Raw genomic sequence first — 485,772 nt, 5'->3', positions numbered from 1 at the left:
TGAATACCCCCCAGGAACTCCTGCCCCTTATCCAACCCCCCTGCTCCCCACCACCTTACAATGCTGCTCAGAGCACCAGGACCGGCAGCCACGCCACCATGCAGTCTAGAGCACCGGGGTAGGCCGGCAGCTCTTGCAGCCGCGCTGCCCAGCAGGAGCTCGCAGCCCTGCTGCCCAGAGTGCTGGCGGCATGGCAAGCTGAGGCTGCAGTTGAGGGAGCTAGCCTTCCCAGCCAGGAGCTCAAGGGCTGGGCCGGGCAGGGCAGACTGAATGTGGCCAGCGGGCCGCAGTTTGCCCACATCTGTTTTAGAGACTTGGGATCCATTCCCAAATCGGCCAGAAATTACCTTGTTTATTTCCTCTAAAGTGTGGGGAATTTTATACTTGTCTGCCTCCAAAGGTTGGAGTATGTGGCCTCCTTTGGGCTACAGGTTGGGAAGTGCATCAAATTAACAGGGTAACTTGTGGCTTCCTGGCTCCCAGCCCAGCATTTCTTTCCTTAGGCTAAAGAGGGAGAGGAAGTGACAGCTTCCAGCTCAGTGCACCTTTCTGGAGGAGGAATTTTGCTTTGTGTCTCATCTGAAACTCTGTAGCTCTGTCTCAGGGTATTTCTACACCGCAAAGAAAAGCCCACCGCTAGTCAGTGCCAGCCAACTTGGGCTCATGGGATTCGGGCTGTGGGGCTGCTTCATTGCTGTGTAGACTTCTGGGCTGGGGTTGGGGCCAGGGCTCTAGGACCCTGTGGGGCTCTACAGAGGAGCCCCACAAGCCTGAGTTGACTGGCAGGGGCTAGCTGAGGGGTTTGTTTTTGCTGTGTAGGCCCTCAAGGGCTTACATCTACAGTACAGGAGAATCAGCAGGGTTTGGGAACACATGCAGTGCAGTCAGAATGTTCAGAGCTAACAGAGTTCTGTAGATGGTGATTTTCAGAGATTCAGAGCTGACCAAATCTGGATGGGTTTTTCCAGGGACACCAGAAATCCTGGGGTCAGAGACTGCCAAACTTCTGGTTTCTGCTCCAAATCATGGAAGTGCTAGAGCTCTACAAGAATTTTTGGCCACTGGTCCGTTCTACCTATTTTTCACAAGTTTCATTCTCTCACTGCTGAACCATTTTTGCTCAAATTTTGAAAAAACAAACTGTTTGGGAAACTTAAGCCTAAGTTATTAATATGACAACTTTAATATCTGTGTGTATGTTAGTAAACAGAATATTTGATTAGTAATTTGGGCTCTTAAGCATTTTTTTCAAAACTCTTTTATTAAAGCCTTGATGCTTCATGTTTTATACCTTAAATTCACAGTTTGAAGGTTTTTATTTTTGGCTGCTTAGATTATATCTGATTCAAATATTAAAGCTTTAAATATGAAAATATTCAGAATTCATTAAAAAAAGAGGCAAAACTACATGATGCCTCTCATTTGTCTCTTCATTTCCATATGTTTGCCCTATATTTTTCAGTTTCTTTGTTTAGAAATGCATCCAATTTCCTTTTGAACTCAGTAAAGCTGCTTACTTCAATGACCAATGTGGGTAACATATTCCAGATGCAGTTTTTCTTGCATTTGAAATGCTCTTTTATTCTCTCTTTCTTTGATAGAGGTATACATGCAGGGAGCCAAGCTTGTTCTATTGCTATTCTAACATCTGGGAAGCTCCCTTAATTCTTTGTAAAAAATTATGTTCAAAACAGGCTTCTCTTTGACTCTCCTGCTGCACATAACACTACTTTAGTTTGCTTAGGTGTTTGCATATTCTGTAGTAATTGTTTTCTCTCTTCCAGTACATTATTTTTACAGCTGGCCGTGCCTTTGATATAAGAAAATGTTAGAGTTCAGAAGGAGAAAGAAAATGATGATGGGAATTAACAGCTATTGGCAGTATTCCCAAACCCTAGCAGAAGATAAGGGGGAGAATTTGTAAGCCCATATCTGTAAATGGAGTTGTTCTTTGCAAATCTCTCTGTGCAGAAGATTGAGTCGGAATTTTTCAGTGAGGGACAATGGCATGAAAAATACAGACCAGCGCTAAAATAAACAGACAGTTGGCATCCCCCAGTGTTCTATTCATGGTGCAAAAAAAATCTCTCCACCACAGTCCATGATCCCTTTTGATTCTGTGGAGCTGCTTATTTCTTAGTAGCTCCTGATCGTATAGGGTCACATGTCAGTGGGCGCCAAATAAGGAGGATAGAAGTCACCCTAATTGTGAAAGAAGTGGAAACTTGCAACAAAACATGAGCAGCAAATTATGATCTTGGGGAGGAAATTAAAACAGCGAAGTGGGATGCTGCCAATACAGGGAACAGAAGTTGTTTTCTTAAAGGTTGAACTGCAGCTCTGGGCATTTTTGCTCCAACATCGATGGCTCCGTGAGTGAGAAACTGAAGTAACAGTGGCGGATCTGTCCATTCCGTCTCCCCAGTGATGTAATGGGGGTTGGTGAATATATTGTTTTGGGTAAGTGTTGCTGCAGCAACTCTGTGGTAATATGTTTCACTGCTCAGGTGAGGCCTATTAAAATAAAGGCACTGCATGGTAAGGCTAAGGCATCGAGACAGGTTGAGGAGTGGAGCCTTGCCTACAGATTTTTCCTGTCTTATCTGAGGAAAAAAATAAATGCACAGCAGTCCACTTAGAAACTCCCCACTTGCCACATCATGAGGTCTGAAATGCCAGTTTCCCCTCCCTCCGAGAAACATCCAGTAGTAACTGCATTTGTACTAGTTTAAAAGTCATTTGCATTTATATTTATAGTGGTGGCTATTGTGTTTTCTTAAGCATCTCACACCTGCAAGCAGGTTTTGAAGCAGTGCTTTGCCTCCTCTGTCTCAGCTACCAGAATGGGGAGAGGGCAGGATGTACCATGCTTAGCAAAATGAGGCCTGAGTCTTTGGTTGGGGCCTGCAGCTGCTGTTGTAATACAAACAGTAAGCAAAATTCTCTGTCCATGTATCTCCATTTCTACCATGCTGTCTATCCCGACCTTCTTACATTCCCTCTGCAGTTATTACTGTTGGTCCGAAGCCATCCAATCCGATGAGGTGAGCTGTAGCTCACGAAAGCTTATGCTCAAATAAATTGGTTAGTCTCTAAGGTGCCACAAGTACTCCTTTTCTTTTTGCGAATACAGACTAACACGGCTGCTACTCTGAAACCTCTCTTCTGTCCTCTTTACTCCTTTGTCTCCCTGTTTTGTCAGTGAGGTCATCTTAAAATTCTCAGTCTCACACTTAACGTTGTTGCCCAAACTGGGCCCTTTTTAATGTTTTTTCTCTTCTGATTATTCCCGTGTTCCTGCTCCTTTTTTTCCATTTGTCTTTATACTACAATGTTGATATAATATACTTCCCCATCCCTTCTTTTTAAAGTCTCTTTTCCTCCAGCCAACTATTTGATGTCTCTTGTGTTGCTTCCGCTGTAAGCTCAGTTTATGTTCTCCCTCAGTACTACCCGATTGGGGGTGACATATTGCTGTATTCTACGCTAGGCTGACCCGGTGCTCTGGGTCCAAGATGTTGTACATTTTACAAAAACGTTATGTAGTTGGGGGTGGACTGAATCCACATCTTTATTCTCTTCCATATGTCCAGCAATTGGCCTGGTGGTGCAGTGAACACAGATTGGAAGAGTGGCACCAAAGCATTGTAGTTCCAGTCTGTACTGGGTAAAAGTGGTGAGAGGAAGATGAGTCAATGTGAGGGGATCAACCAGTGAAGCACGTGGCCTGAAGCAAAGTTTCTCTCTGAAAGTAGCATCAGCATAGGAGGAAATTGGCTAGCAAGCGGAGGGCCAATAGCAGGCAACTGAATAGTTTGAATCCATCTGCATCCACTCAACCCCTCAGTCTCTGACAGTCATTTATTAACACATCCAACCAAGCATGCAACTTAGCCCTGGTCTACACTAGGACTTTAGGTCGAATTTAGCAGCGTTAAATCGATGTAAACCTGCACCCGTCTACACGATGAAGCCCTTTATTTCGACTTAAAGGGCTCTTAAAATCGATTTCCTTACTCCACTCCTGACAAGTGGATTAGCGCTTAAATCGGCCTTGCCGGCTTGAATTTGGGGTACTGTGGACACAATTCGATGGTATTGGCCTCCGGGAGCTATCCCAAAGTGCTCCATTGTGACTGCTCTGGACAGCACTCTCAACTCAGATGCACTGGCCAGGTAGACAGGAAAAGAACCGCAAACTTTTGAATCTCATTTCCTGTTTGGCCAGCGTGGCAAGCTGCAGGTGACCATGCAGAGCTTCTCAGCAGAGGTGACCATGATGGAGTCCTAGAATTGCAAAAGAGCTCCGGCATGGACTGAACGGGAGGTACGGGATTGATCACTGTATGGGGAGAGGAATCCATGCTATCAGAACTCCGTTCCAGTTTTCGAAATGCCAAAACCTTTGTCAAAATCTCCCAGGGCATGAAGGACAGAGGCCATAACAGGGACCCAAAGCAGTGCCGCGTGAAACTGAAGGAGCTGAGGCAAGCCTACCAGAAAACCAGAGAGGCGAACGGCCGCTCCAGGTCAGAGCCCCAAACATGCCGCTTCTATGATGAGCTGCATGCCATTTTAGGGGGCTCAGCCACCACTACCCCAGCCGTGTTGTTTGACTCCTTCAATGGAGATGGAGGCAACACGGAAGCAGGTTTTGGGGACGAAGATGATGATGAGGTTGTAGATAGCTGACAGCAAGCAAGTGGAGAAACTGGTTTTCCCGACAGCCAGGAACTGTTTCTCACCCTGGACCTGAAGCCAGTACCCCCTGAACCCACCCAAGGCTGCTTCCTGGACCCAGCAGGCGGAGAAGGGACCTCCAGTGAGTGTACCTTTTAAAATACTATACGTGGTTTAAAAGCAAGCATGTTCACGGCTCTCCTGGATGTACTCCCAAAGCCTTTGCAAAAGGTTTCTGGGGAGGGCAGCCTGATTGCATCCTTCATGGTAGGACACTTTACCACTCCAGGCCAGTAACACGTACTCGGGAATCATTGTACAACAAAGCATTGCAGTGTATGTTTGCTGGCATTCAAACAACATCCGTTCTTTATCTCTCTGTGTTATCCTCAGGAGAGTGAGATATCATTCATGGTCACCTGGTTGAAATAGAGTGCTTTTCTTCAGGGGACACTCAGAGGAGCCCGTTCCTGCTGGGCTGTTTGCCTGTGGCTACACAGAAATGTTCCTCGCTGTTAGCCACGGGGAGGGGGGAAGGGTTGAGGGGGTAGCCACGCGGTGGGGGGAGGCAAAATGCGACCTTGTAACGAAAGCACATCTGCTATGTATGTAATGTTAACAGCAAGGTTTACCCTGAAAGAGTGTAGCCACTGTTTTATAAAATGTCTTTTTAAATACCGCTGTCCCTTTTTTTTTCTCCACCAGCTGTATGTGTTTCAATGATCACAGGATCTTCTCCTTCCCAGAGGCTAGTGAAGATTAGAAAGGGGAAAAAAAAACGCACTCGAGACGAAATGTTCTCCGAGCTCATGCTGTCCTCCCGCACTGAGAGAGCACAGACTGACATTATTTGCCTCCACGCATTAGAGTGCAGGAAAGCACAAAATGACCGGGAGGAGAGGTGGCGGGCTGAAGAGAGTAAGTGGCGGGCTGAAGACAGGGCTGAAGCTCAAATGTGGCGGCAGCGTGATGAGAGGAGGCAGGATTCAATGCTGAGGCTGCTGGAGGACCAAACCAGTATGCTCCAGTGTATGGTTGAGCTGCAGCAAAGGCAGCTGGAGCACAGACTGCCACTACAGCCCCTGTGTAACGAACTGCCCTCCTCCCCAAGTTCCATAGCCTCCACACCCAGATGCCCAAGAACGCGGTGGGGGGCCACCGGCCAACCAGCCACTCCGCCACAGAGGATTGCCCAAAAAAAAGAAGGCTGGCATTGAATAAATTTTAAAGTTGTAAACTTTTAAAGTGCTGTGTGGCATTTTCCTTCCCTCCTCCACCACCCCTCCTGGGCTACCTTGGTAGTCATCCCCCCCTATTTGTGTGATGAATGAATAAAGAATGCATGAATGTGAAGCAACAATGACTTTATTGCCTCTGCAAGCGGTGATTGAAGGGAGGAGGGGAGGGTGGTTAGCTTACAGGAAAGTAGAGTGAACCAAGGGGCGGGGGGTTTCATCAAGGAGAAACAAACAGAACTTTCACACCGTAGCCTGGCCAGTCATGAAACTGGTTTTCAAAGCTTCTCTGATGCGTACCACGCCCTCCTGTGCTCTTCTAACTGCCCTGGTGTCTGGCTGCGCGTAACCAGCAGCCAGGCGATTTGCCTCATCCTGCCATAAACGTCTCCCCCTTACTCTCACAGATATTGTGGAGCACACAGCAAACAGTAATAACAGTGGGAATATTGGTTTCGCTGAGGTCTAAGCGAGTCAGTAAACTGCGCCAGCGCGCCTTCAAACGTCCAAATGCACATTCTACCACCATTCTGCACTTGCTCAGCCTGTAGTTGAACAGCTCCTGACTACTGTCCAGGCTGCCTGTGTACGGCTTCATGAGCCATGGCATTAAGGGGTCGACTGGGTCCCCAAGGATACATATAGGCATTTCAACATCCCCAACAGTTATTTTCTGGTCTGGGAATAAAGTCCCTTCCTGCAGCTTTTGAAACAGACCAGAGTTCCTGAAGATGCGAGCGTCATGCACCTTTCCCGGCCATCCCACGTTGATGTTGGTGAAATGTCCCTTGTGATCCACCAGAGCTTGCAGCGCTATTGAAAAGTACCCCTTGCGGTTTATGTACTCGTAGGCTTGGTGCTCCGGTGCCAAGATAGGGATATGGGTTCCGTCTATGGCCCCACCACAGTTAGGGAATCCAATTGCAGCAAAGCCATCCACTATGACCTGCACATTTCCCAGGGTCACTACCCTTGATATCAGCACATCTTTGATTGCGTGGGCTACTTGCATGACAGCAGCCCCCACAGTAGATTTGCCCACTCCAAATTGATTCCCAATTGACCGGTAGCTGTCTGGCATTGCAAGCTTCCACAGGGCTATCGCCACTCACTTCTCGACTGTGAGGGCTGCTCTCATCTTGGTATTCATGCACTTCAGGGCAGGGGAAAGCAAGTCACAAAGTTCCATGAAAGTGCCCTTATGCATGCGAAAGTTTCGCAGCCACTGGGAATCGTTCCAGACCCGCAACACTATGTGGTCCCACCAGTCTGTGCTTGTTTCCCGAGCCCAGAATCGGCATTCCACAGCATGAACCTGCCCCATTAGCATCATGATGCATGCATTGGCAGGGCCCATGCTTTCAGAGAAATCTGTGTCCATGTCCTGATCACTCACGTGACTGCGCTGATGTCGCCGCCTCACCCGGTATCGCTTTGCCAGGTTCTGGTGCTGCATATACTGCTGAATAATGTGTGTGGTGTTTAATGTGCTCCTAATTGCCAAAGTGAGCTGAGCGGCCTCCATGCTTGCCTTGGTATGGTGTCCGCACAGAAAAAAGGCGCAGAACGATTGTCTGCCGTTGCTCTGATGGAGGGAGGGGCGACTGACGACACGGCTTACAGGGTTGGCTTCAGGGAGCTAAAATCAACAAAGGGGGTGGCTTTACCTCAAGGAGTATTTCAGGCAGGACTTCACGGAGGGTTCCAATAAAAAATGGTGCATCTAAGTTATTGTTCTTATTGGAACAAGGAGGTTAGCCTGGCCTCTGATTGATACATGGCTAGATTTACCTCGCTGCACCTTCTCTGTGAGTGACTACAGTGTGACCTAAAGGAATGACTCCCCTAGACAGGGGAGGGAGGGAAGCAAATGAGTACAAAACAAATCTGGTCTATTTCTTGTTTTGATCCACTCCATCTATCTTTTACATCTTTGGCTGGCAGCAGACGGTGCAGAAGGACTGCATGCCATCCATATCTCATGGCTGCTCGACAGAAGATGGTACAGTACGACTGCTAGCCATCCGTATCGCCTGCCTGCTCACCATAAGACGGTTCAATAGGACTGACTATAGGACTAAAGAGAATGACCTGGTCAAGTCACTCCAAATTTAGTCCCTGCGCCCATGTCTGCCCAGGCACTCCCAGCCGACGTGGCCAGGAGCACCTCGGACACGACGATGACGGTTACCAGTCGTATTGCACCGTCTGCTGCCAGAAGGCAAGGGGTTGCTGCTACTGTGTAGCAATGCAGTACCGCGTCTGCCAGCACCCAGGAGACATACGGTGACGGTTACCTGAGCGGGCTCCATGCTTGCCATGGTATGGTGTCTGCACAGGTAACTCAGGAAAAAAAGGGCGAAATGATTGTCTGCCCTTGCTTTCACGGAGGGAGGGAGAGAGGGAACGGGGGCCTGACGATATGTATCCACAACCACCCGCGACAATGTTTTAGCCCCATCAGGCATTGGGATCTCAACCCACAATTCCAATGGGCAGTGGAGACTGTGTGGTAGCTGATAGTACCCACAGTGCAACGCTCCGGAAGTCGACTCTAGCCTCGGTACTGTGGAAGCGCTCCGCCGAGTTAATGCACTTAATGCACTTAAAGCATTTTCTGTGGGGACACACACACTCGAATATATAAAACCGATTTCTAAAAAACCGACTTCTATAAATTCGACCTTATTCTGTAGTGTAGACATACCCTCAGTTGGTTCCTGCTGTACAATGTAGTGGTGTATAAGGTTACTGCATTGCTCTCGTTTTTATGGGTGGTATAACTAACTTCACATGTGCCTAATGCTGCTTTTAAAACAGAGAGCAGAATGGATGTGGGGGCCTGAGTGATTGTTTGCCTTGGTATATGTGCACTCAATGACATTTGCATGGTGAAGGCAAACCAGTGACTCAGGTGGTCTGCCTACAATGATGGGTGTTTTGTGTTTCTTGGGTGATATTGAAGGATGAAATTTCCAGCAGAACACAGCTAGGGAGCTGGAGAAGAGCACCCACTGCTAGGGCAGAAGCTTTTGGTGCAGACATACCCCGAACCCTTTTCAGCCCTGCTATCTCTACACTCCTCTCTACAGAGTAAAACTGCTCCCCCCTCAGAAAAGCCCTAGCTAATGAAAGACACTCATTGCCCAGGTCCGAGGTACAGCCCAGCTTCATTGCTACCCTCTTCCTCACAACGTGTCTTGCCTCGGTCAGTGTAATTCTCAGACTTTACCAACCCAAATCTGCCTCCACACCAAGCTTTGCTCCTTAGCACAGGGTCACTAGTGTCCATTACTTTACACCAGGAAGCTGTGAGGTTGCGGAAAATCTTGCCATAGACTCATGAAAAATAGAGGGCTCGGCCAGGCCAGGACTGAGCTCGACAGCGTGTTCTGAGCTGCCCTGTCCAAAGGCATTACAAAAATGGAGCCCACCTCCATGCCTGATTTGCATTGTCCCTTGTGTTGTGGTTAGGCTTGGGTCATCTGTCTCAGTTGGGCCTTGGCAGGAGAGAGATGCCTTTGCTTGGGTGGCAAACACTAAGTTGTGGGGCAGCAGGGCTAACGGGGAATCGCCCTCCCTTTCTCTGGAGCGCTAGCTCATTGCTGGGGTCTCCATGTGCCTGTCAGAGGAGGCGTGTGTCCCTCTACATATTGGTTAATGCAGACGCTTGGAGACGGTATACAGGAAAGCTGCCTGTAGGTATCGAGAGTACTGTAATTAAAATGCACTGGAGGAGCTAGCTCACTAAGCGGCTGGCTTAATGTAGCAATAAAATGTTTCTCTAAATATGGACTTGGGCCCCAAGGGCCAAATGACTGATATTATGTCGAGACCCGTTATTTGAGTTAAATTGCATATTGTTAAAATGGGCTAAATGACTTGCTGGATTGTATAGTTTCCATTGGATCTGGATTGCTGGCAGATTAGCCGTGTAAACAGGATTTATTCATACACGTGTTCGGAGGTTTTCTTCTGTTTGGCTTTAGAGAAATAGAGCAGGGCTGATTTCTCCGAGGCTGAAAATTCTCTTGATTTCTACCCCCAAACTCTGAATTGTGCAGCTTATTGGGAAATGGAGTTTGGCTTGGTGCACCGTTAAAGCTTCCTGACAGCATGTAATGACATGACCATAGCTGCACTGTCCAGTACGTCCGACTGCTCCCTATTTGAGGTGCCTTTGGACTGGGAACAGCACTTGTAAAACAAAAACTCTCCTCCTCCTGGCAGTTTGTCAGTTCATTTTGATAAAGAGAAGCAGAAAGTGGCCATGTATTTCTGGGTGAGTTTTGCACTCAAAACTGAAGTTGCTCAACCTTTTGCCTTGTGCATCATATGTACACCACCTTGCGTACACGCTTGCCTCGTGTACTGTGCCTGTCACCTTATTGCTTGAATATTAAATGATCAGAGACTAACACAAAGGTACAATAATTTCTCAGGAAATGCGATTAGAGAATCAGAGCAGGAGTCTGCCCAGTAGTGACTATGAATGAGGTTATAAGGTTGTATTTCCCGATATTATTTCACAGAAAGAGAAAAAGGTACTTTGTGGCTCAGGAGCCTCTATTTCTCCTTTGCAAAGGGTGACCTTAGAACAGGGGAAGATGCAGCTTGCCCACCTTGTTCACTTCCATTGGCGATAAAGGGAGAAAATCAGCATACCCCGTGCAAGCAATATCCCACGTACTTAAATCTTGGAGCTAAAAGCTCATGCTACTGTGCATCCTGGTACAACTCAGATCAAGCTGAATCTAGTCTCTGTGCTTTATAAACAGGGCTCAGAAATGTCACCGGAGATTTGAAGCTATTAGCCAGGGGCCAGTCTGCAAACCTGAGAAGGTGGGCATCTGCAAGGTATACGGGCAACTCTCTGGCGTGAAGCCGTAGCCAACCCCCATTCCCTCCCTGGCTCTGGGATTCTTACCAATGAGCTGCCCCTGGACCATGCTCAGGGCTCTTTCTCAGGTCTGGGTGGTAGGGGTCTGGTAAATGTGAAGCTGCTGGAAGGGAGAAGGATCTGCCTGTCTGAAGAACCTCCTGCCTATTGCAAGGAGAGGAGGTTTGTGCTGCTTCCCACAGCCATCTTGTTTTGTGCCCTCCATACTGCCGATGACTGGAGCACCCAACTTGAAATTGACATGGTTCTTGAGTTTCCCTGAGGTGCTGAGACTAAATACTTGAAACTAATTTCATGCTGTTGCTGAAAAGAACTCTTTCCTGCAGCAGTAGAGGCAATGGAAAGATCGGTCTGCAGATTCAGGAAGATGCTCCTGTATCCGTTCGTACTCTGCTCCAAGTTGCAAAGTTTATGGTTATCTTCCCCCCACCCACCCAAAAAGCTACTAAGGGTTACAGAGGGGTCAAGGGGTGGTCCCTGGTGAACTTTCTGAGACATGTGGGGGTCTCCAATCAGCCTGTTAAGGCTTGCTGCAGGTTCTCCCTCCTCGGCCCTTCTGGCCTTGGAATCTACTCCAGGCATCTACTGTCTCCCCCTGTTGAAAATGGGCCCAGGACTTCCCCAAAATCATTCCCAGAGCAGGTCTTTTAGCAAAACAGCCAATCTTGATCATCTGTCCTCTCCTCCCAGTCCTCCACAGATCTGCTACAGTAAGAGGAGCAGGGGTCCTGAGTGTGTGGGGGGAAGCACAGGGGCCTAGGGATGGGCAGCAGGGCGGAAGCTGTTCAGCCCAGGAGAGTGATTACTCCAGTGAAGGTTATTCTCTTGTCCTCCCACTGGGGTCTGGCGCTGACATGTTTGAAGCTTAGCCGTGGCGACCACCAATTCTTAATGTCTGAATTTACAAATGGCCTCTCTGCTTCATTTCTGTGTTGCAGGGCTGGTTGTCCTCTCTGTGGTGTTTTGGGAGGAGGGATAGCTCAGTGGTTTGAGCATTGGCCTGCTTAACTCAGGGTTGTGAGTTCAATCCTTGAGGGGGCCATTTAGGGATCTGGGGCAAAAATTGAGGATTGGTCCTGCTTTGAGCAGGGAGTTGGAATAGATGACCTACTGAGGTCCCTTCCAACCCTGATATTCTATGATTCTAGGCCAACAGGAAGCAAGATGGAGGGACGTATTGTACTCTGGGCCAGAAATACTACCCAGGGATCATTTCAGTATGTGGTTCAAATGGTCTCTGTCAAATCTGACTGCATATAAGCACTGGGAAATGCTGGTATTTGTACATGAACAGGTAAAGAAATCTTTTGATTTCTTTGATGTTGAACAGGTTGATCTTTGAGGTTGGGGATAAAGTGTTCTGAAGCATCTGTCATCCTCTGGCTTTGTGTAGGGGGATGAGGGGCTGCTCCTCTATCAGGAGCTTTAATGATTGTTTTTGCTTTTTAAAAATTCAACCAAAAAAAACCTTTCATTTTTTTGAAATTAGACTGTGGCAGTTTGCTGCTTTTCAGCTCCTTTATTTGTCCTTGGTCTAAATCCCATGTGCTCGCTTGAACATCTGATGAGAACAATAGAGCAGCATGAATAGCTCTCATGTGAAAGCAGGTTTCAGAGTAACAGCCGTGTTAGTCTGTATTCGCAAAAAGAAAAGAAGTACTTGTGGCACCTTAGAGACTAACCTATTTATTAGAGCATAAGCTTTCGTGAGCTACAGCTCACTTCCTCAGATGCATATCGTGGAAACTGCAGCAGGCTTTATATATACACAGAGAATATGAAACAATATCTACTCCCACCCCACTGTCCTGCTGGTAATAGCTTATCTAAAGTGATCATCAGGTGGGCCATTTCCAGCACAAATCCAGGTTTTCTCACCCTCCACCCCCCCACACAAATTCACTCTCCTGCTGGTGATAGCCCATCCAAAGTGACAACTCTTTACACAATGTGCATGACAATCAAGTTGGGCTATTTCCTGCACAAATTCAGGTTTTCTCACATCCCCCCCACCCCCATACACACACAAACTCACTCTCCTGCTGGTAACAGCTCATCCAAACTGACCACTCTTCAAGTTTAAATCCAAGTTAAACCAGAACATCTGGGGGGGGGGGGTAGGAAAAAACAAGAGGAAACAGGCTACCTTGCATAATGACTTAGCCACTCCCAGTCTCTATTTAAGCCTAAATTAATAGTATCCAATTTGCAAATGAATTCCAATTCAGCAGTTTCTCGCTGGAGTCTGGATTTGAAGTTTTTTTGTTTTAAGATAGCGACCTTCATGTCTGTGATTGCGTGACCAGAGAGATTGAAGTGTTCTCCGACTGGTTTATGAATGTTATAATTCTTGACATCTGATTTGTGTCCATTTATTCTTTTATGTAGAGACTATCACCAGCAGGAGAGTGAATTTGTGGGGGGGGGGAGGGTGAGAAAACCTGGATTTGTGCTGGAAATGGCCCACCTGATGATCACTTTAGATAAGCTATTACCAGCAGGACAGTGGGGTGGGAGTAGGTATTGTTTCATATTCTCTGTGTATATATAAAGCCTGCTGCAGTTTCCACGATATGCATCTGAGGAAGTGAGCTGTAGCTCACGAAAGCTTATGCTCTAATAAATTGGTTAGTCTCTAAGGTGCCACAAGTACTCCTTTTCTTCATGTGAAAGCAGGAGAAGTAGCCTGAAGAACCTAGTGCATTTCCCTCCTCTCCAATTTTAAATGTGCTGCATTGAAATGGTACCTTTCACTAGCAGAGCTCAAATTACTCTTCATACATCACTTCATCACAACACTCATAGGCGGTAGGTAGGAATTGTTCCCATTTTACAGATGAGAAAACTAAGGAACAGAGATTGAACTTGCCCTGGGCAGCCCAGTGAGTTGATGGACAGAATATCTAATGTTGTCTCCCACAACTAATCTTTATTCACTAACTCACTCCTGTGTCTTTCTGAGTTCCAAGAACCCAAAATGTCCCCCTCCCCAGGTCAAGGCTTTCTGACAACTTCTCCAATCCAGTTACCCATTGTTCTACCCAAAGCCTGCAACATATTGAAAATCTGGGGGCAATGCAAAATAAATTGAACTTGATCTCCAAATAAGGATGGCTGACCTTGACTGGGGAATGGAGCTGTGAGTGGGAAAGGGCTCGGGGGAGGGCAGAGATATATGGGAGCCTGTCCATGTAATTTAAGTCTAATGTGCCAAATAGGACATGGAGTCTTGATCAATATACTGGAACGTATATAGAAACCTTCAATTTCCTTCTGTTGAAAAGATATTGGGTCAGCAACTGACCTAATTTAAGAGTTCCTACATTCCCTCAAGTCTGCCTTTTAAAAATATTTCTATGCTATTACTCAGGTCACATGCTCTTAGAAGTATCTTGCAGCTGATTGACTTTTGTGATCAAGAGAACCAGTTTTTATTTAATTTATTCTCCTTAGTTCATTTCCTAGCCCTGACCTCCCTGCTGCTGTTTTCCATACCTGTGTGTGTTCCTTTGTACAAGTTCTGCTATTTCTACTTTTGGCTAATGTCAGTAAATAGACTTTTTTGCTATGATCAATGACCTACCTTTCTTTAAAATACCCTTGCTTCTTATCTACATAAATGTTTTTAATCTGTCTTCTCATTCTGGCCTGCACTTCTATAATGAGCTCCTATTTTTTTAATCCACTTCTTGCCTTCTCCATCTGAATTGGCTCTGTTATGTATGAGACAGCAGCTGGGAAGATGAATACCAAGCAGCTTTGTCTGTCTTTACTGCACCATAACTCAGATACCGTGACTTCACATCCATATAGACTTATTGGATGGGAGATATTGGTGGAGGAGGATGCGGGAGCTATCATGTAAGAATGAACCTACTCTGCCTGAAATGGAGCAGGACGAAGGTGACCTTTGAGATCCCATCTAGCCCAAACATTTTGATTTAAAACTGTTTTCACTGTCAGGCTTCTCAGTTTCTAATATGTAAGTCACTGAAACTCAGAAGACTGAATTTTAATCTTATAATTCATTCAGTTTTTGTCAAGTACTTTTATCTTGTAATAAACTCTACCCTGAGGAAAACATCCTGAAGGTGAAATGCATTAGTGTGTGAAACCTCCCCATTCACTGGTGGAAGCCTTATCAGTTGAGCCCTTTAAAACTAGGATGCACAAAGCATTGGAAAACCCTGTAGGGGGAGAGCCCTATAGTGGCAGGGCCATGGACAAGGCAGACTGAACAGTTGTGCACATCTCCTATGAGAAAGCCATTATCTTTGTCAGTTTCATTTGCAATCCTGGGAGAGTAATAGTCTGTACCTAGGTTACAACATGGGTAAGTATTGATATCCCCATTGTGCCCATTTCCCCATCTATACAAAGGTCAAGTGCCTCACCCAGGATCATACAACATGGTAGTGGTACAGCTAGGAATAGAACCCAGGGCTAAGCTTCCCAGTCCTCCCTTCTAACCACTAGATGACACTGCATCCAAGTTTAGAGACCAGCTCCAGTAAGGCAGAAAGTCCTTCTAGTCATATAGATCTTTTTTATTACATCAGCAAGATACAGCTGTATCATGGCTCAGAATTCTTCTGGATCAAGGCAAGATGACAGGAGACCCTCTTTTCCATTAATTTTCTGACCTCATTTCACAATTTTATAATGCACAATTAAATAATTTAGGACTCAATTACAAACTCAAATAAATCTTAAATTGCTTGCTATGATATTACAGCTGGTGTATTCCAAAACTTTCCATTCCACCTAAGTCATCTCTTCCCCAATTTAGTTCTGCACGTAGATCTGTAGCCCACTCTGTTTCCAGGGCTGCACAAAAGCTACCAACAAGTCCCTTAATTATTTTATCAATGCAAGCATGTTCCTCAAGTCTCATAATATCAAATGATAAGAGGTTTGTTCTTTGACCTTTTGGGGGTCTCGCTCTATATATTCTTTCTTAGGGTTCTCTAAATTTCATGCACTGCTCCTTGTCATTTGTATATCAAATGTTCTTTGAGGGGACATTCATCTTGCTCATTGAGTTCCTTGTTTTAAAGCTAAGGGTGGAGGCTCAGTGCTTTGTTTTTATTGTTCTCCAGCTGTTTGGTTGACTATTTTAAAGGGCCAGGCTGCATGGCACTGGGCCTCTACCAATTAATAATGGAGGAAAATTCTTGTAGGTTATAAAAGTATTAACTAGGGCTGTCGAGCGATTTTAAAAATGAATTGCAATTAATCGAGTTAATAAAGGAATACCATTTATTTAAATGTTTTTGTATGTTTTCTACATTTTCAAATATACTCTTTTCAATTACAACACAGAATACAAAGTATACAGTGCTCACTTTATATTTATTTTTTATTACAAATATTTGCACTATAAAAAATGAGTATTTTTCACTTCACCTCATATAAGTACTGTAGTGCAATCTATCATGAAAGTTGAACTTTTTGTTCATAATTCTACATTTGTAAGTGCATTCAAATATAAAAATGTCAAACTTTAGAGCCTACAAGTCCACTCAATCTTTCTTCAGCCAATCGCTCAGACTAACAAACTTGGTTACAATTTGCCTGCTTCTGGTTTACAATGTCACCTGAAAGTGAGAACAGATGTTTGCATGGCACTGTTGTAGCTGGCATCACAAGATATTTACGTGCCAGAGGCGCTAAAGATTCATATGTCCCTTCGTCTTCAACCACCTTTTCATAGGACATGTGTCCATGCTGATGATGGGTTCTGCTCAATAACGATCCAAAGCAGAGCGGACTGACGCATGTTCATTTTCATCATCTCAGTCAGATGCCACCAGCAGAAGGTTGATTTTCTTTTTTGGTGGTTCAGGTTCTGTAGTTTCTGCATCTGAGTGTTGCTCTTTTAAGACTTCTAAAAGCATGCTCCGCACCTTGTCCTTCTTAGATTTTGGAAGGCACTTCAGATTCTTAAACCTTGGGTTAAGTGCTGTAGCTATTTTTAGAAATCTCACATTGATATCTTCTTTGCGTTCGTCAAACCTGCTGTGAAAGTATTCTTAAAACGATTGTGTGTTGGGTCATCATCTGAGACTGCTATAATATGAAATATATGGCAGAATGTGGGTAAAACAGACCTGAAGATATACAGTTCTCCCCCAAGGAGTTCAGTCACAAATTTAATTCATGCATTATTTTCTAACGAGCATCATCAGCATGGAAGCATGTCCTCTGGAATGGTGGCCAAAACATGAAGGGGCATATGAATTTTTAGCATATCTGGCACATAAATACCTTGCAACACCGGCTACGAAAGTACCGTGTGAATGCCTGTTCTCACTTTCAGGTGACATTGTAAATAAGAAGGATCTCCTGTAAATGTGAACAAAGTTGTTTGTCTTAGCAATTGAACCATAGAATATGAGGGTTGGAAGGGACCTCAGGAGGTCATCTAGTCCAACCCCCTGCTCAAAGCAGGCCCCATCCCCAATTTTTGCCCCAGATCCCTAAATGGCCCCCTCAAGGACTGAACTCACAACACTGGGTTTAGCAGGCCAATGCTCAAACCACTGAGCTATCCCTCCCCCCATGATTGGCTGAACAAGAAGTAGGACTGAGTGGACTTGTAGGCTCAAAAGTTTTACATTGTTTTGTTTTTGAGAGCAGTTATGTAATAAAATATATCTACATTTGTAAGTTGCATTTTCATAATAGAGATTGCACTACAGTACTTGTACAAGGTGAACTGAAAAATACTATTTCTTTTGTTTATCATTTTTACAGTGCAAATATTTGTAACAATATAAAATAAGCACTGTACACTTTGTATTCTGTGTTTGTAACAGAAATCAATATATTTGAAAATGTAGAAAAACATCTGATTTAATAAATTTCAATTGGTAGTCTATTGTTTAAGAGGGCGAGTAATTATTTAAATTGTGATTAATTTTTTTGAGTTAATCGTGTGAGTTAACTGATTAATTGACAGCCCTAGTATTAACATGTGGAGATGACATAATTCATCCTCTCCTGCTCCAACTGATTATTTATACAAACAAAAGCTGGCTCAAACGTTCACACTGGCAAGGCTGTAATGGACTACCTTTCGTGTAATGCATGAGGTCAATGTTGGGTAAAGGGTGCCCTGGAATGAGGTCATGAACCATGCTGAGCTGAAGTCCACTTCACTCTGATAGTGTTCAGAGGGAATTTGTGGTAGATCTGTATAAATCAGACCACATGGAAGCTGTAAAACATGGAGCAGGGAAAAGGATACTGAGTGGCATCAACACCACTAGTCACTATGGGACAGAAGCAAAGCATGAGGGGAAACAGCCTAAGATGAACTAAGCTGTGTCTACACTATGCACCTTTTAGCTACACAGCTGTGCCACTGCAGCTGTACCTCTAAAAGGTGCTCAGCATAGCCGCTCTTTAGCGGCAGGAGAGAGGTCTTCTGCTGACCCAAAAAATTCCACCCCCAACGAGCGGCGGCAGCTTTGTCGAGGGGAGAGCTCTCCCACCGACAAAGCGCTGTCCACACTGGCGCTTTTCGTTGGTAAAGCTTTTGTTGTTGGGGGGGCTTCACCCCCCTGAATGACAGAAGTTTTACTGACGAAAGTCCAGTGCAGACAAAGCCTTATACTCATTGTATGTATTTAAGGAAAAAAAGAAGAGGTGCAAATATGTGAATTAAGAATGACGGTGTGGCCTTCATTTTGTTTCACAAGCACCAATAAGAGCAAGGAAGGGCTTTGTATTGTAAATTGGTTACGAGGGGTTATGAATACAGCTTTACCCAAAAGCAAAGATGCGGTTAGTCTGTTCTGGAGAAAAACACAACGCAGATGGGGGGGGGGGGTTGTTTGGGTTTTATTTATATATTTATCAATAGGCAGTACAGGTAGCAAACACCTATAGTTAAGACATTGCCCTAAACTTTTTCTGTTTATAAAACCTTGTTTTCAGTTGCTTCGAATCTTGAGCTATTTTCCAGGCTGAGTGGTGGCCTCCAGATGACATTTTTTTTTAAGTTTCAGCTAAAATGATTGTTACTTTTGAGATTGAAAAACGCACTGATTTGCTCATGTTAAAAAAAATTCTTACAACTGTTTCATTAAAAAGCTCTAGCGTTTCTATGCTCTGGAGCAGGGTCTTGAAATCTGGCAGAGGGGTCTCCCTGAGCATGTTACACAAACCTTTATTTTCACAAGTGTGTATTCCTCATTTTCCGAGTGCCAAACTTGAAAACCGTGGGTCTGATTTGCAGAAGTGCTGAGTACTCTCAACTGCAGTCAACATCACTGGGAACTGCCCACTCAACATATGTACTAGAGCTCTGAAAATCAGATCCTAGGTTTCTCAAATGGGCACTTCTGACAATTTTGGCTTTAATTTGTCTGTTTCCTATGTGTAAAAAAGAGAATAATACTTCCTCCCCTCCCAGGGAAAGTCATGAAGATAATTCTTTACAACCGTTAATGAATTTAAGATACTACAACGAAAATGCCATAGAAAAGCCCATGAGAAAACTAAACATTCTGTATTCAGGGCAGCATTTGGAAATCTTGAATAGCTACCCATTCAGTGAGTACTATCCAGCTTGTGCACTCAATGAGGCAGGGATTCTGCGGGAAAATAGTAGGATCATATAGATAAAGACTGTATTATCAATTAAAAATCGCATCTTAAGCAGTGCTAGATTACCACATAGGCAGACTTGGCACATGCCTAGGACCCAAATTTGCAGTGGGGAGTGGTAACTACCAATGTAGATTTGTGCACAAGCTAAAAGAACTTCACTTAGAATCATAGAATATCAGGGTTGGAAGGGACCCCAGAAGGTCATCTAGTCCAACCCCCTGCTCAAAGCAGGACCAATTCCCAGTTAAATCATCACTTGAGTGTGTGTGAGATACACAGAGGTCCTTTGGTACCAAATGGCAAAGAGTTTAATCTTTTTTTTTTTTAAACAGGCAATTCCTGTCTCAGACCTGACAAACTCACTACATCTAATACACTACTTTTCATATACTGTTTTTTAGCATTACAGCATACAGACCCAGACAGCGTGCTGCCCCAGCCCTGCCCCCACTCCCCTGAGCTCTGCAGCAGGGCAGGGCCTGCACTCACAGGCAGCAGGAAGTGCAGCGACCTGACCTCAGCCGTGCCCCTGGTGAGTGCTGGGGGGTGGTTTCCCCCTCTAAGCTCTGTGCGTGTGTGCACGCACACATCCTAAACCCCGTGCACATGGCAAAACTGCGTGTGAACAAAAATGTGCATAGAAAATTTTTTTTGTGCACACAGCCTGTCAAAAATTTGCACAGAAGAAATTTTTTGTGCCTGTCAAAAATTAGAGGGAACACTGCCCCCAAGCCAGCCCTGTGGCACCCCCCCCCCCGGCAGAGGCTTACACCCACCCCTGCGGGGGGGCTGCATAGGGCCCCAGAATTGCTAGGGGCGGCCCTGCCAGACAATATGGATTAGAAGTCCCAGTAGCTGTACTAAGTGTAAAAGTTCCTTCAGTGCTTGGCTTCTGATCTGTCTGTTTGCAGTATGTGGTCTAGGCTGAGGTGGAAGGGGAGAAATCAGCTCTGCTGTTTATCATGCCGCTGCATTGTAACTCAACATTCTGTTACTGTATGCCTGAATTTTCCCCCACTCCGGGGAGGTGAAATTCACGAGTCTGAGAGAGACCTGAGCAGGGCAAACTTCCACTGGAAGCCTTCAGTCAGCTGTTTGTAGGTGCAGTGCTGTTGCTTGGACTCACTCAAGCCAGCCTCACAGCAGAGGAAAACTCTGAGGAAATTATATGACTTGATGGCTCAACAAAGAGCACAAATAGAAGATCTGCAGCAGGAGCTGGTTTGCTTGCTAAACAGAGAAACTAAACTGAGAAGGATGCCATAGCTGACCCTGAAAACATAGTGGCAGCAGGGGATGCAGCTCTGGACACACAACCAATTACTAGTGGAGATCAGTGTGAACAAATGAATCTAAAGCTAGATGCTCTGGTTAATCAAACTAAATAAAATAATATTAAGATGCTGGTAGCCAGTGGGGGCCTGGAATTCAGCAGTCTGAAGGATTTTTTTTTCCCCTCTAAATCGCATACTGAAAGTTTAAGCATGGACAATGACTGACTGCATCCTAGATTTAAATCGCAGCTCTGGGTGCTCCGAATTTCTGAAAAATCAGGCCCTCTGTTTCAGTATCTAAATATAGATGCAGGTACCTAACTTAAATACCCAATTTTGAGAATGTTGACTTCAGTAGATGCAAGCTTGGGATCCATGATCGTTAGATACTTTTTGCACCATCTGGATTAATTCATCCACAGCAGCAAGATATTGCATAGCAAGATAAATTTGGCTATATTTTAGAAACCGTAGATGGGAACAGGAGCCATCTGGTGGTGGTGGTGATTTTATTCTCCCTCTGACACAAAATAAATTGGTGTAATCCCTGATTTATAAATCCGGGATGATAAACCAGAAGTAAAGATGAACTAGAAGTGCCAGTGGATAGAGAATGAGAATCCCCCAAGGAGCCATTTGGGAGTTAACAGAGTTTATATTGTGAACACCCTGGGGCAAGGATCTTGACATCTGTCATGTCAGTAAAACAGCAAGCACAGGTAGTTTACTATAAATAATAATAAAGCAATATGGCCTGTATCATTAGCTTCTGAGACTGAATGGAAACTTACCTTTGCCAAGACAAGCATGAAAGATTTGGTATATGCATATATTAAGAGAGTTTATCCCACCTCTGTACACACCTGGAGTATTATACACACTCTCAGTCTGTAGTTTTGATTATCCAATGGCATATGTTGGTTCTGGTGTTATCTTTAGTGTTAAACATTTAGTGGACCATATTCTATAGTGAATAGCCGGGGATGCTGGCTAAGTGAGGTTAGCAAATGGAGTACACCGTGTACAACAAATACCTGTACAATGCATGTATCTGTATATACTGGGAATGGGTTCTCTCTTTCTCTTCAAGAAAATAACCTGTTCTTTACCTCAAATGTAATACCTCTTTTCATAAATCGGGGACTACAGATGACTTTTTTATATATGGGGATTTCCACCTAGTATGGTATCTGAGACTCACTGTTGCCAGTTCATACTTGTCTACTTCTGATGGCTTCCAGTACAGCTTTTGAAGGAGGTCCTCTTCTCTGGGCTATGGAGAAAACCAAAGCGATGTCATAACCCTTGATAAATGTGCCAGATGTTGATGTCTCTGATAAAGCGAGCCCTTAAGTTTGCTCATGTCTATACCTATATTTCCCAGTTTGTATAGCCAAGATTGGTCATTCTATCTAACCTGCTTTCCCCAACACTCATCTGCTACACCATCACAGTGATGACTGTACTGTAGAGTAAGTCCTCCAGGAAGTGTAGAGATGCCATGTTTCCTTTGCCATCTTTGGGTTTCCTATGACACACTCCCTGCTGGGACCTGAAACAGAGAAGCCCAGGATATGGCAGTTGCAGGTTGCAGCTCCACAGAGTAGTAGGAAGTTTATCTCACGGCCATGCACAGTGGTGGTCATAATAAAGGAATTAGCCTGATGCCAGTCTCTGCACAGCTGTAAGATATGACATGGCACCCGCAGTGGAAGGCGCAGTGGAAGGCACAGCGGCCTGGCAGAGACTCAGTGAGAAGTTACAGTGTACAGGTTGCTACAGAGCCTGTGTCACTGCATATAACTCCTCCACCAGCCCTGGCAATCAGGAGACATGCGGAATAGGCCTGGAAATGGTTCAAACCGCCATTTGAGTTGTAAATGAAAGTCACAGAGGAAAATTAACTGGATGATGAGTAAAGGATTGCTCTGCTCTTAACCGTGGCAGGCACAGAAGTCCTGGATTTAGACAATGTATTCCAATCAGCTGAAGGAAGTGGTGCAGAAATAATGAAAATGTTTGTATGCCTGGAATAAATGTTACTTTTGAAATACATATGTTCAGAATGAGAACACAAAATGAAGGGGAAACAACACAGGAGTTTTTTATAGTCTTAAAACTAAAAGGTCAGTCCCGTGCCAGCTTGGGATATAACAATGAGAATGTATGTGAATGGTTAGTAAGAGAGATGGATCTGACACTAGCAAGGGCAATATGTATCTGTAAAGCAGCAGAGCAACTAGAACCAAAATAATAAGCCTAGGAAAAGGCACAGAGTATAGAACTGTGTGTAGCATAACTAAATGAGCAAGGGAAAAGTTCACAGAAATTAAATTGGCCAGGGATAGAAGAATAGAAAGTAGGAAACAATGCCAAGAATGTGGCATTCAGCATGAGTATAGGACATGCCCAACATTCCGGCCAAAATGTAGAAACTGCAATAAGCCTAACCATTGTGCTAAAATACGCAGAGAAAACAGGAAAGTGCAATATTAAGTGCAAAACTGGATTCTTCAAGTGAAGAGGAAGAGCTGTTCTTAAGCACAATAATGGAGGAGGCTAAAAACTCAAAAGACTGGCTAGTTAAAATATGCAAATATGGCACCTGTGGCACACAAGACAGACACGGAGCGAGGCACAAGAAAATGTAATCACAGAAACTGAAATAGAAAGAGGTAAGGAGCACATAAAAGTAGATGAATCAAAAGTATCTGTGAAAGATAACAATGGAGGAACAATTCCAGTGTTGGGGGAGTGCGCAGGGACACTTAAATACAAAGAAAAAATGATAGAAGAGTTTGTGATGGTATGCCCAGGCAAGCAACCAGTCTCAGACAAATCATAGAATCAGATATGAAAGTATTAATAGCATCATATGAAGATGTAGTCACAGGAAACGGGTAACATACAAATTAAGAGAAGATGCAGAATATGTGGTACATGGTACACAAAAAGTTCCATAAGCCTTAAGAAAGAAGCTAGAGCAAGAGCTGAGAAGCATGACAGCAACTGGTATCATTTGACAGTAGAAGAACCAACAGATTAGGTTCACTCCTTAGTAATTGTAGAGAGAGAAATAAAAAAAGGAAGGGCTATGGTTGTGTATAGATCCTAAGGATCTGAATAAAAACAAACTAAACTCACCTTTCGCTTGCCCCCCAAAAGTGAACTATTGTCTGAGATAGCAGGAGCCAAATTCTTCAGCAGATTAGATGCATCAGCAGGAGTTTGGCAGATCTCCTTGGACATTGAGAGCCCCAAGATCTGTACTTTCAACACACCGTTTGGCAGATGCAGCTTCTTAAGACTGCCTTTCATAATACGTTTATCTCCAGAAGTATTTCTGTGAACAAAATGCTAGAGGATCTAGCTCAGGGGTGGGCAAACTTTTTGGCCCGAGGGCCACATCTGGGTGGGGAAACTGTATGCAAGGCCATGAATGCAGGGCTGGGGCAGAGGGTTGGGGTGTGGGAGGGTGTGTGTGGGGGTGCAGTGTGCAAGAAGGGGCTCAGGGCAGGGGGTTCAGGTGCAGGATGGGTGCGGCAGGGAGTTGGGGGCTCAGGGTAGGGAGTTGGGGTGTGGGAGGGGGTGCGGTGTGCAGGAAGGGGCTCAGGGCAAGGGGTAAGGGTGCAGGAGGTGGCTCAGGGCAGGGGTAGGGGTGCAGCAGGGGGCTCAAGGCAGGAGGTTAGGGGGCTCAGAGAAGGGGGTTGGGGTGCGGGCTCCAGCCTGGTACCATTTACCTCAAGAGGCTCTGGGGTGACAGTGGCATGCAACGGGGCTAAGGCAGGCTCCCTGCCTCCCCTGGACCCATGCTGTGCCATGCCTGGAAGTGGCCAGCATGTCTGGCAGTGACTCCTTGGAGTGGGGTGGGGTGGAGTGGGGCAGAGGGCGCTGTGTGCTGCCCTCTGTGGGTTCCCCATTTCCGGCCAATGGGAGCTGCGGGGGGTGGTGCCTGCAGGCAAGGGCGGCCCACAGAGCCCTCTGCCCCGCCCTCTTCCCCAAAGGACTGCAGGGACGTGGTGCTGGCCGCTTCTGGGCTGGCAATCCCGCAGGCCGGATTGAAAGCCCTGATGAGCCAAAGTTTGCCCTCCCCTGATCTAGCTGGTGTGAAAGTGTACATTGATAACATCATAATTTTGGGACAGCACAGCCACTGAACATCAGGAACGACTGAGGAGAGTACTGGAAATTGCGAGAGCTGATAACCTTAAACTGAATAAGGCCAAATCTTAGCTTCAAATAACTGAAATAACACACCTGGGGGGGAGAGAGACTGATCTCCAAGGGAATCTTCCTCAGTGAATCACCGATTCAGGCAATACTGAAGAGGCTGAGACATGAAGATACAAAGGGAATTCAAAGGCTGCTGGGCATGTGGCATTATGTCACCAAGTTTATATCTAACTATATGGCTCACACAGCTCACCTAAGACCAATGTTCCCTCTAATTTTTGACAGGCCGTGTGCGCAAAATATTCCTGCTGTGCAAATTTTTGACAGGCCGTGTGTGCAAAAAATTTCTTCTGTGCGAATTGTGCTTCTGTGCAAATTTTTGTGTGCGTGGTGTTTGCGCACAGCTTAGCGGGAACAGTGCCTAAGACATTTCCAAAGGTCACCGAATGGACATAGATGTCATAGCATGAAAGAGAGTTCAATGATTTAAAGTACATTCTGACATCAGTTCCAATGCTGCAATCTTTTGACCCATTGTGTGGTCTCAAAAGGAGGTCTGGGAGCAGTACTATTACGTGGAACTGACTGGTTGCCACCAGACATGCCAAAGATACCACAGCAGCAACAATTGTCAGGCACATTAAATCTGTATTTGCACATCATGGAATTCCAATACAGTAATAAATGACAATGGTCCCCTGTGACCCTAAGAGCATCCCAAGCCAGATGGCCAGTGGCTCCTGGTATGTAACTCTAAATCTTAGCTGGTCTGACCCACTGAATACACCTCACACACCGTAGTCATGATATTTATTTATTTAATACATCATCTGAAAACTACCACCACACTGGTCATTAATATCACTGTGAAGTGTATGTGAAGTATATGTGAAATTATGGATTTTCTGATGTTATGTTTTGGAGTCTGTAAACAGACAAAGGAGGCAAAACAGGTTTTTTTCCAAAGAAACAGGCAAACCTCTCTTTCACTCAGCTGTAAATTGAGCCAGATGTGGTCAGGGATCAGGACAATGGGCTACTCATTTACACTGGTTTCAGAGTAACAGCCGTGTTAGTCTGTATTCGCAAAAAGAAAAGGAGTACTTGTGGCACCTTAGAGACTAACCAATTTATTTGAGCATGTCAGAGTAACAGCCGTGTTAGTCTGTAATTGGTTAGTCTCTAAGGTGCCACAAGTACTCCTTTTCATTTACACTGGAGATTGTGGAAAGATCATTTGCATCTTAAATCACAGGAGAGTGCAAAATGAACGTAGCCTAGCCGACACAAGAAGCTCAGCCCCCAGAGGGGCTTCCTGAGTTTGAAGACAGAGATGAACTTTAGGGATATAAGGAACTGTTGGAAGAGTCTGGGATACCTATCTACTGAGAGAACAAAAGCCAGCGCTTTGTATCTATGAAAGGTGGGTCCTCCCGCTAAAAGAGGCAAGAGAATGCTGACAACTTGGTGTGAGCAAGGAACTATGTTAGGCATAGCTATATATCGTGCTATGAAAGTAAGTTTTGGACACTAGAAAACGTGTTGTTTTTGCTTTGTTTGTAACCCTTTCATATCTCTTTCACTCTTGCTTGAAATCACTTAAATCTCTGTTCTTTGTTAATAAACGTATTCTTAGTTTTACTACAAACCATCTCAGAGCTGTGTATAACCCCAGCTGGGCTAACAAGCAAGCTGTGTATACTGGCTCTTTCGAGGCAGCAGTATTACCTTTGTATGAGTGTCCAGGAAGAGGGACTGGATGCTGCAGGAGAGATGGTTTTGGCAAGACCTGGGACCAGAAGGGTGATAGGGAGTAACTGGGCAAGGAGTAACTGGGCTATTGGAAGCCAGGTGGAGACCATGGTGCTGTGAGCATGCTGCTAGTGTCAGGGATCCAGGCATGGAGGCACTCAGGGTTACAGGGTAGGCAGTGACAGAACCCCTTATTGGTCTGAATGAACCCCTATGTCACCGCCACATTTCAAGAAAAAGGAATACCTGGACTTTGCTAAAATGTATGGCTTTCATCATGAGACATTTTGTTTCAAATATCCTCAAGCCAATGGATTAGCTGAATGTGGAGCATATATAGTGAAGAACTTGCTCAAAAAAGCAATGGACGCAAGAGAAGATCCATATTTAGCACTACTCAGCTATAGAGCTACACCACTGCAGTGTGGAAAGTAATGTGCTGAACTCCTCCACAAGAGGTGTATTAATACTCTATTACTAGATATGGGATAAAAACAAAGGATGACTGTGAAGTTGTATGATTAAAATAGGACCATGTAGCTCATTGTTGTTACCACTGTTATACAATTGCAACAAATCTTGTACAAAGTATGTCATGTAAGGTGTCGATGGAAAAGTTATGATTTGCTGAATATAATTATCCTATTTGTATGCATGTATCATTTTTGTATCTGAAATTATGAATATTGGCTGTATACCTGTATCTCAATGTGTTTGCGCCTGGATATCACCCACAAGGTATTTACATCCAGTCTAGCCAGCACACTGTGAAGGAAATGTTTAAGTTGATGGCCCATCAATGAACACGATGGGCCATGAAAGAAGCTTATCCCACCTGATGGACCCTCTGTGGACATTCTAGCTAGAATATGAGTAATGGCCCCTGCTATGACTTATCAAAGCATGCAAGGGCATGTGACTAGACTCCATCTTGTGTGCTGATAATTTTCCACAAACTGAGTCTAAGAGCTTTCCCTCCACAGGGCAAAAGCTATAAAAGGCCCTGGAATCATCTCCATTTTGCCTCTTTCCTGCCCTAATTTCTGGACTATGGACTTATACTAATGGGAGCATTCTATCCAAGGGACAGAGAAGCTTCCAAATCATTTGGAAGCAACCAGAGACTTGACTTAAGCCAGCAGTTTATTCCATGACTGCTGAAAGCCTGATCCACGATCTTTGCAATTATTGTATGTATTTGATTTCTTTAACCAATTTTAATTCACCTTTCTTTTCTTTTCTTTTCTTTTCTTTTCTTTTCTTTTTTCTTTTTATAAATAAACCTTTAGATATTAGATACTAAAGGATTGGCACCAGCGTGATTATTGGGTAAGATCTAAGTTACATATTGACCTGGATATGTGGCTGGTCCTTTGGGATCAGAAGAACTCTTTGGTTAATTAAACTGGTTTTAAATAACCACTCATCATTAAGTCTAGTGGGTGTTGAATCCAGGACTGGAATACCTAAGGAGGCTTGATAGCTAGTGTGGTGAGACAGGAGTTTACTTTTGTTGCTGGTTTGGTGTATCTTATGGAAGAATAACCACCGGTTTTTGGGGTGTATCTGCCCTATTTCTCAGCAGCTTTGGCTGAGAATTTGGCATTCTCAGTTGTGACCTACTAAGGCACTGTGACAATGACTAAGGAGTCTGTGATAGTGAGGAAAAGACTGGGAAAGTACAATCAGACAAAATATTATCATAAAGGAGCAAGACCTCTTCCACTGCTAAAAAATAGTAGATTCACTGAGCATTTGGCAAGATGGACACTGGCCAGAGAGAGCTCCTGTGATCAAAGAGGCATCACCTTGCAAGCAAAGCTGCCCACTAAGAAATGTGTCAGCTTCCAGTTGGAATCCTTTCCCCCTTGCTTCTGACAAGCATCTTTGTAAGTCCCTTTAATACCTTTGAGGAAACAGCTGGCATCCCAGTAGCTTGGCTACATACCTTCGGGTATTTGGCGAGAGCTGCCATCATCTGAAATATCTCTAATGGATTTCTCCTGGGCAAAGAGTAGCCAAGGCTAGAGCTCTACAGTTGTCTGTGAACCCCTGACACTCGAGATTAGTGTTGAAAATAGGGGTTGAAAATAGATTTAGCAGCCTTTCTGCTTTGGATGCACTTGAGATATTGTCTCAATGCATTACTCTCCAAGACAGCAGCAACTGAAATAGTAGATGCCATGGTTTTAAAAAAAACCACCACCACCTTTGAGTGACACACAGATCAAACGCCATGACCGATTCCAGGGAATCTGAAGTTGCTTGTTTATAGAATCATAGAAGATTAGGATTGGAAGAGACCTCAGGAGGTCATCTAGTCCAACCCCCTGCACAAAGCAGGACCAACCCCAACTAAATCATCCCAGCCAGGGCTTTGTCAAGCCAGGTGTGACACATCTCTAGAAAGGGTTAAAAATCCTAAAAAATAACCCTCAAAAAACATGTGAGGAGATAATGTTTGTGTTTCTGTATATTTACATATGTATGAGTAGGGTCAACAATGTAATCAACAGTCCCTGTCTATGCTGTATTCTGATCATTCAGAGGTCAAAAGAACATCCTATCATTTAAACGAATTGTAAACATGGGATATCTCGGTATTCATCTCTCTTTGAAATGTACTGTGAATGGTGGAGGAACAAGTAAATGGCCTTGTTAATTCTATAGCTAAGTACTGGTGATGGATCTCCTTCAAAGTCATGCTATTTACTTTTTGAACTCCCAACTTGTCAAAAGACATGAAATTGTATAAAAGATCCTTGGGTCCTGATTCTGTCATCTCAGATCTGCTTAGGCCCTGTCATAAATATAAAGGGAAGAGTAATCACCTTTCTGTATACAGTGCTATAAAATCCCTCCTGGCCAGAGGCAAAACCCTTTCACTTGTAAAGGGTTAAGAAGCTAAGATAACCTCGCTGGCACCTGACCCAAAATGACCAATGAGGGGACAAGATACTTTCAAATCTGGACGGGGGGAACAAAGGGTTTGTCTGTCTGCGTGATGCTTTTGCTGGGAACAGATCAGGAATGCAGCCTTATAACTCCTGTTAAGTTAGTAAGTAATCTAGCTAGAAATGCGTTAGATTTCCTTTTGTTTAGCGGCTGGTAAAATAAGCTGTGTTGGATGGAATGTATATTCCTGTTTTTGTGTCTTTTTGTAACTTAAGGTTTTGCCTAGAGGGATTCTCTATGTTTTGAATCTGATTACCCTGTAAGGTATTTACCATCCTGATTTTACAGAAGTGATTCTTTTACCTTTTCTATAATTAAAATTCTTCTTTGAAGAACCTGATCGATTTTTTCATTGTTCTTAAGATCCAAGGGTTTGGGTCTGTGTTCACCTGTACCAGTTGGTGAGGATTATTATCAAGCCTTCCCCAGGAAAGGGGGTATAGGGCTTGGGGGGATATTTTGGGAGAAGGCGTCTCCAAGTGGGCTCTTTCCCTGTTCTTTTTTTAAAAAGCTTGGTGGTGGCAGCATACTGTTAAGGACAAGGCAAAGTTTGTACCTTGGGGAAGTTTTAACCTAAGCTAGTAAGAATAAGCTGAGGGGGTCTTTCGTGCAGGTCTCCACATCTCTACCCTAGAGTTCAGAGTGGGGAAGGAACCTTGACAGGCCCTGTCTACACTAGCAAGTTTCTGTGCAGTAAAGCAGCTTTCTGTGCTGTAACTCCTGAGGTGCACACACTGCCAAGCCACTTAGTGTGCAGAAACTGCACGGTTGTAGTGCTTTAAAAAAACCCACCCCGACGAGAGGCGTGCGGCTTTCTGTGCCGGGGCTACAGTGCTGCGGTGCCAGTGTAGATACCGTGGTGATTCCAGTGCTGTGATCGACCTCTGGGAGGTGTCCCACCATGCCTCTTCTCACCTCTCTGGTCACCGGTTTGAACTCTACTGCCCTGCCCTCAGGTGACCAACCGTCATCCCCACCCCGTAAATTCCTCTGGAAATTTGAAAGTCCCCTTCCTGTTTGCTTGGTGATGCGTGCAGGGGTCTCAGCGCATCTTTCCAGGTGGCCATGCCTGCTCCACGCACCAGGCGATCCTCCCGCTTGGAGCAATGCCGAGCTGCTGGACCTCATCAGCATTTGGGGAGAGGAGGTTGTGCAGTCCCAGCTGTGCTCCAGCTGTAGGAATTATGATACCTATGGACAGATGTCACGAAGCATGACAGAAAAGGGCCATGACTGGGACACATTGCAGTGAGGGTCAAAGTGAAGGCGCTGCGGAACGCCTCCCACAAGGCGCTGGAGGCAAACCGCTGCTCCGGTGCTATGCCAATGAGATGCCGGTTCTACCAAGAGCTGGACGCAATACTCGGTGGCAACCCCACCTCCACTGCGAAGACCACTGTGAATACTTCAGTGGCTCGCATGCCAATCGAGAGTGGACTGAGCCAGGAGGAGGAAATCTTAGACGAAGAGCGGGAGGGTTACCCAGAGGCAGAGGATGACTCGGAGGCCAAAGATGCATGCAGTCAGGAGCTCTTTTCTACCCTGGAGGAGGCTAGCCAGTCACAGCTGTTGTATGTTGGCAAAGCGCAAAGAGGAGAGGAGGCCCCTGGTAACTGGATCTGATTTTGGGAATCACTGAAGCGAGTTGTTGAGGGCAGGAGGGTTGCAGAAAGCAGGCTTGTCTCCTGCTACATGCCTAGTCTGAGCAGGCAGAACAGGCTGTTGATACACTACCTCATTTCACGGGAATCTCCCTCAGATCTCTAAGAAACTCTCAGGGAGATACTGGGAAATCTGCTGCCGCAGGTTCTTCAGCAGAGCTGCTTTGTTTCTTGCCCCATTAACGGTAACTTTCCCTCACCACTGTGCCATCACAAAGGGGGAGACCATTGCTGCACACAGGCAAGCTGCATAGGTGCCAGGGCGGAAGCTGCAGTCTTGGAGAAAACCCTCCCTTGATTCCCTGCTCACTGTCCACAGTGAGAGATCTTCCATAATGATCACATCCTGTGGAAAGTGTGGGGACAGGAATGATTATCAGGCCCCCCCCACAGTGATCGTTCTCCCCAAGAGCCGCATGCCCAGTGCACAGCAGGGTCCAGGAAGAGTGATTTACCCTGACCCTGCAGCTACTCACCATTTTGGGGGTCTTGTGGCTCATGTGTGCTTGCCTGGGGTCAGTCAGTTAGTGACAGGTGTGAGTACTGGCTGTGTTTTAAAGCACTGAATCAGTGGTCTCTGTGTTGCGAACAATACTGCTTCTGTAAAATGTTGCATTTAAACTTCACAGAGACGACCTTGGGAGCCCAGCCTCCCTCTTTATCAGAGGCTGAACGGCTGCGCAGAATTAGAAAGCGGCCAAGAACTAAGGAGGACTTTCTGCGTGATGTTATGATGCACTCCACCGCCGAGAAACAGGAATTGAAGGAGTGGTGGGGCAGCGAGAAGAGGGACAGAAAGGAGAATGCGTCATGCCAGAATGAAGCCACAGAGCAGCTCTTAAACATTATGGAGCGCCAAGCAGACATGCTCCAGGAGATACTAGCTCTTCAAACCAAGCACCTTCGTGCCCACCGTCTCCTGCAGTCGCTGTCGCAAAACTCATGCTCCCCCCAGACACTGCCAACGCACTCTGATCAACCTCCTGGCTCCAGTCTATACCCATGGCATTCCACTCCTCCCCCCTCACAGTCCAGCACTGCAGACTCCCACTACCCACTGCACTCAACACCCATCCCTCTGCGGTTTAGCCCTGCTGAAGTACAGTACCCACTGAATTATACTCCAAAGGAGAAGGTTGGATATGATTCCTGGACATACACAAATCTTTAGCCATCCTGGGACCCCACCTCCTCCTGGGACCTTCCCATCCCCCTCACTGCTGATGGGTTTTTTTTGTTTGACTCTCTCCTCTGGTTGTTGTTTTTTAATGAAAGAATTGTGTTGGTTTGAAAGCAATTTTTAATCTATTAATTGAAAGCAAACAGAGCCTTGCAAAGCAACACACAATTATGTTAAACCTTCATATTGCATCGTCTGTACCAATCACGATCACCTCCTAGCATTGCAAGCACTGCACTCATGAGCATAGCAACAAATATTAGTGACTTTCAACTTCAAATTGCTGCCTCAAGGCATCCCTGATCTTTATGGCTCCACGCTGCACCCCTCTAATAGCCCTGGTCTCTGGCTGTTCAAACTCAGCCTCCAGGCACTGAGCCTCTGTGGTCCAGCCCTGAGTGAAGCTTTCACCCTTCCCATCACAAATATTATGGAGCGTAAAGCACGCGGCTATAAGTATAGGAATATTGTCATCAGCCACATCCAGCTTCCCATAGAGGCAGTGCCAACGGGCCTTTAAATGGCCAAAAGCACACTCAACAGTCATTCTGCATGTGCTCAGCCTGTTTTTGAACCACTCCTTTCTGCTGTCAATTTGCCCCGTGTATGGCTTCATAAGCCACGGCATTAAAGGGAGGCAGGATCTCCCAGGATCACAATGGGCATTTCAACTTCCCCTACAGTGATCTGCTGGTCCGGGAAGGAAGTCCCTTCTTGCAGCTTCCTGAACAGGCTAGGGTTCTGAAAGATGTGTGCATCGTGCACCTTTCTGGACTAGCCTGCCTTAATGTCTGTGAAACGCCCATGGTGATCCACAAGCGCCTGGAGAACCATTGAGAAATACCCCTTGTGATTAACGTACTTGGTGGCTAGGTGATCTGGTGCCAGAATTGGAATGTGCATGCCATCTATTGCCCCTCTGCAGTTAGGGAAGCCCATTTGTGCAAAGCCATCCACAATGTCAAGCACGTTGCCCAGAGTCACAGTCTTCCAGAGCAGGTTGCTATTAATGGCCTTGCACACTTCCGTCAACACGAGTCTAACAGTAGACTTTCCCACTCTGAACTGGTTAGTGACTGATTGGTAGCAGTCTGGAGTAGCTTCCACAGTGCAATCGCCAAGCGCTTCCACAGTGCAATCACCACGTACTTCTCCAATGGCAGGGCAGCTCTCATTCTCGTGTCCTTGTGCTGCAGGGCTGGGGCAAGCTCATCACACAGTCCCATGAATGTGACTTTCCTCATCCGAAAGTTCTGCAGCCACTGCTCATCATCCCAGATGTGCATCACAAAGTGATCCCACCACTCAGAGCTTGTTTCCCGAGGCCAAAAGTGGCGTTCCACTGTGGTCAGCACCTCCATAAATGCCACAAGCAATCTCGTGTCATAGCTAGTATGCATGGCGAGACCAATGTCGCATTCCTCTTGCCTTTGTAGTTTAAGGAATAACTCCACTGCCACTCGTGACGTGTTGGTCACAGCGAGCAGCATATTGGTCAACAGTTCGGGATCCGTTCCTGCAGACCGAAGAGGCACAGGCAGTTGTCAGTGTGAACACACAACAGCGGTTTCCCTTCAGCGCTCTCTGAGCAGCAGTGTAACTCCTGGCACAGTAACTCTGCCAGTGCAGACATGCCCTAAAATACTGATTTGATTTCCCCTCTGTACTCCCTCTTGTCTCTCCTTTGTCCCTGCTATAATGGTCCATGCTCCCCCCAAACTGACCCTTCACCTAGGTCACCATGTTATTGACTTACTCATGGGCTTTTGTCATCCCTTCAGACTGTCAGAGAAGATGCTGGACAGTCTGTGCTGCTGTTCCCCCACCTAAGGTATCAGCTCAGCTATTGATAGCTCCAATATCCCTATCCTTCCTCCCCATCTTTCCAGAGTAGAGAATGCAGTACCCTCAATTTGTAGCAAAGCTTGTTTCGTGGTGAAAGTTGAAGGCAGATCAGTATGTGCCAGAGTGGGCTTTTAGGACCCTTGTCAAACTTATACCACCAGAGGGAAGAGAAAATCAGTTTAATTTTCCTGCCTCTAATAATCTTCCCCCTTTCTCAGGCTATTTTTAAATCAGAGACAACTTGTCCCATGAACAATGCTTCTGAAGAGCAAACATTTTGTCTTTGGAATGGCCCATCTGGAAATAAATAGTATTGTCCAAAAACTATTATAAAAGGGGGGAGGATCCCCCACTTTCATCCCCATTCCCATCTGGGAATGGAAAAGTGTTGTGGCTTTTACTATACTCAGTATAGTAAACAAGAACAAAGGACACACTTCCAGAAAATGCAGTTAACGTGTTTACCAAGCGGTGTTGCCTCACTTCCTAATGATCCATTCCCTCACCCCTTCCGTCCACAAGAACTTCTGGTCTTTATCACAAACCGAGGAGGACATTTTTGTGGAAGCCCCTACTTAAAATGTTGGCTGCCCAACACTGAGGCAGGTGGCAAGGGCATTTAGGCTAAAGAGTTCTTGAATGTTCAGCTGCTTCTGTAGCGTGTGAATGTGAGCACATGGACCCAAACACAGCAATCTGATGCATGTGACCATACCTGAATGGAGCCGCATTTGGAGTCACAGAGAATATGAATGCTATTTAAAAAACTGGAAGATTAATTTTGTAAAGCTAGCCTGTAGGAGAGATTGTGAAAATGTAATGGAATAATATCCAACTCTTACATACCAAAAGTCATGGAAAACAGGAGAGATTCCAGAGGATTGGAAAAGGGCAAATATAGTGCCAATCTATAAAAAGGGAAAGAAGGTGGTGGAAGCAACTTGATCGCTGAGCAACTCTTCACTGACTGCAGTATGTGCGCTTGGGGAGTGGAGGAGCATGAAAGGTGCAGAGAATTTGGGACCTAGCATAGCTTATTGTTTTAAACTAGCCCTAGTTGGAGGTAGGCCTATTAGATCGTCCAGTCCATTCCCCACGCAGTGTAGGATTGTTCCTTAGTGTGTTCTCTGGTGCTTTATTTGAAAAGTCATAGGCAATGTGGTTTGGGAAGATGACTCCAGTTTAGCAGATCTCACTATTGAGAAGAATTGGCCCCTTTCAATATATTGTCTGTAAAATTAAAGTACGATAAGAAAAGAGGAAACATGCAGACTTTTTAAATAAGATCTTTTGAACAGTCACATAAAACTGTAATGAGTGGGCCAGAAAATGCTACTGCTGTCACTTAAACATCTGCATAAATCTATATAAAAATTAGACCTGGGAAAGAGCTGCTGGGATTTGATTTGCACATAGTTATAGCTGTCTTTAAAAAGGTGTGTTTATGGAATGCTATGAAAAATCAGTGTTATAGTTTGGGAAATGTGGGAATGTTTCTGTATTGCATTTTGTGTTGTAAACAAGTAGGTCAGGTACCACAAATTGTAATGCCTGCTCTGTAAGCTCTTCAGTAAGTTCAGCCAAATGTTCTATGCTCACCAGTTGTTGCTAAGAAGCAAAACCTTTTTGAGTCAAGGAACACTTTAGCCTTGTCCAAATAAGTAAAAATAGACTAGGTGCCATCAAAAATAACTGACAATTCTGAAAGATAAAACACAACCACAGCCAGTATTTGAAAATTCAGATACATGCCTCCTGAGATGAGTGGCTTGAAACACATATGAGAAGGGGTAGCAATGGTTCCTTGAATAAAGAGCCCATTTTTCTTCTCTACAACATCATCAAAATGGGTTTCTTGTCAGCCAAAAAGAATGAAGCAATGAGAAGCTGGCAGAGAGTGAGGGACTGACCATTTTCAAAGTTCACTGTTGTATCCAGCAAGGTGGAGATAGCTACCCCAGTTTGTGTTTGTAAGTTTGTTCCTAGGGGGGTCCTGTAGCTTGGAGTTCCTACAATTCCCAGGAGGCACCAGAGAAGGAGAAGAATGAGAGTGAGAGAGAGAAGGGAAGGAAGAATGTGAGCGCTGTGAAAGAGTGAAGGGAATAAACCTCACCTTTGCTATTATCAAGTTTTCTGAGTTTTCCTCAAAGGGGTTCAGGTAGAAAACAAATTGGCAATGAGCATAAGACAATCAGAGAAGTAGAACTCTAATTTAGCCAAGCAACTCATGATTTCTGCTGTTGTGATCTGCTGTTCCTGCTCCCAGGATAACTCCACAGGCCTAAAGCCTGCTGTTCTCTGCAACTGTAGCTTGCTGAGAAGAGAAATTTAAAGGGGCAGTGCCTCCTTTGTCATAGTGCTTCTTTTTTGTCATGAAGACGACCAGTTCCAAGATGTGTGAATGACGTCTCATGATAAAAGTCCTTACCTAAAAGAAAACTGCAGAAACTGCTCAATAAGTGGAAAGCGCCATCTACTGTGCTAAGTCACTGTCCACAACACCAGATGTCTTCCAGCCTGCAGAGGTTAATGCAGTCCAATAAAAGTCTGCTACTTGCTAAACTCCTAAGTCTATAACCATGGTGCCTTTATCCTTCTACACATCACATTGCTACCAATGCTACAGATGCAGTGACCTTGGTCACAAGGTAGACTTTCAAGGATGAGTGCCAAGAAATCAGTAAACAAGAAGTGCAACAAAAAAGAACATTTTGCTAAAGTCTGTAAGTCTGCCATCATTGTTGTGTCTGGAGTTCTCACAGATAAGGATGATGGCAAACTGAACGTGACAGGAGATCACCACACCACTGCATGCTGCCAAGAGCAAGACAACTGCCATGAGATGAGCATATCAGTGGGTTCTGGTTCACCTTACGCTATCATTCTCAACCAACTCTATGCTGCACTATATGCCAGCTCCAAAAGTGAGTTGCATCCTCCAGACATATACCCTGGAGGGTATAGTGGATCTCCCATCCCCATCAGTAGCTATTTTACAGGTACCCTTGAGTACAAAGGCCATAATGCCCAAAGGAAAATCTATGTGGCCCAAAAGGGAGTTTCTGTGACTTATTGGGAGGACTTCCTGGTTCTTGCCAGGAGGTACCCTCTGCCCTTCCAGCAGGAAGTTTCAGCACTGACTGAAACTGGGAGCACAAGGCAAGAAGAGAGGAGGCTGCTGGACTGTAATGCTGTTCTGTTTCTCCTTACAGAATAAATCTTTGTTTCTGGTGGTTTGTCTGGTCTGACATGAATACACACTGACACACAATGCAGAGCACATAGAGGCACCTCAGGCTCATTTTCCTAAAGTTGTGTAAAAAGCCACAAGGCAGACTTACCTTATCTTGAACCTTAGGCGCCGACTCCGTGGCCGCTCTGCAGCGGGAGCACCCACAGGGGAAAACTGGTGGGTGCTCGGTGCCCTCCTTTCAGCACCTCCCCCAGTGCCTCCTGCCTACCGGTGGGCCCCTCCAATCAGTGCTTCCCCCTCCCACCCACCACAATCAGCTGTTTTGCAGCATGCAGGAGGCCGGGGAGGGCGGAGTGAAGGAGCGAGGACCCGGCATGCTTGCAGGGAGGGGATGGAGGGGGGGTGGGAAGACATTGGGCAGGGGTGGGGCCTGAGGGAAGGGGTGGAGTAGGGGTGGAGCCTGGGGCAGATCCGGGGGTTGAGCACTCCCCAGCAGAATGGAAAGTCAGCGCCTGTGTCTTGAACAACTTCATACTGGGCCAGCGAACAAGAGGCGGGGTTACACAATGAAACTATTCATGAATGTGTTAAGAACAGACAGGATGTAGATCTTAAGAAAAGTGCTGAACCTGAATAAGTTTCAAATTGTAGATTTTGTTTGTGTGAAGCTGCCATATCGAGTCAAAAAAGGACATTCAAAATATTTGTGTCCTTTGCAAATAACAGAAATCTTAGGAGATGTATTAATAGATGGAAAGAAATGGAACACTTCAAGATTGTCTGCAACTCATCAGCCAGCAGCTGAAGAAGAGAGTGTCGATTTTCACCTTGGACCAGAGAACATCGGTGACACTGATAGTGATGATAGACAATCTATAGCTGTAGGAATTGCTCCACCATCTACTCTTGTTCCTGACTCATCAGGTATTAGGAGAAGTGTGAGACAAAGGAGACTGCCTAAAAAGATTGGAAGATTTTGTTACTGGACTCAAGTGACAGATTGGGAAGCGACTGTTTAAAGTTTTATAATGGTTATTCTCAAGGGGAAGTGTGTGTTTAGCTAGAGAGATGCAGAAAGCTACACTTTATAGTAAGTTTGTTTCTAGATCATTCTTGTAGCTTGAAGTCCAGGAACTATAATTCCCAGGATGCACCAGTGGAGGAGGCAGAGAGACCGGGAAAAAAGGAGAAGGCAAGGAAGAACGTGAGCTCCGTGAGTCAGTGAAGGGAATAAACTGTACCTTTGCTGTTATCAAGCTTCCCACCAAGTCTTCCTCAAAGGGGTTCAGGTACAAAAATCACTTCACATATCTGCATAATGGTGTGGAATCTAAGATACCCTGTCCATATAATCATCTGGGTCAAACAATGTCCAGCGTATATCTTTATGGAGCATAGATACCAAACGCCATTGTTCATGTAACTATGATGCCTATTTTGTGTACTGCGCCTTGAAATGTCTATGAAGCAGCCATTTTGTTGTCAAAATTACTGCAACTTCTACAGAGTAGAGACACACACACACACACATGCTCTCTTGTGGAGTCTTCCCCTTTATTCTTAATTGTTGTTTTCCTTAATCTAAAATAAAAGCTATTTACACCAAAAGTATATGGTCTACTCCTTGTGATTGAGGAAAGCTCATCAGTGCACAAAGTTATCTCAGATAGCCGAAACATTGACTGTTGCAATGCATTAGCAGACACACACCATACCCCATGATGCATCCCACTCTAGAATAACCCCTATGGGTCTCAGGTCATATAGGATCTGCAGGTGAATTCCAGCTTCATGAAAAGGTTGAGCCTCCAGTATTGCTAATTTCAAATGTTCCAAAAAATCATAAGTAAGGCCTTAACGAAACATGAGATAAGCTTAATCATGGGAATATATAACCCTAAATAATTAGGTTCTCCTTCATTTGCCTTTTGGTTTTTGAGCCTTTAGGGTGCACTTTGATCACATTTTTAAGCTTTTCTTGGCAGCCCGAGGGCAAGAAGCATCCTTTCTTTTTAGATGAGTGCTAAGGTTCTCACGTAATCAAGGGACCTCAGGAGCTGAAACTTCAAAAAGAAGCATCAAATATTGTGGGACTCACGATAAAACTGCAGAAATTGGCAATACTGGGCCTCACTTTGGCTGCTTCCCCATGAATGTGTGAGAAGAAGCCTGAATATGAATTTGATTTTCAAAAAGCTTTGAGTTTTTGCTTTCTTAGGTGTTATTAGTAAAAAAAAAAAAAAAAAAGAAGTAAAATTGAAGCTATCTTGTCAATGTTGATACTGCCCCTTTAAATGATATAACTATGCATGGTGTAGATTACACAATAATTTATATTCTATTACTGGTGTGAACTATGTACTGTAATTACACTTTGGGCCCTAACATTTTCAAGAGCTAATGAGAGGAATTTTATTATCATGCCAATGGGGACAACTCTCTAGTTACTATGTAACTGAGACATTTGGACAACTTAGAAGTGACAAGGGTGTTATTTCCTAGTTAGTGCCTTAGAAAACTGAAATTATTTACAACAGTGGCAATCGATATATTTCAGAGTAGCAGCCCTGTTAGTCTGTATTTGCAAAAAGAAAAGGAGTACTTGTGGCACCTTAGAAACTAACAAATTTATTTGAGCATAAGCTTTCGTGAGCTACAGCTCACTTCATCGGATGCATTCAGTGGAAAATACAGCGGGGAGATTTATACACATAAAGAAAATGAAACAATGGGTGTTACCATACACACTGTAATCAGAGTGATCACTTAAGGTGAGCTATTACCAGCAGGAGAGCGGGGTGGGGGGAACCTTTTGTAGTGCTAATCAAGGTTGGTCATTTCTAGCAGTTGACAAGAACGTCTGAGGAACGGGGGGGAGGGGGCAGAATAAACACGGGGAAATAGTTTTACTTTGTGTAATGACCCATCCACTCCCAGTCTCTATTCAAGCCTAAGTTAATTGTATCCAGTTTGCAAATTAATTCCACTTCAGCAGTCTCTTGTTGGAGTCTGTTTTTGAAGTTTTTTTGTTGAAGAATTGCAACTTTTAGGTCTGTAATCAAGCGACCAGAGAGATTGAAGTGTTCTCCAACTGATTTTTGAATGTTATAATTCTTGACATCTGATTTGTGTCCATTTATTCTTTTACGTAGAGACTGTCCAGTTTGACCAATGTACATGGCAGAGGGGCATTACTGGCACATGATGGCATATATCACATTCGTAGATGTGCAGGTGAACAAGCCTCTGATAGTGTGGCTGATGTGATTAGGCCCTATGATGGTGTCCCCTGAATAGATATGTGGACACAGTTGGCAACGGGCTTTGTTGCAAGGATAGGTTCCTGGGTTAGTGGTTCTGTGGTGTGTGGTTGCTGGTGAGTATTTGCTTCAGGCTGGGGGGCTGTCTGTAAGCAAGAACCGGCCTGTCTCCCAAGATCTGTGAGAGTGATGCGTGGTCCTTCAGGATAGGTTGTAGATCCTTGATGATGCATTGGAGAGGTTTTAGTTGGGGGCTGAAGGTGATGGCTAGTGGCGTTCTGTTATTTTCTTTGTTGGGCCTGTCCTGTAGTAGATGTCTTCTGGGTACTCTTCTGGCTTTGTCATTCGATATATTGTATTTGCTAACACTGCATTTCACTGTTATGGCCACGGAAATCAAGAATCTTTAATAACCTAGACTTTACAATTTTAAAATGTTTGATTCTTGATGGAGCCTCCTTTTCTTATTGTGAACAATAATGTGTGCAGGGAATTTACTTTATACCTGTAAAGTGTATTTTATTATATTGAAATGAAATTGATTTAGCCATTGTAGTGGCCTCAAGTGGTCCCCCGACTCACGACTCTTATCCGTCCTGTTCTGCCCCTCAGCTTCCAGAGCAAGGGGCGGGCCCAGCATGGCTCTTCCCACCAGGGGGCGGGGAGTGGTTCCTCCCTGTCAGCATCAGAGGGAGGCCAGTCCATCCTGCTACAGCCATTCAGAGTTCAAGAACGTTGTAAAGTTACTGATATAGTTTCTTCTCAGTTATGTAGTTCCCTGCACTCTGATTTGCATACGATTAAGGAGTCAGAATTTATTTATATTAGGATAAGGTTATTGCTTTGTAAATAGGGTGGATTCTCAAGTTACGGGAGTCAACTTTGTGTTCCTATATAGCACCTTCCACCTGTGGATCTCAAAGCACTTTGCAAATCTTAAAGGTGACTTGAAAAGGAAAAGAACAAAACATTAGGCTACTGACCAGGTCTATCCTTGAAAATTGTATGATGACTGGAGAACCAGTGAATTAATTACAAGAATTATGAGGGTGAAAGCTGATCAAGTGAGAGGGGAAGGGGGTTTTTAGTGGGACTGTTCAAACCTGTTTTCTTTGTGGGTTTTTTTAACACCTATTTAACTTAAATGAGTAGCATGTTGGAGGAAGGCAGCCTTTATTATATGTTCTTCCTGGCCACCTCTTTGGTTTATTATTTATGTTTTTACTTTTCCCTGTACTCATCCTCATCGCATGTGAGAAAGGAGTTAATGGTGAGAGGGGAAAAAGAAGACTTGTGTGTGTGAGAGAGAGAGCGAGCTTTAAAATACACAAATACAATTTAATTAATTAACAAATTAATTATTGGGTGTGAGGATTATGATGATTAATCTTTCCTAAATAGCAACTGGGACTAGGGATGCAGACTGAAAGGACCAAAGATAGATGGGTTGGTGGGGTGTAAGGGAATGAAAAGTTCAGGTAACCAACTTTGTTGTGGTATATTATTCTGTGTAGAAGCTGTAGTGAATCAGAATGTATATTGTAATTAGAAATAAGCATACAGTCATCAAGTGAATCTGCCATTATGGGCCTGATTCAAAGCCCAGTGAACTGAATGGGAGACTTTCTTTGACTTCAATGGGCTTCATGATTGGCTACTGTTGGATGTGAGTATTGTATTATTGTTATTGAGAAATTGCAACTGGTTGTTGGTCAGTAGAGCATCCCATTGTTCTGGATGGCTGAGATGGCCCCATTTCAGTACGATTCTCTTTAATCTGTAGTAAATACAGAATATTATGTAAATGAACAGTATTCAAAGGAAGGAAAGAAATCACAGGAAAACATTAGTGACAAGATCCCCTGCTGTTCTGAAGCAACTCTCTCACTTTTTCTAAAGTAGGCTGCATAAATATTGATTTTCCCTGGGTATGCCCTACATTCATTTGCACAGACATGATAAATGTGCTTCAGAATTAGAGATCAATCTTACTTTCCTGCACAGTGAATATATACACATTTCGGAGTGCATGTAGATAATGCAAATTCTCAATTCTCAAGCCTACCACTTAATCACTGAGTTATGTAAGAAAAATGTTATTCTTAGCTATTCAATATTTTAAAATATATTTGCATTAATCCCAATAAAAACCATTTAAAATGTATTCAAATCACATTTCAATTATAATTATCATGCCAAAGTTTCCTGTATTTTCCCTTTATATTTATTCATCTTATTTTTAATAAAATACTCTATTTTCGTGAAGTTATAACCCGAAACATTAATATAACCACATTGCTTTACTACCCCTTCTCCCTTAACCCTATTGTGGTTTCTATTGGTTTGAGGCCATGGGCAGCCATCCTTGACTCCATCCAGCACACCTCTCTCACCCTCTATTATTTTTCCTCTCATAACTCAAACACAACGGAATCTTCAATGAAATTGAAAGGGAACAAATTCAAAATTGATAAAAGGAAATACTTATTCACAGAATGACATACCAGAACTCGTTGCTACACAATATCACTGAGGCCAAGATCTTAGCAGGATACAGAAAAGGACTGGATAACAAACATATCCAGAATTACAATAATAAATATTATTTAAAAAAAAACAAGAGTTTTTAAAGGGATAGGCACCCTCATGCTTCAGGGCATAAGCCAACCTCCAGCTACAGTTGTTTTGGAAGAAATATTTTGTGGGCAGCTCATCCCACAATTGCAGGGGGGGTTTTCACCTTCCCCTGAAGCAAATGTCACTGTTGGTGACAGGACACTGAACTAGAAGGACCAGTGGTCTGATCCAGCAGGACAATTCTTATTTTTCTGAATAGAAAGGAATAGTATTTTTTCTTTCTGAATACTGACATTCTTCAAATTTATCGAAGTGTGAGCAAACATGTGACTACACCCATGTACTTTGCAATCCCTCATTGTGCTCTAGAGTCTGCACTGACTTCCAATCTATTTGTGAGTGCAACTGAAGTTGCTGATTTGATCTGTAAAGATCTTCATGGTTTTTATTCTGTGTTCTTAGAGATTGCGAGTGAAATACTGGTCACGCTGAAGTCAATAGGAGTTCTGTCATTGACTTCAGTAGAGCCAGGATTTCCCTCTGCTTTTCTCGTGTGTTACTGTGGAAGTTCAGAACTGGGACATGCAAACTAACAGCCCCCAGGTTTGACTGTTAGGGGGCTGAAGCAGAAGATTCCTAGGGGAGGACTCTGATTCGGAATTTTACTCCTCCAGCCTCTCTTGGTTCAATAAAGCTAGAATGTGTTGCCTTATCTATTTATGAGGCTCTGAGAGGGTTGCTCGAGGGGTTTCTGGGAAGCTGTATGTATGGGGGATGTTAATTGCTTTATTGTCATTAACTGGTGTATTGATAGTTAGAATTTTTGTACTTTGATTTTTATTTAATTCACCTAAGTATGAATCAGAAGGAATCAGAATTGACGGAGAACAGGTAACGCATCTTCTCTTTGCTGACAACTAATACTAGCGAAGGACACGGCAGAACTGGAAAACAAATTGCAGCAACTGCAAACACTTTCACGTGACATTGGGTTGGAAGTGAACAAATTGAAGATGAAGTGGATGTGGAATGAGCATAAGGAATTATTCATAAGGAATCACCACTGTAAATGGGAAAGAAATCATGGACAAATATATTTACCTGAGTCAGCAGCTGAGCAGAGACAACTCATTTGAAGGGGAATGCTGTAGGAAGAGAAAGGCGGAGTGGACAAGTTTCAACAAAATAAAGACGTCTCTAACAGATGATGAACTGCCCATGAAGAAAAGGAAAGAACTGTTGAACTCCACTGTTGTGCCAGCAATGATATACAAAGCAGAAAGCTGGTCAACGATGAAAGCGGAGGAAGAAAAATTTGCAGTCACCCAGAGACCAATGGAAAGGCGAATATGTAAGATATCACTCTGTGATCATATACCGAATGAGGAAATCAGAAGGTGTACAGAGGTGACCGATGTAGTGCAGGTGATGTATGACACAAAGCAAAGATGGGTGGGTCATGTAGTCCGCAGGCAAGACAATAGGTGGATAACCCGCGTTAGTGACTGGATCCCCAGAGACTACAAGTGATCGCTGGGCAGACTGAAAACGTGCTGGGCCAATCCCAGGAGAAATTCATTTGGCCAGAAATGGAAAGAATGTGCTCACAACAGAATAGAATGGTGTGGTGTTGACTTGTGTTCGTGGAGGGAGGGACGAGGACAAGTTGGACAAAGGTGAAGTATGAATATTGTTTGATATTTAAGTACCTTTTAATAAGGTGTATATTTTATGTGCTTAAGCAGCTAAATAAAAATAACTTTTGAAAATGAACTAACTGATGCATTTTATCTATGCTTTTAGTTAATTATTGTAGAAGCAGTTGGAGGCGGGTGATAGGCACCTTGTACAAATGGAAAACAATAAATAAACATTTAGAATTTTTTCCTTCAACCGTGCCCACTCTCACATCAAAATTTACTCTATTCAGATTTAAAATATGGGAATTTCTAAATTCTTAGTCTCTTATCACAAATCCTCTTTTAGCACTAGAGACTGTGACATGAATTATTTAAAGAATTTGCTTAATGGAAGCTTGTGATGCTATAGTGAAAAACTGCTAAATACTGTGGGTCATTCCAAACTTGTTAATGGTCGCTGTTCAGGTTTATCGCTGATGCTGAAACCAACTGTGTTTGAGTCATTGTGTTAGGTTATAGCTTTCTGAATCCACACTAATCCTGTTAGATTTATTAATGATGAATTTGTACTTCAGGGAGTTGTACAGTTCTGGAACACAACAGAAGTTTGAACAAGCAAATACCAACCTAAGGGGAAAATACTTGAGGAGGGGGAAAGGGCATTATAAGCTTTTGGAGGAGAACCTTTTAGTTTTTTAACATGCAATGGGTAACAAAACTTTTTTTCCCTTTAAATAAATAAACAAACAAACAAATCTGTATTTAAAGACAGGAGAGTGGACGGCTGGGTAAGAGGATTAGTGAAAACTTTCTACTAATTAATCTTTCAGCTCTGAAGTCTGGTTTTGAGATTAATCCAGCACAAATTATAAACAAAATCTTTAATAAACGTTGCTTTCATTTTAAGACAATATTTACTGTAATAATTTGGAATATTTGATATACCATCGAACATACTCCTGTAGTTTATAAGGCTAGGTGGGTTTTTTTTCCTGAATTTGTTTCTGCGGGTGCTGTTTTTAATAGCATCACAACTCACCATCAGCGGCTGTCTCGAACAACACAATGGAAAAATTTAAAAGAGGCCTGATGTTTTATTTGTAGTTCTTTAAATCTCTCCCGACACATCTGATGTGACGCTGTTCCTAGTGCTGATAAAGGATCAACATCTTTGTGTTGGGAGTGACAGATATAATCAGAATAAGTTGGGGCCTTCTTAAATTTGCTAATGCATCCACACTTCTGAACTACTTCATGGTAAAGCTAACACAGTATTACAAAGAATTATATATTAACAGTCTAGCACAATTTGGAAAAATACAATGCACAATGCTGATTATTTAGGAAATCCTTGTCTCATTGAAAACTATATGATCTAGCTACACCAAGGACCAACTTGAAATACTGGTCTTAGCCTCAAACTGGTCCTGCAGTTCCCGTGACTGGTGGGAACTGCGGGACATTGCAGAAGCAGCATCCTTCATTCTTGGGTTAGAGGGAGCCTTGCATTACTTAACAGAGACCCCAATAATCAGAAATGACATGATGAGCCTCTCTATGGAGCCCTATCCAGCCTGCCAAGTCAGAATGAAGTTAGTGACATGGGCCCAGATCCTTAAATGTATTTAGGTTCCTAACTTCCATTGAAATCAAGGAGTCTAAAAACCTTTGAGGATCTGGGCACTGGTTCCAATTCAAAGAGTAGAGTCAAGAGCCACATATTCACTCTCTCCTATCTAGATTTCACAAATGAGAAACAGAGGGCCTGGAATCTACTCCCAGCTTTGAAACTGACTCACTGTGTGACCATGGGAAAGTCGCTTAACCCATATTTTGCCATTTTCCCCATTTGTAAAATGGAAATAATTATGCTTATCCATCCTTTGGTAAAATGCTGTGAGATCTACAGATGAAAACTTACTATTGTAAGATAATTGGGTTTTTCAGCCTGGAAGAGGCTGTGGATTTGAAAAGGTGGGCAACCATTGCCAGAAATTATTGTAGGGGTTAGAAACAGAAAATAAATACCAAACAAAATTTCAGGATCTCCCCGGCTCCCTAAAGATACAAATGCAAGTGTAGAGTATTATATAATATATGGCCTAATTCTTTTAGTCCCCAATTCAAGAAAGCATCCCTATTGAGGCATGGCTCTTAAGCTGATGCTCAACTTTAAGCAAATATTTAAGATTACATATGTTCTTACATGCTTTCCTGAATAATTATGGACTTATGCACTTCCTTAAGTACTTTTCTGAATTGGGGCATTAGACTATTGATAACACCTTTCATATGAAAACATTGAATTGCATTTACAAAAAAAAAAGACATTAAATTGCTTTATTTTATATATATATAAATATATATATTCTCATCCTTTCCCTACTTCTTGGATTATTTTCACTGTTGAAAATGCTTTGTCTTCCGTTGCAACATGTTAACACTTAAGCAAGCCTCTTGCCTCTTTCTCTTTAGGGAAATTCTCTTTCTCTAGCAAAAATAGGCTATTAAAAAACAGAGCTGAACAAGGCTCCAGATACCTTAGTACAGAGCTGCTGAATATTAAGTCCTCCTTTCTGAACTAGATGTTATTTCTTAGCTCCCATATTTTACCTTTTTCCCCCTTCACACATTAACTGGGATCACTTCAATGTTTTCCCCCAACCCTTCATATCCCTCCCATTCTTAAATATAGATGCTCATTAGCAGCAGTAATAAAACCTACTTACAGCAGGGAAACTATGAATATGATCTGTAAGTGTTCACCTGCTTTTGATCCAGCACTGACTCATCAGTAAAGTTTTATTTATTCAAGGACTGGAGAATGAGCAACACTTGCTCAATGAGGGCACAGTATTATACCATTTTTAAATTTAGTATTTAAAAATGAAGAAATAATTGCATATTCCATATAACAATAAACTTCTTTTTTAAATGTAGTAAGTTATCCGACTAATTATTTAATAAGGACTACATAATATATACTATTCTGTTCCAATGGATAAAAAGACAGGATTGAATTGCAAATCAAGACATTCATTTTAGCTAAAACTAAGAACTGTACAATTGCAAGTGCTGGAGGTTTAATAGAGTCAACACAACAAAGTGGCATTGAAGTGAGTTGACTGTGGGCTACCTTCTCCCATCTATTTCTGCAATCAAAGAGGAGCCAAACCCCTAGAAACCAACTGGTGCCCCTACTATGCCCTCCTACAGGTGTACTTTAGTTTCAGGGCTCCATACAGATTTGTGGGAATCAGGGAGTAGCTGCTGTACTGCAGACTTCATAGATGGCTGAATGGGAGTTAATACTACTCCAAGCATAACTGATACGGCTGGGTCCCCTCCCGAGGTGCTACTGTGCAGCTACAGAATGCAGCTGATGGCAGCAAGCCTTATATAGCCATGCTACCACAGCAGAGGTAGGCCAGTAGGGAAGTGCAGAGAGTATCTCGGGCCTGGTCTACACTTAAAATTTAGGTTGACTTGGCTATGGTGTTCGGGGGTGTGAATAATTCACACCCCTGAGTACTGTAGCTATGCCGATGTAACCCCTGGCATTGACATGCCTTTTGGCTAAGATCAAGTGTAAGTAGTCTCTTGGCCTATCTAAGGCCGTGATCAAGTGTCTTGATGTTTTTGGTCTTTTGGCCTCGAGATGAAAACCTTGTCTGTGTCTCTTAGACCTTGAAGTGAAAAAATTATCTTAGCTATGCTGATGTAACCCCTGGCATTGACAGGGCTAGGTCAGTGGATGAATTCTTTCACTGACCTAGGTACCACAGCTCAAAGAAGAATTTTCTGGATTAACTACAGTGCAGTTGAAAACCTTTCTGTTACTGTAGGAAGCATCTACACTACAGTGGAACAGCTGCAGCACCATAGCTGTGCTGCTGTAGCACCCTAGTGTAGACATGTCCTTTCATGGATCTACTGGTCCCAGCCAGGGCTTCCAAACAATCTTTTTTTTTTCCCTTGTTGCCTCTAATCTTTTCTTCCTCTGAGAGCTACATGTGAAAGAAACTCTAGCACGGGCTGGGCAAATTTTTTGGCCTGAGGGCCACATCTGAGTATGGAAATTTTATGGTGGGCCATGAATGCTCACGAAATTTTGGGTTGGGTGAGGGAAGAGGTGAGGGCTCCGGCCTTGGATGTGGGCTCTGGGGTGGGGCCAGAAATGAGGAGTTCAGGGTGCGGGAGAGGGCTCCAGGCTGGGGCAGGGGATTGGGGTGTGGGTGAGGGGGGTGAGGGCTCCGGCCTGGGGTGCGGGCTCTGGAGTGCAGGAGGGTGGGACCGAGGGGTTTGGAGAGTGTGGGGGGGATCAGGGCTGCTGCTTACCTCAAGCAGCTCTCAGAAGCAATGGCATGTCCCCGCCCCTCTGGCTCCTATGCAGAGATGTGGCCAGGCAGCTCTGTGCTAGGACTAGGACTTTTCCTCTTGGAAAAAAGGAGGCTAAAGGGGGATATGATAGAGGTATATAAAATCATGAGTGGCGTGGAGAAAGTGAATAAGGAAAAGTTATTTACTTGTTCCCATAATATAAGAACTAGGGGCCACCAAATGAAATTAATGGGAAGCAGGATTAAAACAAATAAAAGGTAGTTCTTCACACAACGCACAGTCAACCTGTGGAACTCCTTGCCTGAGGAGGTTGTGAAGGCTAGGACTATAACAGGGTTTAAAAGAGAACTGGATAAATTCATGGAGGTTAAGTCCATTAATGGCTATTAGCCAGGATGGGTAAGGAATGGTGTCCCTAGCCTCTGTTTGTCAGAGGGTGGAGATGGATGGCAGGAGAGAGATCACTTGATCATTACCTGTTAGGGTCACTCCCTCTGGGGCACCTGGCATTGGCCACTGTCGGCAGACAGAATTAGGGTGACCAGATAGCAAGTGTGAAAAATGAGGACGGGGTTGGGGGGTAATAGATGCCTATATAAGAAAAAGCCCCAAAAATCGGGACTGTCCCTATAAAATCGGGACATTTGGTCATCCTAAACAGGGTATTGGGCTGGATGGACCTTTGGTCTGACCCAATATGGCCATTCTTATGTTCTTATGCCCTGCCCACAGGCGCTGCCCCTGCAGCTCCCCAAATTGGCCCCTGGCTGCCCCTACACGTAGGAACCAGAGGTGGAACATGCTGCTGCTTCCGGGAGCCACACAGAGCAAGCTCCCAACCCCACTCCCCAGCAGGAGCTCAAGGGCTGGATTAAAACATCTGAAGAGCCAGATGCAGCTCCTGGGCCAGAGTTTGCCCACCCCTTCTCCAGCAGATTTATCTCACTTTCACAGGCCTACTGTTCTCTTCCCACCAGTTTTTCTGTGGGACGGTATACTATGTCCCCTCATTTTTATGTAGTTTTTAGTCACAATGATTTCATAATGATAGACTTAAACTATATTTTTTTTCAAAGTGTTTCAAGTTCAGAAAATTCTTCATCAAAATTGCCAGATTCTGCTGGGAAGCCTCTAGATTGTGAATCATCCCCTTTCCCACTATTCCTTTTTATTGTTTAATAATAATAATCAATACAAATATAGAAAAGCAAAGAAAATATTTCATCCACCTGTCCTGAGCTACAAAGATTAATCTTGAGAGTATCGCAGTATAGCAGCAGTTAATCCCTATCAACATTTCCAATTCCAATTTAAAAAAAAAAAAAACCTGGTAAGAGGAGAATTAAGGTTGTAAATATCTCTCAACTACTGGGAAATAAATCCTAAAGAGAACAGTGTGGTTTTCACTAAAGATACAAACATGAGTCTGAATGTTCAAAGTTAAATTACATTTAAGAAAATTAGAAAATATGGGAAAAACACAACTGGTGAAATTCACTTCCCCACATCAACCCTAAGTAATCAGGCTTTATACAAGTGAAGTGTAGGGAGGCAGCGTCAGAACAGAGACTTTCTCATCAAAATTCAAAAAATGTGAATGCCCACAACCACCACGACTTCTTTGCCCTTGTGCCCCAACTCAGGGATCACATAGTCGTGGGGCTTTTGCACCTGAATGAATTTTATAATGCAGTGGTAAACCAAACAACCTTAACTTTAATCCAGTCCACCCTGTGGACTTCAGTAGTTTGCTACAGTGAGATAGGCTGGTGCACCTCATTTTAAGGACCACAGTAATGTAGCCAGCCTATCAACAAGAAAGTATTATATAAATCACTACTCAGTTAACAGAGTTGTTTTATGGATTTGAGTAGTTCTCTGGGCAGAGTTATGAGCTGGATTCACAGATAGCATCAGTTAGCATTGCTCCATAGATGCTAATGGAGCTATGCCATTTCACACCAGCTGAGAATCTGAAATGAGGTTGTTTGGATGACTGTAGCCATACATATGCATACTATCTAATACTGGATTTTCTGTATGTTATGGATTTTAGTGTAATCTTAACTTTGAACTTCCAGGTTTTCTAAATATTTGTTCTATTTGAGAAAACTGTTGTTTCCCCCTTTAGATAAATATTTACCAGCTTAACTCCAGCTCAGCAAAGTATTTCCTGGAAAATTCCTTTCCTTTTTAAAAAGGCTTAATATAATACTAAGTGACAACAGTCTCTTTGGAACTTGCTGTCTCCCTCTTGCTTGCCCCAAGCCAGGATCATTCTGCCCTGCCTCCTATGTCCTTCTCTCTCTTCCTCCAGTCTCCCCAGACAAGTTTCTCATATACCGCATTCCACCCCTTGCAGCTCTTCAGATTGGGCCATCTGTACTGGGGCTGTGGTGTCTTGGCAAGGACCACAGGGGGTCTCGAACTGTTCAAGGAAAACACCTTTGATAACTAAATAATTCTGGTAACACCCTTTTTGTTCACCTCCCCTCCCAAAAAAGTTAGAACACATCACCACCTGCAAAGTGTATTTGGACCTAAAATCTTGGAGAAAAGAGATGGTTAAAGAAATATATTCTGATTTGGACTCGTAATCTTTATTTGATGTATTTATACTATTTTAGGTCTTGTGTATAGTAAGACTAAAGCCTGAATCTCCTCTCACTTAAATTGGTTTAAATCAGATCAGGAGTAACTCCAGTTCAGTCAGTAGCATTACAGTTGTGTAAAATCAGCAGAAGTGAAAATAGAGAATGTGGAAGGAAGTGGAGAATCAGAGTCTAAATATCTGGTCTGTGATATACTCAAAGCTGCACTTATGCAGCATATTGCCCCTTTTAAAGTTGTTTTTGGACATAAATCTGAGCCTTTAATGGCTGAGTGCAGCATTCAGCTGCTGTTAATTTATGTTCTGGATGTGATTCTGGCTATCTAGCTTAGAAAGAATTCCAAAGATGCTTTTGCTTTCAATTAGACCTAAGGATATACACAAGATAACTGCAGATTCAGAACACAGCAATTAATTTACAAATCACTCTGTTCTATAGGACAACAGTCTACCAGTGAAAATAAACTTGTAAGCCTCCTTTGGACACATATTTTACAAAGATTAAGATATATTTACATCATAAATTCTTTATAGAAGACCTTGAGTGTTTTCTGTGGAGTGAGCAGCACACTTTTACAGGATAAAGATGATGATAATGTACAAATGGACACAGTCTGCTTTGTTGTTTCTCTTTACATTATAAATATGTTTTTTAAAAATCACAAGTTTTGCAGTAGGTTTCATAGTTAGTGTTTCACTGACCCTAGAGAGATTATTTTAGGGTTCTTAGTGGTGAAGATTTGTTTCTGTCTCCCATAATGTTGTTGATACTTGGTTAATTGCCAAAAGCAATTAGTTTAGTGCAGTCTGTAACATTTTAAACAAATATTTGGCAAAATGTTTCACTACAACTTTACAAAATGTACTAAATGAGGTACAGATCTCAAGCAGTTAGAACCTGATCCTGGGGACATTACTTGGCTAAAACTCCCCCTTGACTTCAGGAGCAGTTTTGCCTAAATAAATATTGTTTGACTGTGCCCCTACAATATTAAAACTCATACGTTCACATAGTTAAGTGTATTTATGAGATATTTACAATTTTAATACATTATTTTATTTTGAGGCATATCTTTTTGAACAATTTTGCAGAATCATTTAGCTACTAAGCAATTTTTTTAAACAAAATACTTTAATTCAATTTTCAGTGCTTGAAATGGGTGCCAGACCAACAACCACTTCTCTGTGCAACAAACATAAGCATCAGCTGTACAAGTTTTTTCACAATTGTATGAGTTTTTCCATCCTGGTTCTAATCTGAAGAGATCATTCTCTATAGATGAAAAGGTAGCTCCGCCTCTTCTTATTAATTTGTTGGCCTCTTTACTGAAACAGCAAATAAGGTTGCCATTTCAGATTTTTAAAAATGATGTGGTTATGGTAAATGGACTTGTGAGATTGTTTTACATAGGCTCTCAAGAAGCTATCAGCTGGTAATTACTTTCAAACACTGTTGCCTTCACTCAGTATTAAACTAGTGAAAGGAGCTGCATGTAGGTTTCATTATCCGTGCCTTGGACCATACAGGTTCCCTGGAACAGCTGGATTTATTTTTGAGAAAGCTCTGGATAAAATATAATCATTGGGTAAAAGGCAAAGTCCTAGTATAGATTTTAATACTAATTAACATTCACTACCACTCTTCATATGGCTTATGTGACTTCCCCTGAGCGTTCTAGCTAATCTATTCTTTATTCAGTTTCTTAAACCTCATTGCGGTATCTGAGAATAAATGAATTTGAGTTCAGTACATTTATGATCTGGAAGAAGTGTGAAGAGAGGTTTCCCAGCGATAGTAAATCGGTTTCAATGATTAAAAGGGAAAGAAGATCGTGCCCACTATCCTAACCAGGCCTCTGAATGCTGCTATCATCAATAACTGTGGAAAACGTCAGGCTGGACTTAAGCACACTGGGGAATTGAGCAACGCACAGGGGGAGGCAACTGTGCCTGGGTGGCTGCCAGCTGCGGGGGGGAACCCGCACAGGCTGGGGGCGTGCAGAGCGCTGGGGGAGCAGAGGCCAACACGAGACTACAGGCAAACCCACCACGGTTTGTGCGGCCGCAGGTGAGGCATTTCTGACAGGGCCCCCGCCCTGGGGCAGTCACACGATCACGTGCGGGCAGGCGGGCGCGCCGTGGGGACAGGAGGGCGGGAACCTCGCTCCTGTTGGAGAGAGAAGAGGGGCAGGGGATGCTGGGACTTGTAGTTCGTATGTGGGGGGGGTGCCCTATGGGGGCCGGCCGCGGACTCCATTTCCCAGGGTGCCTCGCTCGCCCCCTGCCGTCACCTTGAATTGATCATCGGCGCTCCGCCCCACCGCGCTAGGGATGGCGTCAAGCTGGGACGAGTATTCATGAGCCCACCCCCTTCGCTCCTCCCTGGATGCTATTGTAAATAGAAGGTTGGGGTTGCTTAATATTCATGAGGCTGCGAGGAGGGAGGCGGGAAGGCGGCTCCTCTCTCTGTCCCTAATGGCGCTCGCGACAGCTGTGGAGCGCGGCTGAGCCGAACGCGCGGAGGCACCGACCGACGGAATGTTCCCAATTGCTACATAATCCGCCTCTGGAACGCGGCGCCTCTCTCCGTTCTGTTTCCCCGCCCCCCTCCTCCTCCGGGCTGGGAGCGGCGCTGCCCCGGGGAGGAGGCGGCGGCATCCTCAGCCCCCGGGCAATGGAGCCCGCGCAGCAGCTAGCGAGAGAAGCCCCGGCGGCAGCGGGGAGCAGCGGCAGCGCGGAGCAGCAGGGCAGCTCCCCGGGCGAGAGGAGCCGGGCAGCGCCAGGCACAGAGAGCAGCGTGGAGCCGCCCGGCGGCGCCGAGGCCGGGCAACTAGAAGGCAAAGCAGCCGGGGGGCCGCGGAGGAGACGAGGGGCCGCTGGAGGCTTCTCTCCCCACGCTGCACTGATAGCCAACGGGACTCAGGCTGCTTCTAGCCGGGGCAGCAGCGCCAACTCCCTGCTGCTGAGGAGAGGGAGGCTGAAGAGGAATCTGTCTGCCGCCGCCGCCGCCTCCTCCACCTCCTCTTCCCCGGCTGCCCCTGCCTCGCTGGGCACCCGCAGCCTGGACAGGAAAGCACTGCTGCTGAAGCCGCCCCGGCAGCTACAGCCGCTGCAGCCCGCGGAGAGGGACTGGGTGCGGCGGGACCTGCGGCGGGGCTGCGTCCATGTCTACGAGCGCCACATGTCCTACCTTCGCCCGGTGCTCTGTACGCTGGAGACCACGGCGGCCGAGGTGGCGGCCCGGCTGCTGCAGCTTGGCCACCGGGGGGGCGCCGGTGTGGTCCGGGTGCTGGGCAAGGCGAGCGCGCAGCCCCAGCAGGAGGTGGCAGCGTTCCCGGGGGAGACGCTCCCCGGCGCCGCGGCTGCAGCAGACCTGGGCAGCCTGACACCGCTCGATCCCCCGCCTGCCAGGCAGCAGCGGCCGGAGCACGATCAGAGGCCAAGAAGCCGCCGGGGGACCCGGCACGAGCTGGCCCGGCAACCGCCGGGGGACAACGCGGAGGCGGCCCCACCCGGCCGCCTAGCACTGAGCGGCAGCGCCGGGGAGAGTAGCTGGGCAGATCCCCGGCCGAGTCCCTTGTCCTCCGACTTCAGTCCCAGGGCGCCGCCGCCCGCCGAGCTCTACCTGGCTGGGCCGCCGCTATCCTGCCCCTCCCTCCTGGGCGAGCTGGGGCTGGCCGGCTCCGACACCGAGAGCTTCAGCCTCAGCCCCAGCGCTGAGAGCGTCTCCGACCGCCTGGACCCCTACAGCAGCGGCGGCTCGTCGTCCTCCGAGGAGCTGGAGGTGGATTCTGCTGCGCCAGTGGGGGCAGGGGCAGGTGTGGGGCCGGGCAGGAGCCATCACCGGCCGGGCGAGTTGCCCTCGGTGCACCCCCCTCCGTGGACAGGGTGTGCGGGAGAAGAGACCCCCGGGGTAGGGATGGCTGCGGCAGCCCCTGCCGGCTCCAAGGTGTGTCACTTGGGAGGAGAGGCGGGCGCCTCGTCTCCCCTGCCCTCGGCCTTGTACGTGCAGTTCCACGGGGAGACCAGCCGCCGGCTGGAGGCACACGAGAAACCCCTGCAGATCCAGAACGACTACCTCTCCCAGCTGGGCTTCCGGGACCTGTGGAGGGTGCAGGAGGAGGGCATGGACTCCGAGACCGGCTGCCTCATCCGCTTCTATGCAGGTGAGTAAAGGGGTGTGCGTGTAACAGGGTTGGCTGGGCGCGGGGACAGCTCTGCCTAGCAGAAAGACCGACACTAACCTTTGAGTAACTAGACATCCCCAGCTGAGTACCAGGGGAGTTACTTTAAAAACTGCATGCATCAAGCTGTGGACTGTTTGTTACAGTTGCACCAGAGACATGGTGGATAGCCTGTATTTATTACAGTGTATTTGTAATTATGTAGGGCCCCCAAAGTGCCAGGTGCTTTACAAAAACATAGTGTGTCTCTGTTCTGAAAAGCTTACAATCATTTTCTTCCCTCCCATTTATTTGCTGTACCAAATTCCACAGCCCGGGAAGCCCACCCCACCGAAAAACCTGATTAATGTTCTGTTATCATTTATGGCTAGACTCTCATGAAAACATATCAGTCAACTTTAGCAAAAGTCCCTGTTATCCAAAACTCACATCATCTGAGCGAATTCAGTGTGTCTAATACTGTTTGAGTCATGAAGGTTGTACTGTAATGTTGCAGAGTTTTCTTCCTCCTCCTAAGTGAAATTTAGCATCTGCAGTTAAGGTTAAATCAGAAATTCTAATATTGTGTGTTACTTCTGTTTTCCACAACTCTTTGTTAGGCTGAAAAGGCAAAACAAGTATTAAATACTAATTTTTATCATACAAATAGCTTAGCAGTATATTCTACATGGCTTTCAACTGTTTCTTGTTAAAACATGAAGCTGAGGGCAGGGCTGCATAGAGATATGTCCTAAAGATGGATCTTCAAAATTCAACCACTTTAGGCTTGTAATTGTACAGGCAGCATAAGTAGTTCCTGTGAGTTGATAAAAGTGCATATTACTGAAAGCTAAATGCTGTATTTACATTTAAAAAAACTTGTTAAAAGCAACTGCTAATGTTTGAGCAGTTTATACAGAACAGTCCTGTCTGTATTAAAAGAATAAGACAATAACCCTGGAAGTGTATATGCACAAAGTAACCTTTAAGAATATATGTATCAAAACCTTGGTCACATAAATTTTTAATGAAACTTTGCTGTGTGGCTTACCAAGCAGAACTTGGGAAGTCACTTGTTTTAATTTTTGCACTGTAAATATGCACTATTTTGTATTTGTGATATCTGCTTAAAAACATGCAGTGCCAATTGAGTTACTGACTTAATGTAAAATGTCAACCATATAGTTGCATAAATAGTTTGCATTTAATTTCCTTGCCATCACTTTAAAAATGAGGGGAGAGAAAAGAACTATTGAACATTCAAATACCTGCCATGTATTTGAATATGTGGTCATCTGCAATAAGTGAGTTTATATCAATGTGTATGTCTTACAAGTTGGTACTTTTAGCCATTTAATAGAAAATGACAGACACAGCATGTAGTGACAGACACAGCATATAGGCATTGCCGCTGTTGGACCTGACTGGACCATGAAACTTGCTTTCTATTGTGTACTACTTAAAGCTGCAGTACTTAGGCAGCCGTTCTTGTGTACTCCAATAAATGCAAAATGAACACTTTGGAAAAAAGTCTAACAGTAATACACTAGATCAACTCCCCCTCCCTTTTCAGTCTGATGGTCTGATGCTTAAGAACATAAGAATGGCCCTCCTGGGTCAGACCAAAGGTCCATCTAGCCCAGTATCCTGTCTTCTGACAGTGGCCACTGTCGGGTGCCCCAGAGGGAATGAACAGAACAGGTAATCCTCAAGTGATCCATCCCCTGTCGCTCATTTCCAGCTTCTGGCAAACAGAGGCTAGGGACACCATTCCTGTCTATCGTGGCTATCTTCCATGAATTTATCTGGTTCTTTTTAAAACCCTGTTATGGTCTTGGCCTTCACAACATCCTCTGGCAAGGAGTTTCACAGGTTGACTGTGAATTGCATGAAGAAATATTTCCTTTTGTTTGTTTTAAACCTGCTGCCTATTAATTTCATTTGGTGACCCCTAGTTTTTGTGTTATGAGAAGGAGTAAATAACACTGCCTTGTTTACTTTCTCCATACTAGTCATTTTATAGACCTCTATCTTTTTCCAAGCTGAAAAGTCCCAGCCTTATTAATCTCTCCTCATCAGAAAGCTCTTCCACACCTGTAATAGTTTTTGTTGCCCTTTTCTGAACCTTTTCCAATTCCAATATATCTTTTTTTGAGATGGGGCGACCACATCTGCACACAATATTCAAGGTGTGGGCATACCATGAATTTATATACAGGCAACATATTTTCTGTCCTATTATCTATCCCTGTCTTAATTATTCCCAGCATTCTGTTTGCTTTTTTGACTGCTGCTGCACGTTGAGTGGATGTTTCAGAGAACTATCCACAATGGCTCCAAGATCTTTCTTGAGTGAAGGAGTACTTGTGTCACCTTAGAGACTAACAAATTTATTAGTCTCTAAAGTGCCACAAGTACTCCTTTTCTTTTTGCGAATACAGACTAACATGGCTGCTACTCTGAAACCTGTCTTTCTTGAGTGGTAACAGCTAATTTTGACCCCATAATTTTATAAGTATAGTTGAGATTATGCTTTCCAATGTGCATTACTTTGCATTTATCAACATTGAATTTCATCTGCCATTTTGTTTCCCAGTCACCCAGTTTTGAGAGATCCTTTTATAGCTCTTTGTGGTCTGCCTGAGTCTTACAAAATTACTAAAGGTAGTTATCATCTGCAAATTTTGCCACCTCACTGTTTACCCCTTTTTCCAGATCATTTATGAATATGTTGAATAGGACTGGTCCTAGAACAGACCCCTGGGGGTCACCACTATTTACCTCTCTCCATTTTGATGCTTCCCTTGGGTTTCTAGCATGCACCATAGCAGTATCTTCACTGCAACTAGAATATTGCTCAGTGCAGGAATTGGTTGGGGTGCGATGGATACCTTGGGATCAGAAAGAAATTTAAAACAGTTTCAGGTGGTTGTACGCTTAATGTCTTCACTATGCAGTAACTGTGGAATTAAGCAGGTGTTGCTGAAAAGAATGTTTCTTTTTTCTAAACTCATTATTTCCATTCCCACAATTAAGTAGGAATACACAAATCTGGTCCGAAATGGGGTAGCAGCTCTGTTTGCACTTCTGTATGCTTCACAAACTGCACATTATTTAAATAAAATTTAAAAAACATGAGCCTTTTACAGTCTTGCTCACACTCACTTACATATTTTAATGTTAATGCATGACCATTTTAATTTAAAAAGATCCATACAATGCCAAAGTTCTGAACCTGTAAATTAATTATTTAGGCATGGAATAATCTTTGTGATTTTATCCACTTGATAGAAAACTTAACAGCTTGTAAAAATGGAATTTCCTGGCTTTAAAACACAACTTAGCAGGATAAGTTCATACGATGGAGTATGTAGTGGATTAAAGCAAATTTAAATTTGAGTTACACAATCTCAAATATTGCTTAGCATACCATTCTCAAGCACTTTTAAACAAGAACTTTTCACTCAGTTTTAGATTCATATTTCTCAGGATGACCTGTTTTAATAACCAAATTATGAAACCCCTATAATAAGGTGTCTGTAATAGAATGGCCACATTAATTGGTAATCTATGCCATCCAAAACTAGTGATTAAACATAATGGACAACTTTTAATCATACCAACTTCATGTAGCAGTTTTGACTACTTAATTAAATTCTATCTCCCTTTAATATCCTATTTCTCAGGCAAACAGGTGTAACGGTAAGCAATAGTGGTGAACAGACAAATGCACAGAGAAACGAGATGGGTGAGGTAATATCTTTTGTTGGACCAACTTCTGTTGGTGAGAGACACAAGCTTTCAGGCTTACACACAGCTCTTCTGAGCCACTAAGAGAGATTACCTCACCAACCTTACATCTCTAATATCCTGGGACCAACACAGCTACAACAATACATAAAATAAACGCACAGGACAGAATTAACAAAAATTGGCATAGGGAAGTGTTGAATTATTCCCTATGCTAGTCTGGTCCCCTATATTCTAGTGGAGGGTTTCACCTAAGAGGGGTGGAAGGAGCAGATGCCCCTGACGTGGGACATTTCTGGCTGTGATAAGCAGTGTGGTTACAAATGGTGACTCATAAAGACCCTGATGGTGGAGGGTTCTGAGGGCTGCTCTAAAACAGTGTACCCCTTGTTCTCCATGACCATCGTTCTCTTGGGTGGTGCACCAATGGATGGAGGTGTTGGTGCTATGTATCTCCACAATTTCCTGAAGATACAGTAGGAATTGGTGTACTCCTTTCCCTGGTCACTTTTTTCTTTGCTTCCCTGATATACTAAAATTGTGTTACCAGAAGCATGCCTATGCAAGTTGAACATGAGTAATAAAGGGCATGGTTACTAATCTGAAACTTACAAGTGTAATGTCCAGTAAGGTATTGATATTAGCGTCCAGATCTTAGTGATACCACTAACTTTAGAACATGACAGAACCTGTTATCTTTAAAAAAACAAAACAAAACAAAAAAAACTCTCCACCCACCCACCCCCCTTGCAAAATGAAACTGGAAAAAATTGAAGAAAAATTTAATAAGTTTTCTCCCTTTAATAAAAATGTTTAACGCTTTAAGCGGAGGAAGATGTTGCAACGCTCATATGTAGCACTCTACCAGCATCTTATATTTTAAGTACGTTTCTCTGTGTGGAATGGCAGCTTTTAAAAAAAACCCAAGCAAACAAAATGGAGAAACTTGTTGCTTGACATTTTTATTGTAAAGTTCTATATTCTACACGTAATTAGGAGGAAGCATGTTTACTTAGCTCACTTCAAGATGTGGCTTGCACATTTCCAATATTTCTCCATCTCCCTGCTCCTCCCTTATTTTTAAGATCATGGAGGTGTTTAACTCTCGTCTTAAGCTCTGTAACATTTAAAGTTATAGTATAACTCTGTTGAAGTGAAACCCATCTTTTGGGCCTTAAGGGTCTGATCCTATTCTCATTGACTTCACTGTGAACAGAATCAGGCCTTAAGTGACTAGTCATGCACAGTAACGTCGTGCTCGGTGGGAATCTATTTTTAACAGACTTTCCTCAAAATCCAAAATATTAAATCTTAATTTTAAAGGATGTGGTTACATAGCTTTCTGATGAGGTATTATTTTACTGGATTATGGAACTCAGTAATAATCCATAGTGCAATTATACTCATGATATTGTAGCTGTGAGACCGATTAGATCAGAGTTCCTAAATGTATTCCTTAAATCGTACGAGTGGCTTTGATCCAACATGCTTTTTGAACACCAAGTATACTGTCCCTTACTGCTCTGTTTACCAAAACAAAATCTTGTGAAACGTTCTCCGGGTGGACTTGACTTCTTAATTTTTCAATGCAGGCAAAAATGTGTTGCTAGTATGAATAATTTTAAAATGAACAGATCATTGTAGGACTAATCACTTTGAGTTTTTAGGTCAAAAGAAAGCTTAAAAGGGTTTCCTTAACTTATTCATGCTGAATTCTGAATCTGCGCACTGTAAACAATGTGTTCTCTGAAATGATTTCTGAAAACTTGTATTTTGCGACTAGCATTTGGGGCTTCTTTTTGGCACTTGCTGAAATGTGGCATTACTTTTGACCCTGAAACTCGGTATGAGTCATGAGGCTTCCATGCTGCTGGTGTCATCAAATACCGCTTTTCAGTAAGATTGCCTATAGGCAGAATATTGAGAAATGCCAGTTATAATAAAGAACTTTCATTTCAAACACGGTTGTCAGATCTTATTTGAGAAATGCTTCTTGCCCATATGACCTTTCAGAAAGCAGTGTTGAGAAAAATATGTTCAGCTTTATATCAAACTTCTATTTGTTGTAAAATATGTCAGTCTTCCATTCTTATCTCAATCTGGGGACGATTAAGACATTAGTCAACGGGAATGATCTAATTGGATTAAAAATAGTCAGTTATTGAAGCTAGAAATTTTAATGTTACTATGTGGGCAGGAACAGGTTTTAGACACTTAATGTTATGTGACAAATGGGCTTTCTAGAGTGTGGCACATGTGGAATTGGCTAGACTTTATGTATATTTTAGGTGTAGTGTGAAAGTCATGATTCTGAAGTTGTACCACTTTGTGGTAAAGAGAGAATGAATAACTTAATACAACTGTAGCAAAATATTGGCACCTTTTCTCTTCAAGGACTACTAGTGGTCTTAAATTGAGTTCACCAAACATGGCGCATAAGCATAAAATTAGAACTGTACTATTAAGGTTTCTCTCTGTCTTTGCATCATCTTTTTTGTTTTCAACTCCATTATTTTATTTTTCCCAAAGACGTCATTGAGAAGGTGAGCTCTTTGGTGTGTTAACTTAAGCATAACTGTATGACCAAGCACTTTAAAGAAAACCGTTTTTAGCCTGAAACTTCCTACATATTTCCTTTACTTTTATTTTTCCTTCCTGTTTCTAGTTTGATGTAAATTGTATGTACCCTGATCACTTACATAGGAATGTCAGTAGTGCATCAGACCAGTGATCCATTTAGCTCAGCATCCAGATCTCTGACAGTGGCCTGTGCCAGATGCATCTGACAGTTGGAGGTTTAGGGACGTCTAGAACATGGGGTTGTGTCCCTGACTAACTTGGCTAATAGCCATTGATGGACCTTTGCTCCCTGAACTCATCTGATTCTTTTATGAGCCCGGTTATGCTTTTGGTCTTCACAGCATGCCCTTGCAACGAGTTCCACAGGTTGACTGTGCATTGTGTGAAGAAGTACTTCCTTTTGTTGGCCTTAAACCTGCTGCCTATTAATTTCATTGAGTGATCCTCCATTCTTGTTTTCTGTGAAAGGGTAAATAACACTTTCTCCACACCATTCATGATTTATAAACTTCTATCATATCCTTCCCTTAGTCGCCTCTTTTCTAAAATGAGCAGTCCGTCTTTCTCATCTCTCCTCATACTGAAGTTGTTCCATACCTATAATCACTTTTTTATTTCTCTGTACTTTTTTCCAATTTTAATGCATCTCTTTTTATTGAGGTGGGGTGGCCAGAACTGCACACAGTATTCAGGGTATGGGTGTACCATGGATTTATGTAGACATTATGATATTTTCTGTCTTATTATCTATTACTTTCTTGGGTTCCTAACACACAGTTGTTTGTTTTTTGGTGGGGCTGCTACAGCATATTGGGTGATGTTTTCAGAGAACTTTCCATGATGACTCCAAGATATTCCTTGGGAGGTAAAAGCTGATTTAGACCCCGTCATTATTGTATGTATAATTGGGATTATGTTTTTAGATGTGCATTACTTTGCACTTATCAACATTGAATTTCATCTGCCATTTTCTTGCTCAAGTCACCCTGTTTTGTGAGATCCTTTTTAACTCTTCACAGCCAGCTTTCGATTTAACTATCTTGAGTAATTTTGTATCACTTGCAAATTTTGCCACCTCACTGTTTATCCGTTTTCCCAGTCCTTTATGAATATGTGGAACAGAACAAGGTCCAGCAGAGATCTGTGGAGGGCCTAGGATCCTGCTGTTTACCTCTGCCCCCTGTGAATGCTGCACACTTATTTCTACTCTTTTTTTTCCCCTGTCTTTTAACTAGTTACTGATCCAGGAGAAGACCTTTCGTCTTTTCCCATGCTGCTTCCTTTGCCCAAGAGCCTTAGAATCATAGAATATCAGGGTTGGAAGGGACCTCAGGAGGTCATCTAGTCCAGCCTCCTGCTCAAAGCAGGACCAATCCCCAACTAAATCATCCCAGCCAGGGCTTTGTCAAGCCTGACCTTAAAAATATCTAAGGAAGGAGATTCCACCACCTCCCTAGGTAACACATTCCAGTGTTTCACCACCTTCCTAGTGAGAGAGTTTCTCCTAATATCCAACCTAAACCTCCCCCACTGCAATTTGAGACCATTACTCCTTGTTCTGTCATCAGCTACCACTGAGAACAGTCTAGATCCATCCTCTTTGGAACTCCCTTTCAGGTAGTTTGAAAGCAGCTATCAAATCCCCCCTCATTCTTCTTTTCCGCAGACTAAACAATCCCAGTTCTCTCAGCCTCTCCTCATAAGTCATGCATTCCCATCCCCTAATCATTTTTGTTGCCCTCCGCTGGACGCTTTCCAATTTTTCCACATCCTTCTTGTAGTGTGGGGCCCAAAACTGGACACAGTACTCCAGATGAGACCTCACCAATGTCAAATAGAGGGGAACGATCACGTCCCTCGATCTGCTGGCAGTGCCCCTACATATACATCCCAAAATGCCATTGGCCTTCTTGGCAACAAGGGCACACTGTTGACTCATATCCAGCTTCTCGTCCACTGTAACCCCTAGGTCCTTTTCTGCAGAACTGCCGATCCATTCGGTCCCTACTCTGTAGCGGTGCATGGGATTCTTCCGTCCTAAGTGCAGGACTCTGCACTTGTCCTTGTTGAACCTCATCAGATTTGTTTTGGCCCAATCCTCTAATTTGTCTAGGTCCCTCTGTATCCTATCCCTACTCTCCAGCACATCTACCTCTCCTCCCAGTTTAGTGTCATCCGCAAACTTGCGGAGGATGCAATCCACACCATCCTCCAGATCATTAATGAAGATATTGAACAAAACTGGCCCGAGGACCGACCTTTGGGGCACTCCACTTGATACCGGCTGCCAACTAGACATGGAGCCATTGATCACTACCCGCTGAGCCTGACAATCTAGCCAACTTTCTATCCACCTTATAGTCCATTCATCCAGCCCATACTTCATTAACTTGCTGGCAAGAATACTGTGGGAGACCGTGTCAAAAGCTTTGCTAAAGTCAAGGAACAACACGTTCACCGCTTTCCCCTCATCATAGAAGGCAATTAGATTAGTCAGGCATGACTTGCCCTTGGTGAATCCATGCTGACTGTTCCTGATCACTTTCCTCTCCTCTAAGTGCTTCAGAATTGATTCCTTGAGGACCTGCTCCATGATTTTTCCAGGGACTGAGGTGAGGCTGGCTGGCCTGTAGTTCCCAGGATCCTCCTTCTTCCCTTTTGTAAAGATGGGCACTGTATTAGCCTTTTTCCAGTTGTCCGGGGCTTCCCCCGATTGCATGAGTTTTCAAAGATAATGGCCAATGACTCTGCAATCACATCCACCAACTCCTTTAGCACTCTCGGATGCAGCGCATCCGGCCCCATGGACTTGTGCTCGTCCAGCTTTTCTAAATAGTCCCGGACCACTTTTTTCTCCACAGAGGGCTGGTCGCCTCCTCCCCATGCTGTGCTGCCCAGTGCAGTAGTCTGGGAGCTGACCTTGTTCGTGGAGACAGAGGCAAAAAAAGCATTGCGTATATTAGCTTTTTCCACATCCTCTGTCGCTAGGTTGCTTCCCTCATACAGTAAGGGGCCCACACTTTCCTTGACTGACTTCTTGTTGCTAACGTACCTGAAGAAACCCTTCTTGTTACTCTTAACATCTCTTGCTAGCTGCAACTCCAGGTGTGATTTGGCCTTCCTGATTTCACTCTTGCATGCCCGAGCAATATTTTTATACTCTTCCCTGGTCATTTGTCCAATCTTCCACTTCTTGTAAGCTTCTTTTTTGTGTTTAAGATCAGCAAGGATTTCACTGTTAAGCCAAGCTGGTCGCTCGCCATATTTACTATTCTTTCTACATGTCGGGATGGTTTGTCCCTGTAACCACAATAAGGATTCTTTAAAATACAGCAGCTCTTCTGGACTCCTTTCCCCCTCATGTTGTTCTCCCAGGGGATCCTGCCCATCGGTTCACTGCGGGAGTCAGTCTGCTTTTCTGAAGTCCAGGGTCCGTATTCTGCTGCTCTCCTTTCTTCCCTGTGTCAGGATCCTGAACTCGACCGTCTCATGGTTACTGCCTCCCAGGTTCCCATCCACTTTAGCTTCCCCTACTAATTTTTCCCAGTTTGTGAGCAGCAGGTCAAGAAGAGCTCTGCCCCTAGTTGGTTCCTCCAGCACTTGCACCAGGAAATTGTCCCCTACACTTTCCAAAAACTTCCTGGATTGTCTGTGCACTGCTGTATTGCTCTCCCAGCAGATATCAGGGTGATTGAAGTCTCCCATGAGAACCAGGGCCTGCAATCTAGTAACTTCTGTGAGTCGCCAGAAGAAAGCCTTGTCCACCTCATCCCCCTGGTCCGGTGGTCTGTAGCAGACTCCCACCATGACATCACCCTTGTTGCTCTATGTGGGACCTTATCAAGGGTTTTTTGCAAGTCCAAATACACTGTTGACTGATCACCCTTGTCCATATGGTTGTTGATTCCTTCAAAGAATTCTGATAGATGGGCAAGGCATGATGTCCATTTACAAAAGCTGCATTGACTCTTCCCAGTATTGTCTTGATCTGGGTCTGATTTTGTTTATGTAGTTTCAGCTAGTTTGCCTGGTATTGATATTAGGCTTACTGGCCTATAATTGCCAGGATCACCTTTGGAGCTTTTTTTTTTTTTTTTTAAATTGATGCTACATTAGTCACCCTCCAATCACCTTGTACAATTTAAGCGATAAGTTACATACCGCAGTTAGTAGCTCGCAATTTCATATTTGAATTCCTTCAGAATTCTTGGGTCAGTACCATCTGGTCCTGGTGACTTCTTATTGTTTAATTTGAGTTTCTTCCAAAACCCCCTCTATTGACACCTCAATCTGGGACAATTACTCAGATCTGTCACCTAACAAGAATGACTCTGGTGTGGGGATTTCCTCTATGTTCTCTGCAGTGAAGACTGATTCAAAGAATTCGTTTAGCTTCTCTGCGACAGCCGTATCTTCCTTGGGCGCTTCTTTAGCACCTTGATCATCGATTAGCCCCACTGATTGATTGGCTTCCTGCTTCTGATGTACGTACTTTTTTTTTCTCCCCCACCCGTAGTTTTTATGTCCTTAGCTAATTGCTCTCCAGATTTGTTCTTGGTCGGCCTTCTTAAATTGTGGCAAGTCAAATAAAAATATATGCCCCTTTCTGTCTCCATCACTAGGATTTGACTTTCCATTTTTAAAGCGTGCCTTTTTCTGTCTGACTACCTCTTCTACTCTTTTTACCTGTGGTGGCATTTTTTTGGTTCTCTTGCTTCGTTTATGTATTTGGGATATACATTTAGCTTGAGCCTCCATTCTGGTGTTTTAAAATAGTCTCTGTGCAGTTTGCAGGCATTTTACCCTGGTGAGTAAGGGACATATTCCTGTATCATGCAGTAAGGGAAGAAAACATTGGTAAATCTTCACAACTCAGTGACACCAGACCCCATTAATCTTGTTTTTGAATCTGAAACATTTATCCTCGGTATGCTAAGGTGACTAAATGTCCACCTCTGAAGTTGCATTTGTTTCCTTGTGAGCAAGTTAAAATACTTGAATCACTGTTAGTTTGCAGCAGTTCAGTGGATGTGAAGACTCAGTTGGTGTTGTGAAGCTGGGGGCTGCGGAACATGCAGGCCTTTCATACAGTGGAGGAGGAAGGAGCCACACTGATAACATTGGAATGCTGTTGTAGCTTGAGTTGATCTGCAACAGCTGCAAGTTCCATAGTGTTTACAGCTCACAAATTCTGATGCATACTTGTCTAGTTTACATTATTTATAAGTGCATATGAAGAAGTTCAAATATAAATATCCCAATATTAAGTAAATTTTAAATACTGCTATATTCTGTAAATATTTAGTACTGAAATTAGAATGTTTAAGTGCTGAATTTCACTGCTGATGCAGTATAGAACATGGTATTTTTTTCTCCATGTTTCTTCAAGCATTCTTACATTTTAAATATCTGATATTCTGACTCACCCTTCTCCAAATCCCCCAAAACTCTCACTTTTGGAGTTCTGTGCATAAAATCCCTCTTGATGATGGTAACATTGATATGCCTAAAAACCCTCTGTTCCATTTAAAATATTAGAAGGCCCATGCAATCTGTCATAGGAGAACACAGCCTCATAAAGGCAATAGCAATGGGGCAAAAAGAGATGAAAGTCCTTTACACAAAACAGTATTAGCAACCGGCTTTTATTGACTGAAGTATTTACTACTTTATTGGTCTAATAAGACAATGTAAAGGAAGTTTCTTTTTTTAAAGACATAATTATATAATACAGCTGTAGTGAATGCTTCTGTGGAGTTGTCTTAATTACTTTTTTTCTGGAAAATGTAGACAAAGTGCACTTTTTACTGTTTTCCACTTTATCTTAACAAATTCTTGTAAATGTTGGAAATCCAAAAGAAAACTTCCCGTTTGTATTAAATTGTTTAATTTTGAAGTATAGTTTCACCTCTGATTACCTTCAGATCAAGTTCTCATTTTTACACTTCCCTTTGATTTTAAAGGACAGACAATTTGAAGAAATTGATTGACAAGATATATTTTTTTTATTTAAGTGAGAATTTTAAAAATGCAGGTACTAGTGCCTGTGCTTGATGGTTTCTGTCCTTTTTTCTTGTTTTGGACAGTGAAAATCAATGGAAAGAAGTTTTTGTTTTATAGTCCATTATACTTTTGTAGATTGAGGTTTTTATTGGTTGTCTGGCTCATTTATTCTTTGGTGTTTTTAATTTAAAAAAAAACGCAACTTCTGGGCCAAAAATGCACATAGTGCACCTGTATCTAAACAACTCTTGCAGAACTTCTCTGGTGTTGAATTGGGAGCTGGATGCTCTGTGCCGTTGGAGTCCATGGCAAAAACTTCTTTGGTTCAAATTGGAACAGATTTTGGCACTTCGGACCTGTTTCGGTTCCTGTGGGAATTGAATCAGCCCTTTGATGAGCAGACTAGACTGGTGGAACCTTTCTCCATGCGCACATCTTTTAAAGGTTGATTTTTGGATAGCTTATTTGGCAGCCATTTTAAAAAAACAACAACAACCAGGAAGCTGAAACTGTGCTCCTAATTGTATGAGAGAAACGTGACCCACTTCCACGACCCAACTGACTATTAATATATTACATTCATTATGGAGGGTTTTTTTTTAAATGAATTTGAACTCTTTACAAAGTTTTTGGCCTTCAGAAACTTTGGGGGCAATCAGTTTATTCTAATGGTTGCTGCAGTATTAACATCTCACGGGAGGTGGTCTGTCATTTGTTCAGTTTTAAGTATTTTTTAGTGCTTTATGCTCTTGGGCTTCAAATACATTGTGTAACATGGGACTCGCCCTCCAAAAATAAATCCATGTAAAAACCTAATGAGTTCCCGAATCCCTCCCCCCCCGCCCTGCACCAGTGTGGCTAGAACTAAACCCACATGGACAACTATAGTTAACCATTCAAGTTGAAGGTGTTATGCTATCTAAACCACAGTTTCAGTTTTTATTGTGTGGCATAATGTTAGTTAAATATATTTTACCACAAAGCATGTTATACATGCATACAAGGAACAGCATCAATTGCTGCTGGAATGTGACATCTGTCTTAACTGCACAAAGCAACATTTGTGGGCTGGAAATGAATAACAATATTGTGTCCGTCTGATATTCCAGGGGGAATTTAGGTAGGCAGACTACTACCCAAACTGTCATTTTCTGTAGTACCCATGCTAACACACCTATTTTGAAAAATAATAGCTGTGATCCCCTGTTGAGTCTTAGCTGTAAGATAGTACCTGTAATGGCACCCTGTGCCCCTTCCTCAAAAAAGCCATGCATGGTCATTGACTCAAAACCACTGAATTGTCAGTGCCACTTTTGCCACAACCTGGATTTTATTTGAAAATATCCCATTCAAGTGATAACTAGACCTGGCCCTGTTGATCTTAGATGTTGTCTTCACAACTGAAAGTGGCATGGCTGCCGATGATATAAATGCTGGAAGAATGTGAATGAAGCAAACTGTCTTAGTCTCCCTCAGTTTTTCAAAATATTGCTATTTACTATATTATTCAATTTGCATTTAAAAATAAATAAATCTGTCTCTAAAATCAACATCTGTTTTAGTCTTTAAATAAAAATTGCCTGGGGTGTGGAATTGTTGAATTTGACAATGCAGCACGCCTATCCTGTAGGTTTTCTATTGCCAGGAAACTAGAATTTCTCCTAACTGGCTTTTGTGGCCATGGCTTGATTGCTGAAAATATTCATTCCCAAATGAGACCAAGCATTTCTTAGTGTGACAATTGACAATTTTTTACGCAGTCAGTAAAACTTTCAAACAAATATTCAAAAGGAGAATTCTTCTTAAATGCATTTAGGCTTGGTTTTTAGGGTTAAAAACTAGAGTGAAAATAGTATGGTGTATATGTGTACACTTGTCTTTCTAGACGGACAAAATGTGTGAATTTATGCATGAAGTTGATCTCTGGCTTCAGTGTGTGTAACTCCATCGAGGAGTTGTCAAAGGTAAATTTGGTCCTGTAACTTGTATTCCCTTGGTGAGACACTGAATGACTAATAGCCTAAAGTCAGTGGGAGTATTTTGATTGACTTCCATGGCCTTTGGATCAGATCTATGGTCAGGGTTGACAATTTTCTGGGGAAGAACTAGTTTAGAACACGGTGCTGGGAAATACCAGCTTAAACCCAGTTTACACTGGGGAAACTGGGAAAATATAATTGCATTGGTGTCCAGCAAATTCAGCCAGCACATAACGAATCTTTTCAGACTTCAGGTACATCCATTCAAAACTGAGAAACAGGCTCCATCTATCCCAGTGGTCCTCAAACATTTTAACTTTTTACCTCCGCCCCTGAGTTGGGGCTGGCAGTGGGGCTGCACCTCTGGGAGGAGGGACAGGGATAAGGGGGCCAAGGCTGGGGGGGTGAGGCCGGGAGTGGAGCTAGGTGGTGCTCCCTCCACTCCCATGGGAGCATGCCCCACGGTTTGGGGAGCTCTGGTCTATCCACTACCTCAAAGTTGGTCTTCTGGTACAGAATGTTGCATGACCCAGTAGACCTGGGCTGGTAGTCTGCAACTCTGCATACTTTTGATTTCGGAGTGCTTTAAGCCTACAACTCCTGAATTATTGTCGTTTTCATATAATCAGATGTTTTGTTTTTTGTTTCAGTAGTACTGGGAACTGAAATAAGTCATGACATGTATAACTTCCCTGAGGAAAATATCAAACCAAAATGTATCCAGACATCCCAAGGCTCAGTATTACAAATTAGTATTATGCCCACTCCAGTTCTACTTTTTACTAGTGTAACCCTAAATCTATGAATCTACTGCCTTATGTAACTGCATTTTGGATATGTAAAACTAAGTGTAATAGGGCGTGTATTAATAACAGTTTTTAAAATAAAAGATGCTTTAAACTGCTAACTTTTTTCTTGGGGCAGTAAAAACCATGATTTTACTTGGTAAAAAACACCTCTGGTAAATACCATGCCATCCCTGTCCATAGTTCTCAAAACAAAACAAAAACCCAACACTCTCACAAACAATCCCTACCCCCACAGCCACCTTCCCACTACAGTTTTCCAAAATTCTCATTTACTTAGCTGCCCTTCCTAGAGTTGTAGGGTCAAAATGTCTTTTTAAATGTGTTTATTTTGGGAATGTCTTTTACACACCAGACACCAATAACAAATTTCTTTCCTATAACACAAGTATTGTTTTAAAACAAGGTTCCTTGAGCATAAAAAAAAAACCTTTTCCCACTAAGTAAGAGTGGAATGGAATAGAGTTGTTGCAGGATAATAATTTGTATTTCATCAAAGATCTGAGAGATCTGTTCTGTTACAGCACAAAGTTTGAGTCAGATAATGCTTTGCCTATAAACCGAGGCATCCTGTTTTCCCCAGTCCATTCATGCACAACTCATGCTATTAAGGAGTTATATATTTTCTCCTCCCTCTGCATTTGTCTGGTGGACCAGTAGGGTAGGTTCAGTCCTCAAACAAGGATATTAAGAGGTAAAGATGACCTCTTCTCGTAGGTCACCTGTAGCTATATTAGGCCCTCTGTGCATGATGGTAGGGAATGGGGGTGGGGGGGTGTCATGCCTTCCCTCCCCCTCCCTTCTGTTTCCAGGATTACATTGAATTGAATTAATTTAGCTCCTTTAACCCACTCCTCTCTTCTGTAAGCATTCAAATGGTTATCAACTTTATTTTAAAATAATTGGATGGATCCCACGAGGTGCTGAGTAGATATCTCCAGCTCTTTTCAGGAACTGGCCCTAAAGTGGTAGATGCTAATTTGCATAAAATCTCAAACATAATTGATGCTTTTATATTATGTAATCGTAATGCAGACTGGTTTTATCTGTTTATATCACACACAACTCTCATTCCCTTTGGGTCAGACTTATAACTAAAATAAATGGGGGCCCATTCTCTTTCTAATGGGTGTTCTCGTCAAAGGAGAATTGTTGAAAATGCATTAGAAAATAGGCAGCACTAGAACCAAATTAGTAATTCTAATCTCTACAACTTTGGTTAATCAAAACAATACCAATCCTGTTTCCTTATTTTAGTGAGGAAAAACTACACGTTTGTGTTGTACTTAAGTTGTTTAAACAGCTTCTTGATACTCAGTTCAGCACTTCTTTTTTGCTTTAAGATAAATGAAGTAGAAAAATTGAAACCTCTTATGAATTATGACTTGATTTTTATGTGGACCATAGATAGTCTTCAACTTGAAATTTAATGATAACTTCATATAGTTTTAATATTTGAAGGTTAATTAGGTCAGTGAGGCAGTCTCCTAACTAGAAATTTATATAGTGATATTGCTTCTTTGACAAGTAAACACTTCTTTTGGTCTCTCTCCTACCCTGACCCCTACAGAAACTCTCATAGAGCAAATTATAATCAGATAGAAAAGAGGAAGCAATATGTTTACAGTATTAGGGTTGTGATTCAAAACCCTGTAAATGTGAATTAAAAGTGGATTTTTAATGTTTGCACAGGTTCTCCGTTAGCAGCGTGATTGGTCGTTGTAGAGCTGACTACTTATTATTGTAGGATGCATAGTGACTCTGTTGGCTCAAATAAAGAGTGATGTAGCCTCGTCCATGATACTTTCTGCTGTACATTACTCAGTGCATTAAGAGGCACTGCAGCATGCAGTACAATCAAAATCCCTATTCATCAGTCATAGCCTTTTGTGATAAGTAAGGATTTGAATCTTGGGATATTTGTGAAACTGGATTATATCGAGTGCGGCTTCTGTGTTTTTGTTTTCTGTACTGGCTGGGGTTGATATGATAGTGAAGCTGACTTTCTGGATCAGACCCTTCTCTTTACCTGCTTCCAAAGCCTGAGATGGCTCACATTTGTAATATATCAAGGAGGTGTAGCCCCAGTATGTAACGCTCATCATAATCTGAGCAGTTTCAGATTAAAGGTGAAGGTTGCTGCAATCTGTGCTCTTGGCAAGATGCCAGTGTTACTTTTAACTGGTGGAACAACTTGGCTTATAAATATATATATTTCAATTATTTTGAGACAAGTGTGTTTTTTTATCATCTACCATAGTGATAATGATGGATCAATTGCAGGCTTCCTCATCACACAACTTTGCTAAACTTGCTAGTAAGATGTTAGTCCTCCGTGAAGCCTTTGGGAGTTAAATATCAGAGCTTGGAGCATGTACCTTGGGTTTTTCCTCTCTTTTAAGCATGCTTACTGATATGCGAGGGCCTTTTTGTTCTGCAAGGTGATATGCATAACAGTAGCCCTAAATTGTAATCTGACAGGGAGGATTTGTTCTAAAAGAATTAACATCAGATGTTGGAAGTCTTCAGTTGGAGGCCAGAATCCTGAACTGTAGTTGGCACGAAGAAGACAACTGTGAGGTTTGTCTACATAGACACACTCATAGAATCATAGAATATCAGGGTTGGAAGGGACCTCAGGAGGTCATCTAGTCCAACCCCCTGCTCAAAGCAGGACCAATCCCCAATTTTTGCCCCAGATCCCTAAATGGCCCCCAAGGATTAAACTCACAACCCTGGGTTTAGCAGGCCAAAGCTCAAACCTCTGAGCTATGCCTTGTAGCATATCTATGTCTATAAACTGCGGAGAGGGGATAGCTCAGTGGTTTGAGCATTGGCCTGCTAAACCCACGGTTGTGAGCCTCAAACCATGATTTAAAGCACATGGATGAAAAGAACAAAGATTAGAGTACTGACAAAGCATCACACTTGGTGTCTAAGAGAAGTTTATGAAAGCAGTTGCAAAATCAATCTTTCTGTGGTACACATTTGTGTTACTAGTAGTTGCTCATTCAAATCTAAAGCCCTAAAACGCTCCAAAAATACTTGATCTTAGAAACATCTTGTAAAGTAGGTAAGAAAGAAATAGATGTGAGGCTGGTGTTGCCACAGCAGGAGAGTTAATGTCTGGATTGGCAGCAAAAATATTTCCATGTTTTTAATGTGTTTTAAGATTGACCTTAAATTTGAATGTCCTTGGTTCTTAATCCTGTGTTAAACTGCAGTGAAGGTTGAGACTGTAGTATTAGATCAAAGGTTTTGTTTTTTTCTTGCTAACGGGTGTGAAAACCTTGTGTTGATGTCGAGGATTTTCTTTGCTGTGAATAGATATCTATTTGCAGGTTTAGACTATTAGCTGGTGGCTAGACAGCTGTCCTCTGCTGTTTGCTATAGGTAGTGAAGTGTAGAGGACAAGACGGTAAAGCAGAGGTGGGCAAACTATGGCCCACAGGCCCGTCCTGCCTGACCCCTGAGCTCCTGGCCTGGGAGGCTCACTCCCAGCCCCTCCCCCACTGTCCCCATGGGCAGCGCTCATGCTGGGCGGTGGGGTGTGCGTCCGGCTCCATGAATGGCATGGTAAGGGGGCTGGGGGTTGGATATGGGGCAGTCAAGGGACAGGGAGCAGGGGCTGGTTGGATGGGGTGGGGGGGTAGAATGGGCATGGAGTCGCAAGGGGCAGTTGGGGTGTGGTTCTGGGGAGGGAATGATCAGGGGCCAAGGAGCAGCGCGGGGGGGAGGGGGGGTTGGATGGGGGGATTCTGAGGGGGGCGGATAGGGAGTAGGGGCCAGTCTGTTTGGGGGCATAGCCTTCCCGGCCCTCCATACAGTTTTGCACCCTGATGTGGCCCTTAGATCCTGGTAAGTGTAGGCAAGCCCACAGGGTCTGTGTAGAAACTGCGTTACTTACATCCACTGTTAGCTGTCCTGTCAATTTCACAGCCGGAGCTGTGGGCAGCTAGAGCCCAGGTGCCCCCTGCTCACTTGAAGAGCTGGACAGCTTGATCCCATTCCTGGTGGGAAGCGGGGGTGGGCAGCCTGGAGGACTATGGCTCCCCTTTGTCTATCTTGTCAATTTCATGGCTCCATGCTGGAGCTGTGAAATTAACCAGGCTGCCTGGATCCTGGCAGGGGAGGAGGGGGGCTGAGAAGCTGGGGCGGCTGGACCCTGCTCCCCAGGGGCGACGAGCCCTGGGTGGCTTCCTCTCAGCGGGGAACAGGGATGCAAGAAGCCCAGGGTGGCTTCCCCACCACTTCAAACACGGAGGCTAGAAGCCCTGTGACTGGGCTCTCAGCTCCCCACACCGCTTCTCTTAGGTTGGTGGAAGCGCTTCTGGTGAGGATGTGCACCACTGACCCAAGGAGGGTAGTATGGACATTCACCACCTCAGTAATTACTGAGGTGGCTGTAAGTCAACCTAATATAGGTTGACTTACATTTCTAGTGTAGACATACATCCTTTCTAACCTGGAGCTGCCTCTCTGATTCATGAGGGGTAGTACTGCTGAGTTAAATCATGTCAACATGACTTCAGTCTAGTCAGTCACTGCAACTGAAAACTTGTTTTTTTTGTTTTACGTTTTTTTTCTCCCACTGATAACTGTGAATATTCAGAATTGTGTGCTGTTCATGAAAAAAGTGTAGTTCCCTTTGAGAGAATCATGAATACATTAGTACCAAAAATCAGTTAAAAGTTTCTGTAGCTTTGAGAGAAATCTTTTCCTTCAGGTACATGCAATGTAAATTCTGTGGAGGTCTGACACACACCTCCTTTAGATAATCTGAAGTGCTGGTCTTGCAGATTTTGGAAATGTTCCTTCAGGGTTTTCAAACCCCGTACATGGATTTCAAAGTCTGCAACAGAGCACACTCCCCTGTTAAGTAAGGCTCGCAGTTGAACAGGGCTCTAGCTAAGGCATCCTATTGTCCCCAGTTCAGCAGCAGGGCTTTGGCAACTCCAACTAGCAGTTTACATCTAAACCTCACTTTGAACCTTCCTGACATGGTTGTGACATGGCCTTCATTTAGATAAACAAAGTGGGTGTGAGTGAATAGTATACAAAATATCTCAGCAGGAATTGACCGGCAAACTGCTTTGGTGCAAGAAATGCAGCTGTTACAGAGGCAGTTAGAAATTGATAGCTAACTTCCACATCTCTTGTGGCTGGAGGTCATGATTTTTTTAAAATCATCCTCCTTAAAACTGATGTCCACTTGTTCTTTGTAGTTGAAAATTAAAAGCTGTGATTTAAATGTAGGATTGAAATTAATGAATCCAGCAGTTCCAGATGAGCTGAACCTTGGGGGGGCAGGGATAACTCAGTGGTTTGAGCATTGGCCTCCTCAACCCAGAGTTGTGAGCTCATTCCCTGAGGGGGCCATTTAGGGATCTGGGGCAAAAATTGGGGATTGGTCCTGCTTTGAGCAGGGGGTTGGACTAGATGACCTCCTGAGGTCCCTTCCAACCCTGATATTCTATGATTCTGCTATAAGCAAAGCACTAAGTGAAGTTTTGTCTGCTGAAAGTTTTTGCTGGTGTAGGGTACAGGCTACTGAATTTTGAATGGGCAGCTTTGCATTGAATAGGCGGGACAAAATGATTTGATTTTTAATTTGATTTTAATGTGACAGATTATGTATAAATAACTGGATGTTCGGGAAAACCTTGAAATATCTTGGCTTGTCACTTTCTCCTCAGGTTTTTGCTTTCCAGGGGTACTGGAGATATTGGAGGCGCTCAGTGACAACGTGTGCTCAAGCTGGTGGACCAGTGTGTTGGTAGAGGTCGTAATTGCCTCCTTAAAGGAAAGCATATTGCTGTGCTCCTTTAAGTAAACCAGTGTATGACTGCAGCACAGGAAACCATTGCTTGATGCTTGTGATCTGGCCACTTACTGCTGTCTCCGTTTTTTGGTTAAGATGATGGAAAAGGTTGTGGTGAGGCAATTTTCACAGTATCCTGGTTGTTTCAGATTTCATTGATCTTTGTGAATATGGCTACAAATCAGGTATGAAACAGATGTCACTTTGTTTGCATTGGTGGATTGCCTCTTCCTGGTGATAGACAAAGATCAATACCCTTGCTGATATTGGATCTAAAGATACCATTTATCATGAGGTGACTTTGATGTGTGAGCCAGATTTAGTAGGGGTTAGAAAAGCCCATTGTGCTTGAAAAAGGGTAGAGCATTGTGAGGTCACTGAATTGTTGCTAAGGAAGTGGGAGTTTTCATTTTTTAACTCGCATGGCTTTCTGGTTAGGGGCTAGTAGGAAGGAGCAGTTGAAATTGTAATAGATTCTGATTATTCACACTTTAATCTATATTCAGGGTGCCTACAATATCCCCTTTTTATTGTGCATATATCCAAAGACAAATTAATAGTGGATTTCAGGGGAGGGGATTGAAGATACAATAGCAAAGTCAAAATGTATCTTGTCTGGGAATGTGGTGGGAGTTTCCCTGTGTACATAGAGGAGTGGAGTTAAAAAATGAGACACTAAAGAAGCATGTACAACTTGAAAGATCACTTGTAAAGGCTCTATTCTTGCAGGTAAAGAGTGACTAAGATTGCAGTTAGCTCTTCCCTAATGCATTTACAGGAGTGTGATAATGACATCACCTCAAGAAAAAGGGAGAATGTCAGGAGAAGTCACTGGGTCTGCTTGTTCAGCACAGCCACTTGGAAAAGGCTTTCTTTCGTATGCTGCCTAATTATATTATAAAATAAAAGGCTGAATCCATTAAATAGCCAAGCCTTTGTGAAGCTCCTGAATTCCTTTAATTTAGCGGCTACACAGAAGCTGAATTCAGAGCATTCATAGGTCTGTACTATCTCCCTGACTAGTTGCCAGGTCTATTCATGTTGTTCTGAGTGCAGGAAGTTCTCACATTCATTCAGGAATGGGGGGAAACGGAGGGCTTTTTTTTTTTTTTTTAAAGCAAGGGAAATGGTTATAAGGAAAATTCTTTAGTGATTCCATGGGACCAATTTACCAACTGTTAATCTGTGAGTAAATAATGGGAACAGTTTATACTTTTGGCAGCTTTTGAGAATGACCTAGGAATCACAAAAGTTCATTCCACAGCCCCAAGGTAGCTAAACGCTTTGTTTGATTCTCTAGGATTTGTCTTGACTAGGGTAGGAAGGTTTTGTTCTTTTCTTTTCTAAAAAAGAATGTGTTAGCTAATATATCCTAAAATCTTGTGTAGACAAGGAAAGATGTACATCGACATCCTAGCTGGCTAAAGTTCAGCTCAGTCCGCTAATACGTGCCAAAGTACAACTTGCTCTGTCTACACAGGACTTTTAGAAGGAGCTATCGAGCATCTAAACATTTTCTTATACTAGCCAGGACAAATCCCCTGCTAATACTTTTTTTATTTCCCTAAGGAGGGGTTAGCAGAGAATTAGGTCAGTGTCTCCAGGGAGGGATGTATGCTGCAGTAGCCAGTTTTGGCTTTTTGAGGGCAGCTAGGGAATATCTGGGGGGAAGAGGAGCAGAAAAGAGAAACAGAGAAGGAAATGAATAAAAGGAAAAGAATTGACATTTGTTTCATATCTAAACCTAAAACCTTGTTTCACTTCTCTGGAATCATCCCTCACTTCTAGTCTGGTGTATGTAATTGCTACAACTAAAAACCATGATGGTAGGCACAATTTACACCTAGAATATATAAGGGAAGGGAAGGTGGCTGTAGAATGTTTTTGGTAATGGGACTATGGTAAATATGCAGCTCATGGAGCACTTAACTAGTTAAATGTGGCAGATGGTTCCTGAAAGAGGCAGTAGCATGTAACAATACCCCCTTTACCTTCCTGAGCAGTGGAAGCAGGATGGTGTCTTCAGTCCTGCAAATTTGGTGTTCTGTGGATAAACCTTTCATGGTGATAGATTCTCTCCACCATCGGTCTCCACTGCATAATTGATTGTGGGGGAAGGAGTTGCTGTGGGCTTATGAAGAAGGAGCCATATTGTGTTGTAGGTTTCTGCTCTTTTCAGTGGTACTGGTACTGGACAGTATTGAATGTGTACATTGTTATAAGCATGAAGTGTGAGTATGCATTTCAAGTGATGAAAATTGTAGAGTGGATGGGACAAGTTGTGTTTTAACATGTTCTGACCAGTCAAAGTGAACTGTGGGTGGAAACCTAAGACTTCACCTTCCCATTTTGTGTTAAAATATAGCTTGCCCTGTCTCATGGGAGTGTTAAAATGTGGTAGCCAACACATTTTCTGTGTTTAAAAAAACATCTTAGTTGAGACCCCTTACGCTGGTGTGATTACTGCCTTTTAGGGTATCTCATCTTGATTTTGGCATAAACAGGCAGACTTAAAGGAAGCTTAATAGTGATATAAACCTACAAGCTTATCCTCTGTCCCCTTCCGCCGCAACCCCTCTGAGTATTCTGTTATCTTCTACATAGTCTTTCTCAGGCTATGTCTATGCTGTGCACCTTATAACGGCATGGCCATGCCACTGCAGCTGCGCTATTGTAAGGTCAGCAGTGTAGCTCCTGTTTGTCACAGGGAGAGCGTCTCCTGCCGACTAAGTGCTGTCCACACCTGCGCTTTTTGTCAAAACTTTTGTTGTTCGTGGGTGTGTTTTGTCTCTCAGGGTTGTGGGGGGAAAAAATTTTTCAACAACAAAAGTGTGGTATAGACAAAGCCGAAGGGAAGAGGTTCCACTCAGTTTGATACAGTTCTGTTTGTCCACTTTAACTGCTTCCTCTTTTTAGCTCATTTCTGATACTGAGATTTTAATGTCACTCCTCCACTGTCCATCAAATACAGTGGTGGCAATCCTGCTACTACAGTAGTTGGTGGGTAGTAGAGGAGTTAAGTTAAAATTCCAGTATTAGGAATGAGTTAGTTTTAAAGTTCCATTGAGTTTGGAAAACACTTTCTATCTTCTAGAGAGGATTTTGTACAGGTTGTCATGGATGGAATACTCTTTAATGTGCCAGAGGAGTTCCCAGAATTGTGGTCTGCTAAGAACGTTACTTATGTACTGATTATGGGACACATTAACACGCATATAACTATGTAAAAGTAATGCCAAATGTCTGGCTTGCACCCACAAAAAATAAGGAAATAAGTGTGTAAAATTACTGTCATTGGATCTCCTCTTCACACTTGTAAAACTGTTTTTGATTTGGAGCTGTGAGCTCTGCTTTCTCTTTTATATTAAAGAAGATCATAGTTCTGAACTTCTGTGGTGTTAGGGCAGCTTTTTCTTTAAAATAAAAGACCAATTTACTGTTTTGTAGTCTAGTAGTACTAACTTATTTGCTTTTATACATAGGAAAGCAAAAGTTGTATTTGTTTTTTTAAAAGCAGTTTGCAGTTTAAAAAAATAAAAAAGCTAATAGACCTACTTTGAGAAACCATTTGCATAGTAAGGCTAAAAAAGTAGCTAGAGAGACACTCTTATAGAATCATTGAATATCAGGGTTGGAAGGGACCTCAGGAGGTCATCTAGTCCAACCCCCTGCTCAAAGCAGGACCAATCCCCAATTTTTTGCCCCATATCCCTAAATGGCCCCCTCAAGGATTGAACTCACAACCCTGGGTTTAGCAGGCCAAAGCTCAAACCACTGAGCTATGCCTCGCTTGCGCGCCCCCACCCCCCCATGTACCTCTTATCCTTTACCAAGTTGAAGATCTCTTTTTGGCAGGTTTTCAGTAAAAACAAAAGCCAACAGCATCAGCTGTTCCACACAACCCTACTGGACTATTTAGGGAGGAGGGGGAGTTTGTAGATTCAGGGAGAGATGACAAGGTAAATAAAATTCTGTTGCCAGGCAGCCCAAGAAATGAGACTTCACATCACTTGAAAAATAATAGGATGGGGGCTGGTGTTAGTGGGGTGAAGGAAATACAGGAAAGGGAGAACTTGAACAGTATTCTTAACGCACTTGCTCCTGCCTCTAAATACAGAACAGGGGAAAATGAGTTGTAGATTAATATTGATGGAAAAATAGCCAGTCATCCAGGAGGCCTGACCAATGAGTGACGAAAATGTAGCAGTGGATCACACTCGAAAATATAGTTCTATTCCTTTAGTTTTTAAAATGATCTTAATGCCGTAACTCAAATAGCCGTCGGGAGGATAGAATGTGCCCACTTTTGGGTGGTGGTGGAGTGTCAAATCACTTGAAATCTTCTCTCCATCAGACATCTTGGATATAAAGGTGCTTTAGGGACTCTTCCCTCACGATTGCAATGTTAAGCTTTTTTAAAAAAGCTTATTTTAGTATACTGTGCTGCAAAACAAGTGAGTCTAGCCTTTATCACAGGGCCCTGCAATGTACCTATTTCTAGGTGTGATACTTGTAAAAGTGTTGGAATATTGTCTCAGGATGATCCTTTTGTTGCCTTTGTCTTTGTAATACAGGATGAAAGTTTTAATATACCTTCCTAATTAGATACCTGCTGAATGCCTGAAGGAGTTGCTCTGCGGATCAGATTATATATTTCCTAGGTTATAAATGAAAGCCACCCCTCCCGCTATTAGTGCAGAGCTTGCTATAATGTAATGTGCGTAACTCCCATTAGATTAAACTTGATCGTATGCATTTTAATTTGTAAACCGCTTATAACTAATAGCACGCTTTACCGTAGTTGCTCTAAAACATATTGTAATAACATATGGATGCAAGATTGTTTTGTAAACACTTCTGGTAATGTAGACACTTCAGAAGATCATTCCCATAATAAGAAAAGGCTAATGACTGCTCCTGAAACTTTCCATTACCTTGCTGATATTGTTAAGAGAGCCTGGTTAGACCTGAACAGTGAGTCAGAAGATGGAGTTTCTATTTCTAACTGCCGCTGACTGACTTTGTGGCTGTAGGCAAATTTCTTTAACTCAGTTTCCCCATCTGTTAAGATTATTTCAACTTTGAACTTTTTTTCTTGAAAGGTGCTTTGATATCCTCAGTTTAAACTTGAAGATCTTGAAAGTACAGTCTTGTCATTATAGTAAATACATGCAATATTTTTGTTGTATAAAGGGCTTGTCAAAACAGTTTTTGTATTGATTTAACTAGTTCAGTACAAATTTTTTTAGTAAAGTTGGTGTTTTTACAGGATAGCTCAGTGGCTTGAGCATTGGCCTGCTAAACCCAGGGTTGTGAGGGGGGCCATTTAGGGATCTGGGGCAAAAATTGGGGATTGGCCCTGCTTTGAGCAGGGGGTTGGACTAGATGACCTTCTGAGGTCCTTTCCAACTCTGCTATTCTAACTGTATCTACAAAAGGGGGTTTTCATTGACTTGACTAAACTTTCACTGATCTAATTAAATCAGTGCAAAAATTGCATGTAGTCACGTGCTAGTGCTTGAGCTATGTTTATTTTGTGGCTGCTCTCCAGTGTACAAAATCTTTAATCTTTGCTTATTGAACTACTCTTGTGAAGTTTGAAAGTACTGCGAAGGACATTGACAGAGGGTTTTCATGGCAACATTTTAGATATGGCTCCCTTTCCTCATCCCATCCCCCGCTACTGAGGATTGTGAGCAATGCTGTTCCTGTGAACTTCTAGTTTTCTCCCAGGAATAACTTCAGAATAGGATTGTAATGAACAGGAAAAGTGCTTTTCTCCCTAGCTCCCCTCCTCTCCTACATTTTCCTTGTTAATTTAGGAGACCCTAAACAGTGCTAAATCCTTAGTGTTTTTCCCCAGGTGCTCATTGTCTAATTGTAACAGTCCAGAAGACTGTGGTGAAAAGTGAGGTGATAAAAATGTTTCCTTTGTATGTCCAGGTCCATGAAAAAAGGAAATGTAACACTACCAGTGTGAGAGAACAGCTGCAACTGCAAATAGGGTGGGTGTAGGGAGGGACTAGCAGGTTGTTTGATAACAGCATAGCAGACTGTTCGTAGGCTTGGTTTGCATGGTCAGATAGTCTATGAAGACCGCTTACAAGCTCTGGATTTTGATGGTTGCAGTAAGATTACTCTATGTGCCCGAGTGCAGGTTTCTCACTTAATTGGCACGTGTTGGCCTATTCCCAGTTTGGGAGTGTCGGGGTGATGGTAAGGATACCATATGGAAATCAGGCCATTCAAAGTTAAATTTCTGAAGGCTCTTCAAAGGGCAGCCAACACTTAATAGTGTGTTTAAGCTTCATGGTTGTTCACCAACTGCTCAGCGTTTACAACTTGTCTTACTCTGTTGCCCAGTCTCCTTTTTATACTTGGGGGTATGTCTACACTGCCAATGTGACAGCATGGCCGCGGCAGCGCTGTGGCATGGGCAGTGTAGCCACACCTTCTCGCTGGGGGAGAGCTCTGCTGGCGATAAAAAAAAAATCACCCCGAACGAAGGGTGGTAGCTTTATCGCTGGGGGCGCGGCTCTCGGCAATAAAGCACCCTCTGTGCTGGCACTTTTCAGCGCTAAAACTTTTGTTGCCGCGGGGGATGGTTTTTTCACACCCCTGAATGACTAAAGTTTTAATGCTGAAAGTGGAGGTCTAGACACAGCCTTGATCTCCCCCAGCTGTGTAGGTATTCTACCTACATATCATCCTAATGAGATGTGTGACACTGAAATCTGCTGGGACTCCCTCTCCAACAGCAGCTTCCAATTTCCATAGTACTTGTACCATCACCCACCTGTGCTCTGGGCACTCCTCACACCAATTTGTGACACACCACCACCCTGCCACCTGGATAGGAGTTCAAGCAGCCAAGTGATCTTACCTGTGTTTTAACTGAGTATGTAGAACATGATTTTCTGACATAAATATTGTCATAAATCACAACTATCCCAGACCTCTTTGTCTGAATTTCATAGCGTTTCCAGCTCTCGGTGCTCTAACTTCGAAGATTAAATTTAATCTGAAACTTCGGTGGTGACAGTTCCTCTCAAATTAATTTTAATAAAGCCAACAGGGGATGAAGGTTTTCTGCACGGATTCAGCTAGTGGTAGGATACAAGAGGGTACTAATGACCACTGCTTCCGAGTTTCACTTTAGTTGGGAATCACACTATTCCAATGAGAGATGATTATTTTTATCTTTGGTAGAGGCCATATCTAGGCACTTAAGAAACATTTTTTAATGTCAGTTTTCTTAGTGGAAAAAATTCCCCAATCTGAATTTGTGTCCTAATTTTTAGTAGAAGTTGAAAGTCTACTTTAGCATCCTAGACTATAAAATGGAAAACTGGTAAATAAAAAATCTGATTGTAAATTTTAAAGTAAGTAAGTGTTTTTTAAGTCAGTTTATCCCCCCTGAACTTAATCATACAGCTATTGTAAGACAAATAACAATACTTATGTATGTGCTTACAACAGTATATGTACATTTAGAACTTCATGATTTAGGTTTAAGGGAAGGTGTTTTTTCATCTTTCCATAGATTCAAACTCGGTGGCAACCTACTAGTGAGACTGCTGAAAAAGTGCTCTTTAATGCAGGTTGTTGCAGTAGAGTAAAGTTTGACACCTGCTGGGATTTTCTTGACACCCTCACCCCCATCCCCCAACTAATGCCGACTGGAGGCAGACAAGGGGAGAATATAGTATTCTTCTAAACCAAATATAGCATCCTTCTTCCCCCCCGCCCCCCCAAACCAAACCACTTCTTACAATATCAGTATTATTACTTCAGCAACATAGTTACTGTATTACCAGCAGAAAGCACAGAAAGGCCCATTTTAATTAAATACAAAACCAGAAGATTGTCTTATTTTCAAATACAACTTGTATTTTATATGGTAAGAAATGCATCTCACCATTTGAACTTTTTTTTTCTTCTCATCACAATATTCCAAGTCTCTTAACCTCTGCTACTGGTGGGTCTGGAGAGTCTGCCAATATTGTTTGTCTGCTTAGTGTCCAGGAAACCCGGCTCCTAGTACCAAGGGTTTCATAATGTTGGCCCAAGCTGTGTGAGAATGAATGTGGGATTTCTCTTTGGAAAAGAAATGGGCTTAAATTCTAATAGACAATATGTCATTGTTTTCTATGTTTAATGTATGTTCCTGCTGTGAACCCTAAGGTAGGTAAAGGATTTTGTTCTTTCTGGTTTAGTTAATTCATTGAGGTGTAGCTGTCTGCTAAAAACAAAGCAAGGGTACCAGCCTGAGGCTGCTTACTTCACTGTGCCATGCATGATCTCTATCTACCCAAACGTGTGGTCTGACTGAAGAAAATTAGTCTTCTGATATCTTCCATCTATTCAGGTAATAGAAATAATAATTAATGGAGGGTGAGGTAAAGTCTTATGTAACCTGCCTGGCTATATTTTCATGTATGGGAATGTGTTAAAATGTGTCATACAGGTGATTCTTGGGGTGTTGTAACAGGGATTTATGATCTGTTGGTGCTGTTGGCTCTTCTGTAGATAGAAACTATATTTTTCCACCCTCTGATTCTTCATCGTGGACTGGTGTGATGTATCCTTGCAAGAGGCTGGCAGCAGCACCAGTTGCATTTGGGACCAGAACTTTGGGCCAAGGAATCTTCTTTCTTCTCTCCTGATCTTCAGTTGTAGTGTTAGTCTTGTTTCACAGTCTTCAAAGAGAAGCTAGTCATGGACTTGAGGAAATGCCAAAAGGGGCAAGAATTGTTCCTCAAGCCAAGATTGCTGCAGCCACTCTTGGGTATTTACAAGTGCTCATAACTAGTCACTGGGACATGCATAGGACTTCCTTGCAGAGTTCCTTCGCTAGAGGTTAGCGTTTCTCCTTATAATTACCGTATATACTTGTTCATAAGCCGGAATTTTTTAGTAAAAAAGAGAAGCATCAGAGAAGGGGGTCGGCTTATGAAGGGGTATAGAGCGGGAGAGGTGGGACACAGCCCTTCCCCCCCCCCCCCCAAACAGAGGGGGCAAGGAGAGGCAGCAGAGCCAGAAGGAGAGAGGCGGGGCCAGAGTCTCTCCGCTTCTAGCCACGCTGCTCTCCCCCCAGGTTCTGAAGCAGATGCAGCTCCAGGGCTGGCAGGCTGCAGCTGGGCCACTTGGCCCTGCCCACCAGAGCAGGCTGTGGCTGCTCTGCCTGGCTCTGCCCGTTGGAACATTCTGCGGCCACACCACCTGGTCTGGCCCGCGGGAGCAGGCTGCGGCTGTGCTGCCCAGCCTGCCGGAGCAGCTCCAGCCAGGCCTTAGACATCTTCCCCAGATAAAGTGGGAAGGGATGTGATGGGGAGAGTGTGGGAGTCCCGGGCTAGGGGTGGGGTCATGTGGGGGGTGGTCACAGGGGTTACTCCCCTGATCCCCAGCTTCTCCTCCCCCCCTTTCCCCCCCAAAATAAACGTTTCCTGACTAGTTGCTGTCCGGCCTGTCAGGGTAAGCAGCTGGCACGCTGGGACACTTTGTTTACTTAGATTTACCTCCGTGCCTGCGGACGCTCGAGGTAAACAAACCATCTCAGCCCACCAGTGGCTTATCCTGATGGCCCGGTAGCCAAAGTTTGCTAACCCCTGAATTATAGGGTTGGCTTATGAATGGGTCATAAAAATTTTCCATTTTTACTTATCCATTTTGGGGGGGTCAGCTTCATATATGAACTGGCTTATGTTGGAGTATATATGGTATATGGTCACACGTAATATCTGCAGAGCCCCTGCTATCTTTAGGATAGTACATAGTGATTGAAGTGGTATGACATTTATGTTGAAATACCTTCTGAAAACAAGTGAAGGAGGCTGCACACAGTAAAAAAAAATCTGTGCTAAAAGGAACTCTGGCAATTTATAATAATTTCTAATTTAAATCTCTTTAAAAAACCAAGTAAATTTTAAGTAACTCATCCACTTTCATACAGTACACCCCTTCTTCTTTCACTGTGCACCATCCAAACTCTGCACTGAAAGCCAAATTTTGCTCTATTGTGTAAGTATGGTTTCTGTTTTCAAGGTTTATTTTTTAGCAATTTGAGTATTATTGGTCCAAAAATTTATCTTTGGGGGCTTTCTCTTTGTATATACTGTAATGAATAATCTTCGTAATATTCCCTAATGTGCTTTAACATAATACTGTTTCAAACAGCAGTACGTTCAAGTGCACTATGGAACCTTTAGTGCACACCAGCAGGGTCTGCATGGACCAATTAATGCACAACACGTTGGTGCGCTTTAGAAATTGCACCTCTGTAGTCCGCATTTCTGTTCCATCTAGATAAGGCCTTAGATACAAGGAACATTTCCAGTGTTTTACTGGCGTTTATTGGATAAACGCTGCCTTTTTTTATTGTGGGCATTTTGTCGGTATTTGTCACCTAAACCTATAGTCAGAAGCCCTATATATGTGTACATTTCCACTGGGGAGCTACTCTGAATTTAGACTATGTGTGAAGAGAACTTTGCCCACTTCAGGCAAGGATCCTCAATCCTGCTTCATTTACTGTTTACCCTTTTTTGTTTTGGCTGCATGCTGAATGAGATGGGCTCATGTGGAATCATATGATCATGTAATTAAAAACTATTGTATAGGTCACAAGGAGGCATTGTTAGGATTGCTTATGCAATCTTGAACTTCTGCATGAGTTTTTTTTCTAATGGAAATTGTAAATCCCCCCCCCCTTACATGTATGTCTATTATGCATTTAGATATATAATTTCCCTCTATCTGAAACTAGTAAAAGGAAATTTGTGTAAAGGAAGGCTTTGTTTCCCATTCTCCCTCTGCGAGGCTGTTTTTTTTTTTAAAACCATCTCCCTATGGGATTTGGAGGCTGAGAGTAAGACTTCAGTACAAGAAGACATTTGTGTGTGATTCACGTGGTGAAATTACTTAGTAATCTCCAGCAGGGTTTTGTTAATGTACCAGGCCATGTGAGATAAATTAAATTTAAAGAATAAAAGAAAATGACACACAGAAATCTTGTTATAACAGGTAACGTACAGTGGTGAGATCTTTCCATCTAAGCAGTACTGTGGTAGTCAGGCCTCTCTTCTCAACCTCTGAAGAAGACAGAGGTAACGTTCACCTTGATTTAGGCCAAAATTAAGTTGTGTTACCACAAAGAATATAAAAAGTTTCATGTTAAAATGCCAGACATGGTGCCAAGGGAAAAGAAAATCCTGCCACCTGGAGTCGTTCTAACAGTGTATTAAATGTTTCTTTCCCAACTTGATAGACATTAGTGGCTTTTAAGAGAGCCAACAATTGTGTCCTACATTAATGTATTTGTAATCTCTGCACTCTAGAAGAAGACAGCTCAGACATGTCTTTTAAGTGACATGATCAACAAGTGGTGGCAGTTCCTTAGTTGTATCAAAGCATGCATATTTCCATTTTGAAGATAATATAAATGACTACAGTCCTTTTGTTAGGTATTTTGGGCAGCAGTATCAAGTGGGCTAAGGTGACAAGAATATTTCCTGTAAGGTCTCACCTAAGTGTTCCTTCCTAAACCACATACTTTCTTGGCTTGAGCCACTGTCTGTAGAAGCTTACACGCTGTACTCTGGAAAATAAGAGCCTGGCATACCTAGTTGGTGCTTCCTAGCTCTATAAGGTTAGATGTGGTTTAGTAGTGAGGAAGGAAAAAAAGCTTAGAGGACTACATCTGTGAAGAATTCTAAAATGAAAAAAGTTGCATGATGACTAAAAATAGAAACTTTAGGATAAGGTGCCCAAACAATAAAGTTGGATCCAATAAATCACTTACTGAATGATGTCCACAGCTTAAATATTACAAAGGTTGCTTCCAGGATACAAGGAAAGACTAAGTTCATCACCTGTACCACCACCACTATCATATGTAGGGATCCATTAGGTGGAAGTGGTGATAATCATGTAAGACAGATAATCAGGGCTCACTTGGGCACAGACAGTATCCAGGGTTCAGCAGCAGTAACTCAGAAACAGTGGAAAACTTAGGATGTGATGTAGGGTGGGAGGGAAGCTGACAGACTAGGAGCTCCTTGCTTGCATGTGGTATCAGGGTGGATTTGATTTAAATCAAATTGATTTAAATCATTAGTCAGGAAGACTCTATTTAATCATGGTTTTCTACATAAAAGTGCATTCTTTTGGTTATAACCTTAATACATATTCTTCACAACTCAGAGATAGCTATAGGTTTCATTTTTAGAAGGTACACACTATACATTTCAAAATAAATCACTGTTTTAACTTTTCAGATTAATTTTACAGCTATATCAGAAAATGAATGATTGGTTATTTAATTTACCAAAGGTAATTGAAACAGATATTTATGAAGTCGTTGGGAGGTGAACTATCTCCAGTTTAACAGGTTAATCATTAATATTTGGAGGATTTTCTTGCCATGCTGTATTAGGAGAACATCACCAGACAGACATTTAAATTGTTTTATTTAACTAAAACAACGATGATATGTATTCTGGATTTTTTCTTCAACGTCAAACACATAATATTTTAATAAAAGAAGCATATGTCCCTCGCTTCTCACATTTATCTCCAGAGGAGTTCTCCTTGTCCAGATCTGTTCCACCCCCAATAATCTTCTATTCATTGAACTTTTTGAAACTTTGCACTTTTAGAGAGAGGTAGGGGACTGACTCTGTGTACACAAATTTACAGAGGGACAACAGGGTTGAGGTCTGTTATTTCTCACCTTTATATATTTATTTATTTAAAAACATTTTTGCTGTTAACAAGAATGTTAGCTCTGGAGAGACAAATCCACAGTTTGAGAACTGCAAAACTAAGCATCCTTGATAGTATCTTTTAGACTGAGCACTGCGTCCCATCGGGTAGATAGAAAGATTAACCTAAATCTATACAGAAGCCTGTGGAACCCCATAAGATTGGGTCCCTAGTCCATGAACTATTGGAACTCATTTACAAAAATTTTCTTAAACATTACATGAATATATTGTTTCATACTATAGATTAGAATTTATAATCTCTACTCCATGATAAGCGATCTTTGAGCTATAATGTGTCTTAATTAAATCTTTAGATTGCTTTTTTTCTCAAAAAGCATTTTATCAAAAAATCGATTTTTTTTTTAATTTTTAAATAATTTTTAAATTTTATCCACCCTGTGTGGTATGGCAGATGGCTTATCCACTATGCAAGTGGCTGTAACCTTCAGAGTTTCTGAAGAGTGCATTATTTTTTTTCAATCTATATGGCAGCTGCTTTGGGGAGGGGATGATGTTCCTGTCCCTTCTGCTTTTTATCATGGAAATTTCTCCCCCTGGGAATGGCACATGATGGCTGCTCTCAAAAGATCTGTTCAGCCTACCAGTGAGTACATACTTGGCTGGGTATACTTCCCTCTCTGCTCTTCTGATAGAGGTGAAGGCCACTTTGCTGCTGAATACCCTAAGGGCTCTAGAAAGCTCCAATTTGAATAGGGCTACACAACACTTTTCTTCATATTGGTGAAACATGCACATTCCAGTGTCTAGCTTCTAGAATACTTTCTGTTATCTAAAATAAGATGATAGTTATGTCAACTTCACACAGGTCTTTGATCTATGATTGGGTAATAGCATCCTTCTCCAGTTTATCTATTGACACTGTCTAGGTTTCACTCCCTCTAACTACTTTAAAAAGGAGTACTTGTGACACCTTAAACTAACAAATTTATTTGAGCATAAGCTTTCGTGGGCTACAGCTCACTTCACTGGATGCATGCAGTGGAAAATACAGTAGGACAGTTTTATATACACAGAGAACATGAAACAATGGGTGTTACCATGCATGCTATAAACTAGAGCGATCAGTTAAGGTGAGCTATTACCAGCAAGGGGGGGGGGGAACAACCACCCTTTTGTAATGGTGATCAAGATGGGCCATTTCCAGCAGTTGACAAGAACGTATGAGGAACAGTAGGGGACACAAATTATAACATTCAAAAACCAGTCGGAGAACACTTCAGTCTCTCTGGTTACTCAATTACAGACCTAAAAGTGGCAAGTCTTCAACAAAAAAAACTTCAAAAACAGACTCCAGCGAGAGACTGCTGAATTGGAATTAATTTGCAAACTGGGCACCATTACATTAGGCTTGAGTAAAGACTGGGAGTGGATGTGTCATTACACAGAGTAAAACTATTTCTCCATGTTTATTTTTTCCCCCTGTACTGTTCCTCACACGTTCTTGTCAACTGCTGGAAATGGCCCATCTTGATCATCACTACAAAAGGGTGGTTGTTTTTTCCCCCCTCTCCTGCTGGTAATAGCTCACCTTAACTGATTGCTCTCGTTTATAGCGTGCATGGTAACACCCATTGTTTCATGTTCTCTGTGTATATTTTTTCAAACATACTTCAGACTCCTTGTGCCAGTGCTTGCTGTTGGAATTTTCTGTGCCCTTTGTTGGAGTTCTCCTGTCTGTCTCTGCTGTGGAGCACTATTTTGGGGGGATTGGTCAGATGCTGGTAAAGTTGTGGGGGAGGAGGCAGTTCAGTTCCCTCCTTCAGCCCAGTCTTGACTATTGCCTCGGTTCTTACTCTGGTGAGAAAAGAGCCAGAAAGTATCAGTGCAGCTGGCTGTGCTGGACAGGGTATAGCACAGGCAGGGTGGGCTTGCCTTAATCCCTTACCCCCTGCTTTCCCTGGGTGAGAGGAGAACTCATTTCAGGGCAAGCAGCCCCCTTCCCCAGTCCCCATGTGGGAAGTGAAGCCAGAGGGGCAATATGCCATATGGAAGATTGCACTTCAGTCCCTATAGGTCACACCAGCAGCTATGCTTCCAGCTGTCCACTCAGCTGCCACCTTCTCCTTCCCCCTTTTGCTTCTCCATGTGTCGTGGATGGAGGGCACTGAGCACAGTACAGATGGTGCTGATGCCAGAGGATGCTGTAAGAGGACTTCAGGCCTAGCTCCCTCTTCCTGCTGCCACTTCTGTAACAGACAACCCTTTTCTGCCCCCTCCCCAGAATCCCTATTCGTTTCCCAGGATGAGACCTCTTGGGGGGGAAAACGGACCCATCTGACCTGTGAGGTTCCCATGTAACAGAGCAGTAGAGCCTCTGGAGACCACATCCTTGAGCCACAGGCCACCACCTTTGTTGAGAGACTCAGAAAGGGCCCATGTGGGGAGGGGAGATGAATAAGCCCAGCTTCCTTGAGTGGGGACAGGGAAGTTCGGTAGCCATTTGAAATATTTTTGGAACAATCTGAGCCCGTTTTGGTCTCCTGCTGAAGCAGGTTTATAGGGACAAACTCCCAAAGGGGAAGTGAATTAATAATGAAATAATTGATCAGTTCCCCTGTCCACCTCCCCAGAGAACAGCATGGCAAATCAATGCAGAAAAAGGAAAGACAATGTCCATGTGCAGATTCTACTAAGTGTGCATGCACCCCTCCCCCATCGCACACAAAGGTAATTCTTTCCTAGGTTAGGAAGGGGAGCAGTCCAAATCAGAGTTGGAGAATCAACTAGTAAAATATGGCTTGGTGAAATCTTAGTTATAAAACATACCACCAATTTGGTCCTGTCTTTGACAGTCTGCCCTGAGATAGGTATTCAGTCATGAGCTTTTCCAGACAGCGTTTACAATAAGGTCCATGGATCCAGCCCACCTAGAGACAAATGGGTCATCAGTAGAAATAGAAATTGACATCTAGGGACATGGGTTTGTTATTACTTAGAAATTATTGTGCTCTACAGTAGGATAAATTTGTGTTTTCCCACAATAGATCTAACAAAAATTTTAATATGAGAGTAGATTTGAGTTATCCTGGCAGTGGAAGTTCTCTCAACTGGACAGAACTTCAGGAAGCTAGGCATTCCCCTCCTGTCAGTGACTGACAGGCCTGGTTCCGACCCCAACCTGCAAGCAAGTTGAAGTATCCATTGTCCTAGATTTGTGGAACTTGTTACTCAAAACTTTCAGATAAGCACAGGAATCTTTCTATCAACTGCTTGTTTTCAGAATTCATTCTGGGTGTGTTTTGAATGAGAGGGGAGTGAAGTTGATTGTAAGACCTCTAGAAGGAAGAATCTTGGCTTCTGATCTGTTTTGTAAACAGAGGAGCTGTGTGTGTGACCATAGCTAAGGTAGAATTAATTATACTGTAAATTTCCATAAGGGTGCTTCTCTGTTCAGAGCACTCAAGGCAGTGTGAAAGTTAAATGCATTCTCTTATTGCATAATTGTAACTGATTGTTTAAGTGGTGTTGTGCTGGACAAATTGGTCTGGGTGTAAATATTCACGAAGATTCTGGGCACAATAGAGAACTATGATACTGTAGACTCTGCATATAATCCCTGTATCCATGGAGTGGGTTTATTCTAATTTGGGTTTTGGAAGTGGATTTTAATTAAGAGCTCTAGTTAGATAGCAGTTGCTAAATATGAGATACTTGCTGCTTTGATATGCTGAGTTCTAAAATTCATCTTAAACTAGAATAGGAATGTATATTCAAATTCCAGTGTGATGAATCTGAATCTTGGAAGTCAAACCTTGCATCTAAGAAATTATCTTTTGGATGATTTCTGATGCACTTTAGAAACTTTTTTTTTTAAAGGAAAGAAAGTAAGCATCTGTGGTTGTAAAATGTTTCTGCTTAACTTCCAGCTACTGTAGCAGATTAATACATCCTTTTAATACTGGTATAGTCAGTTTCCCCTCTGTTATGCTTTTTGTTGGCTTTAAATGCAGGAAGTAATCAGTGACTAATTCCACATTTTATTTGTTAACCCATGGTGTGGTGTGCTGGTTGTATGTAGTATTCTTAAGATAATCATAGTTCTCTAGAAAAAGCTGGAGGAAGGGTAGAGCAACTTTCAAAATGGTGTCTTAACGAATAAACATTACTGAAGCAAAGCTCTTATCGAGCCTCTTCTACATCAGTCACGTGTTTAACCTTTTTTTTTACTTAAACAGTTGAATGAGTGCTTGTCATGTAGCTAAGGTGTGGCATGACAACAGTAGGAAATGGAGGGCATAGGTAACTCCCTGACATTGGTGAAAAAATGCTGCTTATTTTGAAAAAGTAACACTTCTTCACAATTGTAATTGAGAGATTTGATCTTTTCAAATCTAAGTGCTGTCTTCTCAGCCAGGTGAAATATTCTCATCATAGTGATTATGCACTGAGACAAACTGGGGCTGATCTTCAGGATACACTGCAAGATGCATCTATTTGTGTGGGCTACTGAAGAGGTGGGCTTTTGAGAGGAATCCGTTGTATAGAGGAAGAAAGGAGAACTTAAGGTTCTGCTACAGAGTGCTGATTTAAATTGCTTTGATTTAAATCAATTCAATCAGGAAATCTTGTTTAAATCCTAAATTTTAATCCCACTTTGCATTTGTACTTTTTAGTTCTTCAAGAAAGATTGAGTTGAATTTGTTGGTAACCATTAAAATATTTTGTTTGCAACTAAATATAGCATTAACACTAAATTTGGTGCTCTTTGCTAACCAGGAGGATACACTCAACTTATACACATTTATTAAAACAATTGTATATCTTAATTTATTCATATTCTTATTTTATTATCTTCAGAAAATGGTGAATGATTCATTTCTTATTTACTAGATTTATTTTTTACTTGTGGCTTAATCAAGCTCTATTTAAATGGAAATTCTAATTCAATTAATGCACAAAAACAGCATTTTAAATCTTTTTTTAAAATAAAACTATCTTAAATATGCTGGATACATAAGAAAAAAGATTCAGTAAGTTTATCAAAACTTGTTCTGCATTTAAAATCAGTTTATTAAAGGAAATATTATCTGTAGCTAGTAAATTGAACTGATTTGTTTCTGGTCACCGGATCCTTCAAGATTTTAGAACTACTAGATCTCATCCTATCTGACCCGGTTTTCATGAACTTAACTTTTAAATTAACTAGTCATTGCATTGAAGAAATTTATATGAAGAAAATGTTCTTTCTGCACCTGCACAAGAGGCTACTGCTGTCAAAAGCCGGTTTGGCGCTTCAGCAAACTCTGGTTTCAGTTGCTTAGCCAATGACTTCCACCAGTTTGGTGGTTTGACATTCTTTAAAACTTGGTAACAAACATATACTGCTTAATATTTTCTTTTGATTTAAATGAGTTTAATAGATTATAGTAAATTTAAGCCTAAACATATGGGTCCTAATTTCAAATTTTGAATAGGTTTAATTTTTTAAAAAGCCTGTATTTAATTTAAATTTAAAATAATCCATGTTTATTTATTTAAAAAGAAAAATGGACTTTATCCACCCTGTTCTGCTAGCTGTTGAATTTTGTTTTTGTGATTTATTTCCAGTATGCCTGGAACCTTGAATAGATGTCCCTTCAGTTTCATATAAACACATTTTTCCAGAACTGTTACCATGCCTTTGTGTCCCATCTTCTTCAGACAAACCTGTTTTTTTCTATGCTTGGGGTATCCTTGCTGTATGTCTAGGTTTCTGATAGACTTCCAAAGTAAATTAATTTGATGGCATGGACAAATACCATTGACTTATTTTCCTTCATTAAAACACAGCAGGGCTATTTGACTTGACTAGGTTTAACTGATGCTGCTCTGTTCTAATTTAGCATAGTAATTGAGAAGGGGTGAAAAGATACTAGGCAACACATGTTGAAAAAGATGTATGGCATTAAATTACCTTAAACCCACTTCTAACTTCAAGAATACAGGGTTTATACTTTTAAAGATTCTGCTTAACTTCCCCTTTTTTGTTTTTTTATATTTAGTTAAGTGTTGCAAAAGTACTGAGATTAACTGTCCTCACTCAAAATATCCTTAATTCACCTTCTTTCATACAAGCAGAAGACTGCTTCCTTCCTCTCATGTTTGAGTGGTCCCCCCCCCCCCCTTTTTTTTTTTTTGAGCTGGATGTTCCAGACTCTGATCCAACTTTCTATAAAGTGTCCTTGCAAGCGCCATTCAGAAATGTAGAAAATAGTGTTCAGCAGGAAAGCAGGAGGAAAAAACAAAGTTGTTTATATGGTGACACAATTTGTTCATTGTGAACATGAATGGAGTACTTTTAGTCTACATAGCAAAACTGAGGAAATTCCAAATGGCAGTTTATTTTCAGTGAGATTCATTGGGCATTTAGACTGAGGCTTACGATGATAGTCAAATATATTATATATACATAGCTTTCCATAGGTAAACCAGCATCTTGTTTTCCAGTTCTGTACCTGAAGTCCTCTAAGATTACTGAAGTAATGTGATTTTCCTTTTCCTGCAGCATTATGAAAAGAATAGTGGTTGAGCAGCTTTAGTTAAGGAAACTGGGGAGGCTTTCAAATTTCATCTTAGTCCTCTTTACATAAAGTAAAGGCTTTTCCCGACTAGGGGCCCATAGTCTCACTCCTTCCTAGGACTCTGTGTGAGAGGATTGGGCTTCAGTGTACATGTTGGCATTGGATGACCTTTGAGTCATCTAATTTTTTGTATTCTTCTAGTTTGTAGATGTCAGATTTTTGCAAGCTAACAGCTCCATAATGAGCTGTATAGATCTACTTAGCAACTGGTTATATTCTTTTTCGAGTGCTTGCTCACGTCCATTCCATGCTAGGTGTGCGCACACCGTGTGCACAGCTGCTGGAGATTTTCCCCTTAGTGGTATCTGTAGGACTGGCTCTAGTGCCCTCTGGAGCTGCCCACATATGTCTGGTATAAGGGGTGCCGCTGGCTCCACATCCTCTCAGGTTTTTTTTCTTACTGCCTGTGATGGTTGCCTTGAACAATCCTTATTGCTTTTGCAAGGCTTCTTTCCCAATGGTTTGGACTCTTTTGTAGTATATTGTATAGTTATTGTAGTTAGTGTATAGTTGTATGTGAATAGTTGTCCCTGTTATCAAGGGACTTTTGCTCTGGTCCCAGGCTTCAGGCAATGTGCCTCTTGTTGCAAGCTGCCATTGAGTGATCCACACTCTAGCTGTCTAAAGGGCCTTGGGGAAACTCACGTTAAAGAGAAATGCCAGATCTGTAGGGGCTTCAGACCATGCACTCAAGAAGACAGATGTTTGTCTGAGGGCCTTACTCATGGAGGCAGCCCTTAGACCAGTCTTTGAGCAGAGCACTTCAGCTTCCATGCAAAGCGTTTACCAGCACAGTGCTCTTCTCAGCATCATTCTCTGTCCCTGGTGTCGAGGAAGAAGTATATAAGAAACGGTACACCAAGCGAGGGTGCTCTCTGGTGCCAAAGAGGGACAAGCAGGGAGTGACCAGTGTAGCGAGACCCTGCTGGGCCACTTGTCCTCTCCAGAGCCACTTTGGCTCTGGTGATTCTGCTTACAGTGCTGAGTCTGGTCTGGGACCCACCTCTGACTTCTTGGAGTGGCTGTGGGACCTTGTGCCTACGGACCCCTTTGACCCCAGAGGTTTTCCAGATGGCAAAGGACCTGATGTCCTTCCTGATCCTGCTGACCCCTTAACGACCCCTGCCAGCCAAGGTGACTGAGGATAGAAGGGATCAAGGAGTGCTGAGCTCCATCGTGGCATCGACCACCGTGGTGCCGTCCAGGGTCAAACCCTCCATGGTCCCAGTGGAGCAATCTCCAGCCCATTGTTGGTCACTGGTTCTCCAGCATCACTTGGAGGCAGAAGTGGGTACTGCATTGTCATGGTCTTCGAGGGAAGAATTCTCTTTGGGAGAGCAAAGGACTCCTCTTTGGACTCCAAAGACCTACCGATACCCTGTCTATGTACCATACTTTGGTACCAGCCCCCAAAGAGGCACTGGGCCACTGGCCAATGAAGTGGCAGTATTGGAACCTGTGGGGATTTCCCCTGGTACTGGGTCCCCTTTCCCACTGCTCATACTCGGTGGTATCCGAGAGGTGAGTCACTGTTTCATCCCATCCGGCACTGGACCCTGAATCCAAGAAATGGCCCCAATGGACATGCTGCAGGTGGAGGAAGGAGGAGGCAGCCCCTCCTCCGATGCAGTCCTCATCCCTGGACAAGGTGGTTGTGGGCTCTAGTAACCCGCTCGTAACGGATGACTTTAGGGCCCATCAAGAGCTCCTGAGAAGGGTCGCCACAAACGTGGTGCTGGAAGTTGAGGAGCTAAAGGAGACTGTGCACAGCCTAATTGACATCCTGGCTGCAGCTGTTCCCTCCAGAATGACCCTGCTTGTTAATGAGGCTGTGTTGGGTACTATGGCAGATTCCTTCATCTCTGCCCCCACCTCAAAAAAGGAGAAATACTATGTCCTACCCTGTGGGTTTGAGTACCTTTTACTTGAACCCTTCCCTTCCCCTTGCGTCCCTTGTGATGTTGATGGCGAATGAGTGGGACAGACGGGCAGTCGAGTGCTACCCCCAAGAATAAAGAGGCCAAGAGATTGGAGCTGTTCCTGCACAAGGCTTATTGTGCTGGCAGTTATGCTCTGCTGGGGAGATACGTTTTAAACCTATGGGACTCATTGGCCAAATTTATGGATTCCCTGCCACAGGAGTCGAAGCAGGAATTCACAGCCATCCTGAAGGAAGGCAAGATAGTGGCCAGGATCTCCCTCCAGAGGGCTCTGGATGCGGATGACTCAAGTGGCCAGGACTAGGGCGTCGGTCGTCACCATGAGGTGGAGGAAGGAGGAGGCAGTTCATGGCTCCAGTCATTACAGCAGTCCATCCAGGACTTCCCCTTTGAGGGGACAGAGAGACACCAGGCTTCATGGCCTCAAGAGCCACAATTTGCTCCTTGAGCCTTCACTTGCCTCATGCCTCCAGGAGGCACTTTAGGCTCCAGTAGCCCCTAAGGTTCATGGCACCTCCAAGGCAGGAGCCCTATTTTTTTTTTTTTTAAAAAGGGGGGGGTGGAGGGCATCACTTATAGCCCTTCCCTATCTTCTGCCTCAGCCTTCCAGTTGGGTTCACATAGATGCCACAGCGGGGCCAGGTCAGCCTTTTGAAGGTACGCCCGAGGATGGTTTACCACTATGCTCCAGATCTATTTACCTCTTTTGTTGTTCCACAACAACCAGGACATTTTTCTTCCTGTCTTCTTTCTGAAACCTCACAAGACCACTGAGGAACGTTGGCTTCGGACATTGGATGTTAGGCGGGCGCTCGCCTTCTGTATTGAGAGAGCAAAGCCCTTCCGCAAGTCTGTGTAATTCTTTGTAGAATTCTTTGCAGAAAGGATGCGAGGGCTGAGTTTGTCATCCCAAAGAATCTCATCCTGGATAACTGCTTGTACTCGAGCTTTCTATGAGCAGGCGAAGGTTCTGCCACCAGCCATCATGACTGCTCATTCCACAGGAGCCCAGGCTTTGTCCGCAGCATTCCTTGTGCAAGTGCCGATCCAGGACATCTGCAGAGTTTCAACATGGTTGTCAGTTCATACCTTCTCGTCCCACTATGCCATCGTCCAGCAGGCCTGTGACAATGCCAGTTTTGGGAGAGCAGTGTTGCAGTCAGCATGTCCGTGAACTGCAAGCCCACCTCTGGGGTACTGCTTGAGAGTCACCTAGCATGGAACGGACACGCACAAGCACTCGAAGAAAAAACGGTTACTAACCTTCTGTAACTGTTCTTCGAGATGCTGCTCGTGCCCATTCCACGACTCACCCTCCTTCCCAAACTCTGTCAGTTACTGACGAGATGGAACTGAGGGTGCTGAGCTGGCAGCACCCCTTGTACCAGCGCATGTGTGGGCAACTCCAGATAGTGATAGAGCTGGTTCTGTGGATAGCAAGGAGGGAAAAATAGCTGGCAACTGTGCACGCAGTGCGCACACACACCTAGCATGGAGTGAACATGAGCAACACATCTTGAAAAACAAGTTACAAAAAGTTAGTAACCTTTTTTTTCATGCTTTGTTCTCAGATTGCCATGTGTAATAAATATTCTTATTAAAGCATCAGCTGTGATCATCAAAGGATCCACGTATCACCTGAGGTCTGGATTCCAAATATCTCAAGACTCGTTCAAAATTATTGTGGTCTTTCCTCTTTAACACTTTTTTAAATGTTTCTGAAAAGCACAGATTTTTGAGGGAAGGAGAGTTGTTAAAGAATCAACTGGAAGGCAGTGAGGTCACTCTAACTTCTCTCTCTAAAGAGGCTGATAGTACCTAAAATGTGTTATGCACACGGAAATGGAGGAAAGCAAAGTCCCCGCTCTGGACAGCGTAATCTAAACAGACAGACTGGAGGAATCAAGGAAAGAGATTTTCTTTATATAACTGATTAACAGTACCTTTAACTTAAAAACCCAACAATCAAACTAAGTTCCCCATGTCTTCTCCATTTCCCCCCTCCTCCCAGCATCAGGCCATGTTCTCCAACCCTTCCAACTCAGTGTCTAACCCCCTTCTCTCTATACAGGCACAGTAACTCATAAATGAATTAAGTTCCTGGATGACTGACTTGCTAGTTTCTTGTAGACTGAACAGAGGAGTGTTCAAGAGGGATTTAAATTAAGGAGAAGTGTGGTGGCTTTGTGGACCAGCTGAGGGAGGGTGTTCCCTGGGTAAGGACAAAGTAGAGAAAATTATGAAGATGGCCTTGGGCATAAATGACACATGAAATCGCAGTTATTATAGTTGGCAGACGAAAGTGGGTATGGTAACTTGTTGGGTTCAGGAATAGACAGGTAGTTTTGAGTGCAAGGTTGGCAATTTCCTGGGGAAAAACTAGTTTAGGACACGATGCTGGTAAATACCAGTTTAAACCCTGTTTAAACCAGGAAACTGGGAAAAAAATAATTGCATCAGTGCCCAGCAAGTACTCTTCAAACTTCGGATATATCCATTCAAAACTGAGGAATAGGCTTAGTCTCACCACTAAATAAAAGTTGGTCTTGTGCCGCAGAATACTGCGTGGCCAAGTGGACCTGGATTAATAGTCTGCAACTCTGCATGCTTCTGATTGTTTAATGATTCACCCCTACAACTCTGCATTATTGTTTGAATAAACACAAGTCAAAAACATTTGATTATATATAATATTGAAAACTGAAATATGAGTCATGACATGTATAACTTCTTTGAGAAAACATGAACCAAAATGCATACTGACAGTCTGATGTTCAGTATTAAATACGTATGTCTGCTGCTGTTTTACGTTTTATTTGTAAAACCGTAAATCAGTGTTCCAACCTATTGTCCTCTGTAACCGCAATTTGAATATTTAACTAAAACTAAGTGTAATGTGGTGTGCTTTAACAAAACTGTTTTCAAAATTAAAAATTCCTTGCACCAAAACTAACTAGTTTCTCCCAGGGTGGTAAAAACCTTGATTTTTACCTGATGGAAATGATCTTTTGATATATACCACGCCCTTCCTGCTCATTCATTGTCAGTTTAGAAATGGCAATTTAAATTGTGTGAGCAGATGAAGTTGGCTGTAGATGGTGCTGGACAGAGTCCTGCAGAAAATGGGAGAGGGGACAAAAGAACCACCAAAAGGTAAGGTGTAAGGGGAGAACTATTAGTGCAGGAGTCTCAAACTCCCGGCCTGTGGGCTATCTGTGGCCCAAGAACCTCCCAATGTGGCTTGTGGGGCTCCAGCAATTTTGGGGCAGGGTCTCTCCCTTGGCCCTGCCTGCCGCCCCCCGGTGCTTCCCCTCCGTGTGATTTACAATGGCCTGGGGCCCTGCCCACCACCAGCAGTGCAGCGGAGCTGAGTGGCTTCTACCTGCTCATGCCATGTGTCTTCTGGCCCCTCCCTGTGGCCCCAGGGCGGGGCTGTGCCTCCATGTGCTGACCCTGCCCTGAGCGCCACTGCGGCCAGTTGGAAGCTCCAGGGGCGGTGCCTGGGGGCAGCAGCTCATGGATGCCGCCCCACCCTGCCTTGCCTTGGAGCCCCAGGTAAGCGCTGCACCCCCCCCTCAGAGCCTGCACACCCACCTCTTTCCCAACCCCTCTCTGGCTCCCAAACTCCCTCCCAGAGCCTGCACCCCTCCACCTCCTCACCCCCCACAGCTCCTAAACTCCCTCCGAGAGCCAGCACACTCTCCCTCTTTCCACACACCCCTTCCCGCCCCCAGACTCCCTCCCAGAGCCTGCATCCCTCCCACTCCTCCTCCACCCCCAACCCGAGCCCAGAGCCTGCACCTAGCACCCAAACTCCCTCCCAGAGCCTTAGGCAGGTGGGGGGCGGAGTTTTGGGGGGTGGGTTTTGGGTGGCATGAGTGACATTGGCCCGCTGGGAGGATTTGAGGACTGGCACTGGCCCTAAGGCATATTGTGTTTTGAGACCTCTGCATTAGTGTATGGGGTAACTTAAGCCAAAGGAAGACAAGAGGTCAAGCAGCACAGTTCTGTATATGTGAGATGACATTCTTTAATTAGTACTGATTAAAGCTGCTGCTTTGTGTGGATATTCAAAAGAAAACTGTTAGTTTTGCCACTTTTTAAAGCTAGCTGTAAAGAACTCTTATCTTTACAGCTTATTGTAAATGGTTGCTACGTTCCTGTCTTTCTTGCTTAGAAATGAGTACAGTACTGCTGTGAGAGAGTAATTTCCCCACATAATCTCTTAAAGCTAAAGCTTTTAAGATGCTACAGTATTTCTCCATAAAATATTTCCCCCAAGTTAGTCTATTGAACATGTGCAGTTGAAAGTCTGGCTAGACACTTCTTTAAAGCTGCTTACAACTCTAATATATAATGCTTAATGAATGTTTTCTTCAATTCATTTCTTTCTAAATATAAACAGATATTTGGAAATAGGTCCAGCAAGACCGTCACTATTCCAAGGGGTAACTTTATCTTGGATGCCCTTCATCTCAGTACAAGGGGAACCAATCTTCTTGGGGATGAGCTGGCTAGACTAGTTAGGAAGGATGTTGTTAAACTAAGAACAAATGGGGAAGCTGAAAAAAGAGAACAGATGAGCAGTCAGCACATCTCATGATGTTGAGAACAAAATAATAAAAAAAGGATGTGAAGAGAAGAAATTCCTTAGTTGCCTATATGGTAATGTCAAGAGCCTGGGCAACAAACAGGAGGAATTACTCATTTATGAACATAAATTCAGTCTAGGTGGTGGTACTGAAACTGGTGGGATGACTTGCATGATTGGAACATTCAAATTAGTGGTTATAATCCACTAAAGAATCAAGTGGACAAAAGGGGGAGGAGGTGTGGCTCTTTCAGAAATCACTATCTGTTTGAGTCACCGACCGCTTGGCAACAATAAATTTGAGTGCTTAAAATGGGAGAAGAACTTGCTGTACATCAGTGGTCCTTAATCCTATAAATACCCTTATCAAAAACTGCGGAAAAATTAGTACAAGTCTGTTTCCTTACAAAAGTTATTTTCTATCTGCACTCTCAAACATTGTTTTAAACAGTGTTGTGTAGTGCAACTTAATACGACTTTGATTGTAGCATATTGAATCATTTTTAAAAAAACTCCATTAGGGTTTTTATTTCCTTCTGAGATATGATGAAATGTCAAGGACATGTTAAGTCAGGTGAGGTAACAGTATTCCTAAAGAGAAAGCAACTTTTAGAGCACCGAAGAGAAAATTGTCAGCCTACAACAGTTCAAGGACATGTTAAGTCAGGTGAGGTAGCAGTATTCCTAAAGAGAAAGCAACTTTTAGAGCACCGAAGAGAAAATTGTCAGCCTACAACAGTTCAACTCTATCAGGCTTTTTTATTTTTGTTGTAGATGTACAGTAATTAAAGAAACTTTCACAGAAACAGAATTGAACTAAAACTGAATATTAAGCAAATATCTAAAACTTGCTATTGTTTGTAATATGCATAGCAGAACATTCTAAATCAGTCATATTCAGACCACAGTGGTTCAGGAGCCAAATTAACGATCAACATTACCCAAGAGAGCCACACTAGTGTGAATTCATTGTTTCGTTTACTATTTTTATATATAATATATATTCTCACAGCAAAATGACTCACCCGTGTATTACTATTTTATCAGCTACAATTGGTTAATAACATAGAACAAGCATCCTGATTGGTTGTTAACTTAAATTGGTTAATAATTAAATTGGTGCGTTAATATCACAAAGATAATATTGCAAAGAGCCTGCAGGAGACTCATTAAAAAGTCACTTGCTGCTCACGAGTCTGAGTTTCACTGTTCTAAACCTATGGGATCAAGTAGGAAAATGCTCTTGTATTACTGACATTTTCTTTTGATTTTAAAGAAACATCATCTGTTGATCTGAGACCAAGAACAGAACCCAATCTTACTAAAGAGGTATTAAATATAGCTTCCTGAGTAAAATGTAGTTGTTGATGATTTTAGCTCATGGGGAGACTTTATCAGGTGTAATCAGTCTGGAGTGCTAGTGCAGTGATTTAGTTTGGTTTGTAGCGGGATTGCTAAATAAGAAGACAGCATTTTCTGCAAATGCAAGCTTAAGGTATAAAATACTCTGGACCTCTGTAGGTTTTATGGAAGTGATACTTGCCTCAAAACAAACACCTCTTTACCCCAAACTAGGATTCCAATAATCTTAATAAATGCTCAGATAAAGTAATTTGTATACAAGATGGCTGGGTGTCTGGCTGTATTGCTTATTTTTGTCCTTTAGCCTTTACCAAAAGTGTCTTTTTAGCTGACTCTGTGTAAGTTGCTTAAATTACTCCATCAGAAACCTTTTAAAAATTGATCTCCAACTTCCTAACCCTAAGGAGTTAGCATTGAGTGAGTGTGATTCATTAGTACATCAGTTCAGGAAATCCCAGGATCAGATCAGATAGAAGTGAAGGCCTTTTTCTTTCTTAAAACCCCCCCAGACATTTTAAAGTAATGCACAAATTTCAGTCTCGTGAGAATGCTTACGCTTATCTGTTTAGTGGTGAACATAATTGATTCACCTTTTCACTGCACCGCACAGAACTTAATTATGGTAGGAATAAACTGTCTCTGGAGACAGAAGCTTGAGTGGTTATATGAGATCCTGGTCTTTGTCCAGCAAGTGATGCCACGGCCTCTCTTGCTTCTGATGCTTAAAATTTGGTATTAAAGTACTTTTGTGTGCTTAAAAAAAATCAACTACTGCATTTTTTAGTTGTGTGTAGCAACACAATGCTATCATTTAACATGTAAGATAGCATGCCTTTTGTTATAACTATACTTTTTTCAAATTACTTCATTACCTTGTGTGGGGGTAGAGGGGCTCGTAAACTGTTTACTATATTTCTCACACATAGTCCATCTGCTGGAGTCCTTGCTACTGCCAGTTTCTCGAATATAGAGATAGCTTTGTTAAAAACTCATTTCTTTTATGGCATTTGTACTCCTTCACCAGGAAGACACTGTGCCGTTAGCCCCAATTCTCATGTTTGTTCTCTCTCCCTCCCTCCATTGAATGCTGCAGCTGTCCTTGTCACTCAGCCTCTCGTCTTTTTTTTTTTCTCTCCCCCCCCCCCCCCCCTTCTCCACTGGGAACCAGATTGAGATTCCTGACTTCAGGAATCTCAAAAATCTAAACATATTTCAGAGCAGTGTATAGACCCTTCAAGCAAAGCAACACCTGGTATTGTGCCTGGGGTGGTTCTGAGCTCTCTACTTGAAACCATTAACTTCCTTTGCCTGTGGCTGTTGGTCTGCCTTCCCGAACACTAGAGGGCAATGTGTCCTGACCACACCAGTGTCTCCAACTATTTTTAAAAATGCAGAAGCGTAAGACTATGCCCTCAATGCTTTTTGGCTCCAACAGATATTCCATTATGAAAAAGATGTGGAGTGGGAGCATCTTGGTATAACTTATTCGGTAATGGGGGTTTCTGTCTCCTCCTTCATGTTGGACACTTTCAGAAGATAAGCAGGCCTTATCCAGGATCCCCCTACAGACTGACCTGACAATTTCTCTTCCCCCACCTGTGCTTTTGACTGGGATGGGGATTCTAGGCTCTATAGAAAATAGTTATCTCCCACCCCTTTGTGTATCTACAGAAAAATGCTGAAAGGTGTCACTCTTTTGATCTCTGTCTTGTTTCAAATTGCCCTTCTGACAACTCTCCCTACTCACTGGAGGAACTGTTCTCTTCTGATCTGCTGCTTGGGAACCCTCCTCCCCCATTTTTTGATGATAAAATCAAAGCAGAAAACTGGGAAACCTCATTGGTTTGTATCTATCTCACATTCAATGTCCTTTTCTGAATCTCCTAGAACAGTGGCTCTCAGCCTTTCCAGACTACTGTATCCCTTTCAGGAGTCTGATTTGTTTTGTGTTACCCACAGGTTTCACTTCACTTAAAAGCTACTTGCTTACAAAATCAGACCTACAAATACAAAAGTGTCACAGCACACTGTTACTGAAAAATTGCTTACTTATTTTTACCATATAATTATAAAATGTATTCTTTGGAGTATAAATATTGTACTTACATTTCAGTGTGCAGTATATGGGGCAGCATAAATAAGTCATTGTATGAAATATTAGTTTGTACTGACTTTGCTAGTGCTTTTTATGTAACCTGTTGTAAAACTAGGCAGATATCTAGATGACTTGATGTACCCCTGTTGCCCTGGACTTGAGGGATGTGCATGTCCCAGAAAGTGATCAAGCTAATTGCAACCATATTATGTGCATTCAGCCACCATGAATTAAGAAAATAAGATACCACATAGTTAAGCATTAATTGGAAAGCAAGCTTTTAGATGTAATGTCAAAACTAGCTACAGTTTCTGCTAATCAGAATGGGAGGGGGAGAAAAGTAAATAACTGAGAATGAAAGAAAAGTGGATGAAAACATTGAGTCTACATGCCTCTGATATTAGAAAGTTTATTGAAAGTTAGGAATAGTGATAATCCAGTAGGGGGTCATTATGACCTATGTGTTTTGTAGGAGTTAGTTATAAAAGATTAGCAAATAGAGTGTATTTTGGAGCAGTCCTCTGAAGCCATCTTGAGAGGTTTTTCCTGACTCCTTTTCTCCCTGGTGGGGTAAGTAACTGGCCACTGTGAACCTGCTGTTAATTATTCAATACTGTTCCAGATATTAGGTGACTATCTGGGATGTTCTAAACCTAGTATTTGTCTGTGTGTGCTTAAATCTAATAAACTGCACTATTAAACAAGAGCACGCTTACTTGCATTTAATCCTTGATCAGACAGAATTGCTGTGTTCCTATTGATTTATTCCTGACACTGCCTGGAGTGAAATAGTTAAGTTACCACTGTTGGAGGTTCTAAAAACCCCGGGTAACATCTCTGGATGACCTCTACATACCCCTGCTTGAGAAACCACTGTCACAGAACACCTGATCACACTTTTGGAACAGCTCTAGCAGACAACTAATTCTTGCTTCCCTGGTCAATCCCTAATGTGGGGGGAAGGCTGAAAACAAAATTGATGCTTGAGCGGAGTAAATTTCAGAAAATTGGGGATTTATCAGAAAGCATTCTGTAACATAGCTTATGTGCTTTTCCCACCTTTTACTTGGTCTTCAAACCCCAGTTACCTATGACAAGATTGTTTCCTTTCTTCTGTGCAGAAACTTCAAGATATTGGGACAGTTAAAGGTTTTTTTTAAGAGTTTGTTTTATAGTTTCCAAAGAGACTGGTGGCTTTTCATCTTAGGTTTCTTGGTTCTCATTCTCTTTGTCAGAAAAGTAAGGTTGAAATGTTAATGCTTTAGACTTAGGGCTCCTTCAGGTCCAGTAAAGCACAGTCTCCTTTAGTTGTTTCCTGTCTTCATTTTCCCATAAATTGACAGCTCCTCTCATTGTGCACTAGTGACTTAACAATCCAAATGGCACTGTAAGTCATTAGTAACCAGGATCTGTGAGAAACTGATGGTGATTCTGATTTCCAAATTGAGAGAATCAGGAGAGCAGAGAGGGCTACTCAGTTTGTGCACTTGGGACCAAACTTCAAAAGTTAGGGCAGAGTAGTTCTCCTGGAGGACGAATTTCAGAATAGAACTCTCGTCCACCTTGTTACTCGATTTCACCAGTGTGTGGCCATCTGATGTCTTCAAATCATTAGGATAATAGTCTGCGCAAATTGTGTACTAAGTCATGCTTCTCCTGTGCAAACCCAATCTTGGAGTCAGTAATGTTAAGCATGTATAAGATGCTACTGGTTTTGAGTCTAGAATAAAAACGTGGAGATGGTGAACTTGAGTGAAAGATCTTTTTCCTGGGTGTAGCACCACAAATACCAGCTTTTGTGGCTGGGAGCGCCACTGGAGACACCTATTTTTTAAGGCATCTTTGTCCAAAATAAATCTTTTGTAGCTGCAGGCAATTTGGCTTTGGAGATATTCTCTTCTCTGAAGAATCAAAGTTCAGACAGTTGACCACAGAAAACAGTTCCGGCTCTGTGCAAGTATAAACTGGTGAGGGCTTGGCAGAAGGAGAGCACGTTAGACAAACATGCCAAATCCTATTCCACCTGGAAAATTAAAATATAGAAGAATCTTCTGAAGGTAGTAGAGTACAGCAGTTTACCAGTGTTTTATGAGATGAAGTCTTGATCTTGCAAAAGACTTATCAATGAAGGTATAAAAGGATAAATTTGACAGCGAAGTAATTTGTGTCATTGGATGGTACTATTATAAGAAATTTAAATTACAGGTAAAGAAATAGTTTCTGTATCTGAGCTGAAACTTTGAGATGCTGAAGCAGTATTCAAAAATGTGTTCTCTTTTGATTAGTCAGGCTTTCTTAGTTTGCTTGACCATGTGTATACGTGATGTGTGAAAAATTGGAACTTTCTGTGTGTGCCCCACTGATTTTTGTGGGGGCAAGTTTTCAGAAATGCATGTTCAAAATTACTCCTGCTTCATTTGCAAACCACTGTGGTTGTGCATGCATTTATAATTGCATGCTCAATAATTGTACATGCTCAGTTGAGGGTGTGCTCTTCTGAAAAAGTAGGCTTGCATCTCCATAGAAGCAAGTCAAAATGCATGTTTTGTGCTTAAATAGCAGGTGGGATTCCTATGGCCATGGTCCCTATATTTATTCATAGTTTGGTAGTATAGGACATCAAGCAGACTTTTCCAGTTGTGCACCCCCTCCCCATTAGTTGCATCTGTCTGTGACCACTCCCTCCATTTCTGCACAGCCAGAGTTTCCTCAGCAACTGTTCTTGGGCTGAAGGTGGAGCAGGGGGAGGAACTGGGGCTAGAGATGGAGCTGGTCTGGGGGCAGAGTGTGGGGCTGGGGGCGGACGCCCAAGCCCTGTTGCATACCACTCTGGAGCGGGAGTATACCCCACAGTTTGGGGACCACTGTTGTAAATCAACTGAACAGAATAGCTCTAGAAAATTGCTTCTGGATATTATGCATATTTTTGTAAAAGAAAAGGATGAGCAACTTAAATCATTTACTGATAACTGAGTGTTTTTGATGTTTGCATTTTTAAAAGATCCGTGTGAGAGGTGACTAAAAACATGGAGGGGGTATTGATGCTTAGTCTTCTGAAACCCACTGTAAAATCTCATTAGGCCTAATGCTGAAGCTTGCAAGGATCATCTTGCCACAAAACACTATACTTGCTATGGACAACGCTGAGCAATAGGCGGCTACGTGTCCCCTTGGACAACAAAATCAGTTGACCCCGGTTCCTCAATGGTGGGGTGCCACAAGGCTCAGTACTCATGCCGACTGTGACGTTGCACTCTATGATTTTATGAAAATATGCTAATGAATGTGAATATAATGTAACTGGAATATGCTTCATGCAAAATGTCTCTTGTAAGGTATTAAAGCTTATCTACTGAGTGTGGTCATCCTATTTGTATGTATGTATCATTCTTGTATCTGAAACTAGAAATATGAAATATAATCCTGAGGGCATATTGTAATTATGCAAAGTGTGGACCATTAATGGTAGTTTGGAATCTTGATGGCTCCCATTAACCTGGACAATTGACTGTAGATGGCTCTGTTTACTTGTAAGTCCTCCTGCATACCTGTGTGCTGGCAGTTGGGTATTGAAGTCCTACAGTGACATGTGATCGTGTCTGTTGAACTGGAATCCATCTTTAACATGGTGCTTTTCCATTTAGAAAGAGGGGTGGGAACCCAGACGGGGACAAAGGATTCCCGCCTTGTGCAAAAGATATATAAAGGGGTGGAGCAGAACAAGGGCCTGCGGTCATGAGACATCCCCTAGCTACCACCTGAGCTGGAACAAGGACTGTACTGGGGAAAGGGTTTTGCCTAGACTAGGAAGGCGTCCAGTCTGTGATAGAAGCTTATTGAAACATCTCTGAGGGTGAAATTTTATCTGTATTCAGTTTTCTTACTGTATTAGGCTTAGACTTAAAAAGAAAAGGAGTACTTGTGGCACCTTAGAGACTAACCAATTTATTTGAGCATAAGCTTTCGTGAGCTACAGCTCACTTCATCACTTCACCTGATTAAACTTGCGGGTTTTGTTTTATTTTGCTTGGTAATTCACTTTGTTCTGTCTGTTATTACTTGGAACCACTTAAATCCTATTTTTTGTATTTAATAAAATCACTTTTTACTTATTAATTGACCCAGGGTAAGTATTAATGTCGGGGCGCGGGAGGGGGGGAAGCTGTACATACCTCTCTATCAGTGTTATAGAGGGCGAACAATTTGAGTTTGGCCTATGTAAACTTTATACAGGGTAAAACGGATTTGTTTGGGGTTTGGACCCCATTGGGAGTTGGGTATCAGAATGCTGGAGACAGGAACGCTTCTTAAGCTGCTTTCAGTTAAGCCTGCAGCTTTTGAGGGACATGATTCAGACCTGCGTCTGTTTGTAGCCTGCTAGCGTGTCTGACTCAAACCAGGCAGGGCACTGAAGTCCCAAGCTGCCAGAGGAAACTGGCTCAGAGGTAGTCTTAGCACATCAGGTGGCAGTTCCCAAGGGGGTTTCTGTAACCCAACCTGACAATGCTTTTCAATGTTTACATGAGCAACATGCCTCCAACAAAGTCATGCAAATTTGCCTATGAGGATAACCTTGTCCTGGCAACGCAAGCAGTCACCTTCCACAGCCATCTGAAGAAGTTGCCAAGACAAAGACAAGGGTCAGCCTAGTCCAGAAGCACAAGCTGGGAAGTGTCAGCATCAGTTTTACGGGCATCATCGATGGCCCTTGTGTACTCCGTAGCCAAGTACTGTACACTGGTATGGACCATGTCATAAATATAAAGGGAAGGGTAAACCCCTTTGAAATCCCTCCTGGCCAGGGGAAAGCTCCTCTCACCTGTAAAGGGTTAAGAAGCTAAAGGTAACCTCGCTGGCACCTGACCAAAATGACCAATGAGGAGACAAGATACTTTCAAAAGCTGGGAGGAGGGAGAGAAACAAAGGGTCTGTGTCTGTCTGTATGCTGGTCTTTACCGGGGACAGAACAGGAATGGAGTCTTAGAACTTTTAGTAAGTAATCTAGCTAGGTATGTGTTAGATGATGATTTCTTTACATGGCTGAGAAAAGAATTGTGCTGAATAGAATAACTATTTCTGTCTGTGTATCTTTTTTGTAACTTAAGGTTTTGCCTAGAGGGGTTCTCTGTTTTTGAATCTAATTACCCTGTAAGATATCTACCATCCTGATTTTACAGGGGGGATTTCTTTATTTCTATTTACTTCTATTTTTTATTAAAAGTCTTCTTGTAAAAAACTGAATGCTTTTTCATTGTTCTCAGATCCAAGGGTTTGGGTCTGTGGTCACCTATGCAAATTGGTGAGGCTTTTTATCCAACATTTCCCAGGAAAGGGGGGCTGCAAGTGTTGGGAGGATTGTGCATTGTTCTTAAGATCCAAGGGTCTGGGTCTGTAGTCACCTAGGCAAATTGGTGAGGCTTTTTATCGAACCTTGTCCAGGAAGTGGGGTGCAAGGTTTTGGGAAGTATTTTGGGGGGAAGGACGCGTCCAAACAGCTCTTCCCCAGTAACCAGTATTAGTTTGGTGGTGGTAGCGGCCAGTCCAAGGACAACGGGTGTAATATTTTGTACCTTGGGGAAGTTTTGACCTAAGCTGGTAAAGATAAGCTTAGGAGGTTTTTAATGCAGGTCCCCACATCTGTACCCTAGAGTTCAGAGTGGGGGAGGAACCTTGACAGACCAGATCGAACTAATACAACTCCAGTAAACTCACTCCCACAGGATTAAATTGGGAGCTATGGGTATGACCCCATAGTCCTACTACTTTAAACTTCTTATGGACTGCATTTCACAGAATCCTCAGTTCATCCATTCTGTTTGCAAGTCTCTTAGATAAATACGAGATTGTAACATTGATCATAACAATCTGCTTTCATACTGTGCTTTTTGGAATGAGTGTCGTCTTTGTTCTCTCAGTAGTAGGAGTAAAGAGGGGACATCTGAGCCCTTAGGATAAGCCATTTTCTGCATCTCTTCCTTTCCTCCTGTTGGTTTTTCTTTAATCTCCTCTTTAGAACAACTATCTTCCAGATTGCAAGAACAGTGGGAATTACTTATGAGTCTTGGTACATGTCACTCATCCTTTTGTATAAGAGGAAATGTGGAAACTGGAATAACACTCTCTTTTAGTTTACATAACAGAGACCTTAATATAGTGGTTTCCTGGGAAGTTCCATCTGCCTGCTGGGAACTTCAGATACCCATACAAGAATCTGGTCACTCAGGGCACTTGTCAAAAAGCTGCTCTAAGTATGATGCTTCTGTAAAGAGAATGTGTAGTGTAGTTTCACTTACTTAACCACCTTCTGTAACATAAGAGGAAATTAAAAAGCAAGCAGCTATCAATATTTTGGTCATTTTTTTTGACTTGCAGTTTATTAGCAAGTGTGTTCTGCCCGGTGCTTTGCAGGTTGCTGTTTTTACTGTTGATGAGTATTTTGTAGTAATTCTAGAATATTTTGTAGTGAGAACTAGAGATGGAAAATCTGATTTGGATTTAAAAAAAAGGATAAACCTTCTTTCCAAATTTATTTAACCTTTCCTTTTATAGTTTGCATGTATCCTGGTTTCAGCCAGAATCCCTGAAATTCTGAATGGAAGGCTGCAGTCATGATAGTCTGTCTACCAAAATAATGAACTACAGTTAATATCAGGAGAGCCTGATCTTGCAAGGACTTCCATATCAGGTTAAACGAAGTCTCAAACTGTGGGTCGGGACCCCAGAGTGGGTTGCAACCCTGTTTTAATGAGGTCGCCAGGGCTAGCATTAGACTTGCTGGGCCCCGGGGCTCAAACCCCACCGTTTGTGGCTGAAGCCCGAGGGCTTCAGCTCTGGGTGATGGGGCTCAGGTTATAGGCCCCCAACCTGAGGCTGAAGCTCTTGGGCTTCAGCTTTTGCCCCCCCCTCACTTGAGGCAGCTGGGCTCAGGCTTCGGTCCCCCATCTTGGGGGTCATGTAGTAATTTTTGTTGTCAGAAGGGGGTCGCAGTGCAATGAAGTTTGAGAACCCCTGAGCTAAGGCATTCCACTTACAGGCTGCTTATCTGAAACTGAACATCTGGATATTATCAGTCACTCTTTACCCAATAGCTCCACTAAACGCCATGGCTAATAACTTATGGTAATGTTATTGCACTGTCTTCAAGATGACAAAGCAGTTATTGTAATACGATTCTGAAGTCAGTAGGCAGTGAGGTACGAAACCAATATTTTTAGCACTTCCTACTAGCATTCATCATCTAGCGGGGAGATTGGCCTTCTCATTCTAGGATCTAAGTTCCACTTTTTATTTTTATTCCTACTATGTAATAATTTAAGGCTAGATGGGAATCTTCCACCTCCCCCTTAAAAATAAAATAAAATATAATAAAAAGGGGACACTGTGTTTTGCAGCTTTCCATGGCAACCAACCCAGCTTCCTGAGAAGACTGCGTAGTGAACAACAGACGGTGTTGGGAGATTCCAAGTCTTGCTATTCGCTTGAAATGTTTCTTGCACTTTGATCTAAAAGTACCAGGCTTGAGATTAGCTGTGATGGCCCATGGCTGCAAATACCTTGCCATGGCACCTGTGATCTTTGAGTTTAGGCAGACCACCAAAGCATGCAGTTACTGTGGGAGAGTCTCGGACTGAGGATATCTTTGAGGTAAATTGCGATTAGACCACTTAAGGTTTCTGCCTGAATCTCCCCCGCCCTTCCCCACCGTCCCCCTTTTTGTAGAGTACTTACAACAGATGTCAGAGTAGCAGCCGTGTTAGTCTGTATTTGCAAAAAGAAAAGGAGTACCTGTGGCAACTTAGAGACTAACAAATTTATTTGAGCATAAGCTTTCGTGAACTACAGCTCACTTCATCGGATGCAGTCAGTGGAAAATCCATTGTAGCTCACAAAAGCTTATGCTCAAATATATTTGTTAGTCTCTAAGTTGCCACAGGTACTCCTTTTCTTTTTACAACAGATGTAACTTTCTGTCATGATCTAAGACCTCGTGCATTAGTTGAATCTTCCAAGTACTGCAGTAGCTTATTCTCAGGGTAACCGAGTTACTGATGAATGTTCTGCTCTCATCTGAGAAGATTGGGCACAATCTCTTGGCCAATCAAGGATTAAAAGAATTTCTGGTCACCACTGATAAGTCTAGGGGGATCAGGACTCTTAACTGCTCTCCAGTAGTAAGTCTCCAGTTATTCAAAATGCTTTCCCAGTATCCCACCATTAAATGTTCATTGTGCCCAAGGCCATTTGATTTAATCCAAGTCCCTGTCTCCTTCAAACATTGAGAAAGCAGGAAATGGTTTTTGTCCAGATCTACTGAAGAGGTTTAGGGCTTAGTATTCCTGCCATATTGATAATGCTGACAGTAATACACTATGGCCTATGTTCTCCTAGTGCCTTCATGTAAGTTTAGGGTTGAAAAGGTTGGACTTCGTGGAATGCCATAGCTGACTGCCCTGAGGTGAGGGAAGAGTACTTGTTCAGCATCCTCTTCTGCGATCTTGCAGAAGGGAATGCATGGAGCCCCTTTAAGGCATTCTGTTCATCTGTGCCTTCCAGGTTCTACAGTCAGGTTAGTTTTTCATGATAAGTGTTAAAGGCAGCTGGTAAACCAAGTAGTGTCAGCATGGAGATCTGACCTCTACTCATTGCCCTGAGAGGAGAAACTGCAGAATGACTGGCTTTCTCCTTCAGTCACTTTTTTCTGCCTTAGTTTCTGTCCATCATATAAAATAAAAAAGATGCTCTCTTCACTTCTTAGGAAGACAGGTTTGTGAACTCAGGCTTTGTATCCTCTGCAGCAAGTAGCCCTAAGGGGGCAAAGGACAAACCTCAATCCTGGAGGCTGACCTGACTATCCAGTGAGTAATAAAATACTGGGGAGCTGTTATAGGCAGAACTGGTAGCACTGTCTGTAGGTGATGTTGCCTCATGCTTCCATTATAAGATTTCAGAGTAACAGCCGTGTTAGTCTGTATTGCCACAAGTACTCCTTTTCTTTTTTCATTATAAGATTGTGTTTTTGGTTGCTTATAACTGCCAAACTTTAACCATTTGGGCTGAAATTTCCAAAGCTGGGTGTCTGCCTCAGGCTGAATTGTTCTGGAAAGCTTCATCAACAAAGTCAAGTAATTTCCAAGAAATGATTAGGGAAAATACGTTTTGCCCGTGATTTAAACTCATGCAACAGTTGTGTTGAAAAGCTTTAGTGACTGCATGCTTTTGGAGCAGGGACTTGAAATTTGGCAGCAGGGGTGTTAAAGATGGAGCTTTTGCTGTTTCTGTGAAGAGCCACCCAAATCTGGTAAAGTTGTAAGCCCCTGGAAAATAAATTAGCATATGCTCAGAAACCAGGTTGTTAAATTCATGGAGGAGTCCAATGGTACTGAGCATGCTCCATCCCAGAGCTGTAGGTGTTGAGCAATGGTTCCTGTTGTGTATTAGGGGCTGCTGTGGTGCTGGGCACAGGAAGTGTGAGTGGCAAGACTTGCTCCTGTGCTGTCAGTGCCCCCCATACTGGCTCCCAGGCTGCCTGCAGGAGGAGTCGTGTGACCCCAGTGCAAAGGGACAAATTGCTCTGAGGTGATCTTTGAACTTAGACTGTCTCCCCCCCCCCCCCCCCCCATGATTATACTGAGTGTAAATGTAGTGCTTTGGGTTTTTTGTAGTCTGGTTCTGTGTTGCCAAGCTTCTGAAAGGGAGAATTAAAAAGCCCTTTGATTTTCACATCACTTGCCTTCCAAGCATTGCTATAGCTTCAATTTTGTACATAAAAGGAAAAAGATGATATGCACAGGACACAAGATCCAAAATAAGCCTTGTGTCCTAAGACATATCTGGCTTCAAGACTAAGTTTTGATAAATTTATGCAGGAGATGGTATGATGGGATAGTCTAATTTTGGCAATTAATTGATCTTTGACTATTAGCGATATCTATGCCCAATGGCCTGTGATGGGATATTAGATGGGGTGGGATCTGAGTTACTACAGAGAATTCTTTCCTGGGTGTCTGGCTGGTGAGTCTTGCCCACTTGCTCAGGGTTTAGCTGATTGCCATATTTGGGGTCAGGAAGGAATTTTCCTCCAGGGCAGATTGGCAGAGGCCCTGGGGGTTTTTTGCCTTCCTGTTTAGTGTGGGGCACGGGTCATTGCTGGAGGATTCTCTGCACCTTGAAGTCTTTAAACCACGATTTGAGGACTTCAATAGCTGAGACATAGGTTAAGGGTTTGTTACAGGAGTGGGTGGGTGAGATTCTGTGGCCTGCGTTGTGCAGGAGGTCAGATTAGATGATCATAATGGTCCCTTCTGACCTTAAAGTCTATGATTTGTGTAGCTGGATAGGTGATCCTGAATTTAAAATATGAATAAACAAATAAAAAGGGGCAACAAATAACTGCACCAAAGTTAAGGTTATAATATGGCTTCTGTTTAAAGGTGAATATCGAATCCATATACACAGTTAAATTAGTTTAAAAATATGTGCCCCAGTTCAAGGACCAGGGTAGAATGGACTTGCACATCTGAGCTTGCTCAGGCTAGGAATTCCTGAGATTGTTTAACAAGAACCTTGCTCAAATTCACTAGCAAAGCATTAAGTTCCTTGGGAAGCTAAAACTTTTATCTTACTCATCTCCCCTGCCCCTTGCCTAGCACAGAGACCCACAGAACTTTGTTTCCCAAATGTGTACTTCCTTATTTTCCTCACCATTCATATATTTGTGCTTCAGTTTTCTGCAGTGTTAAGACATAACCAACTTTATTTTTGTTAGGTATTGTCCTTGCTTTGGGGAAGAGAGACTTTTTGTTTGCATGTTGCAGAACCTCATGAGATTAACTTACTGTGCCTTTTTGGGGTGGGATGTGACATCTGCGCCTCCAAATATATTTTATATGTAGATTATCCATCCAACAGCGTCTCAGATAAATTATTGGTCTTACCAGAGCCATTTGATTCCATAAAATTGTCTCTGTCACTCTGTCTGAATATCTGTATGGATCCTATATAAAATGAAGATGAGTTTGACATTAGAGATAATTCGGCAGGGTGGTAGGACGACCCTGATAATTACTAATCACAGTTCTGGAGTTAAGTCTGGTTTGCTTACAACAACCAGCTATACACACTCTTATGTATTCAGATAAATGAACTCTTTAACAAGATTTCTCTTAAACTGGGCTGTTTGGGTAACATCTGGCTTTCTTTTGTTTTTGTTTGGAAATGGATCTTGGTTACTCCCGGAGTTCAATATAGAGGCCATTCATTTTTCTCTATAGAAGAGCCCTTGAAGTCTCTAAAGATCAGACAGTGAGAATGTCTTGAATTTTCTAGCAAAGCTTCATTTACCTCGTCATCCCAAATCTTTCAAATCATGTTAAGCATCTAAGTGCAAAAGTGATGACTCAAATGCAGAAACAAGGTCGTCTACATGAAGAGATGGTGTAACTTTATGAAGAAACAATAAAGTTCTGTGTTGCTCACAATGTAGCTTAGCGGAGCTCCCAGCAGTGATCTGCCATCACTGATGTTCTTGTTGTTTCTTGTGTAAGCTTTAAGCACAGAATGAGTGGATTACATTTGAGAGTATAGCTATTTTGTCATTTTAAAAATGAGCAGAAAGATTATAGGATTCTGTTTTTGTTAAGTAATTGTATGGTTTTTCTTACGTAGCTGTTATAGTATTGAAATAGGAATATAGATGCCATGAGAGAAATTGAGTCAGGGAAAATTCATGGTTAAGTATGTTGTGAAAATCACTGCCTTTACTCTCTCCATGACTCTTTTTAATGTGGAAAAATCCGATTAGATTTTCCGTGGATTTTTTTTGTGTTCACAATGCTTCAAAAGTTAGCAGTTATTAAAGTTTCCCTATACTTGTCAGATTTTTTTAAAGTTTCCTAACTGATATTTGTATCTATTACTAAATAGAGTATGGATGATAGTGAAGGACTCTGATAATATCCCAATGGCATGCAATGTATTCTCTCAAACAATTACAGGGTGAAATTCTGCCAACAATGATGAAATGACTGCTTTACAAAGAGCCTTTAAAATTATATTTGATAGCCAGCATGAGAAACTTGGAAGAGAGCTTCAGCAAATTTTTTGAGGAAATTGATATAGACATTCCTCCTCCTCCTCCTCCTCCACGTTGCCAATTTGCATGTTAGTAATAGGTTTGATTACTTTTGTGATGCTATATCAAGTAATTACAACAATATGCAGTCAAAGAACAAGAGGACCGATTATATGACTGGACAGTTGCTTTGCATACTGGAGATATAGGACCACTGACTTATGCCCTCCCCCCACCCCCCCCAATGAGACCACTGGATTGCATAGAACTCAGGAAAATGAGTAAATACCCATCAATTTAAATTTACATTTTGCTTATATTGAGGTATTTGTGGGGAAAGTTCACCAGTGTGGTGATGGTGCGAGAACTATATCATATCCAATTCGTTTTAAAATATACTAGGAAATATTGAAAAGGGAAAACGTGTAACTTGTACATATACTAATTAACTTTAAAATGGGTGAGAATTTAATATGTTCCAGCTAGCTGCGGATTGATTAGCTATTAAAACAGCAACACTCGGTGTCGTTTTCAATGTCTGAAAAGTTTTTTGCCTTAATCTGCAGCAAAATATATAATTCTTTAGCTCTGTCCATAGATCTCGGCAGATCAGGGTAATGTTGTGAGGCTGTGTTCTCTGCTATTCACCACTGCTCTTTAAATTGGTACATGGAAGCTTCTAAGTTCCACAGCAGCAGAGATTCTTCTCCTTAAGAGTTTACAGCAGTTTTAAGAATTTAAACAAGTCTTTCTCGCCTTTTCTCCTCTAAGTGCCTTTTCGTTATATATTCATTTTCTGAAACTCTCAAATTGTTCCTGCCTTGCAAAAGGACTTTCCCAAGGAAGGAAAGGAAAGGGTTGGACAGTGAAACCTTGCTTGTTTTGAATTATTTAATAATGCGTCTCTTGTTGGGGTTTTAATATATTAATTTTTAATAGCAGCTTCAATATCCTCTGAGCATCCATCTGGGTCACTGCCTTTCCAGCTGTCATCTGTCCATCCATATAGAAACCGTTACAGAGAAGTCTGTATTTGCCTTTTTTTGGGGGGGAATCTGTCCTTTTCAGTCTGAATGCCACTTTCTTACTTTTAAAGTGCTGCAGCATACCTAGTTCCAACAATATATCAAGCTGTATTGTTCCTCTCAGGTCATTAGGACGCTGCAGATAGAGATGAAAAAGCCACCAGTCCTCTAAGGCAGTATTGAGTTTTGGAGTCTCTGTTCCCAACCACCATTCTTGAACCAAAGCCTGGGTCTGCAGAACTTCAAGAAAGCTCAAACCACTTCTGCAGAAAAGAGAAGCCTCCACGTATTTGGTCATCTTATGAGCCAGAAGAATAGCTCATGGTTCTTCTAAGCAAGAAAGATATTCTACAGCAGAAAGACTCTTGGTCCAGCAAGAATAAACAGCACAATTTGCCGGGGTCCAAAACATGCTTGAACCAAATAAGGCCTACATGTCACCCAACTTCTACCTTTCTGTTGTTCTCCCTTCATTTTATCCTCTTCCAGAAAGAAACACTGCAGGTTTGGCACCATCAGTACATCAACTTAAACATTTTGATGGGTTACTGCCTTTTTGTTCCAAACTGACTAGAAGTAGGCCATTTTCTTGGCCTCTGCCACAAGATAATTTTTGTCCTGTCATCTTTCTTCCTTTACCAGAGACAGCTTCAGCACACTGTTTCTGGTTTATTGAACAATGGGGGAGATGCCAGCTAATGGTTTCAAAGTGATGTATGGAGATACAGGAACCTGAAAGGTAAGAACTACCTTTTTTGAGACCCTCCCTTGGGCTAGCAGGGTTGCTGCTCAAGGAAAAGTGCAAGAAATATCACTGACAGCTGGGATGTTTCCTGTCATGTCTGAAAGCTAAATAATGATACAGGAACTTCCTCACTTGTCAGGGTGCTGTATCCTGAGGACCTTCATGAAACTGAAGAGTGCACAAGCAGACCTGAGACCATTTGTCATCGTATGTTGAGATGTCTGGCAGATAAAAACTTTACCACTTGGCCACCAGCTCAATAGGCATACTCCGTGTTGCCAGATACTAACCCTCCATGGCTAGATAGAGAACTGAAAAACAGGTGCTCTCAAGGTCATCAGCAAGCTCCTTGAACAAGGGCATTATTTTAATGTGTGTGCTCTCTTCTGAAAACCATTTGTCTCCTGGGGCGCTTGTCCACCTAGTGGCTGATTAGTTAACTGATGTCTGCTCTAATAGCTCTTCTTTTCTTTGGGTCTGGTGCGTGTCATACGTGGTCTGTGGCGACCTTGATCTGAGTTTCCAGTGGCAGACCCATTTCATGTGGCAGTTGTCTGATGATGATTTTTAAATGCTGGAGGCCAAAAGAGAAGACTATCTGGGAGTGAGTATCACCAAGATGGAAATTTTGAAAACTAACGTAGTAGACAGGAGGTACATCTGAAAGACCCTGTTGTATTTCAGAGGGTGGCTGAACTGTGAGTTGCTGTGTTACCCCTCTGGCTCAGCATTTGAGAGCTTTGCTGTTGCTAAGGTGTGTGAGCTCCCTGACACACCAGCCAATCTGCCTTGTCAGCAAACTCTTCAAGATTCTGCTAGTCTCAATGTTGCTTGGCAGGTAACAATCCGTGAATCCCAGTTTGAGTTCCCCAGAGACGTCTGCCTGCAGTGTCCATTCCCTCTTTCTGGACGCTCAGAAACTGTTAGGTTCGCTGCCTCCAAAGAGACCGAGCACACATCAGCTCATTAGATTAGCTGAAGACTCTCACTTCATTTGAATACACAAAATTAAGATGGCCTTAAAACAAGAATAAGTTTATTAATAAAGAACAGAGATTTAAGTGATTCTAAGCAAGGGTGTGGGGAGAGGGATAAGACGGATATTGTTACAAACCAAACAAAATAAAACATGCTTTCTAGTGACTAAAACATTATCTTACCAAGTTATCTGTCTAAGCAGTTTTCTTATTCACATCAAGTTATCAGCAACTCCAACCCGCCAGGCCAGGGGACTCCAATGTTCACAGAATCAAAGGGTGCTGTTCCCTAAGTGATGGGTAACTGAAATGCCTTTTTGCTCCCCTTATATCACCCAAAGTTCATAGTCTCTGCCTCAAGAGCCAGGAAGGATTCCTGGGGTGCAGACTCAGTTCCCCAGTGTGCTCAATAAGCTGCTGCTTGGTAACTTTGTTTACCATATATATAAATGTACTTTCATTGTCCTCTGCCAGTAATCAAGCTGGTCAGACATGTTTCTTTGGCAGGTTTATTCACTACCTCCCAAACACATTTTAAGAAGACATTTCTGCCACACACACAATTTTGTACACAATGCCCTACTGAATTTCAAAGGCCCGCTGCAAACATTGGAGGTACGAGAGAGCTTCTCGAAAGATGGAAAGTAGCTTTTATAATGGAAAGCGTTAGGCAACCTCCGTATAGGGTTGGTACCAGCTTCCATATTCTATTTCTTCAGTAGCAGTCACAAAATGCCAAGCAGCTTTCATGCCTAAGGAAAAAACTTACTATCTAGGGAAATGGGCACTGTTCAAATGGTGGGGGAGGGGCGGGGGAAGGATAAAACCAAAATATGTACATAATGTCTAATTACACTTGACTGTCCAATGTATCTTCTATTTTTATACTGCACACATCAAAAAAGGGGATGCTAAAGAGAGATTGAAGACAAAAGATGTTAGCATTCTATGAAGACGGGGCAAAATAAATAACACGGACACCAGACACTTGAGAGAAGCAGTTGACCTAGGCTAGCATCATTATTGGAATGGGAGGGGGAGACGGGGCAACATAAGGGCCAAGCAGATAAACAAGGAAAGAGAGTTGGGAAGGATCTTGGAATACATCTTGCCATTTCTTCACTCTCTCAGTCCCAACTGGTTCTGAGCTAATGCATGAATACCTACTTGGAGACCCCTTAATTCTCTGAGGGATTCCAAAAGTAGAAAATACATTGCCTAGTCCTGTTGCCTTGGCATTCACAATCACAGCAATGTTTAGGAGCACTCTTGCACATTAAATTAGTGAGTTAGGCTATGTCTACACTAAAGACCTTACAGTGGCCAGCTGTACTGCTGCAGCTGTGCCGCTGTAAGGTCATCCATGTAGCCACCCTATGCCGACTGTAGAGAGCTCTCCTGCCGGCATAATTAAACCACCCCCAATGAGTCCCGATAGCTATGTCGGCAGGAAAGCGTCTCCCACTGACCGCACTATCCATACTGGTGCTTTTGTCAGTGAAAGATATGTTGGTCAGACATGTGTTGTTTTTCACACCCTTGATCAACCCTTGACCTTTGTAGACATAGCCTTAATGTTTCAAGCCACTACAGTACTGTGGAAACTCCATTTTACCTGTGACTTTATGCCTTTCCTGAGCAAATTGTAAAGATTTGAGCCCAATTTTGAGCAGCAGTTATTCATTTGGATCCATGGAATTGTGTATGCTCGAAGGATAAAACATGTGTGAGACATAATAGAGCCAGGGAAGAAAGGCTGAGTGTTAATTTCTTTTCTCTCTATTACAGCCATGTAGGGAAGTGCATCAATTTCTAGTTCTAACTGGGAATGCTGCACAATGCCGAGAATTGTCTTACTAGAAGGCAACGCTTCTGCTTTAGTTCCACTGCCTCTGACTTTGTTTTCCTTCTCTCATCTGTTCTCCCCATCTGAAAAATTAAATAATCTTGCCTTGATGAAAAGACTTAAATGTTGACTTGACTGTAACTGCTACAACAAGGAATCCAGTCCTTTTCAGTCTGAGGCTATGGTTCCTGGTGCACAGAGGAAAATGACATCTGCAACTTCCATGGGCAGGAGAGAGCACCGTCAGATAGAGGCCTGGTAAGAGGGTCAGTAAAGAGATTTCATGTATTTTGAAGTCAAATACAGAAACAGAGTATCCGTGTGTACACCACAATAATCTTTATGGACAAAACACATTTGTCCAGGGAGATTCTGAGGAAGAAAAACTAGACTTTGAGAACTTTCTGAAAAAAGGGGAAAAGAGCTTGTTTGCTTTTTTAATTAAGTGCAGTATTGGGTTCAAATCTCATTGTGATGGAAGGATTCTGTAGTGCAGAGTAAGAAGCAGGTATGCTAGCGGGCCAACTAAAAGCTATGTTTTTGGGCTTCAGAATGAAATGTAAAATATTTTCCTTTGGGACGTTTTATATTATTGACAGCTTGTTACTGTTTCAGTTTTTAATGCTTTTGACCATTTTGGATATGTTTTTAGACAGTACAGAGCATCTGAATTATCTCATCTTTCAAACTGTTGGAGCTGAGAGGCTGTTTTGATGAAAGCGTTGTAGGGAGTGTTCTCTCAGGCACAAATTGTCATTGCCTACTTCAATTGGTGCTTGAGTCTAATTTAAGTGTCATTGTTGAAGTTTTCTCATCAGAACTGGGTCTTGTCATGTGATGTCATTCAAAGCCCCCTTCAGTTGCATCGTTTGTTATGCTAATGCTTTGATAAGCAAAGATATTTTGTGGGAGGACAGCCCATAGCTTTTAACACAAAACTACCTGCTTGTCAAGGTTATGGGAATAGAGTGCAACATACAAGCAGAGTGATCAAGTGATGGTGGCAAACATGTTAGTTATACCTTTTTTTTTCTTTTTTAACAGAGGTTGGGAGCTGTGATGGATTTAGTTGCAGTGGATTAAATGGAAAGACAGGGAGGGTGCGGTGGGACAGCAGGTGAGAAGAGGGAGAGGAGGAAGTTTTGAAGCAAACAGGCAGTCAGCGTAGGGCAGAAGGCCATAGATCAGTTCAGAAATAAACCATGGAAGCCTGATACAATATATTATGGGGGTCAAAATAACTTAAAAGGCCAGTGAACCTGTTACGCTGCCTAAAATGACTGTGCAGTACACGGTTTCCTTCTTCCCTCTTCTCCATTCTCTGATTAAAGTAAATTTTTTTTCTAACCTGTTCTACTTAATCCTTAATGTGAGTTGTAGTAAAAATATGCACCCTAATTAAAAAACTAATCCCTTTCTGAGCAGCACAAACACTGATTCAGCTGTTATTAGCACATCATTATTACATACTCCCAGGAATGATAGAGATAATTTGCTTATGTGGCTCTTTTTCTAATTCTCTCCCTTCCCCCAATTAGTCTATGATGCCTTAAAATAATTAAAAAAAACCTGCAGATTTTATAAATGGCACTTGAGGCAGAGATTTTTTTTTTAAAAGCACTAATAGCTTGTCTTAATTAACAAAGGAAATTTGATCAATATAGTGTTAGGCCAGTATGTCTAAGAACTGGTTACCAAAGTGTTATCACATGGGGAAATTGAATTTCTCCCCCTTCCACTGGTCCGATTTGTTACCGAAGTGCAACTGCTCTTTGGTAACATAGAGATTTCCCTGGGGTGTTTTCTGCTTTAAACAGGCCTATATTTGAATCATAATTGTCACTCTTGCTTTTGTGGTGGTTGTGACATTATTGCTTTACTAATGACTAAATTCCAATTTATTCCCAGTCTCCTGCGGTTTACTATAATAAGATGAGTCACTTAAAAATGTTATCTAATCATGTTGAAATGTTTTAAAGTAATTTTCCTATTTAAGTTATTTATTCTGAAAGTGATGCTAATTATTTAATTTTCTGTAATTTACAAAATATCCACTCACTTGATAGCTCTTTTGTTATGGATACAGATGTCTTGAACTTCTTAAATTAAAGAGAAAAACAAAAGATGAACCCACCCACTGTTATATTTAGCCTGGGCATTCGTTAATCAAGCAGTTTATCAGATTCAGTATGTTCCCTGAGTAGTTCAGGATAGCTGAACTGTTTTGGGAATGATAAAAGCTGATCCTTAACCTTTTCTATAGGTTTGTAGATGAACATGACACCTTTTGTGTTTTTAGAGTAAGGAAGGTAATACGGTAAGGCACATAGTCCAAGCATGCAAAGCAATCTTGCTGGTAATTGTGGGCTGTGAGGGCTTAATTGTGACTGTCTTTGGTGGGTTGCAGGGGCGGGGTGTGTGTGTGTGTGTGTGGAATGAGGTGATTATGAGCTGAGAATGAAAGTCTCTAAAAGTTCAAGTAAGGATTCAAGCCCTTATTTCACAATCAATATAGTGTTTATCCTAGTAGCAGTCATGCCATCTGGATACATCTGCAAGATGGCAGGGTTTTATCTATAGATCCCTGTGGATCTTCTGTCTTGATTTGTAGGAAAGGTGTGATTTTTTTGATAGGATTGGATGCCTTAGACAGGGTCTGAGTCAGGAAACTGGTTTATGCAGGTTGTCTTGAATCCACCTCTTGTTCTAATGCAAATTGGGTATTCATGAAAATGAGACTAGAAATAGGCGTTATTGTGGGCTCAAGATTTCTCATATAGTTGTACCAATTTTAATTCTGACTCCAGCGGCCTTGCTGTTCAACTCTGGGCCCCTCCCTGAGTAGAAACTAATTGTTGTAGTGGGTTTGTTGTGAGGACATCCCAACAAAGTGGCCTACGCGCTGCGGATAGCATGTTTTTAGTTTGGGCGGATACATAACAAACTAGCCACAGACTGCTGTGAAAGATCTAGGGCACAAGATTCAAAGGCAATACCCAGATGAGGAGCCAAGTAGTCTTCTCTCCCACTTCCTCTTCTGGCTTCTAGGAAAAGGAGGGAGTGCTGCTGTCCCTGTCCAAGTGCCCTGTGCTCCCTAGTAATGTGCTAGTTTGTAGTTCATATATTTTTGTTGCAATATGACAGGGACTTGCTGATGTGGTTCTTCGTTGCTCTGTTAAACAGTGTTTGTACTGTTGCTTCACCCTTCTTTCTCTGCACTGGGCAGTTCTTGCCTGTTCGAGTCTAAAGATTGACATGATTCTCCTTGTCAGTGCACACATAGGCAGGAGAAGATCAGGAATCTAGGGGAAGTCTCTCTGGGTTCACCTCAATGTGTGCCATTGCGTTGTGTGGACACTCCATTGTCTCAGTAACACTGGACGGCCCAATAGAGAGTCAGCTTTTGGTGTATGACAGTATGGGACTTCGTGTCTCAGGCGACACGATTAAATTAGGCTTGAATAAAGACTGGGAGTGGATGTGTCATTACACAAAATAAAACTATTTCCCCATGTTTTTTTCCTCCCTACTGGTCCTCACAGGTTCTTGTCAACTACTGGAAATGGCCCATCTTGAATATCACTACAAAAAGGTTTGTTTTTTTTCCCCTCTCCTGCTGGTAATAGTTCACCTTAACTGACCACTCTGGTTATAGTGTGTATGATAACACCCATTGTTTCATGTTCGTTCTCTATCTATCTAATTTTTTCCTACTGTATTTTCCACTGCATGCATCCGATGAAGTGGGTTTTAGCTTGTGAAAGCTTATGCTCAAATAAGTAGTCTCTAAGGTGCCACAAGGACTCCTGTTCTTTTTGTGGATACGGACTAACACAGCTGCTACTCTGAAACCTGTCATTATGCAAGGCACTGAATTTAGCTGTATGGAGTGGAAATCCATCAACTTCATGAAAAAACTCGTACAGATACAGACAGACATCTTCCTTTCCAAATGCAAACAGATGAACATCATACCAAAAGGACTGAACGTAAAAAAATCCATTACAATCTACATACCACACAGAGGGATAGCTTAGTGGTTTGAGCATTGGCCCGCTAAACCCAGGTTTGTGAGTTCAATCCTTGAGGGGGCCATTTAGGGATCTGGGGCAAAAATTGGGGATTGGCCCTGCTTTGAGCAGGGGTTGGACTAGATGACCTCCTGAGGTCCCTTCCAACCCTGATATTCTATGATTCTATGACTATGCTGACAGATTGTGCCACACACTCTCAAAGAAACTGTGGAACCAACTAATCAACGTCCTATACAGCAAACGGGGAAAGATTAAGAATGAGCTCTCAAAACTAGATACACTCATTTAAAAAAAAACAAAACAACCTTCTGCACAAACTTCCTCGTGGCCGGACTTTACAAAAACTAGACAAGCCATTTACAACACACACTTTGCTTCTCTACAAAGGAAAAAGGACACTACACTATCTAAACGACTGCATGTCACAAGGGGCCACAACAGTGGTTCCCTTAACCCACCAAGCAATATTGTTAATCTATCCAGCTATACTCTCAGCCCAGCAGAAGCAGCTGTCCTATCTCGGGGCCTCTCCTGCTGCCCCTCAACCCCCATGAACACGATACAGTTCTGTGGTGACCTAGAATCCTATTTTCGACGTCTCCGACTCAAAGAATATTTCCAACACAGCTCTGAACAGCATACTAACCCACAGAGACCTTCCTACCAAGACTACAAAAAGAAGGATTCTGGGTGGACTCCTCCTGATGGTCAAAACAACAGACTGGACTTCTACATAGAGTACTTCCGCTGACGTGCATGGGCTGAAATTGTGGAAAAGGAGCATCACTTGCCCCCATAACCTCAGCCGTGCAGAACGCAATGCTGTCCATAGCCTCAGAAACAACTCTGACATCATAATCCAAAAGGCTGACAAAGGAGGTGCTGTTGTCATCATGAATAGGTCAGAATATGAACAAGAGGCTGCTAGGCAGCTCTCCAACACCACTTTCTACAAGCCATTACCCTCTGATCCCACTGAGGGTTACCAAAAGAAACTACATCATCTGCTCAAGAAACTCCCTGAAAAAGCACAAGAGCAAATCCGTGCGCGCGCACACACCCCTAAAACCCCGAGCAGGGGTATTCTTTCTGCTACCCAAGATCCATAAACCCTCTCCTCAGGCCCTAAGCGACCAGCACTCCTAGCTATCTTCGAGACACCACTGACTTCCTGAGGAGACTACAGTCCATCTGTGATCTTCCTGAAAACGCCATCCTGGCCACTATGGTTGTAAAAGCCTTCTACACCAACATTCCACACACAGATGGACTACGAGCCGTCAGGCAAACCTGGTGGCTGAACTTTGTGACTTTGTCCTCACCCATAACTATTTCATGTTTGGGAACTATGTATACCTTCAAACCAGCGGCACTGCTATGGGTACCCGCATGGCCCCGCAGCATGCCAACATTCTTATGGCTGACTTAGAACAACGCTTCCTCAGCTCTCGTCCCCTAATGCCCCTACTCTACTTGCGCTACATTGATGACATCTTCATCATCTGGACCCATGGAAAAGAAACCCTTGAGGAATTCCACCATGATTTCAACAATTTCCATCCCACCATCAACCTCAGCCTGGACCAGTCCACACAAGAGATCCACTTCCTGGACACTACAGTGCTAATAAACGATGGTCACATAAACACTACCCTATACCAGAAACCTACTGACCGCTGTTCCTACCTACATGCCTCCAGCTTTCATCCAGACCACACCACGCGATCCATTGTCTACAGCCAAGCTGTACAATACAACCGCCTTTGCTCCAACCCTTCAGACAGAGACAAACACCTGCAAGATCTCTATCAAGCGTTCTTACAACTACAGTACCCACCTGCTGAAGTGAAGAAAGAGATTGACAGAGCCAGAAGAGTACCCAGAAGTTACCTACTATAGGACAGGCCCAACAAAGAAAGTAACAGAATGCCACTAGCCTTCACCTTCACCCCCCCAACTAAAACCTCTCCAGTGCATCATCAAGGATCTACAACCTATCCTGAAGGACGACCCATTACTCTCACAGATCTTGGGAGACAGGCCAGTCCTTGCTTATAGACAGTCCCCCAACCTGAAGCGAATACTCACCAGCAACCACACAACAAAAACACTAACCCCGGAACCTATTCTTGCAACAAAGCCCGTTGCCAACTGTGTCCACATATCTATTCAGGGGACACCATCATAGGGCCTAATCACATCAGTCACACTATCAGAGACTCGTTCACCTGCACATCTACCAATGTGATATATGCCATCATGTGCCAGCAATGCCCCTCTTCCATGTACATTGGCCAAAGTGAACAGTCTCTACGTAAAAGAATAAATGGACACAAATCGGATGTCAAGAATTAAAACATTCAAAAACCAATTGGAGAACACTTCAGTCTCCCTGGTCACTCGATTACAGACCTAAAAATCGCAATATTACAACAAAAAAACTTCAAAAACAGACCCTAACGAGAGACTGCTGAATTTGAATTAATTTGCAAACTGGACACCATTGAATTAGGCTTGAATAAAGACTGGGAGTGGATGTGTCCTAACACAAAATAAAACTATTTCCCCATGTTGATTCCCCCCCCCCCACCAACTGTTTCTCTCACGTTCTTCTCAACTACTGCAAATGGCCCATCTTGATTATCACTACAAAAGGGTTTTTCCCTCTCCTGTTGGTAATAGCTCACCTTAACTGATCACTCTCATTATAGTGTAATATAACACCCATTGTTTCATGTTCTGTGTGTATCTTCCTACTGTATTTTCCACTGCATGCATCCAGTGAAGTGGGTTTTAGCCCACGAAAGCTTATGCTCAAATAAATTTGTTAATCTCTAAGGTGCCACAAGTACTCCTGTTCTTTTTGCAGATACGGACTAACACGGCTGCTACTCTGAAACCTCTCCCAGGGTGTGTAAATCTCCAACAGAAGAAACAATGTCTCACCTGACTTTCAGCAACACAGTGTCATTTTGTGGCCTAGGCTTAGCAGAGAGCATGTTACTTTTAGATTGGGCTGATACATACTGCAAACATGCCCTGAATGCAGCCTTGGAAATGAGATAACTAGCTGTTCTAAAACTACATAATTTAGAAACGATGTGTGAATGCAGGTCTTGAAAAAACTTTCCAAAGCCCGGTAGCCTCTTCCCATGTATTTTTCTCTCCTTCTCTTCCACCTTGTCTCTCTCTCCCCCCCACCCCGATAAAATTCCTTTAAGGACCTTACTACTACTTTGACTATCCTATTTTTCCTATGCACCCATATATACTGCTTAAAAATTGTGCTGGACAATTAAACCCTCTAGCCACAGGTTGATGTGAAAGATGGGAGGCCCAGTATTCAAAGCCAATACCCAGATGAGGAGCCAAGTCGTCTTCTCTCCCACTCCTGCCTCTAGCTACTAGGAAAAGTAGGGGCTGCTGTCCCTGAGCTCTGTGGGGTTGCTTAATCGGATTCTTAGATGTTACATATATTGATGTTACTTGCCTGGAGGTCTACTTGTCGTGGCAGTGAATTTTTAAACCCTTTCTGAATAGATGTGATGTATAGGTGCTTTTTAAAGACACCAAGAACATGAATTGATGGAAGGCTTGTTATGCTGTGGTTTAAAAAAAAAAAAAAGAGGAGAGTTAGGTATCTGATTAATTCTCTAGATAGAAACCAAAACCAGTAAATCAGAAAATTTGGAGGAATGGTTCTTCTATTTAATTTATAGATTGGTGCACAGAGGATGTACAGTTCTATACTTCCAAGGTCCTTATTGCATTTTCTGCCTAGCTGGTTACACTCATTACAATAGAGTGGTGTGCAGAAGATAAAAGGACTGTACTGGGTTTTGATCAAGCGTGGATGACTTTAATCTTAATTTCTAAATCTCCACCACCTAAACACTTAAAGTGAAGAGTGACCGTCTTAAGTGTCTTCATTTTTGTTATAGCCTTAGTATTTTAGCATAGGTTTTTTTCTACTTTAACTACTCTTTCATAATTACATTTTTCCTGTGTATTCTGTCTGTATCCTCTTAAAACTGATTGGGAATCTTATTACTTCTGTGATTTCACATAAACAGTAAAAATTGAACTCCTTTTGAGATGGTGGCAAAAATAGAATGTACAGCAAACTGCCTGCCACTATGCCCACTGCGGCTCCTGGGGCAAAAGATGACATTAACTTATCAAAGAACAAAATTCAGCTTAGAAGCTCTGCTTCCAGAAGCTTTTATTCAAAAATCTACAATAGTGTTTTCATAGATTCATAGTTTAAGGCCAGAAGGAACATCAGATCATCTGTATGTCACAGACCAGGCCGTTTAATTTCACCCACTTACTCCTGTATTGAGCCCACTAATTATTTTTACATAAAATATTTTAAATGAAAGTCAAACTTACAGCAAATACATCTTAAAGAATCGTAGAAATGGAGAGCTGGAAGGGACCAAGAGAGTTCATCTAGTTAATTTTCCACCACACATGTACACACGGAGACAGGATCTCCCCAGACTATCTTTGGCAGGTGTTCGTTGAAACTGTCCTTAAAAATCTCCAATAGGGATTCTACAAACGCCCTTGGAAACCTATTCCAGTACTAACTATCCTTATGGTTAGAAAGTTTTTCCTACTATCTAACGTAAATCTCCCTTGCTACAGATTAAGCCCATTACTACTTGTCCTACCTTTAATGGACAAATTACGACTATCCTTAACATATTTGAAGATTTATCCAGTCCCCTTCTGTTGTCTTTTCTCAAGACTAAACATGCCCAGATCAGGTGTTCTAAACCTCTTATCAGTTTTGTTGTCTTCTCTGGACTCTCCCCCTAATTTGTCCACATATTTTCAAAAATATGATGCCCAAAACTGGACACAGGACTCCAGTGAAGGCCTCACGGTGCAGAGTAGAGTGGTATGGTTACCTCTTGTGCCTTTGTACATCCCAGAATATCAGCCTTTTTTGCAGCTGCATCACAGTGATTCATGGTCATTTTGTGATCCACTAAACTCCCACATCCTTTTCAGCAGTACTACTGCCTAGCCAGTTATTCCCCATTTTGTATTTGTGCATTTGATTTTTCCTTCCTAAGTGTAGTACTTGTCGTTATTGGATTTCTTTTTGTTGATTACAGACCATTTCTCCAGCTTATCAAGGTCATTTTGAATTCTAATTCTGTCCTCCAAAGTGATTGCAACCTCTCCCAGCTCGGTGCCATCTGCAAATTTTATAAGCATATGCTTAACTCTATCCAATTCATTTAATGAAAATATTGGCTAGTAGTAGATGCAAGACTGACCCATGCAGGATTCCACTAGAGGCCCTCCCAGTTTGATAGCAAACCATTGATAACTACTTCTGTCTGTGGTTTTTCAACCAATTGTGCACTCATCTTATAGTATTCATCTTACATACGGTAATTTTCTTGTTTCTGTTCTACAGACTGGAGATACAAAGTCCAACCTCACAAATATGGCATGATCAAATCTTTCTCTATAAAAGCATAAAAATACCATATATACTCGTTCATAAGCTGAATTTTTTAGTAAAAAAGGGAAGCCTCAGAGAAGCCAGTCGGCTTACGAACGGGTATAGAGCGGGAGAGGTGGGACACAGCCCCTCCTCAACAGCGAGGGCTAGGAGAGGCCGCAGAGCCAGAAGGGAAGAGGCGGGGCCAGAGTATCTCCGCTTCTGGCCATGCTGCTCTCCCTGCAGCCTCCGAAGCAGCTGCAGCTCTGGGGCTGGCAGGCTGTAGCCACGCACCCTTGCCCAGCCCACCGGAACATGCTGCGGCCGTGCTGCCTGGTCTGGCCTGCGGGAGCAGGCTGCGGCCGCGCTGCCCAGCCTGCCGGAGCAACTCCAGCCAGGCCAGAGACCTCCTCCCCAGATAAGGTGGGAAGGGATGGGATGGGGAGAGTGTGGGGGTCCTGGAGTAGAGTCGTGGGGGGTGGTCACAGGGGTTACTCCCCTGACCCCCAGCTTCTTCCCTCACCCCCTTCCAAATTTCCCCAACAGTTGCTGTCCTGGCCTGTCAGGGTAAGCAGCTGGCATGCCAGGACAGTTTGTTTACTTAGGTTTACCTCCATGCCTATGGATGCTCGAGTAAACAAACCATCTCGGCCCGCCAGCAGCTTACCCTGATGGCCCAGGAGCCAAAGTTTGCTGATCCCTGAATTACAGGGTTGGCTTATGAATGAGTCTTAAAAAATTTCCACTTTTACTTATCCATCTTGGGGAGGGGGGGTCATCTTATAAACGAACTGGCTTATGATAGAGTATATACGGTAATCAAGTCTGGATATTTTTGCATACATAGAGGTATATTTTATGACTTTTTCTGCCTCTTACCAAGAAACATCAAGTTAAGAGTTACAAATACCTGTCAAGTCAGGTTCCTCTGAGTGCTAAATCATCAAAGGATATAAATTAGAAATAAGAATTACAGATGTATCTAATACTAGAACCATGTCAGTACAAACTGGAACATTTATTGGAGATAATTAGTTGTTTGCTGAAAAGCAGGGTCATGAAAGTTAAAGCTGATATACTTTTGTTTTCCGCCCCCTAATGCTTCTAAATATTAACAAATTGATGATGATGCAACTTCATCATGCTGTATTTGTCAAAGAAGATTAAACTCAGTCATTAGAGCCATTAGGCAGAACCTCATAAAGTAGCTCAGGATATAGTTCACAGCAGTCATGTTTTGTCATATATATACTCTTATTTCCTCAGAGTAGCCTTTAAGATCAGCACACTCCATAGTTGGGAGAGTGGTATGTTGGCAATAATCTTTAAATTCATGGCTAGTGAAATGTTTCAAAAGGGGAGAAAGGGAAAACTTTAAAATTTTGTTTTGCTTACTGCAACAAATTCTGTAAAGAGATCTAGTTTTATAATACTGGCATTGGGCATGCATTAACTGCACTCTGTTCCCATTCATTGAAGTGATTTGAGATGCTGCCAATAAAGCAAACCAAGATGTCCTGAATAAATAATATATAGTAATGTGGTTAGCTTCTTTCTTTGAAATGTTACATTGTGCTGACTTTCCAGAGAAACAGATTTTATGTACCATTCATGCAATTTAAAATGTGTTTAATGGGACTCCTGAAAAGCAATGGAGAACCTTTCTTCCACTGTTATGGTTTGCAAACCACATGGTGGAGAAGAATGCTAGAACAATACAGGATACCCAACTCTTTGAGGTTTTGTTTTTTCAGTTTATGGGGGGCAGTGACTGGCATCTAAGACTGAACACTGGATATTTCACAAAGTTAATATGGATAGCCGTGGCATGGAGAAAATGGACCTACAGGCTCTTTTTAGAATCACGTTGTCAGTACACTTACTAATTCTTTTGTGTTTTTCACTGTCCACAATATCGTTAAAATAGCTATAGTCGTCTCTACAAATTCATTGGCTTTTAGCATGTTGTGTAAGGTTATGAACCCTGTTCCTTGGATGAACACTTTTTGGTGGGGAAGGGCGGGTAGGGCAAAATGGCTGAGGAGGAGGAAGAGCATTTTGTAGAATTTTGTACCATATTAGGAATAATGGGAAGTTGAAAAACCATCAGTATTACTTTAGTATAGACTAGGTCCAAAATGTCACCTTTAATTTCTGGGTATCTGGTTTTCATAGTGTCTGATGAAAGGTGCTATACGTGCTGCAATTTGAAGCCACGCTAAGGAAGTCTGAAGATGGATTGGCTGAGCCTGGTGGGTTTAATTCCGATTTTTAACTATGCTGTAGGGTTAAAATTACCCAAAACAAATATGCTAGTAGTCACTAGTAGTGCAAGCTTGGAAATAAAAACCAATTTCGGAGGGTCATTTAAACGTGTTAAGGATAAATGGTAACCTGGCAAACACGCAACGAAAATGCTATTAACAGCTTAATATAAGGCTACATTACAGTTTACAAAACATCCCTATGGTTGTGGTAGACACTTACCGGCTTTGAGCAAAACACATGCAACAGAACTTTTTCTATGTACCGACCATCTGTTAATGTTATGGACATAGTGGAATAAATACTTTGTTTTCCCCCTAATACTTGTATGAAGTATTCTATAAGTAGCTTATTTTTTCTGCATTGTCCGTTAAAAGTTCACATTTTCAAATTTTAATGACTTGAGCATACCAAACTAATACTGTTTAGCCCTACTAGCATATGATGATTTGGCTGTTCCTGTATGTTGTATTAGGATGTAACTGCATAAAATTTCAGTTGACAGCACTAGACTACATTCCTGTAAGTCTGTTTTTTTTAAATCTCACAGGGTTTGCCTTGGTATCAAAGTACAAATTTAAAATAAGTAGACTGGCTAGTTTTCCTCTACTGCTATGCACTTGTTGGTCTGTTGAATCCTGGACTCAGTATGAGACTCATTGAGTAGTTTTGAATTGTTCACTTTCTCCTTCTGTGGTGCTATTCATCTTGAAAGGAGATAGCATTGTGGTTCATGCCAGAGGTCACTGTGTGGGTGTGGAGAAAAGATGTGATTCTTAGCATGCAGGATTTATAGCTGTCCCAGTTAGAATTGGAGAAACTCTTGAAGCATTCTTTACATGACTTTGCAAATTGAGTGGGCAAATTCATGCCCTACGCAGATTGCCAATATGTAGTAAAACCTACTTTTTTTCTTAAAATGGCAACTTTTAAAATGTTTAGTAACATTACAAATGTCAAAGGAATAGAGCTGTTTCACATTGGGGGTTTACCTTGATCTATTTTGGTGGAGGGGGACATGGGAATCTAATCTATTCCTCTTTAGTATTAAATGTTTTTTCAGATGTCTGAAGTATTTTCTATATCAGTGGTTCCCCAACTTGTTCCCCCGCTTGTGCAAGGAAAGCCCCTGGCGGGTCGGGCCTGTTTGTTTACCTGCCGTGTCCACAAGTTTGGCTGATCGCGGCTCCCAGTGGCCGCGGTTCACTGCTCCAGGCCAATGGGAGCTGCTGGAAGTGGCGGCCAGTACGTCCATTGGCCTGGAGCAGCAAACCGCAGCCACTGGGAGCCGCAATCGGCCGAAACTGCGGACACGGCAGATAAACAAATCAGCCCAGCCCGCCAGGGGCTTTCCCCGCACAAGCAGCGGAACAAGTTGGGGAACCACTGCTCTGTATAATAGTGGTGTCATACCAATTACAAAATCAGATAAAATACTGAATACGTTCTTTTTTTAAACATAATTAAAATGTCTTTCAGTACAAGAAACATACTATTACCTCAATCCTTTATGGTTCAAGGAGTGAGATTTGAAATAAAAAACATGGCAATATCCCATGTCACAGTGCAGAAAACTACTAAGACTCCTAGAGTTTGTGTAACTTTGTATTCTGTTAGTATGTAGAAGCCCCAATCAGAGATCATTGCCACATGGTGCTGGGAGCTGAACACTGGTGCAATTTTAAATGACTGTCCAAGGTTTTGGCTTTGAAAACACTCTACAAATCATACAGTATGACTAATCCAACATAGTAAGGTCTGCAGAACTTAGTGAGTCGGAAATGCTCAGATATCACTGGTGACAGGCTGATGATTTGTTTAGGTGTGCTCATGTGTAACTCTAGGATCTGTCTATAGTGCACCAGCACTGCATGTTTCACTCTCGACACTGAGAGTCCTTAGCACATATTTAGCCTCAATTCCTGTGATAAATTCCGTTTCTCATAAATCACTGATAATTTTGCTATCTTTCTGCTCAAATCATTGGCACTAGAAGACAAAACAAAACAAATCTCATATGCATGCATCAGTGGTGTTCTAAATAGACTGAATTAAAGCATTCAGCATCTTTCTGTATTCTAGGCCATTTGGTGATCTGAGGCCAAAAGGCTTCGGAGTATTAGATGGATCGTGTGTGTGTGTGCGCGCCTGAGATCTATAAGGTAAAAATTTGTCTTTTTTGGTCTTAGCATGCTTCTTAAGAGCAGTATGATTCTTGTGTACAGTGAGTTTATATACCCTGTGTAGAAATCTGGCTGTCTTCATCTGCCCACCTTTGCAAAACACTGGGTACGTTCTTGTGTGCCCCTCATCACGTTAGTATGTGAGTGCCTATGCTCTTTGGCAGATGCTGGTTTTAGGACTGTATTATACAGTGTAGTGCCTCAGTAATTTGAGAACTCCACGTGGAATGTAATAAAACTTGTGCATTTTTATGGTCCCTCTTTAGCTGTGCTGTTGATAAAATGTCACCGTAGAATGTATGTCTGCTACTATGCTGAGGATGAAGAAAATGTATCTATGCTTATCTTCAGATTTACTTCAAGTAGTAAGGTCTACAGACCATGCCAATGGCTATGCAGGGTCTAGACCACCTTTTTGGAGATGAGGGTTTGGGGGAGGGGGCTAGAGTTAAATAGCTAAATAGTTAAATAGGAGTTAAACGCATATCCCTATCTTGGCACCGGACCACCTTGCCAACCAGTACGTAAACTGCAAGGGGTACTTCTCAATGGTGCTGCAAGCACTGGTGGATCACAAGGGATGTTTCACCAACATCAACGTGGGATGGCCAGGAAAGGTGCATGACACTTGCATCTTTAGGAACTCCGGGCTGTTCGAGCAGTTGCAAGAAGGGACCTACTTCCCAGACCAGAAAATTACCATTGGGGATGTTGAAATGCCAATAGTTAGCCTTGGGGACCCAGCCTACCCCTTGCTCCCGTGGCTTATGAAGCCGTACACAGGCAGCCTGGACAGTAGTAAGGAGCAGTTCAACTATAGGCTGAGCAAGTGCAGAATGGTGGTAGAATGTGCCTTTGGCCGTTTAAAAGCTTGCTGGTGCTGTTTGACTAGGTTAGGCCTCAGCGCAACTAACATTCCTATTGTTATTGCAGCTTGCTGTGCACTCCATAATATCTGTGAGAGTAAGGGGGAGACGTTTATGGCGGGGTGGGAGGTTGAGGCAAATTGCCTGGTGGCTGATTTTGTGTAGCCAGACACCAGGGAGATTGAGCACCGCGCCTAGCTGTGCTCTTCTAGAGAGGCTTTGAAAACCAGTTTTATGACTGGCCAGGCTACAGTGTGACAGTTGTGTGTTTCTCCTTGCTGCAAACCCCGCCCCCTTTGTTGATTTTAGTTCCCTGTAAGACAACCACTCTCCCCTGTTTGATCACAGCTGGCAAAGGAAATAAAGTAACTATTGTTTTGAAACCATGCATTTTCTTTCTTAATTAAAAAAAAAAAAAGGGAGAGAACTGACAAGATAGCCGGGGTGGGGTGGGGTGCAGGAGGAGGGAAGGACAAGGCCACGTTGCTTACTGTAGCCACACTACAAATCAAAGCTGTTTGAATGACAGCCTTCTGTTGCTTGGGCCATCATCTGGAGTTGAGTGGTTGGGTGCCTGGAGCCTCCCCCTCCGTGTGCTTGGGGCTTCTGGGTGAGGAGGATATGGAACTTGGGGAGGAGGGCAGGCGGTTATGTAGCAGGGGTCTGTGCTCTTTTTAGCTTTCCTGCAGCTCCAACAGATGCTTCATCGTGTCCGTTTGTTCCCCCATTAGCCTCAACATCGGCTTCTGCAGCTGCTCTTTGTGCTTACTCAATGCTTTCCTGGCCTCTGCCACTGAATGCCTCCATGCATTAAGCTGTGCCCTATCAGTGCAGAAGGACTGCATGAGCTTGGAAAACATCATCGCAAGTGTGTTTTTTTTTCCCCCACCTTCTAATCTGCGATAACCTCAGCGCCGAGATGATAGGGGGAGCATAGAAACACTTGCACCGCACATGTGCGTTAGGTATAAAAGGCAAAATGCAACCTTGTATTGAGTGCCTGCCAGTATGGTGACACATCACAAATGGCTGGGCAACAGAACTCAGTTTCCAGGCAGCCATGGTAAGCCTTTTTGTACGTGGGTTGGCTTCTCACGCCTTCATAACATGTGGGAATGGTTTCAAACTGCAGCGCCATCCTTTCACATAGCAAGCAATGCCGGTTGGGTTTCACTTTTAAAAGGAGGGGCTGCGGTTTTCGGGTGGATGTGTAGCACACACCGCCCACCACGTGGCTATTCTCCGGGATGATCTCTTTAGCCAAGCGCAAACAACCCAGCATGAATGGAGTCCTTTTGCTGTTCCCTTACAAAAATTCCCCTATTTCAACCAGGTGACCACGAATGATATCACTCTCCTGAGGTAACACAGAAAGATATAGACCGAATGTTGCTTGAATGCGACCAAAATCCAGGACCATTCGCTGCCATGCTTGGTGCTGCAGTGATTCCAGACTACTTGCTACTGGCTTGGCGTGGTAAAGTGTCCTACTGTGGAGGATGAAATAAGGAAGCCCTCCCCAGAAACCTTCTGCAAAGGCTTTTGGAGTACCTCCAAGAGAGCTTCATGGAGATGTCCCTGGGGGATTCCCACTCCATCCCCAGACAAGTTAACAGACTTTTCCAGTAGCTGTACTGGCCACGAATGCATCCCAGTTCTTCAGGGCAAATCAAACATTAAACACTATTGCTTTTAAACCCCGTCCTGTAGTTACAAAGTGCACTCACCAGAGCTGCCTTCTCCGGCTGCAGGTTCGGGGATCCTGCCTTGGGAGGGTATTGGCTCCAGGGTGATGAAAAGGTCCTGGCTTCTGGGGAGAACGGATTCACCGCTTGCCTGCTGCACATTCTCCTTCTCCTCCTCCTTCCTCATCCACAAAATCCTCCTCCCTGTGGCGTGAGACTCCCCCCCCCCCCACCCCTTTGCAGGTGTCTACGGACCATGGTGGGGTAGTGGTAGGGTCTCCTCCCCCTCCCCCACCCCCCCGAATGCCATGCAGCTGATCATAGAAGCGGCATGTATGGGGCTCTGACCTGGAGCGATCGTTTGCCTCCTTTGTCTTTTGGTAGGTTTGCCTGAGCTCCTTAACTTTCATGCAGCACTGCTGTGTGTCCCTGTTGTTGCCTCTCTCCATCATGCCCTGTGTGATTTTGGCATATATATTAGCATTTCTTCTTTTTGGTCAGTGTTTGGCCTGCACAAATTCTTCTCCCCATACAGCAATCAGATCCAGCGTCTCCCTTTTGGTCCATGCTGGAGCTTGTTTGTGATTCTGGGGGGACTGCATGGTCACCTGTGCTGCTGAGCTCGCCACGCTGGCCAAACAGGAAATGAAATTCAAAATTTCCCAGGGCTTTTCCTGTGTACCTGGCTAATGCATTGGAGTTCAAAGCACTGTCCAGAGCGGTCACATTAGAGCGCTTTGGGTTAGCTCCAGGAGGCCAATACTGTCAAATTGCGTCTGCACTACCCCAAATTTGACCCAGCAAGGTCAATTTTCGCGCTACTCCCCTTGCTGGGGAGGAGTACAGAAGTTGATTTTAAGAGCCCTTTAGGTTGACGGAATGGGGTTGGTTTTGTAGATGCATTCATTTTAAAATCGACCTAATGTAGCTAAATTTGACCTAACCCCGTAGTGTAGACCAGGGCTAAGTCTTTCCCTTTACATACTTTGGAAAACAAGACTTTTTCCTGTTTATCCTGGTTTGATTTCTTACTCCTCGCCAGTAGCTTCATTATGCCGAAGTTAGTAGAAATTAAGTGCACTGTCACTATTGTACAGCTTTTAAGTGTAAAGTTCAGATTCTCTAATTGGAAAAAGGCTTGAGAAATTTGAGAGACCCCAAGCTTCATGTCATCACAAAGCAGTTTTTCTTCAATAGACCACAAAGAATGTTGGTGACATGCTAAGTTATTTTTGGTGCTCTCAGAAGAAAGAAGGGTGTTGTTGAAAATATGAAGTAGAGCATGTTATCTTGTCAGACAAGCACTTGCACTGCAGGGCCATTATACTGAACAAGCTAAAAATAATCCCTTCTGTGGAGAGGTTGACTGCAACTTTATTGAGATGCTTTATTTGCAGGTCCGATATGACCCTGATATTTCCAAGTGGCTGAGAGTCTAGAGAAATTCAGAATTCCTGTAAAATTATGTACTAGTGGCACCTTAGAGAATACAGACTAACACGGCTGCTACTCTGAAACCTGTAAAATTATGGTAGATGAAACAGATTTCTCCAATGAAGAATTTTGTTTTATGCTCGTGATGTGGATGATCTGAATATTCATGAAGTTAATTGCATTTGTACAGGCTAGCCTGTACATTGGTGAAGGTAATATAATTAAAGATGTATATTATTGCGTCTGAATGTGAGGATCAGTAATAGTCATGGATGGTTCTATGGCGGTGTCGCTAATATGGCAGGCTTAGTCTTCCGTGTAGCAACCACACTACAGCAGGAGGAACTATGAGGGTGTATATATACTCATTGTTATGGGTATGCTTTGAATTTGACATGCTAATGCCTATTTTAAAAAATACTGTCCTAAGAAATATGCTTGAAACTATATTTATTCTATTGTAATAGAATTTTAAAAAATCACCCAGAGGAGATGCTATATTTCAAGACACAAAATGTGTTAAGTACCATCACCAGGCATCTGTCCAACAAAATGGGCTCCATGGAGAAGCATTGGATTCAATTTGAGAATTACCTTGTCCGGTGCACAGCTTGGGAGGTTGCAAAGGATGAAATGGAAGATCCTGAAATGAGCTCAGATTGGTGGCATAGCAGCTCAGATGGAAAAATTTAAGTTCCTCTTTGGTACTGAGCTAGGTCAAAAAGTCCTAAACCTAGTAGACAGTCTGTCCAAAATTCTACGAGTGTCAGATATTTTAGCAACAAGAGGCTACTCTCTTATGAAAGAGACACTTAATTAACTTTAGTCCATCTGCTTAGATGGAAAGGTATAACTTTTTGTACGAGCAAATGCACTAGAAAAGCTTAAAGTTGGAGGTAGTCAGAATGCCTGAGCTTCTTGGGAAGAGAGATGTTCCGAGGAAGGTATAAATAGGGACGGTGAACCCAGCAAAGGTATTTTAAAGTATACTTACTTTCAATTTAAATCTTAAAAATCAGTGTGCAATATTAAATCAAGATATTAACCGATTTTACACAATTTTTTTAGTCTTGAAGCTCTCAACTCCAAGTGCAAGTTAAAGATGTCCTTCAGGTGTATGATCCTGGTTTCAGTCATGATTAACTGATTACTCAGCTTCTTCTGTCACAAGCCAACAGTCAGTTCACAGAAAGATTGTTGAAGTCAGTTCAAAAAATATCTGTTCACTCAGCCAAAATCCAATGTCAGCTGATTTCTGAAGTGGTGAGGCTGATGATTTTTGTGGTACCAGCAACCAAATGCTGTAAGTGAATGTTGTTCCAGTGCTCTACATTATATTAAAACATGGCTTTGATCTGCAGTGGAACAATCATGGCTCACTTGGTGTATGACTTCACGTGTACAGGGCAAAACTGACTTAGAGCTTACAGATGTTGCAGCAGAACAAATTTCAAGAAACCTACGATGAAGATAATTGTTCAGAACCTTTTTCAGATTAAGGTTTTTTACTCTTCTTTAAAGTAATGCTTCATTGAGTAGTCTTGTACCATCACTAGAGTAGTCCACTTTAAAAGTGAAATAAGTCTGCTTCTGTTCCAAACTCCAGTTTTCTTTATAGTTGAAATTCCTAATTTTTTGGGGGGGGAAGAGGGGCGCCAACACCCTCCAGTTGGCTTTACCTTTGCAATTGTCTGATAAGGAATCGCTGATTTGGAAGCCAGCCTGAAACTATTCTTGTCTTCTGCTATAAGCAAACTCCATGCTAAAGTTCAAGATGGTTTACTACTTTTAAAAAAAGCAAGAAAACATCCTCTCTCCCCCAAATATGAGTGTTGTCTTTGCTGTGGAAGTTTGTCAACTGCAAGGTTATTCAGAAGAAGGAGAGTATAACTTTCATAGTGAGAGATCTGTCCCCAAAGCTGCAAGTGGGCTGAAAAGATGTTGTAGAATCAGTTAGTTGTCCCTAATGCTTGAAGTAGGGAAACTTTTCCAATAAGATTGGATAAGGAGTTCTATTAATGTTGCTTTAGTTTTTCATTTGCACTTCAAACTTCTTGCTTTAGAAACTGAACAAGAAGTAAAGCAAAAATGGTATTAAGAAGAATATAAATCCACATTTTATCCCAGTCCAGTTACGTTGCAATTCCTTATCAATACTGCAAGAACTTGTATATGGTCTCATTGACGGTATGTCCTTTAAAGTTCACTTTCCAACAGGTGTAGTGCTGTCTAGCTGCATTGGCTTTGAAAGAGGTACAGTAAGTAACTGAAGGAGATAATTTCGTTTTCAAATAGGAAACTCTAAAGTGTTCCCATTTTATCACATTCCCTAAACTTTCTAAAATAGTTTAGCATATGCAAGTAGAGATTAAATTACATAGATTGTAGGCAATATATAGTTTTTATCCTTTACTGGTTTCATCTATACATTTTTTTGGTATCAGAAATCACTTAGAAAGATGCACCTATTTTATTTGAGTTCTGCCTTTTCACCAGGGATATGGCATGTTGTGCCCACCTACCCTTGTGCACTGTTTCCCTCCATCTGCCCCTTCCTCCCACTTATTTAAAGCGAGGCAGGCTTCTGATCCATGGACTTCTAGTTGATCAATTATGTATTATCTATTCATCTTTTTTGGTGAGGGGGAATTATTTTTTCCCCATACTGACTTAGCTGAGCAATAAATAAATTTCTAACCTTGACATGTAATCTTGAATCCGATGGCCTCATTCCTGTCACAGTGGCAATGCCGCTGGTCTTCCCAGTACTACACTTCTGGTACCTAGTGGTTTAACTATTAGTATATTAGGAATGTTTGAAATGTGAAGTTTTTTTTAAGAAAAATAATAGCGAGAGGAGAGAGATTTATATCAAAATTTAAATCACCTATCTAAATCATGATTTAAATTATTAAGTAGGACATGTTGATTTTAAATCTATTTTAATCTTGTTTTGCATTTTTACCTTAGTTATCTTCCTAAAGAGAAAGTGTTTATCATTAGCTGACAATCATTGCCATGTTAAATATAGCCTTTACACTAAATTTGGTGTTTATTTAACATAAATGATTTTAAGATTATAGTAAGTTTAGTTCTTAGTATAGGTTATTTCAAATTTAATTTTACACTAAATATTTTCTCATTTTTTCAATATTTATTTCAAAATAAATGTATGCAAATTCTGTGTAAATTGTTTTTTAAACAATCTCTGATTTAAAAAATATATGTGTGTATCCTTCCTGATAGCTGCCAGTATTCGCAATCGACTACCTACAACAGTTTTGCTCCAGTTACTTAATGGGTGACATCTGTAGCTGTACACTCTTAAACCACTTATGAAAGTGGTTTGTCATACTTCAGTACAGAACAATTGGAAAAATCTTTGTTTTGTGCCTTCCAATATTCTGGTATTGAAGCAGGTTAGAAGTGCCTTTGTTATCTTGAACATGTAGCTCCCATACTCCCTGAGCCACTGTCCAGCAAAGTCTTCAGCTACCAGTTCCCTCCAGAATTGCTGGTTTACATTTTGTGTTTAAAAAAACCAAAAAACAAAAACCCAAAAGCCCAAAATAAAACCCCTCTAAATAAGTGTATAGCACCAGGGAGAGAGAAGTGTCATAATCGTTACCTACAATATACATAATTACATTCTGTCTTTATTAAATGGAAGCCTAGAATTGCTAAACCAAGGCACGTAATTGAAGGGAGAACATATAATACATTCCCAGTGCTTTTGAAGACTAATAATTTGTCAACTATCTCTTCAGCTTTGGGCAACTTTGGTCCTAAGATAAACAGAAGAGGGTGGTGGTGGAGCAGCACTTAATGTTCTAAGATCAATCCTACTGGAAAAGTGCTATTTCATTCCAAAATGCAACATCAGGTGTTTCAACTGTTTATTAATCTGGTCTTCTGAACATCTCAGCTGCATATTTAGCAAAGGTTCAGTGGAAGTGGGAATGGAGAGGAAAAGTTCGTGAGAACTGGACCAAGTTATGAGATAGTCAGAATAACTTCACTAAAAAGAATGGTGACTCTTTGAGGAATGCCCCTGAAAATACACCCCGTGTAGACTGTAGAACTCTCTCTTCACTTTGTGTTTGTACAGCACCTAGCACACCAGGACCGTAATTCTGATAGGACCTTCTATTACTTATGTACAAGTAATTCTATTTAATTCACCCACTTTAGCCTTCAAGAGCCTTTTGGGAAGCAGTGCTGAAGGGTGTTGTACAAGCATCTACGTGCTCAAGTTTGGAACAGAGCTTGTAAAATAAATACTGAATGGTTTTCTTAATCCTAAAAAAAGTAAAACTACAAGGGAGAGGGGAAGATGGGCAGGGACTGATAAAGTTGTAAGTGAATAAACTCAGATCACTGCTACTGAAGAATTACATTTTTTCTTCGAGTATGGTCTCTACACAATCCTAGTTACAGGAATTTTTAACAAATTCTAAACCAAGGTAGGTAGACTGAATTGTAACGAAACATCACAGCATGACTTGCCACTGGAATTGGTATTTTCACCAGTGAGGCCAATATATGAATTCACATGGAGGATGAAATATCTTCTCATCTCTAGAATTAATTGGTTCGTACTGTGGGGCAGTGTGGAGAAGCTGGCTGTCCTCACTCTGAATCTGTTCTGTGGATGGAGGGTACCTGGCTGTTAGTCTGGCATTCTTCACAATCACTAAACTGACTGTATTTAAATCAGAATGTTGCATAACCTGAAAATGTGCTTGCCCTATAACTGAGCAAAGTATGAGTGAACTAAAACTTTAAATTCCTTTCATAGCTTTTCTATTGCCAAACATTGTACTGGTTGATTAGAGGGACTCCTCGTAAAGAAAAGGAGTACTTGTGGCACCTTAGAGACTAACCAATTTATTTGAGCATAAGCTTTCGTGAGCTGCTCACGAAAGCTTATGCTCAAATAAATTGGTTAGTCTCTAAGGTGCCACAAGTACTCCTTTTCTTTTTGCGAATACAGACTAACACGGCTGTTACTCTGAAACTCGTAAAGAATATCACCTGGAAGACCTGGGAACAAAGTGGATCAGTCACTCATCTGTATCTACAGTATTTAGCACAGTGGGTCCCTGATTTGGTTGAAGCCTCTTAGTGTTACTGCAATATAAATATTTAATAATTCAATATACTTGAGATTTTACTGGATTAAGTACTGTAACTTGCTAACTATGCATCTGTAACTAAAATATCTTTTGTGACAAATCTAAGGTAGTATGTGACTTACTTTTTGTGGAAAATTTTCCTTTTATAATGAGTATTAAAATTTTAATTACAGAAACCTGATTCTCAGCACAAGAACTCTGAAAATGCCAAGTTGATAGATGCAGTTTCTTTTATGAGAAGCCTTTTTATCCAAGTGAGGTGGAGGCAGCCTGTGTTTTGAGAAGTCTTTTTTTTTTTTTTGTGTGATATCACTTGCCATAGCTTCTTTAAACCCATTCAGTAGTGTATGTTTGAGATAGGGTATGTTGGTATTCTTCTTCTTCTAATCTCCTCTCCCCCTCGTCCTATTCTCTCCCATCCATCCTACCACAGTCTTAGGCTTGGTCTACACTTAAAGTGTATGTTGACATAGCTATGGCCTCAGGTGTGATTAAACCCATACCTTTGATTGCCATAGTTCTGCTGAGCTAACCCTGGTGTAGATGCAGCTAGGTGGAGAGAAGAATGCTACTAGCCACTTGGGGACATGGTATTCCTACAAGTGACTGAAAAATCTTTTTTGTTGCTGTAGGTCGCATTTACACCACAGGGTTATGCTGGCATGGTTACGGTGCAGTAGCTATGCCTCCTCAGTTCCTGTAATGTCGACATGTCCTTTGTAAAATAGTTAGATATCTATGCTGACAGATTCAATCTAAACTTTGCTCCCTGAAGAGTCTCTTGCTGCAATTTGCCAGACATAAATGGCCCACAACAATATCCAGAAAACTGAGCCAGTTGTGGTTACTGTCATCTCGGATACAGAGGTGCAGAGACTGCTGAGGGTCAAGATGGACTGACACAGGCTGAGACTGCTGCCATAGGTTGCACCTGCGGTATTAAAAAATAAGTGGCTACTCACTGCTGTTTAGACTTAGCCCATGGGCTGCACTTTGGCCACCCGTGTGTGTGTGTGTGTATTGTGGATGTTAAAATAAATGGTTTTAACTGCTGATGGCTGCTGACATGCTGAAGTAGCATGTTGTATTTTGTAAATATGATTTGGAACTAATGAAGCACGTCAGGGAGAAGCAACCTTTTACATAATGCCATAGCTTCAGCACTAACGTGACTAATCCATTTGGACAAGTCACGATGAACTTAATGGCTCATTACAGGATGCTTGAGTAACTTGGTTGGTTAGAAACAACAATCTTTGTGTTGGCTTGGCATGACAATCTCCTTTTTATATGAACAAGTGGCTAGGTTCTCTTCAGAAGCATACTATTTTTGTTTCACAACAGTTGGATGAGAAGCCCTGGAGCAATGCTTTTAAAAATAAAAAACAACTCATTACGGCTGCAGGCTAGAAAACGTTGTTTGGAGCATAGTCCATGGACATAGAACATGGAGGAGGCTGTAGGGGATGTGGGGGAAAGGATGAAACAGCAATATATGAAGATGCAGGTTTTTAACCTAGAGTGAGTTAAGAATGTGGCAATTTAATATTAAATTAGGGGTTTTTAATAGTCCATCCAATTTTTCTTCTCTCACTGTGTGGTGTTTTATATGCATATGTGTCTTTGCTCTGCTTCTGTCATCTCTCTTTAATCACCTTCATTTTGTTAGAATGAAATGGAGACTTGAATGCAGCAACAAACATGAGGTTTTTGTTACTACCCAAGTAAATTGTCTCAGTGAACCATGAAGAACTCAGATTGGTCCCAGGTTTAAGAAACAGTGTTTGGCATTTCTTCCTTGTTTTTAGGTTTACAAACTCTTGTATGCATATGCTTTTGTCAGCTACAGCTCTTCGAATGTCTTGCATAGAGTTAGAAGGCTAGATCTCGCTGTGATTAGATAGCAAGCACAATTAATTCAGTTTTCCACAAATACAGACCACTGTTGATTTTGACAACTATAAAAACATTTGTCAGTTCTGATTTATTATCCATTGTTCGCTAACTCTTAATAGTTTAGCTGGGCCAATCAATATTGCTTAACCATCCCCTCTCCCATTTTGAAACTGGTGCCACAAGTACTCCTTTTCTTTTTGCGAATACAGACTAACACGGCTGTTACTCTGAAACCTGTTTTTGACAGGTAACTTCTATTTGGCTAATTTAATAGGGACCAAAATGTCCATTAGCTATGGGCTGACTGTAAAGCAAATAGCAGATATGTAGATTTATTTTAGGGAGAGGAGGATCATAGAAATCATACAGTAATAATCGGCTATATCCCCTACTTGTGTATATTTTGAAGACAAAATATACTTGCAGATGTGCAGTAGCTTTTGATACTGATTTTTAAAGAATATTTATTAGAACTGCCTCCTGTCAATAGAATTATACCTTTCATAAATACAGACTTGGTGTATTTTTTTTTTGGTAGTGGTGTTCGCTTGAAGCTGCGGCAGCTCCTTAAAACATAATGGTGGGAATATTTAATATTTTCCCCATAAATAGTGTGTCTTACTTTAAATCCTGTGGCATTTTTCTTAAGTCTTGTAATTAAAAGGCATTCTTACATCTTAAAAGATGTTAAACCCTTCATATATTAAAGAAGTTGGAGCATAGACCAAGTATGTTGGCACAGATACTGCACTCTTAAATGTATAGTAACAAAATTTCTTGACATGGCTGTACTTGTAGTGACGGCAGGGCCTAAGGTGACTTGACTGCAAACAGGTCTTACGCCTTGCAAGAATTAATTGGGTAATGTGCACTTCTTGCATTATCAGCTTCTCAGACAGTCTCCTTTCTAAATTTGCTCTTTCGTTGTACTCATTCTTCTTTACATCAGAAGTGTCAGGTCAGAAACCTTGTTTAATCTTCCCAGTGATGTATCATATTTAGTCATGAGGAAAATCTCTTGGATTTATTTCCAGGTAATGCAAGACAGAGGGCAACAGTGAACAGTCCATTGTGACTGCACCAGGATAGGAATGGTATTCTCCAAAGAGGGAGAACGTTGGTTCTGAAGAGGTTCTGGCCTTGCTGTCCCACTTAGTGATGCAAGTTCAATTCAACTTTGTGCCTTATAAGAGAACTGGATGAGCACAGCTGCTGTGCTCTGTCTGCATAGATTGTTTTGAAAGCCATTTGATTAGTGTATGTATTTTGTTTCTAAAACTGGTAAATACAGCATGAAATTTAGGAGGCACCCAAAGCTGGAGATAGTGGTTTGCATTTCAATCCAATATCCTGAAGCCAAGTACAGTGCATGCAGCCTACTTCCACTCTGCCTACAAAGTTTGCTAAAAGAATCAGAGAACTTAACTTCCATGCATTGTATTCTGAGTTTAGGAGAATTAAATAGTACGTCTTGATTCAGAATGTCTCTTTTCTTTAACTTAACATCTTGGAAAATTGAATGTTTGTGTTTATAAACATATCACTTCTGCTTAAAGATCCCTGTACCAAATTTTGAAAAATCTTAACTAATATCATAAACTTTATCTTCAGTCATTTAAAATGTCTGCAACTAGATTAGCTGGAATTAGCGATCTGTGGTAAATAGAATGAAAAGTGGTTAGACTCCTATCTTCATGGAGCCAAGAGACCTATCCTGAAGGGAATGAAACAGGTTTGTCTAGCTCTGTCAGGAGACAGAGAACAAGTACATTTCATCCAAGAGATGCAGTCCTCTTTTTCCCCTACAATTAGGATCTGGCTAACAGGTTGTTCTTTCAAAGATGGTTATATCACTTCAGGTTATTTTAAGTCTCCTGTGTCTTCTCCAGAAGACTTTAAAAAAAAAAAAAGAGCCTCTGAGACAGACTTGAAGTTGGCTCTAGAGTCTAGAAAATGGGCTACCTTATTCAGAGTAGCACCTAAGGGTGCAGTTTTGATACTGAGCAATGCACAGATCTGATTTTTAGCTCTTTAGTAGATCTTGTTGAACTATGCATTGCAAACCAGATAATTTGAATGCAGCCCTCTTTTCCTGTGTGCGAATTGACTGATCATATCACAACTTTTAATGAATTTGCTATTCAAAATTGTTCAACTAACAGTTTTTACTAACCTGTTTGAATTCTGGATTGTTTAGTCTTTGTTGTGAGCATTTAGTTAATTATTCAATATTTTGAATTCTTCAAGCTGTGACTGGCGACCCAAGTCACATGGCCCTATTTCTATTTCCCAATTAAATGACTTAACCGCTTATAAACTAGCTCTTCCTGAAACTAAGTTAGTCGAGATTAGTTTATCAAGAATTGTGGGTTCAATTTCTTTTTTGCGAGCAGTCTTACAGAATTTTGGCTCACTTTTTGTGAGCATTCTTCTAAGCAGTAGCCTGAGTAGAAGTCCATTGTGCAAAGATATTTGTGAATACTTCTGTGTTAGTTGCAGCGGTCTGCTTTTTAGGCTGAGGGGGATTGGAAGAGAGTTCTTGGAAAGCTTTTTTTTGAAATTACATAAATCTCACTTCCTATTTTCTTATCAGGCTTTGTGCACATTCATTTAGATTAAGGGCGGGGGGAAGCTAGAAAAATTATAGTAGTTTTTTTATTTTGGGTCAAATACGTAGTCACAAAAATGCATGTTGAAAAGTTCTTCTCTGAAGCCATTTCTTTTACTTCTTTACAACTAAATACAATTGCATCCTCTTGTGGAGTGAGAGAAATAACAAAACCCAAAGCAAATAATAAAAAGAAAAGGAGTACTTGTGGCACCTTAGAGACTAACCAATTTATTTGAGCATGAGCTTTCGTGAGCTACAGCTCACTTCATCGAATGCATACCGTGGAAACTGCAGCAGACTTTATATATACACAGAGAATATGAAACAATACCTCCTCCCACCCCACTGTCCTGCTGGTAATAGCTTATCTAAAGTGATCATCAGGTGGGCCATTTCCAGCACAAATCCAGGTTTTCTCACCCTCCACCCCCCCACACAAATTCACTCACCAGCAGGAGAGTGAGTTTGTGTGTGTATGGGGGTGGGGGGGATGTGAGAAAACCTGGATTTGTGCAGGAAATAGCCAGACTTGATTATCATGCACATTGTGTAAAGAGTTGTCACTTTGGATGGGCTATCACCAGCAGGAGAGTGAATTTGTGGGGGGGGGTGGAGGGTGAGAAAACCTGGATTTGTGCTGGAAATGGCCCACCTGATGATCACTTTAGATAAGCTATTACCAGCAGGACAGTGGGGTGGGAGGAGGTATTGTTTCATATTCTGTGTATATATAAAGTCTGCTGCAGTTTCCACGGTATGCATCCGATGAAGTGAGCTGTAGCTCACGAAAGCTCATGCTCAAATAAATTGGTTAGTCTCTAAGGTGCCACAAGTACTCCTTTTCTTTTTGCGAATAGAGACTAACACGGCTGTTACTCTGAAAGCAAATAATGTGAACCAACATTTTTAAACTGAGTTCTCATGGATTCTCACCTTTTATTAACAACTCTTGTCTAAGAGCAAACAGTTTGGTCTTCGGCAAGACAGTGTGTCCAAGCAGCCTTTTATACAGTGACTTAGTATGCAGCATGCAAATCAGATGCAGTAAACCAGAGGCTTTTTCTCATAATTACATTCCAGGTCATTGGTTCAAATAAGCTCACGTACCAGCAGGAAGCCAGTGCAGAAACCCAGACTTATGAAGTAAGACTTTGAGTAAGATGAGCTGGGACAATTGGAAAGGGGTGAGCAGGGGGGATTCTACTTTCTGTGGTGGAAAGGTTAGCACCCCTCTCCCCCTTCTCCTTAACTCTTTGCAAGCATTCCATTGCTATAGGATACAAAACATTTTCCACCCTTGTTTGATGGTAAAGCCCCAGTCATGCAGTCCGAATCTCCCTAAGAGCTGAAAATGATGCAAAACCCATATGCCTCTCAGCCATGCATAGCAGATCCTCTAGACTTGTGATCTTCTAGACTAAACTATAAAGTGTTCCACAGACACTGTAAGTAGCTGTAACCCTATCTACTTAAATCCCTTCCATCTCTAAGTAATTTCTTGGCATTCCTACAGTTTCACAAGGCAGTCTTGAAGTAATTACCTGAAATTTTGTTCTCCATCTTGATGGGAGTGACCATAAATGATTGCTGATATAATTTTGAGAACACTAATTTTTCCTGCAATCTTTTCCCATAGAAATTAAAACTTGTATGCCATGGCAAGTGAGGTCTGTCTGCCTACATACATGCTTGCATATATTTCTCCTCTTGTCTCATCGTCATTTGGTGCAGAGTTTAAACAAGACAGTTCAAAAGCACATCCCACCCCCCCAATCTTTTTGCGATGTTCACATCCCTAGCCCCTCTAATCCCTTTCATGTTAGGTTTGGCAAAAGCCTCTGATTTTGCAGTGTTTCAACCTTAAATCTTTCCTAATTTGCAGTCAGATTTAATCTGCTTGGTTGCAGCAAGACTATTCCAATTTAAAATTTCTGTACACCCGCAGTTCTGTATTACATCAGTTCATTTGACTGTGCAGTAAGGTGACCTCTTCAAAAATAAACTTTATAACTTGCACACTGTTAGTTAATATGAAGTAAATGTGATTACGACGACTCAGCTGTTCACATGTTTTGCCTTTTGTTCCCATCTCTCCAGAAAAAAGAGCAGAAAACTGTTAATGCAATTTTAACATTTATTTTGGCCCCTAATAATTATATGAAAAAAGTGCCTTGGCTGGCTTTTTATTTTGGTCTTTTTGTTTATAGTACTGTAGAAACATAAATAAATGCTGACAATCCACAGAGGATTCAAAAACCGCTTGCAAGTATAATGTATCCTTGACCTCTCCCTTCCCTTTCTTGCCTGGGTGGAGATGCAGAAATTTGGAACAAGTATAGATTGTGTTAAAGTAAGATCCTTGAAAGTCTCAGTCCTCCTAACCCAGAGGAGGGGAAGAACCAGTAAGATTATGTTTTACTCAAATGGTACGGATTACTTTACGAGTCTGTTTAAACAAAAACCTGTTTCTAATGGTGGTGAATGTTGCTGAATTCGACAGTGTTGTAATCTCCATACAGAGCAAGTCCAGTGCAGGCGGCCGTAGCAGCAAAAACTTCCCCTATGTTGTCCTGCCCGTGTGCTTCATCCAGGGCTTAATTTGTGCCAGGGCTAAGCCCTGTCACTGCTAGGCTTGGCAGTTCATAGCCCCAGCACCCCTGGGTTTACCCCATCAGTTATGAAAGTTTATTATTATTATTATTAATTATTATTAAAGTCTTGAGCCCCAGCATCTCTATCATTACAGATTAAATGTAGTCTTCGTGCCTGTTCTCACGCCTAGAAATGGTTCCTTCAGTAGTTTAAACTGAATGATTCATCTTGAGTAAAATGATTAATCTGAAATAGGACTTTAAAAAGAAAAAAATACTTCAATCTACTGTTCTGGACCTTGTTTATTTACTCTGGTAATCTGGCATTTGGGACACTAGCAGAAGAGAATTCTTACTGCTAGGACATTTACTTTTAACACTCAACCCATTTTCTTTCTACCTCTTCAATGTGGAAGGCCTGTGAAGGCCTTCTGAAAAAATTGTCTTCTCTATTTGCTGCTTTATGGTGTGGAAGGGTCTGGGAGTTGTGCTTTTTTTACCTTTGGAAATACCAGAAATTTTATCTTGAGCAAACATTAGTCCTCCTCTGGCTGGGATTTTTCAGATTCCTGGGATGGTTTTGAATATGTTCAGCTTTCGTGAGAAAGGGGATCTACAAATACCTTTTGATTTAGCTTAGACAACCTCCTGAATTAAACAGGCTTCAAGAGCACTAAATTGGCTGTGTACTTGTAAAACTGGACCATAGCACCAAGATCTTTTCATGAATCTGTTAGTGTTTTTTTATGGTAGATCCATGAAGCAAGATATTTTTGAAGCATCAGGCAACCTTTATAGCCAGCACTGTAATATTCTTTGCGGCATGTTTAGAGTGTTGTGTACAGAAACTGACAGCAGGTGCTGGGAGGACTCTGAGATCAAATGAGTGTGATGGCTGATTTTAATGAATTTAGAGTGGCTGTGCAAAATTTGTATTTTTATAGTATGCATCTCTTTCATATGATTCCCATATCCTGTTGTGTTTTGTCAAGTTCTCCGGGAGAAGTAACTTCAGACCCATATTGACAGAGGTGAGGAAAAGTAGCATCAAACTTAACACCTGTGGGCGAGCGATAGATCTCCCCTAGCTGACGTTTTAAGGAATGGGGAAAGCATCAGACCTGTTCCTCTTCCAGTTTTTTCATGGTGAATCTCCCTCTTCAGTCCTCTCTCAAGAACTTCCCTTCTCTCTTCCATTATGAAGAGCGGCCTCCCTTTATCTCTGTCTTGCCCCACCCCATCTTTTCTCTTTTCCTCCCCAATATGGACACTCCCATATGGATGTTGAAGCTGCTGGTGGTGGTAGGTTAAAGCTGACAGACCAGTGAGTGGGGCAGCTAATGACACCAGCCCATCTCCTGATGTCTCTTCCTTGCTGTCTGCTGAAGAAGCAGGCTCTCACTTTAGAGCCCAGAGAAACAGCATGAGAGAAGGAAGAGGAAACCCGTGCAGCCTTGTGATTGGTGGGGAGGAACTGCAGTGGAAATGCTCCTTAATCCCAATTGCTTGAGCCAAAGGCGCAGCTACTGGGGCAGAAAATTGGGACATCCCCATGAAAACAGGACTGTTTGGAGCTGTGTTGTTACACATGAAGCAGTTGTGGCACACAGGTTAAATGACTTTCCCAGGTCACATTGAATTACTGGCACACCAGTTGATGAGACTGAGCAAGCTTGTTTATAGGGACACTGTCCAGTTACACATACAGTGATAAAGTGAAATAATCCCATTATCTTGGATTACTAAAACTGAAAAAAGTTAAATCTAATGCCCCCAAAATAAGTATGTCTCAATGGCCTTCCCTATGCAATGCAGTCTTTCGCTGTTTATGCTGTTTGGGTTTTTTGTCTTTTCCTCCCGCTTTGTACAATTTAAATTAGGCTGACTTGTCCGTTTCACTTTTGTTTAATAGTCAGCTTCACTTTTAGGTTCTTGCATAACAACAGTGTTGCAATATGTTATAAACATTGGTAGGTTCAAATCCAGTAGAATTGGGATTGTGAAAAACCAACAAATATGGGAACACTTCAGGTTTTGTAAAAGCTTGTTATTTCAAAACCTTAATTTTAGGCCATGTTTGACCAGACACCCTCTTTAAAACCTATTAAATTTGAACTTCTAACCATTACAATATACTGCTGCATTTTTTCCCAGTGTTTTCATAGCAATTAAATGTTTGAGAGGCATTTTAAATTAGAACTAAATTAGATATGCTAGTCACTGTCTTGCAAAACTGCACAAAATTGCTCTGACCGAAACAGCTCATCAGATGAATTCTAATAAATAAAACTGTCTTGATTCTGTTATGTGTTGTAATGCTGGTACAGTACTCTACTGCAGGGTGTATTACTTAATTTAAATCCTTTTAAAGCATTTTACTAAACTGCTTCTAAACATATTTTAGAATACCGAATCTGGTTAGTTTTGTTGAAAGAACATAGAAAATATGAAACCATAGCTGAGATACTGTATATTCACTGTAAATCATACTGTACTCTATGTACTCTAAACTATTTTGTGAATTTTAGTGCATCTCTTGGCTTCTAAAATTTTAGTCTCGAGAACCTTGAATGGCCACATGGTGGTAAATGTATATAAAACAATTGTCTTGTAGTATACAAACATTAATCAGGTTTATTCAGCATCATGTTTTATTAACTTGATATACACTATTGCTAGAATGGAGTATATCAAGTTAACATTTAACACAGTAGTGTCAGCAGAGATGATAGTTTTTAGTGGAGAAGATAGTATTTTCATCAGGTCTGTTAAGTCCTGGGGGAGAAGGGGAGAGAGGATATTCTTGCCCTGAAGTTTTTTTGCTAAAGGAATGTGCTTTTAAATTTGTGACCATGAGAATTTTACTGTTTTTGTCTGACACTAGCCAAATTGTGATGGTTTTTTTTTTTTGCTGGTCAAATAGAATGTAGATAAGCCCTTTGATTTTCAGTTTAAACCAATTTTTACTGAAAAATTTCTGGGTTTTACAAAAACTATTATTCAGTTTTTTCTGATATTTCACCCTACATTTGCATCATTAAAATATATAAGAAATAACATGTTTTGTGGGCAAAATACAATACATTGCATGAGATATGTATTATAATACATTTGTCTGTGTGTATATGCAAAGCTGCCTAAGTAAGGCTATGTATTAATTTAGAAGATATACACAATAAACAAATACGCATGCCCGCAAGCTCTGAAGTGCGTGCGTGTCTGAACGTACCGATGAATCTCATGCCCCCCTCGTACACAGTTCAAGCTGTTAGCAGATAAAAGGTTTAAAGATTTGACACTAAAATGGGAAGAAAAAAAATCTGTATTGTGTTCTGAAATGTATTCCAAGGAAGTACGCAAAAGTTTAAAAAAAACGAAACAGGAGAAAAGGATGAAGTTGAGTGTATGCGCTGCTAATGGTATTACCTAATTATTAAATAGAACTATTAGCCTATAAATATTTACAAGTATACAACAGAACTGTTTGTTCAAAGACATTTTTATTTGGGGATTAGAGATATATTGTTAAACTCAGAGGTCGCATTGTGTTGAGTTCAGTTTTAGTTCCGCAGCAAACCACATTAATGAACTGAATTCAAAGCATTAATCTACTGAATATTTTTTCCCAGTCTTTCCATCCACCAAAATAAACCCTGAAAATTAAGTTTAAGAAAAATTAAGTGTGTTTGCACTGTTTTTCACCTGTTTTTGTTGTTGTGGTAATAAACATTGATAAATTCCTTGGGAAAAATTAAATAAAATAAAAATTGAAAAAGAAGGGTTCTACATATAGATAATTTTTTCCTTAGTGGCAGTGAGATATAAATATATATATTACTGTCAAACCATTGCCAAGGGCTGTAATCCACCACTGTTCCCTCTCTGTGGAGGATAGTTTTGTTTGTTAAAACAGTTGTTTAAATTTCAAACAGTGTAGTTTTTATGCATCTGTAATGTTTTTCAGGTATCATCCAAAACTGCTAACTGTGGGTCATCAATATATTTGTAAAGGAATAGTTTTCTAAAATTCCAGCAAGAATACAGGTGTTTTGTTTTTGTTTTTTTGTTCTTTAAGAACAGTGTTATCTTTAGACGTTTTGCCACTACAGAAATTGCATTAGAGAGAGAACATCATCTGGGATGTCAAGAATTTTAGTCTGTGGCGTTATTAAATGTTGGAAGTCTAGCACGCAGAGTTCAGTTTTGCATGACTTCACAGAAATTAATCTGCATTGTTAGCATTCTGTTTATCTGTTTTTAAGGGGAAAAGACCAGTCTGAGCTGTCACTGGGGCCTATCGTACAAAATTTTCAGTGCGATCTTTTGAAATCCAAGTAATTATTTCCATACCATTAGGGATTATATTTTTGGCTAGTGTTTGATAAATTTCTGTTTTTAACATACATCTGTGCATATGTACAATTTTATCTGGAATACGGTTTACTGAGATAATCTTAAAACATGGATAACATTCAGTTTTTGCCAGTATATTCTCAGCATGAACCATCCTGCTGCATAAGGTTTCACTTTGGAGATGTGACAAGGTGGAAAATGTTTATTCTTGAGGATTAGGTTTTAAATTAAAATTATCCTATTATCAGGAGAAATATTATTCTTCAGAGGGTGGTTGGATTGAAGAATGGTGGTATTGTTCAAGAACACTTCTAAATAAATCTAATCTCTAATTTCTGTGAATTCAAGATGGAAGTTCTATTATGTGTTCAGTTCACATTATTCCTACAGAATGACCTTTAAAAACCTGAGTTAATATTGAAGGTTTTTTGTAGAGCTGTCGATTAATCATAGTTAACTCATGTGATTAACTTAAAAAAATTAATCACGATTAAAAAAATTAATCACAATTAACCATGGTTTTAATCACATTGTTAAACAATAAAATACCATTTTAAATTTATTAAATATTTTGGATTTTTTCTACATTTTCAAATGTACTGATTTCTATTACAACACAGAATACAAAATGTATACTACTCACTTCATATTTTTTATTACAAATATTTGCAGTGTAAAAATGATAAACAAAAGAAATAGTATTTTTCAATTCTCCTCATACAAATACTGTAGTGCAATCTCTAGATCATGAATATGCAACTTACAAATGTTGAGATTTTTGTTCTATAACTGCACTCAAAACCAAAACAATGTAAAACTCTAGAGCCTAGAAGTCCACTCAGTCCTACTTCTTGTTCAGCCAATTGCTCAGACAAACAAGTTTGTTTACATTTACGAGAGATAATGCTGCCCACTTCTTATGTACGGAGTCACCAGAAAGTGAGAAGAGGCGTTCGCAGGGGACTTTTGTAGCTGGCATTGCAAGGTATTTACATGCCAGATATGCTAAATGTTCATATGCCCCTTCATACTTCAGCCACCATTCCAGAGGAAATGCCTCCATGCTGATAACGCTTTAAAAAAAAAAAAAGGCGGGGGGGATGTTAAATTTGTAACACAAGGAGTTCAATGTCTCCTGCTCTGTTTTGCCCACATTCTGCCATATATTTCATGTTATAGTAGTCTCGGCTGATGACTCAGCACATGTTGTTCGTTTTTAAGAACACTTTCACTGCAGATTTGACAAAACGCAAAGAAGGTACCAATGTGAGATTTCTAAAGATAGCTACAGCACTCAACCCAAGGTTTAAGTATCTGAAATGCCTTCCAAAATTTGAGAGGGACGAGGTGTGGAGCATGCTTTCAGAAGTTTTAAAAGAGCTACACTCAGATGTGGAAGCTACAGAACCTTGGCTCCTCCAGAATTTGGGTCTGGGTGTCTAAAGCTTCCAGGACTTAAAACTGCCTACACTCAAATTCAGGGGCTGGTTTTCATGCCGCACTCTCCCTTTCCTCCTGGCCTTTCTCCTGTTCTGGTGGGCTCCAGACTCTGAATCCTGAAAGGCCAGGTAAGGCTCTGTGGAAAGCAATCAAGGTAATTATCTCCTGTAGATTCTGCCTAATTATTAAAGCTACCTAACTGATTCCCAGGTGTCAGCATTCTCTGATTTTTCTTTTCCACTTCTTTTTTTCAAATGAGCTAGAACAGAGAAAATGCTGTAGCATAAACAACAATATACTTCATAATCTATTTGTATCCTATGCACTCAGTCATACCTTATAAAACCTCCCCTAAGATATCCAAGCTCACAAAACACGATGCCACCAGCCCGTAGTAGTTTCTGTAGAACAATGGTGGGTTCTGCCTCTCCAGGTACTGTTTTCGGGTTGAAGAATTTGGAGCTTAAGTGCAGCATTGGTCTCAGTTCTTCATTCTCTCCAGTCCTGCTTCGCTGTGCAAGCATAATGCACTACTGCTAGAGGTGTCAAGATAGCCTAGGATTTCATTTTGTGCACCTGCTTATATGCACTTTGTTTTAAAACTTGTTAATGTACTGGGAATGGGGGGGGAGGAGGAAGGAAGGCAGAAGGGAGGGGGATTGTGGAGGGCTGGTAGTTTATCTTCTGCCCCAGAATGTTAAGGCCAGAAAGAAGGTTACTGAAACGTTTTTATTTTGTCAAATATTAGATTTTTTTTTCAGGGGTGGGGTGGAGAGTGAAGCTTTTCGGTACGTTTCTCCTGCAATGCACATTTGCAGATGTTTGCTAATGCATGGTCCTTTTCACAATGTACAGAGGCAGCTAAAACTGTCATTCATATGAAGGCCAATGGGCCTGAAGGAACCTGCCTGCTTGTACTCTGTTCTGCCTCTAAATGGTAACAGGCAGCAGCTAGAGTTCCCAGACTGCTCTTTCATCATAATCTACAAGAGACTTGCGGTTGACTTGCTTTTTCTGATTGCAAGAAACATCCTACATTGACCATTCTGTCTCCCTCTTTGGTCTGTTGTCCTCCTTTAGGTCTGATCAAGATACAAAATTCCACCAAGTTAATGTTTTAAACTGATTTAGCGAAACCAGCACAAATCTATGTGTGGATGCTCCAGCTCATATCTATTTTTTGCCTGTGTTGTTAATTGTACAGGAAAAAGCTAAATCAAAATCAGTTTTAAGTTGATGCATGCAAAATCCTGTGTGGATACACTTTAACTACCCTTTTAAAAAAAAAAAGTTAAATCAGTGTGACTTCTGTGTGGGGACAAAGCCTTAACTTTGGCATTAAGTCTGAATGGGGGAGAGGGGCAGGAGACAGACCTGTGAAAACTAGAAGTGAGGAGTACTCAAGCTGTGAAATCACGGATTTTTGTTCTTTCAGGTATGTTTCCATGTAAAAATAAAGATGAGGGATATCCACTGAGTTATGGAATCTGTGCTGGGAATCATACTACCAGCATTTTAGAAGCTTGCTCAGTGGGTTTAATGTAGTCAGGATGGTTGGTATAATACCACAGACATTACTTGCCTGGGTATACCGCAGGAAGGACAGGAGACTTGTTATGGGTTTTAATCAGGCTGCAACTTTATTTTACAGATGTCTGGGACTACCCGGCAGATAAAGTGTACAGTGCAGGCAAATCCTTATTCAAATCAATTTTCCACCAGCCCCCCTTTGTTTCCATCCAGGTCCCCTAGCCAACCCGTGGCTTGGACCTTACCATCCACCAGCCTCGTAAGAGTTAAGGAGGGCTATGAGAATGGGGGGCAGGTGGGGGACTTGGCTCCCTGCCATACCAATCATAGGAGTCCCTGAACCCCCTCCCCCATTCTGTTCCTTTATCCAGAACCTCCTTTTAAGTCCTTTACCAGGCCATTTATCTGGTCACTGACTGCCCTCCCAATGGAGTACCTGCACTGAACATCCACCCAACCTTATAAAATAAGTTGTGACATATGGCCTGCCACCTTTTCTGTTCACCAGAAAAGGTCCATCCTCACATCCACTGTGGGGAAGGCGAAAAAACCATACTCCATAGAAGTCAATTCTAGTGGTGCGGGAAAAATTCCTTCCCAGCCCCCCTTTAAAAGGGGCGACTAGCGTAATGCCCACAGCAGGTCCTAACCCAACCTGCCATTAGCCTCTACCAGGGGAAGGAGGGTAGGTACTGGCTTCCTTGCTGCGTGGACATGGAGACTTGCCTCACCCAGGTTTCGTACCTTTAGGCACATTCCTTGGCGGGCGGGGGAGGGTGAGTCATTGCTGCAAAGCTGACCACCAAGCACCTTTTTACAGCAGTTTCTGACCAGCTTCCTCCCCACCCCATCCCCCCAACCACAAAGCAGAGCTGCCCTTCTTTGGGTAAGCCCAGACAGATTCTGCCCCCCTTTACTTGTGGTGCAGTCATTTCCAAAGTGACCTCTCTTGTACAGCAGTAGTGCTTCTCTCCCAGGGGTACTATCATAGTGAAGATAGAATATATCTCACAAAGGCCAAAGAATATCTATTTCCTAGTCTGCCTTCTTTTCGTAAGATGCCTGGTTTTCTAGCTTGTAGCAGTAGTTCCTTGGGAAGAAAAGCACCAGATGCTTTGCAGTCTTAATAGAATTTATTATGCAAAATGTAGTTGTACAACTACAACCAGTCTGTGGACTGGATACGTAGGTGGCTTGGTTTCATTTTCAGGTAGTCTACATACCATCGAGTACTAGATCTTGAACTACTAATTCGTAGGCAAAGCTCAACCTGGATTTTTCCAGGTATAATACTGCATGCCGTAGCAATACAACAAGACTCACTCACTCTGTCTTAAGAATGTGATTGAGTCCTCTGCCTCTCCCCATCTCCTACTACAAACTAAGAAAGGGAATCAATCTTTCAACAACCACATGTTAAATCTCATTACAATTTTTAAAGAAGACTTGGAACAGATTAGGATCCCTGATGTTTCCTTCAGCAAGGAAAATCCACTTGCAACATATGACTTGAATTACTGGTTGGTAGTCCACTTGCTTCATTAACTTGAATTACTAGTATGTTCCTACACATAACTACTTGATTATGCTTCTCTGACTAGTGAAATACATAATCAAAGCTATTTATTCCCATTTCTGTCCATACAAGATGTATTGCAGTATTCCTCTTTCAACCTCCCATGTGTGTCTAATATACTGCTGCTTCTCTTGCACCCCCCTTTATCCACTTGCTGTCCTATTTGCATCTGTCTGTCATTACTCTGCAACTTTGCCTGCAGTTGTTTTCTGCTTTGTTGTCGTCTTTTGACACACCTGAAGGATTAAGGAGCTTTAAATACTCAAAAAGCTTAAGAAAACCATATCACTAGATTTCTTCGAAGCCTTGTATATCTGAGGGAAAAAGAGCAGCAACAGTTAAAACAAAAAATACCACACTTGGGATCATTCAGCAGTTGGGATAGCATTGGTACAGCAGTTGCTGAGAACTGAGGGTATGTCTACACGGAAGAGAAAAACCCTTGCCACTGAGCCCAAGTCTAGGTCCTTTAACTGGGCATCTGGCTTTGGGGCTAAAAATAGCATAGTAGACATTCCCACTCAGGTTGGAGCCCAGGTTCTGAAACAATGAGGGTGGAGGATCTTTGAGCCCAGGCTCCAGCCTGAGTGGGAATGTCTATATTGCTATATCTAGCCCTGCAGCCTGAGTCCAATGAGCCTAAGTCAATTGACTCGGGCTCTGAGACTCAGCACTGTGGGATTTTCTTGTCTGTGTAGACCTAATTAAAGTATAAACAAGGACTTGCAGGAGTTGGAACTATTTCAGCTAATCAGGGTTTACCCATACTTGTAATTGGGCGCAAGCTTGATTAGCCAAATCAGTACAAAACCTTAGTTTACTCTTACATTTAAGGTTCAGTATAGCTTGCAACCGCCGGTGGCTGAGTTGAAATGATTATTCCACATGAGCTAGGTGATGCATTCTAGAGCACTCTGCTCTTCTGTTCAGACTCATGCGCCTGGTACGAAAGCACAAAAAGTGAATCAAGGGAGTGAGAATGTCTGTCTGTCAACGGGGCAATTAAGAAATATGGGGAAAGGAAGAGGATATTCTAAGTATTTTATAATGGATGGTGGCCTAATTTTTTCAGAAATGACTAGTGATTTTGGGATACCTTGATTTTTTGGGTGCCAACTTGAGATACCTTAAAGAATGTGAGTGGTAAGTAATATAGTGCTCTCTGAGCACCCTTTTTATGAAAGTTAGATCCCTTTGAGGTATCTGAAATTGACAATTTTTGTATGCCGAATCTGCAATTATTCTTGAACCTTCAGCATATTCAAGCAGACTGACAGCTAAAGCAAGATATATGTTCTAAGTATGAAAAGCTTATATTCTTATTGGCTAGCAAAAATCTGTGACTTTTTGAGAAGACTGAGAATATGCTAGGGCAGCCTGTGCTAACATGTCAGGCATTGACTGGGATTTGTCCAGTTGTATGACTGTTTTGCAGTTGGGGAGACTATTTGTTTAGCACCGACCTCTGACAAAATAAAACTTATTACAAAGTCAGATGAGTTAGCAAGTCCAATACATCAGTGCTGACTACATTTTTTTTTCTTTTGTTTGGTAGCTTGTACACAGGGTTTTAAAGTTAACTTGACTACAGCTTTAATTTCATAGAAATTCAGACACTCTAAATTTAATTCTTTCTAGTTTCCCTGTCTTTTCTGGAAATGCTTTTGTCCCATAATAAACAGCTATTTTATAACTTATCTCAGCAATGCATTGCAAATCATAAATATCTCAAAAGTCTTGTGACTAGGACCAATAGCTATTTTCCAGATTCCAAAGCCAGCTGTTATGGGTTCTCAGAATGGTCTGAAATCTTTTGCAATCCCCTGGTAGATGTAGAGTATCTTCACAGTACTCATAGCTTCTTCCAGCTCAGTCAGGGACAATGATGGTTTCTCCACTTTATAGTATTCTGCACAAAACAATCAGCCAGGATAGAGTATTTTAAATTAGATGCATTTTTTCTATTAACATCAAAATGTGCACACCCAAAATCGAGCAGATTTTTATAAATTACAACTAAGGGTGTGACTTGTATAATTCAATATCATCATACATTATTTCATCCAGTTAATCTGTTTGCGGGCAACAGCTGCTGGCATGCAAGAGTTCATTAGTGTTGGTTGCATTGTGAATAAAAACAAACATTCACTTTTTGTAGAGTAAATATTACAGCTCCCCCAGGATATTCAAACTTTTCTTGTGTGGTTTTCAATTTCCATTGTTAATAAATCCTGATTGTTAGGTTTTTTTTTTTTAAATTTGGAAATCTGTTGTAATTCCATTACAATTATCTCACTGTTTCTGAAGAAAGTAATGTAGCTAGGAAACCTCCAGAAAACAACTGTTACCTAACTTTGCTTAATGTGGGAGAGCAGTGCTTCTCCTGGATTCGTCCATCTGAAGGCATGTCTGCATTGTCACAACAGACTTTCTGCACAGCCACAGCTGGCCCCAGGTCACCTTACTTAGGCTCATGGGGCTCAGGCTATGGGGCTGTAAAAGTGTAGTGCAGACACTCGGGGCTGGAGCCTAGGCTCTGAGTCCCCAAGGCGGGTGGATCTCAGAGCCTGATGGGAGTGAGTCTAAGACTGGAGCCCAGGGTCTAAGCCTGAAGTCTACACCACTATTTTTAGCCCCGCAGCCTAAGCACCGCAATCCTGAGTTAGCCTATCTGGGCCAGCCACAGCCGTGCTGCTGGCTTTTATATGGCAAGTCTAAAGTTAAAATCAAAACCCTAGGTTTTTTATATCCTTATTCTAAATGCCACGAATTCCCCTCTAGGTCCTGGGACCAATTTAAAACTAAAGGTAGCTTATCATGAATGGCAGGTTATCTGAGTGGTCTGTTTCTCAATCTCAGACATCTCTTTAAAGCGTTGCATAGAATGTTATGTTATGAATGTCTTGTTATGGGTGTGTTAGGGTTGTACTTTTAGAGTCTGGATAGGAATGAAAAAAATATTTCTCGCCAATTTACCCAACCTATTTTGGTTGTGTTTTTTTTTTTTTTTTTCTTCAAATGCTCAATCCATTTTTCTAGTATGTGTTTGGGATTTGCTTTGGACATACTTGTCTTCACTCTTTTACATCCAGGTGATAATTCCTGCGAAAATATTTAAGATATTTATTGTTGAATTTTTTATTGGTGCTGTCCTGAAGCATCCTTAGGTACTTTTTATATATGAAAAAATGTGAAATGCACTGTTCTCTGAAATTCACCAAACTGGAGTGCTGTCAGGCTGCTTGAGGAAGCAGATTCTAGGTGCTGGTCTCCAGTCAGAATGCATTCCTTCCAGCTGTGAATAATTTAACCCATTAATCAACAGCCTCCCAGCAGAGAATATGGTAATACTGGTACACTATAAGTTGTTTGCCTTCAGACCCTTGATCTGTACCCAAAGGAAGGTGTTTAAAGTTTGTTCGGAGTTCACGTTCATGAAAGGGATGGGACAATTGACCAGAAAAGGAGTTTGTGCCCCCTTATAGTAGATCAGAGTAACTTCTGCTTCCAATGCATGGCTTGCTTCCCTCCCCCCCTCCCCCCCATGAAGTGTGGATGAATTCCTTGGTCTTGGCTCACTCTCCTCCACTTTTTCTGCTTCGTTTAGATATTCTGTATTCTTTTGATTACAGTAATTCTGTAAAAAGAAAAGGAGTACTTGTGGCACCTTAGAGACTAACCAATTTATTTGATCATAAGCTTTCGTGAGCTACAGCTCACTTCATCGGAAAGCTCATGCTCAAATAAATTGGTTAGTCTCTAAGGTGCCACAAGTCCTCCTTTTCTTTTTGCAAATACAGACTAACACGGCTGCTCCTCTGAAACCAGTAATTCTGTAGTTGATGCCATATTCTAGCACATGCTGCCTTGATGACAGTGCAGTGAGAAGCAGCAAGTAGGAGTTTCTTCACTCTGTCAAAAAATCTTTGTTCTTTTGTTGTCCAACTCTATAGCTCACCATTGCTGAGGCTTTCTTGCCTGTTGCATTCTTTGGCAACTAATAGTCTTGATCTTTTTAAAGTTACAAGCTGTTCAAGCTAATCTGTCAGCAGACAAGATTGCTTCCTGTTAAACAGTTTCTCCTTTGAGTCATGTGTACCCTCGGTGAGAATTTCGCTATCGGTTCACTCTGAACTAGTGACACATTAACTCAGTGGTGCTCAGACAGATTCCAATAAGCTCAGAATAAGTTAGCACCTCTCAGAATCCCTGTAGAACTGCCTCATGTTTTTCTTTTGCACTGTAAATTGAACTATGATCACACTCCAGATAACATTAAATATTGAGGAATTGCAGTCCTGTAGGAGGAGTGACCCAAATGACAGTGACCAAAATATTAGAGCACTTTGGACTGCAGGAAATAGTGATATGTAGTATTAGTATCAAGTCTTGCACTCAAGAAAATGACAGGTTTCGGAGTAGCAGCCGTGTTAGTCTGTATTCGCAAAAAGAAAAGGGGGACTTGTGGCACCTTAGAGACTAACCAATTTATTTGAGCATGAGCTTTCCGATGAAGTGAGCTGTAGCTCACGAAAGCTTATGCTCAGATAAATTGGTTAGTCTCTAAGGTGCCACAAGTACTCAAGAAAATGATACTCATAGTGGAGATACCAAATGAGGAAGGGAAAGGACATAAGCAAGCAATAGGCACCTATTTTAGTAAAGCTAATTTTATTTTTTCTCTTTATAATGTTGCAATTTTTTTTGTATAACAAAGTACTGTAGTTGCTAGAAAGTTTGTTAGCTTTTTAAGACCAGAAGGGACCATATGACAATGTAGTCTGTATTCCTATATAACACAAACCTAAGGTGCCACAAGTACTCCTTTTCTTTTTGTGAATACAGACTAACATGGCTGCTTCTCTGAAACAGAACTTTGCCCAGTAATTCTTAAATCAAATCTGGTTTTTTGGTTGAGAGCAGGGTTTTAAAAGATAGCTAGTCTTGATTTAAAGACCTTCAAGTGATGGAGAGTTACCGCATCACTTGGTTCCAAAGATTAGTTACCCTAACGGTTACATTCAGGCTAGAGATACCAGGGAAATATTTATCTAGCTTTGTCTGCAAAATCAGAGGTGTCTGACAATTCTAGTCACTTAGTTACTTACAATGGCCAAATTACCTCTTAATTCTTTCTTGAATGAACTAAGTATATGGAGCATCTTTAGTCTCATGCTATAAGGCTGTTTTTCCAGACATCCCGTCATTCTTGTATCTCTTTTTTCTGAACCCTTTCAAGTTTTTCAACATTTTTTTCCAAGTGGGGCTAGAATTGGAAACCATTTTTACACAAGGCAATATCACTTCCCTACTGCTCTTCAGTATTTCACACCAGCCGTCTTAGGGTATGTCTACACTACGAAATTAGGTTGAATTTATAGAAGTCGGTTTTTTAGAAATCGGTTTTATATATTCGAGTGTGTGTGTCCCCACAGAAAATGCTCTAAGTGCATTAAGTGCATTAACTCGGCGGAGCACTTCCACAGTACCGAGGCTAGAGTCGACTTCCGGAGCGTTGCACTGTGGGTAGCTATCCCACAGTTCCCGCAGTCTCCGCTGCCCACTGGAATTCTGGGTTGAGATCCCAATGCCTGATGGGGCTAAAACATTGTCATGGGTGGTTCTGGGTACATATCGTCAGGCCCCCGTTCCCTCCCTCCCTCCCTCCGTGAAAGCAAGGGCAGATAATCGTTTTGCACCTTTTTTCCTGAGTTACCTGTGCAGACGCCATACCATGGCAAGCATGGAGCCCGCTCAGCTCACTGTCACCGTATGTCTCCTGGGTGCTGGCAGACGCGGTACTGCATTGCTACACAGCAGCAGCAACCCATTGTCTTGTGGCAGCAGACAGTGGATTAGGACTGGTAGCCATCATAGTCATGTCCGAGGTGCTCCTGGTCGGCTGTGTGAGGTCAATCAGGAGCGCCTGGGCAGACATGGGTGCAGGGACTAAATTTGGAGTGACTTGATCAGGTCATTCTCTTTAGTCCTGCAGTCAGTCCTATTGAACCATCTTATGGTGAGCAGGCAGGTGTTATGGATTGCTAGCAGTCCTATTGCATCATCTTCTGCCGGGCAGGCAAAAGATGAGGATGACTAGCAGTCCTATTGTACCATCTTCTGCCGAGCAGCCATGAGATGTGGATGCCATGCAGTCCTTCTGCACCGTCTGCTGCCAGCCAAAGATGTAAAAGATAGACGGAGTGTATCAAAACAAGAAATAGACCAGATTTGTTTTGTACTCATTTGCAAACCCCCCCCCTCCCCCGCCCCCCGTCTAGGGGACTCATTCCTCTAGGTCACACTGCAGTCACTCAGAGAAGGTTCAGCGAGGTAAATCTAGCCATGTATCAGAGGCCAGACTAACCTCCTTGTTCCAATAAGAACAATAACTTAGGTGCACCATTTCTTATTGGAACCCTTCGTAAAGTCCTGCCTGAAATACTCCTTGATGTAAAGCCACCCCCTTTGTTGATTTTTAGCTCCCTGTAAGCCAACCCTGTAAGCCGTGTTGTCAGTCGCCCCTCCCTGTGTCAGAGCAACGGCAAACAATCGTGCATCTGAGTTGAGACTGCTGTCCAGAGCAGTCACAATGGAGCACTCTGGGATAGCTCCCGGAGGCCAATACTGTCGAATTGTGTCCACAGTACCCCAAATTCGACCCGGCAAGGCCGATTTAAGCGCTAATCCACTTGTCAGGGGTGGAGTAAGGAAATCAATTTTAAGAGCCCTTTAAGTCGAAATAAAGGGCTTCATCGTGTGGACAGATGCAGGTTTACATTGATTTAACGCTGCTAAATTCGACCTAAAGTCCTAGTGTAGACCAGGGCTTAGACAGAGCATCGCACTAGGAGTTCATGTTCAGTTGGTTATCCACAGTAATCCCTAAATCCTTTTCAGAGTCACTGCTTTCCAAGACACAATTCCCTATCCACTAAGTATGACCTACGTTCTTTGTATCTAGATGTATGACGTTGTATGTTGTTATATTAAAACACGTGATGTTCAAATGAACTCAGCTTACCAAGCAATCGAGATTGTTCTGTACAACTCACCTGGACTTTACATTATTTACCATTCCACTAAGTTTTGTCATCGGCAACTCTGTTAGCAGTGGTTTTGTATGTTCTTCCAAATAACCATTAAAGGCCTGGGCTATAGAGTTAGGTCAACGCAAGGCAGCTTACGTCGGTCGAACTGTAAGTGGCTACACTAAAATGTAGCTCCCACTGATGTAAGTTGCCCAATACATTAACTCCACCTCCACGAGAGGCGTTGTGCTTTGGTTGATGTAGTTAGGGGGGCATCACTTGTTGGCTGTCAGTCCCATGCGGGGCTCACAGCTGGAGTCATCCCCCCCATCCCAGGGCTGACAGCCGGAGTCACGCCCTGGAGCAGACAGCTTGGCTTGTCAGCCCCAGAGTAGGGGGGAAGAGAGGATTCCTGCTGTCAGTGCCGCACACAATTAAGTCGGTAGACATGCTCCTGGTGAGGGCGCGTACTGCTGACAGGAGAAGCGTAGTTTGGACATGAGCCACCACTTTAATTACTGCGGTGGCTGTAGGTTGACTTAATTTTGTAGTGTAGGCATGCCCAAAAATCTTGAATGGCATTGAGCCAAGAACAGATCTCTAAGGAACCCCTTCTTGGATGATGATTCACCTAGATGATACATTTCAGAGTAACAGCCGTGTTAGTCTGTATTCGCAAAAAGAAAAGGAGTACTTGTGGCACCTTAGAGACTAACCAATTTATTTGAGCATAAGCTTGAAGTGAGCTGTGGCTCATGAAAGCTTATGCTCAAATAAATTGGTTAGTCTCTAAGGTGCCACAAATACTCCTTTTCTTTCTAGATGATACAGTTGCATTTTGAGTTTGATCAGTTAGCCTGTTTTAAATCCATATAATGTGCTAAATTAATCTTTTCTAATTTTGTTAATTTGAATGTTATATGGTATTAAGCCAAACACTTTGCAGAAGTCAAATTACCCTTACTTGTAATGTCGAAAATATCTAGTTTGTTGATTGGTACTAATTCTGTTATCCTCCTTTAATTTTTCTTACTGACTTCACTCTCTACTAGCATCTCCATGACTTTGCCTTGGATCAGGTTTTGGCTAATTGGTCTGTAGTTAGCATGATCATTCCACTTATCCTTTCTAATTATTGACATATTCACCACCTTTTAACAGGCCTCTGGAACTTCCCAATATTCCAACATTTGCTAAAAATCTTTGTGTTTCAGAGTTCCTCATCCAGTTCTTCTAAAACTCTTAGGTGCAAGTTATCAGTTCCTGCAGATTTTAAAAATTTGTTTAATGTTTTAAGTTGTGGAATCAGTTGCAAGATTGGAAGTAGGAATTATTCTTGATCTGTTGAAAGATATGATCCATAGTATAAAATGGAGAGAACTATTACTTAAAAACTCTTCCAAAGATAGTTGTCTGAAACATGGTATTGGTGGATGTTAACTGTGTTCATGGATTCTTTCTAAAGTCTTCTTGTATGTAGTTAGCTTTGGAGGATGAGCCTGTGTGTTTACCTCATTAAACAACAACACTGACTTTAGTTAGAGAATTATTGTTAAAGTATAACTGAGGGTACGCTCTGGTCTGGTATAGCTGCCAGTCTGTCTGAAGACCATTGCCCTTCATATCTTGGCTCTGGACATGTCAGACTTTTCTGCCATGTAGCAGCAACATGGCCTCTCTAGACATCTTGTAGAGTTTATTCACAGGAATTTTATCTCCAAACAGCACCAGCAATGGTGGTCTACTTTATGACTTTTGTAAAGGAGTTCTGAGTTTGGTCACAAATTTGTAAAGCTTTCATAGCAAGCATCGTGCCTACTTTTGTATTACACCTAGCATGGCACAACACTGATTCACATTCCTAGCACTACTGTAGCCATATATATATATATATATATATATATATATATATATATATATGAACAATAAGAAGGTGTTTTTCAAACTACTTTTGCCATGTAAGCTCTCAAAATAACTGATTTGCCTTATGAAGATTTCTCCTGAAGGTTTGGTCCTCAGTACTGTACTAGTTTCATTGCATTTGATATCAGGTTCATACAATAAAGAAGTTCCAGCCATAGCATGATCCTCTGATCAGATTGCAACTGATTACAGTGTGCTCCCATCTTTGAAGTGCTGTTGGACATAATAGGAGTACCTTTATCGTCTGATAGATTTGAGTTTGATACTTGGTCGTGCCAGCTCGGAATATCAATTTTTAATAAATGCCAGAAAACTGTAGGCAGTGAAGTATCTTTTAAGTTACAGCAACAATCTTGCAGTTCTAAACAGGCAGACAGTAGCCTAAATGCCAGTGTTAATTAAAGCATAGCAAAACCGGGACTAACTGTGCCAAGTTTGGGTTTAATAAACAGATTTTAAAAGGGAAGTGATAGTTAGAGTTGTCACTGGGGGAAATTACTTTGGGGTAGATGGCTTAAATTGTTTGGTTTCCTATGGCAAATTTAAAAGAGCTGACTCAATGAGAGATGTTAACCCTTAGAAAAGGGTGTTTCTGCACCATGACTTATCTTTTTTCAAATAGTGGACCCTGACTGGAGTGATCCTAATCTGCAGCAGATGTTGTAGTAATCTCCCAGAATTGTGGAATTTCAGGTTTTCTTTAAAGAAATTATAGCTTGTTAAGATTTCTCTTGGATCTCATGGTTTATGGTTTAATTTAGAAAACAGATGAATCTTCATTTTACCAGTCTCTTGTCTAGGCGTCGGGAAACTTTTTGAAATTACTGCTTCTGCTCTTTCACCCGCAGCAAAACCTTTCTTTTAAACATGCTGTCAGAAAAGTTGCACTAAAACCGAGCATAGTATTAACAAGGTTAGCCAGTGTATCACACATCTGTGATTGCACCTCTGTCCTGACTCGCAGCAGCCTTGCTACTTTAGTCCTAGGCTTGTCTTTTGCTGAGTAATGCCAGATTTGGAGGTGGTGGTAATTTAATATGGATAAATGCTTCAGATTATAGTGAGACAATGAAAAGCCTTTCCACCTGAGGCCTAAGAGTTTAAACTTAGAGCTCCATAATCTACTGTACCATGTGGCCACTGAATGTCATTGTCACGGTGGCCTCTACAGAAAGAGCTTTCCTTTAAATGATCACCTTGAAATGATCCACCTGGTCACTGTTTTGAGCTGCTCATTTGTTACCCTGTCTGCAGTTTCTCTGCAATACGTAGTATGTAAAAGTGCTGTGGGCTCTTTGTGGGTGGAGTAAGATTAAAAAAGTAACATCTAGAGATGTTTGAAATGAACTCCAAGCTCTAATGAATAGAGGACATTCCAAGTCTGAACACTTCAATACTATTAAACAAATATTCAAAATGCCTATTACACGGTTTTTGAAATATAATTACTAGGGATGGGCTAGTGCGGTTTTGGCATTGGTTCAGAAGAGAGGCAAGAAAAGGTATTATACGTAGTTGTAAAGCAGAAGATGCAAAACATTATTTTTGAAATCGTCTGGGCAAATATTTAAATGTACCAAAACTACAAGACTAATACTGAAGAAAGGAAAGTGTACTAGTCAGTATCCATGTATTGATACTGCAATGCTCAAGTCCCTGTATTTACTTGTTTGGCTCCAGAGTTGGTTGTCATTTGTCAGGTTGTGCTCAACATTATTAAGAGTGATTGATTGAAAAAGGAAGACATCCGTAGTGATAAAGTGCCTGCTTTTGTTTCTATTTCAGGAAAGCCACACAGCACTGGCAACTCTGAACGGATTCAGCTCTCGGGAACGTACAATGTTCGAAAAGGGAAAATGCATTTGCCAGTCAACAGATGGACAAGACGCCAAGTTATCCTTTGTGGGACGTGCCTAATTGTATCATCGGTGAAAGAAAGCCAAATTGGAAAGATGCATGTTCTCCCTCTAATTGGTGGAAAAGTAAGGGTTTTTTTTTTTTTTTTTTGCTTGAGGCTGTTCACTTAATCCTATTTTTCAGTGTTGTAGGTATACGTGGTGATTTTCAGACACGGGTTGCTGCCCCAAGGAGCTTGCACTCTGGAATCTGATAATGAAAACAGTTATTACTAGACGTAACACTTACTACCTGTATCTGAATCATTTGTATCTCCTTGCAAAGTTCTTACATTGAGAATTTAAAAATGGAAAAAATCAGGGAATGGCCATTAAATTGTGTATGTGGGATCATTATCTCTTCTTCTTTTCACGTAGTATTAATTGTTCTGTGTATGTATGTGTGTATGGCAGGGATGGCCAAACTTACTGACCCTCCGAGCCACATATGAAAAGCTTCAGAAGTTCGAGAGCCAGGGTGCGCCTGCCGGGGCTCAGGGCTTCAGCCCCTCAGGAGGTGCCTACCGAGGCTTGGGGCTTCAGATCAACTTCTGCTGAAGTCCTGAGTGCCAGCAGGTGTGCCCCGTGGGGCTGAAGCCAGAAACAACATACGGGGGGGCACATGGCGTCACATGTTTCCCCAGATTTTTGCTGGAGTTGGCTGGCCCTGCTCAGTCACATGGTTCCACGGGGCCCCCTCCCTGCACTGCAGCTGCTGGCTTCCGCAAGCTGGGAGCTGTGGCCCTGGGGAGAGGCAGCAAGAATCAGCTGGGAGCTGCAGGGAGAGCCGCTACTTTTGCTGCTGCTCCTCCCTGTGGAGCTAAAGCAGTGGCCCCTCCCTGCTCTTCTTAGCTGTTTGCTGCTGCCTCTGGGAGGTTCAGGGAGGGGCTGCTGAGGGTAAGAAGTGGGGTGTGCCTGGGGGGCATGCCTCAAGCTGTTGGCGGGGCCAAACCTTTAAATTGTCATCTCAGCAGGAACTAGTAGTCTCTGGCAGAAGCCCCTAGCCCCACCGCAGGGCAGAAGCCCTGAGCTCTTTCTCCCCCTCCACCCAGTCTGGTAGGCAGAGAATGGGGGAGAGGAATGGGGGAGGGAGGACTCTGCGAGCTGCACTTTAGCTGTAAAAGAGCCGCATGTGGCTCAGGAACCAGTTTTTTGCCACATACCAGGAATGGCTAGACATATTTTTATTGTATTTGCTGAGTAGTACGTTACTTTGCCCATTGGCTGAGTTTAGTTTTCGCTAGGTCGCATGTGTAAATACACGCACTTACGTTTTAGAGCAATTCCACAGCATAACTGTAAAATGGCATTATCTTAGTCAACAAATCTGTTTTGTATATTCAGAGTTGTATCTTTCCAGTGACCTAGTGTTTGTTGCTGTTTGCTCATGCTACCTGTTTGCTAAGAGATGGAGTTGGGTTCTATTCCATTTTGTGCATCAACAGAATTTATTCCCATCAGATTTTCCTGTGAAACGGCACTGACAATGGGGCTACCACAGGAGCAATTGGAGATCCAATATGGCCTGCAGAATCTTCATAACTAGTTGTAACGCACAAGATGAAGAGTCCTTCTTGGTTCTTGGACCCTAGGCTGATTTTGCAGGACTGGCAGCTGAATCTTTTTTTAACCTTGTGTACTAGCACATGGTATTGAAATCGACTGAGACACGATACACATGGGAGTCCGTGATGTCATATTTACACAGTCAGTTTTCAGAGTTCCACCTTAATATTCTGTTTTAGGGCATTTTATATGCCAAGTCTAGTTGTGTGGAGCTTCCCCTGTTCTAGCAATTCTTTTCTCTCCCCTCTCTACCTTCTCCATACAAGAATGTTCCCACCTTTTCCCTGGAGTGTGTCCTTTTTCTCAGCCAGAAGAAATACAAAGGGATATTCCACAACCCTCTCCCCAGAAGCAGATGGCATTACTCATTGCTGCATACTGGGAAGTGCAAGATTCAAGCTTTCCTAGCCTGCTGTTATCCCTGGGAAAGCCACAAAGGAGGAGTAGGGTAAAATCCTAACATCAAAGATAAAAAGCTAACCAAATGGATCCTGAGCCTTTAAAGGGTTTTGTTCATGGAATTGGCAAAACGTATGTCTTTGTTTCTGTCTCCTGTCTGTTGTAGGAATTGCTTATGTGCAAGGGTTCAAGTTGAAGGTAGAATGCAAACATAAAATGAAAACTGAGTCAAACTCAGAAATATTTGCTGAAAGCCTACGCTATCGAGGCTTGGGTGGGGGACAGCTGGAACAGAATAAGTATTGTTGAACTTTTTTTTTTTTAAAATAAAAAATTCTCCCGCACCCACTTAAATCCTCTTGCACTTCCTGGTTTGCAAAAGGCATTCCAGAACGTAGTGTTGTGAAACATCACAGAAACATCTTGGAGACCATACATTGTACCAGTTTCCTTTTTAAAGGTAAATTTTTACTGGTGAAGAACAAAACTAAATTATATATTCTTTGCAGCTCCTTATTGCATGTATAAAAGCAGCATAAAAGTCTTTCACAAGGAAATGCTCTTCTTCTTTTTTCCGTAGAGTTCTTTTCAGGTTATCCATATCCCTTGCTGAAGACCTCTAGCAAAAAAAAAAGATGAAGACTTCTTGCTTTTACGCATTTGGAATATCCAGACGAAACTAAATATTTGATGACTGTTTTTATATATTTATATAAAAGGAGCAGCAAAGGGCACAAAATATTTTGTTTCACATTCCACTGTTAAAGGCTTATCAACAAATACTTGTTTAAACTAGAAAAGAGTTATTGCCAAACTCCTTTCCCTTCTCTGCCCTACCCACAACCCATCAGATTTACTTACCTCCCACTCCATTTCCCAATAGGGAGAAGCATGTGGTTAATACAAATTTTTTTAAATGCCAGAAAATAATTGGCTTTTTGGCCGTTTAATTTTGGAAAAGTCTTAAGATATTCAGGTCTTAAGAATTATCCAGATCTGTATCTTCAACTCTAACAGTACATTTTATATAACTTAATTCAAGAGTCCTGTTAAACAGTTCAGGTTTCTTAATCTGTTGCTTGCATGGGTTTTGTGGCTCCTTGACACTGGATTAATTAAATTTCAGGTTTAACAATACTTAACGAGGCTTTTGAGCTCCTCCTCCGTTTCACAGCTTCACTTTGCTTGCACACTGACACTTTCCAAATGTTATGCAGTAATTATTTTATCTTTTTAAATACAGGTGGAAGAAGTGAAAAAGCACCAGCACTGTTTAGCATTTAGTTCCTCTGGACCTCAGAGCCAGACCTATTACATTTGTTTTGATACCTTCACAGAGTACTTACGGTGGCTTCGACAAGCATCAAAGGTAAGAACACCTCTAGCAAGTAGAGTTCTCCTAATTTTTCTAATTAAGAAAAATGTTTGCTCACTTTCACCATAATGGCATAAACAGTTGTGGGCCTGTGGCTGGAGTGAGGTGTGGTGTGGTTTTTTTTGTTTTTTGTTTTTTTGGTTAAACTCCATTTGCTTGCACTGTGTAAATAAAGATACTAGCTAGAGTTCCTCCCCCCCCCCCCCCCCCCCCCCGCCCAAATCTTGGTGTAGCTCACTAATGTACGGAATAAGACCCTTAGAATAGAGAAAGTCAGTAATGTCTCTTTCCAAGATTTTAATATGAAAAGTTGTGTTTCAGAAGTGATAAAAACTGGTAATGCAAGGCATGTAGAGAACCCAAAGACAGTGCTAGAAACTTCAAGAACCAGTTGGAGGAGTTTTTCTGTTGGGAATGTTGTGTTTCGCTTCTGTCTTAAAATAGGTGAAGTTGAGTGACTGGCAAGATATCAACATATTTCCTATTGCTGATCAATTAGTGTTCTCCAATATACTGTATTTTGGTACCTATTCAATATCCTAGAGCATCAGCGCTGTAATTGACTATGCAGTCAGATTATATATCTACCAGTGCTAGTCTCTCCACATATAGAGCAACCCACCTTCTAGCTGAGCTGATGAATTTCTATTTCAGAGCTCCTTTGCATTTGCCTTGTGCTGGAAAGACAGGGCAGAGGTGAGGACTCTGTTCAGCACGATCTGGTCTCCTCACTTCCCTCAGGGGACAGAGTAGCAACCATGTTAGTCTGTATCCGCAGAAAGAAAAGGAGTACTTGTGGCACCTTAGAGACTAACCAATTTATTTGAGCATAAGCTTTCGTGAGCTACAGCTCACTTCCTCAGACATTCTTGTCAACTGCTGGAAATGGCCCACCTTGATTATCACTACAAAAGGTCGTTCCCCCCCCCCCCCCCCCCGCTCTCCTGCTGGTAATAGCTCACCTTACCTGATCACTCTCCTTACAGTGTGTAGGGTAACACCCATTGTTTCATGTTCTCTATGTATATAAATCTCCCCACTGTATTTTCCACGGTATGCATCCGATGAAGTGAGCTGTAGCTCACGAAAGCTTATGCTCATATAAATTTGTTAGTCTCTAAGGTGCCACAAGTCCTCCTTTTCTTTTTCCCTCAGGGGAGTGGCTCTGAACAGCAGTTGTGGCAGAGTTCAGAGCAGCCCTGCTCTTTCTCCTACCGTTCTGATAGCAAAGCAGCCTAAGGTGTTGCAGTAAGAAAAGCCAGGCAAGGGAACTGGAGGTACTGAGGATACAAGGGAACCTCAGAATAAAAGAAAAGTAAATAATCGAACAGAAATCCCACAATGAAATGGGCCGGGTGAGGCAACAAGGGAGAGTAACTAAGCTGACACTAAAACACTTTCAACATCAGTCCAAAAATGTTTCGACTCCTGTCAATGCCTTACTATGTGTGTACGTGTGATGGGGAGGGCCACTCATGTTTAAAAATGAAAGCTCTGAGCATGTTAAAGTAGAGTTCCGGACTTAAAAATATATCACGTGTGTTTAGAGCAGGCTTTGCCAACAGAATTTAGGGTTTGTTTTTTTTACACCATTTGCATTATTAACCTCTTACTATTTGGCACCATATTACCTTGTCTTGAGAGGTTGTTTCTGCAATTGTCTTTCTCTATTATACTAATTTTTTCCCCTCTGCTTCTTTAGTCAGGTTCTTTGCAGTGTCTGATACTAGCTCATATTCCTGTATCTTGTGCACTGAAGGGTAAAGAATGTTTGTTCTTTTGTCACACTGGTTACATATTTTTCTCTTTGGTTTTCCACTGTATTTTTAGTGTTCGTTCATTCATTCCATATTTAGTAAGAGACTACTGGTTTTTATGTTCTCGATTGTATTAAGTAGTTAGTGTGATGCTTTTTCAAGATATTTGTAGATTTATGGCACTCTGGATCACTTTCAGTCTGGCTTTTCCAAAAGGCAGTATACTTTATTTAGTGAATGTTTTGAAGTATTGGTTTTTAAAGAGGATTGTTAATTTTATGCTCTTATAATTCAACTCGATTTACTATATTATAGCTTTCTTTGGGCAATAAATGTTTGGGATTCTTTCTGGCATAGAACGCCCTTTGTGCATGTTCCAGTAGTTCATCTATTTTAGGGTTTTGTATCGCTCTGACATTGGAACACTAACCCTAAAACTCCCGGACTTCTTATTGTGAAGCCAAGATACGCATGGTTTTGGGTATGATCTGATTTCCAGTATTGAGCTTGTTCTTGGTGTTCAGTCGATCTTTTATATAAGACAAGTGTTCTTTCATCTCCAGTGGCTCTGACATTGGGTGAATGAAGGATAGATCTCATGAGTGAGGATAAACAGTGTAAAACAATGAACTTCAGAAGTAGAAATAAATGACCAGAAAGTCCCATTGAATTACTGACAGCATAGGCTTGTTCTGTACCATGCTGTGCTTCTCTCTTGCTCTCTCTCACCCTTATGACTAACAGTATTGGGAAGGTAGCCAACCTGAGGACATCTCCCCATATAATCATGACATCTTCCCTTTTTTAAATGTAGGGGGAGGAACTCCAAGCCCAGAGCTCCTAGAAGGCTTTGAGTGCCAGAACTGAGGAAAGCCACTAATATTGGCAGTCGAACACTTCAGTATGTTGACAGCAGCACATAGCAAGTGAAAAACTGAGGAAAATCTTGGTTTCATCGTTACACGTTCATCTAACTAGATCACTCTGTTCCAGTAGTATAGCTTTGTAGAGTCACATCTTTCAGACAGGACTTAACATGTGTTAGAATGAAGTTTCTCTAAACTGTTTTGTAAAAGCAATGTGGAAAACAAGTGATACCAGCTCAGCTAAATGTGTTTGTGTGGGAAGTATCGTGCAATAACAGACTAGTATGTTACTGAAATAGAAAAAACTAGCAACAACCACAAATTTAAATCTCGTTTGGCTACTGATACCAGTACCTGTGGAATTCAATTTAGAAGATGAAACACACAGTTCCTGAATTACATGTACAAAGTGGAAGGATGGAAGGAATCTACCAGTGTGGGTTATCTAATGAAGGTCCTTTTGTACCAAAATAAATCCTAATCCTGTATTTCTATTTATCTTAAAAGATGCTACCTATTTGAAAGCTAGTTCAGTTAAAACTGGTTTTAGGCACTCAACGCACTCTTGGAAATAGAAAAAAAATACAAATGTGCTGTTTAAATGTACAAAGTAAACAATTTGGGGGGAGGGAGGGAGGGTGGGAATTTTCTCTAATCCTTCATTGTTAGCTTTTAAGTGTAACTTGTAACAGGTTAAATGTTTTATATAGAAGTGATCTATTTAAAATGCTATCCACTTTTAAATGAATGTTTTTGGCGCAGGGGATGTATGAAATTTGTGTCATAATGTGAATACTCAAATATACTCTCTGAAATTGTTTTTTAAAATACATTCATTACTTAGTGGCATCTATTTGGATTTTTATTAACACTCAACATTATTAAATTCACTAGTGTTCAAAAGCACTTCAACATCTTTAAAGGATAGTCTGAAAGTTAAAATTGTGTTGTCCCTAAATAGTATCTGTTTGTGTTCTGACAAATGAGAGTAAAAACTTCCACTTACTAGTATATTCAAAAAATAAAATGCATCATAAATTTAATACACAGGAGGAAGTCACAGCACAAGATATCTGTTTATGAAAAATGTAATTTTAGTTTTCAGTTACTAAAATCTTAAATTGAAAAACCATTAGGTAGTATTGTTTATACACACTTCAGGAAAAATTCTCAGATGGTCTTGTGTACTTTTATATAACTCACATAGTTTAATCTTAAACTGACTTTGCAAAGGGTTGCTTGCTTTGACAGCATTTTTGTACGTAGGGTGTGGAAGAAGGCTATGTGACTATTTTAATAGAATGTCAAAGAAAAAAAATCCCTAACAAATCATACATGCAACAGAAAAACATGGGTAAGGAAACAGATTTCATTCAAGCTTCCAAACAATTAATGGGTGAATTGTTTGCATTCAATAATTCAATTTATTTCCATTTCTTATTTTATTCCGGAGACTAAAATGAATTCCACACTTTTCTAATTCTGCCTATCACTAATTATCAGTGAAAGACTAAAAGTTAAGATCGTAGGAAACATGTCCATGCTGTTGCTTCTTTAATTTAAAAAGCTTAATGTTAACTAACGCTCAAAAGAAAAACAGTGATTCAGAGTGTGCATTAGCTTCCACCCCCAATGTATTTTCTGTTTATTGTTAATGGCTTTTTGATAAGTTTGCATATGTCCTGTGACTATGCGTGCACACATTTTAAACAGTGGGGTGGGCCTTTAGTGTGAGACTTGTACACAGAAAAGTCCGAATTATGGGGGGAGGTAGAAGTGGAAGAGATTACAGTGAATTCTGCTCAAGACTGAGATTCAATGGGGTCACTGCAGAAATGCTGACCTAGATATGCAACTTGGTGACACACTTACTCCAAATAGGTCAGTTTTAAATATGTTGATTTAGCCTCAAATGGAATGCTTTTAAAAGCTGGAAATGTGCATGTGCTTCATTATTGATAGCCTTTTTCTACACTGTATCATAACTTTAGTTTTAATTTCTAAATATTGTAATTATAGTTTGTAGGTTGTTCAAAAGGGGCATAAAGAGGATTCAGTTTTATTAATCTACTGTACTTACCCTATTGTCAGGCTGAGAACTAATAGGTGATTTTTGCGTATTTGTGTGTCGGGGAGAACTTGTTTCCCTACTCTGATATTAAAGGTATTTTATGTTGTCCACATTAACTTGAAATCAAGATGCTGATACTTGTACAGTTCCTTAGTGCAAGTGATTCAGGTTAAGCAGTTGATTCTGGACTGTCACTGTACGCATTTTCAACAGGAACTACAGGAGTGAGAGGAGAAAGAATGTAGTAGTATTAAACAGCAAAAAGAAGCAAATGTTAAATTACAAAGGTTGATGGGGAGAACGCCAGAATTTTGGCAGTTTGGACACCTTATACCTTACAGCATTAGTTTGTAGGCAGAAAAGACTGAACTGAGTGGGGAGGTAGAAGAAAAAATACCTTGTATTTCATGCCTTTTCACAAGACATTGGAACTTAAACATTCCTTTTCACATTTTGTGTGGGACTTTTCTTAGCTGTTTGATTAAGTTACCAAGGGAAAATATTAATACCCCTTCCACATAGACCAGTTTATTACCCACTATGCATGTGGGTGCCATTCCACTTCATGAAGAGAACACTGACCTGAATCAAAAAGTGTGTGTGAAGTTTGTGAGGCTATGCTTAAGAAAAGCTAACTTGTCCCACACTCTTGTTACACCTGTTTGAGTCTTAGCCCTAACCAGGAGAGACTATCACTGCAACAAGATGTCATTACAGTTCTCACTCTTCCAAAACAGGACACCAGCAGTACATCTCTATCAGATATCCTGTCTCAAAGTACCTAGTGTTTGATGCTTTTCTAAGGAAGATAAAAACATGTAGTGTGCCCCTATTTAAACTCTACAATACTATGCCTTAGAGAGAAATATGCCCCGGAGCATGAGGATTCAAAACTCCTTTTTTTGCTAGCTAAATTGTAGATGTCATTAGTCACGTAGTACTTAGTACTTGTACAGCACTTTCATGTCTTCAAGCTGTTTTACAAACATGACTATTACAAATGCCCAAGCTGCCTTTTTTAAAAAAGAAAAAGAAAATGAATTGCCTTGTGGCAATGACTTCCATGGATTTATTATACATTCCATACAGAAGTATTTCCGTTAAGATATATTCAATGTGTTGGCTGTTTAGTTTAAATGAGCTGTCCTTCTCCTTTCCAGTAATACCAGAATAAAGGCGGAGGGTGGCTCTGGGCAATTCTAGCTGCTTTGCATTGTTCGAGTGGTATAGAGCAGCCAGGATATACAATGAATATGGCCACAAAAGTTAAAAATAAAAGGTGTAATATTCCGTACCTTCCAGTAATTGGAAATGTCACGTGGTAACATTCTCCTTGGGTTTATTTACCTTCCATGTATGAAATTTTTAATTTGAAAAAGGGAAATTCCCAGACTCAAGCTGCATTAAAATGGACTTAAGGTTGAGCATAAATGTCAGTAACATAGGGTAAAATACATTACAGGATATTGTAATTTTACTGTAAATTCTCAATCTTAACTACATCTTAATACAGCATTTGTTTCTGAATTAAATGGAATCTTCAAATTCTGGAGCACCATGTGCCGGCCAAAATCAGGGACCCTATGTATGGGCCTACTGGGCCTAATGCTTAATCTGGCCTTGATTTGCTATAGTGCCATGTGCTTCCGTTTGGTTGTCTTTTCCAAGGTGATGGAGTTTCATTAGGTCATATACCAGCATTTCTAGTTGTGTGCGCAGCAGGAGAAGTTCAGTTCTACCTAGTACAGTAGAACGTCAGAGATACAAACACCAGAGTTACGAACTGACCGATCAACCACATGCCTCATTTTGAACTGGAAGTATGCAGTCAGAACGGTGTAGGGTACTAGCTGTATGCTGCTTTGAGGATTGTGGGGAGAGATCAAGCATTTATATGGAAATGCACTATTATTTACATCCTAAAAAAATCTTTCATCTTGGTTTCAATACTATAAGTATATTCCAAAGTAAGTGACAGAAATGTAATTAGTGTGTATCCCCATGATGTGCCAATTACAGGGTTAGTCCTGAAGAGCTCAAAGAAATCGAATGTGTTGCTGACTAGTAAAGTAGGTTTGATTGCCAGTTGCGCTTTTATTTTTGAGGTAGCTAAAGATAGTCAAGTAGGTGAACGTTTTTCCTTTGGACTATTTGCTCATTAAAATGAAAGTTGCATGTAATCAAACTCAAATTGTGTCGAGAGACTTCATTTTCTAGACTGAGCATATATCACTAACATGATTTTAAAACTCATGGTACTAAGCATGGCCAAATATAAGGAAGTTTAAAATTTGATTCCAGTTTAAACGGATATCAGAAGTTTGGGTTTCACAGAGCTTTCTAAATACAAATTACCAGTCCCAATTCAGAATGTAGAGGAGGCTAGGACGAAATAAGCTTGTGGCTGAGTAAACTGAAACCACTCCAAAGTTTTCAGGTTGGCATCTCTTTCCAATTCTATTTAGCTGGTCCTGCCCATTCTTGGAGGCTTCTCCATTCTCCTATTTGTATCTGCAGAAGCTACAGTGAGCTTTACTGTTCATACCTAATTTAAGGCTTGAGCAAATTTTATAGTTAAGTGTTTTTTTTGAGGTGTCTGTGTGCGTTGCATACAAGCTGCTCTCTAGTAGCTACTATTCAGAGCCAACCCTGAAAATTATTGCTCTAAACTAGAGGTGGGCAAACTGCAGCCCATGGGCCACATCTGGCCCGAGGACCCTCCTGCCTGGTCCTTGAGCTCTGGCCGGAGAGGGCTGCTGCTGTCCCCCCTCTCTCGCAGCCTCAGCTCACTATGCCGCCAGTGCTCTGGGCGGCAGAGTTGCGAGCTTCTGCCAGGCAGCGCAACTGTGAGAGCCGCCAGCTTGCTCCGGTGCTCTAGGCTGCTCAGCGGCGTGTCTGCTGGTCCTGGTGCTCTCATCGGCATGGTAAGGGGGTGGGGAGCAGTGGAGTTGGATAAGGGGCAGGGAGTCCCGGGGGGCAGTCAGGGGGTGGTTGGATGGGGTGGAGGTTCTGGGGGGGTGCTGTCAGGAAACGGGGAACGGGTGTTGGATAGGCATTGGTGTCCCGGTGGGCCTGGCTGGGGCAGAGGTGTGGATAGGGGTCAGGGCAGTCAGAGGACAGAGAGCAGGGGGGTTTGTAGGGGGTAGGGTCCCAGGAGGGGGCAATCAGAGGATGAGGAGGGGGGGATGGATGGGTCGGGGATTCTGAGGGGGGCAAAAGATGGGGGGGGGCAGATTGGGGGCGGGGGCCAGGCTGTTTGGGGAGGCATAGCCTTCCCTATCCGGCCCTCCATACAGTTTCGGAATCCCAATGTGGCCTTCAGGCCAAAAAGTTTGCCCACCTGTGCTTTAAACCCTTGGCCACATATTGGATAAGTCAGAGAAAACAGTAGCACAGCACATGCAAAAGGAAAAATCCTGTATAACTTAGAATATTGTTTGTTACAGTACAATTGTTTAACATTGATGTTATAGCTTTTTATTTATTTTCCAGTGGAAAATAAAAGCCCTGAATGACATTTCCTTGCATTTAATATGGTGATTATGAGATGGTCACTTCTGAGTAATTGGACCCAATTTTCACTGTTCCTCATACTTTGCACCTCCTTGCTTGAGACATTGTTTGCTCTCTGATCACAGAATAGCATAATTTTTTTCATTAAGTAAAAAATACAAGCCTGTTTTACCTCGTGGGATTTTCACTCCATTACGAATTTCATGGAAACAAATCAATACCATATTGAACAGCACCAGGAATAAGATACTTTTTACAACAGCAAAATACAAGCTTTTTCTCTTCGCATTTAGATTGATAGTTTCTTTGATTTTTAAAGCATCTTGTCTAATTTTGACAATTGCTTTTTTTTAAGGTTTTTGAGATTGCTTTAAGGAAACCAGTTTCCTCCATACATAGGCATAGTGTTCAGATAATGCTTCTCTGAAAGTAGAGGTCTAAAAATAAACCCACAGTTTCCTTTTAGTGGTGATTTCAAGTACTGAAACATAAACAAAACCTCCAGTTTCCACACCGGATCTTAACTTCCTTTTTTGTGTACGTATGAAACCTTGAATATTAAGACCTTTAGTCCCTAATAATATCTAGGAGTTCCTGTCTTTGATGGTTTACAGTATGTGTATTCATTGATGACTGTCATAAATATAAAGGGAAGTGTGACCACCTTTCTGTATACAGTGCTATAAAATCTCTCCTGGCCAGAGGCAAAACCCTTTCAACTGTAAAGGGTTAAGAAGCAAAGGTAACCTCGCTGGCACCTGACCCAAAATAACCAATGAGGGGACAAGATACTTTCAAATCTGGAGGGCGGAGGGGCGGGGGGTGGGAAACTAAGGGTTCTGTCTGTCTGTGTGATGCTTTTGCCAGGAGCAGATCAGAAATGCAAGCCTTCCAACTCCTGTTAAGTTAGTAAGCAATCTAGCTAGAAAATGCATTAGATTTCCTTTTGTTTAATGGATGGTAAAATAAGCTGTGCTGGATGGAATGTATATTCCTGTTTTTGTGTCTTTGTAACTTAAGGTTTTGCCTAGAGGGATTCTCTGTTTTGAATCTGATTACCCTGTAAGGTATTTACCATCCTGATTTTACAGAGGTGATTCTTTTACCTTTTCTTTAATTAAAATTCTTCTTTGAAGAACCTGATGGATCTTAAGAACAATAAAAAATCAAAAGGTTTGGGTATGTGTTCACCTGTACCAATTGGTGAGGATTCTTACCAAGGTTTCCCCAGGACAGGGGGTGTTTGGCTTGGGGGGATATTCTGGGGGAAGACGTCTCCAAGTGGGCTCTTTCCCTGTTCTTTGTTTAACACGCTTGGTGGTGGCAGCATAGGGTTCAAGGACAAGGCAAAATTTCTACCTTGGGGAAGTTTTTAACCTAAGCTGGTAAGAATAAGCTTAGGGGTCTTTCATTCAGGTCCCCACATCTATGCTCTAGAGTTCAGTGTTGCTCAAGGAAGTGTTCCTTTAGTGCAAGCCCTAGGTGAAGAGGTTAAAGGCAGAATTTGTGTGAGGGGTGAATTGCTGCTTAGAAAAGCTCCTGGGGAAAGGAATCCTCATGCTAGTCTTTGCAAGCAGTTTACTGCAACTGAAGGGTGTGAAAGTGATCTTCTCAAGAAAGTTTCAATTCCTAACAGCCAGAAATTTTCTGTTGTGAATGGATCCACTGACTTTCCTTTTGAAAGATCCAGTGTGGGTAGCACTGAGAAGGTCTCAGATGGAGTGAAAGCTGTTAAGAACGTTGAACAGTCCTACAACCAAGTGGCTGTGTTTGGCCAGCTTGTTGGGGAGACAAGGTTGTTGAGAGAGGAAATGTCTCCATGCTGATTCTGTAAGTGAACAGTCTGTGTCTGAGATTCAGAGGGGAGACTGGGTAGCTGAGTCTGCAGAGCAGAACAGCTGTGCAGTTAATCTCTTGAGAATGCAGGCGATGTCAGGTAAACGCTCATCTCTAGGCACATTGGATATGACTTGTAGTCTCTCAGTGAACTTAGCATCTAATTCCATGTGGAATCAGAGGTTGGTAAGGGAAGGACAACAGAACTTTGAGTCTAGCTTGTTAGTGAAAATGGATGATTTCTCTTTAAGACAGAGTCCAGCCTTGGAATTGGTAGCAGTGAAGGATCTGAACACTGGTGAACAGGCTCCTGTCTGTCTGAATGCAAATGACCTGACTGACTGGGAGAAGACGACTTGGCCAATCATGTGAAGCGAGCCAAGAGGCTGGGAATGGTCACCCGCAGCCAGGCTAAGCAAGCTGTCACACCTAGCTCTGTTCTGGAGACTTCTACCAGGACCCGGTCAGAGGTGATGGAACCCGTCCCCATACCAATGTCTGCAACAGCAGTAGTGGATACAGTCACAAAGACCCAGACAGAGCCAGTCCTTGACAATGACACTTCCTGGGAAAAATATGCAGTTGAACTCTTTGAGTGCAATGCAGTCAATGAGCCTAGTTTTTGTGTTCTGACATGTCTCCTGAAATAACGCAGGTGAAAAACCCACACTTACCCTTCAAGTTACTACTCCATTTTACCAACAAGATCCATAGGTACTGGAACTGGGGGTGGAGGGGGTGTTCCTGCTGTGCCCCCACCTTAGTGATTTCTGTTGTATTACAGGGTTTACAGTTGGATTCAATGGCTCTCAGATGTCCCCTCCCCCCCGCCCCCCAATTGTTCCAGCACCTCTGACAAGATTTATACTTTCTGTCGAATAAAGTTGAAGTAAGAAAAAAAACTGTGTGGAGCCCATACCATATTTGTGTTCCTGGAAGAACAAAAGAATGATCAAAACAGGTTTGAAAATTGCTGTGTGAAATAAGAATAGACTAGGGTTTAATTGTAATCGTAAAGCACTTAGAAGTGATTCTCTTCCTCTAATAGCTATTGCTGTGTTCTGTGCCTTCAGAGTTGTTAGAGGTTAGTTGCCATTTCAATTATGAACCTCGGTTTTCCAGGGTTTATAACATGACTGTTACCAGGATGGGAGTGAAGCTTTGTATTCAGACCGACTAGACTACAGGTTTCCCCCACCTATTATAATCATTGAGATCTTTACGTATAAGACTCCATAGTACATGACGTGTTTAGTGGTTTGAAGCTTTTAATTTCCTTGTTTCAGTTAAGCTGTGGCTTTTCCAATGGAGGGAAAAATAAAACAAAAAAACTTAGCAACCCTGTGATCCCCTTTCTAGATTGCTGCCTTTAGTTGTTAATATATGTAAAATGTTCCAGCCAAGAGTGAGGACATGAAAAGTGGTCATTGCACATGTGGAATAATTTTCAAGCGCAATCATACATTGCCATCAAATCAGTCCTAATTAGGGCTGCCAACTTTGTAATATTGAAAAACTAGATACTCCAGCAGGAGTGCCAGAACCTCCCCCATCCTGCCTCTTCCCCTGAGGCTCTGCCCCTGTTTGCAAATTCTCCCCCCTCCACAGTAGCTCACTGCTTCCCCGCCCAGTCAGGAGGGACTCACTTGTGGAGCCAGGGCTAGAGTTGCAGCTGCCCGACACAGGTAGGAGGTGGCCCCAGCTGAGTAGGGGCTCATGCGGGTGAGCAGTGCCTCCCCTGCCCACAGTAACTGGACTTTGGGTATCTGGTAAGAAGATCTGACTGGACATTGTCCAGTCTCCTTTTTGACTGGACTTCTGGTCAAAAACTAGACACTGGGCACCTCTATCCCTAATAAATGTGATTCTACAGCATACTTTTGTATATTTAGATATACAAGACTTGCAGATTTTTCTGCTGAGTTAGTAATTGCATGAGGTGCTGTGTACACTGATTTAATATGTGTGGCACCTTTAATATAGAAAGATCCCAAAGTGTATTGCAAAATACACACCTATTTCTAAAGTGCAATCATCTTAGAGAGTTCCAGATAAACCTGTGTGTGTGTGGCTTTTCAGGGGGAGGTCAGTAAGAAGGGAAATGAATGTGGATCCAAATTTTGGATCTGGGCAGGGTATTTGCACAACATGAGGAATTGTTGAGTAGTTTTTAATTTGGGGAATTTGGGTGGTGAATGCATGGGAAGGTAAATATGTCTCACTCGCTCCACTACTTAACTTCTCATCTAAGGGTTGTTTTCCAGGAATGTGAAAAACCATGGAAGTTTGAGGGGAATCTTATTTTATAAGAACAGACCTTTAAAAATCAGGTTAATGGCTCACACGGAAGGTAAAATAGAACCTCACTTATTGAAACTGCAACATTCAGTCTTAAATTTTACTTTATTAATGGTGGGGTAGGATGCCTAGAGCTTCAGATGACACCTTTTTATTCTTTTAAATCTAAAATAAGTAAAAGTGTGAATTAATTTACCTAAAATCTTGCAAGTAACTTTGAAACAACTTGCTAAACACTAACCTTTTCTACGAATAGAAATATCTGGTAATCTATTGTCATCAGAACAGGCAGCAGTTTGATATACTATCCTAGAACAAAACTGAGGTTCTTGGATCAAGAAGCCTAAACAGAACCAAAATCAGAGAGCCCCTTGAAAAATCAAACCCGCAGAAGGGGCGGGGAAGGGAGAGAAGACTGCCACTTGTATCACAAAATGTTCTGTGAATTTACCACTGCAGACATTGCATCAAAGTAAGTTTGGGTTAGTACAGGACTCTGATGATCAAGGCTGAGTGCACAGCTGTGTGGAAGTGTTCCACCATAGGTAGGTTGTTCATCTAGGTAATGGATTTGACGTTTCTCTCAATATCTAATGGAAAGTATGGCTAGAAAAATAATTCTTAAGTAAAAATTCAAACTGAAGTCTTTAATTGTATTTGAGAGAGACCGTTGTGTGACTTCTCTTGGATGGAATATGAGTCAGAAAATAGTGACCTAGCCTTTTCAGCTAGTGCCTTTTCTAAAGATGTCCCTTGTTGGGAGGGTAGGACCCAAGCAAATAAAAATTGTTGGACTCACTAGTAATTTCCTCAACAAGAAGTTGAAAGACTGTCAAGCAATTACTGGAGTGGAAACTACTCCAGCTGAAACAAACTTTTGGTACTGGAGGACTCTGCCAACACAAAATAAATTATAAAAACATGTTCTTATGAAAATGAATTTGACTATTAAGAATATAGCTACTCCTGATGTCAGAATATTACATCTGTCAGAAGGTGTAAACCAGGGGTGGGCAAACTTTTTGGCCTGAGGGCCACATCTAAGTATGGAAATTGTATGGCGGGCCATGAATGCTCACGAAATTGGGGGTTGGGATGCAGGAGGGGGTGAGGGCTCCAGCTGGGGGTGCAGGCTCTCAGGTAGGGGTGGGGATGAGGTGTTGGGGTGCAGGAGGGTGTTCTGGGCTGGGACCGAAGTGTTCAGAGGGCAGGAAGGGGATCAGGGCTGGGCAGGCGGCTGGGACATGGGAGGTCAGGGGCGCAGGTTCTGGGCGGTGCTTACCTCAAGCAGCTTCCAGAAGCAGCAGCATGTCCCCCCTTCAGCTCCTTCTTGGAGGTGCAGTCAGGCAGTTCTGCATGCTGCCCCGTCCGCAGGCGCAGCCCCTGCAGCTCCCATTGGCCATAGTTCCCAGCCAGTGGGAGCTGTGGGAGCGTTGCTGGGGGAGGAATACGGAGCTCCCTGGCTGCCCCTACACATAAGAGCTGGAGCAGGACATGCCGCTGCTTCTGGGAGCTGTGTGGAGCCATGGTATGCGTGGAGCAGGGCAAGCCCTGGACCCCAGCTGGAGCGCCGGAGTGGGGCAAGCCCCAACCCCCTGCCCCCAGCGGGAGCTTGAGGGCTGGATTAAAACTGGTTCTGAAGGGTGAGATGTCGCCCCTGGGCCATAGTTTGCCCACCCCTGGCGGTGGTAGTTCTGAGTCTTGCAAATATGTGATCAAACTATTATGGAGCATAAGGGATTACTATTTTGAGGCAGAACAGGTGCACAAAGTGCTGGCCTCCAGCCTGGACCCAAGCAGTGAACTCTATTTAAAACTGTAACTGCCAATATTTCCCAAACTAAATATTTTTCATGAGGTTAAAAACTTTTGAGACTACCAATAGCATTTTTTCTTTTGTCTGTTTTCTATCTGTCCATACTCCTTGGACTGAGTTACAGAGAAATGGTCTTCATTTCAATCAGAAAATTACTTTTTCATATGGCAGCTTAAAAAACAACATTAAAGATCAACATCTAAGTTTGTGGCTTCCAGTGGCATGGAATGAATCATGGCTGTCACTCTGAAGACAGATCTTAGAGGACAGTGGTTCACTCGATGTTCCATGGCTTGACTGTCTTGACATTTGAATATCAGCTGTCCTTCATTTTCTGTTTGTGTAGTAGGTAATAGCAATGCCTTTTGTGAATCTGATGCAGTTTGCTGTGATCCATATATTGCATGGCATGGTGAAGCCAGGTAGTTGGTCTGTAGGATCTATGGTTAGGTCTTGATTCTTGACCCCACTGTTCTCCCCTAGTCTCCACCATTTGTGTTTTGGTGATAGTCCTGAGGTTTTGAAACCTTTGGTCACTAACCAGATCGGGTTCCTGTACTAAAAGCAGCATCACCAGTTGCTTGAGATTGTCAGTGGGCGAGTCTGGGTTGGTTATTGCCCGGTTATGTTCTTCTATTATTGCTGCTGCTTTGGAGGGATAGTGGTAAGATGTACGCCATGATGGAGAAATGCTGTCTTCATTTTCCACCTGTACAACCACCATGGAAAGAAGTGCCTGAATGTGACCTTCCGCAACATCAAACGCAAGCACAAGGATTTCCCAAAACAACTGATAGAGAACTCTGCCCAGATAAATGCTGGGAACGATGATATCCACAAACTGGCTGGGACCAGTGGTGGGTACTGATGCTCACCCCTTGCGGACAGCCTTAACCGTAATCCTCTCTGTAACTGATTATTGCGTACTGGTATCGGCAGGTAGCATATATGCACAACTTGTCTATGTGCAGTTGAACGCTGCTGTTAGAATTGTCACATGAGTACTGAAGTCAACACCAACTGAAAATTACTTAAAGTGAAGAAATTAGGTATGTTCTGCTGTACTCAGTGCACCTGAAGATTACCTAACAAGATAGCATGTTTGGGGATTGTCTACTCTGGGAAACTTACTGCCATATAGCCAGTGATGAGCTGCCAAAACCTTAAAAACTGGTTCCCTCCTCACCCCACGAGTGGGTCATTGCAGTAAAAGTCATGGACAGGTCACGTGCTGTGAATTTTTATTTACTGTCTGTGACCTGTCCATGACTTTTACTAAAAATACCCATGACCAAAATGTAGCGTTAGCCACCATTACTGCATGAGGTGAGTAACTTCTTGTTTTGAGAGTCAGAATCCTGGGTCACTTTACAGTGCAATCTGTTAATTGAGTTTTCTTCTGTTGAAGGCTCTTTTTTTAAAAATGTGTATCCTTTTACTATTTGAATACAGCTTTCAGGAAAGGGGTGGACAGGAGGAAATTTAAATTCACACCTCATGGTTTAAAAAAAAAAAAAGAAGTTTCCTGCATAGACAAGGCCTATAACTTTGTCCATACAGCTGGTTCAGTTGACACTCATTGTCAGCAACAGGTATTTTTTGTAGCGTTGCCAAAGCTTTAGAATAAACAGGGCCAGTGATAAGTCCTGGCAAGCTTTGTGATAGAGTGGCATTTTACTGGACAAAGGAAGGCTTTCCTTAAATACCATTCTTTAGATGCAAGGATATCTATTGATTCACAGAGGGGTTTGGTGCAATGGTTTCTGCTGCAAACAGCTAATGATTTGTAATGAAACTAGACCATTTTTTTGACTTTCTCAAAATACTTGGTTTCCTTCAGATTGGATGAGACAGTACTGAGCAAGGAAAATTTTGTGTGCAGAGCATTTTGATCATTCAAGGACACCACTGGCTTTTGTGAACTCTTTTTTAGATTTGTAAGCCTTACGACTGTACAGATACACAGATGGTAGTTTAAAAATGCTTGCGTTCCCTGAGGGTCTTCATATTCTGCTAGTCATAGTTCTTTTCTAAGTAAACTGATTCTCGGTGGAGAATGAGAGAACATTTACTGGCTTTCATTGCCTGATGAGAGAGAGTACTCTGCCAATACCATTATGAATAATGATGCTGGAGTAGAAGCTGCATTTTAATTGCTGTAGGACTGGGAGCAAAAAGCAAATTGACAACATTTAGAACTCATTGCTATGGAGGGGCACGTGCTAATTTTATTGGCACATTAAAAAGGTGGAATAGGATCTAGAATAAAGACTTTCACATTGCCATGCTTGACTCAAAGGAGATGAAGGAAGCATTTTAAAATACTGTAGGTCTGAGTTGCATAACCAGGGTTGGACTATGGACTTAAATTTGATTGAAGATCCTTTATGTTGCTTTTTAATGTATAAAATTGTATCTGGACTGCCATATTACTGTTCCTTTAGGTCTCCTTTTGCAATATTAACGGGGAAAACCAGATTTCCATAAAATCTATTCATACAGTCGTCTTTGAACCGAGTATAGTTAAGTGTTTTGTTTGCACCCATGTTTTTAACTGCTATCCTTAGTGATCCTGTACCCACCACTGCAAACCTACCATTTTTCTTACAGGGTTATTGCTACAGTCTATTTTACGTGAACAGTAGGCATCGCACCTAGGTCTAGCTTAGGGCAAGATTCAGCTGGCCCCCATGGGTTTTTTCACATTGGAGATTATGAACAGGTCTGGGATCATGATCGTCCTACTTTTTGTATTGTTAAAAGGGGGTGTTTCTCAATATAGATGAAGTTGAGAAGTGTTGGGCTTCCTAGACAGAACAAGTCTGATGCCCTCTCTGTAAACCTGAGCAAAAGCAAACAAGAAAAAACCCCAAACAAACCAAGTTTTTATCATGGTAGTAATTTTAGTTAATCTTAGTTGTGTTTTTTTTTTTTAATAGTTAATGCTGCTGGAGTGTAGTTCTCATTCTGCAAGAAATATTTTTTGGGGGAGGAGCTTGCTTTTGCTGTAATTTATCTTTTCTCTAGAGGGGCTAGGTTGGGGAGGAAATCTAAGGAAATCTTTTATGTTCTTTTTGCAGATTTGATGCAAGGCTAGCTGCAAGGCTTCTTTTTCTTACCCTTTTGTGTGAAGATTGCTCTTGTTGCCTGATTTTTTTTTCTTCTTTAAGTGTGCTATAAATTCATTGCTGTGATTTTTAGCCATGCCTAGAAATGTCCTGTGTCCCCCACTGCAGTAGGCTTTATAAGAATGCTCTGATTTTAACAATCCAATAGCAAGTAAAAAAGTCATGCACAAAGTCTCTTTCAGTCTGGCTTGAGGGAAACACAAGATTTTAAATCTCCTCCTTTACTGTTTAATTTGGAAGCAAAGACATCACTTTAATGTTTACCCAGATTTTGAAGACGAATATTACATATTTTAAAAAACTCACTCTTGAGAGCTGAGAGAATATATTGCAAAGGATTGCTTGGGTTTTTTCCGTATCTTTCTCAGTGTAAATGTGATCCAGGAAATCTGCCCTTGTGTTGCCTACCAGTTTGTGGTAGCAAAAAGAGAAATATTGGAAGGCAATATGTTTATGGTTCATTGAGAACTATGGAAATGAGCTGTTAGATATATATTAATATTTTCCATTGGGATACTAAAATTCATTGTCCTCAGAATATTGCTTCATTTATAAGCCATATACAGAGTTTGATAAGTCAGTAAAATTGACAGTTGTCTGGACTAAAACTTTTTAATCTGTATTTTTGCTTACATTTTAGTTTTGTATTAGAGGCATCTTCAAAGAAACCCACTTTGGGAAGTAATTAGGCTAATTGGGAACAGAGCACGCTTACTCCAGAACAAGAGCATCCACACAGAGTTAGTTAATCAGGAATAGTTAGTCTACTTTAAATTCACACCCTATCTTAATCCAAATTAACTTCAGTGCAGACAAGCTGTGTGGGGGAACCCTTGTGGTGGTGGTTGGTGGTGGTTCATACCTTACCAGCCACATTCTGACACTAAAATGGAATTATCACTGTGCTCTTATGCTTGGTTAGAATGGCATACAGATGGCATTTTGGTTAGTATAGAAAAAAGCATTCTTGATCCTTTATGGACCTAAGTATGAAATGTATGGGTACACTAAAACAGATACAAGGTGTAATACAAGGTGAGTAGACAAAATGAGCATTTTGAATGAAAAAACTATACAGAAAACTACAAAACTGTTTGTTTGTAACTGACATTTTCCCCTTGAAGCTTACAATGGAGTTGATCTATCCTACAGTCCCCCCCCCCCGCCCCCTTTGCATTTAAAATATAATGAATGAACTCTACTTCTTGTTCCTGACCCCTGCCCTCAGCCTCAGAATGCAATTGGACTGTGCTGGCTAAGCCTGACTTGTGTGTCTGCATTCAGGGCCATGACTTTGCACAAAAATTATTTTATAACTTTTGAGCTACATGTCATCTTACTTATTGAGCTCTTATCAGATCTCCTTGTGTGGTGTTTATGAATTTTTCCTGTTGTGTCCATTAGATGTTGTTTGTATTTTTATTGGGCCTTAAAAGTATGAGGGCAATAAAAATGCCACTGACCAAATAAAATAACATTGCTGTTGGAATGAATAGCTAATACAATATATGTCCATTTAAGCATCATTTGTGCTACTGTGGAGGCTTAATATGGTGAGATGTACCTCTTCTTTTGATTCTTATTTCTTTAACAAGGTCATCACACAAAGCCCCTTCTCTCTATACAACTCGTGGACCTGCCCAGTGGTAGACTTTCCCTTATTTCTTTATTCATTGTCTCTGGCTCATCTTCACTAGAAAATTAATGTTATGGTTCCAGTAGAGTTTACTCATAACTGTATGTCAAACACAGCATTCACTGACTGCAATGTCCTATCCAACATTCTGCCTGTTCGCATAGCTCCTCAAGGTCTTTTCTAATGTTGAGCTGATTTTCTAGGGAAGACCAGCCTGTTTCTCTGTCCCCATCCCCCTTTCTGCATGACCAAGTGAAAAGGATTTTTAAATAGTTTTGGCAGAAGCTGCGTTGGTGGGAGGCAGGAATAGGGTACCTTCTTTTTGAAGTCTTTTTGCCACAAGGGCCTTATTGATGTATAATGAAGCATGAGTAAGTACAGACTTGTTGCTACTCAACATATCATGTCTGAAACCACGTTAGCAACAGGTGTAAATATGGTGGCTGGTGGTATTTCTTTGATCAACATGGATAGGTATCTTTTTCTTCTGAGGAGTATTAAAACCCCCCAGATCTCAGCATCTCCTTTCTCATACCTCTCTTGGTTACTCTTGGCCATTTTTTCCTCTGAATTGTAGTGGCCAGGGTGGATTTGCAACATGAGCAGCAATAGGCGTGTCTATAAATTAGTAACCTACTTTTATGTTGTTTTTTTAATGTGATATGGTAATTTTTCTTTCAATATCCCATCATTAGTACTGCGTTTAAGTGTTTCAGATAGGGCAGGTGGATATGGCACCCTTTTGTGCAGTTGTGCTTTTTTCATCATTCTGGTATACTCCCTGCCTATGGAGCAATAAAGACATCGGCACTGTCTCATTTGCTACGGTTATCCACCCGCAGCCAATCTCTGATCTTTCCCTCAGGTCTTAAAGTATTGCTTTCATTTTTTTAGATGTCTATTTGTGAGGATTTCAAATGCTTCAAGTCTTGTATTAGAAGGCCTGTATTGTACATGTCCGTATGGACTGATCACCAGTGGAGCTGAAGTGGCATTACAACAAAGCAAGGGAGAGTTGAAAAAATAGGGTCAGAATAATTGGTGAGAAAGTTATACACACACGGGCATGTGTACTGACAACATTGACCAATGATTTCTGCTGTGTAAAAAATCTTATCTTGCACTTGTACGTGTAAAGGATGACATTCCCATATTTTAGGAGTGTTAATGTGTTCGATTATCTTATTTTCTAGGTTGCCTCGCAGCGCATAAGCTCAGTGGATCTCTCATGCTGCAGTCTGGAGCATCTGCCTGCCAACCTCTTCTACAGCCACGACCTCACGCATCTCAATTTAAAACAGAACTTCCTGAGGCTAAACCCCAGCCTGTCAACAACTAGAGGGCTTAGTGAACTACAGAGGTAAATAAAAAAAAAGCCACGTGCTTCTAGCCACATCCTCCATTCTGTTCTTACTCACTGTGTGTAAGTTTAGTGATACTTGGTTTGCAGGAACTTCCGTCAAGGTAGATCTGCAAGAGGGCAAAAATGTATATATTTGTGTATGGAAACACACTATGGAGCGATAGATTCTGGTCTTTTTTATAGATAACTAATTTGGAAAATGTGTGTACAGGGATTTGAATGTTGTTCTCTGAATTAAGCAAGCTTTTAAAATCCAAAATAGTTTTCCACATTCACTGCTTTTTCCTTACACACCTGAGCCCAATTTAAATCCATTGATCTTTCACGTGTTTGATCATCAGTGTACTTTTATGAATTGTCTATCAGATGGGTTCTGTTCTTGAGCTGTGGAGTATAAACTGTGTAGGACTTTACGTTACATTCTGAAGCACTTAGACGAGAGGAAAGTGATCAGGAACAGTCAGCATGGATTCACCAAGGGAAAGTCATGCCTGACTAATCTAATTGACTTCTATGATGAGATAACTGGTTCTGTGGATGAAGGGAAAGCAGTGGACGTGTTATTCCTTGACTTTAGCAAAGCTTTTGACCTGGTGTCCCACAGTATTCTTGTCAGCAAGTTAAAGAAGTATGGGCTGGATGGATGCACTACAAGGTGGGTAGAAAGTTGGCTAGATTGTTGGGCTCAACGGGTAGTGATCAATGGCTCCATGTCTAGTTGGCAGCTGGTATATAGCGGAGTGCCCCAAGGATCAGTCCTGGGGCCGGTTTTGTTCAATATCTTCATTAATGATCTGGAGGATGGTGTGGATTGCACCCTCAGCAAGTTTGCGGATGACACTAAACTGGGAGGAGTGGTAGATACGCTGGAGGGCAGGGATAGGATACAGAGGGACCTAGACAAATTGGAGGATTGAGCCAAAAGAAATCTGATGAGGTTCAACAAGGACAAGTGCAGAGTCCTGCACTTAGGACGGAAGAATCCAATGCACCGCTACAGACTAGGGACCGAATGGCTAGGCAGCAGTTCTGCAGAGAAGGAACAAGGGTTACAGTGGACGAGAAGCTGGATATGAGTCGACAGTGTGCCCCTGTTGCCAAGAAGGCCAATGGCATTTTGGGATGTATAAGTAGGGGCATTGCCAGCAGATCGAGGGATGTGATCGTTCCCCTCTATTCGACATTGGTGAGGCCTCATATGGAGTACTGTGTCCAGTTTTGGGCCCCACACTACAAGAAGGATGTGGAAAAATTGGAGAGAGTCCAGCGAAGGGCAACAAAAATGATTAGGGGACTGGAACACATGACTTATGAGGAGAGGCTGAGGGAACTGGGATTATTTAGACTTCAGAAGAGAAGAATGAGGGGGGATTTGATAGCTGCTTTTAACTACCTGAAAGGTGAATCCAAAGAGGATGGATCTAGACTATTCTCAGTGATAGCAGATGACAGGACAAGGAGTAATGGTCTCAAGTTGCAGTGGGGGAGGTTTAGATTGGATATTAGGAAAAACTTTTTCACTAGGAGGGTGGTGAAACACTGGAATGTGTTACCAAGGGAGGTGGTGGAATCCCCTTCCTTAGAAGTTTTTAAGGTGAGGCTTGACAAAGCCCTGGCTGGGATGATTTAGTTGGGATTGGTCCTGCTCTGGGCAGGGGGTTGGACTAGATGGCCTCCAGAGGTCCCTTCCAACTCTATTATTCTATGATTTTATGATTAGTGTCAGGAAAACAAACTAGTAAATTAAATGTGACATCTGCCCCTTTTCCTTTTCCCTACTACCCACTCCTCTAGCAGCTGTGACCTTAATGATTCTGTCTGGATATGACCACTAATATACGTGACTGTTTTCTGATGGGCATAGAGCAAGAAGGAACACATTAATAGTAAGCAGTGTCATTGCGTAGTTGGGGCATGAACATTGTGTCTGTGTACATCCCCTAGAATTACAAAACAGACTAGCTGTTCATATTCAGACAGATGAATGTTTCTATATAGCAAGTAAAGATGTTTTGTAATTTCAGTGGTGCCTGAATTGCAAAGTGCACTGGGATTATTTGTGAATGGTCCTCTATAAATGTATTGTAATATACTATAGCCAGCACTTCTAATCCTTTTCTTTTTGAAAAATATCCAAAAAATACAAAATGGATTATGCAGGCTGCTACATTTTTAAATAATCTTCAATTGACTTTTAGAAAAACAAAAAAATTTGCATTATAGGGGATGAACAAACCCAATAAGTCTGATTCCCGAACAAAACAGACAACATTTCCAGGAACAGATGAGCATAGCCAGCAGTAAACTGTAGTGGAATAGTTGATTTTATGCCCTCTAAAACCATATCAGAAATGTTGTATTACTTGATGTTGCCAGTTGGAGATGAACAAATTGGTGAACATAAGAACCAACTTGCACCTTCAACACAAAACCATTTTGCTCTTATTTTTAATATTAGAAAAGGTACAGAAGTCCTTTTTTGTGCACGGAGTGGCTTGGTTCCAACTGCTGATAAGAACATAAGAATGGCCATAGCTGGATGGATCTTTGGTCTAACCCAATCAGTATCCTGTCAATTGACAGTGGCCAATGCCAGGTGCCCCAGAGCAAGTGAATTTAACAGGTAATGATCAAGTGATCTCTCTCCTGCCATCCGTCTCCATTCTCTGACAAACAGAGGCTAGGGACACCATTCCTTACCCATCCTGGCTAATAGCCATTAATGGACTTAACCTCCATGAATTTATCCAGTTCTCTTTTAAACCCTGTTATAGTCCTAGCCTACACAATCTCCTCAGGCAAGGAGTTCCACAGGTTGACTGTGCGCTGAGTGAAGAAGAACTTCCTTTTATTTGTTTTAAACCTGCTGCCCATTAATTTCATTTGGTGGCCCCTAGTTCTTATATTATGGGAACAAGTAAATAACTTTTCCTTATTCACTTTCTCCACACCACTCATGATTTTATATACCTCTATCATATCCCTCCTTAGTCTCCTTTTTTCCCCCAAAATGAAAAGTCCTGGCCTCTTTAATCTCTCCTCATATGGGACCCGTTCCAAACCCCTAATCATTTTAGTTGCCCTTTTCTGAACCTTTTCTAATGCCAGTATATCTTGAGATGAGGGGACCACATCTGTATGCAGTATTCAAGATGTGGGCATACAATGGATTTATATAAGGGCAATAAGATATTCTCCATCTTATTCTCTATCCCTTTTTTAATGGCTCCTAACACCCCGTTTGCTTTTTTGACTGCTGCTGCACACTGCCTGGACGTCTTCAGAGAACTATCCACGATGACTCCAAGATCTTTCTCCTGATTAGTTGTAGCTAAATTAGCCCCCATCATATTGTGTATATATAGTTGGGGTTATTTTTTCCAATGTGCATTATTTTACATTTGTCCACATTAAATTTTGTTTGCCATTTGGTTGTCCAGTCACTTAGTTTTGTGAGATCTTTTTGAAGTTCTTCACAGTCTGCTTTGATCTTAACTATCTTGAGCAGTTTAGTGTAGTCTGCAAACTTTTCCACCTCACTGTTTACCCCTTTCTCCAGATCATTTATGAATAAGTTGAATAGGATTGGTCCTAGGACTGACCCTTGGGGAACACCACTAGTTACCCCTTGCCATTCTGAAAATTTACCATTTATTCCTACCCTTTGTTCCCTGTCTTTTAACCCGTTCTCAATCCATGAAAGGATCTTCCCTCTTATCCCATGACAACTTAATTTATGTAAGAGCCTTTGGTGAGGGACCTTGTCAAAGGCTTTCTGGAAATCTAAGTACACGATGTCCACTGGATCCCCCTTGTCCACATGTTTAACCCCCTCAAAAAACTCTATTAGATTAGTTTCAGAGTAACAGCCGTGTTAGTCTGTATTCACAAAAAGAAAAGGAGTACTTGTGGCACCTTAGAGACTAACCAATTTATTTGAGCATGAGCTTTCGTGAGCTACAGCTCACTTCATCGGATGCATATCGTGGAAACTGCAGCAGACTTTATATATACACAGAGAATATGAAACAAAACCTCCTCCCACCCCACTGTCCTGCTGGTAAGTCTGCTTATAAAGTCTGCTGCAGTTTCCACGATATGCATCTGATGAAGTGAGCTGTAGCTCACGAAAGCTCATGCTCAAATAAATTGGTTAGTCTCTAAGGTGCCACAAGTACTCCTTTTCTATTAGATTAGTAAGACATGATCTCCCTTTACAGAAACCATGTTAACTTTTGCTCAACAATTTATGTTCTTCTATGTGTCTGACAATTTTATTCTTTACTATTGTTCCAACTAATTTGCCCAGTACTGACATTAGACTTACCGGTCTGTAATTGCCAGTATCACCTCTATAGCCCCTCTTAAATATTGGCGTTACATTAGCTATCTTCCAGTCATTGGGGACAGTAGCTGATTTAAAGGACCGGTTACAAACCATCGTTAATAGTTCTGCAATTTCACATTTGAGTTCTTTCAGAACTCTTGGTTGAATGCCATCTGGTCCTGGTGACTTGTTACTGTTAAGTTTCTCAATTAATTACAAAACCTCCTCTAGTGACACTTCAATCTGTGACAATTCCTCAAATTTGTCACCTACAAAAGACGGCTCAGGTTTGGGAATCTCCCTAACATCCTCAGCCGAGAAGACTGAAGCAAAGAATTCATTTAGTTTCTCTGCGATGACTTTATCGTCTTTACGTGTTCCTTTTGTATCTCAATCGTCCAAGGGCCCCACTGGTTGTTTAGCAGGCTTCTTGCTTCTGATGTACTTAAACATTTTATTACCTTTTGAGTTTTTGGCTAGCTGTTCTTCAAACTCCTTTTTGGCTTTTCTTATTACATTTTTACATTTAATTTGGCAGTGTTTATGCCCCTTACTAGGATTTGACTTCCACTTTTTAAAAGATGCCTTTTTTATTTCTCACTGCTTCGTTTACATAGTTGTTAAGCCACGGTGGCTCTTTTTTAGTTCTTTTACTATGTGTTTTAATTTGGGGTATACATTTAAGTTGAGCCTCTATTATGGTGTCTTTTGAAAAGTGTCCATGCAGCTTGCAGAGATTTCACTCGAGTCACTGTACCTTTTAATTTCTGTTTAACTAATCTTCTCATTTTTGCATAGTTCCCCTTTCTGAAATTAAATGCCACAGTGTTGGGCTGTTACTGTTTCTTCCCACCACAGGAATGTTAAATGTTGTTATGTTATGGTGGCTATTTCCAAGAAGTCCTGTTACAGTTAGCTCTTGGACCAGATCCTGCGCTCCACTCGGGACTAGATCGAGAGTTGCCTCTCCCCTTGTGGGTTCCTGTACCAGCTGCTCCAAGAAGCAGTCATTTAAAGTATCGAGAAATTTTGTCTCTGCATTTCGTCCTGAGGGGACATGTACCCAATTAGTATGGGGATAATTGAAATCCCCCACTATTACTGAGTTTATTTTGATAGCCTCTCTAATCTCCCTTAGCATTTCATCGTCACTTTCACTGTCCTGGTCAGGTGGTAGATAATAGATCCCCACTGTTATATTCTTATTAGAGCATGGAATTGCTATCCATAGAGATTCTATGGAACATGGATTCATTTAAGATTTTTATTTCATCTGATTCTACATTTTCTTTCACATATAGTGCCACCCCCACCCCAACCCCCCGCATGACCTGTTCTGTCCTTTCAATATATTTTGTACCCCGGAATGATTGTGTCCCATTGATTGTCCTCACTCCACCAGATTTCTGTGATGCCTATTATATCAATAGCCTCCTATAACACAAGGCACTCTAGTTCCCCCATCTTATTATTTAGACTTCTAGCATTTGTGTACAAGCACTTTAAAAACTTGTCACTGTCTGCCCTTTTCTGATGTCAGATTCTTTGTGAATGTTTCTCATCTGATCTGGCCCATACTTTATCCTCTTCCATCCTCTCCTCCTGACTAAAACCTAGAGAATCTCTATCAATAGACTCTCCTCTAAGAGAAGTCTCTTTCCAGTCCACGTGCACCTCTGCAGCAATTGGCTTTCCCCCATCTCTTAGTTTAAAAACTACTCTGCTTTTTAATGTTAAGGGGAAAATGTTAAATTAACATTTAATGTTAATGTTGAAAAGGGAAGTGTTCAAACAGCATGGCAGGCTACTCTCATTGTCTGCCATGTTTGTGGTCTGCAGGGTGATGCAGTAGTAGGAACTGCTATAGTGCCTCAGTGAAAGACAGCAACAACAGGAGCCAAAATTTTGGATAATACTGTTTTAACCAGTAGTGGATGTACATTCAACAGCTTCTGAAAGAAATCTGTTTGGAACTGGCTGCTTGAAGATTAAAGTACTGTAAAGTTATTGTAGTTTGTTTTTGTTTCTATTTTCAAGATCATATACCTTGCAGGGCTGAACAATACATAGTCAAAACTCTGGTTCAATATGTCATATAGATAAACAAAGCCTGTCATGGTGATGAATTGTTAGCATTGTAAAGGCTTGCAAACACTAGAAACACTTTTCTTGTTGGCCTGCCTTCCTCAGCATCTTCTTCACATTAAAATAAGATGCCAGGTCTGACTGTTCCAGTGAGGGGATAGGACAGAGTAGATAAATAATAATCCTGAGATTCAGTTCTGCTCTCAAATATAGATGTTTATTGCTGCGTGCTGTAGGAAGACGTTTTATAGTAACTGTGCATTTGATATTTTCCAAGTATTGTAAAAGGAAGAATCAAGATGAGTTAATGTAAGTTTGGCAGCTTCATGCATCTCTTTTGGGAGGGGAAGGAGTGGTAAAGGACATATTTGCTTGGGGCATGAGATAAGTAAACATTACTTTGTGAGACTGTTCATGTATACTTGTTTTATTGCTCATTTAAACTTGTTAAATCCACTTCGTAGTGTGTTTCTCATGGTCCAAAATTGTAATCAGAACTTTGAGTACTGGGTAGTTTTGTACCAACACCTATATTTTTCTATTTGTGTGCATGCCAGAAAATAGGGAACAAATATTTGAATCTAACCTTCAAAAGTAGGTGGTGTGAAAATTCAAGTACAGTAAAAGATAAATGGCCTATTGAGTGAGTTGGGTTTACTTGCTCCAATTCACAGTGGCTTCTTTAAAACTTATAACATGGTGCCTTTCAGAAAAAGTTCCCCCCTACCGCCCCACCCCCGGTTGTTGCAGTAACGGAAGCTAATGAAAAGGAGAACTTGTGGCACCTTACAGACTGAGAAATTTGAGTATAAGCTTTCGTGAGCTACAGCTCACTTCATCGGATGCATTCAGTGGAAATACAGTGGGGAGATTTATATACACAGAGAACATGAAACAATGGGTGTTACCATACACACTGTAAGGAGAATGATCACTTAAGATGAGCTATTACCAGCAGGAGAGCTGGGCGGGGGGGGGGGGGGGCACGATGGGAACCTTTTGTAGTGATATCAAGGTGGGCCATTTCCAGCAGTTGACAAGAACATCTGAGGAACAGTGGGGGGGGGAATAAACATGGGGAAAGTTTTACTTTGTGTAATGACCTATCCACTCCCAGTCTCTATTCAAGCCTAAGTTAATTGTATCCAGTTTGCAAATTAATTCCAATTCAGCAGTCTCTTGTTGGAGTCTGTTTTTGAAGTTTTTTTGTTGAATTGCCACTTTTAGGTCTGTAATCGAGTCACCAGAGAGATTGAAGTGTTCTCCAACTGGTTTTTGAATGTGTTAATTCTTGACTTCTGATGTGTGTCCATTTATTCTTTTATGTAGAGACTGTCCAGTTTGACCAATGTGCATGGCAGAGGGGCATTGCTGGCACATGATGGCATATATCACGTTGGTAGATGTGCAGGTGAACAAGCCTCTGATAGTGTGGCTGATGTGATTAGGCCCTATGATGGTGTCCCCTGAATAGATATGTGGACACAGTTGCCAACAGGCTTTGTTGCAAGGATAGGTTCCAGGGTTAGTGGTTCTGTTGTGTGGCGTGTGGTTGCTGGTGAGTATTTGCTTCAGGTTGGGGGGCTGTCTGTAAGCAAGGATTGGCCTGTCTCCCAAGATCTGAGAGAGTGATGGGTCGTCCTTCAGGATAGGTTGTAGATCCTTGACCATGCGCTGGACAGGTTTTAGTTGGGGACTGAAGGTGACGGCTAGTGGCATTCTGTTACTTTGTTTGTTTGGCCTGTCCTGTAGTAGGTAACTTCTGGGTACTCTTCTGGCTCTGTGAATCTGTTTCTTCACTTCAGCAGGTGGGTATTGTAGTTGTAAGAACGCAATTCTTCAACAAAAAAAACTGTTCCTCAGATGTTCTTGTCAACCTCTGGAAATGGCCCACCTTGATTATCACTACAGAAGGTTTTCTCCTCCTCCCCTGTCGTGTCTTCCCCCCCCGCCGGTAATAGCTCACCTTAAGTGATCACTGTCTTGTTACAGTGTGCATGGTAACACCTATTGTTACATGTTCTCTATGTATATAAATCTCCCCACTGTATGTTCCACTGAATTCATCCGATGAAGTGAGCTGTAGCTCAGGAAAGCTTATGCTCAAATAAATTTGTTAGTCTCTAAGGTGCCACAAGTACTCCTTTTCTTTTTACTAAGAACATTGTTTGTAAATAATGATGGGAAATCATTCAGTCAAATGTTTGTCATTAAACAGTGTTTTAGTGAAAGCATGCAACTGAAATTAGAGTAAATAGTATTGGCAAACACCATTTTCGTCAGCATGTTCTAGCAATTCTTCTTATGATGCTAAGGAACTAGCTTTTTCCCCCACCCCTTACATTGTAATGAAGGTTTAATAATTAACAGTGACACTATAGATTTTCTTTTACAAATACATACATGCAGTCATTACCGGTTTCCTAGGGGCCTTACTCAGAAATCTAATCTCCTCTCAAGCATCCCTTACTTGAAATTACTTTAGACAGGTGACACAGCTTTAAATCTTCCAGCTTTCACAAGGTATGACAAAGCAAAGGATTTATATATTATGGATGCTAGCAGTGAAAGTGTTTGAAAGAAGCACAGGAATTCAAAAATCAAATACCCCAAAGGGCAGGAAAATAGTGTCATGCTTTCCAGAGAGAAAATAACCTGCAAATGGTATATTCTGGGGTTACAAATGTACACAAGAGGAAGGAGGGAGAAGGGGATAAGGCATATAATAGCTCAGTTGCAGGAAAATAATCTCTATATGAGGGCCCAATCCAAAATCCACTGAAGTCTATGGAAAGAGATTGTTTTGACTTCAGTGGGCTTTGGATCAAGGCTTAAATGCTGAAGCATTTTATTTTCATAGCTGCAGATGCTGAGAAGGAACTTAGTTTTACAAACGTAATTCACTGCATTACTGGTGGGTGGGGAAAATCTTTTTAAATAAAATCTTATTTTACAAATAGCCGCAGATCATTAAAACTGAAAGTTTTTTTTAAATTGAACTTTTAAATTACACAAAAACAGCAAAAAGAAAAGGAGTACTTGTGGCACCTTAGAGACTAACCAATTTATTTGAGCATAAGCTTTCATGAGCTACAGCTCACTTCATCGGATGCATAAAAACAGCAATCACTTTCTAGTCCGTTTTGCCTTTGTTTTGTGTTTTGCAAAATACTACAATGTTTGAGTTGCAAACATTGTAAAGGGTTGTTTTAAAAGTTACCATTTGGAAATTAAAAAATAACATAACAGCACTTGTTAATTTTTAGGTATTTAAAACAGAATTTTGTGGCCACATTTGAAATTACTATAGTGCAGGTAAGCAGAGTAGAAGATGGTATTTGAAGGGGATATTCTGTTTCTTATGTAATCTTTATTTCTTTTTACTTGTTCAGTATTTTCCACTCTAATCTCCCCTTCTGTTTTCTCCAGTATTTTCCGAGTCTTTAGCTGCATCTTCATCTTTTCTCTAGTTTACCAGCCTTTAGTAGTGGTCTTTACAATAATAGCCCTTGGCTTTCTCCCTCAGAGTTCTCTGGGACTTACCACCATGTAACTTCAAAGACCCTATCCTGCCACGATGATTCTTGTGAAAGAACTAGGGCTGTCTATGAATCACAGTTAACTCATGTAATTAACTAAAAAAAAATCGTGATTAATCGCACTGTTAAACAATAGTATACCAATTGAAATCTATTAAATATTTTGGATATTTTTCTACATTTTCAAGGATATGAATTTCAATTACAACACAGAATACAAAGTGTACGGTACTCACTTTATTTTATTTTTATTACAAATATTTGCACTGTAAAAATAAACAAAAGAAACAGTATTTCAGTTCATCTCATACAAGTACTGTAGTATGATCTCTTTAAATACATTTAAATTTAAATAAACGGTATTCTATTGTTTAACAATGTGATTAATTGTGATTTATTGCAATTAATTATTTTAATCACTTGACAGCCCTAGAAAAAATCCTAGATGTGCTGCTTCATATAGAACAGGGATGATCATCTATAGCTGCCAAATTTGGAAAAACTGTCCCTGGAAACGCTTTTCAAATAAGGTGGGCAGAGCACGAAATCTCCAGAGACTCTGTGCATTCTGGTTTAAAAAGGCATTATTTATATACAAATGCCTTAGTTAATAAGGCTTGAAAACATGTTTCCAGACCTTTCTTAAAGGCTTGTTTATTTGCCAAGCTGACAATCTACTAAATCCTGTATTCTCTGCCCCACAAGATTACAGTGGTGAGCATGGTAAGAAATGCCAAAATAATAAAACACTGTATTGTAACATTGCATCATTGTGACAGATCGCATAATCATACTGTGCTACAAGAACATGAGCTATAAAACGCATTATTACAAAAATACATAAAACCAGTGATGTGTGAACCCTTTAAAGGTCAGAGTCTTCCTAAGCAGAATAAAATGTAGTTGATACCCTATTTGCCAGCACTCCTTAATTGTGAGGTCCGTAAAGCTCTGATCATGTGAGCAGCTGCAGATGGCTCAGGAATCTGAGCTCAGTTACTTGTTCCACCTGTGGCCATGAGAGACCTCTTCCATCTGCTGAGAGGGCAGCTGCCTGTAGTTCTCGTGTACCCCTCAGTGTCCTGCATGGAAGTATCAGGGAGCCACCTCCACCCCTCAAAATGAGGCAATAGGGGCCTTAGATGGGCCTTCTTCCACTTGCAGTGCACTAACTGTGGACAGGGGTCATATTGTTTGGGTAATGGTGCAGGAAAGCAGGGGGAGGCGGCAACAGCGTAACCTTCTATTGGCAGAGAAGTTGGCCGTATTTGTTGGAAACTGGGGTGAGGCTGATTCCACGGGGTTGAAGGACTTGAGAGAGGGGAATTAACCTGCTGGATTGTTGGGGTAACTGACCAGGTTCTGGTGCAAACTGCTGAAGTTGAAGTAGTACTGGAGGGCAGAGGCTGCTTCGTGCCATGTGAGGTGAGGAAGAGAATTTGGAACAAGTGATGTCTGCTGGGGTTAGGAGCAGCTGGAGAGGGTGGGTGAAAGTCTGTGGAAAGATGCTGGAGAGAGTGCTTGTAGGAGAGGAGAGTGGGGTTGCCAGGGAGTGGTGACTGAGAAAAAGTATGTCATGCCAAGAGTTGTCGGGAGGAGGGGGGACAAAGATGGGAATGCTGTGTCCCAAATTTTTATGTACAAGTTTTGTGTTCATTTCTATTCGAATTTTCATCCTGAAAATGTGCACACATGGGTGTCAGGAGGGTTTTCCACAGACAGTTACAAAATCAGGAGTCAGACCCAAACCATGCAATTCACTCAGTTAAGATCTCATGATTTTTAACAATCACATGTGTTTCTGGATCTTTCGTGACTTTGACGACATACTTGTTTCTTCTTCCAGTGCTTGTACATGTCCATTCCACTGTAGGTATTCTGAGCACAGTCACTGGAAAATTTCCCCTCCGTGGTCCTCTTTGGGGCTGCTCAGATATCCTCTGGTGCCAGGTGCACATAATGCCAGTATAAACGGCCCAGGTGACCCCATGCCCCCTCAGTTCCTTTTTACTGCCTGTGATGGTCGCTGGCCCTGCTCTCCTTGCTACGGCAACCTTTTCTCGGTTGTAAATAGTTTTTTAATATTAGTATGTTAGCATAGTTGGTTTTCTTCATTAGTTAGCGGAGGTTTGTCCATTTCCGGCGCTGAGGCACGCCTCAGAAACCGGGCTTCTAGCCCTGTGTCTCCTGCAACAAGGCTGTGCCTCTGAGCAACCCGCACTCTAGTTGCCTAAAGTGCTTGGGTGAGGCTCACATCAGGAATCAGTATTAGATCTGCATTGAATTAAACCTCATACGAAGGAGGACTGGGAGTCCAGGTTAAAGCTCCTACTAAGGGAGCAGCGCTGAGATCTTCCTCTGAGCTAAGCTGGTTGGACTTGGCACCGAGCACCTCAGCGTCCGAGAGGAGTGCTCATCCCACCATACAGGAGTCCTGGCACCATTCAGCATCCCAGTTGTTGAAGAAGCAGCGCAGAAAGAAGCTGGCTGAAAGGGGACTTTCCCCCACACCGAAGACAGCCAGGCATGGGGAGCAGAGTGGAGTGTGACCTCGGTCAGGCTGCTTCTCTGCCTCGGCATCGCAGTCGGCACTGTTGACTCCAGCCTTGACTCAGGCACTGAATCTGGTACCAGACAAACTGACTGCACTGGAGGGACAACATGACACCAGCGCCATTGCCTATCAATGAGGCCATTATGGACCCAGTGAAAGCCCTGTGGCAACCCCCCTGCTTCCCTTCCCCCCACCTTAAAAAGAGTTGAGAGGAAATACTTTGTCCCTGCCTGTGGCTATGAGTTCCTATACACATACGTCTCCCTGTTCCTCCTCTCTGCCTAACCCCCGCGCCCCCCCCCATACCTGGTGATGTCCATGGCCAACAAGAGGGAAAGGCAGGGTCTGCAGGCAACTCCTAAGGCGAAAATCTCCAAGAAATTGTACTTTTCAGTAGAAAGGTGTACTCTACTGGGCTGCAGCTTGGGATCACTAAGCAGAAGTCACTGCTGAACAGATATGACGTCAACGTGTGGGACTTCATGTTGAAGTTCAAGGACTTGCTTCCCCAAGAGGTCAGGCAGAAGTTCTCGCTGGTGGACAAGGGGAAGTTGATAGCCAGGGCTTCCTTGCAAGTTGCCCTGCATGTGGTGGATTCAGCAGCTACATTCACAGCCTCCATAGTGGCCATGCAAAGGAGTTCATGGTTACAGTCCTCAGATCTCCAGCATGAGGTCCAGCAAAAGCCCTTCAGGACCTTCCCTTCAAGGGAGCTTCACTTTTTTCTGAGCAGACCGATGTGAAGCTCCATGATTGTATAACCTAGGGACTGTGGAAACAGAGCAGAGATTTTAGCTGCAGATTGCATGCTCTTCTGCCTTGGCGTCAGTGTGCCCCTTCCAGACACCCAGGGAGTGCTAAGCAGAACTTTTGATGAGACGCTCAAGGACATTGTACCAGCTTCTATATTCCCGGATCCTGTTTCCCCTTTATTAGAAGACCACCTGTACCACTTCACCAGGGTGTGATCTCGTATCTCCACGGACAGTTGGGTGGAAGTGGAATATACCCTTCAATTTGTTTCTCTCTCTCTCTCTCCTACCCTCCCACTCTTCCTCCTGGATTCTTGTGGAATTTAATGAATCTGCATTACTAAACAGGGCTTTGCTGCTGGAAATGCCTGCTTTGGCATGGGAGGACTTTTAAAGTGTATTGAAATAAATAATAGAGATTATGTATTGGTCTACTTCTGACTATTCCTTTTTTGATGCAGCTTTAAAGCTGCTATGTGAATTTTTTTGGTAAGCTTTTGTCTTTCATCTGTTTTTCTCCCATCCCAACCTCTGAAATGATAAGATGAGATTTTGTACGTTGTGCTAGCTTCTAACTTCAAGGACATTTTTATTGCCATTTTAGTACAGCTTTTGGAGAAGACTAGCTTGTAATGGAAATGGTGACTGACCTTCAACTAAGTGGTGTTTGCATGTGTCACTACAGTAAAACTACTTTATTTATAATTCTGTTGTCAATGACATTTTATAGAGATTGAGATGAAGTGGAAATAGAGGTGGCAAATGTGTTAATTCAGTTTCAAGATAGGAGCTTATTACAGTGAACTACATTTCCCTTTTGAGTTGATTAAGATTAACATACTCTTTTTTAACTGCTCGAAGATGAGAGCGAATGATCAAGTCAGTACATAAGTATAGCATGAGGCTTACTTTAAAAGGTGATTCTCAACTAATTGAGAGAGAGCATGCTAGGCATTCCAGGGATTCTGGAGTATGTATGGAACCCTTCTTTGACCTGCCTTTCTAGCTCTTTGAAATCTAATGCAAGTTAGGTTTCAGAGTAACAGCCGTGTTAGTCTGTATTTGCAAAAAGAAAAGGAGTACTTGTGGCACCTTAGAGACTAACCAATTTATTTGAGCATAAGCTTTCGTGAGCTATGGCTCACTTCATCGGAGCTTATGCTCAAATAAATTGGTTAGTCTCTAAGGTGCCACAAGTACTCCTTTTTTTAATGCAAGTTAGTTTACCATTTCAGATTATCTGTCACTCTCTCCCTTTCTGAATGGTTAATTGAAGAGGAATCTGTCCCCTTTTTTAAAATACAGTTTATAGTTTTTTTGTTAATCTGCTAGTGATCTCACATCACATCCGCTGGTTGTCCTTGTCTGTGTCCTCATGATATGACTATTCAGGAATAGGAGTTGTACAAAAGTGATGCACTGACTATTTGTGATCAATAAAAGATCCTGTGGTACTTTTTGCAAGAGCAGAGATGTCATTCTAGACTTTCTGGCTCATTTCCAGGGTAAGTATTTATATTCTGCCCAACTGAAATTCCCCCTGTACTTTCAAGTGAAAAACATTTTTTCACTTTTTCTGTATTCAAGAGCAAGTTCTAAATTTGTTTGGACTTATTTTTATTTTTGCTTGGCTCTTTGATAAAGTATTTTTCTCTCTCAGTACCTAATAAATACCTAGTAAAATTGATTTGGATGCTCATTCCTATTTTTTCTTCTGCTGTTAAGCTTGTTTTAAATGTAATATCTGGACCAGTACATTTAAATAGCAGAGGCATATTGCCTTCAGTAATTGTCATAGCAGTATATCAAAAAATTACAGCTGAATTTCCTGAGCATAAAATATTATGCTACTTGCTATTAGATAGGAATAAGTTGGAGATTAAAATCTTCACTAGTTTATTTGCATTTAATATTCCCTTTTATCTTGTAATCACATATGGTTAGTATGAAAACACATTGATTGGTGTTCTCAACCACTAACTTAATTGGACAGCCTTTCTAATTTACATATACTTGGCAGGCTAGGATTCGGGTCAAATCTAGTTTAAATCATACGGTAAACTTTTTTTCTTGATCATGTTTTTTTGAAAAGCATACTGCATTCTGGAATAGAGGAGTGGAGTTTTTGCTCTCCATCTTATTGAAATTCTGCATATGATTGTTATATATGCTTAATTGAATACAGTTTTTATTTTGGTTACAGTAGTAGCTGGATTATTTGCTTGTTAATAACAGAAACTGGGTGTCAAGAAAATTTACTATAGCAAGGAAGAGTTGGAGATTGTTGAAAAAGCGTCTTGCGTGGGGAGCTTTGTATGTAATCATAATAATTTGAAAAGCTTTCCTATTTTGGCACTCTTGTTATTTAAGAAGAGATTCCTGAAAGAGAAGGGTCTCTCTCCAAGCAGTCTGCTTGCAGTTTAAAACACACTGGTTTTGTAATTGTCAGGTTGGCAATACCCGTCTGCAAAGGGGCACTCACCTTGAATGCCTCCAATCATCTGGGTAAGGAACTGCAATTCTTTTTGCTCTGGTGCCTCCTGCAGGTTACTGACCGACCGTGATGGGTCTTTAATGGCTTGGTGCTCTGGCTGAGTCTCAAAGTCCAAATCAACCCCTTCCAACATATTAAAGAGTCCAGCAAATAAGCAGTCTGTTTCCTTGGGCTAGGGTTTTCAGCCCCGGCTCTAGGCTCTTTACATTCAGCCCCTTTTTTCATGCTCCCTGATGGGGCATGTCCCCTTGTTGGAGTTTACACCACTTTACCTGTGACGGGTTGGGGAACCTGGACTGCCCACTACTTCAGATTCCAACCCCGGCACCCCTATACACGGCAGCTACGTCCTGCTTGCGTGAATCCGTTGCTGCTATTTCCCTGGGCCTTGTCCTACCTTTTTATTTCCAGCCCATTTCAGGGCCAGGTTTTTTTCTCTCTCCAGGCCAGAAAGGAGCACATTTCATTATTCCTCTGGTCCCAGCCAGGAACTGACCTGCTAAGGCCAGGCAGCTGCTTTTATCTGGGCCAGCAGGGCTATGATTAGCTGTTGCTAGCTCCTCTAGCTCCTTTGTTCTGAAGATAGACTTCCAGTGTGGAGATAAGTATAGATTTTTACTTTCATCCCTTAGGATTTCCTTTTCTTTGCAGGTGAGAATAGTCTTTCCCCAAGTAAGTAGTTTGCAATAGGCTATTGCAGAAATTGAGAATTGTTAAATCCTGCTTCTGTGTAAAGCACCATATAACTTCAGGTTGTTTCCATTAACAAAATATTTATCTTTTTATGGTCTGGCTGATTTTTGTAATAGAATAAAAGCTGCTTTTGACTTGGATGTAGTCCTAGTTTGATTTAACATCTGTGGCTATTTGTATGTTTTGAAAAGTGAGCCACTAAAGTTTGAAGTTGCTCTTTGTGCAATGAGCTACATTTCCTTTGTATAGTCTTCAGTGAAAGATATACTTTTGTCTGCATATAGAGACTTTGAAGTTCATCTTCACGAACCCAGGCGCCCTTTACTGTGTTGGATTGAGAAAAAAATGGCAGGGTCCCTGTAGTGTTAGTAAAAATGCAGTAAAACTACCAAGGACTGGGGCTTAACTTTAGTTTGTTTTGTTTGTTTGCATGGGGATTTGAAAACATTTTTAGGAGGTAGGGTTATATTTGAGTTTTAGTTACTCATCCAATTAACTATGATGGTTAATTGGTTTGGTAGCCAAAACAAACTCAAATACAATCCTTACCCTAAAATTAATCAGTTATCTCTGTCTGTTCCTTGTTTTGGGATTATTTTCCCTGTTTGCTTTTGTGTGTTGTCATCCCCGTTCTCAGATGCATTGGAGCCAGTATAATAACTTTGCCTTCAAAATGGAGGGGAGATCTGAAGCACTCTCCTTCTTCTCTGGCATCTGGAGTGAAATCCTGGGTGTATTAACCCAGTGGGAATGTTTTCATTGACTTCAGCAGGGCCATGATAACCCTCTGCATCTGCATCTGGATTATTGCTGAAAGGTTGAATGGATCCACTTAGCACAGTCTTTGAGACATCTAGCTTCAGGGAAGGGTTTTCCTATCTGGAGAGAGCTAGAGTAGCAGGGGCCTTCATAAAGCTTTGATCCTGACAGTTGCATGGCTACTTTAAAGTGTTAATGACTATACCTTAAAGGGAAAAGAGATGCTGTCTGTCTTGTATTTCTGGCTCTAGGGTAACTAATCCTTTGGGGAGGCATTAACACTATGGTCTAGGAGGGTCTGAGACAACAGCTAAAAGAGACAGTAACTTGGATTATGAGTAGTAAGAAAGAAATTTAACAAGCATGTAAGCTATTTGGCAAATTCTTGTAATGAGATTGCCAGCCAATGTAGCAGACCTTTGGCGTAGAGGTAGGTTCTGTTCCAATACTTAATTGCCACATCCTGCTTGACTGCTAGCTAGTGCTCTCAATGTTCTGCTGGAGTTGAGGAGGAGAACTTTTTTTTTTCTGTCTGAAATGATGTTCTATTGTAACCATAAAATAGATGCATCAAATACCAAAAATCGGTGGGAATATTGTTTTCTTTCATGTTTGGTCCCTTATTACACTAGGTATCCTGGTTGGATATAGTAAAAATCACCTTTTGTATAAACACTCTTTGATAAGAATCAGACAAACTGGGTATGTCAGGCCAACTGCTATGGTTTTGCTTGACTAACAGCACATAGCCAGCTTTACTGTGACACTTATTTCAAACATATTGGAACACGAATTCTATGTAGTATAATCAGTATTCCTTTTTTGTACACTTCAAGTGGATCAGAATCCTAAAATTAGAAACTGTGATAAACGTGCACATATTACTGTGAAAGAGAACTTGGCTTGTTGAGCCCCCCCTCCCCCCGCTTTCGTATATGTCAAACTAGAGTCTCTCCTAAATTGGCAGCTTCAAGAACAAATAATGTGGACATAATTTGGCTCAGTTAGAACAATTAGTGTTCAGTCATCTTGCATGTTCAAAGACCAGAGTTGACATGTCCGTATTTTGCTCTAGTTTAAAGTTAGGACTCTCTTTGGTCAGGGAAATTATAGAAGGCTCAGAATCAAGTTTTCTGATCTTGGTGTGTTCAGGAGAGGAAGGAAGCACAATTCTGCAAGTGGCTTTTTTTTTTTTTTTTTTTTTTTTTTGAAGAATGGCAAAAGTCTAAAGACAGGAGGGAGAAAATGACACATCTTGAATTATGGAATCAGCATGTCATCAAGTAGTTAACAAATGATGTACATTGTGGAGTTTTCTCCCTACCAAGGAATGCTGCAAAGGCACCAGTGTTGCTTGTCACCACTTTTCTAGTTAATACTGTCAGCACAGTGTAATAATTTAGGAGAAACGGAAACAGTGGATATTTAATTCTTTAAGCCCACTTAAATTAAAGCCTGATTCCTTGTGCAAACTAGTCCACAGAGAATTGTAGTCATTTACATATCTTCATGGTATCCTACTTGTATCAGTGACAATGTATGTTAATGGTATAACTCTAAATATAAAAAACATTAGAAGCAAAGTCAGTATTTCAGATCAGTTCATTTTTGGCAATGCTCCATAATAACACAAACACCCTAGACCATTAGGGATTCATGCTGTTGTTAATAAATGTGAAGCAGGTGACTAAGATGTGAGCTTGACTTATATCTTTATTCTCTGAGCAACTGCCCACCAGCCGTCATTACTAATATATCTGCTGAATAATTTACACTGCTGTATGAAGAACGTGGCTTCAGCATCTTGGAACTGAGAGAACACACAGAGACGGAAATAAACAACACCTCTCCCCTCTGCTCATCTTAAATTACCCTTTAATGGGGGGATAATTCAAAGTATACAGTCCTTCCTTCCAACTTTTCTTTAAGTGTAATTTAGCAATCATTATTCTCTTCCGTGTGATGTTCGAAACATACTCAAGAAGCAGTTTAAGTATCTACCTGTTGATAATTTCATGTTATTCAAAGAGCACTAGTTTTGTGTGTGTTTTGAATCTCCTCTTGTACGTCTTCAAGCTGGCAATGCTCTGAGGCCATAGCCAGTGTAATAATCAGCACATAAGGCTAATTTTCTTATGGCTGATTAAAAAAATGTAATGTTTGTTTTAGAGTTTCTCCATGGTTGTAGATGTATTGACTGTCACTTTCTCTCTTCTGCCCTCCATCTCCCCTCTTATTGCAAATTGAAGTTACGTTGAAATATTATTTCTATACAAGTCTGGGTCCGTTATGCATCCCACTCATGTTAGTGTTTGGTGCAATCTAGCCTGAGGGGGAAGTAATGATGAAGTTTTATCACTGGATCACTGAGATGTAATCCCTTAACTGATTATTTTCTTCCTTACATCGTGATAACACTTTCCTGTTGATCAGCTAGAGGTGTGAAATGAATATGACAAGTGGAAAGCTTACCCTGGTGAATGAAGGACCTCAACCATCTATTTCTCACTGGGTGACTAGGCAAAAAAAGGTCAAATGAAATTCAGTGTTGATAAGTACAAAGTAATTCAGGTTAAAAAACATAATCCCAACTGTACATACAAAATGATGAGGTCTAAATTAGCTGTTAACACTCAAAAGAGATCTTGAAGGAGTCATGGATAGTTCTCTGGAAACATCTTAGTGTGCAGCGGCGGTCCAAGCTAACAATGTTAGGAACCATTAGGATAGGGGTAGATAATGAGAGAAAAAATATGACACTATATAAATCCATGGTATGCCCACACCTTAAATACTGCATGCAATGCTGGTCACCCCATTTCAAAAAACTGGAAAAAGTATTAAGAAGAACAAAAACCATTAGCGCTATTGAAAGCTTCCATATGAGGAGAAAGTAAAAGGACTAGGACTGTTAATCATAGAAAAGAGGCAATTGATAGAGGTCTATAAAATCATGAATGGGGTAGAGAAAGTAAATAAGGAGGTGTTATTTATTCTTTCCCATAACACAAGTACCAGGGGTCACCTATGAAAATTAATAGGCAGCAGGTTTAAAATAAATATAAGAAAGTACTTCTTCACACAAACTACAATCAATCTGTGGAACTCATTGTCAGTGGATGTTGTGAAGACCAGAAGTATAATTGGATTCAACAAAGAATTAGCCAAGTTCCTGGAGGATAGGTCCATCAATGGCTATTAGCCAGATGGTCAGGAACACAACCTCATGCTCTGGGTATCCCTTAGTCTGCCTGAAGCTGGGACTGGATGATGGGGATGGATCATTTGATAATTGCCCTGTTCTATTGATTCCCTCTGAATCATCTGGAACTGGCCACTGTCAAGACAGGATATAGTGCCAGACGTACCACTGGTCTGAACCAGTATTACCATTGTCATTGAAGCCTTTGTAAATGTTACACATCTTCACTGTCTCAGCTTCCAGTGACAGCCCCTCCTCTTTGATATATATACAGCAGCGGTGGGCAAACTTTTTGGCCCTAGGGCCACATCGGGTACAGAAATTGTATGGAGGGCCAGGTAGGGAAGGTTGGTGGAGGCTATGCCTCCCCAAACTACAAGGCATGGCTTGGCCCCCGCCCCCCTATCCAGCCCCCCGGAACCCCCACCCCTGACTGTCCCCCAGGACTCCCGCATCCTATCCAAACACCCCTGCTCTCTGCCCCCGGGATGCCCGTTCCCTAGCCAATCTCCCCTGCTCTCCACCCCCTGACCGCTCCCTTGGGATCCCCTGCCTCCATCCAACCTTCCCAGTTCTCCCCTGTGCGGTGGGGGAAAGTGGGGCTCAGTCCTTTCCCTGTGCATTTCCCCTGCTCATTTGGCTGCTCTCCCTGACAGTCGGGCAGGGCTTGCTCCCTGTCTGGGCTTGACTGCTGGGGACAGGGACAAGCATGCTGGGGTGGAGGGGGGGCCCTGGCTTGCTCTGGCCCTGTCCCCGGCAGCAGAGCCCAGGTCCCTTGACTGCCCCCCTTCACATCCCCCTGACCGTGCTGCCCTGGAGTACCAGGTCTGGCAGCACTATAGCCGTGCCGTCCAGCCGGAGCTGCAGCCACATTGCCCAGGCGCTGGGGGAACTGTGACTGCAAGGGAGGCAGGGGAGGGGAAGGGTCAGGGGCTAGCCTCTGCCCCACTCACAGCACTGCTGGGACATTGGGCTGGCTCCTCCGCAAGCCTGTCCTGACCCCACTCCATGTTCGGAGCTTAAGGGCCAGAGGGAAGGGTCTTGCGGGCCGGCGGGCTGTAGTTTGCTCCCCTCTGATCTAAAGTCTGTCTATAGTCTGAAGGCATTGTTTATATCTTGATGGAGGAAAGTTTTTGTCAGTGGCTGCATATTCTGTGTTAGTCAACATGCAAGCTGGCTAATTAGATTGTTCCCTATCTTTTTTAATCTTTTTGTAGTTTTTATTTTGTAACACTTTTTTGATTGCTTTGATTGTCCTAATTTTCTAATTGGAGAACAAATTATTTTAGGATATTAATGTGTCTGGGCAGTCCCCGGGCTGCAGACTTCTAATCGCATGCTTTTAGAGCTCTTTTTTGTCTATACAGTTAGTGTCAGTAGGTGTGGTACCATTTTCACTGACTTTCTATAAGAACACAAAGGAACTGAGATTTACTGATGGGAAAATGAAGTCTGAATAAAATGCATTAGTTAGCCATGCCAGAAAAGAGCTTCCTCTCATCTATTGGCTCTGACACAGATCTTTTCATTCATCCAGTTAGTTGCCTTTAGGCACTCCTCCCAGTGGTTGTTAGGCAACCATAACAATGTTGCTGCACATGCAGGCTGGCTAATTGGATTGTCCTCTCTTTTTTTAACCAGTATTTTTGCATTTTTAACAAGGTGAGTGTAGGCTGCATATGCAAGTTTTCCTTTCAAGAGATATGAGAAACCGAAGTTTTTAGGAATCCCATGACATGTGTCAGGAGGATAAAATTATGAAATCAGTGTAATTGCAGGCACCCTTGTCTGCAGATATGCAGAATTGAGATTTTAAAGAAGTGCTTCTTCCATTACCAAAAGTGTTGCTAAATTTAAGTTTACTGTAATGGATATTCCCTTTCAGTTCAAATTAACATAAAAATCTATTAAGAATTTTCCAGTTGAGATATGAAGTCTGCATAGATGAACAAAACTGAGCCATGCAGCACAGGGTTTTCAGTTGAAAGGGCTTATGTAGAGGGAACCATGCACCTGATAACTGATGCTGCTAACTATATGGGTGGTCCTGTAGCATGAAGCATGTTAGAATACAGTAGTACTTCAGTGCAAGATCAAACTCCACAGAAGACATTGTTAAAAGTAAAATCTACCATACTGTTCTGACAGGATGGGGGTGAATCTATTGCACTCTGATGCACTTGTAGAAAATGTATTTAGTGTTTCACTCTGGTTTCCCTCTTCTGCCTATATCAAATGGTGCTTTGACATCAAGGGAATCAACAAACTTTCAGTGGCGCACTTAAGTATCTTTAACTGAGCCTACAAATCTGTGTATGACACCCAGAAAGTACAGACTTGAAATGCACACCAGCAGCATTCAAATAATCAAATGTACATTATATTTCAGTTACTACAAGACAACTGTAGTAAGTTGGTGCATTTTATATTCCATTTTCTTAAAGTGTGTTTTCCTCTGTTTCTTATTATAGATTCACAAAGTTGAAGAGCCTTAACCTTTCCAGTAATCATTTAGGAGACTTCCCATTGGCAGTTTGCAGTATTCCAACCCTGACTGAACTCAATGTGTCCTGTAATGCTCTCAGAAGAGTTCCAGCAGCTGTAGGCGATATGCACAAGTACGTATTTTTAAACTTAGTGTACGTACTCAGTGGGATCCTATTGATACAGACAATAGAAGATTGTGAACCCCTATGCATGTCTTACTATATGTATGTATACACACTCTAACTTGCTGCACTGTTTGTCACAGAGAGTTTGCTTTTATGGTCATGTTGAGCAATCAGAAACAGCAGGTGGGGGAAGAGTTGTCTTTGTTCCTAGCTTTTCTATTCTCAATGAAATTTTTAAAATAGCTTTATTTATACTGGGAAGACGAATTTAAAATCCATTTGTTGTATAAACAAAGCTAATTGTGTAAGATCTAAAGAAGGCTGCAGTACGTGCAAGAGAAATGGGAATTCTGGAAACCTTTGAAGATGTGACACAGCTGTGGTCCACGGTGCAGAATTAGCAGAGCTTGTAAGATTTTTGTCATATTTTTGCACACCTATGTTATGCTTACCTTTTAAAACTTTTTTCTCACTACCTTAGTTTTCTGTAACCTTAGTTGACACGATTTGTGCTGAATACATGTTCGGTACCAGGAAATGTAGTTTAAAGGGTCATTTTATTTTTCCCCTAGTTTGCAGACGTTTTTGCTGGATGGTAACTTTCTCCAGTCCCTTCCTGCTGAATTGGAGAGTATACATCAGCTCAACTATCTGAGTCTTTCCTTCAATGAATTCACGGACATTCCAGGGGTACTAGAGAAGCTGACTGCCATGGATAAACTTTGTATGTCTGGAAACTGTATGGAGACCCTCAACCTACAGACATTAAGAAGAATGCCTCATGTTAAACATGTGGATCTAAGGTAAACACTTGAGGGGAAAATAAGCAAACTTGAATTATTGGTGTAGAAGTTACTTTTACATGGTGATAGTTGGCCCTGGGTGTGATGCTGTTTATATTAGTTCATCATACCACATTTCAAATCATACTATACAAACTCACACTGCTTGCGATGACTAGAACTCTTTTGGGAAAAGGTGGGGGTTAGGGAAATAAAGGATTTAATGTTTTAAAAAAAAAATCTGTAAATTTAAAAAACGAAAACAAAACAAAAAAACACGTTGCAAAATCACTGACACGCCCAACCAGGTCAGGGTTTCATTGTGCAAGTAGTGTATAAACATACAATAAATGATAGTCCTCTGTCTGAAAGAGCTTACAACTTAAAAGACAAGGAATAACAGATGGACTAGACAAACAAGTGGGCAGTAAAGGGGAGAGAGAACAAAAATATGATACTGCACAGATTAGTTATCTGGACAATACCTAGCCAAATTCATCATATGTAATATTTTATTGATGATCTCAGCAGTGTGTTGACAAGTCCTCTATATAAACAACTGTGGTGGGGCTCCCCTCTCTGCTAGATTGTTTCAAATTCTTACAACCTTTGGGGAAGCATGAATTCACCCAGGAATCACTCCAGTGCACAGCTCTCTCCCAATACATTTATTAACATGAACAGAATCCCAATATCATTAAATAGAGCAGTCATTAGGAGTATGACATAAATCCAAAATGCTTAAAAGGAAGTCTCCCTCCATCAATCACAAACTGTCTCAGGGCCCCTCAGAGCCTCAGCCTCGGTCATGGATTAAGTCATCTTCTTCCCTTTGGATAGTATCCAATTCTTACGGCATGCTTAGATTGCTCCTTAGGACAATTCCTGAGCTCCAAGTTCAGACTTTTGGCCTGCTGTGTTCTTTTAGTGGTAGCATGGTCCCTCTCCACCACTTGGAAGAGAGCTAGCACCGAAGTAAGGATGGAGTTTCCCTGCCAGTTTTCTAGTCAGCCAGGGCTCTGTGTGGGTGGAGAGGCCAGTTTCTCCAGTCCCTGTCCAATCCTAACCAATCAGGCTCTGGGGGAGGGATAGCCTTCATGGCACTGCTGCAATGCTGATGAGCAAAGGAGTGCAAGGTTCCAAACAAAACTGGATTTCAGAGTGCTTTTTGGAAACTAGGTTAATATAACTGAAATGTACTGGATATCGCGTTGTCACATAGCCCGGTTTCTTTGCAATGAAGAAGGGCCAGTACAATGATGGATCCATGAGGAAAGTATTCAGATACTGCAAATGGACCCTTAATCTGTTTTTTTAAAAAAAGTTGCTTTTTAAAATTGTATGTGGGCTTCTCTTTAAAACTCAAGTTCTAATAATGGATGTGAAAAATCAATTTGATAATCAACACACTTTACTAAGTGCAGCTCATTTAGGAGAAGGCAGACTGGTCATTGTGAAAAGGGTGCAAGTCCTAGAAACACTCTCTACTCAGCTCTAAGGAGGCCTCAGCGGGAGTACTGTGTCCAGTTCTAGGCACCATGCTTCAGGAAAGACAAAATTGGAGAAGAAACAAGAGAGCAACAGAAATGATTAAAGGTCTAGAAAACATACCTACAAGGAAAGATTGAAAATACTGGATGTGTTTAGTCTAGAGTAGAGGGGCGACATAAGTCTTCCAAGTATGTAAAAGGCTGTTACAAAGAGCGTGATAAATTGTTCTCCTTATGCACTGAGGACAGGACAAGAAGTAATGGGCTTAAACTGCAGTAAGGGAGATTTCAGTTAGACATTAGGAAAAACTTCCTAACTGTAAGGGTAATTAAGCACTGGAGCAAATTATCTTGGGAGTTTGTGGAATTTCTGTCATTGGAGGTTTTTTAAGAACAGGTTAGACAAACACCTGTCAGGGAAATCTAGAGATACTTAGTCCTTCCTCAGTGCAGGGAACTGGACTAGATAGCCAATCGAGGTCCCTTCCAGTCTTTCATTTTTATGATACTGTGGAACATATGGCATGATTTTCAGAGGTGCTAAACACCTCCAATAATAGGGCTAATTTTTTTTTGTAAGGAGGAAAATTTTTAAGATTGGTTTGTACTCAAATGACCCTTCTAGTTTTTTCATTCGCTTTACATAGCAATGACTGTATATCCTATGGTAACAGTGAATAATATTGGATACACAAGCTGCCATCCAGGAACCAACTCTCATTATAATGACTGATTTTTAAAAATCATTCTTTTTTTTTTTTTTTTTTGAACTCTTTGGTCATTTGGTGATGGGGAGAGGGAGGAGGAAGCTCTTGATCTTTAGGAGAAATGTGAGTGTTCACTGTGCATCCAGTGATCCATTCCTATCCATGTAATGTCATTGAGCTTTTACTGTCCATTAGCCAACCAGGTTTATACTGCTCGAAGTAAGAAAGGAAAATCATGAAATCCATGATGGCTGTACCAAGCTCAGCTTTTGAACATTAATAATATTACTCGGTGGCCTCATAGTACAAATAGGCCTGAACCAAAATAGTGTGTCAAAATATCCTGAACTTTGGAAAAGTCTGCTGCTCAGAGCCCATCTCTGTCATCTGCTTCCTTGTACCCCAAGAGATGAATATCACTTTTTAAATAATGAATGTAGTACTTCACCAGCTTGAGTGTTTTGTGTTGGATTTGTTCATTAACCCTATCTGCTACATGATATGTATAATGCTGCAGTGAAACCAGGGAAAAGCATTTCCTGTCTAGTTAAAAACACCAAGCTGTGTTGACTTTTTTTTTAAGTTAGGTTTCGCTGCTAAGACAATTTTTTGAAGTGCACTGAAATCTTCTTGTTGCTCCTTCTTATAGATCATCTCTATGTTCATAACAATTCCTGGGGAGGTCATTGAGAACTGGCTGGCTTCAGTCTAGTAACTGCTACATTGAAAACAGTAAAGCAGTAAGAACTGTTCTTGTCTACACAGTGGGTTAGTGTGTGGCAGGCTAGTGCACTGTAGATTCATACCCACACTTGCTGCATACTAATTCACTGGGTTAGATAAGCCCTTACTTCTAGATCCTCTCCCCTCGTTACCTTTTGAGTTCAGTACGCTTTCTTCTGACTTGGTATTTGGTTGCCTTGGAAGGTGGTGAAGTGAGATGTGAGTGATGGTGTGTGGAATTTAGAATTCTGGATCTTGCCTTTCAGTAAGTCAGACTCCCAGTATTTTCAGCTTCTCACTTCAGCACGGTACGTACTGGTATCTGCTCGGCCTGTCTAGCAGATGATTACTGTGGTTCTTTGAAGGCAAGCCAAACTGTTAAGGTTTTACTTTTTGAGTAAATCACAGCAAGACCACCTTTATTGTGTTAGACACCATAATAATAGCACTAGCTCTTACGCCGTGCTCGGTAGATCTCAAAGCATTCTTCAAAAGAGGTCAGTGTTGTTATCGCAGTATAACAGTAGATTTGATAAGAGCTGAACCATCCTGTTTAAAGATATCCCAAAGAAGAGAGAAGAATAAAACCAATTACAATGGAAGTAGGTCAGGATCCTGAGGCTTATCATTGTGTCCTGGACATCATGGAATAGCTTAATTGGAGTGCAAAGTTGATCTTTTCCTCTACCCTGCCAGAGGGGAGTGTGTAGTAATTGTGTACTAGCAACTCTTATTTTTCCCTCCCTTTGCAAGATTGAATGTAATTAGGAGGCTGGTGGCAGATGAAGTAGACTTCCTGCATCATGTGACCCAGTTAGACCTACGAGACAATAAACTGTGTGAGCTCGATGCAACAGTTTTCAACAACATCGAAGTGCTGCACTGTGAACGGAACCAGCTGGTGACCCTCAAAATCAGTGGATATTTTCTCAAAGCTCTTTATGCCTTTTCAAATGGTAAGGCTGTTTTTAAGGCTATCATGTTGAGGTCTGTCCTTCCGTTATCTGGTTTTCTTACAGCAGAATGAATGCTTATTAAGTGGAATACACATAATTGGACTTAATCAAGGGGTCTGTTAATATGACCTTTGGATAAATGAGAACCTTATGTCCTATATCACGTCAATTGTAATTTTAAGTTTCAAAAATTATGTTCAAATGACACTAAGTGACTGACTTGAAGGACACAGCATCATAGAAATTTAGAATGAAGGCAGAAATTCCAGTCTTAACCCTCCACATTATACAATGTCAGAAGAGTCTTGAAAGTGTTAATTACCCTATATGCTATGTGTGTTGCCTTGCCAAGGCAAGTGAAGGAAGTTGTTTCTCCTTTCTGGAGGTAAGCAGTGTTTGAACAATTGGCCTTTTGGGAGACCTAGTAAAGTGGTATGTATTTTTATGAGCAGATCTCCCTACCTGTGTTGTGGTTAAAGTTACAAATCCTATGGTCAGTCAACGTTTTGGTTATGATCAACTGCTTATTTCAGTCAAAAGTGATAGGATAGGCAAGGACTGTTCTGAAACAGAAGCAAGGGACTCTTCACAAGTGGTCCTGGGTGAACCGGCCAACATAATTTATTACTGCCCAATCTCTCTCCTCCTTCCCTGTTCTGTTTTCCTAGCTCGTTTTACTATTTGTAAGTTGTAACTCTGAAGGTAACGTATTGTGTACGTACATCTTCATTTTAGAACACTATGTAGGCTTAATTGTAATTTGTATTACTCAGTGAGTTTCAGCCTTCATTCTGAATTGAGAATCTTAATATTTGTTGCGTAGGTCTTAGTTTTAAAAACCTTATTAAACAAAAAAAAGTGCTTACATTGTTACTAGTGGTACATAATTATGAAATGCCTGCTGGGCTGCTTAAAAAAAGAAAATCCCACAGGAATGCAAATGACTCTGACATTGTCAATGAATCCCAAATTGAAGAATGTGCTTCATATCTGTGGGATCTGGTTGAGCATGGCACATCTAAGAGATGACCCATTGTGTCTGAGAGGAGACCATCTGCTCCTGGTACCCAGTAACAATGACTTTATTAATTAGTGAAAAAGTAACACAGATTTATGCCTGTCTCTGCTGTCTTATTAAATAGAGAGAGAATAAAGGAAATAAAGCCAAAGGTTGGAGCTGTGGGTAGGAGGAAGTTGGGAAAATAAAATGTCAGTCACTTGTTTCCTTTTGTAAAATTAAGGAAATACTGTTTTAAATGGTTCATTTTGATTATTTTATTGTCTGCTGCATAGCAAATACACTTCATATGCAATACACTCTGACACAATTAATAAAGCTACTTAATACAGTAAATGACTATTTTGCCTTTCATAAAATTAGTTGTCTTTTTTCTTCTCCCAGAACTTGTTCATCTTGATGTGTATCCAGTTCCAAATCATCTGACATCTATGGATATTTCTAGGTAAGAAGGATGATGTGCCTTCTCTTGCTATTTGTATCATCTACATCAGTCAGTTAAGTTCACGTGAAGTAAGCAAGGCTCGCCTGTGTTTTACTGAGCTTAAATACCGAATTATGGAAGGGTTTTGATGTTGCCCAAGAGGTATCAGGAATTTTGAGTTTTATTCCCAGTTCTTCAACTGCCCCCTATCTCTGGTCCTATGTACTGGACACTCTGCCTGTTTCTCTTTAATTTTGTGATAAACATACTACTGGAGTTATTTACAGTTACTTTTGTATAAACTTCATTGGTTAAAAGATAGGCTGGATTCGTAACAGGGAGGTTTCTTGAGCACTTCCTCTGTATCGGTTTAGTTCTCTATTAAGCTCAGTATTTAAATCGTGTTCAAGTAGTTTCCTAAACACGGATGACTTATGGTTGTGCTGCTTTTTTGAGTGCTGTGTTCCACACATGGGTACACATGTGCCTGAGTCCAGAGATTTTGACAAGTAGTGTCCGTTAAAATCTACAAGCCCTTACGTGCAAATAAGTAAACGGCCAGTTCTGTCCACCAGTGCAGCTCTCAACTCAGTGGTACCGACTCGTCCTCCCAAAGAACACAGCATGACCAGAGATGTGCTGTTACCGTCAGTGCTGACCATCAGAACTCCCATCTTCTCTGGCCTACCCCCCTGAGGGACATAGCTACACTGGAAGACTGCTTTGGTGGCTCAAGAACAGTCTTTCTTACAACCATCAGGCGGGATTGCCCCAGTACTGACAGCTTCACCATTATAAGAGCAATTTTCAGATTCAGACAAATATGATGAGCCAATCCCTCCTTCATCCCCACAGAGAGAGCTAAGCCTGGACACCTGAGCCAGGATTTATGGTCGCTACTGTTATGAACATGACCTCCCTAGGAACCAGTGGTTCTCTATGCCATGGGGTCCCCCTCAAACAATTGGCCACTCTTTTTTGCCCTATTGGGGACCGTGGGATCCCTATACCAGACATCCAGGACACACCCAGGAGTCTTTCCAGTCCCCTCCCCCTTGCTCCAACAACTGGTTCCATCAGTGTATGAGGAGGAGGAGGATGTTGCACTGGGACAGCAGGTACCAACATTTCCGATGGAAGTCTCCTCTTCCCTGGATGAGATGGTCTCTCCTTCTTGCCCCTCCCCACCAGATGACCATAGGCAATACCAGGACTTACTGTGAAGAGCAGTTGGTGATCTCCAGATATCTCCTGAGGAAGTCCAAGACCCACACCACTGGCTGTTGGACATTCTGCAGCCTCCAGGGTCAATAAGGTGGTTTACCCTGTTAACAGGCCATATTGGAACTGGTGGTGAGATTGGTCTGGCACACCCCAGCATCCTGCCCCCCAGCATCCTGCCCCCCACAACCCCTAAGAGGGCTGAGAATTGCTCTTTTGTTCCAGCAAAGGGAGCTAAATTCCTGTTCTCCACCCTGCTCTCAACTCCCTGATGGTACAGGCTGCTACGAAACCTAATAGGTCTCAATGCTTAAAGACCACCCCATCAGACAAGAGCTCTAAGAGACTGGACCTCCTGGGGAAAATGTCTTCTCTGTGGGCTTGCAATTCTTCCAGTTCCAATTACCAGGCTCTCCTAGCCAAGTATGACTTTAATAACGACTCTAGCCTGCCAGCCTATTCAGGACAAACTTTCCTCTGAGGACAGAATCCAATTCCTCTCCTTTCTAGAGGGTGGCAAGCTGGTAGTGAAAATGGCTCTGCGGGATGCAGCATCCAGAAGCTTGGCCACTGGCATTGGTACAAGGAGGGATTTGTGGCTGTAAAGAGATGCAGAATATATCAAAGATCTTCCCTTTGTGCCCAACCTCTTTAACACAAAGGCTGACTCTCTCTCTACTCATTCAGGGACTTAAGGCCTATTCTCTGGTTCCTGATAAGTCACCAGCCCCAAGGAGAAAGCACTAAAGTTAGACCTATAAACTAAGGTCACCGCCTTCTCCTCTTGTGTTTTACTGCCAGCATCCTGCCGAGCCTCCCCACAAGCATCAGAAGACTGAGGCCCTGCTTTCTGGCCCCCTCTACCACCACACCTGTGACCCATTCCTAGCCCACTGCTAGGAGCCACTTTTGACATTTTAGTTGTGCCAACGGACACTGTTAAAGTCTACAGACTCGGGTGCATGGCATGCATGTGTACCCACGTATGGAATACAGATAGGGACCACACATATCGAAGAACCTCCAGTTACAGTAAGTAACCTCCACTTAAGTGCCATTAACTTAATAAACACTGCTTCAGTCACTTGTAAGCTATTGAAAACTTTAAATGGGAGCACAGCAGTAAATGAGCTAGCCTGGGGAAGTGGCCATCAATTTTTAGAAGTGCAAGAACATAAATCAGGGTAATTGGGTATCTAACCTTAGTGTACTTGCATGCGTAAGTATGATTTACTGAAAAGTGCTGTTTGTAATGCTTTGTTCTCCATTTCTTACAAATCATATTAAGGAATATTTGATTTTGCAATGACTTTGAAACTTTTTTATGATTTCATTTTTGTATTCTATAATAAATTGGCATACAGTTAAGCAATGGCGTTTCTTCAGTTTTTTTCTAGAGGAATAGTTTGATTCATTTGGTATTCATGATTATATCTGTAAGGTAATTGATATTTCAGTAAAAGTATGGACTTGATCACTATTAGCTTTTTTTGGTTAAAGATCATTATTTGAATAAATCCAAAGGGGACACAAGTACACGAATGACAAAGGACTGTTGATTTCTTTGGAGTCAGAAATATTGTTCCCCAATCTTAAAAATTCTGCATGCAGCTATATTAAGTTAGATGCCTAGTTGTGTATCTGAGCATTCAGTTAAGTGCTATATCTGTTTTTCCTTGTACTAGGTGCTTTACAGTTGCAAAGAGGAAAGTATTTGCAGTATTTCTATGCCCAGTTTCACCTTTGTGCATGCTTTCAGTGTAGAGTTTGAAAACTTACCCTCTTCTCCATAATGTTTAGTTTATAAAATAATTGGCTGCTTTGTTTCCTCTTTCAACCAAAATCTTACTGTCCTCAGTGTTTTCTCAATAGTGAGAGGATCTACAGTTCCCACTGGGACCTGTGTGTGCAGCAGGCTTTGTGTGTGTGTATGTATACAGATGAGTGTTCGATTGTGTCAGTAGCAGTCTTTAAGGACTACACCTTCGTTTGATCCCTGTGTTCATCCCCATAGAAACCACCTGGAAAGCCTGCCTGAGTGGGTATGTGACAGCAGAAAACTAGAAGTGCTGGATGTTGGCCACAATCAACTATGTGAACTGCCTGCCCGGTGAGTCCTTTGGACCAGGTTACGTCACTTGGGACAGGATAATCAAGTTCAAAAATAATTGCTGATTCAGTGTTTAGTGTGTTCCGTTGACTGACAACCTTGTTTTATCTTTTGATTGATTTTATTTTTACCTCATGGGATTGTCGTCATGCCATAAGCTTCAGCACAGCCTTTCTTCTTTATTTTCATGCAGAGAACAATGTCTTTGAATTCCAGAAAGAAGTTCTAAAGCTGTCTATGCAGCTATTCAGAGAGGAAACCTTATTAAATATTTACAACCATAACTTTGAATGATGCTTTATAGATTCAGAAATTACAACTTAATTCTGTTCCCCTAGAAGCCCCAAATAAGGCTCCATGGTGCAAAGTAGAAACATAGAGCAATCCCTGCCCTTAAGGACATTACCCACCTATTTGACAAGACTCAGCAAATAGTTGAAACAAAGGGCTGGGACTTTTGTAGGTTTGTACAGTAAGTTGTTGGATAGTCAGCAGTATTCTCAGGTAAAAAGATGGGCCCTGCCCCCCAAGAGTTAGCTTAACAGACAAATATAAATTATAGCGAAGAGAAGAAGGATCTTAATATTTTCATATCTTTTGTAAATAGCACCTTGAGACAACGGGAATTAGCTGACACATGAGTGGAGGTCAGTTTGGAAATCAAAGTGAAAAGTGGGTTTTGAGGAGGAATTAGAGTGAAAACGTGTGGCTCATAGGAAGAGGGTTGTCATACCTGGCATAGGGAGCAGCATGGAAAAAGACATGATGAGCGTGGGAGAAGACACAGGCAGCAGTCATGTGGTGAGAAGAGTGGGTGAAGGGATGAGGGGCATATCCATAAAAGTGAGGATAAGTTCAAACTTCTTATGGAAAAAGAGCCATTGTAACAACTCAAAGGGATGAGACATGGGAAAGGAAGATTTTTGGTGCTGTGTTGATTACATGGCAAAGAAGAGTGTTAGGGAAGCCAGAGAGGAGGTTATTTTAGTCCAGGTGAGAACTGTGGTGTGAACCAAGGACTTTGCATTAGAAATAGAAAGTAAAGGCAGAATTTAGAAATATAGGCTGAAAGAAATGTGAGAAAATGACTTGAGCAACCTAGCAGGCTAACGTACATACTGTTAATTCTCTAGAAATGCTTTGTTCACATCAACTGAAACTGCATTACTCATAAGAAAAATATGTCCAGTTGCCTTTCACTTGTATTTTAGAACAGCAAAAACTATCAAGGCATACATAGGGCATCTCTGGAGATGAATGATTGGCTGAAACTAATGGCTCCAAGGTACAATCAGCATGCATCTTCTCCCATCTTCCGATTAAATGCCAGGACATGTCTTAAACCTCGGTAGCTCTTCCTGATAGCATATGCTTAGGTAACTTAGTGATATTATGCTTATTGATGGGCCCACCCCAAAACATTGGCTCTGAACATCTCTGAACTTCAGGCAAGTTTGGGCCTGGATTCAAGCTTTGATATCCATTCCCAAATGTTTATCATCAGTATCAACAAAATCCTCTGGCGCTTAGGTATAAATATGGTCTTCAGAGCATTCCCTTCTGCCCCCTTACTCCATCCCACTCTCAAAGGAAACCTGGTTGATTTGTTTCCATATTGTACAGAAGTGCCAGGACATGCTAAGTGGATGAAGAGCTCACTGTTTGGAGGAAGCTTAATACCATAAAAACAAGTGTCCATACTTTGATGAATAAAGAGCGAGAGTAGTGATTTGCTGGGAGCCTGGGGGTTGCACCCAGTTTGAATAAGCTGCAGCAGATTGTAGTTGCACTTACCTTTTATAACTGAGATATAGTCCTTCAAGCTGCGGAGATTACAGTCAAGATGGAGCAGAGTTTACAAAGAACTGGAGTCTCAATGTTCCCGCATCTCCCTAACATGCTGGGTTGCTACTCTGAAACTTGGGTAATCAGGTAGCTCAAGGAGCAAGCCAAAAAATTCCACTTTGGTTCTCCCAAAATTGATTATATTTCTTTTCAATTTAGCTTCCACAGAAAACTTTAAGCTTTTGATATTCCATCCTGATTTGGGACAGAAACGGTTTCCAATTTTTTTTCACATTTGCTACGTTCTGTTTTGTTGGCCAGCTTTAGTTACTACATTTTAGCTAAAACATTTTATGTTGACAACATTGACCATGCCTATGAGAAACAAAAAATAGAAGGAAAATTCCATAATTCTTTTTCTCTTATAAGAGGCATTTTTGAACAAAATTGAGAGTTGAAGCAAAACAAAACTACTAAAATAAATGGGTTCAACAATATATTTCAGAGATACTTACCCCTATTGCTGAGTTGTCTTGGCTAGAGAAAGTGGTGACATTGATTTGTATTCATAATTACATAATGCAAGCCATCATTCTCCTGAACTGTTGATACTGGTGCTCACTTGTAGTGTCTGACTGCATCTGTCAAGGAAAAAGCCAGCATACTTAATTGATTACTTTGGCACACTTGCCCAATGACCTACAATGGCACTGCATAATAATAGTTGATGCATTGGGGTGGGAGGGAAGGCAGGATTCTTTGCGAGTTTATGGGTCTCCTGTGAAGAGGGGGAGGAAGGTTTACACTAATGCCGAGTAATATGTGACTCTTTGCTTGAAAGCAAGGTCAAAAAGGGGCTCAGTCATCTTTTGATTAAACTGTATAGTCACTGGACTACAAGACAGGTGGCAGATGAAGAATAATCTTTTTTTCTTTTGATTTAGTTTTCCTGTTTAAAATTGAAACTTGATCAGTTTGTGTTATCAGGCTTTTTAGGCCCAATATCTAAATTCCTGTAACCATTTTTGTAGGAACAGTTAGTGGTTTTGACTTACAGTTGACCACAACAAACCTTTTATTCTCACCCCAAGCCCAAAAAGAAGCAGTGAGGGGAACTTTGGGCCATCCGCAGCTTGTAAAAGCTCAAGACAGAAAAGCGGATTAGTTAAATTTCATTCCCTGTAGAACTGGAAAGGAGGCTTTATGTTAGTCTGGTATTAACAAAAAGAAAAATGGAAGCGGGAGGGGCAGCACAGTGGATTATGAGTCAGCACATGATCAGCACAGTGCTGCCACTGCTACTTTTTCAGGGTGGTTGGTGTTTCTCTCACTTTTTTTAATCCTTCATTATCTGGAGAGATCCCACAGGTGCAGCTTTCTGAAGTCACTGTTGGTAATTACCCACTTCACCAGTGACATCCTCTCTCTAGGAATAGCCTGTGGAGTCATCCGATAATCCTTCCTTGTCCCTTCCCCTCCTCCCCCAAATCTATCAACACTCATCCCTTTTTTGAGAGGTTGGTGGGGTGTGGGAAGACATTGTAAGGTCTCATGTATTATTAAAACCACACTTCTGCTAATCAGTTGTTTATAAACCACTTTTTGAAACAAGCTTTGGTCCCCTATAAAGTAGTAGTTCTCAGTGTGTCCTTATCTAATTTAGAATTACTTATTTTTGACATTTTATTTTTTTTAAAGGTTGTTTTGCACTAACAGTTTGCGTAAGCTGCTGGCAGGACATAACCGATTAGGAAGGCTACCAGAGAGGTTTGAACGAACGCAACTAGAAGTCCTGGATGTGCAGCACAACCAGCTCCTGGAGCTCCCATCGAACCTTCTTCTGAAAGCTGACAGGTAAATAAAAAAAAATATCTTTTTTGACAAACCTGATTCATTTTATTTCTTAGTTGAAAGGGTAATCTGAGGGTCCCTTAAATTGAAAGCTGTGAGCCTTCTGTGCTAAGAACAGATGTCCTGTCCAACCCACTAAAACAGAAGTAATTTTTTTAATTCTGGTTTTATGCTCTCATGCTTATTTTTTCTGTCACTAAGCTCCCACGGTACCCCTACACTTTGAAATCTAGCTACAAAGTAACATGCATGCCATTTTTTGCTATATGTTCCCAGACCCATTAGCAGCCATTTTTAAATAAACATTTTAACCTAGAGTGTGGAAGCTTCTTTGTGAATCAAAAGCCAAAATTTATTGTTTCTTTTCAGACAAAATAAAACCTGCCACATAAGATTGTCAAAATAACTGACAGTGGTTTCTTCTGGTCCTGCTTCTAAAATTTTCCTGCCTTTCAGTGTTTCACTAATTTAGTTGGTGGCATCACTTGATTTGATTCTCCCCCCCCACCCTCCCCTTTTATTTCTGTACTGCAGCTTCACATGCCTTGGAGTCTTTGTAATTTTGTTCCTGAATCTAAAGACACACATTTCAAAATGTACTTTAATTTGTATATGGTCTAGTGGCATGAAGAAGTATTTTAAAAACATATTTGTAGCATCTGAGTGAGGCAGGTTCTAGAGGCCTTTGATGGGACTACCTTGCTTAGCTTTTTATATTTCTCGTACCTTCATGCATCAACAATGGTCATAGGCTTACTGGTGACATCAGTGCTGCGTGTGACTTGCCATACAAGACTGTTTAGTTTGTTTTTTAAACTGACAACAGAATGCACAGCTACTGGCTTTCCTTGGGTGGGAAACCGAGCTGTTAATCTCACTGTCATTATTTAGACAAGGCTCATCTCCAAAAGATTGGTAGTATGTCAGTCAGATGGATGCCCTTATTTTGTTATAAATCTTTTATGAAGGCAGTGTTATATCTTCTTTTTTAAGGGCTCATTATGTGAGGGTTATAATGCTACAGGTTTGGTTGGGGAGGCGGTTTGCATATAAATTCCAAACTTAAGTAATTTGCTGTGCGGAAAACTATCCTTTAGACTAAAATTTGTAATGCCAAAAGGTTAATTTTCATTAGGAAAGGTTTCTTCAGTTCAGGTTGCCCAAGCATAGAACTTCATTCTTCATGGTTTTAAGGAATCTTTCAAATGTGCTTGTGCTGGGAGCTGAAATGGGGTTTTGATTTTAAAAGTTTGATTATTGCAGTATGCCCTCCATATTCAGCGCTATGTACATGCCAGGTTTGCTCGGCCAGTTTATTCGAATGAGTTGTTTGATATTATGGTTGGAATTTTGCAGCCACCAAACACGCAATTAACAAGTTAGGAAACATAACAATATGGCTACCACAACAACTGTAACTTCTTGCAGTAAATTTAACAGCCTGTATAGTAAAGAAAAATATTGCCTATATTTTGTGTGCAAAAGGACAGATTTATAGTTGCTGATGCAGGGTGACAACTTTGAACTTCCTGTCTTTTGTACATATAAAATCTCAACCATAACACTGCATGAACATAGAGCCTGCTCCTGCAAACATGTTCATAAGTGCACACAAGAATAGATTCATTTTGTTTAAAAAAAAAAAAAATCTAAATAATGTCCTGCACCCTCCCCAAACAGGAATATACATTTCTACTCAAGATTTTTTTAAAAGAAAGAAAATATACTCAGTCAAGCCTGGAGAGCAAAAAAAGAAATAGAAGTTTCAGAAAGCTACTCACATCTCTGAAATGGGGGGTGGGGAGGTAACCCTTTTCTGAATTAGATTTACCATCTGTTTGTGGCAAGATAGAGAAGCTGCAGGTGGAGATTGTGCCATAACATGCACATCTTAAAATCAACTGCAAAAACATTAAGTACCATAAAAACATTTGACTGAAATAAAGAATCAGAAGAAAATTCAGAACTTAAAGTAAGATGTAAATGACAGATTCCAAATGTTCTCTTCCCTTGCGTGCTAACATCAACTTTAGGTCCACTCAAGGGTCTGTGTTTTCCCTCTGCTACCTAGACATCCCAATGCATTGTAAAGGAGATCTCCTTTAGATACGAGTGATGTCAAGTATTGTTCCAGGAGCTACATGGGCCTTGTCTACTCTAGAATTTTTCTTAACACCTTCACAACTCCACTGTTGGTTGGATTATTTATGTAGACCTATCCTGGGTGTAAATTGTTACCACATCATCCAACACAGTGGTTCTCAAACTAGGGGCCCCGCTTGTTCAGGGAAAGCCCCTGGTGGGCCGGGCCGGTTTGTTTACCTGCCGCGTCTGCAGGTTTGGCCGATCGCGGCTCCCGCTGTCTGCGGTTTGCCACTCCAGACCAATGGGGGCTGCAGGAAGAGTGGCCAGCACATCCCTTGGCCTGTGCAGCTTCCCGCAGCCCCCATTGGCCTCGAGCGGCGAACCGCAGCCAGTGGGAGCCGCGATCGGCCGAACCTGCAGACGCGGCAGGTAAACAAACCGGGCTTTCCCTGAACAAGTGGCACCCCTAGTTTGAGAACCACTGACCTAACCCTAATCAGAAAAGGTATAGATGAGACAATAGTAAAAACGACACTTTGGCTGATCTACTAGTGCAGCAGTGACAGTTGAGAAAAAGGCCAGTGTGGATTAGGCCTCAGACTTGGAGAGTGTGAACGTGGGTCTTGTCTGGAAAATGTCTTTTTATTTCATGTTTTTAAAAACATGAACTAAAAGAATTGTAGTTGAAAAAAATAAGTAACCCTTTATCAAGGGTATCAGCTTAATACGCTGTACAACTGAAGGTGACTTGTTTCAACCAGAGCTGAATGTTTATTACCCCAGAGGAAACTTAGCACTTTGTCAAAGCTACAGAATTCCTGTGTGTCTGCCAGTGACTTAAGTTTTCTTTTTTATCTCTGTAACTGTTGTTAATTCATATTTCCTCGCTATTGTATTCTGGTATGTCTGAGGGTTGTGCAATCAAGTTCTTATGTTGATGATGTACTTTTTCATTTGCTTGTGGTGTGGTTGGTGTGTGTGGGCAGAGTGAAGGAAAAGCAATTAAGTTTGGACTAGGCTTTCATGCTTGACATTCTGGTTCCATCTGATAGTGATATGAGTGGGATATCTGCAGGCACATGGAATGGTTTTTGAATACAGGCACTGGAAAGATGGCAGTGCTTGTATCTAAGTAAATTCCCAGCACTGTGGCCTCAGAGGGCACTGATGGAACATGAAACAAATTTAACGTCGTAGCCGGCAGTGCCAAACCCACCTGGAGGTTTGAGGATGAATTATAATGATTCAGGCTATGTCTACACTGCCACTTACATCAGTAATAGCTTATGTTGCTAAGGGGTGTGAATAAGCCCCCCCACTGAGTGACATAAGTTACACCGACCTAAGCGCCAGTGTGGACAGCGCAATGTTGGTGGGGAGAACTTCTCCTATAGACATAGCTACCACCTCTCATTGGGGGTGGGTTGATTAAGTTGATGGGAAAGCTCTTCCCTGTTGGTTTAGGGTGGCTACTCTAGAGAGCTTACAGTGGCACAGCTGCACGCTCTCTAGTGTAGCCATAGCCTTGGGTAGGCCCAGTAAGTTAAATCAGCATGATGGAAATTTAGCTGCGGATGCTCATCAACTTATTTTATATACAACTAGTTTAGAGTTAATGGTTTGTTATTCCAAACCATCCATTCATTAAGCCCTCTGCTCTGAGAATATTGCCCTTTTATATATGGGTATGTGGTTGAGAATTGCTGGCAGAGTATTCATTTTTATGAATCCTTCAGTGTCCCAAAAACCAGTATCAGTTTGGAATGACAGCTTCTAAAGAGGAATGTTAATGAGCAGTGATGATCTAAGTTATAGATGGGGGGAGGGGGAATGAAAAACGTAGGATCTGATATCCTAACCACAAACATGGAAACTGTAACTATATACACTTGGGTTTAAAAAAAACAAACAAACCAAACCTGTTATATTAAGGAAAGGAAAGGCGGATAGAACAAATGAGCGTAGATTTGAGGATCCCAATCTTGAGCTGTAGGGAAGGACTGTGCCAGAATTCTGCTTGGCATAGAGGAGCCCAGGCTGTGGAATCCCTGGGCAGTGTAAATTTTAAAATGTCAGAATTTTCCATGGAACAGAAATTCCAGTTTTGACCAGCTCTACTGCCTTAGAATTGCTGCGTGCAAATAGCTTAGCCTCTCTGCTTTAGGGTTTCTGTATAGTTACTTTGTTTGGATTCATGCAGCAATAGACACACCTATGCAAAGCTCGAAGTGCCCCTGTTGCAAATCACAAGAAGTAAAGTAAAATAGCAGGTTATCCCTTTAAGCCAGCAGAACTTGGTCCCCAAGAAAGCTCTACTCCTCTCCACAGCACAAGTCCAATCCCCATGAAACCCCAACCTCTCCTGCAGGCCCTGCAAATGTGTGTGCCTGACATTGTGTTTTGAAAGTCACCAGAGCAGTTTTGGACCCTGTTGGAGGGCTGAGACCCCTTCCACAAGAAAGCTGTACTGCCAGACCTCTCTTCCAAAGGGATCAAGCTTGAGTAGCTCTACTGGTTGCAACTGTAGTAGTGCAGCACAGGAAGTAGGTGGTTGCTCAGTGGTAAGGGCCTAAACCATTTTCAAGACCGACCATTCAGTGAGGGTGGTTGCAGGAATGTTTAGTTCTTCGTAAATGTTGTTAAATCACTTAGAGCACCTTTCATTTGAGAATTTATTTGATCAGACCTGATAAAATATAGTGGACAAAAAAGAAGACTAAAAGAATGCTGTTGCCAATGTAAGTTATTACAGTAACTTCTCATATATTTTAGCATTAGGTGTGCATTCTTTTGATTTAGTAAAGTAATTTGTTTGGTTCAGTAAGCTTATGCTTTGTAATCCATTTTGGAAGAGACAATGTATTTTTGTTTGCTAAAGGATGAAGTCGAGAGTGGGGCCGGGGGGAGATTTGTTTAAAAAAAACAAAAAATAAAAAACCTTGCAATTGCAATCTTCTTCCATCAAGTCATACAGCTCCTGTGAATAACAAATGAGACTGTTGATTTAAACTGCGTTTTTCTGCGTTAGTGGACTCCTCTGGAATCTGTGTAAACTAGTTAACCTAGTTTCAGTTCTTCAGAGCTCCTGGAGGTTTCTTGTTTAATGGAAAGAATTTTTAATCCCTCAGCATTCTGTGTGACTTTTTTGTAGTGTGTAAACCCTTATTTTCTGTGGAGAATGTTCAACAGGTTGCAGCTGTGACTTCTCTTGGAAAGCAGTTTCATTCATTAATAAACCTCAATGTTTGGTGTGAATCCCCATGTAGTTGGATGACTAGAGAAAGATTTATCAGTATTTCATACCTTCCTCATGAAATAAATCAGGCAGTATTGCTTCTTCAGTCAGACACAAATACTTTATATTTTAAATGTGTTCTGTTCCCTTGTTTTATGGGTACTGACCTGCTTTCTTGTCTACCAAATTAACCTGGTTGATCTTCTGTTTCTTGAAAATAACTTTGACTGTTGCAGCTGTCATTTTTCATTAGTTGCTGAAAACCGTGCAGTTTGATCTCAAGAGACCGGACACTGTATATTTGCATGCACACTCCCCTCCCCCTCATTCTTCAGCAAAGTGTGTTCCTGAAGGCAGTCTCCTTGCGAAGGAAATAGTGGGATAAAAGTTCTTCCATTTCTTGTAAAATGTATGTGGCATTAAGATATTTTTCCAATAAGAATTATATCTATTTGCAAGATATCCCTGAGACTGCTGTATGTATCAATCTAGCACTAACATGATTTAAACAAATGCGAGTTCCTTGTCTACTGCTCTGTATAGGTATAGCACAGGCAGTGCAACCTTCTCCACACCAGTGTCAATTGTATTTCGTCTCAGGGCTGCAAAAGCTTTTTTGAGGGAGGGAGAAGGACTCAATTTTTCTGCTTATTCAGTGCTTGGCCTCTCATCTAGGACTGCAGAAGGAATTTAAGAAAGCCAACTACTTGGCTATGAGCATTGAGGGGGCCTGGTCTGGGGGCAAGATGTATCCATCCATCAAGAACTAGATGCATAGGCAACCAAACAAATATATAATAGTAACCTCTTCTTGTCACTATTAGTATCTGTCAGATTTTAAACAATGATGTAGAAGTGAAAAGTTTCAACTCCTAAGCCACCCAGCCCTTATTGCCAGGTATATCTTTATTATTTACCTTGCATGTTTGTATAACCAACTTTTCCATCGTAAACAGATGGTTCCATAGTGCATTTCATACTGTACATTAGAAATGCCATCTATGGTCCAGTGAGTACTAGAAAATGCTTTTTTATCCATGCCACCTCCAAGTGAACAAAGTCTCTCACTACTTTAAATTTCCATTTACATTGTTTAGTTTTATACATGTAAAATCATTTAACTGTCTTCTGACTACTTCCAGCAATTTTCTGCTTCTGAATGTAACATTCTGTAAACCTCTGGTGGTGGTGGGATTTATAAATGAAGACGGATGAACAATACAGTAACTCTTAACTACATGTACAATCTTGTTTTGCAGCTTGAGAAACTTGAATGCTTCTGCCAACAAACTGGAAACACTTCCTCCGGCCACCCTTTCTGAAGAGACCAACAGCATCTTACAGGAACTTTATTTGACCAATAACCACCTCACAGATAAATGTGTGCCCTTGTTAACAGGCCATCCACACCTGAAGATCCTGCATATGGCTTACAATCGGTTACAGAGCTTTCCTGCGAGGTAAGTAACTTCTTAGTGCTGCTTGTCTCTTTATTAGAAAGCAGTCTTAAGTGGAAAATGCAGAGTATATTTTCATAGCAAGGTTTTGCTCACAAATTGGAGTGTTGCATTTGTTTTTTAACTGCATGTGCGCATTTCCTGTACAATGGTGGGTTTGTCCATTGCCACTTGAATGTGTATAACTACATGCTGTCATGTTGTACACAGGAACGAAGACACTTTGTGTGGTGTTTTGTGCATTTATCTTTAGAGATTGTGTGCTTTCCTCAACTAAGGAAAATCAGTGCACTCTCCTGTCGCAGCCACATTATGGAAATCAGGAAGCTGTTTCCCACATAGTTAACATAACTTGGTCGCTTTCCATACACATACCAAGGCCTTATCTACATGGCAAAATTGACCACAATAGTTATTCCAGAATAGCACATCATGTGAAGGCTTATTTCGGAATAAGAGTGCCTTTTTCCAGATTAAATTAATGCATTTTCAAAATGTATTAAGCTAAAACAGAAAAAAACACTCTGATCGTGGAATTAGTGTCTGCATGGAGAGCTATTCTGGATTATCTATTGCACTTAAATTCACAACCTACCTTGATCCAGAATGTCTCAAGTGTGGACAAGCCAAGTGTAAGGCTGGGGATGCCACCGATTCCAGAAGGTATATCATATCTGTCCTGATATGACATTTCACACAGCCAGGCTACTGACACTGTTGCCCCATCACACCCTTTCCTTCAAATTCTCTCCCTCCTCCCATCGGTACCAGGGCACTACATGCCACTCCTCCCTAGCACACTGCTTTCAAGGGAGTAACACATGGGAGGGGAAGTGAGAATACGTGTTGCTCTGCAGAGAACAACAGAATGAGGGGAATTTAGCAAGTATTCTGCGAGAGGGAATTGAAGCAGGATGCCAGGGGAAAGGTAAGGAAAGAGCATAGAGTAGGAAAAGAAAAAAACTAATTCTAAAAGAGAAACGAACAAAAAATAGAAATAAACACCAGAAATTTTTAAATTAAGAAATTAACGACAAAATAGAACAAGTGAGACCTTGTGATGTAACCTTGCTGACGTGACATGATAGGAGAGATGGCACACAGTGATCTCTTACAACAATATGGGCCTACAATTAAAAAAAACCCAAAACACTGCTAAGCTTAAAATTAAAAAATAAGAATACATATAAAAAAAAATTCCTTAATCTCCCTTCTTTCTTTTCATAGTAAAATGGCCAAGCTTGAGGAATTGGAAGAAATTGATATCAGTGGGAACAAATTGAAAGCCATTCCAACAACCATTATGAACTGTAGACGTATGCATACTGTGATTGCTCACTCCAACTGCATTGAAGTCTTCCCAGAAGTCATGCAACTTGTTGAAATAAAGGTATGGAATGGATGCATTATTAAAAAAAAAAAAAAAAAAAGTTTAAAAAAAAAAACACACAAGTTTTGAAAGGGTTCTAGATGCTAGAAATAGCGTGAATAAAATGCCTCAAGAATGAGACCCCCCCATCTACACAGTCCGTCATACAGTGTGTTTGTAACAAGGCCGAGTTGTGTCTTTATAAGTTTGTCACAGCACACATGTACTAGTCGTGTATGTGAATCCCAAATCCATCGTGCTGAGTAACTCCTACAGAGTTTTTTACATTCTGTGGAAATATAGACAACTGTTACTGCCTGGTAGGACACCGTGCCAGAGGACATGAGGAATTCACTTTGGAATGGGCTGCTCCACAGGGCAAGAAGAAAGGACCTGCTAACCAAGCACTTTCAGCGGGTCCTATCTTCTTTGCAAAATAAGTATTAACTGTCTTCCTGTAACCAGGCTGTATATGTGATGAGTCTATACTTGTAACCATGACAGCTAACCATGTATGGAAACGAACAATATTTAGAGCCAGCCATATCACTAACTGGTTTAAAAATACCTTTAAAAGCAATAGAGCAGGCAAGACCTAAGGGGTAGTGATAGTATTCCAGAAGAGGAAAGATCTGGCAAATTATTTTGCAATCAACAGTCTCAGTAATATTTCGCAAATTGCAGCTCAAAAGCACATAGCTCTTTAAAAATGTTGTGTTGCTTAAAAATAATACAAACCTGAGTTTTCCTTAAGAGATTCTATCTTTGCAGGCATGCAACAACTGAACATGTTCAGGAAACAATTGCTTGCCTCATGTAAACTAAAATTTTGTCTTTTTTCCAGGCCATAACACAGAACTCTAACAGGGTCATATGCTAGTTGTCCAAGTAGAAAACATCTAAGGTATAACAAGGGCTGTCAATCGCTGTTAACTCAAGCGATTAACTCAACAAATTTAATGGTGGTTATTTTTTAATTGAATTATCACAGTTTTAATTGCACTGTTAGTTAATAATAGAATGCCAGTTGAAATTTATTATAAAAATTTTTGCATATTTTTCTACGTTTTCAAATATATTGATTTCAGTTACAACACAGAATACAAAGTGTACTGTGCTCACTTTATATTGTTTTGATTGCAAATATTTGCACTGTAAAAATAAAGTTTTTCAGTTCACTCATACAAGTACTGTAGTGCAAGGTCTTTATCGTGAAAGTGCAATGTTCAAATGTAGGGTTTTTGTTTGTTACGTAACTCAAAAACAAAACAATGTAAAACTTACAGCCTACAAGTCCACTCGGTCCTACTTCAGCCAATCAGTAAGACATACAATTTGTTTACAATTATGGGAGATAATGCTGCCTGCTGTTTATTTACAATGTCTCCTGAAAGTGAGAACAGGCATTCACATGGCACTTTTGTAGCCAGCATTGCAAGGTAAATAAGTTTTACATCCGGGATCTCAAACTCAATTTATCTTAAGGACAGTGCCAGTCCTCAAATCCTCCCAGTGGGCTAATAATGCCACTCATGCCACCCGGAACCAGCTGCCCAAAACTCCGCCTCCCCTAAGCTCCACCCCCCACCTGCCTAAGGCTCTGGGAGGGAGTTTGGGTGCAGGAGGAGGTCTGGGGTAGGGGAATGGGGTGCAGGCTCTGGGAGGGGGTCAGGGGGTGCAGCGCTTACCTGGGGCTCCAAGGCGGGGTGGGCTGGGGGGCCTCCGTATGCTGCTGCCCCCAGGCATCACCCCCATAGCTTCCCATTGGCCGCAGGGGCGCTCGGAGCGGGGGCAGGACGTGGAGGCACAGCCCTGCCCTGGGGCCGCAGGGCCGGCAGACACATGGAGTGAGCAGGCAGAAGCTGCTTAGCTCCGCTGCGCTGCCGGTGGTGAGTGGGGCCTCGGGCCATTGTAAATCGCCCGGGGGATGTGGGGGGGGGAGGGAAAGTGCCCGGGGGTGGCAGGCAGGGCCAAGGGTGAGACCTGGCCCTGAAATTGCTGAAGCCTTGCCAGCCAGAGGGCCGGGAGTTTGAGACCCCATTTTACATTATTTTATATTTGAGTGCAGTTACGTGTTTTTAATAAAAAAAAAAAAAATTCAATATGTAAGTTGCATTTTCACAATAGAGATTGCACTACAGTACTTGTATTAGCTGAATTGAAAAATATGATTTGTTTTTTACAGTGCAAATATTTGTAATAAAAATAATATAAAGTAAGCACTGTACACTTTGTATTCTGTGTTGATTGAAATCAATATATTTGGAAATGTAGAAAACATCCAAAAATATTTAAATAAACGGTATTCTATTAACAGTGCGATTAAAACTGTAATTAATTGTGATTAATTTTTTAAATCATTTGACAGCCCTATATAAAACACATGTGCCATCATAACACAGAGCAGGTTAACTGTATTTATCTTGAGACGTAAACAAGGTGGAGAGCAGGTTACTGTTGTTGGACCAAAATGCTTACTATACTACTCCAGCTGTTTGGAGGGTTTTTTTGGCTTGTGGAATAATATAGTTCTGAGAACAGTCTAAATTTTTCAATAAATCTGGTCATTCGAACAGTTACTAAGCTGCTGCTTGAGCATGAGCACATCTAAGGATGAGATGCTTAGGCTGGTTTTAGCCAGGATATGTAAAACAAAGTTGTGGATTTGGGATACTCCTCCCTCTTTGGAACAATAGCCAGAGGAAATTGAATGCCATTTAAAATTAATTGATCTTTTAATTAAAGGAAGGGTTGGGGTGGAGAGGGGCAGACTTTCCGTGGGAAACATTTTTGACAAAACCTATACACTTGTGCTTTTTTTTTTTTTTTTTTTTCAAAGAATAATGTAAACATGCTGATGGGAAGCAAATAGCTTTTCTTGTGTTTCCGCTCATAGTCGGCAAAAGCAGAAAGCCCTATGGAATAGTCAGTCTTCAAAATTCTTTTGAGGCATCTTCAGAGAAAACAGGTTAAGGATTTGTTTTTCATTTTGTCAGGAGTTGCTTAGGCCTCATATTAAAATAGACAAGAAAGCCATTCTTATCTGAAAATTGTCCTCTCAGTTTCAGAAACGCTTTATTAGAATATACAGCAAAAGATAGGAGGAAATACTGCTCTTGGGCTTTTTCTTTAATGTACAGAAAATACCCAGTTGGTACTTAGCCTGTTTTACCCAGGTGTAAAGAACATGGTGGTCTCAGTCCAGTTCCAATAAACAGGTGTTCACATAACTACTAACCTAGCTAACACTCTGAACAGAGAAGCTTTAGACTTGAAAAGCTTGGAGGCCGAAGTGCCCATAACAAATTTTCTGGACCTTAAAAGATGAACCTCAATTCTCATGGGGAGGAACCATCTGTTTGGAGCTTGAACTGCTGCTGATTGCTTTATCTGTTCCTTGGCTGTATAGGAAATTCAGTCTTCAGGACTGTCAATAATTCAGCGCCTCTGAAAAGTACCTAACTAAGTACCTAATTAAAGGTATGTCTTCACTACCAATATTAAAGGGCTGCCATAGTTGCAGCACCAATGCTGGGGGATAGGTCTCCCAGCGCTGTGAAAAAACCACCCCATGAGGGGAGCTCTCCCAGTGCTGGTGCACTGTCTACGCTTCCACTTTACAGCCCTGAAACATGCGTCGCTCAAGGGGGTGTTTTTTCACACCTCTGAGCGAGAAAGTTTCAGCACTGTAAAGTGGCAGTGTAGACCAGGCCGAAATTTATAACTTGTCTGAGGGCATGTTTTGTTTAATCTAATCCCTAAATCTTTTTATATAAAGTCTCATTGTATGAGAGGCACAGTGTGAGCGTCCATATACTAGGATGAATAGTGTGCATATATATACCATGTTATATCAGTAATTGTTTAAGCTATAAGAATGAAATAATGGTGGTGGCATTAAAATAACTTTTAAATATATCACGTAACTATATATGGCCTGAGGTAAAAGTAATTGTATTCTGTTTTCATGTTTAATTCTTCATCTTTTTGGGATGGTTAGATACTGAATTTCAAATACTGTATCATGAAACATGTGGGTTTTCTGCTTTGTGATATACCAGTTGCAGAAGAAAGGTAATGTAGATAATGGAAACAATTTTCACTTATGCTTCTGGAATTCTGAATTAAAAATATTCAATGGGGGCATTGAGAGCACAGCAGACACAGGCTCCCTGATCCAGGGCCTGGCCCCAAGTAGCCATTATAGGGAAAGTCTGGCTTTGGCCTTGTAGCCTTGGGCTGGAGGGAGCATTCTCAGTTGCTTTATAGGGATGGTGCATGTGCTGTCTGGTCAGCAACAGGAGCTTTGAGGGGATGGGGCATGCTTAGTGAGGATGGAATCTCTGGAGATTTTAGAAGCTGAAATGAAAATTCTCTACTGAGTATGTGTGAACTATTTTTCAGAGGCTTATAAATTGACCACAATTAGGTGAATTTTCACAAGAATGGCAAAAGACAGGTAGGTCCCTAACGCACAATTTGATTTCATTTGATTTAAAGGCCTATGTGGACAATCGTAAATTGATTTAAACCTAGTATATCAATTTTTTTAAGCAAATCATTTTAGAAAGTTGACACACAAGTTTGCATTGATTGAATTAAATCAATTTGAATGACACCTTTAGTTGAACTGGTTGTTGAGTGTAGTGCACAGGAGCTGGGTGGTGTTGGTGGCCTGTGATATACACGTTGTAAGACTAGATGATCTAGCCTTAAGCTCTTACTCTGACAGTGCAAGTTTTGTGTGCAGACCAGCCCTCAGCAGGGTGTCACTTAGCTGATCAAGATCATTATCTCTAGCCCTCAAAGGGTGGAGAATTGCTAAGAGTTTGTCACCTTGAGGACACAGGAAAGTATGTATCTTGATTACCAGAGACTGAGTACAGTGCACTTCATAACACCACGCAAACAAAATGAGTTTTTTCAACTTTTGCTAATTTTTTCTCCTTTAAATTATGGGAATAGGAGTCCTACATGTAGCTAGAGAATGGGTGCAGAATGATGTCTCCAGCAACACCAGTCATGGTGATCCCCAACTCTAGGGTCTGTGTTGCCTGTATGTAACTAATGGGAATTTCCATGTGTTATAAATTTTCTAAAGCATAACATATCCCAGCAGAATTTTTTTTTCCTATCCACCTTGAATTTTGTAAGGTTGAAAAACAATTGTTATAAAAAAGGAGTAATTTCCTAGCAACATGGCTCTGCTTTCTGGGTCAAACCAACTGGGATATATGTTGTTGCATACTTAAGCAAATTTCTGCTGTACCAACTCATCCTTTTGACTGGGTCCAGGTTTACCCTGCTGGTTTCACAGTATATATATTCTAGGTTGAGAAGTATCTAACTCTTCTGCTGTAATTACAGGGTCTCTCTCCAGAAATAACTGTTTTGGTTGAATCTCTTTATTATATGGTTGCTGTTGGAACACTTGACGATTGTGAAGTTTTCTCCTTGTCTATCTCTTTTGGTCTTTATAGAGATATTCCAGAGTATTAGTGAAGATCTGTTACAAGTAGTACTTTTTTGAAGAAGAGAATCTTAACTTTTGATAGGTGTTCTCTGAGTTATTATAGCTCTCCCACACTAACACAGTCATCTTCAGCCACAATTAGGGATACTGTAATGTGCCCATGAGCTGCAGACAAGACGTGACTCTTAGCCCTGGTCTACACAAAGACTTTAGATCGAATTTAGCAGTGTTAAATCGATGTAAACCTGCACCCGTCCACACGATGAAGTCCTTTATTTCGACTTAAAGGGCTCTTAAAATTGATTTCCTTACTCCACCCCTGACAAGTGGATTAGCGCTTAAATCGGCCTTGCCGGGTCGAATTTGGGGTACTGTGGACACAATTCGATGGTATTGGCCTCTGGGAGCTATCCCAGAGTGCTACATTGTGACTGCTCTGGACAGCACTCTCAACTCAGAGGCACGATTGTTTGCCGTTGCTTTGATGCAGGGAGGGGTGACTGACAACACGGCTTACAGGGTTGGCTTACAGGGAGCTAAAAATCAACAAAGGGGGTGGCTTTACATCAAGGAGTATTTCAGGCAGGATTTCACGGAGGGTTCCAATAAGAAATGGTGCACCTAAGTTATTGTTCTAATTGGAACAAGGAGGTTAGTCTGGCCTCTGATTGATACATGGCTAGATTTACCTCGCTGCACCTTCTCTGTGAGTGACTGCAGTGTGACCTAGAGGAATGAGTCCCCTAGACGGGGGCGGGAGGGGGGTTGGGGTTTGCAAATGAGTACAAAACAAATCTGGTCTATTTCTTGTTTTGATGCACTCCATCTGTCTTTTACATCTTTGGCTGGCAGCAGACGGTGCAGAAGGACTGCATGGCATCCACATCTCATGGCTGCTCGGCAGAAGATGGTACAATAGGACTGCTATCCATCCTTATCTCTTGCCTGCCCCGCAGAAGCTGATGCAATAGGACTGCTAGCAATCCGTATCACCTGCCTGCTCACCATAAGATGGTTCAATAGGACTGACTGCAGGACTAAAGAGAATGACCTGATCAAGTCACTCCAAATTTAGTCCCTGCGCCCATGTCTGCCCAGGCGCTCCTGATCAGCCTCACACAGGCGACCAGGAGCACCTCGGACATGACGATGATGGCTACCAGTCCTATTGCACAGTCTGCTGCCACAAGGCAATGGGTTGCTGCTGCTGTGTAGCAATGCAGTACCGCGTCTGCCAGCACCCAGGAGACATACGGTGACAGTGAGCTGAGCGGGCTCCATGCTTGCCGTGGTATGGCGTCTGCACAGGTAACTCAGGAAAAAAGGCACGAAACGATTGTCTGCCCTTGCTTTCACGGAGGGAGGGAGGGAACGGGGGCCTGATGATATGTACCCAGAACCACCCGCAACAATGTTTTAGCCCCATCAGGCATTGGGATCTCAACCCAGAATTCCAATGGGCAGTGGAGACTGCGGGAACTGTGGGATAGCTACCCACAGTGCAACGCTCCGGAAGTCGACTCTAGCCTCGGTACTGTGGAAGCGCTCCGCCGAGTTAATGCACTTAGAGCATTTTCTGTGGGGACACACACACTCGAATATACAAAACCGATTTCTAAAAAACTGACTTCTATAAATTCGACCTAATTTCGTAGTGTAGGCATACCCTTAGTAATAGCGCTGTCAGGACTGCTGGGTGACCGGCCGTGGCTGGAGGCACAGGCTGGAGCAGGAGCAATCTGTCAGAACTACCAGGTTCGTGGATGACTTGTGCTCTGAACACTCATCTCACAAACTTTGGAACACAAATATTTAAGATTCATCCTTCTTTTGCCTCCCCTCCTTGCCCAAACTAAATTTGGAGGGGAGGGAGGAGTCTGACTGCGTGGAAATCTATATACATTTGAGTAATCTTGGTGTTATACAGGCTGGGTTGGTACTACTTGCATTAAAATGACGCATCAGGCAATCCAAATCTGTAATGTGATTGAAATTAGAAACTTGTTCTTTCCTGTTTGTGTATGGAGTAGAGTGAGAGCTAGATTTGACTGAAGACACACCCTGTTATCCTTTGGGATAAGGCTGCAGAAATCATCCTAGCATGGCAACAAAGTTATGCCTACTGGTGTCAAAGGACTAGAGTTGCTGCGACAAGGCATTGCTGTGTTTATAGGTGCTAGGAGTTTCAGAGAGCTCTACAACCAGGTAAATCAAAGCTGTGTCATAGCCTTCAGACAGATCTGTGACTTCATAGTTTTGTTTTGGTTTTCCATTAAATCTTGAAAGGAGCTTTGAATAAAAGGGCAGTGTGTTGACATGGCCTTGAAAAGCCAGAGGGGTAATAAGTAGGGATTAGGGCTGTCAAGCAATTAAAAAAAATTAATTGCGATTAATCGTGCTGTTAAACAATAATAGAATACCATTTATTTAAATATTTTTGATGTTTTCTACATTTTCAAATATATACATTTCAATTACAACACAGAATACAAATGTACGGTGCTCACTTTATATTTATTTTTGATTACAAATATTTGCACTGTAAAAAAACAAACAAGTTTGTTTACATTTGCAGGAGATAATGCTGCCCGCTTCTTGTTTACAACGTCACCTGAAAGTGCAAACAAGCGTTCGCATTGCACTATTCTGGCTGGTGTTGCAAGATACTTCGGTGCCAGATGCGCTAAAGATTCATATGTCCCTTCATGCTTCAACCACCATTCCAGAGGACATGCATCCATTCTAATGATGAGTTCTGTTTGATAACAATTCAAAACAGTGCAGACCAATGCATGTTCATTTTCATCAGCTAAGTCAGATGGACCAGCAGAAGGTTGATTTTCTTTTTTAGTGGTTCGGGTTCTGTAGTTTCCGAATCAGAGTGTTGCTCTTTTAAGACTTCTGAAAGCATGCTCCACACCTCGTCCCTCTCAAATTTTAGAAGGCACTTCAGATTCTTAAACTTCTGGGTCGAGGGCTGTATCTATCCTTAGAAATCTCACATTACCTTGTTTGCATTTTCTCAGATCTGCGGTGAAGGTGTTCTTAAAACGAACAACGTGCTGGGTCGTCATCCGAGACTGCTATAACATGAAATATATGGCAGAATGTGGGTAAAACAGAACAGGAGACATATAATTCTCCCCCAGTCACAAATTTAATTAACACATTATTTTTTTAATGAGCATCATCAGCATGGAAGCATGTCCTCTGGAATGGTGGCTGAAACATGAAGGGACATGAATCTTAAGCGCATCTGGCACGTAAATATCTTGCAATACCAGCTACAACAGTGCCATGCAAATGCCTGTTCTCGGTTTCAGGTGACATTGTAATTAAGCGAGCAGCATTATCTCCCATAAATGTAAACAAACTTGTTTGTCTTAGTGATTGGCTGAACAAGAAGTAGAACTGAGTGGACTCATAGGTTCTCAAGTTTTGCACTGTTTTTTGTTTTTGAGTGCAGTTATGTAACACAAAATCTACTTTGGCTAGTTGCACTTTCACAATAGAGATTGGACTACAGTACTTGTATGAGATGAATTGAAAAATACTATATCTTGTTTTTACAGTGCAAATATTTGTAATAAAAATAATATTAAGTGAGAACTGTACACTTTGTATTCTGTGTTGTAATTGAAGGGAATATATTTGAAAATGTAGAAAAACATCCAAAAATATGTAATACATTTTAATTAGGATTTGGCTGTTTAACAGTGCGATTAAAACTGCGATTAATCGCACTTAATTTTTTAAAGTTAATCACGTGAATTAATGGAAGTTGTATGTGGCTGCTTAGTCATCTTTTAGCTAAAGGATGTGCATTTAGTTTTTTAATCATTTCTCAAGTCAACCCCTTCAGACCACTCACTATTCTTTTTGCTCTTTTTTGACACACCGCTAAATGGAGGTTCCTAGAACAGGGTACAAATATTAGTGCTTTCTCACAAAGACCATGCTGTTCCTCCTGGATTCGTGTTGATAAGCTTCTGGGTATTCTGCTCAAACTGCATTCAGGGGTTTTGCCAAATATTATACTGGCCTATATAATTTGCTGTCTACTTCCTAGCTTCCAAACATTCCCCTCCCATTGGGCGTTATTTTTCAGAAATGTATTGGCTTTTATTTTTCCTGAGCAAATTTGCTTGATTTTTGCCTGCTTTATTTTTGTCCCCCCCTCATCTTATTGGTGCACACCGCCCCCCCCCCCGCACCTTCCCAATATAGCACCAGCTACAAATTTAATATTTGTCTTCAAGATATTTAACAATGTTAATTAAAACTAGGTTTAATACTGATTGCTAATATTGATTCCCCTCCTCCCAGCACAATACTTTGCCATTTATAAAACTTTATTTTAATATCTTTCAGCCAGTTTTCAAACCTTGTCAGTGCTCATATCCAAGATAGTTTGAATTGACCCCCAAATAAGATTTTTTTTTATGCCCCACTGAAGTTCAGATCTATTGCATCTATTGTTTCCTTTATCTAGGATTGCCAGGCATCCAGTTTTCAACCGGAATGCCTGGTGGAAAAGGGACCCTGGCGGGTGGCTTCAGTAGCACCATTGACTGGGCTGTTTAAAAGTCTGGTTGGCTGCCCACAGCAGGGCAGGTAGGGGGCCTGCCTGGCTCTGCGCGGCTCCTAGGAAACTGCCAGCAGCTCTCTCCAGCTCCTAGGCAGAGGCGTGGCCAGGTTGCTCCGCAAGCTGCTCCTGCCTGCAGGCACTGCCTCTGCAGCTCCCATTGGCTGACCAGTGGGAGCTTTGGAGCTGGCGCTTGGGGTGAGGACAGTGCATGGAGCCGCCTGGCCCTGGCTCCACGTAGGAGCCAGAGGGAGATGTTGCTGCTTCCAGGAGCCGCCTGAGGTAAGCACCACCCAGAGTCCATGCCCCTGTCCTGAGCCCCCTCCCCACTCAAACCCCCTCCTGAACCCCAATCCCCTGCCTGAGCCCTGAGCCCCCTCCTGCACCCCAGACACTTCATCATCACCAGCGAGAGCCCACACCCCAACCCCCTGCCCCAGCGTGGAGCCCCCTCCTGCACCCTGAACCCCTCATTTCTGGCCCATACGCCCTCCCACACCCCAACTTAATTTAATTCCAGTTTCTATTCAAGTAGAGCTCAACACAATTCACAAGTAAATAAAACAGTAATTTAGTTAAAATGAAATGCATCGTTCATCATTTTCTAACCCATGCAAAATTTAAGAAACCTGTAAGTTATGCTATGTAAATGCTGAAGTATATGTGTATGGATATAGTGTATCTTCCTGATCAGCAAAACGAACCAAATTTAGTGGAAAGGGTATACTTTGAAAATCAACAAATTTTAATGGTTACAAACCAGTGAGAATAAACTTTTCTTTATGAAAATAAATAAAAAGTACAAATGCAAAACAAACTTAAAAAGTATTTAAATTATGGTTTCCTGGTTGCTAATTTAAATCAATCCACCTATGCTGATACAGACATTAAGACTAATAAGAAATGGGAGGGGCTCAAACAAATTTTCAGGTGTCCTCTGATGTCTTTGAAGATTACAGAAGAATTTTCTGACTGCATTTAATAAGACGGAGTTTTATGTAAATGGATGATGCAGATATTGGGTTGTCATGTGTAAGGCATGTATACTTTTAAATTAGGCAGAAAGTTACAGGTCCCTCTCCAAGTTCTCTTTTCTCTTTTTCCACCTCTTTCTGCAGTGTGTGGATCTGAGCTGCAATGAACTGAGTGAAATCACATTACCTGAAAATCTGCCTCCAAAACTACAGGAGCTAGACCTGACTGGAAACCCCAGACTAGTCCTGGATCACAAAACCCTAGAGTTGCTGAAGTAAGTAAAATGTCTTTTTAATAATGCAGGAGGCAGAATGACTACAAAGGCATGTGGGACAAGAACCCAGTTCACAAGTGTGAGACATACATATCTCTTCAAGGAGGGCAAAAAGGCAACACATGTGTAGGTAATTCAGAAAATTAAAGCTTCTCTAAACAGAATTATTTTACTGGCACACAAATACAATTGCTGTCAATTACCATTCCTAATCAAAACCAGCTGTAACTACAATTGGGCTGATTTGACCTAATTTTTCACACTATACATTAGTTTATTTCACTACTGAGATGCCTATGGCTTGAAACTATTGGTTTCCTCCCTTGTCCTCTCACTGTCACTTGTCACAATCCTGTGCTTCTTTCCACATGACTCTGCTTTGTATGACTTTCCTGTGGTACTTACCCTCTCCAGACTTGTGGCTTTTAAAGACGCACTTCTGCAGTGAAGCTTAGTTATCTTGTTTGGGGGTTTTCTGTCCTTTGATTGTGAGCTCTTTGGAACAGGGATCATCCCTTATTGAATGTCTGGAAAGCACCTAGCACATTACAGGTGTCACCATAAATAATTGGGTTGGCACAGAGATAAGCAGTTTATTTTGAGCCTCTATAGATTCCTTCCACAGAGTGTTCTGGGTTTTTCCTCAGGGTGTAGGTGTTCTAGTGGTTCTGCCTTCAAGTCTCTCGTATTCTTTAACATTCAGCAGGCCAGAGCTATCTACACCAACTCTGAGGCTCTTTGCCTGTCTGATCCTTCCAGCCTGTTAGTTACTTAGACCAAATAGGTTCTGGGAACAGTTTAGATTTTTTTAAAAGGTTAAGCAACTGTTCATATAACTCTAAACAATTTTCAGACAAACAGTGCAGTATTAAATTTCACCTGTCACTAGTGATGCTTGTTCACACTAAATTCGTTAGCTTTTCAGAATTAAATCTTGGTATCTTATTGTGTTAAACAGAGAAAAATTATTTAAGACCAGTAACCTAGGTTAAATGGGAATTTAAGGCAAGTGTTTGATAGTTGAAAATAAATGTCAGTATTTTATACAGCGAACAAGGCAAGTGAACAGGAAAAATTATCCTTCTCTATTTTAGGAGTAACCTTAACACAACAGCAGTGCAGAAATATGTCTCTGTTCTGCAGATGACTTCTGAAGATGGTAATTGAATTATGCTTAATTCTTTTACAATGGCAAATCTCCCTAATCCACATGTGGATGACAAGTGCAGTATGTGCAATAGAGAACTACCATATAGATTGCATGGTGGTTTTTAGTCCTAAAAGTGCTACACCTAATCATGTAGAAATGCAATTTTTGCACTTTTATTGAAGCTACTCTGCCAACAATGTGAGGTAGCAGTTACCCTCATTTTACAGATGGGTAACCTGAGGTAGACAGTTCATGGCTTACCCAAGGTCAGTAGTCTTTAGCAAAACCAAAAATCGAACCCAAGTATCCTGACTCAGTCCTCTACTGTAATTACCAGATAGTCTCACTCTTAAATGCAAGGTACGTTGTTCACTATGGGAAGATTTATCAGCCAATATATTTTCACCAGTGATCCTTCATGTTAAATTTATTTATGTTCACTAAACCTTTAGGATATTAAAACTGAAGGAATTCTTAATCTAAGTTTCTTTTCGCTGTTTAACTAGTTTGTTCAGTTTCTGCTTCTCAGTTTGGACAATGAAAATAGACTAGAGAGTTTTACTACAGTCCTTATTAATTTCTTGTCACTTTCATGTTACCACAGTGCTGCAATTTTTAAGTTGGGAGCAATGCAAAAGAAATGTGTCTTAATTTACAAACTCTTTGCACTGGTGTATTAGTTTTTAAACTTCATGGAAACTTGTTTTTGGCCTTAAGATTATTAAAGGAGCCAAATGTTGGGTTGCATTTGACCTGTTGCTGTTGTCCTAACAATGCATCACAAGACCCAGATCTCTCCATGAGAGTTTTTAAATTATCCTGTGTTGATGATGTGTGTGTACGTACACACACACACACACACACACACACGAGAGAATCTCACAGCCAATAAGTTAATAACTTAGTGTAAGTTGATAAATTAATTGGTTAATAACATAGTAAAAGCATCCTGATTGGTTAATATCTTAAATTACTTAATAATCAGTGTTTTAATATCATGTGTTGCAAAGAGCCGCAAGAGGCACATTAAAGAGCCACTTGTGGCTTGTGAGCATCAGTCTGAGTAGCACTGGTCTAATAGATGGTTTGCTGGCAGGAAGGACCATTCTTTGCCTTATGTCCAATTACTGAAGATGCAAAGGAGTCACTGCTGGTTTTTCCCAGTTGCCCGTCAGAGCTGCAGTGGAGATGTGCGAAATTCAAACAGCTTAATGGGACTAAATCGGGGGGCCCTGATAATCTTCATCCAAGAATATTAAAGGAATTGGCACATGAAATTGTAAGCCCATTAGCAAGAATTTTTAATGAATCTGTAAATTCAGGGGTTGTACCGTATGATCGGAGAATTGCTAACATAGTTCCTATTTTTAAGAAAGGAAAAAAAGTGAACGGGTAACTACAGGCCGGTTAGTTTGTCATCTGTAGTATGCAAGGTCTTGGAAAAAATTTTGAAGGAGAAAGTAGTTAAGGATATTGAGGTCAATGGTAAATGGGACAAAATACAACATGGTTTTACAAAAGGTAGATTGTGCGAAACCAACCTGATCATCTTCTTTGAGAAAGTAACAGATTTTTTAGACAAAGGAAACACAGTGGATCTAATTTACCTAGATTTCAGTAAGGCATTTGATACCGTGCCACACAGGGAATTATTAGTTAAACTGGAAAAGATGGGGATCAATATGAAAATTGAAAGGTAGATAAGGAATTGGTTAAAGGCGAGACTACAGCGGGTCCTACGGAAAGGTGAACTGTCAAGCTGGAGGGAGGTTACCAATGGAGTTCCTCAAGGATCAGTTTTGGGACCAATCTTATTTAATCTTTTTATTACTGACCGTGGCACAAAAAGTGAGAGTGTGCTAATAAAGTTTGCGGATGATAGAAAGCTGGGAGGTATTGCGAATTTAGAGAAGGATCGGGATATCAGACAGGAGGATCTGGATGACCTTGTAAACTTAGTAATAGTAATAGGATGAAATTTAATAGTGAGAAGTGTAAGGTTATGCATTTAGGGATTAATAACAAGAATTTTAGTTATAAGCATCAATTAGAAGTAATGGAGGAGGACCTTGGAGTATTGGTTGATCATAGGATGACTATGAGCCGCCAATGTGATGTGGCTGTGAAAAAAGCTAATGCGGTCTTGGGATGCATCGGCGAGGTATTTCCAGTAGAGATAAGGAGGTTTTATTACTGTTGTACAAGGCACTGGTGAGACCTCACCTGGAATACTGTGTGCAGTTCTGGTCTCCCATGTTTAAGAAGGATGAATTCAAACTGGAACAGGTACAGAGAAGGGCTACTAGGATGATCCGAGGAATGGAAAACTTGTCTTATGAAAGGAGATTCAAGGAGCTTGGCTTGTTTAGCCTAACTAAAAGAAGCTTGAGGGGAGATATGATTGCTCTCTATAAATATATCAGAAGGATAAATACTGGAGAGGGAGAGGAATTATTTAAGCTCAGTACCAATGTGGACACAAGAACAAATGGATATACACTGTTCATTTGGAAGTTTAGACTTGAAATTAGATGAAGGTTTCTAACCATCAGAGGAGTGAAGTTTTGGAATAGCCTTCCAAGGGAAACAGTGGGGGCGAAAGATCTATCTGGCTTTAAGATTAAACTCGATAAGTTTATGGAGGAGATGGTATGATGGGATAACATGGTTTTGGTAATTAATTGATCTTTAAATATTCATGGTATATAGGCCTAATGGCCTGTGATGGGATGTTAGATGGGGTGGGATCTGAGTTACCCAGGAAATAATTTTCTGTAGTATCTGGCTGGTGAATCTTGCCCATATGCTCAGGGTTTAGGTGATTGCCACATTTGGGGTCGGGAAGGAATTTTCCTCCAGGGCAGATTGGAAGAGGCCCTGGAGGTTTTTCGCCTTCCTCTGTAGCATGGGGCACGGGTCACTTGCTGGAGGATTCTCTGCTCCTTGAAGTCTTTAAACCATGATTTGAGGACTTCAGTAGCTCAGACATAGGTGAGAGGTTTTTTGCAGGAGTGGTGGGTGAGATTCTGTGGCCTGCGTTGTGCAGGAGGTCGGACTAGATGATTATAATGGTCCCTTCTGACCTTAATATCTATGAATCACATTGCTTAAAGAAAGTCTATTGTAGATCTAGGTGCTGATGGCACTTACTGGACTAGAATTCTGTTGTGAACAGATCACAACCCATAAAAGTGCCACTAAACACACTAGGAAGTAACTCTCTGGAGGGGGAATGGTAAAAGGATGTGGGGGAGGATCCAAAAAAGGCCAGTTTAGGACCCAAGGTGGGAAGTAATGCCATTTTGGAGTGTTCAAGAGCCTCCAAAGGGACAGAATTAGAAAAACAAAACTGCTACAGGCCTAGATCTGGTATAACCTTTTCCTAGTATGGGAAGATGGTCAAAGGTAAAATGGATAATAAATAGGGCATGGAAATGCGGACTTCCCCCCCATCTTAAGTAACTCTCCATATTAAGTTTTGCATAAAAACTGAGTTTCTGAATTCAAGCCTAGTCATGATGGTCTTACTTAGCTTTATTTTCTGGGTGTATTTATGCACTAGAAGATAATCCTAAATGCTTTTTAATAGAGGCTTACTGTATTGCAAAAATAGGGTTTTTTTTTTATAATGTCCAGGAAATATGCAAATAGTTCTAAAGAAGTGATCCTCTTCTTCTATGAAACTTTGAGACTGGGAGTTGGAATTTCTCTAGTACTGAATGCTACTGCTAAATGCCACAAGAGTCCTTGGTCTGTCAGTGCCAAAGGGGTGAGAGGGTGGCAAATTCAGTTCTCAGAAATCCATTTGGATCCAAGTTCCCACTTCCTGGAAAACAAGTGCAGTGTACATGAGCCACTTCAGTATCTGCTGTAAATTGCATTTGGGTATAGTTTATACCCAACTGCAAGTAGCATTACTTTGGAACGGGTCTGTTTTTTGTTTCTTGATTAGTGACTGTTCTTACAAGGTATATTAGAAGTATATTAAGTTTTCCTTCTGTTTGACACTTAGTCTCTGGGTTCCACATCCTTCTAATACATAAACATCATTATGAGCATTACGTGGGGAGTTTTTTGTTTGTTTTTTAATGTGCTCTGGCAAGTGCATGTCCTACTTATTTATTTGTGTAGGAAAAGACTCTGATCCAGATAGAGCAGCCCTAATTTAAGTTGTTTGAGGAAGAGTTCCAAGGCCATGCAGATTGTGCACTCACAATTTCTTAGCATTTCAGTTTTAACAGGCAGTGAGGGCTTGGATAGGGAGAAATGCACTTTTAAATAGCGTGAATAGTTAAACCTTTTATGTTTGTCCTTTTATAATGCATTTGTTTCACTGAAAGGCTCTGGTGCCTTTGAAGATGTTGCATTGTGTGGAGAACTTGCTTAACTGCCAATGGAGCAGAACAACAGAGGGTCAGGTTTTTTCCTTCACATACAGTAGCAGTATGAAAAGATGGGTATGAACAGATGGGGCTGGCCCCTTTTAAAAGCTGTATTTTGCTGCATACCATTTTCAGATGTTTGAAATTGAGACCAGAGTTTACACTGATAGTTAATTGGAGGGAGGAAGGATCCAATACTCTAAGTAAGAGCTACCACTCCAGAGTCAGGGGGTAAGAGAGTGGCAATTCTTACAGCTAGAGCACAGACCTGAAGGCACCTAGAGGGGAGAGCATCCTCATACTAGCTTTTAGGCATTTTCATAAGAGGTTTTAGAACATTTTTCTATCAGGTTTTGACTCAGGGGTTGGAGGAAAAGCTGGATATGGTGGTGGTATGGGAGCTTTCATTTTAATACAGTAAAAATAGAATGCAGAAAGGTGTCATTCTGGAAATGAGTAAAAGAAATGCACAAGTTAGATAGGATTTTCCCCCCATGCCTCCTCTCCTCCATATCTTCTCAGGCCAGTGGCAAATTCTGCTTGTGTTTTCTGCAGAGCCAAGGTTAAGGTTCAAATAGCTGAGAAAAGAAAAGACAGTTAAGGCAAACAAGAATGAAATAGATGTGCATAGGACTGCTTATTGTTTGTGTTTTTCTTGTGTGTATTCTGATGGATAACATTCTACACACTCTATTAAGTGTTTCCCTTTACAGGGACACCTCATTTTCTTAAATGTAGTCGTCTTAGCATATGCCAATGTGCCTCAAGTGGCAGGTGACTAGGATAAGTGGGACAATAAAAGCTTCCTTACAATTTTAAGATAGCAGTGACTTTAAGCTAAATGTTTGTAGTATTCATTGGGCTTTTTTCTTTTCCCTTCTCACTGCAGTAACATTCGTTGTTTCAAGATTGACCAGCCCTCAGCTGGTGACGCTTCAGGAGCCCCAGCAGTGTGGAGTCATGGTTATACCGAAGCTTCGGGAGTTAAGAACAAGTAAGTCTGGCTTGGTATCAGCACAGAGGTGCTCTGCTGCTGGAACACTTCTGTATTAAAAAAAACAAAACAAAAAAAACCCACAAAACCCTACAAAGAAACTCTTTTCTTATGAGAAAGTTAGTTGGGGACATTCGTCTCACAAAAGCAGAGGCCATGGCATGACTTATATCTGTAAACTAGACCCCTGCTTGGCTCTCATATTTCTTCTTTGTTAAAGGAGTTGCTAAGATACAAGTGTAACTGATGCATTTTGTCTATGTAAGACTCCAGTATTTGCAAAAGACCCAAGTGCTTAAATGCATCTCTGCTCTTTGAAAAGCCTCTTTATCTTTTGCTTAAGCATGTGTCCCAAGCAAATCAGGGATGCTGCTGGAAGAGGAGTGTCTTAAACTGTGCATATTCCTGCACTACTGACTGGTCCTTTTTTAATGGCTAAAGCAGCCCTTGACAAGCAACATCTCAGGGGCCTGGCATGTTAACTGCTTGTATGCTGCTGGTTATATGATGTCATCTCACATTAATGGTCTGTGAATAACTTCTAAAAATCTTTTTGCACTTTCAGTTAAGGTTTTCAAACACTTGAGTCAAGTGCCAGCAAGCTTATACTCACCATTTTATTAAACGCATCAACAAACTAAAATGATTATCACATAGAGTAAAAATGACAACTTTAAGGGGCCAGAGGAGTGAAGGCAATTTAAACTGTGGTGTTCTCTTTCCATCCACCTCCACCCATTTACACAGTGCAGTGCACACATGTGAAATAACTATTGAAAAGAAAAAAGAACAGTTAGGTGTACCAGATTAGTTTGAGTTGATCAGCTCACCAGGGCTTCACTGTGGTAGTGGTGCAGGAGAGAGTAGGAGTTGCTCAAAAAGTGAATTGCTGACCTCTGTATATGTTCTTGTTTTTAACACCATTTAGAAGTTAGTCAGAGCATAAAACAATTCATGGGATTGTTCATACCAGGTCCTGAGGGGTCAGAAGGCTTCCTCCTTAGCTCCGATAGCTTAGTGGAAATGGTACTTAGTGTAAACCTACTTTTCTTTGTGAATTTGTAGATTGAATCTTCCTGTCTGACGACTGTTCAGTTAATCTTACTCCAGCTGTCAGTGGGCATGCGTCCACGTCATAAAACCCATGTCACAGCTTATCCCATGTTGGCCGCCTCAACAGAGGGGCCAAGATGTTATATGGTCTGAACTACCCTCTCACTTCTAAAGGCATTTGTTTCCATACTTCGATGAAACTTGTTCAAGGGGGCAGTATGGAGAAGCTTGCTTTACAGCTTCCTATGCTCACTTTTCATGGGTAAACCTAAGAGTAAACAGTGCAGTAGCTTTCTTGGGTTTTACTACTATTTTTTTTAATCACAAAAATAAAGACTGCATTTCACATGCCAGAAAAGTTGAAAAATCATTAGTGGGTCTCTGTTTCAACATCTTTGTTACTCTCTTTACCATGGAATTTAACAGTACCAGAAATGCTACTTATGTTGTTCACTACCAGGATCTGAAGTGAAACTGCATGACTCATGAAAAGTTTGTGATGCTCATTATAGTCTGATCTGCCTTCAAGCTGCACATCCTGGTCAGAACAATGAGAAAAGACTTGAGGAGTGTTAAAATGCTCTTCTGTTACAAATGCTTATTTGTTAAAATACTATTTCCGGTTTTCCCTTTTTCCTTAGACTGTGTGTGGCAGCTCTTTCAGCGAATAATTTCTGTGACAACAGGGAGGCGCTGTACGGCGTCTTTGATGGTGATCGCAACGTGGAAGTGCCCTACCTTCTGCAGTGTACAATGAGTGATATCTTGGCAGAAGAGCTGCAAAAAACAAAGAGTGAAGAGGAATATATGATCAACACTTTCATCGTTATGCAGAGGTTAACCCCAGATCTTTAATTTTTGTCATCTTCCTCCATATGCTGATCAGTCAGCATACTTGCTTCTATCCCAGAGCTGTTTTTTCCACTGTTTTCTAAATGATTTTGTTTGCTAGCTTGTTACTGCACGTTACTTAATTGCTTGTTTTTTTTAATTCTGACCTGCTGTTCCACACATGTCCTAAAAGGTTCATGACCAAGGAATGGATAGTTTTAGTCTCTTTTCTGAGATGTACTTAATTTCTTTAAAAGTCTCATTGTTCAGAATTGTTAATATTTAAGGTAGTGATGTGACTTTTGTTTCCTGAGACTAATCATCTTTAAACATCCCCCCCTTACAACTCACAAAGCCCAGCGTGTTTCAGCCTGTCCTTCTGCACGAGTTCAGATGATCATAAACATCAAAACTGTTGTTGAGGATATGCATTCTAACTGTTTAACTGCATATTTTCAATCCTAAAATTGAATTCTTCAAGCAGGCATAAAGAGATGGTGCTATAAGCATAATGTGTAGTAGGTATTTTTGCAAAAACAACGAGGAGTGGGGTGGCACCTTAAAAACTAACAGATTTATTTGGGCATAAGCTTTCATGGGTAAAACACCCACTTGGGTTTTTTACCCACGAAAGCTTATGCCCAAATTAATCTGTTAGCCTTTAAGGTGCCACCCCACTCCTCGTTGTTTTTGTGGATACAGACTAACACTGCTACCTCTCTGATACTAAGTGGTTTTGGTTATTTGAAAACTAGTGTATGCTGTTCTCGACAGTATAAGAGACTGTGTCTTGGGGAATAGAGTTGAATGAAGAGGATCAGACAAAAGGGAAGGAAGAGATGGGGAAAGTAAAGAAGAAGACATGTAAATAGGCTTTACTACATGGCCTCACAGTGTGGACTACGGAGGTGTGAATTGCTGTGTACACTAAAGGACTGTGTTAACATTAACTAGGCCCCTTCTAGTTTGTGCTAGCAAGGTCTACACAGGGCAGTTACAGTGCAACACTTCAGTGAACGCTGTGACCCACATAGTCCGCACTGGAGGGCCATGAATTCCTGTGTCTGAGGGGTTGTTTACACCATATTTGTCAGACAGTCACTTCCTGAAAAGATCCAATTCCTACATCAGGAAGTAGGAGCAGTAGGATCAATCTGAATCAACTGTACACAAGAAAAAAAGGGCTACTGTGCCCTTTGTTTCTGTAATATTGTGGCTCCCCATTTTTATCATTACTTGGGACTTGCCTCACTCTGACAGGTGTTGGAAGTGAATCCTGCAGGATGATTAGAATCCTAGGTATGAGGCAGGGAAAGTACCTAATAGGTGGCCTTACCCATCTCTTTAGATTTCCTTGAAACTATACCAGTTTTTCTGCAAAAAAATTTCTTTACACGTGTCTCAAAGAATAGGCTAATCAACAATTCATAGAACCCAGAAATAGTATTGGTTCTAGTTGCATGTATCCATTTATTGAGGGTTAGTACAATATTTCTGTTTCTCAAACATTCCTGAGCTAAAAAAATGCTAACCTACATCAGACCTTGGATAACTGAATTTGAATATTATCACCTCAGGGTTCTATATCAAAGTTCTGATCTTTGTTAAAACAAAAGAGCTAAGAAAGCTAGGAACGTTCAGTAATTTAGTTGTTCAGTTACTGCAAAGAAAGTGAAGGTTAGAAGCCCATGCAGAGGGAGAGACGGAAAAATTGTTAAATACAATCAGAAATTAAATTGCAAAATGCTATAAAAAGTAGATTAGTTTTAATATGAGCAAGACAATACTTTGTATGCTTAAGACAGGTTTTATCATTGAACTTTAGCCAAGGCTTTCTAAAATGACAAGTTAAAAATATTCTTCAAATGTGCCTGATAAGATATTATTTCTGGTGTGATAATAGGTTTGTGAATTAGTGATCTGGAGACCAATTACAATTGGAAAGTGTTTTTTTTGTTTTTAATAGTGATAACTGCAAGTGTTCTAGTTTGTTTAGGTTAGATACTTTACTGTGGAGCTTTAGGAGTCTGAAAGTACAGAAAAACCATGGTTAAATACTTAAAACTGAGTGGCAATAAGCAGTAAAACATTGATTCCAGCACTTTAAAAAATACATTGCTGTTTTGGAAACTAAAGCTTCAGGTTCACAAATGATCATATTTTTAGATTCTACCTCTAGTTTTTCAATAGCTTCCTAATCCTTAAATTTCCTAAAGGTTTTCTGGGGGGATGTATAAGGTAAAATACTCTAGCTGTCTTGGTAATGCGATGACAAGAGAGCAGTGGCACTGGGTTTGTGAGGGTTTTTTTAATTGAGCATGGATCCAATTGAGGATGTATATCTTCTTTCTTATAACACACTGCCCATGAGTTGTACATAACTTCCTCACGACTTTGGTATAAAGCGTCACAATCTGAACTGGAGTGCCTGTTCTTCCCAGTGAACCTTGAGAGTCTGTGTCCTGTGATTGGGATTGCTGAACTGTGGTCCCCTGCTCCTCTCTCTACTCTGATCTCATAGTGCAACTTTTCCCATTAATCAGCAAGTATTGCTTTGTTTACATTCCAGGAAACTTGGAACTGCAGGACAAAAACTTGGAGGCTCTGCTGTCCTTTGCCATATAAAACACGATCCCATGGACCCAGGTGGATGCTTCACATTAACCTCAGCAAATGTGGGGAAGTGCCAAACTGTTCTCTGCAGGAATGGAAAACCTTTGCCTTTGTCCAGGTCTTATGTGATGAGTTGTGAAGAAGAGCTAAAGAGGATTAAACAGCACAAGGCCATTATCACAGAGGTAAGAACTGTAGTGCTGGTGGAGGGAATGTTACAGTCTGCAACTTCCTCTAGAGACCATTCTGAGCAACACACCAAACATATTTCCTTATCATATAAATAATAACCTGTAGTTTAAAGACAGGTGCAGCTGTGCTGGGAATTTCATCTTCCCCTTCCAGTATGTTTTGTGTCATGTGGTTCAGTTGCTGTTGCTCTGCAGAGATACTCAGCCACAAGGGTCTGAGCATGCTGACCTTAAACGGGGAAGATGAGGAAACCAACCTTCTACCTGGAAGAGGAATTGCTGGGCTGGAGTAGGGATGAAGAGCCCATCCTCTTTGTGTAGGGTGGAAAAGTGCTCAGAGAGAGCTTGGGGTGTGATGTCTTTTCTTCTGTAAAAAGAAAAGGAGGACTTGTGGCACCTTAGAAACGAACAAATTTATTTGAGCATAAGCTTTCGTGAGCTACAGCTCACTTCATCGGATGCATCCGATCAAGTGCGCTGTAGCTCACGAAAGCTTATGCTCAAATAAATTTGTTCGTTTCTAAGGTGCCACAAGTCCTCCTTTTCTTTTTGCGGATGCAGACTAACACGGCTGCTACTCTGAAACTTTTCTTCCATAAGAGACTCTCTGCTCCTTCCTTCTATCTGACCAGCCAGGACGCTGACAGACAGCAGGCTGATTTTTCTGTCCCACGACAGAATGTATTGTGCCAGCTATGGGCTTGTGCTCTGGCAGGCAGCTCTGTTGTAGAGAGACTGCAGCTTCTGCACAAGGAATCCATTCTGTGCTCACCCACAGATTGGAGGTTGAGTGAGCTGCTGAAAGAGTAGAGAACCAGTCTCCTCCCTTGGAAGATAAAGACCCAGAGGGCAGATAGCTGACACAGAACATACATGTGGGGAACTGATCGAAAGCAGAAAGAGAGAGGAGCCCGTCCTTTTCTTTTTGGTCTGCTGCATCCCTACTTAAGGATTTGATGCTCAGCCTACTGCTGTACATGCATAGATCTGTTAAACCTGCCAAGCAAAGGTGGTGGGGGATTAGAATCTAAAATGTGACATGCTTGAAGCGAGCCACTCCATCACGTACTGCAGATAACCAGGGAGCTGTCAGTATGTCCCTTTGTAAAGGACAAGTTAATTCCTGCTTTAAATCTTAAAATGACTCATCAATTTCACACACTTGGATGGCTTATCAATTCTGTCAGGCTTATTTATAATATGGAACCCTACCAGGCCAATGAGGTTTTTCTGTTCTGAGGCATTTTAAAGGCCTACCTTTTTCTTAGTCTTCATTCACTTTCCTTTGGTTATTTGTTCTGTAGTGGCCATTGCTGGCATCAGTTGGACCAAATGATTTATAATCAAAGTGGTTCTCTAAATTAGCTGGGTTGGAGTTATCCCGTCAAGGCTGGCAGGTAACCAAACACAACAACACTTGAGATGCTTGCTCTTCTTACCCTGCCAGCTCAGATTCTAACTAAGCCAGAATCTTGGGGTTTGAAACGTACATGGGATGTATTTCTTAAATACACATTTTTAATGGTGTTTTCCCGCTCAGATATTACTCCTCCTCCCCTTGGGAAATCTCATATCTAAGAGGAAATGTAGTAAGTAATTGGGGTATGTAAAACATTTCACTACAGCTCAGCTGATTGGAAAACACAGACTTGCACTCTGCTATATTTGACTTGCATGCTTAATTTAAAGAATATTTTTAAATTGTACCTTTCGAAGGGCTGAGCTGAGATAAATAATGTACAGCTGCAGGAGAGATGCCATAACCATGATCCCTAGCCTAGGGGTGGCCAACCTGAGCCTGAGAAGGAGCCAGAATTTACCAACATACATTGCCAAAGAGCCACAGTAATATGTCAGCAGCCCCCACATCCATTCCTGCCCCTCCCCCACCCCCCCACTCCCAGTGCCTCTGACCCACTGTAGCCCTGCCAATCAGTGCCTCCCCCTCCCTCCCTGCACCTCCTGATCAGCTGTTTCATGGCCTGCAGGAGGCGTGGGGGTGGGTAGGAACGAGGGCATGGCAGGCTCAGGAGAGGGGGCGGGAAGGGGTGGAGTGGGGACAGGGCCTGTGGCAGAGCCAGGGGTTGAGCTGTGAGCACCCCCCCGGCACATTGGAAAGTTGGCGCCTGTAGCTCCAGCCCTGGAGTCGGTGCCTATTACAAGGAGCAGCATATTAACTTCTGAAGAGCCACATGTGGCTCCGGAGCCACAGCTGGGCCACCCCTGCCATAGCCATTGTTCAGTATGGACGTGTGGGGGCGGAGAGGATCATACACAAGATAAAATACCTTAAGTGGGGGGACAGATCTGACTGGCTAACAAGACAGTAGCTGCATGAGCCATTAGCCAGAGCAGTGACCCCCACACCCTTATGCACAGTGTGTACCATTTGCAGGAGTTTAGGGGATGGTGGGGTGGTGTAAGGGGTGGTTTTCCCTGGGCCCCCAGGTTGAGAGACCCTCAAAGAAGGAGGTTCTACAACCCCATGTGTGCCACTCAGGTTTGGTCCCACAACTGCTCTCACTACGGAGGGACCATGGGGCCAAACCTGAGTGGTGGTGCTACCTCATAAACCGGGTCGCAATGCCTGGAGCAGGGAGCCAGGCCCAGCCTTATGGGTGCGGGAGCCAAGCTGCTGCTGTGGATTGTGGTTGTGCATACCAGAGAAATGGTTCTAGGGGGGGCCTCAAGCTAAAGTTTATTTGCCCAATCATATGCTCCATTATGTTGTCGAGTAGCCTCTTGGGCACTAGAGACACAGACCTGTGTATATGTGACACCATAACTGTAACTTGTATTAAGTCCATTGAGACAGCATGGTGTATGAGCTAAGCATGAGCCATAAATTTGAGTCCTAATCCCAGTGTGTGCACTGAGTCAGTGTAGCCTTTTGCAAGACACTTCATAGAGCCTAAGGTCAGAAGAGATCACTGAGATCTAATCTCTCCTCCTGTATAATTCAGGCCATAGAACTTCCGCAAAACAATTCCTAGAGCATATTTAGAAAAACATCCAGTCTTGATTAAAACTTGTCAGTGATGGAGAATCCACCATGACCTTTGGTAAATTGTTCCAATGTTTAATTATCCTCACTGTCAAAATTTTACACCTTATTTCCAGTCTGCATTTCTCTAGCTCAACTTCCAGCCATTGGATTGTGTTTTACCTTTCTCTGCTAGTTTGAAGAGTCCATTGTTAAATATTTGTTCCCCCTGTAGATTCTTACAAATGATAAAGAAGTCACTCCTCAACTTTCTCTTTGTTAAGCTAAATAGATAGACTCAAAGACCTCAATCACCATAAGGCATGTTTTCTAGTCCTTTAATCATATCTTCATTAATGATCTGGAGGATGGTGTGGATTGCACTCTCAGCAAGTTTGCAGATGACACTAAACTTGGAGGAGTGGTAGATATGCTGGAGGGTAGGCATAGGATACAGAGGGACCTACACAAATTAGAGGATTGGGCCAAAAGAAATCTGAGATTCAACAAGAACAAGTGCAGAGTCCTGCACTTAGGAAGGAAGAATCCCATGCACTGCTACAGACTAGAGACTAGGAAGCAGTTCCGCAGAAAAGGACCTGGGGTTATGGTGGACAAGAAGTTGGATATGAGTCAATAGTGTGCCCTTGTTGCCAAGAAGGCTAACAGCATTTTGAGCTGTATAAGTAGGAGCATTGCCAGTAGATCGAGGGACGTAATCGTTCCCCTCTATTTGGCATTGGTGCGGCTTCATCTGGAGTACTGTGTCCAGTTTAGGGCTCCACACTACAAGAAGGATATGGAAAAATCAGAGAGAGTCCAGCGGAGGGCAACAAAAATGACTGGGGGCTGGAGCACATGACTTATGAGGAGAGGCTGAGGGAACTGGGATTATTTCTTCTGCAGAAGAGAAGAATGAGGGGGGATTTGATATCTGCTTTCAACTACCTGAAAGGGGGTTCCAGAGAGGATGGATCTAGACTGTTCTCAGTGGTACCAGACAATAGAACAAGGAGTAATGGTCTCAAGTTGCAGTGGGGGAGGTTTAGGTTGGATATTAGGAAAAACTTTCACTCGGAGGGTGGTGAAGCACTGGAATGGGTTACCTAGGGAGGTGGTGGAATCTCCTTCCTTAGAGGTTTTTAAGGTCAGGCTTGACAAAGCCCTGGCTGGGATGATTTAGTTGCGGATTAGGTCCTGCTTTGAGCAGGGGGTTGGACTGGATGACCTCCTGAGGTCCCTTCCAACCCTAATATTGTATGATTCTCATGGCTCTTCTTTGAACCATTTCCAGTTTATCAGTATCCTCCTTGAATTGTGGGCACCCAAACTGGACACTGTATTCCAGCAGTGGTCACAAAGTGTCAAATATTAGAGGAAAAATTACCTCTCTGCTCCTACTTGAGATTCCCCTGGTTCTTGATCCCGGGATTGCATTAGCTCTTTTGGCCACAGCTTCACATGCGGAGCTCACGGTCAACTGATTATCTACCACGACCCCCAAATCTTTTTCAGAGTCACTGCTTTTCAGGATAGAATCCCCCATCATGTAAGTATGGCCTACTTTCTTCCTAGATGCATACATTTACATGTAGCTGTATTAAAATGTATATTGTTTGCTTATGCCCAATTCATGAACCGATCCAAATCTCTCTGAATCAATTACTTGTCTTCATTATCTACCGTTCCCGACCTCCCCCAATTTTTGTGTTATCTGCAAACTTTATCAGTAATGATTTTGTTTTCTTCAGGGTAATTGATAAAAATGTTAAATAGCATAGGACCAAGAACCAATCCCTATGGGACCCCACTGGAAACACATCCACATGATGATGATTCCCCATTTTCAGTTATATTTTGAGACTAATCATCTAGCCAGTTTTTAATCCATTTAACATGTGCCATGTTAATTTTATATTCTTGTTTTTTAATCAAAATGTGGTGCATTACCATGTCAAAGACTTTACAGAAGCCTAGGGATATTATGTCAACACTATTAGCATATCACCCAAACTTATCATTTCCTCAAAAAAAGAGATCAAGTTAATTTGATAGGATCTATTTTCCATGAACACATCTTGATTTGCATTATTTACATTACTCTCCTTTAATTCTTTCTTAATAGAGTCCATATCAGCCAGTCCATTATCTTGCCCAGGAGTCACGTCAGGCTGACAGGCCAATAATTATCAGGGTCATCCTGTTTACCCTTTTAAAAATTGGCACATTATTAGTTTTCTTCCAGTCATCTGGAACTTACCCAGTGCTCCGAGGTTTATGGAAAATCAACATTAACAGTGCAGTGAACTTCTCAGCCAGCTCTCAAAATTCTCGGATGCGAGTTATCTGGACCTGCTGATTTTAAAATGTCTAGCTTCATTAGCTTCTGTTCAACATCCTCCAGAGCTATGAGTAAAATGGAAAGTGTGTTATCAGCATATGATGAGACTACATCTGTTTTTCCCCAAAAAACTTCATCACTCTGGCTCCCCATCTATAAAATAGATGGGATGTTTAGATGCCATACAGGATGTTGTGAAGATGGACATTTCTAAAATGCTTGTAAGATGTAAGCGTCTTTGTATATTCTCAACTTCGTGTCGTCTTTTTTTTTTTTTTTTTTAAATTTCAGGATGGTAAAGTAAATGGCGTGACAGATTCCACAAGAATCTTGGGATACACCTTCCTTCACCCAAGCGTTGTGCCCCGCCCTCATGTCCAGTCCATGACCTTGACTCCACAGGACGAGTTCTTCATTCTGGGTAGCAAGGGATTGTGGGACAGCCTCTCCATCGAGGAGGCGGTGGAAGCGGTAAGAAATGTGCCTGAACCACTGGCAGCTGCAAAGAAGCTTTGCACTTTGGCCCAGAGCTACGGCTACAACGACAGCCTCAGCGCGGTGGTGGTTCAGCTCAATGTGACGGAGGACAGCTTTTGCTGCTGTGAGCTTAATGGAGTCCCGCCTCCCAGCCCAGGCATCTTTCCCCAGTCAGTCAACGTAGTAATTAAAGACAGACCTACGGATGCTTTGGGAATGCCATCTTCCAGCAGCGGCATGGCCTCTGAGATTAGCAGCGAGATCTCCACCTCTGAAATGAGCAGCGAGGTGGGGTCCACTGCCTCTGATGAGCCCCCTCAGGTAGCCATGAATGAGAACGGCCCAGCATACCCCAACGAACAGCGCTGCATGCTTCACCCAGTCTGCCTGTCCAATTCTTTCCAAAGGCAGTTGTCCAGTGCCACCTTCTCCAGCGCCTTCTCTGACAATGGCCTTGACAGTGATGACGAGGAGCCAATTGAGGGTGTCTTTACCAATGGGAGCCAGGTGGAAGTGGAGGTGGACATCCACTGTGGCCGAGCAAAGGAGAAGCTGCTGCTCCAAGTGCCTGTGGAAGCCAGCGACGAAGGCATCGTCATTAGTGCGAATGAGGATGAAACGGGCCTTTCCAGGAAAGCCGATTACTCCAGCACTGGTACAATTGGGCGCCGACGGGGCAATGGTTCTGTGGCTCCTCAGGAAAGGAGCCATAACTTGATTGAAGTAGCAACCGATGCACCCCTCAGAAAAACTGGAGGCTACTTTGCAGCCCCAGCGCAGCCAGATCCAGATGACCAATTCATCATCCCACCAGAGCTTGAAGAAGAGGTCAAGGAGATTATGAAACAACACCAGGAACAACAGCAGCAGCAGCGACAGTATCAGATGGATCAGCTGCCAGACTATTATGATACACCACTATGACCCAGTCTGCGTGCTGTTCAGAAATAAACTAACGAACAAGAAGACATGAGTGCAGGACCCACATAGGGCTCACGTTACAGCAGGGGTTTTACTACATTTTGTTTTCCTTACCCTACCACTACAGATAACTGCAGTTTCTCTTTCTGTTTGTTAGTTTTAATATCAACCGACATTGTTCTAGAGATGATTTACCAATAAGATTTAAACTAGTTAACTTTCCCCTTAACATATCAAGTGTAAAAAATAAAAGGTTTAATATATTGCAGAGAGACATGATGTAATTTTTTTTAAATGGCTCGGTTTTTTGTTTGTTTGGAAAGCAGGGCAGTATGCCAGTGCTAAATGATTAAGTAAAATTGTAATACTGTATTTCTTTGAGAAAGAAAAAGCCTTTTTTGGTCTTGAAAATGATAGACATTTGTAGAATATGGAGACTAACTCCTAGGAGTTGCTTTAGTCTTTCAGATGACTTAAGTCACTGAGATTCACTAATTTTCTCTGAGAGAACAGTTGATTGGGAAATTACTGTAAATAGGTCTGTGTTGTATAGCGAGGCTTAAAATGTTTTGTAGTCTTGGCATAAGGACACAACCTGAACTTACTTTTGTTTTCTTGACTCTTTGGGCCATGGTTGTCATATTGAGCGGCTGTACAAGTTACCTACAAATTTAGGTGGTTCTTAAACCGTAGAAAACAGCCTCTTTTTCTTCTGGTCTCTGTTTTTCTTCCTTTTACTTTTACATGCACATTTTATTTGTGTTCCTTATTGCTGCCACAACCAGCATGATTGTATAGAGCTCCTTTACTGTAGATCATTTACATACCAAGAGTTATATTAAAGCAGAATGCACAAATGAACATGTCATAACTTTTGTTATAATAAATACAAAATTTACAAATAATGAGAGTCTGCTTTTATGTCTGAGCAGCTGGATGTATGTATTTCCTGAACAAAAGTTCTTGGAGTTCTTTGGGTTCATCTGGATAGCACACACTGTTTTTTAAATAGCTCTGTTTCAATTGTTCTGTGAAACTGGAGAATTTTACAAAGGTAAACCTTGAAAATATAGGAATCTGCTGTAAAAATACATCACTAGGTACTTTTACAGTGAAATCATATTTCTTATAAAGGGGCTCAAATTCTCTAGCAGAGAAATATTGCATTTAATTCCTATTGCCTTTTTTCTTTCAGTAGCACTAATCTGTTGACAGAGCTTCCTCCAGAACACTATTGACGATATTGGAAGACTCAGGACCACCTATGGTCTGACTTCAGACCCCACCACCCTCTTTCAGGAGAGAGGGGTGAGAAGTCTGAACAATTTGAATTTGAGTTTAATGGTAGTTCTGCCTTTCGCAACAAGAAAAAAAATTTTTTTTTCCTGCTTTAGTTGAGAAGTGGTAACACTCTTCTCAATCTCACTTTCATTTGAATGCTGCAGATCAGCCGTATTTTGTCTTTGATAGATGGATCAGTGTTTAATAGCAGGTGACGTACCTCCCTGAGGCTGTGTTGAGTCAACATCTTATAATGGGAGCATAATATGGGACAGGCTTCCCAGTCTGCTCCAAGGACCTGATGGCAAAAAGGAGAGATTTCCTTTAATACAGCTTTTGACTAGCTAAGAATACTATGGGCAATTAAGAGGTGGGGAATTTGGGGGGAAAATACAAAAGTACTGATATTCAGTTTGGCAGACACTGATTCACATCGCTTGCCTGGTGTGGTTCTAATGCAGAACGTGTTTGTAGTCCCATTGGTATCATTAATGAGCTCAGTAGGGACATGTACAGCTGGGGGAGTATGTTAATTTGCTGCAGAATCAGCTCCACAACGGGAGCACAAATCACTATTGTTCTGGAGGAGCCGTAAGATACAATATTTAAATGGAGACTAGATTAATAACTTTTAAGCAGGTAACACTGTGGATAGTCTTTGATAAATGGTTCCGAAATCCAAAAATGGACTGGCAGTGGTTCATTTTGTTCTGAATAATCAGACTTAATGTCCTTGGCGCTGAGATTTTTCAGATGTTGCCTGAGCCTACAGGCGCTAATGAACAAGGGTTATACAAGGTCCTGGGCAAGTGGGTACAAGTTAGGGCTTCCTGAGTAATTGTAAACCACCTCTGCACCCTAGGAATGGGAATTTGCTCCAGTGCAGAGTCTATTGTTAACAGTGCAATAATGTCGCTGCTGCTCTGTCAGTGAGCAGGACTAGCTTGAATTGTTCTTCTATTTCTCTTCAATCTGAAATGCCTCTGTGAAATAACATAGGATAGCATCATGGTGAGTGGAATTTCCTCTTTTATTAATAATTTCAATTGATACTTAGGTGCTGGGTGCAGATAAGAGGGACAAAATGGGGGATTCTCATGAGTCTATCAGACCCTAACCTCAATAATCCATATACTCCTTTGTATCCCATCTTCTTTGGGTTTCACACAGAATGTTCTCCTTCCTCACCTTCAGAGAGGATGAGACGAAAGGAGAAGTTGAGTCCAAATGTTAGCTATTTCTTGCAGGAAATGCCTTTTAGCATTGTCTTTTTATGCCCATGCATGGTAACATAAAGACAGACAAAACTGACACATCACCAAATCTTACTCTCCTCTACTACTTTAAAGATGAGTGATGGTCAGTTCACCGAAAGGGCTTCTGTAGTCTTATAATGTCAGGATTTGGCTGAGAAACTATATTTTGGATTTCTTGTGAGACAGGGTTTTGCTTGTGCAATTCGGGCTGCTGTCCTGGGAAGCCTGAGATCAAGGACTGAATGGACCATAGAGACTGAAGTCTTCTTTCATCTTTCCAGTGGCCCTCCAGAGCATGCTGAAAGACATCAGCATTGGACTAGGACTTGGGAGATCTGGGTTCCGTTCCTAGCTCTGCCACAGACTTTCTGGGTGACTTTGGGGAAGTCATTTAACTTCTGTGACTAAATTCTCCAAGCTGGCTAGGCAATGTGATGCCGTAGTGATGATCACCCCAGAAAAGCCATAAATCTAGGTGGTGTGCTGTGAACAATAGCCAATTCATAAAAATTAGCAAGAAAGAAGGGAAATTTTCAGTGAATAATGAGCCCAGCCCTAATGGGATGAGAAATTGAGAAAAGGAGGTGCTTAGAGACACAGACAATGTTAAACTTAATGCAGCCTTTGAAATGTGCAGAAGGAGAAACCTGAGACAGTCAGATGCATGACAGGAAAGAGGGGAAAGGCTCGTGGTGGAAAGGTGGTTGTCATCTCCATTGTTTTACAGAAAAGTACCTTTAATACTAAACAAACTAGTGTGTGTATGAAAAATAACTTCATTTGTTTACAGTATATATGCAAACCCTTTTTTTGGCATTGTTAAAGAGAAATATTTCATCTTCCCTGTTGTCAAATAGCTCTTAAATAATGCATTTTATTGTGGATGATGGATCATAGGAATTCTGCTAGGGTGTTTCAAGCGTGACTCTTTAAATCACATCATCTTTTACATTTGTAAGTAATGAAGTGATTTTCTTATCTCTTTAGATGATTTATTGCTTTCAGAATGAGCCCAACTGTATCTGTATTGATTCAGTCTCTTGCTCTTAGAACTAATTACCTTGTTGAAGTGGCATAGAAATAGCAATGCTGAAAGGACAACAGTTTCAGTGATCTTAATCTGAGTTCTGACTTGTTTGCTTATAGATTATACACATTTGGTTGCAAGCACAATAACTGCATTTCCGCACAAACTGGATAGATGTCTAACTACTCAACTTGTATGTGAGGGTATAATAATTGTTTGTGCAGTTCTGTGCACATACAATAGAAAGTCACTTTATGAAAATTTTCTCAGTAGTGATGACTTGTCCTTAGAATATCTAAATTAATAACATATCCAGTAGAGAGAGATGGACAAGCAAGGCATGTCTACACAAAAACTACGTGCAAGTTAGATGTATATTCTACACCATTCCAGAGTGTTGCACACTAGCTGTCCATGTGGATCCTGCTGCTGTGCACTGAATGTTCCCTAGTGCACAGTGACCTACTTTTGTTTCAAACCACAGTTAGGTCATTGAGTATAAAGGAAGTTTTAGTGCGCAGCAGGCTAGTGATTTAGACCCCAGATTTTCACACACCAATTTTTCATCTAGACAAGCCCTTTGATTCAGCCACATCCAGAAAGATTTGAAGTATGAAACTATTTTAGCTTGGGATTCATTTAGTCTCCGATAATTTTTCTTACTAAAAATACTTTAGTGCTTTTTTTTTTTTTAAACCAGTCAAGGAAAATAGGATTCTTGTGCGTGGCTGACTTCTCAAATCTTTTAATGCATTCAAAGAGCGCTGTTTTTGTCATAGACACATACATCCTAAATAAAATTTTTTAAAGGCACAGTGAGGAACACCACCAGATCAGTCCATCCCCCCTGCCACTGTAGGCTGTAATGTCCTAAATAAAAGACGAAGTTGTATCTGTTTTTGTAGTATTTGGTAACAAGACAGTTGATGAGTGGAGCTTTTTGAATGTAGGGCAGAGTTTCCTCTCCCAGAAGATGACTTACTCGCATATATAATTTCCATGATGGTACTTCAAATAGGTACAGGTTTACAAAAGAAATCTGTAAGTAAGAGGGCTGCTGTATTGGTGTACTTCAGCAATACTTTTGGATGGGCTAATGCAAGTGAGGGCTTAATGGTATAAAACTGGACATCTCAACTAGTGGGTTGCAACCAGAAAGTAGATACCAAGGGGTTTCCCCTCACCACCTGAGGGTCAGGGGAAAGTACGGAAATCCTGCCATAACTAGGATTTAGGGGATACCAGGGCAAGGAGGGGAAGCTTGCTCCTCCCTTCATTATATGCTTTCCCTGCTCTGCCATGTCTCCAGTCCTGAGACAGCTCTTCCTCTTTTCCTTTCCTGCCTGGGCACAGGAGGAGAGGTGATATATTGGCCCCGCTGCCTCTGGAAGAGACTCCTCCCCCCCCAGCCTCCCCCCTCCCCCCATCTACAGATCTTTGTGGCCACAGTTGATTATGGGATATATTGGGTTGTGGAAGGAATTTCTGTCCAACTTTTTGAATTTCGCATAAAAAAAAATGAATGCAGTTAGATTTTTAACAAGTCTTCACAGACCCCTCTGCCAACAGTCCTCTCCCCTGACTTACCGTCACTGTGTTTCAGTTGTGGACCTCTGCTTTAGTGGGTTGATACTGCAGGGCTGGGTGTAGAGAAATTTACATGATCTGCTTGTGAGTCCAGATCGTGGAGACTCTTGAATTTTAATCCCAACCCTGCAGGCCTTGCTTTTATTTAAAACCTAAGCTTTTATTTTAAAAAATTTTATTGAAGTAAATGTTTAGGGGAAGTCTACCTCTTCTGTGGTGTTGACCCTTTGTGCGTCATCTTATATTTTGATATGGAGACAAAGATACTTTCTTTTGTACTTAGCGGAGAGGTGTAGTGAGCACTAGATAGTGAAGTGTTTGAACATGTATACAGTACTTCCCAAGTGCTTTGTATCATTGTCCTTGATGTGCACAGATACACAATAATGGGCCAGGTTAAGGTAACCAAAATTCAGTGCAAAGAAATTCTTTTGTATCCCTCAGTCAGAATGGAATCCAGTTTTCCAAAGTGAAAAGCCGTTGGATGGGCCTTCTCAGCCACTCATTCTTTCCTTCTCCTATCCTCTGTACGGTGTCCCTCGAGAACTGAAATGGCTTGTTTTGGAGCAGGATTACTGCACTATACTTTGACTAATGATTTCTGTCTGTTGATTACTCAACTCACTTCCCTTGTCATGATGCTCTTGGAATGTGCTATGTGGGTGGGTTTGTGCATGTGTGCTTGATTACTTGAGTTTTGGAGAAGGTGACACACATCCATTTACAATACCAGTGTTATATTGTTAGAAAAAGGTCTACTGCTATTACATAGAAAAAATAAATTCTTCCTGCATCTGAAAATCAAAATATAGAGGAAAACCTAAATTTTCTTATATCAAAGGGGTAGCCGTGTTAGTCTGTATCCACAAAAACAACAAGGAATCTGGTGGCACCTTAGAGACTAACAGATTTATTTGGGCATAAGCTTTCATGGGTAAAAAACCCACTACTTTAGGTGCACAAAAGCTTTTTTTACCCACAAAAGCTTATGCCCAAATAAATCTGTTAGTCTCTAAGGTGCCACCAGACTCCTCATTTTTCTAAATTTTCTTAACTTACGACAGTAGTGTTCAGGAGGCTCAGTGAAGAAGTGGGGCCCATTTAGATGCTATACAAACAACTCAGAAGTTCCTTGCTGCAAGTCTCCTGCTCAGATGACTAATCCATGCCTTCTTTCTCTTAGCTTATTTATACTTTCATTTGTTTGAGTTCAGCCATCAGACCTCCCTCTGTTAGGTGAAAAGTTGAAATTCCCATGCAGTTAGTTCACATACCTCTTCTACCAACGCTGCTTTTAGTCTGTAAAGCAAGTTCAGCAAGTGACAGCCTTTTATCTTGGTCATGACTAAGTCAAGAGCTAAATGGAGGAGACGCTATATTTCACCTTTCTCCAATGGGTATGTGTTATCTTCATGGGTAAAACAAGCAGACACTCTTATTCAACAAGTAGTAGTTGGGAACTTAACAGTAGAGTATGGTGTTGGAAGACTTGAATATAATAGCTGAAATGCAACTGAAGCCTGTTTTTTGACAAGCAAGTATTGGTGCGTTTCTCGGCAAGTAAATCTCTTCTGAGTAAACACGCTTTTGATATTTTCTGCTGTAGGAAAAATGTAAAGCATCAGCCACCATTAACTAGATTAACTGATGATTGAGTGGTTGTACTAAGAGCTATAGCTAGCGTGTGCTATAACATTGAGCTGCTACTGGCTGTTACCTCCCCCTGCCGATTAGTGTGTTGCTTTCAGACTACTTGTGTCGGCAGATCCTACTATTCCTGACTCAGGCTGCAAGTTCTCTTCCAGACTTCTCTCTCTGTGTTGCTGATCAAAGTTCTAGTAAAAATTGAAAGAATATTTAAAGAACAGTTCTACTCAGAAAAGTGGCTCTGGTTTAAAAAAAAATGCACTCTGGGGTTCCATATTTCTTGTGTGTCGTTGATTTACAAATCTAATGTGCCACACTTTGCAGTACAAATACAAAAATTATTTCACTAATTGCCAGTCCCGAAAAGTCTGTTTTGGATGTGGAAATCCAGCTGGCCGCTTTTCTCCTTTCACATTGCCAGTAAGGCTGTCAAATGATTTTAAAAAAAATTAATCACAATTAATTGCACTGTTAATAATAGAATACCATTTATTTAAATATTTGTGGATGTTTTCTGCATTTTCAGATATATTCATTTCAATTACAACACAGTGTACAGTGCTCACTTTATATTTATTATATTTGCACTGTAAAAAAACAAAAGAAATAGTATTTTTAATTCACCTAATACAAGTATTGTAGTGCAGTCTCTTTATCATGAAAGTTGAACGTACAAATGTAGAATTGTGTACAAAAAAACTGCGTTCAAAAATAAAACAATCTAAAATTTTAAAGCTTGCAAGTCCACTCAGTCCTATTTCTTGTTCAGACGCTCACTTAGACAAACAAGTTTACATTTACATTTGCGGGAGATAATGCTGCCTGCTTCTTGTTTGTCACCTGAAAGTGAGAACGAGTTCTCGTGGCACTGTTGCAGCTGGTGTCGCAAGATATTTACGTGCCAGATGTGCTAAAGATTCATATGTCCCTTCATGCTTCAACCACCGTTCCAGGGGACATGCGTCCATGGTGATGACGGGTTCTGCTCCATAACCATCCAAAGCAGTGCGGACCAAAGCATGGTCATTTTCATTATCTGAGTCAGATGCCGCCAGCAGAAGATTGATTTTCTTTTTTGGTGGTTCGGGTTCTGTAGTTTCCAGATCATCGTGTTGCTCCACACCTTGTCCCACTCAGATTTTGGAAGGCACTTCAGATTCTTAAACCTTGGGTGGAGTGCTGTAGCTATGTTTAGAAATCTCACATTGGTATCTTCTTTGCATTTTGTCAAATCTGCAGTGAAAGTGTTATTAAAATGAACAAAGTGCTGGGTCATTATCTGAGACTATCGCATGAAATATATGGCAGAATGCAGATATAAAACCGAGCAGGAGACATACAATTCTCCCCCAAGGAGTCCAGTCACAAATGTAATTACTGCATTCTTTTTTTAACAAATGTCATCAGCATGGAAACGTCCTCTGGAATGGTGGCTGAAGCATAAAGGGGCATACGAATGTTTAGCATATCTAACACGTAAATGCCTTGCAATGCTAGCTATAAAAGTGCCATGCAAATGCCTGTTCTCACTTTCTGGTGACATTGTAAATAAGAAGAGGGCAGCATTATCTCCTGTAAATGTAAACAATCTTGTTTGTCTTAGTGATTGGCTGAACAAGAAGTAGGACTGAGTGGACTTGTAGGCTTTGAAGTTTTACATTGTTTTGTTTTTGAGTGCAAAAGTTATCTAACACAGAAAAACCTTACGTTTTAAAGTTACACTTTCATGACAGAGATTGTACTAAAGTACTTGAATAAAGTGAATTGAAAAATACTATTTTGTTTTATATATATATATATATATATATATATATATAATCAAATAATATACACTTTGATTTCAATTACAACACAGTATACAATATTTCTGAAAAGGTAGAATATATAATCAAAATATTTAATAAATTTCAATTGGTGCTCTATTGTTTAACAGTGCAATTAAAACTGCGATTAATCAGGATTAATTTTTTTAATCGCAATTAATTTAAGTTAATCACATGAGTTAACTGCGATTAATCAGCCACCCTAATTGCCAGTAACTATGGTTCTGCAAGCCTTGTTTTCAGGAGGGTTGCACCAGTGTAACTGGAACTTAAGAAACAATTGTAGCGGTAAAATGAAATAGCCAATCTCTTCCTCCCCTACTTATGTTGGCTCCTGCAGGGCTGACAGGAGTGTAAGGAGATAAATATTGTTATGAGCTGGGTGAAACCTTGTTACAGGTTGAGTTAAAACCCCACCGGGGTTGGCAGGTGTGAATTCATCCTTCAGTTAACATAACTATAAGCATAAGCCCCTACCAAAGACAATAGGTGTATGTCAGGGGTAGTCAATAGGCAGGCCACATCTGGACCACCAGATGCTTTTAAATGGACCCCAAAATCTTTTTACTTATCGCTATTATTGTTTTATTACAATTTTGTCTAGAGTCTGGATCTTGACTATATCTTGAGCAAGAAATTTGGATCTTGACAAAAACTAGTTGGTATATGTGAACCCACCCAGGAGGTTTTGGCTGAGTATCTGTTTGGGTGTGTGTGTGTGTGTGTGTGTACAGAAATCTCAAACTGAGAACAGACAAGAATAGAGAGGAAGAGGGAGAGGCAGGAACTTAAGCACAATGTGATCCTGGAAAAAGCTTGACAGGGCTTTTGAGTCTGTTGTTGGCTAAAGCGGCTTTGGTGCTGTAAGAAACAGCTCCTTTTGTTCTTGGTTCACTCTATATTCAGAGAGACAGTACTTGGTGCATTCCTTGTAAATAAACAAAAAACAAGATTACATCAAAGTAAATACCAGACTCCCATCAATTGCTACTCCCAACTTGAACATCCCTGGAGCTCTGGGCTTGGACTAGCCAGTTGAGTCAAAAAGGACCAACAGTATTTTTAATACTGAAGTGATCAGAATTCATTTTCCTACAGATAGGAAGCTTCTACTTCTCAGTAAAAATGTGCCATTTTTACATTTCAGAGAAGAACCACACTTGAATGCTTTAGAGAAAATTAGTACACATTGATTGTGAAAGAAAGCTAGTTGTGTGCAGGGGACTGGACTAGATGACCTCTCGAGATCCCTTCCAGTGCTATTATTCTGTTGCGCTGTAGAAGTATGAGAGACAGTGACTTGTGAATAAAATGTTTTTTCATTATAACCACGACCAAGGAAGAGGACACCAGCACTGGCAAATAAACTTTCATTAAGTGTACTTGCTGTAAGCATTTATACTTCAATCCTGAAAAATATATTGAATATATACATCATACAATATATGGTATATATGGACTATGTTCATTTTTTATTAAAAATTGGGTGGTGACGGAACAAACCTGGAAACTGGGGTGTCTTTTCCTCTAGGAAAATAAATATATTAAACTCCTGACGCTTGCATTCCAAATGAAAGTAAAAACTCTTTATATGACTCTTTTTATGAACCTCAGGTGAGCTGTTACAGGGATGATTCTGCAGGTTCCATGAAGGGGAGAGACTTCATCACAGGCAGGGAGATTGTCCCTGCATGAAGTTTGACAGAATTTTAAGAGGGAGCTTCTATGTCGCCTCCCAGCACATCATTGTACCTCGGGCAATGAAGTCTTTCTACAGCAATCTCAGAGTCCTAAATCATTTCCAGGCCCAGCTCAGTCTCTTGAACTATTGAGAGCCTTCTTCAGGTTGAGGGAGACTTGATTGTAAAACAAATGTATTCCGGGCTCATTGTCCTGTTCAGAAGCTGAGCTCCCTAGGAAGCTCCTTGTGCGAAACTAGTTTATGTTGCTATGGAGCATGTGCATTGGAAACTGAAAGAACTGCCTCTTGTGGAAGCAGAAGCTAGAAATAGTTGCCGTGCCTTGGCTTTTCAGTGGCTTATGTGAAATTAGTTTGTTTTACAGACTAACTCTTCTATTGCACCTGTGAAATTCCCGAAGTACATGTTAATGGATTTGAGTTACTGGTCTCAGTCCAGTTCATGGTGGACTCTATTCTGAAACTCCCACCTCCATCTGGTGATACTGTCAGAAGTCACCCAGTGGAGCACTCATAGGGATATGAAGAACCATAGTTACTGCACAAAGTGAGTAACCTTTTCTTTATGATCACTAAGTTAGCGTATTTTAAGAAAATTAAAGGAAACAGATATAGCTGTCTCGAGACATTCTAACTTGAACCGAATCCCCATTAGCTTGTTCAAGGTCTTGACATAATTATAGGCCATCTCAGAGTCAAGGTGTGTTTCCACATCCTCTGAAGGAAGGAAAGCAATTCTCTGCATCAATTGAATGTGTCTGTTTTTTCCCTCCATGGTGGCCAAGAAGCATCACTAACATCCAATTTTATTTTCAAAAGATATTTTTCTGTCCATTAATTTAAGGTGTCATGGGCCAGATCCTTAACTAGTGTCAAATGGCTTCTGCGGTGCTGCTGATATGGTACTCTATTTGTTAAAACTTTTATCATTTGAATCCAACATAGTGTGTATATAGTATACATATGAGAATATAAATACAGTGTGTATATATAAGTGGCTCTCAACCCGCAGCCCATGGGCTGCATAGGGCCCAATTATGGGCCAGCTCAGTTGTGTGCTAAAAGCAGATGGTCCCCTGGGCTGCTGCTGCGCAGCACGGGGGTGGGCTCTGGGCTCCTGACTGTTGTGCTGTGGGGTGGGTGGGGTCCAGGGGTGCGGTCCTGGCTGCTGCCAGTTGCACAGCAGGTTCTGAGGTCCCGGCAGCCTCCCTGGCCCCACACAGTGGAAGTTGGGGGCTCCCGCGTAGCAGGGTCTGGAATCGGGGTCCCTGCCCCATGCCCAGCTCTCCGCTCCAAGCCCTGCTCTGTGGAGAGGTCTTTGGGTGGAGAGCGCTGAGCATAGAGGTTTGTGGGGGGCACTGTGGTTCTCAACCGTATGCAGCCCACGATAAATAGGTTGAGAACCACTGGTGTGTATATAATCCATATGGGAATACGTTTGTTTAAGGATACTTCATATATCGAATTCGCTTAAGAGTTGATGAGGTTCCAACTTGCATTAAGAGCAGATGGGCAAGTTTGAGCTTTTACTGTTTTTGCTCATATTCATCAAACCCCAACTTGAAAACCTGTATGGAACAAGTTTTCAGGTATCTACTGTTGTCTAAACAATATTTTACTCATTACTAAAAGGAAGATATTGTATATGAATAACGTAATGTATCTGAATCTTAATTGAATTACCCAAAGCACATTTAAAACATCTATATCCCTTATCTGTGTATCTCTCATGAGCCTCTCAGAATCTTTTTGAAAAACTAATTATCTACAGAAGTCGTGTACACATTTTCCTCATTTAAGCTGCTCAACATGCCATGAGAGCTTCTGAAAGTCCAGTAGCAGCTGCATTTCTCAGTATAAATGGGATCAGTATAAATCAATCTAGACCATTTGTATTATTGAAGGGTACCCTCTGACTTGCTTGTCTTGCATTGTCACATGCCAAAACCAATCACATCAAATGTGACAATCTGCAGACCTTGCAAGGAGCCTGTTTTATTTATGATGGGTAATGGGGAGCATCTGCAACAGTTTTCATGCTGTGCTGGCATAAAGCTTCTTAATACATTGAATGCCACCCTTTCTTAGAGCGATGCTGTGGAAGAGATGAGTAACAATGAATGTTTGTCATGTCTGTCATGAGTAACGCGGTTTCTATTTCTGTTTTAATAACTTCTGAGATTTTAAAGAAAAAGTTCATGAAAGTTCAGTCAATACAATCAAGCAATACCAAAAAGACCTAATCATCAGTGTGCATTTATGTATATATGTAAAACTAAATTATACAAAGAATACAGAAGAAAAGCAAGAAGAACAGAGAGACTAACTTAAATACAAGGGAAAGATTACAAGTGTGAGCAAAATACATTCTTTGTACATGGGGACAAATGTTAATGACTAATCAAACTGTTCTTTGATACATTAATCTGTGCAAACATTTTCGTTTAAAGCTGCATCAATGATTCAAATTGTAATCCAGAGTCTTATGCTAGGCTTTGTGTGATTTCCAGTGTTGTACAATTATTTGCTTGCATTCAGTACTTTTTCCACATTAAATGCAGACTATTCCAAAACACATTGAAAAGAATGTATAGTACTCTAATCCTGACAACCATTAAAATGCTTGGTGAAAGAGAATAGGAAAACTTTTCTGTGTTTGTGGATCTTATTACTCAGAGAGGCAATATTCAGGTAGATTGTTACAATGGGTATGTCTGCCTACTTGCAGCTTGGGGGAAGAGCTAGATCTGCAAGTCCCTGGTAGGAGGGGAGTACCCTGCTTCCTGAAGTTCTCTTGAACTAACCTCCCCAGTCAGGATAATTCATATCTATTTTTCTAGAGTGAGGAAAAAGCACAAATTCTCTTACTGCAGACCATGGCAACAAAGCAAATCCAATTGACATCTCTATTCTGGATGTTCCATGTGTCTCCAGGCTGATCTATGGGCCTTATTACGCAAAGAAGGTATATTTTCAGGTAAGCAGGCCCATTCATTGTTCTAAGGCACCCAGATTCATTGTGATGAGATTTTCACAGCACTGTGCCTCTTGTGGTTCTTTAAATATATACCAGCTGAGATATTAGTGTCCAGGGGAGGATGGAGGATATATAAAGTGGGGAGAAGAGTTCTGCCAGTATGTGTTGGCTAACCAATATGTAGAATTTTGGTGAATTTATGTATTGATGCCCTGTGGCCACCTAGCAAGTCTCAATACAGAAAACATGACTCCTGTGCCTGAGATTCAGTGCTTCTAAGGACGGGACTTTGATGCCGAACAAAAAGAAGACTATTTATTGAGTTTACTTAGGGGATTTAATGTTCTGATTGTAGTGAGGACTAATGTCTGAATTGCAAGTACTACACTGGGTGTCATCTGAGTAAGCTCCCAATTTAAACATTCATCTGAGTGAAGACAGTAGCTATTGGCGGGGTCTGCTTTAATGGATAGGAAGTATGATGTATCGTGTGCAGGAGTTTGATCTAGGCAGGTGCTGAAGAAGCAGAATGAGATTTTAAGGTTATTGTTTTCTGATCTTTATTGGGTTGGAATAAGCACTGATGTCCTAAGGAAACATTTAATGCTGGGATTTGTACCAAACTTACTTTTCTTGAACGTGAAAACATAGGGATTTACCTTTCTGCTTGGACACTCTTATACACCCACATTAGCCCTCCTTGAGGAATTCAAGACTGTTTTACTTCTTTTACATGGTAGTTAAACTATGGGCTTTGCACCAGCCAGCAGAATTTGTTTTTGTTGAGTTACTTTTATAGTCTGAGAGTGATAATTTTTAACCTGTCCTAACCCAGATGAACTGTTTTTTTTCAATGGCAGACGGCCTCTGTGACACAGAGGCATCAGAAAATTCAATGCTAGTTAATTGCCTGAAATACATAGCCTCTTCACCAACAAAGGCAAAAACAGTATCACTGTCATGCTCTCCTTCCTATCTTTTGTATGGTCCTGGGCAACAGTAGAAAGACATATAACATACACATTGCCCAGTTTTGTGAGAGGTCATTCACCACCTCACAATCCAGGTCCTGACACATGGAGAGGCCAATATGGCTTTCTGTTGTTTCTAGATGCAGATGTCAATCACTAGCTCACCAAATTGCCTGAGTGAGGGTATTTCTGGGTACAGATTCCACTCTGCTTAATCCATCTTCTGCTATAATAAGTCTTGGTATTCATCTTAGCTCTTGATATGGAGTGCGCATAAAGATAGGAAACTTTGCTCTGGTCAGGACAGGACAGGAGAAGTTGATTTTTTTTTTTTTCCTCCCTGAGTTGGAATGATCATGTTTCCCTTAGTTTATGTAAAACTCCCTCAGACACATTGATCCTCAAGCAGAACAAGTCTTTTATCCATGGAAAGAAAAGCACCCTGAAGCTTTAGTAAATCATTGTGTTTCAACTGGTGGATGCTCTGGATTGAAAGAGTGCAGGGGAAAGGTACCAGAAGAAATTGAGACTTGAATGAGCCCCCAGTATTAGTCCCAGCTGGCATTTTGATATAAGGCTTACTCTTCCTGATGCACTAATGGGTGGATCCCTTCAAAAAAAAATTTTTGTCTACACTTGGTTGAGGGAGTGGAGAATATATGATGGGGCCTTGATCTCTGCCAGTGGATGTGATGGGGTGAGATGGAGGGGGATAGCAAGAATTACTGAACAGGTCTCATAGGAGCTCTGGTTCATTGAAGCACATCTGTCATGAGATCAGGATTCTCAATAGGCTCCAGTAAGAACTGGATTTTGTACGAGACACCACTTGTTTTCCTTTGTGGCCATAATCTTCTGTTAATATTCTTCTGAGATGAGAGCTAGTACCTGATAGTATTAATCTTCAGTCCAGGCCTGTGATAGACATATGGTGTGAGGGAAGTTAATCATGAATCCAAGATATTCCAGAAATGGTATCCTTCTGTTTGCCTCAGCACTCTCTCTCTGTACAGAACCCTGACCAGAAAAATTGTCCAGGAAGAGATGAAAGTGAATTTCCTTCTTCCTTAAAGCCAATTTTAATAATACCGTTATCCTAGAGAGGGACCCTGAGTACACTTTCAGCTCAAATGGTCTTCCTTCTCTTCTTCTCTACCCCTTCCCCCCCCAACTTCTTTCACTACCATCTATATGTAAAATAGAAGGATTGTCCATGGGATCATAAAATGGAAATGTGTAGATAAACCTTCTTTAGAAATTATTCAGATGCCCTGTTTGTCCTAGATTCAGAAGTTAGAAATAAGATGTGGACCGGGTTGTGTAGCTCCAGTCTGAAGTGATGGATGGCTTCGTTCATGTCCTGGAATTTCCATGGTTTGAGTTTGAGAATGGGACAAAGCTGTTCCTGTGATTCTTGCTCCTAGGGTACCTTCCCTGGCCAATGGATCCAGAAACCTCATCATGACCAAAGCTGTATGTAGCCTTTTGCTCCCAAACTGGTATGTCTAATTGGGAGTCATGAAAATAGCTCTGAGGCAACTGAGAGCAGCTACTCACCTGACCTCAGCACCTTGCACTTGTTTTAGCAACAACTTGCTGAATGGTATTGTTTCCGGTTGTACTTCATGGACTGCTTCAACTTGCCATTTACCCTGTATTTCTTTCAATAGTGTCTGGCAGGAGCTAGGATAGTAAGTCAACTTCCAATGACTGAATAGCCTCAGCTGTCCATAAAGTTTCTCACTGTATTGCGAAGAGGGCTGGGAACTGAATTGCTTGAGCATCTGATCTCAAGGTGCCATATAGCACTCGTATAGCTGCATGAAACAGATTTGTATCCCACTGTCTAATTTAGGGAGATGCTGTTAGGCTTGTGGGATTTTTAGGTTGAGAGGGACCGTACTGCCAACCTCCAATACCATTCCTTGTGAAAACTGAGTAACGTGGGTGTCAGATAACAGTTCATAATTTTTGGTGGGGGGTCTGTCTGATGCTCCCTTAGTTTTTCAAGACCAAATAAGGGGCCTGAGGCGATACTTTCCTGGATTTGGTTGCCTGTGAATGGCCTGTATAGTGAGGAGGCTGCTCTTCTAACTAAAAATCTCCCTCAGTTAGAAAAAGAGACTCTGATCCTCAGGGGAAAATAACCACAGTTACCTTCAGTACTGACACCAGGTTGAATTTTCACACCGAGGAGCCTTCTGGCCATATAAAATGGAGGATGGGGGACAAGAAATAAATGGTGAGTCAAGGGGTCCCTTACTGCCTGCTTGTTCTTCTACATCTGGGCTCCTGTCTCTCTCCTCACTCCATGGCCAGCAGCTGTGGGGAGGGGTTGAGGTGTTGGTGAGGCATGGCAGTTTGAGAAACTGGAAACAATAACCTGGGCTTCAGGGAATGGTGAACCAAAGCAGCAAGGAATGACATCCCAGTAGGTAAGTCATGGAAACATGAAGTGGCAGATGGGGGATGACAGACTGATACTCTCCCAGTCTTTTAGTGGTGGAAGGAAATCCTATCCCTCTGTTGCATCTTCCTGGGCAGCATGAAGAGGGGTGTAGTTTATCTAGGGCAATTGCAGTCCTCCTAAGCATAGTTTCACAGGACGGTGCCTGAGAATCCACCCTTTGGGGGATGGAGGGTTTGGGGCTGAAGGGGAGAGATTTGGGTTTTTTTTACATATATGTATATATTAGTATTATTATTTGACTCTGATTTTTGTACAGGTGGCCTTCCTCCCCTAAGGCAGAAGAATTTCCATTTTGTGTGTGTGCGCTCAAGAACATGTCCAGAGAAGTTTCATGTCTATGACCTGGTCTTTTCTGCAGTGATCTGCCATACAGCACTCCATGAAGGTGAGCTGGGAAAACAGCACTGATATTTATTTCCCTCTTTAGGAGTTTGTCCCCATAATCCTGCTTCAGAGAGGGGAGGGAAGCGGGGCTCAGAGACTGCTCCAAAAATATTTCCAGTGGCTAGCGATCTCCCTGTCCTCCTAGAGACTGAATTTCTCTCATCTTCCCCAGACAGGCCTCTTCTGGGAATGTTGGCCTGGGTCTCAGCAATGGTCTCCAAGAAGTTTTACCCCATCTATTGTATGGTATTCCACTGGGGCAGTGGCGGTGGTGAAATGTTGGCGGTGTCAGCAGGGGAGATGCATTCATCAGCTTAAACAAGATTTGATCATTAATTATCTTCAATTTAGACCAAATGACGAATCTTGAACTCATGTTATTTCCATCTTAACTTATGGATGTGAAAGCTGGAAATCAACTGAAGGTATGGCCGCGTGTCTCCATACCTTCGAAAGCAAATGCCTCAGGAAAATGCTAGATATTGAATGGAATGAATTTATAACCAGTGCTGAGATAAGTCAGTTAACCTCTTATCTGAAAAAGACCATGGAAATATTTGGGAAGTGAGGTAAGAATGAAGCCAGAGCATCTGCATGGCAGGCATGCTATTGGGCAGATGGAGTAATACCCAAAAGGGACCCTGTGAAAGAATTCCATAAGAGGGAAAACTTATGGGATGGTAGGTAGGGGACATAGTGGCCCAGGATAGGCAGGGATGGCAGGGCCTTGTTTGTGCCCTCGGTGACATCTAACAGTGCAGAGAGGGTTCCGACTCAGTGGCGAAGAGAGCTGGGCCTAAATAACCCAGACTGCACTCTCCAAAGTTGGCAGCATCCATTCATGTCCTCCAACTGCGATTGGCCAGAAAGCAAAGGGTGGGGGGAAGCAGCTGAGCTACATAGAGGCATGTGCCTGCTGATGCAAGCCGTAGGGACTTGAGCCTTCACTCCCCTCAAGGAGATGCAGGAGTGGGGGGCTGCTTGCCCTGGAGCCAGTTCTCTTCTAATCCTGTCTGGCTTCTTTCCTGCTGGGGAAGGAGGATGGACTGAGGCAACCCACCTGGCATAAGCTGAAGGAGAGAACTGCACTCTGCCCCCAGAGCCACCCAAGCTCCCTGGTGAAGGAGATGCAGGTCCTTCCCTTTTGTTTCTTTTTTCTCTGTCTGGCTTCTCCGTGAAGCATGCATGGCCACCAGCCATTGCACAAGTACCTCAGAAGGAGGAACAGAGCTGAGGAGCCAATTACCCCAAAAAATCAAATACAGCTGGGAATTAGACAGAAACACTGAGCCAAACTGTTAGTCTAAACTTCTGAAAAAGTTTGGAGTTTCTCTCTCAGGAAAGCTCTGCACCAGGGAGGCCTGCCTGAGTGGCCAGGCACTGGGGAGTGACTGACAGGTCTCATTCTGCCCCAAAGCTGCAAGCAGTCTGATGTATCCATTGTAATGTATCTGTGGACCTTAGCACAATTAATGTGTTTAATTAAAAACGTCTGTTGCTAAAAAGGACAAGTAGGACAGTGACATCAATATAAAAAAGGAAAACAATATACTAGCTGGGCAAGGAGACTGGGGCTGAGAACTAGTTTGGCAGAGGGCAGGACGTGAGAGGAGCTAGATCTGGTAAGGAGCTGACGTGCATGGGCAAAGAGAGGGGGACAAGTAGCCAGGCAAGGGGGGATACTGAGATTGCATGAGCAGACCAGGGAGGGAGATTGGGACTGCGAGCCAGTGGGGATAGGAAATCTGGAAGTGGGTGAGATGACTGGAGGGTAGCGCTTGGGAGAGATGGATCAGGTAAGGAGCGAGAAGAAAGATTAGGAGTGGCTGGGCATGAGGGGACTGGCTAGGTGAGAATGGGTCTGGGACAACGAGCTTGGAGTGGGGAAGAGAAAGCACTTGAGTACACAAAAGGGGACAAAGAAGAAAGTTCATGCTCGGGGGAGGTGGGGGAATAGGCCCACTAAGAGCACACACTCTTCCATAGCCTGGAATGAAACCCTCATTGGAGTCTCACAATTCCTCTGCCAGTGGTTTTCACAGCTGTTTGCTGAGAGCAAAGTGTCCCAGTCCCTGCTAGTGTTGGTCCATGCAGAGAATGACTGCCTACTGCTGCCATAATTTACTCCATTGATGCAAGTGATAGAGGTCTGTGTGGCAGATCTAAGGGTTCCAGCACTGCTGGTGACCCATGTAAGTATCAATATGATGCCACATGATGGAATTTGCTGTTCTGATTTTTTTTAAAAAAATCCTAGATTACATACAAAAATCCATTAAAATAATAAGGTTGCAAAGTCAAGCTGTCAAAAGTTAGGAAATACCACATTTAAGGTTGCCTGTGCAATCTTAACTCGACTCCCTTGTGATTATGCATTATGATAGTCCTAATTAATTATTGTATTCCCCGCCCCCACAGGATCCCTTCATTCAGTGCACAGGTGGACCTGCTCTGGGGATGAATCAGTGTTGTGTAATGAAGGAGATGGTTGTCTGTAGGACCCCTGCTTCATTTATTTCAGAAGCTGAAGATGTGTAGCATAAAGGGTTGCAGGAAGAGAAGGGATGGTCTCATGGTTAAGCCAGTTGAATGCTGCCCTGGAAAATTGGGTTCTATCCCTGCCTCTGCCACAGAGTTCCTATGTGATGCTGGGTAAGTTGCTTAAACCAAACTTTTCACAGGTGGTCTCTATTTCTGTGTTCCTCATTTTCTGGGTGCCAGACTTGAGACCCTGGGATCTGGTTTGCAGAAGTGCTAAGTGCTCACAGCTTCAAGTGAAGTCAATGTGAACTGTGCTTAGAACATATAAAGTGCTATATAAAGTACTCTGGAAAAAACAGGTCCTAGGCATCTCTAAATTAGTGGATACTTTTTGACCTTGAGCTCTTTGTACCTCAGTTTGCTATCTGTAAAATGGGAATAATACCACCTCATGTCAGGGGCATTGTGAAAATAAATTGTTTGTGAAGCACTCTAATACTGCAGTGATAAGCACCATACAAAAGCTGATGGAGAAATTATTTAATGCCTGCTCTGAAGACAAAATTATGAGTGTGCAGTAAATAACCCATGAAGCCATAGGTTTGCATGAAGAGAAAACAAGCTATTGAATAGCTGCTTCTTCAGTGAGCACTGTCCATTCTATGTACTGAATAAGGCAGAGGTTTTGCAGACAAAAAAGTATGTGATTAAAGACACTGTCATTGTACATATACAGAGCAAAATCAAATTAAGGTTGCACAGGCAACCTTAATTGTGGCATTTCCTAACTTGCCAGTGCTTGATAAGTGCAACCTTAATGTTTTCTTAACGTATTTTTTGTGTGTAATTTTAAAAGGTATAGAATATGATCATGTAACTACAGTCTGTACCACAATTTATATGCACAATGGGGCAGCAGACTTGAGAGCGCTTGTGCAGCCTTAAATTTGGAATCTCCTGATTCAAGTGCAAAATTGAGTTGCGATGGGTATTATTCCTAGTAATAGATTTGCCAGTGGTAGACCGTTATGCCCAGTGGAAGGCATTCTGGTCTGGAGCAATAAGCACAGGGTTGGAAGTTAAGAGATCCTGAGTTCTAATCATCCTTCTGCCACTGACCGATTTATTGAGGAGTTTGGTTAAGTCACTTCACCTGTTTTCCCCAATCTGTAAAATGGGGATTACATTTATCCACCTTATAGGGGTATTCTGAGGTTTAATTTAACATCTGTTCAGTACTTTGAACACATACAGCTTTATATAAACACTAAATATTATTGCTAAATCCATTCAGACACATCTGCACAGTCCAGAACTTAATATTAACATTTTGTTTGTATGGATTATACATCAAACATCACAATAATTATTGTAATATATGTGGCTGCATATCAAACTATTCCAGTATGAAAAGAGGGCTTCATCTGAATAATGACTCTGCTTTCAGCTTTGCCTGGATGAAAGAGCACAGCTAGGATAATAGCCTTTTCCACATGTTGACATAATCATGATGTGATTCAACGCTTTTGCTTTCCCTTTCATCTTTGCTGTACAGTGATCTGTTTGCTCTGCAGACAGAGGACTCTTGAAGATGTTTTCTTAAATGATAATTTTTTTGACCTAGGGAGTGTTTAATTACTGCTGTGCTTCAGAGTTTTTCATGCAAAGATGTTGGAGGGGCATGTGCATTTGTCACTCGGTTACAGCTTTTCTCTGGGGAAAAAACCTGATTTTAATACCCAAAGGGAGTCAGTATGTTCAAGTGTATGTATGTATTTGTCTAGCATTCATCCCCTCATTCCCGTGTTTTGAAGTTTGCAAACTGCCCTTCGTTCAGGGGAATACTGACTCAGACCTATTGGGCCCAGTTCTGATGTTTCACTGTTTGTAAATTCAGATTAACTCCACTAGGGTCAGTTATGTGGACATAAAAAACCATTGCGTTTGGAACTGTAGTTAACTCCTGTCTGCAAAATTCCTCAGGGAGCAGTGTAATCAGGGTGTGTAAATGGGGGTCACTTTGGATAGATAGTGGGACTTGAAAGCCTTTCCCTAGATTAGTAGCATGGTAGCAGCCCAGGCAAGGGAGTCAAGTAGCAATTTAGGCCCTGATTCAGTGTGATACTTAGAAACATTCTTATCTTTGTTAGTAGACCTCACTGAAGTCAACAGGACTTACTCACAAACTTAGTTAGGCTTAAGTACCTTTCTGAATAGGGGCCTAAATCTATTAGCTGGAAGCGCTGATAGATTATTAACCTCTTATATGGGCTGGCAGCTGGAGGGGAAGAAGAAATGAAATTCCCACCCTCCTAGTTGGGGTTACATCTATACAAAGGAAACTTTAACAAAAATAATTCCCACCACCATTAACTAGTTCAGCTCCCCCAGTGTTAACATGCTGCTGGTGTTTACTAGTCAGTTGGATCGGCTCTGAGCAGGGTTGAACTATTGAAACAGTATATATTTTTACACTGAAAATAGACTGAAGTAATCGGTGCAACCATCTAAAATTAAAATTTATTGTGACAAAGTATACATTTTATTACATTCAGGACTTTTTAGTCCATCATAAAATCAACAATTAATGCTGTACATGTGTACATTATGCTCAGTATGATACAGATGGTCTGTACTAAAAAAACCCCTAAAAATATCAGATCTGGTGTCTGCCCATCACTGGAGTTTATGCTCCCTGGCACTGCACTGAGTTCCATGACAGATTCTACACCAGTGTTGCTAAGGTCTGTGCATTGTGAGTGCTTTTGGGGCTTCTGTAGTCCTTTTGGTATTCTCTCTCTCTGTAGCTGTTCTCTAGGCTGTACTGAGTCCTGGTCATCTGGCTCCGAAAGGCCCGTACATTTCGAATGGTGAGTGCACAGATCACAGAACTTGGGAAGTACAAACAAGCAGCAACAATGCCAAACAGGCTGACAGCTGCATCACCCCCCTGAACCTCGCAGTTCATCCAGGTGTACCCACGGCGTGCATACAGTCTTTCCCTCTTCTTGCATGTGTCTGTGGAGTTCACCTGGATGATAAAGTGTAAGTAAAGGCCAACAGCTGCAATATACCCCATACAAGCCAGCATGTCAAAGGCACATTCTGCCACAAGCATCTTCACAGAGAGGCGATCAATGGGTTTTGCCCCAACGACAAGGAACAGGAGTGTAAATGCTGCTAATGTCAGGCTGAAGGCTACTCCCCCATACACACAAGGGGCTCTCATCTGGCTGAAATGCATGTCCAGGTCTCTCACTTCCTGGAACTCGGTTCCTTCAAATGGGCTGTAAAATGAACCAATGTTGAAAGAGCCCACTCCCAAACCTCCCATAGAAGTGAAGCCTGCAATAGCTGCCTGGGAGGCTCCAACACAGATCAGCACTAGAATGTTGACGGTAATTTCAACGAACTTCAAAATACCTGCAGGAAGAAAAGGGTGAATGAATTAAATATTGTATTTGTGTAAATGGCGGGGGCGGGGGGGAAGGGAACCAAGACATTTTAAACTACAGAGAGATCATATTGAGCTTTTCTCCTCAGGGGAGGCTACAGAAAAAGCCCTCCTTTCACTTTAATTAATGTATTTCAGAGCCTGAGCAAGATGGCTTTTTCTTCTTCTTTTTCTGTAATTTGATAGTGCACTTGATAAGTGGATCATGCAAGAAAAATTCATGAAGATTTTTAGTGTTGCTTGTGCTGTGATGAAGAAAAGGTAACAGCACCAACAGGTTGTATTTGGTACTCTAGCTGCTTGACACACAACCACACGGAATTGGAGTTGTCCATCTGAACAAAACTGTGAACAAGATTTTTTTAAAAATCTCCAAGCTCTTAGTGACTTTTTTGAAAAAATCAGGCCATTTACTGGATCCCTAAGTATGCATTTAGCAACCTTACTTAAGGAGCCTGTTTTTAAAAATGTTTGGCCTCTTATTTGCTGGATCTAATCTAAATCAAACAGGGTTTTTAAAATCATATTTAAGGAGACACTTGTTCAACCCGTGTGCCTCAACTGACCTCCTTTTAAAGGGAAGTAAATCCTATGATTCTTGGCTTGTCTTACTTAACTCCCATTTTCAAAAGCTAAAACTGTATGAAAAAGTTCTTCTAGGCTGACCATCTTCCTCCTCTTGTTTAAAAATAAATAAATAAATAATGGCTTGGACTTTAAGTAAAGGAACAGCATTTGGATAATTTGACTCTTGTTTGTCTGTCACAAAGTAACAAAAGTAAAGCTGAAGTTCTTCAATTTCAAACCGTCCACCGTTGCAATGGCAATTTTATGAAGAGATACCGTTTAACGTTTATCTTCCAATCCATCACCAAGCTAACAGGAAAAGGACCTTTTTGTAGAAAGGATTCCCAGACCCCTGCTTCTAGTAGTGGGCCATATATCTGTATTCTAAAAGTGTTTTAAAAATCAGAACTACATGTAACTTTTCCATAGCAAGGCTATAGGGGTTGATGGCTGTCCATCGGATATCCCTTCCTGGAGCATAACTGCATGTTAAGTGTATGCAATCCAACTGAATCCTGGCATTTCAAAAGGGCATTTTAATCAGCTGGTTGCTCCCCAATGCAAGATAAGTCATAAATATAACATGTAGCTCATCTTAAAGTGGCTTACAAAATATATCCACACAGCACAACTAATACCTTCATCCTGGTGTTTGGAAAATGAGAACAGTTTGGGAGGAGAGAGAATTTTGCTCAAGATCACCAAGGCAAAACCTTGCTGTACAAGGAAGTGTAATAGGATTTTTAATGTCCATCCAGGGAAGACAGCTTTCATATCAAAGGTTAACACCCATACACAAGACTGCATAGAACTCAGTTTATCTATCTTGCAATGTTGAACTGTATGTCAGGCATTGAACCAGTACCTCTAGGGAATTCAGGTATTTCTGTCTTTGTTTAGATACTCTCCCACCTCTCAAAACATGGATAAAACAGGCCTGACCAAATAAAATGGCCTGTTTTTATTAAATCTACATTTTTTCTACTTACTAATTCAGTCTTTACTGTTTTGTCTTACTCCATTAAAAGGACTGTTTGTTTTTTCCTGAAAAAATGCTGTAGTTTGGATCCTGCTCACTTCAAGCACTGAGCCTCCTAAAATGTAAATAGCCTTAGAGGAAGAGACCGGACAGAATTTAAGTGTTAATCTGATGTGATGACATCACCTTAAACAATGAATTCAAGGTCTTGTAAAGTGCTGGTTCGAGCCAGTGATGCATGTAATACCACTGCTTTATTTAGGGTGTGATGTAGGGGCGGTATTTTAGATCCTACTGCATATTTTAAAATCTCCAGGATGGTAAAGGTGAAGTTGTGAAGAATTTTTTATGGGTCTAAGTAAATAATTATAATGCAGAATTTGAAAAATATTAAATACTTTAACATAGTGTGTCTGCTTCTGTGCTGTGCAGAGCTAGTCCTTCAATATGTATGTAGTAGTAATGATCAGCTCATTAACCACTAGAGGGCAGACTAAGCTTAGTAAACCTTTTATTGCAGTTAAATTTGAAGCTTCAGGAGGCCAAACCCGTAGTGTAGCAAACATGCTGCACCTCCTAACTTCTGAATGTAATTACTGAGTCTCTAAGGCTCTTCTTACCCCCACCCACAATTCTTTGCAGCAATAAGTGAATACAGGCTAAATGTAAGAAGCTTGCCAAAATGGTCCTGCATTTACTGGCCATTACAAAGTGGGACACAAATCGCAAGAAGCCTACAGACTTTCACTTTATGCTGCCAAATTCATCTGTGTTGCATTTCCCTGCTGTTATCTAGCCAGCTGCTCTCTGTTGCTGTCAGATCTGTATGAGCTTGCAAAGAAAGGAATGAAGCAGCACAACAAGGATTAGACTATGGAACATCCTTCCTCTTGCTAGGCTGTGTTGTTCTAGAAACCTTTGTTGCACTTTGGAAAGTGGGATTTCCTGGTACAGAACCAACTGTGCTCTTCCAGGGTTTTTCAGACCTTTTAATTGAGCTGTACAATAGCATGAAAATTACTGAACCCAATCTACAATTTCCGGTGCCTGTAGCTTACTATGTAATTGCAATGGGCCTGATTCTGACCCACTGATTTCAGTGGGACTCCTCCTGGAGTAAGGTACTACAGTATGAGTAAGGGTAGCAGATCTGGCCCTTGTCCAGCAGGAGAGGACATGGATTGAGGTCACTACATGTGTAACCATCTCTGACAGTAACAGGAGTTGCTTTATGGCAGGTTGTGAATTCTATTTCCACAAAGGCAAGAAATTCAGGTTAGACAGGTTTGTGTGTCTGTACGATTTTAACACTGAACTCCCACAATGCTGACTCTCTGAGGAATTTGGGCTCGGCTTCATGGAACCAAGTTCACTGTCCTTGAGTCAACAACACACGCAGTCTTCCAGTGACCCTCTACTTCCTAGTTACTTGCAATATATTCAGACTGACTGTAAAATGGCCAAATATCCACAGCTCTCCTAAATCAAAGAAAAAAAAATATTCTGCTCCAGGGCAGAACAGGCAGCTGTGAATTACAGGGCTAGGTTTTGTCTAAGTAATAAACAGCTAAAGCAAACCTGAGGGGGCAAATGGAGATTAGAACTCTGGATTAAGAGCCCTTCTCAGTCTGACTTCCTTCAAAGTATACACACTACATTGATCAGAGTACTCTATCCAAGCCCTGCACGGTTTCTCAGCCCCTCTTGTTCCTTCTCTGATCTCATTTATTGCTGCCTCCAAGAGAAACTCCCAAGCTGCTGCTCCTGCCACTGCCCTCCCAGGTAGGAGTTTGCTTCTGTGAGGTACATTTTGTAAAATTTTCCCATGGCAGCCACGCAGGTGCCTGTGGGATGGGCGCTCTAGTGTGCTCAGCCTACTGTCTGTTTCAACACCCCACGTCAGTTACACTGCGCAGGAGTCCATGGCCCTGTGGTGAGAATACCAGCTGATGCACCTTGTCCGAACAAGGGCTTGCAATATCACCAATACTTGCAGAGCTACACTATTCTGAACAATAAGAAAATATTACAAAAAATCCCCTATGTACACAAGGCTTGGTGTTTGCTCGTTTAAACCTAGTCTCCAACTTTCGGCACCAGTACAAGCAAGGGTGTAGATCAGAGGTGGGGAAACTACAGCCCGCGGGCCCCTCTTGCCGGGCCCCTGAGCGCCTGGCCCAGGAGGCTCGCCCCCGGTCCCTCCCCCACAGCCTCAGCACGCAGTTGCAGAGCCACGGCCTGACCTGGTGCTCTGGGTGGCTTGGCTGCAGCACTGCCAGCCACCAGCGCTCCAGGCATCACAGTAAGGGGGTAGGGAGCAGGGGGGGTTGGATAGAGGATGGGGGGGTTGGGGAGGGTGGTCAGGGCAGGGGGGTGTGGATAGGGGTCGGGGCGGCCAGAGGGTGGGGAACGGGGGCGGGGGGGTAGTCAGGAAGGAGATGAGGGTTGGATGGGGCAGGGCTTCCAGGGGGCAAATCAGGAATGAGAGGGGGGTTGGATGAGGCGGCAGGGGGCAGTCAGGGGACAGGGAGCAGGAAGTGGTGGATGGGGTAGGAGTCCTGGGGGGCCTTCAGGGGATGGGGGGGTTGGATGGGGCAGGGGCTGAGAAGCAGTGGGGGGGCGGGTCAGATAGGAGGCGGGGGCTGGACCACACCTGGCTGTTTGGGGCAACACAGCCTCCCCTAACCAGCCCTCCATACAATTTTGGAAACCCAATGTAGCCCTCAGGCCAAAAAGTTTGCCCACTCCTGGTGTAGATGCAAGCCCTGATACTGTTGCTGAGGAATGAGCACTAAACATGCCAATTTAGTGGGTCTTGCCCCCCGTGCTCAGGCTCTAACTGATCACCATATAGATGGTCAGGAAGGAATTGTCCCCCAGGTCACATTGGCAGAAACCTGGGAGGAAGGAGTGTGGGGGAGAGGGAATGGGGGGTTTTGCCTTTCTCTGCAGCATGGGACACAAGTCATTTGTTGGTCTGAATTAGTGCAAGTGGTGGATTCTCTGTAACTTGAAGTCTTTAAATCAAGATTTGAGGACTTCAGTATCACAGCCAGATGTTCTGGGTCTACCACAGGAGTGGGTGGGTGAGGTTCTGTATACTGTGATATGCGGGAGGTCAGACTAGGTGATCATGGTCATCCCTTTTGGCCTTAAAGTCTAAGCATGTGGTGCAGCTTGAGTATTTCCACGTCAAGCAGCAAGGTCTCAGGTTTTGCCTAGAGTAGGATTTACAGGTGTGCTGTTAAGACATGCTAGCTAACTCTTTCTAATAGTCTAGTGTAAACAAAGCAGAGTTTAACTCCCCGTGCTAAGATGGTGAGTTAAAGCCTATGAGGCTTTGACATTCCACTTTACCATGTGTTAAAGTCTATGCTGCCTAGTCTACTTTCAGGTTTCAGAGTAGCAGCCGTGTTAGTCTGTATCCGCAAAGAGAACGGGAGTACTTGTGGCACCTTAGAGACTAACAAATTTATTAGAGCATAAGCTTTCATGGGCTACAGCCCACTTCTTCGGATGCATAGAATGGAACATATAGTAAGAAGATATATATACACATACAGAGAAGGTGGAAGTTGCCCTAAAAACTGTAAGAGGTTAATTAATTAAGATGAGCTGTTTTCAGCAGGAGAAGAAAACTTTTGTAGTGATAATCAAGATGGCCCATTTAGACAGCTGACAAGAAGGTGTGAGGATACTTAACATAGGGAAATAGATTCAATATGTGTAATGACCCAGCCACTCCCAGTCTCTATTCAAACCCAAGTTATTAGTATCAAGTTCGCATATTAATTGAAGCTTCCAAAACAGACTCCAGTGAGAAACTTCTGAGCTTGAATGTTAGATGGGGTGGGATCTGAGTTACTACAGAGAATTCTTTCCTGGGTATCTGGCTGCTGAATCTTGCCCACATGCTCAGGGTTCAGCTGATCGCCATATTTCGGGTCAGGAAGGAATTTTCCTCCAGGGCAGATTGGAAGAGGCCCTGGGGGGTTTTCGCCTTCCTCTGCAGTATGGGGGGCCCGGGTCACTTGCTGGAGGATTCTCTGCACCTTGAAGTCTTTAAACCATGATTTGAGGACTTCAATAGCTCAGACATAAGTGAGAGGTTTATTGCAAGAGTGGGTGGGTGAGATTCTGTGGCCTGCGTTGTGCAGGAGGTCAAACTAGATGGTCATAATGGTCCCTTCTGACCTTAATATCTATGAGTCTATGAACCTGGTAGGTCAGGGGTGGGAGAACTTTTTGGCCTGAGGGCCACATTAGGATTCCGAAATTGTATGGAGGGCATGGTAGGAAAGGCTGTGCCTTCCCAAACAGCCTGGCCCCTGCCGTCTATTTGCCCCCTCAAAACTCCTGACCCATCCAACCCCCCTGCTCCTTGTCTACTGACTGCCCCCCTGGATCTCCCCCCCCATTCAACCCCCTCCTTCTCCCTGTCCCCTGACTGCCCCGACCCCTATCCACATCCCCGCCCCCTGACAGGACTCCCACGCCTGTCCAACACCCCCTGTTCCCCATCCCCTGACTGCCCCCTGGGACTCCCTGCCCCTTATCCAAGTCCCCCACTCCCCACCCCCTTACCAGGCCGCTGAGAGAACCAGGACCGGCAGCCATGCTGCTGCGCAGTCTTGAGCACCGGGGCAGGCCGGCGGCTCTCGCAGCCGCGCTGCCCGGCAGAAGCTCATGGCCCTGCCGCCCAGAGTGCTGGCGGCATGGCGAGCTGAGGCTGCAGGGGAGGAAGGACAGCTGGGGAGGGACTGGGAGCTAGCCTCCCCAGCCGGGAGCTCAAGGGCTGGACAGGAAGGTCCCATGGGCCACAGTTTGCCCACCTCTGTGGTAGGTTAAACAAAGATGTATTGTTGCAGTCTGTGGTGTAGAATGTGAAGACCGTTCTGAAAGCCTTAAAGGAAAATGACCCTTTTTTAACTTCAGAATAATCTTGGACTATCTCAACTAATGGTATTGAACTTTTTAAAAAAAATAAGATAACATTCATCATGAAAGCTAAAAAATATACAGGGTCTAAGCCAAAGCCCATGGAAGTCAACAGACTCTCCCTTGTGTTGCAAGGATCAAACAGTGTATCTTTTAATAGTACCCTTATTGAAAAGTTCTGTAGAATTTAATAATGTAACTGTTCTATATTTTAATGGCACTATTTATGCATAATGCAAAATTCGTGTAGAAGGTGTATCACTATTATGTAGGTTTTAGAGTAGTTTCTGCAGATGGATATTCAATTTCTGTTGAACCCTGATAGATTTTCCTTATGAAAGTTGGTAGGACTTTTTCATAAATCCTCATGAAATCTTGAACACACCCAGACCAGGTAAGTCTATAGCTCCCCTGTACCTGAAACTGAACTCTAGTTACTACTCCACCTAACCTCATCCCTTACATCATGTCCCGGAATACTTGTCACTTCCTCCCCTCCCCCGGCCTCTTCTTGGTTCTTTTTTCCTCCTCCTGTTTTTCACTTCTGTGAATTTTTTTTAAAACTGTGTTTTGCTCCTCTTTCCCTACTTGTCTGCCTACTCTGACCCTCACCTGAACAGTGTGTACTACTGTATTTGGGTTGGGCAGTATTCACTGGTGGCCCCGTAAGTGCCACGCTATATATGTGGTGGCTGAACTGAATGTGAAAACTTGGGCCAGTGAGCTACTGCATAAATCTGCAGCCCTGTGCACATGAACTGTTCCTGTGGCAGGCTCCATTAGGGGCTGTTATAAAAGCAGGGAAGAGAGAGAGGTCAGATGTGAATTGGTCAGCTCAAGGGTTAAATAGCTCAACAGCCCATTTTAAATTCCCTGAGCCAGAGAGTCTCCCTCATTTGAAACAGAGATTTTAAAAAAAGGAGGTTGGCTTTTGGTTTTTAAAGGTAACTTTTTAAAAAGGCCCGTATTCTGACAACATACATGCAATTGCAGAAGCAGGAGTCAAACAGTTCTACAAAGGACTCCGGATGTAGAACCACTCTTGCCAATAAACTGGTTGCACTCCACAGAGTAAAGTTACCGCTGAGGCTTGAGGCTTTACAGTCACCTCTGTGCTGCAGCAGCTGGATTGAGAGAGGACGGCGGAGATGGAAAGTTAAGAAAATCTGGCAGAAGAAAGGAGAGATTTTTTAAAAACACCAAGGGAAAGAAGGGACACGTCAGTGAAAGCAAAAACAGGTGAGGAGGATGAAGAGGAACAGAACGAAAGGGCAGACAGAGGAGAGGAGGTCATTATAAAAACAGGGGACGGGGTGGGAGGTAATGAAGGAAAAGAAAGCAGCAGACTTAGAAAGGTAACATTCTAAAAATAATTTAAAGCTGGATGCCTCCATATTGCAATAAAGTTGCATGTTCACGTGAGTGTGTTTTTGTGTTGTACACCTTACGTGTACATATGCATGAGGTGTGATCCTGCTGCTATTGACATCAACAGCAAAAGTCCCGCTGTCTCTAATGGTGCAGGATCAGACCAATAGAAAACATACTATGTAAAAAAACCACCCACCCTGCAGTTCAGATGTTCCCTTTCCAGTGGTGCTCTTCTTTCTATGGATCTTGCTAAAACATCTCTAATGGGGTAATACTTAAAAAGCACTCAGGTTCCAGGAGGCAATGTAATGACAAAAATTAATAACTGAGCCTGGGAAGTTCAAGGGAGCCTAAGGGAGTTAGGTACCTAAATACCACTGAATTCAAATGGAATCCAGGTGCCTAACTCCTGACAGAGAAAAATTAGTCAAAATTTGGAAAATTACAAAATTTGATGTATCTGCTCTAGTCAGAAGAGAAGCAATAGCACTATCCTTTTAATATTTGTAAAATGTCCCTTGTTAGTGAAGATAACAATCTTGCTTAGAAGCCTCAAGTGACTCCTCCTGATATCCTGGTAATTCTCAAGTTCATATGCAGGGATTGTTCTATTCCCCACATCCGCCCTGCCCCAGAGACCATTTTCTCCCATAGGAACAGTTTTCCCATACTGCCAAGAACTTACTCCAAGTCCTACAGTTTGAAACTCATGCCTGTACTGCATCTGTGGCATACTTGGGACTTGCAGGACTGTCCAGGCAATACTGGTCCCTAAGTGATGGAGTGCTAGCGCGATATTAACTTCATGCTCCAGTACCACATCGCGCTAAGCAGTAGCTGCATCGTATGGACTGAGAGCAACATGGCAAATAACTTCAGGCCACTTGGGGGATCAGGACATCCTAACCTTTTTCATGGTTCTTGCCTGAGCTTATTCCAGGTCCTGCCTTCTACTTACTCTCTCCATCCACTATTTTCCCTGATACTTCCTACAAAAGTGGGAACGGCTTCTGAACACTTTCCCTATTTGCTGCTTCTGTGACTGCTTCAGGGACGAATTTAGTTTCAGATCAGTTTCATTCAACCCAAAACAAAACACTTTTTTGTTTTGATTTTGCGCTTTTTATCATTTAATGAAATTAAGAGAAATTTCAAAAGTAGTTACAAATGCTGTGTATTAGGTAAATTGTAAGTAACTATTGCAAAAAGTAGTTCCTTAATTTACAGTAAGTCTTCATTTAAGTGTCACCATCATTGTAAATTTTTCTTTCATATCCCCATATCAAATATGGGATTTTTAGAGGCACCATTACCTTGAAATCTAGTCAGTTAAAATACATCTCAAGGTGAATAATTTTTGGTGTTAACACTAGTCCCCCAAGATCCCCTACCAATCCTTGTGGGATAATCTCACTTTCCTATTTTTTTCAATGGTTTTCTCTCCTTCTCTGAAAGATCCTTGCAAATGGGGGAAACTGACTATACAGGGGAGGACAGTAAAGTTATATACACACACTGCTATTAAGTGCACAAGATTTATAACACAAAAGTAGTGAAGAGTACAGACTCTTCCAGTTATAGTGGCATTACATGTTACTTGTAACAACACCAGATAAAAAAAAATCAGATATCTGATTTTTTTAAATAAAGTTGATAGTATCTCAAGTCAGTATAAATTAATATATAAAGGATTTTGTCTTTTTGAAACAGCTTTTTTTACATTTTTAGGTTGATTTAGCTGAGCATTTATTAATTGATTGTTTAATGTATATTGTCATCAAATACCAATATTGTAAAATAATTTGTCAGTGGCTAATTCTATTATATAGTTTTTTGCTGCACCAAATCCATTGGTTTGTCAAGCCTTCAACGCTTTTCCCCAAAAATTACACTGGGAGTAATTAGTCATTAGTTCCTAGAGCAGTACCATCCTCTCACAGGCGGTGCTAGTTTGAATACCAATGATATCTAAAATTGAGGCAGGTAAATGTGATTGGAAGAATGGGATACACAGGTAATAATAGATCTTGCCTTACTCAGTATTAATATAGTTAGCTACCATAGTTTGTTCACATAATTGTATTAATTCACATTTTGACTATTGTACTTGACAGAATAATAAAAGCAATATGAAACAGATCTTGATACAGATGCATTGCTCTGATAGGTTTTATATTTTAATAAAGTAAGAGGGGCACGGTTTTGTCTTGATACATAATGCAATATCTGTATGGACTATTTTAGCATCACAAGAAACAGTATTTCTCTGCAATAATTTTTATAATTTATGAATTTTAAGAAACTTTTGGAATTAGATACATTTGTTTTGCACAATATTTTTCATTTGACAGCTGGAAAGAGGCGAACAGATAAAGGTGGCTTGAAAAGGTCAAAGGGATGATATAGTTCAGGAAAATTATTGTGACTGCAAACCATAAGTCTTGAAAATGTGTAATATCTAGGGGGTGAAAGATAAAAATGTAATAGGAAAAGGCTTGCGTTTCCAAAAACAAAAGTTTAAGGAAAGGAAGAGCCCCATCCTGCAAAAAAAAAAGAAAAAAAGAAAAAAAGAAAAACCAGGTGAGAGAAAAATTAAATTTTTTTAAGAGGATCCTCTTGTGTGCCTTGCTCCTACCTACATGTTAGAAATAGAATGTATGGATTTACTATTCTTATTTCTTCTGTCTCCCTCCACAGAGTGCTTTAAAGAGAAAAAACTGAAAACTTAAGTGGCATCAAATGTTAGGGGAAAAGTCAGTTTTAGGTGGTAGCTTTCTTTTATTAACTCCAGTACTGGGTTGTTTTTTTTTTAAACAATTAACACAAAAGGAGGAGAGAGAACAGTAAGCGATGGAAAAATGCAGTTCCTTTCTCTAGTGCTTGGAGAAGGCCATAGCACAAACCAATTGGCCTCTTCTAGGCCCCCATTTTAATCCCCTGTCTCTGAGTAGGTTGCCAACTTTGACTGACTGAATTCCTGGCCGTTTTGTCACCTGACATTATCTTTAATTAAAGATTCATCTTTAATTCCTGGAGACTCCAGGACAATCCTGGAGGACTGGAAACCATAGCTCTGAGGGAAAAAAAATCTCTCTGATCTGAGCAAGGCAAAGATCTTGAGAGATCTGGTCATTTGGGAATCTTTTTGCTGTGACTAGTTTGGCAAGCCAAGTGTGCAAGGATTAGCCTGGTCATGGCTGGCTAAACAAAATAGAAGACAGAGGAATAAGGTGAGAGTAGAAAGTAAAACAATAGGATAGCAGGAGCTCTCAATTCACACATTAGGTCAGGGGACTCAAACACGTGGCCTGCATGCGGCCCACAGAGTTATTTCCTGCGACCGGCCATAGCTCCCTTCAACCCCCCCCAAGTGCGCCATGTCCCCGTTTTTCCACCTACCTCCCAGCACTTCCTGCCACCAAACAGCTGTTTGGCTGCACTTAGGACTTTCCAGGGGGGAGAAGCGGGGACACAAGGCACTCAGGGGAGGAGTTGGGGAAGGGGTTGGGATAGGGGTGGAGCAGGGCAGGGCCTCATGGAAGGGGTGGAGTGGGGGCAGGGCTGGGAGCAGGAGGGGCTTTTGTAACTTCGTATGAAAAGGTGTCAGTGATGTGACCCTCGGGCCAATGTACTAGTCCTCATGTGACCCTTGTTGTGAATTGAGTTTGAGATCCCTGCATTAGGTGTTGCTCAGGAAACAGCCGTGGAGAAGATGTTATTTGGCTCCCTGTTCTGGTCTGAGCAGCGCTTATTTCAGAATCGGGGAAAAGAGTGTTCAGCTGTGTGGTGCTAATTTCCTGAATCTGAACATGTGATGGTGGATAATTCATGTGGTAAGGATACCTCAGTTTCTAGATATTCCACAGAAAATGTCTAAAGGGAGCAGCAACACCCCCAGAGAGAAACGGACTATCGTAAAACAGAAAGATGCCAGTTCTGCTTGTCTGATGAGAACAGGAGCAATGAGGCTTATTCCAGACCAACCAAGCTGCGTATATTTATCATTAAATCCGTATATGGCTAGATTCATCAGGAGACTTAGGTGCCTAGAAAATCACTGGATTCACAAAACACGAGTTTAGCTCCTAGGCTCCCTATACAACAAGCTCTCCTGTTGAAGCTGTTCCACTGTGGATAAATACTTAAGTCATTGGAGCAGGAGGACTGGCCCCTGGGTGCTCTACTTACCAGGCTGTACAGTCACTCATACTTGCTCTGGCTCTCTATCTTGGGCCCAATGATTCAGAGTGATTCCTTAACGCAAAATTCCATGTTTTAAGGTGGCATATAAAGGCGTAGGGGCCTAAAAATGCAAATAGGTGCCTTGAGCAATTTACAAAAGCATCTAAGCAACCTAGAGGCCTAACTCCCATTGAAAGTCAGTGGGAGTTTGGTGCCAAACTCAGGTACTTTTGAGAATCTGACTAGGGGCCTATTTGCATCTTCAGGCATATCTTTGTAAATCTGGCCCATAGACATTTAATAAGACCAATACCTGAATGGCAGCTATGCCATTCATGAATTAGTCTCCCTGGACGTTGTTATTCAGTCCCCTCCCTCTTTTGTCCCTCAGCCTGAGTTTGTTGTGTTTATGAATCAGGATGTCTGATTGAAACAAGGACATAAATCTGTGAAGAGACACATGGAAGGTAAGCCAAAATAAAAATCCACATACCTCTCCTTGAGCATAGGTTATTACATTTCTCTGAAAAGGTCTCTTTCTCAGGATTATAATGTGATGGTGAATCGATATATTCATGAGTTGATAGTGTGTTTTTTTGGTACAGGTCTGAATTAGCAGTAGAAGCTCTCGAGTGTTGGTTGCCAGGAATCCCTTGTGTTGATCTGAAAATGGGGTAGGATTAAAGGATTATCTATAGGAGACAGCACAGTCTAATATTTTTGGACAAGTGCATCAAAAGAGTATTAGTTTTAGTTTCTGGAATTTTTGCTAACTGACTTGCTTCACTGCTATGAGTGATCGATCCCTTTTGTTTACAGACATTTGATCAAATGAGATCTGTTTGCAAGAGTGTTCGTGAAATGTATCACCTGCTTGCACAAATAAATATTCACAATGTTTTGTGAATATTACACCGATTTTGAAAAACTTTAATTATTCACATCATAAGTCCATTCAACTATTGCTAATGCTTTTGTGTAATTTGCAAAAAGAAAAGAGGAAGTGGGTGGAACTCTGTTTCTGAATACCAGTGATCACTCATCTGCCATGACAAGCAAATACTCAATTACCAGCCCATGGACAAACCAGAGGCTAAAGTTTTCTGTAACATTTGCACATTACAAATAAATCTGTAAATAAGCACCACCAATTTGTGGATAAGCAATGTATCTCATGCATATTTGCAATTTACTGCATTTCACAATGATTCTTTTACAAGAATACAAAAGCATGGCATTAAAACCAGAATATAAAATATTTCATGACAGTAACATTGTATCTACTCACATTCTCCTTTTTACAATTTTACAAGGTCTGGTACGATCTAGTCTCTCCCCCTTTCTCTGAACTCCTTTCCAATTTAAGAATATCTTCCTGTACTACAGCAATGAATGCAATATTCCAGCTGTGGTAGCACCAGTGTCAATGCGTATGATTACCGCCTTTCTGCTTGCGTATCCAAAATGGCGCTGGCCATTTTGTTGCCTTATCATACTGTAAACTCATCTATGAATAATGCTTTTCTACCATTTATGGTGGACTAGGAAACTATACCCCATCCTAGCAGATATTGGCCTGACTTCATTCATTTCCTCAGCTGGACTACAGCAATGCAGTACGCTGGGGCACGAAACCATTAGTCCTTAGTTTAGTCCAGCTAGTTCAGTATATCTCCTCAGTAACCTAAGCTATTATTAATACACCTGTCTGCCACTTTTCCCATAGAATAGCAAGTTCCAGGTCTTAGTTCTTTATCTTCAAGGATCAAAATGGCTTGGACCCAGGAGAACTAAAAGATTTCCTGAAGCTCTGGTATGAGGACAGTGGTCAACAACTCCACCCCTCTGTCACAACAGAACTTACATTCCCCCCACCCCCCCTTTGTGATAGAATCTGTGCAGGAGACAGCTTTCTTGGGGGCAGGTTTGAAACTGTAGAACAAATCCCTGCAGGAACTAAGGATCATCACAAGAATTCCCAAGGGAAGTAAGGATTATCACAAGCCTCACACCTTCTGCTCTAAGTGGAAAGCATGCTTCTCTGACCTGTGTTCTCTAATGTACACACATAGGAGCATGAACATAAGCCCTATCAAACCAAAACACAATGCTTCCCTACAATTAAAACACAGTCCTCCCTCAAGGAGGATGAGAGAATGGACTTCATGTGACCGATATTGCACATATTTCAGTGCACTACTGAAAGGCTCTCCACCACTATAGTTATGAGGATGGAATAAAAAACTGTATAGAACAGAACATGTCTAATATGGTGTCTTATTACTCTTAGATTCCCTTCAGCATTATTACGTCAAAATTTCTCCTTCCAACTGAACATCTGTCTGAGATTACTTATCCACAGGTCTATTAGCCTGCATTTTTCCTCAACTGAATTTAGTTTCATTTTCTGATCTCTAGGTTCTTTTACATTTCTCTGTCCTCCTAAAACTCCATGAATTTAACGTAATCCACAAATATCAGTTAACCTGGATGTGTAAGCAAAAGCATCTTCACTCTCTAGAGAATTAAGTGATTTTTCACTCTAGTTCTTTAACTTTAATCAAAAATTTTCTGACTTTTGTCCTGGATCTTGGGGAGCTGCCTGACAAACTAAACTGTTTATAAAATCTCTCAGCTAACTCGAAAGCAATCCCTTTAATATTTCTGATACTGTGCTACTTGCCAGGAATGTTGATATTCAAAAAGAGAGAGTGATACAAGTTCCAAACGAAATATAGCCTTTTTCTGATACTTTTGTAATTTTCTAGCAGTTTCTTTTCCTGTCCACCGTGCTCCCATTCTTCTCTGTGGGTTGGATTCTCAGTCTGGACTACATGTCCATTGATGCAACACTTTCTCCCATCTTGGTGAGGGGAGGTGGTGTGTTTATTATAGGACTCTATGGCCATGGGGCATCATGGGAAATATAGCCTGGGCAGAAAGCTAAACCCACAGAGAAGAGTGGGATCACTAGGCATCACAACTACACTCCCCTGATGCACTGAAATGTCATTTTGTATCAAAGTATTTTGCTTTTCAGATGAAAACCGTTTCCTTCCCAATTTTCCACATCCTTTCAAAAATTGTCAGTGGTACAGTAAGTTCATCAGCAAATTTTCTTAATATCTTAAAATTCACATCAGCTGGACCGGGTGATTATTTTAAAGACGGCTGCTACCCTGAAACCTATATTCTTTACCTATTTTATTCCCTCTCCTCTTTACCATCAGTTACAGGGATTGTCTTGTTGGAATATTTTTTTCCTCCCTGTTAAATATAGATTTTAAAGACTTCAGTATTTCAGCCTTTTTAAACCATAATTACAATCATTCTGCTCCCCTGCATCCTCCCCTTTTTATTTTTTTAATGGTCCTGAAAATTCATTGTCTCCTCCTCTGTCAAATGCAGAAGAATAAGCCAGGCTGCACCCCAGTATGGTCTAGGCTGGAAGGGCTGGACAGGGAGAGCGCAAAACATGCCAGTTTCTGAAGCCACCCCAAACTTCTAGATTAGCTAGGGTTGCCAGGCGTCTGGTTTTTGACCGGAATGCCGGATCAAAAAGGGACCCTGGCGATGCTGGTCAGCATCACTGACCAGGCCATTAAAAGTCCAGGTGGCAGCACAGCGGGGCTAAGGCAGACTCCCTGCCTGCCCTGGCTCCATGCGGCTCCTGGAAGTGGCCAACATGTCCCTGTGGCCCCTAGGTGCAGGGGTGGCTGGGGAGGCTTTGCACACTGCCCTCACCCCAAGTGCCAGCTCCACAGCTACCATTGGCTGGGAACCAAGGCCAATGGGAGCTGTGAGGGTGGTACTTGCAGGTGAGGGCAGTTCACAGAGCCCCCTAACCATCCCTCTGCCTAGGAGCTGCAGAGATGTGCCTGCAGCCCTCACCCCCTCCTGCATCCCAAACCACTCATCCCTGGCCTCACCCCAGAGCTCGCACTCCCAGCTGGAGCCCTCACCCCCTGCCCCAGCCTGGAGCACCCTCCTGCACCCCTCATCCCTAGTCCCACCCCAGAGCCCACCCCCCCACCGGAGCCCACACCCTGAACCCCTCATTTCTGGCTGCATCCCCAGCAGGAGCCTGCACCCCAACCCAGTGCCGCAGCCTGGTGAAAATGAGTAAGTGAGCAAGGGTTGGGGAGAGCGAGCGATGGAGGGAGTGGGGGATGGAGTCAGCAGGGGGCAACGGTGTTCAGTTTTCTGCAGTCAGAAAGTTGGCAACCCTACCATTAGCTGCTTCACATGTTGCACCACATCTACTGCAGACATTGAGGCCTTGCTGACACACTAACACTGGTTTACTAAAGAGTGACTACATATGTTTACAGTAGTTTATTTTGGTTTAGCTTAAACCTGTTCCTAGTTGAAAAAAGTGTTCACTCAGCCTTAGCATCTGTTCAATTAAACGGCATCTTCAGTTAAACCAGTGCAACTCTGCATGTAGACAAGCCTGCTCCAATTGTCACCTCTGGGAAGACCAGGCCATGACCCCCCTCCTTGGTCATATGACCCAGCCACATCTTCTCATGCCCACAACTCAGCTCTTCCCATCTTCCTTCTCCACCTCCATGACTCAGCCTCACCGCCTTCCTTTCCTGCCAGCCCACATGACCTAGTTCTCCCTCAACATAGTTCTTTAGTCAAAGAATGTTTAATTAGACTCCTTAAAACGTCCAACAGCAAAATAATTCCGTCACAGTTCTGAATGTGGCATATTCACATTTCTGAATTTCAAAGCTGAATATGTCTTTCCTGGTATTGTAATAACCACAACATGAATGTAAAACAAACAAGCTCCGCACCCCATAGTGAGGGACAAAGGAGACATACCTTCCATTGAATGGGTATGGCTTTTTAGCTCTTCTCTCCTCATGGTGTCTGTCAGATCTGTGGCTCTCATAATATTGGTGCTGCTTATTGAGGTGAGGTGTCTCAGCATCAGCCATCTTGTTTTTCACATGTATTTCTTCTTGCTGAACTCTTCTGAACTAGAGAGATAAAACCAATTCAGTTTATAGTTCTAATTACTCATTGACCAGCATTTACACAAAATGATCACCTCTGAATTAGTTAGGATTTCAGTAAAGTGATTGAGAAGTACAGTGTTGGGGAAGGGAGGGGAGGGTAAGGAAGCTGTCCTTAGTCCATGAGTAAGATGTAGCTTCTCAACAAGGAAGTAAGTTCCCCTCCTTTTACTTTTCCATTGCCAAGTAACTTTGACTTTTCTGCGTTCAACAGTACAGGTATTTAAACAGATTTTTCTTCTCTCCTAGCCTGAGTACAAGGACAATGCATATCGTCCTCCTGTGTTCTTATATAAAGCATATCTCAAGACTCCTGTAATGGTGTCTTTTTGTATAAGACATTAAGCATAGGAAATGCACACCTACCTATTTAGGTCTGCATTGTGTGCATATGTGGTTCTTCCTGACTTTACTAGGAGCCATGTACATCTGAGAGCAAAATTTATCCCTGCTAGTATGTTTAAGGAGAGAACACAAATGCCCTTTAAAGGGAGGATTATAGTTCTGTCTATAGCACGGGTAGGCAAACTTTTTGGCCCGAGACCACGTCTAGGTATAGAAACTGTATGGCGGGCCATGAATGCTCACAAAATTGGGGTTGGGGTGTGGGAGAGGGTGAGGGCTCTGGGGTGGGGCCAGGAATGAGTTCAGGGTGTGGGAGGGGGCTCCGGACTGGGGGGGAGGGGGTTGGGACACGGGGGGTGTGTGTGTGCGGGCTCTGGGGTGAAGCTGGAGATGAGGGGTTGGGGTGCAGAACGGTTCTCTGGTCTGGGACCAAGGGGCTCAGAGGGCAGGAGGGGGATCAGGGCTGGGGTTGGGGCACAGGAGGGGTTCAGGGGTGCAGGCTCCAAGTGGCACTTACCTCAAGCAGCTCCCAGAAGCAGTGGCTTGTCCCCTCTCTGGCTCCTATGTGGAGATATGGCCAGGTAGCTCTGTGCACTGCCCCATCCGCAGGTGCCACCTCTGCAACTCCCATTGGCTGCTGTTCTTGGCCAATGGGAGCTGCAGAGCCAGCGCTTGGGGCGGGGGCAACATACGGAGCCCCCTGGCTGCCCCTAAGCGTAGGAGCTGGAGGGGGGACACGCCACTGCTTCCAGGAGCCATGTGGCAAGCCCCAGACCCTGATCCCTGGCGGGAGCTCAAGGACCAGATTAAAACATCTGAAGGGCCAGATGTGGCCCCTGGGCCGCAGTTTGCCCACCCTGGTCTATAGCTTGTGCTTCAACCTAGGCTATGTGCCCAGACACGCGTGCCCCCCCCCTCCCAAAAAACCCAAACTATTAACATGGGATAAGATTGAGAGTACATTATCCTCAGTTATTTAGGGTAAAATACATTAGAGGTTGTCATAAATATAAAGGGAAGGGTAACCACCTTTCTGTATACAATGCTATAAAATCCCTCCTGGCCAGAGGCAAAGTCCTTTTACCTGTAAGGGGTTAAGAAGCTCAAGTAACGTGGCTGGCACCTGACCCAAAATGACCAATGAGGGGACAAGATACTTTCAAATCTGGAGGGAGGGAAAAGGCTTTTGTCTGTCTGTGTGATACCTTTGCCGGGAACAGATCAGGAAGCAAGCCCTCCAACTCCTGTAAAGTTAGTAAGTAATCTAACTAGAAAATGCTTTAGGTTTTCTTTGTTTTGGCTTGTGAATTTCGCTGTGCTGGAGGAAATGTGTATTCTTGTTTTTGTGTCTTTTCGTAACTTAAGGTTTTGCCTAGAGAGATTTTCTATGTTTTAAATTTGACTGCCTGTGAGATTATCTTCCATTCTAATCTTACAGAGTTGTTCTTTTATCTTTTTTTAAGAATCTGATTGGGGTTTTTAGCATTCCTAAAAACCCGAGGTTGGTCTGTGCTCATCTTCTTTATTCTCAAGCCTCCCCTGGAAAGGGGGTGTAAGGATTTGGGGGGATATTTTGAGGAAATAAGAACTCCAAGTGGTCCTTTCCCTGATTATTTGTTAAATTGCTTGGTGGTGGCAGCATTTACCAAGGGCAAACACTTTGTGCCTTGGCAAGGGCAAACACTTTGTGCCTTGGGGAAGTTTTAACCTAAGCTGGTAGAAATAAGCTTAGAAGGTCTTTCATGTGGGTCCCCATACCTGTACCCTAGCATTCATAGTGGGGAAGGAACCCTGACAGAGGTGGTGTAATTATCCTCCAACAATCAATGTTATAAATTTAGGAAATTCAAATGTAAGGTTAACGTTAAAAGGAATCCCAAGGTGTTAAGGTTGTTTACATGTAATAACCACATAGTTCCATGCCTTAACTCAGCTGTGTAGGGATACCATGTAACAACCAAACAATTGTGATTAATGCATAAATATTTCTAGACCCAAATTAGATGTAACTGATTTGTAAAAATGTCCCCTCTATCCTCCCCTCCCTCATTTTTCCCCTGGTGGTGGCAGTGAAGGGAGGAGTTAAGGTTGTATGGCTGACAAATGGGGAACCACCATCTTCCCTGAAGGCAGGGAACGGCTTCACTTCCATTTTTCTCAAAGGAATGCTATGACCATTTTGACAGTGGGCCACTGTCTTTCCTGAGAGCAGCTTGTGGCCTCACTTTCATTGAGAACAAAAGGAGATTGCAGCTAATTTGAAAGATGGGCCCTTTGTGAAATTCTTTGCTGAAGGAGACAGTTATAAAGTGGCAAAAAATGACCACAGTTTCTTCTAATGTAGCCAATCCATGAGATTTCAATGACTTTTAATTATTAAAAGTTTTCATTAGTCCATTAAGATTACGCAGGCTCTGTGTACACACTCAGAATGATAAATTTAAAGTTCTCACTTTAAAATTAGTTTTGTCCAACTAATTAACTTGTGTACGTGTACAGGCTCAGAATATTCATTCTGTACTCCGCCTCAGTGCTGTAGTTTTGGGGCGCATATACCGTGCCTGAATCCTTAGCTGTGGAACTACAGTACCCTACTATCCTAACGTGCCCTAGTTCCCAGCTCTGCCCATTTCTGACTGTGTGATCTGGGGACAGTTGACTTATATTTCTCGGCTCTTTAATTTCCTTACCTGCAAAAGGGATAGACTAATTTTCACATCTACCAGTCTGGATTCCTAGTCTAAAATTTCAACCCCATGAGCCCCCTCTGAAGAGGAAAATACCCCACACCCTTTAGCTCGGTCCTCTGGGAAAATCAAGTGCTTAGTAAACAAAAAACACAAAAACAGCAGGTGCAGGACTTCGAAAGGGTCACACCTATCTCTTCCCCCACCAGCAGGGGCCACTCTCAGAGAGAGTCCAACCCAGCCCCAGCTCCTCTGGCATGAGGCCGCCCCCGCCCCTAAAATCCCCACCATGTAAGACCCCGGCCATGCTCTAGTCCACAAAAACCCCAGCCTCTAGATCCCTGGCTGCACAGTCTCCTTCCCCGAGAAAATCCAGACCGCGCCCCATGCACTTTTCCCGACCCTCCCCACGATCTCTCTCCCATTCCCCTCTTTAAAAAAGTCTTTAAAGCTCCTCACTTGTCCGGCGGCGGCGGCGGCAGCGGCAGCACCCAGGGCCTGTGAGCGAGAGGTTTTAGCTGAAGTTTCCCCCCTGGCTGCTCCCCCGGGTCTCCCTGTTTTCCACTCCAAGCCAGTGGAGCTGCATTTCCTTGTGTGTGCGAGGCAGGGGGCGGGGGAGGACGAGTCTCACAGGTGGAGGACAGGTCACCGCCCCTCCCCGCGGCTCCCCGCTCTCGCCGAGGCTGGAGCTTGCTCAGCGGGGGGGTTTCGCCTCACACCCCGCTGGCTTCGCGGCCTGCGCGAGGGGCCGGCGACGCGCGGCTCTGCAGCCGGGGAGCTCGCCGCGGAGGCCAAAGGGTGGGTAGTGAGGGGGAGACCAGGCAACCTGAGATCGGGCGGCCGGGGGGGGGGGGGGGGGGACGTTGTTAATCTCCCCGGGAAAGCAGGAGTCGAACAGCACCCTACCCGTGCAATGTGCTGCGACCCAGGAATTAGGACACAAGTGGCTGTAACCCGGCTGCTTAATTAGGGTGTAGGGCCGCCTGAATTGATATTTATACTTTCGCTCTCTAATATGTGTGCAGCGTTTTGGGGCTGTTGCTGTGTAGTGATATTTATGCCAAGTAGGTGGGGATGTTCCTTTATTTTTCTCAGCAGTAACTATTGGGGGGCTGGACGGGACATGACAACATGGCAGGCCTCAGAGCCGGCAGCAATTAATTCCCTGTTTTTTACCCCCAGCTCCAGCCCCTACTGTTTTGCACATTTAAACAGTATCTTTTGGGGGCAGTGGGGTCTCAACCAGGGGTACATGTACCCCTAGGGCAGGGGTGGCCACCCTGTGGCTCCGGAGCCACATGCGGCTCTTCAGAAGTGAATATGCGGCTCCTTGTAATAGGCACCGACTCCGGGGCTGGAGCTACAGGCGCCAACTTTCCAGTGTGCCCGGGGGGTGCTCGCTGCTCAACCCCTGGCTCTGCCACAGGCCCTGCCCCCTTGCTGCCCCTCAGAGCCTCCTGCATGCCATGCCATGAAAGAGCCGATCGGGGAGGTGCGGGGAGGGAGGGGGAGGCACTGATCAGCACGGCTGCCGGTGGGCAGGAGCTGATGAGGGGCTGCTAACGTATTACTGTGGCCCTTTGGCAATGTACAGTAGTAAATTCTGGCTCCTTCTCAGGTTCAGGTTGGCCACCCCTGCCCTAGGGGTACGCAGAGGTCTTTCAGGGGGTACAGCAACTCATTTAGATATTTGCTTAGTTTTACAACATGCTAGATAAAAAGCACCAGCGCGTCAATACAAACTAAAATTTCATACAGTGACTTATTTATACCGCTCTATATATTATACATTGACATGTAAGTACAATATTTATATTCCAATTGGTTTACTTTATACCTATATTGTGAAAATGAGAAAGTAAGTGATTTTTCAGTAACAGTGTGCTGTAACTACTTTGTATTCTTATGTCTGATTTTGCAAGCAAGTAGTTTTTAAGTGAAGTGAAACTTGGGGGTATGCAAGACCAATCACACTCCTGAAAGGGGTACAGTAATCTGAAAGGTTAAGAAAAACCACTGCTTTGGATTTCTAAGCAGAGCAGGGGAACAGATAAGTGAGACAAAGGCACAACCAATGACAGCACGGGTTCTGAAACTGGGGTCGTGACCCCTCAGGGGGTCACAAGGTTATTATGTGGGGGGTCACAAGCTGTCAGCCTCCACCCCAACCCCAGCTTTACCTCTAGCATTTATAATGGTGTTAAATATATAAAAAAGTGTTTTTAATTTATAAGGGAGGGTTGCACTCAGAAGCTTGCTGTGTGAAAGGGGTCACTGGTACAAAAGTTTAAGAACCACTGAATTATAGCCACACAATTAGCCAGTGCCCTGTCCCCTTAAAAGTGAAGGCTGAGTGGAATAAAGTAGTAAACAGGAGGGAGAGAGATTGAGTAGTGAGATACTGATGCAGACCCTGGGACAAAGGGATGATGCAGCCTGATAGGCAGTACTGCCAACATAAATCCTCTCTGACATCTGCATAAGACTCAAAGTGGGTGAGAACAAAAACAATGAGTAGTCCTTGTGGCACCTTAGAGACTAACAAATTTATTTGGGCATAAGCTTTCGTGGGCTAAAACCCACTTCATCAGATGCATGGAGTGAAAAATACAGTTAGCAGAATATATATCAAGTGGGTGAGATAATATCTTAAGCAGTTGGACTGCAGCCTGTAGCATATGGATTGGTCCAGGTGTCAGGAGATAGAGGAAAAAATTAAATGGAAGAAAAAGAAACAAGGGCATAAATGACTGCATAAACTTATTGCTCCCAACTCTCACGATTTGACCATGGGCCCGGCAACATTTGGTGTTTTGCTGATAACCCAGAGCTCCTAGAACTGTGTAACTAACTATGTGAGAATCTTTCATTTATTAAAAACTAAGTTCTAGCCCTGCTGATTGCCAAGAAAAGCTGGTAAATGGACTCCTGAAGGCTCAAACATGAGAAGGCAGATAAAAAGCCCCTAAAGTTGTTACTGTATTTTAAGATAATCTCATGTATTTTGAATACTTAGGGTTGGCAATTCTGTAGCTTGAAATCCCTGAAGAACAGAAACCCAAAGAAGACAGAGTAAAAGAGGAGAGATCTGGGCTCAGGAACTGGAAAGATAGGAGTGGGGGATTTAAAGATTAATAAAGGGGAAAAAAGAGTGGTCTAAGTCAAGAGGGAAATACATTAAACTTTAATTTGATATAAAATAGTGTTAATTGCCCATTTGTATTAATAGCCTTCTAATTTCTTTGCATTATTTATAAAAGTACTTGGTCTGGTTGATTGAGTATAGGACTGGGAATTCTTGCTTCTAATCTCAGGCATTCCAATGCTTTGTGATCTTAAGACTCTGGTCCCTTAAAATGTATGCCTGGAATCACAGAGACCCGCAAGACAAGTCTTTGATAACTGTCTTATTAGCAAATAACATCAGGGAATGAGAATTTACCATTTTAGTTTAGGAGAGAATAATGCATTGCTTCCCACAAGACATTTCATATCCAGGGCTGTCAAACAAAATTTGATTTTTTTCAGCAGCCACCTAAGAAAGATTGAATAAAGAATGTCCCGGAGATCCCTGAATCAACACACACAATAGTCTAGGGTGGATAAGTATAATACAGCAAGTAAGGTAAAAATATGGATGTCTTGACCTATCCAGACTAAAGAGTGTCCCACAGCAATCTGTCCTCCAAGAAATAGTCATGTTCTCACAACTCTGCATATATCAGAGCATTGTGCGTCCTCTCCTTGCAATTCTTCTGACAATAGTGCAGAGCTGTGCAGCTCCATGCATCTGCACAGGTACTAGAACTGCGGGTGCGGCGGGTGCTGCCGCAACCCCTGGCTGGAAGTGGTTTCAATTATATACAGGGTTTACAGTTTGTTTTAGTGGCTCTTAGCACCCCCGCTGCACAAATTGTTCCAGCCCCCTGTGTGTCTGTCAGAGATGACAGACAGGTAGGAGGGCTGTGTGGATTTGTGGGATTTTTTTTAAAAGGTGTGAAAATTGTGGGGTGTTGATATTATGGGATGGAGACAGTTGCTGGGAAGCTGAGCCCATACTCCTACTCACCCTGTGTGACTCCTTTCTGTTCCACCATGCATTGCCAAAACTTCCCAAAAGAGAGTGCGCTGGATGGCTGTGGGTTGCACACTGGGATACCTCCCCATGGTGCATCGCCCTGTACAGCAACACGAGCACTCTTAGTGAGAACACACGCACACAAGCAATTTACTAACTACAGCGGTTTTATGCTGACAGAACATGCATCAATCAAAGTTTGTAGTATAGACATGACCTCAGTCTTCCACTCTTCGTAGAGCTGCATATCAGACTCTTTGTATGTCTGAACAAGGCATAAAGCAAATTCCCCCTCTCCCCCACGAGCATGTCTTAGGGAAAATGGCAATTTAAAAAATAGACACCCACCCCCCCACATGCACACCCTAGATGGGCTGACTCTATATTTGTTCTAGAAGCTAAGTAAGGTGAGTGGAAACTTCTGTGATCTTTTAGCTTTAAAGATAGTGCTTTAGCAGAAAATAATCTTTTATGGTACTACAAACTGTTCCAGCTATTTAAAAATATTTGGTGGCTGTCTGCATAAAAGGTGACTTTCCAGCTGTGGAAGGGTGAGTACCACTAGCATATAGGCATCTTAGGGCTTGTCTAGACTTGGAGTAAAAGTTTCAAAAGTGCCTAAATCCCATTTTCAAAAGTGATGTAGGCGCTCAGGAGCCTAACTCACTTAAACACTTTGACCCAATGTAACTCTATTGTAGGCACTACAAAAGTGCAAAATAGGGCAAATACCAGACCAACTTACTGGGAAAGGTCTTGTCAGTATTTTATACCAGTGCAGTTCGTTCATACTGGAAGTTTTCACCAGCATAGCTAAAACTATCTAGTATAGCCAGGGCAGTAGGTGCTGATCCTGCAACTGGAGAGAGTTCTCCATCCATTCAGAGCCTCATTGAAGTCTATGGGGTTCCATACAGCTGCAGAGGTCTGTCCATGTGGATCCATTTGCAGAACTGAGGTTGAAGATGCATCTTAGTTTTTTCTAGCCGGAACACTACCCTCCTAAGGTCAACATGACTAACATTTACACTGAGACATTTCTTTTTTCTCTTCTTATAACTGGAATCTCTAAGATTAATAATTATAAAAAGGCTGCGAGTTTGTCATGGAAGTCACAGACTCTATCACCTCTGTGAATTCTGCAGTGGCTGATGCGGCTGGCCCGAGGGCCACCTGAGCAGCTCGGGCGGCCCCTCAGCCAGCTGCACCGGCTACTGCTGGGGCAGTCGTGGATCACCGCCCCCCAGCAGCAGCAGGAGTTTGGGTGGGGGGCTCAGAGCTGGGGGTTGGGGCACAGGAGGGGGTGAGGGCTCTGGGTAGTGCTTACTTCGGAGCGGGAGGGGGAGGCGGTTCCCTGGGAGCGGTGACATCTCTCGGCTCCTAGGGGGAGGCATGGCCAGGGAGCTCTGTGCATTGCCTCTGCTTTCAGGCACAGCCCCTGCAGCTCCCACTGCCCGTGGTTCCGTGGCCAATGGAAGCTGTGAAGCTGGTGTTCAGGGAGGAGGCAGCACACAGAGCTGCCTGGCTGCGCCTCCACCTAGGAGCTGAGGGATGTTGCAGCTTCCAGGGATGCGCAGAGCTGGGTAGGGAGCCTGCCAGCCCCTGCGCCCCAGCACCAGTGGGGGTCCTGGGCTGAGTGCCACACCCCCACCCCCCACGATCACCCACAGCACCTCCAGGCTTTCCCCCTCCCCAAGATTTAGTCGGGGTATATAGTGCAAGTCATGGACAGGTCATGGGCCTGGAATTTTTGTTTACTGCCCATGACCCTGTCCATGACCTTTACTAAAAATACCCATGACTAAAACTTAATCTTAGTTATGAACAAGTGACTAGTACCAGCAGAAGAATTAATTTGCTTTGGGGGTGGTGTTTTCTTGTGCTTTTGTGTGTAGTTTTTTGTTTTGTTTCGTTTTTGTTTTTTTAACAGATTTTAAAAGATCCAGTCTTGTAGAGTAGGATGTAAATTGAGTTTTGGAACCAAGTAATCGGTTATGTCTCAGTCAACTTTCTGTTCTAGCGAAAAATAAATATAATCACACTGGATACTGCCTCGGCAAAGGAAGTAACAATCACAAGTTTTTATTAATACTGTATCTTTGCTTTGGGATGTTACACATACACACTTCATTTCTTAAAAAAAAAAAAAAAATAGAATCATCCTTAGACATCTTATTTTTGTTGTATTTTTCTGCCCACCCACTTTCCAAAGCTAAGTTCTTCCACCTTCTCCTGAGCAACAAAAAACACATTCTCTTTCCCCAATAGATCTTTGTAGGGAGAGGAATCTGCTCAGATCATGAATCCAAATCCTAGACTATGGAATATCTTGGTTTAGGGAGTGATCCAAAACCCGTTGAAGGCAATAAGAGTATTTCCATAGACTTCAGTGGGCTTTGGATTTCAGTTCTCAGCATGTCCCTTCAGAAATCTTATTCCTATAATTCATATATAATTGAACTTTAACTGTGCAACCCCAACTGCAACCTCAATAACATCTTTACCACCACAATTTTCCACTCTCGTGTTGACCTTCTTCAGAACTGTTGTTATTGACTAGTTAGCAGGTGTTAAAACATTTTCATCCATTCTTGTTTCTGTTTTCCTGAATCTGAAAATGAGTTATTTTAGGCTGAAAGCATATGTTTTTCCCTTTCAAAAGTGACAAAAGGAAACGTATACATTTTTCTACTTTTGAAAGCTGAGAAACTGTGTCCCATTTCTTACCAGCACCCTGCTATTGTACCAATGTTAGGGGAAAGTATTTTCACAGTAAAAGTCTCAAACTTGATAGTGCCAATTCCATATTTAAGGTCTTTTAAAAAAATACTTAGCACTTTATATATAATCCTAGTATTTCAAAATAAGCTGAATATAAAATGTAATGTGATATTTTGACACTTGTTCAAAGATATCTAGAATCAGTTTGGATCTTCAGAGTCTTTGATTTTTTTTCAAAATCTCTGGCCCCAATTCAGGAATGAGCTCCTTACAGATATACAGCCTCGATTTTGCCTAGATGGAGCTCATTGCAGTACTGGGGCCTAAGGTCCTAAGGCAGGTGTTTTCAACCTTTTGTTCATAAGATAGACCACAGCATAACATAGAAATCTTCTCCCACACAGTTGCGTGAACCACTTTCCCTCCCATTGGTGAGCACGTTACATCCTAGACTGCTTACATGGAAAAGTTATATTAGGAAAATATGGATTTTTAGCTGCCTTTAGTGTGCTAGATGCTGTGTGCTTTTTCAAGAGTTAATCACACAAGCTACTTTGGCTCTTCATTTTGTTCCATCTTCCCTGTATTCTCCATCTCTGAGCTGGAAACAGGTAAAACCCACCAGAAGGTATTTGTTCTTTCTTTTGCGTTCACAACTACCAGAGCCAGTACCCGTGGCAGTCAATGAGCAGACCCCTATTTACTTCAGTGGGCATTGGTTTGGGACCAGAGTGCATGGGAAATTGTGTGCACATAAACAATGGCTATAGGTACCCAAACATTTTATTTCTGGCAGACATTTTATACTGTGATACTGAACTTTTCACATCAGGTATTGTCTGCGGTTGTATTGCTAGTGTAATACAAACAAAAATTCATTCATATGAATAAAAAGAACAGGAGGACTTGTGGCACCTTGGAGACTAACAAATTTATTTGAGTATAAGCTTTCGTGAGCTACAGAGTTTAAGCGTAGAAGTTTCTGGTTATCAGGGAATAAGGTACAGATTATCCAGGGGTACAAAGTTCGGTTTAGGATCCGATGGCATAAGGAATACATAATTTGCAATATCCCCGATTAGGGGTTAAAGGTTAACTGGTCAAAGTACAGACCTAGAGACATAAGGGTATGTTGTTCATATAATGGCTATGTTCAGGTGTGGAGTATAATGAGTGGATACGATGATGAGGATGGATTTACGCTCACGAAAGTTTACGCTCAAATACATTTGTTAGTCTCTAAGGTGCCACAAGTACTCCTTTTCTTTTTGCAGATACAGACTAACACGGCTGCTACTCTGAAACCTGTCATATGACTAAGTTTTTTTCCTTCATTTATTTTGACCTACAGAAAAATAAAAGAAACAACGCCATCCTGTGGTCTGTATTGTTAACGGCAGGTGTGTCTATTTTCTAGAGCAGAGTCAATCTTTCTTTCTTTGTGGAATGGTAAGAAATTTGAGTTATTTCGGGGAATTTTTTTTTAATTAAATCTTCTCCACACACAGCACAAATCTCAGGGCTTCCATCAGTTTATTTCACTTTCACTTTTGATTTCTTTAACGCTTTCAAGAACCACACAGCATATACTGTGCTTGTGCTGCCAGTACTCCAGCACCCTAAAAAGCAAGTGGCTCTACAGAGTTTCACAAACTTTAATCATGTTAACTGTGCCAGGAGGGTCTGTGCCTGGTCTTTGGTATCTTTATCATTATACAGCCTGGATATCCGACAGCAAACTCACAAATACAATTACCTGAAGCATCATGCCTTTTACTTATCTTCTCTCCGATGATTTATTCTAACAGAAAACAAAAAATATTACATCAGATACTTGATTTAGTGATCTGGAGTAAGACTGATACAGGAGTGTTCTCACAGGTTGTATGTAAGATTCAGTGACGACAAACTGTGTTAAGGTTGCTTGGTGATAGGTTGTCCCCTTGCAGAACATTGAGTTTAGCAAAACTCAAACTTCTAAAAACCAGGAAATGCACACCTAAGGTTGAGAGACTGTCCTCTGAGTAAGTGTATGGCAGTTGTAAAAGTCTGTGAAGTGGTTGTTAAATTGTACACGTGTGGTATTCTTTCTGGGGAGTTGGCTAAGAGTGTGAATGTATGTCAAGATCTAGAATCTCCTGAATCAAAAACTGCTAAGGGCCAGTGTGAGTATGTGGATATTAAGTCATTGCTTGAAAAGAGTAGAGGGAAGGTGGCATGGGCAACCTTTTTTCTTCTTATTTTCTTACCTGTTTGTCCTTTATTAGTGTTGGATGGAATCCTGTGGATGACTGTTAATAAGTTATGAAAGGAGTTGGCTCATTACAAAGGGACCTAGACAAATTAGAGGATTGGGCCAAAAGAAATCTGATGAAGTTCAGCAAGGACAAGTGCAGAGTCCTGCACTTAGGACGAAAGAATCCCATGCACTGCTACAGAGTAGGGACCGAATGGCTAGGCAGCAGTTCTGCAGAAAAGGACCTAGGGGTGACAGTGGACGAGAAGCTGGATATGAGTCAACAGTGTGCCCTTGTTGCCAAGAAGGCCAATGGCATTTTGGGATGTATATGTAGGGGCATTGCCAGCAGATCGAGGGACGTGATCGTTCCCCTCTATTTGACATTGGTGAGGCCTCATCTGGAGTACTATGTCCAGTTTTGGGCCCCATACCACAAGAAGGATGTGGAAAAATTGGGAAGAGTCCAGCAGAGGGCAACAAAAATGATTAGGGGACTGGAACACATGACTTATGAGGAGAGGCTGAGGGAACTGGGATTGTTTAGTCTGCGGAAGAGAAGAATGAGGAGGGATTTGATAGCTGCTTTCATCTACCTGAAAGGGGGTTCCAAAGAGGATGGATCTAGATTGTTCTCAGTGGTAGCTGATGACAGAACAAGGAGTAATGGTCTCAAGTTGCAGTGGGGGAGGTTTAGGTTGGATATTAGGAAAAACTTTTTCACTAGGAGCGTGGTGAAACACTGGAATGTGTTACCTAGGGAGGTGGTGGAATCTCCTTCCTTAGATATTTTTAAGGTCAGGCTTGACGAAGCCCTGGCTGGGATGATTTAGTTGGGGATTGGTCCTGTTTTGAGCAGAGGGTTGGACTAGATGGCCTCCTGAGGTCTCTTCCAACCCTGATATTCTATGGTTCTATGATTAAGCTGTAATCAACTAGGATAACAATAGACCATGCAACCTGGATAAAACTCGAACAATCCTGGTGCCCAAATATAGTTATTCATAGTAATAGTTGGGTTAAAAAGACATTTAGGTCACCAAAAAAAATAAAAATAAAAATCATCCATTCATCCAGAACCACTTTGGACAATTTTTTTTGAATTCCTGTTGCCAAGGCCCTCTCCCTTAACTACTTTCATTAATAATCAGGAATTTATCCAAAGGCAGTACTGTATCGTGGGTAAGAGATGAGGTTACTTGATTTGGACAGCTGTTTTTGGGTCCTAATTTGAAATTATGTCAAGAAATATGTAATAATATAAAGGTTCCATATTTTCAATATGTATAGGTCAAACACTTCATTGTGAAATCTGGATAGAAAGCAGGTCTATCTAGACCTTTAACCACATTTGAGGAGAAAAGATTTAATTTCTAAGATGTAGACAATTTGATTGAAGAAAAAGATAAGAAAACAACTCATATGAAAAGATGGCAGACAGATTTGGACAAAGAAATTGATCTTGATGACTCTCTCTCTCTAGGGGAAATTACTGTATAGATGGCATTTAACTCCAGTTAAGATCCATCATATTTTTTGCTACTGGGGGGATGCTGTGTTGGAATGGATGGGTGGAAAGGGGAACATACTTGCACATGTGGTAGTTGTGTCCAGGAATTAGACCGTTTTGGGAGGAAATTATTAGAGATTCATCTTATGTCAGCTTCCTAGGGATCCCCTGACCTGGTTACTTAATGCTCTAGTAAAAGATCTGCATTTTAAACAGAACAATAAATTAATTTATTTTTATTGTTAGTTAGCAAGACTTTGTATTTCATATTACTGGAAAAATGTGAGTTCTGTGTAATTGTGGTATAGTAAAATATGGACTGTCCTCATAACGCAAAAGCTTTCACACCAAGTCCACACACAAGAGAAAAGCCAAAAAGAGGATAGGTATTTAGAAATTTGGTTACCCTTTTAAGCATACTCAGAGGACGAGGGCTTCCCAGCCAGCAAGCCAGAATCTTTAGCCAGGTTCTTTGAATATTAATCTGATCCTGAATAAGTAATGTACGATGTAGTAAATTAGTGTTTTATTGTAGCTTTGCCTTAATAAAAAGTTTTTTAAAATGTACATTTTCTTAAATACTATTCTCAGTTTGGGTCCCTAAAAGCTTTAATGGGTGTCATGCACTACCTTCGGTAAAACTTCACAAATTGAGACCATTTTGACCCACATTATCTCTTTTTGTAAATGGCTAGTTTTGTCAGGGCTTATATCTTTGCAACCGTTAGCTCAAATGACCCCAAATTTGGTTCAATACCCCTACACAGTACCCTCTGGAGGGAAACGAAATTTCAAAGGAATCTAATTATGCATGTCAATTTTACATGACTTAAAAAGATCAACCTGTCCACAGAAGTCAGGATGCAACCTTCACTATAGTGGTGCTGCTGTGCCATTAATACAGGTTTTAATGTAGGAAAAAGGTTCCTGAGTAGTCTTTATTATGGGGTAGCAGTAACTGAACCTTAAAGTTGAGTCTTGCTTACCATTATAAGCCTGTTTTAGCCCTTCAAACAACAGTGCAATCGATACAAGCACTCCTGGTGAGGACACACATGGCCAACACGAGGAGCAAAGTGTAGACACGCACAAGTGATGTAATTACCATGGCAGCTATATGCTGACCTAAATTAGGTTGACTTAATTTTGTGGTGTAGACATTCCCTCAGTATGCGGCTTGTGGCCAGTATAAAAATACTTTACTAAATGTGATGATGTTTGAACCAGTCAGTTTTAAGATATGGGAGATAGGAAAATATTGATAACTATATAGTTTGCACGTTCTTGTAATGCCACATCCTAGCTACACACTGGGTTGTCTAAATAAAGCTTCTGTATGCACCAAGCTCTTTCAAGAGCAAATGTGACATGTTGAAAATCATATGAGACCTTGGTGTACATGATAATAAAGTAATGAATGAAGCAGACGTTTACAGGACCCCTGCCTAATTTACAACTTGTTTGGTGTGCGCTGATTGATTGAATGGCAAGTATATAAATAAATATGGCTGACCTATATAGTTCACTGTGCGGCATTCACCTATGTACTGAATGAGGCAGGAATCTTGCTGAGAATCTATGATTATGTAATTAAAGATTACAAGCCAGATCCCACCCCCGCCCTCAGCTGTCTTGGGCTGCTTTGGCACAAAGATAACAGACAGCTGCCTCAACAGAGGTGATACGGGTAAGAGAGTGGCCATAGAAAGAAGGAAACATTCTGAGGAATTAGTGAGCTGAGAGTTCTTGTGCACTGAAGGTAACTATCTGCCTTTTAGTGTCCAAAAGAATGCACAATCTTGGAATCTTAAGGGATTTATCACAGCTCTGGATGCTCAAATAGCAACAGTGGCTAGAAATGTCTTCTTTCATCACTGACTAGCAGTGAAACTGTGCCCTTTCCTCTCAGATACATTCTCAGCCATGGAGATTCATCTCTCCACACTGAACTACTACGACACACTCTACCTGGGACTAATAGTGAAAGTCACTTGAAACTTCAGTGAATGGCTGACCAATAGAAACGGATCATACTTGATTTCTGCAATGCACTCCAGCTCTCTGTCCACTTTCAAAGTTGTTTCAACGTCCTGGTCTTTACCTTTAAATCCCTGAATGGGCATTGGTCTAACTATCTTAAAAACAGCCAGTCATCTCCTCTACAGCATACATCAACAACTGTGAGCAATAGGGATTCTTTAGGCCTCAACTGGAGTATTGTGACAAGTTCTGAGTGCTAGATTTCAGGATAGATGTGGACAAATTGGAGAAAGTCCAGAGAAGAGCAACAAAAAGGTCTAAAAAAACATGACCTACAAGGGAAGATTGAAAAAACTGGGTTTGTTTAATCTGGCGAAGAGAAGACTGAGAGGGGACATAATAGTTTTCAAGTGCACAAAAGGTTGTTACAAGAAGAGGGAGAAAGATTGTTCTTGTTAGTCTCTGAGGGTTAAATTGCACCATGGGTGGTTTAGGTTGGACGTGAGGGAAAACTTCCTAACTGTCAGGGTAGTTAAGCACTGGAATAAATTGCCTAGGGAGGTTGTGGAATCTCCATCATTGGAGATTTTTAAGAGCAAGATAAACGCCTTTTGGGGGTGGTCTGATAATACTTAGTCCTGCCATGAGTGCAGGGGACTGGACTGGACTAGATGACCTCTTGAGGTCCCTTCCAGTCCTACGATTCTATGAAGGGTTTGCAAGACACAGCCTGTGCGGACCAGGGGAAGAGTGGTGAATGGCTGTGGAATTCACCCTCAGTGGAGATCAAGGTGAGCTGCCTCAATCATCTTTACAAGGGGGTTGATGACAGGCCTTTTAGTAGCCTAATCCCCCACAACCCTCTTTTTAAGAGGAAAAAGCAAGAGATGGGGTCTTTCAAAGCCTATCCTTCCCCTCTGATCCCGTCTACATTAGACCTAGAGGTGAAAGCTTCTGCATATCCATTATCATTCACCTGAGCAATCCTCTCCCCCCCACTTCTCCAACAATTACAACTAAAATAAGCAAAGATAAGGCTGGAAAAAATATGGACTTGTCAAGGTGACTGTGTTCATATTAAACCTATTTTGTACTGCGTTCTAATGGGACTAACCTCCACAAGTACAAAATAAAGTGACTTGGACTATTCTTTCATTTTCACCAGTGTCCAGAAGGATATTACATTTAAGGTTCATCTATATTTCATGTGATTCTGCCTTAATGGGTGAAAAGCAGACTTCAGTGGTCAGAGTGGTTTCCTACTCTCCATACACCGAATTTCTTGTGGGTGTCAAATTTTCTGTTGCACATTACAGTCACAGCAGTCCCCTTCCTTGGAGAGTCTGACAGGGATAGAGAATAGGGGCTTAACATCTTAATAAAGAGATAAAAGTTTAAGGAATGCTTATGAAAGCAAATGTTTTGCAGAACATGAACCTTAATCTCTTGTCCATTCAATTACTGGGCTGCCCCCTGAAATAAACATGCTTGAAAAAACGTTTAAACTTATTGGAGCTGCAGTAATGTTAAAACAAGCTCCTTTTTGTCAGTTAAACTGACAGCTCAGATAAGAGGAGCTGGTTTCAGTATCATCTGTTGCATAACAAACCACTCTTGAAGAAAGAAACGGTACCCTGTCAAATGAATTTCCTTTAACTGTCAAAAGGGCTATTTTTAGTTTGATCTGCCATCTTTTTAATTTTTTCCCCTTAATCATCTCTTTCAATTTTCTCAGTTTTTAGCCCTCCTCTTTTTTTTTGTGGTCTGCTTCCTTCCAGTACAGATACCTGGTAGCGTGGTTACTTCTAGCAGTAATTTGTCACAAATCTCTCAATGTCTGTATTTGCTGGGACTGAACTACTGTAGCGCTTGCACAGAAGTGCATTTCTCACCTGCCCTGCCACACCCATGTCAGTCCCTGATTTCCCAAAGGAGGGAGGCCTGGATCCACAAAGAGGCTTATGCGTTGCAATGTCTAGAAAACCGCAGGAACACACTGGAATCCACAAAGCCTGAATTAGGCCCCTAGGCACCTTATGCACTGAATGGGGAGAGAGAGAAGCACCTTGGAATACAATCTACAATAGCCGGAATACCAGGTGAAGCCTAAACTAGCCAATGGAAGTTGCTGATGAGAGGGTCCTAAGCCCTGCCGCTCTTGCCAAGATAGGTGCCTAAATCCAGGGTGCAGGGCAGTGCTTAACTCTGCTAGCGATCCACAACTGGGTCCCCCTCTACTGGAAGAAGGTAGCATAGACACCCAAGTCATTTCTTATGAGGGAGGAGTTAGGCACATACATCACTCTCCACAAAACACAGGGCAGGCGAGGGGGTGATGGTGCCCACTTTAACTTTGAGCCCCGTGCTTAAAGCACTCAGCTGGAATGTAGAAGACCTGGTTTCAGTTTCCCCCTCTGCCTGAGGAGGGGAGAGGATTTGAAGAGAAGTCTCCCACGCCTCTCAGGAACGTGCTGTCGCCACTATGGGATATTCTGATGTGGGGCTCCCTCAGTCTCTCCTGTTGCCACCTCTGTCTGACTTCCTTTCAGTCTGTGTCTGCTGGTCAATCATGGTGCTACTCTCCCTGTTTGGCATATTGTTGTTCTGTTCATTCTTCTTGTAAAACACAAAATCTCTCTTCTGGACACTAAGTGATGTGATGTAGAGAAGTAGCAGGGAGCATGAGCACTGGCTGAAAGCGTCTTCTAAGTTACCTTAGGTTCCATTGAGGGTCTAACCTTTCAAAAAGTTTCTCCTAGGTCATTAGGAATTCTTGGGCAAAAGCATCAGAGAGAAACTCAAACTGTACTTCCGAAATGGACCTGAGACCAAAAAAGCAGAATGCTTCCTTAGGCAGATTTTCTTCTTAGAGTGCAGAAAAGGCCTCTGTCAAAGACACCACCGGCTGAATGGGTATGAGAAATAGCCTTCATGATCATTAAGCCCATTCCTGAAGCCATGAGAATAGCTCTGGATTATTTAAACAAAGCAGTGAGCAAGAATGAAAGGAAAAATTAGAAAAGAGAAGCTGTGCTATAAACAATATTGTCATACACAACACACCACAGCATTGCCAAATTACTGTGCAACATGGAGAAGTGGGTCAGAGCAACCTCTTTCCCTCCACCCTGTCAAACTGATTTGAGCTTCTATTGAAAACATTACAATGGGAAAGCTTGGCGGTCACATTCACTAAGCAAAACTGATCCGTTTTCCACAACTTGGACAAAGCTGCTGGATATTGCATGCAAGTATAATGCAGCAGTTCAGCTGATCATAGAGAGCTGATGGTCTAGTGATTTGCTTTTATTTTAATAAGACCCATGTTGCATTAGGTTTTAAAATTAATGTACATGTGAGATCTACATGTAATATCCAAATCCCTATTTGCTTGCTATATCAGCCCATACATAGGTACAGTTGCCCACCATCCTTAGTTTACCGGTGGATAAATTATTTTAAATTAATTGAGATGCTAATTGCTATTTTATGTCACTGTTGATATGTGTCTGGTCTAGTTGGCTTATTTACTTTTGGAAAAATAGAATTAAAATATTAATAAAATGCCTATTACAGCATGTAGGTGAAATGAACAGGAGACAGCAACCATGGGAATTCGAGAGGGTGAAAAGGAGATCCCCCTGCTGAACAAGGTGCAGTTGCTAAGTTTGGGGTGAGTGAGCTTGTTTGGCTGTTTGGTTTTTTCTCCTTCAGGTTAAAGTTACAGTGTCTGTTGCGATTGAGTTTGGGAACTGTTTGAGCCTTTGTTCCCTGGATCATCCTTGTGATCACCCTCCCATTGTGTGTGATTAATGAGGGGATAGGGCTGACTTAGGAGGAGAAGGACTTAAAAGCCAGAGGCCAAGTGATCTAGGGGACAGCAAAAGGGAGTTTGTGGGAGGGAAACCTATTATGATTAGGGAAGGCCGTATGGCCAGTGCCAATGCTGCTCTTGTCTCCTCCACTTGCACCTGAATCCAGACAGAGAATCTGACCAGGGATACTTCCGCACCTGTTGTGGATTTGCAGAGACTGTGGCCTGCATTGCCCAGTCACAAAAAGCCAGGCTGGGGGTGGCATCCAGTGTGAAATGTGTCTGCTCATGGAGTCTCTCAGGAAGCAGGTGGAAGAGCTACAGGAGGAGCTGGCGAGGCTGAGGAGCATCTATGTGCATGAGGAATTCATCAAAAATATTCATATGGAGACCTCCAAGGCTGAGGAAGATATCCAGCTAGAGAGGACTGCTTTCATGCCCCCGGGGGAGGTAGATATGGCTCTGCCACAGGGAGGATACTAGCCCCTGGTTACTTCTGGCAGCAGGCTGTGCTCCACCCCTACTCCCAATCGACCAATCATAATAATGAAGAACCATTATGCAGCCCTGGCAATGAGAGATGAGGATTTGCCCCCAAAGGTGGTGGAGGAGAAGCTCTGTACCCTTAAGGCTGGAAGACTGCAGCCACCACTCCCAAGAACCCATCTGCAGGCCTGACATGGCATCTTGGGAGGTATGCTGCTTACTAGGGACCCATATACAAGATGTTACAGAGGAATTGTCAAGGAACATAAGGCCCTCTGATACTACTCCATCCTACTCATCCATATGGGCATTAGTGATACTGTGAGGTATGAGCCTGAGTGGATCAGAAGTGACTACCGGGCTCTGGGAGTGCAGGGTGGTCATCTCTTCAGTCCTTCTGGTCAAGCGAAGGGGCCTAGGCAGAGACAGAGGCATCCTGGAGGTGAATGATTGCATGGCTGTGCAGATGATGTCACCAGGAGGGTTTTGGCCTTCTTGACCTCAGGATGCTCTTCCTAGAAAGACTGAGCCGAGATGGGGTCCACTTATCGAGGCAGGGAAGAGCATATTTGGATACATTCTGGCCAACCTAGTGGGTCAGGATTTAAACTAGGTGTGATGGTGGCAGGAAACAAAGACCCTGAGGTAAATCAAAAACAGACCTGGGTAATCTGGCGGGAGTGTGGGCAATTATAGCAGGGACAAAAGAGAGACAAGAGGGACCACAGAGGTGAAATCAAATCAGTATCTTAGATGTCTGTATATTAATGCAAGAAGTAGAGGGAATAAACAGGAAGAACTAGAAATACTAGTGAATAATCACAACTATGACATAGCTGGCATCACAGAGACTTGGTGGGGTAATACACATTATTGGCATATTAGTATAGAGGGAAACATCTTGCTCAGGAAGGACAGGCAGGGAAAAAAGGGAGGAGGTGTTGCTTTGTATATCAAAGATATATACACTTGCCTGGAGGTTGAGATGGAAATAGGAGACAAACTTATTGAAAATCTCTGGGTAGGGATAAATGGGCTTAAAAAAACAAGGGCAATGTCATGGGTAGGAATCTACAAAAGAACACCTAACCTGGAAGAGGTGGGTGTCACTATACCTCAGTGGGTCACAACTGAGAATACCAAATTCAGGACAAACTGCTTAGAACTAGAGCAGACACACCCCAAAACTGGTGGTGGTTCTTCCATAAAATATACCAAACCAGCCACAAAAGTAAACTGCTGTCTCACCACACTGGCTAGCAAGAAGTCAGAAATGCAGCCTCCTTAGGTATTCGTGTCCTTGCAACATCCAGACACTAGACTTAATGATGAGTAGTGTTACGAAACCAATTTCATCAACCAAAGGGTTCTTCTGATCCGAAAGGACCAGCCACGTACCCAGGCCAATGTATAACTCAGATCTTACCCAATAATCAATCTGTTGCCAATCCTTTAATATCTAATATCTAAAGAGAAAAGAAAGGTGAGAGTTAAAATTGGTTAAAGGAATCAAATACATACAATAATTACAAAGTTCTTGGATCAGGCTTGAAACAGTCATGGAATAAACTGCTGGCTTGAGTCTCTGGTTGCTTCCAAATGATTGGAACGTCCTCAGTCCCTTGCTGAAAAATGCTCTCAAGTCCATAGTCCAGAGATCAGAGCAGGAAAGAGGCAAAATGGAGATGTTTCCAGGGCCTTTTATAGCTTCTGCCATGTGGAGGGAACTTCATTGTCCCAAGCAAAGCCCTCAGCACAGTTTGTGGAAAAGTACAGGCATAAGATGGAGTTCAATACGACATGATCTAGTCACATGCCTTGAATACTCTGAGTCATAGCAGAGCCATTACCCATATTCTAGCTAGAACATCCATAAGAAAATCAATCAGGTGAGATAAGCTTCTTCCATGGCCCGTTGTGTTTGTTGATGGGTCATCACCTAGAATAGTTCATTTACAATGTGTTGGCTAGATTGGATGCAAACTACCTTGTGTGTGTTACCACAGGAGCAAACACATTTAAAATATAGGTACCTAGACAATATTCCTAACCTCGGATACAAAAATGATACATGCATACAAATAGGATAATCATATTCAGCAAACCATAACTTTTCCATTGACACCTTACATGACATACTTTGTCACAAGATTTGTTGCAATTATACAACAGTGGTAGCAACAATGGTAATACTTTAATCATATAATGCCACAGTAGGTGAGGCTTTTTTAAAATAAGTAACAAAATCATCCAAAGCACAGGACTTGGTCGTGATGGGCGACGTAAACTACACAGATGTCTGTTGGGAAAATAATACAGAAGGGCACAGATTATTAAATAAGTTCTTGAAATGCATGGAAGACCATTTTTTATTTCAGAAGGTGGAGAAATCACCCAGGTGAGAGGATGTTCTAGATTTAATTTTGACAAACAGGAAGGAACAGTTGAGAATTTGAAAATGGAAAGCAGCTTGGGTGAAAGTGATCGTGAAATGGTAGAGTTCGTGATTCTAAGGGAGGGTAGGAGGGAGAACAGCAAAAGAAAGATAAAGGATTTCAAGAAGGCAGACTTTAGGAAACTCAGGGAGTTGGTAGGTAAGATCCCATGGGAAGCAAGTCTAACGGGAAAACCAGTTTGAGAGATTTGGCAATTTTTCAAAGAGATGTTGTTATGGGCACAGGAGCAATCTATCCCACTGCGTAGGAAAGATGGGAAGTAGGGCAAGAGACCGCCCTGGCTTACCAGGAGATCTTCAATTATCTGAAACTCAAAAAAAGTGGAAACTAGATCATAATACGAAGGAAGAATATAAAAACAACATAAGCATGTAGGGACAAAATTAGAAAGGCCAAGGCACAAAATGAGATTAAATTTCCTAGACACATAAAAGGTAACAAGAAAACATTCTACAAATACATTAGAACAGGGGTGGGCAAACTTTTTGGCCTGAGGCCACATCTAGGTATGGAAATTGTATGGAGGGCTATGAATGCTCACAAAATTGGGGGTTGGGGGTATGGGAGAGGGTGAGGGCTCTGGGGTGGGGCCAGAAATGAGGTCAGGGTGTGGGAGGGGGCTCCGGACTGGGGCACGGGGTTGGGGCACAGGGAGGGGTGTGGGCTCTGGGGTGAAGTTGGAGATGAGGGGTTGAGGTGCAGGACAGTTCTCTGGTCTGGGACCAAGGGGCTCAGAGAGCAGGAGGGGGATCAGGTTTGGGGCACAGGAGAGGGTCAGGGGTGCAGGCTCTGGGTGGCGCTTACCTCAAGCAGCTCTCGGAGGCAGTGGCATGTCCCCCCGGCTTCTAGGTGGAGGTGCGGCCATGTGGCTGTGTGCTGTCCCGTCCGCAGGCACCACCTCTGCAGCTCCCATTGGCTACTGTTCCCGGTCAATGGGAGCTGCAGAGCTGGCGCATGGGGCAGGGGCAACATATAGAGCCCCCAGGCTGCCCCTATGTGTAGGAGCCAGAGGGGGGAACACACCGCTGCTTCCGGGAGCTGTGCAGAGTAGGGCAAGTCCCAGACTCTGCTCCCCGGCGGGAGCTCAAGGGCCAGATTAAAATGTCTGAAGGGCGTAGTTTGCCCACCCCTGCATTAGAAGCAAGAGAAAGACAATAACAGAAAATGTGGAAATGGCAGAAGTGCTAAATGCCTTTTTGTTTCAATTTTCACCAAAAAGATTACTAGCAATCAGACATCTGGTGTAGAGAATGCCAGTGAAAATGAGGTAGGATCCAAGGTTAAAATAGGAAAACAACAAGTTAAAAATTACTTAGACAAGTTAGATGTCTTCAAATTGGAAGGGCCTGATGAAATCCAGCCTGGAATACTCAAGGAGCTGACTGAGGAGATATCTGAGCCATTCGTGATTATCTTTGAAAACTCATGGAAGACTAGAGATTCCAGAGGACTAGAAGAGGGCAAGTATAGTGCTGATCAATACAAAGGTAATAAGGACAACCTGGGGTATTATAGACCACTCAGCTTAACTTTAGTACTTGGAATGATAATGAAGGAAATAATCAAGCAATCAATTTGCAAACATCTAGAAGATAAGGTGATAAGTAACAGTGAGTCCGGATTTGTCAAGAACAAATCATGTGAAACCAACCTAATAGCTTTCTTTGACGGGGTAACAAGTCTTGTAGATAGGAGGGAAGGAGAAGATGTGGTATATCTTGATTTTAGTAAGGCTTTGATACTGTCTAGTATGACCTTCTCATAAACAAACTATGGAAATACAACCTAGATGGAGCTACTATATGGTGGCTGCATAACTGGTTGGAAAACCATTTCCAGAGAGTAGTTATCATTGGTACTCAGCCAAGCTGGAAGGGCATAACGAGTGGGGTCCTGCAGGGATCAGTTCTGGGTCTGGTTCTGGTTCTGTTCAATATCTTCATCAATGAGTAGGTAATGGTATAGAGAGTACACTTATAAAGTTTGTGGACAATCCCAAAATGGTAGGGGTTGCAAGTGCTTTGGAGGATAGGATTAAAATTCAAAATGATCTGGACAAACTAGAGAAATGGTCCAAAGTAAATAGGATGGAATTCAATAACGACAAATGCAAAGTACTCCACTGAGGAGGGATCAATTGCACACATACAAAATGGGAAATGACTGCTTAGGAAGAAGTACTGTGAGACGGGATCTAGGGCTCATAGTAGATCTCACGTTAAATATGAGTCAAGAGCATAACACTGTTGCAAAAAAAAAAAAAAAACCAAACATCATTCTGGGATGTATCACTGGGAGAGTTGTAAGCAAGACACAAGTAATTCTTCCGCTCTACTCCGCACATTTAAGGTCTCAGCTGGAGCATTGTGTCCAGTTCTGGGTGCCACATTTCAGGAAAGATATGGACAAATTGGAGAAAGTCCAGAGAAGAGCAACAAAAATTATTAAAGGTCTGGAAAACATGACCTATGAGGGAAGACTGAAAAAAACTTGGGTTTGTTTAGTCTGGAGAAGAGAAGTACACAAAAGGTTGTTACAAGGAGGAGGGTGAAAAATTGTTCTTGTTAACCTCTGAGGATAGGACAAGAAGCAATGGGCTTAAATTGCAACCAGGGCGGTTTAGATTGGACGTTAGGAAAAATTTCCTGTCAGGGTGGTTAAGCACTGGAACAGATTGCCAATGGAGGTTGTGGAATCTCCGTCATTGGAGGTTTCTAAGAACAGGATAGACCAAGAGTTGGCAAACTTTTTGACCCAAGGGCCACATATGGGAATAGAAATTGTATGGTGGGCCATGAATGCTCACAAAATTGGGGTTTGGGTGTGTGGGGGGGTGAGGGCTCTGGGATGGGTCCAGAAATGAGGAGTTCAGAGTGTGGGAGGGGGCTCTGGGCTGGGGAGTGGGGTGCAGGGGTGGGAAGGGGTGCAGGCTCTGGCTGAGGGTGTGGGCTCTGGGGTAGGGCTGGGGATGAGGAGTTTGGGGTGTAGGAGGGGGTTCTGGACTGGGACTGAGGGGTTCGGAGGGCAGGAGGGGGCTCAGGGCAGGGGCAACGTGTTGGGGCATGGGGAGAGGCTCAGGGGTGCAGGCTCCAGGCGGTGCTTACCTCAAGTGGCTCCCGGAAGCAGTGGCATGTCCCTCTCCGGGTCCTATGGGGAGGCGCGGCCAGGCAGTTCTGCATGCTGGTCTGTCCACAGGCACCACCCCTGCAGCTCCCATTGGCTGTGGTTCCCAGCCAGTGGGAGCTGCGGGGGCAGAGCTTGGGGCAGGGGCAGCATGCAGAGTGGAGCCCCCTGACTGTCCCTACATGTAGGAGCCGGAGGGAGGCTATGCTGCTGCTTCCGGGAGCTGTGTGGAGTGGCCCTAAAGCCAGCACCACAGCTGGAGCAACAGAGTGGGGCAAGTCCCAGACCTCGCTCCCCAACGGGAGCTCGAGGGATGGCTTAAAATGGCTGGCGGGCCACAGTTTGCCCACCCCAGGGTTAGACAAATACCTGTCAGGAATGGACTAGTTATTACATAATTCTGCCTTGATTGGAGGGGACTGGACTAGATGACTGTAGAGAGGCTAGCTGGGGCTCTTCTCTCTCCGGCGTGGCAGGGAACCACACCGCCTCACTCCCTTTGGGAATAGCTCTTGCAGGGAATTAGTCCAGTCGCAGGAGTCTTCCTCTACGGCCTTAGTGAAGGTACAAATAAACACAGTGAACCCAGGCCCTAGGTCAGGGCGGGTCACTGGCGAGTCAGGTGCTCAGGCCGGGGCTGAGCGATATCCGTATTTAATAAGAGTAGGCCCAGGACCTAGGTTCCGAAGGGCCTGGGACAGGGGGAGACAGCCAACTGCGAGTTGGGTGGCAGGGGGACGCAGGCCCTCCCAGTCCATTGCGTCCCAGCCTGGGGCCCTAGCAGCAGCAGAAGACCCACTGCTGCATCAGTGGGGATCCTGGCCGCAACACACTGACATGGGTTCTGGCAGTGCTGCAGCCAAACTAGGGTCGGCTGCCCCAGGGCTTATCTTCCTGACTCCTCCTCTAGAGGTACCTGGGTCAGGGTGGTATCCTCAGGGGGGTCCAGCACCATGGGTTCCTCGGGATAGCTGGCGCAGGGTAGACTCAGCAACTCCTTCTGGTAGCTGGTGCGGGGCAGGCTCAGCAACTCCTCCAGGTAGCTGGTGCAGGGCAGGTCGTGCCAGTCCTCAGGTCTTCTGCAGGCTGCTGGGCTTTCCCACTCGTGAGCTAGGTCGGAGGTATCTGGCCTCCCCAGCGGCTGCTTACCCAGTGAGCCCTCAGGTCAGGCCTTTATACTTCCAGGGCAACACCTGACACTCTGGGGGGGGAGCTCTGAACTCTGGTGTCCGGAGGGGCTCGTCTCTCTCCAGGAGGCAGGAAACAACACCGCCTCACTACAATGACCTAATGAGGTCCCTTCCAGTCCTACACTTATATGATTCTGTGACTCCATACCTGAAATTGTTGGGCCTTTCTTACTTTGATTTTGAGTGGCCATATAGGTAAACTCTTTTTCGTTCTTATCAACTGTTCTCCCATTTGTGATCTCAATCTGCTTTCATGCTCTCTCTTTGTTCTGTTCTGTTTTCTTACCATTATCTTAGTGGCTATTTAACTGGTTGCACCAGTTCTCCAAAAAGGGAAAACAACCTACACTTTATGGATATGTAATGCCCATCCATCACAAGCTGCCATTAAGGATACAACCTGAGACCTTCCCCCTTGAGCTACAGGAAATTACTGTAGTACCTGTCAGTGTTAATAAGCTCTTCTCATTCAAAAGTGCCATTTCCTAGGTGAAATAACACTCCAGGGTATGAAGCTGTTCGATAATCATATTTTGCATGCACTGGAGTAATTTTATTCTCTAATTTCACTATGCATCCGGGTCATGCATTTGTCTCAAAATAAGCACATCCTTTGTCATGTTTCATTCCCTACATAAGGTGTCTTTTGTTTCTCATAAATTCTAGCTTGATGAGCAGCAGTGCCAGGAGCTATCTAATGGAACGACCCAGCCAGGAAAGCTGTGCAGGCCATGCCTGTTAAGTTATATTGCAACTTGTGAATTTGTGCAGCAGCAAGTTGTGAGGGGAATGTCAAGAAATTCCCCTCTTTCTCTAATAGTTAAGCCAGGAGTCGGCAACCTATGGCACGTGTGCCAAAGACAGCACGCGAGCCAATTTTTAATGGCACGCTGCTGTCTGCCGGGTACGGCAGACAGCAGCGTGCCACTAAAAATGCTGCCTGGCCTGGCCCCCTCTCCTCCACCCCTGGCCTACTGCTCTCCTCCTCTTTTTTTTTTAAATTGTTTTTTTATTATTACAGGTGGTACAAAAAGTCAGTTTAGTCAAAGAGACCAAAACCTATGTCATCATCAGATTCCTCAGATTCTTCTTTCTTTTCTTCCTCTTTCTTCTCCTCAGCAGGGGCAGCACCACCAGCAGGGGCAGCAGCCGCTCTCCTCTTGCAGGGCAGGCAAGCTTCCCCCCCTCCCCCGCCTCTTCCCCTGGCGTGCTGGGTTCCTGCCCCTCCTTCTCTCCCTCCCTGCAGCCAATCAGCTGGCGGTCCTTGCTACAGAGGGGGAGAGGGAAAAGCGGAGCCACAGCACGCTCTCTGCTCCGGGGACCTTGGGGAGGGGGGTGGAATCGGCATATCCCCTCCAGCACCCTGCCATCGATCAGCTAGGAGCACCCCCACGATCCCAGCCCTCTGCCCTGACCCCTGCACCTCCCCCCCACAACCCCAGTCCTGACTCCGGCACCCCCCACGAATACCCAGCCCCCCCCCCCCAGCCCTGACTCCTGCACCCTACTCACGCACCCCAGCCCTCTGCCCTGACTCCTGCACCCCCCACACATCCCCAGCCCCCCATGCCCTGACTCTTGCACCCCCCACATCCCCACCCTCACCCTGAGCACCAAACAGGAGCTCCTGCACACACACCCCCTACATTCCTACCTGCACCCCTCACACCAAATGGACACTGCCAAGGTAAGCGCTCCACACCCAAACCTCCTGAGCCCCCCCCCCCTCATTCTAGCTCCTGGCCAGACCCTGCACCCCAACCCCCAGCCTGCTCCTTCACCCCCAGCCCTGTACTCAGTGCACTCCCATCCTCATCTCAGTGGCTAGAACCAGGGAGAAGGTAGGTGCCTACTCTGTGGACAGGGCTGGGATCCCAGACTGGCAGCGGGCTGAGCCAGGCCAGCAGCCGGGACCCTGGCTGGCAGGAGCCGGCAGCCGGACCCCCCCAGACCGGCTGCAGGCTGAGCCGCTCAGCCTACTGCTGGTCTGGAGTCCCAGCCACCGGCCCCACTCAGCCTGCTGCCGGTCTGGGGTTCTGGCTGCCGGCCCCTTGCCAGCCGGGGTCCCGGCCACAGGCCCCGCTCAGCCCGCTGCCAGCCTAGGTGAATGGAACCCCAGGCCGGCAACGGGCTGAGCGAGCCGGCAGTATAAGATCAGCATTTTAATTTAATTTTAAATGAAGCTTCTTAAACATTTTGAAAACCTTATTTACATACGACAATAATTTAGTTACTTAATATATAGACTTATAGCGAGAGACCTTCTAAAAAACATTAAAATGTATTATTGGCACGCGAAACCTTAAATTAAAGTGAATAAATGAAGACTCGGCAACCTTGTAGAAGTGGTGTGCGGACCCCTGAGTTAAGCCATCACTCTGGATGGTGCTAAACTATTTAGTTTTTAAATACCGATGGTGTGACCCATTGCTACCAATTTGGCCCCAGCTCATAACTATGCTTTTGAAGATTGCACCAAATAATGTGCTCCCAAAAATATTCTTCGTGCGGGGAGGATGACTTTCATGTCTGGCCAACCCCTACAGAAGGGCTCCCTCTTTCCTCTGCAAATGATTCCGTTCAGTCAGGGATCGACATTTGGAGAGGAGCTCTTACTTTTCCCATTAGTCACATTTAATTAAGTCATCTAGGTCTGTAATCTTTCCTTGGATCTTTCAGCCAAAAAGTCCATCAAAAACTGTTTTAAAAAAAATAAAATAACAAAAACCTATCTTTGGAGAAACTTAAAAAGAGAAACCATTTGGAAGTTCGACTGCAGGAGACTGCTCAATCTGTTGTCAAGCCTCATTGCTTCAATCTCCGCACCCCACCCCAGAAACTATTTTATCTGTAAGAATGAAATCCGTGCATACGGCATGAATTTTTGACAAGACAATATTTCTTAGTAATTTAGTAACTGCGCATGCACACACAGAAATACATTTATAATTAGCTCTTGTCTCAAAAGTTGGAAGAGCTTTTAGATTCATTGGAGGCTGGCAGCCAAATTTGTTATCTAATTGGATGAAGCTCCTACTTTCTTCAATTTGGATGATGTCTGCTTTTGCCCAAACTCATTAAATGCAGCTGTACTTAAAGTTTATAACGACAGCATCAGTGAAGACTAGTCTGAAGTTAATAACCACTCTGTTTTCTCTTATGTGTCTGATCTTAGGCCCCTTTGTTGGTAGTTGAAACATGTCCAAATCTTCTCGCCTTTCACTCGTCCCCCACCCTTTTTTATTTTTTGAGTTGGGATTTTCTTGCTAATTATCAAGTATACAAACTACACTGGGGTCTTGTGTCTCTTTTGAAACCAGAGTGTTTACAAGGCACTTTCAAAGAAGAAAAATTTTAAAGCAATTACTCACTTCCATGACACACGCAGTGCTGATTTATATTTTGTATTTCAGCATTGGGGGATAAACTGTCAATCCCAGAATTACGGAAATTGTCACAGATGGGTAGGGTGACCACATGTCCCGATATTAAGGACTTTATCTTATATATTTATTATAAATCCCCCCCCCAAAGTGTCCCGATTTTTCACACTTGCTATCTGGTCATCCTACTGATGGGCCTCTGATTATGAAGGTGAAACAGTGACTCCATAGTTAAGATTGCATTAAGCTTTTGCATTTAACTGGACTTTAAAAGCCTTTCTCTTGGTCAGAATGAATATTTTAATCCAACAGTGTAATGTAATAGTTCTGAAGTTTCTGACCTTTTCAAGGTCTGCTTTGGAGTTTCAATTTCTTACTAACATAAATATATTCAAAAAATCTCCATTTTTAAACTTTGGGTTGGTGTCACTTTATTTCCTGCATGGATTCATTTCACATTTACTAAGGTACCACACAGCAGCCCCATCTGCAGTACAGATGTATCCATATTTTAAATGATTTGATATCTTTTATAGATCTCTCCCCCCCCCACCCGCCATAGCTGGGAACTATGCCAAGTTTTGCCAGAGAATTTCTAGAGCTTTGCAAGAGAGTTCCTCTAGCCAACAGCTGTATATTGGCTGTACAAATTACTTCAGGGACAAGTCTCCCTCTCTTCCTTCCCTTTGCCATGTTCCATTTTCCTACCAGACCAGGAGAAGGAAGCTGAATGGAGATGGGGAGTTGGAGCTGAAGTTGTCTTTCAGGAAGATCCATTAGCTCCTGTCCTTAGGGCACTTTCCCTTGCCAGTGAATCACCTGTAATTCACTGTCAGGGAGACTTGGTCTTACAAACCAGAGAAGGTGCATGAGAGCAGTATTAGATGGCAGTGGAAAAATGGTGGTGGTGGGGAATGGAAACATGGGGAGTGGAACAGTTTTATGGGTAGGTTCACAGAGGCTACCTACATGGCAAAAGTCCCAAAGTGATGAAAATCTACCTCTGACAAAGGCCAGCAGGAGAAATAAGTGTGGGAGGGTCCTGATCAGAGGTATTTTGGTAGGAGTTTTCATGGATTTTTGATTCTGGCATTCATAAAGTTACAGATGGTGAGGTTTATCTTCTAGACGCTGAACAGCGTTCCTTGATGAAATGTGAAATATCAAATTGCGTAATAGTTATTATATATGTTGTTAGTAGTGTATGTTGTTAAAAGGTTCCCATTAATTTTGAAAAAGAAAAGGAGGACTTGTGGCACCTTAGAGACTAACCAATTTATTTGAGCATAAGCTTTCGTGAGCTACAGCTCACTTCATCGGGTGCATACTGTATACATTCCACAGTATGCATCCGATGAAGTGAGCTGTAGCTCATGAAAGCTTATGCTCAAATAAATTGGTTAGTCTCTAAGGTGCCACAAGTCCTCCTTTTTTTTTTTTGCGAATACAGACTAACACGGCTGTTACTCTGAAACCTGTCATTAATTTTGAAATCATACTAAATTTCACAATCTTAATGATAGTTGCTAGGAAGGATTTTAACCCTATCAGAAAAGTAATTAAACTATTTTAAATTATGCCTGTGGTGGTACTAATACATTTCAGATAATAGATCAATAGATCAATAATGTAAATTACCTTTAATAATTCAGGAAAAAAAGGAGACTACTTCAATATTTATTAATGGGCAACTAACATTTTTCAGTTGCATGTTTAAAGAAAATCATACGTTTATTTATACTTAAAACAAATTGAATGATTTTACTGCAACAATAATAAAATGTTCATCTACCCTTTAGTTATTTTTGTATACAGACAATAACTGCACAGGAGCAGTTTCATTTGAAAAAAACAATCATACACAGTGGCAAATTAGATTGTGAAATCTGCAGCCTCTTCACAAACTTCTTACAGAAGGAAGAGGCTCACAGAAGAAGGGTGTGACAATAGTTCTTGGAGGTCTTCCATCCATAAGACATTAAGATATTTTTCATGAACATCTTTGTATTAATCCCATGGTCTATGTCAGATGCTCCTCCATCCAACACTTATGGTGTCTATATTCTGTGGGTTGTTGTGCTTTTTTGTCTGAGTCCTTAGCTCATAAGGGCTTGATGCTTCAAGGTTCTGGCTTCAGTGGAAGTTGCCAGGAGCTCAGAACCTCACAGGATTGAGCCCCTGGGTGACAAGACAGTGGAGGGTGGGGGGGGAGGGGAGAGGTAATGTCTGTATCTTATGTGCACATACCCTTTTTGGTCGTACTATAAATTCCCCCCTCTTCTCCAAATAGACATAAGAAGATACTGGAGTTGCATGTTGTATTAGATTATGAAAACTGAGAAGCACTATAACGGATTTCTTCTGTTGATTGTGATAAGAAAGTATTTTTATAGCAAAGCTCATTTTGCGGATTGATTACTCATTCTTTTTAATGATGATGTATACACTTGATAGGTTGTCTTATATTGGAAAAAAGTCAAGCTGCAGAGCTGAGTCTGATCCAAAAATAGTTTTGAATGATCTATTGTCCTAGGCGGAAGAATTAAACCTGTACATCTCTCTGACTTAGCACAGTTGTGCCTGTCTCCAGATTTTCAAAAGACTTCAGCAGCCACAACTCCCATTTAGGCAACTAAGTGAAATGGTGAAATTGTCAAGAGCTCCTCACACAGCAGCCCTCATTGTTTTCATGGGTGGGTGCTGACCATTTTAGAAAAGCTGACCCTGACTATGTACATAAAATGAGAAGACTGTCTGAGGTCATAAGTTAGACAAGTGTTGTTAGGTCTCTCCTCAACAATAAAGGTAATTCTTATATCTGACCTCTACCATACTGGGTCTTCTAAATGCACAAATATATTTGATTATCAGAAATATTGGTTTATAGATGAGTTCACTTAATGCTAAAGCATTTTTTTCTACTGGCATACTTAGCTATGGCACATCATGAAAATGGCAATGCTTGCTTCTCTGTGTTGTCCATTTTTATTATGTTTTGACAGAATTTGTGATATGAATATGTTTGTCCTGCAGTCTTTGACTCATACTATTTAATTTGATTGGTCAACGTGACAAACAGATATGGTGTTCTGGGAATGAAAAGAAAGCTTTTTCGTATGTGGTACTGAGCTCATGGACTGCTTTTCTTTGGATGAGATTAAGAAAAAATAGTGAGTTCTTTCACTAACTTTTGAGTTGGGGTGGCAGTTGAAGGATGTCATGACAGAAACACATTTGCTTCTTAATATTTGTTAATTTTGTTTTTGTGTTTGGAAGGAGAAAAAACAAGATATGTTAATGAAGCAATGTTGACAACTATTAATTCATAGAAGTGTGAAGTCTTTCATGCATCTCACTGCCATGAATGTGTGTCATTCTGTGCAGTCTTCACCACTAAAGAATGCTGGAAAATGCCAGTTATAACCAAAGACAACTATAATTTGGACAACAAGCAGCTGCAAGAATTAAAACGAGACATCAGATAGTTCTTTTATAAGGCTTCCTCAGAAAAAAGTGAAATTTCTTTTAATTCTTTCAAGACCATTTTAAATAACAATTGACAATGTTTCAGCTTCCGTTTTTTTTAAAAAAATATGCCACAATAAAAAAAAAGAAAATAAAAAGGAATAAAAGATTTTCAAAATCTTTTCCTTCCACTAACATTTCCTGTTGTTGTGATGAAATTTTAAACAGATTGATATAGAAAAGACAGTAGTTATGCAAATATTTAGGAAAGTTTGAGGTTAAAGATCATCCAAGAACTAAGTGAGAAAATAGAAATATCTTGGTGAGTGAGGGGAGGAATGTGTACACACTTACACGGCATGTTCCTTTTCCCTAATATCTACATCAGTTTGTCATGGATGTTGATGCTGGTCCAACTGCAGCATTAACTCTGCCAACTTAACCTGCAGGGAGATTTAAGGCTATCTGCTGCATGGTGGAGGAGCCAGTGGCAGCCACAGGGGTAGGGTGGAGCTGGCAAGTAGCCAGAAGGGGCATCTGTTCTGTAATTGTGACCAGGGATTCATAGGGGCTGGGATCAGCCTTGATGTTCCTCTAGTTAGAAAACCCCAGTCATGGTCAATCTTTGCTAAAAACAGGAGAGATTTGAGTAGACCTAGAATTTCCCTAGCTGCTGTTAGAACACACACAGCTAGCTATTAGAGCTATTTTGTGACCGTAAATATTTCCGTTACCGCATACGAAAATAAAGGATCTGCCCCTGCTCCTACTGAGGTCAATGGGAGTTGTGCAATAGAATTCAGTGGGAACAGGCCCCAAGTTTGTGATATGTCTTAAGAAAAAAATGGAACTTTTTTCTGGACCACAGGTACTACCCCAAATATTCTCAGAGGTGGCCCCCCAAATTATTCTTTCCTTTCCATGTTTCAGGGATTTCCTTTGTGATTGGTCTGTCTCATTTTCCTCTTGACAGAAACACCAGGCTTGTGACCTAGACCGACAACTGGCGCTGGTGACTCAGTTTAACTGGCATCAGTGCTTCCAGTCTGTGGATGAAGATTGATTTAAATTAGAGAGAGAGGTTACACTGGGTTTTGTTTTACGTTTTAAGCAATGATATCTTAAGTGATCAGATAAGGTGTTGGGCTTGATACAAAAAACCTATACAGATAACACAAATGTTACTTAAGGGTCAAAAGGAGTTAAAAGTAAGTACATTTGTTTAAAATGAATCTGTGCCTAACGCTCACCCATGTTTTAAAGTATAAAATACAAGAACCATTTTTCTTAGAGCTGCTTGTCAGAGAAGCATTTGTGTTAACAGAGGTTGAATTTCAAAATGAGAGACATGCTTGTAGAATTTACATATTACTTTAGAGAAATAACAGCTGCTTTTGTGAGTGCAAAAAACCTGGAGCATTTAAGGGAGGGGGGGAATGGGGAACTGTTGTGAAAGTAATGAGAAGAGGATCCAAACACCTCACCTGCTTTATCCCTAGGTGTAGAGGGAATTCAAAATTAGACTCCAGATGGCGAACAAACTCTGAACCATGTGAGCTTCCAGCCAATATCCCTCGGCAACGTTAATTTACAGCCTAATGAGTGAGCACCTTGGTTTTCTGCCAGTCCTAGCTAAAAGCACATTATACGAGGACTCTAACATAGTCAGCAATCCGTTCCAGGCCAGAACTTGGGCCACATATTTGTGAGGTGAAATTAGACAGCACAGCCTGTTAGCTGGCTGGGAGAGACAAACAGATTTGTCTGTGTTCAGAGTCCTCAGTGAAAAGATTCCCCATATATTGTGAAAAAGCTCTGTCCTTGCCTCCGTGGGTCCTGTGTTTCCTAGCGGATTTTGCTAGCCTCAGAGGATCACTGTGACCCTCCACGTAACCCTTCTCTCTCTAGAGACGAGGGTCACAGTCTACTGAGCCATTTTCATCATAAGCCAGCGAGGGAGGTGAGGAGAAGTTATCCTTCCTTGCACAGTCTTTGTTGTCTCCCAGTCTTAGTGATTAATCAGGGGGCAAAGGTGGTGGTGGTGGGGAGCCCGGGTACTCCAGCCCAGGGACCCTAATAGTATCAGCTATGGTAGCTGACCTTTTAGAAACATGACATGTACAATTCTCTGTGCTATTTCCCCCACAGCAGCCCTCACTTCCTCAAGCTCCACTTCACCCTTACCTCAGGGCCTCCTTCCATGTGCCTGATATGGTGTTACTACTCAGCCTCTCCAACAGCACAACTTCCTCCCACAGCTGCTGACATGCACACCCACCTGACTAACTGGGAGGCTTTTAACTAGTTTCAGCCAGTCCCTGATTGGCTTCAGGTGTCCCAATCAACCTAGCATTCTCCCTGCCTTCTGGAAAGTTCTTAATTGGCCCCAGGTGCCTTGATTGACCAGGAGCAGCTTCCATTTCACTTAACCTGGTACCAGGGATTTGTTTAGCCTGGAGCTAATATATCTATCTCACACTACTTTTCTATAGCCATCTGGCCTTGCCCCGTCACAGTATTCATTACAGCCAGGTACTGTCCCTTCTCCACTGGCTGTCGGGACTACAGATACCAGCATCTGTGTTTTATAAAAATTGGTTTGCCACAATTGTCATTCAGGTTATTTAGAGGGTTTTGCATTATTAGATTCAGGTGCTGGGTTGCTTCTTTGTTGGATGAAAGACTAATCAGGGTGTGGCTAACAGCTGAACAAATCAGAAAACATTAGAAAACCCTCTGAAAGAGTGTGTTTAACTGTAATGAATGTGGCTTTCCTTATTACAGTGCAAGGTACAAAAGTTGTCACAGTGGGCTTCTATATATATTATTAGATATGGAGTTTTAGCAGGGATCAATGATACATTTTCAAGGAAGGATAATTCATATTTCCTTGTCAGATATAAAAATTATCTTGGTCTGTAATTAGATCTTCAGACTCCCCCTGAACCCTGCCATTTTTTTTCCAGATTGCCCAAATATCACACGAAAACTTGACTTCATCCTGAGAGATTTTCATCACCTCGACAGCCTGATAATTTTAGGATTTTTATCAAAATTTTATTCAGATTCCCAAGGCCGGTGCCACATTCTGCTTCTCAGTCCTCCAGGGTTCTGTGCACTCGTGTGGGGGTGGTGACTGCTGAGTGCATTCTACTGCCACAGATGTCACTAGGTGTTTGCAGGCACACACCACCTTTAAGTGTGAGCCCTTATGGAGACCAGCAAGCTTTTTATGTTAAGATATTGGTGAGGTATTTTTAATTGTTCAGGTAATGGTCAGTGTTTACATTTTTGTGGGTTTTTTTTTTTATGGATTGTTTTGCATTATTACTGCAGTGGGAACTATGTAGCTTTTTAATTTGATTAGCAGGGAGGGAGGACACACACACGCACACACTCTTCCTTTTTTAAGAGGGCCATTTTATATCTGCTTTTACTATCGACTTCTTCCACTCAGGTGTATCAATCAGCTCATTGACAACGATGATCAGATGTTCAAAGAGTTAATTTGATCTTTGTTGTCTACCCAGCTTGCTAAACGAACTTCTTTCACTTGTCTTATCAGTAAGTAGGGTGACAAGATACCAAGTGTGAAAAATTGGGAGAGGGAGGTAATAGTTGCCTGTATCAGACAAAGCCCCAAATATCGGGAGGTCTGATCACCCTACCAGTAAGGCTAGGTAACACCTTTCTAGAAGAAATTCTTGCTAGCATGTAAAGGTGGAATTCACTCCTGTGAAGAAGGCCAATACATAGCTCCTCTACCGGCATAATAGTCGCACAGCTGAAGTGCTGTGACTATACCATTATAACCCTGTAGCATAGATGCAGATTATAGCAACAGAAAGGGTTTTTCCTTTACTGTAGGAACTCTGTCTCCCTGAAAATGATGGTAGCTAGGTCCACAGAAACAGCCTTCCAGTGACCTAGCTGTTTCTACTCTGGGGGTTATGTTGGCATAGCTACCCTCAGGATGTAGATGTACCATTTAGGGCTTAAATGAGACACAGTGGTACATAACCCTTGTTTTGCTTCTCTGAGCAGGGGTAAATTTCACCCAGTATGATTGTTAGTCTATTGATTTATGAAGGCACAAGTTTAAAGGACAATACAGGGATTTAGCCTTAAGGATCATAACTGTGGGTACTGACAAGGTTAAAAAGCACTTTGGAAAAATGGATGGAAGGAGAAAATCCAGTGAGTCAATGGGTTTGCAATACTCTAGGATCATTACAAACTTTGTTGAGGAGCTGGGTGTAAGGGAGCTGCTCCTTCATGTGCATTCATGGGAAAATTTAGGGGAGGCAAAATTAGAGATCTCTTTTTGTAAATGTAGCTTGTTATTTTCTGTCTAGTCAAGGTTTTTCTGAGGGGACTCTCACCACGGAATCTAGTGCACATTTTGGTTGTCAGGTCTGAAACACATTCTGACTCAAGCCAAACTTACTTCCCCTTCATCTTGTTCTCCTCATCATCTTACTGCACTTCTGCCCAGGTCACTAGTGCCATTACAGATGCTCATCTCTCAACCATTCAGAAAAGAACCAGCGCTTGCACCCAGTGACAAAAGGGAAAGGAGAGTCTGTGGAATGGGCATGCACTGGGATTGTTTACATATATTTTGCCTTGCTTGTGGAGAAACTTACACGATCACCTCTCCACACTTCAGATGTCATTCTAAAAAAGAGGCGCCTCCCTAACTCCCTTCCTACCCTTTTTAGGGCCAATTAAACTAAGCCCTTAAGATGTAAAATATCTCAATATTCATGGGCGCTGATGATAATGGCAGCAAACCTGTAAGAATAACAGAAACATAATCTTTCTTATTCTTAGTGTTGGTTAATCTTGCTATTATAATTTCTCAATGTCTTTGCTGAGCAACTTTTTACTCTAGTATAAATAATCAGTTAGTTACAGCAGACAACTAGATAAATGATAGAGCCAAAATGCAGTCATGGCCTAGGGTTTCCAAAATGTGAGGTGCATCTGCCTCCTATATTTCATAATGTGTTGGCCCATCAAACACTGGATGTTATAGCTTGATGTTTGGGGCCCTTGCAGGAAAATTCTGACAATCCAGACTCTCTAAAATATGACCTTGACCAAACATCCTTCTCTTTTGACAAATTCTGTTCAGTTCTGGTTCTCGATATTGTGCCTATCACCAGGGTACCTTAGCTGCAGTGACTCAGGTTTGGGCTCCAGAAAAGAGAGAATTTGGGTAAAAAATGTAAAGTGTTTGAATGGAAGTTAAATGCCATTGTTTATGAGCTGCCAACACACTTTTTATCATACTTATGGAAAATTCTTATATTTCATTCTTTTTCTAGGAGCAAGTCTTGTCATGTTAATATGCCCAAAAGCAGGATTCTGCTGTTGACAACACTGGATCTTAGCTTGTATGGTCCCATTTTGACATGGCTGTTTTCTAGGTCTCCTCTGGAAGATTCCCAAGCTGCGTGGTACTTGATTTATCTACTTTGGAAGGATGAAACCTGAACTGACTTGCTTGCTGGGACCCAAGCCCATAATTCCAAAAGGTCTAGGTATGATAAAATTAAAGCTCAGATCACCAGGCCATACCCTTTGAATAATCTTATCTAGGGTCCAGTCCTGGAAGCACTTAGACCGCAATTCTGCAATAATCTCTGTCTAGGCAGACACCTGACTTAACAAGGTGCTTGGAGTGGGTGCAGGAGTCCACCTCAGTACTGTCAATCTCAGGTGTTTAAAAATCAGAAGTTGGATCCCCAAAAAGTCAGGACATTGGCTTGAAAAAATCACAAGATTTTTAAAAACACACATTTGAAGTTCTGTTTATTTGCCGTCTGGCTTTGAACCTTTCAGGCTTCTCTCTGCAACCATGAAGGCCAAAAATCCAATTCACATGACTCTGGTATCTAGGGCTTTAGGAAAAAAAACAAATGTTAAGAGATTTGCAATTAAAATCAGGTGAGTTGGCACTGCTTCCACAGAGCTCATTGCAGGATGATGGTTTTATATGCAGCCCAGTGTGTCAACAGAACTATTAAGTAGTAAACTCTAAACTCTAGCATTTACAGGATCACATCGTAAGATGTTTGCCAATAGAGGGAAAAGTAAAATGTTACTAACCATTTAAATTTATAACAAGTAACTCACAGTGTACTTTATTATTTCTTCACAATATTAACTAGACAGACATAGAAAGTTTAATGGCAACATGTAACAGTTTCAACACAAAGAACAATGTAATCATGTTAAACAATAATAAACTGGCAAACTACTTTACCTTACATACATCATCCAAGATAATGCATAAACAATATCTGCTTATATACAATGATGCTGGTGATATTTAAAAGTCAAATATTCAAAAGAAAAACAATGCTATTTAAATAATAAAAATATACATGATTTTTTGTGTGTGATGGGCATTCTTAATGCTCTATAACTTGGTTGTAAAGATTTCACTCCAGGATGAATCTGCATTAACTTTTAGCACAGGAGCACATTTTAAAACCAATTTAGATTAAATTGATTCCTTGTCTGTTATTGCTTAGTTTTGTTTTAAAGATATATAGGAATGCAAAATAAAACTGAATTTTTCTGGTTTCAGAGGATATTTACACAAAATCCAAAAAAAATTAACTTATCATACATGGTATTAGGAGTCATTAACAAATAATGTGAATGAATCCATATGCTATCTTGTTTAAAAAAAAAATTAGAAATCCAGGCTCTTTGCACATGCAACTTCATCACACATTTCATCAACATTTAAAAAGATGTTTTGATATGAAATTAGTGCAGCTGCATGGCCAACCGCATCACCATGCAGAACTCCCACTGAGGTGAATGGGAGGTTTGTGTATGCAAGGACAAGAAGTTTTGGGCCCATAACCTGCACCTTATATCATCCCATATTGACCTTCACACGCAAAAGTCTGTTTCTAAAGGAATTATTCCAGTCTCTAGCTGTGTGCTTTATTAAAGCATCCCATGATTTCACATATCACAACAGGAAACTCAGAAAATATATTAATTGTAATTATGGGTTGATGCACAAACATGTAGATGGTTATGATTGAAATCTACTACTTGGACCATTGTGGCCAAGCTTCTGCATCATACAAGACTGTGTGTACGAACCCCACTCTAATCGTCTTTCAGCCCTCACGATCCCACTTCTCTCTGTAGCTTCAATTACCACAACAGACATGTTGTTCCATTGTCAGAGCCAATGTCTGAACTACCAAGAACTATCCTCTGTTTCTCGTCTAATACTTAGTTTTAGGCTCCTTCCCCTTGTTTTAGAACTCTTATTTACTCTGTACATACAGCCCTTTGTTTTCAGTTTTTATTTTATTTAATTTTCCCTGGGAATTTATCAATGTTTATAAACACAACCGGAAAATCAGTGCAAAGAAACTATTAGTTTTTCTGGGTAAATATCGGGGTTTATTTTGGTGGATGGAAAGATGGGGTAAGGGGGAAAAGTATTCAGTAGATTAATACTTTTTGTAAAGTCCAGGAAATTTTCAGTAAAAATTGGTTAAAACTGAAAACAAAGGGGCTTATCGGTACATTGTGGAACTATAACAAATCTTAGATGATCTTATGAAGTTTTCCTTTGTTTAAAAAAACAAGACTTTTTCTTTATTATTTTATTGAAAAACAAAGCCCAAAAGAATTAAAGGACAAAAAAAAATTGTGGTACAATAAAATCAAATATCTGATCTGGTTTGTAGATGATTGCTGCTAGAATTAACAAGGCTTTACTTAAATACTTTGGGGGGAATTTTTGTAACCTTTTGCTCTGTTTATCTTCACTGCCTAAAATTCTTTTTCTTTTCATCTAGATGAAAGGTGGCCAAATTTCTCAGATGCTTTTATCCTCAGTCATGGAGATATTTCAATGATATATCTCCTCTCAACACTTCTTAACACCTCTTCCCATGTTGTCCCTTAGTTCTCCACAGCCAAGTAACTTTAGAAGTGCAACTATTTAGATTCTTAGCTTCTTTTTATAGATTGCCACCAGGACTGATCGTGGTGAGAGAAGAAGTGATTTTTAACTGAAATGTAGTTTTGGAGCGTGACTGTAAGGCCTTGCATTTTGTAGGGAAAGTTCTGTTTCATACGGTAACAAAGAAAATGGAAGGGACAGGAATCATTGCGAAAGCAAGAGGGTTGAGGGGGAGATTTTTTAAACACGTTCAAGCTTTTATATACATTCAATGTTTCTAGTATGGTGATTAATAATAAATGCATCATCAACTATCCTTACAGCTAATGCAGCCACAATATTGTACAATTCTGCAGTCAGAATTGGAAAGCTCCATTATCTGTTTAATAAAATAACCATTAACAGTTGCCTTGACTTTGTTAACTTATTAACTAATAAGCTGGGAATCCCAGTGAATAGATACAACAGAACACAAATTGGCAGCATCTACATAATCATCTCTGTAATGTGACTACTTCATATTACTTCTAAAGCAGCTTTGAAAAATCTTGCTACTGGAGGACAGTCCAAAACAAACTCTCTCCAAATTATCTTGGTAGTATAGCAGCACAGGAATTTGTATATAGTTACTCTTTTTATATTTTTTGATCATGTAAACCGTCAATAAACAATTCAACATTGAAAAAGTTCAAGGTCAAATCATTCATTATCTCTAATGAGGGTTAATGGGCACAAACTGAAAATGAAGACTAGATTGTGAAATGTGGATTGAAACGTTAGTACAGTGCCAATTCTAGTTCATCTTTGTACCTGGCTTTCCATAAATTAAACCTGCTAGGTGGAAAAACCAAGCCCACATTCAATTCCTAATACCTGGTTCCCTATTCTTTTTAAATATTTTTCGTAAGTGCCTTGCACAAATGCATACAGTTTTGACATTTCAGGTGTGTTTACTCAGCAGAGTTTACAAATGGATCACATTTGCTTTAGAAACATTAGTTCCATTAAATGTTTCTGTAACTTTAAACCCATTTCAAATTTAAAATCCAACGCTCGCTCCATCTTTGCCCATAGAAAATGTAGGTGCCACGGACTAAATAGCAATAAAAATGCTGAGATGCACAAATCTAAAAAAAGCAGCTTTGAAGAAATCCCATCAATTACAGCCTTAACAATGAACATATCACATTCCTAAATTACTGCAGCTATTTTGCATATAATGCCACAAAGTTAGATTATTGAAATCTCAAGGTTGACTCTGCAGTTTTTCATTGTATTGTTTTCACTCTGAAAGTACTTGTATGTTATTCCTGTCCTTTTATCCAGAGCTTTCTAACTTGTCCCTGGATGTACATTTAGCCATAAATTTCATATTTTGACAATTTCATTGTAAAAAAAAATAAAATAAAAACACTTGACTTATAGAGATTTTTAAGGTGGAATTCACAGAAGCCAAAAGCTTGTTAAAGCCCACTTTAAAGTTGTTGACATGTCTAAGATATGTGGTTCCAGGATTTATGCAGTTGTTATAAAGCTGTATATTAAGTATTCTGAATTAATCTTATTTAAACTGCATTTATTGTTCGAGAAGCCGACTCAGTCCGTCCTTTCCCCCTTCTTATTCTCCCCTGAAATGACAATAGGCACCTAAGGAATCTGGATGTCAGTGAGTCTCTGTCCAGCTTGAGGATTAGGACAATTTCTTCATCTTCTTTATTTCTGTAGAAAGTCTTAAGAAATTATTAGCATGAAATACTTTGGGTGTGGGTGTGAGATGGGGGAAAGAATACAGGTCATCTGACTTCTTTGTTATGAAAATGAATGTGATTTTGGTGCCCAGTTTGATAAACAAGTATAGTTCGAGCTAATCTGGAACTCAGATGAGGTCTGTTTCTTGCCAACTAAATTAAACCTTTTTCAACTTTCAGGGATTTAGAGGCCAAACTTAATTGGTTTCAAAACCCTAGAGGAGCTCAGCAAGTAAACAGGATCAGTTGCAGATATGAGCCCACTAAAATGGGACACAAGTCAGGACTCCAGCTGTGCTCTGTAGAGGCAGGCACTTAAAGTCTCATGGTTTGTGTGTGTGTAGCTGTAAAAGACATTTTACTGCTGAGGAAATCATTGAAACAGTCATTTCTTGCATGTTCAAAGGATTTCATTTCATGCGCTCATAAAGTGTATCTGAATTGACATATCGTTTTAAGGTATCAGACGATACTGTTATGATTATGATGTATTGACACAATTTGGTAGCTTAAAAATACTTTCATAAAATATATGCAATCGTATTTCAAATTGTTGTCCTTCCAGGAGACTCCTATAGATGGCTGTCCTTCGAGAAGTTGCTATTCTGACACCAAGTATGTACCATATTGAATTGTATACTAATGTCAGTACTTGCCAGCTGGAAATAATTCTAACTTCACTTCCTCTGACTTTTTTAGGGTCCCATCTCCTTGGATCTGTGAGAAATTGTAAGTAAAATCAATTCAATTACACAGCCTGAAGCAGCCCAAGTAACTGCTCCCCCAAGAGAAAGCAGGTAGGTCTTTGTCAGTATATTTAATCCATCCAGCTGCATTAATTTTTTTTTTTTAAAAGAAGCTCAAGGTATTTGGGACTCATTACAATTCATAACAATATTATGTGATACTCAGATATAAATTGTTAAATGTAAATATCTTTAATAAATAACTTTGTTTCCTGCAATGTAAAAAATAAATGATACCTCCCTTTGGCAGTAATAGCTGATTTATATTTAGCCAGGAACTTCTGCTCATAAAACTAATATCATTGTGCTACTAGAAAAAAACATATTATTTTATTGTCTCGTAAGACTTTTGTAATCCATGGTTAGATGGGTGACTTCACTTATGTCCCAGATAAGCGCCAAGGGTGATGCAAGCTCCCACCAGAGCTAGACTTAGGATAGTCTTCAAAGAGATCCAGGAGAAATCAAACAAAGGTCTCATGTTGCTGCCGTACAATTCCACAAAGGCATCCTGGGTTGGGAGGAAGGGAAATAGGAATGTGAGATTCCAGAGTAATATGATATGCAGACAGGAACAAAAGACATTTATTCATTAAATTCATTAATAATGGTAATAATGATAATAATATAATAATGATAAACACAAATTATTCAGAGAAACTAAGAAAAGCACAAGAGTGAGCTCTTTCATACATGCAGGTAACTCCGGAATCATTTTAGCATACAAACTATGACTACAATTTTAAGTTCTTTAGGTCAGGAATCGTCTTTTTGTACAGCACCTAACACAATGGGCTCCTCGTGCTACTATAATGCAAATAATAATAAATAATAATAAAATAAATCTGAGCATCTTCAGCTCCTATTGATGTTACTGGTATCTGTGGGTGCTCAGAACTTCTGAAAATGAGGCTACTTTTGCGTAGTTTCCTAAATATGGATCTAGGAACCTAACTTTAGGCAGCCAGGTTTCTTTTCAATGAAAAAATGGCTTTTATTTTGTGACCATGCTGAGCTTTACATTTTCTTGTTTTATATGTGTAGTCTCTCACGTGCATAGAAAACTGTTTTACAGACAAGAAAACTAACCTTTTTAATGAAAGGTGTCAAAAACGTCTAGACGCTGGGGGAAAAGATGAAAACTTTCTGAAGTTGTGTGTGAATTATTAATGCAATAAGATTTATGCCATTAAAAGGATTAGTAATCATACTAATAATGCTTTGCACTTACATATTGTCTTTCTTCCAAGGAGCTCAGAGCTCCTTACAAATATTAAGTCTTCTACTATCCCTGAGGGTAGTTAAATGAAGAGAGAGGTGAAAGGACTTTCAAAATGTCTCAAATTAAATTGGTGGTAGAGTTTGGAATAGAGTTGTGGTTCCCAGTTTCCTGTTGTAATTCCTATGCTCTGCTACCAAGATACTGATAGATAGATATAGATATAGATATATCAGTGTGTGTGTGTGTGTGTATATGTGTGTGTATATGTGTGTGTGTGTGTATATATATATATATATATATAAATATATATATATATATATATAAAAATATAATATAGCTAACTCCTACCATTGCTTTTATAGGTTTTAGTGGCAGGCTTTCAATTTGTTGTAGAAAATAAACATTCCTTTTTTTCAATTGCACGTTCTGTAAAATGTCTTCGGCCATCTATAATGTTACATTTTATACAAGGCGAATAGCCTCCTAAATTAACTCCTAAAATACACGAGTTCATTCATGAATTACAGCAACAGAGGGGGGAAAAGCCTGAATTACATGAAATAACAATAAACCTTTCAACCATGCTGTGTGTTTTTCATAAGATATGGACATATTATAGTACTTTACGCTGTCCTTTTGTCATCTGATATTACTAGCTATTGTAGGTCAGAATGGAAAGGTTAGTTTTTGCCACAAGAGGGCATGTACGTTTTTTACATTTTGCTATTCAAATCCTGTTCAATAGAAGTTCGGCTCTGAGGGAGATGTACTTAAATGGAGAAATTGTATCTACTTCCACAATTTCTCTTTATAATAAGTGATACTGGCCAAATCCGGCACCCCTTACTGAGGCAAAACTCCTGTTGATTTCAGTGGGTGTATTGCCTGAGTTAGGGGCTGTGCGGGCTGGCCAATAGAATGACTGTGTGCAGAAAATGCATCTCTTCATATCATTTTTTGACATTTTGTTCCTTTAGGCCAATATTTTCAAATTTGTGTTTCTGAAGGTAGGTACTTAAATTCATACATGGGCACCTAAATAAAAGTCTGATATTCAATTATGCTTCCATGGAAACTCTGAGAAAATCAGGTCACTTTTATTTGCATACCTAACTTCAGAAACACAAGGGGGTTTAATAATCAGAGGGGTAGCCACGTTAGTCCACGAAAGCTTATGCCCCAATACGTCTGTTAGTCTATAAGGTGCCACAGGACACTTTGCCAAGGTTAATAATGCCGTTCTTAATGTTTTGTTGTGTTAATGTTGGGTTGTAAAACACATTTGCTGTGCTGTTTTTCAAAAAACACCTTTTACTCCTCCTCCTTACGGCTATGAGACAAAAAAAGGATTGAGAAAATGCAAGTCGTGTGAAAAATTTTTAATGTTAAACTTCAGTGACGCTCTTTCTACAGTCTTGATCCTACTTCCATTACACCAATGGGAGTAGAAACATGTCCTGTATCAACCCCGCCCCCCCACCCAGGTTTAGCGGATGCTCAGCCCAATTTATTACAAAAACGATTGTTAGGAATCCAGGAGAGAGAGCTCTTGGTGCCTGGCATGAAAGTAGATGAGAGGGATGCATTAACACAATGCAAAAGCCTTGACTTAGGGCTCAAGAAAAGGAATGTCAGCACAAAACGTTAAGCATGAAATAGTTTTTGTTATTGAGACTATTATAATAACAAGATGAACCCAACCTTATGGTTTCTGTACTATATATTACAAGTAGCTACTTTATGGGTGCCTTTTTATTGCGCTTTTGCCTTCTCAAACATCCTGATTAGGCTTATTTCCGAAGCCTGTTTGAACAGCCTGTCACTATTTGTTTAAGTTTCAAACCTGTTTTAAATAAACACATGCCCATTTTATGTATTAAAACAACAGAAGAGGGGGGCCTACCCCCTCTCCCTAGTGAAAACTGCTTTTAATGCCAAGAGAACTCTAAACTGTATACAGAATGTTCCATAAGTTAGGTCTCTTTCTATGTACATTAGTACTTGTAATTGGATTTTTGTAATCTAAATTTATCTGATTAAAATGAGTGCCTGTATTAAAAAAAAAAAAAATACCCCCCCCACACACGACTTGATACAAACTGCCTGAAGCGTTTGAAGTCCTCTGAGAAATACTCTCCCTAAGTGAAAATGCTTTGCACCCACACGGAGGCTCAGAGCCTGAATCCTGTGTACAGTTTGATGGGCCTCTGCAGAGCTGCCATGCTTACTGAAAAAGCTTGTAGATTTTGAGAGAATGGTAACTCTTGTAGTTTTTCGTTTTCTTTTGAACTTCACAGAAAGTTATGCCCCTCCTATAGAATTCTCTAGGACAGTTCAAAAACCCTACAGAAAGGATTTCCTTCTCTATGAAACTATAGGTTTTTGAAAGTAATTTCTGTAGAACCCTACTACACTCCTATTACAACAAAACCCTCCCTTTTCCTTTAATCTGTTTAAATTATGTTGAACTTTAAGGGAAGAGGGTGGTGAGGGAGGAATGGAATCCTCATGTACCTGCTGCATTCTCTTCTACAGTCCGAAAAGGACTGGCTGGTAGATCTATGGAGCTGAGTGTCATTACCAAACTGCCCAAGCTGCATGGAGGTCTTGACCATGATGTTCTACATGGCCAGCCTGTGAGGGCACCCCATGACAGTTCTGCTCCACCACACCCACCCACAGGAGTTGGAGAGGGGATCTGCTCCCCCCAATAACCAGTCATCTCCAGTTAGCCACCCCGTCATTATTTAAGGGTAATATCACTGCAAATTCATAAAGGCTCAGTATCATTGCTACATAATCTACCTCTCTCTCGTACAGTTCAGGCTGGGGCCAGCTTTTTTAGGCTGTGTAGAACTCAATATTTCCCATATGCTGAGCCCAGTGATGCATTAACAATGTGAGTTTTCTTCATTGAAAATATAAAGGGAAAAACCAGCTTAAGTGCCACACGCTGCATTTATTAGTAAGGGGGTGGTGGGCAGAGCAAACATGAGGAAGTAAAGACTTCCTTTTTCTACCTGAATCAAACAGCTGGTGAGGAAGTGACTTTATTTCCCTTGTTATCATTGGTTGACAGGATATCCTCTTGAGCCACATTGTATTGAATGAAGTGCCTATGAGACTTCCATTTCACTGAACGGGAATTGCCTTGTAGCTATTTTATGCTGCCCTCTCTGTGACTCCAAAATAAACAAACAACCAACACTAATTCTAGGCTTTTGAAGAAACTTTCATGACACAGCTTTACAGAGAATGACATAACTGCTGATGCAGAGAGTGAGTGGATGAATGACTCTTCACTTCTCCCTTGCCTTGATATATAAAGCTTAAATTTTCATAAATCTCTAGCTTTAGGAGAAGGATAGAGAATTGACTAAATCAGCCGTCTTATAAAATAAAACCTCATTAAAACGTCATCCTGCAAGTAACAAGAATGCTCCTGGAACATGAAAAAAACAGACAAATGTCTTGCTGTTTTTCCTGAAGAGTTCATTGGTATTTTATGTAAATACAGACTGAGTACATATGCAAATAAGAGCAGCTCAGATCTACAGTACGTTGTGCCTGGTTTTGGTGCTTCAAGGGCCTGACTTTTACAGAGGCCACTAGGTTTACGCTTGGAATGCTGAAATGTTAGCAGCCCAGCAGGCTGTGCTTTTCAAATCTTACTGCAAAGGAGCAGAATTGTACTGTAATAAAATCTGTGTTGAACACCACCAGGGAAGCATCCAGGAATGGGCTTGGTTCATTATGTTCATCATTGTGATGACAGGGTTTTTATACCCTACTTTGCACATCTGGGCAACCCACTGTGCAATACGTCAAAGCACTGCATTATTTTCCAGTCATCTATTTTCCAGCAGTGGAACTGGACTGGATTTGAGTCTTACCTTTCCCAAAAGGTTAACCTGAGGCCTAACACTTTTCAACCCAGTTAGACAAAGTATCTCTCACAATGGTGGCCTTGCTAAACTGTTCCTTATCGGTACTACCTGTTAGTGCAAATACCTGCCTTAACAACCCCACAATCTCAGGGGCAAATCATGCGGTTCTTATTCTGGCAACACTTCCATTTAAGAATAATGTGAATAAAGTCAATGGAAATATTGCCAGAATAAAGACTGCAAAATATGGCCCTCAGACTACAAGATCTATGAAACAGTTTTGATTTGTGCAGGCCAGCCCCTGTAAAGTGCTGAAAATACTTAAAGAGCTATATTAATAATTATAGTAAGTATTATAATAAGTATCGCATGAGTGGTGGTGTTCTCTCTTCTGGAGGCTGAGCTTATGAGAAAAGGGATATTTCACCCACTGTTCTGAGAGACCGGTAAATAAACCTTGGTTAGGGAGAGTGATTAATTCAGTTTGGTTAACCACATGATTGGTAAGGTAGTGGTAAGTCAACTTCCACAGAAATCTACACAGTGTTCAATCTCGGCTGCATGCTTGTTAAACCAAGTCAGTATGTGAAATGTTTAAGCAATGAATCTTAGTGTTTTCAGCTCACTAAGTTACGCATGGTTCTGCAATTCCCCCCAAAAACCCCAGACCCAGTGGAGGCTGCCTTGTTTTGCTTTCATTCCTGGAAAATGAGATACTTCTGGCACTGGGATACCAGCTGGAATATCATTGCAACAGCATTACCCAATCAGTGGTATCTGATGATGTGATACCTCTTCTTAGGGAGCAATATTTATTGGAAAATGAGCAGAGTGCGCGTGTGGGGGGGGGGTCTGAGGGAAGGAGATCTGTATGACCAAGCATCTCAATTCCACAAAGAATAATTCAATTTTAGGCCCATCTTCCTGTTCTAGCCAAACTAGGTTATAAAATTAGTTTTGAGGCATTTAAATTGCATGTAGCATGATAGTCTAGGCGAATGTCAACATTTTTCTATTGTTCCAGCTGTGAGGAGGGAATAAACTTCATGTAACTGCTAACTGAAATTTCACATTACATAAATTAAGTAAAATATTATATTGGTACGAGTACATTTTTTACCATTAGAAGCTGGGTAAAATCTTGTTACGGGGTGAATCAAACTGATGTGTGACTGTGCCTTTCACTTATGATAGTTGTAAGAAACACTTAAAGGGGCCCAACTCAAAACAAGACCAAATAGAATCTGCCCAGAAACTAGCACCATGTGGGTGGAGGGGTTCTAGAGGGTAATGTGGCCAGCTGTGGGTGACAGCGGGCAGAACATATAGAAACTCAGAACAGATAAAGAACTGAGAGAGAGGCAAAAATGAATAAAGCCAAGTAGCCTGTGAGCACAGCGTGACCCTAGGAAAAGCTAGATAGAGATCTTTTGGGTTTATTGGCTTAAAGAGGCTTGGGCCTGTAAAATAAGAAACTGCTCCTTGTTGTTGTTGGTTCCTCCTGTGTTTGGCAAAGCAGGACTTTGATGCAATCTTGTTTTCTTTCAAGGAATATACAAAGAGAATACCAGACTCCATTGATTTCTACTTCCAACCTGAACATCCCTAGGACCCTGAAATGTCAGGCTGAAAAGGGCCATACCCTTCAAAGTGGAGAAGTTGGATGCATTATAGGTTATTACATTCTCACCTCTTTAAAAATCACTTTACAAATAGAAATAAAAGTGATAAAATGAGTGTGAAAAAGTCAGCCTGGGCCCACATTTCAAACTTGAGTATGTAAGGGTTCAAGCCTTCAAACACTTTACTACTGTGAGTAGTCCCATCACAGTTTACCGGGTTGAGGCCTAAACAAGGCAGGGGTGCTGGAACTAGGGGTGCTGCTGCACCCGCTAGCTTGAAGTAGTAAAAACAAACACCAAATACACGGTTTCCATCATCAGTACCCTCCACCCCCCATACTATACAAAAATTGTTCCAGCACCCCTGAAGTTAGGGTGCTTAATTCTGCACTTAAGCACTGAAATGCAGTTCTCATGTTAGATGCCTGACTCTCAATTTGGCACTAGACCACGTAACTCAGGAGCCCACGTTTACAAACTGGGTTCCCCTTGAGTGCTGTAGTAATACACAAAAATATTAGCACATGTGCCATTACAATCCCTGTGTGTTCCAGCTGCCAGTACCTATTAAAAACTGCTGCAAAAGAGTTAATTCATGTAAGTGTGAGAAATGGGAACCGAAAGTAGCTGCTTGTTGCCTGTTCAAGTTGTCATCAACACACTGCATCCAAGGTGGAGGGCCTGGTGTTTTATTACAGCTGTTCAGTTACACTGGATCATGGGTTTGAACCTTGCTTGTTTTAATCAGCAGGTGCTTACTGAGGTTAAAAAATACACACACAAGGAAGATTAGTTTCCTAAAAGGAACTTGCTCAGAGTGATCTCAGCATTAGCCAAGGCAGCATGAAGAGGGCGAATGGAACTAGTCTGAGCAGGCTGCATCATCAGCTGAACACCACGAGGGTCCAGTCATGCATTCTCTCTAGCTTTTGCTTTTTAACACCTTAGGAAAATATGTGATCCTTCTCGTTTAAACTAGACATTAAGTTTTGATCCAAACACCTTTGGCTTGACTGACCTGCCCTCACCCTTGAGCAATAGCTACCCAGGACTGCATTTGAACTCATGGGGTTCTAGTCCAGCGCCTGTTGTATACTCTGTGTTGCTCCAGCGCCTGATGTTAAAAGTTCATGCAGTGCCACTGGCACCTTCTTCAGAAATGCCACAAATGCCTCACATGGCCTAAAGCAGACTCCTAAAAAAAAAAAAAATCTTGTGATTGTCAAGTGACTTACAGAAAGAACTCACATTTGTAATGAAAGGGCTGCAACCAGAGTAAGAATGCTTGAGCCAAATAAACAGCCCAGGAGACTTTATTGGACAAGTACACCGCCTCCACCAGCACCTTGGAAAAATGATATGAACTTGTGCATGTGTGTTCTTTGGCAACTACATGTTTACTTGGAAAGACTTGATATAGGAAAAAGGAGTAGCAGCAGGGCTTTGGTTTTTGGCAATTCCTCTCCCTTGCCCCCCCACAAGTCAATCTCTTCCTATAGCACACGTTAAGGCAGGAGATACAGGAAACAGAAGCAGTGCTGACATTACATTGGGGAAGCATGGTAGAGCAATGTAAGCTCTCGTGATGACTACTCAGCACGCAATAATGGGAAGAATGAAGGCATCGGTTTGCAAAGTCTCCTCTTCATTGCTGCAGATTTTATGCTATTCAGTGTAGTGGCCTCCAGGAGTCCTACTTCATGACTTTATCTTCCCCTCTTCCCAAGCAATAAGGGGAAATGAGATGGGGAGGTTTCCTCATCTGCAGCTGGTTGGAAGGTAGATTTTCTTTGTCCTAGTGCCTCCCCTCTGCTCCCAGCTCCTGTTCTTTTCATAATATAAATGACTCACACAACTGGAGGAGCCAGGAGATGAACAAAGGGAGACTCAGCTGGCTCACGCACCTGCACAGCAGTGTAAAGAAAAATCATGAGTCTCCTGTGAAATTAGGCCCATGGGGGGGTTGTCATTAAAACGGATTTAATGGGACAAATTAAAACTTCTTCCTGCCACAATGAACCAAACTCTGCTCGTATTCATAATGTCCTAAAGCATCCTCCAGATTCCATACAGCGTCACACACCCGCTCCGCCCTACTGACTTCATTGGGGTTGCATGAGAGCTAATATGATAGACTTTGGCAGATACAACTACATTCCTTTTGTTCACGCAATTAAGCCCTTGTTAAATCTTAGCAGGTAAGAGCTAGCATGGACAATATGAAAATCCAGGGCCAGGTCAGTGTGTAAGAATATGATTAATATACAGATTGAGAGACTGCATTTTGTTATTCAAATCAGCTCCTTCGAAGTTCATTTGCATAGATAGTTGTAATCCATTAACTACGACAGTTAGGCTTGTTCAAGTACCACAGCACAGAAAACAAAAAAACCCGAAGACTTAAAAACAAGAGGCACCAAAGTGAAAAATAGCTGAAACTCCCTCAAAAAAGACAATTCCTGCTGGGATGTTTGAGAGAGCAACACTTTTCTTATCATACATGTTTTTCTGTACAAAAATAGTCTGCTAGTGATAGAAGCAAAGGCAGAAGGTCCATGTTTTAAAAGGTATTCCTATACTGCAATTAAAAACCCGCCGGTGGCCTGTGCCAGCTGACTCAGGCTCAAGGGGCTTGGGCTAAGGGGCTGTTTAACTGCAGTGTCGCCATTCCGGCTGGAGCCCAGGCTCTAGGACAGCGTGAGGTGGGAGAGTCCCAGGAGCCCAAACATCTACACAGCAATTAAACAGCCTGTCAGCGTGAGCCTGAGTGACCTGGCATGGGCCAGCTGCAGGTTTTTAACTGCAGTGTTGATATACCTGTAGTCACAAAACTGAACTGATGTTAAAGGAGAATAAGAAAAAGAAATCTTTTATTTTCAAAATCAAACCATCATTCATTTTAACTAAATGTTAAGCACTGATCTCTTTGTTAGTCTGTGCATTAATTTATACTACACTCTTCCTAGCAGGCTAAATAATTCTCACTGCAAATGAAATGCACCTTGAGAACCAATAAGTTTCCTAACACACTGACTATACCATAAACTTAGGATAGGATTTTATGGGTAGCTGAGCACCTGCAGCTCTAGCTAAAGTTGTGAATGCTCAGTCTCTCTTGCAAATCAGACCCCAGTACAAGCCCAGTAAGTTCCAACATTTTTCATGCAATTCTACCAGTTTACCAGACATAAACATTGCTAGGGTGTACACAGCTGATCACATGGTGACATGCTGCCTATTGCAATTTATCAATGGCTCATGCAGGGTGCACAGAATCTTTCTAGACTGAGCCATTAGGTAGAGTGAAAGCTTAGAGTGCAAGCCCTTTGGGGCAGGAACCATGTCTTTGTTCTGTAATCGTATAGCATCTAGCACTATGGGGGTCTCGACCAGAGCTCCTAGGCACAATCACAGTACAAATAATAAATAATAATAATAATAAGTCCCAGTAACAAAGTACCACTGAAGCCTGACATACCGCTGTTGGCAAACTGTACACACAAGTCTTTGGGAACAGCTGAAGTAAAGCATAGCCACAGCACACTGAATTCCTATTGTTAGTCACAATAGAAACTAAAAGGAACATTATTTGGTTAACCATTCTTTTTTGTGATCTTGGACACTATTAAGGCCTGAGCTTCAAAAGGGCTGAGCAAGCATACTTCCATTTGTTTTCCATTGGAGTTGTGGCTGTCCAGCACCTCTCACAAACCAGGCCCTTAGTGTATAGTTTCTGAGAAAAACAAATCAGATTCAAGTTCACAGAATGCTTAAGCCTGTCACAGTGATCTAGAGTTCACAGCACTAGGAAGGAGAGGGCCGTGATCCCGACAGGAAAACGCTTCATTTATTTATTTGTCTGGCTTTTACTACAATGAATAGGAAATTCACACAAAATTTCAGATAATCAAAAGAAGAGTAGGATGCAAAAACAGGAACACCGTCCGAGACAGCAATAAAAATTAAATATACATCCAAATTGTGCTGGAAGGCATTACTCTATTTGTGAAGTAACTATTACTTCAAAAATTGATAACTGTCAACCAAAATTGGCATGATGTAAGTGTATAGTAGAGCAAGTAAAGTGTACTGTATGTAGCACAAGTAAATCTTCTGTCTACCTAGGAAGCTAGGTCAGTGCCAATGGGTCCATCCAGAGTGAGGTTAAAAGGGAATGTGCTTTAGCTACAAGTGCTGCATAGAAGTTGATGAAATCAGGGACTGATAAAAACACTGTGTGGTACCAAAGTGAAATTGTATCAAACCAGTGTACTACCAGCATTACGCCATGATCTGGAAGCAGCTGCATTAAATGAAATGGACATCAACAGTCTGGAAGCAGTCGAGATGAGAGTTCCTTGGAAAAGGGGCAAGTGGAATGATTTTAATACAAAATGAAGAGGTTAGAAAGAAGGAGATCAGGATGTGAAATCAGGGTACGCCATTGGCTGCAATCAAAAAGATTACAGTGATGGGGAACTGCAGAAGACAAACAGATGATAAAATAATGCAACCACAACTGAGGTCACTCAGACCGATGGGCCCACCACCAACTAGGCAGCAAAACAGCGTGTGCACAGGCACGGCCAGGCTGGGCTTAATGGAGGAACAAGCCAAGGACAGGAATGAATGGCAATGCAGTAACTGCTCCCTCTGTCGGCAAAGATGCTCTGGGGTGAGAAGAAGAGAAGTGTACTGTGTGCTTCCTAAAATCTATTCATTTAATTCTAATTAATTTTAATAACTAGGTGTTCAAAAGTCATCACTGCAAATATTACAGATTCTTCTATATGGAGAGAACCCAAAATATCCTCTTCTCTGTATACATCCCACACACAGTGATTTCTGCACTAGCAACCACCACTGGAAGGCAAATCCCTGTCTAAAGTGGCCACTTCAAGTATCTACAAGAATTTATTAAAATGCTATCCACATAGAGGATAGCTAGGCACAGAGGAAAATAAATACAGGATCCTTGGGATCCACATCTGGTATAAAGAGAGGAACCAGATGCAGCAATGAATCACAACAGCTGGCCATAGCACTGCACACAGGATGACTCCTGCTGGCAGCCACCTGCTAGGGCTGCCTCAGTTGAGAAGATGATCAAGGTCTCAAGTCTCCCCTGCCCTCAAGCTCTGCCACACCCCCACTTTGCCCCATGCCCCCAAACCTCCCATCCCTAGTGTGCCTCTGCCCCCACCATCAGAGGTGGGTTGGCGCAGGAGCTATCTCTGTTCGCGTTATGCCCATGGGTAGTTCACCTCTGCAAAGAACATTGTCTGTTGGCTATTCACAGCTGTAATCCAATGAAGAAGTGACATAACCACCAATGATATGGCTTTAGGACCATCTCTAATTAACTGTTACATTTTAGCCTGTCTCAGGAAATAAATTTTTGTCTGATATGCTGTCTAGGTTCTTATACCACACACATTGCTGTGGAATCTGAGCATCTAGTGATAGATGGATGCAATTTAGTTAGACCTTCTGCAAGCTGACAGTGGAAGTTGCAACCCAATATCCTATTGCTCCTAAATACAGACAGCTGTTTGCCAGAAACCAGCTCTAGTGAAGCTGCCTCAAAAGTTCCCAAACTTAGCAGGCCTTCTGCTCGGTTATGTTCCCAGATAACGCAAGAACATAGAACGGGAAACTTGCCAAGCATCATGCGGAACCAAAACAGAAATTCAAAGTGCTGCAGGTCTGAGAGCCAATGGAACATACCAGCCTGCCAAAATGCTACTGTAACATTCCCAACAAGGTCACTGCATCAAGATTTTACTTTGAACTTGATTTTCTTTGTATCTGTCTGTGTGGGGAATATGTCTACACATCAAGTAGAGTGTAGCCACAGCAGCATGGTGGCGAAATTGGCTAGCCGCCCTGAGTGCATACCCATTGGAGACGTCAGGCATGTACATGGGGTGGGTAGCTCCTTCCACCACTTGTGCCATGTGGATGTGTCTTCTCAAGTGGGACTCTCACTCCCAGCTGCAAGTGTAGACATACCGTAAGAGGCTCATCCATCAGAGGCCAGGAGCATCACTGCTTCTTTAATTCATAGTAAATAAAAAAGTCACAAACAATTACAAATCATTTCTTCGTTTCAAAAGTTGGAATCGGCCTTCAGATTTTGTGGATACTTAAGGCTTGATCCTGCTCTGATTGTCAGTAGGAACAGGATCATTCCCTGAAAGAGCAGTTTTAAATGCCCCTTCTTCTGATTATCATACGAGTCAAGACAAGAAGATAGAGAGGGACTGAAGTTTGGGGAAGATTAAATTGTACTAAATACTGTTCAAAAATACTCTATGTTAAACTGGAGGTCTGATTTGCTTAAGGGAAGAGAAAAATGGAGGGCTTGTCTACGCTAGAAATTTTGCTGCTTTAAATATCCCAGTATAGTTAAAGTGGCAACCCCTAGAGTGGGCCTGATTATAATGGTATATGAAGCAAAATAATCTATACTGATATAAGGCATCTTTATAGTGGTATAAGTGTGTGCACACTCGGGCTATGTCTGCACTATGGACCTTACAGCTTTGCCACTGTAAGGTCTCCTTTGTAGCCGCTCTGTGCTGGTGAGCAGGGCTGGCCTTACCATGAGGCGAACTGAGACGGCCACCTCAGGTGCCAGGTTATGGGGGGGCACCACTAGGACCCAGAGTGTAGAAAATTATGTCTGCTGCTGGTGCATATGTATTCTCTCTGCTCGAGATGCACAGAGATGGTGGAGTGCTGTGCTGGAGGAAGGAGGGCACAAGAGATGTAACAGGCAGGCAGAAGAAAAGGTGAGAGGGAATAACAAAGCAGCAGAAGCTGCAGGGAGAGAGGAGGAGGAGCCTCTTACGTACCTCTCTAGCATGCCCAGGAGCCTGGACTGATGAATACCAGCTTCTCAGGGAGCTTCCTGTTTCCTGCTGCTTCCCTGAACCCACTTGAGGAGAACAGGCAGTCAACTGAAGTAGTAGGAGTCAGTTAGGCCCTTAAGATGCTGATCTCTTCCCTCACTCAGGCCCTGCTACCAGCCTGCTTATTTGTCCCCTTCAACTGAGTGTTGAGAGCCACTATAGCTGGCACAGAACAGCAGTCATGAGTGAAAGAAGAAAACGTCCCTCTGGGCCAGCATTCAGAAAAAGAAAGCAAGCAAAGGAAACTTTTCTATCTAAGCAGGCAGGAGCTCTCCTGAGATACATAGACACAAATGTTCACGGGGAGCCTTCAGGCCCCAGTGAGGATGTGAGTGGTGAGGAGATGCCTGATCTTCCAGTTAGTCAGAGTGCAGGTGACCTGGCAGCTACTGCAGCATCCATATCTCCATCTCATATGGATGTAACCATGCACATTCCTGAAGAAAAGTGTAGATCAGAGAAGAGCGTGGTGGAAGCGCAAGAAACAGCTGCTGCTGAGTTTAGTTCCTTAAGTCTAGATGATCCAGGACTGTGGACCAACTTGAGCAGTAGCCTGAGGGACTTCCTTGTACTGCATGGGCCACAGCAAGTGAAAAACTTCATGTTCCCATGCAGTTCTCATTCATTGAACTTGGTGGTCAGTGACCCAGCATCAGCTTCTAGTGACACTGCTGAATTTTTAAATGTAATTCAAAGCATCTATTTATTTTTCTCTGCATCAACTCATCAATGGCAAATTTTGAAGCAACATCTGGGAACATCCTCTCTGACACTGAAACCACTGAGTGCCACACGATGGGAAAGTTGACTGGAGGCGTTCAAGCCTTTCAAACACCAAATTGGGAATATAGATGATGCTGTAGTTGCCATTATGGAGGATAATGCTATGATAGGAACTGTTCGTGGGAGAACAGTGGCAGAGGGAAATGGAATCACCAGAAACATACATAACTTCAAATTTCTGTGTGGCTTAGTGTTGTGGCATGATATACCGTTTGAAATAAATATTGTAAGCAAGAGACTCCAAGGTGTTGACCTTGATATATCTGGAGCAATGGAACAACTGGACAAAGCAAAGTCATACCTACAGTCTTACCGGTCAGATGAGGGATTTCAACATGTTCTGAAGAGTGCACAGAAGTTGGCAGAGGAACTTCACACTGAAGCTATTTTCCCACCCATTCAAGAATACAATAGTCACCAAAGAAGATGACATTTTGATTACGAGGCACGGGATAATCCCATAAGAGACCCCAAACAACAATTCAAAGTTGAATTCTTTAATCAGGTGCTAGATTGTGCAATACAGTCAGTTGAAGAACGTTTCATGCAGCTCAATGAACACAGCAGTATATTTGGGATGTTGTATGATATTCTAAAACTCCCCACTATACCTGAAGAAGACCTACACCAGCAATGCAGGGCACTAGAAACAGTGTTGACAGATGATGACATGCGCGATATTGACACAAGTGAATTAGGTGATGAACTGAAAGCCCTTTCAAGATACATTTCAGCAGGATCAACTCCAAAGGCTGTTCTGGAATATATGTACATAAATAAGAGGACCACCCTCTTTCCAAATGCTTTTGTTGCTCTGCGCATACTTCTAACACTTTCTGTAACGGTTGTCAGTGGAGCATGCAGCTTCTCCAAGTTGAAGTTAATAAAAACACATCTGTGCTCCACAATGACACAGGAGAGGCTGGTCGGCCTTGCAACCATCTCAATAGAGCATGAGCTGGCCCAGAGTGTGGACCTTCAGCAGGAAGCAGTTCAAATCTTTGCAACCAAGAAGGCATGGAAAGCACCACTTTGATTATTCAAACAGATAAAAATGCCAGTGTTTATTATGCAGACAAGAAAAGTTACATTTGCTGTTCAGGCGTTTGAAAGTTAAGTGTTACTTAAAATTTTTGAACAAGGCATTTGAAGTTGTTAGTTCTCCTTTACTGGGGTAGGTAGCAGAGCAGTACCATGAGAGAAGTAGAACAGGAAGAAGGCAGAATTGAGACCTTTCAAAATTTTGGCCCAAGCGAGGGGGCATGGGGGCATCATTTGAGTTCCCCGCGTTAGGTGCCAAAATGTTGTGGCCCAGCCCTGCTGGAGAGAGAGAGCTTTCCTGAATGAATAATTAAACCACCCCCCACTAGCAGCCGTAGCTATGTCAGCAGGAGAGCGTCTCCCACCAACAGAGTGCTGTCCACACCGGTGCTTTTGTCGGTGAAATTTGTCAGTTGGGGTGTGTTTTTTTCACATCCCTCAGCAACAAAAAAGTGTTAGTGTAGCCAAAGGCTAGGGCTTATACTAGTATAAATAATCCGTTTAAAAAAAAAATCACACCCCTAAATGACGTAGTTATACCAATATCACTTTTCTGGGGCAGACCTGGACCTAGTAAGCCAAGAGGAGGGGGTGAGGGAGCAAGGGTGGAGGAATCATTTGCAGGCTACTGATTTATTATAATTTGTTCTTTAAAAGATCTTGCAGATCTTTCATGAAAGCAGATAAAACAAAAACAAAAAACCACCACACCAAAGACCCTTTTCCTCTCCCCTACTACTTAATCCCATAACATTAAAGTTAGATTTGTTGATTTGTTTCTGGAAAGCAAACTGAACCAAGTCCGTGACTGCAACACTACGTTAATTTGGTTATTTGAGAAACACTTTATTTTAAATGTTCCCCACAGAGTCGTTAGTATTTTTTTATATTTTATTTCCTGAATCTGTTTGACCTGAAAGGAGAGCATTTTTTACAAGCCACAGGATTGTAGGATCAGAGTAGTTAAGAGAGGGAACAGACCTATTGGATCATTAACTTCATTTCCCTGTGAGTCCCCCAGATATTGGGGAGATAATAAAGAGAGCATCTGACTGGGAAAAAAGAATACTCTGCTGCACTGTTTCCATCTTGCCTGGCTCTTTTCTCCATACATTTTGGGACCATAATTTTATAATAAAAATGTGGGAGACGTTATTATTCCCCCTGTGTCTGCCCCGCCTCTTTCCTATATTTTCTCATTTCATTTTAGGCTTTATTCTCTCACTCAAATTCTCATTGCTTGCACCTTACTCCTTCTATTTAGTCTAATTTTCTTTTTTGTATACTTTGTCTATATTTTGTTCTTGTACATTTCTTTCAGATCTTTAACCTCCCTTCCCTTCTCCCCCCCCCCCTCTTTACCTTCTCCCTCCCAGTGCTACCCTGGGAAATGTCTGCAAGGCACTAGTTATGCCTCTCCTCTACTCATAAATTGGCTACTCCCAACCACAAATTGCAGTGAATGTAGAAAAGGACAAAGACATGTTTAGCATCACATTAGCTAATCATTGTAAAACCCTAGTCCCAGTAGGTTTCAACCATGACCAGCTGACACAATGCTGGACATAATTTATCTGTACCAAATGCAAAGTTTTGAGTAGCATTGTGTTAATGAGACTCTTCAAGGTCATGTTTTAACAAATTTTATTGTGAAGTCAAGCCCCACATGTGGCTCTGAAGAAAGTATAAACTGATTTATAAAATGTGTAATGCATGCTCAAAATTGAAACTCAAGGTTATTGGAGAAGCCAGAAGCATGGGGGGAAACTTGTATTATATGTGCTTTCCTGATATAGTTTACATCCCCATTGAAACTGTGATTGGGTTAAAACATTGGTTTCAATACAGTTATATGAAATGCTGTGAAGCCAACACAAAATCATGACAGCAGAAATGGAAGGTATGGTCACCCTATCCATGTGGCTCAAATTTTAGCTAAGAGCATTTGTCTTGTTGCCTGAAGAGAGGTTTTTCCTTCCATTCTGCAGTCTCCTCAATGGTCAAAGAGATATTAGCAGCTGGGCTGCATGAGAAGTTCTCTGAAGGCTCTGAGACTGACATGTCTACAGGAGGACATGCTCTTGAGGATATATTTGGCATCTTTCTCCTCACCTGTGTATCTGGCTACCAGAAAATAAATTGTTCAGCATTTTGAGAAGATTGCAGTTATCTTTCCACTCACCCTTTAGATAAGAAAAAAATCCCTCTCAAAAAAGTTTTGTTAAGCCTTTCCCACCAAATGGAAGCAGAAAAAATTCCGTTTCTAAAAAAAAAAAATTAATACGGGACTGATCCTCTCTATTTAATTTCTTAGATGTGTCTCTTATCAAATCTCTTTGGATACAAGTAAAATAATGTCACCTCACATAGATACAGAATCTAATATTTTGAACACAGGAACTGCCGTACTGGATCAGACCCATGGTCCATCTAGGCATTATTACTCAGTGGCTTAGCTACTATCACTTCTTCAATTAACTTCTGTTTGTTAGTTCAGACAAAGTCAAGAATAGCTGCCCTCCCTTCAGGTGCTCTAGAACTAGCTGTTCCAAGATGCAATCATATAAAGTGTCAAGAAATTGTTTGTTTAAATTTTGTCCTGTTGTGCCATTTAACCAGTTTATATGTGTGTCTTACATTATCATTTTGTTCGAGTTTGCTGCCTCTTTGATTTCTCTCAATGTTGTGCACTCAATTTCCTTTTCTTGATCACAAGGTTGGTAGTATAGCCTTACTAATATATTTAGATTCTTATAGCTTGGGATTTGTATCTTTGTATTTGGCGATTCAATGATGTGGCCCTTTCCACTCAGAATTTTTTCTCTCACTAGAGTCTATCTAATCCTTTAGTTACAATGGTGGTACTCTACCTTTTTGGACTAGCCTGTTTTTCTTGTATAGGTGTAATTAGGCATTGCAGTATCCCATTGTTTTTTGTCATTCTACCACGCTTCCATAATGTTTATTATATGAAGGTCCTCATCCATTGCAAGGCATTCAAATTAATGTTTTTTTATTTTTAAACTTCACATATATGTATAGATATTAATAGATGTTTATTATTCTTTAGATATTAATAGATGTTTATTATTGTGTAGGTACCTTTTCTTATTTAACTCTAATCTGACATGCTGCTGGTTTTATAGCATTTACCTGTGTTTTTATCCTGTCCCTGTTCAAGTTCAGTTGTAATTTGCATCCTATCCTTGGTTGGATACACAGATATTGTTGTATTACGAACGTCTTTAACAGACATTTCTATCTGACTATGTGCTTCTTGTTCCTGCTGGCTCCTGTCCCACTCTTAATCAGTCCTCTAAAACCTTGTTTGTTTTACATGGCAGCTGTTGGTTTCATTTTGATCCCCTCTGTATAGGGTCCCCCTTCCTCAAAATGTTTCCTGATGCCTAATAAACCGACACCATCTTCTTTGCACTGTTTTCTCTACCAAGCATTGAGACCCTGAAGGTCCCTCTGTTCACTGGACCTGCATAAGAGACTGGAAGTATTTCAGAGAAAGCTACCTCTGAGGCCTTGGACCTAGTAGTCTAAATTTAACTTCTAGGACCTTTCTCCTGCATCTCTGGTACCAAGATGTAACATGACCACAGAGTCCTCTCTAGCACTTTCAAAAAAGGACTTCATTGGGAGCTGCTGGGAAAATCAGGCCACTTATTTAGGTGCCTAATTTTGCCATTAGGCATGTTTGGAAATCTTGGGTGAAGTAATACGTTACAAAATTACAGTATAGATGAGGACAGGGCAACCTAACTTTACGCTCCCATTTTTGAAAATCTTGGCCATATCACTTTCTAAAACTATGATCACTTGGGCTAAAATTTGCTTGGTTTTTGCTTAAATGTGACTTGTTTGTAAATTCTGAAGAAATCTATTTACTTAGAGTTGAATTTTCTGCTACACTGAAGAATTTGAGGGGGTTCCGAGAAAAGCAACAAGAATGACTCACAGCATGGCAAAAACACTCTCATATGAACAGAAATGGAAAAGTCTGGGGCTGTTATCTTAGAATGGAGCTGAATAAGAGGGGACATGACAACAAGTTGATAAAATAATGATATTTAGGTTAAATAGGGAAAATTGAAGCTCCCTGTCTCATAACACAAGAAAAAAGGGACCTTTAATAAAATCAAAAAGTGGCAAATTCAAAACTGATAAAAGGAAATATTTTTTCACACAACACATAATCAGGCTTTAGGATTCACTGGCATAGGCTGCTGAGGTCAAGAATAGATTGGAAGACTCAAAGAATAGATTGGAGAGTTATAGGGAAATACTGGTACATAGTCAATATTCATAACTTTAGATACAAAAAGTATACGTGCATACAAATAGGATAATCATATTCAGCAAATTATAACTTTTCCATTGATACCTTACATGACATACTTCGTATAAATCATATGATAATCATATTACTGTGGTAAATATGGGGGTGCCAGGGTGTTGCTTTTGGGTACAGAATGTCACAGGGGAGTGGGGAAAGGGTTAACAAATCCCACTTGACAAGCCCTAGGGTTGTGGTAAGTAAGGCCCAGATTCTCTGCGATATTTAGTCTCTAAATACCCTTTGAGGATCTGGGCCTAAGGACTTGACACAAACTCACACAGAAACTCAGAGACATGTAACACCAGGAACATATGCCACATCTCCTGACAATAGGATTTCCAGTCCGGTGCAGTCATCACTCTCTTTGCATCTTCTGACCTGAGAATCTCAGACTGATGCAGATAGGGACTTTAGTCAATGTTCAGTCTGAGATTCTCAGGTCAGAAGATGCAAAGAGAGTGATGACGGCACTCGACTGGAAATCCTATTGTCAGGAGATGTGGCCTCATGGACCTCAGCTGGGTGCGTCCATGCCTGTAAATGTTAATGTGAGTGCAAGACTGAGAGAGGTCTGCAGCTTGTCACAGCATCACAGTGACAGAGGGCACCCCAGTCTTGTGACACAGAGGGCTCACCAGTACCCCAATTCCAGAATGCAACCTGGGGAAGTTCATTACACCCCTGCACAAGCGGGTTGAGATTCATCCATGCTCAGATCTGGGGTGAGTATTCTTCCTTCGATCGTCACTACAGAGATAGGTTGCTCACAGCAAATCAGTTTTAGCTTGTCTTTTACTTTATCTAGCTTTATATTCCTGCACTTGGTTACGATAGGAAAATAAGTCTGACCCACATTTGTGTATTATCTTCCTTCAGATTCAAAGAATAAACAAAATAATGAGAAAAAAATTGTCATTACTTTTCTCAAATATTCTTCAATCTCTTAGGTATCTGGTGAATTCACTGGAATGTTACAGGACTGTTCTTGTGGCCTAGTCCTAAATGACTTATTTTATCTTTTCAAGCCATCTATACACCATTTATTGACAGAACAATAGATGCTTGTCAACACCTGCCACCTGACAGAATGACTAGGGAGTATTATAGTCTGATTTAGAATATAAATCAGCTTTTGCACAGTACCCAAAAGTTTTTCTGTAAACAAAACCCAGAGGCAAAACTAAACACTAAATATCAGTGTAGTAGGAGGCAGACCAGACATCAGGAACATTACAAAGAAATAAAATTCAGTTCCTAGTGACTTTTTTTGCCCGTTGGTGACTATCCACTAGAAATTATTTAACTAATCAGCAGATCCCACTGGTCACCAGCTGGACTTGTGCTATATCCATCCTGTACATTGCGAGGGTCTGTATTTTTCATCAAGGGCCTGATCTAAACTCCACTGATGTCAGTGGAAGATTCCTATTGTCTCAGTAAGCTTTGGGTCAGGCCCTTAATAAGCCACTGCTGACGAGGCGAGGTAGAGCATCCTCTCCAGCGCAACTCTGAATGGGGCTTCATAGGCACATGGGGCTAGATTTACAAAAGGAGTGAGGTGCCTAATTGCCATTTTAGATATCAGGCCCCACTGGGATGCACAAAACCTCTGCTCAGCTGCCCCTGAGCCATGCAGGCGCCTAAACACACTCAACGCCTTAACTTTTGCAGTAAAAGTTCCCTATGTTTCTGCCTCCGAGCATGTGCGCTGTACCCCACGCCAGGCATGTGGACACTTGGGCCCCGGTGAGATACACAAGCCGGGGAAGAGCAGGTGTTCCTCCACCTAATGTGCATGCAGGGCCCAGTCTGGTGCTCACAGCTCAACTACCAGCTTGGGCCCCTCTAGGGACATGCATTCAAGTCCCTCCTCCACCTGAGCAGGAGAGAGGATTTGACAGGGATCTGTCATGTCTCAGGTGAGAGCTCCAATCGCTGGGCTATAGGGTATTCTGAGGTGGGGCGCACTCAGTTTCCACTCTTTGAAGCTGTTCCACGGGCTTATTTTAAAAAAAAAGAAAAAAAAGGTCTTTGGCACAGGGGGACTGGATCCTGGGGCTCTCAGGTCCTGCATGCTCTACCCACCACATTACAGCATCATCCTCCCACTTGCATTCAGTCATTCTCTCTCTTTCCCCCTTCCTCCACCACCCAACAATTTCCCCCTTATGTAGCCACAGTGAAACAGTTTCAACAGGAGAGAGTGAACGGGCATCTCCCACTGGCTAGATTAGGTGAGGAGCTGCCTCATGTGCTTGCCCTTTTTGAATCCCATTCTGAGGTGACTGTCTCCTCCCATCCATTGTGTAGGGAACCTAGGCACCTAACCTAGGCTTTGTGAATCACAGTGCTTTTCTAGATGCCATCACCATGCCTAATTTCTTTGTGAATCCAGCCCATGGGCAGTGGGTGTGCAATGCTGAGGACCAACTGGCCAATAACACATGGATAGCAGGCTGTAACGCTGACCCTGGAGGGGGCTTTGCAGGCATTCTGTATAGTTCCTAGAGCATTCCTACCTTTTCAAAGCTTGTACCATTCCCATGCATAAAACCAGTTTACTTGGGCTTTACATGGGACCCTGACTTGGCCCTAAACCATTAAAGATCTGAGCTCAGGTCCAGTTGAAGTTGCCCTTGTCAGATTATGCAATTCTTGTCTTTAATAAATGCTTCCTAAAGTCTTCAGTTTTTAATCAAATCACCCTACTGTATAACAAAGAATGATCAACAACATTTTGTGTGTTCACACATTCCCAAGCCTGATAAAATGCTGTATATTAAGAATCAAAGTGGAGTCAGTACCCTCACAACATATATTAACTATACAATTCAATTAACTAACGCAATTCCTATTTCATTAGAACAGACGCTATTTATGACCTCAAATGGACAACAATTTGATGGGGGCACTGCAGAATTTTAATTAGGGAAATAACAAAGAAAAACTGAACGGCGGGAGGGTGGAAGGTCTGCCAGGAAGAATTGTTCCAAAGAATTTAAAACAAAAGATGTATTTGTTTTACTAAGGCTTTCTCCTCCTTCCCCATCAGCAGTGGTGCAGAGAACAAAACATTGTTGGCTTTCTTTGACTACGATTAACCATTTACAAGGAAGGCTATGTCACCATTTATACTGTAGTACAGTATACTGTGCACCTGTAGGTACAGAGAGACGGATAAAACAAAACTCTGTGGGTCCCCGGGTACTTTTCACACACTATGGTACAAATTAAGAGCAACTCCACTGAAGGCACTGGAGTTATGCCAGTTTAAAGCCTGTGTAACTCAAAGGATAATCAAGCCCTATAATTATCAATAAAGTGGACTAACAAAAAGACACTTAATTGTAATATATTTGATCAAATACAGAATGCCACACATCTGTACAATCACTGACAGGGTTAAAGTAGAGATGAGCTGAGAGTGAACTACCAAACTTTTGTATGTTAGCATTTCCATCTAAAAACACATTTATTTTTACAGGTATGTTAAAGATTGGGTGGGAATGGAGTGCAGGAGCTTGTTGTTAATTCACTCCCCAAACTACTGCTTGTTTCAGTTGCCATAGCTACAACATTTCTTTACATGCTGCTTTGGGAAAAGGAGCAGTGATGTAGTTCCAATAGTGAGAGTGATGTAGTCATGCCAGAGTCCATGAGGTTACAGAGGCCCAATGAGATGGAGTGGTGCTTCAGCATTTCACTTGGCGCATGGGATCAGAATGCCATTCATCCCTGCCACCTCTGAGTGGAATTGAAACTTGTCACACAGGGATTGCTACTCAGGATTGGCCCGGCCACCTCTACCCCATGATGACGGAGCGGCTGGGCCAGACCTGAGTGGGACTGTTACTCCATGCACCAGGTTGTAATGCCACTCATCACTCAGATTTGGTCCATGCTATGTGAAAGTGGGAACAAGCAGAGCCACTGGGTTCAGGAGGAGCCACCATAGCTAGGATGGGAGTGGAGAGCTGAGCTGGAAGTGCTCCAGGGAGTGACCAGGAAGGCCCCGGGGTGGTGGCTGAAGGGCTAGGGGAAAGTTGTTTGGGGTGAGGGGTTGGGGCAGAATTGGGAAGGGGACTCCAGCCCTTACCTATTCTTGCACCAGGGTTTTCTGGGGTTTTGTTACACCAGTGAAAAGGCGCAAACATAAGTAGTTTGCATACCTCAACCTATCTAATACCAATTGGCTTATTAATATCAATAGTTTCAACTGACCCAGTGGGCATTTCAATGATTTGACTCAACTCTCATCAAAATCCTACAAAATTCACTATTGCTGATTATATAAGAAAATAACATCCTCTTGTCAGAAATTTGATTTTTTATTATTTACTTATATAATGCCAAAAGTGTTCCAGGTACTTCCTAGACACGTAAGAAGGGAGATTCTGTTCCAAATATAAACAGGCAACATAAGAATGGGAAGCTTATACAATTCTTTTTCTTTTCCTTTTCTTCCTATTTACCATTATTTGTTGTTTCTAAAACATGCTTATTTTCTTTAAGCTTTTTTTTTTGTTTTTAACCCTTGCTTTTTTCTTTTAATATAGCCCTTTTAAGCTTTAATACAAAATTAGTAACTAAAATCATATAAAGCTTCCCAGATTTTGCATTATAAACAATGTACCATATAGGAAGGAACTGGATATGTAGCAAGATGCAGCTGTTTAATCTGGATATTTGTTGATCTGGGTCAGTAACTGGGTGGGTATTTGTCAAGGGCCAGTGGGTGGTAATGGCGGCAAATGGCTTATAATAGACATGGATTATTTTTAATTTTGGTAAACATATCCAGATGGATGTGATTTAAATTCATACATGGCAAGGCAATATATTTATTAAAAAGATTTTAAAACTAGTTTCATAACATTGTTTACAATAAAACATCTCACTATTATTACATAGTACTTTTAAGTAATACTTGAAACCAGGTTACCATATCTTAAAGAAAAAGAAAAAATATTTTACCTTTTACCATGCCAACATATCTGACGTTGCTTATATGTTAGATGTAAAATTTGTATTTTTTTCATAAGGGTAGGTCAAAAATACCAGCACCGTTTAATACTGACTCTCTCAAACTTACTGTAAGTGAAGCCAGTTTTACCAGAATAGACCAAGTTATTTTATTGTCAAATAACTTTTTTTTAACACAAAGAAAACAACAGAAAAAGTACAGTTACTAAATATGAGACACCGTAGAAGGGGAATTTCCAGAAGTCACTGATATTAGCAATTCACCTCTACATTCCCTTCCCCTCTAGTTTCAAGATGGGATGATTATAAAAAGGCTGATTTGTCAGAAAAATGAAACTGAGCAAATTTGCAAACTGACACCAACCAACCTGGGGAATTCCCACGCCTGCACGTCTGACATGCATCCAAAGAAGCAACAGACCTGAGACAGAATTATTTTATGTTGTTAAGCATAACTCTTTCCCCCTTTCCCTATTTCTAAACCTCAGTATTAATGATGATTAAAGTTTTACTTTAACTTTTGTTTGGCCCAAACTATAATAGTCCTGGTTAGAGCAAAAGACCAGTTTTATTTAGCCTTGCCTTGCCCCTTATGTAGCCATTTACACCTGTTCAAGGTGAATGTAAACACTACGTGATCAGAATGGTAGCTTTTTGTACACCCACTTTGCACAGGAGACATTTCTATGCCAGTGTGCAAAGCAGGGGAGAATCATGCCCTGGGTATTCATTTTTAATGGTTCACCTAATGAGAACTTTTTATGAAGCTACATTGCATAATTTCCTTTAACTTTTTTTCCATTTGTTTTTGGCTTAACTGATAGGGGATGAGGAGGAAATGTCTGCCTAGAACAATCACCTATCTCATTATCATTAGAGGGCTGTCTCTGGATAATCTTACTGTCTTATGGACACAATTTGAGATATCCTATAAATTATGTTAGTGTTATCTGTATCAGTGTTGTTATCATCATAGTAGAATATAACTGTAAGTTAATATGTTCAAGTCTTCTGCATTGTCTTTTATGCAACCGATTGTACAAATCTGACACCAGACTATGCTCTGTTACAGTACTGTAAATCTGATGTAACTCCGCTGAAGTCAATAGAGTTACTATGGATTTAAGCAGGTGTAACTGAGAGCAAATTAGCTTTTAGATGGTGGAAGTTGAAGTTAAAGAGTAATACATATGTATCTTCTTCTTTTGTTCTTGGAGACTATTTTTGGCACTCAGGAAGGATTCACAAAAACTGATAATACCTATTTTGGTCAATTTCACATAATTCTTAGTTTTCAGTATTCCAGAGGCGTGCGGTGTGCAACAGGCTTTAGAGAAATGAGGACACACTACTGTCTCACCCTATGCTTATGTAAATAGAAGTACAGCATTCCTACTATCTGATTGGGAGCTGTATGTTAAAATAGTTGAGAACAGTGTCTTAAAACAATATTTGAGACTATTCAATGGGATTGAGTCCAAATATTGTATTCTAAAACGAACACAAGGTCTTCTGATGATCATAACAATGTGGTTTTTAAAGTATCACTTTAAAAGGTCAGCTATACCACCCCTCTAAGAGCACAAAGTATAGCGGATATATTGAGTCATACATATTGTTCATTGTTCATTTGCATTTGGTGAAATCCCTGAGTTGGACCCAATTTAGTAAGCAAGCACAGCCTTGGACTCCCTTGGCAATACTTACCTTGTAAATATAGTCACTGTGTTTCTCTAAAGCAAAATATTATTCCATCCTGCACTGCTAAATCACTCATGGTTCCTTTGCTCTGTCGTTGTTGTTGTTCATAACATGTGGGTTATGTCACATTGATGGAGAGAGAGACAGAGGGATTATGGGTATTTTGAGATTCACATCTTGGACACATTTTCTGCTTCTTCTAAACAAAGTCATCAACTATATCAATATGCAGATAACCACTAGTACATGACAAGATGTTAATCTGACCTATTATTGCATGCGTGAAAAACTATTACATCCACTGAGCTTGATCCTGCAATCACTTACCACTGAGCTTAGTACTAACTATCATGGATAAGTCAAGAAAACAATCTGTGCGGCAGCATGTGTAGTAAGTGTTAGCAAGATTGGGCCCCATGTTTTTGTCCTTGAGTTTTTGCATATTTCCTCTGATGTGGACTCTTGTGCTTTCCAGTTGTCATGTGGGCAACATCTGCAACCTGTACATCGCATAAGTTGCCCTCCCGCTTCCGGGAGCTGCACTTAAAGTGTAAGCAAATTATGTGGGTATTTTCTAAGACTTTTATGTTGTATGAGCAATGTTAAAAAAAATGACTCATTCTCAGCTCCGCTCGTGTTGTATTGGTACGTACTGGTACGGAGTGATCATAACTCTAGATTTGTAAATAAAAACATTTCTCACCGCACCCATTTTCCTGCCCTAATATTGTTGGTTAAATTTGACTTCAAAATGAGAGGAGGAGGATATAGATTAGTGTATGTAGATGGCCAGTTCTGCAGAATGTGTGTTTGGGGGGGGAAACCAAGAAAGCATCCAACAACAGAGAAATAAAGGCGGAGGAAAAGAACAGCTGATAAACTTTAATATTAGTAATACGGACGTAACACATTTGAAACCACTGAACGAAGACCACAGAAAAACAATGTAATGTTGGAGAGCACCAAAACCCATTGAAGTCAATGGAAGACTCCCACTAATTTCAGTGCACTCTGGATCCGGCCCTGATTGAGGATTAGTAAGTAACAAAAACCGACTACCTTACAACTAAATGTCCTTGCTGCATTGAGAAGAATTTGAACAGAATAGCATGAAAGCACTTAGACATAAGAAAGAAACCACTCCAAAGTGGGTCTTAACTGTGTCCTTACAAATAATTTCCTAGCACTTTTCATCTAGGAATACTAATATGCTTGGTAAAGATGAATTATTTAGTCTTCACAACACCCCAGGCAGGTATGGGAAGTATTATTTACTCATTTTACTGACAGGGAGACAGTGGCCCAAAGAGGTTGGTTAAGTGACTTGCCCAAGGTCACCCAGTAATTCAGTGGCAAAATTTGAAATAGAACCCTGCAGCCCTGACTCTCAGCCTCCTGTTTTAGCCAGCAGACATTACCATTTGTGATCATTACCATTTCCCTAGTTTTGATGGCTTGTGCCTGCCCAAGCATCTAAGGGCTCGTCTACACTGCCACTTATTTCGACATAACTTATGTTGCTCAGGGGCACGAACAATCCACCCCTGTGAGCGACGTAAGTTACACTGACCTAAGCGCCAGGGTAGACAGCGCTAGGTGAGCTGGAGAGCTTCTCCCACCGACATAGCTACTGCTTCTCGCGGAAGTAGAGTAATTAAATCGACAGGAGAGCTCTCTCCTGCCAGTTTAGAGCATCCTCACCAGATGCGGTATTGCAGCGCAGCTGCGCCAATGCGGCTGAGCCGCTGTAACATTTCTAGTGTAGACTGGCCCTTAGTATGGCCAGTCCTCATGCCTTACTTTCTGGTTCTCACTATTGTCCGCCTGTCACCATCAGACTTCCACTTCATCTGGGAGCCCTAAAGGTATGTGAGGTTAATGCCCTCTTTTTAGAGACTCATCGTGTCCCTTCCCCGTCACCTGGTCAGGGTTGCAAATCTGACATCTTTCGTGAGCACTGAATTAAAAAAGAACAAAACAATAAAAATCAATTAAGCTAGAAACAAATACCATTTAACCTCCTGTAAGGCTTACATAGGTCATGTAAGCAAGTAACAAACAATATTTATATTCACAATTGTTTGCTACTTATATAGCACATTGTGTTATAAAAGGGGAAACCCACCCAGCAGGAATGAGGATGGGACAAGATTATATTGGACCCACATGCATTTTAGCTACTTAAAATGCTATATTATGTTGAGGGGAGGAAGTATCATTGTTAACCATCTTAAAGCCACTCAGCTGGACTCAATTAAAAAAAAAAAAAAGTCTGCCCAACATTTTACATTGTGGAAGGCTGTGTAACTTGCTCCAGAACTTTTAATTGAATCCAGCCCTTAAACACAAAAAAGAATTCTTTCGAACTAGTTCATGATATAAAGTAGGATAAAGAACATCATACTGATTCTCCAAAATGAGGCTTTTGCTGTATACCACAAGCTTAACGTGCACTCAGGTCTTCTCTGATCAATGTTTAGTACAGAGTAGTGTTTACAAAGATTAAATATTTCCAGTCAGCACATGCTGCTCAATGCATAAGTAAGTCTGTCCTAATTTTGGCTTGATTCAAAACAATGCCCCTGATTCTAATTTCACAACAGTGTAAATCAGAAGTAATTCCACTAAAATCAATGGTCCTAATCCTAAAATGGGGGAGGAGTGCATAGTATGGGGGGGGTGAGGGTGACAAAGATGGAATTAAAAAGAACTTTGCGCTCACCAGATCATGGGGCCACTGTATGCTGGTCTGGTCCCCAAACACCGTGATGGCCACTGGTAATCTCAGTGACTTAGGGGAGCCCGGGCCATGCTTTTTCCCAGCCACATCCCATATACCCACCACAGGGAGCATGTGGAAGGAAAAGGGACCACTATGCCAGTTGTATGCCACACAGTAATACTACATGACTGAATAGACTGATTTCAAGGCTGCTTTGCATCAGTCAGGCAGTGTTAACGGCACAAGATCAGGGACAATCAGTTCCACCAGTGTAAAAATGGTGAAAATGCAGTAATTCTCAAATGCACTGTTATGCATGACAAATAGTATTTTAACTATAGATATCAGCCCATTATAAGACTCCACCAAGAGACACTACTTTAGGGTATTTTATCTTTGAAAATATTCTGTTTCTTTGGAAAAATTAGGTGATGGGAGAATCAAATTTGAGTTTCAGAATTGAAAGCATCTTCTGACTGTTTTTAAGATTTCTCTTTTGTATCATAAATTTTCCAGTCTGCATTTTACTTGTGTATACGCACACACAATGATCACAGCATACGTTTATTATATTTATAGATTATGCTGCCCTATAGCATACAGATTACTTTTTTCATGTTTTGCCGTCACACTGACTTAATGGATTAAAAAGGCTGCTAATATCAAACACATAGCTTTTTAGCCTCTTAGAAAAATAAAAGAGGATTCAATCAAGGTGTCATAAGGTTTTTAATGGCCCATTGATACAATTCATATTGTAGTATCCATTCAGCTACTGTACAATCATAGTGTGAATGAAACTGACTCATTGCTGAGCAAACAGATAAGAGTTTGGAGGAACTGATCAATATGTTTAGATAAGGTGTAATGAGAATACCTAGCAACCTGTGCCTTTGTCTGTGCTTGGAAGATTAAAGATTTAAGGGAGAAAAAATATCCTCTATATTAGAGACTTCAGGCCAAATTATTCTCTCAGTTACACTTGTGTACATCTGGAGTAACTAGGCTAAACCTTCTCTTCAGTAAATGAACCCTTTGAACTTCAGTTTGCCCACACACACTCTTACTCACAGTGTGTTTACGGAGAAGTAGTCAGAAGTTTTAAAAATAACCCAATCAAACTGTCAAACTGGGAATGGCCAAATGCAGATAAAAAGCATAAAACTATAGGTTTGTTACATTCAAGAAAACATAAAAATTTATGCAAATACTCATGTATTACGACTAACAGGAAACTAATGTGTTGCTCCTTTGCCTGCCTGCCCTCCCACTCCAACCCTTATTAGTTGGAATTCCATTAACTGTGAATGGGATCTTTGTAGGAATTAGTACAGGAAAACTAAGACAACATTTAGTATGAAACAGCCTTTGATAACAGAGCTAGTTCCATTACCAAGGCTGTGTTCAATTGCCTCCTCTGTTTTCTTTCAGACAGCAGCTGAGTAATTTTAAATAATGGAAAAAGAGAATCTGTTTTTAGTACAAACTGGAAATTAGACTCTACTGAATATTCTATATAAGTTAGCTTCACTTGTCTGTTTTTCTTAGCAAAGCTAAAAATCTTTCCCTTGTCTATATTATATAATAATTTGGTGGAATACTGTACAAAAAACAAGCCTGAAGAAGAGTATTTTGAGAGCTGTTCCATTTTGAGGGCTGGGGTTTACTCACTGTAAATGGACATGAAAGAACTAAACTTATCTGTGCTTACTATAAAAACCTGATACACTTCTTTATACAGTACATGTTTGCATGGACATGTTTACAATGGGGCAACCACCAGATGCAAACTCCAGAAGAGCTGGTACCCACCAAGTTGTACATAATATAAATCTGCTTACAGAAAAATGACACTAATTTATGTCTCATAAACCTCAATACCACATGATCTCCTTATATCCATGATCATATACTGTTTAGTGTATACACTGTATTGTCCAACATTAAATACCTCTCACATTGTGCCCAAACCTTTTGAGAAATGCAGAGTGACCCCAAACCTGCCCCTCCATTGCCTTCAGAAATAATTTCACTTCAGTTTGTTGGCGAAATTGAATTCAGTGGGAGTTGTGGGTGTTCTTTAGAGGTGTTTAGCCTCTTGCAGGTTCATGTCTTTTATTAGCCAACTGTCCTTGGTGCTGGTGAAATGTATACGAAGTACACAGGACATAATGCTCAAATGCAACCTGCCTGATTGCTATGAGGCTATGTCTCCCTCTCTGATGACTGTCACAGCAAGAGATTATGAATTTAAACAATCGAAGACCCCAATCCTGCTTTCTGATTCATACCTGTGGGCTGCTGCACCTGTGATGAGCCCCACTGAACTCAGTTGGACTTCATTCAGGTGCAGCAGTACACCTCACAGATTACAGTGCAAGATCAGGGACCAAATTTCCACACAATATAATGGAAAGTTGTTCTTGGTTTGTACCCTATCAAAATAAATGTAATAAATAACAATATTTTTGCCCTCCATATCCAACTTTTTCTTGCTAATTTCACTGTTTTTGTCACAAGTATCAAAATTTCAGGCAAAATTGCATTGGATACATTAAAAATTACCATAGTTAACCCTACAAGTCTGATGAAACATAAAGGATCAGCATAATTTCAGGACAATTCCAGCTTGTGTATACATTAACTGTACTGACTGTTATTGTGTTATGGGCACACCCTATCACAAGCACTGTCCCTATGCCCATGAGAAAAAAATAATTTTAAAAGAGCCAGGGAAATGTCTGCAAAATTATTTTTTTAAAACAAAATCATTTTTATTTAATATCAACATAATGGGCTTTATTCTCTTCTCACTACCAATCTTGCATCGACGCATCTCTAGGAACAGAAGTAGAGTTACTGCTGATCTCTTCTGGTGTAAGTGAGAAGAGAATCAGGCCCAATCGTCAGGCTGCAAATTTCAGCTAGGATTATAAACTGTTAACTTCAGCCTGAGCTTGTGGAGCTCAAACTTTGCTTCAGGCTAAGACCGTCAATCATCCTGATTTTAATAAGTCGGACCTACACACTGCAAACTAAGGAGCTGAACTCGCTAAGTGCTGAGAACTTGAAATTCCCATTTATGTCCAAGGGGAGTTGAGGCACCTAAACACCTTTAAGGACCTGGACCGCAGTGCTGGTCAAGATTAGGTCTCTGGATTGCAGGAAATAGTATTGAACGTAATTCAAATATCAGCATTTGGATTCCATAAAAGGAAGAAGCATATGGCTGAAATCCTGACAGCCTGAGAAATCCCTCAAAAACCTGAGTGTCAGTACAAACACCTGAATTGAAAGAAGAATGCCCATGATCATCTTTGACTATATTTAGAGGCTGAGGGCCAGCCAAACATTTATTTTCTAGTCAACGTATTAGAGACTAGGGGATGTCTTCTTCCAAATAACACTTAATATAGTTACTTCTTAGAGTATCTATGGTGTGCGTGTAACTCTCAATGCATAAGCAGTCCGTGTTATTGCTTACAAAGTAAAGAACACTATGCTTACGTGTATTTAACTGCACACCCAACATGCTCGACATTTGTTCAGCATGGATGGGCTCGGTGGTTCAATTAAGGTAAGCTTAGGCTAGTCTGAACCAGTTAAGTGTTCAATTAAGCATGATCCACTGCATCTCCCCTCTTTATTTCATACATATCCAGATACTATGTTTTTTTCCGTGACACAAGTACCTCTCTAGTCCTTTTGGAAAAAAGCTTTTGGCTTTGACGTGCCTTGCATATATAAGACAAGATAGGAAATGTTTTTTATCCAACATTGTGAAGGGGAAAAAAAAATCATTGAATGTGACAGATTGGCACTGACTAAATGGAAGTTATTTTCCTGAGCTATCACATTCTGCCTCCAAAATGAGTGATATAATGCATCAGACAAAAGCAACAGCACCAAAATTCCATTTTAATTTTCATTTATAGCAAAATAAATGCTCATAAAGAAAAGCTTTAAAAGATTTTTCTGAGCAACATGAATCTCTGTAAACAACTGCTTGTCACAATGCAAAGCAATGATTCTTACACTGGGTGGAAATTACTAATCTGCACTGTGATAACTCTTGCATGCATTTCAAATTAAATAACAGGCCATATCCTCTGCTGGTGTAAATCAACAGCGCTTCATTGACTTCACTAGGGCTATGCCAATTTACACCAACCGAGGATCTGGCTGATTACATTCTTTGAAAATGCTTTGTTTGCTACTGCACTGAATGATCAAAATCTTTCATTTAAGCATTTCCATAAGGGACTCCACTCAAAATAATTTAGTATTTTTTCCCTGTAGATATAAAAATGAAACAGTTCTCTACTCATCTGGCAATGGCTGGCTGATTTGGCCAAAATTAAAGTTTTGCTCAATTTGGGAAAGAAATGACCTTCTCCAGGCAAAAATAAGCCAATGTGGCAGATTGCCTGTAGTAGCTCGGCAGCGGTCCTGTGCTCCACAATGGCAGAGACTAATTGAGATTCTCAGAGCCGGAGTGAGGGGAAATCCTCTGAGGGATGTAGCTGGGAATCTGAACATGCAGTTTGATTAGACAGTCTGTAAACTTGCTCTGAAGGGCTCCACATCATTGGCTTGGGCAAAACATTCCAGAGACTGTCCCAGTTGTACTCATGCAGGTAGATTTCACATCTGGGGCAAGGAAGATCCCTTTAAAGGTCAACTTGAAGAAAGACGAGCAATTAAAATAAAATCCTTGCACATATAGAAAAAACAAAATGTTTCCCAAATTACCCAGCCACTCTTACTTACCAGGGCTCCTAAAAACAGCTATTCTACCATGCATATACCTCACTCAGCCTCTCTTGTTAAGAGCTGTCACTAAAGTCACACATAGCCTGGGAAGGCTGCCCTTTATACAGTTATTGTATACAGTTATACATTTAAAGGATGTGATTCCCTATCCTTTAAAAGAATATACACTAATTTTTTAATGATAAAAATGACAAGAATGACTCCCCAAGCTGTAAGGCAGTGTGGATGATCAGATCTATGCAGCTGCAGCCTAGAGCTGCAGTACTATGTGTAGGTTTTGGCAAGGACAGTCCCCTTTTTAAGCTCTGTCCCAGAGGTCACGACTTTTTGGGGAAAGCTGGGCATTTGTCCCATTTGCTCTTGCCCTAGGGGCGTGCAAAGGAATATCGGGTAAGAGAAAATGGGACAAATGCCCAGTTTTGCCAAAAGGGTTGTGACGTCCATGATGTCAGCTCGGGGCGGCCCTGTGTGGCAGGGGTTGGGTGAGCAGCAACACCATTTCCCAGTGTCCTGTTTTCACTTTAGGGAAATATGGTCCCCCTAAGTATATGTTCACTGTACAAAGAAACCTAGTATCTGGACAACTGGTGAACAATGATTTAAGATGGGCTGGGTTTTTTTGCGGGGGTTCGGGGGGCTTTTATGGCAGGTTGAACATTTTGCAGAACAAAAGTCAACCTGCTGGAGATCTTGTGCTTTTGGGAATCGCATGTGCTAGCAGCTTGGGAATATATTTGGCTAAATTGAGGCAAGTACAAAACAGAGAGTAAAATATAAATGATCTTGGTTTAACCGCCCGTGGTGGAAGTCCTGATCCAGAGCAATAAACTAAGCAGAAATGGAGCTCTGACTAAGGAGATATACAGGGGGGATGGGGAGGGCAAGGGGACGACAACAATCTATTAAAATAAATTAAGTAGCTTAATATATACAATAGATATATGAAGACTGAACAAAAGAAGAGGAGAACACTGATTGTCAAATGTTCACCATTCAAGCTCTTCCCATCACAGATGCCCTTATGAAGAATGCAGTTGTTTAGATGGAAGGGAATCTCTTGAGTTTATTTAATTTAGAATTGCTAAAACCTTGACCCATGTTGTAGATTTGGTTGGAGAGATGAGAAACAGCAACAAGATTTGGCAATGGCTTATAATAATTACAAGATTTGGAGAATACTATTATTAATATATTTGCAACATTAAAAAAAGGTGAAAGTGTAAAGTCATCATATGTTTCATTTGACCATGCACTTTCTGCTATTTGTATATGGTGTAACAACTGCTGTTCCTAATGTGCTAGTCTGGCATGATTTTCTATTCCTTTCCCTAAAATTTCCTTTTATGGCTGCCGTGCAGTAGATCTGTTATTTTTAAACTACTGAGATTTTTTTTCCTAACACTCATCTGACTGTTCAAAGCCCCACCATGGAGTCTCAAAACATACAGCTGCATTTTTCCACAGTTTCACACTGAGTTCATTTCAGATTTGGATCAGCACAGGATTTCAGTCTAGGATTTTTTTTTAGATTTTTGTTGTTTGTTTGTTTAAACTTTTGATTGTTACAGGTGAAAACTGTTGCAAAACAATCTTTTACTTCTTTGGCAGCAAAGCTGTATTATTATTTTGGCTTCCAGGGCCCTATGCATTTCAAAACCATCAGCAGTGTTGAACTGCTGACTATCATGATTACAGGGTATTTTATAGGTCAGCCCATACCCTCTTCCCTCCAGCCTGTAGCATGCAGTTCTGCTCCAAAAGTGACTGTAAGGAGAGCAAAAATTTTTTAGACATCTGCTAATCAGGCCAGATTCTCAGCTGTCATAAATTCGTTTAGCTCCATTGATTACCATTGGAGCTATGCCAATTTACATCTGCTGAGAATCTGGACCCTTGCATTTTCCAAGTCAGAGCTATTGAATTTAGTAACTAAAATCAATATCAACAGCTTCTCAATCCTATCAGCACTGCAAAGCAAGCGTAGCAACGCAGAGAATTCTATTCCATTTTATGTTTCACACCATAACTGTTAACCAAGTTCCAATTAGTTACACGTGTGCAAACCCATTGAAGTCAATGCAGTGATTGCATGGGTTTTACTAAAGGCAGAATTTGATGGCAATGGAGTTGGACAGGTATCTCTCCAGGACTAATTTGAAGACAATGGGGTTTCCAAGGTACTGCCGAGGACCTAATTTGAAGAGGGGGCTCGGAAGTATGCACACACACACCTGAAAGTGTGAATGAAACTGATATTAACAATACAGCACATTCAAATAGAGCTTGCTTTGTTTTTACAAGGTTCTGTGTGAAGATAAGTGAGCCCTCAAACAGACTTACTCACACAGTATGCTGTAGAGAAAGGAGGGTTTAGCCACTGGAGGTGGGATTCAGAAGGGGGACATGGGCATTTAAATCTAAATGATAGATTCTCAAAAAAACTCTCTCTCAACTCCCTAGGCACCTGGGTTTCTACTAGCAGAGTACCCATGGCACCTGAATTTTTACCACTGGGTACACACAGCTGTCTCAGTCCTGACATCTCTGAGCAGTTCAGCACGTATCTCATGCCTAACCCCCAGCACGATTCACAAAATAAGTTCCTCACCTATGTCACCTGTGGGGCCTGATTGGGAAGATGTGCTCGGAGGCTGCCATAGAGCATGTTTACCAGATCAGGCCCCATACAAAACACAGCTGGAGGAGGAGGAAGATGAGGTGCCCTTTTACCCAACAGTCCAGTTGCTAGAGTACTTACTAGGAGAAGTGTTTGTGAGGGACGCACTTGGGTGCTAGTTACTATCAGAGTTTCCATAACTGGGATTGGGGCTGCTGTCACCAAGGAAAATATGAGCTAGGGAGAGTTTTGGCAACCAGTGACAAGAGCGGGGTTTCTGTGAGTAGGCAGTGTTTGGCAGACGCTGTGGGAGGAAGAAGCTGGGTTAATTTTCAGGGGGCAGGGAAATTCATACGTTTTGGCAGTTGAGAGCTAGGGAAGTGAAGGGGGTTTTGTAACTGAGGTGAAGGTTTGGCAGCTGTGAATATTGCGTGGGCTCTTCTGGGCCTGCTACTGTTCTTTAATAACCTCATGCTGGTACAGGGATGGAGTCCTGGAGCATGGAGGTCTTTTGACTTGGCAACTTCCTTGCATCTAGCCTAAATCTCTTCTCTGTACTCTTAAGAACAGGGACCCACAGCAGAGGCTTCTAGGCTTATTGCATTGAGAAGTTCTGGCCCTTTGTCGCATCCAACCTCTCAATCTCAAATCTTATAAGTAAAGATAAAGGTGATAAAAACCATATCCCATTAGGAATCCTTTGGCGGTATATATATATTATATACACATACCCATGTTGTATTACACACAGGAAACTACAGAACATTAGTGCATTCAAATGCTGGCCAGATATAAAACTAGCTCAACGGACATTAAAAGTGTAAAAATCACCCTGTTTATGTGTTGTCAGTCACAGAGCTCTGTTCTCACTGTTGCTTTACTCCTTTTTGTTTTTCCTCCTTATGCAAATAAAGCTTATCTGAAGAGCCAGCTATAATTTAAATTGGAGTTGTTAAGATAAAGATATGTGCAGGATAGGCCCAAATAATTAAAAACGTTTTGTCTTCATCTCATTTCCATACTGTAAAAGTAGTCATGAAGCTGTAAAGGCCTTAAAAAGTCAATTTATCATATGCTTTTCCAAATATGAAATATCTTGCATGCCTAAAGGTTGGTATAGACAAAATACATGGTCTTGGTCCTTAAACATGTGTGATGATAACAAACATAGAAAAACTAAAATAAAAAAATATAAATAAGCTGAAAACTTGATGCAGAATTAATCTTTTAAACATGTTTCTGAGAACTTACTTTTTTTTTCTTATAATCACAGACATATGTTATGAACCAATGGGTATGAATAGTTTTTTTTTTAACTTTTTATTCAAATGCTCTGGATATAAGTTAATTTTCATGCTCCATGTGTATTATTGCTTCCCTTGGTTTAAAACTGGAATGACATGAACTTTGACTTAAAGGTTGATTAGCTTTCCTAGACCATTGCCCTAGATGTGCTTAATACAATAATCCAGGTTATCCAATATCTAATTGAACACAGGTAGAACCTGAATTTGTTACAGGACAAGAGGCGCAACTGCTGTGGGTAGCTTGAAAAGGAAAGAGGTGCTTAGCAGAGAAGCATAAACAGAAGAGGTTGTCCTAGTCAAAGCGCAAAGGGGCTGGTTCGGTTCCCTCTGGAGTCAACTTTAAAAGTGACACCCCATTTAACCATTGTTTTCTACCAGTATATGCTTTCCCCAATACTAAAAACTTTGCCTACGCCTTTTAAACTTAAAGAGTTTCCCATTGATTCCTGGCCTGTTTTTGATAGTAATGTTTTGCTGGTGTCTAACTGCAGTGAGAGTTTCCCTGTGACTGGTCTTGTCTGTGACCTGGAAACTCCCCACCAGCCTCTCATTAGAAAAAAAAAACTATTGGATCCTCTCACTGTAGCTTCCTGCAGTGTCAGTTCCTCCTGAGCTGAATTTTATGCCTTTTTGTATAAAATTACTACTTATTGTATAAATTAACTGAATCTCCCACCTTCTGCTGACTGCAATTTTGAGGTCAATGAAGCACATTCTTTTTGTAAATAACACAATATACCACAATGTAACATGTACCATTCTTCTAGTTTCGCTTAAACATGCGACTACTTCTGATTGAGCAGAGCCTTGCTGACGGGAAATAGGTCTGTCTCAAGAGAACAGAAATTGCAATTCTAGTTCCCAATGGGCCACAACCTGAATAACTGTGACTTTGCTCCATAAAACTACAATCCAAACAAGCAATTTACAGGTTTAAAAGTGTGAACCACTGGCACCTATATCAGAAACTTGGAATAATATAATTACACCTTTAAGCCTTGATCCTGTCCTTCAACACTAGATGTTATATCTTTTTTAAAGTTAGCTCTTGTAAATGTACATGGAATCACAACAGTGAATTTTCCAAGATCTACATTGATAAATGCTGTGCTTCACAGAGCCAGACACAGCCCACAGAGTTTAATATCAATTTATAGACCTCCTTGTAGTTCCACAGAGAACATGCCAGTAAGGCTAAATGGTGATCTGGCCTTGAGTTAGTGCATAGGAGTGCACTCAAGGAGCACTCCCATCACCAGCCTCCCGGTTACATGGACTATTGGTATGTCTGTACTACAGTTAGACACCCACGGCTGGCCCATGCCAGCTGACTTGGGCTTGCTGGGCTCAGACTAAGGGGACCCTCCCACTTCACAGGGTCCTAGATCCCAGGCTTTAGCCTGAGGCCGAATGTCTACACTGCAGTTAAACAGCCCCTAAGCCCCAGGCCTGTGAACCTGAGTCAGCTGGCATGGGCACCTAACCACAGTGTAGACATACCTAAAGAGGTAGCGCACAATAACTCACAGAGCAGTTGTGAGTTAGACTCCTCCCTCTGAGGAGCAGGGCAGAGGTGAGAGGAAGAAGTGGCAGACAGGATGAACTGGGTTATAGAGTCTTTGACATAAAGGTCATCTGTTCAAATCTGGCCATGGTCAGTACTAACCTCAGGCTTTTAACCATCAGATGGCTGTCCTGTGTGAAATAAGCTGGGCAGGTTCAATCCAGTTCTGAGCTGCCAAATGTCTACACCATAACTGGTGCCCTGCTCTAGCAGTTTCAGAAGAGGCCATGTCAGCCAATCAGACATACTGGGTGAGCAGTGTTGGGAGCCCTGCCCCCACTAAGGCTGTACCTGTTTTTAGGATAACAAGATGTCAGTGCCCTGGGCTGTCTATCTAGGTCCCTAGATTAGCATTATATTCACTAAGGGAATACATGCTATGATAAACATATGGAAAATACTGGCAACACTTATACAGATGGAGTTTATTTAATTCTTATGCAGGGGCTAGATTAACAGTCCTGGAAACTGAAGTCTTTTATTCACCAATCAGGTCAAGCACTGACAGTCCCAGCTTCCCCCCACTGCCCTGCCAATGAGCCTCAATCTTTATTTAGAGGGAATATTTATAAGGAGTGACAGGGGCAGGTCAGTCTTCATGCCCATTTGGTTCTTAGCCTCTGTGTTAAGATAGACACAAAGTATGCTGTGTAGCTCTCTGTGATATGGACAGCTAGCCATATGGAACTTGACTAAGACCATCAATTCAGTTCACAAGGATCGCTCACTCAGATTGTAATAAGTTTAGATCACTAAGAACTGGGCAAGACACAAACCAGTGACTTAGATTTGAAAGGTTCTGCATCCTATTACCTGAGCCATCCCAGCTTCTTAAGTCATATTTTCAAAACATTACAGCAGAGAACATGTCCTCTTTGTTTCTCTATACACTTCCTTCCCTCTGTCTCTTCTCTCCCAGGGGGTGCTACACTAAAATGAAGTCCAGTTTAAATACAGACCACTTAAAAGATACACACATACGTAAGAACAGATTCACCACAGTAAGAAGTTGTGTGTGCATGAACTGCTTCTTTTAAAATGCACATAAACATATAATGCGGAGCATGCAGCCAATGCAGCCAAGAAGTAGGAAAGAGAACTATTCATAGAAAATGAATTCATGTTGGGTGGGAGTAAAACTGCCAACTTTTCACATCATATCTCAAACCAGTTTGTAAACTCTTTGGGGCAGGGACTATGTCCTTCTATACGTACTGTAAATCACCTAGCACATGCTGGTTACTGTAAAAGTAACTCTAAATAGGGGTGGGGAAATCTTATTTCTCTTGTCTGTGCTCTCCTCCCTGCCACCCCTTTTAGAGGTATGCTGAATGGCATGTATTATTTTCTGTAATAGAGAGCTGATTCTATGAGTAGGACCCCCATTTGGGTCAATTTCACAGTCATAGGACTTTAAAAATAATAAATTTCACAATTTCAGATATTTAAATCTGAAATTTCAGTGATGTAACTGTGAGGGTTCCAACCCAAAAGCAGTTGTGGGAAGGGGGCCCACAAGGCTATTGTAAGGGGGGTTCGTGGTATGGCTGCTGGCCGGGAGCCCAGCTCTGAAGGCAACACCGCCGGCAGCAGCAGCACAGAAGCAAGGGTGGCATGGTATGGTGTTGCCACCCCTACTTCTGTGCTACTGCTGGTAGGGCGCTGCCTTCAGACCTGGCCTCCCAGCCAGCAGCGGTCGCTCTCTGGCCACCCAGCTCTGAAGGAAGCGCAGCAGTAAGGCTGGAAATACCATGACCCCCTACAATAACCTTGTAATTCCCCCGCAAAACCCTCTTTTGGTTCAGGACCTCCAGTTTGAGAAACGCTGGTTTCCCCCATGAAATCTGTATAGTATAGGGTAAAAGTACACAAAAGCCTAGTTTTCATGGGGGGAGACCAGATTTCATGGTCAGTGACACATTTTTCATGGCTGTGAATTTGTTAGAGCCCTATCTTTGAGCAATGACACAGAGATCCAAGCTCTCTACACTAACTACCCTGCTGTGCTATCAAGCTATGGTTCAGAAATGATGTCGTTGGTGAAACACGTGCAATTATTTCTGTATCAGACATTTTCCTTTTGCTGCAGGAAGCCTCTTAGATGTGACAGGATGATTTAATTCTGTACAAACCTCACCTCCCTGAATTCTTAGAATGTAGATATATACCACTACCGGTATTCTTAGAGTTAGGGCTCGACAACCTCACTGAGCAAATATAGTACAATGGAACTCACAGTTTCACTGGAATCCCTAACTTTTAGCTATTACGTACTTTTCTTAGAGAGAAACGGGAAACCAAATAGATCAGACAGAGATCTATAGATAACTCTGCATTTGTCAATATAATGTTTTCATAGGTTAGCAACAAACCATGGAACCTGCTTGCAGTGCATTCAGTAAAGGTGCAACTCTGTTTTTAGTGTGGTGGAGTGAAAGTCCCAAGGTGCTTCAGTGTATTCAATGGACTATAAATATTATCTTTACTCCAGTTTGGTTCCACTGTGCTAATCCCTTTGGGGATATCCAGCACCAAGGTGTTAAACACTGGGCACATTCCCAGGAGATTACCATCTGGAAGCTGCCACTACCTTGTGTGGTGAAGACCTTCTGGTCCCTGATTTGCTCAGCTGCCTGCAGTGCGGAGGGAAGAGACTTACTATACCAGTCACTATTTCCCATCAGAAGTGAAAATGGCAATTCCCAGAAATCCTAAGGTAGCTGCCAGTTCCCAATGCAACGGCAGGAGGTGAAGTAAAGACAGGTTCCCAGTGTGAAGTAGATGGGCTATTTTGCACTCTTGTTACAGTGAAACTCCATTTATAATGGAAAGATTTTTTTTCTGGGTGTGAAATAACAAGCTCTGCTGCAATTAAGACCTCTGAGGAAAGGCTGCTGGTGCTTGACACCCTTCCCATTTGGATATGCAGATTATGTGGAGAATGCGTTGGGGGGGGGGGGCAGCTTGCAACCCATTCCACTATCACATTTGTAAAGCAGCAACCTCTCAGGGAGGAGCAGTCTCGTCTCTTACATGTATCAAAAATAGGCAGAGTTCCTCATGGCACTGTTGTGGTTTCTGGTTTTTTTTAATACATAATTTTTTTTCCTGCCCATCAGGTGTCAGAACCACCTTCTGAACCGAAATCATGTATTTAACAGTGCGGAGAGCACCCCCAACATTGGTGAATCACTCCAACTGCCATCATGTACTCATCCCAGCATGCACATGTTTTATCTGGGTTGCCTCTGTCTAATCTTCCTCTCAAATAATAAGAATAAGAATGCCTAGCTCTTATATTATGCTTTTTTATCTGTAGCTCTCAAAGTGCTTTACAAAGGACGTCAGTATCATTATCCATGATTTATAGATGGGGAAACTGAGGGATAGAGAAGGGAAGTGACTTACCCCAGGACACCCAACAGGTCAGTGGCAGAGATGGGAATAGAACCCAGGTCTCTATTAGGTGTTTCTATGGGGTTGGACAAACTAGAACCTAAGTGCCTGTTTTCACTATGAAATTCACAATTTTATAAACAGATAGGAGTGAAAAGATGAGAAAGCAAAGGAATGTTATTTTCTTAGCAGGAAAGCACTGAGTTTGTAAGGGGAGTTTGTACTGCAGTGCTGGTTTGGGGTTTGTTTTTGCTGTGGGTGCTGGTGTTTTGGTGTGGTTTGTGTTTCCCAGATTAACAGGATTTAGGTGGGAAGGCTATGACAGATACAGAGTCAGCAGTGGGAGTGACCCAGGTAGTGGAAGATAGAATGAAAATGACTGGATGTGGAAGCTGCAGTATGTACATGATCCTGGAGGGGGTACCTGGAAAGAGTTTCGTCTGCATGAAGTGCTGTCTGATAGAGCTGATGGAAGAAAAGATCCGAGGATTGGAGATGCAGGTGGAAAGTCTGCTTGAGTTTAGAAGGAGGTTTGAGCGGATTATGGAGCAAAGACATGAGGCGGCTGAAGGGAAAAGCTCAGACTTGCAGATGGAAGCAGGACCGAAGAACTCTGAGGGGAGACTGCTGGGTGAAGAAAATGGACAGTGGAAGCATGTGACTAAGAGAACCAGGCAGAGGAAAAGACGGGCTAGTGAAGGAGAAATAGAGCTCAACAACAGGTTTGCAGAGTTGGAAAATGAAGAAGGGGCTCAGCAGGTGGTCACTGAAGGTGGAAGGGCAAGGAAGAAGAGAAGAGCGGCTAGTCCTATAGGAAAAGGGGAAGAGTCAATGGAGACTACACCAAATATGATCCCCAGGAGTATACAGGATGGGTTGAAGAGGATTACAAGGGAGAATAGGAATGGAAAGAACTTGCAGCCAGAGGGAACAGGGGATAGACCGGAGAATCGCACCATCACCAGAAAAAGGCAGGTCTACGTGATCGGGGACTCCTTACTGAGAAGGATGGACAGGCCTGTAACCAGAGCTGATCAAGAGAATAGAAGGCTGTGCTGTCTTCCAGGTGCTAAGATACGGGATGTCGACCTGAGGTTGAAGAGGATCCTAAAGGGAGCGGGAAAGAATCCACTGATCGTCCTTCATGTGGGAACAAATGATACCGGTAGATTCTCACTGGAACGTACCAAGGGAGACTATGCCAGGCTGGGGAAGACGCTTAAGGAAATCGAGGCTCAGGTGATCTTCAGTGGGATTCTGCCTGTTCCTAGAGAAGGCAACAAAGGTGTGACAAGATTATGACTATCAACAGATGGCTCAGGCAGTGGTGCTATAAGGAGGGCTTTGGGATGCATGGCCACTGGGAGGCATTCACGGACAGAGGACAGTTCTCTCGGGATGGACTTCATCTGAGTAGGGAAGGAAATAGACTTCTAGGATGGAGGCTGGCACAACTGATTAAGAGACCTTTAAACTAGAAATTTGAGGGAGATGTCTGGGAGAGGTCCAGGTAATCTCCACGCCAGATTTTAACATTGAGAGGGAAGAAAACAAAGTAAGAAAGGAGACAGCCATGGGTAGGAGAATGGATATAAGGAGGAAGGGCAGTGTGGATACCAGTCCAATAGGTCATACTGGCTGTAGAATGTCTGTGCCTAATCAGGTAAAGAACGTGAGCGAGGCCAAACAGCAAAAATTAAGATGTTTGTACACCAATGCGAGGAGCCTAGGTAACAAAATAGAGGAACTAGAGCTACTGGTGCAGGAAATGAAACCAGATATTATAGGGATAACGGAAACATGGTGGAATAGTCGTCATGACTGGACTACGGGTACTGAAGGGCATGTGCTGTTCAGGAAAGACAGAAATAAAGGCAAAGGTGGTGGAGTAGCACTGTATATCAATGATGAGGTAGAATGTAAAGAAATAAGAAGCGATGGAATGGATAAGACAGAGTCCGTCTGGGCAAAAATCACATTGGGGAAGAAAACTACTAGAGCCTCCCCTGTGATAGTGCTTGGGGTGTGTTATAGACCGCCGGGATCTAATTTGGATATGGATAGAGCCCTCTTTAATGTTTTTAATGAAGTAAATACTAATGGAAACTGCGTGATCATGGGAGACTTTAACTTCCCAGATATAGACTGGAGGACAAGTGCTAGTAATAATAATAGGACTCAGATTTTCCTAGATGCGATAGCTGATGGATTCCTTCATCAAGTAGTTGCTGAACCGACAAGAGGGGATGCCATTTTAGATTTGGTTTTGGTGAGTAGTGAGGACCTCACAGAAGAAATGGTTGTAGGGGACAACCTTGGTTCAAGTGATCATGAGCTAATTCAGTTCAAACTGAATGTAAGATAAACAAAAATAAATCTGAGACTAGGGTTTTTGTTTTCAAAGGGGCTGACTTTCAAAAATTAAGGACATTAGTTAGGGAAGTGGATTGGACTGATGAACTTATGGATCTAAAGGCAGACGAGGCCTGGGATTACTTCAAGTCAAAGCTGCAGAAGCTATCGGAAGCCTGCATCCCAAGAAAGTGGAAAAAATTCATAGGCAGGAGTTGTAGACCAAGCTGGATGAGCAAGCATCTCAGAGAGGTGATTAAGAAAAAGCAGAAAGCATACAGGGAGTGGAAGATGGGAGGGATCAGCAAGGAAAGCTACCTTATTGAGGTCAGAACATGTAGGGATAAAGTTAGAAAGGCTAAAAGTCAAGTAGAGTTGGACCTTGCAAAGGGAATTAAAACCAACAGTAAAAGGTTCTATAGCCATATAAATAAGAAGAAAACAAAGAAAGAAGAAGTGGGACCACTAAACACTGAGGATGGAGTGGAGGTTAAGGATAATCTAGGCATGGCCCAATATCTAAACAAATACTTTGCCTCAGTCTTTAATGAGGCTAATGAGGAGCTTAGGGATAATGGTAGCATGACGAATGGGAATGGGGATATGGACGTAGATATTACCATATCTGAGGTAGAAGTGAAACTCGAACAGCTTAATGGGACTAAATCTGGGGGCCCAGATAATCTTCATCCAAAAATATTAAAGGAGTTGGCGCATGAAATTGCAAACCCGTTAGCAAGAATTTTTAATGAATCTGTAAACTCAGGGGTTGTACCGTATGACTGGAGAATTGCTAACATAGTTCCTATTTTTAAGAAAGGAAAAAAATGTGATCCAGGTAACTAAAGGCCTGATAGTTTGACATCTGTAGTATGCAAGGTCTTGACAATTTTTGAAGGAGAAAGTAGTTAATAACATTGAGGTCAATGGTAAATGGGACGTAAAAACAACGTGGTTTTACAAAAGGTAGATCGTGCCAAACCAACCTGATCTCCTTCTTTGAGAAAGTAACAGATTTTTTAGCCAAAGGAAATGCAGTGGATCTAATTTACCTAGAGTTCAGTAAGGCATTTGATACGGTGCCACATGGGGAATTATTAGTTAAATTGGAAAATATGGGGATCAATATGAAAATTGAAAGGTGGATAAGGAAACGGTTAAAAGAGGAGACTACAGTGGGTCATACTGAAAGGTGAACTGTCAGGCTGGAGGGAGGTTACCAGTGGAGTTCCTCAGGGACCAATCTTATTTAATCTCTTTATTACTGACCTCGGCACAAAAAGTGGGAGTGTGCTAATAAAGTTTGCGGCTTATACGAAGCTGGGAGGTATTGCCAATTTAGAGAAGGACCAGGATATCATACAGGAGGATCTGGATGACCTTGTAAACTGGAGTAATAGTAATAGAATGAAATTTAATAGTGAGAAGTGTAAGGTCATGCATTTAGGGATTAATAACAAGAATTTTAGTTATAAGCTGGGGACACATCAAGTAGAAGTAATGGAGGAGGAGAAGGACCTTGGAGTATTGGTTGACCACAGGATGACTATGAGCCACCAATGTGATATAGCCGTGAAAAAAGCTAATGCGGTCTTGGGATGCATCAGGCGAGGTATTTCCAGTAGAGAAAAGGAGGTGTTAGTACCATTATACAAGGCACTGGTGAGACCTCATCTGGAATACTGTGTGCAGTTCTGGTCTCCTATGTTTAAGAAGGATGAATTCAAACTGGAACAGGTACAGAGAAGGGCTACTAGGATGATCTGAGGCATGGAAAACCTGTCTTATGAAAGGAGACTCAGGGAGCCTGGCTTGTTTAGCCTAACCAAAAGAAGGCTGAGGGGAGATATGATTGCTCTCTATAAATATATCAGAGGGATAAATACTGGAGAGGGAGAGGAATTATTTAAGCTCAGTACCAATGTGGACACAAGAACAAATGGATATAAACTGGCCATCAAGAAGTTTAGACTTGAAATTAGATGAAGGTTTCTAACCATCAGAGGAGTGAAGTTCTGGAACAGCCTTCCAAGGGAAGCGGTGGGGGAAAAAGACCTATCTGGCTTCAAGATTAATCTAAATAAGTTTATGGAAGAGATGGTATGATGGGATAAAGATCAATTAATTGCCAAAATCATGTTAACTATTCATGGTAAATAGGCCCAATGACCTGTGATGGAATCTTAGATGGGTGAGATCTGAGTTACTACAGCAAATTCTTTCCTGGGTATCTGGCTGGTGAATCTTGCCCACATGCTCAGGGTTCAGCTGATCACCATATTTGGGGTCAGAAAGGAATTTTCCTCCAGGGCAGATTGGAAGAGGCCCTGGGGGGTTTTCGCCTTCCTCTGCAGCATGGGGCATGGGTCACTTGCTGGAGGATTCTCTGCACCTTGAAGTCTTTAAACCATGATTTGAGAACTTCAGTAGATCAAACATAGGGGAGAGGTTTTTTGCAGGAGTGGGTGGGTGTGATTCGGTGGCCTGCATTGTGCAGGAGGTCAGACTAGATGATCATAGTGGTCCCTTCTGACCTTAATATCTATGAATCTGTGTTCACAGTAGGTCTGATCTTGCATCACTGGAGTCAATGGAAGCAGGATTGGGCCCACAACTCTTTAAGTGAGCAGGCTGGATTCACAGGACTGCAGGATTGGGTCCTAATGTTGTAATTCATCCCAGCCCAAGAGGCCAGCCCAGGTTTATACACCATTTAAATTCTTATTAAGACCTCACAATATGAATTATGTGGTCCTTAAGTGGTACACAGGTTTTGTATTGGGTCTCTACACAGGGTTGAATTTCACCCAGTGTGAACCAAGGGCATCCAGTACTTCACAGCACTAATTAAAGGTGGCTGGAGATAACAAACGAAGAACTTTCTCAACCTAAGGGGGCATGTGGAGCAGAGCGTTAGCATGTCAGATACTCCACAGGTGTTAGAACCCTGGCAAACCTTATGCCAGGGGCAGAAGTTAAGGCTACCCATGCAGCTGCGCAGCTCTGAATCAGTGAACCACAACCAGCTCGCTCCTACTCCCCCAATCCTGTCTGAGCTCTGATTGGACAGTGTGGAAATGCAAGCCTGCAAGGTCATTCCAGTTTTACATCAGTGTAACTCCACTGATTTCAAAACAAGCAAGCACGTCTCTGTAAAAACTGTAAATAACAAAATGTATAAAAAGAATCATATATTGACAATCCCTTGTATGGATGGATTTCAGTGGAATTGCAGCAGCTTAAAAGTAGAGCAACTCAGTTGTGAAGCAGGTTTTAGACCTTTACTAAATGCATAGAATGGATTGTCAACATATGATTTTTTCCCCTCAGCCTTAAAGATACCAAATGATATTATTTAGGTTTGGCAGTCATATGTATTTCTGCATTGCTGATGTGGTCATAACAGACTATGCTATAAACTCTTCAGCTACTCTACTAACACTGAAACCAAAATATTCTGGCAACCTAAACTTGTTTCTCTTAAATCATATGACATCACATAGTATACACCCTTTATTTCCTTAGTTGAGTCTAGACTTTACCAAAAATCTATTTAATTACAAGAGCCACTGGTTTGCAGTTTAAAAGAAAATGTGTCATGTTGTCTCTTAAGAAAATTTTACATTTTGAACATGAGTAAAAGGAAATTTTTGGGGAGGGAATTTTTTAAAAATTTCATTTATTCTGTGGTTTAGATCAGTCAGTTTATCTTAGGGTATGTTTTATTACAAAAAAACAGCATGCAAATAGTGCTGGAATTAAAATCCTTGTGCTCTTTCACTGTTTGAAGAGAAGCTGCACTCCTGATCTGCACAGAACTCCAAACAACCCACATATTTGAAGCAGGGCATGTGAATAGCAGGTATATAGATTTGTGCTGACTCTATGCAGGCAGGGGGATTTTTATTTTCTTTTACCGTAAACAGACTGCGTTCATGTTCTCAAATGAAAAGTGCGTCTGAGAACCTTATTTACAGACCTAGAAGTACAGGCTAATCCCTTGTCCTTGCAGCCAGTTTCAGCCACCTTTAGGTTTTTCTTGGCAAATGTTCAACTGTAATGCTGGTGTCATATGCTTAATACTGCTTTAGTCAATATGATTTCTGTTGAAGTCACCTGTGGTGTGAATTGGGCAAATGTTTAGCCTTATTACTACCAAACAGTTATTTTGAACTGTATCCTACAGAGAAAAGGCCCTGGCTTAGATATGCACCAGGAAGAGACCATTTTCTTAGAAAAGCATAGTTCTCAGTAAACCACAGAACTATGTGTCACCTTGTTCAGACTGTTGTACAAATTAAACCACAAAAAACTATGTTTGTATATTTTTAAGGGTCTTCAACTCCCTAAAACTAAGGATTCTCAGATTTAAGTCTGGAACTCAATCTCGTAACTCACCCCACTGGGCCTCAGTGTCCCAGCCCTGCTCACGTGGGATGTGAGTTCTTTCCTCATGTGTCTATTTAATTGAAAGAATCTGCAATGTCCCCACCATTTATTATTATTGGATTTTGGATAAGAGTATGTCTAGATGCCCTGTTGTACAAACTCAGTAATAAGGTAAGAGTCCTTGCCCCAAAGAGCTATAGTCTAAATAGACAAGACAGACAAAGGATGAGAAAAAGAAAGTGTTGTGATAATTGGGCATACAGATTTATCCTAATTGTGAGTCCAACTGTAAAAAGTGAGTATGTTCATAAGATGCCACAATATAACAGCAAATGTTAATGAGAAAAGGTAAAACAGGGATACAGGACTACATTAGTCCAAACAAAAAGGCCTACTGGCATATCTCAAGGACTGTGTTACGATCATGCTTGCTAAACAAGAAAAGTGTGGACCCAAAAATCAGTAAACCAAAATTGGTATGTTGGAAACTAGGCCTAATTGGTGAACAAAATAATCAGAGGATGGGCTAGTCCGCCTACCACGCCCTTTGTGGGTCCTTAAAGAGACTTGGGGGAGAAAAACTGGCTACTGGACAGAGCTTCACCATCATGGCTGCCACCCCCATCCTCTCCTGGGACCCAGCACCTTCACTGTCCTGATCTTGAGAGATGTCCAGACCCTACCAGGCCAGAGAGAGGGACCCAGACAACACTTTCTCCTCTATTGGCTCAAGCTAAATCCCTAACATTGCCTGGGATGAAATGGGATTGGACATTAACAACGACATCTCCAGCCCAATTCAACTAACTTCTCCAAAAAGGACAATTATTATCATCTTTAATACCATCAAAGAGACTGTCAAACAATGGGGTTGCTTGTAAAATTTCTCTCCAGCTAAGGGAAAAGGGAACAAGGGATGTTGCTAAAATGAAAACCCAACTTAATACTTTACATTTCAAATTCTTTAACTGTTTAATCCTTCTTTTCTTTATCTTTAATAAAAGGTTAAAAAGATTTTTAATGATGCATTTGCCATAATACTATGCAGGCTGAGGTCTCTGTGTACCAAACTCTGATCCTTTTTAACACTAATTATTGGTTACTAGTGACTGGGTTATGTTAACATCTTCAGCCCATTTATTCCATTTAAATTAATACAACAGTGTTACAATTATCCCCAATTTATAAAAGAGGAAATCAGTCACAGAGCCTACAGTGCAGGAAAGCCTCCCTATTCAGAAAAGCAACTTAAGCTCTAAGCATGGGCTTATTTCCCACTGAACTCTGTGACTGGGCCAAATCTTAATTAGGCAGGAGCAGTGGCTGCTTCATTCTGTTATGCTGTTACATACTCTAACCTGGTGAGGCCATCTCAGAATCTGCTAACGCTTTTTCAGAGGAGAAACATGGATGAAGTAGGGTCTGAAATTGGGCCCAATCAGTCTGTGTTGTTTAGACATTTCACTAACTGAGAAGTTCCACGGATATTGAGTTAAGAGCTTCTATAGCAGAGAATCTTGAATTAGGAGCTTCAAAAGTAGGGGAAAGGTAGAAATTTAGAGATTTCTTTTTATGCTTAACTAAATGAATTAACCTGAACTTTTATCCTTATTTTTCGGAATTGGGCGTAGACTCTTAACAATGCAGAATTAATGAATTGGAGTTATCCGGCCAATCTGATTATATCCCATCTTCTTTATTTTTGACATCAAGAGAACAACAACAGGCAACTTTTAAGCACTGTGCTCTGAATTGGCAGAACTCACACTCAGCCTAATCTCCAGTGACATGGAATTCCATAGCTGAGGGTCCTCAGTTAAAAATGTCCTGATTCCAGCCCCTGAGAGATTCCCCTGGGGCTCCATCAGCAGTAACTTCCCTGTTGATCACAGCATTTTAATAGGGCCTGGTCTACACTAGGAAGTTAGGTCAGTATAACTTTACAGTCATGGGATAAAAAATCCATACCCCTGAGCAATGCAGTTAAACCGACCTAAACCCTGGCATAGACAGCATTATGTCAATGGGAGAATTCTCCCGTCAACGTAGGTACTCCCTCTTGGGGAGGTCAATTACCTACGCTGACAGGAGAACCCCTCCTATCAGCGTAGGCAGCAGCATCGCTGCAGCATTTTAAGTGTACAAAAGCCCTAGGAGTGCAGAGAGATTGTCATGGAGATTAAACATATTTTGTATTGTATGGTGGGGTGGTGACGGGGGGGGGGGGGGAAGTGTGCAATGCAGAGCAACAGTATGTTTTGCCTTTGGTGACTCTCTTTCTAAGAAGCTAGGCTGCTGCCTGTTATAATGGAGGAAACTTCTGAATGGCCTTCCCAGTCAATCCAAGGTTGCAGCTAGCTCAGAGGTGACAAAACCACAGACTAGCGTGACAAGTCCACATCTAAAACAAAGAAGTCTAGCTGAAGGTGGAAGAAAGGTGTTTCTGGTCTCTGCTGCTATTTTGCTGTCAGGATTTAGCAATGAGCCCAGCAGAATTGTTCCCTACCTTGACAATAAAACGATGCTTTTTACACAACAGGGTGGTAATCAATTTAGCCAAAGATAATGTCTCTGAGTTTATACAGTTGGGAAATGTTTGCTTTAAAGACCCATGACCAAACAGAGGAGAATTTACTATGTACAGCTATGCACAGAAAAGTGACCATGTCAAAATGGCACTTTCTAACTCATCATATCTGCTCATGTGTTGGAGTTACATGAGATTACTATATTGACAAAAATAAATGTAAGCACTACCTACTCCATATAGCTATGGAGGGGCAAGTCGGATTCTACTCTGTTTCATATATCATCTACAAGAGTGACAGCTAAATTTTAATTATTAAGCATAAAATCCTGGCCCCAGAGAAGTCAATGGCAAAACTCCCACTGACTTCCAAGGGACCAGGATTTCACCCCAAATCTTTATGGCTGATGGTAATCTGAGAGTGAGGCAGAAAGAAGACAGTTTTAGTATTCAGACTCCAGGGCTGGCAGGAAGAAAAAAATCATCCTTTGACTCATAAACTGAGCAAATCTGATATTTATTCTTTTACTGAGTTCCATATCAGTTTGCTCAGTTTACAAGCTAAGGGAAGATTTTTCTTCCTGTCATCACTGCTAATTCAGTCTGGTATTAGCTTGATATTCAAAGCCAGGACAAATACATCTGGAGTGGGGAAAAAGGATGGAATGGGAGGTTAAGAATGATGATCAAGATCAAATAAGACATGGTTCCAAATATCAGAATGGCAAATTGCTGAGAAAAGGAGAGATTGCAGATAAAAAGTTTGTGTTCAAAGTTTTTAAAGCAGTAGCAAATTAAACTAGTGTGGAAATGAAGTGTATAATAATCCTAGCACCTAGTTACCACTTGGCAGGAGGACACCAATAATTAGTTGGTGGGTGAAAAGCAATGCTCTCATCGTATATTTAAGAGACACAGAGAAACTAAGGGACGGTCTCAAGAAAGTAATGCTGTTCTCGCAGTACAAATACTGCATAAACAAGGCCTGCTACATATAAAAAGCATTTGGTAAATGTTTTAAATAAGAAGGAATGAATGAGTTAAACGGTCTTTATGTATCAATGTTATGTGCTTTAAAACTTCCTACTCCAGTCATTGGGCCAAAGTTTACCCCTTGTGTTGCACGTTCTGCTCCCACTGAAGTCCAAAGAGAATTTTGGCCATAGGGTTTAAATATAATTAATAGGTATATAAATACACATATTTAGTAATTTGGTTACTGAAAAATCTACTAAGTAATCACTACAAGGCCTAAATATAAAAAAGGGGAACTTAGAGAACAAAGAGTAGAATCTTCAGGTTTAGACTAGCAGAACTGTGCTTAGAATTTCAGAAATAATAGTTTGCATGGAGGAAAAACAAAAGCAAGTACATCTATCTATTGTTTATCTTGTTGTTTTTACTGGGAATGCAGACAAATGAGAGAGACCATATCCTCAGCTGGTATAGTTTGGCATAATGTCACTTAAATAAATTGAGCTACACTGATTTACACCAGTTGAGGGTCTAGCCTGAAATGTTTTAAAGTACTACTATAAGGGTAGATAGATTTATAACTTAGCAAATTTTAAGTAAAGTGCTATAGTAATCATAAAAATTACTTATCTTTGTGCTGAGTGTTTGTTTCTCTGAGGGAATCCACTGGCTCAGTTCATTCAGAATAAACAATTAAGGAAAAATGGGGGTGGGCGGAAGAACACAATCTTTAGCTTAGAACTGAAAATACGTTGAATAGTGCTTGTTGGGGGAATGAGTGGCTTCTGAGAGCAGTCTCAGTTCTGGATTAACCAGTTGGTGCTTACCATTTTGACTCTCTGGTACCTTAGAGGAAAAGTTTAATTACTGCTTCCAGTGTGGACTTTTTTTTGGTTGCAGTCTTCAGAACAAATAATGATATTTTATTGGCATTTTTATGGACTTCAAATACAGCCAAAGATAGATTTACAAATTTCTAAACAAGCCAAATACATGAGCTTGTCTAAGCAACAACTGAAGGTGACTTAAATCTGTAAATACTTTAAATATAAATGCCAGAGGGAGAGGAATTACTAACCATTATAAAAGGGGGTATTAAATAGGAAATGCGGGATGAAATTAAAAAAGGAAAATATCAATGGAATATCATGAAAATTTTCCTGAAAAGTTCTAATAGCCATAGAAAGAGGTTTGAATCCCTGTCATTTGGAAAATCTAAAATATTACTGAACTGGTGTAGAGCGGACTTAAGATGATCTAATACAGCAATTCCCACTCCTTATAATAACCCTATTTGTAATAATAGATTGGTAGGTGTAATGGAGTGGAGAATCAGATCCAAATACTTTATACCAATGGATAGCTAGGACTTAGGAAAATAGAGGACTATAAAACTGTCACTGGTCAAGAGCCTGAGTACAAGACCCAGATCTTAACATTCTGCACCTTTTCAATAAACTGTATCATCTGTTTGGTACCTAAATACCTTTAACTCTTTTTCAGCTATCAGAAGAGGGGAATATTGTGAGGGGAATTTTAGTGGCAGCATCAAATTCTCAGAAAGTTAAAGAGGAGATGGTTTGGGAATTGGAATAGTGGGCTGAATCTATGTAGCTGGATGTTCAGCGAAAATTACATCTTGAAACTATTGCAACTGAAAATCCCTTATTTGGATTTTTTTAAAAAACTCCACTTTGCACAGAGAATACATGGCTTCAAGTGTGTACTGTTCATGAAGGTTTTTTTTCTTTTTTTTCTCCTCCCCTGGCTTACACAGTGAATGGCAGAGCTCCGAGTCTGAATAAACAGTGTGGGTGGTGACTGTTCTGTGAGGCCCATGTAAAGGATGCAGACATTTTCTTTCTCTGTTCAGCATTATCATGTGAAACTAGTTCAGTTACAACAAACAACATTTACTCCATAACACTGTAACATACTGAGTATTCTTTCCTAACTTTGTACAGAAAATAATAATTAATTCTCCTAGCTTCAAGCATTTAGCTGTGTATAAAGTTTATTGACCTCACTGGTTGCTGTCAGATGATCTTGCTAAGGCCTGTGAAAAACATCCCAGGAATGCAGTGATGTGGGTAGAAACAAAGTGAGTTCATGCCACAAAACGCTTTAAATGGAACAAAATCAGCAACCATCCAGAGAGAATGCACTGAAAACAGAACTTTAGAATAATCACTGGTTTAACCTCACCTAAGCACAGCTACTCCTTCAAAATAACCAAAAGTGATTATTATTAATTCATACTTAAAAAAAAAAAAAATCCTTTAGGCATCTGTCATGTGACTATCCGAAGTAACTGTTTAGTGGTAATCTCTGCAGCTGAGTGAGAAGGAACATAATGGAATGACTGGAGGGGCTGAGAAGGCTAGGACATAAGACTTGGAATGAGGAGACCTGGGTTCTGTTCCCAGATTCCATGTCCCGTCAAAGTGAGATAAAATGTCTCTTTTGGTAGGTCCTTTAACTATTATGTGACTCAATTTCCCCTTCTGAAAAATGGAAATAATGACACACTTGCGTTTTTCAGTGCTTTGAGATCTTAGTAATGATCACATATTTTGCATATGTGTGAGTTTTATCTGCAGCACTTAAATCAATGCTTTCTGAAATGTCATTTCTGTATTACGTTAACTGCAATCTCTTTCTGACTAGTAGCAAAGGAATACTTCAAGCTAGTCATTTCAGATGCCACTATTAAAGTAATAAATTCAGCATGAATCGGCTGTTATGTTTATTGTAAACTCATATCAAGAGAGCAGCTGATCTTTTAGTATAAACCTGTGTGATTCAAAGGGGATGTCACAGCCTATTTTTATTAAGCAGCATTGCATAAACTACTGTATAAACCAGGTTTCACTAAACCTTTAGTGTAGGTAAATGCTGAAAGCGTATGCACCAATCTACATTAGATTGCAAGGCCTTTAGGACAAGAACTGCATCTTTGAATGAGTTTGTACAGGACCTAGCATAATGGGGCCCTGATCCTGACTGGATAGTAAATAAAGGCCTGGAAATAGTGTAGTCTATACTTCGGTGAGGCTGAAGCCTTAGTCACCTGAAGGTGATCTGTGGAATAGGACATAAGGTTCTGCAGTCTCTCCAACGGCCTAGCTACAAAGTTTGCCTTGTTCCTTTTTTTTTTTGTCCATGTTCCCTGTAGAGTCCCACAATACAGTTGGCAAAGCATGCTGTTACTACTTGGCTTGCCTCTTTCAGTGTACTTTTTCATAGCCATTCCTCCATGCTGACTTGTGAGAGTAAAGGAGTATGGTTTATAGACAATAACAAGGTGATGCAAAAGCTAGTTTGAGATTATGACATAGGAAAATGGCCTGCATCACTTTGCAGTCTACTTACTCCTCCGCTACTCCTCGACCTGTTCTCTGTGTACTCCAGTCATGATTATCCAAATCCCTTTTAATATACTCTGACATTTTGAATGTTTTATGACAACTGCATCAGCTATGTTCCTGAATAAATAACTCTGGTAAATAAATAAATAAATAAATAAAAATAGTTTTATTTCTATTCAGTTATTTGGTACATTTTGAGCACCATAACAGGCTTGGATTATAACTTCCACCATCTGGAATGTAATCTTCTTCACAGACAGATAAAACCAGATCATCACCATATTAAATTTTGGATTATGATCTCTCTTCGTATTAAGTGATAAAGCCTTACCACAAAAGAGTATAAAGCTTAAGACAATCTATACTATTAAATGTATTGGAACTGATGTACTTCATTATTTGTTGTGTATATTTTATCTACACATTGTGGATGATAATAGTGTCCTTAATCTTTTGTGGAAATAATTCAGTTGAACTCTTTCTCAAAACGCGTGTTTCTGAAATTAATTTTTGCTTTTTATTTTCTGAGCTAAAAGTATCAGGGTACAGGAATTAAGTGCAGCAAGAGAAATGCAACTGAATGTTTGTGAGAAATATGAGTGGAAGTATGCTGAGGGCAACAGACCTATAAAATCAATCTGTACCAAGGCCTATGTCAGACACATCATGCTTTTCATAGATTTTGTTGTTTACAAAAACAAGGTCAAATAAAAGGAGTACTTGTGGCACCTTAGAGACTAACAAATTTATTTGAGCATAAACTTTCGTGAGCTACAGCTCACTTCATCGGGTGCATTCAGTGGAAAATACAATGGGGAGATTTATATACACAGAGAACATGAAACAATGGGTGTTACCATACACACTGTAAGGAAAGGTTTCAGAGGAACAGCCATGTTAGTCTGTATTCGCAAAAAGAAAAGGAGGACTTGTGGCACCTTAGAGACTAACCAATTTATTTGAGCATGAGCTTTCGTGAGCTACAGCTCACTTCATCAGATGTTTACCGTGTTGGTTAGTCTCTAAGGTGCCACAAGTCCTCCTTTTCTTTTTACTGTAAGGAAAGTGATCACTTATGATGAGCTTTTACCAGCGGTGGGGGAGGGGGGAAGGGGAAGGGGAGGAAACCTTTTGTAGTGATAATCAAGGTGGGCCATTTCCAGCAGTTGACAAGAACGTCTGAGGAACAGTGAGGGGCGGGGGGAGGGGGAATAAACATGGGGAAATAGTTTTACTTTGTGTAATGACCGATCCGCTCCCAGTGTCTATTCAAGCCTAAGTTAATTGTATCCAGTTTGCAAATTAATTCCAATTCAGCAGTCTCTCGTTGGAGTCTGTTTCTGAAGTTTTTTTGTTGAAGAATTGCCACTTTTAGGTCTGAGATCGAGTGACCAGAGAGATTGAAGTGTTCTCCGACTGGTTTTTGAATGTTATAATTCTTGACGTCTGATTTGTGTCCATTTATTCTTTTACGTAGAGACTGTCCAGTTTGACCAATGTACATGGCAGAGGGACATTCCTGGCACATGATGGCATATACATTGGTCAAACTGGACAGTCTCTACGTAAAAGAATAAATGGACACAAATCAGACGTCAAGAATTATAACATTCAAAAACCAGTCGGAGAACACTTCAATCTCTCTGATCACTCGATCTCAGACCTAAAAGTGGCAATTCTTCAACAAAAAAACTTCAAAAACAGACTCCAACGAGAGACTGCTGAATTGGAATTAATTTGCAAACTGGATACAATTAACTTAGGCTTGAATAGAGACTGGGAGTGGATCAGTCATTACACGAAGTAAAACTATTTCCTCATGTTTATTCCCCCCACCCCCCCACTGTTCCTCAGACGTTCTTGTCAACTGCTGGAAATGGCCCACCTTGATTATTGGTAAAAAAGGTTTCCTCCCTCCCCTCCCCCCCCCGCTCTCCTGCTTGTAATAGCTCATCATAAGTGATCACTCTCCTTACAGTGTATATGGTAACACCCATTGTTTCATGTTCTCTGTGTATATAAATCTCCCCATTGTATTTTCCACTGAATGCATCCGATGAAGTGAGCTGTAGCTCACGAAAGCTTATGCTCAAATAAATTTGTTAGTCTCTAAGGTGCCACAAGTACTCCTTTTCTTTTTGCGAATAGAGACTAACACGGCTGCTACTCTGAAAGGTCAAATAAATGCTTCTAGAACTGCAAATATATAAGCAAAATGTGATTGAGCTGCCTAAACGTTGTGAAACATCAAGAAAATTGACACCAAACTGTACTACTTAAAGAAATATGTAGTACTCAGATGCGACATTCTGATTTTATAGAACCGGAGCAAAATGTGTGAGCAGAGTTAAGACTGAATGGTTATCTGAGCAACATACACTTTCATAAAAGTTTCACCCAGTCCTGGGTTCATTTTACAATATCTATCAAAGTTAATGATATATATTCTAAAACTGGGGACCATAAATCAATCCAATCCCATTTATTTGAATAGGTCTGAATAGGTGAAATTGATAGAGTTTGACCACATGAGTTCAGAAGGTTTGTTGCCTACACAACTGTGAAAAGATAAAACTTGTGGAAAAATTAATAAAAGCAATCTTACTTACATGAATTACTGCACAATGCATTGGTAGAAAGATGCTTTTTTTTACCTGAAAGCCCCATTCTCTTTTGTTAACTCCTTAAAAATACAGTAGTAAGAATCTAAAAGAAGCCACTGAAAACCAAAGATGTCTAGAAAAAGGTGTATACATCAGTTCAGGGATTCACTATTTATTTTTGTTTAAACAATGTTCTGGGATATTTAATTGGTCCTGAAAGTCTTGGTATTGCCAAAAATAATGAGCATTAGTCACATTCAATACTGAATAATATCTTGGATTACCACCACCATTTAAAGTATGATTTTAGCAGCCAGTAGCTAAAGGTTCATTAGACTATGAGAGTATATTCCTTTGTGCCACCCGAAAGCTAAGGATGCAAACTTTCAGATAGTATGAAGAACTGGTAGATATATTTAACAGTTCTTGACACAGTGATCCTCATAATCATGTTGCAATCTGAATTAACAATCATTATCAATATATATATTTTAAGGTTCAGTATCTTGTGATATAGCAGTAGTAGAAACAAATGCCTTACACTACTGGAACAGTAACACGACTGACTCAGCATTCCAACAATATAATGCATTTGTTTCTAGCCTTAGTGATTTATGAGATACTAAACCTTAAAACTGTCACTGTTTCTTTGCTCTAGCATTGCATTGTTGGCACTGGTCCAGGTCTGAATATAGCAAGTGCAAGAGCTCAGACTACTAAAATCTTCAGTCCCTGTCCATTTTGAGTTAAGGACTGAAAAAGGCTCCATTCCATGAAGATACAATGCAAGTGGTTCTTTAGAAACATAGGGCCAGATCTTCAACTAGCCTAAACTGGTGTAGCTCCATAATCATAGGCAGAATTAAGAAAGCTATGGATTCTCATTGAGGCATAGTATTTAGCAAAGAATATGAAATCACAATAAAAAGAAAGGAGAAGCTACTGTCATTTCAAGAAGAGAGGATTAAAGGACTCATAGCTCACTGGATAAGGCCTGGATTTTCTTGTCTAGTACTCTTGTTTTAATCCATTTTCCACTTCTATATGAGGTCTGAATAGTGTTCAAGGACATAAATCTATTCTACAATGTAGTCACATTTAAAAATATACACAATTCAACACCCTTCATATCTGGAAAAAAAAATCGGAAGTACATTTTGAAGGGGAAGAGGAGCAATTATCTATTTCAGCCAGTAAGCAAAGATTAATCAAATAAACGGACCAACAGGCCAACCAGCTGGAACTATGAAACTAAAAGCCCACCTCTGAATACTTGTATTACATCGTACATGGGCTGGAACTGGTTTAATCTTTCTTGACTGCTGCAGCAGAAAGCGAGATAAGACAGGCCTAGCCTACAGTGGAAAATCTTGCTGATATTTTTCTTCCCAAGATGCTAAATCATATGAAAAATACATAATTGTAATTATTTTCCCACCCTTAGCTGGCTATACTCCAAAGTCACTGACACTAGTTCTTTGCATTTATTTAGCATCTTTCCCCTAAGGACCTGAAAGTGCTTTACAAATCTTGGTAAATTATGCAACACAATGATCTTGGAAGATGGTATATATTATTAGACCCATTTTACAGTTGAGTATACATACAGGCTCATAGACTGACTCAAAGTCACAAGGCATAGTCCACGGCAGAGTTCTCATTCCCTGTTTCCTGCTCTAACTAGTAGGATACAATGTCACTCAGAGAAAGAGTCTAAAGAATCACAGGACTAAGTTAGTGTAGAAATTGAATTACCCCAGCCTTAAAACAAGAGGACCCTTTATATCAACTCCATCTGATTATATAGGGATTATACTGTAACATTCGGTACTGTATTTGTTGACAGCAGATTATCAACAATACTCAATTTCTAATCCGTAATTTTTCTTAAATAGTCTCCATAACAAGGACACAAACCGTCACCAGATGTTAACAGAAAATTATTAGGAAAAAATTAAGCTTTACTTTATCATGTACAGTACACAGCAATTTAAATTTAAATTTAATTAACCACTAAAGCAACATGAAGGGAGAAGAAAAACAGACAAAAACAACAATACAGCAGAAACCAGCCTTCTTCTGTAGTTCTAGTTGTCTGAAATCTGTACTTTTCCATTTATTTTCTTTTGTGATGGATTGACCATGAGTTGCTAGAAGATTTGATTCTGCCTACATCAACACTGGCAAATCCTTTATATGAGCAACCAAACTGAAGGTAGGACAAGAAGTTATGGTCTTAACATGCAGCAACAGAGATATTAGGAAAAAAGTTTCTAACTGCAAAGGTAGGTATGCTCTGGAACAAGCTTCCAAGGGAGGTTGTGGAATGCTCTAGGTTTATTTGGTCCTGCCTCAGCGCAGAGGGCTGGACTTGATGACTTCCCAAGTTCCCTTCCAGTCCTACATTTCTATGATTCTATGAAAGCCTGGTCATCTATTTATAAAATACGTCAAGGTTTTTATCTACATGGGATATTTAGACCCTCCTTCCTGCAATTGGATCTGCTGGTGCAAACCCTGGACTGGTGTGACTGTATTGACTACAAAGAGGCTCCATCCAGACCCAGTAGTAAGACAGGGGCTTCAGAGTGTTGACACTCTGTGTCATTTGGAAAGGTTTCTGGAGGAGTTATCCTGGAAACCACCCTCCTAGAGCCACACTGAACACCTGTGTGAGCATTAAGGATCACGCTCTGAGTTTTAAACCACATTAGACAGAATCCCACACAATTAGATGTTTAATGCAGTATTGCCAACCCCAGGCATTCAAAAATTATGTCAGGCCCCCAAAATCATGAGTTTGGCTTAAAAATAATTTTTTTCTTTGTCTTTTGGTTTTTGAGTCATTAGAGGTTGCACTGGGGTCACGTTCTCAAGCTTTTCTCTGCAAGCATGAGGGCTAGAAACTTTCTTTAAAAAAAAAAAGTTGGGATTCTCACAGAATCATGACTCCAAGAGCTAAGGCTTTAAAAAAAAACAACTATCAGATACCACAAAACTTACAATAAACATCACAAGAGTTGGCAACACTTGTCAATAAGTCTCTCTGATTCCACAGTGACAGGCAAATATAGTGCCCATCTTTAAAAAAGGGAAGAAGGAGAACGCAGGAAACTACAGACCCGTCAGCCTCATCTCAGTCCCTGGAAAAATCATGGATCAGGTCTTCAAGGAAACCATTTTGAAGCATTTGGAGGAGAGGAAGGTGATCAGGAACAGTCAACATGGATTCACCAAGGGCAAGCCATGCCTGACCAACCTGATTGCCTTCTATGAGGAGATAACTGGCTCTGTGGATATGGGGAAACCAGTGGACATAATATATCTTGACTTTAGCAAAGCTTTTGATATGGTCTCCCACAGTATTCTTGCCAGCACGTTAAAAAAGCATGGATTGGATGAATGGACTATGAGGTGGATAGAAAGCTGGCTAGATTGTCGGGCTCAACGGATGGGGATCAACGGTTCGATGTCTAGTTGGCAGGCAGTATCAAGTGGAGTGCCCCAGGTGTCAGTCTTGGGGCCAGTTTTGTTCAACATCTTTATTAATGATCTGGATGATGGGATGGATTGCACCCTCAGCAAGTTCGCAGATTACACTAAGATGAAGGGAGAGGTAGATACGCTGGAGGGTAGGGATAGGGTCCAGAGTGACCTAGACAAATTGGAGGATTGGGCCAAAAGAAATCTGATGAGGTTCAACAAGGACAAGTACAGGGTCCTGCACTTAGGACGGAAGAATCCCATTCACCGCTACAGGCTGGGGACCAACTGGCTAAGAGCAGTTCTGCAGAAAAGGACCTGAGGATTACAGTGGATGAGAAGCTGGATATGAGTCAGCAGTGTGCCCTTGCCAAGAAGGCTAACGGCATACTGGGCTGCATTAGTAGGAGCACTGCCAGCAGATCGAGGGAAGTGATTATTCCCCTCTATTTGGCACTGATGAGGCCACACCCAGAGTATTGTGTCCAGTTTTGGGTCCCCCACTACAGAAGGGATATAGACAAATTGGAGAGAGTCCAGTGGAGGTAATGAAAATGATCAGGGTCCTGGGGCACATGACTTATGAGGAGAGGCTGAGGGAACTGGACTTGTTTAGTCTGAAGAAGAGAAGACTCGGGGGGGGGGGGGGGGGGGGAGAGATTTGATAGCAGCCTTCAACTACCTGAAGGTTCCCAAGAGGATGGAACTCGGCTGTTCTCAGTGGTGGCAGATGACAGAACAAGGAGCAATGGTCTCAAGTTGCAGAGGGCTGGATATTAGGAAACACTATTTCACTAGGAGGGTAGTTAAGCACTGGAATGGGTTACCTAGGGAGGTGGTGGAATCTCCAGCCTTAGAGGTTTTTAAGGCCCAGCTTGACAAAGCCCTGGCTGGGATGATTTAGTTGGGGTTGGTCCTACGTTGAGCAGGGGGTTGGACTAGATGACCTCCTGAGGTCTCTTCCAACCCTAATCTTTTATGATTCTATGACAGGTGCCTTAAACCAGAAAGTCAACAAAGAGACTATCAAAATCCAGACTATTTCATATTTATTTTATCACTGATTTTACTCTTCTGGGTAATTCCCAATGTACAAGTCTCTGTGTTTAATAACAAATAGTTTACAATAGTTGGTTGGGAGGTTGTGTAGCTTGCAGTTCTTCTTTAAGTATTATAAAGTCAGATAAGTTCTTCTTTAAGTATTATAAAGTTGGTAAAACACAATTACTAAAACTGAAAGCAAAGGTGTTCTATGTCCCTGTATGACATTGCTCTGCCTTAATTTCAAGTAGAACATTTTAGATTTTAGGATTAGCAGTTGGTAAATGAAAATGACCTTCATACTGCAAATGGCAAATTGCAAGCACCCTGTATCAATCTATGCTCCCTTACTTGTTAGTTCTTTGATTTCACAAGAAGAAGGAATTGAGGTTTTTCCCAATCTGTACTGAAAAACAACAAAATCTTTAAAACCTCACTGTAAAATATATAATCAGAATTTGAATTGAGCAGGAATGCAGTGGTTTTCAACAGCAGCTCTTCTCTGCTGGTCTCAAAGTTTAAGATTTCATTGTTTTAAAAATTAAGTTTCTAAACTTTAGGATTACAAAACAAATCTCTGGCTGCAGCCTGATGTGATACTGAAACTACAGCCAGACAGATTAAGACAGCTCCTGTGTGAATCTGATGACAATTTAAATAACACTGTTAATTATTTCACTGCTAATCTTTTTAATTGTAGTGTGGAGTTAGAGATTGTTTGTAGAGTATGACCACTTTCCCCCCACATCATCAGTAATTTTATCTTTGTATGTAAGCAATGAAAATGTGGAGGCTCTTAAACCTTTATCTATTTAAACACTAAGCTTGATGGAAAACATTATGTTATAGAGAGAGTAATTGTTTTCCTTTGTCATGTAATTAATTATTTTATTATATGCATTTTGATGTCTGGTTTATGACATATACTGCAATAATTAGCAAAAGGATGTAAAATGCAAAAATGTGAATAATCATGAAAGCAAATAGTTTACATAGGACAGTAGGGTAGTGTGGATGGTGAATAGTTCTAAAATTATAAAACTTGTACATTCTATTAAAATATGAACAACAGTACAAAGTGAATAAAACACTGATAAAACATTGCATTTTCACTGTTCTGAGTGATGAGATTATTCGGGATTAACTTCTGCATTGGAAAGATGATTCTTAGTACAGTGTGGGCAAAAAGGAAATAATACACATATTTGTGGCTATGAACACTAACCAAAAAAAAAAAAAAATTGTCGGGGCTTATTGTTGCTTAAAAACATGAAGCAATTGTACTAGACATGTCTTCTATTTAGTTTCTTGGGACTAACTTCCCACTTTTCTTTCCTTTTCTTTTTTTTCCTCTTTCTTTCTCCTATCCTTTCCTGTACAGAAAGGTCAGAGTTTCTTTTTTTAAGACAAGGATGTGTATAAATATTTACACCTTCATTATCCTCTTTAATTAGTCACAGTGGCTATTAAAAATAACGTCATTTTTATTAAATAGTTTCTATGCAGGTTAGATTTCAATAGCCTAGTTTTCCTCTTTTGCCTAATAAAATACTACTTTTCTTTTTCTAGATCATATAGAGAACAAAATAAGTTCTATAACTTGTTCTTGAATATCCTTGGTCTTTTCTACAAATGATTCACCAGCCAGGGTCAGATCAAGGTGCAGCACAGAGACAGCTCTAGTGGTATTAAAAGATGACCTCCTCATGGCCACATACACAGGTGAGATCTCTATGCTGGATCTCTCTGCAGCCTTTGACACAGTAGACCACAAGGCAATACTACCATACCTACACAACACAGCACAAGACAGACTAGCATTACAGTGGTTCCATTCGTTCCCCTGCATCAGAGAATGGTGATGGCTAACTGCTCCTTCTCTCCGAAGGCCCTCATCTGTGGGGGTCTGTAGGGATCCATACTATCCTCACTTCTCTTCAATATCTACGTGAGACTACTGAGAGACAGACACACACACACACACCATGGCTGCAGCTTCCAACAATAGGCTGATTAAACTCAACTATACATCTCACTGTTTCTGAAACCAAACATGAAATCGATGCATAGCCTCCAGCTAGTACAGAATGTGGCTGCCCCACTTCTCCATGGCTCAGGCCCCCATGAGCACACCAGGCCTGCCAGCGCCCAGTCATCTTTTGATGCCAGTTTAAAGCTTTGGTCCTAATTTTCAAAGAAATTAATAAATAAAGCCCCAGTTACATCAAAGACCAAATTTCAATCCCTCAACCTCCATGTCACTGTGCTCCCCTGGGGCAAGTCCAGGAGAAACCAAGAGCTTGAGACAAAGGATTCTTTGCTGAGGGGATCTGGCTAGAGAATAAGCTCCCAGCAGAGATCAGGCAAATCCAAAGTCTAACCAGCTTCAGGAAATGTTGCAGGGCCACCATAAATGATTCTCACAGTTTGAAAATCCCTTTTATTCCCAAACTCCTACAAACCCCACTGTTCTCTCCCCGTCCCCGCAAAATCCCCTACTCCAAGTAGAGTTTGGACCCTGAAAGGGGAGTGTGCCTGAGTCCATGAAGTCCACTAGGGAATTCACTATTGCTATTAATTTTATGTGACAGGCATTCAGATACTGTGTGATGGTCACCAGTATAAAAAAAACCAGATAGATAGATAGATAGACAGATAGGATCTACGAGACAAAATGTTTAGAGACCCATTCCCTATTTGATACATGGGGAAGTTATGTGCAGAACACTCTTCAGCATTAATAGGAATTACCTGAGAAACTCTCCCACAAACTGTACAGCAGTCAAGAGTTATACTTCCATCATGGCATGACTGAAGGGCAGGATGGTCGAGGAGAATTAGCTGAGGGCTGCAGCCTTGATAGATACTTAGTCCCAAATTTTCAAATGACTCCTCTAATTTTGGGTGCCCAACCTGAGAGTCATTGGGCCTGATTTTTTGAAAGGCTGAGGCTTCACACCTCAAGGGGAATGGCTGATCTTAAGTTGGATTTTGCCTTAACATCCCTGCTTGCATTTCCCCATCTGTAAAATTGTATAGATACTAATGTCACCAACAATAAACCAAAAGAGACATATACACGTACACTGGGCCTGCTTCTCCACTGTCTCATCTCTTGCGTAGTCATTTACACTTGCACAAAGTGAGTGTGAAATGACTTGGGCCCTAATTCAGCCAGATACTTAAGCATGTGCCTTAAGTCTTTTGAAGTTTAATGGGACTACTCACATGCTTAAAAGTTAGGCATGTGCTTAAGAGGCTTGCTGAATTGCAAGATAGGTGGGAAATACCGTCCACTATCCATGCCATCATCATTAGCTGGATAAGGTCCTGCAATGGCTGCCTCCCCAAGCAGCTACATTTTTAGAAAACAAATTTACTAACTTTTCACTGGTGTCTTTAGGATGGATCTATTAAAATATAAAAAAAGTCAGAACTTCCTAAAGCGCAGAAGGACAATTTTATAGCTGAAGTACAAAGAAAAGGGATCTGAGTTCTAGCCCAGGCTAAACAAACAGGCCAAAATTGTCAACATGTCCACTAAATTTGAATGCCTCAGTTTTTGGCTGCCCAAAATGAGATACCTATGGTCTAGCTGAAAGAGGCACGAAGCACTTGCAACTCTAACTGAGGCAAATGAGTGCTCAGGATGCTCAGGATCCACAGAGAAATCAGGCCTCAGGTATCTCAAACTGAGCACTCAAAACTAGTGGACACTTTTGAAAATGTTGGTCTTTTCTTCTCTGTCTCTTATTTTCCCCATATGGAAAACGGCGAGTCTTACTCATCTCTCACAGGGCTATTGAGTGGTGGATAGCAATTTTGAGACCCATACATAAGATAATACAAATAATCATCCTTCCATCAGGCTCCTGCCTCCCACTAAAAACAGACAGTTATAGAACAGGGCCTTCATAAGCTTAAAAATTATTATTTAACAACACAATTTATTAACAAACCTTTATCTAGGTCTGAAAATGTACACAGTGCTTCACAGAATATAGGACAGACAGAGCCACTGCCCTAAAGAACTTACCGTTTTCTCTAAATCAGCCATGCAGTTCAGTAAACATGCTATTGTAAAATGGCTATGCAAAATGCTGTTTGATGGCGTTTTGAGTAATTAAACAGTCTAATGTCAGAGATGGACTCATAAAAGAGCCTTATTTGAGTTATATAGTGTCTCATCAAATACACTCATCCTGCCTTATTAGAATATGCATATTCTGAACAGATGCTGAATGAGGTTTCCTCGGCTTATAGCATGATTTGCAACTTACACAGCCTTAATAAGCCTGGTGCCCACTGAACACTTCAGGAATAATAACCACATTGATTAGAAACAGCCAGAAATGTTCTGTGGTAAAATGTTGTTGTCCTCTACAGTGTGTCTGAGAAGGGGCTTATTGATGAATGAGTAAGAACATAATGTGAAGGAACAAGCAAACACTACAGATGGCTCCTTGGGACAATGCATCAGTGTTCCCAATATATCCTAGGAAAGAGAAACTCATTTGTACACACAGAGGATTAAGCTGCCCTAAGGCAGACGAGAGGCAGTGTTTGGTTTCACAGTGGTGTGGTCTACATCTAAAACTTAGGTCGACTTAACTACATTGCTCAAGGCTGTGAAAAATTCTACATCCTGTGCGATGCAATTATCTAGACCTAACCCCCAATACAGACCCAGCTAAACTGACAGAATAATTCTTCCATCAATTTAGCTACTGCCTGTCAAGAAGGTGGATTAACTACAACAATGTAAAAACCCCTTCTGTCCCTGTATTAAGTGTCTACTCTAGTGCAAGTGGAGTAGACGTACCTGAAAAATAGCTAGAATAAAAGAAATTATAAAGTGTAGCTTGCACTACAGACTGCATGTGACAAAAACAAAAGGTGTGATATTTTACTATGCAACCGAAATTACCAGGAGTAAATGGATTCAATATACAGTAATCTCAACTACAGCCGTGGACAAGAGAAAAATTAAATTTTCATTCTACTCTATCCTGTTTCCTAGAGCAGTACACTTACAGCACACCATTAAGATATCTGGTTCTCTGAAGTCTAGACTGAGCAAGTGTTTTTCCTATTCAAAAGTTGTAGATTTCCAAAGATCATTTGCCTTCCAGAACCCCAAGTCTGTTAAAAATCTTTCTCCCTATACACTTTTGTATGGTGCTAATGTCAAGCCACATCAAAGTCCATAAGAATCCTACACATGTGAATCCAAGTTTAACCAAGAAAAAAAAAGGGCTCAGATTTTTATTATGTGAATTTTATTGGAACATTCCCTTCATGTCCCTACATACAAAAGAGCATCTGGATTCACTTACAGCTACACTGACTCCCACACATCTGCTTTGTTATAGTTACCTTTTCTCACAGGATACCTTCTTTTTTCCCCCCTCCCCTACTTCACCTTTGGATACATGATGACGAAGATCAAAAGCTCAGGCTTCAGATGCTCTAAGATAAAGACATTAGTTATCAGTTATGCTTTGAAGTTGCTTATATATTTCCCCTAATTTGTTCTAAAATCAATAACGCCAATTTAAATTCTCTGATTTTAAAGTGTCTACAGTAGAAACTATATACAGTTTTGCTCACAATTAGTTATGCAACAGTGCTAGAGTTATAGGATTGTGTGAGGTGTAACTGATGGTATGTTCTTATTTTAATGTGTGTGTATATTTACAGCACACAATTTGTCCAAGAGCCATGTTTCACTTGAACAGACATAATCTAAGGTACAACGTAGTTTCCTAGCAACATAACCAGAAACATTAAAATAAACTTTGGATCTGCAAGGTTCACGTTTATTACATAAACTGCTTAACAGGCTGCATGACTGAAAGCAGTACATGATTGAAAGTCTGACCCTAAATGGTGCTCAGTGTTTGCAGCAAGTACTAAGCATCCTTAACTCCAGCTGAAGTCAATGGGATTAACAGTTCTCAGCACTTAGCAATATAAGGTTCTAATTTTGTCAAAATCTTAATTTTAATAAAGGAAGTTTTACCAGTTGCCATACTATGGAGTGAGGCATTTTTATACTGAACAATCTGTAAATTCAGACTTTCTGCAAAGCTTTCAAGAGTAGATCTTAAGGTTTTTACTATAAAGGCTTAATCCTGCTCCAGTTGAAGATAATGATAAAGCTTCCATTGACTTTAATGGAAATTAGATTGGGCATTATATACATATAGTGATGAACCACAAAGACTGATAAAGATGTACGGGCCTTCGTGTAGGACAAAACATTTTGGGTGTCAAAGTTTCAGGTATTTCTAAAAGGAGTGTGGCACAAAAGAAAGGAAATAAAAGACATAGGTACTGAGCTGATGTATTGCCTACAACAGAGAGTTATTACTAAGGTGAACATATAAAACTGTCCTATTTTTGATTCCTCAGAGCAGGTGACAAGGATTAATTACTGTGTATTTGTGTCAGGGTCTTAGGCACTTCACAGATTCAGCGATAGACATTGGCAGGATTTCTAGTGCAGAATCTCAACCATTTTTTGAGTCTGACTAACAGCAGGTATCAGGAAAGGCAGTAAAGAAAAGTATAAATGGACATGAGTGAGCAGGGCCAAACTTCAACATGAAAAGCTTGTACATGGCGGGAATTAGGGTTAATATAAGAGACGGCAAAAATAAACAGAAGTGATCAGAAATATTTCTAATGTACCCTATTATTTAATAATCAAACCACTGGGATTTAAAAATACATGGGATGAATTCAATGCAGTAGAAATGAACATAGGAACATTAAGGCCCAGGGCAGAAGAACTGCATTCTCATTCAAGATACTTCCCTTACCAAAGTGCTGATTGACCAGTAAAGGTACTACTCATTAGTTCAGGCCAGAATTTGCATGTTACCATTCCAAGTTTTCTTGATGGTTCGGAAGTACCCCATCTAAGAGTTGTAAGTGAAAGCTGAATAGGAAAAGCAGCGTATTGCTCTGCTTGTAAATTATTTTAATTTCTGGAGTGAACTTACAGAGCGAGGCTGAAGCTTGTGATGGCAGAGTGGTCTTAGATACGGCATATTATTCTCTTGAGAGATATACTAGCTGTTCCTACTTCTAGCTCCTCTGATGGGCTGAGGGAGGAGCTAGAAGTAGGAGCAGTGTTGTACATGGTCTGTGCCATTCCTTTTGAAACTGGGTTTCCCAATGTACCTCATCATTTAATAAACTTTAATAATCAAATAATTTAATAATCAAACCACTGGGAGAAATGTAGGGCAGATGCTACTTTGCATAGCTGCAAACATTGTAGTATACCACTGGGGTGAAGCACAAATACAAATGCTAGTTTGTTCCTGTCACAAAGCATTACTAAGACATAATTATTTTCTACAGAGCATTGATTGATAAAAGAGAAGATTATAAAATAAATTAAATTGCAGATTTAATGTCAACGATAGTGCAACTGAATTTTTCTGTAAATAAGCTAATTTAACCGTGCAAATTAGGCATAAGTATAGAAGAACTGATATTGACCTCTAGGGAAATTTTAAGATTAAGAGAGAAAAATGATATAAACCATGATGAAAGCCCTTTTTAAAGTCACTACCCTCTGAAATCATAGATTATTTACTATGATGCACAAAGGAGTTTGTTAAAAATGAATGATTGCTCTCCTTAAATTTGAGCCTTTTCAAATAAACAACTTAACCTCCTCCCTGTCAAATATAGGGTACCTTTAACCTTCAACAATAAAAACTTTCTACATGGACATAACGTTGAACTGGGGACAAAAAACCCCACACATGTTATGTTCCCCTTACCCCAATAGTGTTGGAGTGAGAAGGGTAGTGAAACCCTGGAATAGGTTACCTAGGGAGGTGGTGGAATCTCCTTCCTTAGAGGTTTTTAAGGTCAGACTTGACAAAGCCCTGGCTGGGATGATTTAGTTGGGGATTGCTCCTGTTTTGAGCAGAGGGTTGGACTAGATGACCTCCTAAGGTCCCTTCCAACCCTGATATTCTATGATTTGATAGGCTAGTGCATGCAGCCACAATATCCCAGAATGGCTCGCAGAATGTTGCGATTGACAAAATGTGAAATGCTAAGAGTAGCAAATTAAATTGTCATAAAACATTCATTTTACATGATTAGAGAAACCAGTCATTAGAACTTTTCTTTTGCCACTAGTTCTAACTGCTCTCTGCCAACTTCATTCCACAGCAATTATTGCCAGCAAAGATAAAATTGGCATTCTTTTCATGTCTACTTTAAAACCTGTTCTGTAATCTGTCAACTAATCAGGTCTCAAATTATTAGAGGATAAGTGCATTTTCCCATGTAGTCAATCTATATTCACACTACACTCCAATCACTAAATACTGTACTGTAGAAATGTGTTCATCCTATAATAAAACTAATCACACAAATGCATTCACCCTATATTAAACTAGCTGTATCTTTCCAGAGCTGAAGTCTTGACTAAAAATATTGACCTGAGAAGCTTGACTTCGGGGGATGAAAACATGGTGATGCCCTACTGAAATTCCACCAGCTATCCAAGAATAGCTGGATACTGTTGCTGATAACATGATTAGCAGTGAAATAATAATGCCAACATTTTAAATTGTCCCTATAATGCTTCAGAGTTTTGCTTGCCCCATTTGCCACTTATAGGTAAGGACAGGAAGCATGGCCCAGTAGTCAGGGTGCTAACCTGTGATTCAGGAGATCTCAGGAGTTCTGCTAAAACTTCCTTATGGAGTTATATGCCCAAATACCGTTCAAGATCTTAGAGGATTCCTTATCCGTAAAATGGGGTTAATCGTATTTCTTTACCTAACAGGGTTATTGTAAGGATAAATACATTAAATATTGTGAGGTATGCAGATTCTATAGTAATGGGGGAACCTAAGTAGCTAAGGTTGATAGATGGTTCTTGCTTCTTGAACTCTCTCTTTGTGTTGGGCTTCCCCCACACCAACTAACATAGCTACACAATGGTTCAGCATTGTTCTCCTTGAAAGCAATGATTCTATTAGGGACAGTGGTTGAAAAAAGGGAAGGTGGAGTCTTTATATTTGCATGCAGTTAGGCTAAGGGATAGGAAAGGGATCAAGATCGAGACACTAAAATAATAATCCATCTATCTCCATTGCAGGATTTTTCCCTATGCTACATTTACTATAGTTTTAAAAGTCCAATCTATTTATTTGTTTGTTTGTTTGTATTAGCTTGGAGCCCCAGTCATGGACCAAGACATTTGTATCTAGTTTTAAATATCCCAAACGCTGTGATATACATCACTTCCCTGGAGAGACAATTTCACAGCCTAAGAGATCTCAGCCAAAGAGTGAAGATTTTCCTGTTTTCAGCCTAAATTTTACTATCTTAATTTTATCTCATCACGGCTAGTTGAACTTCCTGCAACCACCTTAAATAATTCCTTTGCTTTATATATTTCTGATCGTGAAGTGCCAGGAAGTGAATGAAATTTTCCAAGTGCAATTGCACTAGAATCTTTATAGGAAGAAATTATTGCCTTTCGTGCCTCTACATAAGCATCCCAAACTATATTGGCTCTTTTTTTCCATCATCTGATGACAAATTAATTTCTAATTTCATGTTAAAATAATGTGGGTGGCAAAATATTCATTTACACTGCATGTGGATAAGGTACTCCTTTAGTACTTCAAACCTGGGAGTGTGTCTCACTCTATACCTCTACACTTCTGGTGCTATATAAATAAAATGAATATAACAGCTAATAAATGCTCCTCTTTCTCTTCTTCTTTGCACAAGTGTAGTGCAATGTTGTAAAAGAGTCCATCTTTTTTTTAAAAAAAATGGTGTAGGGCTTTTTATTCATGTGTGGTATACAAATTAAAAGAAACGAGTATAAGTACTGGTTATATGAATGGGAAAAAACACAAAGTACATATTTCTGTAATTAGTAATTGATATGATAAGGGGGACCACGATAGCTCAGGGAATGTGTTGTGGGACTATTCACTTCCAGGGTCCTAATTCAAGTCTGGCCTGGATCAGCACAGATCAAATGTTATTTGCTGCTGGCCTTTTGATACAAATTGGTGGTCTCAGTTGATTTCTAAGGAGATAGGGGTCCTCATCACAAAACCATCACCACAGTACATGAAGATGCCAAGGGCTAAACACAGATACAAATTAAGCTGTCACTAGCCCTGGAAATGGTCCTTTCATGTCCAGGTTCAGGACCAGTGGAAGGTAAGTATGGGGGGGTGTCTGAATTATTGCTGCCTGCGTTGTACATGCTTTGTGAATAAATAGAGTACTTCAATCTGAAAAGGTATGAAGCCAGCAACTTTCACCAGTATAAAAGTCACTAAAGCAAATATGACAACTGATAGCTTTCCCTAAAATACATACGTATTGGGCCTGATTTTCAATGAGACCTTAACCAAACTTCCACATGTACATGTGCAACTTTGCCGATGCACTTTTCGTACAGTGTCACCTATGTGCACACAAGTAAGAGATGCCATCACCTGCCCACTCACATGATCAAATGTACACTTGCAAAACCCATTAGTAATGTACACAAACGATACATCAGATCATTTGAGCCTGGCAATAGGCACAAAAAGTACATTTGTAGCGGTCTTTCGCCACTGACAGCTAAGCCACCTTTTTTAAGATTCAAGTGCTTTGTTTCCATTTGGTTAACAAATTTCAGTCAAACACAAGGACATAGTAACTCCAACATTTTTAGGGATAAAACCATCAGAAATGTTGAGCTTACAGGAAGGGAGGAGGGAAATCAATGAACAATTAAAATTCCATTCACTAAAGTTTCTGTATGACATGGAGTACCCATTTACAGTTGTTGATACACCGATCTAGAGGAAATTTGCATAAATTTGGATCTTGTTTCAAAGAAATGTTAGCCTGTTATTTAAGATCATGACACACCTCATATTCAGCTCAAGAACAGCCACAGAGCTTTTCATACCAAAAATACGCTTAGAAAGGCTTTGTTATATTTTGTTTTCTGAGTATTTGTTTTCTTATTGATCTCACTAGCACTTCAGGCAATAAATAACATGGAAATTCATATCCAGATATATAAATAGAAACAAAATGAAGAAGGTATAATGGGCTACATTTTCATGGCTCACACAATGAGCAAGCCATGCAAAATGTGAAAAGCGGACAAAAAATAATCTGTTTTTACACCACAAACTGGTATTAAAATGTGCATATTAGATAAAAGCTTGTGCCCATATATTTGGGAGGCCTGGATACCATATGCATGCAAGTACATTCCTATTTAGGCAGCTGGCTGTGAGGCATACAGAAGATACAAAATGCAGGGTACCCATGCACTGAGTACAGCTTTAAAAAATAGGTCCAGTATTATATTTAGACATTTTCAAAATCACTTTTCATAGGACTATGTCAAAGATCTGGTTCTTTATTATTCTCTTACTCTTTTTGCTGAATGGGATTTGTGATAGATAACAGGTTTTTCCAATGTCTCACCCAAGTAAAAATGCTAAAGGGTTTCTTCTAATCTACTAAATCTTGTAGAGGGCCGATCTATCCAAGAAAAGATCACAGGGTTTTAACCCACATCTATTTTTCTAAACTGCCATTTTCATTCTCATAATAACCCTTTCTCCTCCTCCAATAGTTATGTATGCTGAATATGGACCAATACAAAGTCCTCTCACTAAATTAATTACTTAATTAAATTAATTAATATAATGGTTCCACAGCCAGTGGATTGTGGAAGCAAATTGGGTAGAAATGGAGATTCATGAGTGATACTTTCTTCAAAGTATGTTGTCTATGATGCTCTTAGTTTTAGCTGTTCAGAGATAACGAAATGCTAAAAGAACTCCCAAATCCAGGTCTCCTAGACAATACCATTTTGCATAAACACCAGCTAAGCCTTTGGACTGGTCACACGGAGTTTATCCTTGTTAACAAATTCTAGTGCATCTCCAATTACATAGCATTGCTTTGGTCCTTGTCTAAATTTTAGGTCATGGAATTATTATTTGTAGGAATACTCCTACAAAGTGCTAAACGATTTCCACCCCCACTGACCTCAGAGTTAAAGGAACTGAATACAACATCAGAAATATTCATCATAATGCAGGATTGGACCTTATGTAAGAGACATTAATTACAAAACTTCCACTGACAATGATTGAGCACAAAATGCTTTTCTTGCTTCCATTTCTCTTTAACTCACAGGATTGGCATATTCTATAAACATTTTCAATCCATTGTAATTCTTTTTGTGCAATTATAAATATTTTAATGTATGACATCAGCATGGCATGTTTTCATTGTGCTTAGAGCTCTTCAGTTAGGATGGGGCCTGTGTTCTTCCTCATTGCCTTTGGTACTTTATACTTGGCAACCAACTTTGTTCTGTATCAACATATTCCTTTTTCTTCCAGTGGGAAGAAAGCAATATGCAATTATTTTTATTTATTGTTCTTGATAATTGGCTTCATTTTCAGTCAAAATAGATCTGATTATCATGGAAAAAGAAATAAAACACAGAAAAAAAAACCATTAAGGAATTTTTATCTCCAAGTTAGAAGGGCAGTGAAAATAACCAGAAGGATGACATAAGTGGTAATTTTAATCTGAAGGCTAAAATCCTCACTTAAATGTCTCTTGAAAATGATACTGCTCACAATTGCAAGTATTTATATCCCTTTATTCCTGAACTTTTCACTTATTACAGAGGCTAATTTATAGTAAGTAAAAGCATAAAATTTACAATATTTCCACAGCTTAGAGGCTCGATTCTGCTTCCAACAAAGCCAGTGACAAAACACCCATTCACTTCAGTAGGAGCAGGATGTGGCTCCAAATTCCAATTCAATTGAGGCTGGACTGTGCCTTGAGCAATAGGTGGTACATACACTGCACCCAACTAGCAGCAGCACTGGAAAGCATTACGCTGGCTGAGACACAACTCCTTCCCTACTTCCCTTTGCTCCATTGAGGGGGAGTAATAAAGGGCAGTAATTTTGCTACTGACCTATGCTAACAGCAAGTTACAGCTCCCCTCCTGCTATTTCGGATATACTGGCAAGCACGAGAAATGCCCTGCCTGCTCTCCACATCCTTATTCTGGGGAGATGGATAGCAGCCCCTACTTACTCCTGTGTGCCCAGAGCCTCGTTCTCACTCCCCTGTGCAAGCATGTAGCTCAAGTCACTATTTAGTCCCTTATTACTGGAGTTTCTCAATCAAGTAGGAGTTTAAGCAATCACATTGCTGTTTAGTAACCATGTGAAGTACTAGCAATAGGTACTTTCCAAGCTTTCTGTACCAGTAATCACACATGCATATATAAATTACAAATATAACTGACTAGAAACTACGCCAAATGTATTAAGTAGCTGGGGATAAAATGAGAGAACAGCAAACACTTACTATGTATTTCAGGGTTGGAAATTCATAGTTGGGTATATCCAACTGCAAGTATTAGTCCACAACTTTTGATTGCTCATTTGTGGTCAACAAATACTGCAGTGCTAATCCATATTATTAGTCAAAGCAGACACTGAAATGACCAAACTGATGACATAAAGAGATATGTTAACTAGAATGAGAGAGTACAGACTACCAAAGCTATGTGGAGTAAGAATGCAAGCCCCGTTATGAACCAGTAAGTCAAGAGTAGCTTTTGTTTTGAAGCAAACTAATTAAAGGGACATAAATCTGTCCTCAGTTCTCTCTCTAGGCAAGTGCCTTTTAAATAGAGATAAATGTGTTAATTAACACAGCGAGATGTTTTACGAGGAGTCCTAGCAATAGAATTATACAGGTTGACAGTGAACTCAAAGAGAAAGATTGTACCATGACTAGTATCCTGTGTAACTCCATTGATTTTAATCAGTTATATGAGATGTAAACCAGGGCAGAATTTGTCACATAAGATACAAGAAATAAACACATAAAAATGGTTGAGGGATTTTGGATTTTGTTTTGTTTGTTTTTTGGGGGTAAAGGTAGGATAGTCTTGTGGTTAAGACATTGGTCTAGATCTTAGAAGATGTGGGTTGAGTTCCGGGCTCTGCCACCTACTTTCTATGTGATCTTGGGTAAGTCACTTTTGTTACTCTAAGATTTATGCATGTGAGTAGTTCCACTAAAGTCAAGTTAAGCATGATGTGGAAGGATTGGGGCCTTAATTTTTCTGTATCTCCATTTTCTGCACCACATCCTCAAATATACTATGTTTACACTCAGAGCAGTTAAGCAGAGTGGTCATTGGGGTGCTACCCCAATCCTGGACTGATCAGGGGCCTAAATGGCCCCCAGAGTAACATAGAGCAGCTTAAGGGACTACTGTAAATAACACTAGGTATGCTCTGTCCCATCCCCTCTGACCCATAATGAAGGGGACAGGGAAGCGAGTGGCACAGATTCAGTCTAACCCATCTGAGGATTGCCCTCTGCCATAAGGAGTGCTCAGGTACTTCTTTAGGGCTGCTTTACAGCTGCTTTGTGCAGCTGAAACAGCACCAAGTAGCCAAAGCTGGAGATAAGGCTCTGGCCCTCCATCTGTAAAAAGGAGATAACATTTCTGTTATCTTCCCTACCTCACAGAGGTGTTGTCAGGCTAAATTCTTTGTATATGAGGTGCTCAGATACTACTGTAATGAGGCCTGTAAAAGTGACTTGAGAGACAAAAGCTTGCACTGAATTCTCTAAGACAATCAATGATACCTCTTCAGATAAAGCAAAACTATATTTCAATTTTATTTGGGGTTAAAATGTTTTTAAATTTTAATATACAATGTTAAATCTACTAATACAGTATATCCTATTTGTGCATTAGCATGAAAAGACAATCACATTTATATAAAACCCAAGGTTGCCTATTATGTACCTATCTGCCTTTAAAAAAAATATACAAACACACAGAGAAAGGAAGAAAAACTATGCTCCTAAGGGATATCAGTACTGCATAAAAAGTTTAACAGAAACTAATAAGGATACTACAATCAAAGTCTCCAATGACATTGTAACTTACACAACAGTTCACATCTTTAAAGTATGGTACAAACATTGACCCCCATACAGCACCTCTGAGAAAGTATTGTCCCTATTTTTACACAAAGTATTAAGGCCCCAATTTTTTTTAAATGGCATCAAATTTTGGTTGCTTTAGGTGTTTTTTTAGACAGCTTAGGACAGTATTGACGTGCAATGCAGACTGAACTCAATGGAAGCTGCAGGTGAAAAACACCTCTGACGATCAGGCCACTGAATATGGAGTTAGGAGTCTAAAAGGCATTGTGGGTAAAATACTGGCACCACTGAAGTCAGCAGGAAAATTGCTATTGACTTCAAACAAGACAGGATTTCACCCTCAGCTTTGACAATGTTGGCCATGCTAAACATAAAATCCAAAATAAGAGGCTTTTTAAGTTCCAAAAAAACCATGCAAGAAAAAAAGCAGATAGACAGCTAGGCGGATGAGCTACATTGATAAAATTTAATCCTTTTATCCTGGATTTTAAAAGGATTCCATGGTTTATTCTGTCTGTGCTTTGATCAACATTTATCACAAATAAGCCTAGAATAATACATAAATGACAGGCTGTTCGGAAAAATATACAAAGCAGTCCCTTTATTATTACTTTCAATTAGGGTGCTCAGATTCTAACTCAATTCCTTTATCTGTCAGAGACAGATGAGCCTTCTGGTTGGGGATTTTTTAAAAGTATAAAAACCAATTACTCTCCTTCACTGAAGGTAAATTCAATTTCTGTTTTGATGCTCTGTTGTGCATCTCAGAGTAGTGCCTTCAAATTATGACTAGTGCACAGTATTTTCACTCACTCAAACAAAAGAGAAAATATATTTGTAAACTGGTTACTACTGGAATAATAGCATGAGCACAGTCTTAATAATTCACTCATCCAGTAGCAAAGTGAAAAAAATTGCCTGGTTAATCGGGAAGGCTAAATCTAAACTATCAATTTCTGTCCTATTTAAGTTTCCATTGTTTTAAGTTTCCAGCTGTGACACTGCCTTGATAATGTGAACCAATGAAACGCTGTCTTTCTGAGTCTGCAAACAAATGACACTAGTGCTGCTGCCATGGTTTATAACTTTTTGAAGCAGCAGCAGCAGCAGCAGACTGAAATCACTAAGACTGGTCATTTTCCCACTGCCATTAAAAATTCCCTGGGAATCAGAAAGACTGACAAGAATCAGATCAGTTTCACTCTGCTTGGGAAAACTATGAGCCTTAGCAGAGATGAACACTAAAGCTGTTAGTAAGGGAGGACGGTATACAACATGGAATTGGGATAATCTCTTTTGTAAAATGGTGCACGTCTCACTGCATAAGTGGTCTCAGTTCAGGTCAAAGAGGACATGTCCACTGTTCAAACCAATTAGCACTTTGCTGGCAGTCTTAGGAGAGAATCTAAAGATCAGCATGAAATCTGAATTACCCTCACAGTCCCATCTAGGGGCGAGGTCCATTAATGGGACAGTGTGGAAAAGTTTGTAATGCCACTGCCCTGCTGTATACGTTCTGTGGATAAAAAACAGAGGGCTTCAATCTCTAGGGTTATCAATCTGTCACATTTAATAAGGACTAAAAATCACTTCATTTTTTAAAACCAAACCACCAAACATATAGTTTGTCATTTTTTTAAAAAATGAAGCAGATTTTTTGTTGAATAGTACAAGGGCAACCTGGATTTTTCCCATTTTCTTTTCCTCAGGCTCAATCATGCTCACATCACACTATCTAGTCTGGTATCTTCTAAAAATCATGGCAGGACATGTGTGTTCAAGCTTAGTAGATAGATGCACAAGCTCCAAACAGATGTCCATCTGTGTATCTAAGAGTAGAACTGAGACCTAATGTGAGGTAAATTTGTCTGCGCTATAATATACTGTTCCACTAAAACACAGCAAACTGCTTAGCTTAGATGCTGAATGGAAAAAATGCACCACTGAGTTTAGCTATTAAATTAATTTCATTATTGTCAAAAAACAGAAAAGAAAAATATACTTAAGTTTCATACATAAACAAACATTTCATTTTGGAGAGATTCATGGATCACCTACAGTACAATATGTTTTCTTCTTATTATTATTATTGTTTGTAGTTTCCAGTTTAGGATTTATCCAATTATATATCTATTGTGTGACAGGCCTGGCATGAGAGATTCCATTTACAGGAAACATTTCTGAGATCACAGGCCCTGCAGGCTAAATGCAAACACTGGAGCAGATGGTAACTGATCCAGTAAAGCTGTACCTTGGGGTGCTGGAAGGGGGAAAAGACTTTGAAAGTAAAGTCTGCTAACAAAATAACTTCATATTATTACAAACACAACTTCATCAGTCCAGCACGCAGATACGGACCTAATTACAAAACAACTCCTACCACTTCTGTTGACTCATTTTCAGCATAAAGCAGGGAATGGGCAAGAGAAGTTGGTTGTATTGTAAAACAATTCTTTACCAGTCTGCTAAATATAATGTTACGGAGAAAATTTAAATTATAATTAATTATTGGATTGAGCCAACACCTAGAGGCCTCAACCAATATCTGAATACTGACATCTTTTCACATAATCATTCCCAGTCCCTCCTTTTGGTACTGTTGTAGGCTTTTGAGACTAGCACTCTAAGTTCCCTCTCTATCTTAACAATAAACCTCTGTGCTGGGGCCTGGTACACCAATGCTACTATTCAGCTGTATGCCCTCTAATCTGTAACGTATCTTGTGTTTTTAGCAGCTCAGGCTGAGGCCAGCTCTATACTAGAAAAAGTTTGCTAGCAGAGCTATACCAGCAAAGCTTCCTAGCGTAGATGCAGGTTATATCCTTTTGCTGATAATAGCTTATACTACCAGTTTCCCAAGTGAAATGAGCTATATCCTCAAAAGCATTTTTCCCCAGTATAACAGCATCTACACTAAGAGTTTTGCCAGTATAAAAAAAGAAAAAACACACCCCTGAGTGATACTACTATATCAGCAAAAATTTCTAGCATAGACCTAAACATTAAACATCTTCAGGGCAGGGACTGTCTCTACCTGTATATTTTTATGGTACTTAATACAATAGGCTACCAATCTTGACCGGGGACTGTATACACTAGAGCAGTGGTACACAAACTTTTCCTGTTACGTGCCCCCTTACCAGTAATCTTGTGCCCCCCTCCATTACTGCACAGGTGGCTCAGCAGAGGAGCTTGGGCTGACCGTGGAGCTAGGGGCAGAACTGGGGATGGGGCAGGAGCTGGGGCTAGAGGCAGAGCTGGCCTGGGGGTGGGGAGGAAAAGAGGGCAGCACTGGGCTGGAGGCGGAGCAGGGGGCCGAATGGAGCTGTTGCTGGAGCCGGGGGCAGAGGGGGAACTGCAGCTGGGGGCGGAACTAGGCTGGGGCAGAGCGGGGCTGAGTGGCGCTCCCTCCCCACCCCCCGTTTCTCTGCGGCCCACAGTTTGGGGACCACTGCATTAGAGCGGTGGTTTTCAAACTTTTTTTCTGGCAACCCAGTTGAAGAAAATCGTTGATGCCCACGACCCAACGGAACTGGGGATGAGGGGTTTGGGGTGTGGGAGGGGCTCAGGGCTAGGGCAGAGGGTTGGGGTTCAGGGGTGAGGGCTTCGGGGTGGGGCCGGGAATGAGTGGTTCAGGATGTGGGAGGGGGCTCTGGGCTGGGGCAGGAGGTTGGTGTGCAGGAGGGGGTCAGGGCTCTGGGCTGAGTACGCAGGATTGGGGTGGGGCCAGGGATGAGGGGTTTGGGGTGCAGGAAGGGGCTCCAGGTTTGGGTGGGGGACTCAAGGCTGGGGCAGGGGATTGGGGCGCAGGCTTACCTCTCGGTCAGCGGTGCAACTGGGGTGCAGAGGCAGGCTTCCTGCCTGTCCTGGCACCGCGGACCATGCTGCGCCCTGGAAGCGGCCAGCATCAGATCCAGCTCCTGGGCAGAGGTGCACAAATAGCGATGCTGACCAGAGCCGCCATGACCCAGTCCCTTCCATTCCGCGACCCAGTTCTGGGTCACGACCCATGGTTTGAAAACCACTGCACTGGAGAACCATAAATAATAAGTAATAATAATGGTGAGTTAGGGTATATACGCAAGTGAGGGGAACACAGGAAGAACCGGGTGAAAAAGTAAGGTTTTAAACTGGCAAACTTGTACAAGCTTGAGATGCACTCGGTTATATTAAACTCAATTCATTGTTTTAAAATTTGGTAGTGGTTACATCATTTCATAAGTCAATCAGTGCGAAATACTATTCAGGCCACTTTACATTCTTTATTTACTGGAAAAGTATAGGTCCTAAAGGTCCACTCATTCCCTTTGTTTTTATTGTGTTGTCTTTATTGAGCATCTACATAATTTTTAAAAGGCAAGGATCATATTGACTTTTTGGCCATTTATAGAGAAAAATAAACCTTGATGTGTACTAAAGGCCCAGCTGCACTGGGAGCTGTTAATGTGAACCCTTGTGCCCCCTGCAGAGTTCTGTCAGAGTCAGGAGGGACCTCCACATGGGTTGGGATTTAAATCAGCCACAATTGCTATGATTTAATAACATTTAGCAGCTCTGTAATTTTGCTGTAGACATCAGGTATTACTGCTGAAACTGTTACCTTAATTTCGGCAAGAATATTTAGCTATTTCTTTTGTTTCTAGGACTTCTAAATTCAGGACTAGTGGACTCAACAGCATTCCTGTAAACTGCAAATTAAATACTACCTTTAAATTCCATTTTGAGCTCAGTGAAGCTTTTAAAAATGCACCAAAATTTTATGGTCAGAATTTCTAAATTCACATATTTACAATCTTGGGATAACTTATAATAAACTACAGCTTCCTAATAAAACTTCAGACACCGCACTCTTATGCCTTTAACACATTTTAATGCTTTTCCCACAAAGCACACAATCATGGCCTGAAAAACTCCAGGTGTCAAAATAAATGACACTTCAGCATTCTAAAAATCACAAGCCAAAAAAAAAAAAAAAAAAATCCCTGAGAAGGTGCCCTGCTGTCTCCAGCTGTTTTGTCACCATGATGTTAAACAGCACGTTGATCACCTTTGACTTCATTCCAAATTTCACGCAAAGCACAAAGGCCAACTTCATGACCAGTAAAAGCAGCAATAACTCCACTTAAGTCAAAAATCCATTATTATTATTTGCATTACAGAAGTGCCTAGAAATTTTAGCAGAGATTGGTGTGTCATTGCACTAGACGCTCTGTATACACCAGTAGTGAATCTGGCCCTAACAGTACATGTTTTCTATTCTTCCAACATTCAAATGAACCTCCCTGTACATTATGCATAATTAATTTTGATCAAAAATTCATTCATTTCAATGGAATTGTGTTTATTCCATACTGTTGAACCAAACTCCAGGAGAAATTACTACTTACTAAATGCACTTTATTTTCCAGCTTTTAAAATGTTTCATAGTACATTTAATATAAATGTTAATTGTAACAGATGGGACCCTTTTAGAGAATGGATTGCCTTGTTTTTGTTGGTTGCAAGAATGGATTGCCTTGTTTTTGTTGTTTCTATCAATATATTTCACAACTAGTGTTTTGGCTGTATATTACTGGTAGGTGAAATTTAAAGGGGTAGTTTTGTCAAGTATCTAGAAGTCCGTACACTCACTGATCATTCGTTTTGCCCCCCCTATAGATACACGTGAATGCCAAGTTCTTGGCTCAGGGTTATTTATCTATTTACAGAAATATATGAAAGATTGCAAATATAATATCATACTGAATTCACAAAGGAGGTAAGAAGGGAAACAGCCAGGTCAAGTTTTGTACCTCCACAATTTATTCAAATCTATGTCAATCACTCACAATGAATTTTAACTCTGTGGAGAGTGTGAAGGATAACAAAGCAGCCATTTGTTATCAAGAAGGATCAGGAAACAGGTAACAGACAAAGCAAGTGTTTTTCCTTAAAGGTCTCATTTTAAATTAATTTTAATTTGTATACTAAGTACCAGATCGATCTGAAAATCCCCGTAATATTCAGTATTTCTCCTTAGGTTATATGCTGGAAATTTGAGGAAAAAGCACTATGATTCATGCCAAACAAACATTTATTCTAAATTCTGATATGCCAACATTTGTTTTTGTCTTGAATTGGGACAAAAAGTTGAATTATTATTGCAGAACAAAACGTTTTGAAAACTTTGAATTTGGAAACGGCAAAACATTTTGTTTTAGCATTTTAGACTGAAATGAAACATTTTGACTTGAAATTTTTGAATTCTTTTATTTTGGTTTGTCTGTTTGTCAGTTCCTCAGTTTCCTCTTCTGTACAGTAACCGTTACCACCCTCCTGCCTCACATGGATGTACGATGATTAATTAGTGTTTGAAATATTGAACATGACAAGAATTATCATCCGTGGATAAAATTTCCAAAAGCAGCTGAGTGTCCCATTTTCAAAAGTGACTTAAGCTATCAGGAGCCTCACACATTAAAAGTCAGTGAGACAGACACCTAAAATCACTTTTGAAAATGAGACACTGAGATGCTTTTGAAAATTTTACTTGGGGATAATAATTCTTCATACTTCTCATTTTTAACGTTTCAAAGAGCTTTCCAAACACTAATTAATCAATCATCCTAATATGCAGGTGAGGGAGGGAGGTGACTATTACTCCCATAGAGCAGAAGAAGAAACTGAGGGAAAAGCGGTAAGTAACTTGCCTAAGGTCAAACAGTAAGTCAGTGTTGGGACAGGATTGCACAGTTTCCATTCCTGTGGTCAACTCACCTCATCAGTGTAAGTCAGCCGAGGTATATGGTGTAAACTCCTGAATGAAAAGTCAAGTGAAAGTGATAGAGCCAATAATAAACAGGCAAGTAACCTAATCTGAATAGCTTGCAAATCAAAGAGAAAAAAAGCAATAAGCCTACTGAGAAGGCCATTGCCATAATCACACTGTGAATTATCTAGAGTATTTGCAGTAGACAGATAAAAATTATTTTGGAAATATAGGGCCAGATTCAGATACTTTTACTCAGGCAGAGTAGTTATTCTTCAAACAACACAATCGACTCCAGGGATACTACTTACCCTGAAACACCCTGTGGCTAACAGGGCTCTGGCCAGGCGGACCAGGCTTATTAGCCTGGGCAACTAGTCTATGAGACGGTCACTCCAAAAATAAACCTGGAGCCAGCAAGTCTTTCAGTTGTCTCAGTTCACCTTGCTACTGGAAATGGCCTTGTTGGCCGAAAGCGTGTGAAAGTTGGTGCGCAACTGCTGGTCTAGTTTAAGCAAATTCTCAGGCAGTCTTCGACAAGCCAAGAAGTGCCACAGCAGTGGGGGGAAATGGTGAAAGTGACAGGCGATGGACACTGCTGGGAGTCATAGTTGTGAACCTGCGAGCAGGCAGGTCATGATTTTGGTTGCTCTGCATCTTGATCAGCTAGGCTGCTGTATTCAGGAACAGTACAGCTGACCTCAATCCAAGGAGGGGGCTATACAAGGTGCCCTAAAAATCCCCCAAATCCCAAGAAGCTCATCCTAAGAAGCCCTGATCAGCTTACCGTGGCCATCCCATCATGTGGTCAAATTCAAACAAGTCTTGAAAAGTTTATTTTTATCTCTGTGTTGTAATGTGGAATGTTCTTACAATCCTTGATCATCCAAACGAAACTGATCTGCCTGCCAGGTGGACTGCTCTGGTTGCTCAAGAGCTTGAAAGATATCGTATTGACATTGTGGTGCTAAAGTGAGATGAAACTTGCTGAAGAGGTCCAAATCACTGTGCCCTGATGGTGCGCTCTGAAGCAGCGGTATAAAACCTCACAAACAGCTTTGCTGCAGCGGCTCATAACTTTGGCCTCACCATCAGCAAATGAAAACAAAGGTTATGTACCAGACAGCTTCTCAACAACCTTACCAAGACCCATCAATACGCTTGGAAAGTACCACGTTCCAAGCTATCAAACAGTTTACTTATCTTGGCAGCATGTTGAACAATGAAGCAATAATCAACTATGAAGTGGATGCATAAATTAAGAAAGCCAGCACCGAATATGGTCTTCTCCATCACTGAATCTGGAAGCAACATGGACTCTATCTGCAGGCAAATATCAAAGTCTGTAATGTAGTCGTCCTCACAACATTGCTCTACGGGTGTGAAACATGGTCCTGTTATCAACAGCACATTAAAAAGCTTGACAGTTTCTATTTGCGACAAATATGATGATTGCTGGGCATCAAATGGCAGGAACGGGCTTCCAATACGGAAGTCTTGGTGAAAGCTGGTTCGGTCGGCATCGAGGCTCATTTGATCTGCACCTAACTGAGATAGCCTGACTATGTAATTCATATGCCTGAGATCCGTTTATCAAAACAAGTCATATTCCAAAGTAAGCTCCAGCAATCATAAACATGCGGGACAGATTAAATGCTTCAAAGACACCCTGAAACAAAAATCTGCACAGAATCAAAATTTCTGACTCGAATTTGAGCAACTGGCAATTGATCGTAGTGCATGGCACCACACTGTAAGGGTAGATGCCCATGACTTTGAGAAGAATAGTGTTGAGCAACTAGAAAAACAGAGCCAGGCATGGAAACAACGCGCAGCTCAATCAGCACAAAGTAGCACATGGTTCTGTGGCCAGTGCACTAAATGTTGTGCTTCCTGAATTGGTGTATGGAGTTATGTGAAGCCCCATTAGTACAAACTATGATTGTCAACATACTCCTCAAAATCAAGGAGACTATCAAGATCATCACTAGTTGTAGAATAAGGTATCAGAATCTGACCCATAAAAAGGAAATAATAAATCTTATTTAACAAGTTTCTCACTGAGTTTCTCACTGCATAAATAGAAATCATGCTGGTAAACTGCTGGGGGAGGTGGGGTTGGGGAGGGGAAGAGAAACACCTAAAACAAGAAAAGAAAGAATCAAATAAAAATATCAGTTTAGTCCATGTTTTAAGGTGGACTGAAAACCTTTTAAATTGCTAATACTTGAGTTCAGGGAACTGAATCTCTCTTGCAAGTGCTGATGGGGTCTTTAACATCCAAACAGTGCCAGTAGCTGCCCATGTCATACACTGCTTTAGGCGTTGGTGATTTTAGTAACTCTTTCTAGGGGAAATACAGGCCTCTGCTGTGCCAAATGTAGTGGCAGCGTTGCCCTAAGCAAACTGAGCCTAACAAGTCACAGCTATAAATTAGCGACCATTTCATTCCCCTGAGAAATTTGAGTCTCTCTAGTCGTGCACTGGCAGGCAAGTAAAGCAGGAAATAACTTTAAAATATGTTGCTTAAAACCTGAATTATTAATTTAAAAATCAATATATATATTTTGTTGATGATTGGTGCCATCAAAACACCTTTCTATATTTATTTAGTTTAAAAAATGTATTTCTAGTTTACTTTTCAGAAAAAATATTCTAAGATTCCAGTCATGAATATCATGAAATGTGTAGACAGTCTTCAGAAAAATGTAATCAAAGCACCAACTGGCAGTCAGTGTAAATAAAACCGCACTTGGCCCAACTCCCAAGTCCTGCAGAACATCACTGTGCTAATTGGAAGAACAAAGAACTTCTTATCACCAAAAACTTGAAACAATTGACTAGTGAGGTATGAGTCAGCCGTGTGAGCGCAAATCCTTAGGTAACAAATGTGGAGGACAGATGTTAAATAAATATCCTGTCAATTGTATCAAAAGCTGCTAATAAATCAGAAGTAGAACATCAGCTAGAAGTACCTTAAGGACCAAAGGATAAATTCTCTGCTGGCAGAATGCCACTGCTGGAGTCCTGCCAACACAGAATTTGGTCCCAAATTTTCAAAGGAATTTCAATCCAGCCTCTACCTGCACACAACAACAACAACAAAATCACTTGCACATGTGATTTTTGTACACTGCCACTCTGCACACAAATAGTACATTTTACATGCAAAAAATTCTATGTTTGTGTGTAAACCAAATGAAAATGAGGGGAGAGGGACATTGCATGTAAAATTCTGTTTGTGTCTACAAGTGACTATGTGCATGCATGACTGGAGGCCATGTTCTCAAAATTTAATTCTAGAAGTAGATTGTATAAAATATAACAAGAATATATGTCAAATATTCCAATTTAGAAAGAACAATTCCTACATTTTAGCATAATAGTCACTGTTTTTCTACTTTCTTCCTTCAAAGATCTCCCCTAGTTCACCGGAGTTAATTATGTACTTATGTTAATTATGCTTTCCTCTCAAATATCCCTATTTATGCTAGCAGGTCTTAGTAAATACACAAATAGAAAGAGTATAATCACCCTTTCCCTGTGGCCTAATTTAGATTGACCATTAAAACACATACAACTAAATATGGATGGATACCTTACTGCTAAACGTGTAATTTTACTAAAACACTGGATCTATTTTAAAGAAACAATTTCAAGTTACACCATTTTCTACATGTGTAGAAGTTTTCCTTCCTCAAAAGGCAACTAACTTTGTCAGTGATGTAATGAACACATATAAACCCTTGTACACTTGAATACTTTCAAGAGCATAGCAAGCGGGACACGGTAGCTTAGGACCCAAAATGCACTGAAGTCATAGGAGTCTTATGGAAGTTGGATCAAGCCCATAACAACTGCAAAGTCACTAAAACAAAATAAGTACTTTACAGAAGAGCATGAGGAAGCTAGTCCCCATAGCGGGTAACAGACACGGATATTTCTCTAACTATGCGTAGCAGTTAGGGCCATTAAAATATTTCTGTTTATTGTGTAAGTAATAAGAATTTCAGAGTAAGAAGTTTCTGTGTAGGCTTAGTACTGGGTATATTATGGCAACAACACTAATTACTTTAAAACAAACAAACAAAAAGTGTCAGAATTATAACAGTGACCATTGCAGTTGCGATATTCTCGTTGCCCCAAGACTGCATAACTTCAGGTCCCATGGCCTACTCAACTGATGTTATGAGCTCCATGTAAAGAACTGCACAGAAGAAGCCATCTACAATGCCCAACACGTTTATCAGTACTACAAAACCCAAGAACTATGCTTCATATTCTTCTGCACCATCTACTGGTACCATATCTATTGGCTATCTATTTACATACATGCAGGCAACTGCCACCAGCCAAAGTGTCAGTATCCTGCTCCTTTTTCATAAAAAGAAGTGGAGCGACTATCAGGCCAAAACTCCTGAAGACCCTATTGGTAGGTTCTCTCTTGCATGTGGATTGGCCATCCCAATCAAGCTTTGGGGGCATATTGCTGTTCACTTCCCTATACACTTGAAGTTTAAATCCAGCCATACATTTGAATCCAACTCATATTACATAGGTGAATAGCAAATTAAATGCTTTTATATCCAAGGGCCTCCTAATACATTTGAGTGAATTTACTAATCTTTCCATTTAAAATATTCCTGAGTCCATTGAACACAGCAAATCAGCTCGTTCTCTTTCCTCTTCTTTATGTCTCCTCCATCATTCTCTTCTTTCATGCTTAAATGCTCTGTAGGTTGCATCCACACCGTTGAATAAATTTGACAATAACATTCCATTCATTTGAGGACAGCATTTGGAGACAGTGGTCACCAACCAATCGGTCAGGATTGACTGGTCGATCCTAGAGGATCTCCCAGTCGATCGCAATCTCTGGTGGTGTAGCGTGGCTGCCACCAAGGCAGACTCCGTACCCCAGCCCCACGCCGCTCCCAGAAGCGGCCAGCATGCCCCACGGCGAGGCCCAGGAGTCTCCCTCTGCACGCTGTTCCTGCCTGCAAGCACCGCCCTCGAAGCTCCCATTGGCCAGGAGAGCTGTGGGGGCGGTGCTTGCAGAGAAGGGCAACGCACAGAGCCATGTGCTCCCTCCCTTCCCAGGGGTGCATTGGCCTCTTCCAGGAGTTGTGTGGGGCCGGGGTAGGCAAGGAGCCTGCCTTAGCCTTGCTGCACCTGCTGCCGACCGGGAGCTGCTGAAAGGAAGTGCGCCCGATGGGAGGCTGCACCCCAACCCCCAGCCCCGAGCCCCCTCCCCCAGCCAGCACCCCATATCCCCTCCTGCACCCCAAGCCCCAACCTGACCTCCCTGCAAGAGCCAGCACCCCGTACCTCCTCCTGAACCCAACCCCCTGCCCCAGCCCTGACCCCCCACTCCCAGAGCCAGCACCCTGTACCCCCTCCTGTACTCTAACACTCTGCCCCAGCCTAGGGCCCCTCCTGCACCAAACTCCCCCCAGAGCTTGCACCCCCTTACCCCTCTTGCATGCCAACTCCCTGCCCCAGGCTCAGCCCAGAGCCCCCTCCCCCGCTGCGAACCCCTCGGCCCCAGCCCCGAACCCCAACCGCCTACCCCAGCCCGGTGAAAGTGAGTCAGGGTGGGGGAGAGCAAGTGACGGAGAGGGAGGGGCATGGAGTGAGCAGGGTGGGCCACTAGATAAGGGGTGGGGTAGATCCTGGGTTGCCCTTAGATTCAAAAAGTGATCTTGGGCATAAAAAGGTTGGAGACCACTGCTCTAGAATATGAAGCACAACTTGTTTCTCACCACACAGGCTTTCAGTAGCACTTGCAAAGTAAGAAACAAGAGAAAAACCAGAAGACAGAAATTAGAATCTTTCATTGTGCAAAATCAATTCCAACTGATTTCAGTTCACAATTTGTAGTATAATTTATTAACAGGAAGATGCTAGCCCAGGGCATTCATTTCCTTTCATGGTGGTTGTTATCTGACCACACAAAAGAAAGGAAGGGAAGTAGGAAGTAAAAGCCCTGGCTGCTGTACACTTTTTTCAGGTTACAAGATCCATCACAAGCTGTAAAAATCCATAATGACATTGTCCTTTTGGAATTGCTACTTATATTGATTATGTTCACTTGCTGACACTAAGAAGATTCCCTTATCATTCTGGAAGTATCATACAACCACACTGGTTTGCACTCTTTCATTTTTTTAAAGTTACAATTACAAAGAATTTGATTAACATCTCAACTATCTTAAGATGTAGACCAAACATCCTGTAAAATAGAATATGGTCTCTCATGTCTGTACAGTGCATCCCAACATTCAGCTGAAAATAGTGGAGGTCTCTCACAGATGCTGCAATGGGGACTAAGTAAAGAATAGCATGGAAAGACTAGCAAGACATGTAAACAATGGCAAGAAAACACTGGGCCAAGAGGAAGGGGGGAAATTAAAGAGTCCTTAAATTAATTAATTAATGTAGTACTTCTATCTTGTTTTGGGAGGTCACAAATAAATGAAGTTAAAATGCAAAAAAAAAAAAAAAAAATCACATTTCTTATTTACATTGTTACATTTTTCTTAAATTCATCTGCTAACTTTAAAATTCAAAGGAAAAACATTTTAACTCACATTCCTGAGGAGAGAAAAATTGGCATTACAAGGTGTCTGCATAGTAAAAGAGCACTTGAGAAATTCACTGCTGTACAGAGGGCCAGCATGAGGCCTATGTAGGGCTTAAGGTTTACGTAAGCCGTATTTTGAGAGCCTAAATTGGAATTAAGATGTACATAGACATTGTGCTGGCTCTCTGCACAGTTGTGACTTTCACCCTCTGACAAACTGGACTGAATGGAGAAGATACACAGACTTTCTCTACATGAAAACAAGTCATTTTGAAATAAAAATACACCTGTTGTGATTTTACAATCAAATTCTCCCAATTTTATACAGAGTACTATCAAATACACAAAGTAAGCAAAGTGGGGCAAAAAGAGAAAAATATTTTCCTTATCTTTTTCCATTATAATAGTTTTAGGTGTTACGTATGACACCCGTGATTGAAACATTTTAGACCAGTGGTTCTCAACCTTTCCAGACTACTGTACCCCCTTCAAGAATGTGATTTGTCTTGCGTTTCCCAAGTTTCACCTCACTTAAAAACTTACAAAATCTGACATAAAAGTACAAGTGTCACAACACACTATTACTGAAAAATTGCTGGCTCTCTCATTTTTACCATTAATTATAAAATAAATCGACTGGAATATAGTGTACATACATTTCAGTGTAATACTTGAGCCTGTTTTTCACTCATGAGCCTTGTCTGAAGCCAAAGCCCCGCCGCCTGGGGCTGAAGCATGTAACTTAGGTTCACAAGGCCCCAGGCAATTGCCCTGCTTGCCACCCTCTAATGCCAGCCCTGCACTTGCAACCTCGCCCCCACCCCAAGCCCATCTCATAACCCCCTTGGGGGCTGCAACCCCCAGGTTGAGAAATACTCATCTAGATGAGTTGAGTACCCCCAGGGGTACACATAGCCCTGGTTTGAGGACCACTGGTTCAGATTACTTATGATAATTTTAAGTTGATAGTGTCTCTTCAAAAAGATACTCACACACATTTAAAATAAAAACCAAACTGCTTTCCTGTTAGTTTTGCATTTCATTTCCAAAACACAACCTTCAAATGATTTCTAACTAGTATTTCTTCTGACTGAAAACAGGATCTGGATTATAGCCATAATAAAATACAAGATACTTTTCTGAAAAGTCATGTGACAAAAACAAAACACCTGAGTTCTGCAATTTCAGATATTTATGCAGGACTAACAACCTTTTTCCTGTTGAAGTGAATTACTAATGTACAGTGCCTTTAAATGGTCGATTACAGTTGGCATGGGAAAAAAAATATATCTTTGTCTGCTTTTCCTCAGCATAGCACTCCTTGTATCGACCAAAGTACAAAGTGTATGACAATAGATTTTTACTGAATCTAACCTATAAACAGGAAAACCTGTTTAAATTGCAATGATCGTTGGTCATATATACATACACACGTGTATAGCACAGTCTTTAACCAACTGCTTGCATATCGCATGGGGAACAGAACTCGCAATTTTTTACACCAAAAAAGCCACTCATCTCTACCACTTGAACTTTAAAGCATAATTACCATAGCTCTCACTAGGAGTAGGGCTTTCCTCTCTTTTTTTAGGCCAGTTAACGGATGAGAGATCCAGGTACATAACCTCAGTTTTTACTGCTGCCATTTACAAAGGGTATGTCTACACTACGAAATTAGGTCGAATTTATAGAAGTCTTTTTTTAGAAATCGTTTTTATATATTCGAGTGTGTGTGTCCCCACACAAAATGCTAAGTGCATTAAGTGCATTAACTCGGCAGAGTGCTTCCACCATACCGAGGCTAGCGTCGACTTCCAGAGCGTTGCACTATGGGTAGCTATCCCACAGTTCCCAGTCTCTGCCGCCCATTGGAATTCTGGGTTGAGATCCCAATACCTAATGGGGCAAAAACATTGTCGCGGGTGGTTCTGGGTACATGTCATCAGACCCTCCTTCCCTCCCTCTCTCCCTCTGCAAAAGCAACGGCAGACAATCGTTTCGCGCCTTTTTTCCTGAGTTACCTGTGCAGACGCCATACCACGGCAAGCATGGAGCCCGCTCAGCTCACTGTCACCGTACGTCTCCTGGTGCTGGCAGACGTGGTTCTGCATTGCTACACAGCAGCAGCCCATTGCCTTGTGGCAGCAGACGGTGCAATAGGACTGATAACCATCGTCATCATGTCCGAGGTGCTCCTGGCTGCCTTGGTAAGGTCGGACCTGGGCAGACATGGGCGCGGGGACTAAAATAGAAGTTACTGGACCAGCTCATTCTCTTTAGTCCTGCCGGCAGTCCTATTGCACCGTCTTCTGGCGAGCAGCCAGGAAATGAGGGTGGCTAGCAGTCCTACTGCACCATCTTCTGCCGAGCAGCCAGGAGATGAGGATGGCTAGCAGTCCTACTGCACCGTCTGCTGCCAGCCAAAGATGTAAAAGATAGATGGAGTGGATCAAAACAAGAAATACACCAGATTTTGTTTTGTATTCATTTGCTCCCCCCTCCCTCCCTCCGTGAAATCAACAGCCGACAATCATTTCGGTGAGGTCTATCAGGGGCACCTTGAAAAGTTTAATGGAGATTCAGTCCTGCCTGAAATACCGGGGGGAGGGATAGCTCAGTGGATTGAGCATTGGGTTGAGCATTGGCCTGCTAAACCCAGGGGTTTGAGTTCAATCCTTGAGGGGGCCATTCTGTGTGACAGTTGTTTTTGTTTTTCCTTGATGTAAAGCCACCCCCTTTGTTGCTTTTAATTCCCTGTAAGCCAATCCTGTAAGCCATGTCATCAGTCGCCCCTCCCTCCGTCATAACAACTGCAGACAATCGTTCCACGCCTTTTTTCTGTGCAGACGCTATACCACAGCAAGCATGGAGCCCGCTCAGATCACTTTGGCAATTAGGAGCACATTAAACACCATGCGCATTATCCAGCAGTATAGGCAGCACCAGAACCTGGCAAAGCGAAACCGGGTGAGTAGGCAACGTCAGCGCGGTGATGACAGCGATGAGGACATGGACACTACTGTGGGGGCTGCTGTGATGCAAGTAGCCAACACAATCAAAGATCTGCTGATATCAAGGGTAGTGATCCTGGGAAATGTGCAGGTCATAGCGGATGGCTTTGCTGCAATGGGATTCCTTAACTGTGGTGGGGCCATAGACGGAACCCATATCCCTATCTTGGCACCGGAGACCAAGCCAGCAAGTACATAAACTGCAAGGGGTACTTTTCAATAGTGCTGCAAGCACTGGTGGATCACAAGGGTCATTTCACCAACATCAACGTGGGATGGCCGGGAAAGGTACATGACGCTCACACCTTCAGAAACACTGGTCGGTTTCAAAAGCTGCAGGAAGGGGCTTTATTCCCAGACCAGAAAATAACTGTTGGGGATGTTGAAATGCCTATAGTTATCCTTGGGGACCCAGCTTACCCCTTAATGCCATGGCTCATGAAGCCGTACACAGGCAGCCTGGACAGTAGTCAGGAGCTGTTCAACTACAGGCTGAGCAAGTGCAGAATGGTGGTAGAACGTGCATTTGGACGTTTAAAAGCGCGCTGGCGCAGTTTACTGACTCGGTTAGACCTCAGCGAAACTAATATTCCCACTGTTATTACTGCTTGCTGTGCGCTCCACAATATCTGTGAGAGTATGGGGGAGACGTTTATAGCGGGGTGGGAGGTTGAGGCAAATCGCCTGGCCACTGGTTACGCGCAGCCAGACACCAGGGCAGTTAGAAAAGCACAGGAGGGCGTGGTGTGCATCAGAGAAGCTCTGAAAACCAGTTTCATGACTGGCCAGACTACAGTGTGAAAGTTCTGTTTGTTTCTCCTTGATGAAGCCCCCCGGCCCTTGATTCACTCTACTTCCCTGTAAGCTAACCACCTTCCCCACTTCTCTTTGATCACCGCTTGCAGAGGCAATAAAGTCATTGTTGCTTCACATTCAAGCATTCTTTATTAATTCATCACACAAATAGGGGGATAACTGCCAAGGTAGCCCGGGAGGGGTGGTGGAGGAGGGAAGGACAAGGCCACACAGCACTTTAAAAGTTTAAAAGTGTTATTGAATGCCAGCCTTCTGTTGCTTGGGCAATCCTCTGGGGTGGAATGGCTGGGTGGCCGGAGGCCCCCCACCACATTCTTGGGCGGCTGGGTGAGGAGGCTATGGAACTTGGGGAGGAGGGCGGTTGGTTACACAGGGGCTGTAGTGGCGGTCTGTGCTCCTGCTGCCTTTCCTGCAGCTCAACCATATGCTGGAGCATATTAGTTTGATCCTCCAGCAGCCTCAGCATTGAATCCTGCCTCCTCTCATCACGCTGCCGCCACCTTCAGCTTCAGCCCTCTCTTCAGCCCATCACTTACTCTCTTCAGCCCGCCACCTCTCCTCCCAGTCATTTTGTGCTTTCCTGCATTCTGACATTGTCTGCCTCCACGCATTCGTCTGTGCTCTGTCAGTGTGGGAGGACAGCATGAGGTCAGAGAACATTTCATTGCAAGTGTATTTTTTTCGCCTTCTAATCTTCGCTAGCCTCTGGGAAGGAGAAGATCCTGTGATCCTTGAAACACATGCAGCTGGTGGAGAAAAAAAAAGGGACAGTGGTATTTAAAAAGACACATTTTATAAAACAACGGGTACACTCTTTCACGGTAAACCTTGCTGTTAACATTACATACATAGCACATGTGCTTTCATTACAAGGTCACATTTTGCCTCCCCCCACCGCGTGATTAACAGCACGGAACATTTCTGTTCAGCCACAGGCAAACCGCCCAGCAGGAACGGGCACCTCTGAATGTCCCCTTAAGAAAAGCACCCTATTTCAACTAGGTGACCACGAATGATATCACTCTCCTGAGGATAACACAGAGAGATAAAGAACGGATGTTGTTTGAACGCCAGCAAACATACAGTGCAATGATTTGTTCTGCAACGATTCCCGGCTACGTGCTACTGGCCTGGCATGATAAAGTGTCCTTCCATGGTGGACGGAATAAGGCTGCCCTCCCTAGAAACCTTTTGCACAGGCTTTGGGAGTACATCCAGGAGAGCTTTATGGAGATGTCCCTAAAGGATTTCCGCTCCATCCCCAGACACATTAACAGACTTTTCCAGTAGCTGTACTGGCCGCGAATGCCAGGGAAAATTAATCATTAAACACGCTTGCTTTTAAACCATGTATACTATTTAAAAAGGTACACTCACCAGAGGTCCCTTCTCCGCCTGGTAGGTCCAGGAGGCAGCCTTCAGTGTATTCGGCAGGGTACTGGCTCCAGGTCCAGGGTGAGAAACAGTTCCTGGCTGTCGGGAAAACCGGTTTCTCCGTGTGCTTGCTGTGAGCTATCTTCTTCGTCCCCAAAACCTGCTTCCGTGTTGCCTCCATCTCCATTGAAGGAGTCAAACAACACGGCTGGGGTAGTGGTGGCTGAACCCCCTAAAATGGCATGCAGCTCATCATAGAAGCGGCATATTTGGGGCTCTGACCCAGAGTTGCCGTTTGCCTCTCTGGTTTTCTGGTAGGCTTGCCTCAGCTCCTTAAGTTTCATGTGGCACTGCTTCAGGTCCCTATTATGGCCTCTGTCCTTCATGCCCTGAGAGATTTTGACAAATGTTTTCGCATTTCGAAAACTGGAACGGAGTTCTGATAGCACAGATTCCTCTCCCCATACAGTGATCAGATCCCGTACCTCCCGTTCGGTCCATGCTGGAGCTCTTTTGCAATTCTGGGACTCCATCATGGTCACCTCTGCTGATGAGCTCTGCACTCACCTGCAGCTTGCCACGCTGGCCAAACAGGAAATGAAATTCACAGTTCACGGGCCATTTCCTGTCTACCTGGCCAGTGCATCTGAGTTGAGAGTGCTGTCCACAGCGGTCACAGTGGAGCACTCTGGGATAGCTCCCAGAGGCCAATACCATCTAATTGCGTCCACAGTACCCCAAATTTGACCTGACAAGGCCGATTTCAGCACTAATCCCCTTATCGGGGGTGGAGTAAAGAAATCAATTTTAAGAGCCCTTTAAGTCGAAAAAAAGGGCTTCGTCGTGTGGACGGGTGCAGGGTTAAATCGATTTAACGCTGCTAAATTCGACCTCAACTCCTAGTCTAGACCAGGGCAAAGGTGACTAAAATGTATAAAGCGGGAAAAAGCGACTTGAGTGTGGCTGGCTCTACATGCTTATGAGGTGAAGAAGAGGAGTCTTCCTCCCTCATACCCCTGAGTAAAGCCTAGGCCCCAATCACAGTCCTTATGCTCAGGAAACACAAGGACTATGCAAGTCGAGTGCTGTTGTCTATGAGAGCATCTAAAGAGAAGCCAAAAGTAACAAGCCCCTTTGCACAGGCCAGCACAACTTGTCATACCCAAACATCACTCCTTCACAAAAGTTGTGGAATAAATTGTGCTTTTCAGACAAAGTATGGCTCACACTTTGGATAGAGTTAACTCAGTTCTATATCCCTTCTACAACACTATTTTTGGTCATATTCTTCCTATGAATTTCTATTAGGGGATATATATATTTGATGACCCACACACAGGTCTGTGTTAGACAATATAACTCTCTTCTTAAAAAACAGGAGGCTAGTGAAGAACTAACACTAACATAGCAGCTGCTTTAGTTGCAGGAAATGGCAGACCCATTTAAAAACATGGGGTCAAGACGATTTAAAACAAAAATAAAATCAATATAATATGGCTATCAAGAATGCCTATTTTAATGTTAATGGCACAAGCAACTACAGATTTAAGTCTTACTTTGTTGAACTAATATTTTCTACTACTGTCATTTTAAGTGACTACCCAGATCATCATCAGATTGGGGTGTAAAGCTCGCACATGCACGCACACACACACACACACACACACACATAGAGGGCCAGCACCAGGCCTAAATATCAACATATATATATTTAAATGGTGTCTTGATCTTGTGCTTGACCTCTGCAAAGGGGGGAATTTTACCCCAGTAAATAGTTATTGGAATTTTTTTCAATCATTAAAAGAGGTCATGAACCAAACTATAAACATGATCATGCACATTATTCACTGGTGGCACATCATATACAATGTACATCCTATTAAGTGCAAGTTCTGCAGACTATAGTGACTTTGACTCCCACAGATTGACTGTATGGATGTAGACTGCAGGATTGGGTCCTAGCATGCTACATCAAATATTAACATGTACAATTAGAGGTCTGTGCTTGTCATCCTGATTTAATTCCCATTGCATCATTTACTAGGGTACTAATGTTATCATAATCACTGAAATGAATAGGGGAAGGAAGATCAATGCATTTTTTATTCCTAGGCTTTAGGAGTTGAATGTACCCAGAACTCCACTCTACCCTGAAACAAAAGTGTAACAACTAATTATGTAGGTATTTTTGTTTGTTTTCTAAATCCTGCTAAAAAGATTGTTGTTCATAAAGATCAAGTTAATTCATAATTTGAAAATCATTATAGGCCTGATCCAAACTCCATAAAAGTCAATGGAAAGTCAGCCCCTAAATCACAAACTATTTAGATATAATTAATAAACATTTAATACTCTAAATTAGCTGCCACTTAGGGTAGGACCCATTTCTACTATGGTAGAACCCTCCTCTCCAAAGCATTCAGCTACTTTTCCATTCAATTTGTGAGCAAGTATGGTATTCTAACACACCATAGATTAAATGGAGGTATTACAGGAACAGAACTAGTAAGAATGGTTTGTCCCCTAACTGCTATCCCACAAGCTACACCCAGTACTTTAGTACCATCCTATTGTAAAATGTAAAAGGTTAAAGTTACAGTCCATGAAAATCTCTTGTTTGCCTGGTTGTCATAAACATATAGAGGGAAAAGGAAACATTTCACACATCATCTTTTCCGCTCCTAATACATTTTCAATTTTCTATTGCAGTCTTTGTTTGGCCATGTATCTCTGATAATGGGTTACTATAGTCCCACTATGCTGCATAATACTTTCCCTTCCTTTTTCTGTAAGCTTCCTCATGACAGAGAGTACATGTCTTTGGCCTTAAGGAGAGAACCTAAATGTACTGTCTCTAGGAAAAAGTGTCTTTAAAATGTTAAGAACTGTATTTTTTTTTCATAATCATCATGACCCTATGCATGTACATATGCATGCACACAAACTCACATACAGATTAAATATACCTATTTATAGAGCTGTATGATTTTCATTGGCACAAATGTTGACAAAAAACTCTCCTGATAGATTAAGTTTGCATGGTTTCATATCCCTTAGCTTTGCTTTGAGTTCCATGGTTGTGTAACACCCTATTATTCTTACCACACCTCTCAAAAAATCCAGCTCAGCATATCACTGATTAAACTGGCTGGTTTACATTATTGAACTCATCAACAAATCCTGTGAGTTTTGCAAAGAGATTGGTGAATTTTGCCAGTTTTGTAACAATCCCCTAGCAATGCAAATCAGACTGGTTCGGATGAAATCTTTCACTAAATGCCCTCTTTTTGCTGTCTGTGAGGTTCGACACGCTTTGAAAAGGATCGGTGAAAACTTCTCACAAAGTGCAGCTAGTTATACTGTTGGGGCCATAGTTAGGCAAATACAAATTCCAATAAAATTTGTAAATAGCACTAGTCACCTAACCTTCCTAGTTAAATACACATCAATGTCTATGGACCCGATGCTGTGAGATGCTGAGTGCCTTCTGTGAGGTGCTGATTGTACTCAGATCTCAGGAAGTTCATAGGAAATGAAAGCGCTTAAGGACCTCATCAACCCACCATCAACCTCAGCCTGGACCAGTCCACACAAGAGATCCACTTCCTGGATACTACAGTGCTAATAAGTGATGGTCACATAAACACCACCCTATACCGGAAACCTACTGACCACTATACTTACTAACATGCCTCCAGCTTTCATCCAGACCACACCACACAATCCATTGTCTACAGCCAAGCTCTACAATACAACCGTATTTTCTCCATCTCCTCAGACAGAGACAAACACCTGCAAGATCTCTATCAAGCGTTCTTACAACTACAATACCCACCTGCTGAAGTGAAGAAACAGACTGACAGAGCCAGAAGAGTATCCAGAAGTCACCTACTACAGGACAGGCCCAACAAAGAAAATAACAGAACGCCACTAGCCGTCACCTTCAGTCCCCAACTAAAACCTGTCCAGCGCATCATCAAGGATCTACAACTTATCCTGAAGGATGACCCATCACTCTCACAGATCTTGGGAGACAGGCCAGCCCTTGCTTACAGACAGACCCCCGATCTGAAACAAATACTCACCAGCAACCACACGCCACACAACAAAAACACTAACCCGGGAACCTAACCTTGCAACAAAGCCCGTTGCCAACTATTCAGGGGACACCATCATAGGACCTAATCACATCAGCCACACTATCAGAGGCTCGTTAACCTGCACATCTACTAATGTGATATATGCCATCATGTGCCAGCAATGCCCCTCTCCCATGTACATTGGCCAAACCGGACAGTCTCTACATAAAAGAATAAATGGACACAAATCAGATGTCAAGAATTATGACATTCAAAAACCAGTCGGAGAACACTTAATCTCTTTGGTCACTCGATTACAGACCTAAAAGTTGCAATTCTTCAACAAAAAAACTTCGGAAACAGACTCCAAGGAGAGACTGCTGAATTGGAATTAATTTGCAAACTGGACACCATTAAATTAGGCTTGAATAAAGACTGGGAGTGGATGGGTCATTACACAAAGTAAAATTATTTCCCCATGTTTTTTTCCCCTCTACTGTTCCTCACACATTCTTGTCAACTGCTGGAAATGGCCCATCTTCATTATCACTACAAAAGGTTTTTTTTCTCTCCTGCTGTTAATAGCTCACCTTAACTGATCACTCTTGTTATAGTGTGTATGATAACACCCATTGTTTCATGTTCTCTGTGTGTGTGTGTGTGTATATATATATATATCTTCCTACCATATTTTACACTGCATGCATCTGATGAAGTGGGTTTTAGCACACGAAAGCTTATGCTCAAATAAATTTGTTAGTCTCTAAGGTGCCACAAGTACTCCTGTTCTTCTCACAAGGTGAGACACTCATTAACTCACAGATTTGGGGCCATGGATTTGTTCTGTTTATACAGCATCTAACACAAGAGGGTCCTGGTCTATGAGTAGGGCTCTTAGGCATCATAATATTTCAAATAATAAATAATAATACTAATAATAAGACCCTATGAGCCAGATCTCTATGCATCACTCCCAAGTGGACTACCCCTTGGGAATCCCTAGCTAGTTTAGAGCTGGTATATCCAACTCTGCTCCACCCCTTTCCATCCCCCATCTGGCTTAGTGAGAATTCCGGGGTGGGAGGAGGCATGGCAGGATTGCAGTGAGTTCCAGCAATCTCTTGCTGGTGTAACAGCCTTTATAGAGATAGTACAAGCTGGTATAATTTTAAGCAACCCAGAGGCTGCTCTAATTTAAGATGGGCCCAAACCAATCTCCAGCAATATAAGTAACAGGGGAACAAAAGTGGCATACAGCCACCTTTACTCCCTCTCCTCTCTTGAGTCCTGTAGTGAGCTCAGTTGAGCTGGACCAGAGGATCAGAATGCAGAAAGGGTATTACTTATATCAAGTAAAAGACTAGTAAACTGAAAACCCATGAGGCATATAACAGCTCACTGCCAGACTTTTCAAAATTTAAGTGTTGATTGTTCAAAATTTATGTCTAGATTTTCCTTAAGAATGCAATTTCCTGGCACATGGTAAAACTCACTTTTAGACCCACATGTCAACACAGCAGGCATCCTGTTTCAAATGTTATTATGGAAATACTACAGTGTTCTGTGCCAAATCTGTCCAAATTAAACCAAGGGGAATGGAAATACTCTCCCTGGATAGGAGGTGATTGCACTAGGTGGGCTTGTTTACATGGAGAGTAAAAGTTACAGAGAATATAAAAACAGATACATCATAATATTGTAGAAGAAGTTGAGTAACATATCATTCAGCCTGTGTACTGTGGAAAGAACACTAAGGTCATGGCTAAAATAAGACCAGTGACTGTTTGATAATAGAAACATGTAGGAGGTAAAACTGGAGAATTTTCCACTTTTTTTTTTTTTTTAAGTGACACTGTCAGATTAAAACAAGTTTTGTTTTTAGGGGTTTTTTTTTTTGTTTTTTTTTGTCAAAGCAAATGTCCTTGCCTGTGTTGCTGTGGGTCTGATGCAGAGCCCACTGAGTCTGTGGGAGTCTTTCCATTGATTTCAAAGGGCTTTACATCAGGCCCTAGTGCCAGTACAATACGAATGCCTATACTAGCCAATATTATCAGTTGTTTATGTTTTGCGTCATGCTCAGTTTGGAAAATGAAAAAACAATACTCTGCTGAATTTTTGTTTCTAGCCAGTTTCACTTTCTGGTTCAACTGCCCAATCCTGTTCTCACAGAAGTCACTGACTTCAAAGGGTCTAGTTGTGTGCACAAAGGTAAGTATGTGTATTTGCAGGATTGGGGCCTAACATAATTCAAGGGTTGAATTTATAGTTATATATACTGTCAATACATTTTGAAATACAAAGTTTGAAAAATATTTCCGGTTCGTTTATCCACCAGGTATTATGTTTCCTCTGCAAGGACTTGACATCACTAACACTGAAAGCATAGGGAACGCAGATTCCTGCTCTGCTGTAAGGGTAATCTGGTGTCAGCAATTCCCCTAGGAGAAACACAGAACGCTGAACTCAGGCCTTGACAGGCTGGGTTTTCTTATTTATTTGTTGTATTTGTTTGTTTAAGAAAACAACTCTTTCATCTTACTGTGAAAATGTATCTGTTTGTAATTTCAAGGCTACACGTGTTTGAATAACTAAAGGTCTTAATTTTTTTTCTTTAAAAAATAGTTACTTTAAAAACATTTCCTATAAGTGTTAAAGGTTTGAAACCTTTGCCAGTGGGAGTAAAATAATTAAGATTCATATACTGTAACCTATATATATATACACACACACACTGGAAAGTATTTCAAATGTTACTGGATATATAAATTCATGCATTTTTGTATTATATTTTATTCACCCTTTAATAAAGTTACAGTAATAGATCTATAACAAAAAGTCAAATAGGCAAGAATTATAAAATTCTCATAATTACAAAAAGCTCAACTTGAATCCCCAACAGCATAGTTGACAATAACACCATAATGACAAAAAGAAGAAAAGAAAACTTAGCAATTCAAAGCCAAAAGTCAGAAGGTAGTCACAATTCATTTGGGCATACAGAGACACAGATAATCAATTTGGATCATGGATTTCAATGTTAAAAATATTAAATGCTAAAACCTCATTTTATCAAGTCCATGTGCTAGAGACTCTCAGGTGCACCCAAGGAAGGGTAAACCACAAAGGAGCCTGTTCTATGCCAGCCCTCGCACATTTTAGAACCTTTGGACTACTCTACAGTATTCTGAATGGTAACAGTTCGCAAGAGGCATCTGCCAGCTATGGACTGCAAGAGCTTTATATATGCTGGCTATGCCATTGACACACCCCTTATACCAGATGCTGCTGCAGGCAAAGAGACATAGGAGCCAGCTATGCCAACTCTGCTGGCTGCTTTCCAGCCCTTTTGTGCCACCAGAATAGTGCAAGAGATTGGATTGTAGCATGTGTTTTACTTCTTTTTTTGATAAAGAGAATTAAATACATTCTACACAATGGCCACCTGTTATTTTCACACCTAGGGCTTGCATGCAATAGCATATAATGTTACTAGCCCTCAAGAATAGCATAGTATTATTTTGGGACAACACTAAAGATAACTTGAGTCTTGACTAATGGCACTGGCGGCAAAAAAAAGTAGTGGGGGAAGTCTACTGCCATTTCTTTCTGAGCAGGAAGCTGGAAAAGCAAGATCTTCTTATGGGTATGGAGGCAAAATTAAGCATTATGGCATTATTTAATATTTGATTAACAAATAATGGTTCATCTCCAAGATAGGTCATCGAGCCCAAGGTATGTTGTTATAAAACAAACACCGAACTGGCTGGTGAATCTGATCCCAGGGGAGTTACTCAGAAAGGAACCTCAGGTCTATTCTCGACAGTGATAGCTGGTGTTTATTTATTGCATTCCAGCTATTAGAGGCTGCAAACCAAAGAGCCTGCCTCCCCTTGTCAGTTTTATCTCTAGGACACTTATTAAAATTAATAGACTGGTTTGAGCAAAGGATAAACATATAGTCTGTATAAGGAAATATAGATAAAATAAAATAAAGAACAAATTTTCTCCAGCCAAACCACGAACCCATCCCATGGCTCCTGAAAAGGATAGATTTCTCTTAGTGGAAGCAATCATCCTTGGAAGATTAGAAAAAGGTAAAAGGGGAGGACTTGACAGGTTCTCCCATTGTTTGCAAGCGCATAATGAAAAGCAGAGTGAAGAGCAGTCATGAGCTTCTGACTCACAACAATAAAGCACCAAAGATTTCATCTGCTGATTATTCACTGAGGATGAAACATGGCTTTAACAGCTGGAATCTTTAAACTAAATAAGAGACATAGTGGAACCACAAAAATTCTAAAACAACTAAGAAACCTCCCAACTTTCATGCAAATGGTCACTGTTGAATGCACCTGTCTGATAGCTGCTGTAAGTGACTCACTGAACATGAAAAAACAACGAGGAGTCCTTGTGGCACCTTAGTTAGTCTCTAAGGTGCCACAAGGACTCCTCATTGTTTTTGCTGATACAGACTAACACGGTGAAACCTGTCACTGAACATGCACGCTTAGGCCAAAATTTTAGAACCTCCAATGTTGCCTGCCACTTCTTCATAGCAATGCTATGTTCCACAGCTAAAACAATTCAGGATGCTTTTAGTGCTCCCTGTTTAACTGTAGCTACCAATAGTCTTAGAATCCTAGGGTGAAATCCTGAACCCACTGAAATCAATAGGAGTTTTGCCACTAACTTCAACGGGTCCAGGATTTGATACCCTAGTCTAAAATAGAATGGTAGAATCCTCTACTGAAGCTGCTCTGAAGCCAATGATGAATTACTACAGCATTCTGATGGAATTCCAGGGTGCGTCATTTATTTACATTCTGCCTGCCATGTGAAGTTTCAAATGAACACAATAATTTTCATGTCCTGTCCTAAACTGCTGTTCAGTGATGCTGTGTACTGCTGAAGGATTACCACCTTCCATTCTAGAAGCAAATGAATTTAAGAGGTGAGCAAATTAGTTCTCTCCTATAAAACGTAAAATAATATTACTATTTGACACTACAGAGAAGTATATTTGGGACAATAAAGAAATGGGACAGGTCGAACAATAGTTTGAAAATGATGGACACACTAGTGCTGATTCTCAGTTACTCTAAGGACCCTTTACACCATTCAGGGAAGAGATCAGATCCATAGCTAGTATAAAATCTCACAGCTCCTGACAATATATACCAATTGAAGATCTGCCCCGGTAGTATACAGGGGCCATAAAGTTGGAGTAAATGACTTTTATACTTTACTGGCTTCCTATTCATTTCCAAGTGCAATTCAGGTTTTTGATTTTGATCTATGAAGTGTTATATGGCTTGAGTCTTGGTTATCTCAAAGACTGCCTATGGACTACAAATATACCACTGCAACAGAGATCAGCTGAGGCAACTGAGCCAACAGTGGTGGGCAACCTGCGGCCTATCAGGGTAATCAGATTGCAGGCCGCGAGACATTTTGCTGACATTGACGGTCCGCAGGCACGGCCCCCCCGCAGCTCCCAATGGGCGCAGTTTGCCGTTCCCAGCCAATGGCAGCTGTAGGAAGCAGCAGGCCATAGGGACATGCTGGCTGCCGCTTCCCACAGCTCCCATTGGCCAGGAACAGAGAACCACGGCCACTGGAAGCTGCGGGGGGGCAATGCCTGCAGACAGACAATGTCAGAAAAATGTTTCACAGCCCACAATCAGATTACCCTGATGGGCCGCAGGTTGCCCACCACTGCAATAATCCCTACACTGAATGTCAGAGGTGAGCAGTTCCCAGGTGATTTCAGTGGATAGTTCTTGACCGTGTCTGACCTAACTTACATTTGCAGATTCTTGAGGACACAGTCCACTGCTTATTTTTATTCAGAATTTGGCAGTAGAGTGCCTTGGGGTGTTTTTAATTTTGTTTTTAAATGTCATTAATTGAATTTAATTCTGTACATCCAACCTGAGATGTTTTTCTAACTGGGTACATTTTATTTTAAAAAAATAAATAAATCAAGAATAAAATGACTTGTAGAAGTTGTTTTTTAAGGAAATAATCCTTTAGTTTTTTTAAAAATATGATATAATGCACTCTCCCACATTCTGCATTGCAGTCTCTAAGTATTCTCATAGGCTTTAAGGACAAAAGGGACCATCATGGTCACCTAGTCTGACCTCCTGCACATCACAGGTCACAGAACCTCACCCACCCGCTCCTGTAATAGACCCCTAACCACTGGCTGAATTACTGAAGTGCACAAATCATGGTTTAAAGACTTCAAATTACAGAGAATCCACCATTTACACTAGTTTAAACCTGCAGGTGATCCATGTCCCATGCTGCAGAGGAAGGTGAAAAACCCCCAGGGCCTCTGCCAATCTGACCTGGGGGGAAATTCCTTCGCGACCCCAAATATGGTGATCAGTTAGATCCTGAGCACATGGGTAGAACCCATCAGCCAGACCCTTGAAAAGAATTCTCTGTAGTAACTCGGGCACTCCCCATTTAGCGTCCCATCACTGGCCATTGGAGATATCTGCCGCTAGCAGTTGCAGTTCAGCTACATGGCATTGTTGGCAGTCTCATCATACCTTTCACTCCATAAACTTATCAAGCTCAGTCTTGAAGCCAGTTAGATTTTTTGCCCCCACTACTCCCCTTGGAAGACTGTTCCATAACTTCTCTCCTTTGATGGTTAGAAACCTTTGCCTAATTTCAAACCTAAAACTTGTTGATGGCCAGTTTATATCCTCTTTTTCTTGTGTCCACATTGGTGCTTAACTTTAATAACGCCTCTCCCTCACTGGTATTTATCCCTCTGATGTATTTATAGAGGGCAATCATACCTCCCAACTGCCTTCTTTTGGTTAGGCTAAACAAGCCACACTCTTTTTGAGTCTCCTGTGAATAAGGTAGGTTTTCCATTCATTAGAACATCCTAGTGGCCCTTCTCTACACCTGTTCCAGTTTGAATTCATCTGTCTTAAACATGGGAAATCAGAATTGCACACAGTATTCCAGATGAGGTGTCACCAGTGCCTTGTATAATGGTACTAACACTTCCCTGTCTCTACTGTAAATACCTTGCCTGCATTAGCCTTTTTCATGGACACATCACACTGGCGCTTAGTCATCCTGTGATCAACCAATACATGCAGGTCTCACTCCTTCTCTGTCACGTCCAACTGATACATCCCCAGGTTATAGCGAAAATTCTTGTTGTTAGTCCCTAAATGCATGACCTTGCACTATTAAATGTCATCCCATTTCTATTACTCCTGTTTACAGGGTGATTCAGATCTTCTTATAGGATATTCCAGTCCTCCTCTGTATAGGCAATATCTCCCAATTTTGTGTAATCTGTAAATTTTATTAGCACACTCCACTTTGTCAGTAATAAAAATGTTAAATAAGATTGGTCCCAAGACCAATCCCTGAGGAACTCCACTAGAAACCTCCCTCCAGACTGACAGTTCAACTTTCAGTATGACCCGTTGTAGTCTCCCCTTTAACCAGTTCCTTATCCACCTTTTAATTCTCATATTAATCCCCATCTTCTCTGATTTAACTAATAATTTCTCATGTGGGAACTGTAACAAATGCCTTACTGAAATGCAAGTAGATTAGATCTACTGCATTTCCTTGGTCTAAAAAGTCAGTTATCTTCTCAAAGAAGGAGATCGGGTTGGTCTGGCACAATCTATCTTTTGTAAAACCATGCTGTGTTTTATCCCAATTACCATTAACTTCTCTGTCCTTAACTACTTTCTCTTTCAAAATTTGTTCCAAGACCTTGCATACTGTTGAGATCAAACTAACAGGCCTGTAGTTTCCCAGATCACTTTGTTCCCTTTCTGAAAAATAGGAACTATATTAGCAATTCTCCAGTCATAGGATACAACCCTCGAGTTTACAGATTTATTAAAAGACCTTGCTATTGGGCTTGCAATTTCATAAATCAGTTCCTTTAATATTCTTGGATGGAGATTATCCAGCCTCCTCAATTTAGTCCCATTAAGCTGTTTGAGTTTGACTTCTACCTTGGATGGGGTAATTTCTACCTCCATATCCTCATTCGCCACCCTGCCACTACCCCTAAACTCTTCATTAGCCTCATTAAAAACTGAGGCAAAGTATCAGTTTTGGTGCCGGACTGGGCCTAGACTATTTTTAATCTCCACCCCATCCTTAGTATTTAGCAGTCCCACTTCTTTCCATCTTATTTGTACGGTTATAGGACCTTTTACTATTGGTTTTTATCCCCTTTGCAAGGTCTAACTCTGCTTGGCTTTTGGCAGTTCTCACTTTATCTCTACATTTTCTGACCTCCAAGAGGTAGCTTTCCTTGCTGATTCCTCCTATCTTCCATTCCTTGTAGGCTGTCTGCTTTTTTCTTAATCACCCATTTGGGATGCTTGCTCATCCAGCTTAGTCTGCAGCCCTTCCCTACAAATCTTCCCCCTTGCTTGGGATGCAGGCTTCAGATAGCTTCTGCAACTTTCAAAGTAATTCCAAACCTCCTCCACATTCAGATCCTTGAGTCCTTCAGTCCTGTCCACGTCCCTAATTCCCTTAATTTTTTTAAGTTTGCCCTTTTGTAATCAAGGACAGTAGTTGCAGATCTATTTTTGTTTATCCTTCCACTTAATTTAAACTGAATGACCTCATGATCACTCAAACCAAAGTTGCTTCCTACAACCAGTTCTTTTATAAAAGTCCTCACTACTCACCAATACCAAATCTCTTGCTGGTTCAGCTACTATTTGGTGAAGAAATCTGTCAGCTATCACATGCACGAAAATCTGAGCCCTAATATTAGTAGTAGCATTTTTTCCTCCAATCTATATCTGGGAAGTTAAAGTCTCCCGTAATCACACATTTCCCAGTAGCACTTATTTCATTAAAAACATTAGAGGTCTCTATCCATAGCCAAATCTGATCCAGGGGGTGGGGAGCGGTCTGTAGCACACCCGGAGCACTGGCCTGGGGACCCTCTAGTAGCTTTCTTCCCCAAAGTGATTTTGGCCCAAAACAGACTTGGTCTTATATATTCCAACCCTTCTAATTTCTTTACACAGTCTACCTCATCATTAATATACAATGCTACTCTACCACCTTTGGCCTTTATTTCTGTCTTCCCGGAACAGCACGTACTCTTCAAAACCTGTACTCTAGTCATGACGACTAGTCCACCATGTTTCTGTTTTCCCAATCCCTGGTTTCACTTCCTGCACCACTAGTTCTAGTTCCTCCATTTTGTTGCCCAGGCTCCTCGCACTGATCTACAATCATCTTCATTGTTGCTGCTTGGCTACACCCACATTCCTCGCCCGATTGGGTTCAGTCACTCATTCTACTGCCAGTATCGCCTGACTGGTATCAGCACTATCTTTCCTGGTAATGTCCATTCTCCTACCCACTGCTGTTCCTTTCTCCATTGCTGTATCCTTTCTTACTTGATTTTTCTCCCTCTCAACGTTAAATTCAGGTGTGGAGATCATACGAGCATCTCCCAACCATCTCCTCGCAGTTCCTAATTTAAAACTCCTTTAATGAGCTGTGCCAACTTCCATCCCAGAAGTCTATTTCCCTCCTTACTCAGGAGGAGTCCATCCCATGAGAACAGTCCTCTGTCCACAAATGCCTCCCAGTGGTCGAACATTCCAAAACCCTCCTTATAGCACCACTGCCTGAACCATCTGTTGATCGTCATAATCTTGTCTCACCTTCATTCTCCTCCTCTAGGGACAGGCAGAATCCCACTGGAGATACCTGAGCCTCCATTTCATTAAGCATCTTCCCCAGCCTGGCATAATCTCCCTTGATATGTTCCACCGAGAATCTAGCTGTATCATCTGTTCCCACATAAAGGACAATCAGTGGATTATTTCCAGCTCCCATTAGGATCCTCTTCAGCCTTAGGTCCACATCCTGTATCTTAGCTCCTGGCAGACAGCACACTCTTCTGTTCTCCAGATCAGCTCCGGTGACAGGCCTGTATCTTTTTCTTAGTAGGGAGCCCCCAGTCACATAAACCTGCCTTTTCCTGGTGATGGTGTGATTCTCCGGCCTTCCGCCTATTCTTTCTCGCTGCAAGTCCTCTTGTCTTTTATTCTCCCTTGCAATCTTCTGCAAGTCATCCTGTATCCTCTTGGGGCTCTGTACTCTGGGTATCTCCATTGGCTCTTCCCCTCTTCTTACAGGATTAGCCACTTGTCTTTTCTTCCTTACCCTTCCTACTTCATTTTTCCTGCTGTGCCCCTTCTTCATTTTCCAACTCAGCAAACCTGTTCCTGAACTCTGTTTCTCCTTTACTTACTTTCTTTCTTGGAATCGGTTTCACAGGTTCTCCTAAGGAAAATGACAACTTCCTCTAGTATGAAATTGATTTAAAAAAAAATTATTTAACTGCAGTAACACAATACAAGCTTTGCAATGTACAATATATTGCTGTAAAAATTCATTGGACTACAGCCATAGGACCCAATGCTAATGTAATCACACAGGCAAAAGTCCCAAAGGATTAAATAGGAGTTTTCTCTGTCCTTGCTACAGACAGGCCCCAATTCAGCAAGGTACTGAAGCATGTGCCTAATTTTAAGCTCATGAATAGCTCCACTGATTTGGTAATTAGGCATATCTTATTTGAGTGAATAGGTCTTCATATTTTATCTAACTGTACCTGAGATTTACTTATTTAGGAAGCAGGTTTGCATTAGTGGAGGAGTATGTGTGTGCATGCATACAGATGTATTGTGTGTGTACTGCTAAAATAATGTAATTAGTTTTATACATGTGTATAAGGCGAACTAAAAGGAAGGAGAGTTTCCTTTGTTAAATGTTTACCAGGAAAGGCCTACTCATGCACAAGGGAAAGGCCTAAAGCTGCAAACTATAGCACTGAAAATTTTCCATGGTTCCAAATAAAAATCTACAAACAGCAAACCAACCTCCAAATTGACCAAAATAACTTGTTTTTCCATTCATTGGTAATTTCCTCTACCTGCTTTGCTAAACACATTATTAAAACTGAAAGCATTTAAATATACTTTATATTGAAACAGTTAAGCTTTTATTTTTCTGCAGTTCACTGAGCTAAACTTGGCCAATAGTCACTTTCTAATCTGTCTAATTACCTTCTGGTTGCACCTACCAGCCAACTACAGCAATGATGAATGTAAGCACTATAGAATATTGTTTAACTCCAAACTCAAAACTGACATGAAAACCATTCAGTTAATATTAGGTCTTGTAAAATCTTTTCTTTTTAATTAAAAAAAAAAAGTAGACCTAAACTGCTTGGTAGCCTGTGCTTCTCAACATTGTTATGAGGAAGGCATATCAAGTATCCATTTCATGGTTGGGTAAACTGAGACAGAGAGAGAGATTAAATGACTGGCTCAATATCACACACCCAATCAGTAGTAGAACCAAGAAATAAACTAAGGAGTTCTGGCTCCCAGCCCCCTTCTGTAATAACTAGGCCACAGTGCTTTAATATCTCTTTGCAGGGAAAGAGGATTGTTTCCCTTAATTACATATGATTTCAGTACATAAAATCATACATATTAACAGAGTGAAACCCACTCATACATAGTGGTGATGAGGTATCTTTTCTTATTAACAAAGCATGGTAACCATCTCTTCACTCATTTTATTTCTAACATAGAATGATAGCATTCTTTTAACGTATGACTATTCCTATTAAATTAATTAAACTAAATCATAAATACATGTGTGAGTACAACAGTGAATTCAATAGTGTAGATGCTCTTACAAAAGAAAATGCCTTTAAAATTACTATTTTAATAAAATTATCTTCTAATGCCAGTAAAAATCTCATCAATATCTAATTCAATAGCCCACAAATACAACACTCCTGAAAAGAAGCCACAGACTCATCCCCACTTCTCAACATAGTTTTAATAGAAGAGTTGCTATACCAAGGCCACATACTTAGAGATTTCATTACTTTTACAAAAAATACATTATTCTATATTTGAGTAAACTGTGAAGTAATCGTAGGCATTCCCACACCATACCAGTGGTCTATCTAGTCCAGCATCTTGTCTCTGACAGGTTTCAGAGTGGTAGCCATATTAGTCTATATCAGCAAAAAGAACAAGGAGTACTTGTTGAAGAATTGCAACTTTTAGGTCTGTAATTGAGTTTCCAGGGAGGTTGAAGTGTTCACCGACTGGTTTTTGAATGTTATAATTCTTGACGTCTGATTTGTGTCCATTTATTCTTTGCATAGAGACTGTCCGGTTTGGCCAATGTACATGGCAGAGGGGCACTGCTGGCACATAATGGCATATATCACATTGGTAGATGTGCAGGTGAACGAGCCTCTGATGGTTCCAGTTGGAGAACACTTCAACCTCCCTGGTCACTCAATTACAGACCTAAAAGTCGCAATTCTTCAACAAAAAAACTTCAAAAACAGACTCCAACAAGAAACTGCAGAACTGGAATTAATTTGCAAACTGGACACCATTAAATTAGGCTTGAATAAAGACTGGGAGTGGATGGGTCATTACACAAAGTAAAACTATTTCCCCATGCTAATTTTTCCCCTACTGTTACTCACACCTTCTTGTCAACTGTTTGAAATGGGCCATCCTGATTATCACTCCAAAAGTTTTTTTTTCTCCTGCTGATAATAGCCCACCTTAATTGATTAGTCTTGTTAGAGTCGGTATGGCAACACCCATTTTTTCATGTTCTGTGTATATATATCTTCCTATTGTATTTTCCACTGCATGCATCCGATGAAGTGGGTTTTAGCCCACGAAAACTTATGCCCAAATAAATTTGTTAGTTTCTAAGGTGCCACAAGTACTCCTCGTTCTTTTTGTCTCTGACAGTGACTAGTACCAGTTACTTCAGAGGAATGTACAAAAACACACATAATGAATAATGATGGACTAAACTACCAATAGAAGAAGTTTTTCCCAAACTTTTCATCAGTTATTGTGTGATTTATCCCGATTCATATGGGTTCATATCCCTTATAAGCAATTTTTATCCTGTCTAATGTAAATGTCGATGTTCTCATTATCCATATAAATCTTTACTGAATCCAACTAAGCTCTTAAACACAGGGATATCTTGTGTAATGGATCCATACATTTTAAAGCCAGAAGGGACCATTGTGATCTTCTAGTCTGACCTTCTGCATAAACACAGGTCATAAGACTTTCTGGAATTAATTCCTGCTTCAAGTCCAATAGCTGTGGTTGAATTAGAGCATATCTTTTAGAAAAACATCCAATCCTGATTTAGAAATTTCAAGTGATGGAAATTTCCCTGGTTAGTTGTTGCAATGATTAATTACCTATACTGTTAAAAATGCATCCCTTATTTCTAGTAAATTTGTCTAGCTTCAACTTCCAGCTATTGGGTCTCGTTATGCCTCTGCCGGGTAGATTGAAGAAACCCTCTATTATCAAATTTCTGTTTCCCATGTAGGTACTTACAGGCGGTGATCAAGTCACCCCTTAACCATCTCTCAGTTAAGGTAAATAAATTGAGCTCCTTGGGTATCTCTTTATAAGGCATGTTTTCTAATCCAAGCACCAGTGGTTAATTATGTGTTGTATAAAAAGTATTTGGTTAAAGTAAATGGTTAAATTTTACTGTATCGGAAACAGGTAAAATTTAACAATTGCCTAAATAAGGTCTACTCATGCTCCCACTGAAGTCAATGGAAAACTCTCAGTGACTTCATTTGAAGCAGGATTGGGCCCTAAATGAACAGGTGCATTAAGCAATGTATTTTTTCTTCTTCTTCAAATCATATTTGTTTGATACTTACTAATCTGTAAAATACAGGCAATTGTAGGGAGCTTCCCAGTCAGTGTGAATGAGCAAGATTTTTCTGCATATAATTCAAGATGCAAAATAACAGCATTGGTAAAAACCAGCTACAACTTGGAAATAGCATACTGCAGAACCCCCAACAGGAAAAGAAGAAGGAATGCTAGATTCCTGGGTGCACTTGGAAAAGTTATCAAGCTTCATGCTCTTTTACAAGCCAATTAAAAATCTGATCATTTATGAAACCAAAAGCCAGAGCAAAATAAAAATTCTCCAAACTGGTCATCAGTGTGTGTGTGTGTGTGTGTGTGTGCCAAGAAGGTCTGGATGTTACCCTGCTGTGGAACAGATTTATAGCACCACACACCTTCATTTATCCTATTAGTGTGCATGGAATGAGAAACACCATCCCAGTACTGCCCTCAAAAATAATTGTATTTTGTTGTCACTGAGTAACAACTGCCTTTTCAGTTACGATATTTATTACTATTTGATAAGGGACTAGCATCCACTTCAGAGAGAAAATGAATGGTTTATATTCCAACCAGTGATGGAAAATAATAGAGAAAAGATTAAGAGCCTGATCCAGGGCCCACTGCTGTCAACTGGAGTTTTTCCATTTACCTCAATGGGCACTGAGTCAGGCCATAAGTGCCAAGTGAATTAGTAAAAGCTAATTTTCTGGCTGTCTTTGTTTGTTATTGCATAATGAATAAACCAAAAGTCAGATTGGTGTAAAACTGGTGACCAACATAACGTAACAAATGCAGTTACTCTTAATTTATACCATTGTGAACAGAAAATAGGACCCATGAGTTTAGCACTCCATGGACCTGGTCCAATGACCACTGAAGTCAGTGGAAATGTTCCCATCAACTTCCAAGAACATTAGATCACGTTCCATGAGAATGCCATACAATTAGATTCTCTAGCTAAACCTTTGAATTTCAAAATACACTACATATCTGAAAAAATCTTCCAAAACATTTAATATTAAGACAGTTCTGTTTTCTATCTGCAGTGTCCTTTTGTTGTTTCTTTGTTTACAGTTGCTAAACTACAGCTACAAAATGATTCACATATTTAGGAATGGTTCTGTGGATGTACTGAGAGGTAAAAACCTCTAAATATGCTCCACTCACACACACTGTTTCTGAAGGGGTCATCATAGAGCTGTCAAGCCGTATGAACTTAGATGGGAAAGACTAAAGGGGGGGGAGAGAGGAAGGTTATGGCTGTGGCTTTTCTGGGGCTCCTGCTACTTTGTGACTGTTGACATTTAAGAGACTGGAACTGCATCTGTTTAAGAAACAATTACTAGAAAGTGTAACTATAAATCACTACAGAAATCTGGAGACTCTGATGAGTAAGTAGTCAATTAGAAATAAAGAGGAGAAAATACAATCTACTAAAAGCAGAACAAAATCATCCAATCAAAATACAAAGCTATCACTAATAATCAATTGCTCCAACACTTGACAAAATGGATACTTTTATCAATATGCAGCTTTACATTTTCCCTGTAAACTGAATTACTAAAATGGATGAAAATAGAAAATAAAAAAATCCACTTTGCTAAAGATGTGTTATCTAATCAGATTTCTCCCACTGTTTTTGATTATTGTTTTTTTATTGCTACAGCCATTGACTAAGTTTAGGCAGCTATGCCTTATCTGCACAAAGCACAGGCAAAAGATTAATGTACTAGTAGTATATTAGTAGGAGTAGTAGCAACAGTTCATTACTGTAACATCTAGAGGTCCAACGATTGGGCCCCACAAAACTCAGCATTTTACAAACACAATGGTGAAAGACAGTCCTGAAAATCTTATAGCCTAAACCAGCATTTCTCAAGTGTGGCCACTATGGGGCTTTTCTTGTGACCACAGCCTCCCGGGCAGTGACTGCAGGATGAGGGGGAGCGCGCAAAGCAGTGCCTCTTCCCCAGGGCCACCAGAAGGGATTGGGCCCTCTGGAGCCACAAACGCCGGAGGAGCAGTAAGCCAGTGAGCTCCCCACCTTCCTGGGCATGGTGAGGCTCGGGCTTCAGCCCTGGGGCGGCGGGCTCCAGTTGTGGGACTTTGGGCTCCGGCCCAGGATCCCAGCCACACAGGGGCGGGTGCTGGCTCTCGGCTCACCCCCATTGTCCTTGATCCTCTGTAGCCTCCTCTGGACCCTGGGATCACCTCTCCACACATTGTCCCCGGCCCCCATTGTCTCGCTACCCACCTGCCCATCCAGGGCTTAAATTTGTCCCCTAGCTTTCCAGGGCTGAGTAAGTCTGCTGTGAAAATTCATATTTGTATAGTAGTTAATATCACTTTTCACAGCCTCCCAGCTAGCTAGTAAATCTGCTATGAAAAGTGATATTAGCAAACATAAAATATAACTTTTTGCAGCAGCAGACTTATTAGCTAGCATGCCTTTTTTTAAAAAAGGCAACCAAAAACAAAAGACCAGAATGTGCAAAGCACCTTATTTGTGTATCTATTCAGGTCCAGTAAAGAATAGAGAACTGTACATTATTTTTATTAGTGAGTCTGGAAAAAAAAAACCTACATAAATAAATTATAATGATTTGGACATGTCTATGTGCATATTTACTTATTTTCCCTAACGTTAATTAAGTATTTTAAGAAAAATTTTAAGAAAAAAACAGAGTTGGTGGCCGCACTCTGAGGCCACCAAAAAATGTATTGTGAGAACCTCTGGTCTAAACAGACAAGTCAAACTAAAGGTGGGAGAGAAAACAGAGGCAACGGAGAGGAACTGATTTGACCAAGGTCACACAGCAGGTTAATGAATAGAAACCAGGTCTCCTAACTTCCAGCCCAGTGCCACATTCACTAGGCAATGCTCACACACACACACCCCTTTGCACTTTCCTCATCCTAGCCATTCCCTCTGTTGCACCATTGGATCCCAAGATTTGCTATAATTTATACCAGCATCAAGCAACCACAAGAGGCCAAAACCAACACAGAGGGTTAAAGCATTAATCCAGGCATGGCTCCCCCTTTTCTCTGATTGTATCCCTTTTTCCCAGTTATCCCAGCCCTGCACCACCAAAATGATCCACTTTATGTTGAGGTAGTTCTTCTTGGAGAGTTTAAAATCCCCTTTCGGGTCAGATTCCACCACTGATGCAGTGCAAACAGGCTGTGCCACACTGGAAAATCTGGGCCCTGACGTTTGGCTGCTGGGAAAATGCTCCTGCTCGACACAATTTCACACATCACTGAATGGGTCCTGTGACTCTTCCGCTGAATCAGTGCATTTACACTGCAGTAGGTTGGCAAAGCAATTTGATTGGATCTACCATGCATTTGTGGATTAGCAAACTGTAGTGTCAATCCACATACTAAAAACCCACCAATCTTAAACTAGATATTTTTAGCTCACCACTGAAAACACAGCATCTCCGAGGACACATGTATTAGTGTATTAATTAACACAGAATTTTCTGTATTAGCAAACACAGAAAAAATAGTTCTCAATATTGTAACTAAGAATAAACCCATCCTATAAACCAGCTGTTTGAACATCACATTACTTTGCCATATGAAAGCAATTAGCTACAATTGGCAGTATAGCCATTTCCTAGAACAGTAGTACTCAACCTTTAAAAAGACATGGTCAAGTTAAAAACCGACCACTTATTTCAGAAAATATTTTACCTAACATTGTTATAAGTATAGCTATAATTACTATACATGAAAGAGATTAGAGAAAATTCTGTATTTCCTCTGTTTTTTCACTTCGTTTACTTTTTGCACTTGACAACAGCTTGCATATAGTCAGTTTCACTGTTTCTCTTAGAATTAATTTCTTCTGTTACACAGGCGTTAACAAGATTAGTTGCTTCTTCAGCAAGAGCATTGAGAAAAATATTATGATAAATAAGAAAATTTCATTGTAAAACCACAAAACCTGGCAATGGACTCAGAAGGTTTTGTACCTGAAACTACTATTAATTCGTTTTTTTAAGCAGATCAGATTTCAAACTGACAGTGTCCCTTTAACAGTCAAATAGTGACTTAGTCATTAAATGGAGTCAACGTGAGGCTCAGAAGAACTCATATATTAATATTTCAAAAAAAAGGATATCATAAATTGAGCAACAGCTAATGCACTCATCAAAACAAAAAAGGGACAGATTTTGATGCCCTTACCACATAAGACCTTATGTTGCAAATTCTCTCACTGAAACCAACGGGACTTCTAAAGGACAACTCAACAAAGTAAGAATATCAAAATCTGACCCTAAATAAATTACCTTCCAGTACAGCATTTTTTGTTTTAAGTAAATCATCAAAGTAACATTTTCCCCACTTACCTGAACTAACCATTAGCGCAAATAAGGATTAATCTCTCTCTCTCTCTCCTGCCCCCAGCACCCAGCACTCTATAATATATGTATGTGAGAGTGCCTCTCTCATTCCATGACCCTCTGTTCTTTGTTTTTAATTCCTTCTTTCCAAAAAACCCTCAAACCCAAGAAGAGAGTCACCTGCTGGGCTATAAAAAAGCCCAGGGTTGAGCACTGCTGATCTGTAATTTAGTCTTTGGGCTCCATACTAGCCTACTAGGAATTCATTATTCCAAAACAAATATGGTTATTTCCCAAAGGTACATCACATTTAATATTCCTTAAATCAGATTCATAAGTAACAAGCTGTGCTCATCAATATTCCACAGTGAGAACAGCAGATATTAAAAATAAAATAAAATAAAATAAAATAAAATAAAAATAAAATAAAATAAAGCCATATATTGGGCAATCAGAAAATATATATTATACTTAATACCATGAAATTCTAGAGATGACCTGGTTCTCTTATTTCTTTTGTAATATGATTAAGATGTTTTTATCAAGTCACTGTACAATACTGTAGCATCCTGACCAGTGTTCAAATCTTTTAGTCATATTTCTGTGCCACCAGAATAGCAAGGTAAAAAATACAGCCTAATGTAGGCAGTTTGGTTGACTTGTGTTTTTAAGTCTTGAGTATCAAAGCCATTAAACAACCTAAACATTAAGACATCTAACAATCATTAAAATTTGTAGTCCACAAGTTATATCCCTTCCTGACTCCTATGTTTGTCTGGGTTTCTCTCTTTGTTTTCCTTATGAAATAATACATGTAGGTCCTTTTGAAGATATTTCCTGGTGTATAATAGCTGTTTGTTTGTTTGTTTGTTTTTAAAGACATTTGCAGCCAAAAACTTTCAGACCTGGCTACCAGAGGTACACTCACAAAATGGAGTAAATGGAAGCTGAGCAACTTGTTTGCTGCATAACTTGTGACTGATCATTTGACCCTTACAGTTTGTGACAGTCTTCATAAACAATACATTGTAGTATCACATCCTACCACAAACGATCATAATACTACATATTGGACCATGACACTGTAAAGCAGAAGGCTGTAAAAATATGCATTTCATATAGTTGTACCAGGTACCCATGTAGTATAGAGATGTGATATTCAGTTATGCTTAGACCACATAAAGTGTTGATATGTCTGCATGTGAGTAATTAGTTATAAAGAGACATTCATTATACTGTAATAAGGGTATATGTTGGGTATGTTGTAAATGCCAGGTTGAATAGAGTGCTTCCAGCACCTGGCAAGTGTCATCACACTATAAATTATGCCATGAAGCATGTTTTTCCTTTTACCCATTTTGAAAAACAAATTCTATGAGAAGTGCCACCTTGGATTTCCTCCATCTGAAATGAGGATCCCAACAGCTGCATTTGAGCCTAGAAATTTCTACCTATGTTGTTAATAATCATAGGACTTAACTGGTGCAACCTATTTTACAGAGATACAAATGAAAGTCTATGGTGGTGATAATTTGCATATCTTTTTACATATGTACACTAACCAATATATACACAATAAATGGTGTCACATGCATTGAAAAAATCAGTAGTCACTACATGAAACTTCAATAAACATCACAGTATCATTAAGAATCATCTTTCCTTTTAAAGGCTGTTACCATTAGAGTACTAGATTATTGTATTTCTAAATGTCGAGAAATCACATTAGTATGTTTGCATCATCTGGCCAAGATTTTTCATTCCAGTTTTCATTTGTATTCATTATGTATATTTTTTAAATAGAAGATAATATGCACACAGTATAGCATTAGGGCTTGATCCAAAGCCCACTGAAGTCAATGGAAGTCATTCCCTTAATGTTTGGCCTAATTTTTAAGATCTAAAAAACTCTAAACATTCTGCTCTCCTATGCACAGCAGAAACAGCTGTCCCAAGGAATGCTAAAGACTCATTTAGAGAAATGTCATCTTCAAAGGCTATCTTTCAGGTCCCCATTGCAACTTTTTATACCATATTTATAACGTCCAAAGCAAGCTATAGCATACTTCAGAATATAACACTACCTAATGAAAACGATGGATGCTGAAAACTAAGTACAGTAACAGTTTATTAAATTCATTTTTAAAAACATGTATAAACAAAATGTATTAAAAATTGTGTTATATAATAGATTTTGCTGTATAAATATACCTCATATAGGGTGACCAGATGTCCCGATTTTATAGGGACAGTCTCGATATTTGGGGCTTTTTCTTATATAGGTGCCTATTACCCCCCAGTCCCTGTCCCGATTCTTCACACTTGCTGTCTCGTCACCCTAACCTCATAGCAGAAAGAACTAGGACCTATAGCTCCCCAGAACTATTATACTTTCTCCCTTACAATGACTTATGGCAGCCTCCTGACTCATATGTTAAGTTTTCTGTTGCAATGTGTCTCTTGCTCAATTACACTCCTCCGATTCAGAAATATATTACAGGCAAATCATACAAGATTGGTTTTATCCACATTGCAGGAAAGAATTGAGATCAGGTGCATGGGAACACAATTTTAATACAGAAAATAAAGAGAAAACAACTTTCAATTGATAAAACTATTATTTGAGAGAGAAAGAGATGACGTTTGATTGTAAGGATGAAAATAGTAGATTTTCCTTGCCTATGGCTGAATTTATCCCCATCTAAGATCACCTCAGCCAGAGATTTTTTTATCCTTGGGACTCATAAAATACTTCTTGCCTTTGCAATACACCAGGCTACAACAAATATCATGTACTCTCCAGAAAACTGTCACAGAAAGTTCCTCCCCAGGTCTCCTAGAAGGGCTTTATTCCTTCTATCCCTAAAAATGATTCAAGACAATCACTAGAAAGAGAATTTTAAAATTATTACTTTTAGTGTATGCAGTAAAATCTCATTCTAAATCTTTGGTGTTATAAACATGAGATGATACTCCGAATGGAGCAGTGTCAAAACTATTATCCTTAATATAGGGTTCTCCTGCTTATAGCATTTCTGACTAGAATGTTGTTCCTAACAAGAGCATATACACAAGACACACACATTTTTCTTTCCCCTACTACCTGCAACCTCATTAAAGCAGTAGGCAGCACATGTCATGCATGTCTATAGCATCATTCCTGGACATAATGTCATTACTTTCCTTTCCCACCCTGCTCTGTGACCCCATTCTACCATAAAGACACATGTATGTATGATTTCAATGGTTAAAATACATTGAAACAGAAGGGAGAACTCTCACTGCACCAGCCAACAAGAAAGTGTGTGTGTGTGTGTGTGCGCGCCGCTTCCCCATCCTCTGCTAAAAGCTTGGGTAACTGAGAACACTCCCACACCCAAACTTTAACTCCTGCATGACATGACATTTCAGAAGGCCCATACCAACAACAGACATGTTGATAAACACTACAGTAACACAAACCAAACTACTGCCGTACTTTCATTGGGATAAAGTATACTATGATTTTCATATGCTGTTCTATATAGGTTCCTATACTGCTTGCATCACTATAGTATGTGATTCTGTTGATGCAGATTTTACTGTAATTTAAAGAGAAAGAAATACTGGACACATACCCAGCCTCCGTTGTCCTGGATCCAGTTGTGTAGGTGTCTATTCAGGTACTCAGTCATCCACACAGCAATGCTGTCCACAAGGGGCGACATCTCCCGATTGACGCTCTCCACGCACATCACGCCACCGAATTCAAAGAAGGCCACGATCCTTCCCCAGTTTACCCCATCTCGGAACAGCTCCTCCACCACTGCCACAAAGCGTCCCCTCGCTGTGAATGGGGTCAAGTGCAGCTGGCCAGACATCTGGGCAAAATCTCTGTGGTAGCGGCGGGAAAATTCATCTCCAGCTTGGCACAGAGTTAAGTGAACAGCCTGCGGTGCTGGGCGCAGCCCATCACCAAGGGGCACGTTACTAGCAGCAGCCGAGCCAGGGGGCTCAGGAGGCAGAGACACCAGCCCAGCATGGTCAGATGAGGTCCCAGCAGCAGTAGGAGGAGAGAGATTTGGAGAAACTGGTCCTCTGTTTTCATTGGCAGCCCAATCATATCCCCTCTGTGACAGTTTGTAATGGATGTACTTCAGCACTATCTCCCGGTTATCATAGCCTCTTCTCCCAGGATGAGCCATAATTTCCAACAGGGAGCAGCAAGGAGGAGGGAGAGAGGAAGAAGAGGAGCGGATGAACCCAAAAAAGTAAAGCAGCCAATAATAATAATAATACCACCAAAAAATTATAATCCAGTTATTGTATTGGATGTGGTTTCATTCATGATGGTATGAGGAGCTCTCAGGTCTCAGAGGTACTTTCGTCTTCTCGGTTTGAGATGCACAGTATAAATAGATTTAAAATGCTGTAAGTATTTTATTTCCAGAAGCACATTATTTATTATATATTTATTTTAGAAACATTTTCTTCTTGATGCTGAAACATATATTTTTTTAAAATCTCATACTTAGTCAAAACCAAGTGCATATTTCCCCTAGGTGCTGAACTAACACATGTGAATGAAGGAGCTGAAGAACATACACTGTAAAAACTGCAATTCAAAATGATTTGCTCAACAGCCTTGGGTGAACGTTAATCCAATGCACTTTAAACTAAAAATCTCAAAACTCTTTCTTTTTTGTTTTTTAATTACACAAAGTAAATTTCCTGTGTAAAGTACTTACTTGGACTATAAATACGTTCCTCTGTCAAGTTTCCTTTTTTAAAAAAACAAGTCTTCAGACACGTTAAGTTCTGGTTGCTTTGATGCTTCACAAGATCAAATCACCAACGGGACAGAAAAGGGACCAAAAAAAAAAAAACAACAACAAACCCCCAAACCTATGGATTTTAAAATTTATTTCCCCGACTTCCGTTAAACAGACATCTCCAAAGACATGTCAGAGATCAGAATATCCCGCCTCAGAGCCCAGGAAGGAGAACAACCCAAAACAGAAGCAAAATTATGAAGAGCAGATGAAACACACCTTTGACTCCAAGCTCTCGCAGAAGTGCTGTGCTTTCCCCTCCAGTGCAACGTACAGACACATGCAATTAAATACACGTAGTTTCATTCAGACACTGATCTCTAGGCAGAGCCCAACGCTCTCCCCCCTTCCCTCACACACCCACACCCACCAAAAGGGAGCATCAAAATTTTGACTTTTGCCTAAACTCCGGGGAGCAAATGCATTTCCAAAGCAGCTTTGTTTGTATAAAAAGCAAGAAACACCCCCCCCCCGCCCCCAGAGTGCAGGGAAGAGGATGGGGGCGTGTGTGGAATATTATTCATACAAATTAGGACCGCTGCTAGGAAGCTGTCCCCCCACGACCCGCCCGCCCGCCCCCCCCCCAGCGCAGACAGCCCTGCAAGCCCCCCAGGCAGAGCAGCCCCCGGGTCTTTCTGCAGTGGTGCTGCTGCAGCGCCAGTCGGCTCCGTGTAGCTGTGGCGGCCGGGGAAGCAGAGTCAATAGCGCGGGTGCAAGAGCAGGAGGGAGGGGGCGGAGGAGGAGCAGAGCCAGTGGCGGGGAGGAGGGTGGCCGGGAGAGGCCCGCACAAGAGGGGCGGGTTCCCTTGAGCTCCACCTCGCTGTTCATTCAAGAAACCGGGGAGAGGAAGGAGAACCCGCTCGCCACCGGAGCCACCGACGTAGCCTTGGCGGGGCGGGCCAGCTGCCCCGTGCGTGGCCGGGGGCCGCCCGCCCGCCCGCCCGCCAGGCAGACGCTGGCGAGGAGGCGGCTCGGCTGGGAAGGGGCTGGGGGGAGAAACGCCCCGGGTGGCTCCTTGCGGCGGGGCCCTCCTGGCCCTGGGGCAGATTCATGCCTGGGGTAACGTCGGGGCAGACCAATGCTCCGCGCCCTCCCCGGGCCTGCTGCCCCCCCCCGCACCGCGGCCCCTGCAGCCGGGCGGCTCCCCCGCTGTGAGGGCAAAGTCCGGCCCGCGGGCCGCTCGCGCCTTCCCAGCTTCTCCTCCCCTGAGGCCGGCCGAGGCGGGGACGGAGGGAAGACGCAGGCCAGCTGCTTGCGCGCAGGCAGCTGCGGCTTTCCCCGCGCCTGCAGGCGGGAGGGGAGGAGAGGAGAGGAGGGGAGGGGAGGGGAGGAAGCGGCCGCTGGAGCAGATGGGCCCCGCTGTCCCGCCTGGCTCCTGGGGGGGCTTTGGTAGGGGCTGCTTCCTGCGCAGCCCGGGGCGCCGCGCTGAGCTCCGCCGTGAAGACAAAGGCGGCCGACTTGCTTTGAGAGAGGTTTAAATAAAATCGGTACAAAAATAATAATCATCCGAACCAGTTCCAAAGTTGTGGTGCCGGTAGAGCTGAGAAGAGGCCAGTTTGTTATTTAACAGCCCCACCCCCACCCCTACCCCAAATCCCAGGCTAGCCCTGTGATTAGTTCTGGGGTAGACGCTTCTAGTGCTTCATTTGTAATGAAAGAGAGAGGTGCTGGGGCTCAAGCAATTTTTTTATTTTCATAACTGACACAGACAGCAAGCCCAGAGGTGCAGGGCGAAGAACTCCCAGGCGTAGAGGCTCAGCCCTGGCACAAATTAAGCACTGGACATTTCTTCCCTCACTGATTTTTGCGCTTTCCACATGCACTAGGATTGTAGGGGAAATGCATTTCTGAAACCCTCCTTTGGAGGGAAAAGCCCTGCCAGGTGGCATAGGGAATCCTGTGTTCATTTTTGCTCATGGTGTCCACTCATCAGGATTAACGTCAGCAGAGTGGCAAAGACTCAAGGCGCCACTAACAAACCGGGAGAGATAGCAACATGGGAAACATTTTATTGCAAAAACACTTTGTCACATAAAGAAGACCTTTCAGATTATTGAAATGTTCATTGTATTCGCATGCGATGAAGTGAGCTGTAGCTCAGGAAAGCTTATGCTCAGATAAATTTGTTAGTCTCTAAGGTGCCACAAGTACTCCTTTTCTTTTTGCAAATACAGACTAACACGGCTGCTACTCTGAAACTGTTCATTGTATTGATGGTACTTATGACCTTTTTGACCTCCCTTTTCACTGGCCTGTATGATTTTCCTTTATTGCTCCTTTGGAAATATTTTGGGGGCTATCACATCTAATTTTAGGCCCCTGATATGCAAATCCTTAGACCTGGATGTTGTGCTTACTACTCTGATAGTCTGGTTTAATGCACCTACAATCACAGTTAGCATCATGCCCTATAGTGAAATGTCAGCTAAAGCTCGTAGATCCTGATCCTGCAGAGATTTACACACATGCTTAATTTTGTGCATGTGAATAGCTCCACTGAGGTCTGTGGGACTACTCACATATATAAAGTTTAATACATCCATAAACCATTGCATGTGGGGCCTTAGTTTGTACACAACCTAGATTCTTAGATTGAGGGGCAAGGGATATACAATTTTTTGAGAGTAAATTAATCTAGAGATTGATCCAACACACACTAAAGGCTACAGGAATCCTGCTGGAAAATGGGGTAAGATGCACCAGTGAAAAATCAACACTACTATTTTTCCTTGTCTACACCAGTGCAGCTACACTGATGGCTGGACACCGATGGTTGAAATTAGGATAAATTTCCAGTGTTGACAAGGCCCAAGTTAAATCAGGGTTGAAGGTACTCAGCATCTCTCAGTATCAAGCTGTTAGCATCAAAGGACAGAAACAGATTGCCAGAATTTATAAAATGTCACTTTAAAGGATTTTCGTGTATCTGAATGCAAAATCTTTGTAAATCCTGAAGAATTAAATGCAAGGTGTTAACTGGAACATTTGATGCATCTGAAGAAGTGGTTTTTTACCCATGAAAGCTTATGCCCAAATAAATCTGTTAGTCTTTAAGGTGCCACCGGACTCCTTGTTTTTGTGGATACAGACTAACACGGCTACCCCCTGAAACTGGAACATTATCCACTGTGAATCTAGAGGGGAAAATATTTTAAACTTAAGATGAGAATTTGAGAGTATTCTCATGGATGGGGAGTAGAAAGTTCATTAATGCTTTAGTCGCTATGAGGAACTGAAATGCAAGGCTGCTCATAAATGTTTACCTAAATTCCAGGGGAAAAACAAAGCCAGAGTACACACAATTCTTTTAAAATTAGGGGAGGATTTTTATGATTTTTGCCTTCTATTAGTTTCTGAATCAATACACTATGATTCTTTAAAACTCACCTGTAAATTCCATTGTTTTGTATTCAAAGCATGCTTCTCTTACATACTCACAATATCACACGATTGAGAAGAGAAATATTTCACTCCCCTAAGTGTAGGAACTGCCAGTGTCAGAGCAGATAATTTTTTTCATTGTGCACACCTGTGTGTTAGTAATGTGCACTGATTTAGCTTATTTTTTGCAATAGATTGTGCATGGATAATTATGTTATAATGCACCGAGGAGCTTCTGTAGAAAGTTACAGAACAGCATCATGCAGCTGGATTCAGTTCTGTCAGTTGATAAAGTAAAAGAAACCAGATAATCTTTCAGAGAGACAAAGTGGATGAGGTAATATCTTTTATTGGACCAACTCTATTGATGAGAGAGACAAGCTTTTGAGTTTGCACAGAGCTTGTCTTCAGGACTGAGAAACATACTCAGAGTGTCACAGCTAAATACAAGGTGGAACAGATTGTTTAGCATAGGTAGTTAACACATATTTCAAGGGACCATTCAAGGTGAAATGGCTGGTTAATACCCTTCCAGTCCTGGGAATGAAAAGGAGAGAGGAAGGCAGCTGGTGGGGGATGATGCGGGGGCGGGAGAGAGGGTGAGAGGGAGGTTGTTAATGGGTTATAGCTTGTTGTAATAAGCCATAAATCCAGTGTCTCTGTTCTGTCCATGATTTTTAGTGTTTACCAGTGTTATGAATTTAAGCTCCCAGGCTTGTCTTTTGAAAGTGTTGTCCAGTTTTCCTTTGAGGATGAGGACTGATGGGTCAAATATAGAGCGATCACTTTGAGAAAAATGTTCACTCACATTGTTCTACTCATCCACTTTAAAAAGAAAAGGAGTACTTGTGGCACCTTAGAGACTAACCAATTTATTTGAGCATAAGCTTTCGTGAGCCACTGCTCGCTCCATCGGATGCATACTGTGGAAACTGCAGAAGACATTATATACACAGAGACCATGAAACAATACCTCCTCCCACCCCATTCTCCTGCTGGTAATAGCTTATCTAAAGTGATCACTCTCCTTACAATGTGTATGATAATCAAGTTGGGCCATTTCCAGCACAAATCCAGGTTTTCTCACCCTCCGCCCCTCCACACACAAACTCACTCTCCTGCTGGTAATAGCCCATCCAAAGTGACCACTCTCTTTACAATGTGTATGATAATCAAGGTGGGCCATTTCCAGCACAAATCCAGGTTAGTCTCTAAGGTGCCACAAGTATTCCTTTTTGTTCTGTGAATACAGACTAACAGGGCTGTTACTCTGTAATCCGCTTTAAATTCACTTATGAAAAAAAGTTTTCTTACCACTTGTTGCCACCTAGTGGCTGCTGCTCACTTAAGATGTTTTGAAGAATCTGGTTTCAGGTACCAGCCATGCCCCTGAGCACCCCTGCTAAGTTTTGGGGTTCTACAATAACATTTTCATTTATTCTCTCTGGAACGGACGATATAAGAGGGACAGTGACACTGATTATGCACAAAGTGTGGTCAAATATACAAAGTAAACAAACGGGGAAAATATAGAAATTTTGTTTTCTTTAAACTCATTTTTAAAATATTTATTACATTTTAAAATAGTAGGTTAAACAAGTTAGACTGCTGGTGGTTTTTAAGCTGTTGCATCCCTTTGATATTAGTGTTTTTCAGAATAAGAGTCTAGGAAGAAATATTATTATTTAGGAGAGACAATCAGTTGTGTTTTTATAATTCTTAATTAGCAACAAAACTTGAGAGCCCTACATCCTAAAATGGTAGCTAAAGTGTAATAGCGGTCTAGTATAGTTAAGCATCCCATTGATATGGATTCAAATCCTGTTCAATAGAGAAGTTGGATGACTGCTGGAAAGTCATAGGATGAGTAAATCTGCTAATTTCTTTTAGGATGAGAAGTATGTTGTGTTTATTTGCTGAATGAATTTTAAAAGGAAGCAGAGCAAGTAGTACGTCAAGTGAACTGAAGCCAAGTGGACAATGACAATGCAGAAAGGAGTGACTGCTGTTGGATTATAAAATGAAACCCTGCTCCTTCATGGTATTGTGTACGCTGTCAAGAAGGGACTCATAATTTGCTAACAGTGCAGCTCCGCTTATGGTATGAACAACTCCCAGCAGGGTTTGATGCCAAAGAGGTAAACACATCTGATCCCCATCTAAATGAAACCACCAACTGTGGAGTTGCATTAGTGATGAATCATAGGTCCCATTTCTGACAGTGAAGTTGCAGTCTAAAGGTCTCAGTTCTGTAAACTCTGACACATACATAACTTCACTCACATAAGTAGTCCTATTGAAGTCAAGGGAGTAAATTTATGGACATTATGTAGATGTTTTCAGGAATGGGGACTACATATGTACTATGTCCTCTCCAATATGCCAGGGTATTTTCCTTTATCACTATGATAAGACAAGAAAAAAACTGAGAGTGAATAGATAGAAAAAAATCTATAAAAATCTATAAAAATCTTGTCCTGACAGAGAGAAAAATAGTGGTGACACAAAATACCCTGACATTTTCTTGCAAACAAACTGATTTTTTTGCAACAGTAAAATATAGAAGTGGCCCAACTACAAGCCATCACAGAGGTTAAGTGATATAAAACAGATGAGAAAATATCTCAGAGATTGGAGAAAACATGGGTAAAGAGCATAAAGATATGGCTGAGATTCATTGTAGGATGAGATTTATAGTCCAACAGGAGGTAAGTTAGTAGTGAGATACTGATCCAGAAAATAGAGATTGGAGAAAATGTAAAATTGGTGGAATCCTGGGAAGGAAGAAAATCAGAGATGGAAATTTAATTTAATTTGTTCAGAGTATTTCAGGTTTCAGAGTAACAGCCGTGTTAGTCTGTATTTGCAAAAAGAAAAGGAGTACTTGTGGCACCTTAGAGACTAACCAATTTATTTGAGCATGAGCTTTCGTGAGCTACAGCTCACTTCATCAGTATATTTTGTGTGAGGAGTTTAAAAAGACCTAGCTAAATGAACAGAATATACTGAGGGAATATAAACAAGTTAACAGAATAAATAACAGAACAGCTATAATGTTCATAACTAACTTCAAATAGGAACAGATACTACAAAGCTGCATGAGAATTGTTCTCTTTGGAGTGGAATGGATTAACAGTGATAATGACATTTTAAGTCAGGATCTAGACTCAGAGTCCCACCACAGAAAAATATAGGAGCCACGTAGGGCATTCCTTTAAAAATGTTTTTGAACTTTAAAAGGAAAATGTTGTTTAATTAGAGGTTGAAAAGAAGGCATCTTAATACTGGAAACAACTGAGATAGAACTTAAATTGAGAGCAATATAAAAAACAAGATTAATTAAAATCTGGAAAATCCAGATAATATTTGTTTAAAGCAATATAAGGAATAAGTCACAAGTTGAAGACCAACAAATTGGACTCTCTGTTTAAAAACCAACAAACCCTCTAAACCTAAACTGAGTGTGTTTAAGGTTTTTTTTTTTTTTTTTTTCTCAACTTGACATGGTAGGTTACTTTGTGTCAAAGGCACTTTTAACACTGCAGTGTGAGGGAGTGGCATTTTAATACGATTATAAAGTTACACAAGAGGGCGACAACTATTAAGTCAGCTGAAGTTTCACAAGTTTGTACTATATATTGTTTTTAAATCATGTTTCTTGGTTGCTGTTTGGGAGGTAGGGATTTGGGGAGAGAGGGAAAGAAGAGGTTGCAACAGTAACCGTGAGGTTGGATAAAACAGGAGTAAAAAAAGGTTTCCAGGACAAGAACTGTATGGTTTTGAGGAATGCAAGATAACACAGTGGCAGATAGACTTCTAAAAGTTTAGGATTTATCATGGAATGTAGGAGTAATTAATAAACCCTAATAAGAAGTTTATTGCTGTAGCTCTTCTAGGTAGCATTGTGATGTCTGTCTTCTACAAGTTACAAGTCCTGCAACACTTCTACAGACATTTAATTTTATGCATGTGAATTGTCCCATTGAAATTAATTGAGCTAATCATGTGAGCAAAGTTACTAGTAGGCAGGAATGGGACTTAATTAGGGAACATCAAGAGAAATTGGAACATCCAAGTGGAAGGTTAAAGCATTATATACAGGGCCATTCTCGAAGAGACACTAGTTAGCAAGCAGACAAAGTTATGGAGCAGAAAATAGGGTGTGTCTGATTTGGCAG

At 41.6% G+C, this 485,772-nt stretch overlaps 3 protein-coding genes and 1 long non-coding RNA gene across 8 annotated transcripts; 2 read left to right on the top strand and 2 right to left on the bottom strand.

The window, feature by feature from the left end:
• Positions 1–54,212: 54,212 nt before the first annotated feature.
• Positions 54,213–270,535, top strand: PHLPP1 (PH domain and leucine rich repeat protein phosphatase 1). The gene is made up of 17 exons (XM_073332220.1): positions 54,213–56,059; positions 172,791–172,987; positions 176,109–176,234; positions 196,355–196,521; positions 219,401–219,547; positions 220,114–220,344; positions 223,997–224,199; positions 225,602–225,662; positions 228,877–228,972; positions 232,456–232,611; positions 239,188–239,388; positions 240,613–240,775; positions 251,931–252,061; positions 258,483–258,587; positions 260,282–260,476; positions 263,041–263,269; positions 268,891–270,535. Exons 1-17 carry the CDS (start codon positions 54,568–54,570, stop codon positions 269,998–270,000), a joined length of 5,010 nt encoding a protein of 1,669 aa, XP_073188321.1. The 5' UTR covers positions 54,213–54,567; the 3' UTR covers positions 270,001–270,535.
• A 21,566-nt stretch (positions 270,536–292,101) lies between these two features.
• LOC140907072 (MARVEL domain-containing protein 3-like) lies at positions 292,102–313,937 on the bottom strand. Its single transcript, XM_073332216.1, has 4 exons — positions 313,610–313,937; positions 309,925–310,082; positions 305,585–305,754; positions 292,102–293,023 (listed from the first exon to the last, which is right to left on the bottom strand). Exons 2-4 carry the CDS (start codon positions 310,038–310,040, stop codon positions 292,326–292,328), a joined length of 984 nt encoding a protein of 327 aa, XP_073188317.1. The 5' UTR covers positions 310,041–310,082; positions 313,610–313,937; the 3' UTR covers positions 292,102–292,325.
• Positions 313,766–355,002, top strand: LOC140907074 (uncharacterized). 2 transcript variants are annotated; one of them, XR_012157358.1, is made up of 5 exons: positions 313,766–313,948; positions 329,252–329,348; positions 349,025–349,138; positions 353,854–353,903; positions 353,988–355,002. It is a non-coding gene; the product is annotated as an uncharacterized lncRNA (long non-coding RNA). The 2 variants fall into 2 exon arrangements; XR_012157359.1 differs by lacking the exon at positions 313,766–313,948 and adding an exon at positions 321,211–321,398.
• On the bottom strand, positions 351,414–478,744 carry BCL2 (BCL2 apoptosis regulator). 4 transcript variants are annotated; one of them, XR_012157357.1, is made up of 4 exons: positions 478,433–478,744; positions 477,020–477,769; positions 423,029–423,121; positions 354,470–354,545 (listed from the first exon to the last, which is right to left on the bottom strand). XR_012157357.1 is itself a non-coding variant. In XM_073332218.1 (3 exons), exons 2-3 carry the CDS (start codon positions 477,584–477,586, stop codon positions 354,411–354,413), a joined length of 702 nt encoding a protein of 233 aa, XP_073188319.1. In that variant the 5' UTR covers positions 477,587–477,769; positions 478,130–478,744; the 3' UTR covers positions 351,414–354,410. The 4 variants fall into 4 exon arrangements, 3 of the variants coding, with proteins under 3 accessions (XP_073188319.1, XP_073188318.1, XP_073188320.1); XM_073332218.1 differs by lacking the exon at positions 423,029–423,121 and having other exon boundaries at positions 351,414–354,545; positions 478,130–478,744; XM_073332217.1 differs by lacking the exon at positions 423,029–423,121 and having other exon boundaries at positions 351,414–354,545.
• Positions 478,745–485,772: the final 7,028 nt, after the last annotated feature.

This window comes from Lepidochelys kempii, chromosome 2 (assembly GCF_965140265.1).
Source record: "Lepidochelys kempii isolate rLepKem1 chromosome 2, rLepKem1.hap2, whole genome shotgun sequence".
Classification (NCBI taxonomy): domain Eukaryota; kingdom Metazoa; phylum Chordata; order Testudines; family Cheloniidae; genus Lepidochelys; species Lepidochelys kempii.
Note: the sequence above shows the minus strand (reverse complement) of the source record. Positions and strands in the feature narration are given on the sequence as shown.

What these genes read in the sequence shown, in the direction of transcription:
- BCL2 (XM_073332218.1), bottom strand. Translation starts at nt 477,586, where the DNA reads ATGGCTCATCCTGGGAGAAGAGGCTATGATAACCGGGAGATAGTGCTG. An exon ending in TCCAGGACAACGGAGGCTGG is followed by an intron (nt 354,546 to 477,019) that starts GTATGTGTCCAG and finishes CTCCCAACCCAG; the next exon opens with GATGCCTTTGTGGAATTGTA.
- PHLPP1 (XM_073332220.1), top strand. Translation starts at nt 54,568, where the DNA reads ATGGAGCCCGCGCAGCAGCTAGCGAGAGAAGCCCCGGCGGCAGCGGGG. An exon ending in TCTTTATGCCTTTTCAAATG is followed by an intron (nt 224,200 to 225,601) that starts GTAAGGCTGTTT and finishes TTCTTCTCCCAG; the next exon opens with AACTTGTTCATCTTGATGTG. An exon ending in GCTTCGGGAGTTAAGAACAA is followed by an intron (nt 258,588 to 260,281) that starts GTAAGTCTGGCT and finishes CTTTTTCCTTAG; the next exon opens with ACTGTGTGTGGCAGCTCTTT.
- LOC140907072 (XM_073332216.1), bottom strand. Translation starts at nt 310,040, where the DNA reads ATGGCTGATGCTGAGACACCTCACCTCAATAAGCAGCACCAATATTAT. An exon ending in CCATACCCATTCAATGGAAG is followed by an intron (nt 305,755 to 309,924) that starts GTATGTCTCCTT and finishes CCCCATTTTCAG; the next exon opens with ATCAACACAAGGGATTCCTG. An exon ending in TAACCTATGCTCAAGGAGAG is followed by an intron (nt 293,024 to 305,584) that starts GTATGTGGATTT and finishes TTCTTCCTGCAG; the next exon opens with GTATTTTGAAGTTCGTTGAA.